We start from the raw sequence: 576716 nt of genomic DNA on the forward strand, positions 1-576716 counted from the left end.
GGCAGGTCCAGATATCACCTACACCACCCCACTTTCAGTAACTCAGTTTTGGGCGAAGCTTGCAGTAAAATTACTCCATTTCAGCCCACCACAGACCCGCATAGCTTCTTTGAGGAGGTGCGCCAACAAATGTTATGTACGGATTAGATGAGAAGGAGGAAGTTAAATTGATAGTAATGAGCCTCAGCCAGTCGGTAAGGTCAGCTTTGCCAGACCCCCAAAACGTAGGAGGAGGAACCCGAGAGGAAATGAAGGCCGCAATATTCGATGCTATCGGATACATCAAAGGGGATCCGGTAGAGGGTCTAAACAAATGTAGGCAAAAGAGAGGGGAACATCCGACCGTCTTTGCTGGTCGCCTCTGGATACATTTCAAGGCAGCATATGGAAACTTAGACCGCACTCACCTCAATGAGGAAGATACCACTAAATGGTCCCGTACATTAGTTTCACATGCCATTGAAGCAGGTAAAATGGCTTGCGCGAATTATGACCCGGCAGATGCCACGCATCATGAGATTTGGGTACTTAGACGCCTATCCAGGGCATCGGAACAGTCACTTCAGGATCAGATGGACCGGAACGCAGTAGAAGCCACAATGTACCCAGTCAGAACTAGCCAGGAACCCGCATGGCTAAATGAGGGCAGAAGATTGGAACATTACCCCCAAGAACAGTACCCCAGAGCACAAGACCCAGCCCACACACCACGAGATTCATGTTACACTTGTGGACAAGTCAGACATTTTGCCCGCGATTGCAGACAAAACCCCTCGCACCACCAATGACCCCACCAGCCCAATCCCCCATCCAGAAACAATAGGCCAGACCACGATCGCCAGCCGCGACAGCTAGTAGGCAACATGCATAGCGTAAACGCCCGTTCAGACAACCTCGCTTATAACTCCTCAGATTGACGGTGTCCAGAGTCTCCAATATGGGTCTGTGACACGCGCTGGGATAACGTAGGAAGACCGGTAGTCACAGGCACAGTCCAGGGACAAGCAGTTGATTTTCTTTGGGACAAAGGAGGACCCCGAACCACACTAAACTCCGCAAACCTATTCCAAAAAACACCCTGGCCCACCACAGATACCATCACACTCAGTGGATTCACAGGCCACATGCAAGAGGGATACATCACAGCCCCTATATCTGTCCAAATAGGAAACGTAACCACTACCCACCCTGTTGTTCTAGTAGACCTATCCCCGACTGCTGAACACATCCTTGGCATAGACTTTATGAACTCACATAACCGCTCCTCCGACCCTGTAAACAAGTGTGTCTGGCGAATGTCCAAGACAGCTAGAGCCCCCGCCACACTCTCAGTGGGATCTTACGAAAACAGGATTTGCTCAGTAGGGGACTACTGGTTTAACCCTTTGGCAATTAGCACAGACAACACCATGAGATGGGTATTAGCCACACACAAAGGTGCGTTTGCCCAACACAAGCATGACTGCGGGCACATTCCAGGTATGATTATGATCTCAGGTCCTGGCCCCAAACTACAGAAACAGTCTGGATTTCCACAGCAGGCTGAGGGAGACATTTTAAAGGTAATTAACAGTCTGTTAAAACAAGGAGTGATTTGACCCGTAGCTTCCACTAATAATGCCCCGATTTGGCCCGTAAAGAAACCAGACGGTTTATGGCGACTCACCATTGACTGCCGTGAACTAAACAAAGTTACCCCTTTAACAGCACCTACCGTTGCCACGAGTCCTGCGACCATGCTTAAGCAGAGAGTGCAAGCAAAGTATTTCATCGTGCTGGATATCAGCAATGGTTTTTGGTCCATTCCCCTAGATCAGGCTTGCCAGTATAAATTCGCAGTCACTTTTCAAGGACAACAGTACACGTGGACGTGTCTCCCCCAAGGCTTCCATAATTCCCCCTCCATTTTCCACAGACAGCTAGCTGCTGGTCTTTCCAAATTCTCCCACCCCGAATGCCTAATTCAGTATGTAGACGACCTGCTCCTGCAAACTGACACCAGGGAAGAGCACGTGGCTCTATTGGCCAAATTACTAACCCTGCTCCAGTCCATCGGGTGTAAGGTAAACCCCAAAAGGGCACAGACACTGAGGGAAAAGGTACTTTATTTAGGCACCACTATTACACATGGCAAATGTGAAATTGAACAAAAATGAATTGACTCCATTGTAAACTTGCCCCTTCCCCATAATGTAAGTGCACTCCGCTCATTTTTAGGTTTAGTGGGTGTTATAACCTGCCTGCTTACCATTGGCTGGGGACTAATGACAATCCCACAATCTTGTGGGAGTATGAGCTTCCCCAATGAGGGGGCCGGAGAAACCATTAGTAAACTCCTAGTATAAATAAAGCTGGCCAGCTTGGAACCAGCAGGAATGAGTGTGCAGCAAGGGAAGTTGCTGCTGCTGTTACATACATATGTTATTGTAAATAAATGTTATAACTTTGTATCCTTAAAACTCGTGCTGGATTCTTCGTGGCCCTCACAAAAGTGGGATACTACAGAAATCATATTGACGGTTTTGCCACCAAGGCCGCCCCGCTCTCAGAGCTTCTGAAAAAGAACACCCCATGGAACTGGCTTCCCCAGCACACAGATGCCATAGACGATTTAAAACTCACCCAAGATACAGCTCCCGCTTTACAAGTTCCCGACCCCATCTTGCCCTGCGCCATCGAAGTAGCAACCACCAACCGAACCCTCTCAGCAGTGCTCCTACAGGAACACCACGACCGATTAGGCCTGGTAGCCGATGCCTCTAGAGTTTTAGACCCTGTAGAACAAGGATTTTCTGCCTGTGAACGACACATGCTTGCAGTCTTTTGGGCAGTCCAGTACTCTGCCTACATTACAGGCCTCAACCCAGTCACGATATTAACCGAGCACACCTCCACCCAACTGTTGTTAGACGGCAAACTAAAGGATGGATCAGTTAGCCAGATCAGAGCAACTCCCTGGACACTGTTATTACAAGGCAGGGACATCTCTGTGAAACGACACCAAGACCCACACGTTCTTAGCAGACAATTTACAATACGCAGGGACCCCACACGAATGCCAGATAATTGCAGCCACACACCCCACAGCACCCTTTGTTCCCAAATCATTACAACCACGTGTAAACGGTGAGACACAAAGTTCCCAAGACACAGGGGACACAGTAAAGATCTATGTAGATGGCTCCTCCACTGTTGAGGATGGAGTAAGAATCACAAGATGCGGGATTTACATGGAGGACTCACAGGGACGCCCATTAGAAGAGGTATCTTTAAAATTACCCGGACACTTGGGTCCGCAGGCAGCCGATCTGGCAGCCATAGCTTATGTAATTGACCACCCAGACTCCTTTCCAACGCCTGCGGACATACACTCCGACAGCTTGTATGTCTGCAACAGTCTAACAGAATTCCTTCCCCTTTGGGAATCTCGAGGTTTTGTATCCGCCGACGGAAAACACCTGCCATCCGCCCCTCTCCTGAAACATATTCTTAAGAAAGCCACCGGTCGCATATAGGGCATCATTAAAGTAAAGAGCCATCACCACACCTCCCCGCCCTCACCCCCCCCCGCCCCCGGGAATCGCAAGGCCAACGCCTTAGCTAAAGCTGGATCACGCACTGGTCACTTCTGGCAACCCCCCCCCCCCCCCGCCCCCCCCTCCCCGAGTGTGAACAGATACATTCAATCCAGGTCTCCCAAACCAATATTGAGGATTTATCTCAGGCACGGAAAGCAGACGACTCCCTTAAACAGGTGCTGAACGGCACAACCCCAGCCCCCTATGATAAATGGAAGGACACACTCACAACACAGTACGGAATAGTGTTAAAGGACGGAATTTATGTGTTCCCCACCCAAGACAGAAACCAGTTAATCTACCAATTCCATGGCGGACACGGGCATCAGGGAATAGACACAACCATTGCCTATTTAAGATCCTTGTGCTGGTGGCCCGAATTAAAAACTATGTCACACATTATGTTGAGAATTGCCTCATTTGCGCCCAGAACAATCCAGAACATTATGCAAAGAAGGGACAATTAAGACACACCCGACCTGTAGAAGGCCCCTGGACAAATCTGCAAATTGGTCCCCTCACCCCACCCTGCAGAAATGGTTTCAAGTACCTGCTAGTCGTCATAGACACATTTACAAAATGGGTCGAAGCATTCCCCACACGTTCAAACACGGCAAAGGCCATCGCTAAAATTTGGACCCAACAGATCTTTACGCGCTGGGGTCTTCCATGCAGCATTGAGTCAGATCAAGGTTCCCACTTCACCGGCAGACTAATGCAAAATGTTATGACCATTTTCAGTATCAAACAAAAATTCCACATAGCTGACCACCCCCAGTCCAGCGGCATAGTAGAGCGCATGAATCGCACTTTAAAAACGACCATCAGGAAGAACAATTCCACTTGGGACACGGTAGAATCATAGAATTTACAGTGCAGAAGGAGGCCATTTGGCCCATCGGGTCTGCACTGGCTCTTGGAAAGAGCACCCTACCCAAGGTCAACACCTCCACCCTATCCCTATAACCCAGTAACCCCACCCAACACTAAGGGCAATTTTGGACACTAAGGGCAATTTATCATGGCCAATCCACCTAACCTGCACATCTTTGGACTGTGGGAGGAAACCGGGGCACCCGGAAGAAACCCACGCACACACGGGGAGGATGTGCAGACTCCGCACAGACAGTGATCCAAGCCGGAATCGAACCTGGGACCCTGGAGCTGTGAAGCAATTGTGCTATCCACAATGCTACCGTGCTGCCCACTAGCTGCGTGTACCTATTGATGGTTTCACTATAGTCTACGACCATCCTCTGCTTCTCCCCAGTCTTTACAACTACCACCTGGGCTCTCCAGGAACTATTGCACTAGGAAAAAGCAGAGTAAAGCCAGCTTTGACAAAAAGGTTCACCCCATAGAGTATTCAGTCGGCCAGCAAGTTATGATCTTGTTGTACAACCCCAGCTCCTTCCTCGCCCCTAAATTCGCAGCCCCCTACTCCATCTCTGCCAAAGTAAGCCCCTCTGTGTACAAGATAGCGTACCCCAACGGTAAGACTGGTTGGTTCCACATCAACCACTCAAACTCTACGGATCACAACGTAGCCTCGCCCACCACTTAGCCTTGGTAATGAGAGAGGATGACGCTCTTCCCGTTGACGATTCAGCCCGATGCCCGCTCCAACCCTCTCCCCCTCAGGACGACACTCTCCCCTCGACTCCGCCCATATTCACAGGTTTCAACCTCGAACTTGACTCTGAAGAGAGCTTCCCGGATTTGACTACCATACCCAGCGACCTCCCCACCATCAGCTACCCTAGCCCCCGGAACAACGCCTTGGATTTTCTCGACCCCTTGTACGACCGTCTCCGCCCAACGACTCTTCCTCCACCCGCTCCCGACAACGTTGCTTCCACTTCCAGTACACCAGTTCCTGGCTACACATCGCCACACGACAATCCCGATACTCCCTTTTGGCACCGTGACAATTCCGACAGGTTGGTAAGACACGACAAATTGGACCACCCACAGGCCAACTGCCCGGAATCTATTATTAAATTGTTGTACCCTCAATAACGACGCTTAGAGAGTAGAACGGTAAAGAAGGCTTTAATAAGCTAAGAACTAGCCTGGTGCCGAGACGGGTGCTTACTGGGTGCCGGCCCCAAGGCGGCCCCTTATATACGGCTCCCAGGTGGGCGGAGCCGGAGGCGGAGTCCCCCAGGGTTCCAAGCCCAGTCTTAAAGGGGACATCACCTTACATGATGATAAGGGTACAGTAATACAGTAACCGTTCATCACATAAGTAAAGGTCATCTTTGTCGTTAGGTGTAGTTTAGTACAGAGCCGCGTGTGTTATTGCATAGAGATACAAATCTTGTGTTATTAATAAACCGTGTTTTTGAGCTAACATGGTGGTTGTGTTTTCATTTGGTCGATATAAGAAACAGTTTGTGGTTCACCCCAAAGTAAAGGCAACAGTACATATATTATAATAAAAAAGTTGTTATTCAACAAATACTCCAAATCTTACTGTCTTTTGTTATTTTAATGGGAGCACCTACTCACACACATAGTTACCCTCACCTGCATTCTCTCCCTCTCACCCACCCTCCCACACATATTCATCCCCTCACCCACACTCTCACATCTTCATCCCTCACCCGCATTCTCTCACCGTCACCCATCGACTGATCTTCCCCTCAAGTCCCCCCCTCCCCTTACCCCGAGCCTTCAGCTCCTCTTGGGCTCCCAGCCCCGCTTGGGCATCTTCCTCCCTCAGGGTTGGACCTACAAGTTAACCCAATTTTGGAACGTCTGTTCTAAGTAATAAGTGGCCTCTCTATTCTTCTTACCAAAATGTGCTCCCTCACATTTGTGTTGAACTTAATTGGCTAATTATTTGCTTATTCTGCAGTTTTATTAACATTCTCACCAATTTGTTGCAGCCCTCCTCAGTATCGACAATGTCCCCCACTGTGCTGTCATGTTCATTTTAGTTTAGGTGATGGCAGGTAATAATAATCATCTTTATTAGTGTCACAATCGGCTTACATTGACACTGCAATGAAGGTACTGTGAAAAAACCCTAGTCGCCACACTCTGGCGCCTGTTCGGGTACATGGAGGGAAAATTCAGAATGACCAATTCACCTCCCAAGCACGTATTTTAATAATATCAGAAAAAGGTGAGACAGAAAAATGTACTGGAATATCGCATATGTGGATGAGACCCCAGAGGGGAACCGAGTATACTCATACAGATTTGTGGGTATTGATGGTCACGTACTTCCGTGATGCTGCATCTAGCTCTAGTTGGAGATATGCATGCCTCACATCGGTGGCCCTCGGCTAGCTGCGTATACAGGTCCTCTATATGCGCCATGGCATATTGGTCCAGGCTGGAGACCCTGTTCACTGTCAATTTATAATTGCCACAGCTGAATCGATTTACCTAGTTTCAACAGCGGGACCACTGATGCACCCCACTCTGCAAATCGGACCGGAGGTATGATGCCCAAACTTTCCAAGCTTCGTAATTTGGTTTCCACCTTAGTGAGCAAGTGGTAGGGGACCGGTCATGCTCTGAAGTATTTGGGCTGGACCTCTGGGTTGACTTAAATTCTTGCCCTGGCCCCTTTTTCCAAGGCCCTCCTGGAAAACCTCCGGATATGTCCCATAGACCTCATACAGGCTGCCGGTGCCCATCTGGAAGACTTGTTCCAGTCCAGGCGAAGTGTTTGCATCCGGTCACAGCCCAATAGGTTGGGTCCCGGCCCCTGAACAACTATTAGTGGAAGCCTAACTGTCTGCTGCCCATGCGTAACTGGGGTCACGTTGGTTCCTATGATGTTCAACAACTCCCCGGTTCAGGGCGAGCGCAAGCATGGCAATGCTGCTGGTGCTCCGTGCTGTCCTCCAGGGAGGTCCATGGTGGTCTGTGGTGGCCCTTGACCATCGAGTCTAGACCCGATGTTGTTTATTTGGTTGCTGCTTTGGTGGCGATCTTGTCATGCGAACACTGCCCTGAGAGGGGGTCATCAAACGTTATGGCCGTCGTAGTCAACGGAACCCTGGAGCTCCTGAACCCTCTTCTCAGCATTCATAGAATTTGATTACCATAGAATTTACAGTGCAGAAGGAGGCCATTCAGCCCATCGAGTCTGCACCAGCTCTTGGAAAGAGCACCCTGCCCAAGGTCAACACCTCCACCCTATCCCCATAACCCAGTAACCCCACCCAACACTAAGGGCAATTTATCATGGCCAATCCACCTAACCTGAACATCTTTGGACTGTGGGAGGAAACCGGAGCACCCGGAGGAAACCCACGCACACATGGGGAGGATGTGCAGACTCCGCACAGACAGTGACCAAGCCGGAATCGAACCTGGGACTCTGGAGCTGTGAAGCAATTGTGCTATCCACAATGCTACCGTGCAATCTCATATGACAGCGCTAGTTCGATGATTCTTTTCAGGTCCAATGTTGGTTCTACCAACAATTTGCTCCGAATTACTACGTTGTTAGTCCTGCCCATCAAACGGTTCCTTAACATCTCGGAGAGAGATGGACCTAACTCACAATGTTCTGCCAGACTTCGGAGTCACGTCAGAAAGTCTGTTACCTAGAGTTCACACAGCCGTGTTAAACTGATACCGTTTCATTATCATGGATGGTTTTGGATTGTAATGATTCACCACTAACTCCACTAGTTAATCAAAGGACTTTGGGTCCAGGCTGGCAGGTAGGGAAGGCTCTTGATTATGCTTAAAGCTGAGACCCGCAGGCAGTCAGGAGGATTACGCTCCATCAGTCCTCCCCATTGCTGAAAATTGCAATTACTGTTTTTACCTCATTGTCGGCATGAGTTTATTGTTGACATAGCAAAGAGTCACCATAGCTGCATACACACAATAGGTCCCCGCCGGGACTACCAGAATGCTGGTACCTGTCCAGGCCGGCTTTGCCATAGTCCAGTAACGAGCCCCAGCTGGGCGGGCCTCTGTCCGTTAGCAGGGAAGATCACATTCCACGAGTCCCACAGGGAGATCAATTAGGTCATCCTCGTGGGTTTCGTCAGGGTTATTACACTGTTAATCAAAACTGAAATAACAGCCACTACCCTACTGCAATAATTCATGATTATCAAATATGCCAAAAAGCAATAATCCAGTTGTGGAAACCCTCAGGTTTTGGACAGAGTGAAATAGCAAGCAATATTTTTTTTTACCACTCTTTGACATTTTAAAAAAGATTTAAAGGGCAGGACTTTTAAATGTCTCAATAGCTCACTCGCTTCTTTTTACAGGTGCTCTTGATTGTTGATTTTGACAAGTCTGTTGACAGTTCCGATCAGCTTGACAGTAATGTGTTGTGCACCTATTATGCACATTTATGCCTACGTTTAACAATTCCAAAGGACCCCTTACCTACCCAAAGATGTTCCAGGACTAGATCCACAGGGCAGCACCGTAGCATAGTGGTTAGCACAGTTGCTTCACAGCTCCACGGTCCCAGGTCCGATTCTCGGCTTGGGTTATTGTCTGTGTGGAGTCTGCACATTCTCCCGTGTCTGCGGGGGTTTCCGCCGGGTGCTCCGGTTTCCTACCACAGTCCAAAGATGTGCAGTTTAGGTGGATTGGCCATGCTAAATTGCTCTTAAGTGCCTAAAAAGGTTGGGTGGGGTTACTGTGTTACGGGGATAGGGTGAAGGTGTGGGCTTGGGTAGGGTGCTCTTTCCAAGGGCCGGTGCAGACCCGATGGGCTGAATGGCCTCCTTCTGCACTGTAAATTCTATAAAGTTATTCAAATAAATCCATAAAGTTCAGACCTGCCTTTACCTTGTTTAATCTGCACATTGCGGGTTTCACACTTATGTCCGGCTAAAACCTCGCTTCAGTGGAGGCAGCTGATCGCAACTATCTCCTTCAAATGCATTTGTGCAAAAATTGTTCTGCCTCATTCCCGGTCCCATGAAATTAGGAGTGTATGTTCAAGGGTGGGGCTTACACTTTTATGCCATGACTGAGAGGAACTCCACCATAGTGACAATAAGGGCCAATAGACCCTCTTTCCCCTGAGCATCCTGTAACCAACTGATCTGAACACTGGCTTCAGTAACCTTAATCACAACGTAATTTTCAAACTAGATCCCCTAGTTGCCCATCTCTCCCATTTTTCCAGACCTTCCACTCCCTTAGCTAGTTACAATTGGTCTTTGCCAGCAGCACAAAACCGGTTCAAAGAGAATCTGCAGCTGGTTTTCTACCTCACCTGATCTTTCCACTGACATTCTCAAAACACTAGTTCAAACTTTTTCTTAACATTTGTTTCCTAGTCTTACTGCTTATTTTACTTGGTTTGAAGTTAATAAAAGCTTCACAGTATTTCCCAAGTCAATGGAAAATAAAAACTGGCAGTAAAAGCAGCTGTTGATTTGCTCCATGTCTGCTTCACACTACTGTCGTAGACCCAACTTATGTTTTTAATGACTTAAGGGAGGAATTTTCCCAGCCCCTTGGAGGTGGGGGTCCACTTGGCTGATGTCTCTAGCTGTTTTTCTAGGGTTGGATAGGACCAATGCCATTGGCAATTTTCCTACAAGACAACTTTTACAGTGTCATATTACTCCCCACGATTACCACATCAGCCTCCTAGCAACTTCAAAGATGGCTGCATCCTCGTGAATTTTTAAAAAACATTTACTGTCAGGAAACTACAAGGCTGTTGTCTGCTCCTGTCAGAGGCTTGCCATTAAGTGACAATTTCTCAAGTCTGATGTCGCTGATTGTGCTGGGACTAATGCAGTGGCTACTCCCGATAACAATGGCATGCCAGGCATTATGTTGCTTCGCCCTCAGCAGTGGGGGCTATTGGCTTCCCTTGCCATGGGCTGCACTGTATGCACCGTCCATCTGTTGAACCTGCTCAGTATCACAGGTGGGTGGCATGGCAGCACAGTGGTTAGCACTGTTGCTTCTCAGCTCCAGGGTCCCAGATTCGATTCTGGCTTGGGTCACTGTATGTGCGGAGGAGTCTGCACGTTCTCCCCTTGTCTGCATGGGTTTCCTCCAAGTCCCGAAAGACATGCTGTTAGGTAATTTGGACATTCTGAATTCTCCTTTTGTGTACCCAAACAGGCGCCAGAATGTGGCAACTAAGGGGTTTTCACAGTAACTTCATTGCAGTGTTAATGTAAGCCTACTTGTGACAATAAAGATTATTATTAGATTGGAGGAAGTTTGCTAATTGGCCACCTCCCCTAAAATGTCACGATGGGCAATTTCATGGAACTGGCTCCCACCAAAATCAACCTTATTATGTGGCAGAGATGATTTTTTTTTACATCATTTACTTATGATCCCCCTCAGTTTGTACATAATGTAATATATTCCTCTTTGTTTTCTGATTATGTTGCTATCTGCCATTAATTTACTGTCTAGAAAAGGCCATACCCAACATTAATTGTACATTTTTAAGTATAAGACTTGTGTCTTTTTTTTTATCTGAGGGGAGATAAATCAGATTAATATCTCAGGAAAGATTATTCCTCAGAATAAAGGATTTCCAGTGACATGAACCAGTCTATTTTCTTTGAGGTGTTGATCATGCTGCTTGTCCATGTAGAGTGTGCACATTCTTCCCATGTCTGCGGGTCTCACTCGCACAAATCCAAAGACATGCAAGGTAGGTGGATTGGCCACACTAAATTGTCCTTTAATTGGAAAAAAAAGAATTGGGTACTTTAAACTTATTTTTAAAAAGCACACTGCTTAAATTGGATGAAATATACTAGAGTGGACAGGGAAATGGGACCAGATAGTTGTGACGCAGGGCTAGCATTGGCACAAGCTTGACAGGCTGAATGATCACCTCATTGATTTTTTTAATTCTAAGAGCACAAACTTGAGTTTTATTTTAAGATCTGCTTTTTCCTTTGTCACTTTGTTTTGATCCCCTGTAATTTAATTTAAAATGTATTTTTCAATCACAAAATACTAATGCAACAAAGTCCCTCAGCTGTCAGTTATGACCAGTGTTTATGATGCAGTGGGGGGGGGGGGAAGAGAGAGCAGCCCAAGTTCTTGCATTTAAGCCGAGTACAATAGGAGGCAGCAAATATTGGAACATTAGTCAGTGCAGAAAATAAAAAGATTGTACACACCAATAAAATAGTCTCTTTATTGATATTTCTTTTATATGGAATAAATGACAAATGTCCTCAGGTATGCTCAATAAAAGCGACTACTTTCTTTGCCAAAGTGGAGCAGACAATAGAAGAAATTTATCCACCAAATGACAACCAAAGCTATAAAACTCATATCTAGCTTGTTCCATTGTCTTCCATATGGTGTAGTCAACCAAAGCCTGATTTGCTCATTGTTCTAACATTACAAATCTTCAATACTCGGGAATTCATCAGGGGTTGAATTCAGCAATTTACCAAAATCAGTAAAGACTTGAGGTTGAGAAGAATAACCATTTTTATTTGGGAGAGGGCAGCCAACATTTAGAAGTTTAAACTTCAGAAACAGTGAACGGTAATGGAATATTTGCTAGGCAATGGCCCAAGGTGTAGTCTCTATTCAAGTAGTATTGCCTTAAATTCAGAAATTGCTCATTGAAAAATATATTCCTTTTTTTTTAAATTAGGGCCTAGATTAACCACACAATGCACTGTGAATGCTGAAGTGCATTTTTTTTTTAAACGTGTACCCTGGAAGACACTTGAACATATTGAATGGTTGCCATTAAAAAGTGATAACTGCAGTTATCCTACCAGCGTACAAACTGTTGCATATACATGGAGACACAAAGACAGTACACAAAGGTGTGACTTTTACACCAGCTTTTTACGGCAATTATCATTTTGCTGAGCAAAGACAGTACCACTCAGTCAGAGAACAGCCCACACAATTCCTGCAGTGAAAGATAGTGCACTTGGCAGCCCGAATAGAAGTTGTTTGAAGATGAAACAGCTACTTTATCAGCCTTCCTCCAGCTTCGATCGATGCCCATTTGGTACAGTTACATTTTAAAATAAATTTTCAGGTTTGGGGACATTCTAAAATGACAACTCAACAAAACCCCCCCCGTCCTTAGAGATTTATAAATCACTTCACAATTCAGCGTAGTCCTCGATTGTTCTTTCCACTGGCCGGGCAAGCTCTCTATTCCACTACTGTAATGTCAATGTGACACACGTGGCACTGAGGCAGAACCCAGCTGGCACTCCCAGAATCCTATGTAAAAGAAAAGCTGAAACAGTTTGCATATCGCATATGAATATGACTCAGTTGCAGTTCACATTAACAGCAGGTATTGTTCAAACAGGCACTACATCAGTAGTATCAACTTCCAGCTAAATTAACATGTAAACATAGGCTTTAAAGGAAGGGATGTTTCACTTCACAACAGTGATCATACAGAGGAAATTCAGTTCAAACGTATCCACACAGTACAATCACAAGGTACTAGTTAAATTACAGAATCATATACACTGATTATACAACAGCATCATATGCAACTTTTATACATGTATTTGGAGTTGAATTTGCAGAATGGTATATCAATACATCTAATTAAATGTTGCATTGCCACATGTCACTACATTGACATACAAATGGCCTTGTGAATCAAGCACAGATACTGCCTTTTCCATTTAATAAATAATTTGTATTGCGCACAGACTGCGCTTTAAGCAGAATGGTCAGTAGCAGAAATTGGAACGTATCTCTGTTCACTGTTGGGGTTGCCACCAGTTTGTTTTCATTGTCATCTGGATAACAACTAAAATAAATTGAAAAATCTGGATTTTAAGATCACATTCCCCATTCTTACTCCCCCCCACCACCCCACCTTTACTTTGCTTTGTGAAGGATGTGCCGGAATTCTATTATTAAGGACCACAACAAATTAGTCTTAGCCAAGCAAACTGCAGAATTCAAACCATTATCTGACTTGTTTTCTGCCCCCGACCTGCCTCAATTCTGAACTTGGCAAATGGTAGCAACCCAATTGTCAGGTGGTAACGGTATGGGGGAAGGTACTCCTGCATAGTACTGACCATTCGTTCTAATATAACCATACTCAGAAATTCTAAACGTTGCGTACATTGTTGATGCGATTTGTAAATGTATCACATTTGTCAAGTTGAGCTGCAATTATACCTTTGCAAGGGTTGGTATCCTTTTTTAAAAATTATATATTCTTCATAGATTTTTTGGTTACAAAATACTCTGCTAAATATACATTTTCCCAACTGCAACTTTGCATTAACTAGGGAAAAGTAGAGAATTAAACATTTTAATAGTGCAGAACTCTCAATCAACTCCCAGCCGTAGCAGTTAAAAACTATTTAAAAACTGAAACCTATTTAACTTGGGTTCATATATCAGAGCCTACCCACAACAGTTGCAGTCACATTCAGGAGAGATTAGGAACAATACAACAACTTTCTTAGGCCAGTTGCAGCCATGTACTGTGGATTTGGTGTCAAGTTGCACAGAGTGAATTTATACAAGATGTTTGAGGTCACCTTCAGGAGGCACTCTTCCCCCCATTTTAGCTTCATGCTTGCTGGGCACAAGTGTAGCCAGAAACAAGTTTAGAAAAGTTCCCAGATGATTCAAATGATATTTTGCCCCCTCCCCCCCACTCATTTTAATGAAGACAGAGCTGACTGTCCAATCACCAACCCTGACATTCATAAATGTAGAATTAGTTTTCCGGCACAGCCGTCCAGGAGTAATTTTCCTGGGTCAAATAGCAACAGGGAGCTGGCAGTATCTATATCACAAGCTTGGCAGATCCATGTGCCCAGAAACAGGAATTAAGCTGCACTGGCACATTTATGGAGTGGAATTTTTAAAACAAAGCTATAAGTTTGTACATCTGTTGTGGAATGATGGCAAAAATATACGCAGCACATTTCACTGTGTTTTACAACATCAGGAAACAGTTAAAAAATTTAGAAGGTTATGGAGTTATCGAATAGATCTTTCTTATAACGTACAGCCTGGTGATACAGTCTACTTACTTCTCAATTCAAAGTTGCTTAGCTAGAATAATCATTCAATTTTTAAAGCAATATATTCCCACACTGCTACATAATCTATGCTGCTTAATAGAAAATGTTGGATAATTCAAGGTTTTCTTTAGCACATTAAATGACTGAACGTTCAACAGTAAAATGCAAATAGCTATTTACTATAACGTGATCACCTGATGCCAAGCACAGTTTGTATAATCCAATTCTGTGTTTTGGGATCCAATTTCCCTTCCCTGCATCAACAGCTCCTAATTTAATAACCCACTCCAGTAACCATGGTATTTCAAAGTGAAATACACGGTAGTGTGCTGATGGCACATTTAGACAGGTAACAAAATAACTATTTAACTGTTAGTTAAACATCATAATTTAACTGCAAGAGCATTGGATGGATAAAATTAGACATGCATAGCATCCCAAGCCAAACATACGGATACATTACACGGAACAAATAGCTGTGAATGCTAGTGAAACGACTACCTGTGTGTTTACATACACAATTTGCACAATCAAGATGTGTGAAGCATAAATATCTAAGTTTCTCAACATTGTAATGCAGTGTTTGTGGAGATTTTGCACCCATTTGTGGTTCTGCAGTGCAGTACCTCACATCTCTGATTCCCCAGATTGAGTGCTTGCTGCATAACTCCTATAAAAAGCACTGTTGGATTTCATATGGAGGTACATTTAAATTTGAATATGTGTGTGAAGTTGGTGAATGAGCTGGAGAATGAGTGCGTAAAATACAGGAGTGAGGAAGCACTTTCTTTAAAAATATACATGCACACACACACACAAAATGGCAAAGCATTTTGGCACCAATGTGCACTTTTAGCTGAAAAAGATGGGAGCAAAGTGACCAGCCGAGGACCAAAAATAAAAACAGAGGGAGAATGAGGGAAGTTGTTACACCAACTTAACAATAAAGGCTAAGCATTGAGGATGAGTGGAATTGCTTTGGGAGCTGAACGGTTAAGCAAAAATGGCTAATCTTACACATCAATTTAAGTCTCCAAACATTTTCCTCCCCTACCAGCCTCCCCGAACAGGCACCGGAACGTGGCGACTAGGGGCTTTTCCACAGTAACTTCATTGAAGTCTACTTGTGACAAAAAGCGATTATTCCTTCTTTTCTTACCTAAACTACAACCATGAAGGCCAACATTAAACAGAGCAAGAACGTCATCACTGCTGTATCCAACTTAGTTTGAGGATACAAATGTTGGACTCCATTAAAATATCAAATACATCAAAATATGTTGGTTTTGGGACTGGTGACAATTGCTGCGTATGGCCACTGACATCTGCGTTTCTGTCTTAATGAGTATCACACAAAGACCTGGAGCTCAGCATCTTCCCATACCCTCTAATATTAGTTTAAATCAAGCGTAAAGAAAATGTTTTTTAAACCCTCCAAGATGCAAGCTAAATTATAGATTAAATTAGAACATCCCTTTCTTTTTATCCATCTTTAATAGAACATCAAGAGTTAGAATTAGAAGCTCAATAATTTCCCATTAGACCCTGCTTCATTAAGTGGCAGCTAACATTCAGAACTGCTGGGCTTCACCTTGACCTTACAATGAAGTGCTGGGCAGTGGGAAACTAACTGCAGCAGCTGTGGAAGTGCAGTATGTTTGAGGAGGTTTGCTCCATATTAGATGCCACCAGTCCATATTAGATGCAACCAGTCCATATGATCTCCCCATCCTTGATTCATGCCTATATAAGGTACCCAGATGTAATAAAAGAAACGTATGCACCCATTCCTGTTACCTCATGAAAATCTTGCAAAAGGATCTGCTGACTCCCAATGACATTCTCCATGGTTCTTTTTCTCCTCCATATCGACTACTTTGACATTACTAGCCCAAAGAAATAACTAGATAACAACCACAAAGACATGCACATTTTACAATCCCTACAAAGTGTGTGTGGCGCGGGGAGGGCGGGGGGGGGGGGGGGGGGGGGGTGGAGGCATGGAGCCGTGAACTTGCACATTAGAAGGGTTGGGTTGAACATTTTACGAAAAAAGGTTACAGGGAAAAATAAAAGAGCGAACAGACTTTGCAAACGGGGATGGATGAGAAAACAGATGGAAATGATTCCCAAGCATTAATTGTGTTAAATATTACATCGCCACACTAGGCTAGGATTCCATTAGTTCTTTGGGTCACATGTTTTTAAAAAAGTTTTAGGATGCAACTAGGAAAAAATCTATGCACTTTCGGAAAGTTTGTGTAAAAGTCATTGGGATATATTGAAATGATGGCTCTTCTTCTATTGTGGTAATGCTTACTTCAAACAAATGCTGGAAATACATAACAGGTCTGGCACCATATGTGACCTTCCATCACAGGCCTGAAACATTAACTCTGCTTCTATCTCCATAGATGTTGCTACACCTGCTGAGTATCTCTAGAATTTTCCGTTTTAATCTCAGATTTCCAGCATCTGCCATATTTTGCTGTTGTATTCATGCTTATATTTACTTAGACATCTGAGTCCTCTGGTGGCAAAAGCCAGCAAGTGCAGCAAAAAAAAAAAACTGCAGACCGCTCTATTTCACTTCAGGTCTTGGACATTGTAGCTACAGACATTCTAACTACAAAAGGCTAAACAATCATGCAACCTCGGACTTCAATTCAACAGGACACCCTGACCTCAGTGTGAATGACAGGTGCCTGGAGTGTGTTGCTCTTCAGCCCCCTGCACTGGTTAGGTTTAACAGGCTAAATAAATATATTTTAGTAAATGATCCCATCATTGCATTGCACAGCAGCAAAAGAAAATACAGTTACTAGCAGAGTATAATCCATTCTCCACATTTTCTAACAAGATACCAGCTAACTCTTCAAGCAGGCATGATTATTTTAATGAGACATTTTTAGATTCATGTCTACCCCACTGCAGCAGACTTAAACGCATTGACAATTAAAGTAGCGGCTGCTGATGATGACACAATCAGTCACATGTACAATCATTAATGGGGCAGTGTCCCTGTGAACTTCCGAATGAAAATCTTTTAAACACATATGTGACCAGTCTCACAGCGGAATCACTAATGATTAGCAGATTTAATAATCAAGATTTCATTCACCTTAACTGGTGTAATAAACGGATGCACATTGAGCCCTTTAATACCAACCAATAGATTCAATATCAAATACCTCAACAATCAATTTTACACTCGCTGATAAAGCCACAAAAAGCTTCAGGAATCTTTGGACACATCACTACCCAATGGGGTAAGCATATTCACCTTTGATTGGATCAATGAGAATTATTGAGGACAGGGAACATGTGGCTTACAGAACAGACAGCCCCATGAACAGTTTTCAACTGGAATTGCAATGGCCAATGGGTTTGGTCAAAAGGAAATACACAACAAGCAACAAATTGAAGGACCAAAGTAATGTGCGTGTGTGTGCATGTATGTGCATGTGCACCTGAGCTTGTGTGCGCGCGCATGTGCACCTGAACCTGTGTGCGCCTATACCTATGTGAATATCGTGGCTATGATTCAATGGCTATGCACAGTCAATTAAGGGAGCTGGCAACAGAAAATCAATAACTGGAATCTAAGTGACGGAAATATGTTGCCTACGAATTGGATAAAGGAGAGAACAGAAACTGAGCTCAGAATGAGGCTTCCAATCCAAAACAATTGGAAGAACAAATGGGGTGCCACTTCAAAAATAGAAGAGAGCTCACTATAGAAGTTAAGTAGGTTTCTTTTTAAATAGATGTTTTACACTGACCATTAACGTACAGTCTTCTGAGCCCACAGATGAGAGCATGATTTGCACAATGATAACAGGGCACTATTCTACTAACAAAAAGTACAAAATGAAATGATTTGTCAAATCACCTCAGAACAAGAACAGCATTATCTAGAACACATATATACAGCAGCAGCAGCAGCTAGCTCAGCAAGTACAATGGGCGATCAGATAACTTCTACATAATTAGCTGGATACAAGCCAAGCTGTCCATTCTCTAGGCGTCCTTTGCACCAGCCCTGCTCATCCTCATCTTCGATCTTTATTAAGAAATCGCCTGCGTTTGAAGGGGACAAAACAAACAGTTAGGCATTTCATTCCCTTCTTCCTTCACTGCACCATTATCAGCTCATTCTTTCAGCAACTTGTCTCACAGAATACTTTAGGGGCTGGTTTAGCACAGTGGGCTAAACAGCTGGCTTGTAATGCAGAACAATGCCAGCAGGGCAGGTTCAATTCTCGTACCGGCCTCCCCGAACAGGCACCGGGATGTGGCGGCTGGGGGCTTTTCACAGTAACTTCATTGAAGCCTACTTGTGACAATAAGTGATTATTATTATTATTGAAAAAAACATACTTGTGCCAGAGCAGGTCTAACTAATGGCAGACATATACATACCATTGCTACCCCAAATTCTGACCCACGATCAAAGTGTGGAGAAGTAGTCCAGGAATCTGGGAAGCTTTACGTGGAAGATCGGCAGATAACCAAACGACCACTTCCCGGTCATGTGACACATACTGCAATAATGATTTTTTTCTACACAATCTCACCTGCTTTGAAGCTCAGTTCATCCTGCTCTTGACCTTCATAATCGTACAGCGCGCGCACTCGCACACCATGGGCAGGAGATGCTTCTTCATCAAATGGATTTGCTCCACCATTGGCATCATTTGTGGCTGGGTTATTTGTTTCATCATCGGACCATTCAGCAGAGTACGCCTGGTTTTTCTCGTAGCTACTCACGCTGCAAGATAAAAGGGGTGGATGGGGGGGTTGAGCAAAAAAACCCTGTAATGTTACCAGATCAGCCGGCTCTCTGCCTACAGAAATCAGGAAAGGAGATGGAGCGACACGGAATATTGGAAATTCGGAATAAAATACAAAAAGAGTGGAAATGCGCAGATAGCCAGCACAGGAAAAATAGGTTGAAGTTCTGGGGGTAAACCCCAATCAGACCTGATATTCTACTGAAGGGCCCATTTAACAATATTAAATCTCTTCCCCCCCCCCTCCCCCCCACCCCCACCCCCACAGCCCCACCCCATGACTCCTTCCCCCCCCCCCCCCTTCACTTCCCCAGGAATTGACTGGCATGCTGTGTATTTCAGGCATTTTCTGCTCGTACTCTTTTCTAACACAAGTCATCTAAACAGAATTTGATGGCCAATAAAATAAAGCTCGCCCAAACTACAGACAAAGAGCGCCAGTTTTAGATTTAGAAGACAGCTTTACTTCAATAGAGTCACGCAATGGTAAAAAGTGTCAGAAAAGACTTGAGAACAAGTTGGGAGGGAAAACATTCAACTGAAAATGGGTTTCCTGACCCACTCTCTAAAACCCATTGATCAGTCTGCTCTCCAACCACTTTGAGACGGATTCTTTATAAAGCAGAACAAAGTGTAAGTTTCTTTTAATGATACATTATTTCTCAGCAGATACAGCAAACATACAACACCAGCCCCAAGTCACTGGCAAAGCCCAGAAACATCGTCTTCCTCGATCTCTACTCTGCAAATGGGTGCTCAAGAAACCTACTTAGGCGAGCTTACGCTGCATCTGCTGACCTCCCGGGATCTACCAGCCTACCCAGCAAGACCACAGCCAGGCACCGTTCAGTTCTGGTCCACACAAAGGTGCCCAGGTGGCACTGCCAAGCTGGCAGGAGCGCTACCAGGGTGCCAGTATAAGGTGCCCAGGTGGCATGCCAAGGGTCAGGGCCCAAGGAGGGCCATGCCCATGAAAGGAGAGTGGAAGGGTGCCCACATGAAGGCTGGGGGTGGTTACAGGGCAGTTAAGTAGGGGCCTCTGGCAGTTTGGGGGCGGGTGGCGAGGGTGACAGGTGGGGGTCCTAGAAAAGGGGGGGGTTCCTGTAAGGGAGTGTGGGGGACCTGAAGGGGAGGGGTGGCACAGGGACCTCATAGTGGGGTGTCCTCACCTGGGGGGGGGGGGGGGGGGGGTAGTGACCATATGTATGGGGGGGGGGGGAGGGGGTGACATTGCCTTTGGGTGGCAGGTGACCCATCGGGGCACCCTTTCAAAATGATGGGCCGATCTCTGAGTTCAGCTCCCCATTGCTGAAAAAAATTCTAAATGTGGGTTAAACTGGAGAGAAACTACCCAGAGCCCAAAAGAGTGATTACGTATTGTCTGATGGACTTCCGGTTGCGGCGATGCACTGCTAAGCCGCACGTTTCGGCAGCTCCCATTCTAACGGACTTTTGGGCTCTTTTTGGGAGCCCCAACGGAAATTTTTTCGGACCAAACCCAGTGTGGGGTGATGAAGTAAGGAGTCTCCCCGGGTGTGTATGGAAAGGATCGGTGGTAGTGGCCAGATTGCAAAGGATCCTTTGGAGCAGCGGCAGAGAAGAGAAGGAAGAAGCAAGATGGCGACGGATACCTTTGCGTCCCTAGTAGCCTGGCGAAGGATCTTGCTAATGTGGAAGGAGGCGAAGCCCCCCAGCCTGGAGTCCTGGATAAATGATATGGCTGGGTTCATAAAGTTGGAGAGGATTAAGTTCGCCTTGAGAGGGTCTGTGCAGGGGTTCTACAGGCGGTGGCAACCGTTCCTAGACTATCTCGCGGAGCGTTAGAGGAAGGTCGGTCTGCAGCAGCAGCAACCTTGGGACGGGGGGGTGGGGGGTGGAGGGGATGTCCTGGGAGGGGGGGGAGGGGGAAAAGGGGGACTGCCTGGGAGGGTGGATGAGCAAGAGATAACATGAAGGGTTGGGGAAACTGGCACGTACGGGTGAGGGCCAGTGTACAAAGCTGTGTAAATATATCATTTTGCCATGTATATACCTTGCTCTGCGCGATTTCTCATTTTTTTTTGTTACGGGGGGGGGTTATTGGTTGTAAGGGAGAAAAATTGTGTTAAAAAACTTTAATAAATATATATATTTTTTAAAAGATGGCGACGGATGGAGCACAGACCAGCAGAAATTCCTTCGACGGTGTGTGGAGGAATTAAAGGAGGTGCTGGCGCCGATTTTATTGGCAATCGAAGGGCTAAAAGAAACGCAAAAGGCCCAGGCGATAGAGCTCCGTGGGGTGAAGGCGAAGGCAGCTGAGAACGAGGATGGAATTCTGGGCCTAGCGGTAAAAATGGAGACGCACGAGGCGCTACATAAGAGGTGTATCGAAAGGCTCGAAGTCCTGGAGAACAGCTCGAGGAGAAAGATCCTCCAGATTCTGGGTCTCCCCGAGGGAGTGGAGGGAGCTGACGTTGGGGCTTATGTGAGCACGATGCTCCATTCGCTAATGGGAGCTGAGGCCCCCTCGGACCGCCTGGAGGTGGAAGGGGCTCACCGGGTCCTTGCTGGGGGGACACTGAGAAATGTGGGCGTCGGTGGAAAAAGGGACTGAGGTGGGGGATGAGGAATGGGGAAGCTGCGCCATAGGGAGCGGGGCCGATCCAGGAAAGCGTGTTTTTTTTTCCCGCACTAGGGAGACGATGGTGGGAAGATAGGCGCAAGGAGGATGAGAGTTCCACACACGGGGGGGGGTCAAGGAGAGAGCGGGGGAAGCCGGGGTCAGTTGGAGTCAGCTGACTTTCGGAAGCATCATGGGGGGAGTAACCATTCTAGATGGGGATCTAGCGGGGGGGGGGGGTCAACTGGGTTGCTGCTGTTGGGAGCGAGAGGGAGCTGGCAAGGGAACAGGTGGTCGGGACGGGAGTGCGCCGCCTGGGGGACGGGTGGGTGCGCGGGACCTGGACGTGGGACTGGCCTAGAATAGGGTATGGGTAGTCGGTAGGGGGGGGGGCCAATCCGGCTGATCACGTGGAATGTGAGAGGCCTAAATGGGCCGATTAAGAGGGCCCGAGTGTTCGCGCACTTAAACGGACTGAAGCAGACGTGGTCATGCTTCAGGAGACGCATCGGAAGGTGGCGGATCAGGTTAGGTTAAGGAAAGGATGGGTGGGACAGGTGTTCCACTCAGGGTTGGACGCGAAAAATAGAGGGGTGGCGATATTGGTGGGGAAACGGGTGTCGTTCGAGGCTAGGAATATAGTGGTGGACAACGGTGGTAGATATGTGATGGTGAGTGGTAGATTGCAGGGAAAGGAGGTCGTGCTGGTAAATGTATATGCCCGAACTGGGACGACGCGGGATTTATGAAGTGGATGCTGGGACGTATCCCGGACCTGGAGGTAGGATCCCTGGTAATGGGGGGGGGGTTTCAATACTGTGCTGGATCCAGGGTTAGATCGATCTAGATCCAGGACCGGAAGAAGGACGGCAGCGGCCAAGGTGCTCAGGGGGTTTATGGAGCAAATGGGGGGAGTGGATCCGTGGAGATTTGCCAGGCCGTTGGCCAAAGAGTTTTCCTTTTTCTCCCATGTTCATAAGGTATACTCCTGGATAGATTTCTTTGTTTTGAGCAGGGCACTGATTTCGAGGGTGGCAGGAACGGAGTATTCGGCCATAGCCGTTTCAGACCATGCCCCGCACTGGGTGGATCTGGAACTAGGAGAGGAGAGGGAACAGCGCCCACTCTGGCGACTGGATGTGGGACTATTGGCGAATGAGGGGGTCTGTGGAAGGGTGCGGGGATGTATTGAGAGGTACCTGGAGGCCAATGATGATGGTGAGGTCCAGGTGGGGGTAGTATGGGAAGCGCTGAAGGCGGTGGTTAGGGGAGAGTTGATCTCCATTAGGGCTTACAAGGAGAAAAAAGAGAGCAAAGAAAGGGAGAGATTAGTGGGGGAGATTTTGAGTGTGGATAAAAGATATGCGGAGGCCCCGGACGAAGGACTATATAGAGAGAGGCGAAGACTTCAGACGGGGTTTGACCTGCTGACCACAGGGAAGGCAGAGGCACAGTGGAGGAAGGCACAGGGGATGAGATACGAATATGGGGAAAAGGTGAGCCGGCTGCTGGCCCACCAGCTTCGTAAGAGGATAGCGGCGAGGGAAATAGGGGGAGTTAGGGATGAAACGGGAACTACGGTGCGGAGTGCAGGGAAGGTAAATGAGGTGTTTAAGACCTTTTATGAGAGGCTATATAGGTCCCAACCCCCGGAGGGAAAAGGGGGGATGCAACAGTTCTTGGACCAACTAAGGTTCCCGAGGGTGGAGGAGCAGGAGGTGGCAGGTCTGGGGGCGCCAATCGGGGTGGACGAGGTGACTAAAGGGCTGGGGAACATGCAGGCAGGGAAGGCCCCGGGACCAGATGGGTTCCCGGTGGAATTTTATAGGAAATATGTGGACTTGTTGGCCCCGCTGCTGGCGAGAACCTTTAACGAGGCCAGAGAAGGGGGGACTCTACCCCCGACAATGTCGGAGGCGACGATATCATTAATCCTGAAGCGAGATAAAGATCCGCTGCAATGCGGGTCATATAGGCCTATCTTACTCCTGAATGTGGATGCCAACTTGCTGGCAAAAGTGCTAGCGACGAGGATAGAGGATTGTGTCCCGGGGGTGGTGCATGAAGACCAGACAGGGTTTGTAAAGGGGAGACAATTGAATGTCAACGTGCGACGGCTGTTGGGGGTGATAATGATGCCCCCAGTGGAGGGGGAGGCAGAGATAGTGGCAGCGATGGATGCAGAGAAGGCATTTGATCGGGTAGAGTGGGAGTATTTATGGGAGGTGTTGAGGAGGTTTGGGTTCGGGGAGGGGTTTGTCAGTTGGGTCAAACTCCTCTATGGGGCCCTAGTGGCAAGTGTAATCACAAATGGGCAGAGATCGGAGTATTTTCGGTTACATAGGGGAACAAGGCAGGGGTGCCCCCTGTCCCCATTACTGTTCGCGCTGGCAATTGAACCATTGGCCATAGCGCTGAGAGACTCTAGGAAATGGAGGGGGGTGGTTAGAGGGGGAGAGGAACACCGAGTGTCACTCTACGCAGATGACCTACTGCTGTATGTGGCGGATCCTGTGGAGGGGATGACAGAGGTTATGCAGATATTGAGGGAGTTTGGAGATTTTTCGGGATATAGGCTTAATATTGGGAAGAGTGAACTTTTCGTAGTGCACCCCGGGGATCAGGGAAGAGGGATAGACGGCCTGCCGTTAAGGAGAGCGGAAAGGAGCTTCCGATATCTGGGGATTCAGGTAGCCAGAAGCTGGGGAGCTTTACACAAACTCAATCTGACACGGCTGGTGGAGCAGATGGAGGAGGATTTCAAGAGGTGGGATATGCTGCCGCTCTCACTGGCGGGCAGAGTGCAGGCGGTCAAGATGATGGTCCTCCCAAGGTTTCTTTTTGTCTTTCAATGTCTCCCCATTTTGATCACTAAGGCCTTTTTTAAGAAAATAGATAGGAGTGTTATGAGTTTCGTGTGGGCAGGGAAGACCCCGAGGGTAAGGATGGGGTTCCTGCAGCGCAGCAGGGACAGAGGGGGACTGGCGTTGCCGAATCTGGAGGATTATTACTGGGCCGCCAATGTGGCGATGGTTCGCAAGTGGATGAGTGAGGGAGAGGGGGCGGCGTGGAAGAGGCTGGAGATGGCGTCCTGTAAAGGAACGAGCCGAAAGGCGCTGGTGACGGCGCCGCTACCGCTCTCCCCGAAAAGGTATACCATGAACCCAGTGGCGGTGGCAACCTTAAGGATCTGGGGGCAATGGAGGCGACATAGGGGTGTGACGGGTGCCTCGGTGTGGTCCCCGATCAGGAACAACCATAGGTTTGGCCCAGGAAGGATGGACGGAGGGTTCCAGAGCTGGCATCAGGCAGGATTTAGTAGATTGAGAGATTTGTTTATGGACGGGACGTTCGCGAGCCTGGGAGCGCTGGAGGAAAAGGATGAGTTGCCCCCGGGGAATGTCTTTAGATACATGCAAGTGAGGGCGTTTACAAGGCAACAGGTGAGGGAATTTCCGCTCCTCCCGACAAAGGGGATCCAGGATAGAGTGATTTCGGGGGTATGGGTCGGGGATGGCAAAGTGAACGAAATATATCAGGAAATGAGAGACGAGGGGGAGACGCTGGTAGAGGAGCTGAAAGGAAAATGGGAAGAAGAGCTGGGGGAGGTAATTGAGGAGGGTCTGTGGACGGGTGCCCTGAGTAGGGTAAATTCCTCTTCCTCGTGTGCCAGGCTTAGCCTGATACAATTCAAGGTTCTACACAGAGCACATATGACGGGAGCAAGTCTGAGCAGGTTCTTCCGAGTGGAGGACAGGTGCGGGAGGTGCTTGGGAAGCCCGGCGAACCACACACATATGTTTTGGTCGTGTCCGGCACTGGATGAGTACTGGAGGGGAGTGGCAAGAGTGATTTCCGGCGGTAGCCCGGCGAAGGATCTTACTCATGTGGAAGGAAGCGAAACCCCCCGGCGTGGAGGCCTGGATAAATGACATGGCAGTATTTTTTGTTACTTTGCCAGTTCACTATTTTATTTAAATAATGTTACTTATTAGTTATTGTGTTATCTTTTATGTTGATTTGTAAGGTGGAAAAATTGTGTTTGAAAACTTTAATAAAATATATATTTTTTAAAAAAGTCTTGTTTGATAGCAGTGAGGAATTCGCCAGCAGAGCCGGCGGGAAACTCGCCGGTGGAAAACTCTTGTCAACACTCACCACAAATGAAATTAGAAATGTTTCCGTTAAATTCCGCCCTATAGATCATCGACATGGATACCACCATTACACGTGAGAACACCACCCACCAGGTACGCGGTGCATACTCGTGCGACTCGGCCAACGTTGTCTACCTCATACGCTGCAGGAAAGGATGTCCCAAAGCGTGGTACATTGGCGAGACGATGCAGACGCTGCGACAAAGGATGAACGGACATCGCACGACAATACCAGGCAGGAATGTTCCCTTCCAGTCGGGGAACACTTCAGCAGTCAAGGGCATTCAGCCTCTGATCTCTGGGTAAGCATTCTCCAAGGCAGCCTTCAGGACGCACAACAACGCAGAATCGCCGAGCAGAAGCTTATACCCAAGTTCCGCACACACGAGTGCGGCCTCAACCGGGACCTGGGATTCATGTCGCATTACATTCATCCCCCACCATCTGGCCTGCGAAATCCTACCAACTGTCCTGGCTTGAGACAATTCACACCTCTTTAACCTGGGGTTACCCCATCTCTGGATCTGTAAAGATTTAATCACCTGCTAATGCTCGCATTCCAAGCATTGTCTGGCATCTTTGAATCTGTTTATATATATGTTTCTGGAACATACCGCTTCATTCACCTGAGGAAGGAGCAGTGCTCCGAAAGCTAGTGATTTGAAACAAACCTGTTGGACTTTAACCTGGTGTTGTAAGACTTCGTACTGTGCTCACCCCAGTCCAACGCCAGCATCTCCACATCATTAAAGATAAGAAGCTGGACTTGAACTAACGGGCACTTAGTTTTTTCAGTGCTGTACAGTGGCGGCGGTCTGTTAACCTAACCTGCTCTGACTAGGAGTGGACTTTTATTAAAAGAAGAAGCTGGACTTGAACTAAAGGACTCTGAGCTTTTGTGTGGCGGCGGTCTGTTAAATTATCCTATACTGTAATGTTTTATCCAAGATTATTTTCAGCCTGGACAGAGAGCGGGGGCTGGAGGGCGCACTGCTTAGGGTGTTTTTGGGAGATTGCAACGAGGGTATCTTTTGGCAGGAGATCGAGGCCTCGGATAGGGGGATGGGCTAGGAGCTGGTTAAGGGACTTGAAACGGCATGGGGAGATACAATCAGGTTAATGGGTCCTTGGTGTGTGGGGGAGGGCCCGAGCACTCGGGCGGGAGACAGTCAGGTGCCAAGGGCAGGGGTCAGCGTAGCTAGCGTAGGTCAGGGGGCACCAGGGAGAGTGGGAGGAGGGGCGGGCTAGGGCCGTTCACCGGGCACACATGATGGTGGCCCGGATGAGCAAGTTTTTTGGGATAGAAGACAGGTGTGCAAGGTGCGCGGGAGGGCCAGCGAACCACATCCACATGTTTTGGGCATGTTCGAAGCTGAGGGGAATCTGGCAGGGGTTTGCAGACGTCATGTCCACGGTGTTAAAACAAGGGTGGCACCGAGTCCAGAGGTGGCGATTTTCGGAGTGTGGAGGACCCGGGAGTCCCGGGGGCGAGAGAGGCCGACGTCTTGGCCTTTGCCTCCTTGGTAGCCCAGAGACAGATACTGTTAGCATGGAGGGACTCGAAGCCCCCGAAATCAGAGACTGGGTCAATTACATGGCTGGCTTTTTCAGTCTTGAGAAAATCAAGTTTTCCCGAAGAGGGTCAACGCTAGGGTTCGTCCGGAGGTGGCAGCCATTTGTCGACTTCTCAAGAGAAAATTAACTGTCAGCAGAAGGGGGGTGGGGGGGTGGGTGGTTTAGTCTAGATTACTGTTCAAGGAAGGTGGGACCTGTGAGGGAGGTAGATGGTCTTTGCACTAGGTTTATAATTGTTTGTATATGGTTTACCCTTATTGTTATAAAATCACAAATGCCTTAAATAAAATATTTTACAAAAAAAGGATGACGCTTTGCCTGAGAATTTTATTTGTTTTCAAGTGTCTCCCTATTTTTATACCAAAGGCCTTTTTTAAGCGGGTGAATTTGGTGATCTCTGGGTTTGTGTGGGCGGGTAAAACCCCGCATGTAAGGGAAGTGCTGTTGGAGAGGAGCCGAGGGGAGGGGGTTGGCCCTACCAAACTTTAGGAATTACTACTAGGCTGCAAATATAGCTATGATCAAGAAGTGGGTAGTGGGGGAGGGGTTGGTATGGGAGTGGGTAAAGGCAGCATCATGCAGGGACGCAAGTTTAGGAGCATTGTAATGGCACCCCTGTCGTTCTCGCCAATCCAGTACTCCACAAACCCGGAGGTGGTGGCAGCTCTGAGAGTTTGGGGACAGTGGTGGAAGCATATGGGAGCGGAGGGAGCATCGGTGTGGGCTCCAATTTGCGGCAATCACCGGTTTGTCCTGGGGAGGTTGGATGGGGGCTTTCGGAGGTGGCAGAGAGCAGGTATTGAGAGGCTGGGAGATCTGTTTATTGATGGGAGCTTTCCTCGTTTGGAGGATCTGGAGGAGGAGTTTGAATTGCTGGGAGGGAATGGGCTTCATTATCTCCAGGTGAAGGATTTTGTGCGATGGGAGGTCTTGACCTTTCTGCTTCTACCACCACAGGGATACAGGATCAGGCAGTTTCTAAAACGGGGCTGGGGGAGGGGAAGGCCTCGGACATTTATGAAGAATTTATGGAGTGGGAGGGAACCCAGATAGGGGAGGTGGAGCACAAGTGGGAAGATGAGCTGGGAAAGGAGTTAGAGGCGGGTCTGTGGGAGGATGCTTTGAGCAGAGTCAACACATCCTCATCATGTGCCAGGCTCAGCTTGATACAATTCAAGGTGGTTCACCGGGCACACACGAAGGTGGCCCGGATGAGCTGATTATTTGGGGTAGAGGACAGGTGTGTAGGAGGGCCCTCAAATCATGTCCACATGTTTTGGGCATGGCCGAAGCTTAGGGGATTCTGGCAGGGATTTGCCAATGTCATGTCCACGGTGCTAAAAACGAGGATGGCGCCGAGTCTGGAGGTGGCGATCTATGGAGTGTCGGAAGACCTGGGAGTCCGGGGGGCGAGAGAGGCCGACGTTTTGGTCGTTGCTCCTTGGTAGCTTGGAGACGGATCTTATTCGCGTGGAGGGACTCGGAGCCCCTGAAATCGGGGGTATGGGTTAGCGACATGGCTGGGTTTCGCAGGCTTGAGAAAATTAAGTTCGCCCTGAGAGGATCAATGTTAGGGTTCGCACGGAGGTGGCAGCCGTTTATTGACTTCTTTGGGGAAAATTAAACTGTTAACAGATACAATAAGGAGAGGGTGGTTAGCATGGTGGTCCCTACTAGAGGCAGCTTCCTACTCCCCATTCCCCCCCACTACCACCCCTCACCCGCAATTCCCCAAGAACAGTTGCCCAATCCATAGCTAAACACAGTAAATGCAACGATCCGCCCAGCATATACACCCACATTCCCTATACTGCCATCTCCAAACGTCAATGTCCTCACATGTCCCCCATTCCAAGGACTCTCATAAATTTGCTCATCTCCTCCAGTAAATCAAAATAGAATTCCTGAGGCATGTGGCGCAGTAGTTAGCACTGGGACAACGGCGCTGAGGGTTTGAATCCTGCCCCTGGGTCACTGTCTGTGTGGAGTTTGCACATTCTCCCAATGTCTGCGTGGGTTTCACCCCCCCCACAACCCAAACATGTGCAGGTTAGGTGGATTGGCCATGCTAAATTGCCCCTTGATTGGAGAAAAAAATAATTGGGTACTCTAAAATTTAAAACAACCCATAGAATTCCTGATTCTGGTGCGTGACCCACAGACGAGTAGGATATAACACCCTGAACGTCACTCCTTTCTTGCAGAGGGTTGATTTGACCCTATTGAACCAGGCCCGCAAACTTGGTCAGCTTTGCACCCAAGTCCTGGTAGATACGCACCACATTTCCTTCCCAGGTACACTCTCTCATCTCCTTTGCCCACCGCAGAATCTTTTCTTTGTCTGGAAAACAATCCAACTTCACCATCATCGCCCTTGGCTGCTCCCCTGCCTTCGGCCTCCTCCTCAACGCCCTGTGCACTTGATTTATTTTGGGAGAACAGTCAAAGACCACCCCTCCCAACCAACGTCTCAAACATATTTGCGATATACTGTGTGGTCAATCCCTTCAGGCAGCTCCACACTCTGGAGATTCTGCCTCCTGGGAGATTCTGCAGGTTCTCCACCTGCTCCCTCAGCTGCTTCTGGCCCTCTGCCACGAGCACCATCTTTGCCTCCAACGAGACCAACTGGTCCTCATGATTCACAATCAATTCCTCCACCTTCTGGAGCACCAAACTCTGCGCCTCCGGCCTTTGCTCCACTCTCTCAATAGCCACCCTAATCAGCTCCACCACCTTAGCCAGGTCCTCTGGGGCCTCTTATCTCTGTTGTTGGAACCTGGCATTCAGAACATCCCCCAATTGCTTGGTAGACCAATGGGCAGGCAACGATGCCCGAGAACCGCCGCCATCTTTCCCTCTGTCACACTTCGAAAGTTCTCCCGGCCAGACTGCTACCCCTTGATCATTACACTCCTCATTCAACAAGCCATAAACAGGCCCTAGCGGAGAAGAATTTCTATCTCTCACTGTTCATGCACTTTGCACCAGTAAACATCCTCTGTATCACGTGAAAAGGACCAAACAATTCCACTTTGAGCAGGAGCCACTAAATGTGCAACCACTCACTCTATGGCCGCCACTGGAAGTCCTAAGTGCTATATCTAACTGCTTCTTGAAAACATACAATGTTTTGGCCTCAACTACTTCCTGGGGTAATGAATTCCACAGGCTCACCACTTTCTGGGTGAAGAAATGTCTCCTCATCTCTGGCCTAAATGGTCTACCCCATATCCTCAAACTGCGAAACCGGAGACAATTTACTTCTTCCCACATTCAGTTGAGGACTATTAAAATGACCTTAACCTGGGGAAGAGCTACAGTGCTAACACATAACACACAAAAACACTACGCAGCAAGTCAGTCAATATCTGTAGAATAAAGTCAACATCTCAGGTGTAACCATTGATGTTGTTTCTTATTAAGAGGCACTGAATAACCTGGGTGTATATTTCAGCACTTTGCTTTTATGCCAGATTTTCAGCTACTGCAGGTGTTTTTCTTTCTAATCGCATCTTCAAATACTTTTGATATTTTGATGTAAAGTAGCACAAAGGAAATTATGAAAAGTTTGATTCAATTTACATTATTGCAACCAGCAGGGTTGAGGTTAAAGATGTTTGTGAAACACCAGTGTTTGATCTGTAAACCTACAGATCTAAAATAAATGAAGTACAGCTGGTTGGTTTTCATTAAAAGGAGAAGGAACAAAGGAATTCTTTCATAAGTACCCTCATTTGTGATAAAGAATATTCAGGACAAAATAAAATAGTAACATCCATTTTGGAGCTGTATGGAGAACCTGGACTTGGGTCCTACATGGCAGCTCCTTGACGTCCTTGGTAAGGACTCTAGAGCCAGTCCATTAGTAAATGCGAAGCCACACTTTGGACCTGTCAAGGTGGTAAACTGGTACCGCTGCAACCTGGGAAACTGGACTATTGGCTGAAAACTCTTAAGCATTGAGAGAGAGCGAGTAGGTCAAGTGTTTGCTAAGGTTCTGTGGTGACAAACCAGTTCTTGGGTTGGTTCAATTCATGCCCCTAAACAGGTTTCCAACAGGATAATTCCAGAATGCATGGTGACATCATTGATCAGTGTAGCAAGAAGGATGTCCACATGGTCAGAAAAAACACAAAGCATCTATTTTGCATTTAGGTGCAAAATGGGAGAGGAGCTTAAACACAAAGTTCTTTTCTTCTCCATTAAGTTGTACTTGATATTAGAAGTCTAGAAAAGCACTACCTTTATTTATGAGGCTACATAATGCAGACAGCATTCCAGAATATGAGCTCATTATGCAGATTCTTTGTTTTATATATATATATATATATATAAAACGAATCTAGAAAGATAGTGAGAAATTCATCCAGATACACGGAACCATTGTGACACAAAGATCAAGGCAAATTAAGTCATAAGTATATACATTACAGAGACAGAGAGAGGAACATAGCCAGGGCAATAATCCTATTGATAAATTGGCCCCACTGAATAGTTAAAACTTAAGTCAATGTTAGTGAATGTTAGTGAAAAACTCCAAGTCGCCCCCAACAAAGACAGACAGTTTTCACCAACTTTTTCTTTTCCTCTTTCCGGATCTCCTTCACCTCGTGGTTGACTTCATCTTCAGCAAAGGGGTTATTACTGTTTCGTCTCTCATTATTCTGGCAGATACTACCTCTGTTCAGGGAGTGAGAAAAGGACATCTGCATTTGTAAAGAATCCCTAGAAACAATTAACTGTTCACCAAGGTCTCAGAATACTAGTCATCTTTAACAAGTCACAGAATTGATCTTTTCCCTCCATCACTGCACATTGTTAGCTGCAGGAGACTTTGGAACAACACTGACTATGGTTTCAGGGCAAAACAAAAGGTCAAGGAAACCTCCAACTAATTGCTACGTACCAGGCAGAAATCATTCTTTGGGGTAGGTTACTTCAATGAGCACCACAAGAGAGCTTTAGTAGTAATACCACTGGCCACACTCTCAAGGACACAGGTTTCATTCTAGGGGTGCAATTTTCCCCATTAAACTCACCTGTTTCTCAGTTGCCTTTTTTACATCTGATTTTTCAGCACTCTGTGCAATTTCAAAGTGTTGGCAAGGATCACACAGCCAGCTGGGGGTGGGTCCTAAACAGACCAACAAAGCCAGAATTCTGATAATGGGGCGCCATTTTTTAAAGGTTGCCCCGATTTCAAAGTTACATTTAAGGCCCCCACCCCCCAACAGAGATCGGGGCAGCTCCCTCAAGCCTCGGGATGCACACTCCACCCCAATGGCAACATCGCCCACCCACCATGGCATCGGGGCTTCCACCCTCTCCCCACATCCCCTCCTCGCAGGCATGCAGGCTCTCTCTCTCCTCCCCCCCCCCTCCACGGCATAAAGCCGATTAATTATATTAAAATGTATTTAAATCAACAAAATCAGGTTCACTTTCTCGTTGTGCGTGAACCTGATTATGTCACCAGGGACGATTTCAAATGGAGATCTCGCGGTGCACATCCTTTTTTTTTTGCTGCTCGTGAGATATAGCGGCTATTATGGGATTTGAGCCCATGCTAACAGGGCCATTAGATCGCGCCCTAGGTCTACGTCAGGTATTGAGGAAATCAACATGAGAAGGCAGTCTACTTCATTTCATCCTTATCAACGTGCCTGCTGTTGATAGTTGTCCCTACAGAATTGACAGAAATGACCAACCCCCAGTCCTTGTGAAGGCAAAGCCGTGTTTCTAGTGTGAGAGTTCATTTTAGAATGAGGTACAAATCTAGTGAAGCCAACTCCATGCTTAGCACCAGGATCAGCAGACTATGGACAGATATAAGTGATTCCACCATCAACAGATCAGAAAAAAGCTCTTTAGCATTCCCACATTCATTAGAGAATAGTCTAATGGAAAATAGAGAACAGCACGGTAGCATTGTGGATAGCACAAATGCTTCACAGCTCCAGGGTCCCAGGTTCGATTCCGGCTTGGGTCACTGTCTGTGCGGAGTCTGCACATCCTCCCCGTGTGTGCGTGGGTTTCCTCCGGGTGCTCCGGTTTCCTCCCACAGTCCAAAGATGTGCGGGTTAGGTGGATTGGCCATGCTAAATTGCCCATAGTGTCCAAAATTGTTGGGTGGGGTTACTGGGTTATGGGGATAGGGTGGAGGTGTGGATCTTGGGTGGGGTGCTCTTTCCAAGAGCTGGTGCAGACTCGATGGGCCGAATGGCCTCCTTCTGCACTGTAAATTCTATGAATTCTATGATTCAGCAGTCTTCTCAATATTTTGTTGGAGGAAATTTCTGCTCATCCAGTACTGGATTTCAGAAACACACGCAGACCCATCCACATCACTGGTAAGGTGATTGGAATTTTCAATAATACCATCATGCAACATTGACTCAATAATAACCAGTTCACCAACGCTCAGCTTGGCATCTGATATAATGACATATGATAGGGTTGATCCAGACACAGACACTAGTGTCAGTGAAGAGGTTAGAAAAGCTGCCCCTAACATCAGGAAAAGATTCAACCAAGTATCACACCAGGGAACTTTGAACCTCACTTACTTCAGTTCCTGCCAAAGAAAAACCATCCAATTGTTTGAGGCATACTTGACATGACAAAGGTGGTGGTAGTTGGTGGAGTGCAGTAAGAAGAAGCCGAGAACACCACTGGAGGAGTTCCGCCTCTGGGTTAAATGACAAACCGTCCATTATGAGGAGGCTGCCATATGTACAATCCATTGGTAAGTTGCTACAGTTTACCCAAAGTTATTTCAACAGCATCTTCTTCTCCAGCAAACTCTAACATTAGGCAGAAGGACAACAATTTTGTGGCAACACTGATAACCAACATGTTTGCCTTGAAGTCTATTACTTGGACATTTATTTTTTGGAGCTGCCATGTAAACTCATAATTTTGATTTTCAAACTACTGGTCAGCGTAACTAGGAGAAGGCATTTCAGGTAATATATCCTCGTTGCTGCAGTCTACACTTTTCTACCTGTTACACAATATTGCTACTTCAACACAATTCATGCAGCCCAGATACGAGGATTAAAACATCATCGGTAAATGTACAAGCAGCTCGAAGAATAACTTTGTTACTATGTGAAAGACAATTGTGAGTGGATCCTTGAGGGGCTGTATCTATCCAGTGTTCAGGTCACAAGGTGGAAGAATCAAACAAGAAAAATCAGACCCTTCGTTTTTTTTCTACCACCATTATTAAAGAAAATGCCACCTTTGAGTGCACCTACCTGCCCCGGTCCGCTGACTGTGTCACCTGCTCTCCACCTGGTGAGGCGTTAGTAACGCCTTCATTGACCTTTTTTACTTTCTCTCTTTTAGCAACTGGATGGGTCACATCTTGAGAATATTCCTGTAAAAGAAAAGTTTTGCTCCTTTTAGGCACAGCAAATCCAAATAATTTAACTGCATGCAAACACATGCAAGCCTTTGTCTTTTAAAAATAGACTTCTATTTATATTGGGCCTTTTATGACCACCAGCAATCTCAAATAATTTCTGGCGTGATTTTTGAAATATAGCTACTGTTGCAATTTAGGAAGCACGACAGCCAATATGCGCACCGAAAGCTCCCACAAACAGCAATGTTGTAATGACCAGATAATCTACTTTTTCTGATATTGATTGAGGGATGAACATTGGCCAGGATACTGGTGATAACTCTCCTGCTCTTCTGTGAGATAGTGCTATGGGTTCTATTACATCCACCTGAGCAGGCAGATACGGCCTCAATTTAACATCTCCTCTGAAAGACAGCATCTGGCTCCACCAGTGCTCTCTCAGTACGGCACTGGAGGGACACCCCTGGATTCAGAGGCTATCAACTGAGCCAAGGCAGATCAAAAGTTTCCATTTAAAATAAAATCAAGAGAGATCCTTAATTTCTATGGAAAGGATCTGGAAAAAAAATTACTTAATGTATACATAAGGTCTGAGGCAATAGGTTAAGATTTAAACAAACTAATGTAAATTTTTCCTCAGGCTATACGTAACAATGATGTGGAGATGCCGGCGTTGGACTGGGGTGAGCACAGTAAGAAGTCTTACAACACCAAGTTAAAGTCCAACAGGTTTGTTTTGAATCACTAGCTTTCGGAGCACTGCTCCTTCCTCAGGTTGATTCACCTGAGGAAGGAGCAGTGCTCCAAAAGCAAGTGATTCGAAACAAAGCTGTTGGACTTTAACTTGGTGTTGTAAGACTTCTTACTATACGTAACAAGGAATTGGTTACCTTATTTCAGTGGTGAATACGCACTTAATACACACTTTACTAAAAGGTTTTTAATATCTTCAGAGCTGTGAAGAGCAAGCCCCACAAAAGAGAGACAGGGACAAGGATGGATGGATGGATGGATTTGTTTATTGTCACGTGTACCGAGGTACAGTGAAAAGTATTTTTCTGCGAGCAGCTCAACAGATCATTAAGTACATGAGAAGAAAAGGGAATAAAAGAAAATACATAATAGGGCAACACAACATATACAATGTAACTACAAAAGCACTGGCATCGGATGAAGCATACAGGGTGTAGTGTTAATGAAATCAGTCCATAAGAGGGTCATTTAGGAGTCTGGTGACAGTGGGGAAGAAGCTGTTTTTGAGTCTGTTTGTGCGTGTTCTCAGACTTCTGTATCTCCTGCCCGATGGAAGAAGTTGGAAGAGTGAGTAAGCTGGGTGGGAGGGATCTTTGATTATACTGCCCGCTTTCCCCAGGCAGCGGGAGGTATAGATGGAGTCAATGGATGGGAGACAGGTTTGTGTGATGGACTGGGCGGTGTTCACGACTCTCTGAAGTTTCTTGCGTCCTGGGCCGAGCAGTTGCCATACCAGGCTGTGATGCAGCCTGATAGGATGCTTTCTATGGTGCATCTGTAAAAGTTGGTAAGAGTCAATGTGGACATGCCGAATTTCCTTAGTTTCCTGAGGAAGTATAGGCGCTGTTGTGCTTTCTTGGTGGTAGCGTCGACGTGGGTGGACCAGGACAGATTTTTGAAGATGTGCACCCCTAGGAATTTGAAACTGCTAACCATCTCCACCTCGGCCCCGTTGATGCTGACAGGGGTGTGTACAGTACTTTGCTTCCTGAAGTCAATTACCAGCTCTTTAGTTTTGCTGGCATTGAGGGAGAGATTGTTGTCGCTACACCACTCCACTAGGTTCTCTATCTCCCTCCTGTATTCGGACTCATCGTTATTCAAGATCCGGCCCACTATGGTCATATCGTCAGCAAACTTGTAGATGGAGTTGGAACCAAGTTTTGCCACGCAGTCGTGTGTGTACAGGGAGTAGAGTAGGGGGCTAAGTACGCAGCCTTGCAGGGCGCCGGTGTTGAGGACTATTGTGGAGGAGGTGTTGTTGTTCATTCTTACTGATTGTGGTCTGTTGGTCAGAAAATCGAGGATCCAGTTGCAGAGTAGGGAGCCAGGTCCTAGGTTTTGGAGCTTTGATATGAGCTTGGCTGGGATTATGGTGTTGAAGGCGGAGCTGTAGTCAATAAATAGGAGTCTAATGTAGGAGTCCTTGTTTTCGAGATGCTCTAGGGATGAGTGTAGGGCCAGGGAAATGGTGTCTGATGTGGACCGGTTGCAGCGGTATGCGAATTGCAGTGGATCAAGGCGTTCTGGGAGTATGGAGGTGAAGCGCTTCATGATCAACCTCTCGAGCACTTCATTACGACTGAAGTCAGGGCCACTGGTCGGTAGTCATTGAGGCACGTTGCCTGGTTCTTCTTTGGTACTGGTATGATGGTGGTCTTCTTGAAGCAGGTGGGGACCTCGGAGTGGAGTAGGGACAGGTTAAAGATGTCCGTGAATACCTCTGCCAGCTGGTCCGCGCAGGCTCTGAGTGCACGACCAGGGATCCCGTCTGGGCCCGTCGCCTTCCGAGGGTTCACTTTCAGGAAGGCCAATCTGACTTCGGAAGCTTCAGGAAGGCAGATCTTTTTAAAAAAGCATATTCTCGAAATGTAGCGGTTGTGGGCATTTATTGCCCATCCCTAATTGTCCTCGCGAAGGTGGTGTCGAGCTGCCTTCTTGAACCATTGCAGTCCATGTGGTTCAGGCATACCCATAGTGTTATTGACTTGTTTTTAGCGGCTTGATGCAACTGAGTGGCTTGCAAGGCCATGTCAGAGGGCAATCTGGAGTCACAAGCAGGCCAGACCAGGTAAAGACAGCAGATTTCCTTCACTAAAGGACATTTGTGAGCCAATTGTTTTTTATGACAATCAACAATGGTTTCATGGTCATCATTAGACTTAACAATGGTTATCATGATTATCATTAGATTTTTAATTCCAGATTTTTATTAATTCAAATTTCACCATCTGTCATGGTGGGATTCAAACCCCGATCCCCACAGCATTACCCTGGGTCTCTGCACTACTAGCCCAGGGACAATACCACTGTGCCATCTTGACCCTTTTGACATAATACCCTAAAACAGTGAGACCCAGGAAAAAGACTGAAAGCATACACCAGGGGAGCTAGAAAGGAGCTTAAATCAAGCACGACAACTCATGAATTTGGGGGAAGTATGCTTATTTTATTGCTTATTTTCATATTATTTTATAAAGATTCATTGCACTGATTGAATTAAATGAATCTGATCACAGTAGTTCCTCTCTGTTCACTGACTATGAAAGTGAGTTGAGCCTTTGCTTGATCTGCATTTAAGGAGATCAAAGATGATCCAACAACACTTCAATTTAAAAAAAAAAATTAAATAAAAAAAAACAAATTGAAGCTTGACACAGACCAGGATAAAGCAACCCACGTGATTGGCACCTCATCCACCCCCTGAAACAGTGACAGCAGTGTGCACCATTTACAAGGTGTACTGCAGTAACTCTTTGGGAGCACCTTCCAAATCTGTGACCTCCACCACCTAGAAAACAAGGCCAGTAGATGCATAGAAACAGCATCAGCTGCAAGCATCCCGCCAAGCCACACACCGTCCAGACTTCTGACTATATAGTTGTTCCTTCACTGTCGCTGGGTCAACATCCTGGAGTTCCCTCCTCAACATTGTGGATGCATCAACACCACATGCACTTTGGCGGTTCAAGGAGAAGGCGCACCATTACCTTTACAAGGGCAAATAGAGATGGACTTGCCAGTGATGCCCACATCCCATGAATGATAAAAATAAAATAAAACTCACTGACAGATTAGGATATAGAACAATGTTACAACGTTTAGTTATCAAACTTCCCTGTTCAAACCACAGCTGGAGACAGTTCAGCTAATTTGCAGCCTTTTGCAAATTGCTGAGGTCTGTAAATTGCTGGCTACAGCACTGAAGCAACTGATATAAAATGTCCGACTTTCTGCTCTTCTAAAATGAGAAAGATTCTAATGAATCTACAACACGATGTGATGTCCAAGCGCAACGCACACTAGAAAGTGAAGGGGTTGCCCCCACAGCTGTTTTTTCTCGGAAGCACTTGAGAACATGAGGCAGACCTTGAAACTTAGCCCACCAGACAATGACTTTAACAGTTCTAGGGGTACAGATTTACTTTATTATGGGAAAACGTTTATTTTTCTTTAAACAGAAAAACTTAATTTTTTACTTATTGAGTAAATGTTTAAATGGTTTAGGGGTACAGATAAGAAGTTTCACATAACAATATTTTATATATTGGGTCACTGTTTAATGGGTTTTATAGGCTGCAGATGGGGAGAACAACCAAAGGAGTCCCATCCAAAGGAAGACCCCTGACCTGAGCCCATCCAGACAGCACCAGCCCCCCTAACACCCACCCTCTTGGCATTCTGGTAGCTATTGTTGGGAGGGTACTTACCAACTTCCCACCCCTCAAACTGCAGCCGCCAGGTCCACGCTCCTCAATATTTGCACCAATTCACGCCAGCGGGACTCTCAGCTGGGGGGTACTGGAGCATCCCGCTGGCTTGTGAATGGTGCATCCCACCAGACAATGACATGTAAAATAGCTCTAATGAACTATCTGCATGGTCCCACCGGGTCGGGAGAAGAAGCCCAGCCGGGACGTCGAGAAACCTGCTATGGCCAGTCGGACGGGCATGGAGAACCGGTTTCCCGTCAGGCATGAATCCTGATTTGGCCTCGATGTGGGTTTCTCCAGCTGATCAGAATCCCATTTCCAGCAGGCAGACCTGGAGAATCCCCCCTTCCCCCCAATAAAGATTAAACAAAATACGTACAAGTGAATTGATCAATTGTAGGTCAAATTTGGCTTGGGTAGTTGCAAAGTATCACCACAGAAGTGGACAATATAAACACACTCCAAATGGTGCTGAAATAACAAAATGCGTTGAAAGAGATCCACAGGTTTTACTGAAATTGACACACTGAATATCCATTCTCTACAAATGTAATGTGGAACTACAGTCCAGCTCCATGCAAGTTATGCTTATGCTCGAGTCAGTACACAAATCATACGTCGCCTGGAACACCATTATTTCTGGTCACCAAGATAAGGAAAGCATTGGTGCCTCAGAAATGGTTCAGAGAGACTGCCCCAATATAAATTGATGATGGGATAAACATTGGCTTTTCAGTTTTGGAAGGATGGAATTAGGAGGCCTTGTCGGGCCTCAATGTCAGGGGAAGTTAGATCCAGAACACTATTACAAACTAAAATGTGACAGTGGGAAAACTGAATAGGAGACAATGGCATACAACAAACAGTAAAGGGAATGACATGATAATCTTCACACAAAGGGTAGATCAGCATGTGGAATGGAAGCAAAACAGAGGCAAAAACCCTGGGATCATTTAAAACTGTAGGGGTACTTGATTAAGGGATGCCTGCCTATGGGTTTACTTTGGATGCCAAATTGCCTCTGTATATTAACCTTGTGAAATCAAAGAAAAGGCCGTCATTTATGTAATATCTTTCATCTGCTCAGGACATCCTAAGCACTTTATAGCCAGTTAGTTCGTTCTGAAATGGGATAGGTGCCATTCAGCAAGGTCTCACTTAAAGCAATGAGATGAATGACAAGTTAATCTATTTTTCTGGCATTTGCTAAGGGATGGATGTTGACCAGAAGTTCTTGCCTTTCTTCGAGTAGCACCATAGTAGTTTTTGTTCAACTGAGCAGGCAGATTTAATATTTAAGCCCAAAGATTGTGGTGTGTTATGTACTCTGGGATAACACAGGCTGCAACTCGATGCAGTTTTGACCAAAAGATACTCCAGACGTTGAAGTAAGTTCAATGTGATTTATTGAACCATTAGCACAGTTCTCTAAGAGTTTGACTCTCCTGCTAATCTTGCTATAGTAACTCAGTCTAACTAACCAGTCTGCTCTAAGCCACGTGGTGGGTGTGATGCTTCTGATCTGCCCCTGTCCTACTCTCTAAGTGTCGCCTGTGGAAAGAGACAGAGCATGTGTGCCCTGTCCTTATATAGGAGTTGTGTAATGCCCCCTTGTGGTAGTGTCACCTCTGGGTGTCTTGACTGCCCATTGGTCGTGTCCTATTCTGTGTGTTCATTAGCTGTATGTCTGCATGTCATGACATCTCTGGCGCTCCCTCTAGTGTTTACTTAGTCATAGTGTATTTACATTAACCCCTTGTGTATTTACAGTGATGCATATCACCACAGATAGAACCTCCAACAATGCAGCGTATTTTCATGACTGCCTTACAGAGTGTATAACCAAGGCTAGCATAATCTCCTGACTTAAAAATGAGTGCTACCACTGAGCCAAGCCAAAGAGTTTCCACAGTAGAAAATACTGTCACTAATCACCATAACTGACAGAACAGTTTTATATAGTTTTGAACATTTATACTTTATCAAAAATATTTTCCTCGTTTAGGTTCACAGTTTATTAAGCAACAAAACAGCACACCGTGATGTACCTCAGAGCCACGTTCAGCAATGAGGTCAGGTACATGTAAGATAGCTCTTCAAGGTCACTGTAATATTTCAGTCAAGCAGGTAGTATTTTTTAATATATAATGTAACATTTTAATTAGATATATGTTATTATGTGGACAAAAGAATCGTTACCTCAAACTGAGGCCAGTTCATTGGCATTCCAGGTCCATGTATACTGTTGAACCATTTTAGATCTTCCTGCGAGTCTGCAATCCGGATTACCTGCTCCAGCTCTCGGTAAATGTTGGCGTAACTATAAGAGGACAGATAGATAAATGGTAAATAACACAACCCATTAATGGCTAAAAGTTATGCTCTAGTTATAGTTCTGCACATTCACTCCACACCATCCAGCTTCAATATTCATAACACTGTTGTCATGAGGCATCATTCTGAACAGTCCCCCTGCTTGACAAAAGGTTGGCAACAAGGGGAGTGGGGGTAGAGACAATTTTAAGATTCACACTGTTGAGACATAATTCTCTAATCAAAATATTAAAAGTGGGGTTGCACCTGGCTTGTAAGATTTGACAGTCAGAAGAAGGTCTCACTTAAAGCAATGATCCTCCAGTTTCATTTAAAGCTCCCATGGACTCTAATCCTACTGGACTATCCTGGTTAATAGAGGTGAGAAATCTAGGTGTAGGAAAATGCTTCTGCTATAGAATGCCAAGAGCAAGAGAGATGTAAAGAAGTAATGCTTGGGGACTGTCCAACTGCAAATGTCTCAAGGTATTTCATCCAGAATTTAAAAACAAGAGGAGGTCATTGGAGGAGGTTTTGCGCAACATTTGAAGATGGAAGAGGTCACAAAAAGGAATAGCTTAATGTCAAAGAATGTAGGGTCAAGATAGGTCAATTTGTGGGCAGCACGGTAGCATTGTGGATAGCACAATTGCTTCACAGCTCCAGGGTCCCAGGTTTGATTCCCGGCTTGGGTCACTGTCTGTGCGGAGTCTGCACGTTCTCCCAGTGTCTACGTGGGTTTCCTCCGGGTGCTCCGGTTTCCTCCCACAGTCCAAAGATGTGCAGGTTAGGTGGATTGGCCATGATAAATTGCCCTTAGCGTCCAAAATTGCCCTTGGTGTTGGGTGGGGTTACTGGGTTATGGGGATAGGGTGGAGGTGTTGACCTTGGGTGGGGTGCTCTTTCCAAGAGCCGGTTCAGACTCGACAGGCCGAATGGCCTCCTTCTGCACTGTAAATTCTACGAATCACTGAAAGTACACCAGAGGAAGGGGCAATGCCAGGAGATCAGATTCAGGTATTGGGTGGTACGCACTCAAATCCAGGACCAAAAATAATTTGAGAAAAGCCATGAAGGAAGATTTAAAGAGATCCTAAGACAGAATGAGTCTGTTTTTGATGTCACAACATAGTGCCAATGCAGGCTCATTAAGATTGTCTACTCTGCAAAATGTTTCTTTCCAAACACCACTGATTAATAACTCATGAATAATACAGTTATGTGGTTTTCTGAATTGGCTTTGATGTTAATCAGTTTACCAGGGATGTTTCTGTGCAACCTGGTTCATCTGTATTCTGTTGTCAGTGCCGTTCCCTTGTTAGTATTCGAGGAACATTGTGATTTCAGCAGTCCTGTTGTTTCTGCACTAATGGCTGTTATTTGCTGTAATCTGTAATATAAGAATTTGCCCCAGTTCTATACAAACATTACTGATCCTTCAGTTTCATTTAAAGGTGGGTCGCTTTACACTACTCACAGCCAGCGAGCCCTCATTATGTTCAAAACTTGCCGTTGTGTGTTTACTAATGATGCAGTACACATGTTTATGGGTCCTTGTTGTGTGTATGGGAGAGAATTCGACTGAGCAGTATCTGAGCATGTCCCTTTATCCAGCTAAATGGAGGCCAGCCAGTCTTCTGACACGTATCTACTGATCTTGGGAGGCCCGGGTGTTATTTTGTGGTCTCACTCGTAGATAGGGCAGTTGTAAGATGCATATGTATATAATTTTATCACAGACACTTGGTTCTGTAACCAGCAGTTTCCAGCTGTTAATGGATGAAGAAATATTCCACTACCAACCCACCTATTGGCTGGAATTCTCCAGCCGTTCGCTGGCGACGGGATTCCCCGGTCCCAGCGGTAGTGCACTCCTGCCCACTGTTTACACGGCGGTGTGGGGTTGTTTCAATGAGAATTCCCATTCATAGCAATGGGAGAAGGGAATGGTGCTGGATGCGAATGGGGCTGGTTTAGCACAGTGGGCTAAACAGCTAGTTTGTAAGCAGAAAAATGCCAGCAGCGCGGGGTTCAATTCCCGTACCGGCCTCCCCGAACAGGTACCGGAATGTGGCGCCTAGGGGCTTTTCACAGTAACTTCATTGAAGCCTACCTGTGACAACAAGCGATTATTATATTATATTATTGAATGACACGCTGCTTCCCACTGCCAAGAAACATGCAACTGGGAGGCTGGAGGATCTCACAAATTGTCACCGATGAAATGACACTAGCGTGCCCATTTCAGATTTTATAATTTAATCTTCCCTTTGTCAAGACAGTACAAAAGGGTTTGTTAATCAGTGTGCCCTTGGAAAATCATCAAGACACTTGACTTTCAATAAACTGGCCCAGATTTCACTGCCAGCCAGTGCAGTGACTGTGACAAGGTGCACAGTGGTTAGCATTGCTAACTCACAGTGCTAGGGATACAGGTTTGAATCTGACCTTGGGTGACTGTCTGTATGGAGTTTGCACAATCTCCCCGTGTAGGATTTCCCCCGACAGTCTAAGGATGTGCAGGTTAGGTGGACTGGGCTGAATGGCCCCCTTCTGCACTGTAGGGATTCTATGATTTGCTGCTGATCTGGAAGAAAACTGCTCTTAAAGATCTCGTGATCTTCTCGGGCATGGATTCACGCTTCCCAGATGTTAGTTTGAATCTGGCACCAAGTAAAAGGAATCTCCAGGCATCCAGCAATGATAGATGAAGCAGATTTGTAAGCCGACTTGTGACACTAATTATTATTATAAATGCAAGATAAGAAGTCAATCAGGTTGTAATTTTTTAAAACGTCCAACATCAAACTGGGAAGTAAACACGCTGACCTTTGCACTTCTAATTACATTTTAAATTGACAAATAAATTGTGACATTCACATTTGCTGAAGAAATATTAATAACAAAATTTAAAAAAAATAGTTTTGAATAATAATCTTTATTGTCACAGTAGGCTTACATTAACACTGCAATGACGTTACTGTGAAATGCCCCTAGTCGCCACATTCTGGCGCCTGTTTGGGTACACAGAGGGAGAATTCAGAATGTCCAAATTACCTAACAGCACATCTTTCAGGACTTGTGGGAGGAAACCGGAGCACCCGGAGGAAACCCACGCAGACATGGGGAGAACGTGCATACTCTACAGAGATAGTGACCCAAGCGGGAATCGAACCTGGGACCCTGGCACTGTGAAGTAACAGAGCTAACCGCTGTATTTTAATCATATGGAGAAATTTGAATTCCACAAATATAAAGTTAATTTTTCAGGGGCAGCGAGGCTGTTCAGCAGTAATTATGCCATTTAATAATAATAATCTTTTATTGTCACAAGTATGAAGTTACTATGAAAAGCCCCTAGTCGCCACATTCTGGCACCTGTTCGGGTAAGCTGGTAAGGGAAATGAACCCGTGCTGCTGGCCTTGTTCGGCATTACAAGTCAGCTCTCTAGCCCCTAGTTTAATTCACTCAACATGCAACTTTTCCCAGGGTTTTTACAGCACAACTGATAGCGTAATTTGGTGGGGTCCTCGTCAGTGATTTAGAACATAGAACATTACAGCGTAGTACAGGCCCTTTGGTCCTCGATGTTGCGCCGACCTGTGAAATCAATCTAAAGACCATCTTCACTATTCCATTATCATCCATATGTTTATCCAATGACCATTTAAATACCCTTAATGATGACGAGTCCACTACTGTTGCAGGCAGGGCATTCCACGCCCTTACTACTCTCTGAGTAAAGAACCTACCTCTGACATCTGTCTTATATCTATCTCCCCTCAATTTAAAGCTATGTCCCCTCGTGCTAGCCATCACCATCCGAGGAAAAAGGCTCTCACTGTCCACCCTATCAAATCCTCTGATCATCTTGTATGCCTCTATTAAGTCTCCTCTTAACCGTCTTCTCTGTGACGAAAACAGCCTCAAGTCCCTCAGCCTTTCCTCATAAGATCTTCCCTCCATACCAGGCAACAACCTGGTAAATCTCCTCTGCACCCTTTCCAATGCTTCCACATCCTTCCTATAATGCAGCGACCAGAACTGCACGCAATACTCCAAATGCGGCCGCACCAGAGTTTTGTACAGCTGCAACATGACCTCATGGCTCCGAAACTCAATCCCTCTACCAATAAAAGCTAACACACCGTACGCCTTCTTAACAACCCTATCAACCTGGGTGGCAACTTTCAGGGATCTATGTACATGGACACCAAGATCTCTCTGCTCATCCACACTACCAAGAATCTTACAGTTAGCCCAGTACTCTGTATTCCTGTTACTCCTTCCAAAATGAATCACCTCACACTTTTCTGCATTAAACTCCATTTGCCACTTCTCAGCCCAGCTCTGCAGCTTATCTATGTCCCTCTGTAACCTGCAACATCCTTCCGCACTGTCCACAACTCCACCGACTTTAGTGCCATCCGCAAATTTACTCACCCATCCTTCTACGCCCTCCTCCAGGTCATTTATAAAAATGACAAACAGCAGTGGCCCCAAAACAGATCCTGTGGTACACCACTAGTAACTGAATTCCAGGCTGAACATTTCCCATCAACCACCACCCTCTGTCTTCTTACAGCTAGCCAATTTCTGATCCAAACTGCTAAATCACCCTCAATCCCATGCCTCTGTATTTTCTGCAATAGTCTGCCGTGGGGAACCTTATCAAATGCTTTACTGAAATCCATATACACCACATCAACTGCTTTACCCTCATCCACCGGTTTGGTCACCTTCTCAAAGAACTCAATAAGGTTTGTGAGGCACGACCTACCCTTCACAAAACCGTGTTGACTATCCCTAATCAAATTATTCCTTTCTAGATGATTATAAATCCTATCATAATCCTTTCCAAGACTTTGCCCACAACAGAAGTAAAGCTCACTGGTCTACAGTAACCGGGGTTGTCTCTATTCCCCTTCTTGAACAAGGGGACAACACTTGCTATCCTCCAGTCTTCTGGCACTATTCCTGTAGACAATGACGACATAAAGATCAAAGCCAAAGGCTCTGCAATCTCCTCCCTAGCGTCCTAGAGAATCCTGGGATAAATCCCATCCGTCCCAGGGGACTTATCTATTTTCACACTTTCCAGAATTGCTAACACCTCCTCCTTATGAACCTCAATCCCGTCTAGTCTAGTACCCTGTATCTCAGTATTCTCCTCGACAACATTGTCTTTTTCCTGTGTGAATACTGATGAAAAATATTCATTTAGTGCCTCTCCTATCTCCTCGGATTCCACGCACAACTTCCCACTACCGTCCTTGACAGGCCCTACTCTTAAGAACATAAGAACTAGGAACAGGAGTAGGCCATCTGGCCACTCGAGCCTGCTTCGCCATTTAATGAGATCATGGCTGATCTTTGTGGACTCAGCTCCACTCTCCGGCTCTTACACCATATCCCCGAATCCCTTTATTCTTTAGAAAGGCATCTATCTTTTTCTTAAAAACGTTTAAAGAAGGAGCCTCAACTGCTTCACTGGACAAGGAATTCCAGAGATTCACAACCCTTTGGGTGAAGAAGTTCCTCCTACACTCCGTCCTAAATCTACCTCCCTTATTTTGAGGCTATGCCCCCTAGTTCTGCTTTCCCCGACCAGTGGAAACAACCTGCCCGCATCTATCCTATCTATTCCCTTCATAATTTTATATGTCTCAATAAGATCCCCCCGCATCCTTCTAAACTCCAATGAGTACAGTCCCAGTCTACTCAACCTCTCGTCATAATCTAATCCCCTCAACTCTGGGATCAACCTAGTGAATCTCCTCTGCACTCCCTCCAGTGCCAATATGTCCTTTCTCAGGTAAGGAGACCAAAACTGAACACAATACTCCAGATGCAGCCTCACCAACACCCTATACAATTACAGCATAACCTCACTAGTCTTGAACTCCATCCCTCTAGCAATGAAAGACAAAACTCGATTAGCCTTCTTAATCACCTGTTGCACCTGCACACCAACTTTTTGCGACTCGTGCATCAGCACACCCAGGTCCCTCTGCACAGCAGCATGTTTTAACATCTTACCGTTTAAATAATAATCCATTCTGCTGTTATTCCTCCCAAAATGGCTAGCCTCACACTTGGCAACATTGAATTCCATCTGCCAGACCCTAGCCCATTCACCTAACCTATCCAAATCCTTCTGCAGACTTCCGGTATCCTCTGCCTTTTTTGCTTTACCACTCATCTTAGTGTCGTCTGCAAACTTTGACACATTGCACTTGGTCCCCAACTCCAAATCTTACCCTAGTCATTCTTTTATTCCTGACATACCTATAGAAAGCTTTAGGGTTTTCCTTGATCCTACCTGCCAAGGACTTCTCATGTCCCCTCCTGGCTCTTCTTAGCTCTCTCTTTAGGTCCTTCCTGGCTAACTTGTAACTCTCAAGCGACCTAACTGAACCTTCACATCTCATCTTTACATAAGCCTCCTTCTTCCTCTTGACAAGTGATTCAACTACTTTAGTAAACCACGGTTCCCTCCTCGACCACTTCCTCCCTGCCTGACAGGTACATACTTATCAAGGACATGCAGTAGCTGCTCCTTGAACAAGCTCCACATTTCAATTGCGCCCATCCCCTGCAGTTTCCTTCCCCATCCTATGTCTTGCCTAATCGCATCATAATTGCCTTTCCCCCAGCTATAACTCTTGACCTGCGGTATATACCTATTTGCTAAAGTAAACGTAACCGAATTGTGGTCACTATCACCAAAGTGCTCTCCTGCCTCCAAATCTAACACCTGGCCTGGTTCATTACCCAGTACCAAATCCAATGTGGCCTCGCCTCTTGTTGGCCTATCTACATACTGTGTCAGGAAACCCTCCTGCACACATTGGACAAAAACTGACCCATCTAAAGTACTCGAACTATATCGTTTCCAATCAATATTTGGAAAGTTAAAGTCCCCCATAACAACTACCCTGTTACTTTCGCTATCCAGAATCATCTTTGCAATCCTTTCCTCTACATCTCTGGAACTTTTCGGAGGCCTATAGAAAACTCCCAACAGGGTGACCTCTCCTTTCCTGTTTCTAACCTCAGCCCATACTACCTCAGTAGACGAGTCCTCATCAAACGTCCTTTCTGCCACCGTTATACTGTAATTTTTCTCAATTGCAGTCTGCATACCTATATAGAAACATACAATCATTGATAGAATCTTCTGAATTTCTGCTTTGAGCTGAATTTGTGCAGACTCCAGAAATTGCTGTCAGTTTCAGAGGAGGAACGGTAGAGAATGCTGATTGTTTCATCCTTATGATTACTGCTGAGTCTGGGTCATTATTTAAAAAAATGTATTTTTTTGCCTGCAGGACATGATTTTATTACCACGATACATATGCGCTCACGGCCCCAAAATATTTGAAGCAGCCACTAAGAGGCATACAAGTAACTTGGAATTAAAGATTCCTCCTGCTGTGATAAATACACTTGGCCTGTTTCCGGCAAAGTGAAGGATCTTGGGAGGGAATCAAAAGGGCGCATTCATGTTCCAACACTTGGTAACATGTGACACAGATAACCAACCTGCTGCACTTAATTTTGCTTTGTCCAGGACGTGTTCTCTGCAACAATTCCCCTCCAGTATGAGGTTCATCGAGAAGATATTAACACTATTACACTCAGTGGGCAGGATTTACTGGTTGTTCACACTGGTGGGATATTACGGTCCCACAACGGCGCACAGGTTTTCCAGCAATGAGGGGTGCAGTCACTGGGAAATCCCGTTGACGACGCGTGACCAGTAAATCCTACTGGTTGGCCTGCTCCACTGCTGAAAAACATGCGTCGGGTTGGTCGGTAAATCCCACCCAATGTCCTATTTATTGTACATAGAAATCTCATATCTCACTCCTGCTGACTTATATCTCTGCAACATTGGTCTGCCTCCATCTCACCACAGCTTCTTTGCTGCTGTTAGTCATCCCCAAATTAGACTCTCCTTGAACTCCAAACTCCAACCTCATTTTAAAATTTGCCCAAAATGCTACTGCACATATCCTATTCCACACTAAGAGCTGCTCACTCATCACTCTCATCCTTACTGATCTACAATTGTTCTTCATTCTCCAAGGCCACAATTTTAAAATCAACTATTGACAAAGTTGTGCATGGCCTCAACCGATTTCATGCTTGTTCTGTGGCCTTCTATTGTTTTAAAAAATGTTTTAGAGTACCCAATTATTATTTTATTTTCCAATCAAGGGGCAATTTAGAATGGCCAATCCACCTAACTTACACATCTTTGGGTTGTGGGGGTGAAACCCATGCAGACATGGGGTGAATGTGCAAACTCCACACGGACAATGACCCAGGGCCGGGATTCAAACCCGAATCCTCAGCACCGCAGTCCCACTGCTAACTACTGCGCCACATGCCGCCCCCCCAATTACTTGTTTCCAATTAAGGGGCAATTTAGCGTGGCCAATCCACCTAACCTGCACATATTTGGGTCGTGGGAGTGAAACCCACGCAGACACGGGGAGAATGTGCAAACTCCACGAGGACAGTTGCCTTCTATTCTTATTGGTGTTCTGCACCTGTGCGATACCTCCCCATCCAATGCTGCCCAGCAACCCCCACTTCCTACATCCCCCTTCAGCCCACCTTTGAACGTCCGTCCTAAAACCTCTACATCATTTTATGCCACATTTGAGAACCTTCTCTAAAAGTATTCAGCAAATTTTAAACAACACCTTCATCAGTATTCATCATCCATGCAATCAAATAATAATAATTGCACTTAAGTGAATTTGTCCTGTTCTCGTATTCCAATCTTTGGAAATATCTGGAGATGTTTCTTATTTTGATCCATTTGTAATACCATTCAAGAAACAATTTGGTCATTTATTATTTTTCTTCATTAATTAGTTCAGGTATTTGGCTGAATTGTAACAAGCAGGAACATGTGGGCTTGGAATTAGGCTGGGGTGGGGGGAAATTGACATCATGACATTGAAGTTGTGAGAAAAATTACTCCCAACTTGCCAAATTCTGAATTTCACTGCTGCACATTAGATTGCAAGCTAGAACATTTACCTTTTTATTCTTTTATGGGATGTGGGTGTTACTGATAATGCCAACACTTGTTGCCCATCCCTAACTGCCCTTGAGCTGAGTGGTTTGCTAGGCCATTTCAGACGGCAATTAAGAGTCGATCACGTCTTCGTAAGAGGCCCAGGCTCTGGGGACATTGGTTTAAATTAATTTAATTAATCTGGAATATAAAGCTAGTCTCAGTAATAGTAACCATGACAACTATCATCAATTGCTGTAAAAACCCATCTGATTCACTAATGTGAAGGAAACCTGCCATCCCTACCTGGTCAGACCTACATGTGACTCCATACCTTGTCCAATCCTGTTAATGCTTTTCAAAGTTCTGCTATCTCAAATCTTTTATAATAGTATCTAGCATCTTCCCCACTACTGATGTCAGGCCACTTGCTCAGTAATTCTCCCTCTTATTCCCTCCCCTTTTAAATAGTGAGGTTACATTTGCGGCCCTCCAGTTGATTTACTCATTTATCATGAGAGATTGGTTATTCTAAGAGTTCTGAGACTCAATATTCTGCAACGATTTCACCAAAGACATTAGGGCATCACAGAAGATCAAACCAAAGCAAGATATTCTGTTTGAAGGCCAGGTATCTCAAAGTCATTGGAAGAGATAATATAAAACTGTAATACTTGTCCTATTCATTGTTAAGAGACAAGAGAACCATTGATGTCACCTTTCCTTCCATCAAGACCATGGGAATATCTTTGGGTCAGCCTCTTAGAAGACAGAGGATAGATTTTCTAGGACATAGCGAACTACCACTACAGATGAATAGAAGTCGAGCAACTGTCGGGTCACACTTCTGAAGCAGTGATTATATTGCTGAAGGAAATATTTGAAAAACATGGAATCCCAGGTACAAAAAACAGAAAATGGCATAAAAGCTTAGCAAGTCGGAGAGAAAAACAGGGTCAATGCTTTGAGCGCATGCTTCTTCAGAGCAAGGAATATCAGGCCTTGTAATTCTGGACAATGGACTGCAATTTTCCAATGAATACTTTAAAAAGTTCATGGCATCGCATGGATTTGTTCACACAACTAGTTCACCAAGCCAATGGTGAAACTTAAGAGTGTGTACAGTGGAAGCATTGCTGAAGAAGAAGACTGACATCCAACTTGCACTTCTGAACTACACCAAAATAGTTTAGCACCACGTGAACTCCTAATGGGAAGACGACAGAGAACTCCCAACTCACACACAAACTCATATCACATGTACAAGTTGCTGACATGGACAAGTTGAGAAAGATGATGAATATTATTTGAGCCAGGTATGGAACTATAACAAACATCATTGTGTTAGTGTAGGCCATTTAAGGGGACAGGCTCCATGGACCAGGTGACCAGCTCAGGACCAATCGCACAGGAGCGCGCGAAACCCGGTTAATAGGGAGTTTAGCTGGGCCCGGAGAGCTGAACCACGGACAGTGTGGACCAGAGAGCCGAAGTGTTAAGACCTGTTGCATAGCCTGTTACTTAACTACTTTTGCCTTTCATCAATACATCCCTTTGTTAACTACTGGATGCAAAGGTTTCCAACTCCTCAACAAGGGCAACGTTACTTTGTTCAGTTCTTGCCACTGGGATCAGATCTTGGACAGGGGCCTCCGGGTGCTCCGGTTTCCTCCCACAGTCCAAAGATGTGCGGGTTAGGTGAATTGGCCAATGATAAATTGCCCTTAATGTCCAAATTGCCCTTGGTGTTGGGTGGAGGTGTTGAGTTTGGGTAGGGTGCTCTTTCCAAGAGCTGGTGCAGACTCAAAGGGCCGAATGGCCTCCTTCTGCACTGTAAATTCAATGATAATCTATGATTAATCTAGGACAAAGGTTCGGCACAACATTGTGGGCCGAAGGGCCTGTTCTGTGCTGTATTTCCTATGTTCTATGTTCTACGAGCACGGGGAAAAGGCTGGCCACCTACTGGCTCACCAGCTGAGAAAGTAGGTAGTCACAAGGGAGATAGCAGAGGTAAAGGATAGCAGAGACAGACTGGTAACTGAGCAAAAAGAGATCAACTAAACGTTAGCGACATTCTACTGAGGACTGTACACCTCCAAACCCACCCCATGAGGGGGATGGGGCGATGAAACGGTTCCTTGATGGACTGGCCATGTCAGTTGTGGGGGACGATCGACAGGGGGAGCTGGTAGCACCAGTAGGACTGGGTGAGATCATGGAGAGTATCAGTTCCATGCAGGTGGGGAAGGCGCTGGGGCCCGACTTCAATAAGAAATTCGCACCAACCCTGGCCCCGCACCTGCGGGACATGTTCGCTGACTCGCTAGCGAGGGGCACCGTGCCTCCTACATTAACTGGACAGCCTTCTTCAAGGCGATGTCCAAGTTTGTGGGGGTGAGGGTGGATTCATGCCCGAGAGCGGCAGTCTTCAGGGTTTCGGAGCGGCCAGTCCTTCATATAGGGAAGAGAGCCACTCTGGCTTTTGCATCCCTAATCGCACGCTGGAGAATCCTGCTCGGCTGGTGATTTGCCGCACCACCCAAGGCTGCAGACTGGCTGGCAGACCTGGCTGAATTTCTCCACCTGGAGAAGATCAAGTACATCATCCGAGGGTCGGAAGTGGGCTTCCACAAAGCATGTGAGCCATTCATCAGCCTGTCCAAGATGTATTTGAGGCAAACAGCGACTAGGAAGAGAGGTGGGGAGAGAGGAAGAGAAAGACAAGGGAAGACATGCACAAGTGACAAAGAGCGGGGGGGGAGGGGGGGGGGGGGGAGAAGGCACCCTGTGTGTAACCGAACAGGCGCCAGAATGTGGCGACTAGGAGCTTTTCACAGTAACTTCATTGCAGTGTTAATGTGAGACTACTTGTGACAATAAAGATTTTTGTTATATTATTATAAAACGAAGCATATGGGGCGAGGGGAGGAGGGGAAGAGCCATGCAGGGCCGCCCTCCCAACAGCAAACACCAAAGAATAACTCCCCCAGTTGGGGGGGGGGCAAGGGGGGGTACGAAACATGCCTCCAGCAGGGGAAGGGGGAGGGGAACGGCTTGTAAAACTGTTGTGCATAAGACACAAATTGGCTTGTAAACATCAGACACACTTGAGCTGCTACTTTGTAAATACCATGTGCCTTACACGCCAAACTGTTTAAGATGAAAACGACAATAAAAATATTTTTTTTTAAAAAAGGAACAGAGAAAATAAGTTGAAAATAGTGTCATCAGATATGGTAGAGCAGTTGAGTAAAAGACCACAGTTGCAGTTCTGTGAAAGATAAATTTAGAACAGATATTAAGACAGATATCCTTGCAAAAGCAAAATACTGTTGGTGCTGGAAGGCTGAAATAAAAACAAAGTACTCAGCAGGTCTGGCAACATCTGTGGAGAGAGAAACAGTTGATGTTTCAGGTCCATTACCTTTCATCAGAACTGATGTGCATTAGGAGGGCAGCACGGTGGCGCAGTGGTTAGCACTGCTGCCTCATGGCACCGAGAACCCAGGTTCGATCCCGGCCCTGGGTCACTGTCTGTGTGGAGTTTGCACATTCTCCCTGTATTTGCGTGGGTTTCGCCCTCACAACCCAAAGATGTGCAAGGTAGGTGGATTGGCCACGCTAATTTGCCCTTTAATTGGAAAAAATGAATTGGGTACTCTAAATTTATTTTAAAAAAGATCTGATGTTCATCAGACATGAAATGTTAATTTTATTTTTCCCTCTACTGCTGCTGCCTGACTTAGGAAGCATTTCCAGTTCTGTTTTTATGCCAGAGAGAATGGACTTCTTTTAGAAATAGTTGGACATTGTTGTGTGTAAACAGCGCTGCTCTTCTGGGAAGGCGACATCAAATAGCTGAAAATCCATTCTCATCCCAACTTATCTTGTAAGCATTTTAAAAAAATGAGACATGAGTTTGAATATTTAGGTGATGGATAGTCATGTTTTAAATATCTCTAATTGATACTCACTTGTTGTTTTCAGTGAGGTTTAGGTGTCGTTTGATGTCCTGAAGCACTTCCCTGAAGAAACCCAGCCGTTTCTCCTCAAACTGCTGGCACTGTTCAAACACTTGCTCCATATTCTCCATGTACTGTGGTGTACATTTACTCAATTCATCCAAGGCCTTTTCATACTTCTCTTTTGTCTATATGGACATTGATCCAACATAAATTACAATTTGCATAAAAATCATTATGAACCATCGTGCAGCATAGCCATGCACACAATGCTAAAAGGAGGCAGTTGGGATTTAACACAAGGTAAATCCAATTAATAAAATCTGCAGTCTAACTCCTTGAGCCACATTATATTACCTGCCAAGAATTGGCAGTTCTTTTCCCACGGATGAGGCAGTTATTTAACATGGCTACAATGTATTTCAAAGATTTTTGGACATCTTTTGGAGTTGTCATATTCAGTTACCATTGGCTCACCTCTAGAGGGCAACAGTATTACAAAGGAAGCACCAAATGGCCACATGATGATGATGCAAGTATCTGCTTCAGTCTGATACCACACACAAAATAATGGACGGAATCACCAAACAATGAAGGATTCAGATAACGTAATCCTCTTGAGCAGCTTCAGTTATTTGAACAGATGTTTTATTTGAAGATGTATATAAATTAGATAACAATACATACAAAATTATTTTGAAAACCCCATTGTGGTTATTAGTGTTCAAGTTCAAACATTCAATCCAATTTATTTTGTAGCTATTCACTCTATTGTAAATAAGGTATTTTGGGAAAGTTAACCTTCTCTGCCTTGCAAAAAAAATGCTGCCCTAAGATTAGACGTTTTGTATTTATAATGCCGCCCATCAGATTTACATTATTCATTTACAATTGTATGCCCAGTAGCATTTATTCACAACAGGCATCAAATAACATCAGGTTATATTACTGCACCCATCAGCCAATAGCTACTAATATGCCATAAAGCATCTACAATGAATCGAGGCAAGCCATTCGTGGAATGTTAAGCAAGAAGCCTTCAACGCCATCACATTATAACCTCACAGTTGTTGGCTGGACGGCTGGTTTGTGATGCGGAGCGTTGCCAACAGCACGAGTTTGATTCCTGTACCAGCTATGGTTATTCATGAAGGCCTTGCCTTCACAACCTTGCCCCTTCGGTTAAATCACCACCAGTCAGCTCTCAAAAGGGAGAGCAGCCTATGTTCCCCTAGGACTTGGCGACATTTACATTTAGTTTTACAGTTGCATAAATGTGGGGATGTATTAACAACAAAAAAAAGCAATATTGAGGAAGATAATGTCCTCAATTTTAACTACCCTGCCACCTTAAGAAAATTGTAAGAAGTCTTACAACACCAGGTTAAAGTCCAACAGGTTTGTTTCAAATCACTAGCTTTAGGAGCACTGCTCCTTCCCCAGGTGAATCCACACCTGAGGAAGGAGCAGTGATCAGAAAGCTAGTGATTCGAAACAAACCTGTTGGACTTTAACCTGGTGCTGCAAGATTTCTTACTGTGCTCACCCCAGTCCAACGCCGGCATCTCCACATTAAGAAAATTGGGCAAGAGGGGCAATTAAATTGAGGGTAGTTATTCTGATCTGTCCTGATCATTTGAGCTGGTAACTGTGTAAGGGTCCTTCCTGTTTATTTCCTTATTTCCTCTTTCTTTTATTTTTGCAGTTACATTTTTGATCCATGGATGATAATTGCACATGTCACTTTAAGTCAAGAAGCCTGTATCTTTAATTCAAGCAGGAAGGATCGGGAAGGTTGTGCTGGTTTAAACTGGATATTGCAGACTGGCTGGCATTAATGACAGAGGGATGGGTTGGGACTCTGTTTGTTTGATTGATTGGCTGGTGATCAATGACTGAGCAGCCCAGAGGGCTGTGCTCTACCCGGTAACATGTGGGGAGTGAATATTATTCCACTCAAAGGCTTTTCAAGAATCCTGAGGTTCCAGTTTGGTTTCAGTTTTGGTTCTGACAACACAGTGAAGGGATCCAGCTAACTCTCTCCAGAAGGCTACTGTGAGGGCTGACTCATTCTGCAGAAAGCCTCTGGATGCTCTCTCCAAATTGGAGCTCACCATACTCAACACTGCCGCCTCCTTTAAAGTGGGACATGTGTAAAGGGCAGATTGTTATTCCAGCAGATGAATGTGTACTGAAGTTATATTAGTGAGTAAACTCTCCATTAATAAGTCAGCAAACATGTGGCTTCAGCTAATCGGATATATTCCCAGCACTGCCAAGTCTTTATTCCTTCTCTCTCACCTCTCAAGATTACAATATATAGAAAAGAAATGAGCGAGTGGTAATACAATGATAACATTCATATCGGGCCACATCAATATTCCTGTTAAAGGAAATTTAGAACTGGTATAGGTTTGTATGAAAGATTTGCACTTATAATGAGTTGTTACAAGGGCTCAGTGTTCACTAAGATTATTGTAATCCTTCACTTGCTGAGGAAATAATACCCATAACTGGTTATCCAGTGTTAGTTCCATCTGAACCGGTTTAGCTCAGTTGGCTGGACAGTTGGTTTGTGATGCAGTGAGGCCAACAGCGCAAGTTCAATTCCCGCTCCGGCTGAGGTTATTCATGAAGGCCCTGTCTTCTCAACCTCGCCCCTCGCCTGAGGTGTGGTGATCCTCAGGTTAAATCATCACCAGTCAGCTCTCCCCCTCAAAAGGTCAAAGCAGCCAATGGTCATCTGGGACTATGGCGACTTTACTTACCATCTCTAAATCATATGGCCTACAATAGTTAAAATACAATATAAAAACATGCATGCAATATTAGCTAGATCGGAATAGAAGCTTCTCTTGGATTCCAATCCAATATTTAGACTGAATTTTATTGCATGGAAATGTAATTTAGCTATTTTTTCATTTACTTACACATGTAATACATAAACTGGAAGAGACCTTAGAACAACAACTTTCTTGTATACAACAACCCAAGGTGATTTACAGCGCACTATGGAACAAACATTGTCACTAAACCACAAAAGGAGACATTAGGCCAGATAAGCTTGGTCAGAGGTAGGCATTAGGCCTTAAAAGGAGGAAAGCAAGATAAGAGATGAAAGGAAATAGGAGGGAATGCCAGACTTAAGCATCGAGAAAGGCACAACCACCAAACATGGCATGATTAAAATCGTGAATGCTCAAAAACCAGAATTGCTTGAGCACCGATCGAGGAAATATTGCGAGATTATTTGCACAAAGATGCATTTATTATATTTCAATATTAGAATTATCTTCTACACTCATCAATCTCACCTTCTGTACTTCTTGTTTACATTTCTCCACCTTGTCTAATAATTTCTTCTGTTGCTCGGGAGTGACGGACTGCTCTGCCTTACTGTTTGCCTCCCTTGTAGCTGCCATCTTTTCCTCTTTGCAGGCTAGGTGATATGCTTTCTTGGCTGCCTCCACCTATGGAAAACAAGAAATTATATGTACTTCAGATTAAACAGAGAAGCAACAGGATTGAAGATAAACACTCAAAAGCCCAACAATGAAAGGGGATTTGGGAGACCCATTTGTATCCAGGAAATGGGCCCGCTCCTTCGTCGGTGAGCCGAATCTGACAGTGGCCTCCACCTGGGGAAGTGCCATCTGGCCTTGTGACGCAGTTGGCTACTGGATGTTTTCAAGGGGCAGCAGCCATCACAGTAGGATGTGGTATATAGGAGTGCACCACCTGCTCACTGGGAGACAGGAGCACATTCTGCAGTTAAATCCCTCACCTTAGCACCGAGATGAGACCAGGTTTAATCCTGCATTCCCTCAGAAAGAACAATGTATTCTGCTTTTTGACTGGTGTTCTTTCCTCTTTTGTGTTATAACAGGCAGGCGTAAATCAGGCAATGGTTTCTTATTATAGAATCTCAGCACCAGAGCTGCGACCTCTTTAGGCTTCCCAATCGAATAAATATTTCATAAGGATCAAAAGTTGGGTCATGTAAAGCCAAATTCCCTAAGCAAAGAGGTTTTGTAAATCACTTAATTTATCCTATTTGAAGTATAACCATAATGCCCAAAAGAAACAGGCTGTGTATATTATGAAACAATGATAATTGGTAAGGGTATATAAACTAATTTAATAGCTGGTATGGCAGGAGAGTGCAGGCAAAAATCTATTCCTTATTCAACATGTTGAGAAGTCATGGATTTTAGTAGTACTCCAGAGAAGATATCGGATTCCCGTGTGGGAACTGTGGAATTTCACAGCCTGAAGGAAAGTACTCGACCCATCATTGTAACTGCACTGCTCTTGAAGAACTATCCACGTTGTCCTATTTCCCATACTGCCCATTTTTTAAAATTTCAGATATGAAACATATGATGAATTCTATTCCTGCCACTATTTTTGGCAGGGACATTCCAAGTCCTAACAGCCCCTCAATTCAAATCAATTGTCCTCGTATCATCAGATTTCATTTGGTTGAGAAAATTATTGCTGCAGACAAGTTGGTACCCGCTGTTAGAATGGGTAAAGTTTTAGGTATTAAGAAAAGTTTTAAAAAACTGAAATCTGAGGTGCTCTGGTTGATTAAAATAAAGTATAGAGAAGAAAAATAAAGTTATTTACATATATAATCAGAAAAACTTGTTATATCCTTTTCATGAATAGGGGAGTATATGCTAAGCTGAAATCTAAATGTCTTAATAGAATACAGAACATACAGTGCAGAAGGAGGCCATTCGGCCCATCAAGTCTGCACCGACCCACTTAAGTCCTTACTTCCACCCTATCCCCGTAACCCAATAACCCCTCCTAACCTTTTTGGTCACTAAGGGCAATTTATCACGGCCAATCCACCTAACCTCCCCGTCTTTGGACTGCGTGAGGAAACCGGAGCACCCGAAGGAAACCCACGCAGACACGGGGAGAACGTGCAGACTCCACACAGAGTGACCCAGCGGGGAATCGAACCTGGGACCCTGGCGCTGTGAAGCCTCAGTGCTATCCACTTGTGCTACCGTGCTGCCCAAAATGAAGGTACATAAGGAAAGTAACCTCAAAAATAAAATATTTCACAAAGTATAAAATAATGGCAAGATTGTGGGCGGAGGGATGATGTGGGTTTTATGAGAGGATTGCTGGCAGCGATCCTAGATTTGGTCACACACCAGTTGATTGTGGGAGAAGATTTTAACTGCGTCATAGAGCCGAGGGTGGATAGGTCGAGCCCCAGGTCGATGGGTAGGTTACGAATGGCGAGGGAGCTGGGGGGGTTTATGGAGAGGATGGGTATGGTGGATCCATGGTGCTTTCAGAACCCAGGAGGAAGGGGGTATTCCTTCTTTTCACACGTCCATAAGGTGTATTCAAGGATTGATTACTTTGTAGTGAGTCGGGAGATTTTGGTTGGGGTGGAGCGGGCAGAGTATGAGGGGATAATTATTTCAGACCATGCACCACACTGGCTGGATATTCAGTTTAGATTGGGACGAGAGCAGAGGCCGGGTGCAGGTTTGACTCGGGGTTGTTGCCGGAAGGTTTCTGTGATAAGATGCGGGCGGTGATTAAAGAGTATGTGGAGTTGAATCAGAATGGGGGGGTGTCAGCGACCATTTTTTGGGAAGCACTGAAGGCAGTGGTCCGGGGGGGGAAATTATTTTGTTTAAGGACTGTGCGGATAGGGAAAGGAGGGAGGAACATAACCGTCTCGTGAGCAAGATAGTGGAGGTGGTGATGCACGATCAATGACCACTAAAGCGAGGTTGTAGTCCCAACTGAAGGCTTTAATAAGCTAGATGTTACCCCCAGCAGATCAGGTACAGAATGGAGGCTGCTGGGGCGGCACAGGCTCTTACACCCCGCCTTGCAGGGCGGAGCTACCATACAGCTTGACCATTAGGAAACATACAATATCTACCAATGGTGTTCCAGCATTACCAGGTACCGTAATACCCCTACAGAGACTACCACATTCACCCCCTGTTAAAAAGAGTCCGGCGGGGGTGGTGGCCTGATATTACAACATGGTAACGTGGTAGAAATTATAGGTATGGAGGTACCGTAATACCTCCGTACAGCGTCTTGTAACTATTTACAATTCTATTTACAATTTATGATTCATAATTAACTAAACACTTTAAAATGAAGCAATCAGTTGATCGGGGGCCCTGGTCGTCCTCTGTGATTGTCGAAGTTTCAGTGGTGACTCCGGTGGAGGCTCGGGAGTCTGTGGCTCTGGGGGCGTGGCCTCGATCTCTGTGGCAGCTTCGACACCCCTAGACGGCACTGGTGGGGAAAACGGTTGACCTGGGAAGGGAGCGTCTGCGGGGTGAGTCGGTGGGTGGGGGGGCCTAGACAGGGCAGGTGGAAGGACCGATCCTCCTGTAAGGTGCACTGGTGGGAGGGAGGGTGGGACTGGTGGCCGGGGTGTACGTGGGGCTCCGGCGGGCGCCAGGTCTCGTATGGAAACCGTATCTTGTCGGCCGTCGGGGTACGCCACGTAGGTGTACTGGGGGTTAGCGTGGAGAAGATGGACCCTCTCGACCAACGGGTCCGACTTGTGCGCCGCACGTGTTTTCGGAGCAGGATGGGTCCGGGAGCTGCCAGCCAGGTCGGGAGCGAGGTCCCAGAGGAGGACTTCCTGGGGAAGACAAGGAGGCGTTCGTGAGGTGTCTGGTTGGTTGTGGTACAAAGGGCATCTGGGAGGACTTCTTGCCAGCGGGAGACTGGGAGATTCCTAGACCGTAGGGCCAATCCGTTCTCCCTCTCTACCTGTCCGTTACCCCGGGGGTTGTAACTGGTCGTCCCTTGCTGAGCAGGAATTGACGCAGTTCGTCGCTCATAAAGGAAACCCCTATCACTATGTATGTAAGCGGGGAACCTGAACAGTGCAAAGATGCTATGCAGGGCCTTGATGATGGTGGTTGTGGTCATGTTGGGGCAGGGGATGGCGAATGGGAACCAGGAGTACTCGTCAATCACGTTCAGGAAGTACGTGTTGCGGTCGGTGGAGGGGAAGGGGCCTTTGAAGTCCATGCTGAGGCGTTCAAAGGGACGGGAAGCCTTTATCAGGTGCGCTTTCTCTGGCCGGTAGAAGTGAGGTTTGCACTCCGTGTAGATTTGGCAGTCCCTGGTGGCTGTCCTGACCACCTCGATGGAGTAGGACAGGTTGCGGATCTGGATAAAATGGAAAAAGTGAGTGACCCCCGGGTGGCAGAGGTCCTCGTGGAGGGCTCGGAGGTGGTCCACTTGTGCGTTGGCACATGTGCCGCGGGACAGGGCATCAGGTGGCTCGTTTAGCTTCCCGGGACGATACAAGAGCTCGTAGTTGTAGGTGGAGAGTTCGATCCTCCACCGCAAGATCTTATCGTTTTTTATCTTGCCCCGCTGTGCATGATCGAACATGAAGGCAACCGACCGTTGGTCAGTGAGGAGAGTGAATCTCCTGCCGGCCAGGTAATGCTTCCAATGTCTCACAGCTTCTACTATGGCCTGGGCCTCCTTTTCGACGGAGGAGTGGCGGATTTCGGAAGCATGGAGGGTACGTGAGATGAAGGCCACGGGTCTGCCCGCTTGGTTGAGGGTGGCCGCCAGAGCTACGTCAGACGCGTCGCTCCCGACCTGGAAGGGGAGGGACTCGTCGATGCCTGCTTTGATGCGGCTGAAGGCCTGGCGGGCCTCTATCGACAGGGAAAAGCTGTGGATTGGATCAGGGAACGGGCCTTGTCCGCATAGTTGGGGACCCACTGGGCATAGTAAGAGAAAAACCCTAGGCAGCGCTTCAGGGCCTTGGAGCAGTGAGGGAGGGGGAACTCCATAAGGGGGCGCATGTGTTCAGGGTCGGGGCCTATAACTCCATTTCGCACTACGTGGCCGAGGATGGCTAGGCGGTCGGTGCTAAACACGCATTTATCCTTGTTGTATGTAAGGTTAAGGAACTTTGCGGTCTGGAGGAATTTTCGGAGGTTGGTGTCGTGGTCCTGCTGGTCATGGCCGCAGATGGTGACATTATCGAGATACGGAAATGTTGCCCGTAAACTGTACCGGCCAACCATTCGGTCCATCTCGCGCTGGAAGACCGAGACCCCTGCGCTGGCCATAGAGCCATTGGCGATGGCTCTCAGGAGGTCGGCAGAGTGGCGGGGGATTATGAGGGGACAGAGGGAGCATCAGGTGTCGCTCTCAGGGGGTCGGCAGAGTGGCGGGGGATTATGAGGGGACAGAGGGAGTATCGGCTGTCGCTCTATGCCGATGACCTCTTGCTGTATGTTTCGGATCCATTGGAGTGTATGGGAAGGATTTTGGGCCTGCTGGGAAAGTTGGAGGGTTCTCAGAGCACAAGCTGAATGTAGGGAAAAGCGAGGTATTCCCGGTGAATGAGCTGCGTAGTGAGGGAATGGAAGGGGCTCCATAAGTGGAACTTAACAAAGCTGTTGGAGGAGGCTAGGGAGGATCTTAAGAGGTGGGATACACTACACTTAACTGTGGCAGGGAGGGTCCAAGTGGTGAAAATGAATATTCTGCCAAGGTTCTTGTTTATCTTTCAGGCTCTCCCAATCTTTATACCAAAGGCCTTTTTTCGGAAAGTGGACACGATCATTTCTGACTTTGTATGGGCGGGGAAGATGCCGAGGGTGGGGAGGACCCTGCTACAGAGGCAGAGGCAGAAGGGGTGGCTTGGTGTTGCCGAACTTGCTTCATTATTATTGGGCGGCGGTGGTGGGAAGGAGAAGGTGGGTTCGGATGGAGGAGGAAACTTGTAAGGGGTCTAGTTTCAGAGCTATGGTGACGGCAGCATTCCCAATGGCTCCGAGTAGGTATTCAAGGAGCCCGGTGGTGCAGTCCACAGTGAAGATATGGAATCAGTTGAGGAGGCATTTTCGGATGGAAGGGATGTCGGTGCTAACGCCGCTGTGCGAGAATCACGGGATTGAGCCGGGGGGGGGGGGCTGGATAGTGTATACAGGAGGTGGAGGGAAGTGGGGCTGGCCAAGGTGAGGGATCTGTATTTGGAGGAAGGGTTCGCCAGTCTGGAGGAGCTAAGGAAGTGATTTCAGGTATCTTCAGGCTAGGGACTTCGCGTGAAAGGTCTTGAGGGGGTTCCCTAGGTTGCCGGGATACACCCAGCTGGAGCGACTGCTGCTCCCAGATGTGGAAGGGGAGGGAAGAATTGGTGATATATACAAGTGAAGGGCAAGGCTGGTAGAAGTAGGGAACCCTGGATGACTCGAGATATTGAGACTCTGGTCAAAAAGAAGAAGGAGGCATATGACGTACATAAGCAACTGGGATCAAGTAGATCCCTTGAAGAGTATAGAGATTGTCGAAATAGAGTTAAGAGGGAAATCAGGAGGGCAAAAAGGGGACATGAAATTGCTTTGGCAAATAATGCAAGGGAGAATCCAAAGAGATTCTACAGATACATAAAGGGGAAAAGAGTAACTAGAGACAGAATAGGGCCTCTTAAGGATCAACAAGGGCATCTATGTGCAGAGCCACAAGAGTTGGGTGAGATCCTGAATGAATATTTCTCATCGGTATTCACGGTGGAGAAAGGCATGGATGTTAGGAAACTAAGGGAAATAAATAGTGATGTCTTGAGAAGTGTGCATATTACAGAGGAGGAGGTGCTGGAAGTCTTAAAGCGCATCAAGGTAGATAAATCCCCGGGACCTGATGAAATGTATCCCAGGATGTTGTGGGAGGCTAGGGAGGAAATTGCGGGTCCCCTAACCGAGATATTTGAATCATCGGCAGCCACAGGTGAGGTGCCTGAAGATTGGAGAGTGGCGAATGTTGTGCCCTTGTTTAAGAAGGGCAGCAGGGAAAAGCCTGGGAACTACAGACCGGTGAGCCTAACGTCTGTAGTAGGTAAGTTGCTAGAAGGTATTCTGAGAGACAGGATCTACAAGCATTTAGAGAGGCAAGGACTGATTCGGGGCAGTCAGCATGGCTTTGTGCGTGGAAAATCATGTCTCACAAATTTGATTGAGTTTTTTGAGGGAGTGACCAAGAAGGTAGATGAGGGCAGTGCAGTAGACGTTGTCTACATGGACTTTAGCAAAGCCTTTGACAAGGTACCGCATGGTAGGTTGTTGCAGAAGGTTAAAGCTCACGGGATCCAGGGTGAGGTTGCCAATTGGATTCAAAATTGGCTGGACGACAGAAGGCAGAGGGTGGTTGTAGAGGGTTGTTTTTCAAACTGGAGGCCTGTGACCAGTGGTGTGCCTCAGGGATCGGTGCTGGGTCCACTGTTATTTGTGATTTATATTAATGATTTGGATGAGAATTTAGGAGGCATGGTTAATAAGTTTGCAGATGACACCAAGATTGGTGGCACAGTGGATAGTGAAGAAGGTTATCTAGGATTGCAACGGGATCTTGATCAATTAGGCCAGTGGGCCGACGAATGGCAGATGGAGTTTAATTTAGATAAATGTGAGGTGATGCATTTTGGCAGATCGAATCAGGCCAGGACCTACTCAGTTAATGGTATGGCGTTGGGGAGAGTTATAGAACAAAGAGATCTAGGAGTACAGGTTCATAGCTCCTTGAAGGTGGAGTCGCAGGTGGACAGGGTGGTGAAGAAGGCATTCGGCATGTTTGGTTTCATTGGTCAGAACATTGAATATAGGAGTTGGGACGTCTTGTTGAAGTTGTACAAGACATTGGTACGGCCACACTTGGAATACTGTGTGCAGTTCTGGTCACCCTATTATAGAAAGGATATTATTAAACTAGAAAGAGTGCAGAAAAGATTTACTAGGATGTTGCCGGGACTTGATGGTTTGAGTTATAAGGAGAGGCTGGATAGACTGGGACTTTTTTCCCTGGAGCGTAGGAGGCTTAGGGGTGATCTTATAGAGGTCTATAAAATAATGAGGGGCATAGATAAGGTAGATAGTCAACATCTTTTCCCAAAGGTAGGGGAGTCTAAAACTAGAGGGCATAGGTTTAAGGTGAGAGGGGAGAGATTCAGAAGGGCCCAGAGGGGCAATTTCTTCACTCAGAGGGTAGTGAGTGTCTGGAATGGGCTGCCAGAGGTAGTAGTAGAGGCGGGTACAATTGTGTCTTTCAAAAAGCATTTAGATGGTCACATGGGTATAGAGGGTTATGGGCCAAGTGCGGGCAACTGGGACTAGCTTAATGGTAAAAACTGGGCGGCATGGACTGGTTGGGCCGAAGGGCCTGTTTCCATGCTGTAAACTTCTATGATTCTATGGTGGCTGGGGGGGGGGGTGAGCGGGTGATGAAGATCAAAGAGAAATGGGAAGCAGAGTTTGGAGGGGAGATCAATTATGGAGTGAGGCACTACGTAGGGTAAACGGGACCTCCTCATGTGCAAGGATGACCCTGATACAGTTTAAGGTGGTGCACAGGGTGCATATGACTCAAGCGAGAATGAGTGGGTTCTTTCAGGGGGTAGCAGATGAGTTTGAGGGGTGTGGGCGGGGGCCAGCGAATCACGTGCACATGTTTTGGGGTTGCGGAAAACTGGGAAGATTCTGGGTGGGAATGTTCGCGGTCTTAGCCAGGAAAGCGGAGGAGGAGGTGGACCCGGACCCTTTGGTAGCGATATTTGGGGTCTCAGAGAAGCCGGAGCTCATGGAGAGGAGGAAGGCCGATATCATGGCCTTCGCCTCCCTGATTGCAGGGCGACAAATTTTGCGGAGCGGCGGTCGGCATCGCCACCGGGGGTAGCGGCTTGGTTGGGTGACCTGAACGACTTCCTGCGATTAGAGAAGATAAAGTACAAGTTAAGGAGCTCTTCAGGGGGGTTTGAGGAAATGTGGGGGATGTTTGTGACCGTGTTTGAGGGGCTGTTCGTCGCGGGTGGGGGGGGGGTGAAAAATAGGAAAAATCTGTACAGACTGTATAGTTGATTGTTGGGAAGCATGTTTCCCGGGGTGTATGTTCGCTGTAACCTGTTCTGATACATGTTTGTAATAAAATACACTTTGGAAAAAAGATTGTGGACGGAATTCTCTGATAATGGGGGAATGTCCCCACGCCCATGAGAAAACGAGCGTGAATCACTCTGGACTGTCCTGGAGAAAGTCCAGAGTGATTCCCCGTTTTGCAGGGGGCTAGCAGGGCCCCGGAGTGCTCCTCGCAGCTCCGGCTGCCGATACGGGGTCCTGCACCTCCGATACGGGGTCCTGCACTTCCGGCTGTGGGGGGCCCACACCGCGGGCTGGCCCCGAAAATATAGATCCCCCAGACCGCGCACGCCTAGTCCGCAGCCGCCACTATGGGCCCCCGCCTCGTGGAACCATGAGTGAACCACGTTGGCGCGAAGTCGCCGTGGAGGCCTCTTTCAATGCCCCCCCCCCCGCCGGCCCCGCTTCGACTGCGCACTCGCGATTGGCAGCGATTTTCTGGTCCCCGGAGAATCGTGGGCGCCGGACTCAATCGCGGGTCTGACGCCCATTCTCTGCCCCCCACGCCGAGCACGATTGCGGCGCGGAGGCTCGGAGAATCCCGGCCTTTATGTTTAGGTATAGGATGCAGTTAAACGTAAACAAACTCACAATTGAATGCCAAAAATGCATTGTAAAAAACTGATCAAGTGGCAGTCCCATGATAAAAATTTAGAAGTTCTGTTAGTGGCCAGGAAAACTATATAGGTCCTGAAAGATTTAGCATGTGATTATGGTTGAGGAGTAGGATATGGCTGAAATGTATAGGCATTTTGTGTCATTTTCACAATTAAAGATGTTAACAGTGCTTGGTATAAATGCTTCAGATATTTATTTAAATGTAAATGCATAACTGGCGTTAGCTTAGCTTGAAGCACTAAAGATTGATCAGGTCATTGGACCTGATACCCAAAATGCCGAAGAAAACTGAAAAGTACTATGCAAGCAATTAATTTAGCCGACCAATAGTTCTTTGAGATCCAGACTAGTATGAATTGACTAGAGAAAGCTTGATGCATGAATGCTTGCACACATGGGCTAGAATACAAGACCAGGGATGTACTTCTGAGGCTGTATACGGCTCTGGTCAGACCCCATTTGGAGTATGATAAGCAGTTTTGGGCCCCGTATCTAAGGAAGGATATGTTTGGCCTTGGAAAGGGTCCAGAGGAGGTTCACAAGAATGAACCCTGGAATGAAGAACTTGTTGTATGAGGAACGGTTGAGGACTCTGGGTCTGTACTTGTTGGAGTTTAGAAGGATGAGGGGGGATCTTATTGAAACTTACAGGCGAGACCTGGATAGAGTGGACGTGGGGAGGATGTTTCCACTTGTAGGAGAAACTAGAACCAGAGGACACCATCTCAGACTAAAGGGACGATCCTTTAAAACAGAGATGAAGAGGAATTTCTTCAGCCAGAGGGTGGTGAATCTGTGGAACTCTTTGCCGCAGAAGGCTGTGGAGGCCAAATCACTGAGCGTCTTTAAAACAGAGATAGATAGGTTCTTGATTAATAAGGCGATCAGGGGTTATGGGGAGAAGGCAGGAGAATGGGGCTGAGAAAATATCAGCCATGATTGAACAAAGAACAAAGGACAAAGAAAAGTACAGCACAGGAACAGGCCTTTCGGCCCTCCAAGCCTGTGCCGACTATGCTGCCCGTCTAAACTAAAATCTTCTACAGTTCCGGGGTCCGTATGCCTTTATTCCCATCTTATTCATGTATTTGTCAAGATGCCCCTTTAACGTCACTATCGTCCCTGCTTCCACCACCTCCTCCGGCAGCGAGTTCCAGGCACCCATGACCCTCTGTGTAAGAAAACCTGCCTCGTACATCTCCTCTAAACCTTGCCCCTCGCACCTTAAACCTGTGCCCTCTAGTAATTGACCCCTCTACCATGGGAAAAAGTCTATGACTATCCACCCTGTCTATGCCCCTCATAATTTTGTGGACCTCTATCAGGTCGCCCCTCAACCTCCTTCGTTCCAGTGAGAACAAACCAAGTTTATTCAACCTCTCCTCATAGCTAATGCCCTCGATATCAGGCAACATCCTGGTAAATCTCCTCTGCACCCTCTCTAAAGCCTCCACATCCTTCTGGTAGTATAGCGACCAATTGAACACTATACTCCACTATTGAATGGCGGAGCAGACTCAATGGGCCGAGTGGTCTAATTCTGCTCCTATGTCTTATGGTCTTATGTTCCAAGCCCCATTCATTGATATCTGGATAGGAGCACAGTAACAAGAGTAGGCCGTTCAGCACCTTGAGCTTGTTCTGCCATTATGGCGCATCTGTACCTTAACTCTATTTACCCAGTTTTGTTCCAGATCTTCTCAGTAAAGCTCTGCAATTCTTGTTTTAATAGGCCTGAATTACATAATGAATTTCAAGCAATGCTCAAGACTATTGATTCATGGTTCGAATAAAATGACAACCGGTATTAATATTTTTCATTTAAAAAGCATCTTTTTACTGATGTTTCGGAACTCAATTAATTAATACAATGTAATAGAAGATTTATAAATGATACGGCCAACACATTTTCTGAGTGTGTGTGTGTCAGGGCTTTGGCCTCCAGGTCCCGGGGTGGGGGTGGGGCCCCGAAAATGAAGCCGAGCACAGGACCCCACTAACTGTAAATCTGCCACTGCTTTCTACAAGGGAAGTGTGATCTCACCAGGCCATTCCTGAAGAGTAACAGATAGTCCTCGTCTTTTTACACAGGACTCTTGGCGAGTCCCAGCAATACTGTTACCTATTCACCAGTTGAGTAGAGTGGACCTGCGCTGTGAACTGGCATTGGAAATTATTAATATTTTAAATCCAGTGCACTGCATTTTTTCAAACAAATTCACATCTTTATTGCAACACTTTCTTCCAAGCTACATCAGTTCTGGACCTCAATTAGCCCATTGTGAATGGAGGTAAAAAAATGATATATAAATATTGTTGGGAGACATGGAAAGAGCAAAGACTAAAAAGACTAGAATTAGGCAATGCCAATAAATGTATTGTAAAACCTATAGGAAGAAAGAACAGGCGCGAGTCCCAGTTATACTAACTGGTTAGAATTGGATCGACCCAGGCCACCAGCCACGTAGATGATTTCAGGCACAGTAACTGTACCACAAAATAAAAAGAATTGGTTAAACAGTTGCTCATTTTTGAAGTTTTCCAATGAATCCTCCATTTAACACATTCTTCATAGTCCTATCAACCTGCAGAAGACATCTCTATTTTACAGCTTTTCTGTTAAAGACAGTAGCAAAACATTAATGAGATATCACTCAATAAACCATTTGAATCTGAAGTTGAACATTACCTCTTTCAGCTTTTTAGCCCAGGGTTTCTGTGCTTTCCGGAATCCATCCTCAGCTTCTTTGGTCTCTTTGAAGCCTCCAATTATCTGTTTGTGGAAGGAATCTTTCTGCCAGTTCTTCACCTTTTCAAAATCGTCACTGGTAAGTGCGTTTCTCACCTCCAGGTGCAGCTCACTTACTTTATCTGCCTCAGTCATCAGTGCCATCCAGGCTCTCTCCAGGGTGCCATATTGTGGTCCTGCAAGGGCCACCAATATCCGTTAGCCGAGTTTATACCTCAATCACTTCAATCATCAACAAAGCTGCTGTTTGACATCTAAACGTCTTCAGTGACATTCCAGCTGATGTGCAAGATAAACTAGACTCCACTGGAGCACTAATGCCAATCTTTTTTCCAGGATGTAGGAGGATGGTCATACTTTCAGCCCAATTAAACTGATCAAAACACATACAAAGCAACTGGACTGAAGCACACATTTCCACTGTGCTAAAAGCCAACGTGAGAATCCACTGGTAGTGTTAAACCAATGCCACCATTCACCTCTTAACCTAGACTCTCCCCAAAACAACACTAACAAAATGAGGGTTTACTTAGCTCATTTTAAAGCAATGCAGCAGTTTCCACAAAATGTTGACTAAATGCAATTTGGAATGTCTATTGAAAACAAGAATATGTGAACTGTAAATAGGTTTATACTCGGGTGAGTTATTGAATTTTTTAAAAGTACGCCTATAAAGCTACAAGAATAATTCTGATGCTTCCAATATCAGGTTTGAAACCTTAATCCGCAGTGTGATGCCATAAATCTGTTCAGCAGCCCCAAACTCTCAGTATAGCTCTATCGGGTCCTTATTTACTGGTTTAGACACCTCTGGACACAAAGAAATACAAACGTACATATTACCAACAGAAACCAAGTGTCAGCTGAGGCACTGCACGGTGATACCAGAAGTATCCTAAATATCTGTGCAATTTCCCTTGCTTCCACCCACCAGGTTGCAAGGCTGATAATAAATTGAGTATTAAATACAGAGGAAATTTCCTCATATAACCACACAGGAACATCAATTGGGTTGGTGGAGGGGCGGGGGGCGCGTTGAAGTGCTTCCTGCTTCTTTATGATGGGGAGAACTTATAGCAGTCCATGTGGCTCTCACCCATGTTCTAGAAGACAATAGACAATAGAACATTACAGAGCAGTACAGGCCCTTCAGCCCTCGATGTTGCGCCGACCTGTGAAACCAATCTAAAACCCATCTACACTCTTCCATTATCATCCATATGTTTAGTTTTAACAGATGACAGTTTTAAAAAACAATTCAAATTGCCTGACTAGTGCATCGTGCTGAGAAAAATATGTTTAAGAATAAGTTTAAAAGTTTAAAACCTCAGTGAACTGCATAAATCCATGAAATGTTAACTTTAATGAGTAATCCCTGGTAATTGGTGCATAAATATAAAAATGCAAGAATTGGTATTACTCCAATGTAGATTGGGACAGCTACTAGGAGCTCCCACTGCTCAACAACGATATCTCTTTCAGATTCCTGGTTCTGTCTTACAGCACTGAATATGATACAACTGGTGATTATGGTATGATCATATTTCTGCCTTCTCTTTACCTGGATGAAGTTACAGCATTTTGAAAAATAAAAGGAACTTACCATGTAAAAGTCTAATTTTCTGCTTTTGCTAAAAAGCATAAAGGGACCTTGCAATCCCAAAACACCAGTAAAAGAAAAGCACAAACTGCAGGAAAAGGGATATTTAACTTGCTTAGCCACTACAAAATGCATCTATAAGTTATTCAAGGTTTAATCAATCTTGCCATTTCGCCCCAAAACAAGTTCCATCGGACAGTATTTCCGCCAATAGACAAGTCAGGTGTGGGCTGGATTCTTAGGGACACATTAATTGATCTTAAATAAATCCAAGGTGAAAACCTTGATAACACTGTTGCCTCTTGAAGCCAAGCCCGAATCCAGAGATTTGCACACAAGTGACAGATGTGGTTGCTGTACAAATGTTATTCTTCTGCCATAATCACTCCAGAGACTTGAATACATAATCTACACAAGACTTTAGTGCAGTACTATTAGAGATACCGGGCTGGATTCTCCAGACTTCCAGCCAACTGTTTCTTGGTGGCATGCCGTTCGCTGGTGACAGGATTCTCGGTTACCGCCGCTGTCAATGGAATTTTGCACTGAAGACACCCCAGGCGGGCGGGAAATCCGTGGCGGGAGTGCGCTGCCAGCAGGAACAGAGGATCCCAATGGCCAGAGAATTCCGGCCACCCTCTTTTTGGATGAGATGTCAAACCGAGACAAAAGATTATGTATAAAACCTCATAACGCCAATACCATTGAAACAGATTATTTATTTAATTAAGATTTCTGGGACCTTGACACATTCAGATTGTCATGTTGCGCTACATTACAAAAATGACTACACTTCTAAAGTAATTTCATTAGCTGCGAAGTATATCGACAGACCCTGAAGTCATGAAAGGTGTTATAAAAGTTGCAATAAAGTTGTTACAGGAGTTCTAAATGACAACTCATAAAATAAGGTTACACCAATAAGAGCAACCCTTTGTCAATCCGCAAAATTCAAAACAACAAGTAAAAGATATATCCATCATTAGAACCAACAGGTTTGTGTTTGAGGGCTGCATCAGCAGTACCTGGGGACAGCGCAAGCACAATTTGGATATCCCTTATATACATGATGCAATTTAAGACACAATATAGAGTGAAGCACTGAACCTACCATCGGAACACAGAAACCACCATAAATAAAGACCGGTTGTTAGATAAGAGTGCCTTGAATAAAAGGTTACACGTGTGATGGGTTTCAAAACTAATGGTTTTTAACTCACTAAAATTACTGAGCCCAATATAGCACAGTACAGTCAGAACCACTCTATAAATAGGAATTTAAAATACTTTCATTAGGGCTGGATTTCTTGCAAGTACTGTTTTGTTTTTAAGCTTGGGTTTGTAAATTGAACATTGATGATTTTACTGGTACTGTATTCATTATGCACAGTAAGACTTTTCATTTTTAACAATAATATAACCACGGACATTACACTTTACACTATAAAAGAAACACAACCAACAGTATAGATCACATCCAAAAAACCCATCTCCTGACCGTAACTAAACCCCATCCCCGCTAACAACTGATGGTAGCTAACTCTTTATAAAAGGAAATGAATGGCTGCCATCTCAGGTCGAACCCCTCAACCGACTCCCTGACACTGTCTTTGAGCTTCTCCAAATGCAAAAATTGCATGAGGTCACCCAATCAGACCGAGCAGAGTAGGAGACCTCCACCCAAGCTGAACTCGCCTCTGGGCTATTAGCAAAGCGAAGGCAAGGACATCCGCCTTCACCCCCGGCGAGTTGTAAACCTCCGAAATGGCCTCCAAAGGACCACCCTCCAATTCGATGTTAAGAATTACTGACATGATGTTAAAGGAGACCTAAAAGCTTAGCAACTAGGGACATGACCAGAACATATGAATGTGGTTAGCCGGCCCCCTAGAACACCACTCACACTTGTCCTTCACTTCCAAAAGGAAACATTTCATCCTAGCCTTGGTCAGGTGAGCCCTATGCACCACCTTAAACTGGATCAGGCTGAGCTGTGCACAGGAGACATGGAGTTTACCTTACAGAGGGCCTCATTCCACACTTCTTCATCCAAGATAGGCCCCAGTTCCCCCTCACACTTTGCCTTCACCTCATCCACCGGGTCATTTCCCCTTGGTGGATCTGGCCAAAGATACCCAACCAAAAACAGAATCCTCCTCAAAAGGGAGGACGGTGGTGATAAGGGGAAAGGGAAAAATCTTTCGCAAAAAGTTACAAATCTGGAAGTATCAGAACAAGTTTTCCCCAGAGAGTTGAAACTGTACTGAAAGTTCCTCAATGCTGGCAATCTGCCCCTCCACGAACAAGTCACCAAACCTCCCAAGACCTTCCCCTCCCATGACCTATACGTCGAGTCGAAACTTAATGGCACAAAAAGATGTTTACCACAGATAGCTCTGGAACTATGTTTCGGGTGGCTCGGTGGTGCTGTGGTTAGCACTGCTGCTTCACTGCGTTGAGGATCCGGGGTCGCTCCCTGCCCTGGTCACTGTCCGCGTGGAGTTTCACATTCTCCCCGTGTCTACCTGGGTCTCAATCCCACAACCAAAGATGTGCAGGGTAGGCGGATTAGCCATGCTAAGTTGCCCCTTAGTTGGAAAAATCAATAAAATGTTGTCTAAATTGCTTCCATTTCCTCAGGATGGATACCAACACCGGTTCAAAGAAAATCTCACAGGGGAGAACGAAAGCGAGGCAGTTACCAAGGCACCCAAACTAGAGCCCCTACAAAAACTCGCCTCCAGCTGTTCCCATATGGAACTTGGATCGCTAACCCACTCCAGCACTTTCTCAATGTTAGCCGCCTAATAATAAAATAAAAAATTGGGTAAAGCTAAACCCCCCAAGTGTCCAAGACTCTCAAGAAAAGTCCTCCAGATCCTCAGGGTCTTGCCCGCCCAAATAAAGGAGGACACCAACTTGTTAACCCTAACAAAGATAGACTTAGGGAGAAAAGTGGGGAGACATTGAAAAAGAAATACAAATATTGGGAGAACATTCATTTTAATCATCTAGATCCTGCCTGCCAGGGACAGGGTTTCCCACTTTTGTAAGTCTAATCTATCTTCACTCATCAGACTAACATAGTTCAATTCATGAAGTGAGGCCCAATCATGGGCTGGATACCCAGATAACGAAAGCTAGATATGGCAAGACGAGAAGGTAACACCCTCAGATTCCCCGGGGGATTGACCGGAAAGTATTCGCTCTCATCCAGATTCAACTCAAACCCTGAAAAGGAGCTAAAACTCCTCAGTAGCTTCATTATCTCATACATAGTGGAGACTTGGTCTGTAATACAAAAGAGCAGGTCTGCATAAAAAGACACCCTGTGTTCCCTCCCTGCCTTGTCGCCTTATCCCGTTCCAATTATCGGAAGATCTCAATGCAATGGCCAATGGCTCAATTGCTAAGGCAAATAAAAGCAGAGATAGTGGACACCTCTGTCTTGCACCCCTGTTTAACAAAAAATACCCCAAGATCACGGCATTAGTGTGGATTCTAGCCGTGGGGGCTTTATACAATAGTCAAACCTACAAAATTAACTTTTGCCCCAAACCTAACCTCCCCAGAAAAGATATCACTACTCCACCATATCAAATGCTTTTTTGGCATCCATGGGTACAATCACCTCTGCCTCGGGCTCAGGTGAGGGGGGAAAAAACAATATTCAACATCCGTCGTATATTGACCGACAATTGCCGACCCTTGACAAAGCCTGCCTAGTCTTCCGTAATCACCTCTGGGGGGCAGGATTCTACTTGCATCGCCAACATCTTGGCTAGCAGTTTGGCATCTGTGTTTAAAAGCGATGTGGGTTGATATGGCCCACATTCCATGGGACCCTTGTCCTTGTTCAGGATAAAAGAAATCGACACCTGTGCAGGCGTATGTAGCAGGCAAGGAACCCCGGGACAAAGTGTCATTGCACATGTCCAATATTAATGGAGTCAACTGACCCGCAAACTTATAGAACTCGATGGGGAACCCATCAGGGCCTGGGGCTTTACCCGTTTGCACTGATCCAGTACCTTTTAATATCTCCTCAGGACTTAACTGGTCCCCCAATTCCTCCCTCCTCTCTCTCCACCAAGGGGAAGGACAACCCATCTAAAAATCTGGCCATGTCCGAACTCTCTTACATAGAACATAGAACATAGAACAATACAGCGCAGTACAGGCCCTTCGGCCCACGATGTTGCACCGAAACAAAAGCCATCTAACCTACACTATACCATTATCATCCATATGTTTATCCAATAAACTTTTAAATGCCCTTAATGTTGGCGAGAAACTTCTGGGGCCACCGATCTGTAAAGAGTTTTGTAAAATCGCGCAAAAGCTGCGTTGACTTTGTCTGGTGCGGAAGACAAACTGCCACTCGAATCCCTAATCCGTACGATCTCCCAGGAAGCCGCCTCAGCTGATGTCCCGGGGTTCCTTGCCTGCTACATACGCCTGCACAGGTGTCGATATTCATAGAATACCCCCTTCAAGCGCCGCAGCTGGCCTACCTCCTTACCTGTTGACAGGAGTTCAAATTGCATCTGCAGCTTCTTCCTGCTTGCCAGCAACTTCGGGATAGGGTCAAGTGAGTACTGATGACCCACCTCAAGGGTAGAAATGACCAGCCTCTATCGCTCCATACTCACAGGCTTTTCGATATATGCGCCTTATAGGAGATTATCTCCCCTCTAATAAATACCTTAAGGGCTTCTCATAACATGGAGGCAAAACAGATTATTTCTCCTTGAACCTGACATATTCTTCAATGGGAGATGACACACGCCTACAAAATCCTTTATCTGCTAATAGCGCTGCATCCAACCTCCACGGTGGGCTCCGCGAGGGGCCCGACTCCAGAACCAAATTGTGGAGCATGGTCTGAGATTACAATAGTCGAGTACTCCGCCTTCCTCACCCAGGGGAGAAGGGACCTACCCACAAGAAAAAAGTAAATCCTAGATGGACATAGGAAAAAAAAGAAAATTCCTTATCTCTTGGATGTACAAAACTGTCATGATATTCAGATAAACATCATGGTGCAAACACACATACACATTGATGGACAGATCAACGGACCAATCAACACACACGCAACATCACAGCCAATCACAAGCAAGAGCACACGCACTATAAAACGGGGAACACCACAGTTCCCGCTCATTCCAGCAGGAGACAGCTCAGACACAGAGCTCACAGCGTGCCACTCAGACATACACCATGTGCTGAGTGCCTCTCTAAGATAGTGTTAGGGCTGGGTCCACAGGTTAAAGGGTAAAGAACGAACCACTGTCATAAGTTTACAGATGTTGTTATTGATAGTAATAAAACAGAGTTGTACCATCTTCAACCGTGTTGGTTTGTCTGTATAGCGGAACACCCAACATGACACAGTACCAGGATTGGAACCCAGCAACTGTGAGACCTATCTACACATCTTCAGGAATCCGCCATCCTGCGCCATGGACACCATCAGCCCGCCGCAGCCGCTCCAAATCGCTGGAAACCTCGGCGTCAACTGGAAGCTGTTTAAACAGCGCTTCCAGTTCTTCCTAGAAGCCAGAGAAAGGGAGAATGCTTCGGACACCATAAAAATCGCCCTCCTCCTCTCCACGGCAGGGCAACACGCCATCCACATCTACAACTCCCTGGTGTTCGTGGACGGTGAGGACAAGACGAAGTACAAGACGGTCCTTCTTAAACTCGAGCAGCACTTCAGCGTCGAGGTGAACGAGAGCTTCGAGAGGTACCTCTTCCAGCAGTGCCTGCAGGGTAAGGATGAGCCTTTTCAATCTTTCCTGACACACCTCCGTATCCTCGCGCAGTCCTGCAGTTATGAGGCCACCTCCGATTCCATGATTCGGGACCAGATAGTTTTTGGGGTCACCTCGGGCACCCTACGCTAGCAGCTCCTCAAAATTAAGAGCCTCACCTTAGCCACCGCCATCGAAGCCTGCGTCCTCCATGAAAACGCGACCAGCCGGTACTCCCAATTCCAGGCGGCCGAATCGGCACGGCAGGGGTCCTACGAGGCAGAGCGGATCCAGTCGATTGAGTTCCTCCCGGCCCGCGGCCCGGACGAGGGCGGCCATCTCGTGCGCTTTCCGCGGCCACCCGCGCTTGTACGCGGCAAAAGAGACGTCGACGCAGAGGGACGCGATGTGCAGGCGCGCTCTACGCAGGACCGAACTGCGCATGCACGATGGCGCAATGAACGGCATGCCGTCACGACGTGCGACAACTGTGGATCTGCACATCAAAGGGTTTTTGGCAGATTCAACTGGATCAGTCCAGCAGGAAGCTGTGCACCTTCAACACTCCCTTTGGCAGGTACTGCTACAACAGAATGCCGTTTGGCATCATCTCGGCATCCAAGGTATTTCATAGAATCATGGAACAGATGATGGAGGGCATCGAAGGGGTGCGCGTCTATGTTGACAAAGTCATCATCTGGTCCACCACACCACAGGAGCACATCAGTCGTCTCCAGCGTGTCTTTGCTCGGATACGAGAACACGGCCTGCGCCTCAACCGAGCCAAGTGTTCTTTTGTCCAAACTGAGCTAAAGTTTCTGGGGGACCACATATCCCGGTCAGGAGTGCGTCCGGATGCAGACAAAGTGAGCGCCATTACAGCCATGCTGCAGCCGGCAGACAAGAAGGCAGTGCTACGCTTTCTCGGGATGGTCAACTTCCTGGGGAAGTTCATTCCCAACCTAGCCTCCCACACAACGGCTCTTCGCCACCTAGTGAAGAAGACCACAGAGTTCCAGTGGCTGCCCGGACACCAGAAGGAATGGGAGGAGCTCAAGATTAAGCTCACCACAGCCCCGGTATTGGCGTTCCTCGACACCTCTCGAGATACAAAGATCTCGACTGATGCCAGCCAGTCCGGCATTGGGGCGGTATTCCTGCAACGGGATGACACTGCATCATGGGCCCCGGTTGCCTATGCCTCGCGGGCCATGACCCCCACAGAACAGCGCTATGCGCAGATCGAGAAGGAGTGCCTGGGTGTGTTAACCGGCATAGATAAGTTCCACGACTATGTGTATGGTCTCCCTCAGTTCACCGTGGAAACCGACCATCCCCCCCTGGTCAGCATCATACAAAAGGACCTGAATGAGATGACCCCTCACCTCCAGCGCATTCTGCTCAAGCTCCGGAGGTACAACTTCCAACTGGTCTACACCCCGGGAAAGGACCTCATCATCACGTATGCCCTGTCCAGAGCAGTGAGCACACCGCCCAATTCGGAGGGGTTCGTATGGCAGGTCGAAGCACATGTGGCTTCACATCAGCCAATCTGCCAGCTGATGATTCAAGTCTGGCCTGTATTCGCCGGGAGACTGCGGCTGACCCCCTTCTACAACGTGTAATGCGCCACATGACGGGAGGATGGCTCAAAGGACAGTGCCCACAATTCTACAATGTCCGGGACGACTTGACCGTCATTGACGATGTCCTCCTAAAGTTGGACCGGATTGTGATTCCACACAGCATGCACAGGCTGGTCCTCGAACAATTACACGAAGGCCATCTCGGGGTTGAGAAGTGCAGGCGGAGGGCCCGAGAAGCTGTATACTGGCCGGGCATCAGCGACGACATCGCCAACATGGTGCTCAACCGCCCCATCTGCCAAAGGTTTCAGCCGGCGCAACCCCCTGAGACGCTTCAGCCCCATGAGTTGGTGACTTCCCCCTGGGCAAAGGTGGGTGTGGACCTTTTTCATGCGCTCGGCAGGGACTACGTCATCATTATAGATTACTTTTCGAATTATCCAGAGGTCATACGCCTGCACGACTTGACATCATCAGCTGTAATCAGAGCATGTAAGGAAACCTTCGCTCGCCATGGCATTCCGCTTACCGTCATGTCGGACAATGGGCCCTGCTTTGCAAGCCAAGAATGGTCTTCTTTTGCTGCTTTGTATGGCTTCACACACATGACATCCAGCCCTCTGCATCCCCAGTCAAATGGCAAGGCGGAAAAGGGCGTCCATATCGTGAAGCGGCTCCTCTGCAAGGCTGCTGATGCCGGATTGGATTTCTGCTTAGCCCTGCTGGCCTATCGCTCGGCCACACTATCCACTGGCCTCTCACCAGCCCAGCTGTTGATGGGTCGCGCCCTCAGGACCACTGTGCCATCCATTCTTGTTCCTACACCCGACCATGCTCTAGTACTGTAAAGGATGCGACAGCAGCGTGCTCAGCAGAAGGTGGCACATGACACTCGGGCAACTGATCTTCCTGCCTTGGCGCCTGGAGACAACGTCCGCATCCACCTACCAGAGGGTGGCTGGTCGGCAACGGCCGAAGTTCTCCGACGCGTGGCTCCCCGCTCATTCCTGGTTCGCATGCCTGATGGCTCCATTCGCCGGCGTAATCGCCGGGCTCTTCGCCTGCTTCCACGCTCGCTACGTGATCATACACCGGTGCCACGCCCTCCTGTTGTTCCTGATGTCGACTTTGTGGAGCTTCCTGCCACCATGCCTATTCCTCTGTCGCCTGTGGCCAGGCCCATTCCTCAGCCGGTGGATCCTGTCCCACCCTTGAGGCGGTCAACCCAAATTCGTCACTGTCAGCAAACTAACCCACCCCTCATCCCCAAGCAATGCCCTTCCCAAATTTTCAATCCAATACCATGAAAGCAAAAAGTACTCCCTCCCACCTACCCCCAACAAAACAAAACACTAAGCTCATTATCCCAAACTATACTGGTATAATAAGCTGCAGCTACTCCCCCCACCATGCTCCCCTTAGCTAGCTTACTTTACTGCCAGCAGGACAGCCCCCACCCAGGGTAAAACCAGAAGAAAAAACTACTATCCGTCCAAGGACACAAAGTAAAACAAAACCCCTTCAAAAGTCTTATTCCTACCACGAGCTATATATTTCCCCTAACAACCATAGATACATAGAAGATAGGAGCAGGAGGAGGCCTTTTGGCCCTTCGAGCCTGCTCCGCCATTCATTACGATCATGGCTGATCATCGAACTCAATAGCCTAATCCTGCTTTCTCCCCAGAGCCTTTGAACCCATTCTCCCCAAGTGCTATATCCAGCCGCCTCTTGAATATATTCAAAGTTTTAGCATCAACTATGTCCTGTGGTAATGAATTCCATAGGCTCACCACTCTTTGGGTGAAGAAATGTCTTCTTATCGCTGTCCGAAATGGTTTACCCTGAATCCTCAGGCTGAGAACCCTGGTTCTGGACACACCCATCATTGGTAACATCTTCCCTGCATCTCCCCTGTCTAGTCCTGTTAAAATTTTATAAGTCTCTAAGAGATCCCCCCTCATTCTCTAAACACCAGCGAGAACAATCCTAACCGAGTCAATCTCTCCTCATATGACAGTGCCGCCATCCCTGGAATCAGTCTGGTAAACGTTCACTGCACTCCCTCCAGAGCAAGAACATCCTTCCTCAGAAAAGGAGACCAAAACTGCACACAATACTCCAAAAGTGTGGCCTCAGCAAGGCACTGTACAATTGCAGCAACACATCCCCGCTTCTACTCTAAACCTCTTGCAACGAAGGCCAACATACCATTCGCCTTCTTTACCGACTGCTGCACCTGCATGCTTACCTTCAGCGAATGGTGCACAAGGACACCCAGGTCCCGCTGCACACTCCCCTCTCCCAATTTACAACCATTCAGGTAGTAATCTGCCTTCCTGTTTTTGCTTCCAAAATGAATAACCTCACACTTATCCAAATTATACTGCATCTGCCATTGGTTTGCCAACTCACCCAACCTGTCCAGATCTTGCTGTAGGATCCCTGCATCCTTGTCACAATTCACCCTCCCACCTAATTTGGTATCATCTGCTAACTTTGAGATGGTACATTTTGTTCCCTCATCCAAATCATTAATATATATTGTGAATAGCTGGGGTCCCAGCACCGATCCCTGTGGTACCCCACTGGTTACTGCCTGCCAATTTGAAAAGGTCTCATGAATCCCTACTCTTTGTTTCCTCTCTGCCAACCAGCTTTCTATGCACCTCAATACATTTCCCCCAATCTCACGCACTGTAATTTTGCACAATAATCTCTTACGCGGGACTTTGTCAAACATCTTCTGAAAGTCCAAATATACCACATCGACTGGCTCCCCCTTGTCAACTGTACTGGTTACCTCTGAATTCCAACAGATTTATCAAGCATGATTTTCCCTTCATAAATCCATGCTGACTCTGACTGATCCTGCCACTGCTTTCTAAATGTTCCGCTATAAAGTCCTTGATAATGGATTCAAACATTTTCTCCACTACCGATGTTACGCTACTGGTCTATAATTCCGTGCTTTTAGATGAAGGTCAGACAGCAGCAGCAGCAACCCAGGGCGGGGGGTGGGGGGACGTGACACGTCGTTCGTGGAGGGGGGGGGGAGCATTTCTTTGGGGGGCATTTGAGCAAGAAAACACATGAATGATCCGGAAACTGACATGTACGGGATGAATCCAATGTATAAAGTTCTGTATCTTATTGACTTGCTATGTTCATGTCTTGCCACGCGAGTTCTCTTTCTTTTCTTTGTTACGGGGGGGGGGGGGGGGGTTTGTAAGGTGGAAAATATTGTTGAAAAATTCTTAATAAAAACATATTTTAAAAAATATAATTCCGTGCTTTCTCTCTACCTCCCTTTTTGAATATCGGAGTGACGTGAGCTACCCTCCAATCTGCAGGGACAGTTCCAGAGTCTATAGAATCCCGGAAGATGACCACCAATGCATCCACTATTTCCGGAGCCACCTCCTTAAGCACTCTGGGATTCAGATTCTCAGACCCTGGGGATTTATCCACATTCAATCCCATCAGTTTTCCCAGCACCATTTCTCTACTAATGTTGATCGCCCTCAGTTCTTCCCTCGCACTAAACCTTTCATTTTCCAACATTTCTGGGATCTGAGTTGTATCCTCATTTGTGAATACAGAACCAAAGTATGTATTCAATTACTCAGCCATTTCTTTGTCCCTGTTTCTGTCTGTAGGGGGCCTACATTTTTCTTTACCAATCTCTTTCTCTTCACATATCTGTAGAAACTCTTAGTGTCAGTCTTTATGTTTCCTGCAAGCTTCTTTCGTACTGTACTTTCCACTTCTTAATCAATCCCTTCGGCCTTCTTTGCTGAATTCTAAACTGCTCCCAATCCTCAGACCTATTATTTTTCTTGGCCAATCTGTATGCTTCTTCCTTGTATCGGATACTATTTCTAATTTCCTTTGTAAGCCATGGATTGGCCCTCTTACCCCCTTTGCTTTTGTGTCAGACAGGAATGAACAGTTGCTATAGTTCCTCCATGCGTTCCCTGAATGTTTGCCATTGTCTATCCACTGTCATCCCTTTCAGTAACTCTCCCCAATCTATTAAGGCCAACTCACGCCTCATATCCTCATCGTTCCCTTTATTAAGATTCAGCACCCTAGTCTCCGAATCAACTACTTCACTCTCCATCTTGATAAAAAATTCTATCATATTATGGTCCCTCATCCCCAAGGGGCCTTGCACAGCCAGATTGGCAATGATTCCCTTCTCATTACACAATACCCAGTCTAAGATGGCCTGCTCTCTAGTTGGCACTTCCACATATTGGTCAAGAAAACCATCCCGTATACACTGCAGGAATTCCTCCTCTATGGCATTGTGGCTAATTTGATTTGCCCAATCTATGTAAAGATTAAAATTACCCATGGTCGCCGATATTCCCTTATTACATGTATCTCTAATTTCTTGTTTAATGCCATTCCCAACCTCACCAGTGCAGTTTGGGGTCTATATATGACAGCCACTAATGTTTTTTGTCCCTTGGTATTTCTCAACTCTACCCATACAGATTCCACATTGTCAGAGCTAATATCCTTTCTCACTATTGTGTTAATTTCCTCTTTAACCAGCAGTGCCACGCCACCACCTTTTCTTTTATGCCTGTCCTTCCTAAATACTGAGAACCCTGGGACATTCAGTTCCCAGCACTGTTCACCCTGCAGCCATGTCTCCGTAATCCCAATTATATCATACCCATTGATATCTATCTGCGTGATGAGTTCATCCACATTATTGCAAATGTTCGTGCATTAAGGCACAGAGCCTTTTAAGTTTGTCTTTTTCACAATGCTTGTCTTGCTCCCAATATTTTTCTCTACTGCCCTGTTTGAATTTTGTCCTTGGTTTCTCCACCTATCACTTTTCTTTTACACTTTTCTACCTTTTGTTTTTGTCCTTGCTCCTTCTTTCTCTAACTCCTTGCGTAGGTTCCCATCCCCCAGGCATATTAGTTTAAACCCTCCCCAACCGCTCTAGCAAATAACCCCCCTAGGACATCAGTTCCAGTCCTGCCCTGGTGTAACCCGTCCAGTTTCTACTGGTCCCACCTCCCCTTGCACCGGTCCCAATGCCCCAGAAATCTGAAACCCTTCCCCTGACACCATCTCTTCAGCCACGTATTCATCCTATATATCCTCTCATTTCTACTCTGACTAGCACGTTGCACCGGTAGTAATCCTGAGATCACTACCTTTGAGGTCCGATTTCTTAACTTCCTTCCTATCACCCTGTATTCTGCTTTTAGGACATCATCCCTTTTTTTACCTATGTCGTTTGTACTGATGTGTACCACGACCACTGGCTGTTCACCCTCCCCCTCCAGAATGTCCTGTACCCGCTCTGACACATCCTTGACCTTGGCACCAGGGAGGCAACATACCATCCTGGAGTCTCGTTTGCGGCCACAGAAACGCCTGTCTATTCCCCTTACAATTGAATCCCCTATAACTATTGCACTGTCACACTTATTACTCCTGCCCTCAGCAGCAGAACTAACCGTGGTGCCACAAGTTTGGCTGGTGCTGTTTTCCCCTGAGAGGCCATTTCCCTCAATAGTATCCAAAATGGTATATCTGTTTTGCCGCGGAATGACCACAGGAGATTCCTGCACTATCTGCCTCGCTCTCTTGCTCTGTCTGGTGGTCTGGTCTGTCTGGTGGTCACCCATTTCCTTCCTGCCTGCCGAGTCTGAGCCTGTGGTGTGACCACCTCTCTATATGCGCTATCCACGATACTCTCTGACTCGCGGGTGCTCCAGTGTCTACAGCCGCCGCTCCAGCTCTGAAACTCGAGCTTCCAGAAGCTGTAACTTGAGACACTGCCTGCACACATGCTGACCCTGGGGACTAGAACTGTCCCCAGCCTTCCACATGGAGCAAGAGGAACAGACCACGCCTTGGAGCTGTCCTGCCATGATTTATTCCTTTCAATTAAACTTTTGAACTTAAACTTTAGAAAAATGTTTTTGTGTGAGATTAATTCCAATCCCCGTACACTATTTAATTAGATAAACTGAGTATTTATCCCTCTTGATCTGACAACAAATTAAAAATAGTTATTTAATTGAAATTAAAATAGTTATTTAAATCAACTTAAAAATAGTAATTTAAATCAACCCAAAATTGTTACTTAAGTCAAATTTATTTTTAAAATAGTAATTAAAATCAACTTAAAAATAGTAATCCAAGTCAAACCAAAACTAGTATTTAAATCTGTAACTCCAGATATTCAAATTTAGCCCAGTCTGCCTTTCAGCCAATCAGGTCACAGTTTCGTGTGACGTCACTTTACCGGGTTTAAAAAATTTTTGAAACAGACAAACAGCCGTCTTACCCAATAGCGGTGTCCCTAACCCTAACCCTGTCTCTCTTTATTGACGTCTCGCCCTCTCTCTCTCCGCACTCTTTATTGAAGTCTCGCCCTCTCTCTCTCCACGCTCTTTATTGAAGTCTCGCCTCTCTTTCTCCGCACCATACAACCATAATACCATAATGCATACATCAACACCCCACATAACATTGGGATGGAGGGGCAGATGGTTCGGGCCCCGGCTGCTCCTTGCATCATGTTGCTCTGCCAACCCTGGTGGTTCCCCATGGTCCGCACCATGGTGTTGACACCATCGGCGATGCTCTTCAGTGACTGTGCGATGCTCTGCAGCGCCTTGGCAATGCCCACCTGCGACTGGGACAAGCTCCGCAGCGCCTCGGCCATGTCCATCTGAGAGTGGGACATGTTCCGCAGAACCTCATCAAGGTCAGCCTGGAATGGATGACATCCACTAGCAAGGCGGACATTTTGCCGAGACCCTCAGCCATGGCCGTCACCGACTGCGCGACGCCTTGGTCACCTTCACTAATGGTGCTGGCGTCATGCACCAGGCTCTCTACTGAGTCCGCCACCCTAGCAATGTTGGCCTTAGTGCCACACATTGCTGGTGACATCTCCAGTGCCCGTAGCCTCTGGAACTCCTCCAAGCGGCTATGGATCTGCTGGAGTGATGCTGACATCTCCCTCTGAATGTCTTGGCCGCATCCGAACATCTCTATCGGCTCTGGGATGACCTCTTCCCCAGGCTCAGCATCAGGCTGGGACCCAGCTGGGTCCAGGGATCCAGCAGACTGCTGTCTTGCCTGGGGGCTCCTGTCTCCACCTGATGTACATCAGCAGCTGGGTTGTGCTCACCAGCTTGTGCCCCAGAAGCCTGACCACTAACATCTCCCAACGAGGTGCGTGTATCTGCACTGGTGGAGGGTGGGGATGACCACCCGGAGGACCTGTCAAACCTGAGTTGTTATTGCCTCACTGACTGACCCATCCCTCTCACTGACCACATGTCCATTCTCCCACAGGTCCTCCCACCGACGGTGCCGGCCCATCCCGAGTGACCCGCTCTCCGGCCTCCCATATGACCACCTCCGAGGATGCCTCCGTAATAGTCACGTCCCAGCTATCATCCCCACCCTCCACCAGTGCAGATACACGCACCTCGTTGAGAGATGTTAGTGGTCAGGATTCAGGTCCGCATTCCCGAATCTTGGGGCCGGTCTCCTGGGCGTCATTGTGGCAAGCTGGCTGGGGATGGCTGAGCAAGTGCTGCTTAAGGGCTGCTCGACCTCGTTAGTGGGAGGCTGGCGAGCGCGATGTCGGCGAATCAGCCGGCGAGTCTTCATTTGCGGCAAGAAGCCTGTGGGGCCTGGTTAAGTGGACCAATTAATGTTGAATAACGTTGCTGGCCTCGGCAGGCCGAGTGCCTGGAAGCTCGCTACCACACTTAGAAATATTTCCGGATAATCATGCCCTCGGCCTCCTCTAACTATTTTCCAAGTTGCCCAGACATAACGTTCCCTGCTTCTCGAATTGGTTATCAATGTCCATCGCCATTACACCAGCCAGCATATCGGCCATGATTGGAGTGGCCGGAGTCACTGAAGCAGCCTCTGCCATTTTCTGCCCCAAGGAGCTTTGTGAAGTCTCCGAGTCTGTTGATGGACTTCTATCCATGGGTTTCGTCCCCCTGGCCTTTCTTGGCATCTCTTTGGCACCTTATGTTATCTTGTAGATGGGATTTTTTGAAAAAAATAACCCCTGAAATCTGGCAATATAGGCCGAAAATCAAGATCTCTGTCGGGAGCTACCTCCTGTGCAACCTCCCTGTACGTGCTGTCACCAGAAGACCAGTTATGCACATACATAACCGCTAATCTGCCTATATTCTAAAAATGGCTTTAAAAAAAATAACTTTTGAATCATTTTGCGACTTAACCTGTTTAAGCTACGAGGAGAGATTAGATAGGTTGGGGTTAATTTCTTTGGAACAAAGAAGAATAAGGGGTGACTGAGGTGTACAAAATTATGAGAGGAAGAGATCGAGTGGACTGGATAAAATTGTTTCCCTTGGTGGAGAATTCTAGAACCAGGGGGGGATATAGATTCGGACATGAGGGAGAACTTTTCTACACAGAAGGTAGTGAGAGTCTGGAATTCGCTGCCCAAGTTGGTGGTGGAGGCAGAGACCCTAAACTCAAGTACCTGGACTTGCACCATGAGTGGTCTAAACTAATGGACTATGAAACAGGTGCAGGAAGGTGAGATTAGAAGGGGTGCCTGGGTGTCCTCAGGCTGGCATGGATAAGATGGGTCGAATGGCCTTCTTCTATGCTGTAACCATTCTATGATTCAATGAAAATACAATGGGAGGAAAATTCAACAACTAAAAATGGGCATAGAGATCATGAAACATGTTGCTGCTGATACAGGCAGTGTGCCAACTTTGTACTACCTGTCCATTTACTCAACCAGTGCTAAATGTGCTGCTGAGTACTGCTTACCTCAATAAGATACCCAGGTTTCTACAAGTGAGTCCCACTTAAAGTCAGCCTGCATTAGGGGGAGGTACATTCATGTCAGAGGAGGGGCTGGAACTGTTTGCAGAAGAGATTTTGAGTCGATTGTAGTACAATAGCAGAGAGGATGTAATCTAAGGTTCTCTGATGATACATTGGGTGCCTTGTTACAGATATGATCCATCTACAGGGGCCAGAAAACCCTTCACACAGATTTTGCTAAGGCAATGGAACAAGACAGCCTTGGTGATTAATATTAAAATCAACCCCTGAGACACGGATGCTGTGCCTGAAATGATCAGGATGTCTTATGAGGAACGGTTAGACAGGTTAGGCGTGTATTCTCTGGCGTTTAGAAGAACAAGAAGCAACCAAATTGAAACCTTCATGATCCTGAAGGGTATTGATGGGGTGGATGTGGAGAGGATGTTTCCTTTTAAGGGAGAATCTAGAACTGGCGGGGGGTCATTGTTTAAAAATAAGGGGTTGCTCATTTAAGACAAGATGAGGAGAATTTTTTTCTTTCAAAAGATCGTGAATCTTTGGATCTTGTTTCCATTGCCTTTTGAGGAAGAGGAGTCTTTGAATGTTTTTAAGTTACAGCTAGATAGAATCTTGACTAACAACGGGGTAAAAGGTTATCAAGGGTAGGCAGGAATGTGGGATTGAGGTACAATCAGATCAGCCATGATCTTATTGAATGGCGGAGCAGGCTCAAGGGGACGAGTGGCCTACTCCTGCTTCTAATTTGTATGTTCATATGTGCTACAAAAAGTTCAATGACCTCACACAAGTGGTCACGGTAACTTGAATATAACTTCAAATGCCAAGGGCACGATCCACCAGCCGCGTTGCGCTCTCACTTGAGCACAGTGCGGCTGGTGAATCTCGGGAGAGCCCTCTTGCGGCCTTCCCGGATGTTTTCACGCCTCGCGGGGCGTCGGAGTCAGAATACCGCCTAAAAGGGCCGGGACCAAATGGCGCATGCCGAAGCCGGTTTTAAACTGACTTCGGCGAACTTACTCAGCATCCACCGGCCTCGCAGGATCCATCGACCTCCCCAGTGAGGCCGCAGCTGGGCGTCGCTCACTACTGGTCCACACAAATGTAGACCAGGCAGAACGGCACCCAGGGGGTCTCCCGGGCCAACGGGAAATCCTTGGGTGGTCGGGGTCAGTGCAGGGTGGCGCCCTGAAATGTGGGCACCTTGGCACTGTCCATCAAGCATATTGGCCCTGGCACTGCCAAGCTGGCAGGAGCACTGCCTGGGTGCCAGGGTGGCAATGCAAGGGTGTACAGGTGCCAGGGTGGCACTGCCCAAGGGTCAGGGGCCAAACTGGCCATGCTCATGAAAGGAAGGTGGAGGGTGACGTTTGAAGGCTGGGGTGTGCAGGGCAAGTAACTAGGGGCCTCCGGGAAGCTGGCGGTCCTGGAAGGGAGAGGGTGCTGGAAAGGGCTTGGAGTGGGGGGGGGGGGGGTCTGAAGAGGGTGCCCCCAGGAACCCCATAGCAGGGTGTCCTCACTTGGGGTGGGGCTGCCCATGTGTGTGGGGATGACATTGCCCATAGGTTTGGGGGGGGGGGGGGGACCCACAAGCTCACTCAGAGATCAGGGCTCCCTTTCAAAATGGCAGCCCAATCTCGGAGTTCAGCTGTAATTCCAAGGGCGTGATTCTCCCAAAACATTTCTAAGTTAATTAGTGGTCGGTTTTTCAGAGAGTTTCCCGCCGGCTCTGCTGAGTTCCTTCGATGGCACTTAGTCAGTTTTTTGGACACTGGTGAAGTTTCACATTGGTTTAGGCCACACTTACAACGTTTTTAGCACTGGGGAGCTGAATTGGCAGGAGAAGGGCCCAGACTGGTGGGGGGGTGCCGGACATCAGAATCCTGAGCTCTTTCAAGGAACGGGCCTTAGAGGTGACTGGTGTGGCCGAGGACAGGGTGGTCACCGACGCGGAGGCTGGCGGACTCCGCAGAGGTAAGGAACCACTGGGCTCCACCCGGAGGACCTGTCAAAACGTGAGTACTGATTGCCTTACTGACTGACCCATCCCTCCAACTGATCACATGTCCATTCTCCTGCAGGTCCTCCAGCTGAAATCCCGGGCGGCCTCCTCTCCCAACTCCAAGGAACACCTTGGAGTGGAGCTCCGAGCATGCAACCGTTATAATCTCGACACAGTTGTCATCTCCACCCTCCAACAGCGCAAACACATGGGAAATACTAGAGGTCAGGCGTCTGGAGCACAATCTGGTGAGCACCACACCGCAGATGATGCACATCTGGTGGAGACAGGAACCCCCAAGGTGAGACAGCAGTCGGAGGGCTGCTGGATTCCAGGACCCAGCTTGGTCCCAGCTCATGCAGAGCCTCTGGAAGTGGGTTACTCAGAGCTGATGGAGACAATAGGGAGCAGCCGGGACATTCAGACAGTGATGTCAGCGTCGTTCCAGCAGATTCATTGCAGCTTGGAGGAATCCCAGAGGCTATGGGCGCAGGAGATGGCGCCAGCAATGAGTGGACCAAGGCCAACGCTGCTAGGGTGGCAACCGCAGTAGAGAGCCTGGTGCACGACATCGGCACCATGAGTGAAGGTGTCCAAGGCTTCACGCAGTCGGTGACGGCCATGGCCGAGGGTATCGGCAGAATGTCTGTCTCGTTAGTGGATGTCACCCAGTACCAGGCTAACCTTGTTGAGGCTCTGTGGGACATGTCTCGCGCTCAGATAGACATGGCCGAGGTGCTGCGGAGCTTGTCCCAGTCGTAGGTGGGCATTGCCGAGGTGTTGCAGGGCATGGCCCAATCACGGATGAGCATCGCCGAGGCGTCAATGCCATGGTGGGGAACCACCAGGGCTGGAAGAGTGAGGTGATGCCGGGGCAACCAGGACTCGAAGCAGCTGTCCTTCCGTCCCAAGGTGTACCCCAGGGCCTCATAGGCACCGAGCGGGAGAAGGGAGCGCTGGGTGCCAATCCGGACCAGTCTCATGGAGTGGCAACGGTGAGCGCCAACTCCCCCAACTTCCAGCCCTTAATGAGGCCACTGCTCACAGCCAGCACACAGGACAGGGCGGCATGGCTGTGCCGGCTCCAGAGCCCCCAGAGGACGCCCGCCAGGGGCAGCGAGGGTAGGCAGCTGGCTGCACCCACCTCAGATAAGCATCCTAGGGAAACACCTAGAAGTAGTGGTAGAGCTAGGAGGGCCAGGCATGTTGAGGATCACTGAGGTCAGCGTGAGAGGGGGTAGGTAGGGGGTTGGGTGATGTGGGTGGCTGACACCACCAGGAGTGGGGTATTGTACTGCACATTAAACTCCTTTTTGCACAGTCATTATGATGCCTCTGTCACTTTCTTCCGCAATGCGGGCTGGCCCCCAGAACCTTTGCCCATCTCTCCAGGCACCACCCCTCCCCTTGGCACTCACCCACCCTCCGGCCATGGACATGTCCCCGGAGCTGTGTCCAATCCCATGGGTGTTTGGATGTTGCGTGTGTGGTGTTGCCTCCAGCCGTGCTCAAACACAGTGTCCAGGCATCAAAGTGTGATCGGGATGCTAGGCAATGACTCCCACATGCTACAGGGCCCACCCACCCACAGGAATCCACTTGGCATGTGTGAAGTGCTCAATTAACTACAATTGCCAATTCCCTATTAGCAATAGTCATCAGCCGCGCAGCCAGAGGCCTCGGCAGTTGGTGGGGGTATGGGCGGTTGGTGGGGATATGGGCGGTCGTTGGGGCTGGCGGGCAGGGACAAGGGTTGCCCCCTGAATGAGTAAACACTATCTTGGGTTGGGATGGTGGTGCCACAAGCGGTTGCCCCCCCCAACCAGTGCTTCCCCCCCACACGAGAGTCCCCCACCTCCCACTGGGGTGGCAAGCCCAGCGCCCTGGGCTCTTTCCTGTGAGCAAAGATGGTTACTCACCTCCTCTGCTCCCCACAGAGGAAACTCTGGTGTGCACCACAGAAAGAGGCTGCTAATTACACACAATGAAATGCTTGGTGCGTGGGAAGGCCTGCCAGAAAACTGTTCAGCAATCTCAAGGAGAATGAAGGAGTTCTTTATATCAACCTGGTCAAAGGCTTTGCACAGATCCAGCAGAGGGCAGTAGAGCGGAGCTTCTGATTGGCTGTTGCGGGGAAAATTTGGTGTCTGTGCATTGCGGTCACTGCATCCAGAAAGTGTACCTGAGCAAGACACTCTAGGTGTTCAAGTCAAGGCAAGCATCCAGCAGAGGGCAGTAGAGCGGAGGTGCTGATTGGCTGTTGCGGGGAAAATTTGCATCCGTGCATTTCGATCACTGCATCCAAAAGGTGGTTTGTGGAGGAGCTGTTGTCAAGTGACAGTTAAACCCGAAATACTTCTTCAGTGTTTCCCTCCCTACCTCCTCCTCTAACCAAAAAAAAAAAGACAATCATTGTAAGGATCCCAGCCAAGTAAAGATCGCATCTTAAATGTTGCTATCGTGCCAGCCTCTACCACCTCCGCTGGCAAGGCGTTCCAGGCACATGCCCCTGTGAAAATGAGGGATAGAAATGGCAAGATTAGGGAACCATGGATGACGGGTGGAATTGTGAGACTAGCTAAGATGAAAAAGGAAGCATACACAAGATCTAGGCGAGTTAAAACTGATGAAGCTTTGGAGGAATATCGGGAAAGTAGGCCAAATCTCAAACGCGCAATAAAGAGGGCTAAAAGGGGTCATGAAATATCTTTGGCTAACAGGGTTAAGGAAAATCCCAAAGCCTTTTATTCGTATATAAGGAGCAAGAGGGTAACTAGAGAAAGGATTGGCCCACTCAAAGACAAAAGAGGGAATATCTGCGTGGAGTCAGAGGAAATAGGTGAGATTCTTAATGAGTACTTTGCATCGGTATTCACCAAGGAGAGGGACATGACGGATGTTGAGGCTAGGGATGGATGTTTAAATACTCCAGGTCAAGTCGGCATAAGGAAGGGGGAAGTTTTGGGTATTCTAAAAGGCATTAAGGTGGACAAGTCCCCAGGTCCGGATGGGATCTATCTCAGGTTACTGAGGGAAGTGAGGGACAAAATAGCTGGGGCCTTAACAGATATCTTTGCAGCATCCTTGAGCACGGGTGAGGTCCCGGAGGACTGGAGAATTGCTAATGTTGTTCCTTTGTTTAAGAAGGGTAGCAGGGAAAATCCAGGGAATTATAGACCTGTGAGCTTGACGTCAGTGGTAGGCAAACTGTTGGAGAAGATACTGAGGGATAGGATCTATTCACATTTGGAAGAAAATAGACTTATCAGTGATAGGCAGCATGGTTTTGTGCAGGGAAGGTAATGTCTTACAAATCTAATAGAATTCTTTGAGGAAGTGACAAAGTTAATTGATGAGGGAAGGGATGTAGATGTCATATACATGGACTTCAGTAAGGCGTTTGATAAAGTTTCCCATGGCAGGTTGATGGAAAAAGTGAAGTCGTATGGGGTTCAGGGTGTACTAGCTAGATGGATAAAGAACTGACTGGGCAACAGGAGACAGAGAGTAATGGTGGAAGGGAGTGTCTCAAAATGGAGAAAGGTGACTAGTGGTGTTCCACTGGGATCTGTGCTCAGACCATTGTTGTTTGTGATACACATAAATGATCTGGACGAAGGTACAGGTGGTCTGATTAGCAAGTTTGCAGATGATACCAAGATTAGTGGAGTTGCAGATAGCGAGAAGGACTGTCAGAGAATACAGCAAAATATAGATAGATTGGAGAGTTGGGCAGAGAAATGGCAGATGGAGTTCAATCCAGGCAAATGTGAGGTGATGCATTTTGGAAGATCTAATTCAAGAGCGGACTATACGGTCAATGGAAGAGTCCTGGGGAAAATTGATGTACAGAGAGATCTGGGAGTTCAGGTCCATTGTACCCTGAAGGTGGCAACGCAGGTCGATAAGAGTGGTCAAGAAGGCATACAGCATGCTTGTCTTCATCGGACGGGGTATTGAGTACAAGAGTCGGCAGGTCACGTTACAGTTGTATAGGACTTTGGTTAGGCCACATTCGGAATACTGCGTGCAGTTCTGGTCGCCACATTACCAGAAGGATGTGGATGCTTTAGAGAGGGTGCAGAGGAGGTTCACCAGGATGTTGCCTGGTATGGAGGGTGCTAGCTATGAAGAAAGGTTGAGTAGATTAGGATTGTTTTCGTTGGAAAGACGGAGGTTGAGGGAGGACCTGATTGAGGTCTACAAAATTATGAGAGGTATGGACAGGGTGGATAGCAACAAGCTTTTTCCAAGAGTGGGGGTGTCAATTACAAGGGGTCACGATTTCAAGGTGAGAGGGGGAGAGTTTAAGGGAGATGTGCGTGGAAGGTTTTTTACGCAGAGGGTGGTGGGTGCCTGGAATGCCTTGCCAGCAGAGGTGAGAGGCGGGCACGATAGCAACATTTAAGATGCAGCTAGACAGATATATGAACGGGCGGGGAACAGAGGGAAGTAGATCCTTGGAAAATAGGTGACAGGTTTAGATAAAGGATCTGGATCGGTGCAGGCTGGGAGGGCCGAAGGTCCTGCTCTTGTGCTGTAATTTTCTTTGTTCTTTGTTCAGATATTGGGGCCTATCCTTTCCAGCATGGAAACCGTGGTCAGCCATACTGACACAATTGTGAACCTAACCAAGGTGCAGTGCATGATCGTCAGCCTACCATTACAGCACAGGTATATACCATCCAACATTTGGGTACTGCTGTGGAAATTTAGACATCTGGTAATGCAAGGTCAGATTGCTGCCATCATGGCTGTAGATTCTTATATGCAAAGGGGTTTGCAGGGTGTCCCAGCAGTTTAGCAATCTGTCCACCAACAGATTACTAGGATTGATGAGATGCTAATTTCTGGTGAAAGGGAATAAAATGTCTTCAGCTCTATTGGAAGGGAGAGCCTCAACTGGGAGACGTTGCTGGAATTAGCCCAGTACATTGGAGATTCGTGGCCACAGTCACCTTCACAGCCATTGGCAATGCCTTGTTCTGCTCGGAAACTGCATTTCTGGATCCCACACGTGGCAGTTTGAGGATATCTGCAATGAGGCAGATGTCTGACACACTGCTCAGAGAGCCCTTTCCCCTCTTCCAGCAGCTTGTCATGTTGTGTTATGTCTGCTTATTCTTCTAGTCATGCTGTAATCCAAGAGGAATTCATACTAGTGAACCCATGTCCAGGAGGTGGGAGGGTGAGGGGGATGTGTGAATCATGGAGGTCAGGACAATGTCCTGAAGCACATGTCAAACCACCTACTTTAGCAACTGAACAGAATTCCAGGAACCAAACATTTCTATAGTCAAATGAACAGTAGAAATCAATCAGCACCTAACAGCAAGTAGTTAATGGTCCCTTTAAACAGTGCTGCGAAGGGAAGGGTCCTCTGTGTTGCTGAAGATATTCTCAGCTTTATGCATTGAAGAGAAATCTTTAGCTGCAGCGTTAAATTCCAAAACACCAGCACTGCTGTCAAATCAGTGTTGCTGGCGGATTGACATCACAATTTGCCTGCGACCTGCATACTTCCAGTAGCTGCTCCTGTGCTTCTGTGCTAATGCCCTCATCAAAATGCAGCCTGATGCTACTTGCACCAGGAGTGTGCTTACATGCCACGGGCATCATTTGGAGCCAAAATCACACATGTAACATTGAGAAAAGGTTCGCGAAGGAGCCAAATTCTGGGATAAAAGAATAGAAATACAAAACGCAGTTTTATCCAATGGTAATGAGGCAAAACTATGCCTATCAGATCAGAAGGCCCCTGATTTTATTGCAGGCCTAACAGGGGATCATTCTATCATTATGGACACCAGAATAAATATAATGGATGCTATAACTGACCCTGCACATAAGGCTGCAGAAAAAAACGAACTGAGCACCAGTATTCCAATCAGGTTATTGAAATAGCATTGCCGAGTGCCAGAAATAGCTGCTGTAACCGTGCAACAACAGACAGTAGTTGACATCTGAAAATACCAGTACACCTCGGGTTTCATATACATCAAAAAAGTTGTCCAGTGTTCGACCTTAGCTTCAAACCCAAACATAATTGCATCAGTGAAATTTTATGTGTCATAGAGAATAAATTAAATGAGAAATAATTTTTATCCTTCAGGGGTATAAACTGGCTTTTTACAATATGTTCACAAATAATCCAAGATTAATATTTTCCTCCTATTCTCTGGCAGTGTTCAAGCACGTCATATCTGTCCTAATTGCATGCTCAAATATTTTTATTTTCAAAAAAATATTTGAAATAAAATCTACAATGGATAATTTGTGCTGGTTTCCATGTAATCAAGTTAGAAAGCTAATAGGTGCTCCCTATACTCATTGTGAAACTGGTTTCTATGGTAACCGTAATTTAATAATAATAATAAAGTAATCTTTATTAGTGTCACAAGTAGGCTTACATTAACACTGCAATGAAGTTACTGTGAAAATCCCCTCGTTGCCACATTCCGGCGCCTGGTCGAGGGAGAATTCAGAATGCCCAAATCACCTAACAACACGTCTTTCGGGACTTGTGGGCAGAAACTGGAGCACCTGGAGGAAACCCACGCAGACACGGGGAGAAGTTGCAGACTCCGCACAGACAGTGACCCAAGCCGGGAATCGAACCTGGGACCCTGGTGCTGTGAAGCAACAATGTTAACCACTGTGCTTCATAACTATTTACCAAGATGTATTCCCTCTTACATTAATCAATTGCACGTCAAATTAACAAGTAAATAGGAAAAGTATATTTATATGATTTCAGATTAGAAAATTAGTGGAATTGATAGCAAAATAACGGGGAGAACACGCAGACTCCGCACAGACAGTGACCCATGCCAGGAATTGAACCCTTTCCCTGGAACTGTGAAGAAACAGTGCTAACCCCTGTGCTACCGTGCCACCCTTAGTGCCCATGTGTGTGAGGGGTGACATTGCCCATCTGGGGAGGCGGGCATGACGTCCCACAAGCCCACTTAGAGATCAGGCACCCTTTCAAAATGGTGGCCCGATCTCGGAGTTCAGCTCCCCAGTGCTGAAAAAGATTCCAAGTGTGGGCTAAACCGGTGAGAAGCTCCCCAGAGCCCCAAAACGTGACTCACTAGCAGGGGGGAACTCACCAGCAGAGCCTGAAACCCGCCACAAATGAACTTAAGAAATGTTTCCATTAAATACCGCCCAATATATCTGAAATTCCTACATTCGTCACAACTGATACTCAAGTACTTTACAACACACAAAATAAGAGAGTGCTGTGGTGAAGGTACCGTGAAATATTCCCTGACATTGGTGTCCTGACCAATACGTCTCAACTCTGCTAGAACAGATTATCCAGTCATTATTACATTGAGTTTGTTATGCACAAATTAGCTGCCATGTTTCCTACATGACAATAGGTGACTACATTTAAAGTACTTAATTGAACTTGTGTGCCTTGGAACATGGAGATTGCGAAAGGTGCTATCCAAATGCAAATCTTTCTTTACACAATGGGCGAGATTGTCCGGCTGTTTATGCCGACAGAATCCTTCGGTCCCGCCGATGGCACACCCCGTCAAGTTTTCCCGGCGGGGTGGGGTGGATTCAATGGGAAATCCCACTGGCAGGGTGGGGCCAGAAGATCCCACCGCTGGCCAACAGTGGGCAGCCTCCTGCTGCTGAGAAACATGTCACGGACAGGCCAGAGAATCGCGCCCATTATATTTGAGGCTGATTGTTGCTTTGCAGACATTGCATGGTGCTTTGAATAGAAGAATTTTTTTAACGCTATAGATGGATCTCTTTCCCTTTTAATTCAGTCTAGTCCTAATAATAATGAATTATTTTCAGAAAGAGAACTTTTCCTTACTTGCTTGCACTGAAATGAGTAAAACTCTTTATTCCTCCATTGAAATATATGTAGGAATCTGTGCAATTATGGCTAGCACATACCATTCACATATGGGGATTGGACCCTGATTAGTGTTGGAGAACCAGTTTGATTCTGCCTAATCATATTATGATTGTCCAAGTGCCTTGGTGACACATCCTTAATTACGGTTTCCAGAAATTCCACGACGAGACGGCTAACCGCCTTGAGTTGCCTGTCTTCTCTCTCTCTCCTTTCTTGAATAACAGTGTTACTGGTGCTACCTTACAATCCACTGGGACCAGAACCTAAGGAATTTTGGCCGATCACACTCATAGTCATATAGAGAAGATTCAGATAGAAATACTTTCCTCAGTTTATTGAAAAAACAGGAAAAAGGCATCCCCGGAGAATATATTCTCTGTTGCACCGTTAAAAAGCAGTCCAATACAAAGAACAAAGAACAAAGAAATGTACAGCACAGGAACAGGCCCTTCGGCCCTCCAAGCCCGTGCCGACCATGCTGCCCGACTAAACTACAATAGAAACCTGCCAAGTTGGCTCGCTGTCTGGAAAAGATCCACCTGGATGACATACCCAATGTCCATACCCAGACAACTGCCATCGAGCTAGATTGTGATTAGCAGCCTTGCCCAGCCTGGATATCGATTCAGACAGCTCAATGCCAGTCAAGGATCAAGTACCAGATGTGAATGGCATGTGCCAGCATAATTTTGGAAAGAAAAAGTGAAAATTAATTTTATTTTCAGTGCTTCTTAGCCATGCAAGTAACTTAAGGGAAATTACCCCATCTGCAGAGGAATTATTTCTTGAAAACTAGACTGTAATAAAAAGGGAAACAAAAATAATCAGGATAAATGACTCTCCTGTTCAAAGTACCATGAAGTGTTTACATCAAAAAATCAAAGATTTACTAAAGAAATTCCCATTATTGCCTCAGTAAACCTGCCTTTTTGGATTTCCTCATCTTTGTGGCTACTCCGTTCTATCCAGTTCAATAATGTTAGAATTATACACTGAGGCATTGTTGGACAAAGAGCACGCATTACTGGCTGGTTATTCACAATTTGAAGGGAACATACTGAATCTATTTTCTTCCCTAATAACATTAGATTCATGTAATAATTATGATGCTTCAAAAAAAAAAAGGTAGCAGCAAAGCAATTCAGCTTTTAAAATACAGACATGTACTGTCCTCCCCCCCCCCCCCCCCCCAAATCCACCTACCCTGCACATCTTTGGATTGTGGAGTGTGACCCACAAAGATACAGGTTAGGTGGATTGGTTGTACTAAATTGCCCTTTACTTAATGTCCAAAAAGGTTAGGTGGGGTTACAGGGATAGGGTGGTATGGGGGTAGAGTGAAGTTGTGGGCTTAGGTGGGGTGCTCTTTCCAAGGGCTGGTGCAGACTCAATGGGCCGAATGGCCTCCTTCTGCACTGTAAATTCTATGATTCTTTAACACGGGGAGAATATGCAAACTCCACATGGCCGTGACCGAGGACGGGGATCGAACCCGAGTCCTTGGCGCCATGAAGCAGCAATGCTAACCACTACGCCACCGTGACGCCCTCAGATTATAATTTAATGACGTACATATGCTGAGCCCAATAGTAGTTCACATACCTTTCTCAATGAGTTGCTTCCACCTTTTGGACCAGTCAGTCAGCTGCTGAGAGTAAGATTTCTCTATCTTAGCCCGTTCATTGACACAGTTCATAAGATCATTGCACAACCTGTGTCCATCATCAATACGCTTCACTGAGCGCTTATAATTTCCAACCTGCAAAGAAAGTGTAGAGAGTCACCAGAACCAACAGAATTATGAAAACTTCTCAGCTAGTTGTCATCCTCTCCCTGGTTTACTTGCATTGAAGCATGGTTACCACCTTAGAAAATTGCCAATGATCTCTAGAGACAATAATGTCAGATTGAACATTTAGCTTGCTGTTTTTGTTAAACTTGCTGGCCTGTATAGAGATCCCACCTTTCTGGAAATAATGTCAGTTTATAACTTTTAAACAAATAAAAGATACATGCAATGGTTTCCCTTGTGATGCGGAACCTGTCTCAAAGATGTAAAAATAGAGAGGTGACAGAAAGGAAAGAGCAAGATTCCATAGCCCTGGGGGCTTCGGTCTGTTATGAAACTTACTTGACTTTTTCATTTTACAGAATCCCTTCATTATTGAAAAAACAACATCAAGCATTCCCAATAAAACATCAGGTATATTTTGAGTAATGTTTACGAATCTCTTGTGTACAGAAAAATAACTTTATAGCAGTTACACAAAATAAACCAGTGACCCGCATTGGAAAGAGCAATAAAGCAGAGATCTGAGCATCAGTTCTACGATTGGAAACTAGTTTGGTTTCCTCCTGCCTCAGGAGAGACTCCAGATGCTCAGTCTTTAAGCTAGCACAATCTGAATCATTGATTGGAAAATGCAAAATAAGGATACCAAATACGGCTGCTTTTTTTAAAAAAAACTAGCAAATCACCTGAGGGGACCCTCAAACCCCATTTCAGCATTGCACACTAACTAATTCTAGGCCTGTGGCTAGAAGCAATATTCAAATTCACACCATGGAGGGGACATGTAGAGTGAAATAGATCGCTACAGACTGAACAACAGCTCAACTATCACTGCAGTTTGACTTTCAGATTTACCATCATGTTCTGATCACCAGATTTTTGAATGCCACCCAAAAATAAATCCATCGTTATGTGGAGAAGTAGTACAATATTGCAATAGAAATTGCAGTCAGTCTGCTCTTTGTAAGGCAGGGTGTCTTTTAGAAGTCTACACGGAGTAATATTGGAATAACAGGGCAGAGGGGATTCTGGGGTGACAGGTGAACCACTGCAGACATTACTTGTGGAGTTGGTCAGGAGGAGAGAAGCCAGAAGGCCCTCAAAGACCACACTCTCAGGAGGGAGTGGGAATGGTTGCCAGGAAGATCAACCTCTGCAGTCTGAACCCAAGGACTCAACAGCAGTGCCACAGCAAGTGTAATGACCTCATGCAGGTGGTCAAAATTGGTGAATGTATCTTCATATGGTATCTCCTACCCATCACAGCAAAACGTCTCATGCTACTTAATACACTGCATCCACATCACTTACTCAGCACACTTAACATCAAAATACTCTACCTCAATTTAACACACCTTCCAATGCTGTTAGCCACACAACCACCTTGCCCTGCCTTTATATACCTCTAGCTATCTAGCTATACCAGGAACATTGCTCAAAAGGTGCTACACAATGAGTGATATTCTGTCCCCTCTCTTGCAGAACGAGGTGGCACACAATTTAGGGGGAGCAGAGCAGAACTGCTAATTTATTAGCTTGTGTGTTCTACACCCTGTACTAGATGAGACATTTCTTCCAGTTAAATATTAGGAAGACTGAAGCCATTGTCTTCAGTACCCACTCCATTCCCTGGCTACCATCCCAATGTCCATCACCCTGCCAACGGTCTGAGGCTCAACCAGACTGTGCACAACTTTGATGTAACGTCTGACCTTGGGATGAGTTTCCAACAGCACATCCACGGCATCAGTAAAGACTGACTATTTCCATCGCCATAGCACTGCCTGACTCAGCTCATTTGCTGATCAAACAGTCATCCATACCTTTATTACCTCAAGACTTCACTATTCCAACACATTCCTGGCCAGTCTCTCACATTATACTCTGCACAAACTGAGGTCACCTAAAACTCTGCTGTCTGCATCCATATTCGTGCACGATCCCATTCACTTATCGCCCACTGACCTACACTGACTCCCAATCAAGCACAGCCATGATTTTATAATTCTCATTCTTGTTTCAAGTCCATCCTGGCCTTATCCCTCCAGATTTCTGTCATCTTTACTCCCAAAATCCTCAAAGGCATGTATGCTTATCTAATCTGGCATCTTTAATGTCCCTGATTTTAATCGCTCTACCAGTGCTCCACTCCACCACCCTTGGCCCTAAAGCTCTGGAATTTCCTCCTGAACCTCTCTTACTTAAGCTAGCCCCAATATTGCATCATATGGCAGAGTGGGTCCAGCCCATTGGGACGATTTTATTAAGTTAAATACAAGTGGTTGTTGTTAATCTGCTCCAGCCTTATCCAACCCTAAGTCTCAGCTCACCCTCATTCTGTTATCTGGTATGATGAGAAAGCTGCAGAATGTGAGATCATGGATCACTTGCTTCCCAACCCACTTTACCAACAAAACATCCAATGCTCCACTAATTTCCCTTAGTGCCTTGTGGTGCCTTTTCCTGGCTTAGTAGTCCTGTGCACTGTAACCCTTGTGGCTGCAGCATGTCTAATAGAAGGATGTTGATATTCAGTAAGGGAGGCTGCAGCTGGTCTTGCCCTTGGATAGGAAGACCCGGCTTTGGGCTGCACACCTGCACTGGCTAGGCCAGCATTCATTGTCCACCCCTAATTGCTATATTATAGGCCATCTTGTCCTGCAAGAAAGGGGGAACTTTTGTCAGTGGATGTAGCACAGTGTATTTGGTTGCTGTGCCCAACATGCAACAGCTGACAGTGGCGAGATGAGAGTGCTTGCCTTGCAGCAATGCAAAGTATTTGAGATACCCTCAATTACGACTCAGGAGAGAAGATTGATAATTCAAAGGCTTTAATTACCAGAGAACCAGACAGCTGCCGAGAAGTGTGCTCACTGCACGCTGCCCACTGAACGTAACATTATATACCGTTCCCTGGGGGAGGAGCCGGAGGCGGAGTCCCCCAGGGTTCCAAACCCGGTCTTAAAGGGGCCTACGCATTAAACGTACATGTGTATACTGTAGCCACCTGGGTTGGCCACTTCCCGACTTAAAATGGAGATCCGCAAAGAATGCAGGGAAATTCAGCCAAGCCAGGAAAAACTAGCAGGTGCAAAGTTTCCTGTGTATTAGAACTTGCAGAAACCCAGACAGCACTGAAACTAGCAACCATCCGCATATTAATGAGCGATCCCCGGGAACAATTGAAACATTTAAGGTGAATAAGGCCAAGCCAGACTCCTCGGTGCCAGCAGGAGCCAAGACAAAGGAAGGCCAACGGACACTCAGGGACCGCCCAGCGATCAGGGAACGGCTCCAGTATTGGAGAAATCGATCCAAGTGATCGGAACCTAGTCCAATCACTTGGAACCAGATACGGGGTCCGCCCTGAACGGAGCGAAGCCCCTGGGGACTATAAAGTAGAGTCCCCAAGTTCAATTCGTCCTTCTTGGCAGGGTCACTCAGCAGCTCGAAACAACCCTTGACAGTGACCTGCCTAGCTGCCGCATCAACCAGGTAAGTCTCCAGTCAACGCATGCAACGAGATAGGCGCTCCCATTTACCAGTCCATACCAGCTTTGAATCCTGCAGACTCAGAATCGAACGAAAGGCCATTTGTTCCCCTGACCTGGTGGGCCAGTTCCAAAGCTAAGTATAGGCCTTTTAGTGTAAGAGATAGTCTAGTGAGTAGAGTTTTATGCATGAGTAGTGATTGACTGTGTATAATAAATGTGTTTTGATTTGAATCTTACTAATTGGTGTATCGAGTTATTGATCAGCACTTGAACTTGAACCTCGTGGCGGTATCATAAAGATACCTGGCGACTCTAGAGCAAAAGTGAATAGAAACAGAGCAAATTAAGTAAAGACACAACGGGCAACAAATTAAGAGCCAACCAAAGTTAGCAACAATACAGATATCATTCATCACAGTATTTGAGGGTGATGTGTGGCTATGAATGTGAAGTATAAATCTTGGTTGATATTCTTGATGGTCGAGTGAAGGTGCATGGAACAGATTGGCTAGTGGAGCAATTAGCAGGATTTGGTATAGAAAGATGCATTAATTGATTTTGACCATTCACACAAGGTCATCAAGTCTCTTGTGGCACTGTGACTGTCTTGCTGGTAGTGACTGCGACAGCTAACTGTTCCCACTTTGTATTTGTATTTGGCTGAGCCCTCTGGGGGAAGAGAATCTCTCTGCTCCTTTAGTCCTATTGCACCAAGACCTCTAGCACAGAATCCAAGAGCATGCTTTCTGGCCTTTTGCCCCATCTTTGCAGATCTTTCTTGGTTTCTCTCTATTCTTTAATCAGTTTTAGTACCTGATTCAGGCATGACTTTTAGCTACCTGTGTCATGAATTCCAAATGAGGCCACAACCTCCAGCTGTTGCCCTGACAGAATGTCTTCCACCAGTTTAGTAATATTCTTTACCCTGGTACCAGGGAGGCAACATACCATTTGGTAATCACATTGGGGATTGCATAAATAATTGCTTTTTCCCTCAACTATTGAATCCCCCATGTGCAGTGAAATCCCTCGTGGTGCTGGGAATTTAACTAATGCATTTCTCAGAGTTGCCATCATTATCCCCAGTATTCATAGCTGAATGCATGTAGTGAGAGTCATTGGCTTGGGGCATTCCTTCTCTATCTGGGTCATCCTTCCACCATCTTTTGTAGTCACACACTCCCTCACCTCCAGCACTTTCTATAGGTGTGGAGTGATTATATTATAGAATCATAAACACACAGCACAGAAAAAGCCCTTCAGCTCATCAAGTCTGTGCCGGTCAAAAACAAACGCCTAACTATTTTAATTCCGTTCTCCAGCACCTGGTCCATAGCCTTAGCATCAGATACTTTTTAAATGTTATGAGGGTGTCAGCCTCCACCACCCTTTCAGGCAGTGAGTTCCAGATTCCCACTAGCCTCTGGGTGGAAAAGGTTTTCCTCACTTCCACTCTAAACCTCTTACCCTTTACCTTAAATCTACACGCTGGCCATTGATCCCTCTACTAAGGGGAAATGTTTCTTTCAGTCTCCTTTATCTTTGCCCCTCATAATTCTATACATCTCAATCATGTTCCCCCCTCAGTCTCCTCTGCTCCAAGGAAAGCAACCCCAGTTCATCCAGTCTTTCTTGTAATTAAAACTCTCCAACCCAAGCACCATCCTGGTAAATCCCCTCTGCACCCTTTCCAGTGCTATCACATCCCTCCTATAATGTGGATTCTAGAACTGCACACAATACTCTAGCTGTGTCCAAACTAACATTTTATACAGTTCCAGCATAACCTCCCTGCTCTTCAACTCTTATGCCTCAGCTAATAAATACCATATGCCTTCTTAATCACCTGCCCTGCTACCTTTTTTTAAATAAATATATTTTATTGAAAAATTGAAAAGAATTTTCGATCACAATTTTTTCCCTTTACAAATCAAACATAACAGTAAAGAAAATTTAACAATAAACAAATGGCTAATCAACATGGTAATCTAATCGTTTAACATAAACTAAAACTTCCCCCCACCCCCCCACCCCCCGGGCTGCTGGTCATCTGTCTTCCCTCTAACGTTCCCCTAGGTAGTCGAGGAATGGTTGCCACCGCCTGGTGAACCCTTGAGCCGATCCTCTCAGCGCAAACTTTATCTGCTCCAGTTTTATGAACCCCGCCATATTGTTTACCCAGGCCTCCAGTCCGAGGGGTTTCGCCTCCTTCCACATGAGTAGAATCCTACGCCGGGCTACGAGGGACGCAAAGGCCACAACGTCGGCCTCTTTCGCCTCCTGCACTCCCGGCTCATCTGCAACTCCAAATAAAGCTAGCCCCCAGCCTGGTTTGACCCGGGCCTTCACCACCTTGGAAATCACTCCCGTCACTCCGTTCCAATACCCCTCCAGTGCCGGGCACGACCAAAACATATGTGCGTGATTTGCCGGGCTTCCGCCGCACCTCCCACACTTGTCCTCCACTCCGAAGAACCTGCTCAGTCTTTCTCCCGTTATGTGTGCTCTATGTAGCACCTTGAATTGAATCAGGCTAAGCCTGGCGCACGAGGAAGAGGAATTTACCCTGCTTAGGGCATCAGCCCACATACCCTCCTCGATCTCCTCCCCTAGCTCTTCTTCCCACTTTCCTTTTAATTCGCCCACCAACTCCTCCCCCTCCTCCCTCATCTCTCGGTATATCTCTGTCACCTTGCCCTCTCCGACCCACACCCCCGAAAGCACTCTGTCCTGAATCCCCTGTGCCGGGAGCAGCGGAAATTCCCTCACCTGTTGTCTTGTGAACGCCCTCACCTGCATATATCTAAGGAAGTTTCCCCTTGGCAACTTATACTTTTCCTCCAATGCTCCCAAGCTCGCAAACGTCCCATCTATAAATAAATCTCCCACCCTCCTAATTCCCAACTGGTGCCAGCTCTGAAATCCTCCATCCATTCTTCCTGGGGCAAACCTATGGTTGTTCCTGATTGGGGACCCCACCAGGGCTCCCCGCACACCTCTCTGTCGCCTCCATTGTCCCCAGATATTCAATGTTGCCGCCACCACCGGGTTCGTGGTAAACTTTTTTGGTGAGAGCGGTAGCGGCGCCGTCACCAGCGCCTCTAAGCTCGTCCCTTTACAGGACTTTCTCTCCAGTCTTTTCCACGCCGCTCCCTCTCCCTCCATCATCCATTTACGAATCATCGCCACATTGGCGGCCCAATAGTAGTCGCCCAAATTCGGTAGCGCCAATCCTCCTCTGTCCCTGCTACGTTGTAGGAACCCCCTCCTTACCCTCGGGACTTTCCCTGTCCACACGAAGCTCGTGATGCTCCTGTCTATTTTTTAAAAAAAGGTCTTAATGATTAGTATAGGGAGACATTGAAATACAAATAAGAACCTCGGGAGGACCATCATCTTAATTGCCTGCACTCTGCCTGCCAACGAAAGAGGCTGCATGTCCCACCTCTTGAAGCCCTCCTCCATTTGTTCTACCAATCGTGTCAGATTAAGTCTGTGTAAGGTTCCCCAGCTCCTAGCGATCTGAATCCCCAGGTATCGGAAGTTTCTTTCCACTTTCCTTAGAGGCAGGCATTCTATCTCTCTACTCTGGTCCCCTGGGTGTATCACGAATAGTTCACTCTTCCCCATGTTAAGCCTATATCCCGAGAAATCTCCGAACTCCCTCAATATCTGCATGACCTCTATCATCCCCCCCGCTGGGTCCGACACATACAACAGTAGGTCATCCGCGTATAGCGAGGCTCGGTGTTCTTCTCCCCCTCTAATCACCCCTCTCCATTTCCTGGAGTCTCTCAACGCCATGGCCAGAGGTTCAATTGCCAACGCGAACAACAGTGGAGATAGCGGGCATCCCTGTCTTGTTCCCCTATATAGTCGGAAATACTCCGATCTTTGCCGACCCGTGACTACACTTGCCGTTGGGGCCCCATAAAGAAGTTTGACCCAGCTAATAAACCCGTTCCCGAACCCAAACCTCCTTAACACCTCCCATAAGTACTCCCACTCCACCCTATCAAATGTCTTCTCTGCATCCATTGCCGCCACTATCTCTGCCTCCCCCTCCACTGGGGGCATCATTATCACCCCTAATAGTCGTTGCACGTTGACATTCAGTTGTCTCCCCTTTACGAACCCTGTCTGGTCTTCGTGCACCACCCCCGGGACACAGTCCTCTATCCTCGATGCCAGTACCTTTGCCAGCAATTTGGCGTCCAAATTCAATAATGAAATAGGTCTACAGGACCCGCACTGCAACGGATCTTTATCCCTCTTCAGAATTAGCGATATCGTCGCCTCCGACATTGTCGGGGGTAAAGTCCCTCCTTCCCTGGCCTCATTGAACGTCCTCACCAACAACGGGGCCAGCAAGTCCACGTATTTTCTATAAAATTCCACCGGGAACCCGTCTGGTCCCGGAGCCTTCCCTGCTTGCATGTTCCCCAGCCCCTTAATAACCTCGTCCACCCCAATCGGTGCCCTCAGGCCTTCCACCTCCTGCTCCTCCACCCTCGGGAACCTCAATTGATCCAGGAACTGCCGCATCCCCTCCTCTCCCTCTGGGGGTTGGGACCTATACAGTCCCTCATAAAAGGTCTTGAACACCTCGTTTATCTTCCCTGCTCTTCGCACCGTGGCTCCCTTTTTGTCTCTAATTCCCCCTATCTCCCTCGCCGCTGTCCTCTTTCGCAACTGATGAGCCAGCAGGCGACTAGCCTTTTCCCCATATTCATACCTCCTCCCCTGTGCCTTCCTCCACAGCACCTCCGCCTTTCTGGTGGTCAAGAGGTCAAACTCCGTCTGGAGTCGCCTCCTCTCCCTGTACAGTCCCTCCTCCGGGGTCTCTGCAAATTCCCTGTCCACCCTTAAAATCTCCCCCAGTAATCTTTCCCTTTCCTTGGCCTCTGTTTTCCCTTTGTGGGCCCCAATGGAGATCAGCTCTCCTCTGACCACCGCTTTTAGTGCTTCCCATACCACTCCCACACGGCCCTCCCCGTCGTCATTGGCCTCCAGGTACCTCTCAATACACCCCCGCACTCTTCCACACACTCCCTCATCCGCCAACAATCCCACATCTAATCGCCAGAGTGCTCTCTGCTCCCTTTCCTCTCCTAGTTCCAGGTCCACCCAGTGTGGGGCATGGTCCGAAACCGCTATGGCTGAATACTCAGCTTCTTCCACCCTTGAGATCAACGACCTTCCCAGAACAAAAAAATCTATCCGGGAGTACACTTTATGGACATGGGAGAAGAAGGAGAACTCCCTGGCCCTCGATCTAAGAAATCGCCATGGATCCACTCCCCCCATTTGGTCCATAAACCCCTTGAGCACCTTGGCCGCTGCTGGCCTTCTTCCGGTCTTTGATATGGATCTATCTAACCCTGGGTCCAGCACGGTATTGAAGTCCCCTCCCAAGATCAAGTTTCCTACCTCCATGTCCGGTATACGACCCAACATCCGTCTCATAAATCCCGCATCGTCCCAATTCGGGGCATATACATTAACCAACACAACCTCCATTCCCTCCAGCCTGCCACTCACCATTACATATCTACCTCCGCGACCTGCTACGATGTTCTTTGCTTCAAATGCTACCCGTTTCCCCACCAATATGGCCACCCCTCTATTCTTTGCATCCAGTCCTGAGTGGAACACCTGTCCCACCCATCCTTTCCTTAACCTAACTTGGTCCGCCACCTTCATGTGCGTCTCTTGGAGCATAGCCACGTCTGCCCTTAGTCCTTTCAAGTGTGCGAGCACTCGGGCCCTTTTAATCGGTCCATTCAGGCCTCTCACGTTCCACGTGATCAGCCTCACTAGGGGGCTACCTGCCCCCCTCCCGTGTCGACTAGCCATCACCTTCTCTAGGCCAGTCCCATATCCCGCCTCCGCGCTCCCACCCGCTCCCCAGGCGTCGCATTCCATCCCCGTCCACCCACTCTTTAACCATTTCCTTTTTGATTTCCGCAGCAGCATCCCAGTTGTCCCCCCCCCCCCCAGATCCCTTTCTAGCGTGATTGCTCCCCCCATATTACTTCCGCAAGTCAGCTGACTTCAACTGACCCCGGCTACTCCTGCTCACTCCTTGACCCCCCCCCCGTGTGGGGAACTCCCATCCGCCTTGCGCCTGTCTTCTGGCGCGGGAACATCCCTTTATCTGACCCGCCTCTTGGGGCGCAGCTCCCTTTCCTCTCCCCCTCCCATTCCTCATTCTCCGCCTATGTCCCTTCTTTCCCCCCTCACCGGCGCCCACATTTCCTAGTGTCTTCCCCCATCCCAATTTACTTCTCTATTTACATCAACCATAACAATATCAATAACATTCCCTACAGTATCAGTCCCTCAGTTCCGATCCAATTTCTCCTCTTTAATAAAGGTCCATGCTTCTTCCGCCGTATCGAAATAATGGTGTCTCTCCTGGTACGTAACCCATAGTCGTGCCGGCTGCAGCATCCCGAACTTCACCTTCTTTTTGTGTAACACCTCCTTGGCTCGGTTAAAACTCGCCCTCCTTCTCGCCACCTCCGCACTCCAATCCTGGTACACCCGTACCACTGCATTCTCCCATCTGCTACTCCGCACCTTTTTAGCCCATCTCAGGACCTCTTCTCTATATTTAAGGCGGTGAAATCGCACGATTGTCGCCCTGGATGGTTCTCCCGCTTTTGGTCTTCTCGCCGGGATCCGATGTGCCCACTCCACCTCCAAGGGGCCCGTAGGGGCCTCAGCTCCCATCAATGAGCTTAGCATCGTACTTACATAAGCTCCAGTCCGCTCCTTCCACTCCCTCAGGGAGACCCAGTATCCGAAGGTTCTTCCTTCGCGCTCTGTTTTCTAGGGCCTCAATCCTTTCAATGCACTTTTTATGGAGTGCCTCGTGCGTCTGTGTTTTGACCGCCAGGCCCAGGATCTCGTCCTCATTATCCGTCATCTTCTGCTCCACCATGCGGAGCTCTGTCTCCTGGGTCCTTTGTGCCTCCTTGAGCCCCTCAATTGCCTGTAGCATCGGGGTCAGCACCTCCCTCTTTAGTAGCTCCACACACCATCTCAGGAATTCGTCTTGCTCGGGCCCCCATGTCGCCTGGGCTTTCTCCGCCGCCATCTTGTGTCTTCTCCCTTTCTGTCCCTTTCGTCGAAGATTCCTCGCGCTGCAGCCGCCGCCGCCGATATTTTCCTCTTTCGTTGGGGGGGGACTCCCTATTCACTCACCCCACACTGGGTTTCGTCGCCCAAAAATTTCCCGTTGGGGCTCTTAAAAGAGCCCGAAGGTCCGTTGGAGCTGGAGCCGCCGAAACGTGCGGCTTAGCTGGTCATCGCCGCAACCGGAAGCCTGCCCTGCTACCTTAACAGACTGGTGTACATGTACACCAAGGTCCCTCTGCTCCTCAGTGCTTCCTCGGGTCCTGCTGTTTATCATGTAATCCTTTGCCTGGTTTGTCCTGCCCAAATGAATCACCTCACACTTACTCGGATTGAATTCCATTTGCCACTGATCAGTCCATCTATATCTTATTGTAATCTAAGGCCACCCTCCTCACTATTGACCACTCACCAATTTCTGTATCATCCGTGAACTCACTGATCGGCCCGCTTACATTCAAGTCTTTTATATAAACCACAAGCAACAAGGGGCCCCATTGGACGCAGGCTTCCAGTCAGAAAAACATCCGGCGAACATCTCCTCAGCTGCCTGCCAATCAGCCAATTCTGGATTTAATTTGGCAAATTCCCTTGGATCCCATGGACTCTTACCTTCGCTAACAGTTTCCCACGTGGAACCTTATCAATAGCCTTGCTGAAGTCAACGTAGACTACATCAAAGATACTGCTGTCATCTACACATCTGGCACCTCTTTGAAAAATTAAATCAAATTGGTCAGACATGACCTCCCCTTAACAAAATCATGCTGATTGTTCTTAATTAACCCCTACCTCTCCAAATGGAGACTAATTCGGTCTCTCAGAATTTCTTCCAATAGTTTCCCCGCCACTGAGGTTAGACTGGTCTGTAGTTTCCTGGTTTATCCTTTCCTTCCTTCTTGAATAATGGAGCCACATTGGCTATCTTCCAGTTATCTGTCACCTCTACTATGGCCAGAGAGGAATTGAAAATTATTGCCAGTGCCCCTGCTATTTCCTCGCTTGCCACATTCAACAGCCTGGGATACATTTCATCTGGCTCTGGAGATTTATCTACTTTTAAGCCTGCATCACTACTCAGAATCTCGTCTCTTGTCTATGTTAATTTCTTCAATTTTATCATTGTCCTTCTTCCCGATTTCTATACCCACACTGTCCCTCTCACTAGTGAACACTGACACAAAGTATTAATTTAGAATCCTACCTATGTTCACCAGCTCCACACACAAATTACCACAGTGGTCCTTAATTCCCTAGTTATCCTTTTACCCTTAATGTACCTGTAAAACAACTTCAGATTTTCCTTTTTTAAGTTCCATCTTGCACATTCTATACTCCTCTGAGGCTTCTGCTGTTTTGAAGCCAGAATGTATGCTTGAGGAAACTCAGATTCCCAATGCGCTAAAATGACTTCAGCCATTCCTCAAGCACTTCATACGCACTTGGTTACCCAGGATTCATGAAGGGTCCTGAATTTCACACATCCAACATGAAATGCATGCAATGGCTCCCTGCTAGCTTGCCATGGTGGTCAATTCACAGGCCTTCAGGTCATTCAGTATTTGACCACCAAAACACTCGAGACTGGATTCTAAAAATGTCACTAGCATCTAAGACAATGACCTATAAAATTCTGAAATTTCTTCAATGACAGTAAAATATTGAGGGTGGAGGCTGTGATCTCATCTCTCAGATGTCTCAGCCTCTACACCTTACAATTATCAGCTCCAAGAATACCTTTAGGCAAGATTATTTGATTTGACGAAGTAAAGAAACCTTTCTGCTAGATTGGTACAGGCTCTTTGACAAATCTATAAATGTCTAACCTCTGGGACTTCACCTGTCTTCTCTTCGCGTATCACTGCTGTTGAAAGATGTCATCTGAAAAAAATCTATCACCTATCTTTACTTTTATTAAATTCAGCGAACATTTTCTGTCTTTACTCCCAAAATCTATGATTCCCCTAACTGCCACCAGTGAAACTAATTTATGAGGGATGCTGTGGGTGGACAAACCATGGCAACTTAACAGTTACAGGATAAGCATACTGCAACTGAAGTCATTCATGATGGAGGTATCTGGGGGGAAAAAAACATTAATCATTTTATGTAAAGCTGGTGATATATAGGAATTCAGTATCGATTTTGATCTGCATTGTAGAATTATTCATAGTTATTGTAATTAGTAATGAATGTCTGCTTGCCCTCATTTAATTGTGGGTTCCAAGGTTAGTGCAGCATTTAATGGACAACATTGCAGGAACAGAATAAATTAGTAGAATAAAGGACAGCAATTGACTGGAACAGTTTTTTTCTTGTTACTTAAAATGCGTAGTATGTAGATTGAATAACATCAACCTTTAAACTGTAGACTTAATATAAATCACAAATATCAGTTCAAAATGAGTTATATTAGGTAAGAAAAAGGAACATAAATTTATACCAAAGATCAAAATTCAAAACAAATCCTAGAAAGGGTTTGCTTGACTTAAAGGGTAGTAAAGGTTTGGAATGGTCTACCACTTAAGAAAGCGATCAAAGATATTAGGGGACTAAAGTTACAGCTGCATGATAAGCTGGAATAGTTGAAATACAACAAAGGGTCAAGTAAAATATGCTGCATGACCTTAGTTTTTTCCTTATTTCATCACTGGGCAAAAATCACAAAAACATCATGAAGGTGTTAAACATAGAATGCAGTCATCAAGGTAGAGTACGTCAACCAATCTATAATTTTAGTGGCATTTAATAATTATTTTGAGGATGACCACAAAGAATTTCCCCAATTACAGTGGCATTTCCTGTACAAAACAAAAATAGAAAAACAATTCTGATCTTTTAGTTATTTCATCCATCTCTGAACCGGAAAACAAATTATTATTGTACGCATCACAAAACATAATTAGTTCAGATTCAGTATTTCAAATTATTCCTTCTTGACAAATTGAAACCTTTCCCCAAGTGATCCATCATACTGATACTCTCAGTAAAATAGAAATGAATCCCACCTTTCCCAGAGATATTGTCACCGTATCCCATATTCAGTAATCATGATAAGCACGGAGTGTAATTACAAAGGATATATATCCATTTGACAAACCACTATTATGCAATGCAATGTCATGAGATGCCACCTGGGATATCTAATTTCTCTCCTCTCTCCAGTTTTCTCTCATCATTTTATGCCACCCAATCAAGTTCATTACAAATGTCAGCCATTTTTCAGAACCTTCCCCAAATAAGCATTCTTCAAATGAAACTTTAAAGCATCAAGAACTAGAGAGCATAGATTCAAAATAGCAGGCAGAGGAGCAAAAGTAATGAGCCAATTTTGTTTTTACCCAGAGGGTGGTTGAAGTCGGAAATACAATTCCTGAGAGTGTGGTGGAGGCAGGTTCGATCGAGGTATTCAAAAGGATTTGGATTGCCATCGAGTGTCAAGATCCTTGAATAAAATGAAGATTTACGGATTGAATACAATAAAGTTTAAAGGTGTTTTGGATAAAATGAAGAACGGGATAAAAAGGGAACAGATAAGAGTGTCGTTGTCTGAAGGGGTTTTGATATGTGAATTAGCTTAGCAGCATGGAATAAGCGTTACTGTGAGGGAACAATAAAGTATAGGATTTTAGCTGTTAAAGGTGAGTTCAAAGGTGGGATACAATTCACTTAAATGCTAAACGCATGCTCCAAGGTGAGTCGTTAGGATAAAAAGAGAAAAACAGGACATCAATAGCCAGGTTAGCTCTGTATGGAAGGAGAGGAAAACAGATGGTGAACATAGTCACACCCAGCTGGAAAGCGGGACTCTTCCAGACCACAAAATTCTAAGTTCAAGTCCTCGTTTGAAGACATCAGAAAACATTTTGCTGGACTGAAGAAAGACTTCCTAAACTGAAAGACAACTTATGGGTGGTAACTATCTGTTGGATCTAGCTCAGAATTGTACTGTGTGGATTGTTGGTCTGGGACAGGAACTTTTTTCAGAGTTCAAGAATGTAGGTCAATAGGAACGGGGTTAATTCCATGAGATAATGTATGTGTGTGGCCATTATTTTAGCTATGTGTACCTTTGTTTTGTATTGTTTTTTCTTGTGTTTCTTTTCAAGTTAATAAACATTATATTATTTGAATGTTAACGGCAAGTCAGTATCTTTCTTCACTGGTTTGCATATCTTTCCTCACATTATACCAATAAAACAATACACAGGAATAATTGGTACCCTTCTGGATTTTGGGATACCCTCATATCTAACATTAGCAAGAAAGAATGTGCAATGTTAAGGGAATAAGACAGGGGACTGGAACTCGGTAGAATTTTCTTCCAGAGAGCCGAGCCAGTACAGAGTCTATGGGCTGAATGGTCTCCTTCTAAGGATTCTGTAAATGGCACTTTTTTTGCTGTAGCTATTCTCAAACTGAAATGAGTTAGTTCCAGCATTGAGCAACAAGTGAAACTGGTTTGTCAAAGTTTGTATGACTCACTATCTCACCGGGGTTGCATTTATTAACCAAGTCACCAGGCCAGCAATATTTATATTGCTGATATGCTATCAGATTACAAATTACTAAGGTTATTTCTACAAGTATTCTCCCAAGCAATCGAGAATCAAATCCAACTCGTGACACATCTTCAATTTGTTGACCTCTGAGAAAATTAATTTCATAGAACCTCCTGATAATACAATAGTGTCTTATTGTAGTCAATCAATAAAGCAAAATCCTTGTCAAATGTAGCTGTACAATTCAATGAACTCTAGGCCAGTCAGATAAACTGAAAATGGACTTTGCTGACCTTGTATGTTCCTTGGAGAACAAATCTACTGCATGCAAACACTGGGCAGAGCATTCGTAGCAAAATATAAGGAAAAGAACGAAATAATTCAGGCTTTAAACCAATGCTTTAAGTTACTGCCTCGCATGTCTCTTGTGTCATGCTTTGAATTTGTTATCTCAAATTGCTCCCACCACTACTATCACCAGCAGGTGACAAACAATAACCATCAATAATTCACTCAGCTGTTTTACAATACAAAATGATTTTCTTCCTCCAAGTAGAACCCTCAAGTGTGGAAGGAAAAAATCTGCAAAAGCACTGCCGAATGTTTTCATATGTCCAACATCAAAATTTCACATCCATCATTTTGCTGTACTGAAATCCACAGTAATTTGCAACAAGTTAATAGCAGCACAGCACCCACTCACACTGTGAAAGCACTAAAAAGGCTCGCGTTTATGTTGTGCCTGCCATGACCTCTGGGCATCCCAAATGGGTGACTGCACAACAAGCACCCATAAATAGAATTTAATATTGACCAGATAATTTGTTTTGTTAGTTAATGGATAACATCGATCAGGGCATTGGGGAGAACTGCCCTACCTCAACCCAAGACTGTAGCCATTTAAGAAGAAAGCCTAACACCATCACGTTTTTCAAGGCAGACGAAGAGGAGCAGAAATAGAACCTTGCCAGAATTTAGCAAAACCAGGTTGAAATAACCAAACAGTTGGAACTTTTAAGTCTGTTTGAAGGCATTGTATAGGTTTACATTTCCAACCATATGTCTGGGTATTTAAAATTAGGTGCCAAGTTCACGTAATAAAGTGTGTTAAGCAGGTCCACACCGGTTGGTGAAGTTAAAACGAAGAAACAGCTGCTTTCTTTGCAGGCGAATTTATTGACTTAGTTCACAGTCAACACTAATCCTATCTGTGTACCCATTTATAGGTGTACAAATGCCTATCACCTGCTTAACTATGTAATTGCCACTAAGTCTTAACAAATAAAACCTTGACGAAGTGTGTGCCTGGAACATGGAGATTTGAACCTTTACTATAATAAAATGCAATATTGAAATTTTAAAAGAACAAAAAGAGTAGGCCATCAAATTCCCAAGTGTACAATAAACCCAAACAGCAGAATTAGCTTTACCTTTCCTTTCCAAGAACTGATCATTATGAAAGAAAGATGCCTGCAATCAAAATTGCTGTTTTTGTGTCTATTTCTGAATTCAAATCTCCTGTCATTATAGTTCCAACGTGGAGAACATCAAATGCATGCTATTCAGATTCCCTGACCTCTTGTGGAATGGTTTATCCAAGGCAACACGGGGAACAGCACGGTAGTGAAAAGCAATTGCTTGAAATTCAAATTATTATGGCAACTAGGCTAGTGTGCAAAAGCACCAAATTACTTACAATGTAGTTCATTGATTGCCCCTGCAATTTTCCCCATGCTGTGTTCTTAATATAAACTGTTTATTGTGGGGTTGGGAGAAGAGGAGTCAGCTGGCATGTAAACCAGCAACATGTTAAACAGGCATATCAGAGAGCAGCATGAATGGATTCTTCCAACAGTTCAGTGCAGAAAGGATCTTTGTAAAACAAAGCCACACAAGTGTCATGTAGATTGAGCCTTTGGTTCAGATCTGGTATGTCTCTCTTGTGGGGACCATGAATTGGATTCAATTTGGATTAGTTTTTTGGAGCAGGCGAGGAGCTGGATTAGGGGTTCGCCCCTGACCCACACTCTGAGCCCTGGCTTGGTAACTCAGAAAAAGTTTTTTAAAAAGACTCAAAACATTCCACGTTCAGTCCCCATCACTTCCTTCATTTCAACCAGGGTAACAGTTGGGGGCATCAGGATGGTCTTCAGAATTTAGGTTGTGATGACAGGGGTGGAAAGTGGAGAGGATGGTTGGGGAAAAAGGAATAATAATAGTCAGTCAGATATTCTGTTCCCAACTGGATCTATCCCAACAGAAATCACCATTGCCAGAGCCCATACAGAAATAGTCACTGTCTTAAGGTCACAAAGATGAAAAATAGTCATTCAGTCCAGTGCCCATCAAGTTTCCAGGGCGCGATTCTCCCAAAGGTAGACACAGTTCCGACGGCGGAGTGAAAACCGGAATGTTCCACTCCGCCATCGGAGCCCACTCCCAGCCCCCTATTCTCACGGCCCCGGGGATTAAGGAGCGGGGTCGCGTATTTTACGCGCGCTGGGTCTTGGCGCCGTGTAAATGATGCAGCCGGCGTCGCGTAAATGAAGTCACCCACGCATGCGCGGTTGCTGTCCTCCCCGAGGCCGCCCCGCAAGCAGATGGCGGATGGATCTTGCGGGGTGGCAGAGGAAAGGAGGTCCTCCTTTAGAGAGGTCAGCCCGCCGATCAGTGGACCCTGATCGCGAGCCAGACCCCATCGGAGGCCCCTCCCGGTGAAGGAACCCCCCACCCCCCCATAGGCCACCCCCTCCCCCAGCGTTCCCGCACAGTTCCCGCCGGCAGCGACGGGAACCTGTCGGGTCGGAGCACCACTCAGCCCATCCGGGCCAGAGAATAGCGGGAGTACCAGAGAATCGCTGTGGTGAGTGTCTCGGGCGATTCTCCGGCTGGCGCGACGCAGAACTCGACGGGGCCGTTCTCGTCGGTTGGGAGAATGGCGGAACGGTGTCGGACCGGCGTTACACGACATAATGGCACCGCCGGCGATTCTCCCAACCGGCGCGGCCTCGGAGAATCGCGCCCCCAGTACTTCCAAGTCTTCCAGCCCAACTTTTAAATACATAGAATATTTGATTCAATTATCTTAACTGACAGATCATTTGAAACATTTATTATTCTTCAGTAAAACATTTTTTATATTTGACATCATTCAGTTCTGGACTTCAATTAGACTTGCTCTTCCCCCTCCAATATACTAATCTCATCTTTAGCTAACTTCTCAACCTTTCTTTTCCCTTTTAAAAGGCATCATCCCACATACTATGTATGTACAAGTCACAGTTCTGTACTTTAACTTGCTCTTTCCATGGCTATCAAAACCAGAATTATTTGCCAGCTCTTGCTCTACCTTTCTCACTATAACCTTCTAGCTTTTCAAACCGAACAACTGACTAATCCTGATTCACCAAGTCTTCTATTTCACTCTTGATCACATAGGCTCCATTTTAGATCTTGACTTTGATTTCTCAAAAAATCCTACATTTGAATGTCAAGAAAGGCTTATTCAATCGAAAGAATTGATCCCATCAACTAAATGACAGTATTTAAAAGCAGCATTCATTGGGTTTATTCATATTCTCTTTAGAAAGATCAAGATGTCACCTCAGATCTATTAGTTGTCAGCTGATCAATGTATGATGCATAATGTATAATTCCCTCCGTCCTTTCAAACTGCAGTGAATGATTCCACAATTGATCTGGAAGCAGGATCATTTTACAAGCTACTGTATTTGAAGCAAATTGCTTCAATAATTGATTGAATGCTCAACTTGCAATGTAACAAAGGAGTTGGTACTGCCCTAAGTAATGAATGAATACCCAAGGGCATTGACAATTCACTAAACTAATTGAGGACTCCCAAGATAAAGTTAAATGAACGAAAATGACATAAATGTTTGATACATTTTTGAAAACTGTAGCCATCTAAGATGGCCACCTGCAAAGGACCATGGGAATTATGGCCAACCCAGGACTCAGACAAATACAGAGCCTATGTGTATCTGAAACACAGGTAACCAGGCCTGATCGAAACCCCCGCTCGTTTGCATTTTAATGGCCCATTTTCCCGGGACAATAGAACTCAATCAAGCAACCGGTACAGCCACAGACTGATCGGCGCCACTCCCTTTACTCAGAGAGCCCAACTGCCAAGGTCAATGACCGCTAAGGACCCGCCCAGCTACCAAGGCACCCGCCCCTTTATTGGCCGAAATTAAAGACAGTGATCAGAGCCCTGTCAAACTATTGGGTCCAAGGTTAAGGACCGCCCCGAAGAGCGCGAAATCCCAGGGGGATAAAAGAGTGCCAACCCAATTGCAGCAGGAACAGCCAGCCAAGTTCAAGACCAATGATCGCTACCTGACAGATGAGCCCAGCAGAGACAGAGCCACTTTCTTTGAACCAGCCAAGTGAAATCCAGATAAAGGCCTTATCCATTTGCACAGTGCCGGTCGCCCTGAAGTTAAGTATAGGTTATTGTAGCTGATAGGTGTAGTTTAACTCGTAGTAGATATTGTGTTTGCATGTCGACATAACTCTTGTGTATGTAAATAAACCATCTTTTGAACTAACTAACTGGTTGTGTGGTCATTTGATCGATATAAGGGAAGGCTTGTGGTTCACCAACATTATTAATAGAGCAACAAAACCTAGTTCAAATGTTTTTTCCCCTGCCCAACTAAAATAAGTAAGTAAAGTCGCCATAGTCCCAAATGACCATTGGTTGCTTGCCCCTTTGAGGGATAGAACTGAATGGTGGTGATTTAACCTGAGGATCACCACATTTCAGGCAAGGGGCAAGGTTGAGAAGACAGGCCTTTATGATTAACCTCAACCGAAACGGGCCATCTCCAATACTCCCTGTAACTGCTCAACCTCTTTTTTTTCCTTCTCCCCGAGACCAACCCTTCCCATTAATCAGCCAATCTCAGAAACACTAACTTTTCTTTTTTTTAAAATAAATTTAGAGTACCCAATTATTTTTTTCCAATTAAGGGGTAATTTGGCATGGCCAATCCACCTAAACCTGCACATCTTTGGGTTGTGGGGGTGAGACCCACGCATACACGGGGAGTATGTGCAAACTCCATACTGTGGCCGGGGTCAAACCTGGGCCCTCAGCACCGTAGGCAGCAATGCTAACCACCGTGCTGCCCTCTAACTTCTTTTCAATACTCTGATCCAACTTGCTATGTAAATATTACTTCAGTTTTTTAAAGTTAATTTTGGAGACCATACATCATCTTTAACTCCACACTACCTCCAAAATGTAACCTGTTGATTCTGTGGAGCATTGACCTGATTAACAATCAGGTCAACAGTCATATTTTCATTAAATGATTTTATTCTGTCTGTTAGTTTGCATAATTGTGATTATGAAAGTAGCAATTAAACCATATCATGATCCACTTCCAGTCCACAGACAAGCTTGTGACAGAAAAGAGACAATGAAGCCGTGACTTTCATGGGCTTTGGATGTTCCAATGGGCTCATCTCATTTTAAAGAATTTATGCAGTCAAACAGAAACCATTCCCAAAAGACTGGAACAGTTAACTACTTGTTTTGTTCCATTCCCTACCCCACGCTTGGGTCTTGCTGTTCTCACCTACTGTCAAGTTCATTGCTAATGCGGATAAAGCATTCGTTAGATACATAAAAGCAGGCCAAGGTAACTTAATCTCCAAATTTAGGATATTTTGAGGGGAAAACACTGAGCAAACACAGACAGCATTCCCTAGATGCCAAGATAACTCAGTTCATGAATAAAAACCAAGAAAGTAAAATGCATGGTTTATCACATGAGCACAATGTTCAGGGTACCAATCTACAGAACACAGACACTCTCATCCAACATACTCTTACCCTATTAAATTGCAGGTATCCCAGTTTGGAAGGGGAAGCAAGTTGCAAATCAATATTCCCCGCGGATGACAACCATTCCTTTACGTCAGAATAGTTTAGGAGCGTCCCCAGAACGTGGGAGCCATTCACCCAATTGTTCCGAGACCTGTTTGTGGCCAACAAACAAGCAGAAGAATAGCCAGGTAGTCAAGAAACAGGGGAGAGTAGCCAAAGCATGAGAAGGAGAGATAGACCGGGAGAGGGGGGAGGGACAGCTAAATCTAAGAGGAAGGAAAGACGAGCCACGGGGGGGGGGGGGGGGGGGGGGGGGGGGGGGGGGGGGGGGGGGGGCAGGAGCGGGGAGGTAGAGGGAAGAGACGGAACAATAGAGGAGAGCCAGGGAGGGGGAGGGGGGAGGCAGGGAAACGTTAACAAATTTAACGGCCACAGGAACAGAGAAAACGGGAGGGCTGCAGAAGCGGAAGTGCGCAGAAGCGGAACGAGAGGACACCGGCAGCGAACTCCGTCTGGGAGAAGCAAGGGACAACATCACCACGAACAGATGCCTACTTATGTGTGTAAATAATTTTGCCAAGTGTACAGAGCTGCTGCTGTTGAGCGGGGGCATAATACCGTCCGATGGCTTCTCAGGGAAAATTAAAACGCCAGCAGCAGCAGCGACCCATAGGGGAGTGGGGGTGGGTGCTCCGTTGGGAGGGTGTGGGAAGACTGAGGCGCGTGGGGTCACGTCTAGTCAATTGCTATTGTATATTCTCTTTTTGCACGATGTTAATGTTCACTCTATTTTGCTGTGTTAGGATTATTACTATTTATTATTGAAAACTTTGCAAAACTTTAATTTAAAAAATATATATATTTTTAAAAAATAGTTTAGGAGCCTCTTTGAAGTTAATTTTATTTCTTATTCTCCATATCCCTCCCCTCGCCAAAATAATTTCTGGCCCCATTTCTCTGTGGTTGTCTGAGTGAAATATGATAGAGTAGCCAGTCATTCTCTCATCAGTATTGTTGTGGGATTAAGATTACAGGAGTAGCTAATACCCACCTATCACTATGGTTGGCCCTTTTGAAATAAAGATGGTGTACTGAATATTGGAAATTATTAAATTTTATAGTAGTAATGTTATTAAGAACCCTGGGTTCAAATACATACCGACAGTATAGTATGTCTGCTAAAGCTCTGATTACGGGGTTGTAAAGGTGAGGAAATCATTTATTTTAACTACTTACTTATTCATACATAGATGGTTAAAGTTTAGGAGTTTCCCTACGGTGCAGATAATTTATGAGTGATTATGTTTGGTTCTAGCCAAGCAGGGCATGGGACATCCTAGTGGGAGGAGACTGGAGAATGCCTTATGTTTGGGATACAGATGATGTAATTAATTCAAGGAGCCAGGTCTGTCTGTAGTTTGCAGTTTGACAGGATTGAGTCTGACAAGACTGGGATTTTCAGGTTGTTCATGAAAGGGTCTCTCTCCAAAGGTCTGCACAGAGAAGTAATCCTGATTGTTAATTTTATTTATAAGTGGCATTTGAACTGTACTGGCTTTTTAAAATTGGAATATATAGTGGCAGGTATAGATAGTGAGTTAATGTATTTTCCCTTTTATTTAAGAATTGGTTTAATTGCAACACTTATTTCTTTGTTATTGATATGGTTAATTCTGTGTTTAAATTAAAGTTTGTTTTACAATAAAATATACATATTGGTGGGTTAGTAGTCTTTACTCACAGTCTTACAAATTGCAAATTGTTAGGATTTCTATGGGATCCTAACAATGGTCACAGTTGGGGAGAAGGACACAAAAAGTGAGGGTGGATAATTTGGTGATCTGCAAAGCCATAATCAAAGAGAGCATTAATTTTTCAGCCGTTTAAGAATGTACTCCTATTATGTCACAAGGTACTCCTATTATGTTAGAAGTAGGGAATCCAAAATTACAAGTGGCTCTAAATGTATATAAACCATACAATTAGATGCATCATAATATTCGGTTCTTCAAGTTGACTACAGCTTCACATCAATTTACTAGTTTCACTGAATAGCTAATCATACAACCATACCAAATCCTTGTTCTTTTTCATCTTAAATTAATTTTTGTACTATTTTATATAACCATTACATTAAGGGGTTTCTCCTTTATTGGTTGCATTTCAGTTCTACCCCATTTATCTTTGATCAACTAGTGGTCCAGCAGATCAAAAGATGATCTGCCTCGACCTGTCTAAAACTGCCATTTAAGTTCAGGTAGAATCCACCAGGAAAGTCACTCTAACTGCTTGCCAACTCATTTGAGCCTGTATGAGTGTCCATGGTTATGTTTAGAACTTTCTGGGGTCAGTAAGTAAATTGATGTTACAATTTGATATCTTTTAGTTATGCTTGGGCCATTTTATTAGTGGAGCCCTCCTCTCGGGGTGGGCATTTAATGTTTTGTTGTGATCACTAGGTGGAATCCAAATGCCATGATATTGAGCCTTCAAAAGAGTCACGGTGGACAAACCTTGGGACCAAACTAATTACTTTGGAATTCTAAAGGATTGACCAGCCAGTTTTGGGCCATCATTTGACTTGTCCGGTTTAGGGTCCAGCTAAGAGAGACTGGCAACAGGTTTCAATTGTGCACATCTCAACCTGCTTGCAACTTTGCACTTCAGTTATTGCTGTTACAAATTAATGTACATCCAAAGATGTTCCAAGTGCCCTTTGCGGCAATGACAATAGTGTAAGCTTAAAACCGCCATCACAGGTTTATATTTTAAAACCAGGGCAACATTAGTTGTGTAGAGACAATGCTGAAGCTTTAAATTCTGTTTCTGCAATCTTATTTACGAAAAAAAATGGTACACTATAAAGCAATGTTACTACACTTCACTGCAGTTACTTTTTTCATTAATGTGGCCAAATTTTAAACATTCCAAAACATTGAAAATGTAGGTATGAGTAGCAGATCTCCCACTACATTGTTCACAGGAAGTCAAGATCAAGACCAGTTTTTTAAGTTCAGTTGGGTGAGACAGTGGGAGATAATTGGACCACAACTAAGGAAGAAGCAAGAGGTTGGAAAGCCGGAATAGATGTTAGAACATGATGACAGGAAAGAAGAGGTTGAAGGGCACAGTAAGAGGGAAGGTAGAGTAGGGTTAGTGATGGGGCAGAATAAGAGCAAATAAGGTAAAGCAGAGATATAGGCTGACCTCTTATTCTATTTTTAACTATGTACACTGTTGAACTTCTGTGACCTGATTTCTGTCTCTCACCCTCTCTTTTTGAGAATGTTTTAAATTAGTCTTTCTTTAATAATTCCCACTCTAGCATCAACATTTGTGTCCTAAAAATGAGGGTAAAGAAATAGATTAATGTGCCAATCTCTCTGCTTCTACGACTGTCTCTCCAGGCATTTGTCTTCCTCCCATTGCTTTGTCTCTCTTCAGCTTTCTCTTGTTTTTTCCTTCCTTTGTGTGGCAAATTGTCTCAAAAGGCTCATTAACTTTATGTCACATTGCGATTATCCAGGTTCCTGTCTATCTCTTTACCACAAAAATTGTAAAGAAAATGTGGGGATGTTTTATCTATGTGCTCAGGACATCTAGAACATACTTCAACAAGGCAAATGATTTTTACAATGAAGTGAGGCGATGCAAGGTTTCAAATACTTGAAATAAGTAAAAGAATATTTTGAATAATAATAAGTATTTTACTCAAGTTTGAAAATGATATAAGCAATGGAAGAGAAATTGTCTGGTGTAACTTGAGGAACAGTGTCTCCAACGGTGGGAAGCCTACAACTACTGGCTGAAGATTCAATGTAGAAGTAGGGGCTGGTTTAGCACAGTAGGCTAAACAGTTGGCTTGTGTTGCAGAACAAGGCCAGCAGCGCGGGTTCAATTCCCGTACTGGCCTCCCCGAACAGGTGCCGGAATGTGGCGACTAGGGGCTTTTCACAGTAACTTCATTGAAGCCTACTTGTGGCAATAAGCGATTATTATTATTAAGTAGTTCAATACGATTACTGTTCAGGACATAATTCATTAGAGTATTAAAGCCTACTTGTGGCAATAAGTGATTATTATTATTAAGTAGTTCAATACGATTACTGTTCAGGACATAATTCATTCGAGCATTAAAGCCTGTGCCCATAAAATGTGTAAATTGGGCAGAAACCAGTTATGTGGCTTTATAGATTGACAAATTCTGTCCGCAAGCGAGTTACCTGCATAATTAGAAAAGCCCAAATCTCCACAATCAATCTTGTATGCCCATTCAGCAAATACTTAGATTGAACAAACCGTCACCTCTGAAACTTGTACACCCCAACTTCAAATGTTAGTATGTTCCAATTGCACTTCTGGGGTTTCTTAACATTGCGATCAGAAATAAAATAATTTTTCAGGTATTTGCAGTTTTTGAGGATTTAGAAATATGCTCACAGAGAGCTGCTTTGTATTTTCCATTGATTTGAATTAATTTTCTATAAGTATATAAATTAGCGTCCCGACTGGAAGTTCCCAAACATGTTGGGCGGGATTCTGCGAAAACCGGCGGGGCGGGGAAGGAGTTTGACGCCATGCCAACCGGCGCCGAAGGGACTCCGCCGGCTGGCGCGAGTTGGCGCATGTGTGGGAGCGGCAGCATGTGCTGGCGTCATCCCAGTGCACGCGCAGGGGGAGTTCATCTCCGCGTCGGCCATCGCGGAGGACCACAGCGGCCGAGGCGGAGGAATAGAGTGCCCCCACGGCAAAGGCCCGTCCACGGATCGGTGGGCCCCGATCGCAGGCCAGGCCACCGTGGGGCACCTCCCGGGGCCAGATCCCTCCGTGCCCCCCCCCCCCGCCCCCACTAGGACCCCGGAGGCCGTCCGCGGAGCCAGGTCCCACCGGCAAATACCTGGTCTAATTTACGGCGGCGGGACTGGCGGGTGGCCACTCGGCCCATCGTGGGCCGGAGAATCGCCGGGGGGGCCGCTGCCAGCAGCCGCCGACCAGCCCGGCGCGATTCCTGCCCGACAAATTCCCAGCGCTGGAGAATTTGGCAGCTGGCGGGGGCGGCATTCACGCCGCCCCCTGGCGATTCTCCGATCCAGCGGGGGGTCGGAGAATCCCGCCCGTTGTATCCGAATGATGGTGAAATGACTAAATGAGTTGAAATTAAAGTTTTTATAGGAATGCTATGGGCTCAGTCCTTTCCTTGGGTTCTGATTGTTTAATTTAATTTCTGCCTATTTAAAATTTAAGTGCACACATCCACAAAACTGATTCAAAGTTAAATTATGTTGCCCATCAGCTACCAGCTACCTGGAGGAGGAATATGTGTGTGTGTGTCTGTGTGATGTATGTGTGTTGGGGGGGGAAGAAAGGGAAACATTTATCATCAAACCATAGTGCTACATCAAAGTCTGCAGCTGCATATAGCTCTGACTGCTATACTATGTGGCAGAAGGAAATAAAGTGGAGTAAATACATTTGCTATAATAAATGTAACTTTAAAAAAAAAAAAAAAATTTTTATTAAAGGTTTTCATAAAATATCAATAACAAAATGAGAAAGAAAAAAGAACCCAACAGGGTTAAGTACAAAACACAATCTAAAAAAGCAAACGCCCCAAACCCCTCCCCCCCTGTACCTAAATAATAAATTAACATTAACACCCCGACTTAACACAACAGGTGTATACACCCCCTCAGACCCTTCCAGTGTAAATAACATAAACAAAAATAAAGTAAACCCCCCCCCCACAACCTGCTGCTGCCATTGACCAATGTCTATCGTTCTGCCAGAAAGTCTAAGAACGGTTGCCACCGCCTAAAGAACCCTTGTACCGACCCTCTCAAGGCGAATTTCACCCTCTCCAATTTAATGAACCCTGCCATATCGCTGATCCAGGATTCCACGCTTGGGGGCCTCGTATCTTTCCACTGAAGGAGAACCCTTCGCCGGGCTACCAGGGACGCAAAGGCCACAATTCCGGCCTCTTTCGCCTCCTGCACTCCCGGCTCCTCTGCCACCCCAAATATTGCGAGCCCCCAGCCCGGTTTGACCCTGGATCCTACCACCCTCGACACCGTCCTCGCTACGCCCTTCCAAAATTCCTCCAGCGCTGGGCATGCCCAGAACATATGGGTGTGATTTTCTGGGCTCCCTCAGCACCTAACACACCTGTCCTCACCCCCAAAGAACCTGCTCATCCTTGTCCCGGTCATGTGTGCCCTGTGCAGAACCTTAAACTGTATGAGGCTGAGCCTCGCGCATGAAGAGGACGAGTTCACCCTCCCTAGGGCATCTGCCCACGTCCCCTCTTCGATCTCCTCTCCCAACTCCTCCTCCCACTTACCTTTCAACTTCACCACCGAGGCCTCCTCCTCCTCCTGCATCACCTGGTAAGTTTCCGAGATCTTCCCCACTCCCACCCCCCCCACCCCCCCCGAGAGCACCCTGTCCTGTACAGTGTGTGGCAGTAGCCGTGGGAATTCAACCACCTGCCGTCTGGCAAACGCCCTTACCTGTAAGTACCTGAAGGTGTTCCCCAGGGGGAGCCCGTACTTCTTCTCCAGCTCACCCAAGCTCGCGAACTTTCCGTCCACAAACAGGTCCCCCAACTTTCGTATGCCTGCCCTGTGCCACCCTGAAAACCCTCCACCTGTTCTTCCTGGGGCGAACCGGTGGTTCCCCCGTAATGGGGTCCACGCCGAGGCCCTAACTTCCCCCCTATGCCGCCTCCACTGCCCCAAAATTTTGAGGGCCGCCACCACCCCCGGGCCCGTGGTATACCTCCTTGGAGGGTGCGGCAGCGGCGCCGTTGCCAGCGCCCCCAGACTCGTACCCACACAGGACGCCATCTCCAGCCTCTTCCATGCAGCCCCCTCCCCCTCCATCACCCACCATTGTCGCAATGGCGGCCCAGTAGTACCCACAGAGGTTAGGCAGCGCCAGCCCCCCCCTATCTCTACTCCGCTCCAGGAACACCCTTCTCACCCTCGGAGTCCCTCGCGCCCACACAAACCCCATTATACTCCTGTTAACCCGCCTGAAAAAAGCCTTCGGGATAAACACGGGGAGGGACTGGAACAGGAACAAAAACCTTGGGAGCACCGTCATTTTGAATGACTGCACCCTACCCGCCAGGGACAGCGGCAACGCGTCCCACCTCTTGAACTCCTCCTCCATTTGCTCCACCAGCCTTGTAAAGGGCCCCCCAGCTCCTGGCCACCTGGACCTCCAAATATCTGAAACTCCTCTCCGCCCTTTTTAGTGGGAGCTCGCCAATCCCCCTCTCCTGGTCCCCTAGTTGAACTACGAACAGCTCGCTCTTCCCCACATTGAGCTTGTATCCCGAAAAGTCCCTGAATTCCCTAAGCATCCTCATTACCTCTGGCATTCCTCCCACCGGGTCCGCCACATACAGCAGCAGGTCGTCCGCATAAAGCAACACCCTATGCTCCTCCCCACCCCGCACCAACCCCCTCCAGTTCCTCGACTCTCTCAGTGCCATAGCCAGGGGTTCAATCGCCAGTGCGAAGAGCAGGGGGGACAGGGGACACCCCTGTCTCGTCCCTCGGTGCAACCGAAAGTACTCGGACCTCCTCCTATTTGTGGCCACACTCGCCATCGGGACCTCATACAACAGCCTAACCCACCTGACAAACCTCTCCCCAAACCCAAACCTCTTCAGCACCTCCCACAGGTACCCCCACTCTACCCTATCGAAGGCTTTCTCAGCGTCCATCGCCACCACTATCTCCGCCTCCCCCTCCCTCGCCGGCATCATGATAACGTTCAAAAGCCTCCGCACATTCGCGTTCAACTGTCTCCCCTTCACAAACCCCGTCTGGTCTTCATGGATGATCTGCGGCACACAATCCTCAATCCTCATGGCTAAGACCTTCGCCAGCACCTTGGCATCTACATTTAGCAAGGAAATTGGTCTGTAAGACCCACATTGCAGGGGATCCTTGTCCCGCTTCAGGATCAAGGAGATCAGTGCCCGGGACATTGTCAGGGGTAAAGCCCCCCCCCCCTTGCCTCATTGAAGGTCCTAACTAACAGCAGGCCCAACAGGTTCATATATGTTTTATAGAACTCGACCGGGAAACCGTCCGGCCACGGTGCCTTCCCCGCCTGCATGCTTCCTATCCCTTTGATCAGCTCCTCCAGCCCAATCGGGGCCCCCAGTCCCGCCACCAGTCCCTCTTCCACCTTTGGAAACCTCAATTGGTCCAGGAAACGGCCCATCCCTCCCTCCTCCTGTGGGGGCTCGGATCGGTACAATTCCTCGTAGAAGTCCCTGAAGACCCCATTGATGCCAACCCCACTCCGCACCAGGCTCCCTCCCCTGTCCTTAACTCCCCCGATCGCCCTAGCTGCGTCCCGCTTCCGAAGCTGATGCGCCAGCATCCGGCTTGCCTTTTCCCCATACTCGTAGACCGCCCCCTGGGCCTTCCTCCACTGCACCTCCGCCTTCCTGGTGGTCACCAGGTCGAATTCGGCCTGGAGGCTGCGCCTCTTCCTCAACAATCCTTTCTCAGGTTCTTCCGCATACCTCCTGTCTACCCTCACCATCTCCCCCACCAGCCTCTCCCTCCCCCCCCCCCCCCCCCCTCCTTGTGGGCCCTGATGGAGATCAGCTCTCCCCTCACCACCGCCTTCAGTGCCTCCCATACCATCCCCACTCGGACCTTCCCGTTGTCGTTGGTCTCCAAGTACCTCTCTATACTTCCTCGGACCCGCTCGCTCACCTCCTCGTCCGCCAACAGCCCCACCTCCAAGCGCCACAGTGGGCGCTGGTCCCTCTCCTCCCCCATCTCCAAGTCCACCCAATGCGGGGCATGGTCCGAAATGGCTATTGCCGAATACTCGGTATCCTCTACTCTCGCTATCAGCGTCCTACTCAGGTTATCAGCCGGATCAGGGGGCTACCTGCCCCCCCTCCCCTGCCGACTAGCCATGACCCCTCCTCGGCCAGCCACGCGCCCGCACCCCACACCCGGCCCGTTCCCCACAGCGGCATACCCCCGTCTCGACCCACCCCACTCGCTCCAGCTCCTTCTTGATCTTAGCAGCAGCAACTCGATTCCCCCCCCCCCGGGCTAGGACCCATCCTAGCTGGTTTACTCCCCCCATTGCACTTCCGCAAGTCAGCTGACTCCTGCTGACCCCAGCCACTCCCGCCTCCCCTTCGACTCCTCCCATTGTGTGGCACACCCTCCTCTCCCGCTCCCCATTCACAGGCTCTCCCCTCCGTTCTAAGCGCGGGAAACAATCCTCGCTTCCCCGCCCCCCCCCCCCCCACCCCCAGTCTTCGGCGCGGGAAAAAATCCCGCGCTCTCCACCTACCAGGCCCCGCCACCAACCAAAACAGTGCCCAACCCGCCCCATCCACCCTCCCCAACCCGATAGAGAAAAACACAGAGAAAAAGAAACCCAAAACAATGCAAAGGCACCACCCCCGAACCAAAAATAGGCATAACATATCCACCGCAGTCCCCAATCGCCCATCCCGACCCTCAGTCTGTGTTCAGCTTCTCGGCCTGAACAAAGGCCCACGCCTCCTCCGGAGACTCAAAATAATGGTGCCGGTCCTTGTAGGTAACCCACAATCGCGCCGGCTGCAACATGCCAAACTTCACCCCCTTCCTGTGCAGCACCGCCTTCGCCCGATTGTACCCGGCCCTCCTCTTCGCCACCTCCGCACTCCAGTCCTGATATATCTGAACCTCCGCGTTCTCCCACCTGCTGCTCCTCTCCTTCTTGGCCCACCTGAGCACACACTCCCGAGCGACGAACCGATGGAACCGCACCAGCACCGCCCGCGGAGGCTCGTTAGCCTTGGGCCTCCTCGCCAACACTCTATGGGCCCCTTCCAGCTCCAGGGGCCCCTGGAAGGACCCCGCTACCATCAGCGAGTTTAACATGGTGACCACATAGGCCCCCACGTCCGGCCCCTCCAGCCCCTCCGGGAGGCCCAGAATCCGCAGATTCTTCCGCCTCGACCGATTCTCCATCTCCTCAAACCGCTCCTGCCATTTCTTGTGGAGCGCCTCGTGCGCCTCCACCTTTACCGCCAGGACTAAGATCTCGTCCTCATTGTCAGAGGTCTTTTGTTGAGCCTCTCGGATCGCCACCCCCTGGGCCGTCTGTGTCTCCAGCAGCTTATCAATAGAAGCCTTCATCGGCTCTAGCAGGTCCGTTTTAATCTCTCTGAGGCAGCGCTGGATACCCTCCTGTTGCTCCTCCGCCCACTGCCTCCACGCTGCCTGGTCTCCGCCCGCCGCCATTTTGTCCTTCTTCCCTCCCTTCTTCTGGTCCACCACCACCTTTTTTGTCACCCCGCTCCTAGTTAAAGCCATATACTGACGGGGAGCTATTATTAACTCCTTCCCACACCGGGAAACGTCGGAAAAGTGCCCTTGGGGGTCCTGAAAAGAGCCCAAAAGTCTCGAGAGGAAATCCTTTTGGCAGTGTTCGCTTCACCAATCTGCCCCAAAACGTCTGTGGAAACTCCTGAAAAAGGTCTAAGAGTCCGTTCCAGACGGGAGCTGCCGAATGCGCGACCTACTCCTCCATGGCCGCCACCAGAAGCCTCGTCCCCGCTTCTTCAGTGGCCTTGGTGAGATCTTTTCACAGTTGTTCCATCTGCTGTTAGAATTCACTTTTGATAAAGGCCCTCAGGTCAGTTTGCAGCTTTAAGCTTGCCCTTCCCCCGCCTGCATGCTGGAAGAGGCCCTGTTTATCCTGTTGCAGCCAAATCTTTTACTGTTTCTGCCGGGTCTGTTAGCCAAAAGGCATAACATTCCTGGGGGACACTGTCAGGGGAATGTTGCAGTCTTCTTGCCACACCGGGAAATGTCAAACAAATGCTGTGGGGGCCCTGTAAAAGAGCCCAAAAGTCCGTTCCAAGCGGGAGCTACCGAATATGCGACCTAGCTCTGCATAGCCGCACCCGGAAGTCCAATAAATGTAACTTTTAATTAACATTGGTCTACACTTCGAAATAAGCAACATTCTGAATACTTTTTAGTGAGACCAAAAGAAGTGTCCTTAATCAAAATGTTCTTATTAAAGATCTAGAGTACCGCACACCTTTAAAGTATCTTCTATCCGGCTAATCATAAGGAAATAGTGCACCAGTTGGTCGCATGCGTGCCTCATTAGGTACAAAGCCATGGCTACACTATGTAAAACAGTCAAAAATTTACAAAATGATACATTGTTCTGCTTTAGTCCTGATGAGTCTTGTATAAATAACTACAGAAATTGCTTAACTGAGAACAGCAAATAAATGAAACCTCAGTTTCAAAAGTAATAAAAACGAATATATGAACTAAAATACCTCTTTACATACACAAATTTTGCTTGCAAGGTTGTCTGCCTTACATTTCCCTCTGTCCTCAGCTCGTTACAGCATCGCTAAGCTGTGAAACCATGCATCTGGTTAACACATTGCACACTGTAACCAACATACATAAAACCAGTCTATTTTTATCTTCAGCATACTGGCATGGTTTTATGGTGAGTTTTGTTCCTGCATTTTAAATGCCCAAACAAGATTGATGCAGGTCAGCTCCACGCAGAATGAATTGTGCATATGCTCACACACAACCAATTTCTTTACTTCGCCTCCTTTCTCCTAAACAAATTTAAATCCAAAGACCTGGCAAAAATAAGTAGTGAAGATGGTGGCTTCAATACATGGTAGCCAGTGGAGGACACAGCAGGTGGAAGAGTAGGAAAATTCGGCCTCTAGTCTGCTGCTTTGAGGTAACGGCACTACTATAATAAAAGCGCAGCACGGTAGCACAGTGGTTAGCACTGTTGCTTCACAGTGCCAGTGTCCTAGGTTCGATTCCCGGCTTGGGTCACTGTCTGTGCGGAGGCTGCACGTTCTCCCTGTGTATGAATGGGTTTCCTCGGAGTGCTCCGGTTTCTTCCCACAGTGCAAATATGTGCGGGTTCGGTCAATTGGTCACATGGATACATAGAAGACAGGAGCAGGTGGAGGCCTTTTGGCCCTTTGAGCCTGCACCACCATTTATCACGATCATGGCTGATCATCCAAGTCAACAGCCTAATCCTGCTTTCTCCCCATAACCTTTGATCCCATTCGTCCCAAGTGCTATATCTAGCCACCTCTTGAATATATTCAATGTTTTAGCATCAACTTACTTCCTGTGGTAATGAATTCCACACTAAATTGCCCCTTAGTGTCCAAAGGTTAGGTGGGGTTGCTGGGTTGCGGGGATGGAGTGGAGGTGTGAGCTTAGGTGGGGTGTTCTTTCAGGGGCTGGTGTAGACTCGATGGGCCGAATGGTCTTCTTCTGCACTGTAAATTCTATGACTATGACACTGTAATATAGGTCTCATGCGTGCAGAGACTCAGACTGCACATAACAACAGGAATTGATTTTGAAGAGGTTGAACTATAAGCAATGATGTTAAGCATTGAAACTAAATATATCCATTTTAAAAATTAAGGTCTGTTAACTGTACTAAGGACTAATATACATTTATATTGTGCTTTGTATGTAGAAAATGTTCAAGTGCTGCATGAATGCGTGACAAAAAAATTCAAATAAATGCTGCGACAAAGGAGATGTTAAGAGGGGTGATTTAAGAGGTGGGTTTTAAAGGGCCTTTTAAAAGGCGAAGAGAAATTTAGGGAGTAAACATTAGAGGCTCAGGTGGTTGAAGTGGAAGAGATCAGAGAGAGAGGAGGTGGGGCGTAGGGGGTGGCATATGGAAACTGCAAATTTGTAGGCTGGTGGAGGTTACAGAGATAGAGAGAGAGAGAGGCAAGGCCATGAAGACATTTAAACATTAGAGAATAACAAACATCTCAGATTGAAGTCCTGAATAATGACATATGCCAGTGCACCTCGCCATGCTCTGTATATCTTGCAAGCTCCAAGTTATTGTGTTCTGTGGTCCCACCGTTACAATGATACACACAGAACATAACGGTGTTTAACTGGAACAATGATTTATTGGCAAATACCTGGAAAAGATAACTAACAGATTACTGTACAGACAAAGTGAGCTACTCTAAGTGCCACTATCCTGTTGTACGTCCTCCTACCAATTGGCGAATCACTCCGTCATGTGATTTATGTCTGGTGTCACCTGCTGGCCGGAGGTCATACCGATAGTTACATGCACAGATATGTAACGTTGTACATTTGTGTGTGCATGCATATCACCAGAGTTATAATTTCACATTTAAGGACTGAACAGTGCGGAAAAAGGAAAAGGCTAAAAGTCGTTGCAGAAATAGACTACAGAGGTGTTTTTGAATTCTAATCGGAAGAGGACAAGAAGGAACACATAGTGCTGGGGAAAGAAAATGTGAACAAGGTTATAATTGAATTAGATACTGTAGGAGAGTCTGTGGGCAAGCCTTGGGAGATAGCCATAAAGGAAGATTGTGATTAGGGAGTTAGGCCTGATTCCCATGCCTCCGTCTGTGTTGGGACAAAGGTGGGCAATATTTGTTGTTTTAACATTTCAATTTTAGTCATTAAACTTAGCTTTATGGCAGAAAAAAATTAGATATACATTCTTAACACCACAGTGCATGAGTGTACCGATTATTCAGAAGGTTCCACTACAATCGAACATCAAGCCCCCATGATGTTAGCTTGCCGCTTCTTACATGTATCCACTCCTGGACAAACCTAAGACTAGTATGCAGGATGAGGCACAGTTTGCATACATATCTGGGCTGCAAAGGCCCAAATTAACATTGCAGAATGGAGGAACACCGACAAAGGCAGTCGTTATTACAAAGAAAATCTGCCAATGAATCTCAAACAGTTGGGATTGCTCTTACATTGGTGGATGTAGCAAAATAATGTTACTTCCACTGAAGGGACAAATAATGTGCATAATACAACATTAATTTGGGAGGCTTTTGATGGTATGAGATAGAGGTGTGGTTAGAGAAATGGCATCCTGAGCCACTACTTTAAAGATTTTAATGTATTCATCTCTGGAGGCTTTGTTTATTCGGCTCTGCAATGAAATCCCATTATGGATGCTTGGAGGAGTTTCAAATCTAATCACCAATTCAGCTAAACCTAAAGTAGGTGAGGTGCTGCAAACCCAGTGCATTTTGCAACTGAATGAAAATTTTAAAAAAATGTATGTTGAAGGAATAAGATGCCAGTGGAGTTCAAAGTTGTGGGTGATAGGTAAGCTGGATAGAGCACTGGAAAAGACAGAGGCAACTGAGCCCCTATAATTTCCTTGTGAACTTGTTCTGTATACCTTCCAGTATTTGGTGGCCTGTTGAAGGCACCCAGTAGTTTGTTGACACCTCTAATGTTTCTTAACTCGAACCTTAATTCTAAACCCGGATCATGAGCTCTTCCAGCTGTCGATGCTTCCCGCACAAGTAGTTGTCCAGGAAATGAGAAGTGTCCTCGAGTTTCCCCTTTATTATGTGAATTTCTGGGGCCTGAAATGACTCACCAAGCCTATCATTATTAGGCTGTCACGGACAGTATTTACGGATTTTCTTATTGCCCACAATCAGTATGTTTAGTATGGGGGGGTGGGGGGTTCCGGCGTAATGGAGTTCCGGCGGGAACCACTCTGGCGTCGGGCCGCTCCAAATTCTCCGCACCTTCAGGGGCCAAGCCCTCACCTTGAGGGCTAGGCCCGTGCCGGAGTGGTTTCCGCTCCGTCGGCTCGCAGGAAAGGCCTTTGGCGCCACGGCAGCCGACGCCGAAAGGTCTTCGCCGGGCGACGCATGCGCGGGTGCATCAGAGGCCACTCACGGCATCCCCGCGCATTCGCAGGGGAGTGGGTTTCTTCCGCCTCCGCCATAGTGAAGACCATGGCGAAGGCGGAAGAAAAAGAGTGCCCCCACGGCACAGGCCCGCCCGCGGATCGGTGGGCCCCGATCGCGGGCCAGGCCACCATGGGGGCATCCCCCAGGGCCAGATTGCCCCACGCCCCCCCCCCCCCCCCAGGACACCGGAGCCTGGATACCGCCTAGTCCCGCCGTTCAAAAGGAGGTTTAATCCACACCGGCGGGTTGACAGCGGCGGGACTTCGGCCCATCGTGGGCCGGAGAATCGCCGGGGGTGGGCCCGCCGACCGGCGCGATTCCCGCCAACCGGCGCGGTGCGATTCCCGCCCCCACCGAATCTCTGGTGGCGGAGAATTCGGGACACGGCGGGGGCAGGATTCACGGCAGCCCCCGGCGATTCTCCGACCCGGTGGGGGGTCGGAGAATCGCACCCGAGATGTGTACTTTCTTACCCTTGGAGTATGTGTCCCAATTAAATAATTCCACATCCTGAGTTTAAAAATAAAGAAGGTTGTTTATTCTTACAGACTTAACCTGAATTAAATGTGATGTCTCACACCCATTGTCGTATGCGTCTCCCACACACAATGGTTAGTTTGAAGTACAGGAATGCACTTATACACATTAGTCTCTGGTTGATGATCACTAGTCTCCCACATGACAGTCATGCGTTCTTGAATGAAGTTGATGTTTTAAAGTTGAAATGCAAGTCTTGTAATGCAAAGGATTCACAGCAGGTTTCTGGTAGATGATTAGCTTAGGAGGTTTGTTGACTTGGGTGAATGTGACTGCCTGATGTCTCACAGCTTACTTACGGCTTACTTCGAGTTTGGTTCACAGACTGGCCGAACTGGTAGAACCACTGAAGCCATTAAAACTAACTGCAAACAACTTCTATCTGTTGCTTTCTGCAGACTAAGAAAATATGGCTGTCTCACCAAATAACTTTTTATATGTTCAAACCCTTCCTAAATAAGGGGTTGGTGTCATTTTGATTAACACCCAAGATTCACCCAGTCGAGTTTGGATGTGGAAAACCATTGGGATATCTTTATGGCGAGGCAGTCGGGTAGTGGCATTGTTACTAGACCAGTAATCCTGTGCCCCGGGTTATGTTCTGGGGACCCTTGATTGAAATGTTAGAATTTGAATTCAATACAAATCTGGGATTAAAAAGTCTAATGATGATCATGAAACCACTGTTGATCGTTGTAAAAACTCATCTAGTTCATTAATGTCCTTTAGGGAAGGAAACCTGCCATCCCTAGCTGGTCTGGTCCATACGTGACTCCAGAGCCACAGAAACACACGCAGCAATTTGCGATAGGCAAATGCTGGGCCAACCATTGATGGCCACATCCCATGAACAAATGAAAAAAAACTATCCCTGTCTGTATTATGATAAAGGGAGAGAAGGGAAAGAGTTTCTGAAAGGTATTCAGAGAACTTTATTGACCAGTATTCTAGCCCAATGTGGCAGGAGGTATTGCTGGAATTGGTTCTCTTGAATGAGGTAGATCATATGCCTCAAGAGTCAGTAGAAGAACATTTAGGGAAAGATCATTGTATTAATTGCAACCATCAAAAATTTGCTTTGCTTTCATAGCAGTATGCAATGCTGAAGCACAAGCTATCAGCATAAGACTTCCATATCTAATTGACTGGGCTGAAAACAAAAGCCACTGTGGTAAACACCACTAGTGGTATATTGTATGTATTACGGCACTGCCCGTATATTACAGGTACGACGGTAAATCCCTGCCTGCTGGCTCCACCCAGCAGGCGGTGAATAAAAGTGTATGCTCTCCTGCGCTGCAGCCATTCTGGTTCCAGCTACAGGAGGCACAACACCTTGTTCAATAAAGCCTCGATTGTTCTACCATTCTCGTCTCGTGGTAATTGACGGTACATCAATTTATTGAACAAGATTTTAAAAGATGGGATTTCCTCATCAAGCCTGATCGCCTGGAGCTGAGCCCTCACGCAGCCAACGCCACGTCCACCTTCGACCACTGGCTAGCCTACTTCGAAGGCTACTTCAGAGCAGCCACTGAAGAACACTTGGACCCACAAAAGCTCCAAGTCCTCTACTCACGGGTGAGCCCTGACATTTTTTCCCTCACCCAGGATGCGCCCACCTACTCCGAAGCGATGACGCTCCTGAAGGGACATTACGTTAAACTGGTGAATCAAATATACGCCAGGCACCTCCTGGCCACGAGACAGCAACTCCCGGGGAGACTCTGGACGATTTCTTACGGGCCCTACAGATCCTCGGTAGGAACTATGACTGCCAGGCAGTTTCGGCAGTCCAACACACCAAACCTTTAATTAGAGACGCTTATGTCACAGGCATGATGTCTACGTACGTCCGCCAGCGACTATTGGAAGGGGGTACGCTCGATCTCGGGGGAACTAGGCAGCTTGCTAATTCATTAGAAGTGGCCTGCAGTCCTACACCCCCGGCTGCGCGGCACCCTCGTGGGCATCGTGAGCCCCACCAGCTGCCGACTCCAGCTCACCGCATGGCAGCCAGCCAACTCTGGGGTGCCCCAAGTGTTATTTTTGTGGACAAAGCAATCACCCCAGGCAGCGCTGCCCGGCGCGGAGCGCGACCTGCAACAACGGGTGCGGGAAGAAAGGGCACTTTGATTCTGTTTGCCAGGCCCGGTCTGTCGCCGCTGTTTCCAGGCCCGGCATTTCTACACCCCCCACGTGCGACCCAGGGGCACCGCCATCTTCCCCTCTGCAAGCCACGTGCAGCCCGTGGGCGCCCCGATTTTTGGCGCCATTTTGGATCCCTGCTCGTCTGGCCGTTCGCTGCCTACTGCTACCTCCGCCACCGCTGATCAGCCCGGGACTTCACAGCATCTTCCGCAGCTCGCCTCCATCACCCTGGACCAGTCTCGGACTCGCAACCTCGTGACCGCTACGATGACGGTAATGATCAACGGGCACGAGTCAACCTGTCTCTTTGACTCTGGGAGCACAGAGAGTTTCATCCACCCCACTACGGTAAGGCGCTGCTCCCTCCTGGTACACCACGTCACCGAGAAATTCTCCCTGGCCTCCGGATCCCATTCCGTTGAAATACTGTATCGCGACCCTCACCGTCCAGGGCGTAGAGTTCAGCAACTTCCGGCTCTACGTCCTCCCCCACCTCTGCGCTGCCCTGTTGCTCGGTCTGGATTGTCAGTGCCATCGCCAAAGCCCGACTTTGAAATTCGGAGGACCCCTGTCCCCCCTTCACCGTCTGCGGCCTCACGGCTCTTAAGGTCAATCCACCTTCCCCGTTTGCGAACCTCACACCGGACTGCAAACCCGTCGCCACTAGGAGCAGGCGTTAGTGTCCAGGACAGGACCTTCATCAGGTCGGAGGTCCAATGTCTTCTGCCGGAGGCGATCATCGAGGCCAGCAACAGCCCCTGGAGAGCTCAAGTAGTGGTAGTGAAAACTGGGGAGAAGCACAGGATGGTCATTGACTACAGTCAGACCATCAATCGGTACACGCAGCTCGACGCGTAACCCCTCCCACGCATATCTGACATGGTCAACCAGATTGCGCAGTATCGAATCTCTTCCACAGTAGACTTGAAGTCCGCCTACCACCAGCTCCCCATCCGCCCGGAAGACTGCCAATACACTGCGTTCGAAGCAGTTGGCCGCCTCTATCACTTCCGTAGGGTTCCCTTTGGCGTCACCAATGGGGTCTCGGTCTTCCAGCGAGAGATGGACCGAATGGTTGATCAGTACGGGCTGGGGGCCACCTTCCCGTACCTAGATAACGTCACCATCTGCGGCCACGATCAGCAGGACCACGGCGCAAATCTCCAAAAATTCCTCCATACCGCCAAACTCCTTAACCTCACCTACAATAAGGAGAAATGCGTGTTCCGCACCAACCGCTTAGCCATCCTTGGCTATGTAGTGGAAAATGGAGTCCTAGGGCCCGACCCTGACCGCATGCACCCCCTCCTGGAACTCCCTCACCCACTGCCCCAAGGCCCTGAAACGTTGCCTGGGGTTTTTCTCATATTGCACCCAGTGGGTCCCTAATTATGCGGACAAGGCCCGCCCACTCATCACGTCCACAGTTTTTTCCCTGACGGCTGAGGCCCGCCAGGTCTTCAACCACATCAAGGCCGAAATCGCCAAGGCCACGTTGCATGCACTCGACGAGTCCCTCCCCTTCCAAGTGGAGAGCGAACCATCGGACGTGGCTCTGGCCGCCACCCTCAATCAGGCGGGCAGGCCCATGGCTTTCTTTTCCCGCACCCTCCATGCCTCCGAAATTCGGAACTCCTCTGTCGAGAAGGATGCCCAAGCCATTGTGGAAGCTGTGCGGCGTTGGAGGCATTACCTGGCCGGCAGGAGATTCACTCTCCTCACTGACCAACGGTCGGTTGCCTTCATGTTTAATAATACACAGCGGGGTAAGATCAAAAATGACAAGATCTTGAGGTGGAGGATCAAGCTCTCAACCTATAACTAAGATCTTGTATCGCCCGGGGAAGCTCAATGAGTTCCCAGATGCCCTATCCCGCGATACACGTGCCAGCGCACAGGTAGTCCGACTCCGGGCTCTCCACTATGACCTCTGCCACCCGAGGGTCACCCGGTTCTTCCATTTTGTCAAGGCCCGCAATCTGCCCTACTCCATTGAGGAGGTCAGGACCGTCACCAGGGACTGCCAAGTCTGCTCAGAGTGCAAGCTGCGCTTCTACCGACCAGATAGAGCACACCTGGTCAAGGCCTCCCGCCCTTTGAATGCCTCAGCATGGACTTCAATAGGGCCCCTCCCCTCCACCGACCGCAATGTGTACTTCCTCAACGTTATTGATGAGTACTCCTGGTTCCCCTTCACCATTCCATGCCCCGACATGACTTCTGCCGCGGTAATTAAAGCCCTGCACAGCATCTTCACTCTGTTTGGTTTCCACACCTACATCCACAGCGTCAGTTCCTGCTCAGCAAGGGCACCGCCTCGAGCAGGACGACCAGCTACAACCCCCGGGGAAATGGGCAGGTGGAGAGGGAGAAAGGGACGGTCTGGAAGGCCATCCTGCTGGCCCTGCAGTCTAAAAGTCTCCCGGTGTCCCGCTGGCAGGAGGTCCTCCCGACACGCTCCACTCCATCCGGTCACTCCTCTGCACCGCCACTAATTAGACCCCTCATGAACGTGTGTTTGCCTTCCCAGGAAGTCCACCTCCGGGGTCTCACTCCCAACATGGCTGACAGTTCCTGGGCCCGTCCTCCTCCGGAAACATGAGCGGAGCCATAAATCGGACTCCTTGGTCGAGAAAGTGCACCTCCTACATGCAAACCCGCCTACGTGGCACACACCGACAGGTGCCAAGACACCGTCTCTCTCCAGGACCTGGCACCCGCTGGGTCCCCACCCACGATCCCCGACCTGACACCGCCCCTTCCCCCCCCCCCCCCTCCCCCCCCCGGTTGCCTCACTAACCCCTGCACCACTCACCCTCCCTCCAGCGAACCTCATCGCAGCACCCACCCCAGCTGGATCCTTCCTCCCACTGGATCCACTCAGGGGTGACTAAGACTAAGACAACACGCTCCTGGAGTCGCAGGTGACCACATCGGCACCCACATCACCACCAGGACTGAGACGATCGCGGCGGAGGGTCAAAGCCCCCAACAGACTTAATTTGTAATGTTTCCGTCACCCCCGCCGGACTCTTTCTTTAACAGGGGGTGAATGTGGTAAACACCACTAGTGGTATATTGTGTGTGTTATGGCACTGCCCGTATATTACAGGTACGACAGTAAATCCCTGCCTGCTGGCTCCGCCTAGCAGGCGGCGGATAAAAGTGTATGCTCTCCTGCGCTGCAGCCATTCTGGTTCCAGCTACAGGAGGCACAACATCTTGTTCAATAAAGCCTCGATTGTTCCACCATTCTCGTCTCGTGGTAATTGACGGTACATCAGCCACACAAGATAAATATTTCTCGGGGATGCACGTCACTCTGTAACTATTCAAGCAGCAATATGAAATCTGCACTGCAGTGCTATATATTTCACACACAATCAAATCAGAAATCAATAACTGAAATGAATTGAGCTTAAATGATATCGCACAGCGCCTTCCTAAGTAAACAAAAGGAATCTCAGTACTGAGCTATTTTCTTCAAAACTGAACCTGCCCATTGAATGCATTAATCATTTGAATAATTGGGTAGAGAGAAGTGTCTGAATGACCACCGTGAAGGATAATATGAGTGGACATTTCCATAAAAGAGCAAGATACAAAGATTGATAAAATGCATTGGATAAAAATATTCACATGTTTGAAATGACAAATGGCCAGGATTTGGCAGTCAGTGGCAAAAAACAATAATAAGCTATTAACTTTGCACAACAACAACTAGAGACAGAAGATAGTGCTGCATCTTCTCAGCCTCTCAGTCAGATTTTAGAATTCTCACTGAGATATGCCAAATTGGTAGACCCCAATAATAGTGCAGGATTAAGTGCGCTCACGTCTTTGTGCTGCCTGCTCACTTGAATGATTGATGAATGCAGCCAGTGCTTAATCATAGAATTTACAGAGCAGAAAGAGGCCATTCGGCCCATTGAGTCTGCACGGCCCTTGGAAAGGCCACCCTAATTAAGCCCTATCCCTATAATCCAGTAATCCCACCTAACCTTTTTTGGACACTAAGGGCAATTTAGTATAACCAATCCACCTAATCTGCACATCTTTGGACTGTGGGCTGGAGGAACCCATGCAGACACGGGGAGAGCATGCAGACTCCACACAGACAGTGACCCAAGCCGGGAATCAAACCTGGGACCCTGGAGCTGTGAAGCAACTGTGCTAACCACTGTGCGACCGTGTCGCATTATTGATTCACTGTACATATCAGCAGTGGTTAGTACCATATGAAACTGCTTATAACTAACCTGTGTTGTGTTAGATACACTGGTCTAACACTGGCTGCAACTGGATGCAGCTTAGATTAGAAAGATACTCCAGACCTTGAAGTTAGTTCAATCAGGTTTATTGAACGAATAGCACATTTAGCACTGTTCTCTGTGAGATTGACTCTCTGCTAACCTAAGTGTGGTTACTCTGCCTGACTGAACCAGACTAGCTCTTAGCCACATGGTGGAGGTGTAAGATTGTAGCAACACCCTTGACTGACTCTCTGGATGTTCACCAGTGGAAAGAGGCGGAGTGTGAATGCCTCGTGTCTTTTATAGTCAGATCCCACCCGAGTGTCCTGCCTGCTTATTGGTCATGTCCTGTTCTCTTTGTCCGTTAGCTGCTTGTCTGTATATCATTATGTGTGTGTCTGCATATCAAGACATCTCTCCTTTTTTTTAATGTTTGGGTGACATACGTGAAGTACTTACAAGAATAGGCCAATATTAACATACATACTTGCAGTGGATGTGAACATATGTACATGTGAAAACAGTTGTCTAATGCGAGAACACAGAACATAGCAAACAGAACAAATGTTCATAAGTCCAGTCTCTGTGGCTTGTGTCTGATCCTGGTCGACCGCCGGAGAGGTGGTGGTGGGGACGACAGCGCCTTCCTTGATGGGCGGGATTGAAGCCTGACTGGTGGCCTCGTGAGTCGAGGTATCAGGAGGTGGCAAAACAACTGAAGGAAACGGCGAAGAATGTGGTTGCGGGCAGGCAACTTTGCGTAGTGCCCGTCTGTTTCGTCAGGGATCTTGACCCGAACAGTGTCTGACGGGGATAACACGGGCAAATCGGTGACATGAGCATCATAGCCCTGTTTTTGCCGGTCTCGGAGTTGCTGCACCTTCTGCAGCACCGGGAGGTGATCCAGGTTGGGCACGTGTATGGCTGGAAGTGTCGTTCGCAGGCCCCTGTTCATTAGGAGTTGAGCTGGCGACATGCCAGTGGACAGTGGGGTCGTCCTGTACGCAAGCAGCGCAAGGCGAATGTCAGGCACAGAATACGCGGCCTTGCAGATGAGCTGCTTCACTATGTGCACCCCCTTTCTCAACTTTTCTGTTTGACTGTGGATAGTGTGGGCTGGAAGTGACGTGTTTGAACTGATACGACTGGGCAAACAGAGACCATTCAAGGCTGCTGAAGCACGGGCCATTGTCACTCGTGACAGTGAGTGGGATACCATGCCTGGAGAACGTCTCTTTACAGGCCTTGATGACAGTCCGAGATGTGAGGTCAGAGAGTTTCACGACTTCAGGGTAATTGGAAAAGTAATCAATGATTAACACGTAATCATGACCATTTGCATGAAAGAGGTCGATGCCAACCTTGGACCACAGAGCGGTTTCGATTTCATGCTGCTGAAGTGTCTCCTTACTCTGCGCTGACTGGAAGTGTTGACAGGTCGCACAGTTAAGGACCATGTTTGTGATGTCCTGGCTGATCCCGGGCCAGTAGACAGCCTGCCTGGCTCTGCGTCTGCACTTTTCCACACCCAGGTGGCCCTCATGGATTTGACGGAGCACCAAGCTCTGGAGACTGTGTGGAATTACAATCGGTCCAGTTTGAGGAGGATACCATCAACCACCGTCAGGTCGTCCTTTACATTGAAAAATTGAGGGCACTGTCCTTTTTGCCAGCCATTGGCTAGGTGTTGCATAACACGCTGCAAGAGGGGGTCTTTGGCTGTCTCCTCACCATACGAATCACCTTCTCATCAGATGACAGGAGGGTGCTAGCACACAGGTGCACCGCACCTGTGACTCAACCTGTGACTCAATTTGCCGGATGACGTTCGGTGGTTCACTAGGCACGGTGATGGAGCGGGACAGTGTATCGGCAATGATGAGCTCCTTGCGAGGCGTGTAGACCAGGTCAAAGTCGTACCTTCTGTGTTTGAGGAGGATGCGCTGCAACCGAGGCGTCATGTCATTAAGGTTCTTGTGCATAATGTGGACCAGGGGCCTGTGATCCGTCTTGACTGTGAATGTCGGCAGGCCGTGACATAGTCGTGAAACTTGAGAATGCCAGTGAGAAGGCCCAGGCATTCCTTCTCGATTTGTGCATACCTTTGTTCGATGGGCGTCATTGTCCTTGATGCGTAGGCAACCGGTGCCCAGGATGAAGTGTCATCGCGTTGCAGCAGGACCGCACCGATGCCATCCTGGCTCGCATCTGTCGAGGTTTTCATTTCCCTGTCTGGGTCGAAAAATGCCAATACGGGTGCAGTGGTGAGCTTGGCTTTCAGCTCCAACCATTCTGCCTGATGGGCCGCCTTCCACTCGAAGGCAGTGGACTTTTTCACCAGGTTTCGTAGGGCCGTGGTGTGTGAGGCCATGTTTGGGATGAACTTGCCCAGGACATTGACCATGCCCAGGAAGCGCAATACCGCCTTCTTGTCTTCCGGGACCTTCCTGGCTGCTATGGCCTTGACCTTGTCTGTTTCGGGGCACACGCCCTGCTGAGAGATCTGGTCTCCTAGGTGTCATGATATTCAAACACACACATCATGATGGACACACCAACAGGCAAATCAGAGCACACAACACCACAACCAATCACACACAAGAACACCAACCACATAAAAAGCACGAGCACGACACCTGGTGGTCAGTAGGTCTGGGGACAAAAACACAGAGAAGAGCTGTTACAAAATCACAAGCAGGGAATCCCCACGTGCAGAGTGTCAAGACAAAACTGTACATAGTAAGTTTAAATAAAATAGCGTTGTACCATATACAACCGTGTTGGCTCATCTGTGTGTCAGAACACCCAACACCACATGGTACAGGAGTGGATCGATACCTGCCAACTAACCTGCCATTCTGGACATGGACCGCACCGACAAACCGCAGCCGTTGCAAGTCACGGGGAACCTAGGTACCAATTGGAAGCTCTTCAGGCAGCGATTTGACCTGTACATCCGAGCCACCGAAAAACAGAGTGCCTCGGATGAAACGAAGATTGCAATGCTCCTCTTCTACGCAGGTCAGCACGCCCTCGACGTCTTCAACTCACTGGTGTTCGAAGAAGGCGAAAACCAATCCAAATATGACACGGTCATCCTCAAACTGGACCAGCACTTTAAAGTTGAAGTAAATGAAAGTTTTGAAAGATACCTCTTTCAGCAACGCCTGCAAGGTAAGGAGGAGCTTTTTCAACCCTTTTGTGCGAGATGACCTTACCAACATCTGGTCTCCTAGGTGTCATGATATTCAAACACACACATCATGATGGACACACCAACAGGCAAATCAGAGCACACAACACCACAACCAATCACACACAAGAACACCAACCACATAAAAAGCACGAGCACGACACCTGGTGGTCAGTAGGTCTGGGGACAAAGACACAGAGAAGAGCTGTTACAAAATCACAAGCAGGGAATCCCCACGTGCAGAGTGTCAAGACAAAACTGTACATAGTAAGTTTAAATAAAATAGCGTTGTACCATATACAACCGTGTTGGCTCATCTGTGTGTCAGAACACCCAACACCACACTAGGAACTTGAGTGTCGTCATGCCAAAGCAACATTTGGCCTTGTTCAGCTTCAGGCCATTGGCATGGGCATGGCGGAATACCTGCTGGAGACGGGAAACATGTTCCTCAGGGGTCATGGACCATATGATGACGCCGTCCACATACACACAAACCCCTTTGATGCCCTCCGATTAAATATCTCCGATGCCGAGACGATGCCGAGTAGCATACGGTTCCAGCAGTACCTGCCAAACGGTGTGTTGAAGGTGCAAAGCTTTCTGCTGGACTCATCCAGCTGGATTTGCTAGAATCCACGTGACGCATCTAAGTTTGTGAAAAACCGTGCATGTGCCATTTCATTGGCGAGTTCCTCCCGCTTCGGGATGGGGTAGTGTTCACGCATTATATTCTGGTTGAGATCCTTGGGGTCAATGCAGATGCGCAGGTCTCCAGAGGGTTTTTTAACCACCACCATCGAGCTGACCCAGTCAGTCGGTTCGGTTACCCGTGAAATGATCCCCTGCTGTTGCAACTCCTTGAGCTGTTCCTTCAAGCGCTCCTTCAGCGGAGCCGGGACCTGGCGTGGTGCATGGACCACTGGCTAGGCATCAGGTCGCAGTAGGATCTTGTACCGAAATGGCAAAGTGCCCATCCCGTCAAACACATCTGGGTACTGAGCGAGGATGTTGTCAATACCAGCTTGAAGATCCACGTTAGAGAATGTCGTTGAATAAACCCGCTGCACCAGATTTACCTTTTTGCAGGCATGCACGCCCAGTAGGGATGCCCTGTCCGGCTTGACAATTTCAAACCTTAGCCGTGCATGGGTACTCCAGTTGGAGACGAGTAGATGGCAGGACCCCAGTGTCGTGATGGCATTACCGTTATAGTCCAGGAGCTGGCAGGCTGCTGGAAGGACCTTGGGGGCTTCTTGATGCATTTGAAGTCTGCCTGTGAGAGGAGGTTGGCAGAAGTACCTGTGTCCAGCTTGAACTGGATGGAGCAGCGGTTGACCTGCATAACCGCACGCCATTCGTCCTCCGAATCCACAGCGAGGATGGACTAAACGCGAGATGAGTTAGGTGCGGCATGTTCACGTGTGGTAATGATGCCCACTCAGTAGACGGACTCCAGGCACTCGTCCTCTGGATCCATTGTACTGCCAGGATCATAATCCTGTAATCGTCGTTGCACATTCTGGACGTGCCGTTGTCGGCATTGGGAGCTCTGGCCTCTAACTGGTGGTGTAGACCTGCACAAGGCTGCATAGTGTCCAGGCTTCCCGCAGTTTAAACATCGCCTGCCTCTTGCAGGGCAATGTCCCTTTAAGTGGGCGTTGCCACAGTTCGGGCACGTCAGGACGTCGGCGTCGTGATGCGGTGTACATCGTCGCACATGCGCAGTGCGGTGGGCAGACGTCTGCACCTGCGCAGTGTGGGTGTCGGCCGCTTCGTTATCACGTTCGCATCGCGCATGCGTGGGGCTCCAGGAAAAGCGTGCAAAATGGCCACTGACGAGAAACAATAAAATATAGTTAGCTCTCATTGAACAGAGCGTCTCAACAACCTCATACACGCAACAGTAGATGGTGTGTGCTATAATGATGTAATGGCACCAATCGCACATAAGTGATTGCGCAAACACATTATGGGTTCAATTCTAGACATGTGAACATATACACGTGAACAGAAAGCTTGAGGACATCATAGCTGTGTGTGTCTGTGTTCTGATCCAGACCGAAGTGAAAGGGAGGCTGGATCACATGACACTCCCTTAAAGGGATGTTGTGTTGCTATCCCTTAAAGACATATTACAACAGCAAACTGCAAAACGGTGCAATTATCTTCAGCCTGGAAGGAACCAGACAGAAAAGTCTGTCGCCATGGTCACCTTCATGGCCACTGGAAATGTGATCCATGCCCAGCTCTTGCAATTGTGGCAGGCAACAGATTTCAGTGATGCCGTCCTTACTGACATTCGGATGTTTCACAATGCTCCATTTGCTTAGATTTTGTTGGGGGAATTGCTCCCTGATATGATCTCCTGCTCAAAGCTCTTCCCCTCCTTTTTCTAACAGCTTGTCCAGCTCTGTCGGACCTCTGTTCATTCCCTAAGTCACTCAGTAGTCCAAGGGAATGTCTATTGAAAGACATTGTGCTTTGACAAAGAGTCATTGGACTCAAAACTGTGGTGATCTCTATGTGTGCATGTACACAAGAGGTTAATGTGTAATCAGTAGCACCACATGATCAGTAGAGGGCCGGACCAATATTAATTGTCTTTGTATAATCGTCAAGATCATCACAACTTGTACATAACATCATTTGTCTACCTATTTCACGCAACAACAAAAAACTTAGACTGAATGTATTAACATTTGACGGACTAACTCGTTGATTTTGTCATGCATTTGCAAACTGCATCCATTATGTTTTGTTCAATTTTCTTTACAACATACAGAAAATATGTAACACGAAAAAAGGGGGATGTGGTGATCTCTACGTGTGCATGTACACAAGGGGTTAATGTGTAATCAGTAGCACCACATGATCAGTAGAGGGCCCGACCAACAGGAGTATAAAAGGCAGCCACATTGTCTCTCTCTCTCTCTTGGGTGCACTGTGATCATAGCAACAGCACACTAGTTTAGATGGTCAGTGGAGTTACGTATAGTTACCATAGTTAGATCTTGTTAACCTTATCATTAGTATCAAAGTTAAAATAAAGAACTCATGTAAATATTGTTGTAGTTACTCAATAAACCTTTTGTTACTACTGGAAGAGTTCGAGTCTTCTTCATCGGGATTCAGAATACCTCATCACTAACCAAGGTTTGAGGAACACATGTTACCGACCAGACAGGTAACAAAACAGAAACGTTACCTCTTTTCTCTCCCTACAAATGCTGCCAGGCCTGCTGAGATTTTCCAGCATTTTCTCTTTCGTTTCAGATTCCAGCATCCGCAGTCATTTGCTTTTGTCTATCGAAAGACTCTTGTCTGGGAGCAACTGGTTTGTGTAAAAGCCTTGAAGTTAGCAAAAGGTCATTCAGCACCTACCACTCGATGTAGGTTTTTTAAAAACTTGAAAAATACGATAGAATGCACCAAACCTCATGAGTGTCATAGCAGCAGCTAGAAGAAAACAAAGTAGATAATGATTCTTTTAATAGCACTGCTGGGGATGGGGCAGGGTTCCTTCATGCTGTTGAATGCATGTGTGAAGCTCAGAGATGGTGTTGGTGGGACCAGAGTTCCAAAATGGCATAAATCAGCCAGCATGCTAGCTGACATAATCTGCCTGTTCAGGAGACTTCTGCAATTCTTCTCAAAAGTGTGCATGCATGCACATACATAGCATTTTGAACCATCCAAAACAATCAGTGTTTTTGAGCCCAATATCTTGCCTGGTGTCTAAATCAAGAAGTGAGAGTTTGAATATTTAATTCAATACCAAATATTTTTCAGAACATGAAAAAGAGGATAGAAAGATGGAATTGAGGAAGATAAACCAGAAAGAAAACGTAATTTTCTTTGAACAAAATCTTCAGCAAAAATTAGAATCTAAAGGATTGAGAGTCCGCAGTTGTAAAAGTACATTTTCAGATCATGGATGATCTTCTACCTCAATTTCCCATCCCATCCCCACATCCTTCCATTCCCTCTAGAGTAACAGCCTTTAATATACTCAACATTGGAGTAGGGGCAGCACGGTGGCTCAGTGGTTAGCACTGCTGCCTCACGGCGCCGAGGTCCCAGGTTCGATCCCGGCTCTGGGTCACTGTCCGTGTGGAGCTTGCACATTCTCCCCGTGTTTGTGTGGGTTTCGCCCCCACAACCCAAAGATGTGCAGGGTAAGTGGATTGGCCACGCTAAATTGCCCCTTAATTGCCAAAAATGAATTGGGTACGCTAGATTTAAAATAAACAATCGAGTAACCACAGTCCTCTAGGGTACAATATTTGAAAAATGCGCACCAGCAAAACCCTCGAGACAGCAGCTGTGATTTGGATTAATCAATTTTCCTTCCTTTCCTTTATGTAAGGAAGGAGAAGAAAGATGACCAGCTTATGCATGAAGCCAGAAGCACAAGAGTGAGCCTGAAGGGAGCAAGAAGCTAATCAGGTGCCTTCAGAATTGTTGCACAACAGATGAATTATTAGGCACGGTCAGAATTTTGAGTGCAAGCATATTCTTTGGGCCAAAGCTCTTTGGACATATTTCTGTCAATGAAGTATGATGATTAGATTTTGGTATACATCAGTTCAAAGGGTACTGGAAACAGATTCAATGGTAAACTTACAAAAATAAAAACTGCAAGGCTCTGGAGAAAAAACAAGGGAGTGGGACTAAATGGGCAGGTCTGTCAAAAACCTACAGGCACAATCTGCTGAATATCCTCCTTCTGTGCTGCAATGTTTGGATGGTTTTGAAACAGGTGTTTCAGACAGCAACTGGATTCCCCATTTCTCTTGTTACAGGCCAATGTAAATTTTGAACTAATGCATTGTTTAAGCCGTCTGGTGCTATTTTCTGTTATGAAGGTGAACACATTGTACAGGACAAATGAGTATCTGAACATCTTTTTAGCTTGCAGAGATACAGCGTTTATGGAACATATTTGTCGGGTAGAAAGTAAAGGGTGAAGAAATAATCAATTTGTGTTGAATGTGAAGAGATTTAGCAGGTCCTACATGCAGTGTTTGGATATTCAACAGGTTAGATTGCAAATGATAGAATTAATTGGCTGACTTAAAAAGTCATTGTTTTCCTTTTGTGGTGGAGCTGGGCTAGTTCTGTTACTTCTCCGTCCCCAAGCACCAAACCAACTCCCAAGTTGTTGTTGACACAAACTTCCAGGAATCCCTGTGTGGTAGTCACCACTGATGTATATATTGTATATATAGGATGTTGATATCGGTGCTTTACGGTAAGGCCCCTGTACTACAGATACGGGGGTAGATCCCTGCCTGCTGGTTCCGCCCTGTAGGCGGAGTATAAATATGTGTGCTCCCAGTACAGCAGCCATTTTGTCAGCTGCTATAGGAGGCCACACATCTCAGGTTAATAAAGCCTCGATTACATCCTACTCTCGCTTTTGTGTAATTGATCGTGCATCAACTTATTACACGGAGTTTTTCAGAAGATGGACCTCCACATCAAGCCGGATCGCCTGCAGCTGCATCCGCAAGCAGACAACGGCAAAAAGGACTTTGAACATTGGCTCTTCTGTTTTGAAGCGTACACCGGGTCTGCGCCAGACGAAATTCCAGAAGCACAGAAACTCCAGATCCTTTACACGCGGCTGAGCTCCAACGTTTTTCCACTTGTCCAGGACACGCCGACCTACGCAGAGGCCATGGCGCTACTGAAGGAAAACTACGCTCAGCGGACTAACACACTCTACGCCAGGCACCTCCTCTCCACGTGGCGTCAACTTCCCGGTGGGTCAGTGGAAGGTTTCTGGCGCGCCCTGCTCCCCCTAGTTAGAGACTGTGACTGTCAGGCCGTTTCGGCCACGGAACACTCAAATTTTCTAATGAGAGACACATTTGTTACGGGCATAGGGTCTGACTACATCCACCAGCGTCTCTTAGAGGGGGCCACACTCGATCTCGCGGCGACCAAAAAAACTAGTGCTTTCACTTACGGTCGCAACACACAACATTCAGGCCGATGCTCCCGACCGTGCGGCCCCCCCCCTGTGCATCGTGGACTCCGCAGACGGCCACCCCCGTCATGGACCCCATCAGCGACTGCCCTCAGCCAATCCCATGCCTGTGCCACGTGGCAGCCAACCAACCCCGGGGGACTCAAATGTTATTTCTGTGGGCAGTTAAAACACCCCCGGCAGCGCTGCATGGCACAGAGCGCACTCTGCAAGGCCTGTGGCAAGAAGGGACATTTTGCTGCAGTGTGCCAGGCCCACTCAATCGCCGCTATTGTCCCGGCACCCCCACGTGCAGCCAGTGGGCGCCGCCAGCTTCCACTCCTCAGACCACGTGCGGCCAGTGGATGCCGCCATCTTGCCTGACTCGCAACACGTGCGGCCCATGGGCGCTGCCATCTTGCTTCCCCCACGACACGTGCGGCCCGTGGGCGCCGCCATCTTACCCGACTCAGGACCCATGTCCATTGGGCACCTCATCCGGCCGTTCATCACCTGCAACCGTCAACGACCAGCCGCATCTCGCCTCGGTCACGATTGACCAGTCTCGACCACACAACCTCGTGACTGCTTCAACTAAAGTGAAAGTCAACGGGCACGAGATCTCCTGCCTGCTGGACTCCAGGAGCACTGACAGCTTCATTCACCCCGATATGGTAAGGTGCTGCTCCCTCATGGTACACCCCGCTAATCAGAGAATCTCCCTGGCCTCCGGGTCCCACTCCGTGGCGATCCGGGGGTACTGCATCACCACTCTCACTGTCCAGGGCGTGGAGTTCAGCGGTTTCCGCATCTATGTCCTCCCCAACCTCTGCGCTGACTTGCTACTCGGCCTGGACTTCCAGTGCAACCTCCAGAGCTTAACCCTGAAATTCGGCAGGCCCCTACCACCCCTTACCGTGTGCGGCCTCGTGACCCTTAAGGTCAACCCACCTTCCCTTTTTGCAAACCTAACCCCGGATTGCAAACCCGCCGCCACCAGGAGCAGACGGTACAGCGCCCAGTAGAGGACCTTCAGCAAGTATGAAGTCCAGCGGCTGCTTAGAGAAGGCATCATCGAGGCCAGCAACAGCCCCTGGAGAGCCCAAGTGGTAGTGGTCAAAACTGGGGAGAAAATCAGGATGGTCGTTGACTACAGTCAGACCATCAACCAGTACACGCAGCTCGGCCCGCAACCTGCCCTACTCCATCGAGGAAGTCAGGGCTATCACCAGAGGCTGCCAGGTCTGCGCGGAGTGTAAACCGCACTTCTACCGGCCAGACCGTGCGCGCCTGGTAACGGCCTCCCGCCCCTTTGAACGCCTCAGCGTGGACTTCAAAGGGCCCCTCCCCTCCACCGACCGCAACACGTACTTTCTCAGTGTGGTCGATGAATATTCCCGATTCCCCTTGGCCGTTCCATGCCCTGACATGACGTCTGCCACCGTCATCAAAGCCCTCAACACCATCTTCGCTCTGTTCGGCTTCTCCGCCTATGTCCACAGCGACCGGGGATCCTCATTCATGAGCAATGAGCTTCGCCAGTACCTGCTCAACAGGGGCATTGCCACGAGCAGGACAACCAGCTACAACCCCGGGGAAACGGGCAGGTGGAGAGGGAGAATGGGACGGTCTGGAGGGCCCTAAGGTCCAGAAATCTCCCGGCCTCCCACTGGCAGGAGGTCCTCCCCAACACACTTCACTCCATTCGGTCGCTCCTGTGCACCGCGACTAATGAAACCCCCTATGAATGTCTCTTTGCCTTCCCTAGGAAGTCCACCTCCGAGGTTTCGCTCCCGACATGGCTGGCAGCTCCAGGACCCGTTCTCCTCCGTAGACACATCCAACTCCACAAGGCAGACCCGTTGGTCGAGAAGGTACAGCTACTTCACGCCAACCCGCAGTACGCTTACGTAGCGTACCCCAACGGCCGCCAAGACACAGTCTCCCTCAGGGACCTGGCACCAGCTGGTTCCACATCCCCCACCCCCCCCCCCTGCTCCGGCGCCACCCTCCCCTCCCCCGGCACACCCCACCGCAGCCCCCGCTCCGGGACAATCCGTCCTCCCCTTGCTCACACCCAAAGATGAAGAGGATTTCGACACGCTCCCGGAGTCACCGAAAACCAAGCCGCCGCCGGAGTCACCACCAGCACTGCGGCGCTCTCAACGACAGATCAAGGCACCGGACCGCCTGAATTTGTAATATTAGCTGTACTTTTAAATCACAACTTTCTGTATATAGTTCTCCACCACCCCCGCCGGACTCATTTTTTTTACAGGGGGTGAATGTGGTAGTCACCACTGATGTATATATTGTATATATAGGATGTTGATATAGGTGCTTTACGGTAAGGCTCCTGTACTACAGGTACGGGGGTAGATCCCTGCCTGCTGGTTCTGCCCAGTTTGTCAGCTGCTGTAGGAGGCCACACATCTCAGTGTAATAAAGCCTCGATTACATCCTACTCTCGTCTTTGTGTAATTGATCGTGCATCAACCTTCTAAGCCAGATTGGGAACTGAAAGGGGCTAACACATACAAGGCCACCTTCAGTGACATACATAACTTATTCCAAATTGCCAGGGTTACTGCCTCTGTGGGATGATAGTCATATTCCTAAATGTTCAGTTTTCTTTATTCTTTCATAGGATGTGCGTAATATTGGCAGACCCATCATTTGTTGCCCATCTCAAATTGTCCTGGTGAGTGTTGTGTTTGGTCTTCTATGCCTTGCTAAGGAATCCACCAAACACATAGACTTGTCCAAACCAAGATCTTTATTGAATCACATGTGGTAAGATAGCGATATGTTATCGAGCAAGTTATCATGGAGTTTGTTTGTACTTCTCTGCAACTGCACCTGGCACGACTGTTCACCTGACTCTTAACTGCTTATTGTGGTGATATGTCTGTGAGCAATATCATAGATGGATGTGTGCGACCTCCAATCAGTAGGTGGCGGTGCAGCACACCATACGGTCTCCAGACCGTGGTTATGTGACCCCTCTATTCATCTTTTGATGATGGCCGGATGTGTCTCCACTTATATGGGAGTCCCTGGTCACATGACCATGGTCTGGAGACCGCATGGTCTTCGTTTCAACTGACCTCGTAGTTTGTTTTTTCATTACCCTCTTAAGAGTTTGCACTGCCCACTCAGTCAGACCACATGGGGTGTTTGAATGTGCTTCACCCCATTCGTCTGCATAGACCCCAGAAATTCCTCACTTGTGAAAGGGGGTACTGTCATCGGTGCCGAGCATCTCTGGAATACAGTGGATGCTGAATGATTGATGTAGCTTCTCTATGGTGATTCACGGAGAGCTGTCCAATACACATGCATCCACGAAGTGGGCATCGATCAGCAGCAGAAATACTGACCCCAAGAAGGGCCCGGCGAAGTCAGCTTGCAAAGACACCCAAGTGTGCCCCAGCCACTCCGATGGTGGAGCGAGGCTGATTGCGGGAACTTTTGACATTCTTGGCATGCCGCACACTGCTGCACCAATCTCGCAATATCCGCATTAAGCCTTGGCCACCACGTCGCTCCTGGCGAGCATTTTCATGTTGGAAACCCCGGATCTTCATGTTGGAAATTCCGGATTTTGTGCGAAAGTCCTGCAAAATGCTTTTTCGGCCTTTCCTCAGGACGGCCATGCGAGCTCCCCACAGAAGGATGCCTTCCTCTACATGGAGTTCTTGTTCTTTACTTGCGAATGCTCGCAGTTCTTCTGGACATTTCCCCTGTAGTCCCCCATGTAGGATGGCATGGCGCAATTTTACCAGCGTAGAGTCCTTTTGAGTCCATGCACAAATTTGTGAGGCTGTGACAGGCAACAACGCAATGAAATTTAGTGTCAACACAACTTAGTCCACTACTCGCGGGGACCGGGGGCGTATAGGCAGTGGGAATGGGCTAAGAACATTATGCGCAATCTGTGCACCTGGGCGATACTCAAAGGTATATTCGTATGCTGTCAACGGCAATGCCCATCGCTGGATCCTGGCTGAAGATATTAACGGTACCATTTTCTCTTCTTTGAAAAGGTTGAGTAAGGGCTTGTGGTCAGTGATTATTGCAAAATGAGGCAGGAGGCAAAATGACATCCATTGGTGAAAAACCTTGCCATTGGTGAACCATTGGTGAAAAACTGCAAAGATCACAGCCAGTCTTTCCTTTTCAATTTGTGTGTAACAGCATTTTGCATCAGCCGAGGTACTTTATGTATAGACCATCGGCCACTCTGTCCCATCGTCCCATCGATGCGACAACACTGCCCCAATACCATATGGGGAGGTGTCGCACGTGAGGATCAGTAGTTTTAATGAGTCATAATGCATTCGTGGCCCAGAGGATAATAGCTGGCGCTTTACTCTGGCAAATGCCTCTTCATGTGGCACGCCTTCCATGCCCATTTTTGGTGCTTCTTTAAGAGCGCATGTAGAGATGCCAGTACGGTTGCCAGATTCAGAAATTTTTTTACATAATAATTAATGAGCCCAAGGAATGATCTTAAATGGTCATCTTCTTGGGTGTTGGAGCCGCTTGATGTCTCGGACTTGCTCATTTACCGAGTGCAACCTGTTTTTGTCAACCCAGTAATCCCAGGTACATATCTTTTTGCCTGGAAGACATACTTGCCTCTTTTCAGGCGGACGCCGACTTCTAAAAATCAATGGAGGACTCCTTCTAGGTTGTATAGCTGTTTATTCTCGGTGGCTGCTATAATAAGCATATCATCCAGGGAGACAGCCACCCTGGGGAGCCCGTGTAAAATACCTTCCACTACCTGTTGGAAAATTGCACATGCAGGCGACACCCCAAATGGGAGCCTGTTGTACTCATACAATCCCCTATGGTGTTTATGGTTACGTATTTTCTGGCTGCCGTGTCTAACTCCAGCTGGAGGTAGGTGCGGCTCATATTCATCTTTGTGAAAGAATGGTCCCCAGCCAACTTAGCGTATAGGTCTTCCACGCATGGCATAGGTTACCTGTTCAAACAGGAGGCCTTATTGACCATCACTTTATAGTCGCCACACAAGTGGAAGGACTTGTCCAGCTTCAGCACCGGATCCACTGGTGCTGCCCACTCTGCGAATTAGACATGCATATAATCCCAAAGTTCCCCAGCCAGCTCAGCTCGCCGTCCACTTTTGACAACAGGGCGTGCCCCAAAATATTTGGGTTGGACATCTGGGTCAATGTAAATTTTAGCCATGGTCCGTCCCCTTTATTTACCCTAAGCCTTCCTTGAAGACTTCCAGGTTATTTCCCACCTGTACCCATTCTAAAGATCTGTTGCCAATCGAAGTGCTCTTTGTAATTAATAACAGTCCAAAAGGTTGGGTCTGGGTCCCTGTACCACCAGCAGTAGCAGTCAAACTGACTGCGTGGGTTTCCTCTGGGTGCTCCGGTTTCCTCCCACAGTCCAAAGACATGCCGGTTAGGTGGATTGGCCATGATAAATTGCCCTTAGTGACCAAAAAGGTTAGGGGGGTTATTGGGTTACGGGGATAGGGTGGAAGTGAGGGCTTAAGTGGGTCGGTGCAGACTCGATGGGTCGAATGGCCTCCTTCTGCACTGTATGTTCTATGTTCTCTGGTATACGCTGGGCATGCCTTAGTGTCCTTTAGTCCCAAGTGCTGGATACCCAAAAGACGCTTCCAGAACTGCTGCTATCTGATGACTGAGACAGCAGCCCCTGTATCTATTTTCATATCGAAATGGTGGCCATTTTTTTTCTCAAATTCATTTTACGGGATGTGGGGTCAATGGTTCTGCCAGCATTTATTGCCTATCCCTGGTTGGCCTTCAGAAGGTGGTGGTGAGCAGCATGTGTTGAATCAGTATCTCTGCATGATTATTAAGATTTGCAACAAGCTCTACGAGTTCACTAAAGGTCTTCGAATCTGGGACCGCTGGGTAGATAAGGCTTTTGATTACACTGAAAGTTGGGGCTCCGCAGGCGGTCAGGAGTATTATCTTTTGTCGGTCGTCTCCTGCAATACCATTCGCCTGGACGAAATACCACGTCCGTTGGCATACTTGGCCTTCCACATCTGCATCAAAGCTGTCTAAGCCTTCTAAACAGCGGCATTTTAAAAATCTCACTGACCTTGCTCTCTCTCTGAGGAATTTACGTGCATTCCGGATCACAGCCGTAGCATAAAAGCTCAGGAGACCCGAAAAAGTAAATGAAAATGGCAGTTTATTTTCAACCAGAAAAAAGCCCGCAACACAGCACATAGGTCACAACTGGGACTACCGTTCATGCTGGTTTCAATCTGGACCAGCTTTTAAGGATTGATTCTATGAGCCCCAACTGATGTCCCTCCACCCATTAGTGGGCGAGCTCATATTCCACGAGCACCACGGGGGAGATCAACTGGGTTGTCCCATGGGTCTTGTGAAGTTTATTATAGAGAACCAGGAGAAAAGATCTTCACTGGTTGGAATCATATCCAGCACAAAGAAAGATAGTTATGATTATTTATGGAGACCAATCATCTCAGCCAAGAGAGTGCTGCAAGAGTTCTTCAGGGTATGGTGTTAGGTGTAATCATCTTTAGTTGCTCCATCAATGACCTTCCCATCGTAAGATCAGAAGAGGGGAGGTTTTGTTGTTGGTTGCATGGTGTTCAATTCCATCTCCTTACCTGAGAAAGGACGTACTGGCACTGGAGGGTGTGCAGAGGAGATTCACTAGGTTAATCCCAGAGCTGAAGGGGTTGGATTACGAGGAGAGGTTGAGTAGACTGGGACTGTACTCGTTGGAATTTAGAAGGATGAGGGGGGATCTTATGGAAACATATAAAATTATGAAGGGAATAGATAGGATAGATGCGGGCAGGTTGTTTCCACTGGCGGATGAAAGCAGAACTAGGGGGCATAGCCTCAAAATAAGGGGAAGTAGATTTAGGACTGAGTTTAGGAGGAACTTCTTCACCCAAAGGGTTGTGAATCTATGGAATTCCTTGCCCAGTGAAGCAGTTGAGGCTCCTTCATTAAATGTTTTTAAGATAACGATAGATAGCTTTTTGACGAATAAAGGGATTAAAGGTTATGGTGTTCGGGCCGGAAAGTGGAGCTGAGTCCACAAAAGATCAGCCATGATCTCATTGAATGGCGGAGCAGGCTCGAGGGGCCAGATGGCCTACTCCTGCTCCTAGTTCTTATGTTCTTATTGAGTCCTCAGTGCGCACCATATGCAGTAAGACCAGGACAGTATCCCTACTTGGTTTTATAAGATGCCAAATTACAGTTCTGCCACAAATTCCAAGGTATTAACATGACTGAATGCCTCGCTATCAACTTATCATTGACCAGAAATTTAACTGAACAAGTTACACAAAAACTGTGGCTACAACAGTGGGTCAGATGCTGGGAATTCTGCCATGAGTAACTCACCTCTGACTCACCAAAGCCTGTCCATCACCTACAAGCACAACTCTCCCCATTTGTCTGGATGAGTGCAGCTCTAACACAAGAGGCTGAACACCATCAATGACAAAGCAGTCTGCTTGATTGGAACGCCATGCACCACATAAAGTCCCTTCACCACTGACGTTCAGTGACTGCGGTGTGTCCAGTCTATTCAACAACTCATCAAGGTTCTGTCGACAGCATCTTCAAAATCTTCTCATGAAGATCAAGGGCAACCCCAAGTTCTTCTTCAAATCACATGCCAGCTTGACTTGTAAAGATATTGCTGTTCCATCTATGTCACTGGGTCAAAATTCTGAAACTCCCAATCAAACAGTACTATGGGTATATAGAACCATATTGATTGCAGCAGTTTGAGACGGCAGCCCGTAACCACCTTCACAAGAACAATTATGAATGGTTAATAAATTATGGTTAAACAATTATGAATGGTTAATAAATTCACGCCTTGCCAGCAACACCAACACCCCATAATTAAATAAAAATGTCAGTTAATTTGTACACAGCAAGATGTCCACACCCCCATCCAAATAGGAAAGCAATAATGATCAAATAATGTGTTTTAAGTAATGCTGGCTAAAACTATAGCTAGATTAATATTCTAGTCAACATGCTGCATTACAAATGAGTGCTATCAAAAATACTGCAACAGTGTCAGAACATATGTAGGGCTGACTTCAATAAAAAAAACATTAAACACCATAAAAAATCTCTTCATGTACAAAATAGATATTTATAGAGATACAAATTTTTTAAGAATCTCACACCAAATACATTTACATCAGTAGCTTGCGCTAGCCAAGGTCCTGATGGTATTCCTTCCATCATCAAACACCACATCTAACATAGTCTTTCTAATCTTCCTTCAAGAAACCTTTCCCATCTTACCAATCCAACTAGTCCTTTTTGCAACCTAAAGATTGTTGCTAACTTTTGTTGGCTCTTAATTCGTAATTTGCTCTGTTTGTTTAACCTTTGCTCTAGAATCGCCAGGTATCTTTATGATACCGCCACGAGGTTCAAGTTCAAGTACTGATCAATAACTCAACACACCAATTAATAAGATTCAAATCAAAACACATTTATTATATACAGTAAGTCACTACTTATGCATATAACTCTACTTTCTAGACTATTTCTATCACTAAAAGGCCAATACTTAGCTTCGGAATTGGCCCACCAGGTCAGGGGAACAAATGGCCTTTCGTTCAGGTCCTGAGTCTGCAGGATTCAAAAGCTGGCATGGACTTGTAGCTAGGAGCGCCTATCTCGTAGCGAGCGTTGACTGGAGACTTACTTGGTTGGTGCGGGAGCTGGGCAGTTCACTCTCAGGGGTTGATTCGCGTTGTTGAGTGACCTGCCAAGAAGGCCGATTTGAACTTGGGGGCTTTTCTTTATAGTCCCCAGGGGCTTCCCGCCCTTCGGGGCGGACCCCGTACCTGGTTCCAAATGATTGGACTGCGTCCCGATCACTTGGATCGATTTCTCCAATACTGGAGTTGTTCCCTGATCGCTGGGCGGTCCCTCAATGTCCGTTGGCCTTCCTTTGTCTTGGCTCCTGCTGGCGCCGAGGAGTCTGGCTTGGCTTTATTCACCTTGAGAGTTGCAATTATGCCTTGGAATCGCTCATTACTATGCAGATGGCTGCTGGTTTCAGTGCTGTCTGGTTTTTGGAAGTTCCAATACACAGGATTTCTGCACTTGCTCGTTTTTGCCTGTGTTGGCTGAATTTCCCTTTAGTCTTTGCGGTTCTCCATTTTACGTCGGGAAGTGGCCAACCCAGGTGGCTACAAGATCCACAAACCACTTTCAGAAAAAATCCACTATATCAGTCAGGAAAGTTTCTGACTCAAATCTTATCTTGAATATTCTGGTTTAATCCTGTATGATTTTGAGAAGGAACATCCACTTGTAAACTTTTTACAATGTTGTACACCTCTTGAATCTCTGCTCTGAAAATGTGAAAAATCATTTTTATTGTCGTCGATGTTTTGAAGCTGACTTTCCCCTGGCTTCGACTGTATTTTCTGTCACATACTCTTCTCTTCTAAAAGTATTCTTCAGTATTCTTCTAAAACATATCTTGTACAATTGAACAAAAAGAAACACAGATCCATTTAATCTGATGCCTTCGGTGCCTCGTATCCAGGTATGAGCCACTGCATCAGTACCCACACTGCATGAACAGGAAGTCCTGGAACAGTTATCTGACTTATTCTAAGAAGCAGTGGTTGGAACATTTGTTAGTCAAGAAACTCTTTTCCCTGTTTTTTCAATATTTGCAACACTAATTTTAAATAAACTGTTTCCCTCTGTTTTAAATAAAACTTTCTCTCTCGCCCCTTTTGAATAATGTTTATAAAAGGGGTTTGTCTAGCTAGTAATGCACATCATGAAGAATCCCCATCAGTGATTCACTCTTTTCTACAAGCCTTACAGCCAAATATTGCAAGTCTTATTCCAATGATAGCACAATCTTTGGTTCGCAGATACCATGACAAAGCAGTGTGTCCCCATTTCACTCTCCTCGTTTGAAACCTGATACTGGAAGTGGATGCACTCATTACCGGGAATGATGCTGGATGAATTGGTTCAAAATAACAATTACATTTTTGCCTTTGTTGGTGCTAGCAGTTTGAATGTTTTTCATGTATCACCCATATTCAGACACAATGAATTTATAGTATCTCTGTTTGTGATGTGTGTTTAATTACCTATCCACTAATCTTTGTCAAGCTGTCTTTTAAATATAAGACCCTTTACCCATTGTAACATGTTGCTTGTTAAATCGTGTTGATTCCATAGCGGCTGGGTTTTAAATGATAATTCCCGTTGTTGAGATATATTAAACATGTATTCTGTCAATGTCTTCTTCTGGATTTAAAGACTTTTAGTCACATTAAGTGATCAAATAGAAAAAAAATGCAGTACTTTCAGGCTTTTGTATTAGGTGACTAATTACACAATTGCAAAAAGAATTGGGGTTATTTATACAAGAGACAAATGGACACAGAATTCAATGTTCCTTATTTTCAAAAGGTCTATCATCGAAGGTTAAAGTCAGTCAGACAAATTCTTACATTCACAATTCAGATATTTATTAGAACATTATCTAAAAATCTTAGCCTAAAAATGTCCCATAAGAGCCTTGGTCCAGATGGTATTCCTTTCACATTAAACATGACATCTATCATATATCATTTTTGTAATGATCCTCCCAGTCAACCTTGGATAAAAGCAAATTACTGCGGATGCTGGAATCTGAAACGAAAGAGAAAATGCTGGAAAATCTCAGCAGGTCTGGCAGCATCTGTAGGGAGAGAAAAGGGCTAACGTTTCGAGTCCAATTACTCTTTGTCAAAGCTTTGACAAAGAGTCATTGAACTCGAAACATTAGCTCTTTTCTCTCCCTACAGATGCTGCCAGACCTGCTGAGATTGTCCCACATTTTATCTTTCGTTCCAGTCAACCTTTCCTTTCTACCTATCCAACAAGTCCTTTTTTTCAACTTTTATGATTCACAAGATCCAAGGAGGCAATGGGGTAGTGGTATTGTCACTGGACTAGTGATCCAGAAACCCATGGGAATTCTCTGGGTATCCAGGTTTGATCCCACCATGGCAGATAGTTAAATAGGAATTCAATAAAAATCTTTCTTTTTTAAATGTTCATCCAGGGGTTATGGGGGTGTCACTGGATGGGCCAGCGTTTATTGCCCATCTCTAATTGCCCTCCAGCAGAGTGATTTGCGAGGACATTTCAGAGGGCATTTAAGAATTAACCACATTGCTGTGGTTCAGGCCAGACCAGGTAAGAGTGGTTCAGGCCAGACCAGGTAAGGATGGTTCAGGCCAGACCAGGTAAGGGTGGTTCAGGCCAGACCAGGTAAGGATGGCAGATTTCCTTCCCTAAAGTACATTAATGAAGCAGGTGAGCTTTCACAATAATTTCAAGGTCATCATTAGATTTTTAATTCCAGATTTCTTTCTATTGAATTCAAATTCCATCATCTGCTGTGGAGGAATTTGAACCCGGGTCCCCAGGGCATTACCCAGCTCACTGGATAACTAGTCCAGTGGCAATACCACTATGCCACTGCCTCCTCAATTAAAAGTCCAATGATGACCATGAAACTATTGTTGATTGTTGTAAAAATCTATCTGATGCACTAATGTCTTTCAGGGAAGGAACTCTGCTCTCCTCTCCTGGTCTGGCCTACATGTGACTCCAGATCCTCAGCAAAGTGGTTGACTCTTAACTAATGGCTAGCGAGCCACTCAGTTCAAGGGCAATTAGGAGTGGCCAACAGAATGCTGGCCCCGCCTGCAATGCCCACATCCCACAAGAAAATTAAAGAAACCACTTCAGAAAGACTGCAGTACTTCAGCCAGCAAAATTGCCAACTCAAATCTTTCATCATCTTCAATATTCTGATTTAATCCAGTATGATTAAACGCAGCTATCTGCTACCTTACACACCTCTGGATTTCTATTTGAAAGACTTTGAAAAATCATTTTTCATTGACATTTCCTTTGACAAGTTGCTAAACAAGATACTATCACATGATCTCCCTTCAAAAAGATCTTCATGCTCCAATGCATGATGTTATGTTTTTAAACACTTCTTGCATTCCTCGACAGCTAAGGCCCTTCCCTTCTTCGGTCACATTTTTATGGTCATTTTATTGATATCATGTACAAAGGAGCTCAAGCCTTTATTGTTCTACTTTCATACTACTTGTTTTGGCTGACTGATGTTGCCAGTTCTGAAACCATGCTGACTGGGAACATGATACATACTGCCTAAACTCATTATGAACTAGTGTGATGAATGTAGGAATTTCAGATATATTGTGTTACGTGAGGGAGATATTAGGAAATTGGGTCCAGAAATGGGATTGGCAATTTAATGGTTAACAGGCTGAGGGAAAAACTGTATAGGGTGTTGGTCAGACCACATCTGGAGTATTGTGTCCAGTTTTGGTCGCCGTATTTGAGGAAGGATGTGGTGGCATTGGAAGCAGTTCAGAGGACGTTCACCAGATTGATTCCGGGGATGAAGAGGTTGATGTACGAGGAGAGATTAAACAGTTTATACTTGCTGGAGTTGTGAAGGGTGAGGGGGGGGGGGTCGGATCGAGGTATATAAAATACTAAAAGGGATTGATAAAGTAAATGTAGACCAAATGTTCCCCCTTATGAGGCAATCTAGAACAAAAGGGCAGCATGATGGCATTGTGGTTAGCACTGATGCCTCACAGCACCAAGGACCCGGGTTCGATTCTGACCCCGGGTGACTGCCTGTGTGGAGTTGTACGTTCTCCCTGTGTCTGCATAGGTTTCCTCCGAGTGCTTTGGTTTCCTCCCACAGTCCAAAGATGTGCAGCTTAGGTGGATTGGCTATGCTAAATCGCCTCTAGGTGGAGTTACAGCGATAGCATGGGGTTTGGGACTAGGTAGGGTGCTCTTTCGGAGGATTGGTGTAGACTCGATAGGTTGAATAGCCTCCTTTTGCACTGTAGAGATTCTATGATTCTATGTTATAGGTTGAGAGGCAGTAGATTTAAAACTGAGATGAGGAGGCGCTATTTCTCATGAGGTTGGCGAATTTGGGGAACTCGCTCGCTGCCCCATAGTGTGGTGGAGTCCGAATCATTAATTGGTTTCAAGAGGGAGATAGATATGTTTCTGATTTTAAAAACGAGTTAATGGGATATGGAGAACAGGCAGGGAGGTGGCTTTGAGACCAGGAAGAGATCAGCCATGATCTAATTGCATGACGGAGCAGGCACAAAGGGCTGAATTGCCGAGTTCACTTTAATACACTAAACTTCTAAAGATGGACTCTTCACTCAAGCCTGATCGCTTGCACCCTCGTGGGCGCAGCCATCAACCGACCCGGACGCGAAGCAAGCCTGCGCCGTGCAGCCGTCCGCCAACGCCGGAGGCCCGAAGTGCTACTTCTGCTGCCAGGGTACTCACCCCGACAATGCTGCCCGGCACGGAACGCTACTTTTAACAGCTGTGGGAAGAAGGGCCACTTCACAAAAGCCTGCCAGGCCCGACCCCCCCCTAAATCGTCTAGGCCCAGCAGCGCTGCCTGCTGCCGGTCGGGGTCACCCGCCATGTGTGACCCGTGGGCCCCGCCATCTTTCATCTCAGCCGACATGTGCGACCCATGGGGAACCCGGGAACCCAGCTCGCCCGACCGTATGCTGGCCGCCGCTACCGCCGACCGGTCTGCCGACCGCCTTCCGACACTCGCCTCCATCACACTGGACCAGTCCCGGCCGCAACACCTCGCGAAGTCTACAATGACCGTCCGGATCAACGGGCTCGAGACGGCCTGCCTTTTCGACTCCGGGAGCACGGACAGCTTCATACGGCCAGATACGGTAAGGCGCTGCTCCCTCCCCATCCTACCCGCATCCCAGAAAATCTCCCTGGCTTCCGGATCCCACGCAATGGAGATCCGGGGGTACTGTGTCACGACCCTAACTGTGCAAGGCGTAGAGTACACAAACTTTAGGCTCTACGTCCTCCCCCATCTCTGCGCTGCCCTATTACTGGGGCTCGACTTCCAGTGCCATCTCCAGAGCCTTATCCTAAAGTTCAACAGACCCCTGCCCCCCCCCTCACCGTCTGTAGCCTCGCGACCCTTAAGGTCGCCCCACCCTCCCTCTTTGCAAACCTCACCCCGGACTGCAAGCCCGTCGCTACCAGAAGCAGACGCTACATTGCCTAGGGCAGGGCCTTCATCAGGTCAGAGGTCCAGCGACTCCTGCGAGAGGGGATCATTGAGGCTAGTAACAGCCCCTGGAGAGCTCAAATGATGGTCGTCAAGACTGGGGAGAAGCACCGGATGGTCATTGATTATAGCCAGACCATCAACCGGTCCACGCAGCTCGATGCATACCCCCTCCCAAGCATATCTGACATGGTCAATCAGATTGCGTAGTATTGAGTCTTCTCTACAGTTGACTTGAAGTCTGCGTACCACCAGCTCCCTATCCGCTCGGAGGACCGCCGATACACTGCCTTCGAGGCAGACGGCCGCCTCTATCACTTCCTCAGGGTTCTCTTCGGCGTCACCAACGGGGTCCCGGTCCTCCAAAGGGAAATGGACCGAATGGGTGACAAGTACGGGCTGTGGGCCACATTCCCGTACCTAGACAACGTCACCATCTGCGGCCGTGACCAGCAGGACCATGACGAGAACCTCTGGCGCTTCCTCCACACCGCAAAACTCCTGAACCTCACTTATAATAGAGAGAAATGCGTCTTTCACACAACCCGCCTGGCCATCCTCGGCTACGTCGTGGAACACGGAGTCTTAGGTCCCGACCCCGACCGCATGCGCCCCCTCCTGGAACTTCCCCGTCCCCACTGCCCCAAGGCCCTGAAGAGATGCCTGGGGTTTCTCTCTTACTATGCCCAGTGGGTCCCCAACTACACGGACAAGGCCCGACTGGCCTTCAATCGCATCAAAGCAGACATCACCAAAGCCGCGATGCACGCTGTGGATGAGTCCATTCCTTTCCAGGTGGAGAGTGATGTGTCGGACTTTGCTCTGGCCGCTACACTCAACCAGGCGGGCAGGCCCGTGGCTTTCTTCTCCCGTACCCTCCATGCCTCCGAAATTCGACACTCCTCTGTCGAAAAAGAGGCCCAAGCCATAGTAGAAGCTGTGAGACATTGGAGGCATTACCTGGCCGGCAGGCGATTCACTCTCCTCACTGACCAACGGTCGGTTGCCTTCATGTTTAACAATACACAGCAGGGCAAAATCAAGAGCGACAAGATCCTGAGGTGGAGGATCGAGCTCTCCACCTACAGCTATGATATCTTGTGTCGGCCCGGGAAGCTCAATGAGCCCCCAGATGCCCTCTCCCACGGTACATGTGCCAGCGCACAAGTAGACCGACTCAGGGCCCTCCACAACGACCTCTGTCACACGGGGGTCATTTTTCTACTTTATCAAGGCTTGCAACCTGCCCTACTCCATAGAGGTCAGGTCCGTGACCAGGGACTGCCAGGTCTGCGCGGAGTGCAAACCGCACTTCTATTGGCCAGACAGAGCACATCTGGTAAAGGCCTCCCGCCCTTTTGAGCCCCTCCACTGACCGTAACGTGCACTTCCTCAACATCGTTGATGAGTACTCCAGATTCCCCTTCGCCATCCCCTGCTCTGACATGACCTCTGCCTCCGTTATCAAGGCTCTGTACAGCCTTTTCACCCTGTTCGGGTTCCCCGCCTACATCCACAGTGATCAGGGTTCCTCCTTTATGAGCGACAAGTTGCGTCAGTTCCTGCTCAGCAGAGGCATCGCCTCCAGCAGGACGATCAGCTATAACCCCCGGGGAAACGGACAGGTGGAGAGGGAGAACGTGACGATCTGGAAGACTGTCCTCCTGGCCCTACGGTCGAAAAGTCTCCCAGTCTCCCGCTGGCAGGAGGTCCTCCCCGATGCCCTCCACTCCATCCGGTCGCTTCTGTGTACAGCCACTAACCAGACTCCTCATGAGCGTATGTTTGCCTTCCCCAGGAAGTCCACCTCCAGGGTCTCGCTTCCATCCTGGCTGACAGTCCCGGGGCCCGTTCTTCTCTGCAAGCATGCAAGGAGCCATAAACCCACCACCTCGTCGAGAAGGTCCTGCTGCTCCATGCGAACCCCCATTATGCCTACGGGACACACCAGGACGGGTGGCAGGACACGGTCTCCCTTCGGGATTTGGCTCCTGCAGGCTCCCCGGCGACAATCACCACCACCCCCACCCATACACCGCCCCCCTCCCTTCGCTGACTCAACATCTGGGTGAAGAAGATGACAACACGCTCCCGGACGCGCAGGTCTCGACGCCGGCGCCAACACCACAGCCGGGACTGAGGCGGTCACAGCGGAAGGTCAAGGCCCCCGACAGACTTGACCTTTCACACCACTTCACCCCCGCCGGACTTTTTTTTAAACAGGGTGTGAATGTGGTAAACCACATTATTGTGTTTATTGTATTATATTCACTGTGCTAGGGCGGCATGTGGCGGAGTGGATAGTACTGGGATTGCGGCGCTGAGGACCCGGGTTCGAATCCCGGCCCTGGGTCACTGTCCGTGTGGAGTTTGCACATTCTCCCCATGTCTGCGTGGATTTCACCCCCACAACCCAAAGATGTGCAAGTTAGGTGGATTGGCCATGCTAAATTGCCCCTTAATTGGAAAAAAAATAATTGGGTACTCTAAATTTTTTTATTTTGAAAACAATATTCACTGTGCTGTGTTGTACATGCCTGGGCTTGTCCCGGCTGGCTCCGCCTGTGGCTCCTCCCCTCGGGGCTTCGGTATAAAAGTGGCAAGTCTCCGCCTCTGGACCCAGTTCGGGTCCAGAGGCAGGAGGCTTGCTGTTTAGTGTATTAAAGCCTCAGTTACCTTTATCACACATCGTCTATTATTGTGGTGTATCACTCCTGATTCGCAATTGCCAAAAATAAATTTCTCTTCCACAATTTAAAATCTTCAGACAATGCAATGACTGAAAATTGATCTCTTCTTCAATCATATAAAAGCAAAGCTAGTTACATTAATGTTTTCCCATGTGTGCAAACATATAATAACAAAGGTAATTACATTAATGTTTTCCCATATATGAAAACGTATAATAACAAAGGTAGTTACATTAATGTTTTCCCATGTGTGCAAACAAATAACAAAGGTAGTTACATTAATGTTTTCCCATTGCTAGAAGATTAAGGTATATATTACTACTAACATTCATAGCTTCACTATTGCTTTGGATCTCATATGGAACAACAATGTGCAATAGTCCCATTAATGTACCAAGGCGTTTCACAGAAATGTAATCAGATAAAAATCGACACCGAGCCAATGAAGATAGTAGGTGGTGGTCTGTTAGTACAGAGTCTGAATTTCTACAGTAAAATACCCTTTTGCATATTGTAGTCTGGAGCTAAGGGTAATGATGGTAAAAGGTCCAACTTTCTTTCCATCAGATGACTGACCAGGAATCTTTCCTGTCCACCTGCATTGGAAAGATTTGATATACAACCTTTTCGGCCATGTTGTGAATGCACCATCACGTCCTGAGTTGGGTCTCTAACCTAGAGCTTCTGGTTCAGACACAAGGACACTACCCAGTTCACCGCAAGACCGCCATAAAATAAGAGGGCACCTAAAAACTTGGTCAAAAAGGTGTGCTTTAAGGAGTGATGTGTTAAGTAAGTTGGTTCAACAGTCTGCTGTGAGTTGGCACGCTATCAATCTAACTGATAACCTCCTACTGGCTTGACCAGACTAACTCTCTACCTCATGGTGATAGTGCTCACTGGCTTGTGCACTCTTACTATCTCAGTAGCTGTGTCCTGTAGAGAGAGGGAGAGTCTTAATGCCCTGTGTGCTTTATAGTAGTGGTGTCCTGTCTGGTGATTGGTTGTTATGTGTAGTGTGTGTTCATTGGTTGTCCTGTGTGTCGATCACTGCCTGTCTGCATATGAGTGGATATTATGACATCTTCCCTTTTTGAAGTAAATTTTGGAACATGGCGATATATATACATGCATGATTATATACAAGTGGTGAGTGAATGAACATATGTACATGGGAAGGTGTCGATCGTGCAGATACAGAGCAAACTGAACAAAATTTACAAGATTTAAGTCTGTAGGTTCAGTCTTTGTGGCGGGCGACGAATTCTTGTCGATCGCCTCAGAGGTGGAAGGGGGGACGCCGGCACTTGGACAGGCTGGATTGCTGGCATGTCGTTGGCCTCATGGAGAGGCGGGATCGCTGCCAGATTGGTGGCCTCATGGTGCGAGGTGTCCGGAGGAGGCATGATGACATGCGGAGAAGTGCGGCCAGGTGGTGGGCAGGGAACTTTTCGTAGCGCCCTCCTGTTGCGCCGTAAAATGGAGCCATCAGCCATTTGGACAATGAAGGACCTGGGGGCAGTCAAGGTCTGGAACATGGATGGCTGGGACAGTCATCCTCAGGTTGCGGTTCATGAGCAGCTGCGCCGGAGACAAACCAGTCGACAGAGGGGTTGCCCTGTATGCCAACAGCGCCAGGTTGAAGTCCGAGGCTGAGTCTGCAGCCTTGCACAGCAACCGCTTGACAATATGGACCCCTTGTTCGGCCTTCCCGTTTGATTGCGGGTAATGGGGACTGGATGTGATGTGACTGAAGTGGTAGGATCGTGCAAAGTCGGACTACTCTTGGCTGTAGAAACATGGGCTGTTGTCACTCATTGCTGTGAGTGGCATGCCTTGCCTGGCAAACATCTCTTTGCAGACTTTAATGACTGACTTGGACATGAGGTCCGACAGTTTCACCACTTCCGGGTAGCTGGAGAAGTAGCCGACCAAGAGCACATAATCACGCCCATTTGCGTGAAAGAGGTCTATCCCCACCTTGGACCACGGAGAAGTCACAATCTCGTGCTGTTGCAGTGTTTCCTTGGGCTGAGCTGGTTGAAACTTCTGGCATGTTGTGCAGTTGAGGACCGTGTTGGCAATGTCCTGGCTGATGCTAGGCCAGTAGACTGCCTACCGACCTCTGCGTCGACATTTTCCGACCTCAAGGTGACCCTCATGGATCTGTCTGAGCACCATGGTTTGCATGCTTTGGGGAATGACGATTCTATCTAGTTTAAGAAGGATCCCCTCAACAACCTTTAACTCGCCACTAATGTTGAAGAACTGGGGGGCACTGCCCCTTTTGCCAGCCATGGGCAAGGTGTGGCATCATGCGCTGCAGTAGAGGCAGTTTCTTCGCGTATCTGGACAATTCGTTCATCAGTAGCTGGGAGGTTGCTGGCACACAACTGCACCTGTACCTCGATGTGGCGAACAAAGTCGCCCGATTCACACGGCATGGTGATGGATCGGGATAGGGCATCCGCGACGATCAGCTTCTTGCCCGGTGTGTAGACGAGTTCGAAGTCATATCGGCGGAGACGAAGAAAAATCCGCTGCAGCCGAGGTGTCATGTCACTGATTAAGCACTTCCTTACCTTGCAGGTCAGCTGTTCGGGAGAGAGAGGGAGCCGGGACCTTGGAAACAGCGCGGGAGTTTGAAAAAGCGCGGGAGCTGCGAGGCACAGGGGACAGAATAAAAGGTCGCTGCCTGGGTGAGGTAAGTACTGATTAAGCACTTCCTTACCTTGCAGGTCAGCTGTTCGGGAGAGAGAGGGAGCCGGGACCTTGGAAACAGCGCGGGAGTTTGAAAAAGCGGGGGAGCTGCGAGGCACAGGGGACAGAATAAAAGATCGCTGCCTGGGTGAGGTAAGTACTGATTAAGCACTTCCTTACCTTGCAGGTCAGCTGTTCGGGAGAGAGAGGGAGCCGGGACCTTGGAAACAGCGCGGGAGTTTGAAAAAGCGCGGGAGCTGCGAGGCACAGGGGACAGAATAAAAGGTCGCTGCATGGGTGAGGTAAGTACTGATTAAGCACTTCCTTACCTTGCAGGTCAGCTGTTAGTTTCGGGAGATCAGTTTCGGGAGCAGGCCTATTGGCTGACTGTAAATCAGGAAGGATACAAAAGGTGTGGCTGAAGTGCCTATAGAAACAGAGTGCTGGAGGCAAACAGAGTGTATCTAAGTTTGGGTAAGGCTGAGTTCGGGGAAGAGGTGAGTGAGGGCTGTGTTTTTTGGAGTTTGGTGTTGAGTTTCCAAAAAAAAAGATCCAATTAAGTAAGTAAATTAATTAACTAGTTAAGGGAATTTGGTGCTCATCTTAAGGAGGTGCAGAGAAGCAGACCTGTGAGGGAGCCTCGGGAGCAATTACATCACAGCCAGCAGGTGAGTGATTGGCTTGTAACTGGTAAGTGATTTCTCTCTCTTGGACTTTCTCTTAGCTGTGTAGTGTAGTTCAAATTTAACTTCAGGTTTAAGTCATGGCAGGAGAGCTCAGACCCGTGTCATGCTCCTCTTGTGAGATGTGGCAAGTCAGGGACCCTTCTGGTGTCCCTGACTCCTTCATCTGCAAGAAGTGTGTCCAACTGCAGCTCCTGTTAGACCGCTTGACGGCTCTGGAGCTGCGGATGGACTCACTTTGTAGCATCTGCGATGCTGAGGAAGTTGTGGATAGCACATTCAGTGAGTTGGTCACACCGCAGATTAAAATTACTGAGGCAGATAGAGAATGGGTGACCAACAGACAGAGGAAGAGTAGGAAGGCAGTGCAGGGATCCCCTGCGGTCATCTCCCTCCAAAACAGATTTACCGTTTTGGAAACTGTTGGGGGAGATGGCTCACCAGCGGAAGCTGGCAGCAGCCAGGTTCATGGCACCGTGGCTGGCTCTGCTGCACAGAAGGGCGGGAAAAAGAGTGGAAGAGCTATAGTGATAGGGGATTCAATTGTAAGGGGAATAGACAGGCGTTTCTGTGGACGCAAACAAGAATCCAGGTTGGTATGTTGCCTCCCTGGTGCAAGGGTCAAGGATGTCTCGGAGAGGCTGCAGGGCATTCTGGAGGGGGAGGGTGAACAGCCAGCTGTCGTGGTGCATATAGGCACCAACGATATAGGTAAAAAATGGGATGAGGTCCTACAAGCTGAATTTAGGGAGTTAGGAGTTAAACTAAAAAGTAGGACCTCAAAGGTAGTAATCTCAGGATTGCTACCAGTGCCACGTGATAGTCAGAGTAGGAATGACAGGATAGCTAGGATGAATACGTGGCTTGAGAGATGGTGCAAGAGGGAGGGTTTCAAATTCCTGGGACATTGGGACCGGTTCTGGGGGAGGTGGGACCTGTACAAATCGGACGGTCTGCATCTGGGTGGGACCGGAACCAATGTTCTCGGGGGTGTGTTTGCTCGTGCAGTTGGGGAGGGTTTAAACTAATGTGGCAGGGGGATGGGAACCGATGTAGGAAGTCAGTGGGGACAGAAACAAAAGGCAGGAAGGGAGAGTGTGTAAAGCATGACCTGAGAAAGCAGGGCAGAGAGCAAGGAAGGTCTGCATTTATTTCAATGCAAGGGGCCTGACGGGCAAAGCGGATGAACTCAGGGCATGGACGGGCACATGGGACTGGGATATTATAGCTATGACTGAAACGTGGCTAAGGGAGGGGCAGGACTGGCAGCTCAATGTTCCGGGGTACAGATGCTATAGAAAGGATAGAACAGGAGGGAAGAGAGGAGGGGGAGTGGCGTTTTTGATTAGGGAGAACATCACGGCATACTTAGAGGGGATATATCCGAGGGTTCGCCCACTGAGTCTATATGGGTGGAACTGAAAAATAAGAAGGGAGAGATCACCTTGGTAGGACTGTACTACAGGCCCCCAAATAGTCAGCGGGAAATTGAGGAGCAAATATGTAAGGAGATTACAGATAGCTGCAAGAATAATAGGGTGGTAGTAGTAGGGGACTTTAACTTTCCCAACATTGACTGGGACAGCCATAGCATTAGGGGCTTGGATGGAGGGAAATTTGTGGAGTGTATTCAGGAGGAATTTCTCATTCAGTATGTGGATGGACCGACTAGAGAGGGGGCAAAACTTGACCTCGTCTTGGGAAATAAGGAAGGGCAAGTGACAGAAGTGCTAGCGAGGGATCACTTTGGGACAAGTGACCATAACTCCATTAGTTTTAAGGTAGCTATGGAGAATGATAGGTCTGGCCCAAGAGTTAAAATTCTTAATTGAGGCAAGGCCAATTTTGATGGTATCAGACAGGAACTTGCAGAGGTAGATTGGGGGAGACTGTTGGCAGGCAAAGGGACGGCTGGTAAATGGGAGGCTTTTAAAAATGTGTTAACCAGGGTGCAGGGTAAGCACATTCCCTTTAGAGTGAAGGGTAAGGCTGGTAGAAGTAGGGAACCCTGGATGACTCGAGATATTGAGACTCTGGTCAAAAAGAAGAAGGAGGCATATGACATACATAAGCAACTGGGATCAAGTGGATCCCTTGAAGAGTATAGAGATTGTCGAAATAGAGTTAAGAGGGAAATCAGGAGGGCAAAAAGGGGACATGAAATTGCTGTGGCAAATAATGCAAGGGAGAATCCAAAGAGATTCTACAAATACATAAAGGGGAAAAGAGTAACTAGGGACAGAGTAGGGCCTCTTAAGGATCAACAAGGGCATCTATGTGCAGAGCCACAAGAGTTGGGTGAGATCCTGAATGAATATTTCTCATCGGTATTCACGGTGGAGAAAGGCATGGATGTGAGGAAACTAAGGGAAATAAATAGTGATGTCTTGAGAAGTGTGCATATTACAGAGGAGGAGGTGCTGGAAGTCTTAAAGCGCATCAAGGTAGATAAATCCCCGGGACCTGATGAAATGTATCCCAGGGTGTTGTGGGAGGCTAGGGAGGAAATTGCGGGTCCCCTAACAGAGATATTTGAATCATCGGCAGCCACAGGTGAGGTGCCTGAAGATTGGAGAGTGGCGAATGTTGTGCCCTTGTTTAAGAAGGGCAGCAGGGAAAAGCCTGGGAACTACAGACCGGTGAGCCTAACGTCTGTAGTAGGTAAGTTGCTAGAAGGTATTCTGAGAGACAGGATCTACAAGCATTTAGAGAGGCAAGGACTGATTCAGGGCAGTCAGCATGGCTTTGTGCGTGGAAAATCATGTCTCACAAATTTGATTGAGTTTTTTGAGGGGGTGACCAAGAAGGTAGATGAGGGCAGTGCAGTAGACGTTGTCTACATGGACTTTAGCAAAGCCTTTGACAAGGTACCGCATGGTAGGTTGTTGCAGAAGGTTAAAGCTCACGGGATCCAGGGTGAGGTTGCCAATTGGATTCAAAATTGGTTGGACGACAGAAGGCAGAGGGTGGTTGTAGAGGGTTGTTTTTCAAACTGGAGGCCTGTGACCAGTGGTGTGCCTCAGGGATCGGTGCTGGGTCCACTGTTATTTGTGATTTATATTAATGATTTGGATGAGAATTTAGGAGGCATGGTTAGTAAGTTTGCAGATGACACCAAGATTGGTGGCACAGTGGATAGGGAAGAAGGTTATCTAGGATTGCAACGGGATCTTGATCAATTAGGCCAGTGGGCCGACGAATGGCAGATGGAGTTTAATTTAGATAAATGTGAGGTGATGCATTTTGGCAGATCGAATCAGGCCAGGACCTACTCAGTTAATGGTATGGCGTTGGGGAGAGTTATAGAACAAAGAGATCTAGGAGTACAGGTTCATAGCTCCTTGAAGGTGGAGTCGCAGGTGGACAGGGTGGTGAAGAAGGCATTCGGCATGCTTGGTTTCATTGGTCAGAACATTGAATACAGGAGTTGGGACGTCTTGTTGAAGTTGTACAAGACATTGGTACGGCCACACTTGGAATACTGTGTGCAGTTCTGGTCACCCTATTATAGGAAGGATATTATTAAACTGGAAAGAGTGCAGAAAAGATTTACTAGGATGTTGCCGGGACTTGATGGTTTGAGTTATAAGGAGAGGCTGGATAGACTGGGACTTTTTTCCTTGGAGCGTAGGAGGCTTGGGGTGATCTTATAGAGGTCTATAAAATAATGAGGGGCATAGATAAGGTAGATAGTCAACATCTTTTCCCAAAGGTAGGGGAGTCTAAAACTAGAGGGCATAGGTTTAAGGTGAGAGGGGAGAGATTCAGAAGGGCCCAGAGGGGCAATTTCTTCACTCAGAGGGTAGTGAGTGTCTGGAATGGGCTGCCAGAGGTAGTAGCAGAGGCGGGTACAATTGTGTCTTTTAAAAAACATTTAGATAGTTACATGGGTAAGATGGGTATAGAGGGTTATGGGTCAAGTGCGGGCAACTGGGACTAGCTTAATGGTAAAAACTGGGCGGCATGGACTGGTTGGGCCGAAGGGCCTGTTTCCATGCTGTAAACTTCTATGATTCTATGATTCTAAATCCTTCTGGATTATGTGGACTAAAGGCCTGAGGTCTGTTTCCACCGTGAACGTGGGCAGACCGTATAAGTAGTCATGAAACTTGACTATTCCTGTCAGGAGACCCAGACACTCCTTTTCGATCTGGGCATACCCTTGTTCGGTCAGAGTCATGGCCCTGGAGGCATATGCCACTGGAGCCCAGGACGAGGAATCGACTCGCTGGAGGAGCACCACCCCAATGCCTTCCTGGCTTGCGTCTGTGGATATCTTGGTATCCTTGGTTGGGTCACAGATCGCCAGTACTGGGGCTGTGGTGAGCTTCGCCTTCAGCTCAAGCCACTCCGCTTGATGTGCGGGAAGCCACTGGAACACTGTCGACCTTTCAATGAGATGCCGGAGGGCCGTGGTGTGGGATGCCATGTTAGGAATGAATTTTCCGAGAAAATTTACCATCCCGAAGAATCGAAGGACTGCCTTTTTCCCCTCTGGTGTCTACAAGGCATTGATCGCCAGCACCTTGTCGGCGTCAGGTTGCACACCTTGCGGTGAAATGTGGTCACCTAAAAACTTGATAGCGGACCGCCCAAACGAGCATTTGGCCCTGTTGAGCTGGAGGCCATTTTCATGAATCCTCTGGAAAACCTGTTTGAGGCGAGCAATGTGATCCTCGGGCGTCGTGGACCAGATGGAGTCCACATAGACTCGCACCCCCTCGATGCCCTCCATCATTTGCTCCATTATGCGATGAAATACTTCGGAAGCTGATATGATACCAAAAGGCATGCGGTTGTAGCAATACCTGCCGAACGGAGTGTTAAAAGTGCACAGCTTCTGACTAGACTCGTCCAGCTGTATCTGCCAGAAGCCACGGGAGGCGTCCAGCTTGGTAACGAATTTGGCGTGAGCCATCTCACAGGTCAATTCTTCACGCTTCGGGATCGGGTAATGCTCTCGCATGATGTTGCGATTCAGGTCTTTGGGATCAATGCAAATGCGGAATTCGCCAGAGGGTTTCTTGACGCAGACCATGGAGCTGACCCAGTCTGTGAGTTCCGTGACCTTTGAGATGGTGCCCTGGTCTTGGAGCTCTCGTTGCTGCATTTTCAGATGATCCTTGAGAGGAGCTGGCACCCGGCGTGGTGCATGGATGACTGGGGTGGCATTCGGCTTGAGCAATATCTTGTAGCGATATGGGAGCATGCCCATCCCATCAAACACACTGTGGTATTGTGTGAGAATGTTGTCTATCTCAGCCTGGAGATTTGCATTGGGCAAGGCCGTCGCCAGTGTCGAGGACATGGCATGAACCCGCTGTACCAGATTTAGGAGTTGGCAAGCGCGAGCACCGAGCAGGGATGCCTTGTCAGGCTCCGAGGACGATCTCGAATCTCAACGTCGCCTTGATTGCCTTGTGAGAGACACCTATCTGACACGACCCACTGGCAGCTATGGCATTCCCATTGTAGTCAAGGAGCTGGCAGGCTGGTGGAAGAATGCTAGGTTGGTGCCGGCTGCTGTCGAGGTCTGACTGTGATATGAGGTTCGCAGACGCGCCAGTGTCCAATTTAAATTGGATGCGAGACTGGTTGACCATGATGACGGCACACCACTCGTCGTCAGGACCACACTGAGGATCGAAAGGCGGTTGGCAGGCACGGTAGAGACCAATTCACGTGTGGTGATGATGCCCACCCTATATGGAGACTCGAGGCAGTCAGCATCGGGGTCCATTGGGCTGTCTGGATCCGAATCCTGCATGCCTTGTTGTACGCAGCGGACACGTCTGTGCTGCAGCTGGGATCGCTGGCTGTTGTTCGGTAGAGCGGACCTGCAGAAGGCCGCATAGTGGCCAGGCTTTCTACACTGTAGACAATCGCCTGCCTTTGGCTGGACATTGCCGCTTTAAATGGGCGGAGTCACAATTCGGACACGTCATGACGCTGACGTCAGCACGTTCTGTGAACCATCGCGCATGCACAGTGTGGTCGGCCGACGTTCGCGCATGCGCACCTGGGTCTTTGGCCTCATCGTCCACCCGGCCATGGCGCGCATGCGTGGGGACCCGAGAAAAGCGTGCAAAACGGCCACTCCACTCGATGCTCAGGTCTTGTATTTTCGCTATGGCCTGCACCCTTTCTGCCTCGTGGGAGGCCAGTTTTGCAGTTTCTGCCGCCCTGATGCGGAAGTAGCGATTTCTGGCATGCTCATGGACAACGCACGTTTCGATGGTGACGGAGAGGGTCAACTGTTTGATTTTGAGGAGCTGCTCCCGCAGGGAGTCGGACTGGACCCCGAAAACGATCTGATCCCGGACCATGGAATCAGTCGTCAAGTCATAATTACATGACTGCGTTAGGATGTGGAGATGGGTCAAGAAGGACTGAAAAGGTTCATCCTTACCCTGAAGCCTCTGTTGGAAGATGTACCGTTCAAAGCTCTCATTCACCTCAATGTCGCAGTGGCTGTCGAATTTCAGCAGAACTGTCTTGAACTTTGTCTTGTCTTCGCCATCGGCAAACGTAAGCGAGTTATAGATGTGGATGGCGTGATCCCCCGCAGTCGACAGGAACAGCGCGATCTTTCTGGCATCCGATGCTGCCTCGCGGTCGGAGACCTCAATGTACAGGAGAAACTTCTGTTTAAAGACTTTCCAGTTGGGGCCGAGGTTGTCGGAGATCCGGAGTTGCGAAGGAGGCTAGATGTTTTCCATACCGCTGGATGGCTGCTTGCTGGTCATTGCAGATGCACTTGAGGTAGGATTAATAGCACTTAGGTACCATGATGTGCTAAGTAAGTTGGTTCAACATTGACTGCAACTGGATGCAGTGAAACTAGAAACAGGCTTCTGAACAGGAGATGGTCCCACTGTTTTATTGAACTTCCTGATTGCTGTACATAGTCTGCTGTGAGTTGACACTATCAATCTAACTGATAACCTTCTACTGGCTTGACTAGACCAACTCTCTACCTCATGGTGATAGTGCTCACTGGCTTGTGCACTCTTACTATCTCAGTAGCAGTGTCCTGTAGAGAGAGGGAGAGTCTTAATGCCCTGTGTGCTTCATAGTGGCGGTGTCCTGTCTGGTGATTGGTTGTTATGTATCGTGTGTTCATTGGTTATCCTGTGTGTCAATCACTGCCTGTCTGCACCTCATTATATACATGAGTGGATATTATGACAAGGAGCACCTTAAAGGAAGGACAGGGAATGGTGATAAAATTCCACATCCTGGGCTCTAACACAGCTGGAGTACAGCTATCAAGTGTCGAAAGAAAGATGCCAGAGTTTGAAAAAAGCAGGGTTATAAGGATGGAGCAAGTTACAGAGAAAGCAGAGGGATATACCATGAAAGGATTTTAAACACTTAGATTAGAATTTTAAATTTGAGGCATTGGTGGTTCTGGAGGGAACACAGTTCAGCAAGAGTAGCTACTTCATTGCTGGAATTACCTCAAAGAACTTCGAGCTAAACAAAGTGCAGGGATCTGTAGCATGGATAGATCTCATCGGTAGGGAGCCTCTTTCCCTCAGCACACCATAACAAGTATGACCACTTTCTCCAACTTGACCCAGTTCACTGATACTATGCTCAGAGAAGCACTAATCTTACCTCACTTTTGCCATTTACAAAGATACTGTTGCACACTCTTCCTTGAAACCCTCTCCCTCCCATGTTGGAAAGGTTAATTACACATCCTTGAGATTGTTCTTTCTTCACTTTTCTTTGTTCATATCTTCAAGCTTTTAAAGGCCAAGCTTGACCTGACCAAATTACAACTTCAACTGAGATCATTTTTTTCTTAACTCCAGTAAAACTGATGGTGCCCTGCATTATGGTCCTTCACATTAGATCAAGGAGAAACATACTTAAAACGAGTGGAACTAGTCAGTAATCAGTTTAATTTTAACCCCTCCCACATTTAAAAACAAAAGGTTAGTCACTAGTCAAACACATAGGATAGAAATTTTACCTTGAAGCATTTGCAGCTGAGTTAGTGGGGTTGGTGCCAGGAGCTGGCAGCAGGTCTGGAACCTGCATGGAGTAGGCTTTGCCCTGGCTCTTTAACCCAGCCATGATAGCATCCCACTTCTGAGGTCCCCAACCAGAGTGTGAGTGTGTCAGCCCTCACATGACAATCTCTAATTAAAGGAACCCTAATAGGGACCAGAATGCCCCAACTGCAGATCAGTCACTGAGGATGGAAAAAGCACAAGAATGGATGCACAAGGCTGCTGGTTCTCTGATTTTTTTTCCTGGAGGTCACATTTCAGATCATGAGGACCCAAAGAGAAATATTAATTCTGCAGTTTCTAGACAAGGGTGGGGCAGGGCAGGAGGGAGAACGTACCCAACATCACCCTCGCCCTGATGGCCACTGTTATAACCTACCTGATTACTAATGGCTGGGGACTATTGGGTATCCCATGAGCTCCCCCAATGAGGAGGGCGGATAAATCATTAGCTGCTTCACCTGCATAAATAGAGCTGGCTGGTGTGGTAGCAGCTAGAGGAGTGAAGCAGTGGTGGACTACTACTACTGCTGCTGTATATATGTCAATGTAAATAAAGTTATTTCTTTTGACTCTACAAACTCGTGCTGGATTCTTTGTGGCCCTCACAAAACTGGTGACGAGGATGGGAATCAACCTACGCGTGGATTAGCATGGTTTTCCCCGACATTGGCGCAAAAGTACGGTGCACTCATGAACGACAGGGGCATGGCCCTTCGCGGCATCGGCCGATGAGGCAGTTTGCGCCCAGTGACCTGGTGTTTGTTCAAAATTTTGCTGGTGGTGCCCAGTGGGTCCCCGGCATTATCTTTCGGCGAACAGGCCCGATCTCTTACCAGGTGCAAGCCCAGGGTCGTCTCCAACGCAAGCATTTAGACCACGTTCAGTCCAGAAGGCCGCCTCTTCCACAGATTCCATGCCCCCGGAGGTCACTTCACCAGCCGCAATGACCACTGGAATCGGACACAGTGGAGGTTCATCCGCGCGATCTTCCTCTGGCGCCGCAATCACAGCCGGAAGGTCGTTGCAGAATCCCGTGGAGATATGGACGCCAAGATGACTGAGGTTTTGGACTCCGACTCCGAGATGGGGACCCAGGATGCCTCCGAGGGGGAGCCCTCGGTCCCACGGATGCACAGCCGCTACGTCATTCATCTCGGAAACGCCATTTGCCTTTTCGTTACACTGCACCCGATCCAGCGCCTCGTGCAAATAGTATCCGGCCTGTGGCAAAATGAGTCCAACACCCTCCTTTGCCAGGATCTTCAGTGGATTCCTCGGACTTGGGGGGGGGGGGGAGGGATGTTATAACCTGCCTGATTACTATTGGCTGGGGACTATTGGGTATCCCATTGCTCTTAAGAAGTATGAGCTCCCAGCCTTCGATAGGGTAGAGTGGGGGTACCTGTGGGAGGTGCTGAAGAGGTTCGGGTTTGGGGAGGGGTTTGTCAGGTGGGTTAGGCTGTTGTACGAGGTCCCAATGGCGAGTGTGGCCACAAATAGGAGGAGGTCCGAGTACTTTCGGTTGCACCGAGGGACGAGACAGGGGTGTCCCCTGTCCCCCCTGCCCTTCGCACTGGCGATTGAACCCCTGGCTATGGCACTGAGAGAGTCGAGGAATTGGAGGGGGTTGGTGCGGGGTGGGGAGGAGCATAGGGTGTCACTTTTAGCGGACGACCTGCTGCTGTATGTGGCGGACCTGGTGGGAGGAATGCCAGAGGTAATGAGGATCCTTTAGGGAATTCGGGGACTTTTCGGGGTACAAGCTCAATATGGGGAACGGCAAGCTGTTCGTAGTTCAGCTGGGGGATCAGGAGAGGGGGATTGGCGAGCTCCCACTAAAAAGGGCTGAGAGGAGCTTCAGATATTTGGGGGTCCAGATGGCCAGGAGCTGGGGGGCCCTGCATAGGCTTAACTTTACAAGGCTGGTGGAGCAAATGGAGGAGGAGTTCAAGAGGTGGGACGCGTTGCCGCTGTCCTTGGCGGGTAGGGTGCAGTCAATCAAAATGACGGTGCTCCCAAGGTTTTTGTTCCTGTTCCAGTGCCTCCCCGTGTTTATCCCGAAGGCTTTTTTCAGGCTGGTTAACAGGAGTATAATGGGGTTTGTGTGGGCGCGAGGGACTCCGAGGGTGAGAAGGGTGTTCCTGGGGCGGAGTAGAGATAGGGGGGGCTGGTGCTGCCCAACCTCTGTGGGTACTACTGGGCCGCCAATGCGATGATGGTGCGCAAGTGGGTGATGGAGGGGGAGGGGGCTGCATGGAAGAGGCTTCCTGTGTGGGTACGAGTCTGGGGGCGCTGACAACGGCACCACTGCCGCTCCCTCCAAGGAGGTATACCACAAGTATACCCGGTATACCCGGTGGTGGCGGCGGCCCTCAAAATTTGGGGGCAGTGGAGGCGGCAGAGGGGGTAAGTTGGGGCCTCGGCGTGGACCCCATTCCGGGGGAACCACCGGTTCGCCCCAGGAAGAACAGGTGGAGGGTTTTCGGGGTGGCACAGGGCAGGGATACAAAAGATGGGGGACCTGTTTGTAGATGGGAAGTTCACGAGCTTGGGTGAGCTGGAGAAGAAGTACGGGCTCCCCCTGGGGAACACCTTGAGGTACTTACAGGTAAGGGCGTTTGCCAGACTGCAGGTGGTGGAATTCCCACTGATACTGCCACACACAGTACAGGACAGGGTGCTCTCGGGGGGGGGAGTGGGAAAGATCTCGGAAACTTACCAGGTGATGCAGGAGGAGGAGGAGGCCTCGGTGGTGGAGTTGAAAGGTAAGTGGGAGGAGGAGTTGGGAGAGGAGATCGAAGAGGGGACGTGGGCAGATGCCCTAGGGAGGGTGAACTCTTCCTCTTCGTGCGTGTGGCTCAGCCTCATACAGTTTAAGGTGCTGCACAGGGCACACATGACCGGGACAAGGATGAGCAGGTTCTTTGGGGGTGAGGACAGGTGTGTTAGGTGCTGAGGGAGCCCAGAAAATCACACCCATATGTTCTGGGCATGCCCAGCGCTGGAGGAATTTTGGAAGGGCGTAGCGAGGATGGTGTCGAGGGTGGTAGGATCCAGGGTCAAACCGGGCTGGGGGCTCGCAATATTTGGGGTGGCAGAGGAGCCGGGAGTGCAGGAGGCGAAAGAGGCCGGAATTGTGGCCTTTGCGTCCCTGGTAGCCCGGCGAAGGGTTCTCCTTCAGTGGAAAGATACGAGGCCCCCAAGCGTGGAATCCTGGATCAGCGATATGGCAGGGTTCATTAAATTGGAGGGGGTGAAATTCGCCTTGAGAGGGTCGGTACAAGGGTTCTTTAGGTGGTGGCAACCGTTCTTAGACTTTCTGGCAGAACGATAGACATTGGCCAACGGCAGCAGCAGCTCGGGGAGGGGGGGCGGTTACTTTATTTTTGTTTATGTTATTTACACTGGAGGGTCTGAGGGGGTGTATACACCTGTTGTGTTAAGTCAGGGTGTTAATGTTAATTTATTATTTATGTACGGGGGGGGGGGGGGTTTGGGGGGTTGCTTTTTTAGATTGTGTTTTGTACTTAACCCTGTAGGGTTCTTTTTTCTTTCTCATTTTGTTATTGATATTTTATGAAAATCTTTAATAAAAATTATTTAAAAAAAAAGAAGTATGAGCTCCCCAAATGAGGAGCACGGAGAAATCATTTGCAGCTTCACCTGCATAAATAGAGCTGGCCTGTGTGGTACCAGCTAGAGGAGTGAAGCAGTGGAGAAGTACCACTACTGCTGTTGTATATATGTAATTGTAAATAACATTATTTATTTTGACTCTACAAACTCGTGCTGGATTCTTTGTGGCCCTCACAAAAGCCATCTTTGTGTGCAGCTGCATCAAACTGTGCATACAGCCTTCCTACACCAATTGACACCTCGTGCTGAGATTCTCGCTATCCCAGTTCTTGTAAAGGATTGGTTTGGCAATATTGCCATGCTGTACCACTGGTCCTTTACAGAAATGTTTTTGAGGAGATCGCTCACCTCCTTCTGGAGTACTGGAAAGAGGATTTTGGTCAAAGTCCATCCCAAGGAGCTCTATGATGCAGGACTCCTTGCTCTATGAGCTGTTCCCAGGGAAGGACACTAGGATAAACATTAATGTGGTTGGCTCTTATGAATAAATTTTTATTTTTTTTTAAATCTTATTTTCACTTTATACAATACAAAATAACAACAGTAAACACAGTTACATACATAATACAACAAAAACATAAAATAAGTACCACATGACGGCAGCCGTTTATTGTTTATTTCAAGGAATTGGTCAACTTTAGTTGTTATGGGGGGGGGAGAAGGGAAAGGGGGGTTAGGTTTTGTGAGGGGTTGACTTTCTTAAGGTATAGAACCTCCATCAGGTCTCCCAGCAACACAGAGGCACTGGGTGGAGATGACTACCTTCACCCTAGCAGTACTCGACTCAAGGCAATCAGTGAGGCGAAGGTCAGGACACCTCAAATATGGCAACTAAAGGACAGGGCACCAGTTAAATCTTCAGATTCGCCCATATGGTGCTAAAGAACATAGGACATACAGTGCAGAAGGAGGCCATTCGGCCCATCAAGTCTGCACCAACCCACTTAAGCCCTCACTTCCACCCTATCCCCGAAACCCAATACCCCCCCCTAACCTTTTTGGACATTAAGGGCAATTTAGCATGTCCAATCCACCTCACCTGCACGTCTTTGGACTGTGGGAGGAAACCGGAGCACCCGGAGGAAACCCATGCAGAGACGGGGAGAATATGCAGACTCCGCACAGACAGTGACCCAGCAGGGATTCGAACCTGGGACCCTGGCGCTGTGAAACCACAGTGCTATCCACTTGTGCTGCCACAGTGCTATTCATTTGAGGTGTACTGACCTTCGCCTCACTGATTGCCTGGAGTCGAGTACTGCTAGGGCGAAGGTAGTCATCTCCACCCAGTGCCTCTGTGTTGCTGGGAGACCTGATGGAGGTTCTTATACCTCAGTGTGGAGACCCAAAAAGCCAGAAGCCAGGGACAAGACCATAACATGTGCATATGGTTAGCCGGACCTCTTGAACAGTGCTGGCACCTGGCCTCCACCCCAGCAAAGAAATGACTCATTCTGGACTTGATCAGGTGCGTCCTAAAAACTACCTTAAGTTGAATCAAACCAAGCCTCGCACACGAGGATGTGGCGTTCACCCTGCGAAGTGCCTCACTCCACACCTCCTCATGTAATATGGGACCAAACTCCTGCTCCCATCCAGCCTCAACACCGTCCACTAACACCAAATCTTCTGCCAAATTCCGTCCATAAATATCAGAAGTGCTCCCCTCCTCCAACTCTGCAAGAACCCTCTCCATTCGAGATGTTGGTGGCACCAGGTGAAGTGTCGGGAAAATCCAAATCACAAAGTTGCAAACATGAAGGTATTTGAATGAATCTGAACCTGAGAGCCCAAACGTTTCCATCAATTCCTATAGACTGCAAACCGCCCCTCCTAGAAAAATTACCAACTCTCTCCAGCCGTTTCTCTTCCCACATTCTCTTCCCGAATGTGGCATCTAATTTCGCAGGCTCGCACAGATGGAGCCAGTTTCGACATTGAGCCCAAACTAAAATGTCGTCAAAATTGTTTCCATATCTTCAAAGTGGGAACAACCACTGGATTTAATGAATACCTTTGTCAGTGAGAACGGGATTGAGGCTGTCACCAATGCCCCCAGACCCCTTACATGACCTTGGTTAAATCTGCACCCAGGTAGCTCCCGATCACTACACCAACCCAACACCTTCTCTGCATTAGCTGCCCAATAATAAAGTATCAGGTTCGGCAATGTCAGCCCCCCCCCCACCGCCCCGCTGAATCCCATGTTTTTCAAACTTTTTTGCCCGGAACCATTTTCACCCACCGCCCATCATTCGCGATCCACACTGACCGACCTTCGCGACCCATGCCGCCCGACCTTCGCGACCCACCATTTTCACTTACCTTTGAGGTGACAGTGACCCTGCTCGGTCCTCACAATCTCACTTGCTTTGTCATTCAATGTTACATTTCTGATAATGACTTCAGCCAATGATTTAACATCTCACTGCATCCATCAAGAAAGTGAAAGTGAAAATCGCTTATTGTCACAAGTAGGCTTCAAATGAAGTTAAGTTTTGTCCTCAAAATCGCATTTATAGTTTTGAAATGCCTTTGAAGTTTTGAGGGTTTTATTTTTTCATTTGCCAGTACTTCCTTACATATAACACCCATGGGCTTTGCATCCTGATTTTGAGTGGCACAATTAATAACCCACACGCAAAGGATTATCATTATATTGGTTTGTTCCTGTTTTCTGTTTCTTCTTCATGGGTTGTTCATCAGAGGCCCTGGAGTTCAGACCAGCATTGCTGGCAGCTGCAAAATGGAAGAATCTCTCTAGCTCCCAGACCATGTGACATCAGTATATGTGACGTAAGACCTGCTCTCTGCCGCCACTCCAGGCAAGAAGATTCGAGCGATTAAAAAAAGAACTTAATTTGTGTTGAAAAAACTCTGCTCCTGGGTTAAGGCGCTGATGTCAGGTGGAGGCATTCTGGGCTCCGGGCCTGAGCACTGCTGAGGGGCACGCATGCACTGGACGGCCGGCGTTCTGAAAGCAGGTCGCAGCCGGCATTTTTAAAACAGGCCCGGCTGTTGGGCAATCAGGAACGCTATGACACATGGCCCCACGACCTTCCCGACACCCGCCCTCAACCCACACGCGGGTCGATGCTCTTGAGTTTGAAAATGACTGGTCTATCCCTTTGAAGGACTGCCCTACAAATCCTCGAGGACAATGTCCACTTCCCGGCCCTCTAAAAAAAATTTAAGAAGTAAACCTGCAGACTCTGGACCAAAAAGACATATCATGGCATTATGTTCATTTAATTTTTCATGAAAATTTAGTGTACCCAATTCTTTTTTTTCCAGTTATGGGGCAATTTAGCGTTGCCAATTCACCTACCCTGCATATCCTTTTGGATTGTGAGGGTGAGACCGACGCAGACATGTGGAGAATGTGCAAACTCCACAAGGACAATGACCCAGGGCTGGGATCGAACCTGGGTTCATGGCTCTGTGAAACAGCAGTGCTAACCACTGTGCCACCATATTGCCCTCAAAATAGTCACCTTGATTGACTGGACCCTGCCCGTTAAGGACAGGGGAAGGTTATCCCATCTTTGCAGGTCAGTCTTGACTTTACCTACCAGACTAGTATAATTAAGTTTACAAAGTCAGACCCAATCCCGAGCCACTTGGATATCCAGATATCTAAAGCTGGAACCAGCCATATAAAATGGTAGTACTCCTAGCTTGGCTCCCCTCCCCGGGGAGGGTTCACCAGAAAACACACTCCTTTTAAAGTTTAGCTTATATCCTGAAAAAGCATCTCAGTAATTCCATTATATCACATATGGTGGGAACCGGGTCAGTCACGTAAAGTAAAAGGTCATCAGCATACACGGACATCCTATGCTTCAAACCTCCCCTACTTATCACTCTCTACTTACCCAAAACCCTCTTCGCCAATGCAAACAAGAGGGGGGTGGGGGAATAGGGAACCCTCAGCTCGTTCACCTATTTAGCTGAAAGTACCCCGAGCTCGTGGTATTGGTGCAAACACTAGCACGGGAGCTTTGTACAACAGGCATATCCAAGACACAAACTTGGGCCCCAGCATGATTTCTCCAAAACCATAAAAAGATACCCCCATTCTACTCTATCAAATGTCTCTATGGTGTCCAACGATACAATTACCTCTGGATCGGGTCCCTATGATAGGGAAAGCACCACATTCAGCAATCCCAGCACATTGGAAGACAATTGCCGGCCTTTGTCAAATCCTGTCTGATCTTCCCCAATCACCTGAGGAAGGCATGGCTCCAACTCAGCGCTAGCACTTTGGCCAATATCGTGGCTTCCACGTTAAGTCATGAAATAAGTGATATGATCCGCATTCCACAGGGTCCTTGTCCTTTTTCAATAGAAGTGAAATCAATGCAGGTGGCACGGTGGCACAATGGTTAGCAGTGCTGCCTCACGGCTCCAGGGTCACAGGTTCAATTATGACCTTGGGTGACTGTCTGTGTGGAGTCTGTACTTTCTCCCCATGTCAGTGTGGGTTTCCTCCGGGTGTTCCGGTTTCCTCCCATAGTCCAAAGATGTGCAGGTTAGGTGGATTGGCTATGCTAAATTGCCCCTTAGTGACCAAAGGTTAGGTGGGGTTGCTGGGTTACGGGGATGGGGTGGAAGCGTGGGCTTAGGTAGGGTGCTCTTTCCAATGGTCGGTGCAGACCCAATGGTCCGAATGGCCTCCTTCAGCACTGTCCATTCTATGATCTATGATTCTATTCCTGCATTAGTGTCGCAGGCAAGGAGCGTGGTTGACTCTTAGATGATCTCTGAAATTGTCAAGCAAGGGCAATTAGGGATGGGTAATACAGCCTGACCCAGTTAGCAATGCCCACATCCCATAAAAAAAGAAAAACCGCATCTGGAGGACCATCAACTTGGTGAAAGAGACTCTTTGGGCTGTGCAAAATGTTCTGTGCAGAGTTGTACTTGACCAGGTGTCGCAGACTGGCACATTCCAAGGTCCAGGCTACATGATGCAGGGACACACTAAAGCTTGGTGCAGCTGACAAAGAGGTACAATGGGGAAGAGCCACAGTCTAAGGTTTTCCAGTCAGACTACACCAAGGGACTGCAAACTGGGCATGTTTGACAGGTAATTAATCTTGTAAACATTAACTGTAATTCAAATGCAGTGAGTAACATACAGCATTGCACAAAAAAATGGGTTGGTTTGCACATTATGTAATGGTCATGTCGTCATTTTGGGAAAAAAACATTATTCCTGTGGAAAGAAGGGAAGGCCAGCATCTGAAATAAAACAGGGGTGGTTGGAAATAGCTTAAGTGAGCAGCAGGAATCTGATGCCTTGAAGCTAGTGCTGCAAATTCAATTATCTCTTTTGGCATGCCATATTAAACTGCTGACTCCCATATTCCGATTTCCCCTGTACAGCACTCCTTATCCCAATCGACCTTGCAGCTCCATCCATTCCTCTTGCTTGAGGCATCTCCTCACATCCCCATTTGAGCATCCAAAACTGACATTCAGTCGAAATGAGACATCTCACACCCATCCCTCTCAGTCACTCTTCATAAATGTTGTAATTCTCTCCTCCTCTCAGATATCTTCATTTTCTCTTCTTGCAAAAAAGTGAGAAATACTCTGGGGAGAGGCAGAAACCTGGGGAATGGCCCTCCTTAAGTCATCATGACCAATGAGGAGGAGATGGCCAAGGGGATCAGGCAGAGTCGCCTGGCTATTGGCGATGGAGAGTTGGGAGAGTCTCCTTCACACCTGGTGACAGATTATATATCATTCTGCCACATGGCGCAGAACAGTCAATGAAGTTTGATGCGCTGTCATTAACTGAATTGGTTCATTTGCACAATGACGACTTTGAACCTTGCCTCCATTTTATTCCTCTCCCATAGGTCCAAGCTTGACATAGGAGCTGGTGCAAGGGGGCGAGGAAGACTCCCTAGAGGAGATTGTTGAGGGAGTACCAATAGACCATTCATGCACGCCCTCCACCATTGCAGATAAGCACACTGGAGAAAGACTGAAGACCGGTTTTAACATCAGTGTCATGGTGTCTCAGGCCTTCAAGCTGATATCCACCTTCACAAAAGGACTGGCCAATCCGCATGAAGACACAGACACGGTGGACAAGTGAGTACAAGCTTTCCCTACTAACAATCTGCAAACTCCAGCTCTCAAATAAAGTCAGCAAGACTAGACTCCTGTGCCCAGAGCATCGGGTTAGAGGATCAACATCACAGACTAGTTTAACGAAAATTATGCTGAAATATCTTACCCCCTGGAACTAAAATGAGCAGCCTTTACTTCTGGCCAAGGTCACAAGGCAAGGAGGCAGCATTCCAACAGCTAAGCCGATACCCAATAGCTCAAAGCTGACACGCAAAGACAAATTCGAGAGATCCAACAATATTGCTGACTGCAATAACAAGCAAAGCTTTTTTGAAGCCACAGACTGTCCATCTACAGACTAAGGTCAAATGGACAAAATTCCCTTCACTCACGCGATAGTGTCTCACTTCTCAAAGATGGCCATTCCATCTGTGAACACTGTAAAGAACATCTTCAACAACCTAACCGTGAATCCACAGCAGCAGCTGATGCTTTAGGCTATCTCCCAATACCCCATGGTGGAATCTATGGATGAACCACCATTGATGGAACAGCTGCAACAAATAACCAAACTGATGAAAACCAACAAAGCTGGAGGTCGTAATGGTATTCCTGCTGAGATCTCCAAAGCTGACGAGCTTCTGTTTACATCAAGACCCCATGTACGTTTTCTGTAGATTTGAGAGGAACAATAACTCCCCTACCTCGACTTTAGGAATGCGACAATTGTAACTATCTTCAAGGTCAAGTCCTGCTGTGGAAACTGAATCGCCCACCTCCTGTGGCTGAGAAAATCCTTCCCGAGACTCTGCGGCATAAGGACTTCCAGAGGAATCCTGGTCTTTGTTCCCAGACCAATCCATGAAAAATGTTGAAAACGACACCAGGAGCTCTTCATTGCACATGGCTCAGTAATTCATGAGGTTCTGTAAATTGTGCTCCAGAGGATGTTCAAAAAATGTCATCACAATTCTGCAATTGCATCATGATAAGGCTGCAACTGTCCTGAATGGGAGATCTGAAACAGTCCCCTTCAAAATCTGGACCGGTGTCGAGCAAGGTTGCTTTGATAGCCCCCAGACTATATACAATCTACCTGGTAGTGGCTATTCACCTCAAACATCACCTGCCCTCTGGTGTGAGTATTAAATACTGCCCAGTTGGAAAAGTCAACCTATAGGTTGTCATTTTTGCTCCAAAACTAAACTGACCACCATGGACATGCATGATCTACACTGTGCGGATGACTGCAGTGTTGCTACCCACTCTGCACCAGATTGGCAAGCCCCGCAATCCGAAGAATGAGTGAATTGGTACAATGCAGAAGGAACCATTCGGCCCACTGTGTCCACACCAGCTCGCGTCATCTAATGCCCTCCTGAATACCTCGATTGAACCTGCCTCCACCACAGTTCCAGGCAGTGAATTCCAGACCTGAACCACTCACTGTGTGAAGAAGTGTTTTCTCACATCATATTTGCTTCTTTCGCAAAAAGTTTTAAATCTGTGCCCTCTCATTCTTGATCCTTTTACAAGCAGGAACGATTTCTCCCTATCTACTCTGTCCAGCCCCCTCATGGACGGCACGGTGGTACAATGGTAAGCCCTGCTGCCTCACATTGCCAGGGACCCAGGTTCAATTCCAGCCTTGGGTAACTGTCTGTGTTTACACATTCTCCCAGTGCCTGTATGGATATCCTCCAGATGTTCCGGTTTCCTCCCACAGTCCAAAAATGGTCAGATTAGGTGGATTGGCCATGCTAAATTGCCCCACAGTGTCCAGGATGTGTAGGTAAGGTTAAGGGGTCATTTGGATAGGGTGGAGTGCACTTTCAGAGGGTCGGTGCAAACCCGATGGGCTGAATGGCCTCCTTCTGCACTGTTGGAATTCTACAAATTTGAACATCTCTTTTGAATCTCCTCTTAGCTCTCTTCTCTCTAAGGAGAACAGCCCCACCCTTTCCAATCTATTCTCATAACTAAAGTTTCTCACCCCTGGGACCATTCTTGTAAATCTCTCCTGCACTCTCTCCAGTGTGTTCACATCCTTCCTCTAATGTGGTGCCCAGAACTGTACACAATACTCCAGCTGAGATCTAACTAGTGTTTTGTATAAGTTCAGTATAACCTCCTTGCTCTTGTACTCTTATGCCCCTATTAATAAAGCCTAGGAGATTATATGCTTTATTACCTGCTCTCTCACCTGCCTTGCCACCTTCAATGATCTATGCATAAATACACCCAATTTCCTCTACTCCGTCACTAAAGAGTTTTACCCCTTAGTTTATATTGTCTCTCATCCTACCTAACTTGTCCTTTTGATGTTCTACATCGTCTTCCTCACAGATTACAGTGCTTTTCAAGTTATATCAGGTTGCCAAGGTTGACATCTTGCCAAGGTCATCCCCACCCCCCCACTACTTGCCTTCAAACAACCATGCAACCTCAAACAAACCATTGTTTGCAGCAAACTACCCAGCCTTCAGAACAGTGACCACGACACCACACAACCCTGCCATGGCAATCTCTGCAAGACGTGCCACATCATCGACATGGATACCACCATTACATGTGAGAACACCACCCACCAGGTACGCGGTACATACTCGTGCGACTCGGCCAACGTTGTCTACCTCATACGTTGCAGGAAAGGATGCCCCGAAGCGTGGTACATTGTCGAGACCATGCAGACGCTGCGACAACGAATGAACGGACATCGCGCGACAATCACCAGGCATGAATGTTCCCTTCCAGTCGGGGAACACTTCAGCAGTCAAGGGCATTCAGCCTCTGATCTCCGGGTAAGCGTTGTCCAAGGCGGCCTTCAGGACACGCGACAATGCAGAATCGCCGAGCAGAAACTTATAGCCAAGTTCCGCACACATGAGTGCGGCCTCAACCGGGACCTGGGATTCATGTCGCATTACATTCATCCCTCACCATCTGGCCTGCGAAATCCTACCAACTGCCCTGGCTTGATACAATTCACACCTCTTTAACCTGGGGTTACCCCATCTCTGGATCTGTAAAGATTTAATCACCTGCTAATGCTCGCATTCCAAGCATTTTCTGGCATCTTTGAATCTGTCTATATATATGTTTCTGGAACATACCTCTTCATTCACCTGAGGAAGGAGCAGTGCTCCAAAAGCTTGTGATATCGAAACAAACCTGTTGGACTTTAACCTGGTGTTGTAAGACTTCTTATTGTGCTCACCCCAGTCCACGCCGGCATCTCCACATCATTTCAAGTTATATATCATCCGCAAACATTTAAAATTGTTCCCTGCACACCAAGGTCTAGATTATTAATATATATCAGGAAAATCAAGCGTCCCAATACCAATCCCAGGGGAACACCTGTGGAAACCTTCCTCCAGCTTGAAAATGTTAAATAATCCATAAATGCAAAAAATAGTAAAGAATTCAAAATTGCTACAATTTGAGCGCTCTCCAAACATACTCAAAACAAGGCACAGGGAGATTCAGACTTCCATTTGCCTGATATATTCCAAGCCTATAACTATGTGAATTGATGGGCAGCATGGTGACGCAGTGGTTAGCACTGCTGCCTCAAGGCGCCGAGGTCCCAGGTTCGATCGCGGCTCTGCGTCACTGTCCGTGTGGAGTTTGCAAATTCTCCCCATGTCTGTGTGAATTTCGTCCCCACAACCCAAAGATGTGCAGGGTCGGTGGATTGGCCATGCTAAATTGCCCATTAATTGGAAAAAAATGAATTGGGTACTCTAAATTTATTTAAAAAAAAGAAAATAACTGTGAATTGAAAAGGGCTAAGGCCTTAGCGGCCTGAATTTTCGGCCCAACATAAAACTGGGCACTTTAAATTAAACCCCAGTCAGTTCCAGGAAGGCCTGATGGAAATTCGAACTTCATCAAGTTCGAATACACTGAACACGGATAGACTGCCAGGACATGTCTAGGCCTGCCCTGTCAACAACACATCAGGAGATAATTTGGTCCTATTTATATGGATCGATTGTTTTGGGTTGCCCAGATAGAGCTAGACATTCTGGCACCCAGTTTTCCTGCCGTTACCATATATGGTGAGAGGTTACGTGCAAACAATAGATCTAGAGATGGACCCCTGGGGGTGGGTTCCTGATGTCCTGCAGAGCTGCCATCGGCAACACCGCTGGGTATTCTGACCCTGCCAGAGATCTCATTTACTGAATGTCAAAGAACTTTCTGGAAAGGCGGAAAGAGGGAGATAAAGATCTACCACCAGGACCCTCCCCAGCAAAGACTCGGCGCAGAGGTTAACAAAGAAGGTTGGACGACCGACCAGAGATGGAAGCAAGCAACGTTCGAGACCCACCTTTGCGGACAAAGACCCTGAGACAACAGAAACTCAGAAAATTGGACCGCAGCTTGACTGAGTTCATTGGCATGGGAAGTATTAAGAATCTTGGGGTTATTCATATTAGGGATAATTTGAGGGGGGAGGGGTGACTGTGTTTAATAATAAATATGATTGAAGAAACGTGTATTTGTCCTTTGTTAATCTCGCAAATAAGGGCACTTGGGTAAAACGTTTAAGTAATAAACTGACCAAAGTGTCTGAGGTTTTACAGACATTACCATGGGATAGAAAATACCCTTTCAGCAAAATAATTTCCAGTGAATGTTTGAGTTTCCCAGCACAATTCAGAGGCAGGATTCTCCGACCCCCCACCGGGTCGGAGAATGGCTGGGGCGGCAGCGTGAATCCGGCCCCCGCCGGCCGCCGACTTCTCCGGCACCGAAGATTTGGCGGGGACGGGAATCGCGCCGCGCCTGTCGGCGGGCCCCCCCCGGCGATTCTCCGGCCCGCGATGGGCCGAAGCCCCGCTGTTGTCATGCCAGTCCCGCCGGTGTGAATCAAGCCACCTACCTTACCGGCGGGACTGGCGGGGCGGGCGGGCTCCGGGGTCTTGGGGGGGGGGGGTGCGCGGGGCGATCTGGCCCCGGGGGGTGCCCCCACAGTGGCCTGGCCCGCGATCGGGGCCCACCGATTCGCGGGCGGGCCAGTGCCGTGGGGGCACTCTTTTCCTTTCGCCTTGGCCATAGCCTCCGCGATGGCCGATGCGGAAGTGACCCCCCCCTGCGGATGCGCAGGGATGACGTCAGCAGCCGCTGACGCTCCCGCGCATGCGCGGACTTCTGCCGACCGGCGGAGTCCCTTCGGCCCCGGCTGGCATGGCGCCAAAGGCCTTTCCTGCTGGAAGGCGGCACACCAACCACTTCGGCGAGGGCCTAGCCCCTCAAGGTGAGGGCTTGGCCCCTAAAGGTGCGGAGAAATCCGCACCTTTGGGGCGGCCCGACGCCGGAGTGGTTCACGCATCTCCATCCCGCTGGGATCCCCCGCCCCGCCGGGTAGGGGAGAATCCCGGCCCTGTTCTCTTCAACAGACTTCAAGCTGTACTTCTAATTCTTTGCAGTGAATACTGAATCAGCTTAATTAGGGCCTTTCCCCAAAATGCATCTTACTTCCTCTAAAGAGGCAGAGGATTTTTTGGAATAAGTGGCAGCTAGTTATACTAGCATAATGATCCCTGCCAATTATGGTGAAGTGCACTGTAAAGTCACCATTTGCTGGAGAAACATTTACTCAGCCTATGACCCACTTGCCATCTGCAATGATACTCCCTTAATGATTGCGAATCACAGATGACCTCTTTTCTTCTTAATGATTGAGAATTACAAATGACCGCTTTTCTTCTTAGCATACCTGCATTATTTTGTATAATGTATAAGCAAAACAAGTTTGACTGGGTAAGGTTTTCTTTACAAGACATATAAAAGAGATTAGAATGTAGGTTGAAGGCTGACATTTTTGAAGGAGTATTACATTGCTGAAGAAAGAGAGATAAGTCAAGGTTTATTTTGCACTCCCATCAGGACACTTCACAGAAATATCAGTATAAAGGGAAAAACAACAATTTATACTGTATGAGAAGAGAGTGCTGAGAGGTTGGCAAGTAGACTCTTTGGTAGAGGCACTGCTGTGGAGAATGCACCAGTTGATAGTGGCCAACAATTAACGGACCAGCATTGCTTGAAATTTAAACAAGGTAGCTTAACCCGTAAGCTTGAAAAGCTTCAACATGTCTTTTTTCAGCAATACTCAAGTTCTGTACAATGAAACAACTATGAGCATTGTTGGGGGCGGTGCAGTCCTTGAATAAAGATTTAACCCGCATCTCAGCTGGTTGCTCAGTGGTTCAGCTGAATGTCAAGATCATTTGACACTGTAGTGGCCAATATTCCTTCCTGAATCATAATGAGAAAAAAATAATTGGCACTTCAGGGCTATTCGCAGGACTATGCTGTGGATAAAATAGCTGTGTCATTTTGCCCACAAGTGAATGGACTACACTTTAAAGTAATTCCTAATTCTATAGATAAATGCAATATTTTATTAAATTTTTTGCCACAAGAATGGGTCTACACTTCAGGGCCGGGCCAGTGAAGATTGTAAGAGTACTACACATGGTGATGATCAGATTTATTGAAGAACCTTATTCAACAAATGCCACTTAAGAAATGAACAATTATAGATATCCATTGCCTGCTGGTGTTGCCCTTTAACAGTATGTGACCAGTGTTTATTCTTACTTGTATTTATAAATGTGGATGGAAACCCTTTGGGGCTTTATAAATGCAAGTTTTACAGAACAAGATGATTAAACTGAAGGAGAGGCTTGACACAACCAGAGTCTTGAGAGGTTGCTTTAGATTTTAGCAGAAAAGATTCAAAAGTAAAAGTTAGAACTTTTGCATCCTAATTATTGAATCCTGGTTTGGCATGTTGCTGGAGACAAATAGCCTTTTAAGAATTTTACATATCATAAGTTGCACTGTTTCTTGAAAATGAAAAAAATGAAAATCGCTTATTGTCACGAGTAGGCTTCAATGAAGTTACTGTGAAAAGCCCCTAGTTGTCACATTCCAGCGCCTGTTCGGGGGGGCTTGTACGGGAATTGAAACGTGCTGCTGGCCTGCCTTGGTCTGCTTTAAAAGCCAGCGATTTAGCCCAGTGAGCTAAACCAGCCCCTCTTCTTCAGCTTAAATATAAAGAAATGTGTACACATTTGGGGCGGGATTCTCCGCAATCGGCGCGATGTCCGCCGACTGCCGCCAAAAACGGCGCGAATCAGTCCGACATCGCGCCGCCCCAAAGGTGCGGAGACTAACCCTCACCTTGAGGGGCTAGGCCCGAGCCGGACTGATTTCCGCCCCGCCGGCTGGCGGGAAAGGCCTTTGATGCCCCGCCAGCTGGCGCGAAACTGACTTTGCCGGGCGGCGCATGCGCGGGAGCGTCAGCGGCCGCTCACGGCATCCCCGCGCATGCGCAGTGGAGGGGGTCTCTTCCGCCTCCGCCATGGTGGAGATCATGGCGAAGGCGGAAGGAAAAGAGTGCCCCACGGCACAGGCCCGCCCGCGGATCGGTGGGCCCCAATCGCGGGCCAGGCCACCGTGGGGGCACCCCCCGGGGCCAGATCACCCCGCGCCCCCCCTCAGGACCCCGGAGCCCGCCCGCGGCGCCATGTCCCGCCGTCCCAAAGGTGGTTCAATCCACGCCGGCGGGCGTGGCTTGACAGCGGCGGGATTTCGGCCCATCGCGGACCGGAGAATCGCCGGGGGATTCCCGCCGACCGGCACGGCGCGATTCCCGCCCCCGCCGAATCTCCGGTGGCGGAGAATTCACGACATGGCGGGGGCGGGATTCACGCCGGCCCCCGGCGATTCTCCGACCCGGTGGGGGGGTCGGAGAATCGCACCCTTGGTATCAATTATATGGCAACAAGCCCTCATGCAAAGTAAATCTATTACACTCAAATTTCTCTTTCATTATTGAAGCTATGACATTCACAGTACGGCACAAAACCAAAGTACAGATTGGAACTGAAGGACCACGGACATATGCAATATTCAGAAAAGCAAAGTCTGTTACGTGATTTGATGCAATATTTTAATGAAGAGCCATCTACACAGGTCATCACTTTGACAAGACAAAATGGTAGTGCAAGATTGTTTTTATTTATGAATTGTCACGCCTAAGGCATAGCATTGTAAGGTTTGGGGAATAGAACTCCTTTGTTCAGCATCAGCATAAAGTATTCCAAAGTTTGGTTCAGCACCACCAGATGTTAAGATAACCATGTGTCTTAGTCACAATCTGGAAGATGCATGCCCTACCGTACTGTGTGAATTGCTTCCTTTTCCCAAATCATTCACCATTACGGCTTTTCTCTTGAAGATTAACAGTTGCGTCAAATTTTGACCAGTTTCCAATAAAGCTGCACTCACTAGGAAGTCGACAGAAACAACCCAATCTCATTCCATGTGTTAACTTTACTGGCAAGTGACAACTTCAACTGCAATCTAAGCTGCAATCCAAAAGTTTCACTGTACTAGACCTTCAAATGCAAAAACCAAGACATCACATGGGAAAGAGTGAAGAAAAGGCCAATTAGCTCATTTCATTTATCCCTTCACCATCACTTCAGCTTAGCTCCCAGCTTGCACTTTGTCCCCTTTGAAACACTGCCTGCCTTCTATCTTCTTGCAATGGAGATTCTGGCCTATGCTTTTATCACTTAGACATTACTCTATTCGTCTCTAATGATTCATCTGGCTTCATATTTGCATCCTTCGTAAATTACACCTCATTCAGAATTATGTTCCTCATGTCCTTACTCATTTCAAGTCCGGCACTTTCATCCTCACCAAGCTCCAGAAACTCCGTGTCACTCCATATCAATTTCAAAGTCCTTTAATCTCACTTTCAATACCTCCATGGTCTCAGCCAACACTCTTTCAGATCCATGTCTTTTGCTTGTTTTTGTCACTGGCCTGTTCATCATTCCCATGTACTTTGTTCAATCATCGGTGGCCACATTGGAGGTACAAGCCATTGAAATGTGTTCCCAAACCCTCCGCAGCTTTGAGCTGTTCAGGAAACTATTCATCTCCCTGACATGTGTGGATTCTGTTCAACCATTCAATCCATTTTCTATTTGTGGAAGTCACAAATTAAGAAAGAAAAAGTCCCCATACCATAAAGTCTTTTTTTGTTGGTTGACCAGAACAAATAAACTGAATTTTCTGACCATTTCCAAGTAACCAATCTGGTTATCACAATTGCCATATTAACGCTACCCAAGCCAGATAAATATGCAATTCATATCAATTGGTGAAGTTATGAATACTACATCCAGTAAAACACAAATACCAACTCGTTTTGTGCTACAAATGCTAAAAGATATTGCAATGTTTTGGATGAATCAAAATGATAGGATTCAATAGTGGAGCTATTTCCTCAGTTGAGGGAATCCAACAACCTTCTGAACAAGGGAATACAAGACAAGTTAATGCAATCTGGCCTTCACTCCTAACACACAATTAACACATACATCACCAACAAAATTCTCAAATAATGGTTCACCTGGAAGACAAAATGTATCTACACTGTCATAACACCTCATGCTATTGACATGTTAATGCATTGTTGATGGAGCACAGGCTTGGTGCTAAATCTACAATGTTGGGAGCAATATTTTACTGTTGCTATTTTCATTAATATTAATATGAACATGGGGAAGTACAAAAGTGAAGTGCAGATTACACTGCTAAATTCACCACCTACATTCACCTCACCTCACTCTCTATCTGCTCAATTCAAACATAACGGAGTATAAATATTAGGCTTCTCTTGTTCCCACAGGAACCTTTGGAGGCTGCCATTAATCCTCTATTTGAGATGAATGATGGGACAACATTTTAATTAGGGAAGATGAACTTGTACATAATATTAGAGGCACAGTATGCAGGTAGTTGAAAGACATGGGACCTTCTTGATCCCTTTCAAAATAATGAAAAGAAAAATCTTCAAGGCAAAAGATAAATTAAAATAAGGAGCTGTGGCTTATGCTTTTTTAAAAATTCATTCACGGGATGTGGACATCACTGGCTAGGTCCAACATTTATTGCCCATATGAGAAATATGCATTTGTAATCTTGCATTAGCCATTTTAAATTGTTCCAATATTTTGTTATTGAGATGTTCAGGTTTGCCTCTCTTCTCTCAAATTGCAGTGTAATGTCAGTGTAGCCTGCAACATAGAGGAACAACAGGAGTCCTTCACTCCAGTAGGACATTCTAAATATAGTCTGTTCTTCACTATGTGTCATGTTAACTAATAATGTACTAAACACTGAGAAACACATCTCGATAACTTTAATTTCACAAGTGAATATATTTTACTGAAGGACCTTGGATTTTATAGAAAACGGACCTGATATCGGACCCAATAGTCACATCGTCAGGGAGGATATTATTCAAAGTCCTCGCAGTCATCTCAAGGTGGTCACTAGCAGAGGGCTGGGAGGAGGCAATGCCATTCTCTCAGCTGGTACAATATATGACACAAAAGTTTTTCATTGAGAGAAAACCATTCAAAAAGATCAAAAACAAGATATGAAGGGGATAACACCTTTGGAATAAAATGTCATTTGGATTTGCTTTTGTGGAGGAGATCAATGAATAATTACACATTTAATTTACTTATTATTTTTCCAGCTGTACATAGGATTCTGGGTTAACTACTGTGTTTCATATAAGGGAAGGGGAGAGATAGCTCACCCAGAAGATGATTACAATCCAAAAAGGCATTGTGTGAAAATGCCACTTGCATGCCACATCCAGTTTTTAAAAAAGACCTTCGCACAGCCCCATTTATAGGATTCCTCAAACACGCTCTATGTCTCAGCCTATGTCCAATACTTAACAGTTCAGGAGCTAAAATTAGCAAAGCAATACACAAGAAAACAAAAAAAGGATCCGCATCATAGGGCAAATGCTATTTACAGTACATAGTGTACAGTGATGCTCACATTGAATTACATCACACTACCACATTAAATGGGTACTTGGATGGAATTTTCCTTTTCTTGTCCTTGTCCTGCCACCTCTCTCCCCACATTGTGGAGACCCCCGATTCCCAGTCAGAACCTGTACATTCACTATACTTCTGAGAAAGGCACTGTACTTTTAACAGTTTGGTACTGAAGGACAGTTATAGAACTGTGTTTTGAAATTACCACAGAATTTTATTTTGCAGCGTTGTCCAAATCATTTATCGTTGCATTGATCCATTTGGGGAGAGCTACAAATCAAAATATCCCATTTATATTGATAATCCAATTTGCTTGTTTTAAGTTAAAGCATCGGAGGAGAAGTTTGAAAACCTGTAGCTGAGCGGAGTAATAGCAAAGGTGAAGTGTACAGCCCACCCTCATGAAGAACGAGATTAGTGGCAGGCAGAGCGCAGGGTGAGTGGCTTCTCGCAGGGCATAAGCAAGATACTTTAAGTATGGAGAGGGTGGGTAACGCCAAGGGACCCGATAAAACAAACATTAAAAGCAATACCAGTGGAGATCTGCAGCAGGGAAAGACTGAGGGAGTATATAGAACGTGTAAAGCTAGGAAGTGTGATAGAATAGAAAATACCATCGTTAATAACCAGGCACAGCCTCCTCTGATGGCCACTTCTCTCCATAGTCAAATCTAAATACTTCTAGATACAGGGGGTCTTTGGTTCAAGAGCTAATAATACTCAGCCAGTATGTTATTTGAGGTTCTAAAATGGACTTCAACATTGTGGAGCTGACTGGAAGGGAGAGAAGAGATTGATTAAAGCACACACAACCCGGGTTCTCACTTCCCCCTGATGGTTGCCCAATGACACTGGATAAATAGAGCAAGGGCAGAGAGAATCTGGCTCAGCTAAGATCGTCTCAGTGCAGATTAAATAGCTTACTGACACTCCGCCTCCAAGCTCATAGAAAGAATAGCCACTTGAGTAAGGGGCTGGAGGGCTACAAACCACAGAGGATATCTCAGTAAAGATCAGCACCTTGAAGGAGAGAAGATAGGCATACCGCTGTGCTTTGTAAGACAACATTACATTCCAAATACTTCACTCATCCTTCCACAGGAATTGTTTTTAAAAAGCAAGTTCTGATAAAATCCACTGCACTCAAGCATTTACCAAAGTACTTATTCTCAATGAGTAATTTTAAAAACACAAACCATTTAACGGACATCCTGAGCCACCATAATAGGTGTACTTTCGGTTTGAAATGTCTTTAGGTGAATACATATTATACTCAGGCCATACACAGCTAAATAGCAGGTTATGTCACAAATAGACACAGTGGTTAGTAGGTTCTAACTCATACTGAACTGAAATAACAGCGCAATATCATACGTAGTTTCATTAATCATTTAAGTAAAGCTGCAGCACATTTTCTGCAATGCACACAACCTGCCCTAACACATCATCGCAATTTCCGATTAATAAATAGTACCCTTAACAGCACTCGACCGTGTATAAAGCATCAGAATCCATCAGCCCTTATCAAACAACAATTTACCAATGCAGCTTGCAATAAGGAAACTACTGCAAAATTTACTTTGAAATAATCAGGCTTGGTTAAGTCATTTATCTGGCAATATTCTCATCTTCCAAAGTATAGCAAGAAAGTTGCAGTACCTCCCAGAAACTGTCAGTCGTTTCCTCTAATCCACTGGATTCATCGTAAGAGCCTGACATCTTCTACACGACAGCAAGACCTTGAATTATCTGCACGTTACTGAGCTTCAAATCTTCATGCACTGCAGAGAAGAAAATGGCCCAAGCATTACAGAAAGCCTCATGCATTCAACCAAACCGTCACTGCGAACCTTCGCAGCTCAATACCCTCAACCCTTTTAGCCACCACACAACTGTAACCTCAAGAACACTGCATCAATAGAGCTGGACTGGGACAGAAAATAAATGTCAAATTGAAAAATGTATTTAAAAAAACAAACAAGCAAACCTCATCTTACAGAAATCCCCTTGATGGTTTTGTTAATAGCTAAACCATAATTCCTACTTGGCCTATTCTGTGAGTTTGTGCGATAGAGGCTGTAAATTAGTGCCGAGGATTAATCTCTGCCTGGGCATTAGTTGAGCTCCATCCCTCAGAGGACATGTGACAGCCTGCACAGTTTGGCTACACAGGTTCACGGGCCCCAGCAGCAGAAGAATTTCAACTATACAGGTTCGGGGCAGCAGCATTCGGGGCAGTTTAGTGTACATAATGCAGCCGCAGGGATTCCAGTGACATAACTGCTACATGAACAGCTGAAGGGATTTATTTTTCCTTCATCACAGGTTGGCATAGCCAGTTTGCGAGCCTAAAGACAGGCAAAACATGCAATATTTTATAGGGTTGCAAGATTTTGACTGCATAAGATTTAGTGAAAACACAATCTAGACTTTTAGTTCAAAATTTAACATTTTAAAAAGGTGATAATGCAATGAAAATATTATAGAATTCAATAAATTAAAATGGAGATAAATGATCTTTAAATTCCCAACATGTCAACCAAATACATAATTTGTTGGACAGTTACCTACAGTTTTGAGTGAATTAATACATCCTTAAGACTATATCCAAATGGCCCATTTGCGATGAAAGGCAGATTTTCAAGCCTTTGTGTGGAGTATTAACACAATTCTGAAACATCTTCATATTCAGGTGAATTGTTAATGGTTGTGGTTTCCAAACACATCAACATTTTATGAAGAGCAAGGTCCCACAAATGACAGCAAGATGAAGGACCAGAACATGTATTTCAGTTGGTATTGGTTGTGAATATCAGAACTCCCTATCCTTTAAATATTGGGATACAGCAGAAACATTTTATTTGCGTAAATATTTTCACCTTTGTTTCTTTCTCCGTCTCTCGCCCCATATCTCTATATGTTTAGATGTCTTCCCCATCATCCGACTTTCTATTTGAAGAGTTGCTGTGGACATAGCTGCAACAATCTTCATAATCCCCTAACAGGAAGCAGATTCCTGAAGGAGGCACTAATCCTGCCAGTTCCTGTACCTCTCACATGAGGGATAAGGGGCCGAATTTCCAAGCAGATGCAGGGGTGGGACTGGAGGCGGATATGCCACCAATTTTCTGCCTATGGTGAGGGATTCTGTCTGCCGTTACAGTCCCACTTGCAGGCTATTTTGAGGGAGGTTACATGGAAATGGCGACAGGGGAGGAGACAGCTACACTCACCTGCTAGCTACAGATAGCCAATTAAATTGCCAATTAAAGGCATTGATCTGTTTCTCCCTGGGGCCAAAGCCCAGCTGATGAATAAACGTATTCAACAATGACAACATTCAATTAACCCCCTCTACCCCACCCCCGACAGAGGCCAAAGCTGTGACCACAAATCATACTGTGGGGGAGTGCCTCCCCAATGATGTGGCAGCTCTAGAGCTCCAACCTACACCAACACCATTAACCTGTGATGGTAGGGTTATTGATCATTCAGTGTTGGACTGCCTCTTATGAAAGGACTCCGGATCCCATTAAGTCTCATGGCATCAGGTCAAACACAGGCAAGTAAACCTCCGGCTGATTACCACGTACTGTTCCTCCTCAACTGATGAAGCTGTACACCTCCATGTTGAATACCACTTGGAAGAAGCAGAGGGTGGTAAGGGCTCAGAATGTATTCTGGAAAGGGGAACTTTAATGTCTGTCACCAAGAGTGGCTTGGTAGCATTGCAACGGACTGAGCCCTAACGGACATTGCTGCTATACAGGGTCTGTGGCAGGTGGTGAGGGAACCACATACCAGACCTCATCCTCACCAACCTGCATGCCGCAGATGCATCTGCGCATGGCAGTATTGGTAGGAGTGACCACTGTACAATCATTGTGGGGACAAAATCCTATCCTCACAATGGGTATACTCTCCATCGCGTTTGTGTGTCACTACCATAATGTTAAATGGCATAGATTTCGAACAGATCTAAAAACTGCAGACCGGGCAACCACAGAAGTGCTGTGGGCCATCAGCAGCCGCAGAATTGTACTCAACCACAATCTGTAACCTCAGGATCCGACTCCTCTCCCACTCTACCATTACCAACAAACCAGGGGATCAACCCTAGCTGAATGAGGAGTGCAGGAGGGCAAGCCAGGAGCCATATCAGACAAACCTAAAAAGGTGTCAACCTGGCGAAGCTACAACACAAGACTACTTGCATGCCAAACAGCCCAAGTACTGACAGAGCTAAGTGATTCCACAACCACTGGATAAGATCTAAGCTCTGCAATCCTGCCACATCCAGCCGTGAATGGTGGTGTAAATTAAACAAGTCACATAAGTGCCAGCCAATGACAATCTCCAACGAGATTGTCCCCTGACATTCAATGGATTAGCATGGATAGGTCCGCCATTATCAGCATTCTGGAGGTTACCACTGAACAGAAACTTAACTGGACTAGCCATATAAATATTGTGGCTACAAGAGATAGGTCAGAGGCTTGGAATCCTGTGAGTAACTCATCTCCAGACTCCCCAAAGCCTGCCCGCAATCTACAATGGCACTTGTCAGGGTGAATGCAGCTCCACCAACAATCAAGAAGCTTGACACCATCGAGGACAAAGCAGCCCGCTTGATTCGTACCCCATCCACAAACATTCACTCCCTCCACCGTCTACGTAAAGTAGCAGCACTGTATAGCAGCTACAGGATGCACTACAAGAACTCTACAAGGCTTCTTAGACAGTACCTTCCAAATCCAGAACCACTGTCGTCTAGAAGGGTGGGGGTTTCCAAACTGGGTTCTGCGGAACCCCTGCAGAGGTTCCGTGGCTGGACCGACTGTGGATCCCAGAGAAAAGTTACGGCTGAGGGGTAAGAGGGGGCCCAAGAAGAATGTCTGTGGGTGACTGTGAAAGTAGGTGAGAGTGGGTGCTCCCATTAAAAATAACAAGATGAAGCTAACACTTGGAAATATCTGTTGAATAACAGAACTTTATTTAAATAATTATATACATACAAGATATAGACACATCTTTTAAGTTAATTTTTGTATATTTGTACCTATTGTCCAATAATTCTTTTTTGGTTTAATTCTGCAATAACGTTTCTCAGGTGTTCCTTCAGTACTCCTGGAGGTCAAAAAGGTTCGTGGGCAGCACTGTAGCACAAGCTATTAGCACTGTGGCTTCACAGCTCCAGGGTCCCAGGTTCGATTCCCTGCTGGGTCACTGTCTGTGCGGAGTCTGCACCTTCTCCCCGTGTCTGCGTAGGTTTCCTCCAGGTGCTCCAGTTTCCTCCCACAGTCCAACGACTTGCAGGTTAGGTGGATTGGCCATGATAAATTGCCCTTAGTAACCCAAAAGAGGTTAGATGGGGTTATTGGGTGACGGGGATAGGGTGGAAGTGAGGGCTTAAGCGTGTCGGTGCAGACTCAATGGACTGAATGGCCTCCTTCTGCACTGTATGTTCTATGTTCTAAAAAGGTTCCATAGCTGGAAAAGTTTGAGAAACACTGTAGAAGGACAAGGGCAGAAGATATGTGAGAAAACTACCACAGAAGTTCCCCTTCAAGCCACACACCATTCTCACACGGAAATATACTGCCATTCCTTTAATGTCACTGGGAACTCTCTCCCTCAGCACCGTGGGTTCATCTACACCACATGGACTGTAGTGGTTCAAGAAGGCAGCTCACCACCACCTTCTCAAGTGCAAGACCTAGCCAGCGAAGCCCACATCCCTTGATTGAATTTCAACAAAGCCCTCCAGCTTCAGATGCCCACTCGCCATCCTTAATCGGACAGGGCTCCTGTTCGCAGCTACTTGATTCATCACATGCTCCAAAATCTTCCTCTGCATTCTGCTGCCAGCATTTGTGTGTTCCCAACCTGCATTTCATCCAAAAGAGGCCCGGCGTATGAGAACCATGGGTGAGAACGGTCCGGTGGAAAGGGAGACACAAGAACTGCAGTTAAAGACTTTAGTTCAGAGTGCTAACTCATCTGTAGGATTATTACATAAAGACCTGGAAAGTACATGAAAACAGAGCCAACTCCTAAGGAAAGAAGGGTAGCCATGGAAAGTTACAGGAGCCAGTTTGAGATTTTGTGGTTGAGTGCACTTCCCTCCTTGGAAAAATATTCAGTTCCTGCAATATTGAATTACTTACATAAATATTGTACTGTACACAATGAAGGAACAGGAAAGTTACAGACTCCAGATACAAGGTACACAACAAAAAAGTGGCAGTTTAGCTCATTTTGCAAATATTAAATGGGCATCATGCTTGAAGATAAACATAACACATTTTACTTTTGATAAAAAAAAATTGAGATTTCTTTACTTTCAAATAAGTTAAAGATTTTAATTTGAACATTCTGAATTTGGAGTGATTTAAGTAAAATGTCACTTAAATTGCATAAACCTTTTATATGAAATTGTGTCAGGAAGCAAAGGTCTTCCCATTTCAATAAAAGTGCTGATAAAAATGTATTCATCCATGTGATGTGAGCATAGCTGGCTGAGCTAGCACTTATTGCCCATCCCTAAATAACCCTTGAACTGAATGGCTGGCTATTTCAGAGGGCAGTTAAGAGTCAACTTTCTACCAATCAGATTTTTTTCCCCCACTGCAGCATACCCGATGTTAAGCCAACTTGAGCCTGGCTTGCAATACTTAATTTTCCACTATCCTTACAAAGTCACTCATACATTATGCAGCCTCAATAATGCCGGTACCATAATTAATAGTGCTTAATGAGACCAAACAATTACAATTCATCATCTTCAAACTATTGGCCCATCAGTGTTTTAAGTATATTCCACACACCAAAAGCTCATGTCGCAACAAGACATATGGAGAGCGAATGTTCTCAGACATAGGCAGCGGAATGCTTTGGAGTTGTGTTTACAATCTCCTATATGGGTGGTAACAATCTAACCTGTGGTCCCATAGATGTCCCAGAGCCGCAGAAGGGGGGAAAAACGGGCAGCAGTGTGGCGCAGTGGGTTAGCCCTGCAGTCTCACGGTGCCGAGGTCCCAGGTTCGATCCCGGCTCTGGGTCACTGTCCGTGTGGAGAATGTACATTCTCCCCGTGTTTGGGGGCGGGGGGGGGGGGGGAACTGCAAGGGGAAAAAGTGAATCTCAACGGCCGGGTAATTACGGCCAAGGTCTTGTATACCTTAAAATAGAACAGCAGAAAAAATGGGAAATAAGACTACTGGTCCGAACTGTTGTTTGCTATTGGGGAGAATTAGACACATTCTTGCCCACCTACCAAACAGAGCACTGTCAAAGCCTAATAGCAAGCAGCAATTGCTCTTTCAACAGAGATAGGTGTACAACATTATGGGAATGGAAAATAATATTAAAAAGTAAGTTCCATCTTAAATGAAATCCCAAGCAACCATGACCAATCCTAAATTGGATATACTTTGCACCCAAAAGCAACAAAAATGAGGAAAACAAAAATTCAACCAATTATGTTCTAGTTAAAATAAATCAGCTTAATTTTCTCGTAGAACTCCTGCAAGAAATGCTCAGCTTACATTAATATCCTCTAAAGTACAAATAGTCAACAAATGTCACTGATAAGACAGTCAGCGACAGAATCAATTCCTGAAAAATCAGATCAAAGAGCTAACAGCTTCTATTGATTGGATGCGAACTGCAGGAGTCGAAACAGGTCAGACTAACAAGTGGAAAGGAAGACAATGCCAGCCAAAGTCTTTCTTAAAAATCTGAAAATACAACCATTATTTATAGACAGAGCAAGAAGAATTAGGTTGATGCCATAGAACCACTACAGTGCAGATGGTGGCCATTTGGCCCATCGAATCTGCAACCCCCTGAAAGAGCACCTTATTTAGGCCACTCCCCCGCTCTATTCCGGTAACCCCATAATTCCACCTAACCTGCAGATCTTTGGACACTAAGGGGCAATTTAGCATGGCCAATCAACCTAACCTGCACATCTTTGGATACTAAGGGGCAATTTAACATGGCCAATCCATCTAACCTGCACATCTTTGGACTGTGGGAGGAAACCCATGCAGACACGGGAAGAGAGAGCAAACTCCACATGGACAGTCACCCAAGGCCAGAATTGAACGGGGTCACTGGCGCTGAGGCAGCACTGCTAATCACCGTGCCGCCCACGTCTATGGATGTGAGCTGCACATCTAAATATGACTAGCATTATGCACATATTCACTGTCAGAGTTACATTGATTAAAGTGTGTCTAGATCAATTGCGCCATGCAGGTTATTTTAGTTTAAAATTTGGGAAATAAATTCTGCAATGACCTAATCAATCTGATCCACATGCAAATTAAACGTTCCCAATTACAGGCTGGATGGAAAGGCTGTGGGATAACTTTGTTAGTACAAGATGGAATAAGTAAAATAGCAAGAAATGATCTTGGATTGGAAGATGTACAATCCGCATGGATGGAGGTAAAAATAACAAGGGCACGATGACACTGGTCAGAGTAGTCTATAGGCCTCCCAAAAAGTAGTTATACTGAAGGATGGAAAATAAATCAGGAAATAATAAAGGCATGTAAAACAGGCAGTACTTTAATCACGGGTGACTTTATTCTTCATGTAGATTGGGAAAACAAATTGACAGATGTAGCCATGAGGAAGAATTCATTGAGTGTATTCAGGACAATTTCCTGAAACAATATGTTGTGAATCCAACTCGGGATCAGGCTACTTTGGATTTGATAATGTGCAATGAGGCAGGTTTCATAAACAATCTCAGAGTAAAAGATCCCCTAGGAAGCAGTGACCATAGCATGGCTGAATTTAGCATTCAATTTGAGAGTGAAAAACTTGGGTCAGAATCAACTGTGCTACCCTTAAATAAGGCGAATTATAAAGGAAAGAGGGTAGAGTTGACTGGAATGGATTGGGAGGGGAGTTTAGCAGGAAAGTCAGTTGGTCAGGAATGCCAGACATTTCTGAAAATAGTTCACGACTCGCAACAAAACTATATTCCAGTCCAGTGAGGAAGAAGGATTCTTGGAAGGGAATAAATCAACCATGGTTAAGCAAGGAAGTAAAGGATAGCATTAAACTGAAAGAAAAAAAACATTCAGTGCGCAATCATCCCAAAAGGGAACAAAGTTCCCTAGCGAGCGCGTTTAGCCACGTGTTTTCCCGTCGGCAAACATGTGGCTATTCAGCGCTACTTGTGTTGAATAAGAAGGTCTTAACAGGAAACTCGCGTTGGGGCCACACATAGCCCCGTTTTTTACAACAGGGAGCTCGGCTCGCCGGAATTCCCCGTTGTAGCGAAAGATTGGGACCCTATTTTTAAATGGCATCCCGATCTCCGAGGCCCTCAAAGAAAAAACCCTGGCCTCCCCCCAGCCCGAACGCAACATGGGAGGGTCCCCCCCACCTCGCCCCCCCCAACACCCACGGTGGGCAACACCGGCCCAATTGCGTGCACGCAAAAATTGCCAGCTTAGCACCGCCAATCTGGCAGGGTACCCAGGTGGCACCAGCAGTGCCAGGGCAGCACCCTGCCCAAAGGGCATTCAGCTGGGAGCCTCCGATCCCCTTAGGAACTTCCACGAGTGCCTTTCCGTCTGGTTCCCGTTTCTGGAGACCAGCACCAAACGACACTCGCCCAAGGTCCTCAAGGCGAAGGGATTGAATCCCAAAGCCTCAGGTATCTTGGAAATCTGCACATTAGAGTAAGACTAGCTGCCTCGCTCTAATATGTAGATTTGCCAAAAGGTGATCGGCTCATGGTGGGAGGGATTCTCCTTGCAAGATTGCCTTGAATTGCGCGAGGCTTTGCGAGCTGGGTTGATACCGGGAGCGGGATCTCTCAGCTTTCACTGGCCACACTGCGCCGCAGCGACATGCTTTTCTGGCGCAGCATGGCCGGAAGATCGCGCCCTTAATGTGGCAAAAACTGGTGGTAAACCAGAGGATTAGAACATAGAACAGTACAACGCAGTATAGGCCCTTCAGCCCACGATGTTGTGCCAACCATTTATCCTAATCTAAGATCAACCTAACCCACACCCCTCTGCCTTCTTCGCTCCAATGAGAAAAGCCCTAGCCCTAACACAGCATACGCCTTCTTATCAACCCTATCAACCTGGGTGGCAATTTTGAGGGATCGATGTACGCCACGTACATAGATCCCTCAAAGTTGCCACCCAGGTTGATAGGGTTGATAAGAAGGCGTATGCTGTGTTGGCTTTCATTAACAGGGGGATTGAGTTCAAGAGCCGGGAGGTTTTGCTGCAGCTTTATAAAACTCTAGTTAGACCACACTTGGAATATTGTGTCCAGTTCTGGTCACCTCATTATAGGAAGGATGTGGATGCTTTGGAGAGGGTACAGAGGAGATTTACCAGGATGCTGTCTGGACTGGAGGGCATGTCTTATGAAGAAAGGTTGAAGATCCCTCTGTTCCTCCACACTTCCAAGAATCTTGCCTTTAATCCTGTATTCAGTGTTTAAATTCGACCTTCCAAAATGAATCACCACATTTATCAAGGTTGAACTCCATCTGCCACTTCTCAGCCCAGTTCTGCATCCTGTCAATGTCCTGTTGTAACATACAACAAACCTCAATACTATCTAAAACTCTCCCAACCTTCATGTCATCGGCAAACTTACTAACCCATCCTTCCACTTTCTCATCCAAGTCATTTATAAAAACCACGAAGTGCAGAGGCCCCAGAACAGATCCTTGCGGGACACCACTGGTCGCCGACCTCCAGGAGGAATACTTTTCATCCACTACCACTCGCTGTCTTCTTTCGGCCAGCTAATTCTGTATCCAGACAGCCAAATTTCCCTGTATCCCATGCCCCCTAACTTTCTGAATGAGCCTACCATGGGGAACCTTATCAAATGCCTTATTGAAAACCATATACACCACATCCACTGCCCGACCTTCATCTTTTTCGAGAAAATATTTTATTGAAGCATTTGTAATTTTCATAATTTAACGTATTGACATTTCTAAAACAATCGCGCGGGTCGACGCACAAAATACCCCCTAAAAAAACAACAAACAATAAACCACGTACCCCATTTCTCCCGCCCTATCCCCAATTACCCATATACTAAATTCCCTCTCTTTATTTAACATTACTATGCCTTCTATTTTCCTCCCCCCCCTCTTTTTCCCTTTCCCTCCTTACTGCTGACATTCAGTTTTTGTTAAAAAAAATCGATGAATGGCTGCCAACTCTGGGCGAATCCCTGTATTGATCCTCTTAGATCGCACTTGATTTTCTCCAGACTGAGAAACTCTACCATATCGCTGACCCACTCTCCTGATTTCGGGGGGTTCGACTCCCTCCATCTCAGCAAGATCTGTCTCCGGGCCACCAGGGAGGAGAAGACCAGAATATTGGCCTCCCTCCCCCCCTTTGCCCCCGGATCTTCCGACACCCCAAATATTGCTAAGTCTGGACTCGGAGTTACCCTACCTTCTAGGACTTCCGACATAACATCTGCAAATCCCTGCCAGAATTCCCTCAGTTTCGGACATGCCCAAAACATATGAACATGGTTGGCCGGGCTACCCCCACACCGCCCACATCCGTCCTCCACCTCCTCGAAGAACCTACTCATCCGAGCTACCGTCATGATGAGCCCTGTGGACTACCTTGAACTGAATCAAGCTACGTCGAGCGCAGGACGAGGATGCATTTACCCTTTTCAAGGCTTTTTCCCACAGTTCAGTTTCCAGCTCCCTCCTAGCTCCTCTTCACCTCTCTGATAGGGGCCCCTTCCCACTCTAACAATTCCCTGTATATGTCAGAAACCTTCCCACCTAAAACCCGTTTTTGACTGCACTTTAGCCTGTAGTCCCCTCAGGAGGGCAAGGGAACCTTGGGACCTGCCTCCGTACAAAGTCCTGCACTTGACGATACCGAAACCCGTTCCCACCCGGCAAATCAAACTCCTCCTCTAATGTCTCCAAGGTCAGCAAGCCCTCGTGAATGAATAGATCCCCAAACCTCTCAATCTCTGCCCGCTGCCATACCTTAAAGTCCCCATCCAGCCCTCCCGGGACAAATCGGTGATTGTCACAGATCAGTGACCATACTGACACCCCCTCCAGTCTCATATGCTGCCTCCATTGCCCCCACACCCTCAGGTCTGCCACCACCAAAGGACCTGTGGTGTACCGAGCCGGCGAGAACATCAGTAAAGCCTCCAGACTCGTACCTTTGAAGAATGCTGCCTCCATCTACTCCCAGAACGACCCTTCCCCCACTACCTGACCATCGATATTTCATAGAATTTACAGTGCAGAAGGAGGCCATTCAGCCTATCGAGTTTGCACCGGCTCTTGGAAAGAGCACCCTACCCAAGCCCATACTTCCACCCTATCCCCATAACCCAGTAACCCCACCCAACACTAAGGGCAATTTTGGACACTAAGGGCAATTTAAAATGGCCAATCCACCTAACTTGCACATCTTTGGACTGTGGGAGGAAACCGGAGGAAACCCACGCACACACGGGGAGAATGTGCAGATTCCGCACAGGCAGTGACTCAAGCCGGGAATCGAACCTGGGACCCTGGAGCTGTGAAACAATTGTGCTAACCACTATGTTACCGTGCTGCCCGATATGTTGGCAGCCCAGTAATAGTTGAACAGGGGAATAACATTCGCCTCCCTCCAATCATCCGATACTACTCCAGTGGAGAGTGAGGACGCAAAGATCATTGCCAACGGCGCAGCAATCTCCTCCCTCGCTTCCCGTAGTAACCTTGGGTATATCCTGTCAGGCCAAGGGGCTTTATCTATCCTGATGCTTTTCAAAATTTCCAGCACATCCACCTTAATATCTTTTTTTAACACAATTTTTCTCCCTTACAAACAATAACCCCGCCCCCGTAACAAAATAAAATCGAGAAATCGCACAGAGCAAGATCTATACATGCCAAAATGATATATTTACACAGCTTTGTACACTGGCCCTCACCCGTACGTGCCAGTTTCCCCAACCCTTCATGTTATCTCTTGCTCATCCACCCTCCCAGGCAGTCCCCCCTTTCACCCCCTCCCCCCCCTCCCAGGACGTCCCCCCCAAGGTTGCTGCTGCTGCTGACCGACCTTCCTCTAACGCTCCGCGAGATAGTCTAGGAACGGTTGCCACCGCCTGTAGAATCCCTGCGCAGACCCTCTCAAGGCAAACTTAATCCTCTCCAACTTTATGAACCCAGCCATATAATTTATCCAGGCCTCCAGGCTGGGAGGCTTCGCCTCCTTCCACATTAGCAAGATCCTTCGCCGGGCTACTAGGGACGCAAAGGCCAGAATGCCGGCCTCTTTCGCCTCCTGCACTCCCGGCTCGTCCACTACTTCACCACCTGAGATATTGCTCCCGCCACTCCTCTCCAGAACCCCTCCAGTGTCGGGCATGACCAAAACATATGGACATGGTTCGCCGTGCTCCCTGAGCACCTTCTACATCTGTCCTCTACCCCAAAGAACCTACTCAACCTCGCCCCCGTCAAGTGTGCTCTGTGAACCACCTTAAATTGTATCAGGCTGAGCCTGGCACACGAGGAGGAGGAATTAACCCTACCTAGGGCATCAGCCCACAGACCTTCCTCGATCTCCTCCCCCAGCTCCTCCTCCCATTTACCCTTCAACTCTTCTACCGGCGCTTACCCCTCTTCTTTCAACTCCTGGTGTATTTCCGACACCTTGCCCTCCCCGACCCATACACCCGAGATCACCCTATCTTGAACTTCTTGTGCCGGGAGCAACGGGAATTCCCTCACCTGTCGCCTCACAAAAGCCCTCACCTGCATATATCTGGAGGCATTTCCCGGGGGTAACTCGAACTTCTCCTCCAGTGCCCCTAGGCTCGCCAACGTCCCGTCAATGAACAGGTCCCCCATTCTTCTAATCCCCGCCCGATGCCAGCTCTGGAACCCCCCCGTCCATCCTCCCCGGGACAAACTGGTGGTTACCCCTGATCGGGGACAACACCGAGGCTCCCATTGCACCCGTATGCCGTCTCCACTGACCCCAGATCCTTAGCGTTGCCGCCACCACCGGACTTGTGGTGTACCTTGTCGGCGAGAGCGGCAGCGGTGCCGTCATCAACGCCCCCAGGCTCGTTCCTTTACAGGACGCCATCTCCATCCTCTTCCATGCGGCCCCCCCTCCCTCCATCACCCACTTGCGGATCATCGCCACATTTGCTGCCCAGTAGTAGCTCCCTAGGTTTGGCAGCGCCAACCCTCCTCGGTGCCTACTTCGTTCCAGCAACACTCTGCTTACCCTCGGGGTCCGATTCGCCCACACAAACCCCATTATACTCCTACCTACTCTCTTGAAAAAGGCCTTGGTGATCACGATGGGAAGGCACTGAAACACAAACAGAAACCTCGGGAGGACCACCATTTTGACCGACTGCACTCTACCCGCCAGCGAGAGCAGTAACATGTCCCATCTTTTGAAGTCCTTCTCCATTTGCTCCACCAACCTCGTCAGATTCAGTTTATGTAGGGCCCCCCAACTCCTGGCTATCTGGATCCCCAGATACCGAAAGCTCCCCTCCGTCCTCCTCAGCAGTAGGTCCCCTATCCCTCTTTCTTGGTCCCCTGCCTATAATACAAAGAGCTCGCTCTTCTCTACATTGAGCTTACAGCCCGAAAACTCCCCAAACTCCTTTAGAGTCTGCATGACCTCCACCAGATTGTAGAAAATGTTAAGAGTCCATTATAAAGGATGTAATAACAGAGCACTTAGAAAGGCATAATATAATCAAGCAGAGTCAGCATGGCTTCATGACGGGGAAATCATACCTGACAAATTTATTAGAACTCTTTGAGGTGGTAACAAACAGGATAGATGAAGGGGAACCAGTAGATGTAATATACTTGGATTTCCAAAGAGTGTTTGATAAGATACTACACAAGATGGTTACTTAATTAGATAAGAGCTCATGATGTTGGGGGCTGTATATTAGCATGGATAGAGGATTGGTCAACTGATAGAAGACAGAGAGTTGGGATAAGAGAGGCATTTTCAGGATGGCAACCTGTAACTAATGGAATGCCACAGGCATCTATTCTGGGGCCATAATTATTTACAATATATATTAATGACTTGGACAAGGGAAGTGAATGCACTATTGCCAAGTTTGCGGATGACACAAAAATAGGTGGGAAGACAAGTGGTGAAGATGACACAAAGAATCTAGAGAGGGATATAGATATATAGGTCAGTGGGCAAAAACGTGGCATATGGAAGATAATGTAGGGAAATGTGAAGTTATGCACTTTGGTCGGAACAATAAAGGAGCTAAATATTATTTAAATGGAGAAAGTCTAATAAGCTGCAGCACAGAGCGATTCGGGGGTCCTTGTGCTTAAATCACAAAAAACTAGCATGCAAATTCAGCAGGCAATTGGGAAGGCAAATGAAATGTTGGCCTTTATTTCAAAGGGAATGGAGTTTAAAAATAGGGAAGTCCTGTTAAAACTATGCAAGGCACTAATTAGACCAGACCTGGAACACCGTGAACAGTTTTGGTCTCCTTATCTATGGAAAGATATACTGGCATTGGAGGCAGTCCAGAGAAGGTTCACTGGCTTGATCCTGGGTACAGAGGGATTTTCTTATGAGGAGAGATTGAGTAGGTTCAGCCTGTACTCAATGTAGTTTAGAACAATGATAGGTGACCTTATTGAGACATATAGGATTCTCGGGGCTCAATAGGGTAGACACTGGGAGGATGTTTTCTCTTGCAGGAGATTCTAGGGCCAGAGGGCATAATCTCAGAGTAAGGGGTCCTCCATTTAAGACAGACATGAGGAGGAATTTCTTCTCTCAGAGCATAGTGAATCTGTGGAAATCTTTACCACAGAGAGCCGTAGAGGCTGGGTCGTTAATTAAAGGCTGAGAAAGACAGATATTTAATTAGTAAGGGAATCAAGGGTTATGGGGATAAGCCAGGAAAGTGGAGTTGAGGATTATATCAGATCAGCCATGATCTAATTGAATGGCGGGCAGACTTGATGGGTTGAGTGGCCTATTTCTGTTCTTACGTCTTCTGGTCTTACACAAGCAGTAGGTTTCTCTGCAACCCAAGATTGAATTCAGAATGGGTGCTTTAATGTGTAATTAATACAAAAGGAAACTTTACCCAGCTAGAATTTCAATCAGAGGTTCTACATTCAAACACTCCCTTGTAGCTGACTAGGCCAACCACGACATAGTGCAGCACCGGCCTCAGTTAGCAAATCTCCTTTGGGCCAGTTTCCCTGGTCTGGGTGTTGGGAGGGAAGGTGTGAAGAAAATACGGCTCCTTCCTCACTGCTGTCCAAGGATCCATGTTGAAAAATGTGCATTATGAGAACAGGCAGACTTGGAATTCAGCAGTGATGCACTCCTTTGCTGAATAGGCAGTCAATCCCTATTGGCTCGACAATGAAAAATAGCCACCATGGGGAGTTACACCCAAGGATTAAACCCCAGCATGAAGGAGCATGTTGAGGATGAGGAGAAACATTTTCTTCTTAAGTTTATTCTGTGATCCTTACTTGGTTTAATAAATTCAATATGATGGTCGAGACTCATCATTCCTCCCATTAGATGCCATTAAATCATAAACTGTTATCATTAATTATCTTCAAAATATTGGTCTACCGGATCCTCAAGACCACAGCACTTTACTCAGACTGATGCTTAGTGATGGCATAGCTTGGGTACAATAATGCTTTCATACCACAATGGGATCACCCACATAGATTATACACTAATGTGTGGGCTATCCATCTTCTTTAGCAGTAATAAGCTACTGAGACCTGGGGCGAAATTCTCCGTTATCGGCGGAAAGTCCGCCGATCGGCGCTAAAAACGGCGCAAATCCGACTTGCGTCACGTCGGAAAAATGGGTCGATAGTCTCCGGCCCGAAATGGGCTAGCAGCGACGTAACGGGATCCGCGCTTGCGCAGTGGTTCACGCCGTGCAGCGTCATACGCGCTGCACGGCGTGACGGCTCATAAGGCCGCGCTGCTCCCCCCCACCCGACCGGAACACCCGACCGCAACACCCGACTGGATGGCTGGCCGTCGCTCAGCCCCGAGGTTCGAGTCACGCGATGTGGAGGCGCTCCTGGACGCGGTGGAGCAGAGGAGGGACGCCCTGTATCCCGGGCACGGCCGCAGAGTTGCCCCATGCCACAGCCGGCGTCTGTGGAGGGAAGTGGCAGAGGCCGTCACCGCTGTGGCCCTGACACCACGGACAGGCACCCAGTGCCACAAGAAGGTGAACGACCTCGTCAGAGCAGGCAGGGTGAGCCTCCCCCATATCCCCCCCTCCCCCATATCCCCCCTCCCCCATATCCCCCCCTCCCCCATATCCCCCCCCCTCCCCCATATCCCCCCCTCCCCCATATCCCCCCCTCCCCCATATCCCCCCCTCCCCCATATCCCCAAGTGAATCCAGCCCTAACCTTAACCTCTGCAATGCACGCGCAACCGATGGCGTGCATTCATATACCTGCCTAACACTGTTGCCTTTTACCCCTGCCCCCCCCCCCACAGGAGAAGCGCGCACAAAACAATAGGGAGCATGTGAGGGCTGGAGGAGGGCCCGCTGATGAGAGGCCACTGACCGTACACGAGGAAAGGGCCCTGGAACTGGCTGGCGGACCTGAGGACCGGGAGGTTGCTGATGCAGAGGTCGGGGGCGTACTAGCGAGTGAGCCACCGACAGCCCTTCCCCATATCCCCCCTCCCCTATATCACCTGATCACTGCCTGATGTCTAACCATGCATGCTTCATTGTGTATCGCAGGACCAAACGTCCAGGCACCCATCCCCGCAGATGCAGACCGCCCGCAGGATGCCCCTCGGAGACCACAGGAGACGGAGAGACCCGCACCCTCCAGCATGCGACGCCCGCAGGATGCCCCTCGGAGACCACAGGAGACGGAGAGACCCGCACCCTCCAGCATGCGACGCCCGCAGGATGCCCCTCGGAGACCACGGGAGACGGAGAGACCCGGACCCTCCAGCATGCGACGCCCGCAGGATGCCCCTCGCACACCACAGGAGACGGAGAGACCTGGAGCAACAGGGAGACGACACCCCCGTCACGTGCGGGAGCGACCACCCAGCGATGAGGGGGGCAGCCACAGGCCCCCGTCACATCCGAGCCAGGACACCACTACCCAGGACACCACTACCCAGGACACCACTACCCAGGACACCCCTACCCGGGACAGCACTACCCAGGACAGCACTACCCAGGACACCCCTACCCGGGACAGCACTACCCAGGAAGACGAAATACCGGACAGTGAGTCAGAGTGGATGGGTGGAGACTAACCCCCACCCCAAAGTGCCATGGACTCAGAGTGGGACGAAGAGCACGACACAACGCCACTGCTGTCACCAACACCCTCCACCATCGCAGAAACACTCACCACGGTTGGGCACTTTAGTGATGAGGCGTCTGGTACACTCACTGGTGCGCACAACACAGCCGTCCCGGTACAGCAGGTGGAGGTAGGAGCAGCAGAGGGACCGGGCGGTCGGAGGGCAGCCCAGCCCAAGCGAACATCTGCCGCCCAGATGGATCCCGGGTTCCTGCAGTTACCACACCCACACATAGATCCGATGCAACCACCGACCCGGAGACGAGCGAAGAGGGTGACGGGCGGCTTGCGGCGGCTGCGGTCGCAGGTGGAGGAGTCCACCCGCGTCCAGGAGCTGGGAGTGGTGCCGGTCATGCGTGCCACCCAGGCTGACACCGCACGGGTGGCGTCCGCGGTGGAGGCAATGGGTATGACGGTGTCAGACATGGGGAACGGTTTGCGAGTCCTGGGGCCTTCCGTGCAGGCGGCGTCTGTGGCCCAGGAAATGGCTGCCCTCTCACAGGAGGCCATGAGCCAGTGCCAGCACCAGATAGCAGAGGCGCTCAACGCCATAGCCCAGTCTCTGCAGGCCATGGCCCAGTCTCAGCAGGCCATGGCCCAGTCTCTGCAGGCCATGGCCCAGTCTCAGCAGGCCATCGCTGAGGGCATCGGCGCCAGTGGCCATGTGCGAGCCGGCGTCGCACTGTCACAGACAGGGTTTGCCAACACCCTGGGCTCCAGGGCTGCAAACCTGCAGACCCCTGTCAATACCAGCACGGGCCTCCAGAACTGGCAGCGCCAGATGTCGGGGGGGCGTCGGATGGCCAGTCCGTTCGCATCCCCCACCCATGTAGAGGCCTGGGGGCCATCGGGCACCCCGAGGGAGGAGGAGGTGGTGTGGTCCGTCCCGGCTCCCTCTGTAGGGGAGGTCCCGGTACACCGCGGCACCTCGGACTCCCCCCCTTCCGTCCCAGGTGCATCGGGTGGGCAACGGGCAGGACAGGCTGGCAGCTCGCCATCCCAGTCGCCCGGGCCGCAGCCTGGCCCATCTAGGCCAGGACGCCCCAGGAAACGGCCGCCAAAGGGATCCAGTGTCAGAGGGCAGGAATCACAGGAGTCCACCTCCAGTTCTGCTGTACCGTCTGGGGAACCACGTAGACGTAGTCAAAGGGCCCGTAAGGCCAAACAATTAGACACTGAGTAAGTTGGCACGGGTGCAGGGCACAGATGAGTTTTAGGGGCTAGGGCACGTGCATGAACTCCTTTGGTTATTAAAGTCAATGTTACACCTACAGGAGCTGCCTTTGTGCTCTGTCCAAAGTGTGCGGGGGTGTCATGTACGTTGAGCGCAAGTGTGTGTGTGCGGGGTGGTCTTACCTCAGCCCCAGGTGAGTCTGCCCCTGGGCCGCCATCAACATCCCCCGGGCAGAGGACGGGGCCGTGCGCTGCAGTGTCACAGCCGCATGCAGGGATGGTCCGGGTGGATGGTGGTACTGTGGCCATGGGTCAGACATAGTCCAACGATGTAGAGCCAGGAGCTCATCGCAGGGCGGGTTGTCATCATCCTCCATGGCCTGCGATAGACACGCGTCCACCCGCAACTGTGTGAGCCCGGCCCGTTGTGCCGCAGGTGGATCGGCAATGGGTGGGGGTGGTGTGCATGCGGGTGGGGTGGGTGGGGTTGGGGAGGGGGGTGAGGGTGCTGGGTGGGTGGATGGGTGGGGGGTGTGGGTGGTTGGCTGTTGCCATGGTGTGCGGTCTGTGGCCATACTACCCGATTCCCACGGCCATCTAGTCAGTGAAGCGGGCGTCTATCAGTCTGTCCCGTGCCCGCTGGGCCAGCCGGTAACGGTGGACAGCCACCCGCCTGTGTCTACCCCGTCTGCCCTGACCATTGCCCCCATCCCCCTCATCTGGGGAGGACTGGGCCTCTTCCTGCTACTCCTCCACTCCGCCCTCCTCTGCCTGCGGCACATCGCCCCTCTGCTGGGCTATGTTGTGCAGGACGCAGCACACCACAATGATGCGGCCGACCCTATCTGACCGATACTGGAGGGCGCCCCCAGAGAGGTCCAGGCACCTGAAACACATCTTCAGCACACCAAAGCACCTCTCGATCACTCCCCTTGTCGCTACATGGGCATCATTGTAGCGGTTCTCCGCCTCATTGCGTGGCCTCCGTATAGGCGTCATCAGCCACGATCGCAATGGGTAGCCCCTGTCGCCCAGCAACCAGCCCCTCAGCCGGGGATGGCGTCCCTCGTACATGCCGGGGATGGATGACCGCGACAACACGAATGAGTCGTGTACACTGCCTGGGTGACGGGCGCAGACGTGCAGGATCATCATGCGGTGGTCGCAGACCACCTGTACGTTCATCGAATAGGTCCCCTTCCTATTAGTGAACACGGCCCTGTTATCTGCAGGTGGCCGCACGGCGACGTGCATCCCATCGATCGCGCCCTGGACCATGGGGAACTTGGCAACGGCAGAGAAGCCCACGGCCCGGGCATCTTGGCTGGCCCGGTCCACGGGGAAGCGGATGTAGCGGTGCGCCATGGCATATAGGGCATCTGTCACTGCCCGGATGCACCGGTGCACCGATGTCTGCGATATGCCGGACAGGTCCCCACTCGGTGCCTGGAATGACCCCGTCGCATAAAAGTTCAGGGCCACCGTAACCTTGACGGACACGGGGAGAGGGTGTCCCCCGCCAGTGCCACGCGGTGACAGGTGTGCCAGCAGGTGGCAGATGTGTGCCACGGTTTCCCGGCTCATCCGGAGTCTCCTCCTGCATTCCCGGTCCGTGAGGTCCTGGTATGACTGCCGGAGCCGGTACACACGGGGCGCCCTCGGGTGCCTCCGTTGCCGTGGGGCCGCGACGTCCTCCTCCCCCTCCTCGTCCTGTCGGTCAGGTGTCCCTCCAGCCTGGGCGGCTGCCACCTGCCCCTCTGCGGCAGCCTGCGCCGCCTCTCTGGCACGCTCCTCCTCCTCCTCATCCAGGGCAACATAGACATGAGCGGCTGCCACCACGGCGGCCAACATCGCTGGATGATCTGAAAACATGACGGCCTGGTGGGGGGGGGGGGGGGAGGGGAATGACGACATGTCATCATTGCCCATATCCCCTCCTCCCCCCAGCCAGGTGGCATGGACCGCATGGGTCCAATTGTTGGAGGCTGGCACCTGGCCAGGTGGACCAACTCACTTGCCCTCCCATCCCCCTCCTCGGCACGGACCCCCCCCAACCTCCACCACAGCACGGACCCCCCCCCCAACCCCCAACACAGCGCGGACCCCCCCCCAACCCCCAACCCCCACCCCGGCACGGACCCCCCCAACCTCCACCCCAGCACGGACCCCCCCCCCCCCAACCTCCACCCCAGCACGGACCCCCCCGCAACCTCCACCCCAGCACGGACCCCCCCCAACCTCCACCCCAGCATGGACCCCCCCCCCAACCTCCACCCCAGCACGGACCCCCCCCCCCCAACCTCCACCCCGGCACGGCACGGACCCCCCCCCCCAACCCCCAACCTCCACCCCGGCACGGACCCCCCCCCCAACCTCCACCCCGGCACGGCACGGCACGGACCCCCCCCCCCCCAACCTCCACCCCCCAACCTCCACCCCAGCACGGAACCCCCCCCCAACCCCCAACCTCCACCCTGGCACGGACCCCCCCAACCTCCACCCCAGCATGGACCCCCCCCCCAACCCAACCTCCACCCCAGCACGGAACCCCCCCCCAACCACTAACCTCCACCCCGGCACGGACCCCCCCAACCTCCACCCCAGCATGGACCCCCCCCCCAACCTCCACCCCAGCATGGACCCCCCCCCCCCCCCCCCAACCTCCACCCCGGCACGGACCCCCCCCCCCCCAACCTCCACCCCGGCACGGACCCCCCCCCAACCTCCACCCCAGCACGGACCCCCCCCCAACCCCAACCTCCACCCCGGCACGGACCCCCCCCCCCAACCTCCACCCCAGCACGGACCCCCCCCAACCCCAACCTCCACCCCAGCAGGGACCCCCCCAACCCCCAACCCCCAACCTCCACCCCAGCACGGACCCCCCCCCACCAACCTCCGCCCCAGCACGGACCCCACCCCCCAACCTCCACCCCGGCACGGACCCCCTCCCGGCACTCCCCCGGAGCCCAGCCTACTCTAACCACCCCCCCGCCGCGCACACACACACACAACCCGAGACACACCTCTCCTCACGCAATCAGACTGCGGCCACGCCATTGCCTGCCCAGAGCCAACCCCCCAGGCCGTCACTCACCTCCACGCTGGTCGGCGTGAGCCTGGAGCACCGGGTCACGCCGATGAAAAGGAGGTTTGATTCACGTCGACGTGAACGGTCATCACGTCGACGGGACTTCGGCCCATCCGGAAGGGAGAATATCGGCAGGCCGAAAATCGGCTGCCTTGCGCAGACCCGTGACATTCTCCGCGGCAGCGGCGCCATTAACGCCCCGCCGACTTTTCTCCCTTCGGAGACTTCGGCAACCGGCGGGGGCGGGATTCACGGCGGCCAACGGCCATTCTCCGACCCTCTGGGGGGTCGGAGAATGACGCCCCTGATTCTATTGTTTGGCTGCCTGAAGTCGGTCCCAAAATGGCGGTTCCTTATTTCACCTTGAAGAGGGCAGTTGTTCTAGGATTTGTTTTTAGTAAGAGAACATGATAGTAAAGGTATAATCTGGCATCACCCAACCCTGAAACAGTTATATTTTTGCAGTAGTTTGGTTGCAATAAAGCATGAACGATCGCTAACTATGTGTTAAGGCAGTAATTCCCAAGCTGCTTTGTTTCAATGATCCCTTTTCATATGGATTAGTAACTGCAGACCCCATCTAAATTGTAATACTGTGTAATACTTGTAATCGGAATGTGTTTTGTGAACAGAACACCATGAAGACAATTTCACAAGTGGGCAGTGCTGAGATGGAACAGATAAAAGCAGAGATAAGTGAGACTCCACTAATATTCTTGTGCATGCCAATGACAGTGTTTTTAATGTGGTTAAAAGTTACCCTTTAATGGTATTCATACCGAATCAGCTTACAGATTGCATTCAGTTCAAATAGCTTTTGATCAAATCAACATGCACCAGTAGCATTGTGGATAGCACAATTGCTTCACAGCTCCAGGGTCCCAGGTTCGATTCCGGCTTGGGTCACTATCTATGCGGAGTCTGCACATCCTACCCGTGTGTGCGTGGGTTTCCTCCGGGTGCTCCGGTTTCCTCCCATAGTCCAAAGATGTGCAGGTTAGGTGGATTGGCCATGATAAATTGCCCTTAGTATCCAAAATTGCCCTTAGTGTTGGGTGGGGTTACTGGTTATGGGGATAGGGTGGAGGTGTTGACCTTGGGTGGGGTGCTCTTTCCAAGAGCCAGTGCAGACTCGATGGGCCGAATGGCCTCCTTCTGCACTGTAAATTCTATGATAATCTATGATAATCTATGATATTTAAAACTTTACTAGGCTTATAAACAGGATTCTTTCTTAACTAAAAAAATCCCTTGAACAGATGAGTTTCCTTCCCTCCAATTCTATTAGAGTCCTCACATAAATGTGACATTCCTGGAAATACTTTACAGACCTGAAACACCGCCCAGCCTCTCAGTGTTCCAGACAATCTTTCGAAGAATTTATTTAATTGCAACATGGTTTAAGTCAGTCAAACTGACAGCTTTTGTGTGATACAAGAATCAAACCAACAAGACATTGGAAAAATCAGAAAATCTAAGAAAAACTCGGACCAGCCCGCATCATAATGGCACTTGCTCAGAGTCAACTGAATGCATCCTGCCATCATAGTAGCAGCTGGCCTCTCCCATCTTACACGTCCATTTTCCTCCTTGTTTTCCTCTCTCTCTCTCTCTATAGATGCAAAGAATTCATATAGTGCAGAAGGCGGCCATTCAACCCATCAAGTCTAGTCCAACCCCCTGAAAGAGCACCCTACCTAGGCCCACTCCATCCCCGTAGCCCCACCAAACCTACACATCTTTCGACATTAAGGCCAATTTACCTAACCTGCATATCTTTGGACTGTGGGAGGAAACCGGAGCACCCAGAAGAAATCCACGCAGATACGGGGAGAACGTACAAACTCCACACAGTCAGTCACCCAAGGCCAGAATCAAACCTGGGTCCCTGGCGCTGTGAGGTACTAGTGCTAATCACTGTGCCATTGTTCACCCGAGATTATTTTGCTGAACCATGGGGAATTTTTACAGACCTCCAGGGTCCACAGAGCCCAGTTTCAGACCGTTCCGTTAAGGATTGGGAGATTAAATAAATTGGCTCATCATCTCTTTCACCTGCGGGACCATAGTTCACATCCAGCCAAGTTGCTAGAATATTTTCTTCATTATTATCTGTGTGAATATAAAATGAATTTGGATAGTCTGAGCACAGTTCCCAGTCCACAGCACAAATGCTGCCATCAGAAACTCAAGGAAGGAATACAATCATTTTGAGTCCATCTTTTGAGGATGAGGTTAAGAAATTATTAGCTAGACATTGCAACTGGAATGTTTGGTCACAATACTGGGAACCTGAAATGGAAGGTCCAATTTTCTTGAACCAAAACCTTAACCTTGATGAATGCAAGAAAAAGTCACAAAGATCCTGGGCGAAATACTCCGGGTTTGGATGCGATGTCCGCCGACCGGCGCCAAAAACGGCGCAAATAAGTCCGGCATCGCGCCGCCCCAAAGGTGCGGAATCCTCCCCCCCTTGACCGGCCGAGTCCTAACCTTGAGGGGCTAGGCCCGCGCCGGACTGATTTCCGCCCCTCCAGCTGGCGGAAGTGCCCTGCCAGCTGGCGCGGAAATGACATTGCCGGGCGGCGCATGCGCGGGAGCGTTAGCGGCCGCTCACGGCATCCCCGCGCATGCGCTGTGGAGGGAGTCTCTTCCGCCTCCGCCATGGTGGAGACGGTGGCGAAGGCAGAAGGAAAAGAGTGCCCCCACGGCACAGGCCCGCCCGCGGATCAGTGGGCCCCGATCGCGGGCCAGGCCACCGTGGGGGCACCCCTCCGGGGCCAGATCCCCCCGCGCCCCCCCCCCCCCCCCCCCCAGGACTCCGGAGCCCACCCGCCTTGTCCCGCCGGTAAGGTAGGTGGTTTAATCCACGCCGGCGGGACAGGCATTCTAGCAGCGGGTCTTGCTTCGAGTCCTCAACGCTCATGGATGCATCTGGGCTGGAAAATCACGGGGGGGGGGGGGGGGGGGGCGCCGCCAACCGGCGCGGCGCGATTCCCGCCTCCGCCGAATCTCCGGTGCCGGAGAATTCGGCAACCGGCGGGGGCGGGATTCACGCCAGCCCTCGGCGATTCTCCGACCCGGTGGGGGGTCGGAGAATCTCGCCCCCTATTTGTATTCAATGAGTATATCACCCCTAAAATGAAACACAATGACATATCCTGAGTTTCATAAAGGTGGAAAATATTTTCCTAATGTCTGTGTACACAATGCATTACATAATAATAAATTAGTAGGCAAGTACCCATCAGTTATGTTGAGCTTTTTAAAATGGTTCAAATTTTAAAAATAAAAACCGGTAACGCTGAAACCTTCATCTCCATGCTTGCGGACATTGATAGTAAGGCACAATTCTTACATAAAATAAGTTTTAGAAGCTAAATAGTTTCACAATCCCTTTCTCACAATAAAATTTACTCTCACAAACCAAGTTACATCAGTAACCGCACCTCACTTAAAAGCTGCTAAAGTAATTATCCTCCCATCTCCCCAACAGCAACACATGGAAGACTTTAAAAACTTAGCTGAAACTCAACATCTTCTAAGCAGTAAAATGTGAAAAAGTGACGATGTTGTACAATTTATAAATCAGTAATGTTAAACATTTGTAATTAAGCTTTGTGCTGTCCTTCCAATAGAGTTGGCACTTCCCATTTTAATAAGGTCTTTCCTCAGTTCTAAAGCCACGTAAACAGGAAAGTAGAAAGTAGGCCCCAGATCTAAAAATAACGAACAAAGAAAAACTCAGCAGCTAATTAAGAATTAGCAGTCAAGAATTAGAAACTATCCAACTTATTTGGCCAGTTGAAACTTGTGATAGACCTAACCCCCTATTGAGGGGGCTACATTACAATAATGAAATATTTGGCGTTGAGGTCCTATGCAGCAATAGAACAAAGGCAAGCAAGTTTTGAGAGCAAGCAGTGTCACTGTGCTTTGGAAACAGCTGAGGCCATGATTTACACGCCTCAGGTTCAGTATTGATGCAAAGCCAAAACACACTGTTTCAGTGTTAAATTTATAATGTGAATGAATTACATTCAATGCATTTTGTATCGTATCGTATTGTAGAAGAAGAAACAAGATTGTCAAAAATGCAGCAGGAAGGGGGATGGGAAAGAGAAAAGGGCAGAAAGGATAAATAATACCAAAAATAAATGTTGAATTACATGCAGTATAATTATACCCATTTCAATTGTTATTTGTGATGTGCCATCAATTATAACAAAGACGAGTTGTGGAACAAAACTGTGGCTTTAATAAGCTAAACGAGAACCTTTTGGCAACTGATCCCGAACTGGGGTAGGGCCAGAGGTCGGCCACCTTTATACAGAGCCTGAGGGGAGGAGCCACAGGAGGAGCCAGCAGAGACAACAAACAATATATACAATACAGTAACAGTGGTTTATCACAATATATATAATACAGTAACAGTGGTTTACCACAATATAAATAATCCAGTAACAGTGGTTTACCACAATATACATAATACAGTAAAAGTGGTTTACCGCATTCACCCTCCGTTAAAAATAGAGTCCGGCGGGGGTGAAGTGGACTTAAATATCGAGTCTGTCGGGGGCTTTGACCTTCTGCTGTGAACGCCTCAGTCCCGGCTCTGGTGTGGACACTGGTGTCGAGAACTGCATGTCCGGGAGCGTGTCATCTTCTTCTTCGTCCAGTAGTTTAGTCGGTGGAGAGGGAGACGGTGTAGGGGCGGGGGTGGTGGTGATGGTCGCTGGGGGGCCTACGGGTGCCAAATTCCGAAGTAGCCGAGTAGCGGTGGAGAGAGATGATGTAGGGTAAGGGGTGGTGGTGATGGTCACTGGGGAACCTGTGGGTGCCAAATGGGGAAGACAAACATTCGTTCGTGAGGGGTCTCATTGGTGGCAGTGCACAGGAGTGACCGGATGGAGTGGAGCGCATCGGGAAGGACCTCCTGCCAGCGGGAGACTGGGAGACTTCGAGACCGTCGGGCAAGAAGGATGGCCTTCCAGACCGTGCGTTCTCCCTCTCCACCTGTCCGTTTCCCCGGGGGTTGTAGCTGGTAGTCCTGCTTGAGGCGATGCCCTTGCTTAGCAGGAACTGACGCAACTCGTCACTCATGAAAGAGGAACCCCGATCACTATGGATGTAGGTGGGGAAACCGAATAAGGTGAAGAGACTGCAGGGCCTTGATGACAGTGGCAGAGGTCATGTCAGGGCATAGGATGGCAAAAAGGGAAATGTGAGTACTCGTCAATAATGTTGAGGAAGTACACGTTACGGTCAGTGGAGGGGAGGGCCCCCTTGAAGTCGATGCTAAGGCGCTCAAAGGGACGGGAAGCCTTTACCAGGTGGGCTCTGTCTGGCCGATAGAAGTGCGGTTTGCACTCCGCGCAGACCTGGCAGTCCCTGGTCATGGTCCTGACCCCCTTGATGGAGTAAGGCAGGTTGCGGGCCTTGACAAAATGAGAAAAACGGGTGAACCCCGGGTGACAGAGGTCATTGTGGAGGGCCAAAGGTCGGTCTACTTGTGCGCTGGCACATGTACCGCGGGATAGGGCATCTGGGGTTCATTGAGCTTCCCAGGTCGGTACAAGATATCGTAATTGTAGGTGGAGAGTTCGATCCTCCACCTCAGGATCTTGTCATTCTTGATCTTGCCCCGCTGTGTGTTATTAAACATGAAGGCAACCGACCGTTGGTCAGTGAGGAGAGTGAATCGCCTGCCAGCCAGGTAATGCCTCCAATGTCGCACAGCTTCGACAATGGCCTAGGCTTCCTTTTCGACGGAGGAGTGTCGCATTTCGGAGGCCTGGAGGGTACGGGAGAAGAAAGCCACGGGCCTGCCCGCCTGGTTGAGGGTAGAGGCCAGGGCAAAGTCAGACGCATCGCTCTCCACCTGGAATGGGATGGACTCGTCTACTGCGTGCATTGCGGCTTTGGCAATATCTGCCTTGATGCGGCTGAAGGCCAGGCGGGCCTCAGCCGTCAGGGGAAAAATGGTCGATTTAATGAGTGGGCGGGCCTTGTCCGCATAATTGGGGACCCACTGGGCATAATAGGAGAAGAATCCCAGGCATCTCTTCAGGGCCTTGGGGCAGTGGGGGAGGGAAAGTTCCAGGAGGGGGCGCATGCGGTCGGGGTCGGACCCTAGGACCCCGTTTTCCACCACGTAGCCAATGAAAGCTAGGCAGGTTGTGCGGAAAACACATTTCTCCTTATTATATGTGGGGTTAAGGAGCTTAGCGTTGTGGAGGAAATGTCGGAGGTTAGTGTCATAGTCCTGCTGGTCATGGCCGCAGATGGTGACATTATCCAGATACGGGAACGTGGCCCGCAGCTCCTACTGGTCAACCATTCGGTCCATCTTCCGTTGGAAAACCGAGACCCCATTGGTGATGCTGAAGGGGACCCTGAGGAAGTGGTAGAGGCGGCCATCTGCCTCGAAGGCAGTGTATTGGCAGTCCTCCGGGCAGATAGGGAGCTGGTACTCGGACTTCAAGTCAACAATGGAGAAGACTCGATACTGCGCAATCTGATTGACCATATCAGATATGCGGGGAAGGGGGTACGCATCGAGCTGCGTGTACCGGTTAATGGTCTGTCTGTAGTCGATGACCATCCGGTGCTTCTCCCCAGTCTTGACGACCACCACTTGGGCTCTCCAGGGGCTGGCACTGGCGCAGGAGTCGCTGGACCTCTGACCTGATAAAGGCCTTGTCCCAGGCACTGTAGCGTCTGCTCCTAGTGGCGACGGGCTTACAGTCCGGGGTGAGGTTAGCGAAGAGTGAGATTGGAGCGACCTTAAGGGTCGCGAGGCTGCAGACAGTGGGGGGGGGGGGGGGGGGGGCAGGGGTCCACCGAACTTCAAGGTAAGGCTTTGGAGGTGGCACTGAAAATCAAGACCCAGTAATAGGGCAGCACAGAGATGAGTGAGGATGTAGAGCTTGAAATTAGCGTACTCTACGCCCTGTACCGAAAGGGTTGCGACACAGTATCGCCGGAGCTCCACGGAATGTGATCCGGAAGCCAGGGAGATTTTCTGGGACGCGGGTAAAATTGGGAGGGAGCAGCGCCTTACTGTATCTGGGTGGATGAAGCTGACAGTGTTCCCGGAGTCGAAGAGGCAGGTAGTCTCGTGCCCGTTGATCCGGGCGGCCATCATGGATTTAGTGAGGTGATGAGGTCGAGACTGGTCGAGGGTGATGGAGGCGAGCTTCAGAAGGTGGGTGGGCTGGTCGACAGTAGCGGAGGCCAGCATACGACTGGGTGAGCAGGGGTTCCGGGAGGCGGCAGGGTGATTCCAAGATGGCGGTCCCCACAGGTCGCACGTGGCGGGTGGCGTCGAAGATGGCGGCCCCCGCGGGTCGCACATGGCCGGTGGCGTCGAAGATGGCAGCCCCCACGGGTCATACGTGGCGGATGACGTGATAGATGGTGACAGTCCCGACAGGCAACACGCAGCGCTGCTGCTGGGTCTGTAAACTTTAGGAACAAATCGGGCCTGGCAGACTTTGGCGAGTGGCCTTTCTTTCCGCACCCGTTGCACTCTGGGCTGGGCAGCGTTGTCTGGGGTGCTTACCCTGGCCACAGAAGTAGCATCTCGGGCCTCCGGAGTTGGCGGATTGATGCGCGGCACAGGCTTGCGACGCACCCGGGTCGGGTGATGCCGGCGCTCATGACGTCCACAATGGTGCCGCGTGGTCGGAGGTGAAGGCATCCACTTTATGGAAGGCCACTTCCAGCGAATTCGAGAGCTGCACTGTCTCTTGGAGGCCGAGTGTACCCCCTTCTAGCAGGCGCTGGCGGATGTAGTTAGATTTTATGCCAGCGACATAGGCGTCCCTGATCAGCAGCTCCGTGTGCTGGACAGCCGATACCGCCTGACAACTACAGTTCCGGCCGAGTACCCGCAAGGCGCGCAGGAACTCGGCCTGCGATTCTCCAGGGCATTGACGCCTCGTGGCAAGGAGATGCTTAGTGACTGTCATTGACTGCCTTTACATACTGCCCCTTCAGCAGCGTTATCGCCTCTGTGTACAAGGTAGCGTCCCTGATAAGGAGGAAAACCTGCGGGCTTACCCGGGCGTTGAGGACTCGAAGCTTGTGGATGTCAGCGACAGCTTCAGATTCGAGGTAAGCTTCGAAGCAGCTTAGCCAGTGCTCGAATGTCGCAGTGGCGTCGGCTGCTTGGAGGTCCAGTTCCAGGCGACCAGGCTTGAATGATGCATCCATCTTAATCGTTTAGCTTAATAAATTGATGTGTCATCAATTATAACAAAGACGAGTTGTGAAACAAAACTGTGGCTTTAATGAGCTAAACGAGAACCTGCTGGCAACTGATCCCAAACTGGGGCAGGGCCAGAGGTCGGCCACAGAGCCTGAGGGGAGGAACCACAGGCGGAGCCAGCAGAGACAACAAACAACATATATAATACAGTAACAGTGGTTTACCACAATATATATAATACAGTAACAGTGGTTTACCACAATATATATAATACAGTCACAATGGTTTACCAGAATCTGTACCTGGAGGTAAAGGAGTACCCTTTATCCGTAAATCCAAACACCAATCAGATACACAAAACACATTTTTCTTAACCTCATCGACATTTAGTGTTGTTTGTCTGCACTGTTTACCTTGAGATTTTTGAGGTGAACATGCCAAGAAGAAAATCGGAGATACATCTTATTTTCCTAGCTATTTTGTTTAGATGATAAGTAACCTAGGTTTAGGCTATTGTAATGTGATATCTGAAAACCAAAATTATCTGAAATCCAAAATGCAATGAACACCAAGGGTTCGGATGAAGGATACTCTCTACCTGTACTAAACACATCTGGCTTAATTAAGCTTTGCATTCCTGTTTACTTTTAAATCAGCACTGCAGAGCGATTAACAGCTGTACAGTAGGTTTTTTGCAATTAACTGTTGCCACCTCACCATGGTACTGTGCTTTTTCATTTTCCACTCCAATTAACAGGATGTAGTAACTGGTTTACATGACTACCTACCACCCCCTCGGCAAGTTCAACACAAAATAACACTGCAGCAATTTTAAACCAATCTCAGCTTGCAGGCAGCTCTTGTATCGTAAAAGGTTAATATTGACCATGAAGACTAATAACCGGCTAGGAAATCGGAGAAGTTGAAAAGAACTTGAGAGAATTACTCAACAAAATTTGAGTGCATTTTTGCAGCCACTGTGTGAAGCCAGCACATGAACCGCAAATGATTAAGTAGTACTGCAAACATTGGAGGTGACCTACGAGATAATAGTAGACCACAACCTTCTGGGGTTACTGTTGACCCACGCAAATACTTCCTGACAGCTATTTCTGTAGAGCTGTAAAAGTGGAGTAGACGATGAAGGGCAGGCCACAGGAAATATGATGTTGTGAATTATATAAATTACTAATTTCACTGTTTGCACTAAATATGCTCTTGGATTTCATATCACTGGTATCATCTGTAAGCAGACCTTATGCTCGTTAATGTGCAGAGTATAACTGCATTGCCATTATTTGTTAAATACCCTGTAATCAAACAGACCCAATATGCACCTCGATTGCATTTCCTGTATCTCCATGGAGCCAGAGCATGTGCACACCATGATGAATTTTAACCTAGAGGAGCATGAGGGTGTGGTATTTGGGAGGGAAAAGTTAAAAAAGTGGGCAAACTGATTTCTTCATTTAATTGCAACTCTTTAAGCTGTGTGCAAACAGCCTACTTGTGAGACGGGCTGTAAATTGTAATTGTGATATAAACCTGCACCTACAGTTAAATTTCAAAAGGCACAAGTTTCCTGGACTTCCTGAAAATCACCAATAAAATCAAGCTGATAACATGGCAACACTGAGGTACTGGAGGCATGAAGGGAAATATGCTAACATGGAATGAAACCTCACAGTTACTTTCTTGCCGGACTGTGAGAAAGACGTGGTTCACAGGGCTTGGGCTGAGACGTTACTTTCACAGTTTTGGAAGAGTGTAAATCTGATGGATTGTCTGATGGGATGTCTAGCTGCAATTATACAGGGCCTTGGTGAGGCCACACCTGGAATATTGTGTACGGTTTTGGTCTCCTTACCGGAGGAAAGATGTTCTTGCTCTAGAGGGAGGAGTGCAGCGAAGGTTTACCAGACTGATTCCTGGGATGGTGGGATTGGCGTATGAGGAGAGATTGAATCATTTAGGATTGTATTTGCTGGCGTTCATAAGAATGAAGAAAATCTCATAGAAACCTATGAAGTTCTAACAGGACTGGACTGGGTAGATGCAGGATGTTCCCGATGATGGGTGCGTCCAGAACCAAGGGTCACAGTCTGAGGATACAGGGTAGACCATTTAGGACAGAGGTTAGGAAAAATCGCCTCACCCAGAGTGTGGTCGGACTGTGGAATCCATCATCACAGGAAGTAGTTGAGGCCAAAAACATTGTATGTTTACAAGAACGAAAGAGAAAATGCTAGAAAATCTCAGCAGGTCTGGCAGCATCTGTAGGGAGAGAAAAGAGCTAACGTTTCGCGTTCAATGACGCTTTTTTCTCTTTTCTCTCCCTACAGATGCTGCCAGACCTGCTGAGATTTTCCAGCGCTTTTTCTTTCGTTTCAGATTCCAGCACCCGTAGTAATTTGCTTTTATCCTATGTTTACAAGAAGTAGTTAGATATAGCACTGAGGGCTAAAGGGATCGGGGGGGGAGGGGGGGGGGGGATTGGGCTATTGAGTTGGATGATCAACCATGATCATAATGAATAGTGGATCAGACTCAAAGGGTCGAATGGCCTCCCTCCTGCTCCTATTTTTGATGTTTCTATGATCTGCATTTTGGAGGTGATCCAATAGATCAGCATTTACTTAAATCTCTGGTGAGGGCCAAGATGACCAGCAGGATCAAATGGACCACTGTGCAGCCGCAGGAGCATCAACAGCCTGCTCGCAGACCTGTAGTCATTAGGAGATATTATCAGTGAGCTGGAACGAGATGATACCTGACACACAGCGCAGAGGGCAGGCTTCCTTGACATGGCAGACCACCAGTGCCTCGGGAGGCTCAGATTCTTCCATCGGGTTGTAGAGTACAATTGCTTCCTTCTGGAACAAGACCTGCTGTCAAGTTGACCCAGTTGCCACACTTGTTACCACTGGTTGCCACCCGTTTGCCTTCGGCTCCTTTCGAGCGTCTCTCAGTTGACAGCACAGAAATGTAATGTCAACTTTGTCAGCAACGATGCCAGTCAGAATCAGCAGGTGTTAGAGTTTGTGATTCTAAGCCGGCTTCCCACAGGTGCCAGCTGTCATTGACTGCCCGGATGGGACAAATAAAGCACACCCCAAATCACCCGAAGGTATGTATCAACAGCAATGGTTTCTACTCCATCAAGGTGCAGCTGGCGTGGAACCATAAAAAGATGTTTATGCAAATATGTGCAAGATACACAGGCAGCTGCCATGATGCTTTAGCCCTGTGACAATCCACCTTCCGTAATAGGCTGGCTGATTGGAGACAAGGGATTCCAACTTAAAACTTGGCTGATGACACCAGTCATCAAGCAACTGATGTCCAGGAGCAGTACAATGCAAGCTATGGAAACTATTAGAAGTGTCATTGAATAGGCCAGATGCTTCAGGTGCTGGAACAAATCTGTGCCGCCCTTCAGTATGCACCAGCTCCAGAATGGCTGTGGTTTGCTGCAGTGAGATTTTGACCTGCAGAATAGGGAAAGAGCATCATGGAGAAGGAGGAATGGGACTAAGAGGAACATGATACAACCAAGGCACCAGTGGTGGCACACAATATGTCCTCATTATTGAGTAGTTCACTTGGGTTCCACCAGGCCACTTATCTGACAGCCACTTACAAAAGCCTCATCAATCTCCTTGCCATTTCTCTGTGACAAGACAGTCCTGGAGGTAACCAAGCATCCCTTTCACTGCTCAGTGTTAATTCTCATCTTGCCATTCATCACAAATGAGAAGGAAGCACCAGAAATGAGCAACACAGAAAAGTAGTGGAAGCATGATAGTTATACAGTTTCCAAAGTTAAACAGACACTTCATTCTAAAATTGTACAGCACACTGATATGCCCTTGTACATTTACAAATCTTTACTCATCCTTTTCCGAGCACTTCTACTTTGTCCAACCCCTGTGGTTTCAACAGAGGCAGGCTGTTCAAATCCCTGCTCTGACTGAGGTGATGCCCTTGGCTGACATTCTCTGGGTTTTGGTGACCGGGATGGCATTGCCAAAGTTTGTTGCACCTGTACCACTTGTAACAGGGCAAACTCAATCATCAGGAAACAAGGCAGCATGTGGAGTACGAAATGGGAATGGTGAGGGTGGAGCACGATCGAGAGAAGTGGAAGTGCCATGAGCTGACTCCCCATGCCCATGTCACGTTTCACCATCATCCCTCTCGTGGCCCATCCACACTTCCCTCTAGTAATGAGCTGGAGAGCACGTGGTTGCAGATCAGTGGAGTGATGAACAGTCAAGGCTAGGATTTTGTGAATCCTATTCAAGGTGAACCAACATATACTCATTTGATGCTCCAAAAGGGTGACCAGTCTTTTCATTGACGAATACCTCATTGCAAATGCCTTTGACATCATGCCACTTCGGCCCCAGACATCTCTCCAATCTTTCTGCAAGGATATACAAAGTGGCATAATGTCTGCGAGGACATCAAATGCTTTTCTGCAGCTCTAGAAGTTCCACAAAGGCTCCCGAGATTCAACATTTGCAGCCAGCTGGACAGACCTTGGGAGAGTTCAATAGCCCCCAACTGGAACTTTCCACTGCTGTCCCTGGCTTCACCATCTGCTCTTACTCAATTATGATGTGTGAATCACCACATGAAAACCCAGCTATCTTCCTTAGCAATCTCATTATACTGTGAGTATCTGAGTTGGAGCATAATTTGCAGTCTGGTGATGTTTACTCCAGTAGGGAATGGTTTCCTCAGAGAAGTTTATATTGTCCTTCTGCACCACCTCTTGCAAAACACCCTGTGGGAGATTGACATGAATTAAAACGGTCAAAGTAAACAGGTTTTAAATGATCATTATGCATATGATCAGATTTTACTCACTGCTGACATCTAGTCAAATTGATTGAGTGTTGTATGTCACGTAGCAGTCTGATGTACAATTCTATCACCAGGTAGCGGGGAGAGATCCCCATCCCCAGCAACCAAAAAACAGAGACATCAGGCACCTCCTGCTCTCTAGCCATTAGTTGAGAGATGGCTGGAGGGAACCGTCTGGTTCTCTGCTTTTTCCATGAGTCTGTGCCCTTTTCTCCTGTGAGGAGGAAAAGAGGCCTACGAGTGAGAGCAGTAGCACGCATTGAAATGAATGAATGAAGAGCATTTAAGGGTTACTATAAAGGAGAGACAGGACAGGAAAGAGGAAGGTGCTCAAAGGGTGGAGGGGGTTTTGAGGAAGTGCATAAACCATGAAAATGGATGCATGGTGTGAGTGATTGGTTGGAGAAGGCAGAATGAGGGGGTTGGGGTGATGTGCACATCACAAATGTATAGGGAGGTACCACTCTACTGACCGTTTCCATTTACTTAGGTCATTAAACTGCTTTCAGCATCAAGTCCAGAGACATGACACCTTGCTCCTGCGGCTGACATCCTCCAGTACTTCCAGACTTCTTGGTTCTGATGAAGTTGTCAGCAGGAAACTGTATCACCGTGGGCTTGTGCAGCAGCCCACACCCCTCCCCCAAAAAGCACATTTTAGGGAGATGTCACGAAAACAAGACACAGCTTTTGAATTTTGAATGTGTGTTAAATTGTGTCACTTCCTGGTGTTCTGTTCCCAACTACATAATATTTTAAGCTGATCATTTCTCTTCAAATACGGAGTTAAAATCAACTCGTGAAGGCTGGCATCATGCCCTGATAGAGAAAACCAAAAATAATATAACAGTAGCGCATTCAAAAGCCACTGACAGATATGTTGCAGTTACTTCCAGGTTTTCCGCATGGTACGGATCCCTCTCATGTTCCCAGCATTTTGGCAACAGTAAATCCAGCCCATTAAGTCAGAAAATGTTGTACCTGCAAGCTAATCTGTTTGGAAGATTGTCATAGCGCAAGATGATATCAGTGCCAGCCTTTATTTAAAAAAACACGTTCCTGCTCAAGCATGAAAAAAACTCCAAAATGGTCCTTATAATGTTACTTTGACAGAGGTGGTGACTTGTCCTGGATTACAGCAGGCATTGGAAATTTTATTCAAGTATCCAATCTAGAATTAGATCCTGGGCAGTCAGTGCTAGCAAGTTGTTTGGCCAATATCTGAGACTAGAGGGAAACAAAGACGCCATAGAGCGATCACAGCCGGGTCTGGTTCTACCCTCACCCCACGTGAACATTTCCGAAACGCAGTCTAGATACTAAGAACGAGTAGGGGAGGGAAGATTTTTTCTTAAATTAATTTGCAAGATGTGATCTGCGCTGGCTTAGCCAGCATTTATTGCCATCCCTCGTTGCCCTTGAGCAGATGGTGTTGAGCTGCCTTCTTGATCCGCTGTAGTTCCGGAGATATAGGTACACCCACTGTGCTTTCAGGGAGGGAATTCCAGGATTTTGACCCAGAGACAGTGAAGGAACAGCGATATATTTCCAGGTCAGGATGTTGAGTGACTTGTAGCACCTCCAGGTGGTGGGCCCATGCATCTGCAAGATAGTAGCGGATGTGGATTTAGGAATGTGCTGCCTAAGGAACATAGGCGAGTTCCTGCAGTGCATCTTACAGATAGAACACACGGCTGCTACAGTTTGTCGGTGGTAGAGGATTGAATGTTTATGAAAGGGGTTACAATCAAGTGAACTGCTTTGTCCTGGATATTGTCGACCATCTTGAGTTGTTGGAGCTGCACTCATCCAGGTAAGTGGGGAGCATTCCATCACACTCCTGACTTGCACCTTGTAGATGGTGGAGAGGCTTTGGCGAGTGAGGAGGTGAATTACTCATCACAGAATTTTGACCTGCTCTTGTAGCCACTGTATCTATATATGGCAGTCCAGTTCAGCTTTTGGTCAATCGTGACCCCCAGGTTGTTGATAGTGGGTGATTCAGTACTGGTAATACCATTGAATGACAAGGGCAATGGTTAGACCCTCTCTCGTTGCAGATGGACCTTGCCTAGCACTTTTGTGGTGCAAATGTTACTTGCCACTTGTCAGGCCAAGCTTGGATATTGTCCCAAGTCTTGCTGCATTTGGACATGGACTGCTTCAGTATCTGAGGAATCATGAAAGATGCTCAACTGTGCAGTTGTCAGCCAACATCCCCACTCTGTCCTGACGATAGAAGGTTTTTGACAAAGCAGCTAAATATAGTTGAATTTAGGGCAGTACCCTGGGAAACAACTTTAAAATCGGAGACCTTGAGTGCATCGAAGGAAAACAAAATGGTGGCGGGGACAGTCACAGTGCCAGGGGCCACTCCCCTAAGCGTGAAGATTTTGGCGGCTGAGGTACAGAAGCTGTGCCAGGAGGTTTCGGAGAATCACGAGAAGGCAACCGAGGCAGCGATTTCCTCGATCTGAGGGGCCATGGCCAAGGTAGACGAGGTGGTGGGGCAGCAGGATGCGGAGCTGCGGAGATAGAGGTTGCTCTGACGAGGCAGAGTGACCAAATTGCTTGCCTGGAAGTGGAAATGGCGAAGATGGCGACCACAAATAAGGGTCTGAAGGCTAGAATGGACGATCTTATAAATCGGTCGAGAAGACAGAATTTGAGGGTGGTTGGATTGCTGGAAGCGTTGGAGGACCCAAACTCGACAAAATTCATGGCGCAAGTGCTCTCAAAGATGGTGGGCGAGGAGGTAATGGCGGCCCCTACTGAGCTGGATCTTGCCAATAGGTGTGACAGACGCCTCGTGTTGGAAGCCACCTTGGGTATTGTGGTCCAGTTTCACAGTTATCAAGATAAAGGTTTGTGATGCAGAACAAGGCCAGCAGCACAGGTTCAATTTCAATACCAGCTGAGAATTCTGAATTCTCCCTCCGTGTAGGGAGGCGCCGAAATGTGGCGACTAGGGGCTTTTCACAGTAACTTCATTGCAATGCTAATGTAAGCCTACTTGTGACGATAAAGATTATTTATTTATTTAATTTTTAAAACATTTTAAGATGGGAAAGAAATCCCACAGGAACAGCAGATAGGAAGGCCATGGGGTGTGAATACATCATGATGTCAGTTTGGAGCTTGCCAGGATGCGCGCAGTTTTTAACAAGGCCAAGGCGACCCTGTATCCCAAAACGTTTGGTTTGGCAGGTTTACCCTGCATGTCTTTGGGTGACCTATAACAATGAATATCATCACTTTGAGACCCCGGATTAAGCTGAGGCATTCATTCAAAGGAATGGACTGAGGTTGAAATGATGGGTGTAGGTGGGTGGGTGGGTGGGTGGGGGGGGGGATTTAAAAGGTAGATATGGTTTTCCGGCAGGAGACACATCTGCGTGTAAAGGACCACGTGAGGTTAAGGAAGGGTTGGGTAGGGCAGGCGTTCCATTCCAAGTCAAGGGAGGGAACGATCATGTTTAAAAAAGTACATTGTTTGTGGTGGCGAACAAGGTGCAGAACTCAGGAGGGAGGTACGTGATGGTGAGCCGGACGTTGGCGGGGACACCGGTTGTACTAGTGAATGTCTATGTGCCCAACTGGGATGGCGTAGAATTTGTTAGGCAAATGCTGGCGTCCATCCTGGACCTGGATTCGCATTGGCTGATAATGGGGGGGGGGGGGGGGGGGGTGATTTCAACGGTGCTAGATTCCAGGATGGAAAGGCCGAGCCCCATGTCATTGGCCAAACTGAGAATGGCAAAGGAGCTGGGGGTATTTATGGATCAGATGGCTGGGAAAGAGGGGGAGGGGGGTTAAAAAAAGGTTTCACACAAAGGCTTAACATTGCAAGTAACTGTTTTTCAGGATTAATGGCTCAAAATTAATACTTCCATGCATAATAATAATAACCTTTATTGTCACAAGTAGGCTTACATTAACACTGCAATGAAGTTATTGTGAAAAGCCCCTAGTCGCCACATTCCGGCGCCTGTTCGGGTACACAGAGAGAGAATTCAGAATTTCCAAATTACCTAACAGACCCTCTTTTCGGGACTTGTGGAAGGAAACCGGAGCACCCGGAGGAAACCCACACAGACACAGGGAGAACGTGCAGTCTTCACACAAACAGTGACCCAAGCCGGGAATCAAACCTAGGACCACAAAGAACAAAGAAAAGTACAGCACAGGAACAGGCCCTTCGGCCCTCCAAGTCTGCGCTGACCATGCTGCCCATCTAAACTAAAATCTTCTACACTTCCGGAGTCCGTATACCTCTATTCCCATCCTATTCATGTATTTGTCAAGATGCCCCTTAAGCGTCACTATCGTCCCTGCTTCCACCACCTCCTCCGGCAGCGAGATCCAGGCACCCACTACCCTCTGTGTAAAAAACTTGCCTCGTACATCTTCTCTAAACCTTGCCTCTCATACCGTAAACCTATGCCAATCTAGTAATTGACCCCTCTACCCTGGGAAAAAGTCTCTGACTATCCACCCTGTCTATGCCTCTCATTATTTTGTAGACCTCTATCAGGTCGCCCCTCAACCTCCATCGTTCCAGTGAGAACAAACCGAGTTTACTCAACCTCTCCTCATAGCTAATGCCCTCTATACCAGGCAACATCCTGGCAAATCTCTTCTGCACCCTCTCTAAAGCCTCCATAACCTTCTGGTAGTGTGGCAACCAGAATTGAACACTATACTCCAAGTGTGGCCTAACTAAGGTTCTATACAGCTGCAACATGACTTGCCAATTTTTATATTCAATGCCCTGGCCAATGAAGACAAGCATGCCGTATGCCTTCTTGACTACTTTCTCCACCTGTGTTGCCCCTTTCAGTGACCTGTGGACCTGTACACCTAGATCTCGCTGACTGTCAATACTCTCGAGGGTTACACCATTCACTGTATATTCCCTACCTATATTTGACCTTCCAAAATGCATTATCTCACATTTGTCCAGATTAAACTCCATCTGCCATCTCTCCGACCAAGTCTCCAAACGATCTAAATCCTGCTGTATTTCTGACAGTGCTCATCACTATCCGCAATTCCACCAACCTTTGTGTCGTCCGCAAACTTACGAATCAGACCAGTTACATTTTCCTCCAAATCATTTATATATACTATGAACAGCGAAGGTCCCAGCACTGATCCCTGCGGAACACCACTAGTCAAAGCCCTCCAATCAGAAAAGCACCCTTCCATTGCTACTCTCTGCCTTCTTAGACCTAGCCAGTTCTGTATCCATCTTGCCAGCTCACCTCTGATCCCGTGTGACTTCACCTTTTGTACCAGTCTGCCATGAGGGACCTTGTCAAAGGCCTTACTGAAGTCCATATAGACAACATCCACTGCCCTACCTGCATCAATCATTTTTGTGACCTCCTCGAAAAACTCGATCAAGTTAATGAGACACGACCTCTCCTTCACAAAACTGTGCTGCCTCTCACTAATACGTCCACTTGCTTCCAAATGGGAGTAGATCCTGTCTCGAAGAATTTTCTCCAGTAATTTCCCTACCACTGACGTAAGGCTCAACGGCCCGTAGTTCCCTGGATTATCCTTGCTACCCTTCTTAAACAAAAGGAACAACATTGGCTATTCTCCAGTCCTCCGAGACATCGCCTGAAGACAGTGAGGATCCACAGATTTCTGTCCAGACCTCAGCAATTTCCTCTCTTGCCTCTAAGTATTCTGGAGTAGATCCCATCAGGCCCTGGGAACTTATGTGCCTTAATATTTTTCAAGATGCCCAACACCTCAGCTTTTTGGATCTCAATATGACCCAGGCTATCTACACACCCTTCTCCAGACTCAACATCCACCAATTCCTTCTCTTTGGTGAATATTGATGCAAAGTATTAATTTAGTACCTCGTCCATTTCCTCTGGCTCCACACATAGATTCCCTCCCCTGTCCTTCAGTGGGCCAACCCTTTCCCTGGCTACCGTCTTGCTTTTTATGTACGTGTAAAAAGCCTTGGGATTTTCCTTAACTCTATTTGCCATTGACTTTTCGTGACCTCTTTCAGCCCTCCTAACTCCTTGCTTAAGTTCTTTCCTACTTTCCTTATATTCCACACAGGCTTCGTGTGTTCCCAGCCTTCTAGCTCTGACAAATGCCTCCTTTTTCTTTTTGACGAGGCCCTGGAGCTGTGAAGCAACAGTGCTACCCACTGTGCTGTCCATATGCATGTATATCAACAATATCACTCTACAACCTTTCATTTTTTCCCTCTATATAATAGTAAGGTGCAGGAAAACTGTACTAAATAAGGTCATGACGGGTAGACTCAGATTTTGTAGATGCAATCTTCACTTTCTCAAAGACTGCATCCGGTAGGTCATTCTGAAATACAAACAACATTTCATTTTAATGAATGCGTATCAGTTTTTCAGTCAGCTTTCATTTGTGTAAGGATCAAAAGACAGGAGGCTGCAAAATTATTCAATAAGAGGAGGAGAATTTGAATGGAATTATGCCATTCACTGAACATGTGTGTATGAATTGAATGGTACAAAATGAGAGAGGTGTTGCATAGAGGAAGCAAGGGCACAATAGGTTAAAAAGGAATTCTTAAAGTTTACAATCAGCGATGAAAGAACCGTGCTGGCCGCTGACCTTGAAGAAAGGACAAATATCTAATGATCTCTGTGGTGGAGACTGTCCCTTTTCTGATGTCAGTTTTAATCTGATGCCAACTCAAGGGCATCGCTATGCATCTAACAATTTCCTACCAGAATACTTTGACATTGTTTCTCAACAGGCACCCCCTCCACACCTTCAACATTCATTTCCTCCACCAAGGACACACAGTAGCAGCCATGTCTACCATCCACAAGGTGTGCTGCAGCAACTCACCAAGGCTCCTCAGGCAGCACTTCCCAAACCTGTGACCTGTATACCACCTATAAGGACAAGGACAGCCGATGCATGGGGAACACCACCACCTCCAAGTTTCCTTCCAAGCCACAGACCATACTGACATGGAAAGATATCACCGTTCCTTCACTGTCACTGGGTCAAAATTCTATAACTTCCCTTAACAGTACTATGGGTGTACCTACATCACATGAAATGCAGTGGTTTAACAAAGTGGCTCATCTGGTTTCCTCCCACAGTCCAAAGACGTGCAGGTTAGGTGGGGTTACCTTTGGAGGGATGGCGGCGATGTCTAGATCGGGTGCTCTTTCAGATGGTCAGTGCAGACTCGATGGGCCAAATGGCCTCCTTCTGCACTGTAGGGATTCTATAGTTCTATTATCACCACCTTCTCAGTTAGGGATGGGAAATAAAAATATTGGCCTAGCCAGCAGCAACTATGTCCCAAGAAACAATACATTGTAAATAATGCATGTATAAGCTTTATAACCATAATTAAAGTATATAGAGCGACACACATTCAACATTGTTCTTTCCAAAATGATCACGATGGAGTTGATATCAAGCGGTTTAATATCTCGACTGTCAGGAAATAAAATTACAATGGTTTTGTGTAAAGTAATTTTTCTTTTCCAATTCCTGAATATATATAATTGCCCATACATATACCTGCAGTTTATAATGTCGTGTTGGGTGTTTTGATGTACAAACGATCCAACATGGCTGGAGATGGTGTAACTCAATTTTATTAACTACTCAACTGTAACAGCACACTGCTAACCTGGGTACGTGCATTACCAGCTAATCTGTGGACCCTGTCCTATCACTATCTGGGTGAGGCACTCAGCACATGGTGAATGTCTGAGTGGCAGGCTCTGAGCTCGGTGCTCTGAGCTGGCTGCTGCTGGAATGAGCGGGAACTGTAGTGTCCCCTGTTTTTGTTATGCATGTGCTCTCACTGGTGATTGGCTGCGATGTTATGTGTGTGTTGGTTGGTCCTACTGCATGTCCATCAGTGTGTGTGTGACTGCACCATGATATGCTGATCTAAATCCCTCCTTTTCGCAAAGAATATGTGCCTACATGATAATAAATAAAGTGTAGTGAGTTCATCGAATCATGTGTGTGCAATATTTACAACAATATGTACATGTGGCTATACTATATACACAGGAAGGTGCCAGGTGCAGAAACTAACTATGTTACACCAAGAACGAAACCAATGTTATTAACAAACAAGAACAAAATCTTAAACAATATGGCAAAAAGTCTGAAACAGTATGTCAGAACAAGTCAGTGAGTCCAATATGAAAAGGTTCATAAATTAAGTCTCTCAGGTGGGCGACGAATTCGGGTTGACCGCCTCAAGGGTGGGTCAGGATCCACCGGCTGAGGAACAGGCCGGGCCACGGTCGAGTGAGGAGGATGCAGTGTGTCCGGAAGTTCAACAAAGTCCATTGCAGGGACAACAGGAGGGCGTGGCACCGGTGCAGGATCACGTGGCGAGCACGGAACCAGATGAAGCGCACGCCGATTGCAGCGGTGAATAGAGCCATCAGGCAGACGAACCAGGAACGAGCGGGGAGCTATCTGTCGGAGAACCTCAGCAGTTGTCGACCAGCTGCCCTCCGGAAGGTGTATGCAGACATTATCTCCAGGCGCAAGGGCAGGAAGATCAGTCACCCGAGCACCATGTGTCGCCTTTTGTTGCTCACGCTGTTGTTGCATCCGCCGAAGTACCGGAGCATGGTCGAGGTCTGGGACGTGAATGGATGGCACAGTGGTCCTGAGGGTGCGACCCATAAGCAGCTGGGCCGGCGATAGGCCCGTGGACAGTGGGGCCGAGCGATAGGCCAGCAAGGCGAGGCAGAAGTCAGATCCTGCATCAGCAGCCTTGCAGAGGAGCCTTTTAACGATTCGGACGCCCTTTTCTGCTTTGCCATTCGACTGAGGATGCAGAGGACTGGACGTCACGTGTGTGAAGTTGTATGAGCTGGCGGAGGAAGACCATTCCTGACTCGCAAAGCAGGGGCCATTGTCTGACATCACAGTGAGCGGAATGCCGTGGCGAGCAAAGGTCTCTTTGCAGGCCCGGATGACAGCCGATGACGTGGTGTCGTGCAGGCATATGACCTCTGGATAACTGGAAAAGTAGTCGATGATGATGATGTAGTCCCTGCCGAGCACATGGTACAGGTCCATGCCCACCTTCGACCAGGGGGACGTGACCAACTCATGGGGCGGAATGGTCTCACGGGGTTGTGCCGGCTGAAACCGCTGACAGGTGGGGCAATTGAGCACAGTGTTAGCAATGTCCTCACTTATTCCCGGCCAGTACACAGCCTCTCGGGCCCTCCGCCGGCACTTCACAACGCCGAGATGGCCTTCGTGCAGTTGTTCTAAGACAAGCCGGTGCATGCTGCGTGGAATCACGATGCGGTCCAGCTTCAGGACAACACCATCAACGACTGCCAAGTCATTGTCCCTTGAGCCACACGTCCGTCATGTGGAGCATCACACGTTGCAGAAGGGGGTCGGCCGCAGTCTCACGTCGAATGTGGGCCAGGCGTGCATCAGTGAACGGCAGATTGGCAGAAGTGAAGGCTACATGTGCTTCGACTTGGCAAACGAACCCCTCAGGGTCGGATGGCGTGTTGACTGCCCTGGACAGAGCGTCTGCTATGATGAGGTTCTTACCCGGGGTGTAGACAAGTTTAAATTCGTAACTCCGGGGTTTGAGGAGAAAGCGCTGGAGGCGAGGGGTCATATCATTGAGGTCCTTTTGAATGATGCCAACCAGCGGGCGATGGTCAGTCTCCACAGTGAACTGGGGAAGGCCATACACATAGTCGTGGAACTTGTCAACGCCAGTCAACAGGCCTAGGCACTCCTTTTCAATCTGCGCATAGCGCTGCTCTGTGGGGGTCATGGCCCGTGACGCATAGGCGACTGGGGCCCATGATGAGGCGTCATCCCGTTGCAGGAGGACCGCCCCAATGCCGGACTGGCTGGCGTCAGTCGAGATTTTCGTCTCCCTTGCAGGATCGAAAAACGCCAGTACTGGGGTGGTGGTGAGCTTGACCTTGTGCTCCTCCCATTCACGCTGGTGGGTCGGAAGCCACTGGAATTCAGTTGTCTTCCTGACAAGGTGCCAGAGAGCTGTAGTGTGGGAAGCAAGGTTAGGGATGAACTTCCCCAGGAAGTTGACCATTCCGAGAAAGCGTAGCACCGCCTTCTTGTCTGTGGGCTTCTGCATGGTCGTGATGGCTGCCACCTTGTCGGCATCCGGCCGCACCCCCAACTGGGAGATGTGGTCCCCCAGGAACTTCAGCTCGGTTTGTCCAAAAGAGAATTTGGCTCGGTTAAGACGCAGGCATTGGTCCCGTATCTGTTTAAAGACGCGCTGGAGGCGACTGATGTGCTCCTGCGGTGTGATGGACCAAATAATTATGTCGTCTACATAGACGCGCATTCCTTCGATGCCCCCCACCATCTTTTCCATGATGTGATGAAACACTTCAGAGGCCGATATGATGCCAAATGGCATCCTATTGTAGGAGTATCTGCCAAATGGAGTGTTGAAAGTGCACAGCTTCCTGCTGGACTGATCCAATTGAATCTGCCAGAAGCCCTTTGAGGCATCAAGCTTGGTGAATATTTTTGCCCGAGCCATCTCGCACATGATCTCGTCACGTTTGGGTATGGGGTAGTGTTCCCTCATTATGTTGCGATTTCAGTCTTTCGGGCCTATACAGATCCGGAGCTCGCCGGAAGGCTTCTTGACGCACACCATGGAACTGACCCATGGAGTCGGCTCCATTACCCCGGAAAGCACTCCTTGGTCCTGAAGGTCCTGCAGCTGCTGCTTGAGGCGGTCTTTGAGGGGTGCTGGGACCCTGCAAGGTGCGTGAACTACCGGGGTGGCATCCTGTTTAAGACGGATTTTGTACGTGTAGGGCAGTGTGCCCATGCCCTCGAAAACATCCTGGTTGTGCGTGAGGATTGAGTTGAGCTGCGCCCTAAAGTCTGCACCTGGGAAATCGGACGTGCCTTCTGGAGAGAGAGAGAGAGTGTACATGCCGAACGAGGTGGAGGATTTTACACGCCGAACGAGGTGGAGGATTTTGCATGCCTGTGCGCCGAGCAGAGTGTCCTTTGAGGAGCCCACGATTTTGAATGGTAGTATGGCTTTACGTGAGTTGTGTGTCACTTCGAGGTGGCACGACCCCGTGGCAGGGATGACGTTGCCATTATAGTCAACGAGTTGACAGTTGGATGGCAGAATAGGTGGTTTAACCTTCAGGGTCTGGAATGCTGACCATGCGAGGAGAGTGGCGGAGGCACCAGTGTCCAGGCAGAATCGGATCTGGGATCGGTTGACCGTCAGGGTGGCACACCACTCGTCGTCCGGATCAATGCTGTGCACTGACAGCGGCTGGTGCTTTCGACTCGGGGACAGCTTGTTCTTGTTGATGACAGCAATGTGGAAGGGCTCCCTGTCCTCAGTGTGACGTCGGGATCGGACTCGGTGAACGTGGGTTGAATTGCCCGAACGTTTCTGCGAGGCTGGTTAAACGGGTACGAGTTGGCAGGGTGAGCTGCTCAACAGCAGGCAGCATAGTGGCCCAACCTGCCACAGCGTAGGCATTGTCGCGCTTTGGCAGGACATTGCCGCTTTAAATGGGTGGAGCCACAGTTGCCGCACGTCGTGACGTCAGTGCGTTCGTTGCGCCACCGAGCATGCGCTGTGCAGTCTTGCATAGTGCGCGCCTGCGCATCGCGTTCCTCTGGGTCAGTGTCCCCTCTTTTGGCGCGTACAAGTGCGGGAGGCCTCGGAAAGCGCACAAAATGGCCGGCATCCTCGCGGCCGCGTCCCGGGAGGTACTCGATCGTCTGGACCCGCTCCGCCTCGTGGGGCCCATGCCGCGCCGTTTTGGCCGCCTCGATGTGTGAGTACCGGCTGGTGGCGTTCTCATGCAGGACGCAGGTCTCGACGGCAGTCGCCAGGGTGAGTTGCTTGACCCGAAGGAGTTGCTGGCGCAGGGTGTCCGACATGACTCCGAAAACTATCTGGTCACGTATCATGGAGTCAGAGGTGGTCCCATAGCCGCAGGACTGCGCGAGGATGCAAGAGTGTGTTAAATAAGACTGGAAAGGTTTGTCCTTACCCTGCAGGCACTGATGGAACAGGTACCTCTCGAAGCTCTTGTTTACTTCAATGCTGAAGTGTTCGTCGAACTTCAGGAACACCGTCTTGTATTTGGATTTGTCCTCGCCGTCCGCAAATGTAAGGGAGTTAAAGATGTGGATGGCGTGTTGCCCCGCCATGGAGAGAAGAAGGGTAATCTTCCTGGTGTCCGATGCATTCTCCCTGTCTGTGGCCTCGAGGAAGAGCTGGAAGCGCTGCTTGAACAGTTTCCAATTGACCCCGAGATTGCCAGCGATTCGGAGCGGCGGCGGCGGGTTGATGTTCTCCATGGTGCAGGACGGCGGATTGCTGATACGTTGCAGGTAGGTCTCACAGGCGCTGGTTTGCGTCCACTTCTGGTATCATGTCGTGTTGGGTGTTCTGATGTACAAACGATCCAACACGGCTGGAGATGGTGTAACTCAATTTTATCAACTACTCAACTGTAACAGCACACTGCTAACTTGGGTACGTGCATTACCAGCTAATCTGTGGACCCTGTCCTATCACTATCTGGGTGAGGCACTCAGCACATGGTGAATGTCTGAGTTGCAGGCTCGGAGCTCGGTGCTCTGAGCTGGCTGCTGCTGGAATGAGCGGGAACTGTAGTGTCCCCTGTTTTTGTTATGCATGTGCTCTCACTGGTGATTGGCTGCGATGTTATGTGTGTGCTGGTTGGTCCTACTGCATGTCCATCAGTGTGTGTGTGATTGCACCATGATATGCTGATCTAAGTATCATGACATATAATACCCAATTTCATTCCACAGAGAAAACTGCACTGGAAATAAAATAGTTGTGCACTTGGGAGTCAAGAACATGATCAACGGTTTTAGTTTTGCATTACAATCAGTTTGGTTCAGCTTTCAAAAATGCTCCCATAAATCCAGGAATTCAATCATGGAGGTTGCCAGAGAAAACGCACCATTCTCAAATGGAAGTGAAACACTCTGCAAAGAGCTGCTCCTCTATTCACATGATTTTACTCTCTCAGTCTATCAGCAGCAAACACCAAGAAAAACATCCTGTGATTGGAGAAGCAGTGGAATGGTGAATGGTGGCAATGAGTGAGGCCCAAGGACTGAAGCAGCTGCTGTGAGTGAGGACCAGTGCAGCCATGGTGAGTGAGGCCCAAGGGTAACAAACCGTCCTGGTTTTCCAGCATTTCACAGAATTTGCCCTGCTGCCCCAACCGGGACTCCATTTGTCCCACATTCCTCTGAGCAGCAACTGAGAAGACTGCTCTTGCTGTTTGATATACCATCAATTATGACACGAGAGAGAGATGAAGTGAATGAAGGCTTTAATACGCAAAGAACTTAGCTACCCAGAGACTTCAGTACAGACTAAGCGCCATCCACTGGACGCAACATTATATACAGCCCTGGGAAGGCGGAGCCAGAGGTGGAGCTGACTGGGGTTCTAACCCAAGCCTTAAAGGCATATCACACCAAACCTTAAAGGCATATCACCAATCTGGTGAATACATTCACTACATTCACCCCCTGTTTAAAAAAAAAACACAAAGTCCGTCAGGAGTGACGTGGGATCAAATGTTCAGCCTATCGGGAGGCCTTATCGTCCTCTTTGACCTCCTCAGCTCAGGCAGTGGTGCGGTGGGCACAGACGTCATCGATGATGGGATATCCGGGAGCACGGCGGTCGGAGCTTCGATCTGGCGTGTCGAAGAAGGTTGGGGAGCAGGCGCCGGGTGGGTGGCTGGAGGCGACAGTGCAGGCGCGGGGGAGGGGAAATGAAGGGGCGGGGGGGGACGCGGTTGGTGGCGACTGGTGACGCGGGGATGCATTGGGAAACATTGGCGGGAGAACCAGCGGGCGCCAGATCCCGTAGGGAAATCGTATCTTGCCGTCCATCAGAACGCGCGACGTAGGCGTACTGGGGGTTAGCATGTAGCAGCTGGTCCCTCTCGACTAGGGGATCCGTCTTATGGCTCCTCACATTGCTCCGGAGAAGAACAGGTCCCGGAGTTGTCAGCCAAGGTGGAAGCGAGACCCCGGAGATGGACCTCCTAGGGAAAACAAACAAACGGTCATGAGGGGTCCCGTTCGTGGCTGTGCAGAGGAGTGATCTAATGGAATGGAGGGCTTCGGGGAGGACCTCCTGCCAGCGGGGAATTGGGAAACTTCTAGACCGTAGGGCCAGAAGGACGGCGTTCCAAACCGTTGTGTTCTCCCTCTCCACCTGCCCGTTTCCCTGCGGGTTGTAGCTGGTCGTTCTGCTCGAGGCGATGTCCTTACCGAGCAGGTACTGACGCAGCTCATCGCTCATGAACGATGTACCCCGGTCGCTGTGGGTGTAAGCGGGGAAACCGAACAGAGTGAAGATGCCGTGCAGTGCCTTTATAACAGTGGCCGAGGTCATGTCGGGGTAGGGGACAGCGAATGGGAAGGGGGAGTACTCGTCAATGACAGTTAAGAAATAGGAATTGCGGTTGGTGGACGGAGGGGCCCTTTGAAGTCGATACTTAGGCGCTCAAAGGGCCTGGAGACCTTCACCAGGCGAGCCTTGCCTGGCCGATAGAAGTGCGGTTTGCACTCCGCGCAGACTTGGCAATCCTTGGTCATGGCCCTGACCTCCTCGGTGGAGTAGGGCAGATTGCGGGCCTTAATAAAGTGGGCAAGCCGGGTGACCCCCGGGTGACAGAGATCATTGTTGAAAGCCCGCAGTCGATCCACTTGCGCGCTGGCGTCTGGCATCTGGGGGCTCGTTGAGCTCCCCCGGACGATACTTAATATCGTAATTGTAGGTGGAGAGTTCGATTCTCCACATCAAGATCTTATCATTCTTGATCTTGCCCCGCTGTGCGTTGTCGAACATAAAGGCGGCCAACCGTTGGTCGGTGACGAGGGTGAACCTCCTACCGGCTAGGTAGTGCCTCCAATGCCGCACAGCTTCCACAATAGCTTGCGCCTCCTTCTCGACAGCAGAGTGTCGGATCTCGGAAGCGTTGAGGGTTCTAGAAAAAAATGCAACTGGCCTGCCCTTCTGGTTGAGGGTAGCAGCCAGGGCGACGTCTGACGTATCGCTCTCGACCTGGAAGGTTATGGTCTCGTCCACTGCGTGCATAGCGGCCTTAGTGATATCAACCTTGATACGGCTGAAGGCTGAGCGGGCCTCAGCCATCAAGGGAAATGCCGTGGTCTTAATAAGTGGGCGGGCTTTGTCCGCATTGTTGGGGACCCACTGGGCATAATAGGAGAAAAGCCCCAAGCACCGTTTGAGGGCCTTGAGGCTGAGGGGAAGAGGGGGTTCTGTGAGGGGGCGCATGCGGTCGGGGTCGGGCCCTAGGACCCTGTTTTCCACGACGTAGCCGGGGATGGCTAGCCGGGTTGTGCAGAAAATGCATTTTTCTTTGTTGTAAGTTAAGTTCAGGGCCCGGGCAGTCTGGAGGAACTTCTCAAGGTTGGTGTTGTGGTCCTGCTGGTCATGGCCGAAGATGGTGACATAGTCCAAGCACGGGTAAGTAGCCCGCAGCCCGTACTGGTCCACCATTCGATCCATCGTTCTCTGGAAGACCGAGACCCCATTAGTAACGCCAAAAGGGACCCTAAGGAAGTGGAAGAGCCAGCCGGCTGCTTCAAAAGCTGTGTAGTGGCGATCTTCTGGGCGGATCGGGAGCTGGTGGTAGGCGGACTTCAGATCGCCCGTGGAGAAAATCCGGTATTGCACGGTCTGATTAACCATCTCCGCTATGCGTCGAAGGGGGTACGCATCAAGCTGCGTCAACCGGATTATGGTCTGGCTGTGATCCACGACCATCCGGTTCTTTCCTCGGGACCGAACTACCACTACCTGCGCCCTCCAGGGGCTGTTGCTGGCCTCGATGACCCCCTCTCTCAAGAGTCGCTGAACCTCTGACTTGATGAAAGTCATATCTTGGGCACTGTACCGCCAGCTCCTGGTGGCGATGGGCTTACAGTTGGGGGTGAGGTTCGCGAAGAGCGAGGGGGGGCGGGGGGGGGACCTTCAGAGTTGCGAGGCTACAGACCGTGAGGGGGGTAAGGGTCCGCTGAACTTCAGGGTCAGGCTTCGGTGACTACATTGAAAATCCAGACCAAGCAGAGGTGAGGGAGGACATAGAGTTTAAACCGTGCGTGTTCAGCGCCCTGGATCGCGAGGTTTGCGATACAGTACCCCCGAATTTGGACCAAATGGGACCCAGAGGCGAGGGAGATTGTTTGGGAGGCAGGGTAGGTGCGCAGGGAGCAGCGCCTTACCGTTTCTGGATGCACAAAACTCTCCATGCTCCCAGAGTCAAAGAGGCAGGGGGTCTCATGCCAGTTGACCTGGACAACCATCATGGAGATCCGCAGGTGCTTCAGCCGCGACTGGTCGAGGGTGACTGCTCCAAGCTACGGGTAGTCTGTGTCATCCGGGGAATCGGAGTCACAAAATGGCCGCCCCATCGGTAGATCGTGTCGGGTTGAGCAGACGATGGCGGCCAAGATGGCCGCCCCCACGAATCGCACGAGGCCGATGACGCGTCGGAAAAGGGCGTGTCCAGCAGTCATGCAGCCACGTTGCGGGGCCTGCGGGCCTGTGAGTCTGTTGGCCGGGCCTGGTGAGTTTTCTGCTTCTGGGCCTTCAGTCTGGCCAGACAGACTCGAGCGAAATGCCCCTTTTTGCCGCAGTCGCTACATGTCGCGGAGCGGGCTGGGCAACGCGGTCTTGGATGTTGGCCCTGACCACAGAAGTAGCACGACGGTCCCCCGGTCTGGGTGGGCAGCTGCGCGGCACAGGCCTGTGGCGTGGTCGGGTGTGGTGAATTCCGCGTGGGGCTCGCAGGGTCCGCGGGGTACGTGCAGAGGTTCTGGTAGGCCACCTCTAACGACGTGACTAATTTTACCGTTTCCTGCAGGTCGTTTGCCCCGTTTTCTTGGAGTCGCTGCCTGACGTAGTTCGAGCGGATTCCAGCCACGTAGGCATCCCGGATCTGCAGGTTCATGTGGTCCTCCGCCGACACAGCTTGGTAATCGCAGTTTCTGGTAAGCATGGTGAGCTTTTCCAAATACTCATCCAGTGATTCCCCGGAGCGCTGCCGGCGGGTAGAGAGTAGATGCCGCTCGAACACGTCGCTGATGGCTTGATAAAGCACTTCTTTAGAATCTCGACCGCAGCGTCATACGAGGCCGCCTTCTCGATTAAAATAGAGATTCTGTGGCTCACCACGGCGTGGAGGAGGTGCAGCTTGCGAGATTCGAGGATAGGTGCTTCTGAGGAGCCGATATATGCCTCGAAGCAGCAAAGCCAGTGCGAGAGGATCTCCTTGGCTTCCGGCACACGGGCATCTAGATCGAGTTTCTCTGGCTTGAGAGCGTGGTCCATAGTGTTGTTGTTTGCGTACTAAATTGATATACCATCAATTATGACACAAGAGAGATATCAAGTGAATGAAGGCGTTAATACGCAAAGAACGTAGCTAGCCAGAGACTTCAGTACAGACTGAGCGCCACCCACTGGACGCAACATTATGTACAGTCCCGGGGAGGCAGAGCCAGAGGCCGAGCCCACCGGGGTTCCAACCCAAGCCTTAAAGGCATATCACACCAAACCTTAAAGGCATATCACCTATATGGTGAATATATTCAACACACTGTTCAAGCATCTTTCGTGTCTACGCATACATAAGGAGCCGCCATGCAATTGGGTGTATGTGTGTTTTTGGGGGGGGGGTGGTTCCAGGTTTCAGGCTGGGGGCTGCAGGTTTCAGGCCTGGGTCAGTGGTGGGCTGGGGGAGTGGGGGGTGGGTGGGGGAAGGGTGAAGAGATCCAGGCTGCAGGTCCGAGATGGCAGCACGTAGTGGGGTGCAGGCTGAAGACCTAAGCCAGCAGCAAGCAGGGTGAAGGGCAGGCTGCAGGCCCGATCCGGCAGTGGGGAGGGGTTAGGAATCCAGACGACAAATCTAAGGCATGCCAGTGCGGGTCCAGACTGCAGGCCTGCCCGGTCAGCAGGCAAGGTAGCTCGGGGCAGGGACTGCAGTCCAAGCTGCAAGCTTGAGTCGGTGGAGGGGTCCATGGTCCTGGTGGCAGGCTCAAATCAGGGGGGGGGGGGGGGGGGGGGGGGGGGGGGGGCTGGAGTTCAGTTGGCAGGTTGGTGGGTTAGTATCAGGCAAATCAGCATGTGAAAAGGGAAAGGGATGCAAGATGAAAGGAGGAGGTGGTTCGGAAAGAGGGACTTCTGAGTGAGCAGGAGGGTGGCCCCCAAGTGTGTCCATTGGGACAAAGTCTGTGTGTGTGCGCACGTGTTAGAGAGCAGTGTGGAGTTTCAAGGGAGTCACTTGAACCCGGTCATTGGAGATTGAGAGGGCAAGGCTAACAACTGCTTTTGATCGCTAACGAATGCTCGAATATAAATGAATGCTTCTGAAACGCAAACGTTCGCTTCCACAAACTTACCAAAGCTGTGATGGCTTTTGAATGCTTTTGAGCGCTTTGATGACTTAATTAATCAGGGGCGACCAAAAAGCATTATGAAGTTGTTTCACTCTGGATTTGATGGAAGGGCTCGAGGGGTAGCGGTAATGGTCAGCAAAAGAGTACGTTTCCAGATGGAGACGATAGTGGCAGATCAGGGGGTAGATATGTGATTGTGACAGGGGCGCTGGAGGGGAGGTTAGTGGCGCTGTAACTGTATATGGTCCCAATTGGGACGATGTGGGATTCGCAAAGGTGTTTGGGGCCATCCCCGACTTGGACACACACAAACCGATAGTGGGGGCCTACTGGAACTTGGTGCAGGAGCCAAGGTTGGACAGGTCACGGCCGCGCTCGCTGGTGCCATCAGGGAGGGGCGAAGGCATTGGCTGGGCTAATGGTGGAAATAGGAGGGGTGGACCCTTGGCTGTTTCTGCACCCGAGGGAACGGGAGTACTCGTTTTTCTCGGCAGTCCATAAGGTATACTCGCGGATCGAAGTATGGTGGGGAAGGCTTTGCTGGCAGGGATTAAGGGGTCGGAATACTCGGCAATTGGAGTATCAGATCATGCTCCGCATTGGGTGGATATGGTACTGGAGGGTGAAGTGTCGAAGGCAGTTGTCTGGGAGGCTCTAAAGGCATTGGTGAGGGGTGAGGTAATCTCGTTTAAGGCCAGGGTGGACAAAGAGGAGAGGTTGGAAGGGCAGAGGGTAATAGACAAGATGTTGGAGGTTGATAGGAGTTATGCAGAAGATGGGACCCAGCGAAGTTGGAAAAGAGGAAGTAACTACAGGCGAGCTTTGACCGACTATCTACCAGGAAGGCGGTGCGCCAACTGAGGCGAGCAAGGGGTGCAGTTTACAAGCATGGAGCTAAGGTATGTTAGCAGGTCAGCTCCGGATGGAGATTAGGTATGTTAGCAGGTCAGCTCCGGATGTTATACGTTTTAGTTCCCGTTGGATGAAGAGTCTAAAGTCCTGTTCCTTTTCACCAAACACCATTTATTTCACTTCCACAGCCTCTGCACAAAACTCTAATAACACACCACCTGGCACAAGGGCCACCTGAAGCTCCTTTACATATCAGTGTCAATCATTGGATACTTAAACTAAATGAGACAACTAATTGCAATGTCTCTTAATGCATTACTTAACTCTTAACCCATTACTTAACAGTCTCCCCTTCCTTGGAGAAAAAAATAATTAGGTGAAAACAAAATGTAAAGAAACTCAAAAACACACACGCAATTTCCCCCCTTCTTTTTTTTTTCAAATTTTTTTTTTTTGGAAAAAAAAATATCACAGAAACAGACTCCCTTCATTAACAATATCCAAAAGCTAAATTTCTGTCAACATCTGAGATATATAAAAGGCCATATCCACCTCCTCTACAAAGCTTAACGTCTCAGCAGCCAAAGTGCTTTCGGCCACTTTCCTTATTTTCTTTGTTTCCCACACAAGAGGACAACATTTACCATTGTTCCCTAAGAGGAAAATTATAAAACCTCCTGTGCTTGATTTGTATAGGACGCATCACTATAAACTATGAATTTCAAGTGCCTAAGGTCACCTAAAACCGGGAACCTCAAAACACACTCCTGCATTTTTAGTTTGGCCAAACGCTTTATTTGCTCTTATTATGTCTTCCACTTTGGGATCATTCATTTTTGTACTCAACTCTTCGACACCAAAACTCACGTCCCGTCTAGTCTGTCTACCTAACCAATTCAGTTGCCCAATTAAACTTTGCAGTTGCTCTTTTTCCATCTTTGAAACCTTGCATCTTTTTGTGAAAACCCGGCCACGACTAATTACTATTGGGCTGATGCTTTCCAAATAAGATTGCTGACGTAAAGTTGCCCCTAACTTAGTCTGTCCGATTTCCAGTCCAATATATTTAAATGCACCGGAAGCCTGACTTCCGACCCTGAATTCTTTCCTCAAACCAGAGATTACAAAAGCTTCAAAATCACTAGTCCCACCCCACAAAAATTATTTGACATGCATCATAAAGATGCCAGAAAGGTTCCCTTTATAGTGCCAGTAAAACATTACCGGATCTACTTTCAACTGGTAACAGCCTAACTTTAACAAAACTGACCTTACCGAAAAATACCAGACTCTAGATGCAACATTTAAACCACATATACATTTGTTCAACTTCCAGAATACCCCTTCTGTGTTAGCTGCTTCTTTAGGAGGACGGAGAAAAATGTCTCTCTGGAGCTGATGCCCCTGCAACGCAGCTTTCATATCTATAGATATGCATTCCCATGCCTTTGTGGCTAAAAGAAGATCTTTAAAATTAACCTTTCCTGCTGTAGGTGAATCTACCCTTAAATCCTGATCTTCTAAGCTTTCTTCAAATCCCCTTGCCACAAGCCTGGCCTACGCCTTATAAGTTCCATACGGAAGAACCTTTTCCGTGCAAATCCATCTGTGGGACAGGGCTCTTTGTCCCCGATCCGGTACTTCCGCGTATACCCCAAATTCACTCCAATTATGCAGTTCTTGCTGTTTCACATCTTTGATAACTTTTCATATAATTTATTGGAAGCCACCAAAATCTCACGTGCATGTTGGCTTCTACACCTATTAGTATTCGGCGTCTTACTCATGTTCCGAGACCTTGATAAACTACATCCCCTCTCCCGCCTGGTAATTTGTTCTATACTGCTACTGCTTGATCTTTCCGATCTGCTGTGGGATGTCCTTTCAAAATTCTCGACCTTTTCCTTTGGACCTGTTCACTAACCGATGGACTAGCTGAACTGGCACTGCGTTCCTGTGACCTCCATTTTTGAACTTTGTGTTCCCAATCCATTGTCTTAACTCCCTCCCCTGAATGCTGTACATTCAACCAATGTTTATACTTTCCAGTAGCCTTCCCTGCACTAATAACAATTGCATCCTTCCATTGACTAGACCCTTCAGGCTAGTATGTCACCTTTGTACCAACTTTTGGTAGTTGTCCTTTTGGAAAAATGGCCTCATCCCAGATCTTAAGGTCCACAGCCACAATGTTATTAAAATCCCTGGCCAAAGGTAGGGTTACTATCGGTCGTGCTGGTGTCCTTCTGTACTTCCTACAAACTTCACAGCAATCACTAACCTGTTCTATCAGTTTAGTATAGTCTTCATCCCTTATCCCTGCATCGTTTAATAAATTTTTCAGCCTCCGAGGAGACGGATGTGCAAATTGCCTATGCAGTTTTAATACAACAAACTTTTTATCAGCGAAAGTCCCATTTTCAACTGCCATTAACACATCCTTAACCACTCTACTTGAAATATTATTTTTCAGTAATGGAATACAATAGTGTCCCGACTGTGTAAATTGTAAGTCCACTGTCTTTCCAAAAACTGTTGCCTTATCCTGTTCCATATCCAGTTTCATGTGTGCTTTCTTCATCGACGGTCTGCTCAGAAGCAAAGGTATCTCACTTGATACAACATCCGTGCTAATGAAATGATTCACTCCGGCAATATTGCAAGGGATCACCATTCTTTTCAGCGACTTCAGAGTATTATCATCCCCAAACCTGAAACTTGTGGAACTTTCAAATTCCTTAACCTTGTTACGACTTTCAGCATTCAAGGAGTCCAGGTAACATTTTAACCAGTCAATTCCACACACAGTAGATGTGCAGCCACTGTCCAATACAGCACAATTGAAGAATTCTGCAACCAACACCCTCATTACCGGCGTAAAACTGCTTGTTAATAGGACAATGTCTTCTCTCTGAACACTATCTTTTTCCTCTTCTGACTCTTCCGTGTCATGTGTCGCTTCAAACACTCTATCATAACGAGTTGGACAGTTGAAAGCATAATGGTATTGAGAGTCACATCGAAAACATCGATTTATCATGCCCCGTGCATTTCTGGGGTTCATCTTCCTATTGTAGTTTCGAACTGGTTTCTGTCTTCATAATTTCCTTGTCTCGATCTCCTTCTATAGTCTTGAGTCCTGTTCATAGCCATACGATTTTGCCCTCCTGTTAGTAGTGTATCTCCCATATTCTGCCTTATTGCAGGCTGACCTATTTGGGTCAGAGCCATCGGAATCGAATGTTTCCCCAGAAACTTTTGTAAAGCTTTTGTCATCTGTTCGAATAAGGTATCCTTATCAGTAAACTGAACTCCTGTCAAAACCGGGAGCCTATCCATGTTGCTCACTCTAGCACAGTCAAGTAATTTGAAGGCCAACACAGACTGTGGAAATTCCAAGTTGTGTTTCTGCAGCCTTTTATATAGTCTGCCATTATAGTCTTCCATGGGGATATCCTCCATTTTCCGGAACTTATCAAAATCCGACCATGCTTCATACGCACTTAACAAGTCATCTTTCTTATAAATCTTATCCATATAATGTAATAAAGTCTCCAGACCTTCTTCTGAATCTAACTCTTCCAATTCCAGCTCAGAAAGCACTTTGTTTCGGATTTTACTGCCATAAGGTAGAGAAATAGCCAATGCCATATCTTGTTTTCTCTTTCCCAAGGCAGTTACCTTAGTCCACATAACTACTGCACTTCTCCATTGGTCGTACGATTCCCTTTCAGAAAATAAGGGGGGGATAGTAATATCCAGCCATCTTTATCCCAGGTTCAGCCATGTATCTTTTTTTTTTTCCTTCTCACTCACTCCTTGGTTTGATCAGGAAAAGTTGTATCTTTCAAACCTTCACATCTGCACAGCAACCATCCTCTGCTACCATTGTTATACGTTTTAGTTCCCGTTGGATGAAGAGTCTAAAGTCCTGTTCCTTTTCACCAAACACCATTTATTTCACTTCTACAGCCTCTGCACAAAACTCTAATAACACACCACCTGAAGCTCCTTTACATATCAGTGTCAATCAGTGGATACTTAAACTAAATGAGACAACTAATTGCAATGTCTCTTAAGGCATTACTTAACTCTTAACCCATTACTTAAAACCGGAGGGAGGCAGCGGTAAGGGAAATTGTTCAGGTGAGGGACAGGGCAGGGAAGTTGGTGGTGGCTCCGGATCTGATTAACAAGGTCTTTGAGGAATTTTGTGAGAGGTTGTACAGGTCAGAGCCATCTGGGGAAGACCAGGGAGATGCAGGAATTTCTAGATGGGTTGGAGTACCCGAGTTTAGGGGAAGGGGGACAGGGATACATTGGAAGGAGCGATAGTGGAGCAGGAGATAAAAGATGCGATTTGGAGGATGTAGTCGGGGAAGGTGGCAGGGCCAGATGGATTTCCAGTGGAATATTATAAAAAATTCAAGGATAAGCTGGCACTCCTGATGGTGGGGATGTTTGAAGAGGCGACAGGGAAAGGGGTGTTGCTACAAACTTTGGGGCAGGCATCGATTTATCTGTTGCTAAAAAAAGATAGGGATCCAACCCATATCACTTTTGAAAAGTATTGGCGAAGGTACTAGCGGGTAGGCTGGAGGAGTGCCTACCGAAGGTGATAGGTGAAGATCAGACGGGGTTCGTGAGAGGGAGGCAGCTCTTTTCAAACGTTAGAAGGGTATTGAACGTGGTTATGGCACCAGCAGAGGGGAAGGAAACAGAGGTGGTTGTGGCACTGGATGCTGAGAAGGCGTTTGACCGAGTAGAATGGGGGTACTTGATGGCAGTTCTGTAGCGGTTTGGGATTGGATCAAGATTTGTGAACTGGGTAAAGCTACTATATAAGGAGCCGAAGGCGAGTGTCCGCACAAACAACATCAGCTCAAGATACTTTTCTCTCCACCGTGGGACTAGTCAGGGATATCCTATGTCCCCCCTGCTGTTTGCACTCACGATTGAGCCGTTGGCCATCTCATGAAGAAGTTTGGGGGTATGGAAAGGAATAGTGCGGGGGGGGGGGGGGGGGGGGGGATAGAGCATAGGGTGTCCTTATATGCCGATGACTTGCTGTTTTACGTGTCTGAACCGAGTGTGTCAATAGGGGAAATATTGGAGCTGCTTCGGGTCTTTGGGTCTTTCTTGGGTACAAACTAAATCTAGACAAGAGTGAGTATTTTGTGGCGTCTCGGCCGGGGGTGAGGGCAGGGGTGGGGGGCTGCCATTCCATAGGGCAGTGACTCACTTTAGGTACCTGGGGGGCAGGTTGCCTGGGAGTGGGGGGGGGGGGGGGCTCCGCAGGTACAACATTTCTAGTTTGGCAGGGAGAGTGAAAGCTGATCTGGCAAGGTGGGATGGTCTCCCTCTGTCACTGGCGGGTCGGGTACAGGCGGTTAAAATGAACGTGTTGCCACGATTTCTGTTTATTTTCCAATGCCTGCCGATTTTCCTGCCAAAGGCTTTTTTCAGAGAGATTGAGGGAATGATTACTTCGTTCATATGGGGAAGGAAGGTGGCCAGAGTTAGAAAGGTGCTGCTACACAGGGGAAGGCAGGCAGGGGGTTTGGGTCTTCCGAACCGGATGTATTACTACTGGGCGGCAAATGTGGAGAAGGTGCGGAGCTGGGTCAGAGGGGTTGATTCCCAGTGGGTCAGAATGGAGGAGAGTTTGTGCAGGGTGTCGGGATTGAAAGCACTAGCAACAGCGCCGTTCACGATGGCCCCGGGGAAATACTCAGGGAGTCTGGTAAATAATAGCTTCATTGAGAATTTGGAGGCAGTTTCGTCAACACTTCGGGTTGGGGGCAGGGGCAAGGGAAATGCCGATTTGGGGGAACCACAGATTTGAGCCAGGGAAGTGGGATGGAAATTTTTGGAAATGGGAGGAGAAGGGGATTAAGACACTAAAAGATTTGTTTCTTAGGGGTCGGTTTGCAGGATTGAAGGAGCCGAAAGCGAAATATGGGCTGGAGCAAGGAGAAATGTTTAGATACATGCAGGTTCGAGATTTTGCCAGAAAGGAGATACAGAGCTTTCCGGCGGAGCCGGCCTCCACATTGCTGGAGGAGGTGCTGACGACAGGGGGACTGGAGAAGGGGGTAGTGTCGGAGGTTTACGGAGCTATTTTGGGAGAGGAGAAGGCACCACTGGAAGGGATCAAAGCAAAGTGGGCGGAGGAGTTGTGAGAGGATATGGAGGAGGGCTTCTGGTGTGAGGTGCTCCAGAGAGTGAATGCCTCCACCTCGTGCGCGAGGTTGGGGCTGATACAGCTGAAGGTTGTATACAAAGCACACCTCATAAGGGCGAGGATGAGCCAATTCTTTGAAGTAGAAGATGTGTGTGAACGTTGCAGGGGGGGCCCCGCAAATCATGTTCATATATTTTGGTCCTGTCCAAAGCTGGAGGATTACTGGAAGGAAGTTTTTAGGGTAATTTCTAAAGTGGTGCATCTGAAACTGGACCCGGGCCCCCGGGAGGTCATATTCGGGGTGTCAGACCAGCCAGGGTTGGAAACGGGTGCGGAGGCAGATGTTGTAGCCTTCGCCTCATTGATCGCTCAAAGGCGGATCCTGATGGGTTGGAGAGCAACCTCTCCACCCTGTGCCCTGGCACGGCGGGGGGAGTTCTTGACTCTTGAGAAGATTAAGTTTGAACTGAGGGGAAGGATGGAGGGGTTCCACAATGCATGGGCATTATTCATTATGCAGTTTCAAGAACTGGATAACATCGAACATTAGTTGGGGGGGGGGGGGGGGTGTTAATGGTAATTATGGGTGATTCCTGATTCCTTTTTGTCATTTGTTTATGTGAACATGCGGGCTAATGTTTGGGGTTTGGTAGGAGGATGGGATCGTTGTTATTGATATGGGGATTGACATATTTGTTACTGATTATTGTTTATTGTTGGTGGGTGTAAATTTGGGAGAAAATGTGAAAAAGGAGGAGAATAAAAATATTTTTTGAAAAAACCCATTATGAAGTTAAAAGATGGCAATTAAGCACTTTTGGTGGCTAACGATCACTAAAAACCCATTCCAAATTGAACCTTTTACTGTCAAACACTGATTCTTTTGAGGGCATTTAAATGCAAAATTGCGTCAGAATGTTATCGTGATCAGACAGGGCAAACTGTCAATCACATTCTCATATACAGCTAAACTGGAAAGTAAAAAGCACTGATTATCTTTCACTCTTAATTCTGTTTTACAAAGAGCAAACTAAAACGACATTTGGGACACACTCATGGGATTAAAGGTAGAAACATCAGACACAAAAGAAAGGTGGAATTTATAAAAATGGATACATTTTACGGCCAAAAGTATGACATTTTATTTTGGCACCAGTGAGGATATTCAATTTATGTGCCATTAATAATCTAGTTCTCATCATTCAACAAGGTTTGGAAGAGTTTTTACAGAACGGCAAGTTTTGCTGGTTCAGTGATTTCCCTAATTGTTTGGGGAACTGGGTGGGGGCAGGGAGAGGCTTCAACAACATATCCTTTTTGCACGGAGTCACCCAATAATGTGATGGGACCTATCTTCCAATGCTTCAAAACTAACTCTTCTCTGCACCCCAACAATACCACAGCCTGTACTGAGAATCATTTGTAATTCCTGTAAAAATCAGCATACTTGGAACACACATCCATACCTCAACAACCTCAACAAATGCTAATAATGAAAGGAAAGAAAGGAAAAATCACAATACTTACTCATCAGAAATGTTGTATATTCTTGTCATAGATTTCACCCAGAGTATTGTTGGGATGCTTTCTATGTTTTACGAATTTCTGGAATTGGATTATAAAACTTCTATTTTGTAAATACATTAAGAATAGCTAGATTGAATGCACTCACCTGACAAATTTCAAAGAGGGGAGTCTATTTTGGAATACGATAAACATTTGACTTAACTTGAATGACAAGCATTCTTCCAAAATACAATATTTGAACAAATGTAATGCTTACACATTTTAATTTAAGAGATTATATTTCCAGAAAAATAATCTCTTAAATTAAAATATATATTTATATCCATCTGCAGTAACAAGTTTCCCACATCTAACTATCCAAATTTCATGCTCAAGTGTCTGATGCACACTTGTGGCATTTTTTTTTTTAATTGGTGTTCTGCAGACTGCTGCCCTCCTTTTTGCCTATAGTACAACAAATGTCTCGTCACACTCCCGCTAGACTATAGACACAGACATGTCTGCTCCCATATCTTCTCCTACTTCCCCCTGTTGTTCAACACCACCCACCCTGCCCCAAAACTGAGCTGCAAAAAACTGACCTTTCTACAATTAAAACCAGTTTTAACCTTCAATCAGAATAACAGTTAATCCACAAACTCACCTAATGTTTGCTTTATTAGAGATTTTGTTGCCTGAAATGATTACCAGTTTAGCAGATCAGTACATTATTCATTACACAGTATATGGTTTCTTTCCCTCGAGCCATCTGCTCATTACAGACAGTTAGATGGACAACACATACACTCTTTGGCTCTCTTGCATATGGTGAATCAAAGAGAATGCCTGTAAATACATAATATTGAATGAAACATTAAAATGATAAATTAATACAAGTGAAATTATGCTCTATATAAAAAATTATGGTTGCATTACGCTTCTCTTCAGACAGGATCTACAGAGGTTATAAAAAGTATTCATTATAATACAGAAATTAAACCTCAGCAAAAATAAGTATTCATTAAAAAGGCACTTAAACTAAGGCCATAGATCCATTCTGATGCTCTAGTGAAGCTCCCCTGAGTCTAGAATTGCCCTCTCAATTAATTCCTGCCAGGGGAGGCAAATTGCAGTGCTGTGTATTGACTGACGCTTTATACTCAGAAAGGGGTGACACAGTGGCGCAGTGATTAGCACTGCTGCCTCACAGCACCAAGGACCTGGGATCAATCCCGGCACTGGGTCCGATCCTGGCCCTGGGTCACTTCCGTTTGGAGTTTGCACATTTTCCTTGTGTCTGCGTGGTTCTTACCCCCACAACCCAAAGATGTGCCGCGTAGGTGGTTTGGCCACACTAAATTGCCCCTTCATTTAAAAAATATAACTTTTTAAAATCTATACTCGGAAAGGCCTGCTACTTTCTCCAGATATTAGATTAGCATTATGGAGGTGATGCACACTCATGGCAAATACGTAACATAAATAATAACGGGTTCAGGGGAGGCTAAATTGGATGAGCGTAATTAGGGTACATGTGAAAATGGGTCTACGGCAGAGGTTCCAAGTACTTGTAGAAAAAAAATCAGAGATTTTTTAAAATTGCCACTAGCTTTCAGCTGTTCTTTTTAATCTTTGTACATCAATTACACGCCAAATTGAAATACACGCTTCACTATGTCGTAATGTAGAGAATCATGGGCTGGAATTGAGTTGGCAGGCTGGGTTGGTGGGGGGGGGGGGGGGGGGGTGTCTTCCCATTCTAGGCTCTTCTTACACAACTTGTTGCTGGGACAACATCCTGTGCCCAAGTCCAATAACCTTCTGAAGAAAGACATTGTCTCCTAACCTTTAACATTTTTGTTCTTTTGGAGCTCAGCTAAATTGATCCCTTCCAGTTGCCAGCTCAATCAGTGGAAATACCTCTTCCCTATTTACCCAATCAAATCCCTCAATTCTGAGCAAACACTTTTCTTCCAACCTTCATTCGAAATAAGGGGCCCCAGCTTCTCTTAAAAAGTAAAGATTTTCATCTCTCTCACATCAATAATCGTTCTTCCCAACGACAATGGAACAAGCTGCCAAAGGAAATAGTCACAGCCCCATCACTTGAAATCTTCAAAGACCCATCTTTGGAATATTTCCAATTAAAAGTTTTCAGGATGTGGTAGCGTGGCCCCTTTAAGGGGCAATCATTCATGGGTTACGTGACTGAACCAGTGCCTATGAGCGCGCAAACATTTTTAAGCGCGGACCTGGCTGTTGGGATTTGGTCAGAGTTAACTTGGGAGTCGAAGATACTAGACCTGTGTAGTAGTTGTACTGTTCTGTACATAAAGCTGTTCTTCGTTAAATAAATCACCGTTGTAATTTAACACTGCCTTTTAGCTTGCCTCACAATATAACAAAGGACTACCATCCCAGAAGACCATGCCTAGTTACGCCAGAACTACCCAAATAAATGTTGGCAAAATATATATTTTTTAATAATCTTTATTGTCACAAGTAGGCTTACATTAACACTGCAATGAAGTTACTGTGAAAAAGCCTCCAGTCGTCACATTCCGGTGCCTGTTCGGGTACATGGAGGGAGTATTCAGAATGTCCAATTCACATAACAGCACGTCTTTCGGGACTTGTGGGAGGAAACCGGAGCACTCGGAGAGGAAATCCAGACCCAGGGAGAACGTGCAGACTCCACATAGATAGTGACCCAAGCGGGAATCTAAGCTGTGAAACAACAGTGCTGCCCACTGTGCTACAGTGCCACCCACAGTATGAATATGGATGTTAGTCCGAGATGCTGACGCAACTAAGGCACCTTTTCAGAGTAAAACGTCAAAAAGTGAACTTAAAAATTTGAACCATGTCTTAACCAGTAAATACTAGCGGTTTATGTATCACCCTTTTGTTTTTGTACTCAATGTCCTGATTTATAAAACCTAGAATTAATTCTATGTATGTTTTTATTTTTATAAAACAATTGGTGACCTGGTCTCCTAGTCTTAAAAGTAGGGCATTTTAAATGCCCTCTGTCTCCCTGCTCCTCAACTCCTTTTGAAGTTTGTTTCAAGCGCAAGTTTTCTTTCAATCTTCCTCATGAAATGCATCAAATCACATTTATCCATATCTATTGGCCAAATCTCCTCCAAGTTGCTTAGAAAAATAATTTAAAACTTGCAGCTCAATTAGTTTCGAACTTTCCAACGCTATCACGGACCATCAAGTACTTTTGAAGTGTAGTAGTAATTGTTATTTGGGTCCTTTTCCCACAGGTAATCACTTACATACAACAATATGGAGGTGTGGTCTACAAAGTTAGGTAATTATAATATAGGTTGCAGACAACTGATCCGGGGGGGGGGGGAGAGAAACCACGGTTTACATTCTTCCTATAGAAACAACATCCATTAATCACTGCTGTTTAGTCCTTTAGCCAACCCTAGCAATGCACATTTTTTTACTGAACTTCTCATTTGAGCAAGATTCCTATGCAGCATCTCAAAGATTCCTTTACTCTACTCCCAGTGTTCCTGTCATAACCTCCAAAGTACATTCCTTTCAGAACTGTATTTTTTTTTAATTTTCCTCACTTTCACCTCCCTTATCCCCACATTAGGGGCTATTTTTCTGCTATGAAGGGTCAGGAGGTTTCTTTAGTAGGAAATGTCCTGTCAAGTACAATTTTCTCTTGGGTTGGGGGCTGTGTTTGGAAGGATAGAGTCTGCCTGCAGTCCCCTAAAATAGATTGGAGGCATCCAAGGGGACAGCAGAGTGCTGAGGTATGCACCGGTTCTCCTGTCCAGGTTGTTTTATTAAATTGTAGGCCCTTTATCCCTCACAAGCCACCACCCCTCCCCCATATACACCCAGGCCATCCCCAATGGCCCCTCATACTCTCCATGCCAACTCATCCCACCAGCCCACATTACTCCTTATAGCCCCCATGTCCACTTAATGCCAACCCATGCTCGCTCACTCACTATCATTGATCCACCATGGGCAGACCCCAGGAGCAATGTTGAGATGAAGTAAAACAAAGGTCTAACTATCTAATACAGTCTTCATCATATTATAAAAACACTCTCATTCATGAAAGCCCATAAGTTTTTTTTTAAATCTCGTATAAACATGCTTCTATTCAAAACCACACAAACATAACAAGTCCTTAATAACCTTGTGTTATAACCTGCCTGCTTACCACTGGCTGGGGACTAATGGAAATCCCACAATCCTTAGGGAGTATGAGATTCCCCAATGAGGGGGGCGGAGAAATCATTAGCAGATTCCCTGCATAAATAGAGCTGGCCAGTATGGAACCAGCTAGAGAGGAGTGAGCAACAAGGAAGTACTGCTGCTGTTGTACATACGTAATTGTAAATAAAGTTACTTCTTTCTATTCTACAAACTCGTGCTGGATTCTTCGTAGCTCTCACAAAACTGGCGACGAAGGTTAAAGTGGATAGCTGTCTACGCTGCTGAAGCCACCTCCCTGGATTTTTGTTGGATACAGGTTGGAAGTTTGTTTCCTGTTGCACCATGCCTCTTTATGGGCGTTTGGATGTCTTTGTTGCTGTGCTGGAAAGTTGGAACCAGTATGCACAACGGATGCATTAAAATTTCTGGGCAAACAACATCACGGAAAACGAGCGCCAGGTGTTTATATTGCTCACCGTCTGTGGCCGCATACATTTGGGGTCATTGGGAGCCTTACGTACCCAGCTGTGCCGGACACCAAGACGTTTGATGAACTTGTGACCTTAGTGGAGCAACATTTTTACCCAACCCCATCCACAATAGTCCAGCGTTACCGGTTTAATACCGCTGAGAGGACGCCAGGAGAATCCCTTGCAGAGTTTCTATCCAGGCCATGCAGGATTGCGGAATACTGTGACTATGTTTAGACTTTGTCAGAAATGTTACGCAACAGTTTGGTTTGCGGTATTAACAACGCGGCCACCAAGAGAAAGTTGTTAGCCGAGCCAACGTTGACTTTTCAACAGGCCATTCAGATGGTATTGACCCACGAGAGTGCAGAACGGGGAGTGCAGGTGCTACAGGGAATGGAGGTGCATGCCTTGGGGCGCAACCCTTTCCACCCAAAAGCGTCTCACCACACGCCCCGCACTTGGGCGGGGCAGCATCCGGATTGATGCCAGTGGCCGCCGGACGTTCTTCCCCGAAGGGAGCCTTCTCCAGAACCGATGGATGAGTAGCCATGTCAGTGTCGGACTTGTGGATGCCGACCCCGTCGCGGATGCCAGTCCTGGGGGCGCCAGAGGCGCCGTCGTTCCGTCAGAAACTGGGGCCAGCCCAGGGGCCGTACCTCCCCATTTGGATGAACCCGTGAGGACTACTCCCAAGGACGTGGAGACGGAGGACGACTGCCTGGCCCCCATTAAGGTGACAGTACGGGTCAATGGTCATCCACTTGGGATGGAGTTGGACACTGGCGCAGCAGTCTCTGATCGTCCAGAGGACATTCAACCACATCAAGCAAGGTATACAGACCCTTACATTAAACGACACACAGGCCAGGTTGGCCACCTACACATGGGAACCATTGGACATTGCTGGAACTACGATGACCCCTGTTTATGGACGCCAGGAAGGGAGTTTCCCGCTTATCGTGGTGCGCGGCCACGGACCCAGCCTGTTGGGTCGGGACTGGTTGCGCCATTTGCAGCTGCAATGGCAGCACATCCTCCAAACAGGTTCTGGAGGGTTGACAGAGGTACTAGGACGATACCCAGATGTATTCCAGCCCGGTTTGGGGAAAATAAAAGGGGCCGTAACCCATATCCAGATCGAACCAGGAGCCATGCCGCGCTATTTCCGGGCGTGCCCGGTGCCTTGCTCGAGAAGGTAGAAGGGGAGTTCACTCGTTTGGAGTCCTTGGGTATCATCAGGCCCGTCCGTTTCGCTGACTGGACAGCGCCAATTGTGCCTATAATGAAGCCAGATGCCACAGTTCGCTTGTGCAGCGACTATAAACTTACAGTGAATACGGCTTCCCGGCTCGACCGACATCTAATGCCTCGCATAGAGGATCTCTACGCAAAGCTTGCAGGCGAACTCTCGTTCACAAAATTAGATATGAGTCATGCCGACCTACAGTTGGAGTTGGACCCTGCCTCCCGGCCATATGTAACTATTAATATACACAGTGGCCTGTATGAACATACACGGTTGACCTTTGGGGTATCCTCTGCCTGCGCTATCTTTCACAGCGTCATGGAGGGCATTTTGAGAGGTTTACTGCGTGTTGCTGTCTATTTAGATGACGTTTTGATTCCAGGGACGTCGGAGCAGAAACATTTGGAGACTGTCCTTAGTCGCTTCTGAGGCTGGAGTCCATTTACGTCGTACAAAGTGCGCCTTTCAGGAGAAGGAAGTGGTCTACCGGGTTATAGGGTGGACCACGAAGATTTGCACCCCGTCGCAGAGAAGGTGCGCATGATTCAACAGGCCCCCATCCCGACTGACACTTCGCATCTTCGTTCTTTTCTTAGCCTCGTAAACTATTACCGGAAGGTCCAACCCAATCTGGCAACTACGTTGGCCTCGTTGCACCTTCTGCTAAAGAAGAATCACACCTGGGTTTGGAGTCAGCCGCAAGAAACCACTTTCCGGCGGGTGAAACAGCAATTGTTGTTGTCTGGGTTACTAACCCACTGTGATTCTGGAAAGCCTTTGCTCATCACGTGTGATGCATCCCCATATGGTATTGGGGCTGTCCTGTACCACAAGATGGAGAACGGTGGCGAGCGGCCAATAGCTTTCGCCTCCCGCACATTGACTGCAGCAGAAAAGAAGTACGCGCAGATCGAGAAGGAGGGCCTGCCGGTGGTCTTTGTGGTGAAACGCTTCCACCAGTACATGTATGGCCGCCATTTCACTATCGTGACTGATCATAAGCCTCTGCTGGAACTTTTCTGAGAGGATAAGCCAATTCTGCCCATTGCCTCTGCACGGGTCCAATGCTGGGCTTTGTTGCTCGCAGCCTACAAGTATTCTCTGGAGCATAAACCAGGGACTCAGGTAGCAAATGCCGACGCACTGAGCCGATTGCCTTTATCGACCGGCCCCATGTCGACCCCGACGACTGGTGAGGTGGTTGCAACCCTAAATTTTATGGACTCCTTGCCTGTCACGGCATCACAGATCTGTGAGTGGACCCAGACAGATCCAGTCCTGTCAAAGGTTCGGCACATAGTCCTGTATGGTGGGCAACATAGACAGCTCCCAGGCGAGTTACGGGCATTTTCCTCCAAGCGGTCAGAATTTAGCGTGGAAAACGGTATCCTCTTGTGGGGGACACGTGTGATTGTCCCGGAAAAAGGACAGGAGCTGGTACTAAGGGACTTGCACAATAGGCATCCGGGTGTGACCAAGATGAAAATGTTGGCCCGGAGTTATGACTGCTGGCCAGGCCTCGACGCTGACATTGAGAAGGTGGCCCAAAACTGCTCCATTTGCCAGGAGAATCAGAAGCTTCCACCGGCTGCGCCCCTACATCACTGGGAATGGCCAGGGCGGCCTTGTGCGTGCTTGCACGCGGATTTCGCTGGCCCTTTTCAAGATCCATGTTCCTTCTATTAATCGATGCCCAGTCTAAATGGCTAGAGGTGCATAAGATAGTAGGCACAATGTCCTGCACAACGATCGAGAATATGTGTTTGTCTTTCAGCACGCATGGCCTCCCCAAGGAGCTCATCACGGACAATGGCACTCCTTTCACAAGTGAGGAGTTTGTGAGGTTCATGAAGATAAATGGCATACGCCATATCCACATTGCTCCATATCATCCGGCTTCCAATGGGTTGGTGGAGCGCGCAGTGCAGACATTCAAAAGGGACCTAAAAAACAGTCTTCCAACGCTATTTGTTTTCGTATAGGACCCTCCACATGCGGTGACTGGGGTAGCTCCCGCGAAACACCTAATGGGCCGGAGACTTCGCACCCACCGTAGCAAAGGTACGCCGCAATCAAGAACGGCACGGGCATGGCCTTTCTCGGCATCGGCCGATTCGGCAGTTTGCGCCCGTTGTCCCAGTGTTCATTCAAAATTTTGTTGGTGATGCCCAGTGGGTCCCTGGCGTTATCTTTCGCCGAATGGGCCCTATTTCTTACCAGGTGCAAGCCCAGGGTCATCTCCAGCACAAGCATGTAGACCACGTGCGGTCTAGAAAGCCGCCTCTTCCAAACATTCCCTGCCCCCGGAACTCACTCCTACAGCCACAGAGACCAGACACAGTGGAGAGTATTCCTCACGATCTTCCTCTGGTGCCGCACTCAAAGCCTGCGCAGGTCGTTGCAGAACCACGTGGAGATAGGGACGCTAAGATGACGGAGGCAGTGGACTCCGACTCCAAGATGGAGGCACAGGACTCTTCAGAGGGGGAGTCCTCGATCCCACAGCCCATGGATGCACAACCATTATGCCGTTCATCACGGAAGCGCCATTCTCTGTCTCGTTACACGCCGCTCTATCCAGCGCCTCATGCAAATGGTGTCCGGCCTCCGGCAAAACAAGTGCGACGCCCTCCTTCGCCAGGGTCTTCGGTGGATTCCTTGGGGTGGGGGCGGTTATAACCTGCCTGCTTACCACTGGCTGGGGACTAATGGCAATCCCACAATCCTGAGGGAGTATGAGCTTCCCCAATGAGGGGGAGGAGAAATCATTAGCAGAGTCCCTGCATAAATAGAGCTGGCCAGTATGGAACCGGCTGGAGAGGAGTGAGCAGCAAGGGTGTACTGCTGCTGTTGTATATATGTAATTGTAAATAAAGTTATTTCTTTCTATTCTACAAACTTGTGCTGGATTCTTTGTGGCCCTCACAAAACCTTGGAACTATCAAAGAGATTGTGAGTATAGGACCCCTCCCTGCGCTGCATTAAGTGGAAAGTTGCCAAGCACTGATAATGAGATAATGATAGCCTTTAGTGAAATGTTAAACAGCTATGATAACTACTAGAACAGAGTTTCACAGACTTATCACAGAATTTACAGTGCAGAAGGAGGCCATTCGGCCCATCGAGTCTGCACCGGCTCTTTGAAAGAGCACCCTACCCAAGCCCACACCTCCACCCTATCCCCATTACCCAGTAACCCCACCCAACACTAAGGGCAATTTTGGACATTTAAGGGTAATTTAGAATGGCCAATCCACCTAACCTGCACATCTTTCGACTGTGGGAGGAAACCGGAGCACCCGGAGGAAACCCACGCACACATGGGGAGAACGTGCAGACTCTGCACAGACAGTGACCCAAGCCGGGAATCGAACGTGGGACCCTGGAGCTGTGAAGCAATTGTGCTAACCACCATGCTCGCATTTCTACAAGCAGCCTGTTTCTCATTTAACATTTTTGAAAGGCTGGGGATCATGCAGTTCGACTGACCTTATTCTCCCCTTCAGCAACATTTACATCGATGGCAAAAATTCATGACTCTCACACTGGAGGTAAGGGCCAAGCTAAATCCAAAATGAGGTTTGTTAAGTGGTCCTGCGAATTCAGGTTCTCCTTCTGTGAGAGTAAAAATTAGATCAGTCAGAAAGTTGGGGGGGGGCGGGGGGGGGAAGGGGTTGAAATCTAGCACCAAATAGTGCCACCTGTGTTGCAATCTCTGTTTGCACAGTTCTATGGGTAACCTGGAAAAGCCACATTTTCTGTGCATCCCAGATGCCCTGCCAAGGTAGAAATGATCGGACTTCTTAAACCATTACACACCTGGTTAGACGCTTAGACAGTGCTGTAATTACAGAATCCTTAGACTGAGACCTAGTGATGCAGAAGAACAGCAGCAATACATGTTCAAGCTACTAGCTGTATCCATGTGCAACCTATCAGTCTAGGTTGGAATTGCATACAGGTGTCAGAGGTAACAGTACTCAAACTCACTGCAATAGGCAGCCTTAAAACAATGTTTTATTGAATTCTAGTCTCAAAAACCCCCCACCAAATAATTAGGTCTAAGCACATTGTGCTAGGTTCTCCATTTTTGTTTGGGGAATGAATACTGCATTCACCTGCACAGCCTAGTTGAGAACTGCCTAAAGTCACCCAATACCTTGTTTACACCAAGTGCAAGCGTCTTGAACCAGGCTTTGTATTAAATCCACTGAGGCAGATTGAGTTGACCCAGTTTTACCAGCTAACTCATCTGGATGTTATTTTTTTTTCCTGTTTGTTCCCATACGTGACCAAGACAAACATTATCCCTTCATCCTCAATTCTTCCCATTTAAGCAAGTGAACAGCATGGACAACAGATTGGAGAATATGAACATGAAACAGTGAAAATAAAAAAGGGGTCACAGATTAAAGGACCACTTCTGCTTCAGCAATCTTGCCCCTAGGAAGGAAGACACAAATCGTTTATGCCAGCAAGTAGAAAATTAGATTTAAGCAGGTACTCAGTCATGCTAACTAAAACCTCCAGTTTCCGATATAAACTGTGCAGCTGTAACCGGCTGTCTGCAACATAACCTCCAGTCATTTTCACTTAAGGAACACAAACCTGAAAGCTATTCTACAATGCAATTCCTGAACCATATTGCAATTAATAGAATAGCAGCATGTGGAATTATATAATACTATCATTTAATTCAGAGAGATTTCTGTATTATACAAAGAAATTACAGATAAATAGTATTTTCTAAAGAAATTGAAAAAACAGAAGGGAAAGCACAGACATGAAAGAAAACAAAATAACTTGTAAAGTCCGAGGAAAAATCAGATGGTTAAATGGCTGGAATGATATTAACACAAGACGATAGAAGGCAAAATGATAGAAATTAAAGTCATTGGATGTGGGAAGAAGTGATGGGCGAAAAGTAAAGCAGGCAAAAAGGAAAACTTGAAAAAGTATACTGAAATGAACCAGGTGCAGATCGATATTGCCCCACTAGCAAGTAGTATGTCCCCATCCTCCCAGCCCATCCAAAAGGAGAAACTGAGAGCTGTCATTAAGGTGTGAAATTAAAGGCAATATGAAGGAACTCTTCCCATTAACCAAACACACAGGTAGGAATGAGTTTGGAAAATTATTCACCAGTTACAGGGAGATGACATTTGCAGTCAAAGTAACCCATTAAGTTTGCAGATTGTCTCTCTAATATAGAAGACAGGTGAAGAGTTGAAATTGTAGGTTAGGTATGTGTTTGGGATACTGACAAGGAGCTGACTGGACATGTATTGTAAATTCTGCGCTTGCAAAGAATGTCCAGGATTTTTAAAAAAGTGTCCTTGACTGAGAAATTAGCCAATTTCGGTGGGATGAAATGGACCGAGCCCAACATTGAAAAAATGGCATCAACAATACGCAGGGGACAAGTAATAAGATGTAAGAAATAGGAACTGGAGTAATCTCTTTGGCCCTTCTTGTCTCCTCTGCCATTCCACAAGATCATTCCTGATCTTCTACATCCATTCTACGTTCCCACACGACCCCATATTCCCTAGGACTAAAACATCTATCAACCTGGGTCTTGAATATACTCAACTACTGAGCATCTACAACACTAGGGTAGAGAATTCCAAATACTCACAACCCTTTTTGTGAAGAAATTTCTCATCTCTGTCCTAAATGATGACTCCCTATTCTGAGACTGTGAACCCATGGTCTAGATTCCCTAGCCAGGGGAAACATCTTCTCAGCATCGGTCATAGATTGCAGGATAGAAATTGACTTTTGAAGCCTCCAGAAAACAGAGGTCAACTAATACATGGAATATGTGAATCACCAGTGTAGGTGGTCACCATTGTGAAATATGATAACAAAACATAACACTAACTAGTATCCAATTCATTCAATAAACCATAGCGCATTAATTTATTGGACAAGCAAAGCATCTTAACCTGGATTATTCATTGCATTGGATAACGCAGAGTTAATCTAATTAATTGAGTGACTTTGGCCATGTCATCATCATATGGATGCCACTCGAGATCAGGGTCGGCACTTTCACTTTCAGATTCATCCCTCCACAACAAATAATCTTCCACTGACTTGGATATTCCACATTTCTGAATGATCTGATGACACTGTAGCATCCCATGATTTGACAATGAAACCACACAATACACGAGGCAGAGCAGCACTCTGTACATGAAGGATTTCTTCTCCATCAGTCATTCACCTATTTCATTTGGAGTGAACATGATCTCTCAATAGCTTGCTGAAGCACACATCCAAATGTCAATATTCAAGCACCTCTCAATCTCATTTAGACAGGATCTGAACATGTCCCAGATGAACAAGCTGCATTCTTTTATAGTGGCCACTGGGACACCTATTCCATGCATTATCAATCCTAACTTCACTCCATCCTCGTCCACTCAACCGTTGTCTTGCACATGTAAAAAAGGTTCCTGCAGGCAACTTGATGTTCAACAGGGTTTTACGATTGAAAATTATAATAAGCATTGATTTCATTCCATCAGCAATGCAGGCTAGTACCAATGAGAATCTTGTCTTTTCTTGTCCTGTCTTTCTTTCCAGAATTGGTTTCGAGCCTTTCCACTCCACGGTTCGGCTGCTGGGCATATCGAAATTCATGGGCACTTCATCCATGTTGCCATGTGATTAATGGATCCTTGTGTGGGTGCCACTTTGTGATTATGATAGCGATGATGTAACCATTCCAATACATGCTTCTCAGGGTCAGGCCAATTGCTGGTCGCAGTGCCCAAGGTGCATTTCGTTTGGGGCATTTTCTTCAGGGTGGATTTGCCTTCTTTTCTCTCACTAGTTTTTCACCTTCACCGAATTCCCTCGCTGCAGCATAGTTTTTTGACAAGTTAGCAAATGTTACGGCTTTTAGCTTGAAGTCAGCTTCGTACTTCATTCTTTTTGTTGATGACCCATTGCTGCTCATCGGTCACCAAGCCTGGCACAGTCTGCTCTGCGCGTGCATGTCTTAAACCCCAGTGTAACTTCTTCACACACAGTCTGTTTTGCCTGCTGGATCCCATGCACGCACTTGCAGTACAAGGTAAGTAAAACATGCATTGCTGGCATGAAAAATTGAGGCCTATTATTAATGAACCCCCTTACAAATGTTATATGTTTCAATTAGATTACTTAATTCTTCTAAACTCCAAGAAATCTAAACCTAGGCTGTTCGATCTCTGCTCATAAGATACAGTAGTCCCCTCATTTCATGAACCATTCTAGTAAACCTGTGTCGAAGTCCCTCTAAGACAAGTATTAACACTTTTAGGCAACATTATCAAAACTCCTCAATCCTCCAGGTGTGTGTGGCTTCACCCATGCAGTAAGACTTTTTTCTTTTCATACTCTGACTTTCATACTCCCTTTGCCTTCTTGACTGTTTACTTGCTGTATATGCATGTTAACTTGGTGATTCATGTATAAGGACACCCTATTCACAGTCACAAGGTGCACAATATGTGGGCTAAATATATTTTTTCTCGGCGTAAAGAATTGTTTCAAGGCTAGGGGGGAAACATATTTTTTTCAAAAGGGTGTATTTCAGAATAACATGAAAATTCTGTATTTTTAGAAAATAAGCAAAAAAGATTAGAAATGCTAAGATGCAGGAAGTCAACATAAGACTGAAGTAGATGGGTGAATGTAAAATGGATAGTTGAAAGAAGGGATGGGACTATTTATGAGAGAAGTGGAGGATATTGTACATAAAATGATGACGAAGACGCTTATTGATTTATTTTTAACAGAGAAGGGTGAATGTGGGTCTGATGGGAACACGGAGGAACATATGGAGAGATAAATACTCATAAAAGAGGTGAAAGTAGAAATGTTGACAGGTCAAGGTAGCATGCATCCTAGAATACTCAAGATTGGGAAAGAGATAACTCATGCATAATTTTCCCAAAACGCCGGAAATGAAAACTCCATCCGACTATTGGCGACAGCCATTGCCACTCAAAAAATGAGAAATAGACAAGCCAGGAAATTACAGACCAGAGGTCTTACTACAGTTATGACAATGATCAGACATGGCATTACAGAAAACAGAAAGTGTAGAAATACGAGTGGGGAGATGGTTTTAGAAGGCAGAATGTAAAATGGAGTATGAATATTTTCTAGATTGGCAGATGTTGGATTACTTACTGATGCGACCATCAATTCACACGAGACGGAGAGTTGAAGTGAACAGTGGTTTTAATCAGCTAGAATTGTGCCTGCCTGCGACTGCTCTGTACTGAGAGCCGCCTGCAGGCAGCAGATCTATATACCTCCCCCCGAGGGGGCGTAGCCAGGGGCAGAGCCCACAAGGGCACCAACATAGTACAGTGTACTATAATGTAATACAGTGGTGAATGGTTGCTGTAATACATTCACCACACTTACATAAGCAACTAGGACAGAGGTACAAGATGAATAATATTGAAATCTACCAGTTAGTGACTTCCGGTTGCGGCGATGCGGAGCTAAGCCGCACATTTTGGCAGCTCCCGCGACAACGGACTTTCGGGCTCTCCAGAGGAGCCCCAACGGAATTTTTAAAAAATTGATCCCATGTGGGAAGGTGCAGTAAGGTCCCCCCTTACGATATATGGCCAAGATCAGCGGTGGAGCGGCGGAAATAGAGGCTCTGGAGCAGCGGCAACATCGAGGGGGAAAAAGCAAGATGGCGGAGGGCGGAGAGCGAGCAGCATGGGGGCCTGACCAGCAGGAGTTCCTTAAGCGCTGTGTGGAGGAGCTGAAAAAGGAGGTGCTGGCGCCAATGCTGTTGGCAATCGAGGGGCTGAAGGAGACCCAGAAGACCCAGGCAGTGGAGCTTCGTGAGGTGGAAGACAAAATGAATGACAACGAGGACGAGATCCTGGGCCTGGCGGTAAAAGTGGAGGCACACGAGGCGGTGCACAGGAGGTGGGTCGAGAGAATTGAGGTCCTGGAAAACAGGTCGAGGAGAAAGAACCTCCGGATTCTGGGTCTTCCCGAAGGAGTGGAGGGAGCTGATGCTGGGGCGTATGTGAGCACGATGCTCCATGCGCAAATGGGAGTGGAGGCCCCTCCGACCCCCCTGGAGCTGGAAGGGGCTCACCGGGTCCTGGCGAGGAGACCCAAGGCTGATGAGCCGCCAAGGGCGATAGTGGCAAGGTTCCATCGCTTCGTGGACAAAGAAAGTGTGCTGAGATGGGCCAAGAATGTGCGGAGCAGTAGATGGGAGAACGCGATGATCCGAGTATACCAGGATTGGAGCGCGGAGGTGGCAAGGAGGAGAGCTGGCTTCAACCGGGCCAAGGCGGTGCTGCATTAAAAAAAAGAGTCAGGTTCGGCATGCTGCAGACTGCACGACTGTGGGTCACTTTATCAGGACCGACACCATTATTTTGAAACGTCAGAAGAGGCTTGGACCTTTATTCAGACGGAAAAACTGGACGCGAACTGAGGGGATGTGGTTGTGGGGGGAGATGTTGGTTGTATATGGGGTTGTAAATACGGGTAAAGAATACTCCTAAAATGTCCCTTTTTTTTCTTCTTTTCTGTAGACGAGATGATGATGAAGGGGAATATGGGCATCGGTGCTGGAGGGAGGTGAGACTCGGGGATGAGGGAACTGGAATTGTGGCCGCAACAGGAGCTACGTCACAGGGGGCGGGGCTGGTTTCAGGAAAGCGCAGATTTTTTTCCCGCGTAAAAAAGGAGGGGGGGATGGAGGAAGGTATGGAGGAGGAGAGACTCCCACACGGGGGAGATCAACGGGAAGGCGGGGGAAGCCGGGGTCAGCAGACGCCAGCTGACTCACGGAAGTAATATTGGGGGAGCAAAAGAGCTGGATGTGGATCTAGCGGGCGGGGGGGGGGGGGGGGGGGGGAATTCTAGGGTTGCTGCTGCACTGTCCGAGGGGGAACCGAAAATGGAAGAGGTGGTCGGGGCAGGGCTTCCCCGCCTGGGGGACTGGACGAGCACGGGACTGGCCTAAGATAGGAGATGGCTAGTCGGCAGGGGGGGGGAGGGGTAACCCCCCAATCCGGCTGACCACGTGGAATGTGAGAGGCCTAAATGGGCCAGTTAAGAGGGCCCGAGTGTTCGCGCACCTAAAGGGACTGAAGGCAGACGTGGTCATGCTTCAAGAGACACGTTTGAATGTGGCAGATCAGGTCAGGTTAAGAAAGGGATGGGTGGGACTGGTGTTCCATTTGGGGCTGGATGCGAAGAATAGAGGTGTGGCAATACTGGTGGGAAATCGGGTTTCGTTTGAGGCCAAGAACATAGTAGCGGACCAGGGAGGCCGATACGTGATGGGAGTGGTAGGTTGCAGGGGACGGAGGTGGTACTGGTGAATGTATATGCCCTGAACTGGGACGATGCTGGATTCATGAAACAGATGTTGGGGCGTATTCCAGACCTGGAGGTAGGGAGCTTGATAATGGGTGGGGATTTTAACAAGGTGCTGGACCCAGCATTAGATCGTTCCAGATCTAGGACGGGGAAGAGGCCGGCGGCGGCTAAGGTGCTTAGGGGGTTTATGGACCAGATGGGGGGAGTGGATCCGTGGAGATTTGCCAGGCCTTTGGCCAGAGAATTTTCCTTTTTCTCCCACGTACATAAGGCCTACTCCCGGATAGATTCTTTTGTTCTGGGCAGGGCGTTGATCCCGAAATTGGAGGGAACGGAGTATTCGGCCATAGCCATTTCAGACCATGCCCCGCATTAGGTGGAGTTAGAGCTGGGGGAGGAGAGGGACCAACGCCCGTTGTGAAGGTTGGATGTGGGACTGCTGGCAGACGAGGAAGTGTGCGGGAGGGTGCGGGGGTGCATTGAAAGGTATCTGGAGGCCAACGACAACGGGGAGGTGCAGGTGGGAGTAGTATGGGAGGCGCTGAAGGCGGTGGTCAGGGGAGAGTTAATCTCCATCAGGGCTCATAGGGTGAAGAGAGAGGGCAGGGAAAGGGAGAGGTTAGTGGGGGAGATTTTAAGGGTGGACAGGAGCTACGCAGAGGCTCCTGATGGGGGACTACTTAGGGAGAGACAAAGTCTCCAGACGGAGTTCGACCTGTTGACCACAGGGAAGGCAGAGGCGCAGTGGAGGAAGGCACAGGGGGCGATATATGAATATGGGGAGAAGGCGAGCCGGATGCTGGCACATCAGCTTCGTAAGAGGATGGCAGCAAGGGAAATAGGCGGAGTCAAAGATGGCAGGGGAACTACGGTGCGGAGTGCAGGGAAAGTGAATGAGGCTTTTAAGGCCTTTTACGAGGAACTGTATAGGTCCCAGCCCCCAGGGGGAAAAGAGGGGATGCGGCGATTCTTGGACCAATTGAGGTTCCCAAGGGTGGAGGAGCAGGAGGTGGCTGGTTTGGGGGCGCCAATTGGGGTGGAGGAGCTGGTTAAAGGGCTGGGGAGCATGCAGGCAGGGAAGGCCCCGGGGCCGGATGGGTTCCCGGTGGAGTTTTATAGGAAGTATGTAGACCTGATAGCCCCGTTGCTGGTAAGGACCTTCACTGAAGCAAGGGAGAGGGGGCCATGGCGTTAAGGGAGTCAGGGAAATGGAAGGGGGTGGTTCGAGGGTAGAGGAACATCGAATGTCGCTGTACGCAGACGACCTGTTGCTGTATGTGACGGATCCAGTGGAGAGGATGGTTGAGGTAATGCAGATCCTACGGGAGTTTAGAGACTTTTCGGGCTATAAGCTCAATGTGGGAAAGAGTGAGCTCTTTGTAATCCATCCGGGGGACCAGGGAAGAGGGATAGACGACCTACCGTTGAGGAGGGCGGAAAGGAGCTTTCGATACTTGGGGATTCAGGAGCTGGGGGGCACTGCACAAACTTAATTTGACGCGGTTGGTGGAACAGATGGAGGAGGATTTTAAAAGGTGGGACATGTTGCCACTCTCGCTGGCGGGTAGGGTATAGTCGGTTAAAATGGTGGTCCTCCCGAGATTTCTTTTTGTATTCCAATGCCTCCCAATTGTGATTACTAAGGCCTTTTTTAAGAGGGTCAGCAGAAGCATTATGGGATTTGTGTGGGCGAGCAAGACCCCGCGGGTAAGGAGGGGGTTCTTGGAGCGTAGCAGAGATAGAGGAGGGTTGGCGTTGCCGGATTTGGGTGGTTACTATTGGGCAGCCAATGTGGAAATGATCCGTAAGTGGGTGATGGAGGGAGAGGGGGCGGCGTGGAAGAGGTTGGAGATGGCGTCCTGCAAAGGAACGAGCCTGGGGGTGCTGGTGACGGCACTGCTGCCGCTCTCGCCGACAAGGTACACCACGAGCCCGGTGGTGGCGGCAACGCTAAAGATCTGGGGGCAGTGGAGACGGCACAGGGGTGCGACGGGAGCCTCGGTGTGGTCCCCGATCAGAGACAACCATCGGTTTGTCCCAGGAAGGATGGACGGGGGGTTTCAGAGCTTGCATCGGGCAGGGATTAGAAGAATGGGGGACCTGTTCATTGACGGGACGATTGCAAGCTTAGGGGTGCTGGAGGAGAAGTTTGGGCTACCCCCGGGAAACAATTTCAGGTACACGCAAGAGAGGGCGTTTGTGAGGCGGCAGGTGAGGGAATTTCCGCTACTCCCGGCACAGGGGATTCAAGATAGGGTGATTTTGGGCGTATGGGTCGGAGAGGGCAAGGTGTCGGCGATATACCAGGAGATGAAAGAAGAGGGGGAGGGTTTGGTAGAGGAGCTGAAGGGTAAATTGGAGGAGGAGTTGGGGGAGGAGATTGAGGAGGGGTTATGGGCTGATGCCCTAAGTAGGGTTAATTCCTCTTCCTCGTGTGCCAGGCTTAGCCTGATACAATTTAAGGTGGTTCATAGAGCGCATATGACGTGGGCGAGGCTGAGTCGGTTCTTTGGGGTGGAGGACAGATGTGGGAGGTGCTCAAGAAGTCTGCCGAACCATGTTCATATGTTTTGGTCATGCCCGGCACTGGAGGGGTTCTGGAGGGGAGTGGCGGGAACAGTATCTAAGGTGGTGAAAGTCCGGGTCAAGCCAAGCTGGGGGCTAGCACTATTTGGAGCAGTGGACGTGCCGGGAGTGCAGGAGGCGAAAGAGGCCGGCATTCTGGCCTTTGCGTCCCTAGTAGCCCGGTGAAGGATCTTGCTAATGTGGAAGGAGGTGAAGCCCCCCAGCGTGGAGGCCTGGATAAATGATATGGCAGGGTTTATCAAGTTGGAAAGGATAAAGTTTGCCTTGAGAGGGTCTGCGCAGGGGTTCTACAGGCGATGGCAACCGTTCCTAGACCATCTCACGGAGCGTTAGATGAAGGTCGGACAGCAGCAACAGCAACGCAGCGGGGAGGAAGGGGGGGGGGTTCTCTGTGGGGCATTTGAGCAAGAAAACACATGAATGATCCGGAAACTGATATGTACGGGAAGAATCCAATGTACAAAGTTCTGTATCTTATTGACTTGCCATGTTCACGTCTTGCCACGCGAGTTCTCTTTCTTTTCTTTGTTATGGGTGGGGTGGGGGGGGGGGTTTGTTTGTAAGGTGGAAAATATTGTTGAAAAATTCTTAATAAAGACATATTTAACAAAAAAAAAGAAATCTACCAGTTAGTTTAGAAAGCAAGGAAACTATGAAAACAATGCAGAAGGGCAGCAGACTAGTGGGGATGATAGATAAAGTGCAGAGAACAATAAAAATAAACACATCTTAGATGATAACAGTACTCGCAAAATGACAAATTTCTCAACAGAATCAAGGTATAAATACATGGATATTTAATGGTATGAATACAGGTAGGAAAGGCCATTTAAAAAGGCAACTAGGATTCTAGACTTTATACTAAAACATACAAAAGAGTAGAGCAGGAAAGGAAAGTTTGCTGTATTGCAAACAATGTTTGCATTAAAGGTGTCCAGGGCCACCAGAACAAGAATGTGTATGTGTGTGTGGGAAACAGAGAGAGCCAGTGCAGACTCGATGGGCTAAAAGGCCTCTTTTGCTGTACCCATTTTATAAATTCAGGCCATCCAAGTGTAGGGAAGATTTGGAGCTATGGTAAGAATACAGCAAAGATTATGATACCAAAACTGTGAGCTTATGGTTATTCATTTAAAACAAAACAAAACATTAAGGCTTTTTCACTGGAAGAGGTTAAAAAGGAAGAAATTGTGCAAGATATTAAAAGTTGAAAAAGTGAAAAATTGTAACGGTTTCCACGGATTAATAAATCAAAAAGGTGCAGACATTTAGGATCGCATCATGAAAAGAAAAGGGAAGAGAATTAGAAGAATTTTAGAAGGATTTCCAGCACTCTCCAGCGATTGGGCAGGGAGGGATGCAGGACAATGGGATTACTTTGGAGTACACCTTGCAAGAGCCAGCTCAGTCACAACGGTTCCTCCTCTCATTCCAGTGTAAAGTGGTTTTAGAGAGAAAGACGGACAAATTGATGGATTGGCAGAACCAGAGAGAGAGAAAGAGTGCGATAGATATAAATAGATAGATAAGTCAAATTGCCATTGACCTAGATTAGAAACATAATGCACCAGAGAGGGGAACATTTCCAAACAAAGTTCATTTACTCAACAGGAATAAATTAGTCTCAGAAATATACAAAGTAAATCAATTCATTAACTTACTGGAGGATAAAAACAAATTACTGCAGATGCTGGAATCTGAAACAAAAACAGAAAATGTTAGAAAATCTCAGCAGGTCTGACAGCATCCATGGAGAGAATAGAGCTAACGTTTCAAGTCTGGACGATTCATCGTCAAAGCATCAAGTCATCCAGACGCAAACAGTTAGCTCTGTTCTCTCTCCACAGATGCTGTTAGATCTGCTGAGATTTTTTCCAGCATTTTCTATTTCATCAACTTACTTCTGTTTTTTGCCTCTCAGAGAGCACCAGCAAATGCAATTTCCCCTCATTTGTTTTGTGACTCTGGTGTTCAGGACATACTATTATCTGGGAGTAGAAGCAGCAAAGCAGTCTTTTGGATTGGATTGGATTTGTTTATTGACACATGTACTAAGGTACAGTGAAAAGTATTTTTCTGCGAGCAGCTCAACAGATCATTAAGTACATGAAAAAAGGAAATTTAAAAAAATACGTAATAGGGCAACACAAGGTACACAATGTAACTAGATTCCACCAGCATCAGGTGAAGCATACACGGGTGTAATATTAATCAGGTCAGTCCATAAGAGGGTCGTTTAGGAGTCTGGTAACAGTGGGGAAGAAGCTGTTTTTAAGTCTGTTCGTGCGTGTTCTCAGACTCCTGCCCAATGGGAGAAGTTGGAAGAGTGAGTAGGCCGGGTGGGAGGGGTCTTTGATTATGCTGCCCGCTTTCCCCAGGCAGCGGGAGGTGGTTCCCACCTCCCTCCCTTCTAAGGCTGGTGACAGAGTCAAGTCAGCCCTTTCTCCAGCCGAGCAGTGGATACACATGATCTCAGATGCATTTTCCAAATGCAGTAAGAACGATAGGGACTTTTGAGGTCATTTCAAAACAAGGACAAAGCAGGACATCATGAAATACACAGGGGCACTAAGCATTTGTAATGAACATCCACAGGTATGAACTGGAAATGGATTTCTCTCCTGGATGCCTCACAGTAGGACCTGCGAGGGTTTGCAAACCTAGCCACAAAACACTCTAATTTTTTGGCATGCCTGCTTTCAGGAAGGTATTTAAGTTAATAAAATGCTTTGCCTGACAGCTGCACACGCCTTTGACTGCTTTTACAAATGTAAATTTTGTATATTTTTAAGTAACGAGTTCAGCTATGTCATCAGTCTACAATTTTCCTGGATGTCATGCCTAATATATATGTATGGACTAAGTTCTCAATTTATGTCAATGCTGGGATAAATTGGGGAACTTATTTCATTTTTTTTAAAACTAGCTACAGTTAAAATTGGAATATCCCTCACCAAGATTCATATTGGAGGCAGAAATCAGTCTGCAAATCAATCAAGATTGGAATAATTTGAAATTAATCAAGATCGCCCCAAGTGCAGAAACAGTGAAAAGTGTTTCTTTCTCTGAACATTAGCAAACAATTGCAGATTCATATTCCAGGCAATAATCCTTTTTATGAAAGCTCCCATAGTCCCAGATGACCATAAGCCGCTCTCCCTTTGAGAGAAAGAGAGCTGACTGGTGGTGTTTTAACGTGAGGGTCATCACACATCAGGCAAGGGACAAGGTTGACAAGGCAGGGCCTTCATCAATAACCTCAGCCAGTATGAGAATTGAACCCGTGCTGTTGGCGTCGCTCTGCATCCTGAATCAGCTGTCCAGGAACTGAGCTAACCGACCACCCAAACCGTTATATATGATGCCTTTGACTACAAGCTATTAACTCTGGAATTCACTTGTTGTTGTGACAAAAACATTTCACACTCTTGTTTGATAAACTGGAACTTGAATAAGCCTGTGTTGTGTCGCCTATTAAGTTCCACAAAGAAAATACACAGGCCGCTCCTGCCCCCAAAACAGCAGCAGGTCCGATACTAAAAGCAGCATAGTTCTGCAAGGGTCGACAGTTTACTACTGACATAACCCAGTTTTGTAAATTATGCAGCTATTGGAATTCAGTGACTTTAAATAATTGGTGCCACACAACTTAAACCCTTGTAAAGTGCTACAATTCCCACAGGGATCCGCAAACCAAAGAACCAAATTTACTAAACAACCCACGAATGAAGCAATTAGGGGGCAAGTTTTCACTTTTGCAACTTTAACACTAATCAGAATCAACACAAATCAAACATGAAATAACAGACAAATCATGCTTGGTACGCACTACAAATTACATGTGGAATAGTACATACAAAGACTATCCTGTGAACAATGTACCATATGGCAAGGTGGTGCCAGAGCGTGACGACTCTCAGCGAGCTCTCTCACACAGATCCTCTTCTAATCTCTTATAACAATACTAACCTTTTAAAACTTAATTCTAACACTAACACTTGTGTTTGGGTTTGATGCCTTCTAAGGAATCCACCAAACACGTAAACCTGTCCAAACCAGGATCTTTATTGAATTACACGTGGTAAGAAAGTGATCTGTTGCAGAGCAAGTTATCATGGAGTCTCTTTGTACTCCTCTGGAATTACACCCAGCACGACTATTCACCTGTATGTCTTACTACCATCTCCTCTATTCATCTTCTAATGATGGCCGGATGTGTCTCCACTTATATGGGAGTCCCTGGTCACATTACCATGGTCTTGAGACCCATGGGGTGTCTGCACCGCCACCTGCTGGTTGGAGATCACACACCATCCAACTATGATATTGCTTACAGGCATATCGCCACAAAACTGTCTCTAACTTTTCTCTTTTATGTTCTCTTGCAGGTTTGAAGATACTCAGACGACCGTGGACTGGACCAGATGACCCAATCTGACTAGGCAGGTCTTCTCTAATGGCCCAACCTGGAAGTGGAAGAGGCCCAACCCGGAAGTCCAACCCCGACCTCGCGCAGGACCCAACCCAGCCCTCGGAGCGCCCGACCTGGCCTGAGCACCACCCCAGCCTCGGACCACCCGATTCAGCTGCCAGCACGCCTGACCCGCCCCCCTACCATGAGGTCCGGCCCGACCCGACCCAGAGAGGCCCACCCAATGCCCGACTTACCGGAGGATGGAAGGAAGAAGAATCCGCATGGAGGCCCGACCAGGCCTATTCCAAGGCCCGACTCCAGGAGTGCCCAAACAGACCACCAACGCTGGAACAGAACATGAGGCCCGGCCCAACCTGACCCAGTAAGCCCCTGCCTGCGACCCAAACCTGGACTAAAGACCCCTAAAATTGTGGAGACCCCATGCGAGAACCGAACGCGGCGCAAGGTAGACCCGTACTCGCTGATCCCCGGGGCCCGACCAGATTGCAAACATGGCCCCCTGGCAACTCCAAAATTGCAATCAGTGCCCAGGACCCTGCCAGATGCGACCCTGAAAACGAAACCAGCGCCACGTCCCTGCCAGACTCAGTCACCTATCTCCCATAAGGTCAGACTTTTCCCACTGGATCCTGGGACCTTCCAGAAGCAGCTGGCGACCAAGGAAGCAAGGGAAACGTAGCGGTCTGCAGATGAGGCTAAAACAACGCGATATTAAGATTCCTCTCCCTAGCATAGTCCTGGCAAATGTCCAAGTGATCGAAAACAGGCTGAACAAACGTAACACTAGACTTACCTCTCAGAGGAAAGTAAGAGACTGCTGTGTGCTATGTTTCACAGAGACCTGGCTCACCCCCCGCCTCACCTGACTGTGCCATACAACCGGAAGGCTTTTCAATACACCAGATGGATGCATGGCGTCATCAGACAAAGCGAAGGGTAGATGGGTTTGCCTCCTCATCAACTCCCCCTGGTGCTCAGACGTGGCGACCCGGACCATCCCCACACCCCCACTACTTGCCTTCAAACAACCGTGCAACCTCAAACAGACCATTGTTTGCAGCACAGTACCCAGCCTTTAGGAAAACAGCGACCATGATACCACACAACACTGCCATGGCAACCTCTGCAAGACGTGCCTTGTTGGACAGTTGTGGGTAGAGGAAACTTGAAGCCAAAAGTCAGAGAAATCCAGCTTTAAAACAGTGTCACAAGACCATTCCGGAAGGCTGTCTTGCTCTCTCCAGGTCAGCCATGTGAGGATATCATCAAGGCTCCTAAAGGGCTTTCGTATCCAGTTGAACTTGGTGTCAAGGAAGGACTTGCATAGCCGTGCTTTCAAACTTTGCTTGTGTTCTCTGATGTCATGCTTCACATTGTTGGGTAGCTGCATTTCTGCCGTGACCACAAAATCGCAAACGAGTCGTAATTTGACTGCTCAAGTCGTTTGGCCCACAACTCTATTTTATTGATCATCACTTCTATTTTGTCCTGCACATGAAAATTTACACAGATTTATCCCTGAAGACTCAAACTGAGTCCATTTAAGTGACCAAAAATATCTGCCACATGTGCTGATTTGGCAAGCCACTGAAAATCATTGAAGCGTTGAGAGTTCAAACTTAATTTCATCATGCAACATGAAAAAATCGTCAGGAGAGCCAGCAGACCTCGGTAAGCAGAAGTCGTTGCTGGTGATCACTGCCCATCTCGTCACATAGAGCTGTAAATATTTCCTAAATCAGTGGCCGGGCCTTGATAACTGTGGTAAATACCATTGGTCACACACTACGTGTATTACGGTACTGCCACTGTTCTACAGTTAACACAGTAAATCCCTGCCTGCTGGCTCCTCCCAGCAGGCGCTGTATAAAAGTGTATGCTCTCCTGTTCTGCTTCCATTCTGGTTCCAGCTGCAGGAGGCTCAACATCTAGAGCAATAAAGCCTCAATAGTTTCACCATTTCATCTTGTGGTCATTGATGGTACATTAATAACATCAACTGTTTTAACTGCTACCTCCAAAAACGCTATGAGATCAGCATGCATTTTCTTTGCAGCTAATGCCTCCCTATGGATGCAGCAGTGAATGGATGTTAATAAGCTTTTAATAATATTTATTTCACAAGTAGGCTTACATTAACACTGCAATGAAGTTACTGTGAAAAGCCTCTCATCGCCACATTCCGGCGCCTGTTCGGGTACACTGAGGGAGATTCAGAATGTCCAAATTACCCAACAGCATGCCTTTCGGGACTTCTCGGAGGAAACCCACGCAGACACAGGGAGAACGTGCAGACTCCGCACAGACCCAAGCCGGGAATCGAACCTGGAACCCTGGCGCTGTGAAGCAACTGTGCTAACCACTGTGCTACCAAGCCACTGCTCTTAACTGGGTAAGAAGCCGAGAGTGTTGGCCTAACATCACACGGGCCCCATCTGTGCTAACTCCTACCCATTTTACCCAATCAATCCCATTTTGAATTATGAAAATGTTCAACATTTGAAAAATGGGCTTTGCAGTTGAACATGTGGGCAAGGATTTACAAAAGAGAAAGTCCTTATGTATCTCTGTACTGACCAGTGATTCATCTAGTTGCAGTGCATAAAATCAACTTGCTTGTATTCTCGCTGTTATCTGATCACTCACCTTGTGGGCCATCTCATTGATTCTGTGTTGGACAGTGTTACCAGACAATGAAATTATGTTAATTTGCCTGCAGGCCTTCTCTCCCAGCTAACATCCTCCAGTTCCTTAGCCGCTGGCAATATCAACTCCTCCCAGAATGTGTGCTGCCTCGGTCTCTGCTACCTGATACGAGGCCTCCACCGTTTCAGCATTATCATTGCCTGTAGATGATCAGGCTTGAAGGGCCGAATGACCACCTATTTTCCATGTGCGGTCCGTAATTTTCTTGCTACTCTGAAATTCTTTTGCGCTTGCTTGGATATGTAAACCTTGGGCAGCACAGTGATGTAGTGGTTAGCACTGCTGCCTCAGGGCACCGAGGTCCCAGGTTCGAACCCGACTCTGGGTCACTGTCAGTGTGGAGTTTGCACATTTTCCCAGTATTTGCGTGGGTTCCACCCCCACAACTCAAAGATGTGCAGGCAAGGTGGATTGGCCACGCTAAATTGCCCCTTAATTGGAAAAAATGAATTGGATACTCTAAATTTATTTTTTTAAACTAAAACATTTTTGAAAAACAAGGAAATGGTTGGCAACCTCCCTTTTGCCTCAGGCTGCCCACCAAACCAAATGCCAGAAATCTGGCTGCTGCTTTGTACCTTTACTCAATGAAAGTTCAGAAACTTAACACCAATTCAGGGGATCAGTGTCTGAACTGTTCAGTCTCCACTACCTCTCAGCACAAATAATTGCAAAAATAGTTCAACAGGGATTACGATGCTACATATTTTTCGGTCTTCATCTCCATGGCTCTTTCTGATAGCATGTGTACCATAAAGGTTGCATTTCTTGTTTCTCTTCTACAAAACTGCATTGAAGAGCTGACATTTCTGGCTTTATCTTTCTCCTGGTCGTAGCCATCAGTAATCAAAGAAGGATCTTAGTAATAGAGTTCATATTCAATTGCTCCGAGTTTTTTAGGGAGGGCAATAAATACTAATTTACTCCAGTCTTCTGGGATTATGAGGCCAGTTTGTTTATTCCAAAGTCTTCTAAACTTTTCATTTGTTTATGACTATTTCATCTGGGCTTTTAATTTTATTGTTTTTCATCTTATTTATTGCTGTTCTTTCTCGTTTTTCATGACCTTTGGAGCATCAATATTTTTCTTAATTGTTAGCTTCTAATCCTGTATGTTGTCCTCAAATAAGCCTTGTATACAGTCCATCGTACAAACGCTTGGTCCCTTTCCATGATAACTTCCCCTTTTTCCCTTTGATGCAGTTACCAGATATACACCCAACCTTTCCTGTTGTTTCCCTCATGTCTTCATGCAGTGCCCTTGGAAGGAGTCTGTGTTCACAATTTTCTATTCTTTCACCTTTTTTGTTCAGCCACTTTTCGTTCTCTTCAACCACATTTTTGATTGACACTTCTATCTCATTCCAGATATTTCCATTGATCTGTTTGTTTTACCTTCCTGCTGCCCTCCATCAGGTCCAATGGGCGCAATCCAATGGCCACGCTGCGTCAGAAAAGCAGCTCGCTGTGGCGCAGTGTGGCCTTTGAAAGCCGGGAGGCGCAGCGTGGCCTTTGAAAGCCGGGAGACCCCGCTCCCGGGGTCTACTCGGTTCGCAAAGCTTTGTGAGATTCAACGCAATCTCGCGAGGTGTTGCAATGTGAATCCCGCCCACAATGGGCAAGATCACGTTTTAGCAAATCTGCATGTTAGAACAAGACAGTAAGCTCACTCTAATGCGCAGATTCCCGAGGAACTGAGGCTTTGGGATTCAACCCCTTTGTCTCAGAGACCTCGGGTGAGTGCGGTTTAGCACTGGTCCCCACAAACGGGGACCAGGCGAAACAGCACTCGTGGGGGTCTCTTGGGGGATCGGAGGGCCCCAGCTGCATGCCCTTTGGGCAGGGTGGTGCCCCGGCACTGCTTGTGCCACCTGAGTATCCTGGCAGTGCAACCTGGGTGCCAGTCTGGCACTGCAGAGGTGCCCAGGTGGCACTGTCAGCTGGCATGGGCACTGCCAGGGTGCCAGGTTAGCACTGCCAAGGTGCCAAGCTGGCATTATTTGCACACACGCGATTGGGCTGGGGATCATTTCAGGAGTTTGGGATATCATTTCAAATTGGCAAGTGGAGCTCCCCATTTTACAAAATGGGGCTCTATGTGCAGCCTCGACCACGGATTCCCCGTTCAGGCCCCTTATTCAATGCGAGTCACGTTGAATAGCAGCCATGTGTTTCTCGCGACTAAACGTGCTCGCTAGGGAGACTTTGTTCCCTTTTGGGAGAATCGTGCCCAATATTTCATCTGTCATCCATTTTGTTTCTTTCTCTTTTCTTTAAACTCGAATGGTATGTTTAGATGATTCTAACATTGCTGTAAACATTTTGAACCTCCACTTTACCTTTTTCTTTCCTGGAACTCCCTATATTGAGTAGTTCATAATCCAGTCTGTTTTGTTTCCCCGTTTCTTAGCTTTATTTTGATGGCGCAAACTCCAGGTACACAGCTGCTTCCACTGTTGGCGCCTGGGTCGGTCTTATTTTGTTGAACTGAGTTTCAGAATCAGTTTGTCAGATAGTGAATTTGATTTCTTGTCATGTCGCCAGGACCTTGATGTATTTCCTTCTTGCATGCTCCTTGAACCAGGTATTTAGAACAACCTGCTCATTTGCTTTACACCAAATTATCCACAATTCCTCTCCTTCATTGGGATCACCCAGGCCATGAGTCCAATTACGTTGCCTTCCGTGATGGAACTTACTTTTGCATTTAGATCAACAATTACAAAAAAGGAAATCACCTCATTTGTTTTATATTGATGTTTGACTTTAACCAGGTCTTCATAGAAGCGATCTGTCATGATATGCAGACATGCACATAATGAGATACAAACAGGCAGCCAATGAATACAGAGAACAGAACATGACCAATCAGCAGGCAGAACACTTGGGGGTGGTTTCCCAATATAAAAGGCACGAGGCACTCACACTCCGCCTCTTTCCACTGGTGATATCTACAGTGTGAGTCAGGGTTTACATATCATATAACTCCTACAGCATATGGCTAAGAGCTAGTCTGTTCAGTCAGACAAATTAATCACACTAGGTTAGCAGAGAGTCAAACTCACAGAGGATTGAGCTAACTGTGTGACAGGTTCAATAAATCATATTGAACTGATTTCATGGTGTGGAGTATCTCTCAGATAAAACTGCATCCAGTTGCAGCCCGTGTTATCTTACTGTGCTTAACACGACATGATCAATATCCTCTTCTTCTGTCAGGTGATGGCAAGATTGAAAGGCTCTGACATTAACTAGGATCACTTTGTCCAAGATAACCCAGTAATCCAGCACACATTTTGAAACAACTTCATCCCAGAAAATTCTTACACCTCTCTTGTTTTTGACCTCCTGTGGAAATGAACCTAATGCAAATATCTTAATTAAAAAGCTCAAATCAAAATCCATTCAATCAAACTTTTTAAAATGGCAGCATACAAGGAAAAGATTACAAGTGCAGTCAACAACAAACCTTCCATTTGTTCACCTGCAGCTTGGTAATACAAGTTGCCTGACTCACCTTATTGTACCAGCAGCGGATAGGCACATCTCCATGAGTATTGAGAAACTGACGCCGATTTGGTGCACCATGGGAGAATGGATCCAGGTGGGAATACAAACCAAGAACAGAAATGCAGGATGGCTAGGACGTAGCTGCTCTCCAAAAATCAGTGCAAACAAAACACTTTTCAAGTCCAAATTGAAGCATATTGAGAAAATAAAATCTGAAAAAGTAAATTTTGCGACCAAACACTGATGAATGAAGCTTTGGAAAAAACTGCTCTTCAGCCTTTTAAGATTGAGCCAAATCTTCCATCCATTCCATTGAAGCAATTGCACAGCTCACAATACGGAAACATTTATCTGTTGCTGCTGTTTAATGAAACGAGATGCAGTCTAATTCTAGAAGCAGAAACAAGTGTTGTGTAATTTTCAAAGATCACACAAATAGTGTCCTCCTTTGTGAGGCTCCAGCTGCATTAACAAATGTGCTGTGGTAAAGAGAAAAGGCAGCTGCTAGCTTAGGAAGTAGATTTCGTATCTATTAATTAGATGCAAAGTAGCATAAAACAAACGCTGAATTCAGTCAGTCTTTCACACAGTGGTACTTTACAAAATAAATTAGGCATCTTTGAAAATTCCAGCATAGAAGCAGCTCTCCAGACTATTTACTGGAATGGAGACAAGTTTTATCACTAACTTTTGATGTTAATGGCTATTTTGGGCGATGGACTTGAAATCAATTCTTTGAGACATTCATTTCATACAGGAGCTCAAAAAGCAGTCAGGTTTGGGGTACAAGAGTGCTGGAAATCTGAAAAGCAAACCAAAAATTTCAGAGATCCTCAGGTTTGATAGGATTGAGTTCACGGCAATGTTCCCTCTAGGTTGTGCAGGTTATTTGGCCTCGCAGCAATCGGGAATGTGCTGCACGGGGAACAAAGATTTGTGCCTACGAGACCTAATTTTGTTTTTATTGAAGTTAAATCTGGTCAATATTTATTCCTCAGCCAACCAACTTCTTGCTGTGTGCGCAAACTGTATTCCCTGCATTACAACAGTGACTAGACACCAGTGGCTGTAAATTGCTTTGGATGTCTTGAGTTCATACAGCACTTTTCACTTTCTTTTAATATTTAGTGGCATGAACCCTGAAGATCAATCGCTTGTAGGGGTCAGGGTATAGTCACATAAGGTCAGTGTAAATATGTTGTATTACATATAATCTTGCAATCAGCTCTCAGTAAAACACTGCAGGTGCCAACCATTGGTGCTTCTCATGGTGCAATCCATTTGTCAATGTCTGCTGTTGACTATCAGTGCAGAATTTAAAATCCGCTTGCCCTGAACTTGGGCAGTTCCTGGATAGAGAATAAGTCAATTGTGGATATTCCAGCTTGGAAACCACATCGTGATTCGGGACAGAATGATTCAGCCACAATCTGCAGTCTGACAAGGGCAACACAAGCAAATACCCCCCCCCCCCCCCCCCCCCCCCCCCCCCGACCAGTGCTCAGCAGGGGGATGCCTCGCTAGCTATTGTAATCGCTGTAGTCGCACTTCTTGTACAGTCACAATCTTTGAATCAAGCATATCTTGGGGTACTATCCCTTCCCTGCAGCAGAGACCGTGTTTGCTGCAGGAGTGCCAGTTTCCAATGGTTGAGTTCAGGAGGTAGAGCATCAGCACTTCCAGGTGCCCATGGCAAGCGAGTATATAGTTTTACCAGGGGTGGTAAAGTGGGCAAGTAATGATCAGTAGGGATCTGGGGTTTCATTCAGAGGGACCAAAGTCTGACAACCCATCAGGAATCCAGGTGTGCTGGCTGCCTGGATGAAAATGACATTTCAGTGTTGTACAATGACTGACTTAACAACCTGCCCACACTGCATATTTCCAGTGCAAGACACATAATACACACCAGCATGCTGGTCATCACATTTGTGTTGAAAGTGGTCAAGAGTATTCCCCCATCATTTATCACCTCCCGAAGCAACAAAACCACCGCTGCCAAGGAACTGAAATTTGCATCCAGGGAACTTAAAAACCACCAGATTAGGTTCCACAGCAAAACATATACAAATGTGAAGCTTCATTCGATGTTCTCAAAGCTACATAAAGCTTGCAGGGAAGACCCAAGCCACAAATTTAAAAAATTGATAAATTTATTCGGTTGCCCTTAAACCGAGTAGCTGGTGAGGCCATTTCAGAGGCAGCTAAGAGTCAACTACATTGCTGTGAATTGGAGTCACATGTAGGCCAGACCAGGTAAGGATGGCAGATTTCCTTCCCGAAGGACGTTAATGAGCTAGATGGGATTTTATGACAATCAACAATGGTTTCATGGTCACCGTTAGACTTTTATTCCAGATCTGTATTGAATTCAAATTGCACCATCTGCTGTGGTGGGATTTGAACCTGCGACCTGAGAGTAGAGATAGAGAGGCGGAGAGCTGCAAGGAGGGTATTCCAGAGCTTGGGACGCAGGCAACTGAAGGCGCAACCCCTCATGGTGGAGCAATGAGAACCGGTGGTGCACTAGAGACCAGACTTGGGAGTGCAGATACCTGGGAGGGTTATGGGTCCGGAGGAGATTACAGAGATATGGAGCGTGAGGCATGGAGGGGTTTGATTTTAAAATTCTCATCTTTGTTTTCAAGACTTTGCTTGAATGGGAACCAATGTCGATCACAGAATCCCTTAAATATATATTCAACAACTGAGCATCTTCAGACCTCTGGATTCCAAGGATCCACAACCCTTTGAATTATATAGTCAGCATCATTATGGCATAGAAGAGCCACTTGGTCCATGCAAGTGCTCGGAGTCCAGCTCAAAGGAGTACTGCTAGACAGAGTATAGAACTTAGGAATTTGAAGTGTGAGGCAATAGGGGCTGTTCTAGTCTTTTACAGACCAAGGAGTGGTCCAAGAAAGAAAGCGAGTGATAGTGAGACCTGAAAGCCCAGAGGTATAAATTAAGTAAGAGGGTAAGTGAGGTTTACATTATTTTCTCTAAACTGGGCAGTCATTTAAAGTTAGTACCAGGGAGATATTATTAATGTATCAAATTCATAACTTAACCAGTTAAACTATTTAATACAACTACAAATTGTTGTTGAGTAGCATTTCTAAACATTCTAGGCTATGTCGCCTACCCAGAATGTTAAGGACATTTCCTCAGAGCTGGAGAGGAACTTTGAGTAGATGGGGAATGGTCCAGCCACTGTGATCCATGAAGGTACCAATGACATGGGAGGACTATATAAAAAAAAAAGGATCTACAGAACGAGTATGCGCAACTAGGACTAAATCAAGAAGCAGAGCCACAAAGGATGGGTGGGGCAAGGTTCACGTGACGGGGAGATTTGGGAAATTAAAGAGAAAGGACCAGACAATTGAGCAGGGCAAGAGCTAGTTAAGGATAGCCAGAATGTGACGAGGCAGAACACACAAACATAGAGGACAGAGTAGGGTAATATGGTAAAAAGACAGAGATAAAATTCTTTATCTGATTGCACTTAGCATTCATAACAGGTTGGATGAATTGATAGCACAAATTAAAAGTAAGTATGATATGGTGGTTATTACAGAGATGTGGTTACAACGTGGCCAATGCTGGGACCCGAATATTCAAGGGTATATGACATATGGAAGGACAGGAAGAAAGAAAAGGAAGTAAGGTAAACATAAGAACATAAGAACTAGGAGTAGGCCATCTTGCCCCTCGAGCCTGCTCCACCATTCAATGAGATCATGGCTGATCTTTTGTGGACTCAGCTCCACTTTCCAGCCCGAACACTATAACCCTTAATCCCTTTATTCGTCAAAAAACTATCTATCTTTATCTTTAAAACATTTAATGAAGGAGCCTTTACTGCTTCACTGGGCAAGGAATTCCATAGATTCACAACCCTTTGGGTGAAGAAGTTCCTCCTAAACAAAGGTAGTTGTTAAACAAGAATGAGAGCAATCCAGCACTGAGAAATTATCTTGGTTTAGAAGGCCAGATGTGGAATCAGTATCGGTGAAGATATATAGCAAAGGAAAGAAGTCTTGGTGGAAGAAGCTTAGAGGCCCCTAACATTGTTGCACTGCAGGACAGTACAAAAATCAAAAGATATTGGGGGAGTATTTAAAATAAAAGGGTACTGCAATGATAGTGAGCAATTTAAATCTTCATATGGATTGGACAAATCAAATTGGCCTGGAGGACGAGTTGAGTGTATTCAGAACAGTTTCCAAGAACAATTGATTCTTCAGCCAACCAGGGAGCAGGCTATTTTAGACCTGTTAATATGTAACAAAACAGGATCCATTAATGACATAATAAAGGATCCTCGAGGTGAGTGACCATAATACGATTGAAGTAAACAGCAATGGAAGAGTCCGAAGAGGGGAGTGAGATCATCAGACAACACCCAACACTACATCCCATATACCCCATAAAAGCTCGCCACAGCGCCAGTATACAAAGAAAAGGGGGAATTTACTGTGCCCACCAAACGTGAAGGGAGCTGTCACCCCAGAATTTATACAGTACCTGGGAAGGTGGTGTTGGACCCAGAGGGGCGAATGGTGTGTTTGAGGTGTGCTATAGGAGATTAAATGGGTCTGAGCCCCCGTCCGATGGCGATGGGGGAGGGAATGCTGCGGTTCTTGGACGGGTTGGAGTTTCCCAAGGTGGATGAGGAGTTAGTGCAGGGATTGTGGGCCTCAGTCAGGCTGAGAGAGGTGATGGGGAGCATGGGGGTGATGCAGGCAGGGAAGACCGCGGGGCCCAGATGGGTTCCCGATGGAGTTCTATAAAATGTTTTGGGGGGGGGGGGGGGGGGGGGCGAGACTTGGGGCCACTGCTGGTGAGGGAATACAATGAGGCTAGGGAGAGGGGGGAATTCCCCCTTACATTATCGCAGGCATCCAGCTCTCTGATATTGAAAAAAGGACAAGGATCGATAGCGCTATTGAATGTAGACGGCAAGTTGCTGGTGGAGATGCTGGCTTCGTGAATTGAGGACTGCGTCCCGGGGGTGATAGAGGAGGATCAAATGGGGTTCGTGAAAGGGAGGCAGCTGTCGGCGAATATGAGGAGGCTAGTCAATGTAATTAGGATGCCCCCGAAGGGGCAGGAGGTGGAGGTGGTAGTGGCGATGGACGTGGAGAAACCATTCGCCCGGGTGGAGTGGGAATCCGTTGCTCTTTGCCTTGGCAATAGAGTGCTGGCAATGGCGCTTAGAGCGTTGAAGGATTGGAGAGGGATTCTGCAGGGGGGTGCGCTGAGCACAGGGTCTCGCTGTATATGGATGACCTGCTGTTATACATTTCGGACCCATTGGGTGGCATTATGGGGATGTTGGCCGGTTTTCCTGGCACAAGTTGAACATGGGAAAGAACGAGGTGTTCCCAATTGATGCCAGAGGGCAGGAGAGGAGATAGGGGAGCTGCCATTTAAGGTAGTAGCGGCGAGCTTTAAATACCTGGGCATTCAGCTGATGTGGGGTTCGGCGCAGTTGCACAAGTTGAATTTGGCCCGGTTGGTAGAACAGATTAAGGGGGACTTTAAGAGGCGAGATGTGCTGCCATTGTCGCTGGAGGGACGTGTCCAGACAGTAAAAATGACGGAGCTGCCAAGGTTTCTGTTCGTATTTCAGAACCTCCCAATCTTTGCCCTGAAGGCGTTCTTTAAAAAGGTCAATGCGTTGATTTCTGGGTTTGTCTGGGCATGGAGGGCTTTTTTGGAGCGGGGATGAGGAGATTGGGGGGGGGGGGGGGGCAGTATTTACACAGGACCCGGTTACACATCTCAGAGACCTCACTCCTTTCTATCAGGTAGGTGACTTGTGCCGAAAATAATGAACTACCACTGGGTGGCGAACATTGTCATGGTTAGGAAGTGGGTAGTGGGGGAGGGGGAGGCGTGGGGGCAGATTGAGGCGGCTTCTTGTAAAGGAACAAGCTTAGGGCCATTTTTAACCGCGCCTCTGCCATTCTCACCGTCCAGACACCCCGTGGGCCTAGTGGTGGTGTCGGCCTCGAGGACATGGGGCAGTGCAAAGCATTTGGGACTGGAGGATGCCTCGGTGTGGGCACCGATTTGTGACAATCATAGGTTTGCACCGGGGAGGGTTGGCTGCGAGGTTTTGGGGGTGGTGGCAGGCGGGTTCAAGCAGCTCGGAGACTTGTTTATAGGGGGCAGCTTCATAAAGTTGGAGGACCTGGAGAAAGAGTATGAGCTGCCCAGGGGGAACGGTATCAGGTACCTGCAGGTTCGGGATTTTTTGAGGAGTGAGGTGCCGTCTTTTGCTGGGTTACCACCTTTGTAGTGTCAAAGGAGGAGATAGGGGAGGGGAAGGTGTCCGAGGTCTATCAGGAGCTGATGGATTGGGAGGGGGCTCCCGTGGGGGATATAAAGCGTAAGTGGGAGGGAGAGGTGAATGCCAGGACATGGGCTGAGGCCCTGCTGATGGTGAATGCATCCTCGTTGTGTGCAAAGCTAAGCCTCATTCAGTTTAAGGTCATTCATAGGTCACATAAGACGGTAGTACTGATGAGTAGATTTTTTGAGGGGGTAGGGAATAGGTGTGGGCGGTGCGCGGGAATCCTGCGAATCACGTCCACGTGTTCTAGACGTGTTCGGAGCTAATGGGGTTCTGGCAGGGGTTTGCATACGTAATATCCGAGGTGCTGGGGGTGAAAGTGGTCCCGAGTCCAGAGGTAACGATATTCGGGGTGTTGGAAAACTTGGGAGTCCAGGGAGAAGAGAGGCTGATGTTTTGGCCTTTGTCCCCCTGATAGCCCGGAGACGGATCCTGCTGGGATGGAGGGACTTGTAGCCGCCGAAAGCGGAGGTGTGGGCGAGTGAACTGGCGGACTTCCTGAGGCTGGAGAAGGTCAAGTTCGTCCTGAGTGGGTCAGTTGATGTGTTCTCTCGGAAGTGGAAGCCGTTCATTGACTTCATTAAGGAGGATTGAGGTGTCAGCAAAGGGGAGGGTAAGGGAGTTAAAATTGTTATGGGTCCGGGTTTACAGAACCCCAAAGCGTTTCATGGAGTTCAACCGACCCACAACTTTTAATAGATTGTGGTGTGGGAAGCACACGGCGTACTCTCCAGATGTGATACAGCAATTATGGACAAATGTTTTTTTAAACAAAACAATGTTTATTCTATGAACTCAATTTAACCTTTAAAAAACAAACATTGAATATCTCAACACCCATTACTTCAAAGATAACCCCAAAAGACTACAACACTAAATAATCCTTCAAACTGTTCCTTTAAACATCCAAAAGACTTCACCTTCAAAAACAGACATGAGGTTACATTCAATATATTTATAGTCTTTGGATTTGCAGACATCCACAGACCAGCTCTGTGTTTTTCTTCCTGCAGCTCTCAGCTAAACACACAGACACTCCCAGCTTTCTCCTCAAACTGAAACCAAAAGCAGAAGTGAGCTCAGCTCCCCCCATCTTCAGTAATATGATCAGCTCCATTTCTTAAAGGTACATTGCTTAAATATCCATTTTCTAAAGGTACTCTCACATGACAAAATGGGGGAGGCAGGATGGGAGAAGCGGCGGATGGTGGGGAGCGGAGAGGCAGGGGGATGGGTGCTGGTTATTTATAATGTACAATTTTTCTTCTGCTTTGGTTTATTTTTATTAAAATGCCTGAATAAAATATGTTTTTTTTAAAGAATTTATACAGTACCGATTCATTGAGGCACATCACACAAAAAAAAAACAGGGTCTGCACTGCCCCACAGTGCCTGTAGGCACAAAACATGCAGCCATGCATCAAACATCAGCACCCATGTACAATGCCACTATAGTCCATATCGCAGTTCAAACCATCTTTGAGCAGTCTTTCAAAATCAACGGCGCACTCACAAACCCAAACGACAGTCCAAATACTCGGCTGCCAACTCCAATAAGGACTCCCCAGTAAACCATTCTGCCACAGCAAGCCCGCATCATGAAAAGACCGCCAATGGAACGGACAAAAACGTTGCTCAAACATCACCAGGAGTCGCCCTGGTGATGTCGCTTCCGATACTGCCAGGTACGTCAGACCCCGGAGCTCTCCCAGCACAGGCTGTTTCAATACAGGTTCCAAAAAAGGGTCTCGCAGCAATGAAAAGTCTGTACCTCAGTCCACACAAGAAATTTCGGGGAAGGCGGTCAACAGCTCCAATTCATCCTCGTCACCAATTATGGAAAAGGCAAAGGGGTGGCTGAAGAGTTCATAAGAAAGACGTTTATTCGGCATAACAGCAGTATTTACACAGGACCCGGTTACACATCTCAGAGACCTCACTCCTTTCTATCAGTTACAACAGCTGACCTGTTATACTAGTGTTGGTTAACTCACAGCCCAATCAGTACTAGGGAACAATCATCCCCAGTTGGATGAGTCCCACACGGGTTATAACAATGATAAAATTTCATAATCAGTGAGAGTGAAAAATGCAGGTCTAAACCTGGTGTCGAGAAGACAAGAGTTGGTCAAAGTGGAATAGGAAAATAGTTTAAAAGGCAAGGCAGTAGAGGAGCAATGGCAGACATTTACTGAGATATTTCAGAACACTTAGATATATTCCATTGAGAAATAAAGACGCAAGGAGAAGTATGCACCATCGGTGGTTAACTAAAAAAATTAAGGGTAGCAAAAATTGAAAGAAAATGTGGACAATGTGACAGAGTTTAATTTTGTCAGCCTGAATATTTGGAAAAGTTTAGAAATCAGCAACGGATGAGTAAAAGATAAAGAGGAAGAAATGGAGTATGAGAAAACACTAGCAAGAAATATAAGACTAAAAACTTCTACAAATGTAAGAATGAAATAGTGGCTAAAGTAAGCAATAAAAATAGAAAATTAAGCCAGACAGAATCTGGGGAGAGAATATTGTTAACATTTCAGGTTGATGTTGGTCCCTTAAGAGGGTAATACTGGGGAATTAATAACGGCAAACAAGGAAATGGTAGAGTTTGAACAAGTATTTTGTATTTGTTTTCACAGCAGAATACACAAAAAAATCCCAAGAATAGTAGAAATCAACAGGCAAAACAGAGGAAGAAACTTTAAACGACCACGAACATTGGAGAAAAAGTAAATTAGTGGGACTGGAGGCTGACAAGTCCTTCGGACCTGATGGCCTATACTCTAGGGTCTTAAAAGAAGTGGCTGCAGAGATAGTGAATGCATTCTGCAGGATCTTGTAAAATTTCTTAGATTCCGGAAAGGTCCCAGCAGATTGGAAAGCCGCAAATATAACACTCTTCAAGAAAGGAGATGATAGAAAGCAGGAAACTATAGGCCAGTTAGCATAACATCTGTCATTGGAAAAATGCTAGAATCCGTTATTAAGGAGGCAATAGCAGGACATTTCGAAAATCAGAATACAGTCACACAGAGCCAACATAGGATTGGAAAGAAATGAGAAAAAGGCAGCAATTAAGAACCAATTTAAATACATGCCAAGACACAATAAATTGCATCAGTGACAGACCTTGATGGAATTGTTTGGCACTTGTCCAGGTCATTATCCTACACTCAAGAATGACTTTGGTTTCAGCAAATACGCCTTTGTGCATCTGAAGAGACATTCATAGCTGCAGACACTATTTTAAAAAGTGCAGTGCGGGTTAAGGCGGGGGGTGGTACAAAGGTGGATGGAAGAGAAAAAGGTGAAGCGTAGGCAAGTTAACAAGGCCGGTTGGGGTTCAAGTTAGAGGGTGCAGGCGCAGATTGCGAAAAATAGGTAAGGGAAGCATGACGGTGGGTGGGAGGGAATGGGATCTAACAACAGGGGTGGGCAGGGGAAAGCAGGAATAAAACAGGGAAGAAACAAACACAGAAAAAACAAGGGTCGGGGTGGAAAGTGGCAGGCAGAGATTGGAGAGTCTCTAAAGGGGAAACCAGGACAGAGATTTTCACCAATAATTGGCAAAAAGCAGCAGCGAAACTGCCAGCAACACTGGCGGCTTTCTTTAACATATAGTGCGGAACCTTTAAGAAAATAACTTCAAGCCACGGGTCCCACAACATATTGCTGGCAAGGCAGTCTCTGATTCGTCCATTAAGGCTGACTCAGAAGGGGGTAGTGTCAGCGGTTTATAGAGTTATTTTGGAAGAGGAGAAGGCACCACTGGAAGGGATCAAAGTAAAGTGAGAGGAAGAGTTGGGAGAGGATATGGAGGAGGGGTTCTGGTGTGAGGTGCTCTGGAGAGTAAATGCCTCCACCTCGTGTGCGAGGTTGGGGCTGATACAGCTGAAGGTGGTATACAGAGCACACCTCACGAGGGCGAGGATGAGCCGATTCTTTGAAGGAGTAGAAGATGTGTGTGAGCGATGCGGGGGGGGGGGTGGAATTCTTGACTCTTGAGAAGGTTAAGTTTGAACTGAGGGGAAGGACGGAGGGGTTCTACAAATAAAGGGCATTATTCATTATGCACTTTCAAGAACTGGATAACATTGAACATTAGTTGGGGGGGATGGGTGGGAGGTTTGGGGAGAGGAGGGCTGTGTGTATTAAGGGTGACTAAGGGTGATTCCTGATTCCTTTTTGTCATTTGTTTATGTAAACATGCGGGCTAATGTTTGGGGTTTGGTGGGAGGATGGGATCGTTGTTATTGATATGGGGATTGACATATTTGTTGCTGATTATTGTTTATTGTTGTTGGGTATAAATTTGGGAGAAAATGTGAAAAGGAGAATAAAAATATATATATTTAAAAATAAAGGCTGACTCAGTGGACTAAAGGCAACTCAGTTCACCCAGGTGCTCCTCCTGCTGGCAGTTCTCCGGCATTTTCTGGACATCATCGAGGCATCAAACGGGCACCGCCCAGGCAATCACCCACACCCAGGGTGTCGGGTTGTGCCAAGGGTGCACCTAAGCGCTACCCGGGCAGCCGCAGCACCTGCGCATGAACCTCTTCCCCCAAGCACTTGTGATCCCCTGGGAGTTCTTCTCAGCAGGTGCAAGTCTTCAGAGACCAGTCATGCCTCACACCGTTCTGCCATCATACCGCCGTGGATGGATTTTTTGATGGGGTTGATGGGTTGATGATTCCAGCAAATGAGCTCGATAATTTTGCTCCTGTCGTCAAACCCGCCCGACACTAATGGGAGCAGAAAATCGCGGCTCAGGAATATTTCACCAGCAACTAATGGGGACTCACCCAAAAAATGTACTAAAGTTCCTGGGATGATGACCTATAAGGAGAGATTGAATCAACTCGGCCTTTACTCCCTGGAGTTTAGAAAAATGAGAGTTGATCTCATTGAAACGTAGAATTCTTCAGCGCATGTCAGGGTTGTGATGCGGAATCGTTCCCCTGTCTGGGGAATCCAGAGCAGAGGATTGACTTATTTTTAAAATAAATTTAGAGTACCCAATTATTTTTTTCCAATTAAAGGACAATTTAGTGTGGCCAATGTACCTAACCTGCACATCCATGGGTTATGGGGGTGAAAGTCACTCAGGCACAGGGAGAATCTGCAAACTCCACACGGACAGTGACCCGGGGCCGGGATCAAACCGGGGCCTCAGCGCAGCAGGCAGCAGTGCTAATCACTGTGCCGCCCACAGAGCATAAATTTACAATCTCAGGGCAAAGGGTCAACCCCTCAAAAGGTGACACAGTGGTTAGCACTGCTGCCTCAAAGCGTCTGGGAGTGAGGTTCAATTCTCGGGTGACTGTGTGGACTTTGCACTTTCTCCCCATGTCTGCGAGGGTTTCCTCCGGGAGCTCCGGTTTCCTTTTGCAGTTCAAAGATGTGCGGGTTAGGTGGATTGGCCATGATCGATGCACTGGCTTATGGGGATAGGGCGGGGCAATGGACATCAGTAGAATGCTCTTTCAGAGGGTGGGTGCAGACTCGATAGGCTGAATGGCCTCCATCTACACTGTACGGATTCTATATTGTGACTATGGAATTCTCTACCTCAGTGCTTTTAAAAAAAATAATTTTACGGGATGTGGACATCGCTGGTTAGGCCAGCATTTATTGCCCATCCCCAGTTCCCTTTAAAGTGGTGGTGAACATTCCCTCCCACCCTTCTTGAACAGCTGCAGTCCTTAAGGTGACGGTACACCCACACTGTGCTACTAGGGACGGAGTTCCAGGACGTTGCCCAGCGACAGTGAAGGAACGGCGATATATTTCCAAGCCAGGGTGGTGAGTGAGTTGGAGGGGAACCTCCAGGTGGTGGGGTTCCCCGGTATCTGCTGCTCTTGTCCTTCTAGATGTGGGTTTGGAAGGTGTTGTCTAAGGAACCTTGGTGAGTTACTGCAGTGCATCTTGATGGTACACACAGCTACCACAGTTCGTCAGTGGAAGAGGGTTTGAATGTTTGGGGAAGGGGGAGCAATCAAGCAGCCTGCTTTGTCCTGGATGGTTTCGAGCTCCCTCAGTGTTGTTGGAGCTGCACAAGTGGAGAGTATTCCGTTACACTCCTGACTTGTGCCTTGGATGGTGGACACTCCTGACTTGTGCCTTGCAGATGGTGGGCAGTCTCTGGGGAGTTAATTGGCATTGGATTCCTATCCTTTGACCTGCCTTGGTAGCCACAGTATTAATGTGGCTAGTCCAGTTTTGATCAATGCTAACCCCCAGAATGTTAATTCATGGATATTCAGTCATTGAGTATATTTAAGACACAAGGTGGATAGGTGCTGGTGGTACCAAGGGAATTGAGGGATATGGGAATAATGTGAAACGGTGAAATTGAATTGGAATATTATCCATGATCTTGCAGAATGACAGTGAAGGCTCAAAGGGCCGACCCCCGCTCTTGTTTCCTGTGTTCTAATGTTCTACCCTCTGATTCCCCCTTACTACCGACAGTAATAGAATCACTCACTATATTTTGTTATGGGCCAGGGTTTAGAGAGCCCCAAAGTGTATCATGGAGTTCACCTGACCCACAACTTTTAATAGATTGTGGTATGGGGAGCACACGGCCCACTCTACAGGTGTGGTACAGCAGAAATGGAAAAGTATTTTTTAAAAGCAAAACAATGTTTATTCTATGAACTCAAGTTAACCTTTTTGAAACATAGTGAACATCTTAGCAACCATTAATTCAAATATAACCCCAAAGAATACAACACGAAGTAATCCTTTAAGCTTTCCTTTTAACATCCATACGACTTAAAAACAAAACCATTATCACAAGCACATCAGGTTCAAGTCACTACTGAAAACATTTGTAATTCTGAATTCACCAAATGATCAAGAGATAGTCTTTTCATGGCAGAGAGATCAACAGTACCTGCTTGGTCTGGGTTCAGCTCCAACAGTGATAGCCTGCTCAAAAAAGAAAGTAAAAAGCTGACAGACAGCCCAGCTCAACACACTCTCTGACATCACTGCAATAGTAAACACCCATTTCTTAAAGATACTCTCACTACAGATATTTATATACACACCCATTTATAAATACCCATTTCTTAAAGGTACTCTCACATGACGCCTCCCAAGAAAAAAATAAATAAACCGTCAACTTCAAGATGGTTTCATTTTTCACCTTTTCACTATTCTTTAAGAAATGCACACAGTAAATATACTTTTTCGTTTCAAAAAACAACACACGGGAAACAGGTATAATAATATAGTCCGTTTTTCCCCCGTTTTTCTTCCTCCAACTAAAATTGCTTCCGTTCATCACATTCGCGACAAAGCATCGGCTATCACATTTCCTCGTCCTGCCACATGTATTATTTTTTAATGAAATGGCTACAACAATAAACTCCAGCGAAACAGCCTTGCATTGTTATTCCGGAATCACTCCAAAAACATCAACGGGTTATGATCAGTATATATAACGGTGTCAGACGGATTGCTGGTCACATAAATGCGAAAATGTTGTAAAGCCAGCACCAAACTCAAAGTCTCCTTCTCAATCGTGGAATACTTTTTCTGGTGAGAATTCAATTTCTTTGAAAAATAACCAATAGGCCGCGCTAGCCCTTCGTCGTCGTCTTGTAGAAGCACCGCACCTACGCCCACATCACTCACATCAACCACCACTTTGAATGGTTTCGTATAATTTGGGATGGCTAACACAGCCTTCAGGCCGTCAAATGCCTGTCGACACTCCGCTGTCCACTGGAATTTGTTATGCTTCTTGAGCATGTTCGTCAGTGGAGCGACCACGTTGCTAAAATTGGGTACAAATTTCCGATAAAATCCACTCACACCAAAAATCGCAATATTTCCCGTTGTGTCAAGGGTATCGGAAACTCCCCAATAACTTGTGTTTTCACAATCTGTGGGACCATTCGACCCTGTCCGATTGTATGGCCAATGAAAGTGACTTGGGCCTTTCCAAATTCCCTTTTGGCTAGGTTTATCACCAAACCCGCCTCCTGAAGTCGATCAAATAACTCCATCAGATGTTTCAAATGTTCTGTCCATGTCTGGCTGATAATTACCAGATCGTTGACGTATACCGCACAATTGGGTAATCCTGAAATTACTTTGTTAGTTAACCGAGATGTGGCTGGGGCATTTTTCATGCCAAATGGCATAACTTTGAATTGGTAAATATCATCTGGAGTCACAAAAGCTGAAATTTCCGTCACCCTTTCGGATAAAGGTACCTGCCAGTAACCTTGAAGTAAACCAGTTTGGAAATAAAAGCTGATTGTCCCACTTTCTCAATGCAATCCTCCAAACGTAGGATAAGAGTCCGTTTTTGAAACTGCATTAACCTTTCTATAGTCCACACACAACCGTTGGGTACCATCTGGTTTAGGTACCATCACTATGGGTGAGCTCCATTGGCTGCAACCCACATCAATTATGCCATTTTTAAGCATACTCTCAATCTCTTTGTTCACATGTGCCAATTTTAAAGGGTTAAGTCTGTATGGATGTTGTTTGATTGGAACAGCATTTCCCACATCTACATCATGTTTCGCCATTTTTAGTACTTCCCAATTTATCTCCACAAACTTACCCATGTGATATCAATAACTCTTTCAAGTCAGTCCGTTTTTCCTCTGGAAGGTAACTCAACAATTTATCCCAATTTTTAAGAACATCCTCGTTTTCCAATTTAATTTGAGGTGTCAAATTCACAGTCATCTGGATTTGGTTCGTCACTTTGAGTTAGAATCATTAAAACCTCCTCCTTTTTCTCTCCTTCCCTTTCAAAGTACCTTTTAAGCACATTCACATGACACTCAGTGAGTCTTCCTTCTATCTGGTGTTTTTAACCACATAATTCACCTCACTTAATTTCCTTTCAATCTGATACGGTCCACAAAACCTAGCTTTCAAAGGTTCACCTACCACTGGTGACAACACTAAAACTTTATCTCCACTGGCAAAACTACGAACTTTGGATTTCTTGTCCGCTACCCGTTTCATCACATTTTGTGCAACTTTTAAATGTTGTCCAGCCAATTCATCTGCTCTATTTAATTGTTCCCTAAAATTTGACACGTAATCAATAATGTAATTTCCGATTTCTCACTCATCAATTTTTCCTTAATCAATTTAAGTGGTCCTCTTACTTCATGACCAAAAATTTGTTCAAAAGGACTAAATTTGGTTGACTCATAAGGTGCATCCCTAATTGCAAACAGTACGAATGGAATTCCTTTATCCCTATCCTCTGGATAATCATGACAATAATCCCTCAACATTGTCTTTAATGTCTGATGCCACCTTTCTAACGCTCCCTGCGATTCTGGATGGTACGCAGTTGATTTACATTGTTTTATTTCTAAGCTATCCATAACTTCTTTGAATAACCTGGAGGTAAAATTTGATCCTTGATCTGATTGTATTTCTGTAGGTAGTCCATATCTAGTAAAGAATTTAAGTAACTCCTCCACAACCTATTTAGTGGTAATATTACGTACTGGAATGGCCTCTGGAAACCTAGTAGACACATCCATTACCATCAAAAGATATTGATTCCCACTTTTTGTTTTAGGAAGTGGTCCTACATAATCAATTAGGACCCTTGTAAAAGGTTCCTCAAATGCTGGAATGGGTATTAAAGGCGCTGGTTTTATCACTGCTTGAGGTTTCCCTATCATTTGACATGTGTGACATGATTGACAAAATTTAATTACATCTTTATGTAGTCCAGGCCAATAAAAATGTTTCTGGATTTTAGCTTGAGTTTTCCTTATTCCCAAATGACCTCCCACTGGTACCTCATGTGCAACTCGCAACACCTCCTTTCTATACCCTACTGGCAATACTACTTGATGAACTTCGGCCCACTTTTCATCCACCTGCATATGTAAAGGTCTCCATTTTCTCATCAAGCCATTACTTTTACGGTAATAACGCTCAGATTCCTCTTCTGTGTATACTTTCTGATACATGCGGTTTATTTCTATATCTTTTTGTTGTAACTCCGCCAATTTTCCTGAACTAAAAATATCCACCTCATCCTCCACCTGTTCTTGTTCTTTTTCCACCGTCTGATCAAAAATTGTTTCTGATAATTGCACTTCAACTTCATCTTCACTCTTTGATTTCTCCTCTTGTCTTAACTTTGCGACCTTGTTATTACACAATCCGGAAAAATCCCTGGATATTCGTCCTTCAACACTTCAGTTGTCGGTCTTCCGGGTGCGGCGATGACCAGCTGAGTCGCACGTTTCGGCAGCTCCCGGTGAAACGGACTTTTGGGCTCTTGATAGGAGCCCCAACGGCAATTTTGACGGCTAAAAACACTGTGCGGTAAACCAGAAGGGAATCCCCCCTGGATACGGATGAAAAAAGGAGGAGAAAGTGGCCGGATTGCAGTGGATCTTTTAGAACAGCGGCAAGGAAGGCAAGCAAAAACCAAGATGGTGTCGGAAGGTGGCAGTTTAACATGGGGCCCTGAACAACAAGAGTTCTTGAAATGCTGTGTGGAAGATCTCAAAAAGGAAATGAAGAAAGAGCTGTTGGCCCCGATACTACAGGCGATCGAAGGGCTAAAGGAGGAACAAAAGACCCAGGAGCGGGAGCTTCGGGTCGTGAAGGCAAAGGCAGCCGAGAATGAGGGCCTGGTGGTGAAGACGGAGACGCATGAGGCACATCAGAAACGATGTGTGGAAAGGTTGGAGGCACTGGAGAACAACGCAAGGAGGAACAACCTGAGGATTCTTGGTCTTCCTGAAGGTGTGGAGGGAGCGGACGTCGGGGCATATGTGAGCACGATGCTGCACTCGTTAATGCGAGCGGAGGCCCCGGCGGGTCCATTGGAGGTGAAGGGAGCATACCGAGTGATGGCGCGAGGACCGAGAGCAGGAGAAATTCCCAGAGCTATAGTGGTGAGATTCCTCCGTTTTAAGGATAGAGAAATGGTCCTGAGATGGGCAAAGAAAACTCGGAGCAGTATATGGGAGAACGCGGTGATCCGCGTTTATCAAGACTGGAGTGCGGAGGTGGCGAGAAGGAGGGCGAGCTTTAATCGGGCCAAGGCGGTGCTTCATAAAAAGAAGATAAAATTTGGAATGCTGCAACCGGCAAGACTGTGGGTCACATATCGAGGGAGGCACCACTACTTTGAGACGGCGGATGAAGCGTGGACTTTTATTGTGGAAGAAAAACTGGAATGAGCGGGTTATTAAAAAGAACATTTGAACAAAGTGGTGGGGCGAATGTGGGGGGCGAAGAGGGGGGTTAAAAAGGGGGGAAAGAGGAGTTTTATGTACTAATCCTGCGATGTGGTAACTTTTCTCTCTTCCACAGGTGGTGATGGGGGGAGGAGGGGAGGTGGAGGAGATGGGGCGTTGGCCATTGGGGGCGGGGCCAAGGGAGAAGCGCGGGCTTGGTTCCCGCGCTATGATAATCATGGCGGGAATAGAGAAGCAGGAAGGAGGGGGCGTCGCACGGTGCGAGCCGAGGCCACGGGGGGAAGCCGAGGTCGGCCAGAGTTTGCTGACTTCTGGGAGCAACATGGGGGGAGTAATTACGCTAGCGGGGGATCTAGCGGGGGGGGGGGGGGGAGGGCGGAATTACTGGGTTGCTGCTGCTGGGGAGGGGGGAGCTGGTATGGGAGGGGATGGGCGGGGGGGCACCGCCTGGGGGAGATACAGCTGCGTGGGAACCGGGTGAGGAGCTGGGAAAAGGGGATGGCTAATCGACAAGGGGGGGGTAGGAAGCCCCCCAACCCGGCTGATCACGTGGAACGTGAGAGGGCTGAACGGGCCGATAAAGAGGGCACGGGTACTCGCACACCTTAAGAAACTTAAGGCAGATGTGGTTATGTTACAGGAAACGCACCTGAAACTGATAGACCAGGTTAGGCTACGCAAAGGATGGGTGGGGCAGGTGTTCCATTCGGGGCTAGATGCGAAAAACAGGGGGGTGGCTATATTAGTGGGGAAGCGGGTAATGTTCGAGGCAAAGACTATAGTGGCGGATAACGGGGGCAGATACGTGATGGTGAGTGGCAAACTACAGGGGGAGACGGTGGTTTTGGTAAACGTATATGCCCCGAACTGGGATGATGCCAATTTTATGAGGCGGATGCTAGGACGCATTCCGGACCTAGAGATGGGAAAGCTGATAATGGGGGGAGATTTTAATACGGTGTTGGAACCAGGGCTGGATAGGTCGAAGTCCAGGACTGGAAGGAGGCCGGCAGCAGCCAAGGTACTTAAAGATTTTATGGAGCAGATGGGAGGTGTAGACCCGTGGAGATTTAGCAGACCTCGGAGTAAGGAGTTCTCGTTTTTCTCCTATGTCCATAAAGTCTACTCGCGAATAGACTTTTTTGTTCTGGGAAGGGCGTTGATCCCGAAGGTGAGGGGAACGGAGTATACAGCTAGAGCCATTTCGGATCACGCTCCACACTGGGTAGACTTGGAGATAGGGGAGGAAACAGGAGGGCGCCCACCCTGGAGAATGGACATGGGACTAATGGCAGATGAGGGGGTGTGTCTAAGGGTGAGGGGGTGCATTGAAAAGTACTTGGAACTCAATGATAATGGGGAGGTCCAGGTGGGAGTGGTCTGGGAGGCGCTGAAGGCGGTGGTTAGAGGGGAGCTGATATCAATAAGGGCACATAAAGGGAAGCAGGAGAGTTAGGAACGGGAGCGGTTGCTGCAAGAACTTTTGAGGGTGGACAGACAATATGCGGAAGCACCGGAGGAGGGACTGGACAGGGAAAGGCAAAGGCTACATGTAGAATTTGACTTGCTGACTACAGGCACTGCAGAGGCACAATGGAGGAAGGCACAGGGTGTACAGTACGAATATGGGGAGAAGGCGAGCAGGTTGCTGGCACACCAATTGAGGAAAAGGGGAGCAGCGAGGGAAATAGGGGGAGTGAGGGATGAGGAAGGAGAGATGGAGCGGGGAGCGGAGAGAGTGAATGGAGTGTTCAAGACATTTTATAAAAAATTATATGAAGCTCAACCCCCGGATGGGAGGGAGAGAATGATGGGCTTCTTGGATCAGCTGGAATTTCCCAAGGTGGAAGAGCAGGAAAGGGTGGGACTGGGAGCACAGATCGAGGTAGAAGAAGTGGTGAAAGGAATTAGGAGCATGCAGGCGGGAAAGGCCCCGGGACCGGATGGATTCCCAGTCGAATTCTATAGAAAATATGTGGACTTGCTCGCCCCGGCATTGACGAGGACCTTTAATGAGGCAAAGGAAAGGGGACAACTGCCCCCGACTATGTCTGAAGCAACGATATCGCTTCTCTTAAAGAAGGAAAAGGACCCGCTACAATGCGGGTCCTATAGACCTATTTCCCTCCTAAATGTAGATGCCAAGATCCTGGCCAAGGTAATGGCAATGAGAATAGAGGAATGTGTCCCGGGGGTGGTCCACGAGGACCAAACTGGGTTTGTGAAGGGGAGACAGCTGAACACGAATATACGGAGGCTGTTAGGGGTAATGATGATGGCCCCACCAGAGGGGGAAACGGAGATAGTAGTGGCGATGGATGCCGAGAAAGCATTTGATAGAGTGGAGTGGGATTATTTGTGGGAGGTGTTGAGGAGATTTGGTTTTGGAGAGGGGTATGTTAGATGGGTGCAGCTGTTGTATAGGGCCCCGATGGCGAGCGTGGTCACGAATGGACGGGGATCTGCATATTTTCGGCTCCATAGAGGGACAAGGCAGGGATGCCCTCTGTCCCCATTATTGTTTGCACTGGCGATTGAGCCCCTGGCGATAGCGTTGAGGGGTTCCAAGAAGTGGAGGGGAGTACTTAGAGGAGGAGAAGAACACCGGGTATCTTTGTATGCGGACGATTTGCTACTATACGTGGCAGACCCGGCGGAGGGGATGCCAGAAATAATGCGGATACTTGGGGAGTTTGGGGATTTTTCAGGGTATAAATTGAACATGGGGAAAAGTGAGTTGTTTGTGGTGCATTCAGGGGAGCAGAGTAGAGAAATAGAGGACCTACCGTTGAGGAAGGTAACAAGGGACTTTCGTTACCTGGGGATCCAGATAGCCAAGAATTGGGGCACATTGCATAAGTTAAATTTAACGCGGTTGGTGGAACAAATGGAGGAGGATTTCAAGAGATGGGATATGGTATCCCTGTCACTGGCAGGGAGGGTGCAGGCGGTTAAGATGGTGGTCCTCCCGAGATTCCTCTTTGTGTTTCAGTGCCTCCCGGTGGTGATCACGAAGGCTTTTTTAAAAAGGATTGAAAAGAGCATCATGGGTTTTGTGTGGGCCGGGAAGACCCCGAGAGTGAGGAAGGGATTCTTACAGCGTAGTAGGGATAGGGGGGGGCTGGCACTACCGAGCCTAAGTGAGTATTATTGGGCCGCTAATATTTCAATGGTGAGTAAGTGGATGGGAGAGGAGGAGGGAGCGGCGTGGACGAGATTAGAGAGGGCGTCCTGTAGGGGGACTAGCCTACAGGCTATGGTGACAGCCCCATTGCCGTTCTCACCGAGGAACTACACCACAAGCCCGGTGGTGGTGGCTACACTGAAGATTTGGGGACAGTGGAGACGGCATAGGGGAAAGACTGGAGCCTTGGGGGGGTCCCCGATAAGAAACAACCATAGGTTTGCCCCGGGGGGAATGGATGGGGGATATGGAATGTGGCAAAGAGCAGGAATAACGCAACTGAAAGATCTGTTTGTGGATGGGAAGTTCGCGAGTCTGGGAGCGCTGACCGAGAAATATGGGTTGCCCCAAGGGAATGCATTCAGGTATATGCAGCTGAGGGCTTTTGCGAGGCAACAGGTGAGGGAATTCCCGCAGCTCCCGACACAAGAGGTGCAGGGCAGAGTGATCTCAAAGACATGGGTGGGGGATGGTAAGGTGTCAGATATATATAGGGAAATGAGGGACGAAGGGGAGACTATGGTAGATGAACTAAAAGGGAAATGGGAAGAAGAGCTGGGGGAGGAGATCGAGGAGGGGCTGTGGGCAGATGCCCTCAGCAGGGTAAACTCGTCGTCCTCGTGTGCCAGGCTAAGCCTGATTCAGTTTAAGGTATTACACAGGGTGCATATGACTGGAGCACGGCTCAGTAAATTTTTTGGGGTGGAGGGTAGGTGTGCGAGGTGCTTGAGAAGCCCAGCGAATCATACCCATATGTTTTGGTCATGCCCGGCACTACAGGGGTTTTGGAAGGGGGTGACAAAGGTGCTTTCAAAAGTAGTAGGGGTCCGGGTCGAACCAAGCTGGGGGTTGGCTATATTTGGGGTTGCACAAGAGCCGGGAGTGCAGGAGGCGAGAGAGGCCGATGTTTTGGCCTTTGCGTCCCTAGTAGCCTGGCGCAGGATATTGTTAATGTGAAAAGAAGCCAAACCCCCGGGGGTGGAGACCTGGATAAATGACATGGCAGGGTTTATAAAGCTAGAGCGGATTAAGTTCGTTCTAAGGGGGTCGGCTCAAGGGGTCACTAGGCGGTGGCAACCGTTCGTCGAATACCTCGCAGAAAGATAGATGGAATGGAAAAAAGAAGGCAGCAGCAGCAGCCCAGGATCGGGGGGGGGGGGGGGGGGGGGGGGGGGAGGAGGAACCAGAAGGACTCTCAGGGTTGTTAATATATACTGTATAATATGTATAGGTCGTTGCGACAGATAATTATATATTGGACTGTTAAATTATATTTTTGAGAGAGTGTTACTTGTGATAAGGCAGTTGCCAATTAGGGTTAGTTTGCATTTTTGTTATTTATTATTTATTCATTTTTTGTTTATAAAATAGGTCATTGTTATTTGTGTTGTTATTATATTGTGTAAAGGATACACAATGTACTGTGTTGGTTGACCAAAAATTTTCAATAAAATATTTATTAATAAAAAAAAAAACAGTTGTCTGATTTTCCATTGGCTTATGAACCACAGTAGGCATCACTCCCACCTGCGATCCAGCTATATCATTACCCAAGATAAACTGTATTCCTGGACAAGATAGCTTCTCTATTACTCCTACTACCACTTCACCACTCTTCACTGGACTTTCCAACCTTACCTTATATAATGGAACGCTACTCCTCTCACCCTGAATTCCACATATTACCACCTTTTCTGGCAATATTCTTCCCAAACTACATAGCTCCTCATCTCTTACCATTAAAGATTGACTAGCTCCCGTATCTCTTAAAATTGTGACTTCTTTACCTGCTCCCCCTGGTACACTTGAGTAAACTTTACCCACACAAGTAAATTCTTTAAAGAGATCTGGCACCTTCTTATCAATCACCTCTTGATCAGGCTGCACAATCTTTTGCACCTCCTTCGCTTCACTTGGGCTTTCCATTACCACTTAAACAAGCCCTACCGTCTTATCCTGTTTTACCACATCAGCCTTCCCAGTGCTCCTCTTCAACCACCAACACTGTGACTTTACATGGCCTAATTTATTACAGTGAAAACATTTGAAAATTTTCATGTCTCTTCCACACTCCTGGATTTCCTTTTTTAATCTGAGGTGCACTCTCCTTATTATCTCCCATCAGATCACCTTTACCTTTACCACTTGAGTATTTCTCATGTCCCCAGTTTCTATCCTTCACCGGCTGAAACTGATGTCGGAAACCAAGCTTTGATTTATGAATTAATTCATAATCATCTGCCATTTCTGCTGCGAACCTCGCAGTTTTAACCCTCTGCTCTTCCACATGAGTTCTCACTGCATCAGGAATTGAATTTTTAAACTCCTCCAAAAGCATAATTTCTCTGAGAGCTTCATACATTTGGTCTATTTTCAAAGTCCTTATCCACCTATCAAAATTACTCTGTTTGATCCTTTCAAACTCCATGTGTGTTTGACCAAATTGTTTCCTTAAATTTCTAAATCTTTGTCTGTAAACTTCAGGCACTAGTTCATATGCACCCTTCGGCTTTGACGCTCTTTCTCACTAACATCATCACTATCCACCAACTGTACGTTTCCCTTTACGTCTGTAATTTTAACTGACTGTCATGTTTCATGGCCATTTTCTGAAGTTCAAACTCTTTCTCTTTTTCCCTCATCTGTACCCCCTTTCTCTTTCTTTCTGTTCAGCTCGGGCTATTCTTTCTGTTTTCCTTTCTTCTCGCTCTTTTTCCTCTCTCTCACTTTCTCTTTCTTTTTCCTCTCTCTCTCTTTCTTTTTCCTGTCTCTCTCTTTCGTATTCAAGCTGCTTTAATTCTTTCTCATGTTCCATTTGTTTAATTTGCAACTGAATTTTTGCTATTTCCAATGAGTCAAACTGTATCTCAGGCAACTTTAAATGCTTAGCCACCGCCATAATGACCTCATCTTTTCGCATTTTGTCAGGTAATGTTAACTGCAATGTTTTTGCCAAATCTAACAGTCTGCTTTTAGTCTTTGTCCGTAAGGTACTGCGTGTGACCGTTTCCACCCCCAAAAACTTCTGAGCCTCTGAAAGAGCCATTGTCCACAACACACTCCCTACTTAAACTAAAATACCACACCTGAAAAGCAACCACAATATGCTCACCCCTCACTGTCTTTAAGTTCACTAAACCAATCGAATAGATAGACTTTTATCCCCCTCGAGCCCCCAATTTGTTATGGGCCAGGGTTTAGAGAACCCCAAAGTGTATCATGGAGTTCACCTGACCCACAACTTTTAATAGATTGTGGTATGGGGAGCACAAAAACAAAACCTTTATCAGAAGCACATCAGGTTAAAGTCACTACTGAAAACATTTATAATTCTGAATTCACCACATGATCAAGAGATAGTCTTTTCATGGCAGAGAGATCAACAGTACACCTGCTTGGTCTGGCTTCAGCTCCTACACTGAAAACGAAACTAAAACACACCCTGCAGCCTGCTCAAAAACGAAAGTAAAAAGCTAACAGATAGCCCAGCTCCACTCTCTCTCTCTGACATCACTACAGCAGTAAACACCCATTTCTTAAAGGTACTCTCACTACAGATATTTATATGCATACCAATTTATAAACACCCATTTCTTAAAGGTACTCTCACATGACATTTAACTGAAAGCAAAAAATGTGCAATGCCTGTAGCTAAGTAGTAATCTTATATCATCTTCACTCTGAAACCAGTGTAGTGGCCAGAATCACCTTCCACTGAAGAGTCAAGCTTCTCGATCCATGTCACTTAAGGCCTGATCTCTCTATATCTTCTTGGACTACAGTTTTGGTTCCATGTGAAGTTGACAACTCTGAACTGGGAATCTCAGCCAGAGTTGATCTAGGAACAGGTGTGGTTGTTTAGATCCTGGAGCCTGTTCCACATTCTGTACTTGGATATTATACATCAAAACCTGATGACACAGACTGACCTAAACCAAACTAAGAGGTTGCATATGGGCAACAAGCAGTGTTTGGGGGCTTTTTCCAGGGATATAGTCCTAAACTCCACTCAACAGTAACATTTCTAAACCATTCCATAGATCAATAAAGACAAGTCTTTCTGGAATTACAGATATTACACAACATGAGACAGCCATTCATCTCCCAATGCTTCAGCTCTCTCATGACCCCACTCTGCTCCAAGATCATTTTTATATTTTTTTCTTTTCAAATATATATCCTATTGTCTTTCAGTATATCTCAATAGTCACATGTGAATCATCCCACTGACTAACAGACCTCAGTTCAAGCCTTTTCCCATCCCATTCCCCCACTTATTTTTTCAGTAAGAATCCTTGTTTTTCATTTTCCACATTAAAGTCTCCGTGTTTCTCTTTCCCTTTTACTAATTGTTCCTCTTTGTCGTTCCCACTTATCACCTGGTCACTGTTGCTCCCACCACATACCATTCCTTCCACCTTGCTTGAGTCCCAATCTTCAAAACAAGTGCTCCATTCACTCTCATGATCCATCCAATCTCTCATTCCCCATTGCACCCAAACCCCCATTCCTCAATCAGGCTCCACACCTCACCCAGGGCACCCGCCCCTCAGTTTTAAAACTTTCCCCTGATCCCCGGTTACCCCTTGATACCTCCCCCTCTAGAGAGTCTCCAAATAGTAACACTTGCAATTCTCCAGCCTCCCAAGCACCACCTCTCCAGTCCCCTGCCAATTGCAGGCCACATTCAGCAGTGAACATCATGTGACATCACCAATCTGAAGCTTTACTAGCAGCTGGGGACATCGGGGTGAGAGGAAGAGGTTGCACTGCAGTGGGAAATTTAAACTGATCTCCCAGGCTGAAAAGTGGCAGAGCTCAGGACAGATACCTACAAGTTTTAAGTCTTAACAATTCTCTTTGAAAAGTACAGGCAAAGTGAAGGGTGGTGGGGCTTGCCTCCTCATCAACTCCTCCTGGTGCTTGGATGTAACGACCCATGGCGACCGACTGCTCCCCGGACCTGGAATACCTGACCATGAAGTGCCACCCATACTATCTTCCACGTGAGTTCACTTCAGCCATTATCACAGCGGTCTACATCCCACCCCAGGCAGAAGTGAGGAAGGCGCTGGACGAACTGTACACAGTTATAAACAACTACGAAACAGAACACCCGGAGGCCTTGTTTATCGTGGCCGGAGACTTCAACAAGGCCAACCTCACGAGTGTACTGCCAAAATGCCATCAGCACATCTCCAGTCCCACCAGGGGCGACAACACTCTTGACCACTGCTACTCAAAAATAAAGGGCGCCTACCGTTCCATCCCCCGACCGCACTTTGGGAAATCAGACCATAAGACAGTGCTCCTTCTCCCGGCATACAAGCAGAAACTCAAGCAGGAGAATCCAGCTAAGAAGGTCGTGCAGTGATGGTCCGAGGAAACAGAAGAGCTCTTACGTGACTGCTTAGAGACAGTAGACTGGTCCATATTTAAGAACTCAGTGACCAACTTAAATGAGTATGCCACCACCGTCACATACTTCATCAGCAAATGTGTGGACGACTGCGATGCCAAAGAAAGCAGTACATACATTCCCCAACCGGAAACCATGGCTCAATCGCGAGATTGACTCCCTACTGAAGGACAGATCGGGGGCGTTCAAGTCAGACGACCCTGACCCATACAAGAAATCCAGGTAAGACCTCCGCAAAGCCATCCGACATGCCAAGAGAGAATATGAAACCAAGCTAGAGTCACAGACAGACTCTGGGCGATTGTGACAAGGACTAAACAACATAACGGGCTACAAAGCAAAGCCAAGCAGTATGTCCGGCAGCAGCACATCCCTCCCCGATGAACTCAATGCATTCTTTGCTCGGTTCGAGCAGGAAACACCTCTGCCTGCTGGTCCGCGCAGGCTCTGAGTGCACGACCAGGGATCCCGTCCGGGCCCGTTGCCTTCCGAGGGTTCACTTTCAGGAAGGCCAATCTGACTTCGGAAGCTGTGATGGTGGGTATGGGTGAGTTATGGGCTGCTGGGGCACTCGACAGCGGATTGTTGGTTGCCTGGGGAAAGTGAGCAGCATAATCAAAGACCCCTCCCACCCAGCTTACTCACTCTTCCAACTTCTTCCATCGGGCAGGAGATACACAAGTCTGAGAACACGCACGAACAGACTCAAAAACAGCTTCTTCCCTGCTGTTACAAGACTCCTAAATGACCCTCTTATGGACTGACCTCATTAACACTACACCATGTATGTTTCATCCGATGCCGGTGCTTATGTAGTTACATTGTGTACCTTGTGTTGCCCTATTATGTATTTTCTTTTATTCCCTTTTCTTCCCATGTACTTAATGATCTGTTGAGCTGCCTGCAGAAAAATACTTTTCACTGTACCTCGGTACACGTGACAATAAACAAATCCAATCCATCCAATCCAATACAGTATGATGGTACAGTATGATTAGAGCCATAGAGGTTTACAGCATGGAAACAGGCCCTTCGGCCCAACTTGTCCATGCCGCCCAGTTTTTAGTGTGAGAAAATTGCACCTCTGGACCCTTTTGTATATCTCCCCTATCTCCTTAAACCTATGCCTCTAGTTTTAGACTCCCTTACCTTTGGGAAACAATGTTGACTATCTACCTTATCTATGCCCCTCATTATTTTATAATCCTCGAGAAGATCACCCCTAAGCCTCTTACGCTCCAGGGGGAAAAGTCCCAGTCTATCCAGCCTCTCCAACTCAAGTCCCGGTCGCATCCTAGTAAATCTTTTCTCCACTCTCTCGTTTAATAATATCCTTTCTATAATAGGGTGACCAGAACTGTATGTAGTATTCCAAGTGTGGCCTTACTAATGACTTGTACAACTTTAACAAGACATCCCAACTCCTGTATTCAATATTCTGACCAATGAAACCAAGCATGCCGAATGCCTTCTTCACCACCCTGTCCACCTGTGACTCCACTTTCAAGGAGCAATGAACCTGTACCCCTAGATCTCTTTTTGCTGTAACTCTCCCCAACTCCCTACCATTAACTGAGTAGGTTCTGCCTCGATTTGATCTACCAAAATGCATCACTTCACATTTATCTGAATTAAACTCCACCTGCCATTCATCGGCCCACTGGCCCAATTCATCAAGATCCCGTTGCAAGCCTAGATAACCTTCTTTACTGTCCACTATGCCATCAATCTTGCTGACATCTGCAAACTTGCTAACCATGCCTCCTAAATTCTCATCCAAATCATTCATATAAATAACAAATAACAGAGAACCCAGCACTGATCCCCGAGGCTCACCACTGGTCACAGGCCTCCAGTTTGTAAAACAACCGTCTACAACCACCCTTTGTCTTCTGTTGTCAAGCCAATTTTGTATCTAATTGGCTACCTCACCCTGGATCTTGTTAGATTTAACCTTATGCAACAACCTACCATGCAGTACCTTGTCAAAAGCCTTGCTAAAGTCCACGTAGGCAACATCGACTACACTGCCTTCATCTACCTTCTTGGTTACCCCTTCAAAAACTCAATCAAATTTGTGAACAAGTCAACATGGCTTTACAAAAGGGAAATCCTTTTTGACAAATTTAGAGCTTTTTGAGGATGTATCTAGTCGAGTTAAACAAAGGGGTCCAGTAGTATAGCTGGATTTCCAAAAGGCTTTTGATAAGGAGCCACATAAAAAGGTTAATCGGATAAGAGCTTGTATAGTTGGGGTAATATATTAGCATGGATAGAGAATTGGATAAAGAACAAGCGTTCTAAATTCAACTTCTTCACAAAATTACATGTGCCTGATCCAATCACTTTGCAAGAACATGCAGAAAAACGTGAATCGCATTGATCATGTTATGAAGAAAATATATATAATCCACTTCCAAATATTCTTCCGGATCACAATTTGTTAATGTTTGGGAAAGGGGTGTATAACAGTAGCTAAAGTCTTGAAAATTCTTAACCCAACACAGGCTGATTTTGGGTTCCCTGTTCAGTACAGGCCACATTTTTACTTAAGAAGACGCAGCCTCATATGACAGTCAATTGTAATTAACCTTTCTAACCAATCGAGTTTAGAGTCTCAATTAGAATTCAACACCTATATTTCCTTCAAATGAAGTTAAGAGTACCCAATTCATTTTTTTTCCCAATTAAGGGGCAATTTAGTGTGGCCAATCCATCTTTGGGTTGTGGGGGTGAGACACATGCAGTCAGGGGAAGAATGTGCAAACTCCACACGGACAGTGACCTGGGGCCGGGATTGAAACCAGATCCTCAGCACCATTCAGATGAGATGCAAATCACGTACCATAACATTTTTCCTGATTCGGATTAAATCTTGTGTGTTCTTTGGAAAGGTTGCAGCAAAAGACTTACAAGTGTGGACACCAAGTTACATTTATATTTGAGGATATCATTGGGATGCTAGCTTAGGCATTTAATATTATTACTGCCAACCTTTATTTGACTGGCTTAATACATTTGTCACTTTTTCTAGAATTGTCACATCACAGCTTCTACATGGACAAAAATCTCCTTCATAGATCTGCACACATTTAAAAGTGATTTAAACTGCAGGAAAGTATCATTTAGCCATTTACAGCCCATTCTGTCCAACTGCAGAATGCTCTATAACATTAAATTGTTAATATTAATATGGTCTGACTTCCGGGTGCGGCGATGACCAGCTGAGTCGCACGTTTCGGCAGCTCCCTGTGAAACGGACTTTTGGGCTCTTGATAGGAGCCCCAACGGCAATTTTGACGGCTAAAAACACTGTGCGGTAAACCAGAAGGGAATCTCCCCTGGATACGGATGGAAAAAGGAGGAGAGAGTGGCCAGATTGCAGTGGATCCTTTAGAACAGCGGCAAGGAAGGCAAGCAAAAACCAAGATGGCGTCGGAAGGTGGCAGTTTAACATGGGGCCCTGAACAACAAGAGTTCTTGAAATGCTGTGTGGAAGATCTCAAAAAGGAAATGAAGAAAGAGCTGTTGGCCCCGATACTACAGGCGATCGAAGGGCTAAAGGAGGAACAAAAGACCCAGGAGCGGGAGCTTCGGGTCGTGAAGGCAAAGGCAGCCGAGAATGAGGACGATATACAGGGCCTGGTGGTGAAGACGGAGACGCAGGAGGCACATCAGAAACGATGGCACTGGAAAACAACGCAAGGAGGAACAACCTGAGGATTCTTGGTCTTCCTGAAGGTGTGGAGGGAGCGGACGTCGGGGCATATGTGAGCACGATGCTGCACTCGTTAATGGGAGCGGAGGCCCCGGCGGGTCCGTTGGAGGTGGAGGGAGCATACCGAGTGATGGCGCGAGGACCGAGAGCAGGAGAAATTCCCAGAGCCATAGTGGTGAGATTCCTCCGTTTTAAGGATAGAGAAATGGTCCTTAGATGGGCGAAGAAAACTCGGAGCAGTAAATGGAAGAACGCGGTGATCCGCGTTTATCAAGACTGGAGTGCGGAGGTGGCGAGAAGGAGGGCGAGCTTTAATCGGGCCAAGGCGGTGCTTCATAAAAAGAAGATAAAATTTCGAATGCTGCAACCGGCAAGACTGCGGGTCACATATCGAGGGAGGCACCACTACTTTGAGACGGCGGATGAAGCGTGGACTTTTATTGTGGAAGAAAAACTGGAATGAGCGGGTTATTAAAAAGAACGTTCGAACAAAGTGGTGGGGCGAATGTGGGGGGCAAAGAGGGGTTTTATGTACTAATCCTGCGATGTGGTAACTTTTCTCTCTCCCACAGGTGGTGATGGGGGGAGGAGGGGAGGTGGAGGAGATGGGGCGTTGGCCATTAGGGGCGGGGCCAAGGGAGAAGCGCGGGCTTGGTTCCCGCGCTATGATAATCATGGCGGGAATAGAGAAGCAGGAAGGAGGGGGCGTCGCATGGTGCGAGCCGAGGTCACGGGGGGAAGCCGAGGTCAGCCAGAGTTTGCTGACTTCTGGGAGCAACATGGGGGGAGTAATTATGCTAGCGGGGGATCTAGCGGGGGGGGGGGGGGTGGGAGGGGGGAATTACTGGGTTGCTGCTGCTGGGGAGAGGGGGGAGCTGGTATGGGAGAGGATGGGCGGGGGGCACCGCCTGGGGGAGATACAGCTGCGTGGGAACCGGGTGAGGAGCTGGAAAAAGGTGATGGCTAATCGACAAGGGGGGGGGGGTAGGAAGCCCCCCAACTCGGCTGATCACGTGGAACGTGAGAGGGCTGAACGGGCCGATAAAGAGGGCACGGGTACTCGCACACCTTAAGAAACTTAAGGCAGATGTGGTTATGTTACAGGAAACGCACCTGAAACTGATAGACCAGGTTAGGCTACGCAAAGGATGGTTGGGGCAGGTGTTCCATTCGGGGCTAGATGCGAAAAACAGGGGGGTGGCTATATTAGTGGGGAAGCGGGTAATGTTCGAGGCAAAGACTATAGTGGCGGATAACGGGGGCAGATACGTGATGGTGAGTGGCAAACTACAGGGGGAGACGGTGGTTTTGGTAAACGTATATGCCCCGAACTGGGATGATGCCAATTTTATGAGGCGGATGCTAGGACGCATTCCGGACCTAGAGATGGGAAAGCTGATAATGGGGGGAGATTTTAATACGGTGTTGGAACCAGGGCTGGATAGGTTGAAGTCCAGGACTGGAAGGAGGCCAGCAGCAGCCAAGGTACTTAAAGATTTTATGGAGCAGATGGGAGGTGTAGACCCGTGGAGATTTAGCAGACCTAGGAGTAAGGAGTTCTCGTTTTTCTCCTATGTCCATAAAGTCTACTCGCGAATAGACTTTTTTGTGCTGGGTAGGGCATTGATCCCGAAGGTGAGGGGAACGGAGTATACGGCTATAGCCATTTCGGATCACGCTCCACACTGGGTGGACTTGGAGATAGGGGAGGAAACAGGAGGGCGCCCACCCTGGAGAATGGACATGGGACTAATGGCAGATGAGGGGGGGTGTCTAAGGGTGAGGGGGTGCATTGAAAAGTACTTGGAACTCAATGATAATGGGGAGGTCCAGGTGGGAGTGGTCTGGGAGGCGTTGAAGGCGGTGGTTAGAGGGGAGCTGATATCAATAAGGGCACATAAAGGGAAGCAGGAGAGTAAGGAACGGGAGCGGTTGCTGCAAGAACTTTTGAGGGTGGACAGACAATATGCAGAAGCACCGGAGGAGGGACTGTACAGGGAAAGGCAAAGGCTACATGTAGAATTTGACTTGCTGACTACAGGCACTGCAGAGGCACAATGGAGGAAGGCACAGGGTGTACAGTGCGAATATGGGGAGAAGGCGAGCAGGTTGCTGGCACACCAATTGAGGAAAAGGGGAGCAGCGAGGGAAATAGGGGGAGTGAGGGATGAGGAAGGAGAGATGGAGCGGGGAGCGGAGAGAGTGAATGGAGTGTTCAAGACATTTTATAAAAAATTATATGAAGCTCAACCCCCGGATGGGAGGGAGAGAATGATGGGCTTCTTGGATCGGCTGGAATTTCCCAAGGTGGAAGAGCAGGAAAGGGTGGGACTGGGAGCACAGATCGAGGTAGAAGAAGTGGTGAAAGGAATTAGGAGCATGCAGGCGGGAAAGGCCCCGGGACCGGATGGATTCCCAGTCGAATTCTATAGAAAATACGTGGACTTGCTCGCCCCGGTACTGACGAGGACCTTTAATGAGGCAAAGGAAAGGGGACAACTGCCCCCGACTATGTCTGAAGCAACGATATCGCTTCTCTTAAAGAAGGAAAAGGACCCGCTACAATGCGGGTCCTATAGACCTATTTCCCTCCTAAATGTAGATGCCAAGGTCCTGGCCAAGGTAATGGCAATGAGAATAGAGGAATGTGTCCCGGGGGTGGTCCACGAGGACCAAACTGGGTTTGTGAAGGGGAGACAGCTGAACACGAATATACGGAGGTTGTTAGGGGTAATGATGATGGCCCCACCAGAGGGAGAAATGGAGATAGTAGTGGCGATGGATGCCGAGAAAGCATTTGATAGAGTGCAGTGGGATTATTTGTGGGAGGTGTTGAGGAGATTTGGTTTTGGAGAGGGGTATGTTAGATGGGTGCAGCTGTTGTATAGGGCCCCAGTGGCGAGCGTGGTCACGAATGGACGGGGATCTGCATATTTTCGGCTCCATAGAGGGACAAGGCAGGGATGCCCTCTGTCCCTATTATTGTTTGCACTGGCGATTGAGCCCCTGGCGATAGCGTTGAGGGGTTCCAAGAAGTGGAGGGGAGTACTTAGGGGAGGAGAAGAGCACCGGGTATCTTTGTATGCGGACGATTTGCTACTATACGTGGCGGACCCGGCGGAGGGGATGCCAGAAATAATGCGGATACTTGGGGAGTTTGGGGATTTTTCAGGGTATAAATTGAACATGGGGAAAAGTGAGTTGTTTGTGGTGCATCCAGGGGAGCAGAGTAGAGAAATAGAGGACCTACCGTTGAGGAAGGTAACAAGGGACTTTCGTTACCTGGGGATCCAGATAGCTAAGAATTGGGGCACATTGCATAGGTTAAATTTAACGCGGTTGGTGGAACAGATGGAGGAGGATTTCAAGAGATGGGATATGGTATCCCTGTCAATGGCAGGGAGGGTGCAGGCGGTTAAGATGGTGGTCCTCCCGAGATTCCTCTTTGTGTTTCAGTGCCTCCCGGTAGTGATCACGAAGGCTTTTTTTTTAAAAGGATTGAAAAGAGCATCATGGGTTTTGTGTGGGCCGGGAAGACCCCGAGAGTGAGGAAGGGATTCTTACAGCGTAGCAGGGATAGGGGGGGGGCTGGCACTACCGAGCCTAAGTGAGTATTATTGGGCCGCTAATATTTCAATGGTGAGTAAGTAGATGGGAGAGGAGGAGGGAGCGGCGTGGAAGAGATTAGAGAGGGCGTCCTGTAGGGGGACTAGCCTACAGGCTATGGTGACAGCCCCATTGCCGTTCTCACCGAGGAACTACACCACAAGCCCGGTGGTGGTGGCTACACTGAAGATTTGGGGACAGTGGAGACGGCATAGGGGAAAGACTGGAGCCTTGGGGGGGTCCCCGATAAGAAACAACCATAGGTTTGCCCCGGGGGGAATGGATGGGGGATATGGAATGTGGCAAAGAGCAGGAATAACGCAACTGAAAGATCTGTTTGTGGATGGGAAGTTCGCGAGTCTGGGAGCGCTGACCGAGAAATATGGGTTGCCCCAAGGGAATGCATTCAGGTATATGCAACTGAGGGCTTTTGCGAGGCAACAGGTGAGGGAATTCCCGCAGCTCCCAACACAAGAGGTGCAGGACAGAGTGATCTCAAAGACATGGGTGGGGGATGGTAAGGTGTCAGATATATATAGGGAAATGAGGGACGAAGGGGAGACTATGGTAGATGAACTAAAAGGGAAATGGGAAGAAGAGCTGGGGGAGGAGATCGAGGAGGGGCTGTGGGCAGATGCCCTAAGCAGGGTAAACTCGTCGTCCTCGTGTGCCAGGCTAAGCCTGATTCAGTTTAAGGTATTACACAGGGCGCATATGACTGGAGCACGGCTCAGTAAATGTTTTGGGGTGGAGGATAGGTGTGCGAGGTGCTTGAGAAGCCCAGCGAATCATACCCATATGTTTTGGTCATGCCCGGCACTACAGGGGTTTTGGAAGGGGGTGACAAAGGTGCTTTCAAAAGTAGTGGGGGTCCGGGTCGAACCAAGCTGGGGGTTGGCTATATTTGGGGTTGCACAAGAGCCGGGAGTGCAGGAGGCGAGAGAGGCCGATGTTTTGGCCTTTGCGTCCCTAGTAGCCCGGCGCAGGATATTGCTAATGTGGAAAGAAGCCAAGCCCCCGGGGGTGGAGACCTGGATCAATGACATGGCAGGGTTTATAAAGCTAGAGCGGATTAAGTTCGTCCTAAGGGGGTCGGCTCAAGGGTTCACCAGGCGGTGGCAACCGTTCGTCGAATACCTCGCAGAAAGATAGACGGAATGGGAAAAAGAAGGCAGCAGCAGCAGCCCAGGATCGGGGGGGTGGGGGGGGGGAGGAGGAACCAGAAGGACTCTCAGGGTTGTTAATATATACTGTATAGTATGTATAGGTCGTTGCTACAGATAATTATATATTGGACTGTTAAATTATATTTTTGGAGAGTGTTACTTGTGACAAGGCAGTTGCCAATTAGGGCTAGTTTTAATTTTTGTTATTTATTATTTAGTCATTTTTTTGTTTATAAAATAGGTCATTGTTATTTGTGTTGTTATAATATTGTGTAAAGGATGCACAATGTACTGTGTTGGTTGACCAAAAATTTTCAATAAAATATTTAATTAAAAAAAAAAATATTAATATGGTCTGTTGTTTAAATCACCAACATCAATCAGGCTGTAAATTCAGCCAGTTGATTTTTCTGGGACCGCGCATTTTTGTAAAGCCAGTGTATGTTGCCAGCCAACGCAAAAGTGATAAAAAGGCACCAGTTTAGTTACGTTTAGGTAAAACTTTCTTACTTTTGCTGTACAGTATCTATCCATATTTTATTTCAATTATCTATACAAAATTAAAATGTAATTTATCTTATCTCCCACCTAGATTTGACAAGACATATAATGGGCATCCTGCACATGTTCCAGTCCAACTTTATTGCAAAGTAGATAATTAACAGCCCTCAGTGAGACCACCTCTATGCAGTAAGTGAAAGGTGCAGGTTCCATATTAAAAGGGACAGTACCTGCTCATGAAAATGGTCATTTTGTACTAGAAGCGGTGTTGGTAATACATGTTCTACACCAATTATCATGGAGAATAACATAATTATAGTCATTAACCTATTCAATTATTTAACCTAGCTTTAAAGATAACACTGTGGATCCAAGACTTTCTTGAAGCTGGGAGCATTAGGTGCAACGTGACTGCAACCCAACCTTCAAATGGCACAGCACTGATGTGAATTGTGCTATAGACACCGTTATCTGCCGAGTGATTTAAATGGTGAGCACAAGTCTTCATCTGCCTGTTGTTGAGGCAATGAGGAAATGGTGCTCAAACTGCTGCTTTTGAAAACCAAACCATTTGAACTAAACAGCAATGGTTTAAAAAGTCACAAATATATATATTGATGAATGGCGAAAAATAATAAATGTATATGGTGGCATCAGTAAACTTGCTTAATTTTGCTGCAGAATTCCAAAAGGAACTTCCATGAAGATCAACAGGATTCAGAAAATTGGTTGACTTGTAGTCCAGTGATCACAAGAAGATACAAGTACCTAATTCTAATTTGCTTCATTAGAAATTGTCTCACACTGATGCAATGCTACCAGAGCCTCTGGCAATTGAAACCCTATATTGCTTTAAAATGGTTTCAAATTTACCAGTTTATCTGTGGTCATCTCTTTGGCAAACAATCAGCAGACCTGGTGAATTTTCTCCCATTTTGTCAATTCTACCAGGTCCAGAAAGCACAAAAGACTACTGGACAGGAATTTATTTTCAAATTATATGTTTAGGTCCTGGAGTGGGCCTTAAATGCACAATTTTCCTACTCTGAACAGGTAGAATGTTTCTACCGTTGTGTCAAATCCAACACAGATGGTCACTGTGGGGACTGGTTATTTCAGTTGCTAAGATGGCTGGAGTGCAATGTAGAACAATGCCAGCAGTGGAGGTTCAATCTCTGTACTAGTTGCGGTCATTCATGGAGGCCTGCCTCCTTGCCTTGCCCCATGTTTGTCGAGTGGTGCCACTCAAGCTACATGAAACCAATTGTATCTTTTCTCTCTAATGGAGAGAGATGTTGTTGTCCCTTTGTGGGATGTGGCTAATTATTTACAGATGATCATTTGGTCCCATCTGATCGCCAAGATGTCTCTGGACAAACCTATACCGCAGGGAGTAGAGAGTGAGACTTCCTGGATTGCTTCAAAACAAGATACTTGTGTAGTGAGAGGCATATAGATTGTGAAGTCTCAAGTGTGATTAATAGCATATGCAAAGTTGACCTTCTCAGATGAGGTAATGAGAAGTACTACCACTTGCCTTCAGGACACTCCAGTGGAAACTGCTCCAAGTACAAGAACATGTATAGAGAAGAAGAATGTGTGGATAATGATAGGCTGATGTTCGTATATTAATTTAGACTCAGTGACCAATTGTGTGAGGTACCAGTGAAAGGGGAACAATGAACTGACAATGTACAACCCTTGGCTCTGGGGTTGTAATTGTTTCACTCAACAAGCTGTGCGACCTTGTATCTGAGCCTACTTAATCCATTCTGAATGTCACCAGAATAAAAGTTTCCCAAGTGCAAAAACGGTAGCATTGTGGATAGCACAATTGCTTCACAGCTCCAGGGTGCCAGGTTCAATTCCCGGCTTGGGCCACTGTCTGTGCGAAGTCTGCACATTCTCCCCGTGTCTGCGTGGGTTTCCTCCGGGTGCTCCGGTTTCCTCCCACAATCCAATGATGTGCAGGTTAGGTGGATTGGCCATGCTAAATTGCCCTTAGTGTCCAAAATTGCCCTTAGTGTTGGGTGGGGTTACTGGGTGATGGGGATAGGGTGGAGGTGTGGACTTTGGGTATGGTGCTCTTTCCAAGAACCGCTGCAGACTCGATGGGCCGAATGGCCTCCTTCTGCACTGTAAATTCTATGATTATCTATAATTATCTTCAAATCGGTGTGTGGGACAGATTCCAGTCCACAGCATTGTAGGGAGGAAAATACACAGCACAATCTATCCAGATAGTTATACTGCACCATATTATAGATTTTGGTTTTGAGAAATGGAAGACTGTCTGCTTTTAAGAATTGTCCTTTGCTACAAATCAGAGCTGACCTTCCACAAGCACAAAATAAATATTCCTAAACGATAGCTAAATTGGTTCCCACATGGTTCTGTTTTTCAGCAAGAAATGCAAATAGAGCATTAGAAAGTATAAACATGTAATTATTCAAAGTTTTGAAATATCCTTTTAGTGCATGCAAGCTAAAGTACTTGTTCCTGATTTCATTAATGCAAATAATAAAATATTTTAATATCTAATGAAAATCTTCCACAGTCAAAGTAAAACATGGAGTACAGGACATGCCTAAGACTATGGCAGTCCAATTCCAATTCTCTTCCTGCACCTAATGGTGCACTAAGGCAGACTTTTGTTCATTTCCATAACTAGCTTTTCCTGGAAAAGGTTGCAAGACTGATACCAGAGGCTAAGGACGGCATGGTAGCACAGTGGTTAGTACTGTTGCTTCATTGCGCCAGGGTCCCAGGTTCGATTCCCGCTTGGGTCACTGTCTGTGCAGAGTCTGCACGCTCTCCCTGTGTCTGCTGGGTTTCCTCCGGGCGCTCGGGTTTCCTACCGCAAGTCTTGAAAGACATGCTTGTTAGGTGAATTGGACATTCTAAATTCTCCCTCCGTGTGCCCGAACAGGTGCCGGAGTGTGGCGACTATGGGATTTTCACAGTAACTTCACTAGTGTTAATGTAAGCCTACTTGTGACAATAAGAAAAAAATATTATAGCTGGAGAACTCGGTGGCACAATTGGTTAGCGGGTTCAGTTATTAACTAAAAGGCTGGTGGTTCAAACCTACCCAGGGATGACACTGTTCATTATTTTTGGGGTCGGTTTCGCTCAGTTGGCTGGACAGCTGGTTTGTAATGTGGAGCGATGAAAACAGCATGCATTCAATTCCCATACCTGAGGATATTCATGAAGGTCCTGCCTTCTCAACCTTGCCCCTCGCCTGAGGTGGGGTGACCTTCAGGTTAAATCATCACCAGTCAGCTCTCTCTCAAATGGGAAAGTAGGCTATGGTCCTCTGGCATCATGGCGACATTTATAGCTTGAGAGGTGCCACTCCATACCAAGCATGGCTGACCAGGAATCTCTCCTGCTCTTAACCCATCCATTGGCAGCATTATGAACGCACCTTCCTTGGCCATCAAGTCTTAGGGTGACTCAAATCCAGAGCCCCGACTCAAAGGCAGTGGTGCTATCCACTGCACCACTAAACCTCCCTGAGTAAGACTATGGCAGTGCCATATCAATGAGTGTCAAAGTCACTAGAATGCTAAACAATCTTTCATTGTCATCAGCACACAGATTCAGGCATCGCTGTCCAAATTCCAATCTGCAGTTTTCAGCTGTGCAGTTCTATAAATGTGAAACCTTGACAGCCTTGTTTAATTCAACACAGCAATTTTACACACTGCAGCAACATCTTCCCCACATCCCATGAAAACATAGCCAAGTCCCAAGACATGAATTGCATAACCAATCTTCCCACCAGTGCTAATCAGAGGACAAATCCATTCCCGAATCATGTGATCTTAAGACCCATCAAAAATGGGAAAATAAACTGCATGTATCCGCTTCAATATTAAAATGAAAGAAAGAAGTAGTAATACCCTGTTACTACATATGAACTGGGAAAAAAAAACACATCTTGGAATTCCAGACTCATGTCGCACTGTCTCATAAAGTGCTGAAATCGAACAAGATTAAACAGATTTGAATTGTCGGACACTCCGTAGGGATCAGTTATAAATATTTACTGTGCTTTTAATAGAAATAATTTATCACAGCTATATTAGAATTTTCTTACTGTTCCTACATTTTGCATATTTAGGAGTGTATCACGAAAATTATACAACTCCCAACTGTTGGTGATTTTCCCATTGATCCTTCAAAGATGAGATTACAGGTGCGATTTGTGCACCATCATCTGAAGTTGAGATAACCATATGGCAACCATTTTGAAATAGTGGAAATCTATGCAGGTGTGTGTTTTCTTTTTTTTATATATAAAGATTTCCTAACCTCATTTCTTAATTCCATAAAATACATGGTCACTCCTGAGAAGTTAAAAAATGCGAAGTGTTGGAATTAGCCATATGTATTATCTCCCTAGCTAATTATTTAGGTAATTGCTGATGAAATTGGTTCAATTGCTCAATCAGCCTTACACCTAAGCAAAGATCCCATGAGGCACACAGGAAAGTTGACTGGCAAAAATATGGATGATTACAGAAGTTGACACAACATCCAGGTATAGTACGAACGTATTTTGTGTAGAATTTAAGAGTACAAGTCACTTATTACACAATGGAAACAAATTAAAATATCAAAATTAACAGTAAAATTAAGGATCACGTTGCTCAATTCACATAGAACATAGAACGATACAGCGCAGTACAGGCCCTTCGGCCCACGATGTTGCACCGAAACAAAAGCCATCTAACCTACACTATGCCATTATCATCCATATGCTTATCCAATAAACTTTTAAATGCCCTCAATGTTGGCGAGTTCACTACTGTTGCAGGTAGGGCATTCCACGGTCTCACCACTCTTTGCGTAAATAACCTACCTCTGACCTCTGTCCTATATCTATTACCCCTCAGTTTAAAGCTATGTCCCCTCATGCCAGCCATTTCCATCCGCGGGAGAAGGCTCTCACTGTCCACCCTATCTAACCCCCTGATCATTTTGTATGCCTCTATTAAGTCTCCTCTTAACCTTCTTCTCTCCAACGAAAACAACCTCAAGTCCATCAGCCTTTCCTCATAAGATTTTCCCTCCATACCAGGCAACATCCTGGTAAATCTCCTCTGCACCCGCTCCAAAGCCTCCACGTCCTTCCTATAATGCGGTGACCAGAACTGAACGCAATACTCCAAATGCGGCCGTACCAGAGTTTTGTACAGCTGCAACATGACCTCATACTCCGGAACTCAATCCCTCTACCAATAAAGGCCAACACTCCATAGGCCTTCTTCACAACCCTATCAACCTGGGTGGCAACTTTCAGGGATCTATGTACATGGACACCTAGATCCCTCTGCTCATCCACACTTCCAAGAACTTTACCATTAGCCAAATATTCCGCATTCCTGTTACTCCTTCCAAAGTGAATCACCTCACACTTCTCTACATTAAACTCCGTTTGCCACCTCTCAGCCCAGCTCTGCAGCTTATCTATGTCCCTCTGTAACCTGCTACATCCTTCCACACTGTCGACAACACCACCAACTTTAGTGTCGTCTGCAAATTTACCCACCCACCCTTCTGCGCCTTCCTCTAGGTCATTGATAAAAATGACAAACAGCAACGGCCCCAGAACAGATCCTTGTGGTACGCCACTTGTAACTGAACTCCATTCTGAACATTTCCCATCAACCACCACCCTCTGTCTTCTTTCAGCTAGCCAATTTCTGATCCACATCTCTAAATCACCCTCAATCCCCAGCCTCCGTATTTTCTCCATTAGCCTACCGTGGGGAACCTTATCAAACGCTTTACTGAAATCCATATACACCACATCAACTGCTCTACCCTCGTCTACCTGTTCAGTCACTTTCTCAAAGAACTCAATAAGGTTTGTGAGGCATGACCTACCCTTCACAAAGCCATGCTGACTATCCCTGATCATATTATTCCTATCTAGATGATTATAAATCTTGTCTCTTATAATCCCCTCCAAGACTTTACCCACTACAGACGTGAGGCTCACTGGTCTATAGATGCCGGGGTTGTCTCTGCTCCCCTTTTTGAACAAAGGGATCACATTTGCTATCCTCCAGTCCTCTGGCACTATTCCTGTAGCCAATGATGACATAAAAATCAAAGCCAAAGGTCCAGCAATCTCTTCCCTGGCCTCCCAGAGAATCCTAGGATAAATCCCATCAGGCCCCGGGGACGTATCTATTTTCAGCCTGTCCAGAATTGCCAACACCTCTTCCCTACGTACCTCAATGCCATCTATTCTAATCGCCTGGGTCTCAGCATTCTCCTCCACAACATTATCTTTTTCCTGAGTGAATACTGATGAAAAATATTCATTTAGTATCTCGCCTATATCATGTTAAACAACCAATAACGTGGAGCACCATATTAGCACTGAATATTGGAGTAGTATTATGGGGTTTTTTTCTGCTCCTATTGTGACCCTTGCTAAGTTCAGCATTTGGTACTCCCGAATTCCATGTCATATATTAAGTGTAGGGTAATGGAACTTTAGACAATTATAAGGCCAATATTTAGAAATCAATCAAAATGAACTCTACAATGAAGCTGGGACATTGGAGGTGTCTGGAGAGCAGACTAGCCTAGCCATACTCTGTTTTTGCCCCTAAAGTTCTTGAACTTGATGCAAAAAAAATCCTTTTTTTTTAGTCTCTAACATCTCCCCCACCCCCACCCCACCCCACCCCACCTCCTCAGCCCACCTGCTAAATTCTCATCCACCCTTTAATCACCACTACATAACCTATTTCAATTCTTTCATCATCCTCTTATTTTCCATAAATTGGTCAACTCCCACTATCCAAAATCCTACTGCCCTATTCTATATTGCGCCAAATCTTTTTTCTTTACAAACACACATTATCCCTGTCCTCACTGGCCAGCATTGGTTTCCCGTCTGTCAACACCTCAAATGTAAAGTTCTTATTGGTGCATTTAAACCTGTCTTCTCATCGCTATAGCCTGCTCGAACTCTACATTAATGCCTCCAAACCAAACTCTGGACTTGGTCACCCATTCTAATAACTCCTCCAGGTGGATGTTTATTTTCATCTGATTATGCTTGTGAACTTGGGACAGTTTTCTACTTGAAATAGGCAAGGCGAGTGCACGTTGTTATTCGTCCAGTTTTCAGGTCCTGGGCAGTTGAGGCCACTAGTTTTTGCATGGGATTGGTGAGTTTACTTCGTTTCCATTTGATTCAGCATCACTGACACTTGGACAAACCCTTCTTCACATTAGAGCACTTTCAGGTTATCTATTTTGGTCGGAAAAATGTAAAGGCAGCTTATTACCTAAATGGAGAGAAACTTCAGAGTACTTCGGTGCAGGGGGATAATATAATAATATTATCTGGGTGCAATTGTGCATGAATCGCAAAAACATGCAGGTAATAAGGAACGCAAATGGAATTTTGACCTTAAGGGAAGAGTATAAAAGTAGGGAAGAGTTGCTGCAACTGTACGAGGTATTTGCGAGACCGCACCTGGAGTAGTGTACAGTTTTGATCCTCATTTTTGAGGAGGGATGTAGTTGCATTACAGGCAGTTCAGAGGAGGTTCACTAGATTGATTCCAGAGATGAGGGGTTTGTCTTATGATGAGAATTTGAACAGTTTAGAAGAACAAGGGGAGATCTAATTGAGGTATATAGGATGATAAAAGGTATGGACAAAGTAGACGCAGAGCGGATGCTTCCTCTTTTGGGACAATCTAGAACAAGAGGTCATCATTTTAGGATAAGGGATAGTAGATTTAAAACAGAGGTGAAATGACTTCTCTCAAGGGTCGTGAATCTGTGGAATTCACTACCCCAGAGTGCAGTGGGTGCCGGGACTTAAGTAAAATTAAGGGGATAGACAGATCATTAATTAATAATGGGTTGAAGGGTTAAGGAGAATGGGCAGAAAAGTGGAGTTGAGGTCAAGATGAGATCAGCCTCAATTGCATTGAATGGGGAAACAGGCTTGAGGGGCTGAATTGCCTACTTCTGCTCCTAGTTCTTAGGTTCCCTTTGCCTAGATAGCTCGGTATCCAGAGTTTGAATACTTTTGTTTAATTTTAATCACATGTCAGAATAACATTAAATTGAGAGATAGCAATGTTAAATTGTAGATTTACAGTAGATTGAGCTCAAATAATTGCACGGAAAAATAATGCAGTTCATATCCTTGTATGTTCTCCCAATCCAATCTTCCCCTGCACTCACTTTACAGAAACTTTTCAGTTAAAGTTTCCCTAAAATGTTAGGACTCCAATTTCAATAAATAGACAAATGCATCCCAATAATGAAGTCCGATCAAATTTAAATAACAAATAATTAAACCCAGAAGAGCTAAATTTAATTTTGAATCAATCCTCTAAGATTTTTTTTTGAACTGAGTGACTTGCTCTCACTTGGATAGGTTACATTTTGTAATTATTGTATCAAAATAAATTGCCCTACTGCTGATAATAACAGTATAGGCCGAGAATCCTTCACTCACAAATCCGAAAACGAATACATCCAAAATCCGCACTTTTTCAACCTCATTCACCTTTGATGTGGGAAGTCTGCAACCAGAGTCAATATGAACCTTGGCAACCGCACCTTGTATTTATCAGTGATACATTTTATTTTTCTATTTACTTAGACTATAACTAGCCTAGGCTGTGTCCATTTGTAATGCAAGTAGACCTTGGCCTATATGTGGTATCTGAAAACCAAAATGATTTGAAATCCAAAATGCAATTGGTATCAAAGATTTCAGATAAAGGATACTCGGGCCTACACTGGCAACAATACTCCCATTAAAAATGTAGTTGTTCACACCATTTTTATAGTGTGTGGTCCCTTCAAATTATTTGTTAATTCATATACTTGCTAATTATCACAAAGCAAAGTCTGAATGGTATCTTGTTGGCTGCAGAGAACCCCGGTAGGAACATTGGCAGCCTTACAATTCTTTTAATATTCTCTCCTTTTTCCTTTCTGCTCACTCTTTCCGGACGGACTCCAAAAGGTAGGCTTCATAGGCAACCTTCTATGAGCCAAAATTTAGTTTTGAAAGAAGTGAATGGGATTGCATGCCACAGGGTTAACAATCTAAACTTCTGCCATTGGGTTATGTGCATGATGGCGACTGGAATCATGCCATATACATTTCAGTCGGGAAAAAAAAAACAATAGCTTCAGACCATTGCGTTCAGGCTAAAACTACAAATTTAACATGGGACCAAAATAAAATTGCCACAAAAACAAAAACCAACCACTTAAACCTGCATCTGATTTTCCTTAATTTAAACATTGCCCATTCATGCGGTGAGATCTTCCGGTCCCACCGACAATGTATCCCACCCTGAGTTTCACGGCTGCGAGGGGTAGAGTCAACAGGAAACCCCTTTGACAACGGCGGGACCAGAAGATAGTCATCACAAAACATGCAGCACGTTTCCCGGTAAATCCCGTCCGAAATGCAAAAGAGTTCTTTTTCTGATTCAAACAAAAAGATATCCAAGAACTTAGATCATATTTGCATGTCACTGCAGTAAACAAGGTTTTAACTGCCCCTGACATCTTTATAAGAGACGGGCAAGGTTTTTGAAGGAATCTTGCTCCCTCCTGTAGCCATCTAAAATGGCCATCTGCAAAGGACCATGGGAATTGTGGTCAACTTGGACAAGGACAAGCACACAGCCTCTGTGTATTGTGCAAAGAAGCCAGACCTGACAGAACTTGCACCCATTAAAAGTCAATCACCATTTCCCCCAGGACAATAGAACTTGAATCAAGGAACGACAACAGTAACAGACTAACCGGCGCCATTTCCCCTTATTTGAAAAGCATACGTGCCTGGGACAATGACAGCTAGGACCCGCCTAGCTATCGAGGTATCCGCCCCTTAATTGGCCAGAATCAATGAGGGTGATCAAAACCCTATCAATCTATTGGATCTGGAGTTAGGACTGCCCAAAAGGGCGCGAAAGAGAAGGATAAGAAGCCCTGCGCACTAGGGATCGGCCTCTTTTGGACCGGATTGTGTGCGACCAACTGAAGCATATCAACCAGCCAAGTTCAAGGACCCGTGATCGCTACCTGAAGGACGAGCCCAGCCAAGACGAACCTGACTACTTCCTACCGATGCACATGGACACAGATAAAGGCCTTATCTCCCGCACAGAGCCGGTCACCCCGAAGTTAAGTAAAGGTCATCTTAGTTATTAGGTCTAGTTTAGTGCTTGGCCGTGTGAATCATTGCATATAGAAATAGGTTTTGTGTTTATTAATAAACTGTCGTTGAACTAATATACTGGTTGTGTGGTCATTCAGTCAATATAAGAAACAGCTTGTGATTCACATAGAAATAAAGAAGTCAACACTCCATTCCTATTTTGTTAACCATTAGTGTCAATCTTGAGACAGCAATCACCTTCCCAGCAAAATGTTTACAGGTTTGGGAGTATTTTCACATAACTGCTCCAGTTCCCCAAAGTGATCAATACACATGTGAATTTCTTTCTAACCTGAGGCAGAGCAACGTACCAGCCAATACCAAAAGCAAACTAGCCCATCTCCACATCTAATTCAAATTTGGGTCTCTCCTATCAAAAAATTAGATTATTTTCTGGTGCACTGGAATGCATTGGAAGCAGTTTCAATGGGAGCCTTCGGAAATAGACTTGAAAAAGGAAAAATCCACAGGGCTATGAGAAAAAGCAAATGAATGGAATTGTTGGATAGCTTTCTCAATGAGCTGGCACAGACATTATGGCCTGCATAGCCTCTTTCTGTGCTGTTTGATTTTATGAACATGGATATCTGTACTGAGCAGTGGTCTAATTAGTTTTGCCAGAAGAAATATATTTTACACCATGTAACACAAAACACTCATACCTTGAAAAAAAAACGCGGAGCAGCATAGACTAGAGCTCATACATGGCACTGTCCCAAATCCAGAAGGGAGGCAATTTTGGTAAGAAGGGGCTTCCATTTACATTTCCTTTTGTGACGACTGTTCTTTCATAGAAGGTTGACAACTGCAAACTTCTTTCAGCAATACCAGAAAGCTAATTTATTAACTTTGACTGTGAACCATTGGACCATTGATACATGCAGACTTCAGCACTAACAATCCTGAGAACTTACTGAACTCCACCAATTACACCCCAGCTTAAATTCATAAAAGCAATGAAATGCAAAGCTCAGTAAAAACCTATTTGTAAAAGAAGATGCGGTCAAGGTCTCCTAGATGAATGTTAGGTGGGTACCCAATGATTTCCACAAACACCGGTTGATGTCGGAAAAAATCTTGAAAAACCTAATCAGTCCAATCACCCTGGTGTCATCCTGCCCCCTCAAACATAATTCAATGTAGACTAGTTTGCAACTGAACAAAGTTATTCTTGTGACATTCAGTGAAATTGTTTTCTGGAAGATGATAATTAGGCAACAGTTGAAGAGTCAGATATGCAGCTAGAATTCTTTGTAAATAGATGATAACATTTTGTTTGAGACACTCCTTTCAGTTACTTTGGACAGCATTTCCCCCATTTTCAGATCAACTTCAGGCCTCGTTGTGCTCTTGCCCAAGCGAAACGAGGCTGGTGAATAGCGGGAAGTGGCGATGTTGGCCACCGGCTCCCCCGAGTTCCATCCCTCTGATGAGCTATGCATGTGCCACACTGACAAGTTTGCTGGGGTCCTCCAGCCTCAGAACCCCCAGAGCATGCCCACCAGGGGCATCAAAGACCATGGGACGAAGTAAGCAGCTAGCTGCCTCCACCTCAGATGTGCAAGCTGGGGGGACACCTAAACGTAGCAGTAGAGCTAGGAGGGCCAAGTACGTTGAGGATCACTGAGGGCACGGGATGGGGTGTGGGCACAGGTACAGACCTCCCTAGCAAGGCTGCAGCCGGGTGTCATTCAATGTTGGTCCACAAGATCGGATTATCAGAAACCCCTGGATGGTCTGGGTCAGTACTTTGTGGCTCACACCCCCTGGAACATGGGCATCTTGGCACTGCTCAACTGGCACCTTGGCACTGCCACTCTGGTAGTGCCAAGCTGACAGCACTGCTCGGATGCCAGGGTGGCAGCAAGTGCAAGGGTGCCCGGGTGGCACTGCCACAGGTCAGGGCCAAAAGGGGGCCATGCCCAAGAAAAGAGGGTGGATTTGAAGGGTCGGGGTGTGCAGGGCAGGTAAATAAGAGCCTCCGGTACGTTTTTCTTTGGGGAGGGGGGGTGGAGAGTCCTGAAGAGTGGTAGATCCCAGGGGCCCCATAGCAGGGTGTCCTCGATTGGGAGGTGTGAGGTAGTGCCCATGGGCACTGGTTTAGCACACTGGGCTAAATCGCTGTTTTTTAAAGCAGACCCAGGCAGGCCAGCAGCACGGTTCAATTCCTGTACCAGCCTCCCCGAACAGGCGCTGGAATGTGGCGACTAGGGGCTTTTCACAGTAACTTCATTTGAAGCCTACTTGTGACAATAAGCAATTTTCATTTTCACGTGTGTGTGTGTGAGATGGAGGTGGGGGGGGGGGGGGGGGGGTGGACGGACCACAGTGCCAAAATAAAACTCCAAGTGTCATTGAATAGCGGTGGGGAACTCCCTGAAAAACCTGCCACAAATTAACTTAGAAATTTTTCTGTTGAATTGCACTCCAAGTGCGAAGCAGGAGACAGGAGCGTGGAGGGTTTCCAGCTGTGGCAGCCAGTGGGAAAACACACCAAATCTTCCAGCCCTGACTTAGTTAATTATGCACCTGGATATGTCACGCCACACTGAGTGGTAGGACATGCCTGGCTAGCATGTAGCTTGCCATAGTATCCAGGTGCCATATTGAAACAGCCGCCCAACATCACTGACCCACTATTGAAGAAGGCAGACCTGAAAATGAAGATCGATCTCCGGAGCACTCAGACTGGAAGATGTGCCTCCAGAGGACAAGGATGGATCTCCAGGAACATTCTGAAGCTGGGAGATGGATTCCCTGGGACACTTACACTGGAAGGTCCACCTGCAGATGTTCCTCTAACCACTGCTGACCAAGATTATCAGCATATGTTCCTTCAAGACAAAGGATTACTTTTATTTGTTCTTAAGGTGATGGCAGACATCGAAGAGCCAAGACAATGTGGACTGTAATTACACACATCCAATGTAAGAGAGGGAAGATTCACTTTTGACATACAGTCAACTCATTGGATTCTTACAACAATCGGGAGATTTTAGTGTTACATTCTGGAGCCAGCTCACAAATCACAACTTGTTACTGGGGCATTTGAACTTCGCACTTCTGAGTTGCTATCTAGTGTGATAACAATAAGCCTGCCAAACCTCAAATGAAGGGTGCAACGTAACCAAATGGGAACGATGTCCCATAGCGAGCATGTTGCACCAGTGTTTCCCAGTGCTCGCAGCGCAGAGAAACACAACGCTATCCAAGGTGACTCCGGTTAGATACGTGGCCTCAGCAGGGAACACGCGGCTGAGGCCACACTTAGTGCCGTTTCCTGCACTGAGGATCCCCGCTCGCTCCTCAGTGCAGAGAGAGATCGGGACCCCATTTTTAAATGACATCCCAATCTCTCAAGCCCCCGATGCGACCCCCTAAGCCCCAACTCACTGTAAGGGGGTCTCCGGGCCACCTCATGGCACCTTGGCAGTGCCAGGCTGCCACATAGGTGGCACTGCCAGGGTGTCTGAGAGGGTGCCCAGGTAGCAGTAGTGCCAGAGTACAAACTAGCCCAGAGGGTATGCACCTGGGGGCCTTCAATCCCCTGGGGGATCCTCACGAGTGCTGTTCAGTTTGGTCTCCGTTTGTGGAGACCAGCACAGAACAGCGCTTGCCCGAGGTCTGCAAGCCAAAGGGGACAGATCTCAATGCCTTGGTTACCTCGGGGAATTGCATTTTAGAGGGAGACTAGCTGTCTTGCTCTAATATGCAGATTTGCTAACATGTTATCCCGCCCACAATGGGTGGGCTTTACATCGCCACGTTTTGCAAGGTCGCGTTAGATCTCACGGGGCGTGGTGAGCCGGGCAGATCCCAGGAGAGGTGGCTCACAGGCAGGATAGACCCAGCAGAGGTGGCGGCACAGTGGTATACAGTCAGGAGGGAGTTGTCTTTGAAGTCCATAACATCTACTCTGGACCCCCTGAAGTCTCATGATTTCAGGTTAAACATGGGCAAAGAAACCTCCTGCTAATTACCACTTACCGGCCACCCTCAGCTGATGAATCAGTATTCCTCCCTGTTGAGCACCACTTGGAGGAAGCACTGAGGGTGGCACAGGCACAGAATATGCTCTGGGTGGGGGACTTGAATGTTCATCACCAAGAGTGGCCCAGTAACACCACCACAGACCGAGTGGCCGGGTCCTAGAGTCATCAATCTGGGGGTTACCATTGATCAGAAACTGTACTGTACTAGCTGTATTAATACTGTGGCTATCAGGACAGGTCAAAGGCTACGAATCCTACGGCAAGTAACTTATTTCCTGTCCTGCCAAAGCCTGTCACTTATCTACAAGGCACAAGGCAGCAGTGTAATGGAATACTCTCCAGTGCCTGGATGAGTGCAGCTCCAACAACACTCAAGAAGCTCAACACCATCCAGGACAAAGCATCCTTGATTGGCACCTCTTCCACAAACACTCCCTCCACCACTGCCGCACAGTAGCAGCAGAGTGTACCATCTACAAGATGCACTGCAGGAATTCACCAACGCTCCTTAGGCAACAGCTTCCAAACCCACGATCACTACCGTTTAGAAGGACAAGAGCAGCAGATACATGGGAACCCCACCACCTAGAGGTTCCCCTCCAAGTCACTCACCACCCTGTCTTGGAAATATATCGACATTCCTTCACTGTCACTGGGGCAACATCCTGGAACTCCCTCCCTACCTGCACAGTGGGTGTACCGACACCTCAACCAGCAGTTCAAGAAAGCAACTCACCACCACCTTCTGAAGGGCAACTAGGGATGAGCAATAAATGCTGACCTAACCAGCGACACCCACATCCCGTAAATTAATTTTAAAAATACAGACTGAATGCTGCAACTGTAGCCACTTAAAATGGCCAACTCCAAATTTAAAATGGCCAACGGCAAAGGCTGATGGGAAAGTTAGCCAACAAGACAAAAACCAGCAGCTGCAGGTTTGCTGTGTATTGACCTCTGCAAAAACCAGACAACATCGATACCAGCGACCATCAGCATAACAAAGTAAACAGCCATCTGCATACTGATGAGCAATCCCCGGGAACAATAAGTAACATTTTGACACACAAAGCAAAGCCAGACTCCTCGGCTCCAGCAGGAGCCAACACAAAGGAGGTGAACGAGCACCTCAAGACCGCCCATCGATCAGGGAACTGCTCCAATATTGGAGAAAATCGAACCAAGCGATTGGGACAAAGTCCAATCACTTGGGACCAGGTACAGGGTCCGCCCCGAAAGGCGGGAAGCCCCTGGGGACTATAAGAGTTGAGCCCCAAGTTCAAATCGTGCTCTTCTTAATCTCTTCACTCTTCTTCACCTCTTCGCTCCCTTCACGCTCTTCTTCCTGGCCGGGTCACCCAGCAACAACGAACCAACATTGACTGTGACCGGTGCAGTGACTCCAGTGATCATCGAACTCGTAAGTCTTAATTCAATGCTCGCTACGAGATAGGCGCTCCTAGCTACCAATCCGTACCAACTTCGAATCCCGCAGACTCAGAACCCGAACGAAAGGCCATTTGTTCCCCTGATCTGGTGGGCCAGTTCAAAGTTAAGTACAGGCCTGTTAGTTGTAGAAGTAGCTTAGACGTAGAATTTGTGCACGAGTAGTGATTACTGTGTATAATAAATGTGCTTTGATTTAAATCTTACTAATCGGTGTATTGGATTATTGATCATTACTCGGACTTGAATCTCGTGGCGGTATCAGAAAGATACCTGGCGACTTGAGAGCAAAGGTAATAAAACAGAGCAATTGAACTAAGGCAAAATTAGCAACACAACCAATGTGAATTCAGCACTCCAGAATCACTAATATTAAACAACTGCAAGCAAAAAAAGCAGCATCTCTCTATGACAAAAGGTGAAGTACTTTGTTGAATAAAATAGCTTTATAATAAATGTATACATAAGAAATAGAAAAGATTCTATGGATCTGTTTTTGTGTAATAGGTACAAACATATAAAAGCAATCAATTTGTTGCAGTTCAATTCTTCAACACAATAAGACTGTTTCTCAAGGGTTCGGTCAATACTCTTGGTAAGTCAAAAGGGTTGTGTAGGTGGAAAGTTTGGGAAACATCATTCTAATTCATTCACAGGGCTGCATGTCTTGATGACCAAAGTGCAAAGAACTGAGCAGTTATTTGAAGCAAACCTGCTTTTCTAATTTTGGAATGAAGATGCGATCTATTTAAATGGCCAAACACTATGACGTACATGACAAAAAAAATCCCTCCCTCTTCTGAATCACGGAGCACATCTGCTCATGGACACGTGTTGAGCTCAAACAATGGAACTTTAAGCCAACTTATTATTAATCCATTTTACCCCAGTTCAATTTCTTTCGGCAAGGGCATCCAGCCGATGGTTCTTGGACCCCATGTTTGGACATAGATTCTACTGCACACAGGTGACAGATGTTTGTTTAGTGCTGAATGCAAATTTAAGCTGCCAATCTGTTTGACAGGTTAAAGGTTGGACTGGTCACAAATCTTTAAAAAGTGATTTATGTAACAATCATATAAGGTAGCTAATTACGACTCATGAATCCATAACAAATTAAAAATCTGCATCAAGACGCAGTCTGTATTCTATATCTGTATTCTGTTCCAGAGGTCCTCCAATGGCCCAATCCTCAATTTCAATCGAAACTTCAGCTCAATGTGCACGTTTCTCAATCGTGCATTCAATTCCAAGGCATTATTCCAATTGACTCCCAAGCAATCTGGTTATCTGCTTCTCACCATTTCAGTAAGTCCCATTAGTCTTCATCCTTCCCTGTACAAATCCGAAAGGCTAGCCGCTTGGATCATATACTGGCAGTTTGGCGTAGTTTGTCGTATATTTCCAGTTTCCAATTCCAACAGCCACTGGAGCATTGCAACAACAGTGAGCATCAACACACACTATTCTATTTGACAAAGCTATTCAGAGTTGAAAATTCTTAGTCCCTCAAAGAGCTTTTCTTGTGGCTAGCCTCAACCTCTTTGAGCTCAACTGTTTTGTTAAAAATTAACAGACACTATTAAATCGAGCAAGAATACATCTTCAGTAACCACAGAGTGCCTATCATGTAGATTTTGCTGTGTTGTTAGGGCCTAGACAAGGGGTTTGGGGATTGTCTACTTTTCCAAAGTATGTTACTTGAGCTAGGGTCTCTCAAAGCAGTGATGTTGGGACCTCTACGAGGTTGGAGCTTCTCCTCCTTCCAGACTCTCTTCTCAGTCATGTGGTCGGACATTATCATCAATATCATGTATTCTTCTGATAACCCTCTACTTTACATCTCTCCCACCATTACCACACCCCCACCAAGTCTTTATCTCCATCCTCCTACAAACCCAGATTTCACAAGGTTAGTTTCAGAGGTGCCTTGATTGATCATCCTGATCTTTTCTGCTCACCATTTGAGGTTGTGAATATTCTTCTCCCGGGTGGTTGAAGGGCTGGTAGTTAAGTCTTTACTCTTCATCAAGATCTGACTACTAAGCCAATCATATCTATTGGCTTTCTCGCCAAGGTTATAAAGGCACTGCGGTTCCTCCTGATTATAGCTTGGTGTGTCTCAATGCTGTACGATCTTGGTTGTGGAGTTTATTTTCAATGAATGTTCCTTCCTCTGTTGGTCTTCGAACCATACTCCTTTCCCCGCTTCAGTAATGGTAACTCAGGCGCTCTATGCCTAGATTAAAGTTTTTAGTCTAGTTACTTCTCTGTTCGCCCTCATGCTGATTTACCCTCTCAGTCATTCATGGTGATGTTGCTTCTGAGTTTTTGTGCTGGAGTTGGAAACCCTTCTCAATCTCCTACCCATCAGGCAGCACGGTGGTGTAGAGGTTAGCACTGCTGCCTCATGGCGCCGAGGTTCAGGTTCGATCCCGGCTCTGGGTCATTGTCCTTGTGGAATTTGCACATTCTCTTTGTGTTTGCATGGGTTTCGCCCCCACAACCCAAAGATGTGCAGAGTAGGTGGATTGGCCATGCTAAATTGTCCCGTAATTGGAAAAAATGAATTGGGTATTCTAAATTTATTTTGGCAGCATGGTAGCACAAGTGGACAGGGCCAGGGTCCCAGGTTCGATTCCCCGCTGGGTCACTGTTTGTGCGGAGTCTGCACGTTCTCCCATGTCTGTGTGGGTTTCCTCCGGGTGCTCCAGTTTCCTCCCACAGTCCAAAGATGTGCAGGTTAGGTGGATTGGTCATGCTAAATTGCCTTTAGTGTCCATGAAGGTTAGATGGGGTTATTGGGTTACGGGGATAGGGTGGAAGTGAGGGCTGAAGTGGGTCGGTGCAGACTCGATGGGCCGAATGGCCTCCTTCTGCACTGTGGAATTTGCACATTCTCCCTGTGTTTGCATGGGTTCTATGATCTATGTTCATTGGTAGCTCTGGATGGTGAGGAAGGGCAGCACGGTGGTGCAGTGGTTAACACTGCTGCCTCACGGCGCCGAGGACGATCCCGGCCCCGCGTCACTGTCCATGTGGAGTTTCCACATTCTCCCCATGTCTATGTGGGTCTCACCCCACAACCCAAAAAGATGAGAGGGTAGGTGAATTTGCCACGCTAAGTTGTCCCTTAATTGGAAGAAATAGAATTGCGTACACTAACTTTATTTATTTATTTAAACTGATGGTGAGGTTCAATAAGAGCTAGTTTTCATTTAGTTACAAAAAATCTTTGACAGTTCCTAGCCTTCACCCAGCTTTTCCGTTCACTCAAGGATAGCAAGGTGTACTGATTACATGAACAAAGCCAAATTGTGGAATAGTTCAATCGCAAATTGCAGCCCATGGTCAGACACTATGATGCCTGGGCCTAGTTGTTGCATAAATTCAAGGGACTGCATGGTATCACAGCAGAAGCAGTCATCAAATCTGTTTTACTTCACTCTACCATGTATGGTAATCAATGACAATAAGGAAAGCTTCCCCCCCCCACCCCCCGAAGTCAAGTCATTCCTGGACACATCCACGGTCTTGGATGGAAAGGTAGGAAGGTAATACTGGTTCTTCTTTTTCAAAGCACAAGACAGTTAGAAATCATTTATTCCACAGAGTGATATCCGGTCACCAGGCTTATTGTCGTTCGCCCACACAATATTTTTCTTTTCATAGATGATCTTGGTGATGATCTCAAAGAATATCACCTTTCGAGAGTCAAAAATTCCAGTAGATCCCCCTGCCAAGTCGAGGCACAGAGCGGAGATGCTGACCTCCACCCCAACAGGACCCGCCTCCGTGCAATCAGCAAGGCGAAGGCTAAAACAGCTGCCCCCCACACCCGCCTGCAGCCCTGGCTGGTCCGACACCCAGAAAATGGCTTCTCGGGGCCCTGGTTCCAGGTTCGCGTGCACTACCCCTGAGATAACACTGAAAATCTCCCTCCAATACTTCTCCAGCTTCAGACAGGACCAAAATATATGTACAGGTTTGGGAGGGGGCATCTCCCACATCGCTCACATGCATCCTCCACTCCCTCAAAGAATTGTCTCATCCTCGCCCTCGTGAGGTGCTCCGGAGAGTGAACGCCTCAACCTTGTGCGCCAGGTTGGGGCCGATACAGCTGAAGGTTGTGTATAGGGTGCACCTCACGAAGGTTGTGTATAGGGTGCATCTCCCACTTGGCTTTGATCCCCTCCATGGAGACACTGTCCTCCCCCAACATCCTCTCGTAGATCACCGACACCACCCCATTCCCCATGCTGCAAATACCTCTTCCAACAATGAGGGGGCTGGCCCTATTGGGAAGCTCTGAACAAGCTTTGCCCTTGTAGCAAAGTCTCGGAGATGCAGGTACCTAAACCATTCCCTTTGCCCTTGTCGTCTCGGATATATACATAGCAATAAATTGTCTGCATACAGAGACACCCTATGATCCACTCCCTCCCCCCCCCCTCCCACCCCACCCCCCTACCTCCCCCCACACCCCCAACTCCACCCCCCCCCCCCCCTCCCCCAGTACTATTCCCTTCCACAGTCCCGAGCTCCTTAAAGCAATGGCCAGAGGCTCTATCTCTAATGCAAATAACATAGGGGACATAGGACACCCCTGCCTGGTCCCCCGGTGCAGAGCAAAGTACCCCGAACACATGGTTTGTGCGGACACTCGCCCTCGGTTTCTTATATAATAGCCGTACCCACTCTGATCCCAAACCTCTCAAGAACCGCAATTTTTTTAAAACATTCTATTCGATCAAATGCCTTTTCCGCATCCAGTGCAACCACCACCTCTGTCTCCTTTCCCTCAGCCGACTTCATGGTTACATTTAATAACCTCTTAATACTTGAGTAGCTGCCTTCCTTTCACGAACCCCGTGTGATCCTCCCCTATCACCTTTGGGAGGCACCCCCTCCAACCTAGCCGCCTCTACCTTCGGCAACATCTTTGCATCAACATTCAGTAGCGATACAGGCCTCTATGACCCACACTCCACACAATCCGTCGGATCCTTATCTTTCTTTAACAACAAGGAGATTGAGGCCTGCCCCAATGTTCGTGGTAGCACCCTCTTCCCTATCGCCTCCTCAAACATTCCAACCATCAGTGGCGCCAATTTATCCTTAAATTTCCTGTAATACTCCACTGGGAGCCCATCTGGCCTGCTACCTTCCCCAATTGCCTCCTGTTCCCCCACCGACCCCCCAGTGTGGCCCTATCTTCCTCCTCCAGCCTTGGATACTCCAATCCTTCCAGGAACTCCCGCAGCCTCTGATCTCTCCCCCCCCCCCCCACCCCCCCGACGGTTCCGACCCATACAAATTTTCATTAAACTCCTTAAACCCCTTATTAACCTGGTCCAGGGCCACCACCAATTTCCCCGTCCTATCCCCCACCTGGACAACTTCCCTCCCCGCCGCCTCCCTCAGATTCTCCCCATACACATAAATTGCTCCCCTTGCTCGCCTCAGTTGACGGGCTGCCTTTCCCATGGACAACCGTTTAAAGCTAGCTTGTAGCTCCATCCCTCTGTCCCAAAGTGCTGGATCTGCATCCCCATTGTACCTCCTGTCCACCTCCAACATCTCATGTATCACCCTCTGACGCTCTTCCCTCTCCTCTTGGTCCGCTTTGGCTTTAAACGATATCACCTCCCCCCTCACTACCACCTTCAGGGCCTCCCATACCACTACCTGCGATACCTCCCCATGCAGTTAAAACTCCTCAATCACCCTCCCGATATTTTCACAAAAGCTTCGGTCCCCCAGCAACCCCACGTCCAGTCTCCATCCCGGTCTCTGTCCCCTTCTCCAGGACCATGTCCACCCAATGTGATGTGAGATCCGAAATTGCTATGTTCCACCTTCTCCGCCCCCCCCCCCCCCCCCCCCCCCACCCTGCGATTGGGCGAGCGAGCGGGCCAGATGGAGAAGGTGGAGGCTGACCAGAGGGGCTTGGAGTTTTGGTTTTTACACCAAGTTCCAATCCCCTCCCACTATTAGCTCATGCAAATCCAAGTCCGGAATGGCCCCAAATACCTTCTTCACAAACCCTGCATCATCCCAGTTAGGGCCATACATACTTGCCAACGCCACCGACCTCCTCTCCAAGCCCCTCTGGTCAGCCTCCACCTTCTCCATCTGGAATCACACTCTCTTATCGGCCAAATCCGCTACTCCCCGCGCGCGCCCTGCTGTCGAACCCAGAGTGAAAGACATGGTTTACCCAGCCCTTCCTAAGCCTCACCTGATCTTTCGCTCTCAAATGAGTCCCCTGCAGCATAATCTATCGACAGAGATCGATAGGTTCTTGATCAGGGGTTACGGGGAGAAGGCAGGAGAATGGGGATGAGAAAATATCAGCCATGATTGAACGGTAGAGCAGACTTGATGGGCCGAGTGGCCTAATTTTGCTCCTATTTCTTATGGTGATACTGTGCCGTCGGTGATTAATGAATAAGTGAAGTTGAACCAGAACCGGGGGGTGTCAACAACCACATTTTGGGAGGCACTGAAGACGGTGGTCTGAGGGTAGATCCGCCTTTAAGGCACACAAGGATAGGAAAAGGAGGGAAGAGTACGAGCGGTTATTGGACAAAATAGTCGAGGTAGACCGGGATTATTCAAGGGCACCCATTACGGATGGATTGGCTAGAAGGAAAAGGTTGCAGGGGCCATTTGATGGGTTGAGGACAGGGAGGGCGGTGGGGCAACTGCGCAGGGCAAAGGGGGTGCAGTATGTGTATGGGGAGAAGGTAAGACGAATGTCCAGGGAAATATTGAGGATATGGATAGATACAAGGGAGGTGATGTCAGAGCCAGGGAAGATAAATGAGACTTTTGGGGAATATTATGAGACAGTCATTTTCAAAGCTGGGGTCGCGACTCACGGGTGGGTCCCAGGCGTGTGTCGGGAGGGTCGCGAGCCATCCATTGCGGCGTTCCCGATCGCGGTAAGTAATGTGCAACGGCCGCAGCATCGGTACGCATGCCCAGACCCCAGCGATAAACACCGCCTCCTCCTGATGTCAGAGCGCTGACCCAGGAGAAGATTTTTTTTTTTTTAATTCAATACAGTCTTGCTGCCTGAAGCAATGGCAGAGATCAGGTCATTCGCCCAAACACTGGGCATGCGTACCGATGAGCGGGCACACATGTGCAGCGTGCCTGCATTCGGAAAGCCGGTCATTTATAAAGCCGGTCTCAGCCGTTTTTTTTTTTTTTAAAAGGTGGCTGCTGCGGCCATTGCACATTACTGCCCTACTGGAGTGGCTGCTGCTCCCGAACGTGGGAGGGGAGGGGAGGATCGGAGACATATATGGATGGCTGGGAACGGTGGAGGGGGGGGTGAGCAGGTGGTGGTGAATAAGGAGAAGTGGGGGGGGGGGGGGGGCAGCTGCAAGGGGAGATAAATTGGGGAGTGTGGAGTGAGGCGCTACGTAGGGTAAACGCGACTTCCTCTTGTGCAAAAGTGAGCCTGATATAATTCAAGGTGGTAATTAGGGTGCATATGACTCGGGCGAGAATGAGTGGGTTCTTCCAGGGAGTGGCAGATGAGTGCTAAAAGTGTGGGCGGGGTCCAGCAAATCACACAAGTATGTCTGGGACTGCGAGAAGCTGGAGAGTGTCATATGAGAGTACCTTTAAGAAATGGGTGTTTATAAATGGGTATGTATATAAATATCTGTAGTGAGCAGGGGGGTGGGCACGGGAGCAATAGGTCAGAAGGTGAGAGCATTGAGGGAGAACTGGGGAATAGGGACAGTGTGGCTCTGAGGCAGAGCAGACAGGGAGAAGTTGCTGAACACAGCAGGTCTGGTGGCCTGAAGTGCACATGTTTTAATGCAAGAAGTATTACGGGTAAGGCAGATGAACTTAGAGCTTGGATTAGTACTTGGAACTTTGATGTTGTTGCCATTACAGAGACCTGGTCGAGGGAAGGGCAGGATTAGCAGCTAAACGTTCCAGGATATGGATGTTTTAGGTGGGATAGAGGGGGATGTAAAAGGGGTGGCGGAGTTGCGCTACTGGTTAGGGAAGATATCACAGCTGTACTACGGGAGGACACCTCAGAGGGCAGTGAGGCTATATGGGTAGAGATTAGGAATAAGAAGGGTGCAGTCACAATGTTGGGGGTTTACTACAGGCCACCCAACAGCCAGCAGGAGTTAGAGGAGCAGATAGGTAGACAGATTTTGGAAAAGAGTAAAAACAACAGGGTTGTTGTGATGGGAGACTTCAACTTCCCCAATATTGACTGGGACTCACTTAGTGCCAGGGGCTTAGACGGGGCAGAGTTTGGAAGGAGCATCCAGGATTGCTTCTTAAAACAATATGTAGACAGTCCAACTAGGGAAGGGGCGGTTCTGGACCTGGTATTGGGGAATGATCCCGGCCAGGTGGGAGAAGTTTCAGGAGGGGAGCATTTCGGGAACAGTGACCACAATTCAGTAAGTTTTAAAGTGCTGGTGGACAAGGATAAGAGTGGTCCTAGGGTGAATGTGCTAAATTGGGGGAAGGCTAATTATAACAATATTAGGCGGGAACTGAAGAACCTAGATTGGGGGCGGATGTTTGAGGGCAAATCAACATCTGACATGTGGGAGGCTTTCAAGTGTCAGTTGAAAGGAATTCAGGACCGGCATGGTCCTGTGAAGAAGAAGGATAAATACGGTAATTTTCGGGAACCTTGGATAATGAGAGATATTGTAGGCCTCGTCAAAAAGAAAAAGGAGGCATTTGTCAGGGCTAAAAGGCTGGGAACAGACGAAGCCTGTGTGGAATATAAGGAAAGTAGGAAGGAACATAAGCAAGGAGTCAGGAGGGCTAGAAGGGGTCACGAAAGGTCATTGGCAAATAGGGTTAAGGAAAATCCCAAGGCTTTTTACACGTACATAAAAAGCAAGAGGGTAGCCAGGGAATGGGTTGGCCCACTGAAGGATAGGCAAGGGAATCTATGTGTGGAGCCAGAGGAAATGGGCGAGGTACTAAATGAATACTTTGCATCAGTATACACCAAAGAGGAGGAATTGGTAAGATGTTGAGTCTGGAGAAGGGTGTGTAGATAGCCTGGGTCACATTGAGATCCAAAAAGACGAGGTGTTGGGCGTCTTAAAAAATATTAAGGTATATAAGTCCCCAGGGCCTGATGGGACCTACCCCAGAATACTGAAGGAGGCTGGAGAGGAAATTGCTGAGGCCTTGACAGAAATCTTTGGATCCTCACTGTCTTTAGGTGATGTCCCGGAGGACTGGAGAATAGCCAATGCTGTTCCTCTGTTTAAGAAGGGTAGCAAGGATAATCCAGGGAACTGCAGGCCGGTGAGCCTTACTTCAGTGGTAGGGAAATTACTGGAGAGAATTCTTCGAGACCGGATCTAATCCCATTTGGAAGCAAATGGACGCATTAGTGAGAGGCAGCATGGTTTTGTGAAGGGGAGGTCGTGTCTCACTAACTTGATAGAGTTTTTCGAGGAGGTCACAAAGATGATTGATGCAGTGGATGTTGTCTATATGGACTTCAGTAAGGCCTTTGGCAAGGTCCCTCATGGTAGACTAGTACAAAAGGTGAAGTCACACGGGATCAGGGGTGAGCTGGCAAGGTGGATACAGAACTGGCTAGGTCATAGAAGGCAGAGAGTAGCAATGGAAGGATGCTTTTCTAATTGGAGGGCTGTGACCAGTGGTGTTCCGCAGGGATCAGTGCTGGGACCTTTGCTGTTTGTAGTATATATAAATGATTTGGAGGAAAATGTAACTGGTCTGATTAGTAAGTTTGCAGACGACACAAAGGTTAGTGGAATTGCGGATAGCGATGACCACTGTCAGAGGATACAGCAGGATTTAGATTGTTTGGAGACTTGGGCGGAGAGATGCCTGGAACTCACTACCGGAGGAGGTGGTGGAAGCAGGGACGATAGTGACATTTAAGGGGCATCTTGACAAATACATGAATAGGATGTGAATAGAGGGATACGGACCCAGGAAGTGTAGAAGATTGTAGTTTAGTCGGGCAGCATGGTCGGCACGGGCTTGGAGGGCCGAAGGGCCTGTTCCTCTGCTGTACATTTCTTTGTTCGTTGTTTGTTCTTGTACCTTTAAGAAATGGCCGTTTACTACTGCAGTGATGTCAGAGAGTTGGTGGAGCTGGGCTGTGTGTCAGCTTTTTACTTTCGTTTTAGGCTGTTTGCGGCAGGGTGTGTTTTAGTTTCGTTTTCAGAGCTGGATAGCTGTAGTCACAACCAGAAGGTGTATGAATCTCTCTCTGTAATCTAAAGACTGTAAATCGATCCTGGTGATTTAAAACTAATAACAGTAGTGACTTTGGAGACTTCCGGTTGCGGCTATGCCTAGGGAGGTCGCACGTTCGACAGTTCCCGCCGGGAACGGACTTTTGGGCTCTCTAGAGGGGCCCCAACGGCAATTCTTCGACAGCTTCCAGTGTGGGAAGGTGACAGCAAGGTCCCCCCGACATTATATGGATTGGACCAGAAGTGGAGCGGTGAAAAAAGTGATCTTGGAGCAGCGAAAAGTGAGAGGGAGAAAAAACAAGATGGCGGCAGGTGGAGACCAAGCAGCATGGGCGCAGTGGTCGCAGGAGCAGCAGGGGTTTCTTAGACGCTGCTTTGAGGAACTGAAAACCGAAATGCTGGCGCCAATGAAGGCGGCGATTGAGAAGCTCGTGGAGACCCAGAAGGCCCAAGGGGCGGCGATCCGGGAGGTGCGGCAAAAAGCCTCGGAGAACGAGGACGAGATCTTGGGCCTGGCGGTGAAGGTGGAGGCGCACGAGGCGCTGTACAAGAGGTGGGCGGAAAGATTTGAGGACCTGGAGAATAGGTCCAGGAGGAAGAATCTTCGGATTCTGGGTCTCCCCGAAGGAGTGGAGGGGCCCGATGCTGGGACATATGAGAGCACGATGCTCAATTCACTGATGGGCGCGGGAGCCTTCCCGAGGCCCCTGGAGCTAGATGGGGCTCACAGGGTCCTAGCAAGGAGACCCAAGGCCAACGAGCCGCCAAGGGCTGTAGTGGTGAGGTTTCACCGCTTTATGGACAGAGTGTGTGTCCTGAGATGGGTCAAGAAAGAGTGGAGCAGCAGGTGGGAGAACACGGAGATCCGAATCTACCAGGACTGGAGTGCAGAGGTGGCTAAGAAGAGAGCGGGTTTTAATCGGGCTAAGGCGGTGCTCCATTGAAAGGGGGTGAAGTTCGGTATGCTGCAGCCAGCGCGATTGTGGGTCACGTTCCAGGATCGGCACCACTATTTCGAAACGCTGCTGCATTGGCCAAAGGGAAGCTGGAAATAGGAGAGGTGGTCGGGGCGGGGGTCCGCCGTCTGGGGGGCTGGGGGGTGCGGGAGACGCGGGCACGCGGCTGGCCTAGGAAAGGAGATGGCTAGTCGGTGGGCGGAGAGGGCGGGGGGGGTGAGCAGCCCCCCAATCTGGCTGATAACTTGGAATGTGAGGGGCCTGAACGGGCCGGTCAAGAGGGCCCCAGGTGTTCGCGCACTTAAAGGGACTGAAGGCAGACGTGGTTATGCTCCAGGAGACACATTTGAAGGTGGCAGATCAGGTTAGGCTGAGAAAGGGATGGGTAGGACAGGTATTCCATTCAGGGTTGGATGCGAAGAACAGAGGGGTTGCATTACTGGTGGGGAAGCGGGTGTCGTTTGAGGCAATGAATATTGTAGTAGATAATGGAGGTCGATATGTGATGGTGAGCGGTAGGTTGCAGGGGGTGCAGGTGGTACTGGTAAACGTATATGCCCCGAACTGGGATGATGCCGGATTTATGAAACGCATGCTGGGTCGGATTCCGGACCTGGAGGTAGGAAGCTTGATAATGGAGGGATTTCAACACGGTGCTGGACCCAGCACTGGATCGCTCTAGGTCCAGGATGGGTAAGTGGCCGGCTGCGGACAAGGTGCTTAGGGGGTTTATGGACCAGATGGGGGGAGTGGATCCATGGAGGTTTGTCAGGCCCCAGGCCAGGGAATTTTCATTCTTTTCCCACGTCCACAGAGCCTACTAATTTTGAGTAGGGCGCTAATCCCGAAAGTGAAGGGAACGGAGTATTCGGCCATAGCCATCTCAGACCACGCCCCGCACTGGGTGGAGCTGGAGTTAGGAGAGGAGAGGGGCCAGCGCCCGCTGTGGCGTCTAGATGTGGGATTATGGCGGATGAGGTGGTGTGCGGGCGGGTGTGGGGGTGCATTGAAAGATATTTGGAGGCCAATGACAATGGGGAGGTGCAGGTGGGGGTAGTCTGGGAGGCGCTGAAGGCGGTGGTCAGGGGAGAGTTAATCTCCATCAGGGCCCACAGGGAGAAGAGAGAGAGCAGGGAGAGAGAGAGGTTGGTGGGGGAGATCTTAAGGGTGGACAGGAGATATGTAGAGGCCCCCGAGGAGGGACTACTCAGGGAGCGGCGAAACCTCCAGACGGAGTTCGACCTGTTGACCACAGGGAAAGCAGAGTCACAGTGGAGGAAAGTGCAGGGGGCGACGTATGAATATGGGGAGAAGGCGAGTCGGATGCTGGCACACCAGCTTCGTAAGAGGGAGGCAGCGAGGGAGATAGGTGGAGTGAAGGATAGCGGGGGGAATACGGTGCGGAGTGCAGTGAGAATAAATTAGGTATTTCGGGACTTCTATGGGGATCTGTACTGATCTGAGCCCCCAGCGGGGGAAGAGGGGATGCGACGACTTTTGGATCAGCTGAGGTTCCCGAGGGTGGAGGAGCAGGAGGTGGCTGGTTTAGGGGCGCCAATTAGGCTGGAGGAGCTGGTTAAAGGATTGGGGAGCATGCAGGCGGGGAAGGCCCCAGGGCCAGATGGGTTCCTGGTCGAGTTTCACAGGAAATACGTGGACCTGCCATGCCCGTTGCTAGTGAGGACTTTCAATAAGGCAAGGGGGGGGGGGGGGACCTTGCCCCCGACAATGTCCGAGGCGCTGATCTCTCTGGTCCTGAAGCGGGACAAGGACCCACTGCAGTGTGGGTCGTATAGACCGATCTCGCTCCTCAATGTGGATGCTAAGTTGCTGGCAAAAGTGCTGGCTACGAGAATTGAGGACTGTGTCCCGGGGGTGATTCATGAGGCCCAGACGGGATTTGTAAAGGGCAGGCAGCTAAACACTAATGTGCGGCGGCTCCTCAATGTGATTATGATGCCCTCGGTGGAGGGAGAAGCAGAGGTAGTGGCAGCTATGGACGCGGAGAAGGCCTTCGACCGGGTGGAGTGGGAGTATCTTTGGGAAATGTTGCGGAGGTTTGGGTTCGGGGAGGGGTTCATCGGCTGGGTCAGATTGCTATATGGAGCCCCGGTGGCGAGTGTGGCTACGAATCAGCGGAGGTCGGAGTACTTTCGGCTGTACCGAGGGACGAGGCAGGGGTGCCCCCTGTCCCCCTTGCTGTTTGCATTGGCAATTGAGCCTCTGGCCATGGCACTAAGGGAGTCCAGGAAATGGAGGGGACTGGTCCGAGGGGGAGAGGAACATCGGGTGTCGCTGTATGCGGACGACCTGTTGCTGAATGTGGCAGATTCAGTGCAGGGGATGTCGGAGGTCATGCGGATCTTAAGGGAGTTTGGGGACTTCTCGGGGTATAAGCTTAATGTAGGGAAAAGTGAGCTCTTTGTGGTGCATCCAGGGGACCAGGGAAGGGGGATAGACGACCTGTCGTTGAAGAGGGCGGAAAGGAGCTTTCGGTACTCAGGGATCCAGGTGGCTGGGAGTTGGGGGGGTCCTGCACAAACTTAATTTGACGCGGTTGGTGGAGCAGATGTAGGAGGATTTCAAAAGATGGGATGTGCTGCCACTCTCGCTAGCGGGCAGGGTGCAGTCGGTTAAAATGATGGTCCTCCTGAGGTTTCGCTTTGTGTTCCAGTGCCTTCCCATTATGATTCCCAAGGCGTTTTTCAAACGGGTAGGTAGGAGTATCATGGGTTTCGTGTGGACAAATAAGACCCCAAGGGTAAAGAGGGTGTTTCTGGAGCATAGTAGGGACAGGGGAGGGCTGGCTCTGCCGAATTTGTGCGACTATTATTGGGCAACCAATGTGGCGATGAAGAGGCCGGTATCCTGGCCTTTGCGTCCCTGGTAGCCTGGCGGAGGATCTTGCTATTATGGAAGGACGCGAAGCCCCCCAGTGTGGAAGCCTGGATAAATGACATGGCAGGGTTCATTAAGCTGGAGAGGATAAAGTTTGCCTTACGAGGGTCTGTGCAGGGGTTCTTCAGGCGGTGGCAATCGTTCCTAGACTATCTCGCGGAGCGTTAGGAGGAGGTCAGCAGCAGCAGCAACCCAAGGGTGGGGGAGGAGGAGGGGGGGTCTCTTTCGGGGGGGGGGGGAATTCAGGGGGGTGGGAGGGGCTTCCCTACGGGTATCTTTGAATGTCATATGGGGGGGTTACTGTATACGGGGAAACCCAATGTAAAAGTTTTGTATAATTTTTGACTGTTGTGTTTGCGTTGCTTTCTTTTTGTTATTGGGGGGGGGTGGGGGTTTGTTAAAAATTTTGTTGGAAAATTAGAATAAACATTTTTTTTAAACAGTAGACTTTAACCTGATGTGCTTCTGGTAAAAGGTATTTTAAGTCTTATGGATGTTAAAAGGAAAGCTTAAAGGATTACTTAGTGTTGTATTCTTTGGGGGTTGTATTTGAATTAATGGTTGCTAAAATGTTCACTGTATGTTTTAAAAAGGTTAACTTGAGTTCATAGAATAAACATTGTTTTGCTTTAAAAAATACTTTTCCATTTCTGCTGTACGACACCTGTAGAGTGGGCCGCGTGCTCACCATACCACCATCTATTAAAAGTTGTGGATCAGGTGAACTCCATGATACACTTTGGGGTTCTCTTAACCCTGGCCCATAACATGAGATAATGGGTGAGAGTGTCTGCGACACTAACAAAGATTGTGGGGGAGGAGATCGGGCCAGGCCCATTGGTGGCAATATTCAGAATTTCAGAGAAGCTGGAGCTGATGGAGGGGAGGAAGGCCGATGTCGTGGCCTTTGCCTCTCTGGTTGCCCGGCGAAGGATATTGTTGGAATGGCGGTCGGTAATGCCGCCGGGGGTGGGTGGTAACCTGTACAAACTGTAAAATCGTGTGATGGGAGCATGTTGCCGGATTGTTTATGTTTTGTAACTGTTTGGATAAGTTTGGAATGAAATACATTTTTTTTTTTATTTAAAAGGCTCTCGTTCTTCCGCATCAAAAAGTGGCACTTAGGAATTGGATATTATATTGGATCTCCACATCGATGTCAGCCTGAGAGGAGGCTCCCTAGGTAGGGGAAATGGTTTCTCCATTGATCCTGATGGAGGAAGAGGCCGGATCTTGCCCTGGGGTGAGCTGCTAAAGGACTGGAGTCTTCTTGAAACCGAATCTTCGGTATGCTCCCGCAAAAGGGGTCAAGCATGGCTTAGAGATTCATGGCAATGTCATTCACATACTGAATCCATGAGCAATGTCAGTGTTGTTTTCTTCTTGGATTTCAACCGGCTAAGGTTGAAAACTTTCCAATCAACCTCTAGACGTGTCCACTCCACTGGGAAGCTTGCTCTTGACAAGGTGAGGAAGAAAGAGAAGCTGGTGGGAACGAAGACACATCCCTGTTTGACTGTCTTAAAACTCAAATGTTCCCTGTCGTATTTCTGGTGAGGAGTGTCGCCGACATCTTGTTGTGGAGAAGTCGAAAGATGTTGATTAATTTCTCTGCACAGCTGGCCTTCGACATGTCTTCCATGGCATTTCTCAATTGACTGAGTTAAAAGCCTTGGTCAGATCAGTGAGGGCCACGTAGGGTGGTTGATGTTGCTTCTGGCATGTCATCTGTTCCACGGTTTGGTCAGAGTCCAAGATCATCTTTGATGGGGAGTTGGGGGATTTTCTCAAACACGTTGTAATCTAATTTTGTATCATGGTTCAGGAGTTCTTTCACGTGTTCTCTCCATTAGACGCTAATGTTCTCTCGGTCTCTCAAGAAGGTTCGTCCTTACATCAGGCCTAGGATGGGGAAGCCAAAGATTACCTGGGTGGCACTGAAGTAGCCCTGGATGTCATACTTGTTGGTAAAGAGTTGCAGCTCCCTGGCTTTCTCAGTCCACTATTGGTTTTTGATTTCCCTTGTTCTTTTTCGTACCTCAGTCTGTGCCTTGCTGGTTATGTTGTTTTGCCAGGCGTGGAGAGATTTCCTTTTCTTGTCGACGAGGTGTTTCCTGGTCTTGTAGCCGATGGTTTCTTCACAATTTGATATGAAGTCGGTCTTCAGCTGTTTCCAGTTTTCCTCTACTCCATTAGAATGAACATTTTGGAGATTTTGGAGACATTGTTGGAAGTTCACAAGCATGCTTGGCTCTTGAAGTCACTCAACATCTTCCGCTGCTTCAGGTGAGCAGGAGAACCCTGTTGGAGTTGCAATTCCCAACTTTTCCTTTGCAATGGTTCCTTTCCAGATTTGGGAGTTCTGTCCAACCCTGGCATTGATTCCCCAACGAGGATGATCATATATCCAGAGTGGAGTAAAAGCCTTCTTTGGACTCATCATTGGCATCAAGGGTTGGGATATTGCTTGCTGGTTTTAGGCAAGTTGTAGTCTGAAGGTCATGAAGCGCTCTTTGATTCCGACTTGGAGCTCCAAGAGTCGGTTGACATGTTTTGTTCTTGATGGCGAATTCAATTCCATGCAATCTGGGCTGATCCTCGGATCTTCCTCTCCAGAAGGTAGTGGAACCACTGCCATCATCCCTCAGCTGCCCTTCAGGTTTCTTGCAGGGCAGTGACATCGAGGTTGAAGTGCCTGAGTTCACGGGCAACAACGGCAGTTTTCCAATCCGGTTTATTGTTTTGTTAATTATCTTTTAAGGGTTCGTACATTCCACGTTCCAAAATGGACCACAGGTAGATCAACCTGGCTGGAAACTGTATCCAGCTGGTTTGAGACGGAACAGATTATTTTTAGGTGACCTTTTTTTGCCCTTTTCCCATGTGGGGTGAGCAGAGTAGATCCTGAAGATGGCTGCTCAATTGTGAAGAAAGCTGACAAAAATGTTCTCCTGTTCCTATTCCAAGAATGAGACAATTCCTTCCAGTCTGAAGCTAGGGTCTTCTGGATCTCACAGTCCTGTCCCAGTCACTTCTTGCTGATTGCTGGAGGTCTGGGTGGGATGGGTGTTGGTTTCTTCTGGATAGAAGCCTAGTGGGTTACCGTTGCACAGCAGAGCCATGGTCCTCGAAAGAGGGTAGGTACAGTTCCAGTGGCAAGGGAACCGTGATGATCAGGGATCTCCTTACTGTAGCCTTCACCCACCATCACAGTCGTTGATACCAGACATGTATTTTCGGCCTGATCCACCATTCTGCCATTGAGGACTTGTTTTGGATTGCGTTTTGTCTGGATCTCCTCTCCCGACATTACCATCATGGGTGACCCTGCCAGGGGTTTAAGACTTCCAACAGCGTTGCTCTCGGGATCAATGGAACATACGGCAAGATGGAAATCCAAGGAAATGCTCAACGCGTATTGTTACGACACCCTGGGCTAGTGCGCAGTCAATTCCAGCCCCACAGACCCCGGATTCCCAACACAAGTCAATTAACCAATAATTTGTTTAAGGTTTCTGAGATCTTTGGCCCTTGACTACTCCGATGCCTTACAGGCACCAGATTTGTCAGTGAAACATAAGAACTATTTATTCATAACACAAATAGAGACAAGACATGCAATAGAATAACAGTCAGCTAATTTACTACTGCCCCCCTTTTACCATTTACCCAATCACATAAAGGCAGGCACACACAGAGGGATGGAGATGTGTAAAAATAATAAGAGCATTAATATGAAATGGAAGACGAGTGACCTTACTTCAGATTTTGAAGTTGTTACAGCAGCAGGCTGTCCTCCCAGAATGTGGAGTGATTTTAATCACCGGTTGGATTGTCAACATGGATCTTCTGGCAGTAGCATTCAGTCAGACTTCCCAGGCTGTCGGGTTTCCTCTGGGGGAGTCACTTTAATTTTTATTACCCTGGACCTTTACTCAGAAGAACAGCCTCCGGCCCGTATATTCCTATTCGTTTCCAACTCCACCAGAATGACCAACAGTTGTTCTGAGATAAGAACAAAGTTCTCCACATGAGATTTTAAAAAAGGGTTTTTAAGCAACTGACTATGCCTTCAGCTGGTGGCTTCTCTGAATTTCCTTAAGATTTTTTTTGCGACCCTCAAACCATTGAGAGCTGTCTCAACCTGGATTTTACTCTTGGTTTGCTGCCTCACAAGAATGTCCTCCGGCTGTGCTGAGGAGAAAACAGAGTCTCCAATTGGGTGTTTGATAAGGCCCTGCGATCAGAAACAGTCATTTGGCCACAGCCAAGTCCATCAAAAGGTGTCATCATTGGTGTCAGACCTCCCGCTGGAGGTTCTTTTTTTAAATTATAGGTGACGTCCATAGATTCCATTAATTGACCAGGTGCAAAAATTGAATTAGCAGAACAGAAATTTAAAGAAGGAAAAAGCAGGGGACAGACATGGATTAAAAGGTTATCCAAAAATATGCTACCTGGTGTCCAATCTCACACCAAGTCCTGTTCACTAATCATCCCTGTGCTCACTGACCTAGATTAGTTTCCAGTTAAGCAACACCTCAATTTTAAAATTCGCATCCTGTTATTCAAATTCCTCCATGTCCTCGCCCTTCTCTCTGTAATCTTGTCCAGCCCTCTACTCTAACTTCGGTCTTCTCGAATACCCCCAATATTATCACTCCAGTACTGACCCTGGGTCTTCAGCTGCGAAGACCCTAAATTCTGAACTGCAGCCCTACAAACTCTCTTCCATAGTTTAGGCTTCTCCTTAAAACCTTCCTTTTGTTACTCTGCCCTCACATCTGCCCATGGGGCTGAGTTTTCAAATTTTTATTATGCTTCTGTGAAGTGCCATTATTATGCTAAATGTAAGTTATTGTTGTGAGCCAATGCTGTTATTGTGAGACTAAGATGCAGTAGCAGAATGGTTATGTCAGTGAACTAATAATCCAGAGGCCTGAACTAATAATTTAGGGACAAGATTTCAAATACCACCACGGTAGCTAGAGAATTGAAATTCAATTACTTCAATAAATCTGGAATGAAAAAGCTAGCAGCAGCAATGTTGGCCGTGAAACTATTGCACTGTTGTTAAAAATTCATCTAGGTTACTAACATCCTTTAGGGAAGGAAATCTGCCACCCTTCTTACTAGGTCTGACCTATACGTGACACCAGAACCACAGCAACATCAGTTGCACTCGAAGGTGGCTTACCAGCAGCGTTGCAAAGGCAATTCGGGGGAAAGGGGGTAATGAATGCTGGCCTCAATGATCTCCACATCACTTGAATAAGTTTCAAAAAATATGCCCATTATTGCTGTCTGTGATTTTCATTAAGTGTTCCAGTAGTCTTGGTTTTTTTGACATCTTTGACACTTCACTTACAATTGGTTTCTAATCTTATGGTCAAGAAATCAATGGAGTGGGCAGCACGGTGGTGCAGTGGTTAGCACTGCTGTCTCACATCGTTGAGGTCCCAGGTTCGATGCCAGCTCTGGGTCACTGTCCGTGTGGAGTTTGCACATTCTCCTCATGTTTGCATGGGTTTCGCCCCCACAACCCAAAGATGTGCAGGGTAGGTGGATTGGCCGAGCTAAATTGCCCCTTAATTGGAAAAAATGAATTGTGTACTCTTGAATTTATTTTAAAAAAGAAATCAATGCAGTCATGTTTGATCCCAAATCTGTCTATACACCGAAGGCTAATCCCATAAATCAGCACATTGGTGGAGGGAAAAGAGAATTCGCAAATTTGAAATTTAACACTTCTCTCCTTGCTCAACAAGAAAATGGTGTGCAGTGGAGGGTTTAAGCTATGGGCAATCCACACAGTGCATGCCACATAAACAGAGCATTTTGGGCAGCGCCAGGTGCACAAGGGCTTCTGAGAATTCAAATTTTGGGAACTAATGACATCATTCAAGCCCCAGGTACATTTTAACCTGCAATATTAATGTTGGTGCCTAATGCCAGCCTCAACAATATCACCTGGCACCAAGGAGCAACAGGCCCAAGAGAGTGCTAACGAAGGTCTGTTGACTTTAGGCTTCCTTTGGAACAGGAACAGTCCTCTATGTAAATAGGGTCCAAGTTGGTATGTGAAGTTGAAAACAAGACAAAGTTTTTCTTTATTGAGAGAGTTTATTGACTTGTTCAATCTCATAGCTCTCATCTCACTCAACCTAGTGTCCCAGCTATCTTCTATTTATACATGCTGAGAGACAACTAATGCCCATCACCAGTTTCTCTTAACTTTACCGACCTGACACAACACTTAACACTTCAGGAGCCAAGAGAATTATTCTCCAAGTTTCTGGTGATTTCCTCAAATGCCTTCCCCACCTTCTCCTGGAATTGGGCCTAACTTACTAGAATCAAACAAAGTCTATTTTTCAATAGTCAATTAAAAGCGTGTACATTTCTAGGAGAATAGGAATCTTTTAAAATTCATAGCAAGAGACAAGACAGACGGCATTTCTCAACACCACATGATTTCTCCATTCCACAATGAAAGCCAGATCAGTGCAAGAAGTTAATATTCGGTGTGGGAGGGAGAGAGTGGAAGCTGGGGGTGAGAAACATTGTTGTTCCATTTCAGGTCTGGTGGGTCGCACATGATAGGCAATATCTACTGTTCGTGTTGTGCCTGAAAAGCAGCGCAGTTATACCTGTGGATCCCACTTTTGGGAACTAACGGATCGTCACACCTGGCAAGATCACTTTCTGATCTAGAGTGACTACAGCTAGTCTCATGCATTCCTAAGATCTAACCAAGGCGTGGGCTTTAACAACCTCGCCTTGGGAAACCTCGGGCGAATGCCGTTCAGTGTTGGTTTCCACAAACAGGGACACTCATGGGGGTTTCTCAGGGGATCGGAGACCCCCAAGTGCTTATCCTCTGGGCAGGGTGGCATCCTGGCACTGCCACTTGGGGGGGCCTTGCGCGGGGGCCTAGCAGACCCCCTTATACATGAGCTAGGGGAGGAGGGGGGTTCAGGGGCTTGAAAGATTGGGGCACCATTTTAAATGCACTAAGGAGTTCCAACGAGTGGAGCGCCTCAGTGCAGGGAATGGGGTGTGGTAGTATGCATTAGGGGTCATGTGGGACTGTGAAGCCGTGATGTCATTGGCTGACAGATCCCGGGTCCTGCTTGGCTGTTGACCTCTAGCTCCGCCCTGAAGGCGGAGTATAAGAACCAGGAGTTCTCCCCCGCAGGCCAGTCTGTTACTGAACTGCGGGGAACAAGTCACGCTTAATAAAGCCTCATCGACTTCACCTCTATTCGTCTCTCGGGAGTCTTTGTGCGCTACAATTTATTAAGCGTGACTTGTTCCCCGCAGTTCACTAACAGTTTTTAAACACTGGCAGACTTGTTTCGAAGCATACCTCCAAACGGCCCCCGGCCGGGTCACAGAAGACCAGAAACTACAGGTCCTGCACTCGAGGGTAAGCCCGTGAAATTTTCCCTCTCATCGAAGACGCAGAGGATTTCCAGACGGCGTTCGCAGCACTAAGAAGCATCTATGTTCGCCCAGTGAACCAGATCTACGCACACTACCAACTCGCAATGAGACGGCAAAGTCCCGGAGAATCGCTGGACGAATTCTACGCCGCGCTGCTAATTTTGGGATGGGCCTGCAGCTGCCCGCCGGTAAACGCGATTGAACACACGGACATGTTGATGCGCGATGCTTTTGTCGCAGGTATGAACTCTCCCCAAATCCGCCAAAGACTTTTGGAAAAAGAGTCGCTGGGACTCTCGGAGGCATGGGCCCTTGCAGCCTCCCTGGATGTAGCCGCGCGAAACGCCCGCGCGGACTGCCCCGACCGCGCGGCAGCCCCTTGGGCTCCGTGGACCCCCGTCGCAACAAACCCCCCCCCCCACCCCACAGGCTTGCGCGGTTCAGACTCCAAGTCGTCCCGGGGGGGCCCGCTGCTATTTCTGCGGCCAGGCGAAACACCCCCGGCAGCGCTGCCCGGCCCGCACAACGATTTGCAAGAGCTGCGGGAAAAAGGGCCATTTCGCGGCTGTGTGCCGGTCCCGGGAGGTCGCCGCTGTCCCAAGAGAAGAAGCCGTCCTGCGCGTTTCTAACGCTCCCCAACCCCCCCACCGCCCTATGTACGACCCGCAGACGCAGCAATTTTGGGTCCCGGCCACCGCTGTCCCCGGAGAACAAGGAGTCCTGCGCGTTTCAAACGCTCCCCAACCCCCCTAGCGCCCCATGTGCGACCCGCAGGCGCCGCCATTTTGGGTCCCGGCCACCACGAGGGGAGGAGGGGTGCCGCCATCTTGGGACCCCCAGCCCTGTGCGACGCATGGGGCGGCCATTTTGTCCACCCCCGCCGCCATCTTGTGACCCTCCAGCCATGTGCGATGCATGGGGGCGGCCATTTTGTTCACCCCCGCCGCCAACTTGGACGGCAACAATGGACCCCAGCATCGACGCCTCAACGGGGTTCGAGGAAGACGCTGAAGCACTACTACCACGTCTGGCCTCAATGACGCTGGACCAAGCACGGCCCCGGACGCTCCAGACGACGACAACAACGGTGCTGATCAACGGGCACAAGACACCATGCCTGGTCGACTCTGGGAGCACAGAAAGCTTCATCCACCCCGACACGGTAAGACGCTGTTTTTTGACCATCCGTCCCAGTGCGCAAAAGATTTCCCTAGCTGCAGGATCCCACTCCGTACAGATCAAAGGCTACTGCATAGTGACCCTAACGGTGTAAGGGAGGGAGTTTAAAAACTACAGGCTCTACGTCCTTCCCCAACTCTGCGCGCCCACATTACTGGGATTAGACTTCCAGTGCAACCTGCAGAGCCTAACTTTCAAATTCGGCGGCCCAATACCCCCACTCACTATCTGCGGCCTCGCAACCCTCAAGGTTGAGCCCCCATCCTTGTTTGCAAACCTCACCCCGGATTGCAAACCCGTCGCCACTAGGAGCAGACGGTACAGCGCCCAGGACCGGACATTCATTCGGTCCGAAGTCCAGCGGCTACTGAAGGAAGGCATAATCCAGGCCAGCAATAGTCCCTGGAGAGCACAGGTGGTAGTAGTAAAGACAGGGGAGAAGCAAAGGATGGTCATAGACTATAGCCAGACCATCAACAGGTACACACAGCTAGATGCGTACCCTCTCCCCCGCATATCCGACATGGTCAATCGGATTGCCCAATATAAGGTCTTCTCCACCGTGGACCTCAAGTCCGCCTACCATCAGCTCCCCATCCGCCCAAGTGACCGCAAGTACACAGCCTTCGAGGCAGACGGGCGATTATACCACTTCCTAAGGGTCCCATTTGGCGTCACAAACGGGGTCTCGGTCTTCCAACGAGAGATGGACCGAATGGTTGATCAACACGGGTTACAGGCCACGTTCCCGTATCTCGACAATGTAACCATCTGCGGCCACGATCAGCAGGACCACGACGTCAACCTCCAAAAATTCCTCCAGACCGCTAAAGCCTTGAACCTCACATACAACGAGGACAAGTGCGTTTTTAGCACAAACCGACTAGCCATTTTGGGATATGTAGTGCGCAATGGGATAATAGGCCCCGACCCTGAACGTATGCGCCCCCTCATGGAATTTCCCCTCCCTCACTGCTCAAAAGCCCTAAAATGCTGCCTGGGGTTCTTTTCATATTACGCCCAGTGGGTCCCCCAGTACGCAGACAAGGCCTGCCCCCTAATACAGACCACGACCTTCCCTCTGTCGACAGAGGCTTGCCAGGCCTTCAGCCGCATCAAAGCGGATATCGCAAAGGCCACGATGTGCGCCATCGACGAGTCCCTCCCCTTCCAGGTCGAGAGCGACGCCTCCGATGTAGCTCCAGCGGCCACCCTTCACCAAGCGGGCAGACCCGTGGCCTTCTTCTCCCGAACCCTCCACGCCTCAGAAATCCGCCACTCATCAGTGGAAAAGGAAGCCCAAGCCATAGTGGAAGCTGTGCGACATTGGAGGCATTACCTGGCCGGCAGGAGATTCACTCTCCTCACTGACCAACGGTCGGTAGCTTTCATGTTCGATAATGCACAGCGGGGCAAAATTAAAAATGACAAGATCTTAAGGTGGAGGATCGAGCTCTCCACCTTCAACTACGAGATCTTGTACCGTCCCGGAAAGCTGAACGAGCCGTCCGATGCCCTATCCCGCGGCACATGTGCCAACACACAAATAGACCGTCTCCAAGCCCTCCACGAGGACCTCTGCCACCCGGGGGTCACTCGGTTCTACCATTTTATAAAGTCCCGCAACCTCCCCTACTCTGTGCAGGAGGTCCGTACAGTCACCAGGAACTGCCACAACTGCGCAGAGTGCAAACCGCACTTTTTCAGGCCAGATAGAGAGCACCTGATCAAGGCTTCCCGTCCCTTTGAACGCCTCAGTCTGGATTTCAAAGGGCCCCTCCCCTCCACCGACCGCAACACATACTTCCTGAACGTGGTGGACGAGTACTCCCGTTTCCCCTTCGCCATCCCCTGCTCTGACATGACAGCGGCCACAGTCATTAAAGCCCTTAACACCATATTCACACTGTTCGGTTGCCCCGCATACGTCCATAGCGACAGGGGGTCCCTCCTTCATGAGTGACGAGCTGCGCCAGTTCCTGCTCAGCAAGGGTATAGCCTCGAGCAGGACGACCAGCTACAACCCCCGGGGGAACGGGCAAGTAGAGAGGGAGAACGGCACGGTCTGGAAGACCGTCCTACTGGCCCTACGGTCCAGGGATCTCCCAGTTTCACGGTGGCAGGAGGTCCTCCCGGACGCCCTCCACTCCATCCGGTCGCTACTGTGTACCGCTACTAACCAAACGCCTCATGAGCGCCTCCTTGTCTTCCCCAGGAAGTCCTCCTCTGGAACGTCGCTGCCGACCTGGCTGGCGGCCCCAGGACCCATCTTGCTCCGGAAACATGTGCGGGCGCACAAGTCGGACCCGTTGGTCGAGAGGGTTCACCTCCTCCACGCGAACCCGCAGTACGCCTACGTGGAGTACTCCGACAGCCGACAGGACACGGTCTCCCTGCGAGATCTGGCGCCCGCCGGCAACATGCACACCCCCCCGACACCTATCACCCCCTCCCTGCCACCGGCGCACCCCGCGACAACCCCCTTCCCGGGAGGATGGGTCTGTGAGGATGGGACCTCCTCCCAGGTCCGACCAGAAGTGAAGCTGAAGCAGAAACCATAAAGCTCCCTGAGGCGACAACACTGGAACAAGCACCACCACCACCAGGGCTGAGGCGATCGACAAGGACGACCAGACCGCCCGACCGACTTGTGGCATCCGTGTAACACTAGAATGTTGTGGACTTTAACGAGAATTTTTTTACCTTTTTCCCTCTTACGAATACTGTAAATAGTTCAAAACAAAAAAAAAATACCCTGTACATACTGTGATGACATGCAAAGGTTTTTCCTCCCAGGACCAGCCTTGTAAACCTCTACCACCATGCGAAGCACCACCCCGCCGGGTTCATTTTTAACAAGGGGTGAATGTGGTAGTATGCATTAGGGGTCATGTGGGACTGTGAAGCCGTGATGTCATTGGCTGACAGATCCCGGGTCCTGCTTGGCTGTTGACCTCTAGCTCCGCCCTGAAGGCGGAGCTAAAGAACCAGGAGTTCTCCCCCACAGGCCAGTCTGTTACTGAACTGCGGGGAACAAGTCACGCTTAATAAAGCCTCATCGACTTCACCTCTATTCGTCTCTCGGGAGTCTTTGTGCGCTACATGGGGCTAAGTACAGCCTCGGCCGCGCATTCCCCACTGTGGTCACCGATCTACCCCGATGGACATTAAATCGCAGGGTGTTTCTCGACGCTCCGAGTGCCAGGAAATACCCAGCAAACCGCACTACAGGACTCTGTCCCCATTCAGGTAGATCGTGCCCGATCATGGGTTCCCCTCTAAATAGCTAATGTGCAAAAACTCCATCCAACTCAGATTTAACTGCTGAAACTGCTACTAAAAATTCCATAGGCCCCATAGTTCTTGCACCCCAACTAAAAAATCTGAGGGAGGCCAATGGGAGAGGAAAAACCTGCCCATAGTTCCGACGGCTGCCCTGCAGAAATTTAACTTTGCGAGCAGCCCTAATCATTTTGCCCCTTTTTCAGTCGGCTGGGATCAAGGGTGGGGAAGTAGTGGTTCTACTGTTGGGAAGTTTCCCCCACTGACCTGACACCAGCCCACATAGCTACGGCCATCAGGATTCCCACGTGGCGTGCCCACCCCCCTCCCGATGGCAGGTAAAATTTTGGCAGTGGTGGGATGAAGCCCTGACTATTAATTGGCCCCTTAAGCATCATGTCAGGCCCAAGGGCAGCCAAGTTGCCCACTGCCTCCCGCCTATAAAATTTCAGACTGGTCAGTGGGGCAGTATTAGGTAGGCTACCTTGTGGATTTTATACCCCCTCCCTCCACCCCTGCCAAATTTATACCCATGGCAAGGGAATCCAGACCTATGTATAATAAAACTAAAATGCAGCAAAGGTGCCACCGTTGAAACCAAGTTCTTTCACAAGAAACAAATCACCACATAGATACTTTGCCTGATTTCTACTGGACTATCAAAACTGATGGTTAAAGGTTTGCATTGCATTTAACAGTTCCTCCACTCTCATTTGAGCTGTTGTACTGCATTTGGGCAGCACGGTAGCACAAGTGATTCGCACTGTGGCTTCACAGTGCCAGGGTCCCAAGTTCGATTCCCTGCTGGGTCACGGTCTGTGTGGAGTCTGCACATTCTCCCCGTGTCTGCGTGGGTTTCCTCCGGGTGCTCCAGATACCTCCCACAGTCCAAAGATGTGCAGGTTAGGTGGATTGGCCATGCTAAATTGCCCTTAGTGACCAAAAAAAAGGTTAGGAGGGGTTATTGAGTTACGGGGATTGGGTGGAAATGAGGGCTTAAGTGGGTCGGTGCAGACTCGATGGGCCGAATGGCCTCCTTCTGCACTGTATGTTCTATGTTTCTATGATGTGATTAAGTTAACAGGTGAAGCAGTGCTGCCGCTGAATGGTAATGGAGAGAAATAATATATTGGCTAGATGGCAGCCACTGTTTCAGCTGCAGTTATTTACCTTCACATTGTGGGGATTTGTCAAATCGGCTGATGAGAAATTGGTTTGAACGGGGCACAGTTAAACAAACTGGTCAAAAAGGTGCCCTCCTACCTCAGCTGCGCAATGTTAATTTCACTGCGCTGTGCAAAAAAAAAAAGCCACCCAGGCCAGGAGGTCCCAAGTCGCATCCCACTCTGTGCAAAATTAGTTGCTTTTAGCATGGACAAGCAAGGGGACAAATGGGGCTCAACATCCCTGAATATTGGAGAGTTTGGCAGTTTTACTTGCCCAGCTCAGTCATGCTTGTTTTTTAAAATATCTTTCAAATCATGATCTATGCTCATACTAGTCAAATTAACAACTGGTGCCTTCACAGTAAGGTTCCCAATGTATCAGAATAACCAGAGTTCATTCAGGATAATGGATTATTCCTCCCGAGCATTGCCTCCAGCAGCCTGAGGGACCAGTGGCTTAAATTCCGCAGCACAGTGCTGTGCTGCCCAGCCCATTCCGGCACATCATTGGCTGCTGTTAGAGAAGCTTTGTTCAGTGACATCACAGGCAAAGTGCGGTCGGAAAAGAGCTAGAAGTGGAGGTGATTTGGCAATTGAGGTTTTCCTCTATTTCACCTCCAGCCCACCCTCAAATCCTCTTAACCTGACAGTGATCGAGTGACCTCCCGAACCGTAAAGTCTCAACAGCTGCTGGCACAAAAGCCCCAAGTAAAATGACTTATTACAGAGGACCCACCTTTACAAGGTAAATACAATATTATTTGCACAAGTCATGAGACTACGTATCATGTGGTCAAACCTCCAGGAATGCCTCCAGCCTAAATTGGTGACCCGAATGCAGAACCATAATCTAAGTATCAGTACCTTCAGAAATGAGGGAGGGGGGGAAAAAGGGACTGAGAACAGACTGTTTACAAGAATGTGCGACCACATTAGATACTCAGCATATGAAGACTTAGCCCCTGGAATAAAAGGCATCATTTTTATTTCATGTAACATAATCATTAAGCTTTTGTAAACAAAATATGGAGCGCAATGTTTTGCTGCAGTTCTTAGTTAATACACGAGGTGAAGAGGGAAGCAAAAAATGGCTCAGGCACTGGAACCATGACAAAACAGGAAAGAGCACTGGGTATTTTTACACAACATTGCTAGTGATATTTTCATTCACAATTCACAGCTGCATTGTGAAGAAGCTACAGTATCCAGTGGAAGTGAAATCTGCTGGTTTACTCTGTGCAAGGCTTCAGCTTCAAAAAAAACTCCAAATAAAACTCGGACTGCAAATATACATTAGTATCTAGGTGAGGCACACAACCGATTTTACACACACAAATACGATCAGCATCTCAGGCTATTTAAAGCACTCTTGTAAAATGTATTTCTCCCCAGGGTACACACATTGCCATCTGTCTCGATTGATCCAATAGCTCATTAACCCAATTTGACTGGCAACTGCAAATATTGCAAAATTACTTCAACGGGTTTCGAAAGATTCGAGAATGACCTAGTATCCTTGACTAAAGGAAAAATGGTTCCAAAGTGGGTGACTATTGAATTACTGCAATAAGATCAGTTAGTCAGAAAAATTAAGCCTTACCAGTATCTGGCTTTTCCTCAGTTCTTTTAAAGGGATTCCTTTGCACCGATATTTTAGCTTTGAGAAGTGAAACAGCAAACCAAGTGACTGACACAGTCAGTGCTCGAATTCAGTTGTGAAGTCAACACACTTTACAATGCGACTGTGAATCCACAGGGCAGCAGCAAAATCTATCTACATCCTCCCATCCAAAACCTCTAAATCATAGTCTCCATGGTTACAGACAATACAGAACACATCACTGAAGCTATGAAGCCTTGCGCAGAGGATGGTCAGCATTAAGAAGAAAATTCTTTACCACTTGGTTAATAAACTTAATCTGCTGACTTAAAAACTCAAGCTAGCAGCTCAAGTCATATTGCCTTCAACTCCCATAATTCCGCAGACACAGCAGAATAGGTTCTGCTACTGCAGCTGCATCAATTCATTTAGGTATGCAGAAGTCTCGCGTTACATTAGGAAAATGAATGATTTTCTCATTCAGAAAACGCTGCACATCAACTATACAATTAAACTTAGCATTTGCTCGTTAAAGATACATTTTCCAAATGTAATGTTCGATGCTATAATCTCCATTTTCAAATCACATCGATGAAAACAAAATGGATGTTTCGAACAGTTCCTATTTTCCCAGACCAATGAAACAGAGTGTTAATTACACAGGCAGAGATCTGTTAGTGGTACTGAGAACTCCATTGAGGGAGGTTCAACAACGTTATAATTCATTCCCAAGTCTTTTATTAAAACACATAGTGGGAAGCTTTTGAATGACAGCTTTATTTCTTTTAAGCCTGGGACAGTGCCAGTGGCAATGATTCACAATATTAATGTTTGATTGATGGATAGCAGACACACTTCAGAAAAACAAAAACCTTCCCTCTTTGAAAAGTAAAGCAATATTCTGTGGCTGGAATGGCAGAGGATATTAGACCATAAGACCATAAGACATAGGAGCGGAAGTAAGGCCATTCGGCCCATCAAGTCCACTCCACCATTCAATCATGGCTGATTTCACCTCCATTTACCCGCTCTCTCTCCATAGCCCTTAATTCCTCGAGAAATCAAGAATTTATCAACTTCTGTCTTAAAGACACTCAACGTCCCGGCCTCCACCGCACTCTGTGGCAATGAATTCCACAGACCCACCACTCTCTGGCTGAAGAAATTTCTCCTCATCTCTGTTCTAAAGTGACTCCCTTTTATTCTAAGGCTGTGCCCCCGGGTCCTAGCCTCCCCTGCTAATGGAAACAACTTCCCTACGTCCACCCTATCTAAGCCATTCATTATCTTGTATGTTTCTATTAGATCTCCCCTCAACCTCCTAAACTCCAATGAATATAATCCCAGGATCCTCAGACGTTCATTGTATGTTAGGCCTACCATTCCTGGGATCATCCGTGTGAATCTCCGCTGGATCCGCTCCAGTGCCAGTATGTCCTTCCTGAGGTGTGGGGCCCAAAAGTACATCCCTGCTTCTATATTCCAAGCCTCTTGAGATAAATGACAACATTGCATTTGCTTTCTTAATTACGGACTCAACCTGCAAGTTTACCTTTAGAGAATCCTGGACTAGGACTCCCAAGTCCCTTTGCACTTCAGCATTATGAATTTTGTCACCGTTTAGAAAATAGTCCATGCCTCTATTCATTTTTCCAAAGTGCAAGACCTCGCACTTGCCCACGTTGAATTTCATCAGCCATTTCTTGGACCACTCTCCTAAACTGTCTAAATCTTTCTGCGCTATTGTACAATTATCTGTCTCTATAAAAGCTGATAATGAAAATAAAAGCAAGATCTGTTACCCGGTAGAGCCGATTTCAAGACCCATTTTGTTACAATGAACTGCAGCTACAAGTTGAAACAAATGACTACATTTTGCAGATGATGTGAACCCTGTAGGGGTAAAACTAAATTCAAAGTGGAGACATGTGATACGACCATCAATTCACACGAAACCAGGAGTAGAAGTAAACTGTGGCTTTAATCAACTAGAACAGTGCCTGCCTGCAGGGCTACTGCTCTTTATACCTCCCTCCAAGGGGTGGAGCCAGGGGCGGAGCCCACAAGGCACCAACATGATACATTATAGGTAATACTTTACAATGGTCCATAGAATCATAGATGTTTACAGCATGGAAACAGGCCCTTCGGCCCAACCAGTCCATGCCGCCCAGTTTTTACCATTAAGCTAGTCCCAGTTGCCCGCACTTGGCCCATAATCCATAGAATCATAGAGGTTTACAGCATGGACTCTGGGTGGAGTCCACATGGGCAACATCGTGATCCAGTTATATACATGGTGAATGGTTACTGCAAAATGTTCACCACATTCACCCCCTGTTAAAAAATGAAGTCCGGCGGGGGTGAAGGGTTCATAAGTTCAGCCCGTGCGCTGTGATCGCCGAAGCTCTGGTATCGCAGCTGGCCCTGGTGTCAAACTCATCCATGCTGGCATGGGTAGTCGCCAGTGCGGGCACAGATGTGGATTCCGGGAGCGTGTCTTCTGGAGCTTCATTCCTGTGGGTCGGTGAAGGGGGAATGGTGGGCGGGAGAGGATGCGGGTGCCATGTAGGGGCGGGGGCGCGGGTGCCATGTAGGGGCGGGGGCGCTGGTCAGCGTAGGTCAGGCGGGGCAAGTTGGGGTGGCAGTGGAACCCACGGGTGCCAGGTCTCGGAGGGAGACCATATCCTGTCGGCCATCGGGGTGTTCAATGTATGTGTACTGGGGGTTGGTGTGTAGGAGCTGGACCCTCTCGACCAGGGGGTCAGAGTTATGGCTCCTGACCTGTTTGCAGAGCAGGACGGGCCCCAGTGTCTTCAGCCAGGACGGAAGCGAGGCCCCGGAGGTGGATTTCCTGGGGAAAACAAATAGGCGGTCATGAGGGGTCCCGTTTGTGGCCGTGCAAAGCAAGGACCTAATAGAGTGGAGTGCGTTGGGGAGGACCTCTTGCCAGTGGGGGACTGGGAGATTTCTAGACCATAGGGCCAGGAGGACGGTCTTCCAGACCGTTGCATTCTCCCTCTCCACCTGCCCGCTTCCCCGGGGGTTATAACTGGTAGTCCTGCTCGAGGCGATGCCCTTGCTGAGCAGGTACTGACGCAGTTCGTCGCTCATGAACAACGAGCCCCGGTCACTGTGAACGTACGTGGGAAAACCAAACAGGGTGAAGGCACTATGTAGGGCTTTAATGAAGGTGGCCGCGGTCATGTCGGGGCAAGGGATTGCAAAGGGGAAGCGGGAGAACACGTCGATGATATTGAGGAAATATGTGTTGCGGTTGGTGGAGGGGAGGGGCCCTTTGAAATTGATACTGAGGCGCTCAAAGCGCCGGGATGCCTTTACCAGGTGGGCTTTATCCGGTCAATAGAAATGCGGCTTACACTCCGCACAGATTTGGCAGTCCCTGGTCATGGCTCTGACCTCCTCAGTGGAGTAGGGCAGGTTGCGGGCCTTGATGTAGTGGAGAAGCCGGTTGACTCCCGGGTGGCGGAGGTCATCGTGGCTAGTCGGTCATCTTGCGCGCTGGCGCATGTGCCACGGGACAGGGCACCTGGGGGCTCATTGAGCTTCCCCAGGACAATATACTATATCGTAGTAGGAGGTGGAGAGTCCGATCCTCCACCTCAAGATCTTATCATTCTTGATCTTGCCCCGCAGCGTATTATCGAACATGAAGGCTACCGATCGTTGGTCGGTGACGAGGGTAAACCTCCAAGGAGTGTCGAATTTCGGAGGTGGTGAGGGTTCGTGAAAAAAATGCTACTGGCCTGCTTGCCCGATTGAGGGTAGCGACGAGGGCAACCTCTGATGCGGCGCTCTCGACCTAGAAGGGGACAGATTCGTCCACCACGCGCATTGCGGCTTTGGCGATGTCCGCCTTTATGCAGCTGAAGGCCTGGTGGGCCTCAGCCGCCAGTGGGAAGATGGTGGCCTTGATTAGTGGGCTGGCTTTGTCCGCATAGTTGGGGACCCACTGGGCGTAATAAGAAAAGAACCCGAGGCACCTTTTCAGGGCCTTGGGGCAGTGGGGAAGGGGGAGTTGCAGGAGGGGGCACATGCGGTCGGGGTCGGGCCCTAGAACCCCGTTTTCCACGACATAGCCGAGGATGGCTCGTCTGGTTGTGCGGAAAACGCATTTCTCCTTGTTGTAAGTGAGGTTAAGGGTTTGGGCGGTTTGGAGAAATCTCTGGAGGTTGGCATCGTGATCCTGTTGATCATGACCGCAGATGGTGACATTGTCCAAGTACGGAAATGTGGCCCGCAGCCCGTACTGGTCCACCATTCAGTCCATCGTTCTTTGGAAGACCGAGACCCCGTTCGTGATGCCAAAGGGGACCCGGAGGAAGTGGAAGAGGCGGCCGTCTGCCTCAAAAGCCGTGTAGTGGCGGTACCCCGGGCAGATTGGGAGCTGGTGGTACGCAGACTTCAGATCCACTGTGGAGAACACCCGGTAGTGCGCGATCTGATTAACCATGTCTGCGATCTGGGGAAGGGGATACGCATCGAGGTGCGTGTACCGGTTTATAGTTTGGCTGTAATCTACAACCATCCGGTTCATTTCCCCGGTCCTGACGACCACCGCCGGAGCTCTCCAGGGGCTATTGCTGGCCTCGATGATTCCCTCCCGCAAGAGTCGCTGGACCTCGGACCTGATAAAAGTCCTATCCTGGATGCTGTACCGTCTGCTTCTGGTGGCGACTGGTTTACAGTCAGCGGTGAGATTTGCGAAGAGCGAGGGAGGGTCGACTTTTAGGGTCGCAAGACTACATACAGTGAGTGGGGGTAGGGGCCCGCCGAACTTCAGAGTTAGGCTCCTGAAGTTACACTGGAAGTCCAGTCCCAACAAGAGAGGAGCGCAGAGGTCGGGGAGTACATATAACTTAAAATTGGCGTACTCGGCACCCTGTATTGCGAGGGTTGCAGTAGTACACCCCCGGATCTGCACCGAGTACGACCCAGAAGCAAGAGAGATGGTTTGATGTGCCGGGAAGATTGGGAGCGAGCAGTGTCTTACCATGTCTGGGTGAATGAAGCTCTCCGTGCTCCCGGAGTCGAACAGGCAGGGCGTTTCGCGTCATCGGCCTCGTGTTGTCAGTGGGGGCAGCCATCTACCACCCCACCCAACGTGGGCGACCCACAGGGGTCGCCATCTTGGCCATCCTCGCCCACGTGGCCCACCACGTGTGATTCATGGGGGCCGCCAACTTGGATGCCATTTTCCTCACCGCACGACACGTGCGACCGATGGGGGCAGCCATCTTAGCCGCCATCTGCAACACCGCCGGACACGTGCGACCGACGGGGGCAGCCATCTTGGGACCACCCCAGCACCTCCGGCCACGCCGGCTACCCGCAACTCAGCACGGTCACCCTTGACCAGTCGCGACCCAAACACCTCCAGAGCTCCATGATAACACGTCCGGGAGGCGCGGAGCCAGCAGACACGCTGCCACACTGCGGGATCTGCGGGCCAGTGAGTCTGAGGGTCGGGCCTGCGATTTAGAGTTTTTGGACCAGGCAAACTTTAGCAAAATGCCCTTGTCTTCCGCAGTCGCTGCAGTTCCGCGTTCCGGGCCGGCTAATGCTGCCGGGGGTGTTGATGCTGGCCGCAGAAATAACAGGGTAGGCCCCCATGGTGGGCGGGCAGCTGCGCGGCACAGGCCTGGGGTACTCTTTGGTCAGGGGTCCACGAGGAGGTTGCTTGATCGGACGGGAACGCGTTAAGGCTTTGGAACGCTACTTCTAGAGAAGAGGCTAATTTTACCGTCACTTCCAGGTCTAGGGCACCTTTTTCGAGTAGGCGCTGTCTCACGTAGTTGGACCTGACTCCAGCCACGTAGGTGTCCCAGACGGCGAGGTCCATATGTTGAGTGGCCGTAATGGCCTGGTAATTGCAACTTCGTGCAAGGACTTTGAGGTCGTGTAGGTACTCTTCCAGCGATTCCCCGGGGCGCTGGCGGCGAGTAGTGAGGAGATGTCGCGCGTATACCTCGTTCACTGGCTTTACGTAGAGGCGCTGTAGCATCGCAAGAGCGTCTGCGCAAGTGGAGGCTTCCTCAAGTTGAACAGAGATTCGATGGCTGGCTCACCCAGGCATGGAGGAGACTCAGCTTCTGTCGGTGACGGAAGGCGAGGAGGAGGCGGCGAGGTAGGCCTTGAAACAGTGGAGCCAGTGCAAAAAAATTCCTTTCGCCTCCACGGCCTGCGGATCGAGTTCCAGTCGGTCAGGTTTGAGGGCCGATTCCATTGTAGTTGATTAAATTGATGCGACCATCAATTCACACGAAACCAGGAGTAGAAGTAAACTGCGGCTTTAATCAACTAGAACAGTGCCTGCCTGTGACTGGTCTGCTAGTAAGAGCCGCCTGCAGGGCTACTGCTTTTTATACCTCCCCTCAAGGGGTGGAGCCAGGGGCGGAGCCCACAAGGCACCAACATGATACATTACATGCAATACCGTACAATGGTCCATAGATGGAGCCACATGGGCAACAGCATGATACAGTTATATACATGGTGAATGGTTACTGCAAAACGTACACCACAAAGTGCAAATTTGTTTTAGGAACAGTAGGTAGGCCTTTCAGCCCCTCGAGCATGTTCTGTCATTCATTTAGATCATGAGTTATGTCACAACACCCTGTCCTAGTGTGCAGTCAATTCCAGCCCCACTTGACCCAGAGTCACAACATAGGTAAAATTAGATTTTATTTTAAAACCCATGGTCCTTGGCTGAGCCCAATAAACTGCAGTCACCAGGTTTGTAACTTTCACACAAGTGACTTATTATGTACAGTATTATAATTAAACTGACAGGACTTTGGAATGGGTGGTGAAGAGCCTGGATGTGCAGGGGGTGACAGTCCAGGAGGTGGAGAAGGTGGTGCCAGACCAGAGAGTAACAGGATTGTGACACTGGAAGCGGAGATGGCGATCTTGGGGTCCATGTGTAAGGTGCTGCAAGCAAAGGTGGAGGACTGGGAAAACAGGTCCAGGTGGCAGAATCTGAGGATCGTGGGCCTACCAGAAGGAGTGGAGGGAACGAGAGCAACGGGCTATGTTGTGAGGATGGTGGCTAGGTTGGTGGACGAAAAGTTGCTGGACAAGGCCCAAGAGGTGGATCAGGCACATAGTCCCTGAGGCAGAGGCCAAGAGCGGGGGGGGGGCACCGCAGGCAGTGGCAGTTTCAGGACAAATAAATTATTCTGAGGTGGGCCAGGGTGCAGCAGGATTGCAATTAGGAAGAAAACCGAATCCGGATTTGGTTTCAGGTGCTGTACCCAACCAGGCCTTGGGTCACTTTTGAGGGTTGGGAATATTACTTTGGTACACCAGCGGAGGCGAATGACTTTATCAAGGAACATAAGCTGGGAGAAGGCTAGGAACATAAGCTGGGAGAAAGTTGAAGGGGGAATGTTGGTGGATGTTCTGTCTCTGTTGAATTTTGTTATCTGTTTGCTACCTGAGAAAGGGGATTACGGGGGTGGTTGCACCCCCTTTGTGTATTTAAATTGATCTTTTTTCGTAGAGAGGCCCTTCGCTTTTGTGGTATGGTGTTTAATTATATTGCACTCTGTTGGTTATGCTCTGTGCAATGCATGTGGTGTTGTAGTGGATGGGGTAGGGCGGCTCGAGAATGCTCTGCATGGAGGCCATTTGGGGTTATGCTTCTTGCGTTGGGTTCGGTGCGCGGAGGAGGTCTGGAGAGAAGCAATGGGGGGGGGGATGCAAGTGGGATGGGTAGAGGGGGTGGGGATGGTGAGTGTCGCCACACTGGCAAGAAATGCAAGTGAATGGAAGTGAAGTGGGGGGGGGGGGGGCTGCTGCGGTGGTAAGCCAGTGTGAAAATGAAATGAAAATCGCTTATTGTCACGAGTAGGCTTCAATGAAGTTACTGTGAAAAGCCCCTAGTCGCCACATTTCGGCGCCTGTTCGGGGAATTACAGGATATTGTTACAGGAATTGAACCGTGCTGCTGGCCTGCCTTGGTCTGCTTTAAAAGCCAGCGATTTAGCCCAGTGTGCTAAACCAGCCAGTGTGGGGGAGGGGGGAGAGAAGTCGGGGAATGTGGGAAGCAACTTGGCAGTATGGAGGGTGAATTTGGTCATGTACAGGGTGGGGCCCGAAGGGGAGGGGGGTTGATGGCGAACTGTAGGGGGGAGGGGAGGCGGAAGCCCGGTCCGGTCAGAATCATGACATGGCATGTCTGTGAGCTAAAATGGGCCAGTTAAGTGGTCCAGGGTGTGGTGATATGCCTGTGCACAGTTTTGTAGTTAGTCAGTAATGTGACCTCTAACCAGCTGGTGGCATCAGACATCCTTCAAGTGACGAGAGAGAGAGCGCGAGAGTGAGAGCGCATTCCTCTCCTTCCAAGGTCTAAACACTTCTGTCCAGATCTCTCACAAAGCATCATGCAGGAACAAATCACTGACCGTTGTCAGGCAGAACATTGTCCCTGGCCAAACCATCAGTTGTCAGTTAACCAATCTCTCCAACTTCCTCCAACCATCAGTTGTCAGTTAACCAATCTCTCCAACTTCCTCCAAACCTGGTTCCTAAGAAGCATTTGGGTGTCGAGGAATCGGACTTCTTCTTTCCAAAAACAAAACCTGGGAACACAGTGTCCTGACAAGCGGGCTACTTCAACTTTGAGAGTCTTCTGCTTAAAGGTACATTATGGGTCCACAGACCAAAATAAGAAAATAACATAAAAGAATCAAACAGAAAGTGCTCTGACACTTACTTATACCTTAACTCCATTACACTCAATCTCCCCCCCCCCCAAAAAAATATAAATATCACATGATATACACGAAGCTACGTCCCATGCTTCTGATGCAGAACTAAGAAACATGACACTATCTATAATAATGCAATCGTTCCATTTTCCGATACATGGGAAGAAAAAGTATTAAAGCTCATTCAATATTAATGTCTGAAAAATCTAACATATTTCCTTATGTACATACATTGGAAGACATAAAAGCGGTCAGTATTCCAGCACTTTTCTTGAGTTTCCAGACATCTGGTCGCAAAATAAATTTTAAAAATGAAAATTTACCTTTTTGGGCCTATTTTCATAATAATCCCCTTTTCTCATTGGACTGTCCTAGCTAAAATTGCAATCGGGATTTCCAGTGAGGGATGTGCTGACCTGACGCATGGAAAGTGGCTCTCAGAGGAAATCAAATTTAGGCAACTTTATTCAAAACAGCCCGCCAGAACAGAGGAAATCACCCTCTTCAAACTATAAGTGAAGATATATGATATTTGCTAAAATGCCGTACAACAGCTGCACAAGAGGCCGCAAGGAAACAAGAGGTCACAGGAGCCTGGAGCCACGCGACGAGGAAGCCTCGGCAGCACCTGAAGGAGAGGGACCAACAAGCTGTGCAAGAAACTCCACCTCGCTGGAGGAAGTACCTCACCAGAGAGCTCAAGGACGACATGAGGTTCGGAATCTAAGCAGCAGTCAAGGTGGTAGTCACAGAAGCACTGGCTGGTATGCAGGTGGCCCTCAACAAAGCGGAGAGGCAACTAGGGGCCCAAGGGAGCACAATCAAAGCCCAGAGCAACCGGATCGTTGCTCCAGAGGCAGAATTAGCAAGGTTGGTGGCGACCCAGGGGATCCAAGGTGGAGGACCAAGAGAACCGGTCAAGGCACCAGAACCTCAGAATTGTGGGACTGCCAAAGGGAATCAAAGGCAGTATTCCCACAGATTACATAGCCCAGAGCTTGGAAACCTAGTGGGAAGGGACATCTTTCCCAGCCCGCCAGAGATAGACAGGACACACAGGTCGCTCCAGCCCACACCCTGTGCCGGGAAACAGTGAGGGCAATAATTGCGAAGATGTACAGGTACCAAGACTAGGAGAGAATCCTGAGATACGCCAGGCAGATGAGAATCTGCAACTGGGAGGGACACCGGAGACGAATATGTCAGGACATTGTAGCAGTCCTGCCAAACGTGGGCGGAGTTCAACAGTGCGAAGGCAGCCCTGTTCAAAAGTGGGGTGAAGTTTGGGATGCTCTACCCAGCCAAGCTATGAGTAACTTTCCAGGGCAAGGAGTACTGTTTTACGGCCCCTGCAGAAGTGGACGTGTTCGTCCAAAAGAATGGGCTGGGAAAGCAGCAGCAGAAACAGAGGTGAAGCCATCACCCTGAGAGACTGAAAGACAATTTGCGCAGGATTGTACAGCCTCGTTCTGAAACCGAACGCTAAGGCATGGAAAGGAAGAAACGAGGACAGCGGGGCACAGGATAAAGGAAGAAAGAGTAAGAGGAGAAAAGGAAGAAAAACAGCGGGTGTAGGTAAAGCTGAGACCAACCATGGGAGGGAGCCAACACACTAGCGGGAAAGCTAGTGCCAGGAGGTATGAGTGAGGGGCGGGCCGCAGTGCATCTCCCGCAGGGGAAGAGAGGGCCTGGCGATGGGCGGGGGAATAATCAGAGGGGAGAGGAAAAGAGAGATCGTGGGAGGGGGGAGACACTGGTAGGAAGAGGATGTTGGGATGGGGAGGGGGGAAAGATGCAGAACCATAGGGGGAACAAAGGGACAGAGGGCATGGGTAAGGGCTCTAGGCTGACTACAACAGGCCACACATGGCAACAGGGAACAAGATGGCGCCACAAGCAGCGATGGCAGCATAGTGGTTAGTACTATGGTTTCACAATGCCAGGGTTCCAGGTTTGATTCCCACTTGGGTCACTGTCTGTGCGGAGTCTGCATGTTCTCCTCGTGTGTGCGTGGGTTTCCTCCGGGTGCTCCGGTTTCCTCCCACAGTCCAAAGATGTGCAGGTTAAGTGGACTGGCCATGCCAAATTGCCCTTAGGTTAGGTGGGGTTGCAGGGTTACAGGGATAGGGCAGAGGTGGGTAAGTAGGGTGCTCTTTCCAAGAGCCGGTGCAGACTAGATGGGTCGAATGGCCTCCTTCTACACTGTAAATTCTATGATTCTATGACTTTGGAGGGTCCGCAAACAAAGGGAAATCTCGGAGTGCAAGGATTCAGCCACATGTCGTATATCTAGTTGGCAGCTATGTTGGGTGGGCCCTGGCCAAAGGGAAACCCTGGAGCGCAGGAGATTGGCCTCATGGCGAGTACGGCGACCGTGGCCATTTTGGATGGTCCTCTAACAAAGCGAAACCCCGCAGTGCAGGGGCACATCCTCACGGTAAGTATGGTTGATCCTGCAGAAGGGGGCAGGGGACAAACAAAAATATCGGAATAGTCACCTGGAATGTCAGGGGACTTAACGGCCCAGTGAAAAGATCCAGAATCTTCACCTACCTGAAAAATACGAAAGCCGACATGGACTTCTTCCGAGAGACACCCGAGGGAGAAGGACGGACTGCGGGCAAGAAAATGTTGGGTGGGACAGCTGTACCATTCTTGTTTCAGGACAAGAGCTAGGGGGATAGACATACTGCTCAGTAAGAGGACGATGTTTCTGGCGACAAGGATGGTTGCGGAACAGGGGGGATGGGGCACCAGTGGACCTGGTTAACACGTATGCGCCCAACTCGGACGACATGGAGCTTATTTAGAAATCCCCAACATAGACACACACCGACTTATCATGGGAGTGGGTGTCAACTGTGTCCAGGACCCACGGACAGACAGGTTGATTCCCAAAACAGGGAAGGTCTCCAACATGGCGAAAGCACCCAAGCACAGTTAGGAGCAGATGGGGGCAGTGGGACTATGGAAGTTCACACACCATGGGGAGAAGGAGTTCTCCTTCTTATCCCAAGTACATGAAGTATATAGATTTAGATTTATTGTCATATGCACCAAGGTACAGTGAAAAGTATTGTTCTGCGTTCAGTCCAGGCAGATCATTCCATATATGAAAAACATTGGACGTACGATAAATACACAATGTAAATACATAGACACAGACATCGGGTGAAGTATATGGAGTGTAGTGCTACTCAGTAGAGAAGATGCATGGAGAGATCAGTTCAGTTCATAAAAGTGTTATGGGCCAGGGTTTAGAGAACCCCAAAATGTATCATAGAGTTCACCTGACCCACAACTTTTAATAGATTGTGGTTATGGGGAGCACACAGGTGTGATGCAAACAGAGCGCTAAAGTACTTTTAAATTAAAACAATGTTTATCTACAAAACCAGTTAACACTTTATAAACCCACAGTAAACATATGCCAATCACACCCTACAAGGAGGGGAGGGGGGCAAATGTTTGTAATTTCAGGCAACCGAATAGCAGCAACTTATCATGATGTAATGTAATATATATGTGTCGTTATACGATCCTACTATGTACGATAATGAAAAACCAATAAAGAAAACATATATTGAATACGAAGGGGAGAGAGGGGGAGGGTTGGGGGAGAAAGGAGAATTGGGGTTTGGAGGTTGACTCCAAATATGGAGCTTTCGTAAATTGTAATTAGTTTGTACAGATGTTTATTTTTGTTGTATATTAATGGAAAAGTTCTAACATTTTTTTTATTGCAATCGGATTCTCCTGATATCATAGGGTCCAAGCATATATCTGTTAAAGTGGACTCTGTTGACTTAGAATTGTATCCTAGCAATTGCTCAGTTGAGCAGGTTACATTTGTATTCAGTAAATTTCTTGATGCTTTAAGGCAGTTAAGTAATTTCAGGATTTTACATTTCCATTTGCTTGCCTCTGCTGGATAGGGTTAAAAATTGGCCAATGGTCTTTACTACTGTCTGGTTGTTTCAACTGATTCATTTTAGACAACTGGATTTAGGCAAGAGTTAGTTCCTGCCATCTTCAAAATAGTATCTTTATTGGCTGAGATAGCCAGATAAGATTGAGATTTTGATAGCATGTCCACAATAAATCCTTCATTGCTACTGAACGAAGTAAAGATTCTCAAGTATTCATTGTGAAGTGACAGTACATCATCACACCAGATTTCACATCAGCAATTCACAAACACATATGCAAATAATTGAATAAACAGTGATCTCTCTCGACTAGTTAATTGAAGAATCTGGGCAAATAGAATACTCCAGAAAAGAAAAAGCATCAAGGTATCAGGATTTGAATTTTAAAAGGATGCCAGTATTTCCATACCCCAAGCAATAAATGTTTAAATTTATTTTACATTATGCTTGGCTCCTGCTCCTGCCTCCATCCAGCCAAAAATACTTGCAATTCCTTTTTAAATTTAGGCTGAGCGCATAGAACAAAGAACAAACAAAGAACAAAGAAAAGTACAGCACAAGAAGAGGCCCTTCGTCCCTCCAAGCCTGTGCCGACCATGCTGCCCATCTAAACTAAAATCTTCTACACTTCCGGGGTCCGTATCCCTCTATTCCCATCCTGTTCATGTATTTGTCAAGATGCCCCTTAAACGTCACTATCGTCCCTGCTTCCACCACCTCCTCCGGCAGCGAGTGCCAGGCACCCACTACCCTTTGTGGAGAAAACTTACCTCGTACATCCACTCTAAACCTTGCCCCTTAAACCTATGCCCCCTAATAATTGACCCCTCTACCCTGGGAAAAAGTCTTCGACTATCCACTCTGTCTATGCCTCTCATAATTTTGTAGGCCTCTATCAGGTCACCCCTCAACCTCCATCATTCCAGTGAGAACATACAAAGTTTATTAAACCCCTCCTCATAGCTAATGCCCTCCATACCAGGCAACATCCTGGTAAATCTCTTCTGCACCCTCTCTAAAACCTCCACAACCTTCTGGTAGTGTGGCGACCAGAATTGAACACTATACTCCAAGTGTGGCCTAACTAAGGTTCTATACAGCTGCAACATGACTTGCCAATTTTTATACTCAATGCCCCGGCCAATGAAGGCAAGCATGCTGTATGCCTTCTTGACTACCTTCTCCACCTGTGTTGCCCCTTTCAGTGACCTGTGGACCTATACACCTAGATTTCTCTGACTGTCAATACTCGAGGGTTCTACCATTCACTATATATTCCCTACCTGTATTAGACCTTCCAAAATGCATTACCTCACATTTGTCTGGATTAACTCCCATCTGCCATCTCTCCGCCTAAGTCTCCAAACAATCTAAATCCTGCTGTTTCCTCTGACAGTTCTCATCGCTCTCCGCAATTCCACCAACCTTTGTGTCATCCGCAAACTTACTAATCAGACCAGTTACATTTTCCTCCAAATCATTTATATATAGTATGAAAAGCAAATGTCCCAGCACTGATCCCTGCGGAATACCACTAGTCACAGCCCTCCAATCAGAAAAGCATCCTTCCATTGCTACTCTCTGCCTTCTATGACCTAGCCAGTTCTGTATCCATCTTGTCAGTTCACCTCCGATCTCATGTGACTTCACCTTTTGTGTAAGTCTGCCATGAGGGACCTTGTCAAAGGCCTTACTGAAGTCCATATAAACAACATACACTGCCCTACCTGCATCAATTATCTTTGTGACCTCCTCGAAAATCTCTATCAAGTTAGTGAGACATGACCCCCCCCCCTTTACAAAACCGTGCTGCCTCTCGCTAATACGACCACTTGCTTCCAAATGGGAGTAGATCCTGTCTCGAAGAATTCTCTCCAGCAATTTTCCTACCACTGACGTAAGGCTCACCGGCCTATCGTTTCCTGGAGTATCCTTGCTACCCTTCTTAAACAAAGGAACAACATTGGCTATTTTTCCAGTCCTCCGGGACATCACCTGAAGACAGTGAGGATCCAAAGATTTCTGTCAAGGCCTCAGCAATTTCCTCTCTTGCCTTCTTCAGTATTCTGGGGTAGATCCCATCAGGCCCTGGGGACTTATCCACCTTAATATTTTTCAAGACGCCCAGCATGACTAAAAATCAACAATTTTAACTCTTTATGTACAGGGACGGAATTAGGTGCTACTGCTACCAATTAAGCAAACAATAGGAAAGATGCTTCCTTTCTTTCACACAAGCACCAAGAACAATCTGGGAGAATTAAGGGAGGTGACTGAAAGAGAAGCAGCAGGATTTGAAGAAGCATTGGAAATTGGAGGTGTTTGAGGTAGAAGCTGATTTAAAGCAGAAAGGTCGAGAAAGATGACTGGGCTAAATTGGTCCCTGGGATGAGGAGGTTGTCATACGATAGTTTCCATTAGTCGGGGAATCTAAAACAGTCTTAGGATAAGGAACTGGTCACTGGCTGAGGTGAAGAGAAATATTTTCATTGGTTGGGGAATCTCAAACAGTGTTAGGCTAAGGACTGATCACTTGGGACTGAGAGGAGGAGACATTTTTCACTTAAAGGGTTGTGAATCTTTGGAATTCTTTACCCCAGAGGGTTGTGGATACTCCATCATTGATTTTTAGTGTCTCAGGGAATTAATGGATACGGGGTGTCATGATATGCAAACATGCATATAATGATATACAGACAGGCAGCTAATGAACACAGAGAACAGGACATGACCAATGAGCAGGCAGGACACTCAGGGGGGGGGTATCTCACTATAAAAGGGATGAGGCATTCACACTCCGTCTCTTTCCACTGATGAACATCTACAGAGTGAGTCAGGGTGTATGTACAGTATCACACCTCCAGCACGTGGCTAAGAGCTAGTCTGGTTCAGTCAAACAGAGTAAGCACACTTAGGTTAGCAGAGAGTTGAATTCAGAGAGAACTATGCTAACTGTGCTACTGGTTCAATAAATCAGATTGAACTAACTTCAAGGTCTGGAGTATCTTTTGGTCAAAACTGCATCCAGTTGCAGCGTACATAACACATCATGATACCAGGAGACTGCTTAATCTAGATGGTTTACCTCAGTCTGTTCCGTGACGACCAGCGAATGTATCCCGGCACCATGGAGAAGATTCAGGCTCCTCACCAGCTCAGGACCTCTGGCAATCTCAGTGCCAACTGGCGGACATTCAAGCAAAAGTTTCTGCTGTACATCGAAGCTTCAGACCTCGTGGATGCGTCTGATGCAAGGAAGATCGCGCTTCTCCTCTCAACAGCGGGTGATCAAGCCATCGAACTCTTCAACTCTTTTCACTTCACCGAAGGCCAGGACAAGACAAAGTTTCAGACCATCCTGGACAAGTTTGACAGTCACTGTGAAGTGGACACCAATGAAATCTTCGAGCGCTACATTTTTAAACAGCGTCTACAAGGTAAAGATGAATCTTTCAACTCCTTCTTAACTAACCTCCGCCTGCTAACGCTGTCCTGCAACTTTGGTGATATTGCTGACTCCATGATCAGAGACCAAATCATTTTTGGAGTTCGCTCTGATCCTCTGAGAGAGCAGCTACTGAAAATCAAGCACATGACCCTGCCAGTCGCGATTGAAACATTCACCATGCATGAGCACGCCAGAAATCGCTATGCCCAGTACAAATCAGCTGAAAATGAGAAAACTGCCTCCCACGAGGCAGGGAGTGTGCAGGCCATCTCCCGGATGCAGCGTTGATGAAAGCGGCCATTTCGCGCGCTTTGCCGGGGCCCCACGCATGCGAACGGGATAACGAAGCTGCTGACACGTGCAGAGTGTCAGGACGCCGACGTCATGACGTGCTCGAACTGCGGCAACGCCCAGTTAAAGAAACAGTGCCCTGCAACAGGCAGGCGATGTTTAAACTGCGGGAAGCCTGGACATTATGCAGCCTTGTGCAGGTCTACACCACCAGTCAGGTGCCAGCGCTCCCAATTCCGTGACGGCGCGGTCAGGGTGTGCAACAACGATTACAGGATTCTGATCCTGGCAGTACAACGGATCCAGAGGAACAATGCCTGGACTCTGTAGCCATCAGTGATGGCCACGTCCTGATTACAAAATGGACACTTGCAAAGAATGCAGGGGAAACTGGACAATACCGAAAAAAGCAAGCAGGTGCAAGGTCTGCTGTCTGTTGATTAGAGCCTTAGCTCTCAGACAGGACCGGTAGTGCTAAGCCATCTACATACTAATGAGCCATCCCAGGGAACAAAAGACAACATTTAAGTAAACAATGCTAAGAGAGACATCCCGGAGTCTCTAAAACAAAGCAGACCAACGAACACCCAGGACACGCCCAGCAACCAGGGAACCCACCTCTCTATTGGGGGAAAGTCGATAAGGACAATTGGGAAACGGCCCAATTAATTGGGGCCAAGATCAAGGCCCGCCCAAAAGCGCGCGAAGCCCTTTTGGGGTATAAAATGGACTCCCCAAGAGAGGATCGCTCTCTTGACCTTGACTCTCAGCAAGGAGACCTGCCTAGCAGCTACACCAGACCAAGTTCCAAGTCAACGCACACTACGAGATAGACGCTCCTAATTGCTATCCTGTAAACAGCTCAACCCAGCAGCCTCAGAACCGAGCAATGGCCATTGTTCCTCTGACTGAGTGGGCACCCGAAGCTAAGTATAGGCTTTTAGTAATAGCGATAGTTTAGGTCGTAGAGTCTTATGCATGAGTAGATTTGATTGTGTGTAAATAAATGAGCATTGCTTTTGAACTTACTAACTGGTGTATCGAGTCTTTGATCAGTATTTGGTTTTGAACCTTGTGGCAAACGTAATTAAACAGAGCCAAATTAAGAGACAACAGCAAGTTAGCAACATTTACTGGTGACTCTGGTGGTATCCGACTTAGAAGTGGCCTAACCACTCCGAGAGAACCCAAATTTGAATTGAGAATCCAATTGGAAACAAAAAAAAAAGCGTAAGAACAGTACTGATCAAGCCTCTGAGATTTGGAAGTGTGTTAATGCATGCGTACTAACAGGGATATAAGGTAAACCTGAGAGATTTTGTTGCATAAAACTGTCGGGAGTTTTGTAGGCCGGAAATTAGCGTAAGCCGTAACCGTGTTTACATCACCACTTTATCACCCCCTGTTCCAAATTCAGTAGAGAACCTAGATAGAGAAAATGGCAATGAAGGCAATGGAACGCCTTATGAACCCCCAGGAATTCGAAGTCACAGCGACCAGTAGAGTAGGACAGTGTCCCATTTGGGAAGATGAGATCAGGAAATATCTCAAAGGGAAAGGAGTGAATTCTGCGCGAATGAGGAAACAGGTCCCGGAAGTATAGGACATACTTGGTGGGAGAACCTGTCAGAGATTCACAAGAAGAGCTTAGGGAAAGCTTGCAAGCTGATGGCAATCGTGTCCTGTTTGGCACAATTGCGAGGCACAGAGGAGCTCTCTGTAGAGAGATAGAGGAGAGAGACAGAAGTAGTGAGGTAGACATGAGCGAAGTAGAGAAGGAGAATAGAGATTTAAAAGAGCAGTTAGCAGCAAGGGACAGAGAGGTGGATGATGCCAAGAGGGCACACCAGTCGTGTCTCGTGCATTTGAGTAGCTATCAAACGCAATACGATAAGGCCTACCAGGACACGCGACGTGCGGTCTTGGTAAGACAAGAGGCCAAGCAACAAGTTGAGAAATTGCAGAAACAGTGCAATGATCTGAAAGCAGTCCTACGAGCACTCCATACTTCCACGACGGAACAAAGGCAGAGCTCAGTAGACCATGCAAAGTGCCGGAAGCAAATTGCAGAATTGCAATCTCTGCTGTCCGTTCAAAATAGGCTTCAAAGCACATTTGGACCACAATTAGATCAGGAAAACGGCCCCGACTGGCAGGAATTGAACGAGACAGCCCATAGATACGTACATGGGACATGTACGCAGGAAAAACCCCAGAAAAGGAAAGCGCCCCAACCGACAACCGAACAGGCAGAACACACCGCCATGAACCCTGTGACCACACACCGCAGGGCCACAGCAGGAGACGCAGATTTCCTTTACACAACCCCGTTAACTGTGACCCAATTACGGGACGCGTGTGGAACAATTACACCGTTCCTTCACACTTCAGACCCCCACCAATTTTTCGCGAAAGTCAAACAGCAGGCTACCATGTACAGCCTGGACGAAAAGGAGCAAGTGAAGTTCACAGTTTTAAGCCTCGACCCTTCAGTCGTGGCAGCCCTTTCCGACCCACAGAATGTAGGAAGAGGCACACTCCAAGAGATGCACACAGCGATCCTTGATGCGATCGGCTCCAACAGAGGAGACCCCGTAGAAGGCCTAAACAAGTATAGGCAAAAGAAGACAGAACACCCCACAGCGTTTGCTGGACGCTTGTGGATACACTTCACAGCAGTTTTCGGAGAGTTAGCCCGCGCCCATTTGTCCCCAGATAATATGGCCAAATGGACTCGAATCCTCGTCTCTCACGCGACAATCGCAGGACAGAAAGCTTGCGCAAATTATGACCCCTCAGATGAGGCCCACAATGAAAAATGGGTTTTGAAGAGATTGTCCCGCGCTTGGGAACAATCAGTCCAAAGCAAAGCCGCATTTATAACACCCGATGAAGAGCAGGCAGATATGAATCCAGTTACAGCGCACCAGAACCCCGCATGGGTAAATGAGGGTAGGAACAACACACCTCAGCCCAAAGCTCAAGAATGTTACAATTGTGGACAGCTAGGACACTTTGCACGAGAGTGCAACGTGCCCCAAAAGCAGCAGAGAAGCCAACAGACAGGCACCCTAAACAGGAATAGGGCAAAGCCGATCCATAGCTTTAGCGTCCGTTCAGAGAATGCAGACGTGAACGGCACCGACTGACGGTGTTCAGGCTCCCCAACTTGGGTCTGCAACACCCTTTGGGACAAGTCCAGTAGACCGGTAGTGGCAGGCAAAGTTCGGGGACACCCCGTAGAATTTCTTTGGGACACAGGAGGGTCCCGCACCACACTCAATTCCTCCATGATGTTTCAACGAGACACGTGGCCCACAACAGACACCATCACACTCAGCGGTTTTACAGGCCATTTACAACAGGGACACATCACAGCCCCTGTAGCAATACAAATAGGGAACGTCACAACTAAGCACTCCGTAGTTTTGGTCGATCTGCCTCAAACAGCAGAACATATCCTTGGGATCGATTTCATGAGCTCCCATAACCTTTCTTTTGACCCAGTTAACAAGTGTGTTTGGAAAATGGCAAAGGCAGCACGAGCCCCCGCCACGCTCACAGTAGGAGAATATGTAAACAGGATTAGCTCAGTAGGAGACTTCTGGTTTGACCCTCGAACCATTAGTGCAGAAAAACAGGTTAGGGCAGTCCTGCAGAAACATAAAGCAGCATTTGCACAGCACAAGCACGACTGTGGCAAATTGGCTGGCTTTGTGAACATTGAAGGTCCCGACCCTAAACCCCAGAAGCAGTACGGATTTCCCCAGAAAGCAGAGGGAGAAATCTCCAAAGTAATGGAGAGTTTGTTGGATCAAGGCGTACTCAAATCAGTAGCCTCCACAAACAACGCACCAATTTGGCCCGTCAGGAAACCGGATGGATCATGGCGACTGACCATTGATTACCGGGAACTGAACAAAGTAACCCCAGCAGCAGCCCCCACCGTAGCCATGAGTCCCGAGACCATGCTCAAACAGGGACTCCAGTCAAAACAAATTTTGGTTTGGGACATGAGTAACAGCTTTTGATCCATTCCATTGGCTAAAGCATGCCAGTACAAATTCGCCTTTACATTCCAGGGACAACAATACACGTGGACGTGCCTTCCACAAGGCTTCCACAACTCGCCCTCCATTTTCCACCGACAGCTGGCAAATAGATTAGCAAAATGTTCCAGCCCCGATTGTCTGGTCCAGTACGTAGACGACTTGTTACTACAGACAGACACAAAAGGAGAGCACATTTCGCTTCTCGCCGAACTCCTAGCACTCCTAAAAGAAATTGGTTGTAAAGTCAACCCCAAGAAGGCCCAGATTTTGAAAGAGAAAGTGATTTACTTGGGAACAGTGATCACTCATGGTAAACGCGAGATTGAGCAAAAGAGAATTGACTCGATCGTCAAATTGCCCCTTCCCCACAATGTCTCAGCCCTCCAGTCATTTTTAGGACTGGTTGGCTACTGCCGAAACCATATTGACGGTTTTGCCTCTAAAGTAGCACCCCTTTCCGAACTTCTCAAGAAGCAGGCACCTTGGGAATGGCTTCCACAGCATACAGATGCCGTGGGTGCTTAAAAAGAGCACTCAGCACAGCCCCCGCACTACAGGTCCCAGATCCACTTTACCCGTACGCAATCGAAGTTGCAAGCACCGACCGAACCTTTTCGGCCGTGCTCCTCCAGGAACGCCATGACCAATTCCGCCCAGTAGCATACGCCTCACGCGTGTTAGACCCCGTAGAGTAAGGATTTTCTGCCTGTGAAAGGCACCTGCTCGCAGTTTTTTGGGCAGTATAATACTTCGCCTACATTACAGGACTCAGCCCCATCACCATCCTCACAGAACACACCCCAACACAGCTATCGTTAGACGGCCGACTTAAAGATGGCACAGTCAGCTAAATCCGCGCAGCCCGTTGGACCCTTCTTTTACAGGGACGGGACATCACAGTCAAACGAACCAAGACCCACACCTTCCTTGCCGATAATTTGCCGTAAGCAGGCACCCCTCATGAGTGTGAGATCATCACCACAAAACAGAACACAGGCCCAATTATTCCCAAAACACCTCCCAGGTAAACAGGTAGTACACCCCAGAGACCCCAGCCCACAGACACGTGCGCACCCATGAAGATTTATGTGGATGGCTCCTCCACAGTGTTAAATGGAAAGAGAATTACCGGTCGCGGTATTTACGTAAAAGACGCGCAGGGACGCGCCCTAGATGAGATTGCATTAAAGTTTCCAGGACACTGAGGCTCGCAGACAGCAGAGCTGACAGCGATCGCTTACATTGAAGACCACCCCGACTCGTTCCCGACCCCAGCAGACATCTATTCGGACAGCTTGTATGTATGTAATAGTTTGACGGAATTCCTACCCCTGTGGGAAACTAGAGGATTTGTTTCCGTAGACGGTAAACCCCTACCCACAGCCCCATTACTCCGCCATATCTTAAGAGACAGCGAAGGATAGGAAATATGGAATAATTAATGTTCGCAGTCATCACCGTTCTTCCCCCCCGGCAACGTTAAAGCAGACGCTCTAGCGAGGGCAGGCTCCAGGCATGGTTATTTTTGGAACCCCCCCCCCCCCCGCCGAAAGCACCCCAGTACACGCAGTTCAGGTCTCACAGACCAATATTCAGGATCTAGCAAAGGCACAGAAAGAGGACGGGGAATTCAGGGAAGTTTTAAAGGGAACCTTCCCAGCCCCGTATGATAAATACAGAAATGCAATAACCGCACATGACGCTGTGATTTTAAAGGATGGCATTTATATAGTTTCCAGCCAGGACAGGAACCAGATCATTTGTCAGTTCCATGACAATCATGGACACGAAGGAATTGAACCCACCCCAGCCCACCTCAGACCGCTCTGCTGGCGGCCTGATTTAAAAACCGATGTTACCCACTACATAGAGAATTGCTTAATCTGTGCCCAGAACAATCCGGACAGATATGCGAAAAAGGCTCAACTTAGTCAGATCCGGCCCGTTAATGGACCGTGGACAAATCTCCAGACAGATTATATAGGACCCCTACCCCCTTGCAGAAATGGTTATAGGTATGTGATGGTGGTCATAGACACCTTCACAAAATGGGTGGAAGCATTTCCATCGAGAACTAATACGGCCAAGACAACAGCTAAAATATTAACACACGACATCTTTACAAGATGGGGCCTCCCCACAGTATAGAGTCCGATCAAGGCTCCCATTTCACAGGCCGTGTAATGAAAAACGTCCTCACGATTTTCGGCATTAGACAAAAGTTTCATATCGCATACCGCCCCCAGTCAAGTGGTATTGTAGAGAGGATGAACAGGACATTAAAAGCCACCCTCAGGAAAATGGTACAGCAGAATAACAGCACCTGGGATTCAGTTCTCCCATTTTGTTTAATGTTTAGAAGAAACACGGTATCCACGTCCACAGGATACACCCCCCACACCCTCATGACCGGACGCCCCATGAAAGGCACTGAGTATGTATTAGGATTGGATTTGGCCAGCCCCGCAGTTACAGCCCTCACGCATGAAAATGCGTTTCAACAATTGTTAGAGAACATAAAGGCAGCCCAACTCGCAGCAGCTGAGAGACTTGGGACCAGGAAGAAACAGAGCAAGGCTTGTTTCGACAAAACAGTACACGCCACTGAGTTTGCAGTAGGGCAGCAAGTGATGCTTTCCCTTTACAACCCCAGTTCATTCTTTTCCCCTAAATTTTCCGGACCGTACTCCATTTTGGATAAAGTCAGTTCCTCGGTATACAAAATTACATATCCCAATGGTAAGTCTGCGTGGTTTCACATAAACCAGCTCAAGGCTTACGGCTCTCAGAATAACCACACACACCACATCCTGCTCGCAACAGCAGACGAGCACGCCCCGCCCACAGATGACGTATTCCTACCCTCCCCCAACCAGTCCAGCCCACCCTCAGACACGACTTCAACTCCAACCCCAGAGGCACGACTCCGCCTCTCCCTTCCTTCAACCAGCAGCGACAGCGACAGAGACAACGATGATGACAGCCACAGCACACCACGTTATGATTACCCCCCTGTGCCAGGCCCCACCCCCAGCGATTCCAAGAAAGATTCCACTGACCCCTTCGAGATTACATACATCAGAGCCCCTGACCCAGACCCACCGCCCGACGATTACGGATTGAAACGTAGTAGCTCCAATCTCAACACATGATTCTGGCACTGAGACAATTCGTTCAGGCTCATCCGGAATGATGAGATGGACCCCAATTCGCCCCAAGCAGCTTTAGCGCGATTACTATAGTCAAGAGTTTGGCAGCCGGGAGAAGATGATGACATAGAGTCTGACTCCCACCACACGAATCCCTTTGCGACCCTGTTCGCTATTGAGCAGTGAGGTGTCCAGATGATGGAGAAAAAAGGAACCGATGGAGAGATACGGTGCCCTTTCTGATGGAACCTGCACCATGTTTGTTGTATGTTTGTTCATTCTTGCTAATGTTAAGTATTGTTCGTAAACTCGAAAGTTTTCACGGCCCTACGTCACCACTCCTTTCATGCCCCCTGGCTGTTAATGGAACAAGTTTGTCGCCAGACAACCGTTCAGAGGAACTAGTTTGTCGACAGACATGACTCATAGCTACACTCCTGATTCGAGAGGAAGTCCCCATGACGACCACATTCTTACCCGTTCTTGCCAGTTGCTCAGGCAGTCGAGAAACTGCACTGGTCCCCACCCTGCCTGAGGACCCCCCTCTGGTCAGCTACGCTCCTGGGGACTCGACCCATTTCTCACCCGCCGCGGCCGAAACGCACCCCATTTTGGCACTTCAAGTTTGAAATTCCTTGGTTTTGTTTTGGCAACCCTTTTGGCCAAATTGGTGGTCTGACCTTCATGGCGTAGAAGGCTGACCATGCTATGAGGTTGGCGGAGGCGCCAGTGTCCAGGCGGAATGTTACGGTGATCAGTTGACCGTTAGGGTGGCACACCATTCATCACCCGGATTGACAGTGTTCACTTGCAACGGCTGGTGGGTCCTGGCTGGAGACATCCGGTTCCCATCAATGGCCGCAACACGGAAGGCGACCCGGTCGTCTGTGTCACTGGTCTGGATATCGTCTGGGCACGACTCATCGTAAGGAGGCTGAATGGTCCGCACGTCCCTGCGAGGTTGTTGGAATTGGGGAGCATTGGCAGGTTGAGCTGCTCGACAGCAGGCAGCGTAGTGGCCCATCTTGCCACAGCAGAGGCATTGTTGGTTTCTTGCGGGACATTGCCGCTTTAAATGTGCGGCTCCGCAGTTGCCGCACGTCGTGACGTCATGGCGTTCGTTGCGCCACCACGCATGCGCAGTTCAGTCTTGCGTCGAGTGCGCCCTGCGCATCACGTCCCTCTGTGTCGATGTTTTTGGCGCGCACAAACGCGGGAGGCGTCGAAAAGCACGCGAAATGGCCGCCATCGTCCGGGCCGCGGGCCGGGAGGAACTCGATCACCTGGACCCGTTCGGGCTCGTAGGACGCCTGCCTCGCCGATCCGGCCGCGTAGGACCCCTGCCGCGCCGATTCGGCCGCCTGAAATTGGGAGTAGCGGCTAGTCGCGTTTTCATGCAGGACACAGGCTTCGATTACGGAGGCTAGGGTGAGGCCTTTAATTTTTAAGAGCTGCTGGCGTAGGGTGCCTGAGGTGACCCCAAAAACGATCTGGTCCCGAATCATGGAATCGGAGGTGGTGTTGTAACCACAGGACTGAGCGAGGATACGGAGATGCGTAAGGAAGGATTGAAAGGGCTCATCCTTATCCTGCAGGCGCTGCTGGAAGAGATGCCTCTCGAAACTCTCGTTGACCTCGACGTTGAAGTGTTGGTCGAGTTTGAGAAGGACATCTTGTCCTTGGTCTTGTCCTCACCTTCCGCGAACACCAGGGAGTTGTAGACATGGATGGCGTGTTGACCTGCCGTGGAGAGGAGGATGGCGATCTTTCTGGTGTCCGAAGCGCTCTCCTTTTCGTTGGCTTCCAGGAAGAGCTGGAAGCGCTGATAAACAGCTTCCACTTAACGCCAAGGTTTCCAGCGACTTGTAGCTGCTGCGGTGTGCTGACGGTGTCCATGGCGCAGGATGGCAGATTCCGGAGGATTCGTAGGTAGGTCCCACAGTTACTCCTGGTACTTTGATGTGTTGGTTACTCTGCTATACAGACAAACCAACACGGTTGCGAATGGTACAACTCAGTTTTATTACTATCATTTATTTACAGTGGTAAACTGGTTACTGAGGTTCGATCATAACCCTAGAATCTGTGGACCTATTCCTAATACTATCTTGTAGTGGCATTCAGCACATGGTGGATGTCGGAGTGGCTTGCTAGGAGCTCTGTGCCCTGAGCTGTCTCCTGCTGGAATGCCCAGGAAGTGTCGTGTTCCCTGTTTTGTACTGTGTATGCTCTTGCCTGTGATTGGCTGTGGTGTTGTGTGTGTGTTGATTGGTCCGTTGATCTGTCCATCAGTATGTATGTATGTTTGTGCTATGATGTTTACCTGAATATCATGACAGATAGGTCAGACTTGGCAAGCATCAGAAGCAGAATGATCATACCAGTTCAGGAGAAAATATCTACTGACTTCTGACTTGACACCGATTATTAGCGGAAGTAGAGCGTTTACGTACAAACAGCTATCCTGAAGTAACTGAAGTGGTGAAGTGTGCCATTTTTCAAAGCAAACCGCCTTCATTTCAAGAATGACAATTATAAGCTGTGGTAACGGTTGTGGGAGGGGGGGGGGGGTTTGGGGGCTTTTTCAGTGTAAAAAGACTCCGTTTTATGAAGAATAGAAATGGCTGTGAAATTTCACATAGAAAGTGCAGAAAGAGGCATTCGGTCCAAAATGGTCCATGATGTTTCTGCTCCACAGGAGCCTCTTCCCACTACCTGCAAAACCTTCTAATCCTTTCCCCTCTGTTGGTGCTTTAATCTAGCTTTCCCTTAAATGCACCTCAAATGATTCTTATGGTTGTAAGTTCCACATTCTAACCAGTCGGAGTGAAGGCACTTTTCCTGAATTCCTTATTGGATTTATTACTTAATATTAAATTAAGTAACAAATTTTTATTAGTGTCACAAGTAGGCTTACATTAACATTGCAATGAAATTAACTGCAATGAACATGCCACCCTCCGGCGCGTGTTCGGGTACACCGAGGGACAATTCAGAATGTCCAATTCACCTAACGAGCACGTCTTTCGGGACTTGTGGAGGAAACCGAGCACCCGACGGAAACCCATGCAGACACAGGGAGAATGTACAGACTCCGCACAGACAATGACCCAAGCCGGGAATCGAACCCGGGTCCCAGGCGCCAATTTACGTTTATTGCCCCTAGATTTGGTCGACCCCACAGGTGAAAACATTTTCTCTACACTAACACAGAGTAAAGACAGTAATTGGGTAGAACTGGAGCCCACCAAAAAGCAAGGTGTGAAATTCTTGGATTTTGTGCAGTGGCTCAAACCTTGGGGCTGGGAATGTTCCTTTCATTCACTCTCCAAATGTTTTCCTCTTGCATCCTGAAGATGTTGACTCTTAGCCGTTTTAATGCGATGTCGAAGCAAGCATTTACAGTCCAATACCTAATTCAAATGACTTCTGTTTATGTGCAAACCTTGACAGTGTGCTGCCAAGTTACCGGACCCTTCAGAATATCACGTTAGGCAAGGATAGATTAGATTTCAGCCAAAGTCCATAAACACACACCATCAGTACATGCCAAAAATAGCAGGTGAAAAATTCCAATTTGCTCACAAGTGCTGTGGCGGCCCTGAAAAATAGCACGTTCCCACCCCAGCCACAATGGCAGGTTTTGGCACCGTTTCATCTGCTGCAGATCTCATCAAATATCTATGGGAAACATGCCGGTATGCTGGTGAGCAGTCGCCGATTCGTCCACCACACCATGACCTCACTGCTGCCTCGCCCCAGGCACACCAGGATGCACAGCAAGGAGGTAGCCCCAAAACCAAAGACTACTGCCCCAAAGTTCAATGAGACATCCTTAGATTGCCTGTTGGATGATGGTTAAGATCCAGCCGCAATGTCCGTTACGCCCACTCTGGGCTTGCGAGATGATAGCAATGGTGGTTAGTGCCATCTTGCCACACAAGCAGTTCACCACCAAGATGATGAATGATCCCATCAATACCGCCAGGGTAAGTTCATTGTGTCATTCCTCTTACTTCAGGGACTCACCAGCCCAATACACATTCACACTGACCTCACACACTGCCAGCTCAAGGGAAATCACCACTCACTCTCACACACACCTTCATATCTTCATATCTCCATCAGTCTCATTCCCTCTTGAGCTTGCGTCCTCATCCCATCCATAACGCCACTCATCACACACACATACCAGACATCCTTAGCTGTCTTGGCATGAGTCTGCTCACATTCGCCACCTGCCTTTATGCAGGACAACCTCGCACAAGGAGACATCGCAGACAAGGGGAGGAGTGCCCACAAGATCATCACTCCCTTTGAGGAGTGCGCCATCATACTGGCTGGCGAGGACATGGAGCGTGCCTGGGACAACAGGGAAGTGGGTGGTACACACACAAGTGAGGATCCTGCACCAGCTCATCTCACAAAATGACAGTGCTTTGTCCTCTTTCCAAGTCTTCCGCCATGCACCAATTTTATGTGCTCTCGTTCACATGTACATCTGGAAAGCATCCCAAAGGACCTGCAAGCCCGTCCATTAATTCCAAGCCAGAGGACACCTCGAATGAGGAACTTCAAATAAGCAGTCTTGAAGACCGTCACCGTGCTCATCCACAACCTCCACCACCACAGGGAAGACCTAATCTAGAGGCTAGTAGTAACAACCTGGTGATCACAGTATACAATCTGGTCCACGGCAGGCAGAGGCAGGGATATCAGAGGTCACTGGCATTCGGTGGCCTGTTGGAGCCCACAATTCTGCCGAGTCCAAGTCAGATGACGAGCCTCAGGACTCAGTTCAAAAACTGGTTACTGGAGCTGCAGCAAGGGAATATCAGGAAGGGATGTCAGATGCACTCTCAGGTCGCAATGAGCGGTGGAGGAGTCCGTCCGCATTCAGTCCAATGTGATAGCACCAGCTTGCTAACGCGCCAAGGTCAACACTGGTAATACGGTGGCTGTTGTGGAGACACCAGTCCTACTCTGTTACAGGAGCAGCACTCCCTCGTTGTAGCCCTTGATGACATCCATCTGTGGCCAGGTTGTGGGGGGGGGGAAGAGGGCGCTGGCAAGCCAGATCCAATTCACTCCAGCTGTCCCTTCTCCAAGGAAACCAGCCATGGGCACCCAAGAGGTCCTCTTAGGGAGGAGGATCAGCAGGTGCACACCCCAGGATCATCCATCCAGGTGACCCCAACAGTATCCATCTGATCTCAATTCTCTCTATTTGTGCCCCCATCAGCTTCAGCTCCACAGGCCAATGAGGTTGCACCTGCCCCATGGTGGGACACCCAAATCAGGCCGGAATTTTCCAGCTCTCGACCCTCCAGAGGACACAGGACAAAGTCATCACAAATAACAGAGCGTGGCAGTCAACAGGCTGCCTCAACCTCTGCTGCAGATGTTGGATAAGCACTAAGAGTTAGGAAATCTAAGAAATATTTGATGCACTACAGTGGCAAGGATGTTAACCACATGCTTATAAATATCCACCAATGTGAATACAATGCAACACATTTCACATACTTTTGTGTATGCCTCTCTTTATTTTGACTTGTGCTGCGGTCAAACTGGTGTCCCACCATGGTCCCTCCCCCTACTTATCACAGATTTAACTATCTGGCATCTCTCATCTTTATGCTCTGTTTTGCTCCCATCGCACAACAGTGTGTGCCGTGTTGCATCATCCTTCAGGTAAGGTTTCCTTATGGGAGAATCTGCTTCACATTGCTAATTCTTGCCAATATAAGACTGAGACGGATGTGCAGTCCCAGCTCATCTGCTTTCAGGAAAGGTCAAGGACTAGGGTGGAAGGAGATGTTGAAACAGAGGGACTTCCAGTATCCATTACCTTTCTCGATGTACTCTCTAATGCAGCAGGAATTCCAAGCTATGAGCCTCCCCTCAGAGGCACCTGTGTGCCAATTGCGTCTTGGTTTCCAAATGCACATGTGGCAGACTGACAAATAATGGAGGATCATATCACCTCAATGTGCCTGGGCCATGCCCCTCTCAACCACCTTATATGGTCATCCCATGGAGATCTGCGATTTTCACAAGGTGTAGGAATCGTGGACACTTCCTTGTGCAAACCTTGTGCAAACCTGCAGGATTTGCTTGTTGGGGTCGCACATCAGCTGCGCAGTGAACAAGTGGAAATTCTCCCTATTGGAGTGCTTGCTGCCAGGAGGTCGTAGAGCCACACTAGTGCAGTCAATGGCATCCCATACCGGTGGGACACCACAAATTGCCGTGGACTCCAGCACCCTGGCTTGCTTGATCTCTTGCAAAGTGCACATAATTGTAGGTCTTAAAAAGAACATCTGTTACATTCTGGATGCACTTATGCGTGCAAGTCTGAGAGATCCCACAAGTGATGCCCAGATGAGCATTGGAAAGAGCCACTGGTGTAGAAGTTCCAGTGTTTCACTGTGAATGAAATTTCACTGGTGGTGACTTTCACAGTCACTGGCAACGGATATCCTCCCAGTCCCCGTGATGCCAAGTCCTGGAGATTATGGCATATCCGAGCCACTAGACCCCTGTACATTTGGAGGCATCAGCAACACTCTCTAGCTCGTCTGCAAGAAAGGCACAAGTGTCCTGGCTCTTGCAAAGTGCCTATGAATGATGTTTTAGAGAGCTTCAACCTCAACACATGATCAGACCCTGATGCCTTCTCTCTGCAGCACATGAGAGAAAGACACGAGTCAGCAACACGCTCCAAAGGTCCCATTTCCTCCTGTGATGTCAAACGGGTCACTGGTGGATAAAGTGTTTGGTAATAGTGCAAGCAGATAATCGCCCCAGAGATCAGGTTGTACTTCAACATTACCCTCCCCCCTGCCTTTTAGATATTTTGTCAAGACATTTTGTCAAGATGAGATTATTTGGGATCAGGAGCTGTCGCTTCTAGGTGTACCTGTGAGCAGAATGTTTGCAACCAGCATGTGGCACAGGTCAAGTCAACCAATTGCTCCCGACTCCCTTCTTGCTCTGTGGAATTTCAAGGCTGTGACCTCGGGGCTAATAGCCACTTATCAGTATGAATCTCGCAGAAGTGCCTTTCATTGGTACCTTTCCTGATTTCCTGCATTCTGAATAAAGGGCCCATACTTTTCTCAGCTGTGCATTCTCTTCATAGAATCATAGAATTAACAGTGTAGAAGGTGGCCATTCAGCCCATCGCGTCTGCATTGGCCCTTGCAAAGAGCACCCTACTTAAGCCCACGCCTCCACCCCATCCCCATAACCAAACCTAACCTTTTGGACACCAAAGGGCAATTTAGCATGGCCAATCCACCTAACCTTCACATCTTTGGACTGTGGGAGGAAACCGGAGCACCTGGAGGAAACCCACGCAGGCACAGAGAGAAAGTGCAAACTCCACATAGACAGTGACCCAAGGTCCAGAATTGAACCGAGGACCCTGGAGTTGTGAGACAGCAGTGCTAACCACTGTGCCACCCTCATCTGAGACTATCTCTTTATCCAAGATTACGGATATCTGTTGGGCAGCCCTTTACTCCGCCAATACGCCAATGGTCCCTGGAGGTCCTCTAGAGAACGCACCAGCTGAGTTTGTCCTCATTTAAAATGGACTGCTTCCCAATCATTTCACATTGCAAGGTGGTGGTGCTTAGGTCTCAGCCCAGACCTGCTTGGCACCTCCCTATACAAGTTTACCAATCCCACCCAAAGTCATAGAATCATAGAATTTACAGTGCAGAAGGAGGCCATTTGGCCCATCCAGCCTGCACCGGCCCTACACGGGGAAAACGTGCAGACTCCGCACAGTTAGTGACCCAGGCGGGAATCGAAACAGGGATCCTGGCTGTAGCCATCTGGGGTGGCCACTTCCAATTAAGTACAGAGCAACTCGCAAAGACTGATGGGTAAAATGGACAAGCCAAGAGTCAGGCAGGCTCAGAGCCTGAAATGCATATTAGTCAGCAAAGTCCAGATGGCAGCAAAACTCTGTTCCATTAGCATGTTAATCAGGCCGATTAGCAGGTGATAGCCCATCTCCCCCAACACAAAGGACTGGTACTCCAACAACTGAGACAGTCCCAGACATTTCAGCGCCACTCCCTGTCCAAGGGAATCACAAACAATGGGGTCAATGACCGCTTGGGACACGCCCAGTCATCCAGATCCCCGCCCACTTATTGGCTAAGGAATCGAATGGAGAGATCAATGATCACCCAATTAGTAAGGCCCAAATCGAAGGACCGCCCAAAAGAGCGATAAAGCTCCCAGTATAAAGGAAGAGCTCGCCATATGCTCGTTCTCCTTGGCCTTGGTACCCCGGTCACGAACATTGCCAACTGCAGCAACACCAGATCTTTGATGGATAGCCGGTTGAAACCTCTGGTGGTATCATTTGATACCTGGCAACTCTACGCATTCGGACATAGACAATATAGAAAGAAGGCAAATCTACTGATTGCCCTAATTGGAACAGAGCCACAGAAAAGACCAAGTAGTAGAGATAAATCCACAACAGTCATTGGCGACATCTGACGTGACTCGACCCAGAAGTGACCGTGTCACTCCGAGAGAACCCATAAAAGCATTTGAATTAGAATCCAAATTGGCAAAGTAAAAGAAACCACAAGCGAAACCAGTATCGGTCAAACCTCCAGAATTCGGAAGTGTGTAATTTGCATGCGTGCTAACAAAGGGATATACGGTAAACTCGATAGATTTTGTTGCGTGAAACTTTCGGGAGTTGCGTAAACCAGAAAATAGCGTAATCCGTACCCGTGTTTGCACCACCGCTTTATTCCCCTTGTTCCAAATTTCCGATAAGAGACAGACGAGTATTTGTAGGGATGGCCATGAAGGCAATGGAATGCCTTATGCTTCCACAAGAGCCCGAGGTCGCAGCGACCAATAGATCAGAACAGTGTCCTGTGTGGGAAGGAGAGATCAGGAAGGACCTAAAGGGGAAAGGATGGCCCCTATGGTCTGAGTTTTGCGCGAATGAAGAGACAGGTCCTGGCAGCATAGGACAGACTTGGTGGGACAGCCTGACTGAGATCCATAAAAAGAGTCTAACTAAGGTTCGTAAGCCAATGGCAATCGTGTCCTGTCTGGCACAATTGCGAGGCACAGAGGAGGTCGTGAAGAAGCTCCGCAAGCAGCTAGAGGAGAAAGAGAAAAGTAGAAAGGGAGATTTAAGTGAGAGTGAGAAATTAAATGTACAGCTCCGGGAGCAGTTAGCAGCGAAGGACATGGAAATGGATGATGTCAAGAGGGCACAACAATACTGTCTCGCCCACCTGAGCAGCTTCCAAATCCAATATGATAAGGCCTACCAGGACACACAGCATGCTGTACTGGTAAGAGAAGAGACAGAGAATCAGGTACAGATCCTAAAGAAACAATGCGATGATTTAAAAGCAGCCCTCCGAGCACTACACAGTTCCACCACGGAACAGAGGCAGAGTTCGGTGGACCATGCCAAATGCAGGCAGCAAATTGCAAGGTCGCAATCCCTGCTATCAGTTCAGAATGGGTTTAGAGACACCTTTGGCCCACAGCTAGACTAGGAAGACGGCCCCGATTGGAAGGAACTCAGTGAAACGGCCCAACGGCAGGTAAGCGAGACCGAGAATCAAAATAGAGCCCCCAGGCCCCGAAAAGAAAAGCACCCGCACCACCGACTACACAGGCAGCACCCAACCCAATGAACCCCACCACCACACAGCGCAGGGTGACCACGGAAGACCAACCCAATTTTGTGTACACCACCCTATTATCGATCACTAGTTACGAGACGCCCGCGAGAAGATAGATACTTTCCCCCCCACATCGGACCCACATCACTTTTTCGAGTTAGTAAAACAACAATCCCTTATGTATGGTTTAGACGAGCTGGAGCAGGTCAAGCTCATAGTTATGTGCTTGGACCCCTCAGTTAGTTCAGCCCTTCCCGACCCACAAAAATGTAGGAGGAGGTAGCCTCCACAAAATGAAAACGGCTATTTTAGACGCCATAGGATATAACAGAGGAGACCCGGTAGATGGACTCAACCGGTGCAGGTAGGAAAAGGGAGCACATCCAACAGCGTTTGCTGGACGCCTTTGGATCCATTTCATGGTGGTATTCGGTGAGTTAGCCCACGCCCATTTAGCAGCAGACAATACGGCCAAATGGACCCGCATGTTAGTGTCCCATGCCACAGAGGCAGAACAGAAGGCTTGCGCAAATTATGACCCCTCAGACCCAGCGCACAATGAAGTGTGGGTTCTGAAACGATCGTCCAGAGCTTGGGAACAGTCGGTACAGAAAAAGACAGAACATGAGAGAGTAGACGCCACCATGAATCCACTAAAGGCACCATGACCTCGCATGGGTAAATGAAGACAGCGCAACATCCCAAGACACAGGAATGCTATAATTGCGACAGAAAGGACATTACGCCCAAGAATGTCAAGCCCCCCCCCCGAAGCAGCAAAGGAATCACCACCCAAATGACCCCCCCAGAAACAATACCAGACCCATTCACAGCGTTCGCGCCCAACCAGATAATTCGGTCACGAGTGGCACTAATTGACGGTGTCCGGGCTCTCCAACTTGGGTCTGAAATACCATTTGGGATAAGTCCGGAAGACCGGTAGTCGCAGGAACCGTCCGGGGACACCCCGTAGAGTTCCTTTGGGACACAGGAGGGTCCCGAACCATGTGAAACTCCTCAATCATATTCCAGAAAGAGATATGGCCCACTACAGATACCATTACCCTTAGTGGCTTTACAGGTCACCTCCAGCAGGGACATATAACAGCCTCTGTTGACGTACAGCTCGGTAACATTACGACAAAACATTTGGTTGTTTCAATAGACTTGCCCCAGGCAGCAGAACACATTCTAGGTATTGATTTCATGAGTACACACAACCTCTCATTCGACCCAGTTAACCGATGCATTTGGAAAATGGTTAGAGCAGCACAAGCCCCCGCTACGCTCACAGTAGGAGATTATGCCCATAGAATCAGCTCAGTAGGAGAGTACTGGTTTGTTCCATAAACCATTACCACAGACAAATCAGTTGGAGAGATCTTGAAAAGACATAAGACAGCATTTGCCCAGCACAAGCACAACTGCTGTAAAATCCCAGGTGTTATGAACTGTGGTAGTCACCACTGTTTGTGTATGAGATTTAATACGGTAAGGCTCCTGTACTACAGGTACGGGGGTAGATCCCTGCCTGCTGGCTCCGCCCAGTAGGCGGAGTATAAATGTGTGTGCTCACCGAGCTGCAGCCATTTCGGCAGCAGCAGGAGGAGGCAACACATCTCTGCTTAATAAAGCCTCGCTTACTCTCTACTCTCGTCTCGTCGTAATAGTGCATCAAATTATTGAGCAGAGATTTTACAGCGATGGACCTACGCATCAAGCCAGATCGCCTGCAGCTGCACCCTCAAGCAGACAACGCTACGTCGGCCTTCGACCACTGACTAGCTTGCTTTGAAGCCTACATCGGATCAGCGACAGAACCCTCTGAAGCACAGAAACTCCAGATCCTGTACACACTGTTGAGCTCCGATATTTTTCTCCTTAACCGGGCCGTGCCCAACTACACTGAGGTCATGGCGCTTCTGAAAGAGAACGACACACGGCCGATCAACAAACTCCACGCCAGGCACCTCCTGTCCACACTGCAACAACTCCCCAGTGAGTCATTGGAAGATTCCTGGCGATCCCTGCACGCCCTGGGAGGAACTGCGATAGCCAGGCAGTTTCGGCCGTTGAACATTCTGAACTCCTAACCAGGGACGCTTTCGTTACGGGCATAGGGTCGGCGTACATCCGCCAGCACCTCTTAGAAGGGGGTACGCTCGACCTCGTGGCGATCAGGAAACTCACGACCTCATTAACGGTAGCCTCCCGTAATGTACAAGCGTACGCCCCCAACCACACGGCGTCCCCCCCATCCTGGACATCGTGGACCCCACCTGCAACTGCCCCCAGCCAACCCCAAGCCTGCACCGCGCGGCAGCCAACCAACCTGGGGGGCCCCCAAGTGCTATTTCTGCGGGCAGACAAAGCACCCCCGGATTGCAAACCCGTCGCCACCAGGAGCAGACGGTACAGTGCCCAGGACAGGACCTTCATCAGGTCGGAGGTCCAGCAGCTACTGCGGGAAGGCTTCATTTAGGCCAGCAACAGCCCCTGGGGAGCCCAAATGGTAGTTGTAAAGACTGGGGAGAAACACAGGATGGTCATTGACTACAGTCAGACCATCAATCGGTACACGCAGCTCGACGCGTACCCCTTCCCACGCATAACTGATATGGTCAATCAGATTGCACAGTACCGGGTCTTCTTTACAGTGGACCTGAAATCTGCCTACCACCAGCTCCCCATCCGCAAGGCGGACCGCCAATACACTGCATTCGAAGCAGACAGCCGCCTTTACCACTTCCTTAGGGTTCCCTTCGGCATCACGAATGGGGTCTCCGTCTTCCAATGGGAGATGGACCGGATGGTTGACTGGTTTGGACTGCGGGCCACCTTCCCGTACCTCGATAACGTCACCATCTGCGGCCACGACCAGCAGAACCATGACGCAAACCTTTTCAAATTTCTCCACACCGCCAAACTCCTGAACCTAACGTATAACAAGGAGAAGTGCGTGTTCAGCACCAGCCGCTTAGCCAACCTTGGCTATGTGGTGCAAAATGGAGTTCTAGGGCCCACCGTCCGCATGCCCCCTCATGGAACTCCCCCTCCCCCACTGTCCCAAGGTCATCAAACGATGCCTGGGGTTCTTCTCATACTATGCCCAGTGGGACCCTAACTATGCGGACAAGGCCCGCCCAATTATTCACTCCACAGTTTTCCCCGACGGCCAAGGCTCACCAGGCCTTCAGCCGTATCAAGGCCGACATCGCCAAGGCCGCGATGCACACGGTCGACGAGACCCTCCCCTTTCAAGTCGAGAGCGATGCATCAGATGTCGCTCTGGCCGCCACCCTCAACCGGGCAGGCAGACCCGTGGCATTCTTTTCCCGCAACTTCCATGCCTCTGAAATTCAGCACTCCTCCATCGAAAAGGAGGCCCAAGCCATCGTTGAAGCTGTGCGGCATTGGAGGCATTACCTGGCCGGCAGGAGATTCACTCTCCTCACTGACCAACGGTCCGTTGCCTTCATGTTCAATAACACACAGCGGGGCAAGATCAAAAATGATAAAATCTTGAGGTAGAGGATCAAGCTCTCCACCTACAATTACGAGATTTTGTATCGCCCCAGTAAGCTCAACGAGCTCCCCGATGCCCTATCCCGCACAACTCCGGGCCCTACACGATGGTCTCGGTCACCCAGGGGTCACCCGGTTCTTTCACTTCATAAAGGCTCGCAACCTACCCTAATCCATTGCGGAAGTCGGGGCGGTCACCGAAGACTGCCAGGTCTGCGCGGAGTGCAAACCGCATTTCTACCGGCCAGACCGAACGCACCTGGTGAAGGTCTCCCATCCATTTGAATGCCTCAGCATGGATTTCAAAGGGCCCCTTCCCTCCTTCGACCGAAACACGTACTTCCTTAACATGGTTGACGAATACTCCAGATTCCCCTTCGCCATTCCATGCCCCGATATGACGCCTGCCACAGTCATCAAAGCCCTCAATAGCATCTTCACTCTGTTCGGTTTCCCCGCTTACGTCCACAGCGACCAGGGATCCTCTTTTATGAGTGATGAGCTGCGTCAACTCCTGCTCAGCAAGGGCATTGCCTCGAGCAGGACGACCAGCTACAACCCCCGGGGAAACGGGCAGGTGGAGAGGGAGAACGGGACGGTCTGGAAGGCCGTCCTGCTGGCCCTACGGTCTAAATATTACCCGGTCTCCCGCTGGCAGGAGATCCTCCCCGACGCCCTCCACTCCATCGGATCGCTACTTTGCACTGCGACTAATGCAACCCCCCATGAACCCCTCCTTGTCTTCCCTAGGAAGTCCACCTCTGGGGTTTCGCTCCCAACGTAGCTGGCAGCTCCAGGACCCGTTCTCCTTGGCAAGCACGTGCGGCTCCACAAGGCGAACCCGTTGATCGAGAGGGTACAGCTACTCCACGCAAACCCGCAGTACGCCTAAGTGGCGTACCCCGACAGCCGCCAAGACACAGTCTCCCTCAGGGACCTGGCACCAGCTGGTTCACCACCCACAACTGCCCCTGCGCCACCCATCCTCCCCCCAGCGCACCTCACCACAGCCCCCGCTCGAGGACGATCCGTCCTCCCATTGGTTCCACCCGGGGATGAAGGTGAGGACTACACGCTCCCGGAGTCACCGCCGACCAAGCCGGCGCCTGCATCGACACCGGGACTGCGGCGCTCACAACGGAGGATCAAGGCCCCGACCGACTAAATTTGTGAACTTTTCCCTGAACTGTACACTTTAAAAATGCTCACATACATGTAAATAGTTTTCCACCACATCCGCTGGACTCCTTTTTAACAGGGGGTGAATGTGGTAGTCACCACTGTTTGTATATATGACATATATGAGAAGTAATACGGTACGGCTCCTGTACTACAGGTACGGGGGTAGATCCCTGCCTGCTGGCTCCGCCCAGTAGGCGGAGTATAAATATGTATGCTCACCGAGCTGCAGCCATTTCGGCAGCAGCTGTAGGAGGCAACACATCTCTGCTTAATAAAGCCTCGATTACTCTCTACTCTGTCTCGTCGTAATTGATAGTGGATCATAAACATTACAGGTCCCGATCCCAAGCCCCAGAAACAATACGCCATGCCCCAGCAAGCCGAGGGAGAGATAGCCAAGGTAGTTCAAAGTTTATTGAATCAAGGCGTGATTCGACCTGTCGCATCGACAAATAATGCCCCGATTTGGCCCATAAGAAAACTTGATGGATCATGGCAACTGACCATCCACTACAGAGAATTGAACAAAGTAACTCCCCGAGCAGCCCCCACCGTTGCCACAAATCCCGAGACCATGTTGAGACAGGGACTCCAGTCGAAAAAAATTTCGGTATTAGACATCAGTAATGGCTTTTGGTCCATTCCACTGGACAAAGCATGCCAGTATAAATTTGCGTTCACCTTTCAGGGACAGCAGTACACGTGGACATGCCTTCCACAAGGCTTCCAGAACCGCCCCTCCATTTTCCGCAGACAACTGGCAAACGGATTATCTAAATTTTCCCACCCTGAATGCCTTGTTCAGTATGTGGATGACTTGCTCCTACAAAGTGACACCAAGGAAGAGCACATCTCGCTTCTTTTGGAATTATTGGAACACCTTACAACGATCGGATGCAAAATTGACCCCAAGAAAGCCCAAATTCTTCAGGACAAAGTCACGTATTTAGGTACAGTCATCACGCATGGGAAGTGTGAAATAGAACTCAAACGGATTGATTCCATCATAAATTTGCCCTTGCCCCAAAACGTTACAGCCCTCCGGTCGTTTTTAGGACTGGTTGGTTATTGTCGGAACCATATCGATCTATTCGCCTCAATATAGCCCACTCTCCGATTTACTAAAGAAACAGGCACCATGGAAATGGATCCCACAGCACACGGATGCCGTGGATGCATTGAAACGCGCCCTGAGCACAGCCCCCGCTTTGCAAGCCCCCGATCCCCGTACGCGATAGAGGTGGCGACCACAGATCACACCCTTTCGGCCATACTCCTGCAGGAAAGGCACAGTCGTCTGGAACCCGTGGCTTATGCCTCACGAGTCTTAGATCCGGTCGAACAAGGATTTTCAGCCTGCGGGAGGCACCTATTTGCAGTTTTCTGGGCGGTACAGTACTTCTCGTACATAACCGCACTCAACCCAGTAACCATTTTGACCGAGCACACCCCGACACAGCTTTTATTGGACGGCAGACTAAAAGATGGCACAGTAAGCCAAATTCGAGCCGCGCGATGGACCCTACTCCTACAGGGACGCAACATCACTGTAAAACGGACCAAAACGCATAGGGTTTTGGCCGATAACTTGCATTATTCAGGGACCCCACATGAGTGCGAGATCATAGCCCCAAAGCACACAACAGGACCCTTTGTTCCAAAGTCGGTACCAAGAAAGACAGGTATCGGACCCCAGCCCACAGACAAAGCCCTAAGAATTTATGGCTCCTCCACAGTCCTTGATGGAAAAAGGATAACAGGCTGGGGCATTTATGTAGAGTACGCGCAGGGACGTGCTTTAGAAGAGATAGCTTTAAAGTTGCCTGGACACTTAGGTTCGCAGGCAGTCGAGTTAGCGCCCATTGCTTACATTGTCCAGCACCCCGATTCATTCCCGACCCCTGCATACATACATTCAGACAGTTTGTACGTCTGCAACAGCCTTACGGAATTCTTACCCCTGTGGGAATCGAGAGGATTTATTTCCGCGGACGGAAAACCTCTACCCTCAGCCCCACTACTAAAATATATCCTCCAGATATATCCTAAAGGCAGAGAATACGGCATCATCAAAGTAATAAGTCACCATCGTTCCTCCCCACCCGGTAATATGAAAGTTGACGCCCTAGCGAAGGCAGGCTCACGACATTGCCACTTTTGGCAACCCCCAGAGAGTGCCCCAGCACACGCAGTTCAGGTCTCGGAGACCAACATCCAAGACCTAGCACAGGCACAAAGAGAAGACGAATCATTAAAGGAGATTTTAAAAGGAAACTTTCCAGCTCCCTATGAAAGGTTTAGAAGTTCTTCGACGGTCCAGGAGGGAATCGTTTTAAAAAGATGGACTTTATATAGTCCCCACCCAGGACAGGAACAAGATAATTTGCAAGTTCCATGACGGACATGGACACTAAGGGATTGAATCCACCCTTGTCCACCTCAGACCCCTCTGCTGGCGGCCCGAGTTGAAAACCGACACGTCCCGCTATTTCGAGAATTGTTTAATTTGTGCTCAAAACAACCCCGCTAGGTATGTGAGAAAAGATCAGCTCCGACACACCCGTCCTGTAAATGGCCCGTAGACAAACCTTCAATTGGATTATATTGCTCCCATCCCCCCTGCAGAAATGGTTACAAGTATGTGTTAGTAGTGATAGACACATTGACGAAATGGGTCGAAGCGTTCCCATTGAGAACAAACACAGCCAAGGCCACCGCAAAGGTCTTAACAGAACAAATTTTTACAAGATGGGGACTCCCCTGTTCCATTGAGTCGAACCACAGTTCCCACTTTACGGGAAGAGTCATGAAAAATGTTATGACAATATTTGGAATCAAACAAAAGTTCCACATTGCCCATCAACTGCAGTCCAGCGGCATTGTGGAGCGCATGAATCGTATGCTAAAAGCCACCCTTGGGAAAATGGTGCAGCAGCACAATACAACATGGGACACAGTGCTCCCATTCGCACTGATGTTTATTAGGAACACAATGTCGAGCTCAACAGGATATACCCCCCATACCCTCATGACCGGACGATCCATGAAGGGTACCGAATACTTACTCGGACTTGATTTGGCCAGCCCGCAGTCACCGCCCTGATCCATGAGAAAGCAGTCCAGCACATGGTAGAGAATATTAAAGCAGCACAGCTCGCTGCAGCTCTTCGACTAGGCGCTAAACGAAAGCAGAGTACGGCCTGCTCTGATAAAACAGTACACCCGACAGAGTATACAGTCGGACAGCAAGTAATGATCACCTTGTACAACCCTAGTTCATTCCTCTCCCCTAAATTTGCAGGACCCTATTCAATTTCAGACAAAGCAAGCCCCTCGGTTTATAAAATTATGTTTCCCAACGGAAAATCAGGATGGTTCCATGTAAATCAGCTTAAGGTTTATGGAACGTAGTGCAGCCACTCGCACCATCGCTCATTGGCGATGGCAGACAATGAGGACGCGCCCACTGACAACCCGAGTTCCCCCTCCCCCAGCAACACGTCCACAGACCAAGACCTTGACCACGCCCCCAGGATCAAATTTCACCTTGACGCTTGATTCGGCTGCTAGCGACAGTGACAGCGACAGCACTACTGAAGCCCATGAGAGACCCGAACAAAGATCCCTCGAACCAGGACCTAGTCACTACAGGCCCAAACACCCCAACAACAATACACTCAGCCCCTTTAAAACAATTTATCTGCCTACAAATCTGACCCGCCACCCGACGATAGCGACCCCCCCCCCTGACAACCTCCCTACGGACCATGAAGCACTGGCACCGCGACAATTCCAGCCGCTTGGCGAGAAATGACGAAATGGACGCCACATCGGCACACGCCGCGTTAGCACGCAAACTCCATGAAAGAGTTTGGAACCCAGGAGATGGTGACAGCTACGAATCTGACTCCCACCATGGTAACCCCTTTGCAAATCTTTTTGAAATGGAATCTTGAGGTGTCCAGATGATGAGAGTCAGGGACCGATGGGGATTTACGGTGTCCTGCACCCTGATGGAGCCTGGCCTTTTTTTTTTCTTTAATTTGTTATTTTTTAAATGTTGAATGTTTGTTTATTTGTGCGACCATTCGTGTTGATTTCACTGAATTTCATGATACAGTTTCTTCTTTCGGTCTCACACCAAAGTTCTTGATGCAGCCATAATTACTCGTCTGACACCACATGGCAGTTAGTGTAACAAGTTTGTCGACAACCCATATTGTTACAAATTCATTCCGCTCTTGGAAGGTCACTCAGGCAGTGGAGTGACGGCACTGATCACCGCCCTACCCGGGGATCCCACCCATTCTTGCAATGCCGCGGATCATACGCACCACCCCATTCGACTACTTGGTTTCGAAACTCTTTTTCTATTTTTTTTCCTGTGGTTTAAAGAATGCTCTTTGCCACTACTTTTGCCCTTCCCGGCAACCCTTCGGTTGCTATTCCCCCACATACTATTTACATTGAACAAACACTTGGTTAGAAAAAAAACAAGTTTGCAGAGGACGGAGAAAATGTCCGCCCACTCAGCTCATCGACCACAGGCAGCGACAGTGCTCGCACTGTGACACAGAATTTTTTGGGATGTCTTGTCTCCACAAATGGTTGTTTTAAAAAAAAAAAAAAAATGAGGGAGTCAGATATGGTGACGATTATAATGGGAAAATTGATGTTACAGAGACACAGACGAAAATACAAGATGTTAAACAACACGATAACAGACACTATGCTTGTTCCCTTAGAGAGATACGAAGACACTCGACGGTGAAGGAAAACCAAACCAAGATGAAGACGACCCTGATAATCGGCATCATGATCGTCGCTGGAACAGTCCAGTTGCGCGCGTTACCCACTTCTACCCCCCTCACCACACAGGCCCCGAACACGACCACCCAACACAACGCCCCCAGCCCAGACACTACACCGCACACACACCCAGCCACCGGTACCCTCACATGGTGTGATAACCTCATCAAGTGGTATTCACTGTCCTACACAGTGGTGGCCTTACTGGTAATAACCATATTGTACAGCGTCATTCAGACAATTAGACTGCGGAAATGGAGAGGGCGAGCCTCCCACCCCCCCAGTATATACATTCAGAGCCCCTTTCCTCGGACTCCAGCAAACCCCACACTCTTTCTGAACCTGTTCTTTAATAAATTCCGCGGTTGCTGTTTTGTGAATAAAGTTTATTTTTCTGTGTATGTAAGTGTCAGTGATTGGAAGAAATGTGATGCTGCAATCGGATTTTTTTTGTATTGTCACATAGGTTTTGGGATTGTAAATAGCAGAATGAGTGCAGTCTAGTGAGAGACAGTTAGAGGTTCCCCTTTTACTGAATGTTAAATGGCCCCCTAGAAATTTCTAGATATGTGTTGTTTAGGGAAATTAGGTAAATGTTTTTGGACCCAAAGGACAGAGTAGAGTAGAACCTGTCCTTGGTTAAGGGTACCCGGCACCCCAAGAGAACAAAGAAGACCCACTATGGTGATCCTTCACGCTTCACTTTATGGATCAAGAGGACGGAGTGTAGCCATCTGGGATGGCCACTTCCATCTAAGTACAGAGCAACTCGCAAAGACTGACAGGTAAAATGGACAAGCCAAGAGTCAGGCAGGCTCAGAGCCTGAAATGCATATGTGTCAGCAAAGTCCAGACGGCATCAAAACTCCGGCCCATTAGCATGTTAATCAGGCTGATTCGCAGGCCCATCTCCCCAACACAAACGACTGGTACTCCAGCAACCGAGACAGTCCCAGGCATTTCGGCGCCACTCCCTGTCCAAGGGAAACACAAACAACGGGGTCAATGACCGCTTGTGACACGCCCAGCCATCCAGATCCCCGCCCACTTATTGGTTAAGGAACCGAAAGGAGTGATCATGGATCACCCAATTAGTAAGGCCCAAATCAAAGGACCACACAAAAGAGCACGAAAACCCACAGTGTAAAGGAAGAGTTCGCCATATGCTCGTTCTCCTTTGGCCTTGGTACCCCAGTCAAGGTCATTGCCAACTGCAGCTACACCAGAAGCAAATTCGAGTTCAACGCCCACTACCAGAAGGACGAGCCCAGCCGAGCAGCAGTTACCACTTCGAACCCAAGAGATCCTGAATTGAACAGCGGCCACTGTTTCCTGACCTAAACCAGGTGCCCGAAGTTAAGTACAGGTTGTCGTAGTAATAGGTGTAGTTAACTAGTAGTGTTTATGTTGCATGATTGATTGTCTGTAAATAAAGTACCCTTGACCTTCAACTAACTAACTGGTGTTTGGCTCTTTGATCGATAGCCGGTTGAAACTTGTGGTGGTATCATTCGATACCTGGCGACTCTAAGCATTCGGACATAGACAATATAGAAAGAAGGCAAATCAACTGTTTGCCCTAATTGGAACAGAGCCACAGAAATGCCCAAGTAGTAGCGATAAATCCACAACATGGCGCTGTGAAACAACAGTGCTAACCACTGTGCTACGGTGCCTCATAGGCCTGGTGGAGCAGGATATTGAGTTTCCCTCACTCTGACCTCTCAATCCTTACCCTCAAATCATCAACCCCACTGTGAGCACAAAATGTGCCTCATCCTGTAGCTTCTTGTGCTGCAGTAGTCCAGACCTCCAATGCCCAATCCTCAGGTCGGGGTTTCATCCTGTGGCTCTTTGTCCTGACACAGCACAAATCCCCAATGAATATTCCCCAAATTAGGACCTCACCCTGCAGCCAAATCTAAGCCTCCCCACCTCCAAAGAGTGAAGTGCTCTTGGCAGATGAGCCTGACAAAGAATCCTCAGTGCCCGAAGCACTGCGAGAGGTAGGTGAACAAACCAAGTCCCGAGGAAGTGCGACTCGTCAGGTTCACAACACTTATATATCATTGGGAAAGACATCAGTGCAGCGAACTGATTTGGCATGGGGGGAGGATTCCAGCGAGATTAATGATATTCAAAATTATGCCACACACATTCCAGACATTGCACAGTGGGAAACACAGCCCGATATGAGAACGTGTTTTGCACCATCGCAAACTTAATTTATGATGTTGTGAAACCAATTTTTATGTTCTGGTGATGCTTTCCGCTTCTGCCCACCTCTGCCTGCCAGGATGCCCGCCACAGGGAGAAGCAGAGAATCCCACTTCGAAAGAGTAGACAGTATCCTGACACAGGGGCACCAGGGCATATTAGGACACATTTAGTATTCAGCCAAGATGGGCTAACTTGGTACTGATGGAGATGTAACTAAACTTTCCTCTTTCATGTGGCACACTAGATATCTCACTGAGCCAACAAGAAAGGCATGGCCATTTGTGAAAAGCATAAAACAGAACACTGAAAAATAATACTCCTTATGTAAGGTATAAGTATTCTAATAGCCACAACTTACTTCTCTTCATTGCATTAATAAAAAAATTGTACCTTACCTCAATGAAGCTTTAGAATGGTGTAATCTGCAGGCAGCTCAGTGAATTAGCTTTGAAGGGATTAACTATACATTCCTCACACCAGCGACAGGAATGTTCTCATCCAGTAATAACTACAGGATCATACAGAGTACCAGCAGGAACATCCTTTAGATACCACTAATCCTGATGTAAAACCAAGGTTTTTGTCCTGACAAAGTCTGCCATCCACAGGTCCAGGATGCGAAAAACCGCCGCACAGGATTCCTCAAACTCATCTACCTTTTGAGCTCTGCCCCTTAGTCAGAAGGTACTCAATAACAAAGAGTCAGGTCTATAGGGTGACTGAATGCCTTTTGTTGACAAGTGAACACCACATAAAACATTTATATTCCCTGATATTATTGCGTGATAAAAATCATGTTGGGGTGGGCCCCTGAGTATTTAACCTTTGCCTGCATTTAGGAGATGGGAGAGGAGAAACCTGAACATGTTCCAGTAGGATCATGTTAGCCCATTCCCATTGGCCGAACAGAATCAAAGGCTTTTGGACACCCAGAACACATTTGAGAACCAGAGATAACCAATGGGAAAATTAGTGGTTAAATTCGCATCATAGCAAAGTACATCAGGAAAAGGCTCAAGTACAGTGTGACTGAAGCCAACAATAGCAACTTAAAAAGGCAGAAATCAGCTAATTCAGCAGAAAATAGGGATCAAAACTGGACATCCTGGTCTATGTTGATTCATAGAATTCAGACAGTGCAGAAGGAGGCCGTTCAGCCCATCAAGTCTGCACCGACCCTCTGAAAGTGCACTTTACCTTGGCTCATAACCCTGCTCCATCCCGTAACCCCACTTAACCTGCACATTCCTGGACACCATGGGGCAATTTAGCATGACCAATCCACCTAACCTGCACATCTTTGGACTGTGGGAGGAAACCCACGCAGACACAGGGAGAAAGAGCAAACTCCACACAGACAGACACCCAAGGTGTGCTTGATGAGGTGGGTGGGTGGGACACTCTGGATTCTCCTCTCTCCTCCCGCTTGGCCTCAGCGTGCTCCACCCTAAGACGCTGGAGGCGATTGGCAGCTTCGTGAATGTTTTTCTCCAGCTTGTGAGTTCTAAGGCAAGTGATTCTCATGTGTCAGTGGGAATGTTGCATTTATTTAGGGAGGCTTTCAGGAGTGTCCTTGTAGCGTTTTCTCTGCCATCAGACCATAAGACATAGGAGCAGAATTAGGCCACTCGGCCCATCGGGTCTGCTCCGCCATTCAATCATGGCCGATACTTTTCATCCCCATTCTCCTGCCTTCTCCCCATAACCCCTGATCCCCTTATTAATCAAGAACCTATCTACTCTGTTTTCAAGACACTCAATGACTTGGCTTCCACAGCCTTCTGCGGCAAAGCGTTCCACAGATTCACTACCCACTGGCTGAAGAAATTCCTCCTCATCTCAGTTTTAAAGGATCGTCCCTTTAGTCTGAGATGGTGTCCTCTAGTTCGAGTTTTTCCAAGTGGAAACATCCTCTCCAAGTCCACTCCATCCAGGCCTCGCAATATTCTGTATTCCCCTTCATCCTTCTAAACTCCAACGAGTACAGATCCAGAGTCCTCAACTGTTCCTCATACGACAAGTTCTTCATACTTGGTTCTGCCCTCTTAGTGATCGCTTGCTATTGCGGAGCTCGGAGTCAAACACCTGTTTTGGGAATCTCGTGGACATGCAGGCAATGTGGCCCGCCTGTCACAGCTGGTCAAGCGTGACCAGTGCCTCGATACTGGGGAGAGGACTCTCATGTTGGTATCCTGCCCATGGATTTGCAGGATTTTGCAGAGGCAGCATTGGTGATATCTCTCTAAGGATTTGAGGTGTCTGCTGTCCATGTTTCTGATGCAGACAGAGGACGTGGACCACGGCGGCTCTGTAGAACATTAACTTGGTACTCGGTTTGAAGTCTCAGTCTTTGAACACTCTGTTCCGCAGGCGTCCGAAGGCAGCACTGGTGCATCAGAGTCGATATTGGATTTTGTCGTCAATGTCAGCTCATACCGAAAGGAGGCTCTGAGGTATGGGAAATGATTCACATTGTCCAAGGGCTTGCCATGGATTTTGATGATTATGGGGCAGGAGCAGACTGGTAGAGAACCTTTGTTTAGTCTGAGGCCCACCCATTCTCTCATGTGCCTAGGCGAATGGGTCGATGATGGTTTGTAGCTCGGCGTCCGAATGTGTACGCACACAGGTATCGTCTGCGGACTGCAGCTCAATGACAGAGGTTGGGGTGGTCTAGATTCTGGCATCGAAAGTTTCCCGCTTGTCCGATAGCGGGGAGCTTCAGTGTGATGGGGTAGAGTGTTGCTACATAGTAAGATGGTGCGATGACTCAACCCTGTTTGGCCCCAGTTTACACACGTATTGGGTCTGTGGTGATTCTGTTGGTGAGGATCATGCCTTGCACGTCATCGTGGAGCAAACGTATGGTGACGAATTTCTGTGGGCAGCCGGATTGGAGGAGGATGCTCCACAATCTTGCACGGCTGACAGAGTCAAAGGCCTTTGTGAGATAGAAGGCCATGCACAGAAGATGCGGCTCCATGCACTTTCCTGGATTTGTCACGTGCTGAAGATCATGTCCATGGAGCCTCTTGATGGGCGTAAGCCGCACTGAGACACAGGGAGTGGCGGTGGCGTAGTGGTATTGTCACAGACTAGTAAACCAGAGACCCGGAGAAATACTCTGGGGATCCAGGCTCAAATCTCATCACTGCAGATGATGACATTTGAATTCAATAAAGATCTGAAATTAAAAGCCTAATGATAACCATGAAACCACGGTCATAAAAACCCGTCTGGTTCACTCATGTCCTATAGGGAAGGAAATCTGCTGTCCTTACCTGGTCTGGCCTACATGTGACTCCAGACCCACAGCAATGTGGTTGACGCTTAACAGCCCCCTCAAGTGCAATTAGGGATGGGCAATAAATGCTCGCACAGCCTGCGACATCCACGTTCCAGGAAAGAATTTTTAAAAATGTTTGAGGAGTTTTCTGATGATGAACTTTCCCGTGGCGGAGAGTAGTGAAATCCCACTGTAATTTCCGCAGTTGGACCGGTCTCCTTTCTTGAAGATAGAGCATCTCTGAGCTCATCCAGCATGCTCTCTTCCTTCCAGACAAGGGTGTTAGTTAAGGTTGGGGATTCTTGTCAAGAATGGCATTTTAGTATTTCTGTGGGGAATCCATCTGCGGCAGAGGCCTTGTTGTTCTTCAGCTGTCAGATGGCCTTTTTTGACCTCACAGCGAGCTTGGGTTGTGCTGAGACGGTGGCGGGTAGCTTGTTGCGAGATGGTGTCGAAGACGCTCATGTCGAAGGCTGTGTCTTGGTTGAGGTGGTCCTCAAAGTGCTCTCTCCAGCATTCATTGACTGCCTCTCTGTCTTTGATGAATGCCTCTCCGCCTTTGGCTCTCAGTGGGGTGGGCCCCTGGATACTCGGACCGTAGATAGTTCTGATTGTGAAGAAGCCGTGCACATCATGGTTGTCGGCGAGTTGCTGAGTCTCCTGCGCTATTTTCACCCACCACCTGTTCTTTAACTGTTAGCCTAAAATCTGTGGTGGGGAAATTCCTGGAATCCATAATCTGGGATGGGGTAACACATTAGGCCTGTTTTGTTAGAATTTAGAAGGTTAAGGGGTGATCTGATCAAATATTCAAGATATTAACAGGGAAAGACAGGGAAGATTAAGGTAAACGATTGCCACTGATTGGAGATTCTAAAACTAGGTGGCATAGTCTAAAGATTAGGGCTAGACTGTTCAGGAGTGATGTTAGGAAGAACATCTTTACGCAAAGGGTGGCAGAAGCTTGGAACTCTCTCCCACAAACAGCAATTGTAGCTCGATCGGTTATTAATCTGAAATCTGAGATAGATTTTTGTTAAGCAAAAATATTAAGGGATATGGGCCAAAGGCGCGTATATGGAGTTAGGCCGCAGATTAGTCATGACCTCATTACATGGTGGAACAGGCTCAAGAGGCTGACTGGTCTATTCTATGTTCCTAAGAACTCTGCCTGGAACCAAGTCCCAGGACTGTCCCGGGGCGGGAGGAAATCACTGCGTTGGGGGGGGGGGGGGGGGGGGGGGTTGCCCTCTCCTTGAGGGGAGAACGCTCCAACTCTAAAGGGGCCTTATCACCATGCTCTGACCCACACCCACCAGCATAAAATTGAGGCTGGGTGGGAAAAGGGCCCGAACCCGCCTGGAATAGAACCATAAAATTCTGCCCCGAATGTTCAAATGTAACATATTCAACATGATCAAAACATGACTTTTAATATTGGGTTCAATGCTTTTTGGCACATAGGAACATGTATAGCCCCGAGTTTGCAGATCATGACTGATCTGCAAACAACTTTCACTGATCCTGCCTACATTATATTTAAAAAGTCTAATTACTTTTCCAGCATACTGCTGACATTCTTCCTGAAGTTCTTTCTGTCAAACTGTTTGCAGTCTGAACATCATCTGACCAGCGCATTCATCTTCTCTTACCTGCATATTGTTATTGTTCCTGCTGACACCTCATTGAAAATTGGCCTCCTTCTGCACTGTAAATTCTATGTTCTATGTACTTGTCAGCCTATCAGCAGCCAATACATTACCTAGTGTATGCTTACATCTGCTTTCAAATTACTAGCCATTCTAAACAATGGAGCCATACTATAATTGGCAGCACAATCATAGTCCTATGGTGAAGGCAGTGTTGTTATTCAGCCAAGAGCTCTCCCTACAATATCCTAATTCATTCACTGCTGCATCAATCGCAGTGTATAAATTCCCAATTGCATGCGAATGATATTTGCCCACATTTGTAATCTGTTTTGACTTGAAAAGATGACCAGTTTTGCTGACATGTCAAGAACCATTATTTTAAACTTTATCCCACTATGTTGATGGAGACTGCTAAAACTCACTTGGTAACCTTTCAGAAACAAAGGCCGGGATTCTCCAATAATGGGGCTATGTCCCCACGCTCGGCAGAAATCGGGCACGAATCACCGGACTTTTTTCTAAAACGTCTGGGGTGATTCTCCATTTTAAGGGGGCTTGAGGGCCCCCGAGTGCTCCTCGCAGCTCCTGCATTTCCGGCCGCGGGTCCGCGCGTCAGCCACCTGTGAAACATGGCGGACCCACACAGTGGGCCAGCGCGGAAGAAGGTAGCCCCCCCCCCAGATCGCATTCGCCTGTCGATCGGTGGCCCCGATCACGGGCCTGGCTGTCGTGGAGGCCCCCCCCCCCCCGGAGACGGATCCCCCCCCACCCCCCAAAACCCCCCAACCCCCACCCTCCCCACCAGGATGGCCATCGCAGCCGCAATGCTGAGCACCCACCAGGTGGAACCATACGAGAACCACACCAGAACCGGTCGCCGGACAATCGCGCGGAGACATCATGGGTCCAACGCCCCATTCTCCGCCCCCGTGCCGCAATCGCCAAAGTGTCTGATCCCGTCACGCAGGCTGGGCTGAAAACGACTGTACCACACCAACACACTGCCACCACCCAGAGATTGATTGCTGGATATGAGTACACCCACTAAAACCAAGGAAAAAGAGAAAGAGAGAGAGAGAGATTGCAGCACCATAAACACTTGCACCCGATTGTATCCTTCCCAAAGGGCACAATTACTACATTTCCAAATGCTGTTATTTCTCACAACACTGCCACAAATGCTCTCAAGATTATTTCCATCGCAACATCTTCACCAGATTTTCATCACCTCTGCTCTACAAAGTGGGAGAGGGAAGTAAAAAAAAACATTAATTTGGATTCTCAAAAAAATATCGCTGGAGATATTTCAATAGTTTCCTTTATTGTGTTTGTGCCAGATATACTCCATCACTGATGGCTTGCATTTTTAAATTAAGTAGTTTCTGGAACAACTACTTACAAATGCAATGTTGCCACTTGTTAAAAAACAGGACTGACAAGTCCACAAGGTCTACAATGAACTTGCAAAGTTGCGAGATACGTCCATGAACTAATACTTCCATCTTCACTTATTATCTACCCATCATTTCATGATTCACAGGGCGCGATTGAACAAAAAAAGTGTTATGTTAGCGGGTGCCAGGTTGGCAATGCCAAGGTGCCCGGGTGGCATCAGCAGTGCTAGGGTGCCACCTGCCCAAAGGTCGACCATTGTTTACTCTAACGTATACATTGAATAGGAGTCATTTTTGTGGCATCCCTTATATTGGCATGCATTAAAATCAATGATTATTAACAATATCTCATCAATGGAAAAGTAAACAAAACAAATAAAGCTGATTATATTTCTTAAAAGAAAATCAGTGAATGCAGGCCAGCTGATGTCTTTCTGACACCATACAGTATTCTAGCCGTATGAGGTGGTCAAGGCATAAGAGACATTCAAGTCCTAGAAATTCATGGCAGAAAAATCACAAGTTGAATCAGACAGGGTTGAAAAAACTTGTATTCATCACTGAAAGGGGACCTCAAATGAGATTTTTAAAAATAGAAACGGTAAATCTCAAACACTAACTATTGTTAGACCAGGATCCTAGATTAAAACAGATTAAATAAATTTATTAATAAAGTTCTTTCTAAATGGCAGTGAGAGCAAATATATGGCAATTATTTATCAAAGTTAGATCTATAACGGGGAAGTGCAAGTTTCCTTTAAAAGTCAAGATAGGCTGAATGACATTTCCGCTCCCCACCAATAGGCATTTATCTTGTAGAAAAGTTTCATTTCACAGTAACTTTTTCTATCTTCCCCTCCAAAGTGGTTTTATAAATAAAACATCAGGAGCCAAGCAACAGTGACATGCAAATTGACTCCCCTTTTACTCTCACCCTACGCTCAGCTCGAGGTTGGAGCTAACATATGCCTTTGTCATGTAGCATTTTAAAAAGCACAGTGATTGAAGTACATACACCAGTAAATTACTGTTTTCACCTCAAATTATATACTCCACTTCCTGTTCTCTGGATCTCTGGATCTTCTAAACAATGTTTGTTGAATTTTCCTGTTGTACCACAGCATTAATGCATTAGACTACGTGAATTATTATAGTGTTTGAAGGTTAAAAAGGATAAAGACGCACAAGGGCAAACTTTCCTCCGGGTGCTCCGGTTTCCTCCCACAGTCCAAAGATGTGCAGGTTAGGTGGATTGGCCATGATAAATTGCCCTTAGTGTCCAAAATTGCCCTTAGTGTTGGGTGGGGTTACTGGGTTATGGGGATAGGGTGGGGGTGTTGACCTTGGGTAGGGTGCTCTTTCCAAGAGCCGGTGCAGACTCAATGGGCCGAATGGCTTCCTTCTGCACTGTAAATTCTATGATTAACATGGGTTAGAGATGGATTGCGAGTGGAGGAATTAAATCAGGGAACATTCAGAGTATGGTGAGAAGTTGGCTCCATTGTGTAGACTTCGAGTTTTGCGGAGGTGGGAAAAGGAGTGGACATCCAACCTGCTCACAGGATTTGAACAGGTTATATATCCAAGAAGGCGATTCAACTGGACTTGCAGGTTTAAATTGTGACTGGCTGAAGTTTCCTGACTAGTTTCCCACAGATCAAAAAACCCAGCAGTTAAAACGGGGAGAGGAGAACTTCATGGAAAAACTAAGTGCCTTCCACAAGGAACACGTGTGCCTCCCCCAGCCCCTACCATCAGACCACATTGCTCTGTACTAATCACCACCCCCCCCCCCCCCCCCCCCCCACCCAAACCAGGATCTGATCCCGGCAAGAGTTGACAATTGTGTGGCTGCTCCAGGGTTCTCCTTGTCTGTCAATCATGCAGTCTTCCAGGCAGGTAACCTTAGAGAGCCAAAACTCCAGCAGGTGAGGAAACCCAAGCTTCCAGGTTTCCAGTCTGAGTCTCTAGCCCCCATCCCCTCAGCTACAAAAGTTCTCCCAGTAAATTTACCAGACAATTTCTCAAGACGGCATATATAATGTTCAGTGAAGCAAAACCCATACGCAGGCAAAACGTAGTTGACAGCGTCAACTTTGTTTCAAATTACAACAGACACAATTTACAGGAGAGTCTAGAACTATATGCACATACCAACGTCATATGCTGTGATATTTTATACAAGTAGAGACTGTCGCCCCAGGAATATTTGATGAAGTAGTGACCCCCACAAGAAGGATCCAAGATTTTATGAATGGTTAAGAGTGGAAAGTGGGGAAATAAATACACACAAGAAAATGCAGTACACCACAGATATTCCAATGTTGGACATTTTTTTTTTTTTTTTTAAACTGAAAGGCATGTGCAACAGTTTAGAATTTATCTTGGATTGACTTGATGTACCTTCTTTGAAAACTGTTTACGCTAAGTGCCCACAGCAGTTGAAATTTAGTTTATTGAAATGAATATTCTAAGAAAAGCTCAGGAGAAAATGAGCCGGACTCTTGTAACTGCGAATTACCAGGTTTTTAAAAAGGACTTTCCCCCATTTTAAACTTCACCATCCAGAGATTAGCCAGAAGGTAATTACAACCATTAGAGCACTTTAAACACTCGCCTTTATGTTTGGATTTGAATCAAAGGTCCCCAGGTTCAATAACTGGTCTGTGACAAATTGGGGAACAGACACTTTTGGCCTTGGCACATCTAGCTCTGGGAAAAAGTAGAAAAACAGAAAAAAAACAAGGACCGTTCCTTCTGAATGCAATCCATAAAATCCCATTGGTAGAGATTGGGGCCCCCCCATCTTCAAAACTATTTACTTGTCATGGCCTCCTCATTCACCATCTTGACCAGCACATGAAGAATAGCCATTTGAGCAAGATGCCAGAGGAACAAATGCAGGGACTCTACTACCCAGGGGTAAGGATAGAAAAGATGTACCAACCCGTCAAACAATTTCCACCACACAAAAATAATAGAAATATAATGGACAAAATCACACCGAGTCACAGCACTACCATTCCCTATGGGGAAACAGTTAACTTAATTTGATTTCACATAAGTAACTGGGAAGAATGCTCCCTGGGGATAATTTTGTTTAAATGCCTTTGACTATTACCTAGAAGAGAAAAAAGGGTGAAGTAGAAAAAAAGACTTGCGATTATATGGTACTTTTGACTTCAGGATGTCTCAGCGTGCTTTAGAGCCAACTGAGTACTTCTCCTGAAGTGTGGCCATTGTTGTCGGAAATGTGGCAATTAATTTGTGCACAGCAAGCTCCCACAAAAGAGCACTTTGATAATGACAAGATGATTGGCATCTTCACGAAATATTGGCCATGAGGCCTGGAATAAAAGCCCTGATCAGCTTCAAAATAATACCATGAGATCTTTTACAATCATCTGAAGCGGCAGACAGGTTTGTGGTTAACATCTCTCTTGGAAGATTGCACTTCCAACAATGCAGCAGTACTGAACTGGAGTGTAGCCTTAATATTCAAGCTCAAGTCCCAGAGTGGGTCTTAAACCAGAACTATCTTGCCCAGAGAGGTGAGATGCTATCAACTGAGCACCTCAGGAAGATCAGAACACATCAATCTTAACAGTGACAAGATAACAATTTCAGTACCTATATGTACTAGGAGACAGTATTTGATAAAATTAAAAGCGAAAAATAAAAATTATGGCAGAAATGAGACAAGTGATGCAACTTGGACAGGTTTCACATGATTACAGATCATTTTGTTCAACTTGGTGCTGCACTCTCCAATGCCAGACAGTTACTATACCGGTACAGCCCGCACCAATGCCAAACAGTTACTATACCGGTACTGCTCGCTCCAATGCCAGACAGTTACTATACCGTTGGTGCTGCTCGCTCCAATGCCAGACAGTTAGTATACCGCTGCTGCTCGCTCCAATGCCACACAGTTGTTTTTTTTTGCCCTCCCGCCCCGCCCACCCCACCCCATACCAGCTCCCCCTTCTCCCCAGCAGCAGCAACCCAGTAAATCCCCCCTCCCACCCCCCCGCTAGATCCCCCACTAGCGTAGTTACACCCCCCATGTTGCTCCCAGAAGTCAGCCAACTCTGGCCGACCTCGGCTTCCCCCCGTGACCTCGGCTCGCACCGTGCGACGCCCCCTCCTTCCTGCTTCCCTATTCCCGCCATAATTATCATAGCGCGGGAACAAAGCCCACGCTTCCCTTTTGGCCCCGCCCCCAATGGCCTACGCCCCCAGCTCCTCCACCTCCCTTCCTCCCTCCCCCACAACCTGTGGAAGAGAGAAAAGTTACCGGGTCGCAGGATTAACAACATAAAAATCATCTCTTCCCCCCTTTTTCCCCCCTCTTCGCCCCCCATATTCGCCCCACCACTTTGTCTCAAACGTTCTTTTTTAATAACCCGCTTATTCCAATTTCTCTTCAACAATAAATGTCCACGCGTCATCCGCCGTTTCAAAGTAGTGGTGCTTCCCTTGATATGTGACCCACAGTCTTGCCGGCTGCAGCATTCCAAATGTAATCTTCTTTTTATGAAGCACCGCCTTGGCCCGATTAAAGCTCGCCCTCCTTCTCGCCACCTCCGCACTCCAGTCTTGATATACGCGGATCACCGCGTTCTCCCACCTACTGCTCCGAGTTTTCTTTGCCCATCTGAGGACCATCTCTCTGTCTTTAAAACGGAGGAATCTCACCACTGTGGCTCTGGGAATTTCTCCTGCTCTCGGTCCTCGCACCATCACTCGGTATGCTCCCTCCACCTCCAACGGACCCGTCGGGGCCTCCGCTCCCATTAACGAGTGCAGCATCGTGCTCACATATGCCCCGACGTCCGCCCGTTCTGCACCTTCAGGAAGACCAAGAATCCTTAAATTCTTCCTCCTCGCATTATTCTCCAGCACCTCCAGCCTTCCACACATCGTTTATGGTGTGCCTCGTGCATCTCCGTCTTCAGCACCAGGCCCTGTATATCGTCCTCGTTCCCGAAGCTCCCGCTCCTGGGTCTTTTGCTCATCTTTTAGCCCTTCAATCGCCTGTAATATCGGGGCCAACAGCTCCTTCTTCATCTCCTTTTTAAGCTCTTCCACGCAGCGTTTCAAAAACTCGTGTTGTTCAGGACCCCATATTAAACTGCCACCTTCCGACGCCATTTTGGTTTTTGCTTGCCTTCCTTGCCGCTGCTCTGGAGGATCCACCGCAGTCCGGCCACTTTCCTCTCCTTTTTCCATCCGTATCCAGGGGGGATTCCCTTCAGGTTTACCACACAGTACTTTTAGCCGTTAAAATTGCCGTTGGGGCTCTTATTAAGAGCCCAAAAGTCCGTTCCACGGGGAGCTGCCGAAACGTGCGACTTAGCTGGTCATCGCCGCATCCGGAAGTCCCCAATGCCAGACAGTTACTATACCGGTACTGCTCGCTCCAATGCCAGACAGTTACTATACGGTTGCTGCTGCTCGCTCCAATGCCAGACAGTTACTATACCAGTGGTGCTGCTCGCTCCAATGCCAGACAGTTACTATACCGGTGGTGCTGCTCGCACCAATGCCAGATAGTTACTATACCAGTGGTGCTGCTCGCTCCAATGCCAGACAGTTACTATACCGGTGCTGCTCGCTCCAATGCCATGCAGTTACTATACCGGTGCTGCTCGCTCCAATGCCAGACAGTTACTATACACCGGTGGTGCTGCTCGCTCCAATGCCAGACAGTTACTATACACCGACGGTGCCTCTCGCTCCAATGCCAGACAGTTATTATACCAGTGCTGCGCGCTCCAACGCCAGACAGTTACTATACCGGTGCAGCTCGCTCCAACGCCAGACAGTTACTATACCGGTGGTGCTGCTCGCTCCAATGCCAGACAGTTACTATACCGGTGCTGCTCACTCCAATGCCAGACAGTTACTATACCGGTGCCTCTCGCTCCAATGCCAGACAGTTACTATACCGATGCTGCTCGCTCCAATGCCAGACAGTTACTATACCGGAGCTGCTCGCTCCAATGCCAGACAGTTACTATACCGGTGCTGCTCGCTCCAATGCCAGACAGTTACTATACCGGTACTGCTCGCTCCAATGCCAAACAGTTACTATACCAATGCTGCTCGCTCCAATGCCAGACAGTTACTATACCCGTGCTGCTCGCTCCAATGCCAGACAGTTACTATACCGATGCTGCTCGCTCCAATGCCAGACAGTTACTATACCGGTGCTGCTCTCTCCAATGCCAGACAGTTACTATACCGGTGCTGCTCGCTCCAATGCCAGACAGTTACTATACCGGTGCTGCTCGTTCCAATGCCAGACAGTTACTATACGGGTGCTGCTCGCTCCAACGCCAGAGAGTTACTATACCGGTGCTGCTCACTCCAATGCCAGACAGTTACTATACCGTTGCTGCTTCTCGCTCCAATGCCAGACAGTTACTATACCGGTGCTGCTCGCTCCAATACCAGACAGTTACTATACCAGTGCTGCTCTCTCCAATGCCAGACAGTTACTATACCGGTGCTGCTCACACCAATGCCAGACAGTTACTATACCGGTGGTGCTGCTCTCTCCAATGCCAGACAGTTACTATACTGGTGCTGCTCGCTCCACTACCAGACAGTTACTATACTGGTGCCTCTCACTCCAATGCCAGACAGTTACTAGACCGGTGCTGCTCACTCCAATGCCAGACAGTTACTGTACCGGTGCTGCGCGCTCCATTGCCAGACAGTTACTATACCGTTGCTGCTGCTCGCTCCAATGCCAGACAGTTACTATACCGGTGGTGCTGCTCACTCCAATGCCAGACAGTTACTATACCGGTGCTGCTCACTCCAATACCAGACAGTTACTATACCGGTGCTGCTCGCTCCATTGCCAGACAGTTACTATACCGGTGCTGCTCACTCCAATGCCAGACAGTTACTATACCGATGCTGCTCGCTCCAATGCCAGACAGTTACTATACCGTTGCTGCTGCAAGCTCCAACGCCAGACAGTTACTATACCGGTGGTGCTGCTCTCTCCAATGCCAGACAGTTACTATGCTGGTGCTGCTCTCTCCAATGCCAGACAGTTACTATACCGGTGCTGCTCGCTCCAATGCCAGACAGTTACTATACCGGTGCTGCTCGCTCCAACGCCAGACAGTTACTATACCGGTGCTGCTCGCTCCAATACCAGACAGTTACTATCCCGGTGCTGCTCGCTCCACTACCAGACAGTTACTATACTGGTGCCTCTCACTCCAATGCCAGACAGTTACTATACCGGTGCTGCTCGCTCCAATGCCAGACGGTTACTATACCGGTGCTGCTCACACCAATGCCAGACAGTTACTATACCGTTGCTGCTGCTCGCTCCAATGCCAGACAGTTACTATACCGGTGGTGCTGCTCACACCAATGCCAGACAGTTACTATACCGGTGCTGCTCACTCCAATGCCAGACAGTTACTATACCGTTGCTGCTCACTCCAATGCCGGACAGTTACTATACCGGTGCTGCTCACTCCAATGCCAGACAGTTACTATACCGGTGCTGCTCACACCAATGCCAGACAGTTACTATACCAGTGGTGCTGCTCACTCCAATGCCAGACAGTTACTATACCGTTGCTGCTCACTCCAATGCCAGACAGTTACTATACCGGTGCTGCTCACACCAATGCCAGACAGTTACTATACCGGTGCTGCTCACACCAATGCCAGACAGTTACTATACCGGTGCTGCTCACACCAATGCCAGACAGTTACTATACCGTTGCTGCTGCTCGCTCCAATGCCAGACAGTTACTATACCGGTGGTGCTGCTCACTCCAATGCCAGACAGTTACTATACCGGTGCTGCTCACTCCAATGCCAGACAGTTACTTTACCGGTGCCTCTCGCTCCAATGCCAGACAGTTACTATACCGGTGCAGCTCACTCCATTGCCAGACAGTTACTATAACGATGCTGCTCTCTCCAATGCCAGACTGTCACTATACTGGTGCTGCTCGCCCCCAACGCCAGACAGTTACTATACCAGTGCTGCTGCTCGCTCAAATGCCAGATAGTTACTATACCGGTGCTGCTTCTCACTCCAATGCCAGACAGTTACTGTACCAGTGCTGCTCGCTCCAATGCCAGACAGTTATTATACCGTTGCTGCTGCTCGCTCCAATGCCAGACAGTTACTATACCGGGACTGCTCGCTCCAATGCCAGGCAGTTATTATACCGCTGCTGCTCGCTCCAATGCCAGACTGTTACTCTACCGATGCTGCTCTCTCCAATGCCAGACTGTTATGAGGCCGGTGCTGCTCGCTCCAATACTAGACAGTTACTATACCGGTGCCTCTCGCTCCAATGCCAGACAGTTACTATACCGCTGCTGCTCGCTCCAATACCAGACAGTTACTATACCGGTGCCTCTCGCTCCAATGCCAGACAGTTACTATACCGCTGCTGCTCGCTCCAATACCAGACAGTTACTATACCGGTACTGCTCGCTCCAATGCCAGACAGCTACTATACCGCTGCTGCTCACTCCAATGCCAGACAGTTACTATACCGGTGCTGCTCGCTCCAATGCCAGACAGCTACTATACCGCTGCTGCTCACTCCAATGCCAGACAGTTACTATACCAGTGCCTCTCGCTCCATTGCCAGACAGTTACTATACCGGTGCTGCTCGCTCCAATGCCAGACAGTTACTATACCGGTGCTGCTCGCTCCAATGCCAGACAGTTACTATACTGGTGTTGCTCTCTCCAATGCCAGACAGTTACTATACTGGTGCTGCTCTCTCCAATGCCAGACAGTTACTACACCGGTGCTGCTCGCCCCAATACCAGACAGTTACTATACTGGTGTTGCTCTCTCCAATGCCAGACAGTTACTATACTGGTGCTGCTCTCTCCAATGCCAGACAGTTACTACACCGGTGCTGCTCGCCCCAATACCAGACAGTTACTACACCGGTGCTGCTCGCTCCAATGCCAGACAGTTACTGTACTGGTGCTGCTCTCTCCAATGCCAGACAGTTACTATACCGGTGCTGCACGCTCCAATGCCAGACAGTTACTATACTGGTGCTGCTCTCTCCAATGCCAGACAGTTACTACACCGGTGCTGCTCGGCCCAATACCAGACAGTTACTATACTGGTGCTGCTCTCTCCAATGCCAGACAGTTACTATACCGGTGCTGCTCGCTCCAATACCAGACAGTTACTCTACCGGTGCTGCTCGCTCCAATACCAGACAGTTACTCTACCGGTGCTGCTCTCTCCAATGCCAGACAGTTACTCTACCGGTGCTGCTCGCTCCAATGCCAGACAGTTACTATACCGGTGCTGCTCTCTCCAATGCCAGACAGTTACTATACCGATGCTGCTCGCTCCAATGCCAGACAGTTACTATACCGGTGCTGCTCGCTCCAATACCAGACAGTTACTATACCGGTGCTGCTCGCTCCAATGCCAGACAGTTAGTATACTGATGCTGCTCGCTCCAATGCCAGACAGTTACTATACCGGTGCTGCTCTCTCCAATGCCAGACAGTTACTATACCGATGCTGCTCGCTCCAATGCCAGACAGTTACTATACCAGTGCTGCTTGCTCCAATGCCAGACAGTTACTATACCGGTGCTGCTCGCTCCAATACCAGACAGTTACTATACCGGTGCTGCAAGCTCCATTGCCAGACAGTTACTATACCGGTGCTGCTCGCTCCAATACCAGACAGTTACTATACCGGTGCTGCTCGCTCCAATGCCAGACAGTTACTATACCAGTGCTGCTTGCTCCATTGCCAGACAGTTACTATACCGGTGCTGCTCGCTCCAATACCAGACAGTTACTATACCGGTGCTGCTCGCTCCAATGCCAGACAGTTACTATACCGGTACTGCTCGCTCCAATGCCAGACAGTTACTATACCGTTGCTGCTGCTCGCTCCAATGCCAGACAATTACTATACCGGTGCTGCCCGCTCCAATGCCAGACAGTTACTATACCAGTGCTGCTCTCTCCAATGCCAAACAGTTACTGTACTATCAATTCCAATTCCAGCACGTCAGTGGCATTGCAATACAATTGGCAGTTGCTGGTAGATGTGAGACCACCTACTAGAGAAGGTATGTCACCAGATGTGGGAGATTCTACTGACAGTCACTTCCAAAATTGTTGCACCTAAGGTCACACCTTTAAGGAACTCTACCCCAACTGAATCAGATTCATCCCTTATAACCAATGAAAAAGAGGAACGGTCTCTTCAGAATAAAAATAAACATTACACTCTACGAATTGCTACATGGAATATTTTTTAAATTTAAAGTTAATTGAAAAATATAAAAACAATATGCTAACTTTATACTTGCCTCCCACTCGACCCTCTCTGCTTGCTGCCAATCGTCCTCACCAGACACCCACTCCCTGACCCTCCAGGTCGCTGCGGACACTGCCTCTTGCTGACCCTCTTAATTCATGGTCGCTGCTGTTCCCTTACCCTCGCTCTTGCCTTCAGTCCTCCAGTTCACAGCCTCTAACACTCCCAGACTGTGGGCCACTTGCTGAACCTCCTACTTCCTTGCTGTGAGTGAGAGCTCTTAAAATGAGTGGCAAATGCGATGGGGTAGCGTGGCCCCTTTTGAGAGGTGAGCCCTCACGGTCCACTTGAGTGGCTCACGGCCCATCACACAGTAGTACGCAAACCTGACCAGTAGGGGTAAAGTGCGGGGCCCTGGGAGCCAGAGAGTGAAGATCTGTTTAGTGACTCTGTGCATGGTTTACCTTTATTTACAACCAATAAACCCTTATTCCGTTATACTGGCAGTCTCCCGAGTATTGCATCGAGCCACGATATTGGTGGCATGTGTAAACCGTGTCGATTGCACGCCTGCAGTAGTGCAGAATTCATAGGAAGGGAGAAGTGACCAAAATGAACAGAATAGTCGAAAATCGTCAACAGCATCATAAGCCTGTGCGTACCTACAATACCACCACTGAGCAGCCAAAGCAGAAAGAGTTAGGGGATGGGTGAAGGAACCAGAAACAAAATGGGTGAGGATGGAGGAGAGCTCCTGCAGAAAGACGTCCCTCCGAGCCCTCACTATAACGGTACTCCCATCCCCACCAGCCAAACACTCAACAAGCCCATTGGTGGTAGCCACACTCTGAACCTGGAACCAAATGAGACAACACTTCGGTCTGACCGAAATGTCCACTATGGCCCCCATCTGCGGCAATCACAGGTTCACACTAGCCACGATGGATGCTACCTTTTAAGAGGTAGAGACAGGACAGAGCGATGCTGACAGTTAGGGGCATCTAAACGGAGGACAGAGTAGCAACGTTAGAGGAACTGACAGAAAGGCTACAACTGCCCAATGGGAATGAATTGCAACACCTACAGGTTAAAAACTTCCTCTGCAACAACATTATACCTATGGATACCAAGACATTCAATGTTAGAGGACCTGCTGGACGCTGACAATCTGGGTGGGTGAGGGTTGGGGGTGGCTGGACGAGACACGGTAAAAATGGGAGTAAGGACTAGGGATTGAAATAAGGTGGGGACGGGCGGCACAGTGGCGCAGTGATTAGCACTGCTCCGTCACGGCGCCGAGGACCCGGGTTCGATCCCGGCCCCGGGTCACTGTCTGTGTGAAGTTTACCCGTGTCTTCTATGGGTCTCACCCCCACAACCCAAAAGATGTGTAGGGTAGGTGGATTGACCTCACTAAATTGCCCCTTAATTGAAAGAAAATAATGGAGTACTCTAAATTTATTTTTTTTAAATACGATGGGGAACTCTGGAGCAAAGTGCTGAGCAGGGCCAACTCCACATCATAATAATCGTTATTATTGTCACAAATAGGTTTACATTAGCACGGCAATGAAATTACTGTGAAAGGTCCCTCGTCGCCACATTCCAGTGCCTGTTCGGGAACACGGAGGGCGAATTCAGAATGTCCAATTCACCGAACAGCACGTCTTTTGCGACTTGTGGGAGGAAACCCACGAGACACGGGGAGAACGTGCAGACTCCGCACAGAGTGTGACCCAAGCCGGGAATCCAAGCTGGGACCCTGGCGCTGTGAAGAAACGGTACTAACCACTGTGCTACCGTGCCTCCATGTGCAAGGTTAAGCCTGATGCAACTGAAAGTGGTGCACAGGGCACACCTAACTAGAACCCGAATGAGCAAGTTCTTCTTGGAGGTGGAGGACAAATGTAAATGGTGCCAGAGAGCCCCGGCCAACCACACCCACATTTTCTGCACATGCCCCGGACTGTTCAGGCCTTCCTTGAAGCAATGTCCAAGGTTGTGGGCCCGAAAGTGGCAGCCTTCGGGGTATCAGACCAGCCAGAACTATTTATGGGGATGGGGCTGACGGTTCCCTACCTAATCGCATGCCAAAGAATCCTGTTTGGCTGGCGATCAGCAGCGCCACCCAAAGATGTAGACAGGCTGGCCGATCTGTCAGAACTTCTCTCCCCGGAGAATATCAAATTCGCCATCCGACGATCGGAAGGGGGCTCCACAAGATGTGAAGGCCATTCACCAACTTGTTGCAGGACCTATTTGAAGCCAACAACCAATAGAGGGGGGGGGGGGGGCACAAGGGCCACTATAACACCAAAGAATAAGAAGAGGATTGAAAGTGTTTGGGGGGGGGGGGGGGTAAATAAGTGAAGCCCTGTAAATACGAAGATAAAACAAGGCGCCGATGAAACACCTAAATAATTATGCGGGAGGAGAGGGAGAGGGGCATATTCGACATAACGGGGCTCTTCCTATGTAAATGTAATAATAAATAAATAAATCAGTGCGTGAAAAATTTCCATGACGGGAAAGTTCTTGACCAGGAGACCCAAGACTGGAGTCAGTATATTGAGCAGCTGGTTCTTCTTTAAAGCAAACAAAATAATGGGGGAGGATAAACAGAACCTATTAATGGGTTGTGGACCCCCAACCTACAACCTCTTAAGAAATTTGACATCCCCGGAGGCTCCCGATAGTCATTTGGCCAGTTGGTGATGCTGGTCAGGGAGCATTTCAGTCCCAGACCCTCAATCATACTACAGCGATGAGTTCAATTCAACTGCTAGGCCCAGGAGAGAGACACAATCTCCACCTTAGTTGCCAGATGTCAAATGGTCAAGCATTGAGAGTTGGCCAGTGTTTGGTGACATGCTGCTCGACCATTTTGTGTGTGGTGCTAACATAAGTGTGCAAAAGTAGCTTTTGGCTGAAATGACGATTACCCTGGACAGGGCGATCAAAATTGCTCAGGCAACCAAGTGTGCTGAGAGGATTACGTCAGAGCTTCAAAGCGTGCAAGAGGGAGGTGAACCAGCTGTGGGGTGATACAGCGGCAAGATATGCAGCCATGCCGACTGGCACAGAATAGGTCCAGCCACGATCCCAGGAACAGGATCGTAAATCAGTGGTCAGGAAAGAAAAGATGATTGCTACTGATGTGGGGAGGTCACCCCAAAGAAGCGTGCCACTGCAAGACAGTTTTTGCTCCAATAGGAAGGGGGCCATATCCCGGCACATTGCCACGCCAGGCAGAACATGCAAAATCAAAAAAAAAAGGCACAACCCTAGTGAACAAAGTGGAGACGAATTCAAATGAAGAACCTGAAACATACCGATTAAACATGGTGAAAGTGAGCCAAACAGCCCCAATAGAGATAGTCCTTACAGCAAATGGAAGACCACGAAAGATGAAGGTTCACACTGTGGTATCAGGCACAGTGTGGGCGAACAAACGTTCAAATATCTCCGAGAAGGAGTTCTGTATTTGAAATGGCCAAGTTGGTAACATATATGGGGGCAGACCCTGAGAATTTGGGGACAACCACAATCCTAGTGTCACATCAGCAACAGGATGGCCAGCTACCCATGATCATTGACATCAGCCAAGTCTCATGGGATGTGATTGGCGCTGAACTGGTTGAAGATCTTCAAAGTTTCGGAGAGTGTTATTCAGGAAGTCTTATGTCAATATAAAGGCGTATTCCAGAACGAGTTGAGTCGAATACAGGGAGTAAAGACCAAGATTTACAGCCATGACAAACCAAAGTTTTTCAGAGAGAGACAGGTCCCTTATGTCTTACACCAAAAAGTGGAAGCCAAACTAAACGCCTGAAAGAACTGGGAATTATCAGACCCAATGCAGCTATCTGAATGGGCGGCGCCCATCGTCCCCATGCTAAAACGAGACCACTCAGATAGAATATGCAGATATTACAAGCTCACGATAAACAGGCAGTCCAAGTAGACAACTGGAACAATCCTATCCAAAGTGAAGCGCATGGGGAAGGATATTGAACGCAGAGTGTGCCAGTGCAACCCCTGCCAAAGCATGTTGCCATTCATAGCCAACCTCTACTCATGGGAATGGCCTGGTCATCCATGAAAGAGAGTGAAATTCACAGATCTATTCTTGGCCAAAATGTTCCCCGTCTTGGTTGACGCCCACTCAAAGTGATAGGCATAACAACCTCGGTGGCCACAATGGAAATCCTGCAGTGGATTTTTGTTACCCTTGGCCTCCTAATGTCTGACAAAGGCACTGCATTCATTGGAGAAGAGTCTCAGCATTTTGTCCGAACAAATGGCATTCGGCATACCAGAACAGCCCTCCTTCATCCCACCTCAAATGGATTAGCAGAGAGAGCTGTGCGGACGTTAAAAACAGCAATGAAGCCTCTTTTAAGGGCACTAGCTTAGGGGCTGTTGACCGCTCCTCTGCTGTTCTCGCTGGCCAGTACTTGCAGGAACGGGATTATGTCCAAATGTTCTGAGCTTGTCTGAAACAGGAGGGATTCTGGCAAGATTATGCTGACGTTATGTTTGAGATACTGAAGGTGAAGGTTGTCCCAAGTCCAGAAGTGGCTATTTTCGGAGTGTCGGAAGACCCAGGAATCCAGGGGATGAGAGGCTGACATCTTGGCCTTTGCCCCTCTGGTAGCCCGAAACAGATTTTTTTTTTTTAAATAAACAATTTTATTGAGGTATTTTTGGCATATAAAACAATGACATTGTATAGTACTGTACAAAAAAGAAAAGCAAATAACGCATAGTACAAACCACAACTCCATTCTTGCAAGGACCTGCCTAAACCACCCCCTACTCTACTCTCCCCTGCCCCCGCCCCCCCCCCCCCCACCTCCACCCCCGCTGACGGTTAATTCACCACAAAGAAGACAATGAATGGCTGCCACCTCCGGGCGAACCCCTATAGTGAACCGCTCAAGGCGAACTTAACTTTCTCTAGACCGAGAAAGTTCGCCATGTCCGATAGCCATACTTCGGTCTTCGGAGGCTTTGAGTCCTTCCATGCCAACAGCATTCGTCGCCGGGCTACCAGGGAAGCAAAGGCCAAGACGTCGGCCTCCTTCTCCTCCTGGACTCCCGGGTCCTCCGACACCCCCAAAGATTGCCACCTCAGGACTCATTACCACCCCAGTTTTCAAAACCCGGGACATGAATCCCTGCCAGCAGCCCCTGAGTCTAGGGCACGACCAGAATATGTGCACGTGATTAGCCGGCCCACCGGCGCATCTGGCACATTTGTCCTCCAGCCCGAAGAATTTACTCATCCGGGCCACCGTCATGTGGGCCCGGTGCACTACCCTGATACTACCCTGATACTACGGTGATACTACGGTGATACTACCCTGTCCTGCCTCCCCTTTGGCAGGAGGGGTGGGAAGGACGGCACCAGCCTGCGCACAAAATCCCGCACCTGCAAGTATCTAAAGTAATTCCCTCCTGCCAGCCCAAACTTCTCCTCCAACGCCCTCATGTTCGGGAAGCTCCCTTCCAAGAACAGATCATCCACCCTCGCAATCCCCGCCCTCCGCCACAGTCGATACCCACCTTCCATGTTCCCCGGGGCAAATCGGAGATTGCCACAGATTGGGGTCCACACTGATGCTCTCACTTCCCCTATATGCCTCCTCCACTGGCCCCAGATCTGAAGAGCCGCTACCACTATAGGGCTGGTGGAGTACCGCGCCGGCGGGAGTGGCAGAGGCACCGTAACCAGGGCTGCCAAACTGGTGCCCCTGCACGAAGCAGCCTCGATCTGCTCCCAAACCGACCCTGTACACACCATCCATTTCCTTATCATCGCTATGTTGGCTGCCCAGTAGTAGTTGAAGTTCGGCAACGCCAGCCCCCCTTCTCCTCTGTTCCTTTCGAGCATCACCTTCCTCACCTTCCCCGTCCAGACAAATCCCAGGATAATTTTATTCAGCCTCTTAAAGAAGGACCTCGGGATGAAAACAGGGAGACACTGAAATATGAACAAGAATCTCGGGAGAATCGTCATCGTAACAGTCTGCACCCTCCCCGCTAGTGACAGCGGGAGCGCATTCCAACTCTGAACCTCCTCCCTCACTCGTTCCACCAATCGGGACAGGTTGATTATGCAACTTGCCCCAGTCCCGTGCCACCTGTATCCCCAAGTATTTGAAGCGTTCTCCTACCAGCCTGAATGGCAACCCCTTCAGCCTACTCTCCTGCCCCCTCGCCTGAATTCCAAACAACTCGCTCTTAGCCACGTTCAGTTTATATCCTGAAAACCGGCCAAATTCCCTCAGCGTTTCCATGATACCGTCAATCCCCGCCATTGGGTCCGATCCGTATAACAGCAGGTCATCCGCGTTTAACGAGACTTTATGTTCTACTCCCACCCGGACCAGCCCTTTCCAGTCCCTTGAAGCTCTCAGAGCAATTGCCAGTGGCTCTATGGCCGGCGCAAACTGCAGTGGGGAGACAGGGCAAACCTGTCTTGTCCCGCGGTGCAGTCTGAAATAATCTGATGTCGTCCTGTTCGTCCTTACACTAGCCTCTGGGGCCTGAAATAACAGCCTAACCCAGTCAATGAACCCCTCCCCGAACCCAAACAGTCCCAGCACCTCCTACAGATAGTCCCACTCAACCCGGTCAAAAGCCTTTCCCGCATCCATTGGTACCACTATCTCTGCCTCCCTGCTCTCCAGGGGCATCATAATCCCATTAAGCAGCCTTCTTAGATTGGCCACCAGTTGCCTAGTCGGGGGTAGAACCCCTCTGTCTCTTGCCTCGTTAAAAACCCTTACCAGCACCGGCCCCACTATCTCGGCAAACTTTTTATAAAACTCCACCAGATACCCATCCAGCCCCGGGGCTTTACCCGACTGCATGACCTTCAGGCGCCCCAATACCTCTTTGATCCTGACCAGGGCCCACAGTCCGTCTACCACCCCCCTACCCACTCTTGGGAAGGTCAGTCCGTCCAGGAATCGCCTCATCCCCTCCGGTCCCCTGGGGGGTTCCGAAGTGTACAGCTTACTATAAAAGTCCCTAAACACCTTGTTCAGCCCTGCCGGGTCCCCCACCAGATTTCCCTCCTCATCCGCTATCCTTCCTATCTCCCTAGCCGCTTCTCTCTTCCTTAGTTGTTGCGCGAGTATTCTGCCAGCCTTCTCTCCATGCTCATATATCGCGCCTTTTGCCTTTCTAAGCTGCTCTACAGCCTTGCCTGTAGTCAGCACCCCGAACTCGGCCTGCAGCCTCTGTCGTTTCCTGAGTAACTCTGGCCTCGGGGACCCCGCGTAGCTCCTGTCCGTCTGTAAAATTTCCTTAACCAGTCGGTCCGTTTCTGCCCTATCTGTCCTGTCCCTATGAGCCCGGATTGAAATCAGCTCCCCTCTCACCACTGCCTTCAGTGCTTTCCAGAGCATCGCTGCTGAGACTTCTCCGCTATCATTTATCTGCAGGTAATTCTGCATGCATCTCCTGAGTCTCTTACACACCGCCTCATCCGCTAGAAATCCAACTTCCAGCCTCCATTGTAGATCTACCCGATATGGCAATTGCCGAATATTCTGCCCCCACCATCCCGGCCAGCAAGTCCCTACTCACAACAAAGTAGCCAATTCAGGAGTACACCTTGTGGACATGGGAGTAGTACGAAAACACTCTCGCCAACGGCCGGCTAAATCTCCACGGATCAGCTCCCCCCATTTGCTCCATGAACCCTCTCAGTTCCTTTGCCATCGCTGGCAACCTGCCCGTTCTTGAACATGACCGGTCCAGGCTCGGGTCCAGGACTGTATTAAAGTCCCCACCCATGATCAGTTTGCGCGAGTCCAAGTCGGGGATCTTCCCTAGCAACCTCCTGATAAGATCCACATTGTCCCAATTAGGGGCATACACACTAACCAAGACTACTCTCACCCCTTCGAGCTTACCCCTAACCATAACAAATCTGCTGCCCCCATCCGCAACTGTACCCTCCGCCTCAAATTGAACCCTTTTATTAATCAGGATCGCATCCCCCTAGTCTAAGTGTCGAGCCCCGAATGAAAGACCTGACTAACGCAGCCCTTCCTTAGCCTAACCTGGTCTGCGACTTTCAGGTGCGTCTCCTGCAGCATGACTACGTCCGCCTTCAGAACCCGCAAATGCGCGAACACACGCCCCCTCTTCACTGGCCCGTTTAGCCCTCTAATGTTCCAGGTGATCAGCCTGGTTGGGGGGGCACTTCGCCCCCCCCTTTGCCGATCAGCCATTCACTTTCCTTGGCCAGCTCCCCAGCCATGTGTCACGCATCCTCTGGCCCGCCTCCTGGACGGTTCCACCCATGACCTTCCCACTGTTGCCATGTCCAATTTCCATCCTCGTCAGCAGATCAACACCCCCCCCCCCCCCCCATGCAACACCATCCTACCACCTAACCCCTGCTCTAACCTAACTATATGAACACCCCCCCCGCCTGGCTTCCGTTGACTAGCCCATCCAGCTAGCCTGGTGGCTCCCAGCTTCAGCGCCAGCGCGTCTCTCACCCATTGCCCGAAACAGATCTTGTTGGAATGGAGGGACTCGGGGCTGCTGAAACTGGGGGTGTGGGTAAGCAACCCCGCGGAATTCCTAAAGCTGGCAAAAATTAAGTTCATCTCAAGAGGGTCTGTGGGAGGGTTCAAGCGGAGATGGAAGCCATTTATTGACTTTTTCAAAGATAGTTAAGACGTCAGCAGTTGGGGGTGGGGTATAGGGGGTAAAAACAGGGGAGGCAGGGTGGATGGAAGGGAATGGCAGGGAAGGTGGGGTGGTGGGGTGTTAATTAATGGTTATATGACTTTCTGTTTGTTCTCTTTATCTTGGTTATAACACACAGGCAGAGTTACTTACGGACCATCAGGACACAATTGATCTTTTCCTGAATTTGACAGGGAATGTGGAGGCACGGCAAGCTTCTGGAGGAAACGGCACATTTCGCGCAAAGGAGACAGGCCATTCCAAGCGGCCGACCTGGTCCTCATCAAGAGCTTTTCCTCAGTCCCACTTTAGCTACGATGCAAAATTTATCAATGCGCAGGGACCCTGGGAGCAAGGTTGCCGGGCAGAGTGGACAGTGGAGCCAGAGTGAAGACCTGTTTAGTGATGCTGTGCCGGTGTATAATTTACCTTTACTTTTTATCAATATAAAGCCTTGTTCCAATATATTGAACATCTCCCTGGTATTGCCTCAAGCCACCACGGGCAGGAAGAGCAAATTCAACATGCAGGAGGTAAGCTGCGAGCTGGAGCGGCCACAAACTAGAGGGTCGGTGATGAGAGGAGAGTCATAGTAATAGAGTCTTACAGCACCGAAAGAGGCCCTTTGGCACATCATGTCTGTGGTCATCAAGCACCTATCTATTCTAATCCCATTTTCTGTACTTAGTCTGTAGCCTTGTATGCTATGGCAGTTCAAGTGTTCATCTAAATGCTTCGAGGGTTCCCACCTCTACCACCCTTTCAGGCAGTGAGTTCCAGATTCCCACCACTCTGGGTGAGAGAGTGTCCGGGAGCTATAGAGGCCACTCCAAAGTGGTGCCAATTGATGCAGGCCTACACCTGTCCTGATGCAAATCAACTTCAAACAAAACTTTATTTTTTTTAGAAAATATTTCATTGAAGCATTTATAATTTTAACATTTTAAACAACAGAGATCCAACACACGCAAAAACATACCCAACTAACTCCAAACAAAACTTGCAACATTAAACACACATATGGGACTCAATGTTAAAGAGGAAGTTCTTAAAAGGGGGCAATGTAAAACAGTGACTGATTGTATTTACCAAAGGAAAATGCCCAATTATGGAATTCGTGGAAACTTTTGGTTTAAAGTTCCAATATTTTTGGACGTTGAGAGCACAGATGATAATGCAAGCTTTCCCCGATAAGAAACAGCCATCCATTCATGCATGGCATCCTCTTACTACTCAATTCAATTAAAACACACAGGTGGTATGGCAATTTAGTTTTGTCAGCTATGCATCAACCAGCGAGACTAGTAAATGTAATTTAAAACAAGAATGGGCATGGAATGTGGTTACATTCAATGTAGAGCACAGCATGCTTGTATTTGGATTTCCCATTCAACATTCAATTTCGCAGGTACATCCTAAATGACAGAATTAAAGAATAAAGCTATGATGTAAATAAAATTATAGTATGGATTAGGGGAGATGGGCAGAAATAACAAAAATGAAGACACAGTTGTTGAGGACCTCAATGAGTGAATTCATGAGACTGCTTGGAGCAAGGCCTTCTAAAAATAAGTCATCACTGGAAGGGTCAGGTGACTGCAGTATAAAGAATGAAATGTTCTGATGAAACAAACATTTTCATTATTAAACATTCCAGATGCAAAAAATATATTTTTCTTCCACAAGCAATTATCAAGCAGTTAAGTTAACGCAAATAATTCCCAGATCCTAACAAATGGCTCGGAATCCCCAGAATTTGAATCTTCCTAGTACCTATGCCGCATTTTACATTAGCCAACCCATGTGTAAAATTAATGCTTAAACACATTGTTGCCTGCAGGGCATCTAATGTCTGCTGTCTGAATCATCTTAACCATCTGTGGCCTGTGCAGATAATGCCTCTGAAACAAGCAGCATCTGAGATGGGACTATGAATGTACATAGCTAAGAAAAATCTACCTTCCTAAATCAAGGCAAATTAAATTTCATCAACTAATGGACGCATGCATGACAAGAACCGATTTCGCACAGGTGAAATAAATCTCAAGAAAACGGACATTGGCTTTTGGGATATCTCCAAGATGTAGCTTTGCATTTTATTTATAAAAGCAGTTGCGCCACGATGAATAATGATGTACCATTACTGGTTACAGCATGCATCTAGCTCTCAAAGTCAAAAGCTCATTAAGATGATTTAACCAGCTCTTGAAAGGGAAAAGCAAAAGGAGTCTCTCTCTCACCCCCCCCCCCCCCCCAATGTTATCACACTTTTCACACCCTGGGTGCCAGCTGTAAGGAGCAGCAAATAATGTTCCATGTTAACAGCCTTATGTATACATTGAGGTGCCTGACAGAAGGGTACTGGAAACACACATAGAGGACAATACAATTAATTTTCTACTGCCTTGGTGAGAAACCCACCAATCATTATGATGCTTAACAAGCTGGGCAGGGATGGCCTGCGGGTTTAGATGGGGGAGGGGGGGGGGGGGGGGGGGGCTGGTGCAGTGGTTGGAGAGAAGGAAACAGAGTAGAAATAGATTGCTGCAACTATTTCAAAGCAGGCAATAGCTTTAGCCAGGAATCGGCTACTATAAATACAAATTCTCTGCCTTTTTTCCTTTAATGCAGGAGCACATATTTATCTGTAAGGTATATGCATGCAGTAAGTGAACAGCGAAGAAAATTTCAATTCTATGTCTATATATGACATACATGAGCAGAGACCTTTTTATTTATTGCAGCACGAGGCTTTTAATTGTGCAGCCTGTTTTACAGGTACAATCTGTTTTAAGTGCACGTTCTGCAAAGATTTCTAATCATACCAGAGGTATTTTCCTGTATAAACAGGCATTGTGCTTCAAAATAATTTCTTGTACATGATGCCCTTTTACAGACATGGCGAGACGTGCTCTCAATCCCCCCACACCCCCCGCAATTAACTCGTGCTGATTTGTAAAATGGCAAATCCAGAGGGCAGGCAAGGAGACAGGGAAATCAAATGTGGGTTCACACCTAAAGTTCCACTACACAGCAGTACTGTTGAACACCTGCAAACAGATCGTCTTTCATCTTGACTGGATTATGATGCGCATCACGAAGAACATAAGCAAAAAAAATTCCACATTAAAAAAAAAATTTCCCACACTTATCTGACAGTCAACGACAGTGCGCGTTTTATCGGCACGTTCCGCGGGACATTCACGCGACGCCAGTGCTAGCCCCTCACCACTACCAGAATCGGTGAGGGGTTTGCGCTGATTTTCTTGTCGTGAACCTCCCCGTTCTCTGTTCACGCCGGTACTTAGCCTGAGAAACGGAGAGTCCAGCCCATGGTTTCTCAGGCCAGCTACCTTAAAAAATACACTACTGATATCTTCAGAGATTGGGACCAAAAATGTACACATCTCTAAAGTCCAACCAGCGCAGCAAGTGACTTTAATCACAAGTTTAGAGGAACCACCGCAAGCAACCAAAATGACACATGGGCAGTACGGTAGCACAGTGGTTCGCACTGTTGTTTCACAGCTCCAGGTTCGATTCCCGGATTGGGTCACTGTCGGTGCGGGGTCTGCACATTCTCCCCTCTCTGCGTGGGTTTCCTCCGGATGCTCCGGTTTCATCCCACAGTCCAAAGATGTGCAGGTTAGGTGGATTGGCCATGCTACATTTCCTGTGTATCTTTTCAACTGTAACACTAAGGAAGCTATGATTTATGGCAGTTATGTGATGTTAATCACCAACTCCACCACAGGGAAGGATGTTATTGGAACAAATATGGATATGGAACCATTCACACTCACTGCTTCAAAGTTCTCGAATACAGCAAAATAATGAAGCTCAACACTGCCAACTTGGGCCCTCACAAAACATGACCTTTGTTTGTATCTGCTGGGTCAAAAACTCCAAACTCCTTCCCTAACTGCACTGTGGGCGTGACGACATCACATAGACTGCACGGATCAAGAGGGTGGCTCACCACCACCTTTTACCGGGCAATTAGGAAAGGGCAATAAATGATAGCCTTTGCTTGAATGAATAACACAAATACGCTCCTGAATCCCCCACATTCACATATCGCTTGAACGAATAAAACAAATATGCTCCTGAATACCCTACGTTTAATTTTCTCTCGAGTTCAAGCTAAATTGTTAGCCTGTTCCAATTAACTATTTTCCACAGTTTTTGCAAAACAACTTTTAATCATTTTCAGGAGTCACAATACGTCACACCATTTCCCTTTTCATATCAATAAGTAGGACTCACAATATATCACACAGAAAACATAGGAGGTGCGATTCTCCGCTCCCGCGCCGGTTGGGAGAATCGCCTGGCGCGCCATTTTTCCCCGCGACGCCGGTCCGACGTCCTCCCACGATGCACCCAAGCGGCAAGAACGGCCCCGTCGAGTTCTGCGCGGCGCAGGCCGGAGAATCGCCCGGGCACCCAAAATGGCGATTCTCCGCTACACCCGCTATTCTCCGGCCCGGATGGGCCGAGCGGCCTGCCCAAAACGACGGCTTCCTGCCAGCACTATCCACACCTGGTCGCTGACGGCGGGAACAGCACGGGAACGCTGGGGGGGGCGGCCTGTGGGGGAGCGAGGGGGGTCTTTCACCGGGGTAGGACTCAAAAGGGGTCTGGCCCGCGATCGGTGCCCACCGATCGGCGGGCCGGCCTCTCTGAAGGAGGACCTCCTTTCCTCCGCACCCCGCAAGATTCATCCGACATCTTCTTGCTGGGCGGCCTCGGGGAGGACGGCAACCACGCATGCGCGGGTGACGCCAGTTACGCGGCACCGGCCGTGTCATTTAAGCGGCACCGCCCGGTGCGCGCTGACGACGCTGCTTTCGCAACACGCCCCACCGGGTTTCTCGCGGCCCCGATCCTAGCCCATTTTCGGGCCCTGGATCGGTCGAGATCGGGGCCGTTTCGCGCCGTCGTGAACCTCGACTGCGTTCACGATGGCGTGGCCACTTAGTCGCGGGAGCAGAGAATCCCCAGGGTATTACAAAGCAACTACACAAATGCAGCCTTTTTCTATTCTTAATGCATCCCCACCCAGAACCCTAAAAACGATTGACATTGAAACCCTGATAAATGCTACTGTCTTGAAGCATGAACGGCAACTAACATTCCAAGTCACTACACAGGAGCTTATCAAGCAATATTTGCCACTGAGCCATGTATGGGTATATTAGGACAAGTGACCAAAAGCTCAGCCAAAGAGTGTCTTAGAGAGAGACAGAGAGAGAACTCTAGCACCTAAGGCCCAGGCAGTTGAAGGTACAGTCACCAATGGCGGAGCAATTAAATTGGGGATGTGGAAGAGGCCTAAATGTGTGCTTGGTAATAAATAAGGCAGTAGAATGGATTCTAGATGCATAAACATTAGCCAAACTCATCCACAACTGTAATGGTGAACTGGGGAACAATACTTCAACAGCAAACAATGTTTAAGAGATGCTGTTGCCCTAGTAACAAGTAGTGATGTAAAACCAAGTACAATATGGTCAGTCATACAGACCCGTGGAAGGAGCCAACCACCATTGAACCTCTCCAACATACTAATTTGAAATCCCAAACAAAACAGATTTAAACAAATTCCCCAAAGTCCCCATTACTGGAGTGCATTCCATAAACAAAGCATTTTTTGCTTCAGGTGATTCAGATAAGTCAACTACGATGGTTTAGAATTTCATCTGAATCCTTGTATGTTACTGTCTTGCAATGTCTCAGTTTTATTCAGCATGGACTGAATTGTACATTATAATGAAAATAGAACCTTACACAAAGGGGCTTCATCACTATTCCAAAAGGAGCCAATTGCATTAAAAATAATCACAGCTATCAGAATAAATCAACTTCAAATTTATATCGGGTGCTGCATTTTGTGCTTAAATGAGGATGATCAAGATTAAATTTGTATAGTACCAGCATCACAGACAAAACACAGAGGAAAAGGTCCCCAAAAATCTGCCCTAATGTTTACAATCATAGAATTTGTAGTGCAGGAGGCCATTTGGCCCAAAGAGTCAACACTGGCCCTTGGAAAGAGCACCCTACTTAAGCCCAGACTCAACTTCCACTGCCTCAATGAGGAAATTTCCAATATCAACTCCATCCAAAATTCTGTAGTAATTAGTCATGAATTGTGCAGTTTCATCAGAAGCCAGGTTACATCTATCTACCATCCTCATTTCATTTATTATTTATCTTAGTTGGGTTCAACAGGGCCACCCAATCCACTGAAAGAATGCAAACACTAAGTGGCACCGTCTGTATTTTACTTAACCAGGGCACCTGGTTTACAAATCCCAATTTTAATACTTTGCAGAAACCAACTGATTTCTATATTCCTTAATTGAGAAAGTTGTAATCAGTTACATAGAATGAGGGATAGAGTTGATCAAATACCATTAAATGAAATTCCAGAATGTTATTGAGACAAAGCCTGCTTCCAAGGAAACCAGGCTTAGAAAGTTGTTTTTCATAAAAGCAAGAAAGTTTTGTTTCTTACCACCCGAACTCTTCCGTTAATCCTGATCCCCTCACCATGGTGTTACTTCAAGAGTACTATGGACAATTACCAGATTGTATTTGTTGAGAGAAACGATATCATCCAATATTTGTTAATATATTGCCACTTCAAAGACCCATGCTATAATTCTGGAAAGAAAGCAAATCACACTCTGCCTCTGCCCAGGAAAGAGGCCAGACAAATACTTCAACCTGGGCTAAATGGCTAATCTCCTAACAAGCAGCTATTTAGCCCAAGTAGAAGTAATCTTTTTAACAACTACTATACCTGGGATGAAGAGCTAATCTCTCCAACAAAAACTCCTCAACATACACCCAGTTAGTTGAGGTTCCCCAAAATTCTTGACCTGGGCGAGGTCCCTCAATTTGTCATTGTAACCGATTGGGATACCTCAAAGTTATTACATAATAAAACAATCCGATGAGGAGGAATGAACTGGCTCCCTGCCTTTATTCAATGCTGTCTGTTGGTCGCATCAAGATTTAATCTAAAACAGATCCCTTTTTTCCAGACCCAGAATAGTTTTCTAGAATAGTTATTTTTACAAGACAGCAATTTAATCAGGCTTTCTTGAGTTAAAGATAGAGTGAGTTTATACTAAAGGCAAGAAAATGGTAAAACACATGCATATACATTCATACAGATTAGAAGGGAGAATCGCGTTCCAAGTAAGTAAATATATTTATCAAACAAAAAGGTATACGGTACAGTCCTCAACTTGTGAGGAGTTATGATTGTGCATTATGGCCCCTGCGATTCAAGATTCTAATAGAATTAACATAAGTAGAATAGTCAATTTTGAGGTTCCAGTAAAGTTGGCTTTAGCAGGCAAATAATCGGTTTTGCAATTTTAATGTTCTGTTATTTGATACAGAAGCTTCCCAGTTCTTTTTTTTTTCCGCTGTGGTCTTGCTGACTTCCATGGTCAGAGAGCGAGGTTTGCAGGGGTACAGTAAGTGTACTTGCTGGTGTCAAACCTCCAGCACTTATTCTCAAAGAGCACGCACATCGAGAGACAACTGGGGCAGCTTTTCAGCTGGCTTTTAGCCCATTCTTTGTACATTGCAATTGGGAAGTTGAATCCACAAAAATCCATCTGGGCATTACAGAGATGGCTATTATGTCTCTACCCGGAGATGGAAGTTAGTTTCTGGATGCATGCTTTTAGAAGTGCCTTGGGATTCCATTGCCTCCTAGAGAATTGCCCTGCAGCATTTCAGCCAATGGCTTGTGTGTCCATTTAAAACTAAATTCAGGTTCATATAAAAGCCAATATTTTGTGCATAATTTGTGGGGGTTTTCCATCACCGTGACAACCCCCAACTGGAAAATTGTCAATCTCACCAACATGTAGCTCCAGTTGGGAAGTAGGTGAAGTCCCTAAGAAATACAATGGACTAGCTAAGTGGTTAATGACATCCATCTCACTAGACAAACAGATTTGTCTGACACTGATCAAATGATATGTGCACAAGCAAATTACAAACCTGGAAAATTAGATCAAATTTGGACACGTCCTGCTGGTACAGCAATCTTTATGGCCAAGAAAAGTTATTTCTACTGTGCACAAGGATATCATGAACACATTCTTCATACACATATTAAAGATTTTGCTACAAATAGAAAATTCTGGAATTCTTCCCCTTAGAAAGTTAAATAATACAGGTTTTGTTCTGGAGGGAAGCTGTGTTTTTATTGGTGTCAATGGGATTTATAGTCAAGGCATGTTCATACATTGAGATCTTGCATGAAAAGTGGTATTTCAATAAACAAAAACGTATTGTTACATGACCAAAAGCAAAACACTGTGGATGTTGGAAATCTCCAACAGAAGCAGAAAAGGGGCTGGTTTAGCACAGCGGGCTTGTAATGCAGAACAAGGCCAGCAGCACGGGCTCAATTCCCATACCAGCCTCCCTGAATAGGCGCCGGAATGTGGCGACTAGGGGCTTTTCACAGTAACTTCATTGAAGCCTACTTGTGACAATAAGCTATTATTATTATTATTAGATGCTGGAAATACTCAGCAGGTCTTGCAGTATCTGCATAAGGGAGAAGCAAAGTTAATCACAATCCAAAATGTTAATCGTGTCCCTCTCCATAGATGCTACCAAACCTGAGTATTTCCAGCATTTATTTGCTTTTACCTTTACTGCATCAGGTCAGTTACGCAATATGATTATTTAGAAAATCTATTATAAAAGACACTATAATGCTCCAGTCATGGATTTTCCTGAACAAAAACACAGAACAAATTTCCCCAGCCTCAAATCACTAATGGTTCTATTGACGGCAGCTACAGGTTGGCCCAAAGGAGCTTCTGCTTCATTATAAAGCATATTGCAATAACATTTCAGAATTTGGAGTGGAATCTTTTACCAGTATCTATTCAAAACTGGGACTGAAATTTTCCAGCCCCCCCACACCCTCCCTCACAATGGGTTTCCCCGCAATGGAGGTGATTCGCCATTGGCCGCCAGTGGGATGTCCAGCCAATGTCAATGGTGATTTGCATAGTTTGCGCGCACACCTGCCCCCTGCTGGGATGGATTGAAGAAGTTGGTAGTTTTCCTTGGAGAAGAGACGGTTGGAGAGGAGATATGGCAGAGATACTCAAAATTGAGAGATGTCTGGACAGGGTAGATAGGGAAAATCTATTTCCACTGGTGGAAGGATTGAGAACAATCGAAGCTAATTGGCAAAAAGAAGCAACGGTACACAAAGAAAAACTTTTCACGAAAAGCATGGTTAGGATTCCAAATACATTGCCTGAGAGTTTGGTGGAGGCAGGTTCAATCGAAGATTCAAGAGAGAATTGGAATATTATCTGATAAGGAAGAATGTGCAGGATTAGGGAGAAGGCAGGGGAGTTGCACTGATCAAATTGCTCCTTCCAGACAGCCAGCACAGACATGGTGGGCCAAATGGCCTTCTTCTGTGCTGTAAATATTCCGTGATTCTGAAGAGAAGCAGAACTGTGAACTAATCATTTTAGAAACTATTTTTTTCCTTGAAACTTAGCTGTTACCATTGGATACTATAGGATATTGATGCTTTAAAGATACAAATCCCATATTACCATCTCAATTTTGTTTTAATTTAGGCAGGACATTCATGATTCCTGCTGTTTTCCTTGTAGAATGGCACTTGATGTTGTTCTAACCTAGTGCTGTGGAACAAAACAGGTCACTTTGTTTTAAAGAAAAACTCATCTGAAGATTGTGCTGCAGCCAATACCATAAATTACCGGTGATGTTATTGGATAACTCGTTATGTTCCTGTAACAAATTTATCTCTCTGTTGTTTGTATGAACACATTAACCCACTAGCATTAATAACATCTGCAACATCATTTCTACCTCGATATCTGTCACAAATAGAATTTGGAATCCAAGAACCAAACATTTACAGCAGAGACTATCATTCAATCCACTGTACCTGTGCCAGCTTTTTGCGATGGTAATCCAAACTAATGTCACTCTATTAATCTCGGTGTTATTTTTAGGGAGGTATTAACCCATATAAAAAAAAATGTTAAACATATTTAAATGGATTAATGCTTATCTGAATTAGTACAACAGAGAATCAGGGTGTTTCAAGCATGTTAAGTATCTGTATGTGAACTTTGCCACTCAGAAAAGTTACGTTACCTTGAGATAAATAGTCAACGTAATTGTTTGTGATAGCTGCATTGAGCGGAATATCTCATAGTAACTTCAAAAGTAAGTTCATTGCAAAGTTGAATTTCTGTTATCCACAATGCTTCCAATTGATTTCAGCCAGAGAAAACCAGAGCAGTGACAGCCAATGCTAAATTAGTGTCAGTTCCCAAGAAGTCTTGCTATGAACCAAATTATGCACAGAAACCCAAAGAAGGTGGTGTTGAAGACAACGACAAATTTAAAAAGGCTTTATTTCAATCATTAAATAATCAGGAGAGTTCCGTTTGAAGAAGTACGTCATTGAAAATAAATTAGAATTTGTTATCTTCACCCGAAGACTTTAAACAAATCTGATTTCCATGTGGCACTCTGTATATAAGGAATGGCATTTTATTAAAGACATTTTGATTAAATCTGGAGAAGAGAGAAAATATACAAGTCTGATATACAAGAATGATAATTATCAAGATTATAGGAAAATCTTTTATCCAGCTTTCTGCATCAATGCACATATGCTAAAAACACATTGCACATGCATGAGAAGGCCAATCTCTAGTCATGTTAAATTTTTAGTACATGAGTTTTCAAATTGATTCATTAGCACAAAATTACAGAAACATTGTTCAGTTTCACAGAAGACACCCACTGAAATGTCAAATTAATTCAACTAAAACCAGAGATATTTCTGTGCTATATACATACATTCCAATTGTGCAGTACAAGATACATGGATCAAAACATTCTACAGTCCTCCTCGTTCCCCTTTCATAACTCCATCAAAACCCCACAAAATGCCAGAAACCGAACATGACCTACTATGAAAATGTTCCATTATTTCTTGTTTCTGCCTCTAAATGACCAACATTTGCTTTAATTACTTTTTTTTAAAAACTTGTAAAACTCTTACACTATGGTTTCATGGTCACTATGGTCACCTTTGACTGGTTTCAAAAACTTACCCAATTGTCAGGCTACTACTGTTCTTTGCATCAGTATAAGCCTCTTCTTTTAAACTAATATATACTTAGCTTCCCTAGTAAGCATGAATGGATCTTTCTTGCTGAGTGTTTAATATTTTATTGAGGCATTTGTAATTTTCACAGTTTAACACATTAACATCTCTTAAACACCCGCGTGTGCCGACACACGCAAAGACAGAAAAAAAACAACCTTCAGAATAACGCCCCCCATTCCTCCCGCTCTATTCCCTAGCTACCCGTAAACTATAGTCTCTGTCCCGTTGTAATATTGCCATGCCTCCTGTTTTCCTCCCTCCCCCTTTACCAGTTCTTCTTGAAGTAGTCGATGAACGGCTGCCATCTCAGGGCAAACCCTCGAATTGATCCTCTCAAAGCAAATTTAATTTTCTCCAGCCTGAGAAACCCTGCCATAATCGTTGACCCACACTCCTGACTTTGGGGGCTCCGAGTCCCTCCATCCCAGCAAAATCCGTCTCCGGGCCACCGGGGAAGAGAAGACCAGAACATTGGCCTCCTTCCCCCCCTTGGCCCCCGGATCCTCCGAAACCCCAAATATCACCAATTCTGGACTCGGAGTTACCCTTCCTTCCAGGACCTCTGACATAACGTCCGCAAATCCCTGCCAGAATCCCCTCAATTTCGGACAAGCCCGAAACATATCCACATGGTTTGCCGGGCTACCCCCACACCGGTCCTCCATCTCGTCAAAGAACCTGCTCCTCTGGGCTACCGTCATGTGGGCCCTGTGTACCACCTTGAACTGGATCAAGTGAAGTCTGGTACACAACGAGGATGAATTGATTCTCTTCAGGGCTTTTTCCCACAGCTCGAATTCTATCTCCCCACCCAGCTCCTCTTCCCACTTCCTCTTCACCTCCCCGATAGGGGCCCCAGGGGGACGTCACCAGTTCATGGGGCAGAAGCGTTTCAGGAGGTTGCGCCGGCTGAAACCTTTGACGGGTTGGGCAGTTGAGCACCATATTGGCAATATCATCACTGATGCCCGGCCAGTATACCGCCTCTCGGGCCCTCCTTCTGCACTTCTCGACTCCCAGGTGGCCTTCTTTTAGTTGGTCGAGAACCAGCTTGTGCATGCTGTGCGGTATCGCAATCCGGTCCAGCTTCAGAAGGACACCATCAATGACGGCCAAGTCGTCTCGGACATTGAAGAATTGCGGGCACTGCCCTTTGAGCCACCATCCTGTCATGTGGCGCATCACACATTGCAGAAGGGGGTCGGCCGCAGTCTCTCGGCGAATACGGGCCAGACTGGAGTCGTCAGCTGGCAGATTTGCCGATGTGAAGGCCACCTGCGCCTCGACCTGACATACGAACTCCTCCGAATCTGGCGGCGTGCTCACTGCTCTAGATAGGGCATCCGCAATGATAAGGTCCTTCCCTGGGGTGTAGCCAGTTGGAAGTCATACCTCCTAAGTCTAAGTAGGATGCGCTGGAGGCGAGGGGTCATCTCGTTCAGGTCCTTATTTATGATGCTGACCAGGGGGCGGTGGTCAGTTTCAACCGTGAACCGGGGAAGACCATATACATAATCATGGAACTTGTCTAAACTGGTTAGCAAGCCCAGGCACTCCTTTTCGATCTGCGCGTAGCACTGTTCTGTGGAGGTCATGGCCCGCGAGGCATAGGAGACCGGGGCCCATGACGCAGTGTCATCCCGCTGCAGGAGCGCTGCCCCAATGCCGGGCTGGCTGGCATCAGTCAAGATTTTAGTGGCATAAGACATGTCAAAAAACGCCAGTACCGGTGCAGTGGTGAGCTTGAGTTTGAGCTCCTCCCATTCTTTCTGGTGTGCGGGCTGCCACTGGAACTCAGTGGACTTCTTTTTTTATTATTAAATATTTTATTGAAAATTTTTGGTCAACCAACACAGTACATTGTGCATCCTTTACACAATATTATAACAACACAAATGACAATGACCTATTTTATAAACAAAAAAATGAATAAATAATAAATAACAAAAATGAAAACTAGCCCTAATTGGCAACTGCCTTGTCACAAGTAACACTCTCCAAAAATATAATTTAACAGTCCAATATATAATTATCTGTAGCAACGACCTATACATACTATACAGTATATATTAACAACCCTGAGAGTCCTTCTGGTTCCTCCTCCCCCCCCCCCCCCGATCCTGGGCTGCTGCTGCTGCCTTCTTTTTCCCATTCCGTCTATCTTTCTGCGAGGTATTCGACGAACGGTTGCCACCGCCTGGTGAACCCTTGAGCCGACCCCCTTAGGACGAACTTAATCCGCTCTAGCTTTATAAACCCCGCCATGTCATTTATCCAGGTCTCCACCCCCGGGGGCTTGGCTTCTTTCCACATTAGCAATATCCTGCGCCGGGCTACTAGGGACGCAAAGGCCAAAACATCGGCCTCTCTCGCCTCCTGCACTCCCGGCTCTTGTGCAACCCCAAATATAGCCAACCCCCAGCTTGGTTCGACCCGGACTCCTACTACTTTTGAAAGCACCTTTGTCACCCCCATCCAAAACCCCTGTAGTGCCGGGCATGACCAAAACATATGGGTATGATTCGCTGGGCTTCTCGAGCAACTCACACACCTATCCGCCACCCCAAAAAATTTACTGAGCCGTGCTCCAGTCATATGTGCCCTGTGTAATACCTTAAACTGAATCAGGCTTAGCCTGGCACACGAGGACGACGAGCTTACCCTGCTTAGGGCATCTGCCCACAGCCCCTCCTCGATCTCCTCCCCCAGCTCTTCTTCCCATTTCCCTTTTAGTTCATCTACCATAGTCTCCCCTTCGTCCCTCATTTCCCTATATATATCTGACACCTTACCATCCCCCACCCATGTCTTTGAGATCACTCTGTCCTGCACCTCGTGTGTCGGGAGCTGCGGGAATTCCCTCACCTGTTGCCTCGCAAAAGCCCTCAGTTGCATATACCTGAATGCATTCCCTTGGGGCAACCCATATTTCTCGGTCAGCGCTCCCAGACTCGCGAACTTCCCATCCACAAACAGATCTTTCAGTTGCGTTATTCCTGCTCTTTGCCACATTCCATATCCCCCATCCATTCCCCCCGGGGCAAACCTATGGTTGTTTCTTATCGGGGACCCCCCCAAGGCTCCAGTCTTTCCCCTATGCCGTCTCCACTGTCCCCAAATCTTCAGTGTAGCCACCACCACCGGGCTTGTGGTGTAGTTCCTCGGTGAGAACGGCAATGGGGCTGTCACCATAGCCTGTAGGCTAGTCCCCCTACAGGACGCCCTCTCTAATCTCTTCCACGCCGCTCCCTCCTCCTCTCCCATCCACTTACTCACCATTGAAATATTAGCGGCCCAATAATACTCACTTAGGCTCGGTAGTGCCAGCCCCCCCCTATCCCTGCTACGCTGTAAGAATCCCTTCCTCACTCTCGGGGTCTTCCCGGCCCACACAAAACCCATGATGCTCTTTTCAATCCTTTGAAAAAAAGCCTTCGTAATCACCACCGGGAGGCACTGAAACACAAAGAGGAATCTCGGGAGGACCACCATCTTAACCGCCTGCACCCTCCCTGCCATTGACAGGGATACCATATCCAATCTCTTGAAATCCTCCTCCATCTGTTCCACCAACCGCGTTAAATTTAACCTATGCAATGTGCCCCAATTCTTAGCTATCTGGATCCCCAGGTAACGAAAGTCCCTTGTTACCTTCCTCAACGGTAGGTCCTCTATTTCTCTACTCTGCTCCCCTGGATGCATCACAAACAACTCACTTTTCCCCATGTTCAATTTATACCCTGAAAAATCCCCAAACTCCCCAAGTATCCGCATTATTTCTGGCATCCCCTCCGCCGGGTCCGCCACGTATAGTAGCAAATCGTCCGCATACAAAGATACCCGGTGCTCTTCTCCTCCCCTAAGTACTCCCCTCCACTTCTTGGAACCCCTCAACGCTATCGCCAGGGGCTCAGTCGCCAGTACAAACAATAATGGGGACAGAGGGCATCCCTTCCTTGTCCCTCTATGGAGCCGAAAATATGCAGATCCCCGTCCATTCGTGACCACGCTCGCCACTGGGGCCCTATACAACAGCTGCACCCATCTAACATACCCCTCTCCAAAACCAAATCTCCTCAACACCTCCCACAAATAATCCCACTCCACTCTATCAAATGCTTTCTCGGCATCCATCGCCACTACTATCTCCGTTTCTCCCTCTGGTGGGGCCATCATCATTACCCCTAACAACCTCCGTATATTCGTGTTCAGCTGTCTCCCCTTCACAAACCCAGTTTGGTCCTCGTGGACCACCCCCGGGACACATTCCTCTATTCTCATTGCCATTACCTTGGCCAGGAACTTGGCATCTACATTTAGGAGGGAAATAGGTCTATAGGACCCGCATTGTAGCGGGTCCTTTTCCTTCTTTAAGAGAAGCGATATCGTTGCTTCAGACATAGTCGGGGGCAGTTGTCCCCTTTCCTTTGCCTCATTAAAGGTCCTCGTCAGTACCGGGGCGAGCAAGTCCACATATTTTCTATAGAATTCGACTGGGAATCCATCCGGTCCCGGGGCCTTTCCCGCCTGCATGCTCCTAATTCCTTTCACCACTTCTTCTACCTCGATCTGTGCTCCCAGTCCCACCCATTCCTGCTCTTCCACCTTGGGAAATTCCAGCCGATCCAAGAAGCCCATCATTCTCTCCCTCCCATCCGGGGGTTGAGCTTCATATAATTTTTTATAAAATGTCTTGAACACTCCATTCACTCTCTCCGCTCCCCGCTCCATCTCTCCTTCCTCATCCCTCACTCCCCCTATTTCCCTCGCTGCTCCCCTTTTCCTCAATTGGTGTGCCAGCAACCTGCTCGCCTTCTCCCCATATTCGTACTGTACACCCTGTGCCTTCCTCCATTGTGCCTCTGCAGTGCCTGTAGTCAGCAAGTCAAATTCTACATGTAGCCTTTGCCTTTCCCTGTACAGTCCCTCCTCCGGTGCTTCCGCATATTGTCTGTCCACCCTCAAAAGTTCTTGCAGCAACCGCTCCCGTTCCTTACTCTCCTGCTTCCCTTTATGTGCCCTTATTGATATCAGCTCCCCTCTAACCACCGCCTTCAACGCCTCCCAGACCACTCCCACCTGGACCTCCCCATTATCATTGAGTTCCAAGTACTTTTCAATGCACCCCCTCACCCTTAGACACCCCCCCTCATCTTCCATTAGTCCCATGTCCATTCTCCAGGGTGGGCGCCCTCCTGTTTCCTCCCCTATCTCCAAGTCCACCCAGTGTGGAGCGTGATCAGAAATGGCTATAGCCGTATACTCCGTTCCCCTCACCTTCGGGATCAATGCCCTACCCAGCACAAAAAAGTCTATTCGCGAGTAGACTTTATGGACATAGGAGAAAAACGAGAACTCCTTACTCCTAGGTCTGCTAAATCTCCATGGGTCTACACCTCCCATCTGCTCCATAAAATCTTTAAGTACCTTGGCTGCTGCCAGCCTCCTTCCAGTCCTGGACTTCGACCTATCCAGCCCTGGTTCCAACACCGTATTAAAATCTCCCCCCATTATCAGCTTTCCCATCTCGAGGTCCGGAATGCGTCCTAGCATCCGCCTCATAAAATTGGCATCATCCCAGTTCGGGGCATATACGTTTACCAAAACCACCGTCTCCCCCTGTAGTTTGCCACTCACCATCACGTATCTGCCCCCGTTATCCGCCACTATAGTCTTTGCCTCGAACATTACCCGCTTCCCCACTAATATAGCCACCCCCCTGTTTTTCGCATCTAGCCCCGAATGGAACACCTGCCCCACCCATCCTTTGCGTAGCCTAACCTGGTCTATCAGTTTCAGGTGCGTTTCCTGTAACATAACCACATCTGCCTTAAGTTTCTTAAGATGTGCGAGTACCCGTGCCCTCTTTATCGGCCCGTTCAGCCCTCTCACGTTCCACGTGATCAGCCGAGTTGGGGGGCTTCCTACCCCCCCCCTTGTCGATTAGCCATCACCTTTTTCCAGCTCCTCACCCGGTTCCCACGCAGCTGTATCTCCCCCAGGCGGTGCCCCCCCGCCCATCCTCTCCCATACCAGCTCCCCCCTCTCCCCAGCAGCAGCAACCCAGTAATTCCCCCCTCCCACACCCCCCCCGCTAGATCCTCCGCTAGCATAATTACTCCCCCCATGTTGCTCCCAGAAGTCAGCAAACTCTGGCTGACCTCGGCTTCCCCCCGTGACCTCCGCTCGCACTGTGCGACGCCCCCTCCTTCCTGCTTCTCTATTCCCGCCATGATTATCATAACGCGGGAACCAAGCCCGCGCTTCTCCCTTGGCCCCGCCCCCAATGGCCAACGCCCCATCTCCTCCACCTCCCCTCCTCCCCCCATCACCACCTGTGGGAGAGAGAAAAGTTACCACATCGCAGGATTAGTACATAAAACCCCTCTTTGCCCCCCACATTCGCCCCACTACTTTGTTCGAACGTTCTTTTTAATAACCCGCTCATTCCAGTTTTTCTTCCACAATAAAAGTCCACGCTTCATCCGCCGTCTCAAAGTAGTGGTGCCTCTCTCGATATGTGACCCACAGTCTTGCCGGTTGCAGCATTCCAAATTTTATCTTCTTTTTATGAAGCACCGCCTTGGCCCGATTAAAGCTCGCCCTCCTTCTCGCCACTTCCGCACTCCAGTCTTGATAAACGCGGATCACCGCGTTCTCCCATTTACTACTCCGAGTTTTCTTCGCCCATCTAAGGACCATTTCTCTATCCTTAAAACGGAGGAATCGCACCACTATGGCTCTGGGAATTTCTCCTGCTCTCGGTCCTCGCGCCATCACTCGGTGTGCTCCCTCCACCTCCAACGGACCTGCCGGGGCCTCCGCTCCCATTAACGAGTGCAGCATCGTGCTCACATATGCCCCGACGTCCGCTCCCTCCACACCTTCAGGAAGACCAAGAATCCTCAGGTTGTTCCTCCTTGCGTTGTTTTCCAGTGCCTCCAACCTTTCCACACATCGTTTCTGATGTGCCTCCTGCGTCTCCGTCTTCACCACCAGGCCCTGTATATCGTCCTCATTCTCGGCTGCCTTTGCCTTCACGACCCGAAGCTCCCGCTCCTGGGTCTTTTGTTCCTCCCTTAGCCCTTCGGTCGCCTGTAGTATCGGGGCCAACAGCTCTTTCTTCATTTCCTTTTTGATCTCTTCCACACAGCATTTCAAGAACTCTTGTTGTTCAGGGCCCCATGTTAAACTGCCACCTTCCGACGCCATCTTGGTTTTTGCTTGCCTTCCTTGCCGCTGTTCTAAAGGATCCACTGCAATCTGGCCACTTCCCTCTCCTTTTTCCATCCGTATCCAGGGGGGATTCCCTTCTGGTTTACCGCACAGTGTTTTTAGCCGTCAAAATTGCCGTTGGGGCTCCTATCAAGAGCCCAAAAGTCCGTTTCACAGGGAGCTGCCGAAACGTGCGACTCAGCTGGTCATCGCCGCACCCGGAAGTCCCTCAGTTGACTTCTTGACGAGGTGGCGCAGAGCTGTTGTGTGGGAGGCAAGGTTGGGAATGAACCTACCCAAGAAGTTGACCATGTCTAGGAAGCGTAGCACTGCTTTCTTGTCTGCCGGCTGCGACATGGCTGTGATGGCGCTGACCTTGTCTGCATCCGGACGGACCCCTGACCGGGAAATGTGGTCCCCCAGGAACTTCAGCTCGGTTTGGCCGAAAGAACACTTGGCTCGGTTGAGGCGCAGGCCATTTTCACGTATGCGTGCAAAGACGCGTTGGAGACGATAGATGTGCTCCTGTGGTGTGGTGGACCAGATGATGACGTCGTCCACGTAGACACGCACCCCTTCGATGCCTTCCATCATCTGCTCCATGATCCTGTGAAAGACCGCGGATGCTGAGATGATGCCAAATGGCATTCGGTTGTAGCAGAACCTGCCGAAAGGGGTGTTGAAAGTGCACAGCTTTCGGCTGGACGGATCCAGTTGGATCTGCTAAAAGCCCTCAGAGGCATCCAATTTTGTAAATATTTTCGCCTGGGCCATTTCACTCGTGATCTCTTCCCGTCTGGGTATGGGGTAATGTTCCCTCATGATATTGTTATTGAGGTCTTTTGGATCAATACAGATCCGGAGCTCCCGGAGGGCTTCTTGACACACACCATGGAGCTGACCCACGGCGTGGGCTCCGTGTCTCTGGATAGGACCCCTTGGTCCTGGAAATCCTGCAGCTGCTGCTTGAGGCGGTCTTTGAGTGGCGCAGGGACCCTGCGAGGTGCGTGAATGACCGGGGTGGCGTCTGGTTTGAGCCGAATTCTATAGGTGTATGGCAGTGTTCCCATGCCCTCGAAGTTGTGGGCGAGGAGCGATTGGAGCTGTGCGTTAAACTCTGCATCCGGGAAGTCAGACGTTCCGTCTGGAGAGAGCGAGTGGACTCGTTGCATGAGGTGGAGAGCCTTGCATGACTGTGCGCCTAGCAGGGAGTCCTTCGATGAGCTGACTATCTCGAATGAGAGTGTGGCCGTGTGTGTGTTGTGTGTCACCTGGAGCTGGCAAGATTATCATAAAATTTACAGTGCAGGAGGCCATTCGGCCCATTGAGTCTGCACCAGCTCTTGGAAAGAGCACCCTACCCAAGGTCAACAATTCCACCCAACACTAAGGGCAATTTTGGACACTAAGGGCAATTTATCATGGCCAATCCACCTAACCTGCACATCTTTGGACTGTGGGAGGAAACCGGAGCACCCGGAGGAAACCCACGCACATACGGGGAGGATGTGCAGACTCCACACAGACAGTAACCCAAGCCGGAATCGAACCTGGGACCCTGGAGCTGTGAAGCAATTGTGCTATCCACAATGCTACCGTGCTGCCCATAGCCGGGATAACGTTCCCGTTGTAGTCGACCATCCTGCACCGGGACGGCCGAATTGGTGGTCTGACCTTCATGGCGTACAAGGCTGACCATGCTATGAGGTTGGCAGAGGCGCCAGTGTCCAGGCGGAAAGTTATTGGCGATCGGTTGACCGTCAGGGTGGCACACCATTCATCACCTGGATTGATCGTGTTAACTCGGTTCCCATCAATGACCGCAACACGGAAGGCGTCTCGGTCATCTGTGTCACCGGTCTGGATGTCGTCTGGGCAAGATTCGTAATGGGGATGCTGAATGGTCCGCACATCCCTGCGAGGTTGTCGGAGATGTGGAAGATTGACAGGTCGAGCTGCTCGACAGTAAGCAGCGTAGTGGCCCACCTTGCCACAGCGTAGGCATTGTCGGGTTCTTGCGGGACATTGCCGCTTTGAACGTGCAGCTCCACAGTTGCCACACGTCGGGACGTCATGACGCTTGTTGCGCCACTGCGCATGCGCAGTTCAGTCTTGCATCGGGCGCGCCTTCGCATCACGTCCCTCAGTGTTGCCATAGGTTTTGGCGCGCACTAGCGCGGGAGGCCTCGAAAAGCGCGTGAAATGGCCGACGTCGTACGGGCCGCGGGCCGGGAGGAACTCGATCGCCTGGACCCGTTCGGCCTCGTGGGGCACCTGGCTCGCTGATCCGGCCGCGTAGGACCCCCGCCGTGCCGATTCGGTCACCTGAAATTGTGCATAGCGGCTAGTCACGTTTTCGTGCAGGACACAGGCTTTGATTGCGGAGGCAAAGGTGAGGCCTTTTATTATTAAAAGCTGCTGGCGTAGGGTGCCCGAGGCAACCCCAAAAACGATCTGGTCCCGAATCATGGAGTCTGTGGTGGTGTCGTAACCGCAGGACTGCGCGAGGATGCGAAGATGGGTAAGGAATGACTGAAAGAGCTCATTCTTACCTTGCAGGCGCTGCTGGAAGACATATCTCTCGAAGCTCTCGTTGACCTCGACGTTGAAGTGTTGGTCGAGCTTGAGAAGGACCGTCTTGTATTTGGATTTGTCCTCGCCTTCCACGAACACCAGGGAGTTGTAGATATGGATGGCGTGCTGCCCTGCGGTGGTGAGGAGGATGGCGATCTTTCTGGTGTCCGAGGCGCTCTCTCTTTCGTTGGCTTCCAGAAAGAGCTGGAAGCGCTGCTTGAATAGCTTCCAATTTACGCCGAGGTTCCCAGCGACTTGCAGCGGCTGCGATGTGTTGACGGTGTCCATGGCGCAGGATGGCAGATTTGTGGGTAGGTGTCGATTTACTCCTGGTGTCATGATGAGTTGGGTACTCTTGATACACAGACGAACCAACACAGTTTTGAATGGTACAATGCTGTTGATCTGTCCATCATTATGTGTGTATGTATGTGCTGTGATGTTCACCTGAATATCTTGACACTTCCCACTCCATCAGCTCCTTGTATATCTCCGAGACCCTCCCCTCTCCAACCTCTGTTTTTGATGTCACCTTATCTTGTAACCCCCTCAGGGAGAGGGGAGGGAAGCCAGGAACCTGCCTCCGGACAAAATCCCGTACCTGTAGGTACCAAAACCTGTTCTCGCCCGGCAACTCAAACTCCTCCTCTAATGCCTCCAAGGTCGGGAAACCCTCCTGAATGAATAGGTCCCCAAATCTCTCAATCCCTGCCCGCCATCATCCCCTTCCAGCCCCCCTGGGGCACACCGGTGATTGTTACAAATCAGTGACCACACTGATGCCCCCTCCAATCTCATGTGTGCCTCCATTGCCCCCACACCCTAAGGGCTTCCACCACCACAAGGCTCGTAGAATACCGAGCCGCCAAAAACGTCAGGGGTTCCGTCAGTAAGGCCTTCAAACTCGTCCGCTTACAGGATGCCACTTCTACTCGCTCCCACACCGACCCCTCCCCCACTACCCACTTCCTGACCATCGATATGTTGGCCGCCCAGTAATAGTTAATAAAGCTCGGGAGGGCCAGCCCCCCTCTCCGCGACCCCGTTCCAGGAGTGCCTTCTTTACTTTTGGAGTTTTACCCGCCCACAATTTCCTGAAAAAAGTCTTTGGGATAAAAATCGGAAGACATTGAAAAAAGAAGAGCAGTCTCGGAAGGACCATCATCTTTACCATCTGAACCCTCCCCGCCAGCGTCAGCGTGTCCCATCTGCGAAAATCCTTTTTCGTTTGATCCACCGCTTTGCCCAGATTTAACTTATGAAGCTGCCCCAATCCTTAGCCACTTGAATCCCCAGATATCTAAAACTCCTCTGAACAGTCTCGTTTCCTGCCCCCGTGCCTGGATTACGAACATCTCGCTCTTTCCCATATTTAACTTGTAACCTGAAAATCGCCCAAATTCTCCTCGTATCTCCATGATTTTGGCCATCCCCCCACCAAGTCGGTGACATAGAGCAACAAATCGTCCGCATATAAAGAGACTCTGTGCACCACCCCACCCGCCCCTATCGCCCGCCAGGCAATTGATGATTTAAGGGCCATTGCCAAGGGCTCTATGGCCAGGGCAAACAGTAATGGGAGAGCGGACATCCCTGTCTTGTCCCCCTGCAGAGACTAAAATACTCTGACCGGACTCGGTTGGTTCTTACATTTGCCAGTGAACCCTGATGTAACAGCCGGACCCAATGCACAAATCCCTGTCCGAACCCAAACCTACTCAAAATGTCCCATAGGTATTTCCACTCCACCCGGTCGAAAGCCTTTTCCGCATCCATGGCTACTACCACCTCAACATCGCGCACCTCCGCTGGCATCATTATAACATTAAGAAGCCGTCTAATATTGGACATCAGGTGCCTGCCCTTCATAAATCCCATCTGATCTGCCCCGATTACCTCTGGGCCACAATCCTCTATTCAAGTGGCCAAGATCTTTGCCAGCAATTTAGCATCAACGTTCTGTAGAGAAATTGGCCTGTATGATCCACATTTCTCCGGGTCCTTATCTCGCTTCAGGAGTGTTGGGGGGGTGGCGGGGTCCGATTGCATCGCCCCCAACCCATCTATCACCTCCCAGAGCCAAATTGGGCCCCCAGGTCTTCCACCAGCTACTCATCTATCTTCAGGAACTCCAGCCTCTCTAGGAATTGATTCATACCCTCCTCCGCCCCCGGGTCTATCACTACCTTCACTCTCATATCCTTTATTTTCCCTATTTCTTTCGCCGCCTCCTTGAATTTGATTGGATTTGATTATTGTCACGTGTACTGAAGTACAGTGAAAAGTATCTTTCTTCGAGCAGCTCAACAGATCATTAAGTACATGAAAAGAAAAGTAAATAAAAGAAAATACTTAAAAGAAAATACAAATAGTGCAACACAAGGTACACAATGTAACTACGTAAGCACCGGCATCGGATGAAGCATACAGGGATGTAGTGTTAACGAAGTCAGTCCATAAGAAGGTCGGTAAGGAGTCTGGCAACAGCGGGGAAGAAGCTGTTTATGAGTCTGTTTGTGCATGTTCTCAGACTTCTGTATCTCCTGCCCGATGGAAGAAGTTGGAAGAGTGAGTAAGACGGGTGGGAGGGATCTTTGATTATGCTGCCCGCTTTCCCCAGGCAGCGGGAGGTGTAGATGGAGTAAATGGATGGGAGGCAGGTTCGTGTGATGGACTGGGCTGTGTTTACGACTCTCTGACGTTTCTTGCGGTCCTGGGCCGAGCAGTTGGCATACCAGGCTGTGATGCAGCCTGATAGGACGCTTTCTATGGTGCATCTGTAAAAGTTGGTAAGAGTTAATGTGGACATGCTGAATTTTCTTAGTTTCCTGAGGAAGTATAGGCGCTGTTGTGCTTTCTTGGTGGTAGCGTCGACGTGGGTGGACCAGGACAGATTTTTGGTGATGTGTACCCCTCGGAATTTGAAACTGCTAACCATCTCCACCTCGGCCCCGTTGATGCTGACAGGGGTGTGTACAGTACTTTGCTTCCTGAAGTCAATGACCAGCTCTTTAGTTTTGCTGGCATTGAGGGAGAGCGTGTTGTCGCTGCACCACTCCACTAGGTTCTCTCTCGCTCCTGGTATTCTGACTCGACGTTATTCGAGATCCGGCCCACTGTGGTCGTATCGTCAGCAAACTTGTAGACGGATTGGAACCAAATGTTGCCACATAGTCGTGTGTGTACAGGGAGTAGAGTAGGGGGCTAAGTACACAGCCTTGCAGGGCCCGGTAGTGATGACTATTGTGGAGGAGGTGTTGTTGTTTATTCTTACTGATTGTGGTCAGTGGGTCAGAAAGCCGAGGATCCAGTTGCAGAGTGAGGAGCCAAGTCCTAGGTTTTGGAGCTTTGATATGAGCTTGGCTGGGATTATGGTGTTGAAGGCGGAGCTGTAGTCAATAAATAGGAGTCTGATGTAGAAGCCCTTGTGTCGAGATGCTCTAGGGATGAGTGTAGGGCCAGCAAATGGCGTCTGCTGTGGACCGGTTGCAGCGGTATGCGAATTGCAGTGGATCAAGGCGTTCTAGGAGTATGGAGTGGGTGGGATTCCTGCTTCCTCAGCTGACGTGCCATCGTCCTGCTAGCTTTCCCCCTATATTCATATATTGCCCCTTTTGCCCTCCTCAGCTGTCCCTCTGCCTTACCTGTGGAAAGGAGCCCAAATTCCATTTGGAGCCACTCAGGAGCTCCTCATTCGGAGACTCCGCATTCCCTTATGTCCACCTGCAAGATTTCTCCTACCAATCTGTCCAGCTCCGCTCGCTCAGTTTTCTCCCTATGGGCTCGAATCGAAATAAATTCCCCTCTGATAACTGCCTTCAATGTCTCCCAAACCACTCCAGCCGCAGTCTCTCCCGTATCATTGTTTTTCATGTACCCCCGGGTGACCTCCCTCACCCGCTCACAGATCTTATCATCCGCTAGCAGCCCGGCATCTAATCTCCACTATGGGCGCTGAGACTTTCCCGTGCTTGCCCGTAGGTCTACCCAATGTGGTGCATGGTCTAACACCGCAATTGCTGAGTGCTCAGTGTCCTCCACCCCTACTCACAGTGTTTTATCCAGTGCAAAGAAATCGATCCTCGAGTATACTTTGTGCACATGGGAGTAAAATGAATATTCCTTGCTCCTTGGCCTCCCAAATCTCCACGGATCAACCCCTCCCACGCGCTCCATAAACCCCCGCAGTTCTTTTGCCATTGCTGATAGTTTCCCTGACCTAGAACTCGACCGGTCCAGTCTCGGATCCAGGATAGTGTTGAAATTACTCCCCATAACCAGCCAGTGCGAGTCAAGGTCAGGGTTCTTTCCCAGCACCTTCCTAACAAATGTGACATCATCCCAATTTGGGGCGTATATATTTACCAGCACCACTGCCATTCCCTCCAGTTTCCCGCTAACCATAATAAATCTACCCCCCGGGTCTGCCTCCATCCTCCCCACCTCAAATGCCACCCTCGTTAATCAGGATGGCCACCCCCCTTGTTTTAAAGTCCTGTCCCGAATGAAACACCTTCTTCAATCTAAATTGGTCTCCCAGCTTCAAGTGTGCCTCCTGCAGCATGGCCACATTCGTTTTTAACAGTCTCAGATGTGCGAACACACAGGCCCTTTTGACCGGCCCATTCAGTCCACGAACATTCCACGTAACCAGTCTGGTCGGGGGTGCTCTCGCCCCCCTCCCCTATCGATCAGCCATGACCTTTCCTAGGCCAGCCCTTAGCCCATGCCCTGCACCTCTCTTGGTCTGCCCCTCGGCAGCCACCGCCCTCTGCTCTCCCTCCCCAATCCCCCGAAAGTCACTTACTCATCAGCAGTCCCCTCCCCCCCACTCCATCTCTCCTCAGCACTACCCCCCCCCCCCCCCACTTTGCTCCCGTTAACTAGCTATCCAGCTAGCCCAGCAGCTCTCCCCCCCCCCCGGCGCCAAGCATTCTACCACTTGCCAGATCAACTCAATGACATCAAACACAGAAATCAAACAAACAATCCCCCCAGGCGCAGAGGCCCACCCCCTCCCTGAACAGAATCTGATCTATCCCATCACATTCAAACAGAACCAAAGTAATAGGAAAAAAAATTCTCATGCAGAAACTCAAACAACTTTTTTCCACGAAGAGAAAAAAAAACATCGCAACTCAAGGCCCTTTTCACGGCAATTCGGCACATACAACGTATCAAAATCAAATCAAACAGAAAAAGCCCTTGTCCTCCTGAAAGTCGCAATTTAAATTACAGAATTGAAAGGTTAACATTTTTCCAGACAGAGAAAGAAAGAACCGCACAAAACGGCTTCCCCCCCACCCACTTTCTTATAAAAAACTCGGTCCACCACAGTTTAGGTTTTAAAGTCCTTATGCATCCACCAAGTTTTTGTCCTTCATAAAGACCTCCACCTCTTCCAGCGAGCCAAAGTATAGCTCCCGGTTCTCGTAGATCACCCAGAGACAGGCCGGGTAGAGCAGTCCATATTTTATGTCTTTCGCATACAGGGCAGCCTCGACTTTATTAAAACTCGCCCTCCTCTTTGCAAGCTCTGCTCCCCAATCCTGATACACCCGGATCTCTGACTCTTCCCAGGTGCACTGTTTTGTCTGCCCAGCCCACTTCATAATACGTTCCTTATCCAGGAACCAATGGCAGCCGTACCACAATTGCCCTCGGGGGTTCACCACCCTGGGGCTTACGCAAAAGAGCCCTATGGGCCTGGTCCACCTCCAATGGCTTGGGGGACGACCCTTCCCCGATCAGTTTCTCCAGCATCTTCCCCACATACCCACCAACATCTGATCCCTCCTTTCCCTCTGGCAGACCGACGATCCGGATATTCTGCCTGTGAGAACGATTCTCTAGGTCTTCCACCTTCTCCAACAGCTGCTTCTGCCGCTCCTGTAGAATGCCAATTTCCATTGCCATCGCTGTGGACTCCTCCTCTCGCTCCGTCACCTGCTCCTACAGCTTTTGGATCTCCTGTCCCTGAGACTTCACTTCCCCCTCCACCCGGTCGACCACCCCCTTAATCGAGGCCACCACCTGGATCAGGTCCTCAGCACTCTCGAGATGCTGGGCGAACTTCCCATCCAAGCATTCAACCAACTGGTCCATCATCCATTGGGCAGACGCGGCCGAACTTTGCCTCGTTGTCACTGAACCCGCTGTTTTCTGAGTTTTGTTTCCATCCATCTTTTGAGTTTATCATGGAATAGAATTTAGAATTTACAGTGCAGGAGGCCGCCATTCGGCCCATCGAGTCTGCACTAGCTCTTGGGAAGAGCACCCTACCCAAGGTCAACACCTACACCCTATTCCCATAACCCAGCAACCCCACCCAACGCTAAGAGTAATTTTGGACACTAAGGGCAATTTATCATGGCCAATCCACCTAACCTGCACATCTTTGGACTGTGGGAGGAAACCGGAGCACCCGGAGGAAACCCACGCACACACGGGGAGGATGTGCAGACTCCGCACAGACAGTGACCCAAGCCGGAATCGAACCTGGGACCCTGGAGCTGTGAAGCAATTGTGCTATCCACAATGCTACCGTGCTGCCCTCAAGGAGAGTTCTTCTTTTCCGACTATTTTTTTGGGCGCGGTGCCATAAATTGGGGGTCGCCTCCTTCTCCTCTCACTTTTATCAACTTATGCTGAGAAATTGCCGCAAAAATCCAGCTTAAAAGCCGTTAAAAGACCACTAGAAGCAAGAGCTGCTAAATGTGTGACCGTTCACTCCATGGCCACCACCGGAAGTCCCTTTTTGTTGAAAATTTTTAATTATTTCTTTAAATGTTACCTGTTTATTTAACACCATCTATTTTAGTCTACTTACCCTATCAATCTCCCTACATGCCTATGTAATTGACTTTGTTCAAGTTTAAGATTCTTGTTTTGTACTCGAGTATGTTACTCCCAACCTTAATATGAAATTCAACATAATGATCATTTTTTCCCCCCAGAGGATCTTTTATTATGAGACTACTAATTAACCCTCTTTCATTACACAATACTAGGTCTAACATGACTGAATCCCTAGTTGGTTCCACAATGTCGAAAAGCAGAATACCGAAAATGCTATTATCAGAATGTGAACACGCAATCAAATCCATTGTTTCAGTAAAGAATTTCCAAAGTTAAGCTGTGGGATTCTACGTCGACGGGATCCTCTGCTGCGTCAGCATCGCAGCCACATCCAAGGGTTTCCCGACGGCGTGGGATGGCCACAATGGGAAACGGGGATCCCGCTGCCGGTAGGGGCGTGCCGCATTGGAAAACAAGACTGGCTGGATGGAGAATCCTGCCCAAGGTCTTTTTGTAATTTGGTACTCTCCCAAAGGTGAGTAACCGTAGAAATAATTAAAATTTATCCTCAACCTCAATCCCTCCCAGGCAAGCAGGTGAAAATGCCAGGTATCTATGCAACATTATAGTCTACATCAATCGATATTACTCACCCTTGAACTGCCACATTCATAAAGGTATTGAAGCCCTTACTAAACTTGGAAGTTTTGGTCTTTGTCTATCCTTTGATCCTGTCCGGAGGGGACATTCACCCAGCTTCATTTAAAAGAGTTAATTAATACAATTATACTGTGATAACTATCAGCGTGCAGTTTGTGCAAATCCCAAGCACAGATGCCAAAAAAGCATTCCTGTTAAATGCTATACCCTATAAACCTAGCTGTGTAGTGCCGATTTATAGGGAACTAATTTGGCTCACTATGTTCCCAATATGGTGGGCAGGAAGTACCTATTCATTGGCTGGAGATGCAATACAATTTATGGAGAGGATGGGTATGGTGGATCCATGGCGCTTTCAGAACCCAGGGGGAAGGGAGTATTCCTTTTTTTCACATGTCTATAAGGTGTATTCGAGGATTGATTACTTTGTAGTGATCCGACAGGTTTTGGTTGGGGTGGAGGGGGCAGAGTAGGCGGGGATAGTTATCTCGGACCATGCGCCCCACTGGCTGGATATTCGGTTCAGTACAGGACGAGAGCAGAGGCTGGGGTGGAGGATTGACTCGGGGTTGTTGGCGGAAGGTTTCTGTGATAAGATGCGGGTGGTGATTAAAGAGTATGTAGAGTTGAATCAGAATGGGGAGGTGTCAGCTGCCATTTTTTGGGAAGCACTGAAGGCAGTGGTCCGGGGAGAAATTATCTCATTTACGGTTTGTGCGACTAAGGAAAGGAGAGCGGAACATGACCGTCTAGTGAGCGAGATAGTGGAGGTGGATAGGGAATATTCGAGGGTGCCCACCGTGGAGGGATTGGCGAGGAAGAAAAGGTTGCTGGGGCAATTTGACAGGCTGACAACTGGGAGGGTGGTAGGGCAACTGCGTAGGGCAAGAGGGGTGCAATACGAGTATGGGGAGAAGGTGAGCCGCATGCTGACGCACCAGCTGTGGAGGCAGGCTGCGTCCGAGGAAATATTGACGATCCGGACTGGGGCTGGGGATGTGGTGTCAGAGCCAGGGAAGATAAATGAGGCATTTAGAGAGTATTATCAGGGACTTTATGAAGCAGACCCAGGAGGAGAGGAGGGGGACATGGGGTGGTTTCTGGACGAGCTGGAATTTCCCCAGGTGGAGGAAGCAAAGAGGCAGGCGTTGGAGGAGCCCCTAGGGCTGAGGGAGGTGCTGGATAGTATCGGGGTACGATGTCGGGGAAGGCCCCTGGGCCGGATGGGAACCCAGCAGAATTTTATAAGGAATTTGCAGCGGACCTGGCACCACATCAGTTGGGGGCATTTAATGAAGCACTGGAGAAGGGGGAGTTGCCGGAGACGATGAAGCAGGCAGTAATCACACTAATACCAAAAAAAGGGAAGGATCCGGTGGAATGTGGGTCGCATAGACCCATATCACTATTGAACATAGATGTGAAAGTATTGGCTAAGTTGTTGGCGGGGAGGATTGCGTCCAGGGGGTGGTTGCAGAAGATCAAACAGGCTTCGTGAAGGTTAGGCAGCTCGCGAGTAATATAAGACGGCTGTTGAATGTGGTGATGAATCCGTCGAGAGCTCTGGTACCGGAGGTGGTGGTGTCCATAGACGCGGAGAAAGCATTTGATCGGGTGCAGTGGCGGTACTTGTTCGAAGTTTTGGGAAGGTTTGGGTTTGGGCCGAGATTTGTGGCATGGGTGTGGTTGCTGTATGTGGCGCCAAGAGCGAGGGTGAGGACGAATGATATGAGCTCACGAAGCTTTGACTGATACAGGGATACGAGGCAGGGGTGCCCGCTGTCGCCGCTGCTGTTTGCACTGGCCATTGAGCCATTGGCAATGGCTCTCAAGAGGTCGGCAGAGTGGCAGGGGATAATGAGGGGAATGAGGGGGCATCGGGTGTCGCTCTATGCCGATGACCTCTTGCTGTATGTTTCGGATCCGTTGGAGAGTGTGGGAAGGATTATGGGCCTGTTGGGGAGGTTTGGAGTGTTCTCAGGATACAAGCTGAATGTAGGGAAAAGCAAGGTATTCCCGGTGAATGAGCTGGCACAGCGGGCTAATTTAAGGGGGATGCCATTTAAGGTAGCGAGGGATAGGTTTAGGTACTTGAGGATTCAGGTAGCGAGGGAATGGACGGGACTCCATCAGTGTTACTTAACAAAGCTGGTGGAGGAGGCCAGGGAGGATCTTAAGAGGTGGGGTACACTGCACTTAACGTTGGCGGGGAGGGCCCAAGTGGTGAAAATGATTATTCTGCCGAGGTTCTTGTTTATCTTTCAGGCTCTCCCGGTCTTTATACCAAAGGCCTTTTTGCGAAAAGTGGACACAATCATCTCTGACTTTGTAAGACGGGAAGGTGCCGAGGGTGGGGAGGACCCTGCTACAGAGGCAGAGGCAGCAGGGGGCGTTGGCGTTGCCAAACTTGCTTCACTATTATTGGGCGGCGAATGTGGAGAAGGTGCGGCGGTGGTGGGAAGGAGAAGGGGTAGAGTGGGTTAGGTTGGAGGAGGAATCTTGTAAGGGGTCTAATTTGAGGCCTATGGTGACGGCAGCATTGCCAATGGCTCCGAGTAGGTATTCAGGGAGCCTAGTGGTGCAGTCCACGGTGAAGTTATGGAATCAGCTGAGGAGGCATTTTAGGGTGGCAGGGATGTCGGTGCTAACGCCGCTGTGCGCGAATCATGGGTTTGAGCCGGGGGGATGGATAGTATATACAGGAGGTGGAGGGAAGTGGGGCTGGTCAAGGTGAGGGATTTGTAGTTGGAGGACGGGTTCGCCAGTCTGGAGGAGCTAAGGGAAAGGGTAGAGCTGCCGATGGGTAGTGAGTTCAGGTATCTACAGGTTAGGGACTTTGCACGAAAGGTCTGGTAGGGGTTCCCTAGATTGCCGGGATATACCCTGCTGGAGCGACTGCTGCTTCCGGATGTGGAAGGGGAGGGAAGAATTGGGGATATGTACAAGTGGCTGGGGGAGCAGGGAGGCGAGCGGGTGGTGAAGATCAAAGAGAAATGGGAAGCGGAGTTGGGAATCGAGATCAATTGGGGAGTATGGAGTGAGACACTGCGAATGGGAAACGGGACCTCCTCTTGTGCAAGAATGAGCCTGATAGAGTTTAAGGTGGTGCATAGGGTGCATATGACTCGGGCGAGAATGAGTGGGTTCTTTCGGGGGGTAGCAGATGAGTATGAGAGGTGTGGGCTGGGGCCAGCAAATCATGCGCACATGTTTTGGGGTTGTGAAAAATTGGGAAGATTCTGGGCGGGTGTGTTCACGGTCTTAGCCAAGATAGTGGAGGAGGGAGTGGGCCCGGAGCCTTTGGTGGCGATATTTGGGGCTTCAGAGAAGCCGGAGCTCATGGAGAGGAGGAAGGCCGATGTCTTGGCCTTCGTCTCTCTGATTGCATGGCAACAAATTTTTGCTGGAGTGGCGGTCGGCATCGCCACCGGGGGTAGCAGCATGACTTCCTGCGGTTAGAGAAGATAAAGTATGAGTTAAGGGGCGCAGCAGGGGAGATTGAGAAAAGGTGGGGGATGTTTGTGACCGTGTTTGAGGAGCTGTTCGTCGCAGGGGGGTGGGGGATGGGATGGGGGGGTGAAAAAGGAGAAAAATCTGTACAAACTGTATAGTTGATTGTTGGGAAGAATGTTTCCCGGGGTGTTTATTTGCTGTAACCCTACTTTGATACAAGTTTGAATAAAATGCGTTTTTAAAAAAAGAGATGCAACACAAGGCATATGCAAATAAGGTCTAGTGCTTGCTAGAGCATACCCTGCCCCCTCCACACATGCACATTAACCAAAGACTTCTTTGTCAGCCTTGCCACCATAGGCTGTACCCTGGAAAGCAGTTCTAGAGATCACCTGCAGCAAAAAGGGAAGTAACTTACTTGTTCCTCCAAACCCCAAGTTAAAAGGTCTCAAAGCTCCCAGGTTTGACCCCAATCTCTCCTAATTCCAACTTTTGATTTCCACTGTTCCCAACTCGCTGATGGCACACCTAAATCCAAGCATTTTGCTTCCAGTTATTTTCCACAAGATAGTAGGGAAGGATGACCTGGCTTCTTACTAGTGTTGTCCTCTGACAGCTGTCTCCAGATTGCACCTATAGAAGTTCAAGACAGGGTGATCTCGGGTGTATGGGTCGGGGAGGGCAAGGTGTCGGAAATACACCAGGAGTTGAAAGAAGAAGGGAAAGCGCTGGTAGAAGGGTTGAAGGGTAAATGGGAGGAGGAGCTGGGGGAGGAGATCGAGGAAGGTCTGTGGGCTGATGCCCGAGGTAGGGTTAATTCCTCCTCCTCGTGTGCCAGGCTCAGCCTGATGCAATTTAAGGTGGTCCACAGAGCGCACTTGACGGGGGCGAGGTTGAGTAGGTTCTTTGGGGTAGAGGACAGATGTGGAAGGTGCTCAGGGAGCCCGGCGAACCATGTCCATATGTTTTGGTCATGCCCGGCACTGGAGGGGTTCTGGAGAGGAGTGGCAGGAGCAATATCTCAGGTGGTGAAAGTCCGGGTCAAGCCAAGCTGGGGGCTAGCAATATTCGGAGTAGTGGACGAACCGGGAGTGCAGGAGGCGAAAGAGGCCGGCATTCTGGCCTTTGCGTCTCTAGTAGCCCGGCGAAGGATCTTGCTAATGTGGAAGGAGGCGACGCCCCCCCAGCCTGGAGGCCTGGATAAATGATATGGCTGGGTTCATAAAGTTGGAGAGGATTAAGGGTCTGCGCATGGGGTTCTACAGGCGGTGGCAACTGTTCCTAGACTATCTCGCGGAGCATTAGAGGAAGGTCGGTCAGCAGCAGCAGCAACCTGGGGGGGGGAGAAACATCCTGGGAGAGGGGGGGGGGGGGAAGGGGGGACTGCCTGGGAGGGTGGATGAGCAAGAGATAACATGAAGGGTTGGGGAAACTGGCACGTATGGGTGAGGGCCAGTGTACAAAGCTGTGTAAATATATCATTTTCCATACATATATATCTTGCTCTGCGCGATTTCTCTTTCTTTTTGTTACGGGGGGGGGGGGGGGGGGCGTTATTGTTCGTAAGGGAGAAAAATTGTGTTAAAAAACTTTAATATATATTTTTTTAAAAACAGATTGCACCTATAGATGGTGATGTCAATGCCAATTGCATAAAAGGTGTATTAATGATTATGTATGTACAGCACCACAAAGGCTCAGCAAAAAATATTGAACAAAACCTTGCACTTTCCATTGCAGAGCCGACACCAGCATTGAAATGATTAAAAACAGACCCACTGCCAGTGAAGCTCCATTAATCCAATACAAACACAATTCTAAATTAAAATGTATTTGCGTCTTACATATTTTAGTTTGGTCACTGGGCGCAAAGCTAGTATCAGGATAATAATAAACTGGCAACAAGTTGGACCTTGAATGCATCAATCAGCCAATTTCCTATAACAATATTCTTACCATTCAGAACTAATTTCTCCATCTAAATATTATTGTTACCCACCAATTGCGTTATTCCTTATTAAACATCAATTGACACTGGGCCAAACAAACAACGCCATCCTGTTAAGTATTTCATCTCATCCCCAGTGAATTGTAGCTTTCTCACTCAATAGTTACAGCAACAGGGTTTGTAAACAGTACTGACAGCAGTGTTACACTCGAGCCAACATTGCCCTAAGGTGGAGATCCAGCTTTACAGAGAACATTTTTACTAAATCCAAAACATGATCATTAGCAAAATACAGTTATTTTAATGATCTAGTGGGACAACTGCAATCAGTTTGAGTGATTTTCTGGGAAAAAAACAGCCACCAAAATCACCCTGATGTTTAATTTCACTTTCGTGCTACAGTTGCAGTTATTGTAATTAGGCTGCTGTGGGAAACATCCATCACCTGTCTACACTTATCCCCATGACCTCCAAACATATTTTTAGACATTTATCAAGTCTATTTTTTTTTGAAGAGTTAGATTAATCGAATATTGTTGGCTGTAAGATGAAAACAGGATGGCTGCCCACCAGCACCCTCTGTTTGGCTGCTGGGCCCAGCCATTCCACTGTCAGAGGCATCCCTCCTCCCCTCTTTCATCTCGGTTTCAGATAGAAGACTCTCTCTCTCACTGAATTTTTCTCTGCAAAAACTGGCGGAATTTTCCTCTGCCCTCGCCAATGGGTTCAATGGCAGTTGGGGATGGGAAGAATTTACTATCTTCCGCTGGTGCCTGCCATAGCGGATCAAGAAACCCTTTGGGGGCCAGCGTGAAACTCATTTGCATCCCACTAATGGGGTGCAGATGTAGGCCTGTCCACCCACAACCAATTCTCTGCATTGCCAGCAGGAAAACATGGCAGTGCGAAACACGTCTGGACAAGGTGGCATGTAGATGCTGGGACTGACCTGAATAATGACTGAGACTGCCTCCAGAGTGCAGACTGGAGGCCGCCGGCAACCCTGGATCCCGGAGCACCACAGTAGTGGGTGGAGGGAAGCATCTGCAGGTGGATCTTCCTGATTCAGTGTCCTGGAGTGGCTCCATCTTCCAGCCTCAGAATGTTCCTGGATATCCATCCACTTCCTCAGGAGGTCCATCTTCTGGCCTCACAGCGTTCCCAGAGATCCATCTTAATTTTCAAGAGGTCCACCTTCTTTCATCAATAGTGGGTCAGTGATGCTGGGTGCCTTTTCAATATGGCGCCCAGGTAGCGCACATCAGGTCTGTCCCACCATGACGTCCGGTGGTGGCCATGGTGTGAGTGGTCGTACACAGGGCAGCTCCTGCTTGAAGGCATAGAAAAGTGCTCTTTTTACCCGAAAACAGGACTAACTTCGACGGAAAAGTGTAGCCGAAGGTCGGAGGAGACATTCCCACCCCCCTGGGTGTGGCATGTCTGCTGGTTAACAAACACGGCAGAAGAAGGTGAAAGACCTGGCCACAGAGTTGGAAGAGACCTGTGGCGCAGCAGCTATTGGAAAGATGGCAGAGGGGGAAGGGTCCATGCAAGCTGAAGGGCCCCAGATGGAACAGTTGATGGCCTTCATTAGGGAAGAGTTCCGTCAGCAGAGGAAAGAGATGCAGGCGACAAATCGAAGGCCATTGAAGGGACTGTGGCATCCCTGAAGGGCTCGATGGAAAGGATTAAAGAGTGTCTGGACACACAGGGGTCACAGATCATAGAGATGGAGAGGGTGATGTTGGATCACAGCAGTAAGAGTGGTGGCATTGGAGGCGGAGGGCTTAGGAGACCTTTGCAAGACATTGAGAGCAAAGGTGGAAGAGCAAGAAAACAGGTCGAGAAGGGAGAATTTGCAAATCAAAGGGCGGCACGGTGACACAGTGGTTAGCACTGCCACCTCACGGCACTGAGGACCCAGGTTCATTCCCAGCCCCGAGTCACTGTCCATGTGGCGTTTGCACATTTTCCCAATGTCTGTGTGGGTCTCACTCCCACACCCAAAAAGCAGGGTTTATTGGCCACGCTAAATTGCCCTTAATTGGAAAATAAATTGAATACGCAAAATTTTTTTTTAAAGAATTTGTGAATCGGCGGCCTGCCTGGAGGAGTGGAGGGTACAAGTGCCACGAGGTACGTCTCGAGGATGCTGGCGGGGGTGCTGGATTAGGCCCCTGAGGTGGACAGAGAACGTAGGCCTCTGAGGCAGAAGCCAAGAGCTGGAGAGCCGCCACGGGTAGTGATCGTAAGACTCCATAAGTTTGTAGAAAAAGAGAAGATCCTGCAGTGGGCCAGAGAAAAGCAGAACTGCGAATGGGATGGAAACAAGGTCCGAATGTACCAGGACATTGGTGCTGAACTCACAAAACAGCGTGCTGGATTCAACAGGGCCAGTGCGGTGCTGTATCAACGACCGATTAGGTTTGGGGTGCTCTACCGGCAAAACTATGGGGGACAACTGAACATTTTTGGGAGATGGAGGTGGTGGCACTCTGCAGTAATGGAAGATACGGTTAGAGAGGGGGTTGGAGGGAGGGGGCTATTTTCTTTTCCTCCTGGGTGGACGGTATTTCTTTTTTCTGTTGGGTCGACAATGGGTAGAAAGGGTGGGTAGAAAGGGTGAAACGTTTGTCAGAGGAAGCCGCTCCTTCCCCCCCCCCCCCCCCCCCCCCCCTTCCCGCAGCCTGTGGCGGTGTTTTTCTTTTTTTGCTTCTCTTTGGGGGAGGCAACCTGTGGTCTGAGATGTGTCTTTGTTTGGATGGGGGAGGGGGAGGTTCATGGGGAGCCTTCTGCATAGAACAAATAGGTGAGGGTTGGGGAATTAGTAGGAGGAGCCTTTGGGCAGGTGTTGCCACATTGGCAGGTAATGCCAGGGTGAAATCAGAGGGGGTAAAACCAAAAGGGGAGGATGGCAGACGGTAGAGGGGAATGGAGGTGCAAGCCCCCGGTAAGGCTTATAACATGGAACGTTCGAGGGCTCAATGGACCAATGAAAATATCTCGGGTCTTTGCGAACCTCAGGAATTTAAAGGCAGGGTGGTCTTTCTGCAGGAGATGCACCTCCGGGTGAAGGACCAGGTTAGGTTGAGAAAGGGATGGATGGGTCAGGTATTTCACTCAAGGTTTGACTCAAAGTCGCATTCTGATGAGTATGAAGACAGGGTTTGTGAGCTCGAAAGAAGTGAGGGATCCGGGTGGGGGATATGGACCGCAACCCCCCCTCCCCCAGCTGAGCACTGGGGTGGCAAGCAGATAATTACCACGCACATATTATTTGTCCACGTTTGGGATAATTGTTTTCGGTTTAAGCAAAGGCATATTCTTCTTGGTTTGAGTTTTGGATTTTAACCAACTGCCCTTTTAGCAATAGCTTGTTTTTGGTGGGGAGACTGTTTTCTGCAGGTGTGGCTGTGATGGTAGCCGTTGCTACTGTGTGCCTCTCTCCAGTTATTGTGCTATGGATATATCGCTCTTTCCCTTGATGTTACATATCCTGTGGACTGACCCGCTTTTAGCATACGAGTGCCAATTCCCTTATCTCTCCACTTTGAAGTCACCTCTTCCGCACCCCATTGTTTTCCCCAAGACACATAGGGACATTGCTTTTCTCACTTGTCTGCTAATTCATATATCAAAACACCCCTTCAGACAGCTGCACTTATCAATGTCCCTTTTTTAAATCCCAATTTGTTTTTTAATCTTAATTTTCCCCAATGCTTAAAGCTCCTCCACACTCAATCCAGTGCAATCACATCCTTCTTATAATGTGTTGACCAGAATTGCACACAATACTCCAGCTGTGGACTAACCAGCGTTTTATACAGTTCCAGCATGACCTTCCTCCTCTTGTAGTTTATGCCTCAGCTCGTAAAGCTCGGCTAGTAAAGCAAGCATCCCATATGCCTTCTTAACCACCTTATCTACCTGCCCTGCAACCTTCAGGGATCTGTGGAATTGCACTCCAAAGTCCCTCTGATCTTCAGTACTTTTCAGGGTCCTAACATGTATAAAATACTGGTTAGGCCCCAGTTGAAGTAATTGAGGTCAAAACTGGACACCACACTCAAATGTCAAATTAATAAGTGCAGAAAAATTGACTAGAATGATGACAGGAATGCAGGACTTCAAATACACCAAGAAGCTAGAGAAGTTAAGATTGTCCTCCTTCAAGGAGAGAAGGTTTAAGGGGATATTTAATGAGATATTCAAAATCATGAGCATTTTATATTAAGTAAATGAGGAGACATTGCTTCCTGTGGCTGGGTAACCAGAGAAGACAGATTTCAACTAATTAGCAAAAGAACCAAAGGTGTTATGAGGAGAGCTAATTTTATTTTACACAGCGAGTTGTTGTGATTTGGAATGCATGGCTTAAAGGGGTGGCAGAAGCAATTGAAAAGATAAATTGATTATTACTTGGAAGGGGAAAACCTGCTGGGTGATGTGGAAAGGGGAAAAGAATCGTACTAATTAGATCATTCTTCCAAACAGCTGGGATAAGCATAATGGGTTGAATCTCTTCCTTCTGCGCTATGCAATTCTATTATTTATACCTTCTGGCATTAATATTGTTATTTCTTGCCAACCAACACCTCCATGTTCAGCAATGACACTAACTCAATGTCTTACCTAACTCCCTAGTGCTCAGCTTGCAAGCAGCAAGCTTGTCCAGCATCTATGCTCTCAATGATTTTTTTTCTATTAACGACATCCCAGGAATCATGCAGGCCTCTAGCAACCTATCCCTATACTTACATTACTTTTGCTGTCATGACACTCCTGTAGTTTCCTAGTTGCAGTTGTAGCTCTCGCTTATCTAATGACCACGGATTTCCAGCCATTGAGATTAATGCTAATCCTTGTGCTGATTTGGGATTTCTCTATAACTTCCAGACGCCCCAATCATCAAATAACCTGCAATGTCTGATCCACATACAGATTGAGAATATTCTCCCAGGCGATCACCGATCACTGTTTCCCTTAAAAACCAGATGTTGCCACATGGGACCTGTTTTCCCAAGCCTGCAAATGACGAGCAGCAAGTGAACTCCCGTTACCACTTGAAATGTGCTAATTGGATATTGGTAAAGGCAGAAAAAATGTAAAAAATAAATCATCATCCAGGATTCACACTTGAAACGGGCATGATGCCCTTCACTCAATTGTCTCTATCCAATCTGTTCAATCCCTACACTTAAAACTGCTGGTCCTCCTACTGTCCCATTTCCAATCTTCGTCTTCTTTTTACAGTTATGAAATACTGTGATGTCTCACAACTGTGCTTCCTGTTGGAAATCCTTGAACACAGTACTGGAACTGCACAGCCAAAGTCACCAACATCCTATTGCAATCCTGGCTTTCTGTTCTCTCCTATTCTCCTTTATAATTCATGCCATCGCTTCATGTCTGGAGAAACGCAGACTCATGGGGCAGAATTGTCGCTGTGGGCTTCTGAACTCCACCACCATGCTCAAATAGGGGTGTCAGAAGCACACATTCTGAGAAACAGTCACTCATGTAATTTTTCCCAGATTTTCTTCAATTAATGATGAGGACGGGCTTCCATCCAATTACGGGCGACAGGCGGAAGGCCAATCAGAAACTTTCTAGCTTGAAAGCAGCAACCCTTTGGCTGATAAGTGAGGGAGGAGGCAGCCCAAAATGAAGGCATTCTCTCTCGAACTTCTTTAAATTCAAATTAAAAGTAGATTCATAAGCCAGGCTTCTGGGAGGAAGCCCTATACAAGGCAATCTGCAGCTTATGCTATACACCCGGCAGGAAGGGTCTTTGTGCCTGTCTGGAGCACTGGTCTCTATATCTGCCACTTGAAGGCTGCTTCCAAGCAACTAAACAGGCTCTGCCGCCTACGGAGATCTGGAAGCCAACAGAAAAATCCAAATTGGCCTCCATTAACAGGCCTGAATAGGCCTTTAAGTAGGTTGCTTCGCTACCCACCACTTGCAGCTTGTAGCAGTTGGGAAACCCAGAAATGCAGGTGGTACAGAGGCCCACTTAATTCAACAGTCGGGGACCAATGTGTTCTGGGAGTGGGTAACAGGGAGAGAGAAACATCATGGGCTGGATTCTCCTGTCCCCCAGCCTCACCTTTCTCAGCTACAGGCCATTTTCTGGCAACGGGATTTTACCTTCCCACCTTTTGTCAATGAAATTTTCCATTGTAACTGTTCCTCACCGCTGGGAAACTGTTCCTCGCCGCGGGTGGGGGTGTGCTGCGCTGCTGACGGGAAAAGTGAATCACATCGACTGGAAAATTCCAGCCCAGGAAGATAATTTGTAGATGTTTAGGAAATCGTAGAGGCCAGGGGTGAAGGGACATCATGGAAGTTTGGTGGGCAGAGGGGTATGGGGATCTTTGAATTAGAGCCTTTTATGTCAGAAAACTGAAACTAGCATTTTCCATGAAGGATATAAGCTATTAAATGGAACACCCTCCATCACAACAAGCAACAAATCACCATAAATTATTACTTTAGTAAATAAGTAAATGCTTAAACCCTGTCCATACTGACATCAATACCTTTGGAAGTCGCACTGCGGTTAAATTGTTTGACATTAATGCTTCCAGCGCCACTGAGACCATCTCATGCAAAGGGTTTTTGAGTGACTTGAGACTAACTGATGCTCGTGGCAAACAAACAGCCAGGCTGCCATTTTGCTCTGGACATTTACAAATTAAGTTCCATACCCAGTTCCCCAACCTCATGTACAGACCAACCTGGTGGTTTTCCTCCAGCACTGGAGAGTGTTTGCAGTCAGAGACTTAAAAGCCACTAATGTTTTCAAGTAACCGTGTGTGAATGTACAATTATTTCAGGGTTGCTCCACTGTAATTGGACCTAATTCAGAACTTTCCGCACAATGTGAAACCACATCCACTGAAAATAATTACACAAAATAAGACTCATTTAAAACTTAACAAACGTTTTCTTCAGAGTTGCCATTTATACTTTCCCCAATTGTTTTCTCGACTCTACAGCTTTTGCAGATCCTGTAGTTCTCGTATAAACAATGAAGCCATTATCCAATTTTCATGGGTTTCAAATATTGCAACACAGTGCCATGTTGCAACATCTCTACTTCCAGCAATATATTTTCGTACAATCACCTGCTGGTTCCAAATTCTGGCAGAAATCTCAGTAATTAAACAGACATACCTTGTGAAAAATTAGCTAAGAGTTAGATTTCCATTCAGACTTCGATGCTTAATCACAGTCAAGTCTAGTGGGACACACACAGCTTCTCAACCTGGAACACAGAATGCTGATGTTAACCACCGCCTCTCAAAACAAGCTTTTTCCAAACAAAGTCACATGGAAAATGCAGCAGATGAGAGTCAAAGATCACCAAGCAGATTACGGAGGAATTTCACAGCCACCAATCAGCACGCCCGAGCAACCAGGGGACTTGTGATGATGCAAAGGTGAAATGTTAATGTGGAATTGCAAAAAAACACACTTGAATAACTGCAAGCATGGCTGATGACGAAAAAAGTTTTAGAGCAAATGACTCTTTCTGATCAATGCAAATTGAATACTAGATATTATTTTGCTCTGATGATCTCTTCAGATCAGGGCAGGATAAATAATCTTTAATGAAATAACCTTGAATTGTCAAGGACACTTAAATGTTGTGGACTAATGTTCGAGGTGAATGATCTAGCACTTAGATCTATTTTCTTATTTAATGGAACACATTTTTTGGATATCCCCATGTCTTCAGAAGGTAGCTCTCCATTCAATATAGACAGAAAGTCATGAAAAAAATAGGGTTGATTACTAAATGTGTGTCACAACCGCGCAGGACTTACTAGGTGGCAATGATTAAAATCCCAGTGAGCCTTGCCGAATACGAGCTCCCCCCTTTATGGCAGAGAACCCTAAACCATGTATAGTTATCTTCTGTATAAAGTCGTCCAGTATAAAAGGTACCGACAAGAGGTACCCAGCTGTGATCTTTTGTGCTGTGGAAATGATAGTTATTGTAAAAAAAAACGTTATTTCCTTTTAACAACTCGTTATGGGTTCCTTCGTGGTCTACAAAACTGGCGATGAGGATTCAACTGGTTTGCTGTCGACACTGCTACTCGGTTAAGCCACCTCCCAAAACCTACTGTATAACGGTTGGAATCTTTTTATTAACCATGCCTCTGTTCAGAAGCCATGATGTGGAGATGCCGGCGTTGGACTGGGGTGAGCACAGTAAGAAGTCTTACAACACTAGGTTAAAATCCAACAGTTTGTTTCAAATCACTAGCTTTCGGAGCACTGCTCCTTCCTCAGGTGAATCACCTGAGGAAGGAGCAGTGCTCCGAAAGCTAGTGATTTGAAACAAACCTGTTGGACTTTAACCTGGTGTTGTAAGACTTCTTACTCTGTTCAGACGATTAGAGGTGTTTGATGCCAATTTGGAAGACTAGATTCAGTAGGCAGAAAGAATGCACTACTTTTTCTGGGCCAATAATCCGGACAGTTAGACAGCTTGACGGCTCTGAAGCTGCGGATGGACTCACTTTGGAGCATCCGCGATGCTGAGGACGTTGTGGATAGCACGTTTAGCGAGTTGGTCACACCGCAGGTGAAAGTTACTGAGGGAGATAGAAAATGGGTGACCAAAAGACAGAGCAAGAGTAGGAAGGCAGTGCAGGTGTCCCCTGCGATCATCTCCCTTCAAAACAGATATACCGCTTTGGATACTATTGAGGGAGATGGCTCACCAGGGGAAGGCAGCAGCAGCAGCCAGGTTCATGGCACCGTGGCTGGCTCTGCTGCGCAGCAGGGCAGGAAGAAGAATGGCAGGGCTATAGTGATAGGGGACTCAATCGTAAGGAGAATAGACAGGTGGTTCTGCGGATGCAATCGAGATTCCAGGATGGTATGTTGCCTCCCTGGTGCAAGGGTCAAGGATGTCTCAGAGCGGCTGCAGGACATTCTTGGGGGGGGGGGGGGGGGGGGGGGGGTGAACAGCCAGCTGTCGTGGTGCACATTGGCACCAACAATATAGGTAAAAAACAGGACGAGGTCCTACAAGCTGAATTCAGGGAGTTAGGAGTTAAACTAAAAAGTAGGAACTCAAAGGTAGTAATCTCAGGATTGCTACCAGTGCCACGAGCTAGTCAGAGTAGGAATGTCAGGATAAATAGGATGAATGCGTGGCCCGAGAGATGGTGCAAGAGGGAGGGATTCAAATTCCTGGGACATTGGAACCGCTACTGTGGGAGGTGGGACCAGTACAAACCGGGCGGTCTGCACCTGGGCAGGACTGGAACTGATGTCCTAGGGTGGGTGTTTGCTAGAGCTGTTGGGGAGGGTTTCAACTGATGTGGCAGGGGGATGGGAACCGATGCAGGAAGTCGTAAGGTAGTAAAACAAGACAGAAACAAAAGGCAGTAAGGGGGAAAGTGTAAGGCCATAGTCAAAAATCAAAAAGGACGGCAGTACAAGGTACAGTGCCTGAGGGGAGCTCAGTAAATAGGCCCAGTTATACTAAAAGGAATAAAACGGGAAGTAAAATCATAAATGGTAAGGTTGTTACATGAAGATATGAGTTCAACGACAAGGAGAATTAGGAGAAAAGTTAAGAGGAAATATAACTTAGGAGAGGTTACTGATCGAGGTGTTAAGATTCAAAACAGAGGTATAAAAGCCAACATAAGTGTACTTTACCTGAATGCTCGTAGTATTCGGAATAAGATAAATGAGTTGATGGCGCAAATCATTGTGAATGACTATGATTTAGTGGCCATTATTGAAACATGGTTAAAGGATGGTCACGACTGGGAGTCAAATATCCAAGGGTATCAAACTATTCGGAAGGACAGAGTGGATGGTAAGGGAGGTGGTGTAGCTCTGTTATTTAAGGATGGCATCCGGGCAATAGTAAGGGATGACATCGGTGCTATGGAGGATAAGGTTGAATCCATTTGGGTGGAAATCAGGAATGGTAAGGCGAAAAAGTCACTAATAGGAGTAGTCTATAGGCCACCAAATAGTAACATTATGGTGGGACAGGCAATAAACAAAGAAATAACTGATGCATGTAGAAATGGTACAGCAGTTATCATGGGGGATTTTAATCTACATGTCAATTGGTTGAACCAGGTCGGTCAAGGCAGCCTTGAGAAGGAGTTTATCGAATGTATCTGAAATAGTTTCCTGTAACAGTATGTAATGGAACCTACGAGGGAACAAGCGGTCCTAGATCTGGTCCTGTGTAATGAGACAGGATTGATTCAGGATCTCATAGTTAGGGATCCTCTCGGAAGGAGCGATCACAATATGGTGGACTTTAAAATACAGATGGAGGGTGAGAAGGTAAAATCAAACACTAGTGTTTTGTGCTTAAACAAAGGAGATTACAATGGGATGAGAGAAGAACTAGCTAAGGTGGACTGGGAGCAAAGACTTTATGGTGAAACAGTTGAGGAACAGTGGAGAACCTTTCAAGCGATTTTCCACAGTGCTCAGCAAAGGTTTATACCAACAGAAAGGAAGGACGGTAGAAAGAGGGGAAATTGACCGTGGGTATCTAAGGAAATAAGGGAGAGTATCAAATTGAAGGAAAAAGCATACAAAGATTAGTGGGAGACTAGAGGACTGGGAAATCTTTAGGGGGCAACAGAAAGCTACTAAAAAAAGCTATAAAGAAGAGAAAGATAGATTATGAGAAGAAACTTGCTCAGAATATAAAAACAGATAGTAAAAGTTTCTACAAATATATTAAACAAAAAAAGAGTGGCTAAGGTAAATATTGGTCCTTTAGAGGACGAGAAGGAGATTTAATAATGGGAGATGAGGAAATGGCTGAGGAACTGAACAGGTTTTTTGGGTCGGTCTTCACAGTGGAAGACACAAATAACATGCCAGTGATTGATAAAAATGAGGCTATGACAGGCGAGGACCTTGAGATGATTGTTATCACTCAGGAGGTAGTGATGGGCAAGCTAATGGGGCTAAAGGTAGACAAGTCTCCTGTCCCTGATGGAATGTATCCCAGAGTGCTAAAAGAGATGGCTAGGGAAATTGCAAATGCACTAGTGATAATTTACCAAAATTCACTAGACTCTGGGGTGGTCCCGGAGGATTGGAAATTCGCAAACGAGACACCACTGTTTAAAAAAGGAGGTAGGCAGAAAGCGGGTAATTATAGGCCAGTGAGCTTAACTTCGGTAGTAGGGAAGATGCTGGAATCTATCATCAAGGAAGAAATAGCGAGGCATCTGGATGGAAATTGTCCCATTGGGCAGACGCAGCATGGGTTCATAAAGGGCAGGTCGTGCCTAACTAATTTAGTGGAATTATTTGAGGACATTACCAGTGCGGTAGATAACGGGGAGCCAATGGATGTGGTACATCTGGATTGTCAAAAAGCCTTTGACAAGGTGCCACATAAAAGGTTGCTGCATAAAATAAAGATGCATGGCATTAAGGGGAAAGTAGGAGCATGGATTGAGGATTGGTTAATTAATAATTAATAGAAAGCAAAGAGTGGGGATTAATGGGTGTTTCTCTGGTTGGCAATCAGTAGCTAGTGGTGTCCCTCAGGGATCAGTGTTGGGCCCACAATTGACATAGATGATTTGGAGTTGGGGACCAAGGGCAATGCATCCAAGTTTGCAGACGACACTAAGATGAGTGGTAAAGCAAAAAGTGCAGAGGATACTGGAAGTCTGCAGAGGGATTTGGGTAGGTTAAGTGAATGAGCTAGGGTTTGGCAGATGGAATACAATGTTGACAAATGTGAGGTTATCCATTTTGGTAGGAATAACAGCAAAAAGGGATTATTATTTAAATGATAAAATATTAAAACATGCTGCTGTGCAGAGAGACCTGGGTGTGCTAGTGCATGAGTCGCAAAAAGTTGGTTTACAGGTGCAACAGGTGATTAAGAAGGCAAATGGAAAGAGCTGGGGTAGTACAATTAAGAGATCTATTTGTAGATGGGACGTTGGCGAGTCTGGGAGCGCTGACGGAGAAATATGGGTTGCCCCAAGGGAATGCATTTCGGTATATGCAATTGAGGGCTTTTGCGAGGCAACAGGTGAGGGAATTCCCGCATCTCCCGACGCAGGAAGTGCAGGATAGAGTGATCTCAGAGACATGGGTGGGGGACGGTAAGGTGGCGGACATATACAGGGAGATGAGGGACGAGGGGGAGATCATGGTAGATGAGCTGAAAGGGAAATGGGAAGAAGAACTGGGGGAGGAGATTGAGGAGGGGCTGTGGGCTGATGCCCTACGTAGGGTAAACTCATCGTCCTCGTGTGCCAGGCTAAGCCTGATACAATTTAAGGTGCTACACAGGGCGCATATGACTGGAGCACGGCTTAGTAAATTTTTGGGGGTAGAGGATAGGTGTGCGAGATGCTCGAGAGGCCCAGCGAATCACACCCACATGTTCTGGTCATGCACGGCACTACAGGGGTTCTGGGTGGGGGTGGCAAAGGTGCTTTCGAAGGTGGTGGGGGTCCGGGTCAAACCAAGCTGGGGGTTGGCTATATTTGGGGTTGCAGAAGAGCCGGGAGTGCAGGAGGCGAGAGAGGCTGACGTGTTGGCCTTTGCGTCCCTTGTAGCCCGGCGCAGGATATTGTTAATGTGGAAGAAAGCCAAACCCCCGGGGGTGGAGACCTGGATAAACGATATGGTAGGGTTCATAAAGTTAGAACGGATTAAGTTCGTGTTAAGGGGTTCGGCTCAGGGGTTCACCAGGCGGTGGCAACCGTTCGTCGACTACCTCACAGAAAGATAGAGGGAATGGAAAAGAAGTAGATAACAGCAGCAACCCAGGGGGGAGGGGGGGAGGAATCGGACGGACTCTCAGGGATGTTATTGCATATGTATAGGTATTTGGTATATGTAATTGTATATTGGATTGTTGGATTGTATTTTTGGAGAGTATTTATTTTGGACAAGGCAGTTGCCATTTAGTTTTGTTTTTTGTTTTTGTTTATATATTACTTATTTATTTGTTTAAAACTGGCCACGGTTGTTTACTAGACAACAGGTGAGGGAATTTCCGTTGCTCCCGACACAGGGGATACAGGACAGGGTGCTTTCAGGGGTGTGGGTCGGAGAGGGCAAAGTGTCAGAGATTTACCGAGAGATGAGGGAAGAGGGGGAGGAGTCGGTGGGCGAACTAAAAGGAAAGTGGGAAGAAGAACTAGGGGAGGAGATAGAGGAGGGTATGTGGGCTGATGCCCTAAGCAGGGTAAATTCCTCTTCCTCATGCGCCAGGCTTAGCCTGATTCAATTTAAGGTGCTACATAGAGCACACATTACGGGAGCAAGATTGAGCAGGTTCTTTGGAGTGGAGGACAAATGTGGGAGGTGTGGCGGGCGCCCGGCAAACCACGCACATATGTTTTGGGCGTGCCCGGCACTGGAAGGGTATTGGAAGGGAGTGACGGGAGTGATTTCGCGGGTGGTGAAGGCCCGGGTCAAACCAGGCTGGGGGTTAGCTCTATTTGGAGTTGCGGAAGAGCCGGGAGTGCAGGAAGCGAAAGAGGCCGACGTTGTGGCCTTTGCGTCCCTAGTAGCCCGGCGCAGGATCCTACTCATGTGGAAGGAGGCGAAACCCCCCGGACTGGAGGCCTGGGTAAATGATATGGCGGGGTTCATCAAACTGGAGCAGATAAAGTTTGCCCTGAGAGGATCGGCTCAAGGGTTCACCAGGCGGTGGCAGCCATTTCTCGACTACCTAGGGGAACGTTAGAGGGAAGACAGATGACCAGCAGCAGCAACCCAGGGGGAAGGGGGGGGGGGGGGAGGGGGGGGGTTAGTTTAGTTTAGGTCAAAGATAAAGGGGTTTTGTTACTTGTGTATTGTTAAAAATTTCTGTATTGTTATTGTTGCGTTTGCTTTGTAAGAGGGGAAAAATTGTTGTTTGGGAAAAAAATTTCAATAAAACATTTTTTTTTTTTAAACTGGCCACGGTTATTTATATTGCTTTATTGTTGTGTAAAAGAAACAGTACGTATTGTTATGTTTGGCCAAAAAACTTGAGTAAAATATATTTTTTTTAAAAAGAAGGCAAATGGAATTTTGTCCTTCATTTCTGGAGGAGTGGAGTTTAAGACTATAGAGGTTATGCTGCAATTGTATAAGGTGTTAGTGAGGCCACACCTGGAGTATTGTGTTCAGTTTTGGTCTCCTTACCTGAGAAAGGACGTACTGGCGCTGGAGGGTGTGCAGAGGAGATCCACTAGGTTAATCCCAGAGCTGAAGGGGTTGGATTATGAGGAGAGGTTGAGTAGACTGGGACTGTACTCGTTGGAATTTAGAAGGATGAGGGGGGATCTAATAGAAACATATAAAATTATGAAGGGAGTAGATAGGATAGATGCGGGCAGGTTGTTTCCACTGGCAGGTGAAAGCAGAACTAGGGGGCATAGCCGCAAAATAAGGGGAAGTAGATTTAGGACCGAGTTTAGGAGGAACTTCTTCACCCAAAGGGTTGTGAATCTATGGAATTCCTTGCCCAGTGAAGCAGTAGAGGCTCCTTCATTAAATGTTTTTAAGATAAAGATATATAGTTTTTTGAAGAATAAAGGGATTAAGGGTTATGGTGTTCGGGCCGGAAAGTGGAGCTGAGTCCACAAAAGATCAGCCATGATCTCATTAAATGGCGGAGAAGGCTCGAGGGGCCAGATGGCCTACTCCTGCTAATTCTTATGTTCTTATGTTAATAATACCATGGAGAATGATCAGCAGACAGTCATTTTGCTAACTGGCTCCATCGCACATACCTACAGTGTGGTCCAGAGCCTCACCTATCCTGCGGCTCCTGGCACTCATACATTTCAGCAGCTAGTAACACTAATGGGGCGACATTTCAACCCAACACCAATCGCAAATGTGCTGAGGTATTGCCTTAATACAGCGGGAACGTTTTTGTCGAAATTACAAAATAAAGCCGAATACTGCGAATATGGTACGTCCCTGTCGGAAATGCTGCACTGCCGTTTCGTATGTGGCATCGATAATGTGGCTACTCAAAAGAAATTGTTGGCCGAACCATTCTTAAACCTACAGCAAGCTGTGCAAATTTGCTATCCTGCTAGGGCTTTGAGCGAGGGGTGCAGAACATCCAGGGAATGGAAGTTAACACCTTAGGACGCACATCCTCCCGGCGATCGATCCTTCGCAAGGAAGTTACCCCACCCTGGCTGAGCACCGTGCAGGCCTGGTCTGTTGGTCAAGGACCAATTTGTCCTGATGGGATACCTCTCCAGAATCTGCAGAGGGAGAACCGGCCCATTGTGAGTACGTGGTCGTAGGTCACAGCATGAGTGCAAGCCACAGGATGGCCAGAGGTCACGGAATCCCAGTTGAGGTAGGCGTCTGCCTAGGGCCTGGATTTTCCATCTCGATGAACCAGAGGAGGAAGACTTCATGCAGCTCAACTGTGTAACAGTGCCTCGGCTTGCCCCATCAAAATCGCAGTGCAGATACATGGGCATCTATTGGATATGGAGCCTGATACTGGTGCTGCGGTTTCTGTTGTAAGACAGTAAAGCTTTGACCATATTAAGAAAGGGGTACAACACTTAGATTTGAGGGACATTGAGGGTGAACAACTGGATATTGTGGGAACCACCATGGTAATTGTAATGAAGGGGCATGGCCCCAGCTTGTTAGGCTGAGATTCGTTGAGCTGAGATTGGTTGAGCCACCGACATCTTGATTGGCAACACATACTCAAATGGAATCCCGAGGCCTGAGAGAAATGCTGGGAAAGTACCGTGAAGTCTTTGAACCCGGATTAGGGAAAATAAAGGGTGTTGTAGCCAAAATCCATGTTGACCAGGATGCGCAGCCGAGATATTTCAGAGCCCGCCCAATTCCTTATGCGTCGTTGGCAAAAATGGAGACCGAGCTCAGTCGGCTTGAAGTATTGGGGATCATCCGGCCCGTCCACTTTGCAGATTGGGTGCGGTGGTGGTTCCGGTGTTGAAGTGGACAGACGGTCTGGTTATGCAAGGATTATAAACCCAGGGATTATAAACCGACAGTGAATATGCCTTCGCGTTTGGACCCCTGCCAGATGCCCCACATTGAAGACCTTTATGCTATATCAGCAGGTGGACTCTCGTTTACCAAATTTGATGCGAGTCATGCATATTTGCAACTCGGATTGGACTCGGCCTCTTGCGTTACATCACAATCAACACGCACCACGGCCTTCATGAGTACACTCGGTTGCCCTTTGGCGTGTCATCGGCCTGTGCCATATTCCAGAGAGTGATGGAGAACATTCTGTTACCACATGTAGCAGTATGTTTAGATGACGTGCTGGTCACCGGAGCGACCGACCAGGAGCATTTGGACAAGTTGGCGGACGTTCGTTGCCATTTTTCAGAGTGTGGCGTCCGCATGCGGAGTGCCAAGTTTGTTTTTCACACAAAGAGTACTTGGGTTATCAGGTGGACCGTGAAGGCCAGGCGACCAATTCTTCGTAAAATTCCTTGTGAGCTAAAGTCTCTTGTCCAGTCGAATCTGATGTTTAAACGTGCCAGAGTAGAACCCCAAAGGGGTCAAAACACTGACATGAGTGGTCGTCGACATAGATTCGGACATGGAGAACCATTGGCGGTCTCCGACGGGACCGCCACAGCAACCTCCGGCAGAGAATCCTCCTCGGCGTTGCAGTCGAAGCGACATTTGCCCTCCCAGTACATACCACCCGATCCTTCGCCACCCGATCTTTCGCCACAAGTACACGACGATACAAAGCGAATCCGCCACCCTCCAGTTGTCAGAGGATTCTTCGGACTTGGGGGGGGGGATAAGCGTGATAACCTGCAAGGAACTTAGGAGGTGTCATTGATTAAACTCCCCGTGAGCCTTGCTGAATACGAGCTCCCATGTTAAAGGGGGCAGGGAACCCTAAACCACGTAGAGTTATCTTCTGTATAAAGTCGACCAGTTGGGTACTGACAGGAGGGACATGGCTGGGATCTTTTGTGCTGTGTAAATAATAGTTATTTGTAATAAACCTTTATTTCCTTTTAATAACTCGGTGTGGGCTCCTTCGTTGTCTACAAAATGTGTTATTTCAACACAGATAGAAACCAGTTTACCCTGTTGTCTGTATGGCTCCAGCATAATGTGAAATTCCTTCTGTTCAACTCTGAAAGAAAAATATTAAAAGACAGAAACAAAATATATTGAAACTGGGAGGAAGGTAGGGGAAATATTGCTAATAGCCCTAACCTCCCGGTAATACAATCATTCTTTTTAAATGAAAATCATAATTTTGAGGGCACAATTTTAAAATTATTTCAGGGCAACATTCAAAACTAGATAAATAGGATTTAGAAACTCGATGGTTCATAGAAAACATAGAAAAATACAGCACAGAACAGGCCCTTCGGCCCACGATGTTGTGCCGAACCTTTGTCCTAGATTAATCATAGATCATTGAATTTACAGTGCAGAAGGAGGCCATTCGGCCCATTGAGTCTGCACCGGCTCTTGGAAAGAGCACTCTACCCATAGTGAACACCTCCACCCAACACTAAGGGCAATTTTGGACACTAAGGGCAATTTATCATGGCCAATCCACCTAACCTGCACATCTTTGGACTGTGGGAGGAAACCGGAGCACCCGGAGGAAACCCACGCAGACACGGGGAGGACGTGCAGACTCCGCACAGACAGTGACCCAAGCCGGAATCGAACCTGGGACCCTGGAGCTGTGAAGCAATTGTGCTATCCACAATGCTAAGGTGCTGCCCTTAAGAACAAATAAATCTACACTATATCATTTTACCGTAATCCACGTACCTATTCAATAGCTGCTTGAAGGTCCCTAATGTTTCCGACTCAACTACTTCCACAGGCAGTGCATTCCATGCCCCCACTACTCTCTGGCTAAAGAACCTACCTCTGACATCCCCCCTATATCTTCCACCATTCACCTTAAATTTATGTCCCCTTGTAATGGTTTGTTCCACCCGGGGAAAAAGTCTCTGACTATCTACTCTATCTATTCCCCTGATCATCTTATAAACCTCTATCAAGTCGCCCCTCATCCTTCTCCGTTCTAATGAGAAAAGGCCTAGCACCCTCAACCTTTCCTCGTAAGACCTACTCTCCATTCCAGGCAACATCCTGGTAAATCTCCTTTGCACCTTTTCCAAAGCTTCCACATCCTTCCTAAAATGAGGTGACCAGAACTGTACACAGTACTCCAAATGTGGCCTTACCAAAGTTTTCTCCAGCTGCATCATCACCTCACAGCTCTTAAATTCAATCCCTCTGTTAATGAACGCTAGCACACCATAGGCCTTCTTTACAGCTCTATCCACTTGAGTGGCAACTTTCAAAGATGTATGAACATAGACCCCAAGATCTCTCTGCTCCTCCACATTGCCAAGAACTCTACCGTTAACCCTGTATTCCGCATTCATATTTGTCCTTCCAAAATAGACAACCTCACACTTTTCAGGGTTAAACTCCATCTGCCACTTCTCAGCCCAGCTCTGCAACCTATCTATGTCTCTTTGCAGCCGACAACAGCCCTCCTCACTATCCACAACTCCACCAATCTTCGTATCATCTGCAAATTTACTGACCCACCCTTCAACTCCCTCATCCAAGTCATTAATGAAAATCACAAACAGCAGAGGACCCAGAACGGATCCCTGCGGTACGCCACTGGTAACTGGGATCCAGGCTGAATATTTGCCATCTACCACCACTCTCTGACTTCTATCGGTTAGCCAGTTCATTATCCAACTGGCCAAATTTCCCACTATCCCAAGCCTCCTTACTTTCTGCAGAAGTCTACCATGGGGAACGTTATCAAATGCCTTACTAAAATCCATGAATACTACATCCACTGCTTTACCTTCATCCACATGCTTCGTCACCTCCTCAAAGAATTCACTAAGACTTGTAAGGCAAGACCTACCCCTCACAAATCCGTGCTGACTATCCCTAATCAAGCAGTGTCTTTCCAGATGCTCAGAAATCCTATCCTTCAGTACCCTTTCCATGACTTTGCCTACCACCGAAGTAAGACTAACTGGCCTGTAATTCCCAGGGTTATCCCTATTCCCTTTTTTGAACAGGGGCACGACATTCGCCACTCTCCAATCCCCTGGTACCACCCCTGTTGACAGTGAGGACCTTGGGGTTCAGTGGAAAAATGAGATGTTTGAGTGTTCAGGAACGTTTCTGATCAATTCTTACTTTGCATTGATCTCAGACATGATGGTGACAATGAGCCTCAGTGCCCAGGCTCGGATGGAATTAGAAAAAAAAAAAACTACCAGATTCTGTATTCTCATCGCTAACCTATTAGTAAATGTTTCGAGTTGGATGAAGGCAGGGGGTGGAATTCTCCCATTTTGAGACGAAGCACCATGGTGGGGATGTGAATGTCGAGTATTTCCCGCTGTGGCAACCGGCATCAAAACACGCCAGATCGTCCAGCCCCGACCTCATTAATTATGCACCTGGGTGTTTTACGCTGTATTCAATCAAGAGGAGGCCTGGATGGTATGTAGTCCACCATTGTGTCTGGGTGCCATATTGAAAAGGTGCCCAACATCACTGGTCCACTAATAAGGAAAGAAGGTGAATCTTCTAAAAATGAAGACAGATATCCAGGGGGGCACTCAAACAGGAAGATGGATCTCCAGGAACATCCTGAGGCTGGAAGGCCCACCTGCAGATGCCCTCCCGACCCACTCCTGAGATGTTCCAGGGTTGCAAGTGGCCTCCATCCTGAACTCCAGAGGCAGCCCCAGAGGTATTGTTCAGGTGAGTCTTGACATCTGTACGCCAAGTTGTTCTGAACATGTTTCACGCTGGTGCATTTTCTGTAGAGAATCTGGTGTGGGGGTTGAGCCTTCATCTGCATCTGATGGAAACAAGGTTAACGCTGACCTCTGACAACTTTTCCAACCCACCAGCAGATTCTGCTGTAAATTCACGCCGGCAGATCTTCAACATCTGCAATATTTTGTTTTTATTTTAATGACATATCGGAGGTGGGAGCAGCAGAACAAAGAGAGCAAAAAAGAAAATTGGGAAAACAAAATCTCCATTACCTTGTCCCTCAAACAGAAAGGGGCAATGCTCAATTTAGTTACGGAATGAAAACAACATTAAAAAAATGGGATTTTTTTGTTACAATATATTGCAGCTGAATTTGCCCATCAGTTGGTTGAGGCAAGCACAATAGTAGTCGTACCATTAGCAAGCATTTATCGGACTGCCACTGGGGGTTGTATACCAGACCGAATGCCAGGATCAAGGAAACCACAGTAATCACAATGGCTGTAAATTCAGGCTCTAATTATCAAAATGTATTTCAAAAGGTCGAGTGCAGATTTCTCCATGACCTTTTATGAGTAATTACTCCAGGATTATCAACAGGACCCATGGTTTGTCTGCCAGATTTTGTTTTTGGTATTTATCCAAGGAATTTCTCGGTGATATCAACTGTAGATTTGGAGCAAGCCCACAAGCTGAATTAAAGAGCTGTTCAGGAAAGAAACGGCACTAGGTCTTCCTCCTCCCCCTGGAGAAGGGTCAAGACAGATTTACACCCACCAATCTGACCTTGTTGTTATTCTAATCTTTTGTAAGGTATTGTGCGTAGTCCAGTAGGTCTCATAAAGAGGCTCCGAGTCATGGATAGTTTAATAGTAAGTGTTTATTAACTACTAGTGTACATAAATACATTATAGGTGCAATTCTCTGGAAAACTTTCTCAGTGCGGTAGCGAGTGGGAATTACCGCGAGCGTACCGGCGATCGGCCGGCAACGCAATTCAACGCTAACTGGTCCACTTAACGATGCCTCACAGGCTTCTCGTCGGAAATGAAGGCTCACCAGGACCACACTCACCAGCCGCCCACTAACAAGGTTGAGCAGCACCTAAGCTGCACTTGCTCAGCCAACCCCAGCCAGCTTGCAATAATGACGCCAAGGAGACCAGCCCCAAGATTCAGGGATGCTGCCCTGGGGAGGCTCTTAGATGCGGTGGAGGCCAGGAGGGTTGTCCTGTGTTCCCGGAGAGTCAGCCAGTGCTGAGGTGGCGGCATCTGTCAGCTTGGGGGGTGTAATCAGGAAGACTGGCCTGCAGTGCCGTTAGGTCAACGACCTACTTCGGTCAGCACGAGCGAGTAGACACCAATACTTCCCTCCCCCCCCCAAAAAGGGAGCATCCACCCTCCCCCCCCCCCCCCCCCCAACTCCCATGCGACCCCCAACCCTTCCTCTACTCCCTCCCCCTTGAACTCCCCAACGCCTCCTTCACACCTCCCCCCCCCCCCACCCCACCCCCCCACCACTGTGGACCCTGCGCGTGGCTAACGATGCCCTCTGTGTCTCCTCAAGAAAAGCTCTCCCATAACCGTCGGGCCCAGATTGGCGGAGGGGTGCCAGATTTAAGAATCATCATCTCCTTCGATGAGCGTGCCCTGGAGGTGACTGGGGTGGCCAAGGACAGATCGGTCACCCAGGCGGAGGCTCCACCCAGAGGGCCTGTCAAACGGGAGTTGTTATTGCCTTACTGGCTGACCCATCCCTCCACTGACCACATGTCCATTCTCCCGCAGGTCCTCCAGCCGCCGGCGCTGGCCCATCCCGGGCGACCCCCTCTCCTGAATCCGAGGAGAACACCTCAGAGGAGAGCACCAAGGATGTTACTGTTATAGTCGCGGCACTGCTGTCATCCCCACCCTCCACCAGCGCAGATACACACACCTCGGTGGGAAATATTAGTGGACAGGCTTTGGGGGCACAATCTGGTGAACACCACATCACTGATGATGCAAAACAGGTGAAGGCAGGAACCCGCAGGCGAGGCAACAGTCAGTGGTCTGCTGGATCCCAGGACCCAGCTGAGTCCCAGCCTGATGCTGAGGCTGTGGTAAAGGTACTCAGAACAGATAGGGAACAGCCGGGGCGTGCTGAGGGAGATGTCAGCGACACTCCTGCAGATCCATAGCTGATTGGAGGAGTCCCAGAGGCTACGGGCACACAGGATGGCGCCAACGACTTCCGGTTGCGGCTATGCGGAGCTAAGCCGCACAAATCGGCAGCTCCCGCGAAGACGGACTTTCGGGCTCGATAGAAGAGCCCCAACGGGACTTTTCACACAGCCAACCCGTGGGGAAGAGAGGAGAGAGGTCCCCCACTAACCTGTATGGACCGGACCCGCAGCGAAACGGCCAAAAAAACGGCACTGGAGCAGCGGGAGAAGGAGGGTAAAATAAACAAAATGGCGGCGGCCGGGGACAAAGAAGAGATGCAAGAATTCATCAAGCGCTGCTTCGAGGAGCTGCGCAAGGAGATGGTGGCGCCAATGCTGGCAATAATTGAAGGACTTGGGGCAACCCAGAAAGCCCACGAGGTGAAGATCCAGGAGATCCAGGATAAAGTGAGTGAGAATGAGGACGAGCTCTTGGGCCTGGCGGTGAAAGTGGAGCGGCACGAGGCGCTACACAAGATGTGGGCGGGAAGACTCGAAGACCTGGAGAACAGGTCGAGGAGAAACAATTTGAGGATCCTGGGTCTCCCAGAAGGAGTGGAGGGGGCCGACGCCGCGGCATATGCGGGCACAATGATCGGGGCGCTGAAGGGCGCGGTGGCCCCCCCGGGGTTGCTGGAGCTGGAAGGGGCGCACCGGGTACTGGCGAGGAAGCCCAAAGCAAACGAGCCGCCAAGGGCGATGGTGGTGAGATTTCAACGGTTCACAGATAGAGAGAGCGTCCTGAAATGGGCCAAGAAGGAGCGGAGCAGCAAGTGGGGCAATGCTGAGATTAGAATATACCCAGACTGGAGCACGAAGGTCGCTAAGCTGAGAGCGGGTTTCAACAGGGCCAAAGCGGTGCTGCATCGGAAAGGAGTGAAATTTGGAATGTTGCAGCCAGCGCGACTGTGGGTCACATATAACGGCCAACACCACTACTTTGAAACGCTCGAAGAGGCGTGGACCTTTATATTAACTGAAAAGTTGGACTCTAATTGAGGGTTTGTGAGGGTGAGGGGTATTTGAGGGTTGAAGTTATGATGGCGGTTGTATATAGGGGGGCAAGCACGCGCAGGGAATGTCATATGGGCTGGGGACGAGAGACAAGGCCGCAACAGAAGCTGCGTCGGGGGGGGCAGGGCAGGCTCTGGAAAGCACGGGGTTTTTCTCCCACGCGCGGGAAGAAAAGGGGGAGGGGGGGAGCGTAGGAATGTCTACTGATGGGGAGATTCCCACACGGGGGGGTCAAAGGGATGGCGGGGGAAGCCGGGGTCAGCAGGTGTCAGCTGACTTACGGGAGTGATGTGGAGGGAGCAAAAAAGCTAGACAGGGTTGCTGCTGCACTGGCCGAAAAGGAATGGGACACAGAAGAGGTGGCCGGGACGGAGGTGAGGGAGACGCGGACACGGGACTGGCCCAGAAAAGGAGATGGCTAGTCGGCAGGGGGGGGGGGGTGAGAACCCCTCCAATCCGGCGGATAACGTGGAACGTGAGGGGACTAAACGGACCGGTGAAGAGGGCTCAAGTGTTTGCGCACTTGAAGGGACTGAAGGTAGATGTGGCTATGCTCTAAGAGACACCCCTGAAGGTGGCGGACCAGGTTAGGTTAAGAAGGGGATGGGTAGGACAGGTATTTCACGCGGGACTGGACGCGAAAAACAGAGGGGTGGCAATTCTGGTGGGAAAACATGTGTCATTTGAGGCCAAGACTATCGTAGCGGACAATGGAGGGAGGTACGTGATGGTGAGTGGTAGGTTGCAAGGGACGTGGGTGGTGTTGGTAAATGTATACGCCCCAAACTGGGATGATGCTGGATTTATGAAGCGCATGTTGGGGCGCATCCCGGACCTGGAGGTAGGAGGACTGATAATGGGAGGGGACTTCAACACAGTGCTGGGCCCAGCACTAGACCGCTCCAGATCAAGGACGGGAAAGAGGCCGGCGGCGGCCAGGGTGCTCAGGGGGTTTATGGACCAGATGGGGGGAGTGGACCCATGGAGGTTTGCAAGACCGCAGGCCAGGGAATTTTCTTTCTTCTCCCACGTGCACAAGGCATACTCCCGGATAGATTTCTTTGTGCTGGGCAGGGCGCTCATCCCGAGGGTGGAGGGGACGGAGTATTCGGCCATACCCGTTTCAGACCACGCCCCGCACTGGGTGGAAGTGGGGCTGGGAGAGGAGAGGGACCAACGCCCGCTGTGGCGGTTGGATGTGGGACTGTTGGCAGATGAGGTGGTGTGTGGTAAGGTAAGGGGGTGTATTGAAAGGTACTTGGAGGCCAACAACAATGGGGAGGTGCGAGTGGGGGTGGTATGGGAGGCGTTGAAGGCGGTGATCAGGGGAGAGCTAATCTACATCAGGGCTCATAGGGAGAAGACAGAGGGCATGGAAAGGGAGAGGTTAGTGGGGGAGATTTTGAGAGTGGACAGGAGATACGCAGAGGCCCCGGAGGAAAGATTACTTGGGGAAAGACGACGGCTCCAGATGGAGTTTGACCTGTTGACCACGGGGAAGGCGGAGGCACAGTGGAGGAAGGCGCAGGGGGCGACCTACGAGTACGGGGAATAGGCCAGTCAGATGCTGGCACACCAGCTCCGTAAGAGGGCAGCAGCGAGGGAAATAGGGGGAGTCAAAGATGGTGGGGGAGCCATGGCCCAGAGTGCAACGGAAATAAACAAGGTATTCAAGGCCTTCTATGAAGAGCTGTACAGATCCCAGCTCCCAAGGGAAGAGGGGATGGGAAGATTCCTGGACCAACTGCGGTTCCCGAGGGTGGAGGGGCAAGAGGTGGCTGGTTTGGGGGCACCAATCGGGTTGGAGGAGCTGAGTAAGGTTTGGGGAGCATGCAGGCGGGGAAGGCCCCGGGGCCGGACGGCTTCCCAGTGGAGTTCTATAGAAAGTATGCGGACCTGTTGCTACTAGTGAGGACCTTTAACCAGGCAAGAGAGGAGAATGTCGGAGGCGACAATTTCCTTGATTCTGAAGCGAGACAAGGACCCACTGCAATGTGGATCGTACAGGCCGATTTCGCTCCTTAATGTGGACGCTAATCTATTGGCAAAAGTGCTGGCCACGAGGATTGAGGACTGTGTCCCGGGGGTGATACATGAGGACCAGACGGGATTTGTAAAGGGCAGGCAATTAAATACGAATGTGCGGCGGCTCTTAAACGTGATAATGATGCCATCGGAGGAGGGAGAGGCGGAGATAGTGGCAGCCATGGACGCAGAAAAGGCCTTTGACCGAGTTGAGTGGGAGTACCTCTGGGAGGTGCTGCGTAGGTTTGGGTTCGGGGGAGGGTTTATTAGCTGGGTTAAGCTCCTTTACAGCACCCTGGTGGCAAGTGTGGTGACGAACCGGCAGAGGTCGGAGTACTGTCGGCTATACCGAGGAACGAGGCAGGGGTGCCCTCTGTCCCCCCTGTTGTTTGCATTGGCGATCGAACCCTTGGCCATATCACTGAGGGAGTCTAATAAATGGAGGGGGATGGTCCGCAGGGGGGGGAAGAGCATCGGGTGTCGCTATACGCGGACGACCTGCTGCTGTACGTGGCGGACCCAATGGAGGGGACGGTGCAGGTTATGCAGAATTTGAGGGAGTTTGGGGAGTTCTCAGGCTATAAGCTCAATGTAGGGAAGAACAAGATTTTTGTACTACAGGCAGGGGACCAAGAAAAAGGGATCGGGGACCTACCGCTGAGGAGGGCGGAGGGGAGTTTTCGGTATCTTGGGATCCAGATAGCCAGGAGCTGGGGGGCCCTACATAAACTGAATTTGACGAGGGTGGTGGACCAAATGGAGGTGGACTTCAAAAGATGGGACATATTGCCGCTCTCGTTGGCGGATAGAGTGCAGTTGGTAAAAATGGTGGTCCTTCCGAGGTTTTTGTTTGTGTTCCAGTGCCTCCCCATCGTGATCACCAAAGGCTTTTTCAAGCGAGTAGGTAGGAGTATTATGGGGTTTGTGTGGGCGAACAAAACCCCGAGGGTAAGGAGAGGGTTCCTGGAGCGCAGTAGGGACCAAGGAGGGCTGGCGCTGCCAAACCTAGGGAGCTACTACTGGGCAGCAAACGTGGCGGTGATCCATAAGTGGGTTGTGGAGGGAGAGGGGGCGGCATGGAAGAGGATGGAGATGGCGTCCTGCGGGGGAGTGAGCTTGGGGGCGCTGGTGACGGCACCGTTGCCGCTCTCGCCATCAAAGTACACCACGAGCCCGGTGGTGGCGGCAACGTTAAGGATCTGGGGCCAGTGGAGATGGCATAGGGGTGCAGTGGGAGCCTCGGTGTGGTCCCCGATCAGGGGTAACCACCGGTTTGTCCCGGGGAAGATGGACGGGGGGGTTCCAGGGCTGGCACCGGGCGGGGATTAGAAGAATGGGGGACCTGTTCATCGACGGGACATTTGCGAGCCTAGGGGCTACCCCCGGGAAATGCATTCAGATATATGCAGGTGAGAGCTTTTGTGAGGTGACAGGTCAGGGAATTCCCGCTGCTCAGGAAATTCAAGACAGGGTGATCTCGGGTGTATGGGTCGGGGAGGGCAAGGTTTCGGCAATACACCAAGAGATGAATGAAGAGGGGGAAGCGCGAGCAGAAGAGTTGAAGGGTAAATGGGAGCAGGCGCTGGGGGAGGAGATCGAGGAAGGTTTGTGGGCTGATGCCCTGGGTAGGGTCAATTCCTCCTCCTCATGTGCCAGGCTCAGCCTGATACAATTTAAGGTGGTTCACAGAGTGCACTTGACGGGGGCGAGGTTGAGTAGGTTCTTTGGGGTAGAGGACAGATGTGGAAGGTGCTCAGGGAGCCCGGCGAACCATGTCCATATGTTTTGGTCATGCCCGGCACTGGAGGGGTTCTGGAGAGGAGTGGCGGGAGCAATATCTCAGGTGGTGAAAGTCCGGGTCAAGCCAAGCTGGGGGCTAGCAATATTTGGAGTAGTGGATGAGCCGGGAGTGCAGGAGGCGAAAGCGGCCGGCATTCTGGCCTTTGCGTCCCTGGTAGCCTGGCGAAGGATCTTGCTAATGTGGAAGGAGGCGAAGCCCCCTAGCGTGGAGGCCTGGACAAACGACATGGCTGGGTTCATAAAGTTGGAAAGGATTAAGTTTGCCTTAAGGGGGTCTGCGCAGGGGTTCTACAGGCGGTGGCAACCGTTCCTAGACTACCTCGCGGAGCATTAGAGGAAGGTCGGTCAGCAGCAGCAGCAGCCCTGAGGGGGAGGGGGGGGGGCGAGACATTGCCTGAGGGGACGGATGAGCGGGGGATAACATGGAGGGTGGTGGAAACTGGCGCGAACTGGCGAGAGCCAGTTTATAAAGCTCTGTCAATATATCATCTTACCATGTATATATCTTGCTTAGGGCGATTTTGTGTTACTTTGTTACGGGGTGGGGGGGGGGTTTATTGTTTGTAAGGGGAAAAAATTGTTTTGTTAAAAAGACTTTAATAAATATATATATTTTTTTAAAAAGAGATGGCGCCGACAATGAGTGTCTCCGAGGCCAACACTGCTCGGGTGGTGACCGCAGTGGGGAGCCTGGTGCTAAATGTCAGCACCATGAATGAAGATGTCCAAGGCGTCGCAGTCGGTGACGGCCATGGCTGAGGGTCTTGGCAGAATGTCCGACTCGCTGGGGGATGTCACACAGTGCCAGGCCAACCTTGATGAGGTGCTGCAGTACAGCTCCTGCTCTCAGATGAGAGCATAACCAAGGCGCTGAGCAGCTTGTCCCAGTCTCAGGTGGACATGGCTGAGGCACTGAAGAGCATCGCACAGTCACTGAGGAGCATCGCTGAGGGTGTCGACACCATGGTGCAGACCATGGGGAACCACCAGGGCTGGCAGAGCCAGATGATGCCGGTGCAGCGGGGCTCGAGCCAGCTGCCCCTCCATCCTAAGGTGAACCCCTGGGCCCTAGTGGCATGAGACCAGGAAGGGGTGCTGAGTGCCAACCCGGACCTGTCCCATGGCGCGACAGTGGCCACCAGCTCCGCCAAGTACCAACCCTCTGATGAGGCTGCATCTCAAGGTCAGCACACAGGACAGGGCATAAAAGTGGTGTATGTGCCGCCATGTGAGCCGGGGCCCTCCGGCCCTAGAGGACGACCGCCAGGGACATCGGAGGCCACAGGACGAGGTAGGCAGCTGACAGCCTCCACCTCTGATGTGCATCCAGGGGAAAGACCTAGATGTAGTCGTAGAGCTAGGAGGGCCAAGCACATTGAGGATCGCTGAGGGAACCGGGGGTCAAGAGCGGCACCATCAGGAGTGGAGTATTGTACAACACATTAAACACCTTTTTGCACAACCATCACGATGCCTTTGGCACTTCCACAATGCTCGCTGACCTCCAGACCCTTTGCCCATCTCTCCAGGCATTCTCCCCCCCTCCCCATGGCGCACACCCACCCTCCGACCGTGGACATGGCCCCGGAACTGTGTCCAATCCCCTGGGTGTTCGAATATTGCGTGAGTGGGTTTCCTCCCGCAGTGTTCAAGCACAGTGTCCAGGCATCGAGTGTGATTGGGATGTTAGGCAATGACTCCCACATGCCAAGTGGATTCCCATGGGTGGCCATGTAGCATGTGTGAAGTGCTCACTTAACCACGATTGCCAATTTCCTATTGGCAATAGCCTTCAGCTACGCAGCCAGAGGCCTCAGCCTCAGCCGTCGGTGGGGGTTACGGGTGGTCGTTGGGATAGACAGGCAGGGACAACAATTGCCTCCAGAATTGATAATTGATCCAGGGGTTGCCCGGGAAAGGACCTCATCATCGCGGATGCCCTGTCCAGAGCAGTGAGCACATCGCCCGATTCGGAGGGGTTCGTATGTCAGGTCGAAGCGCATGTGGCCTTCACATCGGCCAATCTGCCAGCTAATGATTCAAGTCTGGCTCAAAGGACAGTGCCCACAATTCGACAATGTCCGGGACGACTTGGCCGTCATTGACGGTGTCCTCCTAAAGCTGGACCGGATTGTGATTCCACACAGCATACACAGGCTGGTCCTCGAACAATTACATGAAGGCCATCTCGGGGTTGAGAAGTGCAGGCGGAGGGCCCGAGAACCTGTATACTGGCCGTGCATCAGCGACGACATCGCCAACATGGTGCTCAACTGCCCCACCTGCCAAAGGTTTCAGCCGGCCCAACCCCGAGACGTTTCAGCCCCATGAGTTGGTAACGTCCCCCTGGGCGAAGGTGGGTGTGGACCTTTTTCATGCGCTCGGCAGGGACTACGTCATCATTATAGATTACTTTGAATTATCCAGGGGTCATACACCTGCACGATTTGACATCGTCCGCTGTCATCAGGGCATGCAAAGAAACCTTTGCTCCCCATGGCATTCCGCTTACCGTCATGTCGGACAATGGGCCCTGTTTTGCAAGCCAAGAATGGTCCTCTTTTGCTGCTTCGTATGGCTTCACACACGTGACGTCCAGCCCTCTGCATCCCCAGTCAAATGGCAAGGCGGAAAAGGGCATCCATATCGTCAAGCGGCTCCTCTGCAAGGCTGCTGATGCCGTTTCGGATTTCTGCGTAGCCCTGCTGGCCTTTCGCTCGGCCCCACTATCCACTGGCCTCTGTTGATAGGTCGCGTCCTCAGGACCACTGTGCCATCCATTCTTGTTTCTACACCCGGCCATGCTCCAGTACTGCAAAGGATGCAACAGCAGCGTGCTCAGCAGAAGGTGGCACATGACACTCGGGCAACTGATCTTCCTGCCTTGGCGCCTGGAGACAACGTCTGCATCCACCTACCAGAGAGTGGCTGGTCAGCAACTGCCGAAGTTCTCCGACGCGTGGCTCCCTGCCCATTCCTGGTTCGCATGCCTGATGGCTCCATTCGCCGGCATAATCACCGGGTTCTTCGCCTGCTTCCGCACTCGCTACGTGATCATACACCAGTGCCACGCCCTCCTGTTGTTCCTGATGTCGACTTCGTGGAGCTTCCTGCCACCATGCCCATTCCTCTGTCGCCTGTGGCCAGGCCCATTCCTCAACCGGTGGCTCCCTGCTGAGAAATAGTCTCAGAAAACTAAAAAGGGAGTGCAGCTTAGGACAACTTACATATGCATGTTCCATGGCTCCACAAGGCCATAAAAGATGCATGCATCTAATGCAGCCTACAGTTGTATGGGACTGCTGCGTGCAACACCCTCCACCCCAAGTCCCCGATGGTAAGGGTGAAGATTCCCACATAGAGATCCCTCCTCGGGGACCTCAGTCGCTGGATGGCCACAAGGCACCCAGATGGCAGGCGGGAGTGCCTCAGTGAGATAGCCAATTAACCAGACTAAAAAGATAAGCAACTATCAGATTTAATAACAGAAATGAGGAAACATTTCTTCCAATGAATAGATAGTTAAACATACTGAAAAATGGAGGGACATTGTGAACATCAATCACACTGGATTTAAATCTCGGCCACTAATGTAATAACCTCTGATTAGAACTCTTCCAAAAAATTATTTTTAAATCAGCTGGTGATCTTTGGTTCAACGAATTGTCACCTATCAGTTTGTTTTATCATTTTACTCACTTCAATCTTCCTATGCTAAATAAATGACTGAAGCAAACTGCTAATTACTTCTGGCCAATATGCTTTGTACCGACAATAGTACATTGGCCCCTTTTGATTTCTGTGACGTTTGTGATTTTACTTCTCTGCTGCTCTGTGCTAGTGACTCATACCTGACATGTGAGCTACAATTTCAATGCAGAGTCATTCACTTCCTCCTCAGGGATTTTGGAAGGAAAGCAATAATTAACACGATATTTCAGAAAGATTGATCCATCAATTGAAGAAAATGAATATATAAACCCTCTGCAGTTGTTGCTTTTTAATGGTTTGATTATGACAAATTAACAGCAGACAAACATTAATAATACTTGTAAATTAAATCCGCGTGGGTTTCCTCCAGGTGCTCTGGTTTCCTCCCACAGTTCCTCCCATGTTGCGCTCGGGCTGTGAGGGAGAAGGGGATTCTTTTTGGGGCCTTGTAGAATGGGACGCCCTTATTCAAAGCGAGTCCCGTTGAATAGCCATGCATTTCTCGGCGCTGCGAGTGCCAGGAAACACGCGACTAAACACGCTGCCTTTTGGGAAGATCACGCCCACGGTGTTTGGTCAATTCCCCCTGCAGCAGGAGGTGGACAACCCTCTGGATCTCCTTGGAGGAGATGGTCTGGCGCCTGGTGCAATGGACCAACCGGGAAGCCTTGCTGGCGATCCGCTCAAAAATGTCACTAACAGGGCAGCACGGTGGCGCAGTGGGTTAGCCCTGCTGCCTCATGGCACCAAGGTCCCAGGTTCGATCCCGGCTCTGGGTCACCGTCCGTGTGTGAGTTTGCACATCCTCCCCGTGTTTGCGTGGGTTTCGCCCCCACAACCTAAAGATGTGCAGGCTAGGTGGATTGAACACGCTAAATTGCCCCTTAACTGGAAAAAATGAATTGGGTACACTAAATTTATTTTTAATAAAAGTCAAAGAACAAAGAACAAAGAACAAAGAAATGTACAGCACAGGAACAGGCCCTTCGGCCCTCCAAGCCCGTGCCGACCATACTGCCCGACTAAACTACAATCTTCTACACTTCCTGGGTCCGTATCCTTCTATTCCCATCCTATTCATATATTTGTCAAGATGCCCCTTAAATGTCCCTATCGTCCCTGCTTCCACTACCTCCTCCGGTAGTGAGTTCCAGGCACCCACTACCCTCTGCGTAAAAAACTTGCCTCGTACATCTACTCTAAACTTTGCCCCTCTCACCTTAAACCTATGCCCCCTAGTAATTGACCCCTCTACCCTGGGAAAAAGCCTCTGACTATCCACTCTGTCTATGCCCCTCATAATTTTGTATACCTCTATCAGGTCGCCCCTCAACCTCCTTCGTTCCAGTGAGAACAAACCGAGTTTATTCAATCGCTCCTCATAGCTTATGCCCTCCATACCAGGCAACATTCTGGTAAATCTCTTCTGCACCCTCTCTAAAGCCTCCACATCCTTCTGGTAGTGTGGCGACCAGAATTGAGTCACTAACAAATGAGTTGATGATACTCATGGCCTTGGGAGGAGATGCTCGCATCAGGGTGGGCCTGCTTCAGCACCTTGTAGAGGTAGGTGCTGTCGCTCTCCTTCCCACTACACCTAGTCTTCCTGTCGCCCTGCCTGGAGATTTTCATCACTGTCTTCTTCGAACCTTTCTTAGTGAGATAGCCATTGGTGCTCACGAGTTGGTGGAGACAGCGGCGGCCAGCATGGCCAAATCTTCAATTCCCTCAACACCTTGAGCGCGATTCAAAGACCTCGTCATGGCCAATTTGATGTCGGGACGAGGCCGTTGAATCTTGCTGGAGGCTTCTTGCATGATTTGTGAGTCTCGAAACGTCTAATGAAATTCATATGACAAGGCAGGCCCTCAGCGACCCTAAAGCAGGATGTCCTCACTTAGGGGAGGGGGAGCTTGTGGTAATGCCCATGTGTGCGGGGGATGGCATTGTCCATGTGTTGGGGGCCTCAAGCACACTTCGAGATCAGGCACCCTTTTAAAAAGGCACCTCGATTTCTGAGCAGCTGGTCTCACCAGCAAGTTCAGCTCCCCACTGCTGAAAACATTTCAAAGTGTGGACTAGACCGGGGAGAAACTCCCAAAGCCCACAAAAATGTCTTGCGTTTGGATGAATACCGGTGTGCATCTCACCCAAAAAGCCAGAGGGAAATAAATACCCAGCCAAACTCGGCCAAAATGACATGGAACTTTTTGGTTGAATATGTGATGGAACTGCTTGGCTGACGTTTTTCCTCTTCATAGCCAAGGACTACTGGAGCCAACTGTAGCATCCCTACTGCCACACTAACAAAGAGCAATCAATAGCATAACCATCAGTCAAGCCTTGAACCTCCTCTCTCGTGTGATTCAGGACCACATTGATAAGTGACCTATTAACCATGAGTGCCACTGGCAGAAAAGCCATATTAAATGTAAGGAAATTGCATGGGTGTTCCCTTTAGCAATAATCAAATTACATTTGGTGATTTTATTCTTGAAGCTATTTTCTTTTTTTCTCATTTACATTGTATAATGCACCACTCTTCCTCTTTGAAAGAGTGGTCTGCACAACTGCTGATGAATTTCTGCCAGAACGCCTTTCTTCAGAAAATGGCTAAAATAAATGGCATTGGAATTTTTCTCCTGTACAGAAGTGCCTGACATATCTTTGGAAGTTACTTGCACACTCGAAAAACCAAACACCCACCTATGTGCAATAGAGGCGTCACCTCTGAATCCCACTATGTGGTGCAGGAAATTCTATTCCAGAGGATTTTTCCATTGCATCAACATGTATTTTTAAATAAACTACCTCTTAGCGTAAATATGTCAGCATTTCAAGGGTGAACAACAATCTGAATCAATATATAAAACATACAAGCGCCAACTAAGGAACATAAAACATACAAGCTCCAACTAAGGAACATCTCTTCTGTAAAATTCAATCAATTACCATTCAAGAACAACTGTTCCCCTCCTCCCCATTAGCAGAAATTGACTAACGACAATCTGTAGTTAAGATACAGGACTCTGTTGTGTTCAACCTGAAACTAACAAAAATGATCCAAAACAGACATAAGCAAAATGGCAGCCTTGGAATTTGAGAGACACAAAGGGAAACATTATGGTTTATGCTGAGTTACAAATGTAGACATTACTATAATTTACATGGGGTTGCTGAAATTAAAAATTACTCATGGTTTATTGACACGGTGGTGAAACCACTGTGTTGTATTGTGCTGCCATAGTATTACGTGTTGTCCAGTATTGCCACTATGTTACATGTTGTACAGTTTTGGCTCTGCCCGTTGCTCCTCCCCCTAGGGCCTGGGTATATAAGCTGCCGACCTCTCACACTGCCTCATTCTGGGGCACACTGCCACCTCTGCTGTAAATCAATTAAAGCCATAGTTAATTCACTCTGCGTTTTCCATCTTAATTGATGGCATATCAGACACCTTATTTAAGTCCCTGCTGATTGGAATAATGCCCCTGGACCTGATGGAACCTATCGGGACTATGACCAGGACAATCAATTGCTTTTTGAGGGTTAATATTGAGTATTTGTAGTGTTGCAGTTCTAAATACATTCAATTGTGAGTTTTGGTACAGCTTCAGAGTTATAATAACAAAATACGTGTTGTGTTTACATCAGTGGAGAATACCGGGGCATAGTCTTTTTGCTTGGCTGTGCCGGGTTATTTTGCGTAACTCACCCAAGATCACAAAGGTGTTAAACGCAAAGCAAGTCTCCACAATCTGTTGGGCTAATCTTTTGAAAATATGCTGGAATTCGGCCTTGCGTTCACCCCCACCCCGCCCCCGAATTAATAAGAAAACTGCCTCAAATTCCACTTTTAAACACATAAATATTAATTGAAGCAAAATTATATATTTGAATTTTTTAATTGATTGTTCAGGTTCACAATTGTGCAGGTTCATGGTAAATCCCACAATTTGCAAAATGAGTTTGAACAACGATTTGAGGGTAAAACACTTTTCAAAACTCAGGTAATGAGCGCGGGGATGGCAGATTGCGGAAACTCGTTTCCCTGCGCTTCTCCTATTCTGATCATTCTCACCCTTTGGAAATTGCTCCCCCGTGTCTGGCGCTGGGATCTTGCTGTGCTGACTGCAGGACCCGGACTGGGCGAGATTCCCGCTCGTGGGCTGGGTGGTCGGGGACAGCCAATCATGCGGCAGGGTGAGCAGAAAGTCGGCAACCCGGCTGTGACATCACGGGGTCGAAGGTCCCGCCCAGGTATTCATTCCCTGCCAGCCCAAACACCTGTCTGCCTGTGGGAGTGGACACCTTGACATCACAGCTGCTGCTGGAATCTTCTCATCTTTCCCCCCAACTGGTTAGCTTCAAATACTGCTACCATCTGCCCAACCTGTAACCACCTGCCAATGCCCTGCCTGTGGTGATATGCATATCTGTATTTAATTGTACAAATGTATAAAGCTGATCATCAGTACATGTCTTGACAGTTATGACCTCCTGCCAGTAGGTGGAGCCAGATATACATCAGGTGACTGATGAGATGTGGCAGTTGGTAACAGGACGGTCACATCTCACAGTAGCTCACGTAACTTGGATATCATTGTACATAGGTTTGTTGGTGACCTGCCCAAGTGTTTAATAATAAATACTTATGGATTGGGAAGGAGCCCCGATAGGGGAGGTGAAGCGGAAGTGGGAGGAAGAGTTGGGCGGGGAGTTGGAGGCTGGGTTATGGGAGGACGCCCGGAGGCGAGTCAAAGCGTCCTTGTCGTGTGCCAGGCTTAGCCTGATACAATTAAGATGGTCCACAGGGCACATGACTGTGGCCCGGCTGAGCAGGTTCTTTGAAGGGGTGGAGGACAGGTGTGGGTGGTGTGCGGGTGGGCCTGCGAATCATGTCCATATGTTTTGGGCATATCCAAAGCTTAGGGGATTCTGGCAGGGGTTTGCTGACGTCATGTCGGAGGTACTGAAGGTAAGGGTGGTTCTGAGTCCAGAGGTAGTGATTTTTGGTGTGTCAGAATTCCCAGGAGTCCAGGGGGCGCGGAGGCCTATGTCTTGGCCTTTGCCTCCCTGGTAGCCCAGAGATGGATCTTGTTAACATCGAGGGACTCAGAGCCCCCGAAGTCGGGGGTGTGGGTTTGTAACATGGTTGGGTTTCTCCGGCTTGAGAAGATCAAGTTCGTCCTGAGGGGATCGATGCTCGGGTTTGCTCGGAGGTGGCAGCCGTTTGTTGACTTTTTTGGGAAAAATTAAGCTGTCAGCAGTGGGGTGGGTAAAAAGAGGAGGCATAGGGAGTTGGGTAAGGTGGGGAAGGTTGGTGGGGAACTGTTTATGTGACTGGGTTTTGTTGTTTGTTTGGTGTGTGGTTGTTTATTTTGTTCAAATTTATAATATAAATGCCTGAATAAAATATTTTTTTAAATTAAATAAATACTTGTAGTTAAACACACATTGTAGGCATATCTTCATGATCAGGCGAGCCATAGAACACAACCCCTCCCCATCTCTGGATAACTGCAGCTGCATTTTGGAGTGATATTTCAAAGCCGACATTGAGCACCTTTGTGGTTTAGCGATGCCTCATCACAGATTCTCCTCCATAGGCTGGCTGGGAATGGAGAAAAGTCCTGTTTCCCAGTGATGACAGCACAAGACCCTCCTGCCTGATCAAGGTGGTCTGGATGGAGGTTCATAGAATCAGAGAGTTGAACAGAGGTTAGCCACCCGGTACACAAGTGAAACAGGGTCCAGTGCAGTAAAAGGGTCAACAATCTCCTGCGCTCCACAAGAAATAGTGGCACAGTTTGGTCACTGCAAAGTGGGACTCACAAGGGTATTAAGCAATGTAAATGTGTGAGTGGAGAATGATTCCAGGCAGGAGATTGGGTTCTAGCTCTCAGCGTGGGGCAGCACGGTGACACAGTGGTTAGCACTGCTGCCTCACATGCTGGGGGAGCGAGCGGGAGCGCGGAGGCGGGATATGGGACTGGCCTAGAGAAGGTAATGGCTAGTCGACACGGGAGGGGGGCAGGTAGCCCCCCAGTGAGGCTGATCACGTGGAACGTGAGAGGCCTGAATGGACCGATAAAAAGGGCCCAAGCGCTCGCGCATTTGAAAGGACTAAGGGCAGACGTAGTTATGCTCCAAGAGGCGCACCTAAAGGTGGCGGACCAAGTTAGGCTAAGGAAAGGATGGGTGGGACAGGTGTCCCACTCAGGACTGGATGCAAAGAACAGAGGGGTGGCCATTTTGGTGGGGAAACGGGTAGCATTTGAAGCAAAGAACATCGTAGCAGATAGTGGAGGTAGATATGTAATGGTGAGTGGTAGGCTGGAGGGAATGGAGGTCGTGTTGGTTAATGTGTATGCCCCAAATTGGGACGATGCGGGGTTCATAAGACGGATGCTGGGGCGTATTCCGGACCTGGAGGCAGGAAATCTGATTTTAGGAGGGAACTTCAATACGGTGCTGGACCCGGGGCTAGATAGATCCAGCTCAAGGACTGGAAGAAGGCCGGCAGCGGCCAAGGTACTTAAGGGGTTTATGGACCAAATGGGGGGAGTGGATCCATGGCGATTTCTTAGACCCAGGGCTAGGGAGTATTCCTTCTTCTCCCACGTCCATAAAGTGTACTCCCGGATAGATTTTTTTGTTTTAGGAAGGTCGTTGATCTCTAGGGTGGAAGAAGCTGAATACTCAGCCATAGCGGTTTCGGACCATGCCCCACATTGGGTGGACCTGGAAGTAGGAGAGGACAGGGAGCAGAGAACACTCTGGCGTTTAGATGTGGGACTGATGGCGGATGAGGGAGTGTGTGCAAGAGTGAGGGGGTGTATTGAGAGTTACCTGGAGGTCAATAACGACGGCGAGGTCCCTGTGGGAGTGGTCTGGGAAGCACTAAAAGCGGTGGTCAGAGGAGAGCTGATTTCTATTGGGGCCCACAAAAGGAAAACAGAGGCCAAGGAAAGGGATAGATTACTGGGGGAGATTTTAAGGGTAGACAGGGAATTTGCAGAGACCCCGGAGGAGGAGCTGTACAGGGAGAGGAGATGACTCCAGGCCGAGTTTGACCTTCTGACCACCAGAAAGGCGGAGGTACTGTGGAGGAAGGCACAGGGGAGGAGGTATGAATATGGGGAAAAGGCTAGTCGCCTGTTGGCGCACCAACTGTGAAAGAGGGTAGCAACGAGGGAGATAGGAGGAATTAGGGATGAAAGGGGAGACACCGTGCGAAGGGCAGGAAAGATAAATGAGGTGTTTAAGACCTTTTATGAGGAACTGTATAGGTCTCAGCCCCCAGAGGGAGAGGAGGGGATGCGGCAGTTCCTGGACCAATTGAGGTTCCCGAAAGTGGAGGAGCAGGCGGTGGCAGGCCTGGGGGCGCCGATTGAGGTGGACGAGTTATTAAGGGACTGGGAAGCATGCAAGCAGGGAAGGCCTCGGGGCCGGACGGGTTCCCGGTGGAATTCTACAGAAAATATGTGGACTTGTTGGCCCCGTTGTTGGCGAGGACGTTCAATGAGGCCAGGGAAGGGGGGACTCTACCCCCGACGATGTCGGAGGCGACGATATCGCTAATTTTGAAGAGGGACAAAGATCCGATGCAGTGTGGGTCCTATAGACCTATTTCACTATTGAACGTGGACGCCAAATTGCTAGCAAAGGTGCTGGCATCGAGGATAGAGGACTGTGTCCCGGGGGTGGTGCACGAAGACCAGACAGGGTTCGTAAAAGGGAGACAATTGAATGTTAACGTGCGACGACTATTAGGGGTGATAATGATGCCCTCAGTGGAGGGGGAGGCAGAGATAGTGGCGGCAATGGACGCAGAGAAGGCATTTGATAGGGTGGAGTGGGAGTATTTATGGGAAGTGTTAAGGAGGTTTGGGTTTGGGAACGGGTTTATTCGCTGGGTTAGACTACTTTATGGGGCACCAACGGCAAGCGTAGTTACAGGTCGACATAGATCGGAGTATTTCCGATTATATAGGGGAACAAGACAGGGATGCCCGCTGTCTCCATTGTTGTTTGCATTGGCAATTGAACCTCTGGCCATGGCAATTGAGAGACTCCAGGAAATGGAGAGGGGTGACTAGAGGGGGAGAAGAACACCGAGTCTCGTTATACGCGGATGACCTATTGTTATACGTGTCGGACCCAGCGGGGGGGATGATAGAGGTTATGCGAATTTTGAGGAGGTTCAGGGTATAGGTTAAACATGGGGAAGAGTGAATTATATGTGATACATCCAGGGGACCAGAGTAGAGAGATAGAAGGCTTACCGCTAAGGAAAGTGGAAAGAAACTTCCGATACTTGGGGATTCAGATCGCTAGGAGCTGGGGAACCTTGCACAGACTTAATCTGACACGGCTGGTAGAACAAATGGAGGAGGACTTTAAGAGGTGGGACATGCAGCCTTTATCGCTGGCGGGCAGGGTGCAAGCAATTAAGATGATGGTCCTCCCGAGGTTCTTATTTGTATTTCAATGTCTCCCTATTTTAATCACCAGGACCTTTTTTAATAAAATAGATAGGAGCATTACGAGCTTTGTGTGGGCAGGGAAAGTTCCGAGAGTAAGGAGGGGGTTCCTTCAGCGCAGTAGGGACAGAGGAGGATTCGCACTACCGAACTTGGGAGATTATAATTGGGCCGCCAATGTGGCAATGATACGTAGATGGATGATGGAGGGTGAGGGAGCGGTGTGGAAAAGGCTGGAGAGAAGGTCCTGTAAAGGGACGAGTCTAGAGGCGCTGGTGACGGCACCGCTACCGCTCTCACCGAAAAAGTACACCACGAACCCGGTGTTGGCGGCAACACTGAACATATGGGGACAGTGGAGGCGACAGAGAGGGGTGCGGGGAGCCCTGGTGGGGTCCCCTATCAGGAACAACCATAGGTTCGCCCCAGGAAGAATGGATGGAGGATTTCAGAACTGGTCCCAGTTGGGAATTAGGAAGGTGGGAGATTTATTCATAGATGGGATTTTTGCGAGCTTGGGAGCACTGGAGGAAAAGTATAAGTTACCCCGGGGGAATTTCTTGAGATATATGCAGGTGAGGGCGTTTACTAGACAACAGGCGAGGGAATTTCCGCGGCTCCCGACACAGGGGATACAGGACAGGGTGCTTTCAGGGGTGTGGGTCGGAGAGGGCAAGGTGTCAGAGATTTATAGAGAGATAAGGGAAGAGGGGGAGGAGTCGGTGGGCGGGCTAAAAAGAAAGTGGGAAGAAGAATTAGGGGAGGAGATAGAGGAGGGTATGTGGGCTGATGCCCTAAGCAGGGTAAATTCCTCTTCCTCATGCGCCAGGCTTAGCCTGATTCAATTTATGGTGCTACATAGAGCACACATAACGGGGGCAAGATTGAGCAGGTTCTTTGGAGTGGAGGACAAATGTGGGAGGTGTGGCGGGAGCCCGGCAAACCACGCACATATGTTTTGGGCGTGCCCGGCACTGGAAGGGTATTGGAAGGGAGTGACGGGAGTGATTTCGCAGGTGGTGAAGGCCCGGGTCAAACCAGGCTGGGGGTTAGCTCTATTTGGAGTTGCGGAAGAGCCGGGAGTGCAGGAGGCGAAAGAGGCCGATGTCGTGGCCTTTGCATCCCTCGTAGCCCGGCGCAGGATCCTACTCATGTGGAAGGAGGCGAAACCCCCCGGACTGGGGGCCTGGGTAAACGATATGGCGGGGTTTATTAAACTGGAGCAGATAAAGTTTGCCCTGAGAGGATCGGCTCAAGGGTTCACCAGGCGGTGGCAGTCATTTCTCGACTACCTAGGGGAACGTTAGAGGGAAGACAGATGACCAGCAGCAGCAACCCAGGGGGGAGGGGGGGGCAGGGGGGGAGGAGGTTTAGTTGAGTAAAGGTCAATAGAGTATGAGGTTTTGTTACTTGTGTATTATTATTATTATTATTGTTAAAAAGTTAAAAATTTCTGTTTTGTTATTGTTATCGTTTCGTTTGTTTTGTAAGAGGGAAAAATGTTGCTCAGGGAAAAAAAATTTCAATAAAATATATATTTTTTAAAAAAGCACTGCTGCCTCACAGCTCCAGGGACCGCTGTTCAATTCTGGTCTCGGGTGACTATTTGCACTTCCTCCACATGTCTGCTTGGGTTTCTTCCCACAGTCCAAAGATGTACAGGTTAGGTGGATTGACCATGATAAATTGCCCCTTAGATTCTAAAAGGTTAGGTGATGTTACTGGGTTACGGAGATAGGGTGGAGCCGTGGACTTCAGTAGGGTGCTCTTTCTAAGGGCCGGTGCAGACTCGATGGGCTGAATGGCCTCCTTCTGCAATGTAAACTCTATGATCTGTAGTCATATGGAGGCAGTGCATGCTGTGAAAGTTATACTAATTGCAGGATAATGTGTGTGTGAAACACTTACTAGGGAGCTGACAGTAGCTATCATAGGCCTGAGTGTTCTTAAAAGAGTTAGGAGTCGATTGAAATGATACTCAATCCATTTTTCTGCCTGCAGGGGAAAGAGTGCATAACATCAGAGAGCGGCAAAGACAGGAAGGTGTGAGAAATCAGAATACTAGCCTCCACAGAAGAGGCAGGGAGGATAGCGGCTGATCCTGTGCTGATGGAGAGGCTGGAAATTCAGTGTATCAAGGTGAGGATGTCTCGAGGTTGGTGTTCAGAACTGGACATACATGGTACAAACAATTGTGATACCTTGACTGGAAAAGGAATGTGCATAACCATCAGCTAATAATGTGTGTCCACCACGGACACTCAGTGTCATGACAAACAGAGAAAACAGCTTGCACCAAGCCTGATCTCCATCACATCATTCCTCCGTACCCTCCCTCAGAGCAGAGACATTCATCACGATGATTATGTATTTGAGATTAGACTTGGGGTAACAATCTGGTGAGCACATCATGGACACATCGCCACAGCTGATGGAAGATGTGACAGCTGAGGTCCCTGACAGTTGGAGGAGCATTGGAGACCAGGCCTATGCTGAGCCCCACACAGATGATGTGCCTCTGGAAACAGCCTTTAGAAACCCAATGGAAATGCAGAGACAGGTATGGGTATTTCTGACAGAGATGCTAGAGGCCATATGCGCAGCGTTGAGAAAAAGGTGGAGGAGGCCATCTAAGTCCCCGGTCCAGCAGAACACTAAGTGGCTGCCAGATATGCACTTGAACCTGGATTCCATCACTCTGGCCATGGGCTCTATACAGCAGTGGCTGGGCAATAGAGCAATCAGGCACCTCAATCTCCATCTAGGTGTCCCTTCTGGAGTTACTGAGGTGCCCCCGATCACCTATTCGCAGGGGGGTCTCATCTCAGGGTGCTCCAAGGGTTGCACTGCCATTTCTCCTTGCCTCTTCCAGTAATCCCCTCACCTCCCAACAGGTATGGACAAAGAGGGTGCAACTGCACCTGTGCAGGAGACCCTCAGCAGGCTGGACCCCTCTAGGCCATGCACCACAGACGACAGCAGTCAAGGTCATCTCAGGCAATGGGGCATTGCACTCAGCAGGCTACTTCCACCACATCTGCAGATGTTAGGATTACAACAAGATGTAATGTTAGGAAAACAACGTTGGTGTTAAGGGATTTATATTTCCATTGGTAAACATTATTATTTTAAAAAAAATCTTTTTATTGATTTTCATATTTTTATGGTACAATGTCCAGCAATCACTGGAGATAAATGCTTTCATATTTACAGAGTTCCCTCGGAAAGACGAGCAGAGACACACAAAAAAGAAAGAGAAAATACACAGATTCAACCCAGGCTATTTGCATGTCTCCCCCGTGGCTGCAGACCCTATGTGGCTGTTCTGCCCTGGTTGGACCCCTGATGTTGGCCCTGGCATACGTCGCCTAGCATTTTTAATCATCTTTATTGCCACAAGTAGGCTTACATTAAGTCTGGAATGAAGTTACTGTGAAAAGCCCCCAGTCGCCACATTCCGGTGCCTGTTCGAGTACACAGAGGGAGAATTCAGAATGTCCAAATTAGCTAATAGCACATCTTTCAGGACTTGTGGGAGGAAACCGGAACACCCGGAGGAAACCCACGCTGACACAGGAAAAACGTGCAGATTTCGCACAGACAGTGACCCAAGCCGGGAATCGAACCTGAGAACTGCTGCTGTGAAGCCATAGTGCTAACCACTATGCTATCGTGCTACTTGGCAATACCAGCATGCTGGTATTGTTCCTGTTTGTACCTCTTGTCCACAGGCCTGTCCTCCGCGGCTATGCCGATTGTATCCTGTGGTCCCCCTTGTGGGTTTTTTTGCCTCCCCACCATCCCCCTCTTTCTCCCTTTCCGCCACCTCCCTTACCTCCCCTCCCTTTCCTTTTCGTATTGTGGCTCGCCTCTGCCTCCCCCCTCTCCCTCCTGGAGTTACAAATAGGTCTTGGAACAAGTTGGTGAATGGTTTCACACCTTGTGGAAACCCTCTTCCGACCCGCGGATAGTGAATTTTATTTTCTCCAGTTGGAGGAATTCCGACAGGTCGGAGAGCCAGTCTACAGCGTTGGGTGGTGCTGCCGATCGCCAGCCGAGCAGGATTCCTCGGTGGGCATTTAGGGAGGCAAAGGCTAGGATGCCGCCCTCCCTCTACATGAAGAGTTCTGGCTGTTCTGAGACCCCGAAGACCGCCACCTTTGGGCATGGCTCCACCCTCACCCTCACAACCTTGGGCATTGCCTCAAAAAAGGTTGTCCAGAACCCAACATGTCTGGGGCAGGCCCAGAACATGTGGGTGTGGTTGGCCGGGCCTCCCTGGCATCGTTCACATTTGCCCTCCACCTCCGGCAAGAACCTGTTCATTTGGATTCTGGTTAGGTGCACTCTGTGTATCACCTTTAGCTGCATCAGGCTCAGCCCTGTGCAAGTGGAGATGGAGTTTGCCCTATTTAGTGCTTTGATCTAGAGTTCCCCGCTTACTTCTATGTCTATTTCTTCTTCCCATTTTTCTCTCGTCTCATCCAGGGATGAACATGTCTCCTCCAACAGTCGTCTGTACTGATCCCACAGTTCCCTTTTCCAGTCACCCGGTTTAACAGTTCCTCTACCAAAGAGTCTCAGCGTCCGCGGGTACGTCATTGTTTCCCTACGGAGGAAGTTTTTGATTTGTATGTACCTTAATTTGTCCCCTCCGTCAGTTCCTCCAAAGTCGCTAGTCTGTCGTCTGTATACATGTCGCTAACTTTCAGTGTCTCCTAGTCCTGTCTCCACCTTTTGAAGTTGGCATCCATTGTTGCTGGCGTGAACTGTGGTTGTTCGAGATGGGGGCACACTGGACCATTTGGTCAGGCTCAACTGGTACCATGTTCGGAGTGTGGCTACTACCACTGGGCTTTTTGAATGTTTGGTTGGCAGTGATGGGAGTGCTAGGGCCCAGAGGGACGTCTCTATACAATAACTCATCTCCATCTTCACCCATTCTGCTCCCGGTTCCTTCACCCATCCCCTCACTCTTTCTGCTGTGGCTATCCAGTGGTAACATTGTATGTTTGGAAGGGCCAGACCTCCCATACTTCTTTTCCTTTGGAGGACACTTTCTAGGGTTCCTCCCCCATACAGGTTGGAAGTTGTTTTCTATTATACCATGCCTCTGTACGGACGTTTGGATGTTTTTAAAAAATATATATATTTTATTAAAGTTTTTCGATCAAACAAGAATTTTCCATTTTTACAACTTTGTCACAATATGTACATTGATCGTTTTTTAAATAATATATTAACTAATAGTAAGTGCCAAAAACAAACATTGAAAAAATAAATAAAAACAACTATAGCCAACCAATATGTAACAAAACACAAAACGAACCTCAAAAACCCAAATGCACCCTTCCGCCCCCCCCCCCCCTGGGAGCGACCGATAGCTTTCGCCTCCTGCACATTGACTGCAGTGGAGAAAAAGTACACGCAAACCGTGAAGGAGGGCCTGGCAGTGGTTTTTGCGGTGAAACGCTTCCACCAGTACGTGTATGGCCACCATTTCACTATTGTGACTGATCATAAGCCTCTGCTGGGACTTTTCAAAGAGGATAAGCCAATACCGCCCATTGCTTCCGCACGGATCCAGCGCTGGGCTTTGTTGCTTGCTGCATACGAGTATTCTCTGGAGCACAAACGAGGAATGCAGATAGCAAATGCCGACGCACTGAGCCGATTGCCTTTATCGACCGGCCCCATGTCGACCCCCACGACCAGTGAGGTGGTTGCAACCCTAAATTTTATGGACACCTTGCCTGTCACGGCATCACAGATCCGTGAGTGGACCCAGACGGAGCCAGTTCTGTCAAAGGTTCGGCACATAGTCCTGTATGGTGGGCAGCATAGACAGCTCCCAGGCGAGTTGCGGGCATTTTCCTCCAAGCTGTCAGAATTCAGCGTGGAATACGGCATCCTCTTGTGGGGACGCGTGTGATTGTCCCGGAAAAAGGCCAGGAGCTGTTACTAAGAGACTTGCACAATGGGCATCCAGGTGTGACCAAAATGAAAATGTTGGCCCGGAGTTATGTCTGGTGGCCAGGCCTCGACACCGACATTGAGAAGGTGGCCCAAAACTGCTCCATTTGCCAGGAGCATCAGAAGCTTCCGCCGGCCGCGCCCCTACATCACTGGGAATGGCCAGGGCGGCCTTGGGCACGCTTGCATGCAGATTTCGCAGGCCCTTTTCAAGGATCCATGTTCCTTCTATTAATTGACGCCCAGTCTAAATGGCTAGAGGTGCATAAGATGCAGGGGACAACGTCCTGCGCAACAATTGAAAAGACGCATTTGTCTTTTAGTACGCATGTCCTCCCCGAGGTGCTGGTCACGGATAACGGCACTCCATTCACGAGTGAGGAGTTTGCGAGGTTCATGAAGATGAACGGCATACGCCATATCCGCACTGCCCCTTACCACCCGGCTTCAAATGGGTTGGCAGAGCGCGCAGTGCAGACATTCAAAAGAGGCCTAAAGAAGCAGTCTTCCGGATCAATGGACACGAGACTGGCTCGCTTTTTGTTTACGTATAGGACCACCCCCCATGCGGTGACTGGGGTAGCTCCCGCAGAACTCCTAATGGGCCGGAGACTTCGCACCCGCCTTAGTATGGTTTTCCCGGACATTGGCGCAAAAGTACGCCGCACACAAGAACGGCAGGGACAGGGATCTTCTCGGCATCGGCCGATTCGGCAGTTTGCGCCCGGTGACCCAGTGTTCGTTCAGAATTTTGCTGGTGGTGCCCAGTGGGTTCCTGGTGTAATCTTTGGCCAAACGGGCCCTATATCTTACCAGGTGCAAGCCTAGGGTCGTCTCCAGCGAAAACATGTCGACCATGTTCGGTCCAGAAGACTATCCCCTCCAAAGATTCCCCGCCCCCGGAGCTCATTTCTACAGCCACAGAGACCAGAGACAAGGGAAGGTAGTCCTCACAATCTTCCACTGGTGCCTCACTCAAAGCCTGCGCAGGTCGTTACAAACCGAATGGAGATAGAGACGCTGACATGACGGAGGCAGCAGACTCTGACTCCGAGATGGAGACACAGGACGCATCAGAGGGGGAATCCTCGGGTCCACGGGCCGTGGATGTCCAACCGATACACCGTTCATCACGGAAGCACCGGTCTCCGTCTCGTTACACACCGCCTGATCCAGCGCCGCGTGCAAATGGTGTCCGGCCTGCGGCAAAGCGAGTCCGACGCCCTCTTTCGCCAGGGTCTTCGGTGGATTCCTTGGACTTTAATGGGGGAGGGATGTTATAACCTGTCTGCTTACCATTGGCTGGGGACTAATGACAATCCCACAATCCTGTGGGAGTATGAGCTTCCCCAATGAGGGGCGGAGAAATCATTAGTAAACTCCAAGTATAAATAAAGCTGGCCAGTTTGGAACCAGCAGGAAAGAGTGTGCAGCAAGGGAAGTTGCTGCTGCTGTTATAAATATATATGTTATTGTCAATAAATGTTATTACTTTGGATCCTTAAAACTCGTGCTGGATTCTTCGTGGCCCTCACAAAAGTGAGGCACATGGAGGCTTTGAGGAAGGAGATGGCAGTCGTGTTGAGGTCATGGGTGGAGGAGGCAATCGGCCTGATGAGGGTGGAGGTGGCAAAGGCATTGGCCGAGGTGAGAGAGCAGGGCAAGAAGATGAAGGAGGTGGAGGAGGCCGTGACACGACACAGCGACCAGGTCACCTCGATGGGGAACGAGCTGCGGAGGGTGGTGGAGGTTAACAGAGGACTCCGAGCTAAGCTGGAAGACTTGGAAAACCACTCATGGCAGCACAATATGAGAATTGTGGGCTTGCCCAAAGGGACAGAGTGCCCAAGGCCAACGCAATACTTCGCTAAGAAGTTGGCGGAGCTGATGGGGGAGGGTGAGAGCCCCACCCTGTACAAGCTAGACCGAGCTCATCGGTCATTAAGGCCGAAGCCCAAAGTGAACGAGCCGCCAAGGGCAGTAATTATCTGCTTCCATAAGTTTTGCATGAAGGAGAAAGTATTAAGCTGGGCGAAGCAGGAGCGTGAGGTGCTGTGGGATGGTACTGCGGTTCGGATCTACCAGGACTTGACGGTGGAGTTGGCAAAAAGACGAGCGGCGTTTGGGCGAGTGAAGGTGGCTTTGTACAAGAAGGGGGTGCGATTTGGTGTGGTGTACCCGGTGAAGTTGAGAGTAACATATAACGCCAAAGACTTTTATTTTGAGACAGCGGAGGCGGCTGAGGTGTTTGTGAGGGCAGAAGGCTTGGGACAGACGTGAAGAGCGGAACTGGAAGAGAGACTGTGGACTGTGTTTGAGCGGCTGGAAAATGTACAAATGTTACAACTTTCTTTTTACTGATTTGTATTGAAATTTACTTCTCTTTGCATTGTTACAGAGTTCAAGTTAATGGCGTTCTGTGTTGCGACGGTTAAATGTTATGTTAGTGAATTGTAGGGGTAGGATTGTTGGGTTTGTTTTGGTGTTTCTTTCTCTGGGACTGGGTGGAAGGGGGCGGGAGGTCTTGGCGGGGGGAGCCACCCGTGCTCGCTAACTAAAGTCAGTTAGTGATTGGGGGTGAGGTGAGAGGAGGACTGCGGACGTTGGAGCCTGGATAGCAGGCTTCAATGGGCCTACGAGGCGAGCAAGAGGGGGTGGAAGGATGGATGTTGGGGGATGTTTTTGTAGGGGGGGTTCTTGGGAGGGGGGGGAAGGCGTTCGATGTTAACAATAGACAGGGGCGGGTCAGGCTTATGGGGCAGGGCCCGGTGGTATGGTGATGGTGGATAAGAAAGGTGGGGGGGGTGAGAGACCCCCAGTAAGGATAATCACGTGGAACGTGAGATGGCTAGGAGGTCCGGTCAAGAGGTCAAGGGTGCTTGCACATCTTAAAAGTTTGAAAGTCGATGTAGTAATGCTGCAGGAGACTCACTTGAGGATGAAGGACCAGGTGAGACTTAAAAAGGTCTGGGTTAACCAAGTGTTTCACTCCGGATTTGATGGAAGGGCTCGAGGGGTAGCTGTGCTGGTCAGCAAAAGGGTATGCTTCCAGATGGAGAAGGTGGTGGCAGATCAGGGGGGTAGATATGTGATTGTGACAGGGGCACTGGAGGGGAGATTAGTGGCGCTGTTAAGCGTATACGGTCTGTGGTGGTATGTATTAGGGGTAATGTGGTACCTGTGAAGCCGAGAGGCTTGGGTCCTGGTTGGATCTGCCGACTTCTGGCTCCGCCCTGAAGGCGGAGTATAAGAGCCCGAGCTTCTCCCCGCAGCCTCATTCTGTTGCTGAGCTGCTGGGGACAAGTCTCGCTTAATAAAGCCTAGATCGACTTCATCGCTTCTCGTCTCGCGTAAGTCATTGTGCGCTACAATTTATTAAGCGAGCTTAAAAGACTATGGAGCTCCGGATCGCCCCGGAGTGCCTGCGGATCAGCTCCCATGCAGCGAACTCGGCGGCCGTATTCAAACACTGGCAAGCATGCTTTGAAGGCTACCTCCAAATGGCCCCCGGCCGGATCACGGAAGAGCAGAAAATGCAGGTCCTGCATTCGAGGGTAAGCCCGGAGATTTACTCGCTTATAGAAGACGCAGAGGATTTTCCGACGGCGCTCGCATTGCTGAAGGGCATCTACGTTCGGCCCGTAAACCAGGTCTACGCGCTCCACCAACTCGCGATGAGACGGCAAATTCCCAGAGAATCGCTTGAGGAATTCTACGGCGTGCTGCTAATTTTGGGACGAGGCTGCAACTGCCCGCTGGTGAACGCGATCGAACACACGGACCTGCTAATTCGTGATGCATTCGTGGCAGGTATGAACTCTCCCCAAATCCGTCAAAGACTTTTAGAAAGAGAGTCGCTAGGACTCTCAGAGGCACGGGCCCTTGCAGCCTCCCTTGATGTGGCCTCCCAAAACGCCCGCGCCTACGGCCCCGACCGGGCAGCAGCCCCTTGGGCTCCGTGGACCCCCGTCGCGACGAACTCCCCGGCACCCTCCCCCCGCAAGCTTGCACGGTTAAAGCGCCAGACCATCCCGGGGGGGCCCGCTGCTATTTTTGCGGACAAGTGAAACACCCCCGGCAGCGCTGCCCGGCCCGGGTAGCTACTTGTAAAAGCTGCGGCAAAAAGGACCATTTCGCGGCAGTGTGCCGGTCCCGGGGGGTCGCCGCAATCCCCGGAGAAGAACGAGGACAACAGATCCCGAACACCCCCCAACCCCCGCCCCCCCCCCCCCCAGCGCCCCATGTGCGACCCGCGGGCACCGCCATTTTGGGTCCCGGGCACCACGAGGGGAGGATGGGCGCCGCCATCTTGTGACCCCCCAGCCACGTGTGATTCATGGGGGCATCGACGGCTCCACGGGGTCCGAAGAAGACGTCGCGACACTACTACCACGACTGGCTTCGGTGACACTGGATCAATCGCGGCCCCGGACGCTCCAGACGACGACAACAACGGTGCTGGTCAATGGATACGAGACGCCGTGCCTGATCGACTCCGGGAGCACTGAAAGTTTTATTCACCCAGACAAGGTAAGATGCTGTTTTCTGACCATCCATCCAAGCACGCAAAAGATTTCCCTAGCTGCAGGATCCCACTCAGTGGAGATCAAAGGGTTCTGCATCGCAAACCTAACGGTGCAAGGGAGGGAGTTTAAGAACTACAGGCTCTACGTCCTGCCCCAACTCTGCGCGCCCACATTACTGGGATTAGACTTCCAATGTAACCTTCAGAGCCTAACATTCCAATTCGGCGGCCCAATACCCCCACTCACTATCTGCGGCCTCGCAACTCTCAAGGTTGAACCGCCGTCCTTGTTTGCAAACCTCACCCCGGATTGCAAACCCGTCGCCACTAGGAGCAGACGGTACAGCGCCCAGGACCGGACATTTATTCGGTCTGAGGTCCAGTGGTTGCTGAAGGAAGGCATAATCCAGGCCAGCAATAGTCCCTGGAGAGCCCAGGTGGTAGTCGTAAAGACCGGGGAGAAGCAAAGGATGGTCGTAGACCATCAACAGGTACACGCAGCTAGATGCGTACCCTCTCCCCCGCATATCCGACATGGTCAATCGGATTGCTCAGTATAAGGTCTTTTCCACCGTGGACCTCAAGTCCGCCTACCACCAGCTCCCCATCCGCCCAGGTGACCGCAAGTACACCGCCTTCAAGGCAGACGGGTGACTATACCACTTCCTAAGGGTCCCATTTGGCGTCACGAACGGGGTCTCGGTCTTCCAACGGGAGATGGACCGAATGGTTGACCAGCACCGGTTGCAGGCCACGTTCCCGTATCTCGACAACGTAACCATCTGCGGCCACGATCAGCAGGACCACGATGCCAACCTCCAAAGGTTCCTCCAGACTGCTAACGCCCTGAACCTCACATATAACGAGGAAAAATGCGTTTTTAGCACAAACCATTTGGCCATCCTGGGTTACGTAATGCGCAATGGAGTAATAGGCCCCGCCCCCATGCGCCCCCTTATGGAATTTCCCCTCCCCCACTGCTCCAAAGCCCTGAAACGTTGCCTGGGCTTCTTTTCATATTACGCCCAGTGGGTCCCCCAGTATGCAGACAAGGCCCGCCCGCTAATACAGTCCACTACCTTCCCCCTGTCGACAGAGGCTCGCCAGGCCTTCAGCCGCATCAAAGCGGATATCGCAAAGGCCACGATGCGCGCCATCGACGAGTCCCTCCCCTTCCAGGTCGAGAGCGACACATCCGATGTAGCTCTGGCGGCCACCCTTAACCAAGCGGGCAGACATGTGGCTTTTTTCTCCCGGACCCTCCACACCTCAGAAATCCCGCTCTCCTCAGTGGAAAAGGAAGCCGAAGCCATAGTGGAAGCTGTGCGACATTGGAGGCATTACCTGGCCGGCAGGAGATTCACTCTCCTCGCCGACCAACGGTCGGTAGCCTTTATGTTCGATAATGCACAGCAGGGCAAAATTAAGAATGACAAGATCTTAAGGTGGAGGATCGAACTCTCCACCTACAATTATGAGATCTTGTATCGTCCCGGAAAGCTGAACGAGCCGTCCGATGCCCTGTCCCGCGGCACATGTGCCAACACACAAATAGACCGCCTCCAAGCCCTCCACGAGGACCTCTGCCACCCGGGGGTCACTCGATTCTACCATTTCGTAAAGTCCCGCAACCTCCCCTACTCTGTGCAGGAGGTCCGTACAGTCACCAGGAACTGCCACATCTGCGCAGAGTGCAAACCGCACTTTTTCAGGCCGGATAGAGCGCACCTGATCAAGGCTTCTCGCCCCTTTGAACGCCTCAGTTTGGATTTCAAAGGGCCCCTCCCCTCCACTGACCGCAACGCATACTTCCTGAACGTGGTGGACGAGTACTCTCGTTTCCCCTTCGCCATCCCCTGCCCCGACTTGACAGCGGCCACAGTCATTAAAGCCCTTGGCACCATATTCACACTGTTCGGTTTCCCCGCGTATATCCATAGCGACAGGGGGTCCTCCTTCATGAGGGACGAGCTGCGCCAGTTCCTGCTCAGCAAGGGCATAGCCTCGAGCAGGACGACCAGCTACAACCCCCGGGGGAACGGGCAAGTAGAGAGAGAGAACGGCACGGTCTGGAAGACCGTCCTACTGGCCCTACGGTCCAGGGATCTCCCAGTTTCCCGGTGGCAGGAGGTCCTCCCGGACGCTCTCCACTCCATCCGGTCGCTGCTGTGTACCACCACTAACCAAACGCCTCATGAGCGCCTCCTTGTCTTCCCCAGGAAGTCCTCCGGCCGCTGCCAACCTGGCTGGCGGCCCCAGGACCCATCTTGCTCCGGAAACATGTGCGGGCGCACAAATCGGACCCGTTGGTCGAGAGGGTCCACCTTCTCCACGCGAACCCGCAGTACGCCTATGTGGCGTACCCCGACGGCCGACAGGACACGGTCTCCCTGCGGGACCTGGCGCCCGCCGGCAACACACACATCCCCGACACCGATCACCCCCTCCCTGCCACCGGTGCACCCCGCGACCGCCCCCTTCCCGGGGGGATCGGTCCTCCTCCCGTGCCCGCCCAGGAGTAAAACAGGAACAAACAGCGAAACGCTCCCGGAGACGACAACGCCCGAGCAAGCACCTGCACCACCACCGGGGCTGAGGCAATCAACGAGAAACACCAGACCGCCCGCTCGACTCATGGAATCCGCTTGACACCAAGAAAAGCAAGAATGTTGTTGTAACAAAATTTTATTTTGCTCGTATTGTAAATAGTTCTCACAAACTTGTACATAGCCCAGTGCAGGGCTAAAGCTGTATTAACACAGTCCGAAATTTGTTCCAGGGCCAGCCTTGTGAACCCTTACCACCATGCGAACCACCACCCCGCCGGGTTCCTTTTTAACAAGGGGTGAATGTGGTGGTATGTATTAGGGGTAATGTGGTACCTGTGAAGCCGAGAGGCTATTGGCTGACAGGTCCCGAGTCCTGGTTGTATCTGCCGACTTCTGGCTCCGCCCTGAAGGCGGAGTATAAGAGCCCGAGCTTCTCCCCGCAACCTCATTCTGTTGCTGAGCTGCTGGGGACAAGTCTCGCTTAATAAAGCCTAGATCGACTTCATCGCTTCTCGTCTCACGTAAGTCATTGTGCGCTACACGGTCCCAATTGGGACGATGTGGGATTTGCGAGGAAGGTGTTTGGGGCTATTCCCGACTTGGACACGCATGAGCTGATTGTGGGGGGGGGACTGGAACTTGGTGCAGGAGCCAAGGTTGGACAGATCACGGCCGCGCTCGCTGGTCCCATCAGGGGGGGGCGAAGGCGCTGGCTGGGCTAATGGTGGAAATGGGAGGGGTCGACCCTTGGAGATTCCTGCACCCAAGGGAATGGGAGTATTCGTTTTTCTCAGCGGTCCATAAGGTATACTCGCGGATCAACTTTTTTGTGGTGGGGAAGGCTTTGCTGGCTGGAGTCAAGGGGTCGGAATACTCTGCAATTGCAGTGTCAGATCACGCTCCACATTGGGTGGATATGGTGCTGGAGAAGGGGGCAGCGCAGAGACCAGGGTGGAAACTGGATGTGGGGCTTTTGGGGAACCAAGTGTTCTGTGAGAAAATTGAAACGGTAATTAAGGAATATGTAGGTTTCAATTGTACAGGTGAGGTGTCGAAGGCAGTCGTCAGGGAGGCTCTAAAGGCGGTGGTGAGAGGTGAGGTCATTTTGTTTAAGGCCAGGGTGGATAAGAGGAGAGGTTGGAGCGGCAGAGGGTAATAGATGAGATGTTGGAGGTAGATAGGAGGTATGCAGAGGATGGGGACCCGATGAAGCTGGAAAAGAGGAAGGAACTACAGGCGAGCTTCGACCGACTGTCCACCAGGAAGGCAGTGCGCCAACTGAAACGAGCAAGGGGTGCAGTTTATGAACATGGAGATAAGGCAGGTTAGCAGGTATGTTAGCAGGTCAGCTCCGAAGGGAGGCAGCGGCAAGGGAAATTCTTCAGGTGAAGGATAGGGCAGGGAAGTTGGTAGTGGCCCCAGTGCTGATTAACAAGGTTTTTGAGGAGTTTATGAGAGGTTGTACAAGTCACAGCCACTCGGGGGAGACCGTGAGATGCAGGAATTTCTAGATGGGTTGGAGTGCCCGAGGCTAGGGGAGGGGGACAGGGCTACATTAGAAGGAGCAATAGTGGAGCAGGAGATAAAGGATGCGGTTGGGAGGATGCAGTCGGGGAAGGTGGCAGGGCCGGATGGGTTTCCGGTGGAATATTATAAAAAATTTAAGGACAGGTTGGCACCCCTGATGGTGGGGATGTTTGAGGAGGCGATAGGGAAGGGGGTGTTGCCGCAAACCTTGGGGAAGGCATCAATTTCCCTGTTACTAAAAAAAGATAAGGATCCGACGGAGTGTGGGTCGTATCGGCCCATATCACTTCTTAATGTGGACGTAAAAGTGTTGGCGAAGGTACTGGCGGGTAGGCTGGAGGAGTGCCTTCCGAAGGTGATAGGGGAGGATCAGACGGGGTTCGTGAAAGGGAGGCAGCTGTTTTCGAACATTAGGAGGGTTTTGAATGTTGTTATGGCACCGGCGGAAAGAAAGGAAACAGAGGTAGTTGTGGCATTGGACGCCGAGAAGGCGTTTGATCGGGTAGAATGGGGGTACCTGATGGCAGTGGTGGAGCGGTTTGGGATTGGACCAATGTTTGTGAACTGGGTAAAGCTATTATATAAGGAACCGAAAGCGAGTGTCCGACAAATAATATCAGTTCGAGATACTTTTCTCTCCACCGTGGGACGAGACAGGGATGTCCTATGTCCCCCCTGCTGTTTGCACTTGCGATTGAGCCGTTGGCCATCGCATTGAGAAGTTTGGGAGCATGGAAGGGAATAGTGCAGGGGGGGGTGGGGGGATAGAGCATAGGGTGTCCTTATATACCGACGACTTGCTGCTGTGTGTGTCGGAGGCGAGTGCGTCGATAGGAGGAATATTTGGGTCTTTCTCGGGGTACAAGTTGAACCTGGACAAATGAAATGAAAATCGCTTATTGTCACAAGTAGGCTTCAAATGAAGTTACTGTGAAAAGCCCCTAGTCGCCACATTCTGGCGCCTGTTCGGGGAGGCTAGTACGGGAATTGAACCGTGTTACTGGCCTGCCTTGGTCTGCTTTAAAAGCCAGCGATTTAGCCCTGTGTGCTAAACCAGCCTCAAGAGTGAGTACTTTGTGGTGTCTCGGCCGGGGGTGGGGGCAGGGGTGGGGGGGCTGGCATTCCATAGAGCAGGGACTCTTTTTAGGTATCTGGGGGTGCAGGTTGCCCGGGAGTGAGGGAGACTTTGCAGGTACAACATCACTAGTTTTGTGGGGAGAGTGAAAGCCGATCTGGCAAGGTGGGATGGCCTTCCTCTGTCACTGGCGGGTCGGGTACAGGCGGTTAAAATTAATGTGTTGCCGTGATTCCTGTTTATTTTTCAATGCCTACCGATTTTCCTGCCAAAGTCTTTTTTCAGGGAGATTGAGGGAAGGATTACCTCATTCATATGGGAGGGAAGGTGGCCAGAGTGAGAAAGGTGCTGCTACAGAGGGGAAGGCAGGCAGGGGGTTTGGGTCTCCCGAACTTGTTGTACTACTACTGGGCGGCGAACATGGAAAAAGTGCGGAGCTGGGTCAGAGGGGTTGATTCTCAGTGGGTCAGAATGGAGGAGAGTTTGTGCAGGGGGTCGGGGCTGAAGGCACTTGCAACAGCGCCGCTCCCGATAGCTCCGGGGAAATATTCAGGGAGTCCGGTAATAATAGCTTCATTGAAAATCTGGAGGCAGTTTCGCCAACACTTCGGGTTGGGTTTAGGGTCAAGGGAAATGCCGATTCGGGGGAACCACAGATTTGAGCCAGGGAGGTGGGATGGAAGTTTTCGGAAATGGGAAGAGAAGGGGATTAAGACGCTAAAAGATTTGTTTCTTCGGGGTCGGTTTGCAGGATTGAGGGAACTGGAAGCGAAGTATGGGTTAGAGCAGGGAGAAGTGTTTAGGTACATGTAGGTTCGGGATTTTGCCAGTGAGGTACCCTCAATAATGATGCTTAGAGATTAAACTGTAAAGAAGGCTTTATTAGGCTAATAACTATGCTACAGATTTGGACGAGAGCTGACTGCTATACAGACCATGAGGCAGGCCTTTATGTATGGCTCCCAGATGGGCGGAGCCAGAGGCGGAGTCCCCAGGGTTCCAAGCCTGGTCTTAAAGGGGACATCACCTTACATGATGATAAGGATACAGTAATACAGTAACCGTTCATCACATTCACCCCCTGTTTAAAAAGGAGTCCGGCGGGGGTGAAGTGCCATCATAGGTCCATCCGTCTCGGCGGCCGGATCGTCCTCCTCGACCTCCTCAGTTCGGGCGGTGGTGCGGCGGGCACGGACGTCCCGGTTGAGGGCACATCCGGGAGCACAGCGGTCGGAGCTTCGGTCCGGGTAGGGGCAGAGGAACTAGGCAGGGCCGGGGGTAGCGGAGCCGGTGCCGGCGGGGTGTGTAAAGGGGCAAGGGGGGGCGCACGGTAGGAGCTCACCAATGGGTGGTAGGGCCGGAAGGGGGTGTGTTGTAGGGGGCAACGGGTCCTGCAGGGGAGCGGCGCGGGAAGGGGCGTCTGTGGTGGAGGATCCAGCGGGCGCCAGATCCCGGAGGGAAACCGTATCTTGCCTGCCGTCGGAGTACTCCACGTAGGCGTAACTGGGGTTGGCGTGGAGCAGTCGGACCTTTTCAACTAGGGGGTCCGTTTTATGGCTCCTCACGTGCCTCCGGAGAAGAACAGGTCCCAGAGCCGTCAGCCAAGGTGGAAGCGAGACCCCGGAGGTAGATTTCCTGGGGAAGAGAAACAATCGCTCATGAGGGGTCTCATTTGTGGCCGTGCAGCGGAGTGACCTAATGGAGTGTAGGGCATCGGGTAGGACCTGCTGCCAGCGGGTGGTTGGGAGATTTCTCGACCGCAGGGCCAGAAGGACAGCCTCCCACACGGTCACGTTCTCCCTCTCCACCTGCCCGTTTCCCCGTGGGTTATAGCTGGTCGTTCTGCTCGAGGCGATCCCTTTGCTGAGCAGATACTGACGCAGTTCATCGCTCATGAACGATGTACCCCGGTCGCTGTGGATATAAGCAGGGAAACCGAACAGGGTGAAGATGCTGTGCAGTGCCTTAATCACCGTGGCTGAGGTCATGTCGGTGCAGGGAATGGCGAATGGGAAACGGGAGAACTCAACGATCACGGTGAGGAAATAGGCATAACGGTTGGTGGATGGGAGGGGCCCCTTGAAGTCCACGCTCAGTCGCTCAAAGGGGCCCGAGGCCTTCACGAGCCGAACCTTGTCTGGCCGATAGAAGTGCGGTTTGCACTCCGCACAGACCTGGCAGGCCCTGACCATGGCCTTGACCTCCTTGGTTGAGTAAGGTAGGTTGCGGGACTTGATGGAATGGACGAGCCGGGTAACCCCCGGGTGGCAGAGGTCATTGTGGATGGCTTGCAGGCGGTCCTCCTGCACGTTGGCGCATGTGCCGCGGGACAGGGCATCTGGGGGCTCGTTGAGCTCCCCTGGACGATACTTGATATCGTACGAGTAGGTGGAGAGTTCGATCCTCCACCTCAAAATTTTATCGTTTTTTATTTTGCCCCGTTGCGTGTTATCGAACATATAGGCGACCGACCGTTGGTCGGTGACGAGGGTAAACCTCCTACCGGCGAGGTAGTGTCTCCAGCGCCGCACAGCCTCCACAATGGCTTGTGCCTCCTTTTCGACTGCAGAGTGTCGAATCTCGGAGGCAGTGAGGGTTCGGGAGAAGAACGCTACTGGTCTGCCTCCTTGATTGAGGGTAGCAGCCAGGGCGATGTCTGATGCATCGCTAACTACCTGGAAAGGGATGGTTTCGTCCACCGCGTGCATGGCGGCCTTGATGATGTCGGCCTTGATGCGGTTGAAGGCCAATTGAGCCTCAGCCGAGAGGGGAAAAGTGGTGGTCTTTAGGAGTGGGCGGGCTTTGTCTGCATACTTGGGGACCCACTGGGCGTAATAGGAGAAAAGCCCCAAGCACCGTTTGAGGGCCTTGAGGCTGCGGGGGAGAGGGAGTTCCTTAAGGGGGCGCATGCGGTCGGGGTCGGGACCTAGGACCCCGTCTTCCACGACATAGCCGAGGATGGCCAGCCGGGTGGTGTGGAAAACGCATTTGCCCTCGTTATAGGTCAGGTTAAAGGCTCGGGCGGTCTGGAGGAACTTTTTGAGGTTAGCGTCATGGTCCTGCTGATCATGGCCGCAGATGGTGACATTGTCCAAGTACGGGTATGTAGCCCGCAAACCGTACTGGTCCACCATTTGGTCCATCGCCCTTTGAAAGACGGAGACCCCATTTGTGACACCAAAGGGGACCCTGAGGAAGTGGAAGAGCCGGCCGGCTGCTTCGAAGGCAGTATAGGGGCGGTCTTTTGGTCGGATGGGGAGCTGGTGGTAGGCAGATTTGAGGTCGACCGTGGAAAAGACTCGGTATTGGGCGATCCGATTTACCATTTCCGTGATGCGAGGAAGGGGGTACGCATCAAGCTGCATGAATCGGTTTATGGTCTGGCTATAATCCACGACCATCCGTTTCTTCTCCCCGGACCGGACTACCACCACTTGCGCTCTCCAAGGGCTGTTGCTAGCCTCGATGACCCCCTCTCCCAGTAAACGCTGGACCTCTGACTTGATAAAAGCCATATCTTGGGCACTGTAGCGCCGGCTCCTGGTGGCGACGGGCTTACAGTCGGGAGTGAGGTTAGCGAATAGCGAGGGGGGTGCGACTTTCAGTGTCGCAAGGCAGCACACCGTGAGGGGGGGCAAGGGTCCGCCGAACTTCAGTGTCAGGCTTCGGTGGCTGCACTGGAAATCCAGTCCGAGCAGCAGGGGGGCACAGAGGTGAGGGAGGATATAAAATTTGAAACGGGTGTATTTGGCACCCTGGATCGAGAGATCCGCAATACAGTACCCCGTGATTTGTACCGAGTGGGACCCAGATGCGAGGGCTATGGTTTGGGATGTGGGATGGGTGCGTAGGGAGCAGCGCCTTACCGTTTCAGGGTGGATAAAGCTCTCCGTGCTCCCGGAGTCGAAGAGGCATGCAGTGTCGTGCCCGTTGACCTGGACCTGCATCATGGAGTTCTGCAGGTGTTTTGGCCGAGTTTGATCGAGGGTGATCGCACCCAGTCGCGGGTAGTCGGAGTCGTAAAATGGCCGCTGCCGTTGGTCGCACGTGTCGGGTCGAGAAGATGGCCGTCGACCAGATGGCCGCTCCCATGATTCGCACGAGGCTGATGATGCGTCAGAAGAGGACGTGTCGGGTCGGTGCGCAGCAGCATTGCGAGGCCTGCGGGCCTGAGAGCCTGATTTTCGGGCCGGCTGTTCTTTGTTTTTCTGGCCCCTGGGTCTGGCCAGGCAGACCCTCGCAAAGTGCCCTTTCTTCCCGCAGTCGCTGCAGATCGCGGAGCGGGCTGGGCAGCATGGGCGTGGGTGCTGGCCCTGCCTGCAGAAGTAGCAAGGTGTGCCCCCATGGTGAGCGGGTCGCCGCGTGGCGCAGGCCTGTAATACGGGCGAGTCTGAGGAAGTCCGGGGGGGGCTGGCAGAGTCCGCGGGGTACGTACCCAAGTTATGTCGGGCCACCTCCAGCGAGGAGGCGAGCGTTAGCGTCTCTTGGAGGTCTTTTGCCCCGTTTTCGAGCAGTTGCTGCCGGATGTAGGTCGAGCGGATGCCGGACACGAAAGAATCTCTGATGTGCAGGTTCATATGGACTTCCCCTGTCACATCCTGATGGTCACAATCCCTGGCCAGCGCGGTGAGTTTCTCAACAAACTCGTCGAGCGATTCCCCCGAGCGCTGCCGGCAGGTAGAGAGCAGATGCCGGGCGTGCACCTCATTGACGGGTTTGACAAACCGCTTGCGGAGCAACTCAATCGCTTCCTCATAAATCGTCGCCTTTTCGAGCGTGGCGGAGATTCTGTGACTCACCCGGGCGTGGAGTAGACGCAGCTTGCGTGGCCCCAGGATGGGAGTCTCTGCGGAGTCCAGGTAGGCCTCGAAGCACCGCAGACAGTATTTAAAAATTTCCTTTGCCTCCGGCGTTCGTGCTTCCAGATTGAGCTTCTCTGGTTTTAGGCCTGCGTCCATCCTGAATCTAGTTTAGCGTAATAAATTGAGGTACCCTTAATAATGATGCTTAGAGATTAAACTGTAAAGAAGGCTTTATTAGGCTAATAACTATGCTACAGATTTGGACGAGAGCTGACTGCTATACAGACCATGAGGCAGGCCTTTATGTATGGCTCCCAGATGGGCGGAGCCAGAGGCGGAGTCCCCAGGGTTCCAAGCCTGGTCTTAAAGGGGACATCACCTTACATGATGATAAGGCAGTAACCGTTCATCACAGCCAGGAAGGAGATACAGAGCTTCCCAGAGGAACCGGCCTCCACATTGCTGGAGGAGGTGTTGACGACAAGGAGACTGGAGAAGGGGGCAGTGTCAGCGGTGTACGGAGCTATTCTGGAAGAGGATAAGGCACCACTGGAAGGGATCAAAGCAAAGTGGGAGGAAGAGCTGGGAGAGGTTATAGAGGAGGGGGTCTGGTGTGAGGTGCTCCGGAGAGTGAATGCCTCCACCTCATATGCGAGGTTGGGGCTGATACAGCTGAAGGTGGTATATAGAGCGCACCTCGCGAGGATGAGCTGATTTTTTGAAGGAGTAGAGGATGTGTGTGAGCGTTGCGGGGGGGGGGGGGGGTGCCCGCGAATCACGTTCATATGTTTTGGTCCTGTCCAAAGCTAGGGGAGTACTGGAAGGAGGCGTTTAGGGTAATTTCCAAGGTGGTGCGTGTGAAACTGGACCCGGGTCCCCAGGAGGCCATATTCGGGGTGTCGGACCAGCCAGGGTTGGAAACGGGTGCGGAGGCAGATATCATAGCCTTCGCCTCGTTGACCGCCCGAAGCCGGATCCTGCTGGGATGGAGAGCAGCCTCTCCACCCAGTGCCCTGGCATGGCGGGGGGACCTGTTGGAATACTTGACCCTTGAGAAGGTTAAGTTCGAACTGAGGGGAAGCTCGGAGGGGTTCTACAAGTCATGAGCACTATTTATTATGCACTTTCAAGAACTGGATAACATCGAACATTAGTTGGGGAGGGGGGGCGGGGGGGGGGGGGGGGCTGTGTAGATTAAGGGTGACTACGGATAATCCCTGATTCCTTTTTGTCATTTGTTTATGTAAACATGTGGGCTGATGTTTGGGGGTTGGTGGGCGGATGGGATCGTTGTTATTATGGGGATTGACATATCTTGCTGATTATTGTTTAATTGTTGATGGGTGTAAATGCGGGAGAAAATGTGAAAAAGGAGGAGAATAGAAATTTAAAAAAATATATATATATACAATGGTTTATAAATATGAGAAATGACAATAAAAATATTTTTAAAAGAAACTAGATTTATGCTGCTGGCCATCAGGAAGCTTGATCCACTTTAGTCCACTCCAATCCACCGCAACTTAATTCCCTATATCAATGCCGCCATCAGAAAGCTGGCATCTTACCTCCCACACAGTTAAGTGCAACTGCCTACCCGCCCACCTCATTTCCTGCTAACAGTAGCAGCACAAGATTTCAGCCTAGGTTTCTTCGAGCATTCCCAACTGTGAAAGGATGAAAACATGAACCCTACTCGGTCCTCCGTCAATGGTAGAGCTCAGAAGCCCATAAGGGGTGGCACAGTGGTTACAACTTCAGCCTCACAGCGGCAGGGATCCGGGTTCAATTCCGGCCTTGGGTGCCTGTCTGTGTGGAGTTGCACTTTCTCCTGTGTCTGCGTGGGTTTCCTCCGGGTGCTCCAGTTTCCACCCACAGTCCCAAAGATGTGCAGGCTATGTGGACTGGACATGCTAAATTGACCCTTAGTGTCCAAAGATGTGCAGGTTGGGTGGGGTTACAGGGATAGGACAGGGGTGTGGGGCCTGGCCTAGGTAGGGTGCTCATTCAGAGGGTCAGTGCTGACTCGATGGGCTGAATGGCCTCATTCTGCTCTGTAGGGGTTCTATTCTATGGGAAGTCTAATTCATTCTCTTAATTTAAATGGCCTTCTCTCTCTGTACCCTTTACACCCAAATAGCCTCGAGGGGTTGAGAATTTAACATGTGAGGAAACTGTGGAGACACACATTCCACCACTCTGCAGCATGCTGAATTAGTGTACTGGATCACTCTGTAAATTACAGTGTGAAAGGTTTAATAATTCATATCATTTAAATGTATCGTGCATCGTGCATTACTGGTGTATTTATGAAGCTTAGCTGTTAAAATCATTCCATAAGATTCCCGTACCAGCCTCCCCGAACAGGCATCGAAATGTGGCGACTAGGGGCTTTTCACAGTAACTTAATTGAAGCCGACTTGTGACAATAAGCAATTTTCATTCATTTCATTTCATTTCCCTGCATTTCTTTCATTATAAAGTCACAGGATGATACTTGATTCAGTTCATTCAATCAAATCGGCACTGCTATCCCAGTATCATTAAAATGTACAGCACATTCACAGGCACAGTTCAAAGCAAGTGTCATTTAAACCAATTTCATGACAAACAAGAAGCCCGTTCAATCTGGAATGGATTTTCAAAACAAAATGGAGTTTTGATAACTACCTACACATGAAGAGTTTGATGTCCCTCTGATGAAATCATTAAACTGCCATTGTAAGAAGATGGAGGAGTCTATCTCCGCACTCTGCATGTCCCATTCATTTCCACAGTACAAAGCTTTTGCACAATGCTACCAGCCAACATCAGTCAGATCCCATTCAGTCAAAAATACAGAGCTGCATTGTATAACAGTCAATCAGTTTCTCAAACACTTTGCTGTCACACTAAATTGTAAACTATCTGTACGTCAACCAAGTACATTAATCAGTTCCAGTTAGCCACTACCAAAACCTTTCAGGCACAACGTTTATTGCCACTCAGATGGACAGTTCGTCTATAGTTTAAAATCAGAGGCCTGAAATTCTTCATCAAAGGGCTTGTCGGGGAGAATTTGAGTAGCGGCAGCACTTTCACCGTCCCTCCAGTCCACGCACATAATTAACGGAATGTTTTGGGTGTAACTAGGATGCCAGCCCCAAGTGAGAGAAGACATTGGGATTTTGCTGCCATACTTTGCCTGAATGTGAACAAGGTTGCCAGGCTGCACAACTGAGAAAATAACACCTTAAGAACGAAAGAACAGTTAAAAAATGGGGAATAAGAATAATGGGCTGAACTTGTCTTGTATATCTTAAAATGGAACACCAGTAAAAACTGGGAATAAGAATAACAAACTGTTTTTTCCCTATTGGCATGCTGGGTTTTCCAATTTTCTAGGATCTCATCAATCCCTTTAAAATATAACATTCCTCCCCATCATCCATACTTTAGTCATGATTTTCCAACATTCCCTTGACTCTAGAACTGCCCCAGCAGACTGGAAGTTTGTACATTTAACACTGAGATTCAAGGAAGGAGGGAGAGAAAAAAACAGAGCCACAGGCCAATTAGCTTGACACCAGTAATCAGAAAAATGATAGAATCTATTGTGAAGGAGGCCTGAACTGAGAAAAATATGGGCCTTTAACTTCCTCAGAGTGGCAATCTCCGGCGATTTACCCACACTGTAATTGCAAAGCCCATGACTCACTCAACCTTCCTCACGCAGGTAGGTGAGACAGTAGCAGAGAAGTGCGCCCCTGGTTACATCGGCATGGAGTAACTGGGACGCAAAGAGGAAAGACATGCCCCCTTTACAGTCCTGGCTGCCGTAAAGAAAATGATAGGGAGAAGGTAAGTTTCTTTTTTTTTTAAATATGTTCATTCAAATTTTCCAACATTTTTAACAACCCCCCCCCCTAGTTACAAAAAGAAAGAAACACAAACACAACAGTCAAAAATTATACAAAACTTATACATTGGGTTTCCCCATATACAGTAACCCCCCCCCATATGACATTCAAAGGTACCCATAGGGAAGCCCCCCCCACACACCCGAATCCCCCCTCCCGAAAGAGACCCCCACCGCCCCCCCCCACCCTTGGGTTGCTGCTGCTGCTGACCTCCTCCAAACGCTCCGCGAGATAGTCTAGGAACGGTTGCCACCGCCTGAAGAACCCCTGCACAGACCCTCGTAAGGCAAACTTTATCCTCTCCAGCTTAATGAACCCTGCCATGTCATTTATCCAGGCTTCCACACTGGGGGGCTTTGCGTCCTTCCATAATAGCAAGATCCTCCGCCGGGCTACCAGGGACACAAAGGCCAGGATACCGGCCTCTTTCACCTGTACTCCCGGCTCGTCCGTTACCCCAAATAATGCCAACCCCCAACTCGGCTTGACCTGGACTTTCACCACCTTGGACATAGTCCTCGCGAAACCCCTCCAAAACCCATCCAGTGCCAGGCACGACCAGAACATGTGGACGTGATTCGCCGGGCTTCCCGAGCACCTCCCACATCTGTCCTCCACCCCAAAGAACCTACTCAACCTCGCCCCTGTCATATGCGCTCTGTGAGTAACCTTGAATTGTATTAGGCTGAGCCTGGCGCAAGAGGAGGAAGAATTAACCCTACTCAGGGCATCAGCCCACAGACCCTCATCTATCTCTTCCCCAAGCTCCTCCTCCCACTTGCCCTTTAACTCCTCTACCGAGGCCTCCTCCTCTTTCAGCTCCTGGTAGATCGCCAAAACCCTGCCTTCTCCAACCCATACACCCGAAAACACCCTGTCCTGAGTCCCCTGTGCCGGGAGCAGGGGGAATTCCCTCACCTGCCGCCTCACAAACGCCCTCACTTGCATATACCTGAAAGCATTTCCCGGGGGTAACCCAAACTTCTCCTCCAGGGCCCCTAGACTCGCAAACGTCCCTCTATAAACAGGTCTCCCATTCTTCTAATCCCTGCCCGATGCCAGCTCCGAAACCCCCCATCCATCCTTCCCGGGACAAACCGATGGTTCTCCCGAATTGGGGACCAAACCGAGGCTCCCACCTTGCCCCTGTGTCGTCTCCACTGCCCCCAGATCTTCAATGTCGCCGCCACCACCGGACTCGTGGTGTACCTTGTCGGCGAGAGCGGCAGCGGTGCCGTCGCCAGCGCCCTCAGGCTCGTGCCCACACAGGACGCCATCTCCAACCTCTTCCACGCCGCCCCCTCTCCCTCCATTACCCACTTACGGATCATCGCCACATTGGCTGCGCAATAATAGTCACACAAATTTGGCAGAGCCAGCCCTCCCTGTCCCTACTACGCTCCAGAAACACCATCTTTACCCTCGGGGTCTTATTTGCCCACACAAAACCCATGATGCTCCTACCTACCCATTTGAAAAAGGCCTTGGGAATCATAATGGGAAGGCACTGGAACACAAAGAGAAACCTCGGGAGGACCATCATTTTAACCGACTGCACCCTGCCCGCTAGCGAGAGTGGCAGCACATCCCACCTTTTGAAATCCTCCTCCATCTGCTCCACCAGCCGCGTCAAATTAAGTTTGTGCAGTGCCCCCCAGCTCCCAGCCACCTGGATCCCTAAGTACCGAAAGCTCCTTTCCGCCCTCTTCAATGGTAGGTCATCTATCCCCCTTCCCTGGTCCCCTGGATGCACCACAAAGAGCTCACATTTCCCTACATTGAGCTTATACCCCGAGAAGACCCCAAACTCCCTTAGGATCCGCATGACCTCCGCCATCCCCTCCACTGGATCTGCCACATACAGCAACAGGTCGTCCGCATACAGCGACACCCGATGTTCCTCTCCCCCTCGGACCAGTCCCCTCCATTTCCTGGACTCCCTTAGTGCCATGGCCAGAGGCTCAATTGCCAATGCAAACAACAAGGGTGACAGGGGACACCCCTGCCTCGTCCCGTGGTCCAACCTAAAGTACTCCGACCTCCGCCGGTTCGTAGCCACGCTCGCCACCGGGGCTCTATATAGCAACCTGACCCAGCTGATGAACCCCTCCCCGAACCCAAACCTCCCCAGCACTTCCCAGAGGTCCTCCCACTCCACCCGATCAAAGGCCTTCTCCGCATCCATAGCCGCCACTACCTCCACTTCCCCCTCCACCGAGGGCATCATGATCACATTTCAGAGCCTCCGCACATTCGTGTTTAACTGCCTGCCCTTCACAAACCCCGTCTGGTCCTCATGGATCACCCCCGGGACACAGTCTTCAATCCTCGTAGCCAGCACCTCCGCCAGCAACTTAACGTCGACATTGAGGAGCAAAATCGGCCTATACGATCCACATTACAATGGATCCTTATCCCGCTTCAAAATCAACGAGATCAGCGCCCGGGACATTGTCGGGGGCAGGGTCCCCTCCTCCCTCGCCTCATTGAAAGTTCTCACCAGCAACGAGCCCAGCAGGTCCACATAATTTCTGTGAAATTCAACCAGGAACCCGTCCGGTTCCCAGGGCCTTCCCCGCCTGCATGCTCCCCAATCCTTTAACCAGCTCCTCTAGCCCAATCGATGCCCTCAAACCAGCCACCTGCTCCTCTTCCACCCTCGGGAACCTCAGTTGGTCCAAGAATCACCGCATCTCCTCCCCCCCCTCCGGGGGCTCAGACCTATACAGATCCCCATAGAAGTCCCTAAATACCTTGTTTATTCTCATCGCACTCCGCACCGTATTCCCCCCTCTATCTCTAATTCCACCAATCTCCCTCGCTGCCTCCCTCTTACGAAGCTGATGTGCCAGCATCCAGCTCTCCTTCTCCCCATACTCATACACCGTCCCTTGCATTTTCCTCCACTGCGCCTCTGCTTTTCCCGTGGTCAATAGATCAAATTCCATTTGGAGGTTTCGTCGCTCCCTAAGCAGCCCCTCCTCGGGGGCCTCTGCATAGCTCCAGTCCACCCTTAATATCTCCTCCACCAATCTCTCCCTCTCCCTCCTCTCTCTCTTCTCCCTATGGGCCCTAAAGGAAATTAGCTCTCCCCTAACCACCACCTTCAGAGCCTCCCAGACTACCCCCACTTGCACCTCCCCATTGTCGTTGGCCTCCATGTATCTTTGAATACACCCCTGGATCCACCCGCACACCTCCTCATCTGTCAACAGTCCCACATCGAGGTGCCACAACGGGCGCTGGTCCCTCTCCTCCCCAACTCCAGCTCCACCCAATGTGGGGCGTGATCCGAGATGGCTATAGCCGAATATTCGGTTCCCTCCACTTTCGGGTTAGTGCCCTACTCATTATAAAGAAATCTATCCGGGAATAGGCTTTATGGACGTGGGAGAAAAAAGAAAATTCCCTGGCCACCGGCCTGGCAAACCTCCACGGATCTACTCCCCCCATCTGGTCCATAAACCCCCTGAGCACCTTGGCCACAGCCGGCCTCTTACCCGTCCTGGACCTGGAATGGTCCAGTTCTGAGTCCAGCACCGTGTTGAAGTCCCCCCCCCCATTATCAAGCTCCCTGCCTCCAGATCCGGGATCCGACCCAACATACGTTTCATAAATCCAACATCATCCCAATTCGGGGCACATACGTTCACCAGTACCACCCGCGTCCCCTGCAACCTACCACTCACCACCACATATCGACCTCCATTATACGCCACAATATTCATCGCCTCAAATGACACCCGCTTCCCCACCAGTATCGCAACCCCTCTATTCTTCGCATCCAGCCCCGTGTGAAAGACCTGCCCTACCCATCCCTTTCTCAGCCTGACCTGATCTGCCACCTTCAAGTGTGTCTCCTGGAGCATGGCCACATTTGCCTTCAGTCGCTTTAAGTGCACGAACACCCGGGCCCTCTTGACCGGCCCATTCAGGCCCCTCACATTCCATGTTATCAGCCGGATCAGGGGGCTACTCACCACTCCCCCCTGCCGAATAGCCATCCCCTTTTTTAGGCCAGCCACGTGCCTGCGCCTCCCGCACCCTCCAGTCCCCCAGGCAGTGGACCCCCACCCCGACTCCCTCTTCTACCTCCAGCTCCCCTTTGGCCAATACAGCAGCAACCCAGTTCCACCAACCCCCCCCCCCCCCCCACCCAGCCAGACCACCGTCCAGCCATTTTGCTCCCCCATTACACTCCCATAAGTCTGCTGACCCCGGCCACACCCGCCATTCCAATGACCCCCCAGTGTGGGAAACCCCCACCTTCCCCTGTCGATCAATGTGCACTCTCCTCCAGCACCACCCTTCCCCCCAGGCCCCGCCCCTCCCTTCCTTAGCAAGGGAAAAAGCCCGCGCTTTCCATCCGAGCCGGCCCCGCCTCCTATGGCACAGGTCCTTTTCCTGCGACCTTGCCCCGGCTTCCCATCCCCGGGCTTCCAACCCCGCCTTTATCAGCGGGGACCTGCCCCTACAGTACCGGCGCCCACACTCTCACCCCCCCCCCACATCATATCCACTCACCCGTTGCCATTTCCCTTCTTCCCAACCTGAAACCAGAAGAAGAACACCCCCAAAATACAGTAAACACCACCCCACAACAAACCCCCAGTTCGAGTCCAGCTTTTCAGTCTGAATAAAGGTCCACGCCTCATCTGGCATCTCAAAATAGTGGTGACGGTCCTGAAACGTGACCCACAATCGCGCTGGCTGCAGCATTCCAAACTTCACCCCCTACCGATGGAGAACCGCCTTGGCCCGATTAAAACCAGCATCTTGGCCACCTCCGCACTCCAGTCCTGGTAGACACGGATCTCCATATTCTCCCACCTGCTGCTCCATTCTTTCTTCGCCCATCTAAGGACGCACTCTCTGTCCATAAAGCGGTGGAACCTTACCACTACAGCCCTTGGCGGCTCGTTGGCTTTAAGCCTCCTTGCCAGGACTCGATGAGCCCCATCCAGCTCCAGGGGCCTTGGGAAAGCTCCCGCGCCCATCAGCGTGTTGAGCATTGTAGCTACATATGCCCCAGCATCGGACCCCTCCACTCCTTCAGGGAGATCCAGAATCCAAAGATTCTTCCTTCTCAACCTGTTCTCCAGGTCCTCAAACTTCTCCTGCCACTTCTTGTGTAGCGCCTCGTGCGCCTTCACCTTCACCGCCAGGCCCAAACTCTCGTCCTTGTTCTCTGAGGATTTCTGCCGCACCTCTCGAATTGCTGCCCCTTTGGCCTTCTGGGTCTCCACCAGCCTTTCGATCGACGCCTTCATTGGCGCCAGCAGTTCTGCTCTCAGCTCCGCAAAGCAGTTTTTAAGGAACTCTTGCTGCTCCCGCGACCACTGCGCCCACGCTGCTTGATCTCCACCCGCCGCTATCTTGCTTTTCCTCCCCCACTCTCTTCGCTACTCCAAAGCCACTTCTTTGATCGCTCCACTCCTGGTCCACTCCATACAGTGCTGGGGAACCTTACTATCACCTTCCCACACTGGGAACCGTCGTACAAGTGCCACTGGGGCTCCTCAAAAGGGCCTAAAAGTCCGTTCTTGGCGGGAGCTGCCGAACGTGCGACCTACCTAGGCATAGCCGCACCCGGAACTCCTCAGCTGACACCCTTAATGATTGGCTCGAATGTATCTCAGCCAAACACAAAGAATGATCACTTGAGCATGTGATGAATGTAGGATTTTAGATATATTGGATTATAAGTTTTTGGTGAAGTAAGGATTAAAAGCCTGGGTTAGAGTGCGTTTGACTGCTGCAGTCATATTTTTAAACATCAGTCTTGGTTTGAAAGGTTTTAAGAGCCAGAGGCGCAATTAACCATCGTAAAAACCTTGGGCTAATGCAATTTTGTTTTGATTAAGGGGATTCCCTGGTGAGTTAATTAGATTTCAGTTTGGTGAGATGATATCATTATTGAGGGGAGCTAAGGCATCAAGCATTTTGAGAAAGCATTTTTCAGTTGAGTTCTGATTCTGGCTGAAGCTGAGATCAGGTAAGGCAGTTTGTTCTCACTGTAGATTAGTTAAAAGAGATGAACTGTATTTAATGCAGTGCAGACTTGTCTGAGGGGGAGTTGAAACAAGCCAGTTAAAAACAGCTTTTGAAGACATCCTGCCAGGGTTTCTGCAGGGGTTCAGACCGAAGTGAGATCTGATCTGTAAAGCAGTGACAAGAGATCTCTTAAAGAATAACTATGTAAAGCAAGTATTCTTCTGTGCCATTGATATTTAGAGTGGATTGAATGCTGATATGCTCTATTTTCTTGTTGTTTAAGTGAATAAAGATAGCAAGTAAGGATATTGTATTCACTGTGTTGAGTAGTATTGTTTAAGGGGTAATTGTAAGCTATTTTCAGCTGTGATATTAAAGATTTTAATGATGTGTTAGTAGTAAAGTTTTGTTTTAATATACCATATCCCTATTTATTCTTGCAATCACTCCTGAAGCAAAGTATCCTTTCCTCACAGTCTTACAAAATTAAAATAAAATGTTGGGGTCTGGCCTGTGATCGTAATAGACAGGGTATTGACGTGTTTATTGCACCTATGGAACTCCAGAGTCTGTCAGCACCTATAGGAGAAGGAGTCAGAGTAATAAATGCAACAACAGAGAAATGAGAAAAGGAGTCATTTTATTTGTTATTTTTCTAATTTGGCCTTATTTCTATTTCAAAAGCTTGTCCCAAGTACTAACAGGTGTTGATGAATTCACTGCTTTCATAACTGATACAAAATCCATTGGCAACTGCTCTAGAATGTCAGACTTGCACCATTAGCCCTACTTTTGAACAACATTCTTTACTGCTATTTCAACTTGTCTGTCCTCTTAATTTTTATTGTGAACTTGAAAACTTATTCTGATGCTCTTATCCTGCCTCAGAACAGATCCTGGTGAATTAGCACATAGACCAACGTGAAACTGAGACTGGATCACATGACACACTTCCTTTCTAGTGATGGTATGCTCTACCCCTTATAGGCATATTACAACACCCACATTTCTTTTGAAAGACATCCCTCCCTTCCAAATAAGCATAACTATTTACAATACATGTTTATGTTTAGTTACCATTGTATGAGTGGAGAGAACTGATTAATCTATAGGCGGGATTCTCGAGATGCACCTGTCCAGTGATCGGAAATTCCTGCCTGAGGCCAATGGACCTTTACATGGTCCGCATCCCGCCTGTGGTTGACCTTGTGGCAGGCGATGCGGAAAAAATCAGCCCTATGAGTCTCTAAAGCATAGAGGTAATCTGCTGGTATGTCCAAATCTTGTCCTGATAAACCTATCTGGAGCTTTCTTCAATTGCTCATTGATCTGCGGGAATGTCATTCTGGGATGTTGCCCTTGATTAAATAAGACTGAACTGTGGCTGTGGAGCTGGAATTAGTCCATAGCTATGCCTCACAATTGTGTCTGTGTGTGTAATGAGTTCATGGGACTATCACCTGTCATGTACCTGCTGCCAAATCCTGGGTACAAACTTGTCCCAGCTATTCTATACCCTAATTTTTATCGCTCCCCTTGATCATCTTTTCTTGCAGTTTTAAAAGTGGCACTCTAGTTTCTGTGAGAGTAGAATGTGTAAGAGGAGGTAAATTGGTACACACTGGTCTGTTGGACATGAGCTCTCGATTAGTTGCACTTAAGGTGTCACTCTCAGATATAACATTGCAATGTGTACAGATTGCTTGGTCCGTCTACAATTGAGAATTAGGGAGTTCACTGTACAAATCATTTATTCAGTTAGGTAATTCAATCTAGGGCAATGAGGAGAAGGAGTAGTGTGATTGATATTCCACTTCTTACACATATTCTGAAATAGCTTACCAATAAATTTTGAACCATGATCTCTATAGGCACACCAAATAACCTGAAAATAGCACCTGGAGTGTCCGTGACAGTTATGTTTGATGAATTGTGCAATCGTCAAATAATGGGGTACTTGGAAAAATAGTTGATGATGAAGATGATCAGTGCCATGGACATGAAAGAGAGCGGATGTGAGTTTAGACAAAGGATGTGTACAAACATCATACAGAATCAGTCATTCTTTGCGCTGACTTGGCCTATCCTGTTGACATGCTCGAACCTTTTGATGATGACATAATAATAATAATAGCTTATTGTCACAAGTAGGCGTCAATGAAGTTACTGTGAAAAGCCCCTAGTCGCCACATTCCGGCATCTGTTTGGCAAGGCCGGTACGGGAATTGAACCCGCGCTGCTGGCCTTGTTCTGCCTTACAAGCCAGCTGTTTAGCCCATTGTGCTAAACCAATGCCATTGTTCATTCCCAGCTCTCTCTTGCGACTCTTCTTGTCTGATCTGTGCCCCTGTGTGAGTGAGGAAGTTGTTGCAGAATATCAGGTCACAAAGATTCAGGTATGATGATCTGCTTGCCTTTAAAATGACTCCGAAGGAGATGCCCATCTCATCCTAAAGCTAAAATGTTCTCGTGTTTTGTGGGCATGCTGAATTGAATAAGTCCACCCTTCAATGATGGCTTTCCACAATTTCTGTAGTGTGGAGTCTTTCTCTGTTTCTTCATGTAGCTGCTGGCATTTGCATTGCACAAAACGTACCATGTCAACTGACCCAGACAGCAGGCACATTGTTGCAGCTCGCTCCTTTGAACTTTCCAATTTTGTCGAATCATTCTGTGTATTTCGATGTTAGAATGTGAACTGAAGCAATAGGAGTGGTTTCTGAGGTTGATCTGCCACATGAGGTCAAACAGATTCAATGGATTGTCACTATTGCAGGGTCACAACATGCTGGTAGACCTACTTTAGTCTCCACAATGTAGAACACCTGTAACATCCAAGAGGATTGATTGTACTTGCAATCCAGGACTGCAGCTGTCCCTGCACATGGAATTTGTGAACCATTGTATGTTGACAGTTGTGCAGTAGTAGGTGTCACCATGGTGGTCCATGCCTGTGGATACATTTCTTTTAGAATTTGCAGAAGTAGTATGTTGGCACTTGCCCCTGTGTTAATCTTGGCCAATAATGAGTAGTTGCCAACCTTCTTTGGGCAAATAATTTAAATCTTGATAAACACGTCAGACAGTGAGGCGGTGTCAATGTTTTCCACAGGATTGACGGTGTGAAAAATGTGTTCACCGCATTTCATCTCGTCATGCACATCATTGTCATTTTCTGGTTTGTCAATCACCTGCTGTATATGTTTCTTATGGGATACTGATGGCTATTCTTACTGTTTGAAGGCACCGTTGTGTATGCTCTGGATCAGTGCACCACTCTTGTAGCTGCATCAACTTTTGCTCCGCTGCCAGTGCCCTTTCTGCCATATGCCTTGCAAAATTGCTGGAATGCTGGCCAGTTGCTTGGTGTCTGCACAACACTACGCCTTTCATACGTCTTGCTAGGTTTGGGTGTTTGAGAGAGTGTCAAAATTGGGGTTGTAATTAGGACCTATAGGCTTTGTTGACCGGCAAGATTTACTTCATACTTGCATCCATCCTTGAATAGTTTGTTTTGGGCTTATCTAGCAGATCTTGTTGGAATGCTTCCATGGGAGTAGATGCGGTCATCAACAATTTTGTCTTATAACTCTACGTTTGAAAAATCACAGGGTGTCACCTTTTCTCTGCATCTGCTGACAAAGTGATCGATGGATTCTGCAGGCTCTTGTCGAAATGATATGAAAATTAGTCTATGGGCGCGATTCTCCTGCCTTTTTACGTACTCACTGAGGTAAATGAGGCCGGTGAATAGCAGGAGAGGCCAAAAATGAGAATTATGCCAGGCGCCAAACAGTTTGCGATGCAACCAGCCCACTCCCGTAGTGTGGCGCAAAACCAATTATCACCACTTAAGCCCTATTCCCATACAATTAACGAGAGCCACCCCATATCTGCTGGCCTCGTGTCATTCAACGGCCTACCCAGCAAGTGCTCACACTGGTGCCGATTAGTACTCATTTTGAAACACATACACCTGGTAGGGCTTCAGTGGGGAGCCGAGGAGGTGAGTAGCCGTCTTTGCTCACAGCAAAAGAGCCCGGGGATGCTGGGATTGCCACCCCTGTGCTCAGCGGGGGGTGGGGTACCTCGGTTGGTGGTGGGGGACTCTCCGCAGGGTTGGGCCGCCAAAGGAGGATGAGGGAGGCGCTGGAGGGCAACCGTGGGGGCAACCACTCTCGGGACCACTGTGCCAACCCCTGGATCGTGTGTACCCGTTCCTGGGGCAACCCGTGTCCTTGCCTGTCTGCCCCACCGACCATCCATAATCCCCACCGACTGCCAAGGCCACTGGCCGTGGGGCTGAAGACTATTGCTAATAGTGAATTGGCAATTGTGGTTAAGTGAACACTTCACACAACCCAAGTGGTGGGCCATGTAGCATGTGGGAGTCATTGCTTAGCATCGCAATCACATCTTGACACCTGGACACTGTGCTTGAACATTGCGGGAGGCAACACCAAACACTCAGCAGCCAACATCCAAACACCCAGGGGATGGGACACAGCTCCGGGGACATGTCCACGACCGGAGGGTGGGTGGGTGCCACAGGAAGATGCCTGGGCAGATATTCCAAGGGTTCGGATGTCAGCCCGCATTGCGGAAGAAAGTGACAGAGGCATCATACTGGTTGTGCCAAGGGTATTTAATGAGTAATACAAGTCCCCACTCTCCTGCTGGTGCCACCCCCCACCCCCCTCACCCCCGCCCCCTACCTCCCCTGGTGCCCTCAGTGATCATCATTGGGCTTGGCCCTCCTAGCTTCTCCAATCGGCTATGGATCTGCTGGAATGACGCTGACATCTCCCTCTGAATGTCTAGGCTGCTCCTTATCGTCTCCAACAGCTCCGGGTAACTCTGTTCCACTGTCACAGCATCATGCTGGGACCCAGCTGTCCGACTGCTGTCTCACCTGGGGGTTCCTGCCTCCACCTGATGTGCATCAGCAGCAGTGTGGTGCTCACCAGATTGTGCCCCCAAAGACTGACACTAACATGTCCCACCGAGGTGTGTGTATCTGCATTGGTGGAGGGTGGGATGACAAATGTGCCGCGACTATAAAGATGGCATCCTCGGAACTCTCCTCCGAGGTGGTCTCCTGGGAGGCTGTAGAGGGTACCGCTCATGATGGGCTGGCACTGTCCGCTGGAGGACCTGCGGGAGAATAGACTTGTGGTCAGTGGGAGGGATGGGTCAGTCAGTAAGACAATAACTCACGTTTGACAGGTCCCCCGGGTGGAGCATGGTGGTTCCTCACCTCTGTGGCTTCCGCCAGCCTCTGTGTGAGTGACCGATCTGTCCTCGGCCAACCCAGTCACCTCCAGGGCCCGCTTTTCAAATAATCTTTTGAAGATTCTTAGGTCTGGCACCCCTCCGCCAGTCTGGACCCTCTCCCGGTGATAACGGGAGAGTTTTTCCTGAGGAGAGATAGAGGGGGCATCGTTAGCCACATGTGTGGTTCACATTTGTGGGAAGGGGTGTGTGAAGGGAGAGTTGTGGGGGGGGGGAGGGGGAGTGAAAGGGGAAAGGGTGGAGGGAGGGTTGGGTGTCGCATTGAGAGTTAGAGGGTGGATTCTCCCTTGGGAGTGGGTAGGGGGGCATTGGTGTCTACTCACACGTGCTGTCCGGTGTAGTAATTGACCTATTTTGGCACTGGAGGCCAGTCCTCCTGGTCACACTTCCCAAGCTTACAGCTGCGGCCACCTCGTCCCATGCAGCACTGGCAGCCCTATGGCTCACCCTCCGGGACTCTTGGGGGAACAGGACATCCCTCCTGGCAACTACTGTGTCTAGGAACCTCCCCAGGTCAGCATCCCCGAATCTTGGGACTGGTCTTCTTGGCGCCATTGCTGCGAGCTGGCTGGGGTTGGCTGAGCAAGTGCAGCTTAGGTGCTGCTCAACCTTGTTAGTGGGGGCTAGTAAGTGCGGTCCCGGCGAATCGGCTAGTGAGCCTTCATTTGCGACGAGAGGCCATGAGGCCTCGTTGAGTGAACCAATTGGCGTGGCATAGCGCTGCCTGGCCTCGCTGGGTAAAGCGCCGGGAAGCTTGCGACAGCACTAAGAAATATTTTCGGAGAATCGTGCTGATCGAACCTGATCCTTCCAATCTTCCAATGTGGTCCATATCTTTTGGGATCCTTTAACTCCTCTGTTGTTAATCCTGATGTGTTCAGCCTGTGAAGACCTTCATTCCTAATTGCTAGGTGAATTTTTATGGCTTGTTTGTCTGGTTCAAACCCATCTGAATTAAGAAACCATAACTCTGAATATTGTTTAAACATTTTGAATTTGATTGGTAGTTCTGCAATCTCACTACAAGGGATCCATTGGTTACAAGCCCTTTACCTGAGCATCATTCTGGCACTGTTTCTTCAAAGTTTTTCTGTGCAGTTGCCACGCTGCGATTTCAACACTCTCCATGCTGTAAACTTATTAAGGTCTGACCAAAACATCAAGGGTCCTCTCATGCCATATAGCACAATCTAAGGATGTCTTTCATGTTGTACCTGTAATTAATCTTACTGCCAGGCTGCTTTACCACTGCCGTGCATCATGCTATGTTTTTTATAATGATCAATCACTCATAAGTGATTGGGTAAACACATTGTAAATTAATTTATTGAGACTAGGCACCTGAGAACATTTCTACAATGATAGAAAGCTTGAAGACCCCTGCAGTAGAGCTATCTCTGTGTTCTCGGTGCACAGGCCAAAGCGTAACTGAGAATGGATCACATGACAGACTTCCTGTCGTGTTGGGTGTTCCGATATACAAACGAGCCAACATGGTTGTAGATGGTACAACTCTGTTTTATTATTCTGTACAATAATAACTATTAACTTCTGGCTGTGGTTCGTACTTTACCAGCTAGCCTGTGGACCCAGCCCCAGCACTATCTTAGTGAGGCACTCAGCACATGGTGTATGTCTGAGTGGCACGCTGTGAGCTCTGTGCTCTGAGCTATCTCCTGGTAGAATGAGCGGGAACTGTGGTGTTCCCTGTTTTATAGTGCGTGTGCTCTCACTGGTGATTGGCTGTGATGTTGTGTGTGTATTGGTTGGTCCATCTACCTGTCCATCAGTGTGTGTGTGTGATTGCACCATGATATGTTAATGTGGATATCATGACATCCCCCCTTTTCACAAAGATATGTGCCTAGATGGTAATAGATATTGGTGTGTACTGAGTGCAGCTGAGTATGTGTGTGCAATATTTACAACATGTACATGAGGCTAAACTATATACATAGGAAGGTGTCAGGTGCAACAGAGCAATGAGGTTGTACCATGAACAAAACAAATGCAATCATCAAATATTGAAAGAGAACTCCTGGAACAACAAGAAAGAAACACGTTAACAGTATTGCACAACAATGCAGTGAGTCCAATGTGCAAACAGGCTCATAAGTCCAGTCTATTAGGTGGGCGACGAATTTGGGTTGACCGCCTCAAGGGTGGGTCAGGATCCACCGGCTGAGGAATGGGCCTGGCCACGGGCGAGAGAGGAATGGGCAGAGTGGCAGGAAGCTCCACGAAGTTGACATCAGGGACAACAGGAGGGCGTGGCACCGGTGCATGATCACCTAGCGAGTGCAGAAGCAGCCGAAGGGCCCGCCGATTACGCCGGCGAATGGAGCCATCAGGCATGCGAACCAGGAACGAATGTAGAGCCACACGGCGGAGAACCTCGGCGGTTGCCGACCAGCCACCCTCCGGTAGGTGTATGCGGATGTTGTCTCCAGGCGCCAGGGCAGGAAGATCAGTTGCCCGAGCGTCATGTGCCACCTTCTGCTGAGCACGCTGCTGTCGCATCCTTTGCAGTACTGGAGCATGGTCGGGTTTAGGAACATGAATGGACGGCACAGTGGTCCTGAGGGTGCGACCCATCAACAGCTGGGCTGGTGAGAGGCCTGTGGACAGTGGGGCCGAGCGATAGGCCAGCAGGGCTAAATAGAAGTCAGATCCGGCATCAGCAGTCTTGCAGAGGAGCCGCTTCACAATATGGACGCCCTTTTCCGCCTTGCCATTCGACTGGGGATGCAAAGGGCTGGATGTCACGTGTGTGAAGCCGTATGAAGCGGCAAAAGAAGACCATTCTTGGCTCGCAAAACAGGGCACGTTGTCGGACATGACGGTGAGCGGAATTCCATGGCGAGCAAAGGTTTCTTTACATGCTCTGATGACAGCTGATGATGTCAAGTCGTGCAGCCGTATGACCTCCGGATAATTGGAAAAATAGTCAATTATTATGACGTAGTCCCTGCCGAGCGCATGAAAGAGGTCCACACCCACCTTCACCCAGGGGGACGTTACCAACTCATGGGGTTGAAGTGTCTCAGGGGGTTGTGCCGGCTGAAACCTTTGGCAGGTGGGGCAGTTGAGCACCATGTTGGCGATGTCGTCGCTGATGCCCGGCCAGTACACAGCTTCTCGGGCCCTCCGCCTGCACTTTTCAACCCCGAGATGGCCTTCGTGCAATTGTTCGAGGACAAGCCGGTGCCTGCTGTGTGGGATCACTATCCGGTCCAACTTTAGGAGGACACCATCAATGACGGCCAAGTCGCCCAGGACATTATAGAATTGTGGGCACTGCCCCTTGAGCCACCCTTCCGTCATGTGACGCATCATACGTTGTAGAAGGGGGTCAGCCGCAGTCTCACGGGCGAATGTGGGCCAGACGTGCATCAGTAGCCGGCAGATTGGCCGATGTGAAGGCTACTTGTGCGTTGAGCTGACAAACGAACCCCTCCGATTCGGGCGGTGTGCTCAGTGCTCTGGACAGGGCATCCGCGATGATGAGGTCCTTTCCCGGGGTGTAGACAAGTTGGAAGTCATACCTCCGGAGCTTGAGCAGAATGCGCTGGAGGCAAGGGGTCATCTCGTTGAGGTCCTTCTGGATGATGCCAACCAGGGGGCGATGGTCGGTCTCCACAGTAAACTGCGGAAGACCATACACATAGTCGTGGAATTTGTCTATGCCAGTCAACAAACCCAGGCACTTCTTTTCAATCTGCGCATAGCGCTGTTCTGTGGGAGTCATGGCCCGCGAGGCATAGGCGACTGGGGTCCGTGATGCAGTGTCGTCCCGTTGCAGGAGTACCGCCCCAATGCCGGACTGGCTGGCATCAGTCGAGATCTTTGTGTCCCGAGTAGTGTCGAAGAACGCCAATACCGGGGCGGTGGTGAGCTTGATCTTGAGCTCTTCCCATTCGTTCTGGTGTGCGGGCAGCCACTGGAATTCCGTTGTCTTCTTGACCAGGTGGCGAAGAGCCGTTGTGTGCGAGGCAATGTTGGGAATAAACTTCCCCAGGATGTTGACCATCCCGAGAAAGTGTAGCACTGCCTTCTTGTCTGCCGGCTGCGGCATGGCTGCGCTAGTTGCCACTTTGTCGGCATCCGGACGCACCCCTGACCGGGATATGTGGTCCCCCAGAAACTTTAACTCAGTTTGGCCAAAAGAGCACTTGGCTCGGTTGAGGCGCAGGCCGTGATCTCATATACGTGCAAAGACACGCTGGAGACAACTGATGTGCTCCTGTGGTGTGGTGGACCAGATGATGACATCATCAACATATACTCGTACACCTTCGATGCCCTCCATCATCTGTTCCATGATGCGATGAAACACCTTGGATGCCGAGATGATACCAAACGGCATCCTATTGTAGCAGTATCTGCCAAAGGGAGTGTTGAAAGTGCACAGCTTCCTGTTGGACTGATCCAGTTGAATCTGCCAAAAACCCTTTGAGGCATCAAGCTTGGTGAAAATTTTAGCTCGGGCCATTTCGCTCGTGATTTCTTCCCGTTTAGGTATGGCTTAGTGTTCCCTCATGATGTTATTGTTCACGTCTTTCGGGTCGATGCAGATCCGGAGCTCGCCGGAGAGCTTTTGTACGCACACCACGGAGCTGACCCATGGCGTTGGCTCCGTGACCCGGGAAAGCACTCCTTGTAAATTTGCAGATGACACTAAAGTCGGTGGCGTTGTGGACAGTGCGGAAGGATGTTACAAGTTACAGAGGGACATAGATAAGCTGCAGCGCTGGGCTGAGAGGTGGCAAATGGAGTTTAATGCAGAAAAGTGTGAGGTGATTCATTTTGGAAGGAATAACAGGAAAACAGAGTACTGGGCTAATGGTAAGATTCTCGGTAGTGTGGATGAGCAGAGCGATCTCGGTGTCCATGTACACAGATCCCTGAAAGTTGCCACCCAGGTTGAGAGGGTTGTTGAGAAGGTGTACGGTGTGTTAGCTTTTATTGGCAGAGGGATTGAGTTTCGGAGCCATGAGGTCATGTTGCAGCTGTACAAAACTCTGGTGCGGCCGCATTTGGAGTATTGCATGCAATTCTGGTCGCCGCATTATAGGAAGGATGTGGAAGCATTGGAAAGGGTGCAGAGGAGATTTACCAGAATGTTGCCTGGTATGGAGGGAAGATCTTATGAGGAAAGGCTGAGGGACTTGAGGCTGTTTTTGTTAGAGAGAAGAAGGATAAGAGGTGACTTAATTGAGGCATACAAGATGATCAGAGGATTGGATAGGGTGGACAGTGAGAGCCTTTTTCCTCGGATGGTGATGTTTAGCACGAGGGGGCATAGCTTTAAATTGAGGGGAGATAGATGTAGGACAGATGTCAGAGGTAGGTTCTTTACTCAGCGAGTAGTAAGGGTGTGGAATGCCCTGCCTGCAACAGCAGTGGACTTGCCAACACTAAGGGCATTCAAATGGTAATTGAATAGACATATGGACGATAAGGGAATAGTGTAGATGGGCTTTAGAGTGGTTTCACAGGTCGGCGCAACATCGAGGGCCGAAGGGCCTGTACTGCGCTGTAATGTGCTACGTTCTATGTTCTATGTTGGTCCTGCAGGTCCTGCAGCTGCTACTTGAGGCGGTCCTTGAGTGGTGCTGGGACTCTACGAGGTGCGTGAATGACCGGGGTGGCGTCCGGTTTGAGCCGTATTCTGTAAGTGTAGGGCAGTGTGCCCATGCCCTCGAAAACCTCCTGGTTGTGGGCGAGGAGCGAGTTGAGCTGCGCCCTAAAGTCCGCATCTGAGAAATCGGACGTGCCTTCAGGAGACAGAGTATGTACCCGCTGAACGAGGTGGAGGATCTTGCACGCCTGTGCGCCTAACAGAGAGTCCTTCGAGGATCCAACTATCTCAAAGGACAGTGTGGCTGTGTATGAATTGTGTGCAACCTTGAGCTGGCAGGACGCCATGGCCGGGATAACGTTCCCGTTGTAATCAACCAGCTGACAGTGGAATGGCCGGATCGGTGGTTTAACCTTCAAGGTGTGGAAGGCTGACCATGCAATGAGATTGGCAGAGGCACCAGTGTCTAAGCGGAATATGATTGGTGATCGGTTGACCGTTAGGGTGGCACACCATTCATCTCCCGGATTAATGCTGTGCACTGGCATCGGCTGGTGGGTCCTACTTGAGGACATCCGGTTCCTGTCTATTACCGCAACGCGGAAGGGTTCCCAGTCGTCGGTATCACCGGTCTGCACGTCGTCAGGGTATGACTCGGTGTATGGGGGCCGAATGGCCCGCACGTCCCTGCGAGGCTGGCGGAATTACGGAAAGTTGACAGGTTGAGCTGCTCGTCAGCAGGCGGCGTAGTGGCCCATCCTGCCACAGCGGAGGCATTGTCGTGTTTTGGCTGGACATTGCCGCTTTAAGTGTGCAGATCCACAGTTGCCGCACGTCGTGACGTCATGGCGCTCGTTGCACCACCGCACATGCGCGGTGCGGTCTTGTATAGAGCGCGCCTGCGCATCACATCCCTCTGCGTCGATGTCCCCTTTACTGGCGCGTACAAGAGCGAGAGGCCTCGAAAAGCACACAAAATGGTGCCATATTATATTATTATTATATTATTAGCATTGTGCAGGTCAAGGATTGGAGGTGGAGGAGCAGTCTCTGTCAGCGAGAGAACCTGAGAACATCTCAGAAGGTAAGCAAGTGATTTTTACTTTTATACCTTTTTTTCAAATTGTGTGTGTCGGGGGAAACTGAAGTGACATCACAGAAAAGCTGTGACCTGAGTGGCTGGTTGGGATTCTAACCTAAATTTTTTTGAGTATTTGGGAACTAATTAAACATAATAACTTAATTATAATTTAGAGGATATCTAAGCCAGAGATCGGAGAATATTATAGTTAGCTATCGCATTTCTATTAGAAATCTAGTGCTAGGAAACAGATAGTTGACAGTAACTTTGTAATTTAAAAAAAAAAAAAGACAAATTTTAATTTTAATTAATTGACGCAATGTCAGTTAGAGGGGTGCTGTGCTCTGACTGTGAGATGTGGCATGTCCGGGAGGCTTCCAGCGTCCCGGATGGCTTCATCTGCAGAAAGTGCACCCAACTGCAGCTCCTCACAGACCGCATGGTTCGGTTGGAGCAGCAATTGGATGCACTTAGGAGCATGCAGGTGGCGGAAAGCGTCATAGATCGCAGTTATGTAAGTGTGGTCACACCCAAGGTGCAGGCAGAGAAATGGGTGACCACCAGAAAGGGCAGGCAGTCAGTGCAGGAATCCCCTGTGGTTGTCCCCCTCTCGAACAGATATACCCCTTTGGATACTGTCAGGGGGGATAGCCTATCAGGGGAAAACAGCAGCAGCCAGAGCAGTGGCACCACGGCTGGCTCTGATGTTCAGAAGGGAGGGTCAAAGCGCAGAAGAGTAATCGTTATAGGGGACTCTATAGTCAGGGGCACAGATAGGCGCTTCTGTGGACGTGAAAGAGACTCCAGGATGGTATGTTGCCTCCCTGGTGCCAGGGTCCAGGATGTCTCCGAACGGGTAGAGGGAATCCTGAAGGGGGAGGGCAAACAGGCAGAGGTCGTTGTACATATTGGTACTAACGACATAGGCAGGAAGGGGCATGAGGTCCTGCAGCAGGAGTTCAGGGAGCTAGGCAGAAAGTTAAAAGACAGGACCTCGAGGGTTGTAATCTCGGGATTACTCCCTGTGCCACGTGCCAGTGAGGCTAGAAATAGGAAGATAGAGCAGACAAACACGTGGCTAAACAGCTGGTGTAGGAGGGAGGGTTTCTGTTATCTGGACCACTGGGAGCTCTTCCGGGGCAGGTGTGACCTGTATAAGATGGACAGGTTGCATCTAAACCGGAGAGGCATAAATATCCTGGCCGCGAGATTTGCTAGTGTCACACGGGAGGGTTTAAACTAGTATGGCAGGGGGGTGGGCACGGGAGCAATAGGTCAGAAGGTGAGAGCATTGAGGGAGAACTAGGGAATAGGGACAGTGTGGCTCTGAGGCAGAGCAGACGGGGAGGAGTTGCTGAACACAGCGGGTCTGGTGGCCTGAAGTGCATATGTTTTAATGCAAGGAGCATTACGGGTAAGGCAGATGAACTTAGAGCTTGGATTACTACTTGGAACTATGATGTTGTTGCCATTACAGAGACCTGGTTGAGGGAAGGGCAGGATTGGCAGCTAAACGTTCCAGGATTTAGATGTTTCAGGCGGGATAGAGGGGGATGTAAAAGGGGAGGCGGAGTTGCGCTACTTGTTCAGGAGAGTATCACAGCTATACAGCGAGAGGACACCTCAGAGGGCAGTGAGGCTATATGGGTCGAGATCAGGAATAAGAAGGGTGCAGTCACAATGTTGGGGGTATACTACAGGCCTCCCAACAGCCAGCGGGAGATAGAGGAGCAGATAGGTAGACAGATTTTGGAAAAGAGTAAAAACAACAGGGTTGTGGTGATGGGAGACTTCAACTTCCCCAATATTGACTGGGACTCACTTAGTGCCAGGGGCTTAGACGGGGCAGAGTTTGTGAGGAGCATCCAGGAGGGCTTCTTAAAACAATATGTAAACAGTCCAACTAGGTAAGGGGCGGTACTGGACCTGGTATTGGGGAATGAGCCCGGCCAGGTGGTAGATGTTTCAGTAGGGGAGCATTTCGGTAACAGTGACCACAATTCAGTAAGTTTTAAAGTACTGGTGGACAAGGATAAGAGTGGTCCGAGGATGAATGTGCTAAATTGGGGGAAGGCTAATTATAACAATATTAGGCGGGAACTGAAGAACATAGATTGGGGGCGGATGTTTGAGGGCAAATCAACATCTGACATGTGGGAGGCTTTCAAGTGTCAGTTGAAAGGAATACAGGACAGGCATGTTCCTGTGAGGAAGAAAGATAAATACGGCAATTTTCGGGAACCTTGGATGACGAGTGATATTGTAGGCCTCGTCAAAAAGAAAAAGGAGGCATTTGTCAGGGCTAAAAGGCTGGGAACAGACGAAGCCTGTGTGGCATATAAGGAAAGTAGGAAGGAACTTAAGCAAGGAGTCAGGAGGGCTAGAAGGGGTCATGAAAAGTCATTGGCAAATAGGGTTAAGGAAAATCCCAAGGCTTTTTACACTTACATAAAAAGCAAGAGGGTAGCCAGGGAAAGGGTTGGCCCACTGAAGGATAGGCAAGGGAATCTATGTGTGGAGCCAGAGGAAATGGGCGAGGTACTAAATGAATACTTTGCATCAGTATTCACCAAAGAGAAGGAATTGGTAGATGTTGAGTCTGGAGAAGGGGGTGTAGATAGCCTGGGTCACATTGTGATCCAAAAAGACGAGGTGTTGGGTGTCTTAAAAAATATTAAGGTAGATAAGTCCCCAGGGCCGGATGGGATCTACCCCAGAATACTGAAGGAGGCTGGAGAGGAAATTGCTGAGGCCTTGACAGAAATCTTTGGATCCTCGCTGTCTTCAGGGGATGTCCCGGAGGACTGGAGAATAGCCAATGTTGTTCCTCTGTTTAAGAAGGGTGGCAGGGATAATCCCGGGAACTACAGGCCGGTGAGCCTTACTTCAGTGGTAGGGAAATTACTGGAGAGAATTCTTCGAGACAGGATCTACTCCCATTTGGAAGCAAATGGACGTATTAGTGAGAGGCAGCACGGTTTTGTGAAGGGGAGGTCGTGTCTCACTAACTTGATAGAGTTTTTCGAGGAGGTCACTAAGATGATTGATGCAGGTAGGGCAGTAGATGTTGTCTATATGTACTTCAGTAAGGCCTTTGACAAGGTCCCTCATGGTAGACTAATACAAAAGGTGAAGTCACACGGGATCAGGGGTGAACTGGCAAGGTGGATACAGAACTGGCTAGGCCATAGAAGGCAGAGGGAGCCTATCGAGTTATGGCGCGAAGACCGAGGGCTGGAGAAATTCCTCGAGCCATAGTGGTGAGATTTCTCCGATATAAGGACAGAGAGATGGTCCTCAGATGGGCAAAGAAAACTCGGAGCAGTAGGTGGGAGAACGCGGTGATCTGCGTATATCAAGATTGGAGTGCGGAGGTGGCGAGAAGGAGGGCAAGCTTTAATCGGGCCAAGGCGGTGCTGCACAAACGGAAGATTAAGTTTGGAATGCTGCAACCGGCAAGACTGTGGGTCACACATCAAGGGAAACACCACAACTTCGAAACGGCAGACGAGGCGTGGACATTTATTGTCGAGGAGAAACTGGAGTGAGCGGGCCATAAAAAGAACTTTTGGGACAAAGTGGGGGGGTGAATATGTGGGATGAAGGGGGGGAAAAGAGGGAAGAGATGACTTCCCAAGTTGTTAATCCTGCGACCCTGTAACTTTTCTCTCTTTCCCATGTCGTGGGGGAAGGGGGGAGGGAGGATGAGGAACTGAGGGCGCCGGCCATTGGGTGCGGGGCCAAAAGGGAAGCGCGGGCTTTGTTCCCGCGCTATGGTAATCACGGCGGGAACAGGGAAGCAGGAAGGAAGGGGCCTCGCACAGTGTGAGCCGAGGTCACGGGGGGAAGCCGAGGTCGGCCAGAGTTTGCTGACTTCTGGGAGCAACATGGGGGGTGCAATTACGCTAGTTTGGGATCTAGCGGGGGGGGGGTTAACTGGGTTGCTGCTGCTGGGGAGAAGGGGGAGCTGGTATGGGGGGGGGGGGGTCGGGGCGGGGGGGCGCCGCTTGGGGGAGATACGGCTACGTGGGAACCGGGTGAGGAGCTGGATTGAAAAAGGAGATGGCTAGTCGTCAAGGGGGGGGGGGGCGGTAAAGAGCCCCCCAACCCGGTTGATCACGTGGAATGTGAGAGGGCTGAATGGGCCGATTAAGAGGGCGCGGGTACTCGCACACCTGAAGAAACTTAAGGCAGATGTGATTATGCATCAGGAGACGCATCTGAAGCTGATAGACCAGGTCAGACTACGCAAAGGATGGGTGGGGCAGGTGTTTCATTTGGGGCTAGATGAAAAAAACAAGGGGGTGGCCATACTAGTGGGGAAGCGGGTAATGTTTGAGGCAAAGACTATAGTGGCGGATAGTGGCGGCAGATACGTTATGGTGAGTGGCAAATTGCAAGGGGAGGCGGTGGTATTAGTGAACGTGTATGCCCCAAACTGGGATGATGCCAACTTTATGAGGTGTATGTTAGGACGAATCCCGGACCTAGAAGTGGGGAAGTTGGTAATGGGTGGAGATTTTAATACGGTGCTGGACCCAGGGCTGGACAGATCGAGGTCCAGGACCGGAAGGAGGCCGGCTGCAGCTAGGGTGCTTAAGGACTTTATGGAGCAGATGGGAGGAATAGACCCCTGGAGATTTAGTAGACCTAGGAGTAAGGAGTTTTCGTTTTTCTCCTATGTCCACAAAGTTTATTCACGAATAGATTTTTTTGTTTTGGGAAGGGCACTGATCCCAAAGGTGACGGGGATGGAGTACACGGCTATAGCCATTTCGGATCATGCTCTACATTGGGTGGACCTGGAGATAGGGGAAGAAAAACAACAGCGTCCACCCTGGAGAATGGACATGGGATTATTGGCAGATGAGGGGGTGTGCTTAAGGGTGAGGGGGTGTATTGAAAGGTACTTGGAACTCAATGATAATGGGGAGGTACAGGTGGGAGTGGTCTGGGAGGCGCTGAAGGCAGTAGTTAGAGGGGAGCCGATATCTATTAGGGCACATAAAGGAAAGCAGGAGGGTAGGGAAAGGGAGTGGTTGTTGAAAGAACTTCTGAGGGCGGACAGACAATATGCGGAGGCACCGGAGGAGGGACTGTACAGGGAAAGGCAAAGGCTACATGTAGAATTTGACTTGTTGACTACGGGTAATGCAGAGGCACAATGGAGGAAGGCACAGGGTGTACACTACGAATACGGGGAGAAGGCGAGCAGGTTGCTGGCCCACCAACTGAGGAAAAGGGGAGCAGCGAGGGAGATAGGGGGGGTGAGAGATGAGGAGGGAGAGATGGAGCGGGGGGCGGAGAGAGTGAATGGAGTGTTCAAGGCATTTTACGAAAGATTATATGAAGCTCAGCCCCCAGATGGGAAGGAGAGAATGATGTGCTTTCTGGATCAGCTGGAATTTCCTACGGTGGAGGAGCAGGAGAGGGTGGGACTGGGAGCACAGATTGAGACGGAGGAAGTGGTGAAAGGGATTGGGAGCATGCAGACGGGGAAGGCCCCGGGACCAGACGGGTTCCCAGTTGAATTCTATCGGAAATATATGGATTTGCTGGCCCCGCTATTGATGAGAACCTTTAATGAGGCGAGGGAAAGGGGGCAGCTGCCCCCGACTATGTCAGAGGCAACGATATCGCTCCTCCTAAAGAAGGAAAAAGACCAGCTGCAATGCGGGTCCTACAGGCCCATTTCCCTCCTGAATGTGGACGCTAAGATTCTGGCCAAGGTAATGGCAATGAGGATAGAGGATTGTGTCCCGGGGGTGGTTCATGAGGACCAAACTGGGTTTGTGAAGGGGAGACAGCTGAATACAAATATACGGAGGCTGCTAGGGGTAATGATGATGCCCCCACCAGAGGGGGAAGCGGAGATAGTGGTGGCAATGGATGCCGAGAAAGCATTTGATAGAGTGGAGTGGGATTATTTGTGGGAGGTGCTGAGGAGATTTGGTTTTGGGGATGGGTATATCAGGTGGGTACAGTTGCTGTATAGGGCCCCGATGGCGAGCGTGGTCACGAATGGACGGGGGTCTGACTATTTTCGGCTCCATAGAGGAATGAGGCAGGGATGTCCTCTGTCCCCGTTATTGTTTGCACTGGCGATTGAACCCCTGGCCATAGCATTGAGGGGTTCCAGGAAGTGGAGGGGAGTACTCAGGGGGGGAGAAGAACACCGGGTATCTCTGTATGCGGATGATTTGTTGCTATATGTGGCGGACCCGGCGGAGGGGATGCCAGAGATAATGCGGATACTTGGGGAGTTTGGGGATTTTTCAGGGTATAAACTGAACATGGGGAAAAGTGAGTTGTTTGTGGTGCATCCAGGGGAGCAGAGCAGAGAGATAGAGGATTTACCGTTGAGGAAGGTAACAAGGGACTTCCGGTACTTGGGGATCCAGATAGCCAAGAATTGGGGTACATTACACAGGCTTAATTTAACTCGGTTGGTGGAACAGATGGAGGAGGACTTTAAGAGATGGGACATGGTGTCCCTGTCATTGGCAGGTAGGGTGCAGGCGGTTAAAATGGTGGTCCTCCCGAGATTCCTTTTTGTGTTTCAGTGCCTCCCGGTGGTGATCACGAAGGCTTTTTTCAAAAGAATCGAGAAGAGTATTATGAGTTTTGTGTGGGCTGGGAAGACCCCGAGAGTGAGGAGGGGATTCTTGTAGCGTAGTAGGGACAGGGGGGGGCTGGCACTACCGAGCTTAGGTGACTACTGGTACTACTGGGCCGCCAATGTTTCAATGGTGTGTAAGTGGATGGGAGAAGGGGAGGGAGCGGCGTGGAAGAGATTGGAGAGGGCGTCCTGCAGGGGGACTAGCCTACAAGCAATGGTGACGGCACCGTTGCCGTTCTCACCAAAGAAATACACCACAAGCCCGGTGGTGGTGGCTACATTGAAAATTTGGGGGCAGTGGAGACGGCATAGGGGAAGGACGGGAGCTTCGGTGCGGTCCCCGATAAGAAACAATCATAGGTTCGTTCCGGGGAGAATGGATGGGGGATTTGGAGCATGGCAAAGAGCTGGGGTAGTACAAATGAGAGATCTGTTTGTAGATGGGACGTTTGCGAGTCTGGGAGCGCTGACGGAAAAATATGGGTTGCCCCAAGGGAATGCATTTCGGTACATGCAATTGAGGGCTTTTGCGAGGCAACAGGTGAGGGAATTCCCGCAGTTCCCAACACAGGAGGTGCAGGATAGTGATCTCAGAGACATGGGTGGGGGATGGTAGGGTGTCGGACATAAACAGGGAAATGAGGGACGAGGGGGAGATCATGGTAGATAAGCTGAAAGGGAAATGGGAAGACGAACTGGGGGAGGAGATTGAGGAGGGGCTGTGGGCTGATGCCCAACGTAGGGTAAACTCATCGTCCTCGTGTGCCAGGCTAAGCCTGATACAATTTAAGGTGTTACACAGGGCGCATATGACTGGAGCACGGCTTAGTAAATTTTTTTGGGTCGAGGATAGGTGTGCGAGATGCTCGAGAGGCCCAGCGGATCACACCCACATGTTCTGGTCATGCCCGGCACTACAGGGGTTCTGGGTGGGGGTGGTAAAGGTGCTTTCGAAGATGGTGGGGGTCCGGGTCGAACCAAGCTGGGGGTTGGCTATATTTGGGGTTGCAGAAGAGCCGGGAGTGCAGGAGGCGAGAGAGGCTGACGTGTTGGCCTTTGCGTCCCTAGTAGCCCGGCGCAGGATATTGTTAATGTGGAAGGAAGCCAAACCCCCGGGTGTGGAGACCTGGATAAACGACATGGCAGGGTTTATAAAGTTAGAACGGATTAAGTTCGGGTAAAGGGGTTCGGCTCAGGGGTTCACCAGGCGGTGGCAACCGTTCGACGATTACCTCACAGAAAAATAGAGGGAATGGAAAAGAAGTAGACAACAGCAGCAGCCCGGGGGGGGGGGGGGGGGGGGGGGGGGGGGGAGGAATCGAACGGACTCTCAGAGATGTTATTGTATATGTATAATATGTATAGGTATTTGTTATAGGTAATTGTATATTGGATTGTTGGATTGTATTTTTGGAGAGTATTTATTTTGGACAAGGCAGTTGCCATTCAGTTTTGTTTTTGTTTATATGTTATTTATTTATTTGTTTAAAACTGGCCACTGTTATTTATATTGCTTTATTGTTGTGTAAAAGAAACACTACGTACTGTTATGTTTGGCCAAAAATCTTGAATAAAATATATATATTTTTTTAAAAACTTCTGGCTGTGGTTCGTACTTTACCAGCTAGCCTGTGGACCCAGCCCTAGCACTATCTTAGTGAGGCACTCAGCACATGGTGTTTACTCTGAGTGGCACGCTGTGAGCTCTGTGCTCTGAGCTATCTCCTGGTAGAATGAGCGGGAATTGTGGTGTTCCCTGTTTTATAGTGCGTGTGCTCTCACTGGTGATTGGCTGTGATGTTGTGTGTGTATTGGTTGGTCCAACTACCTGTCCATCGGTGTGTGTGTGTGATTGCACCATGATATGTTAATGTGGATATCATGACACTTCCCTTTTAGTGATGGAATGCTACTATCCCTTCAAGGCATATTACAGCATCAGGGTGGGCCAGGTGTAAGGGGGATGCTTTTAAAGTTGATAGGAACCTTTTGCACCAAGTTTGCACCCATTTCTGGCCCTCTGGCAATCTTCCATCATCAGTTTCAAAGTAAAACAATAATGACAGAGTGAGATCAGACATTATTATTCTCGTAGTAATGTTGGATGCTTCGAACACCAGCGTATTAATGCTACAGCTAGGTGGGGCCTTTAATATGCAGTGAGTAGAAGAGCTCTGCAACAACAAAGATTCACTGCGGACCAAATAATATCTTAATTAGATTGCCATGGGGAAATTTAATGTTTGTGAGGAATGTCTGGACCTTCACCAAACAAAACTAAATCCACTTGAGAAATTTTGTGAAGAGTTAAGCAGAGGGTAAAAAGTAGATGCAAGTAGTGACGGCTCACACTGATTCATTAACTGATTAATTTGGGCAGCTTTAGGCAGGCTGGCTGATGAGAGATATATTCCAGCAAAGCCATCAATCTCCAAGCATTTCAATTAGGTGAGAAACTCAGCAACACGTTCAACACGCAAATACTGTAATGCAGAGTCACACAGCTGACCTTTTTATACCTCTCTGATCGGGTGAACTGGATCACAAACCTTTGCATTGAATAACACCAATTAATTAATTAAAACTTTTAATTAATGATATGATATTAACCCAGTCAGCTGCCAAGTGTGATGAGGTGGACTATTTTTAAACGCCTTACTTTGGGAACTGATACAGCTTATAGTAGCTGTACTTCATTTTGTCTTTTACATATGGGAATCATGAACACACCATTAGTGCACCATATTTTCAAATTTCATTTACTAAACCTTGATTCAAAATTCCAATGTCTGAAATTCTGTCTTGCATTTGTTGATATTATACGGCAATTGTTTTATTTTTAAACCTAGCTTTCCGTTTCAGTTTACTTCATCCTGATTTTAAAATAATATGGGGGGGACCCCGATGCAGGTACGGGAATAGCAGCTTTTCCGCAGGTTCTGGTGCCACTTGTTTTATAATCCGTCTTTCCTCCTGTTTGCCTGACTCATGCTTGCCTAATCCGAAAGTTAATTTTCAGTAGCATATCCCTGGAAGACTTTTGGATAAGTATTGGAGGGAGAATGACGAAAAAAAGATGAAGAAATCCAGCGATAAAAGGGCGCAGTCGGATTAGCCGCGTGGGGGGGAGGTGGGGGCGTCTTTTCAATATGGTGACTTGATCCTCGAGTAGTCTCTTGATCTGGCTCTCACTGAGGCACTGAAAATGATGACTGCAAACATCCGAACAGAGACTCAGCTTGCTAACTGAAAATGTGAGTGCTCATGAGGCCAAGCTGCAGAATACTAATAAGAGGTTTTATGAAATGAAGGAAAGAATTCTGAACATCAAAAATGTTGCTTCTTCAGCTGAAGCTCATGTTTTATCCTTGGAAAACCAGCTCTGTGGCATGTGGGAAATCCTTGAAGATTTGGAGAACCAGGGCGACAGAAAGAACATCTGGGTTGTAAGCCTACCAGAAGGGATGGAGGGTAAGACTCCTGTTAAGTTCTTTGAGAACTGACTGCCACGTTTTCTCAAGCTGGATGTGAAGACAAATGATGTCAAATTAGAAAGGGTGCACATAATCCTGTCTTTGAGGACGAGGGACAATCAACGTCCCAGGCTTATAATTAGTTTCCACAATTTTAAAGATTACCAGAGAGTCCTGGAGACGGTGCGGCATGGTGAGACCTCGCTTCCTGAAGGGGTGAGAATTTATTTTTCCAAGGACTTTTCAGCAGCAATGCAGCTGAAGCGTCGAGGCTGCAACAAAGTTCAAAGGCAACACAAGGCAGCTGGAATGAATTATGTTGTGCATTATCCTGCAACCCCGAAAGTGATATGCGACAACTCCGTTGAGTCTCTTGATGATCCGACTAGTGTCTTGGCCTTCGTTAAGTCCATAAAGGGCAGGGAGTTGGACTGATATTCTGCAGCTCGGAAAAGTTGAAATCTGGACTTGTTTTTTTGTCTGATTTCATTGTCATTTATCCAGTTTAATGGGAGGTGTCAACATTTGAGAGCTATAATGAATGTACTTTTTCTTGTCCTTGAGTGTTCCAGGGACTTTTATTATTCATGCTATCTGAGCCATGGGCTAATTATCCATCCTCTTTTCTTATTATATCTTCTCTTTAATCATGTCAGAACTGAGTGGCACCATTGCCAGGAGTTGGGTGGAAGGTGCAGGTCATTACCGGTGGGTTCAAAATGCAGGAGGGGCATTTGGTTCCCATTCCCTTTTGGTTTTTGTCTTCTCTCCTTGTTGAGGAGGTTGTTTCTTGATGGGAATGACAGTATGGCCGTCGGGTTAGCCCTGCGGGTCCTCACCTTTTGATGAGGAATGTCTCCTTAGACTATAGTGGTCGTGATTCTTTAGCTTTTTTGTTATGTTGGGGTTTCTATATTATTGACGATATCCTGCATCGGTGCAGACAGGTCTTTTATCCGAGAGAAGAACATGTTAGATACAATCTGGTGCCTCTGGTTTTGCATGAGATGGAGGAAGGATGTTATGGTGCATGCCTGAATGTGGCGTGAAAATCCTATCCTACTTTTTTTCTGGTGGTCTACACAATGGTGATAACTAATTTTAAACTTTGCTCTTGGAATGTACGGGGGGATTTAACATCCTATCAAAAGGAAAAGGATCCTTTCTTTTCTTAAGGGGAAAGTGGACAAAGCCTTGTTGCAAGGGACTCACTTGGATAACAAGGAGCGCTTGAAGTTTAGGCAGGATCGGTGGGGCATATTTTGTTTGTTTGTTTCTCGACGAACAGCAGGGGTGTGGCAGTTTTGGTCAATGAGAATGTCCCCTTCAAAATGGAGAATTGTGTGAAGGATAAGGGAGGCAGGTATGTGATTGTCAAGGGGTTAATACATGAAGAATCTGACTCAGTAATTAATGTATATGACCTGCCGAATTACTCCCCGGAGTTTATCAATAAGGCTTATTGGACTTTCTGAATTTGGCCTTTGCTAACTCTTTTGTGGGTGGAGACTCATTGTTATCTGGACCCCTTGATGGATAAGCTCCCAGTTACCAAACGTCTCTTCACCTGGTAGGCTAGAGCTCTGGCTTCAGCGTGTGAGGAAATGGGATATCTGAATGTCTGGAGGACCTTGTATCTTCGAGATAAAGATGTTTCTTTTTTCTCGGCCCCTCATCAATGTCGCACTAAATTTGACTTTTTTGTGCCAAGGACGATCCTACATTCAGTGTTTCAATGTCCTCTTGCTCTATGGTAAGCATAGTAATCTCTGACCATTCTCCTGTCTTCCTGAAATTCTTGCTTAATAATAATAATAATAATAATAATAATAATCTTTATTAGTGTCACAAGTAGGCTTCCATTAATACTGCAAAATGTCACTGTGAAAATTCCCTAGTCGCCACACTCCGGCGCCTGCTCGTGTACACAGAGGGAGAATTCAGAATGCCCAAATCACCTAATAAGCCCGTCTTTCGGGACTTGTGGGAAGAAACTGGAGCACCCAAGGAAACCCACGCAGACACGGGGAGAACGTACAGACTTGCACAGACAGTGACCCAAGCTGGGAATCAAACCCGGGTGCCTGGTGCTGTGAAGCAACAGTGCTAACCACTATGCTACCATGCTGCACAAGGCCCCATCGGTCTAGGTCATGGTGGTTTGATGCCTTACTGCTTCGGGATAAATACTTTATTACATCTTCCAGCATCCCAATCACACCTTGATGCATGAACACCGTGGCTGGAGAGATGAGCCAAGGGTTCTGAGATTGGCCCGGCACTGCGGAAGAAAGGGGCAGAGGCATCATACGGGTTGTGCTTAAGGGTGTGTATTGTGTGTAACAATCCCCCACTCTCCCGATGGTGCTGCACCCCCTCCCCCGGTGCCCTCAGTGATTCTTGATGTGCTTTGTCTTCCTAGCTCTACCGCTATGTCTATGTGTGTCCCAGGATACACATCTAGGGTGGGGGCAGCCAGCTGTTTACCACGTCCCGTGGCCTTCAATGCCCCTGGCAACTGTCCTTTGGGGGCTCTAGATCCGGAGGGCCACGGCTCACTTGGCAGCACATGGACAGCCATGCTGCCCTCTCCTGTGTGCTGACTTTGAGACGCAGCCTCATCAGAGAGGTGGAATCGGGGGAGCTGGTAGCTACCTTTGCCACTCCATGTGACGGGGGAGCCACTCCATGTGATGGGTCCGGGTTGGCACCCAGCGCCCCCTAATCTCGTTTATTGCCCATAGGGCCCTGGGGTTCACCTTGGGACGGAGGGCAGCTGGTTCAATCCCCGGCTTCCCCTGCATCATCTGGCTCTGCCAACCCTGGTGGTTCCCCATGGTCTGCACCATGGTAAAATGGCCTCGCTGATGCTTCTCAATGACTGGGACATGCTCTGCAGCGCCTTGGCAATGCCCAACTGACCAGTACAAGTTCTGCTTCGCCTCGGCCATTCACATCTGAGAGCATTACATGTCCCGCAGAACCTCATCAAGGTCAGCCTGGTACTGGGTGACATCCCCATAACTGCCTTGGACACCTTCATTAATGGTGCCGACGTGCACCAGGCTCTCCACTGCAGTCGTCACCCTACCACTGTTGGCCTCGGTGCCGGCGACATGTCCTATGCCCGTAGCCTCTGGAACTCCTCCAATCGGCTATGGACCTGCTGGAAAGTCACTGAGATCTCTCTGTGATTGTCACAGCCGCACCCTAATGTCTCCATCAGTTCCGGGTATACATCTTCCACAGTTTCAAAATCAGGCTGGGACCCAGCTGGGTCCTGGGCTCCAGCAGACCTCCGACTGCCGTCCCACCTCGGGATTCCTGTCTCCACCAGATGTGCATCGTCAGCTGTGTGGTGCTCACCAGATTGTGCCCTGAAGCCTGACCACTAACATTTCCCACCAATGTGCGTGTATCTGTGCTGGTGGAGGATGGGAATGACAGCTGTGATTGGCGCCATCGCTGGAGATGGACATGTGGTCAGTGGGAGGGACGGGTCAGTCAGTAAGGCAATAACAATTCACGTTTGACAGACCCTTTACTGGGGCCCGGTGGTTCCTCACCTCTGCGGCGTCCGCCAGCCTCCGTAATGATGACAGCCCTGTCCTTGGCCACCCCAGTCACCTCCAGGGTGCTCCTTGACAGAGGTGAGGATTTTTATGTCTGGCACGCCTCCACCAGTTTGGGCCCTCTACTGACAATTGTTGGATAGCTTTCTTTGAGGACACACAGCGAGGGCATTGTTAGCCACATGTGGGTTCACAGAGGTGGGAGAAGGGTGGTGTGAAGGAAGGGTTGGGGGGTTGAAGGGAGAGGGGGGTGAAGGGAGGTTTGGGTTTACATGGAGAGTTGCGGGGTGGATGCTCAGGTAGGGGCGGGAAGCTCTCGGTGGCGGGGGTGGGAGGTGGAGCCTACTCACTCGTGCTGCCTGGTGTAGATCTTTGACCTTTTTCCGGCACTGGAGGGCAGAATTCCTGGTCACACTCCCAGTGCTCACAGCCGCCACCACCTCGTGCAGGCAGCCCTGGCTGACCCTCCGTGACCCTCGAAGGAACAGGACATCCCTCCTGGCCTCCACTGTGTCTAGGAGCCTCACCATATCTGCACATCCAAATCTCAGGGCCGGTCTACTGGATGCCATTGTTGCAAGCTGGCTGGGGTTGGCTGAGCAAGAGCTGTTTTAAGTGTTGCTCGACCTTGTTAGCAGAAGCCTGGCAGGCAATATACCGGCAAATCGGCTGGCGAGCCTTCATTTGCGACGAGAAGCTCGTTAAGTGGACCAATTAACGTTGACTAGCATCGTCGGCCTCTCTGGGCCGAGCGCTGGGAAGCTCGTGGCAGTTCCTCCTCGCTACCACACTTAGAAATCTTTCCATAGAAACCCGCCATACGTTGGAAGGAAGGTCATTGCTGAAGCAGCTGAAGCTGGTTGGGCCTAGGACACTACCCTGAGGGACTCCTGCAGTGATATCCTCAAACTGAGATAATTGACCTCCAACAACCACAACTATCTTCCTTTGTGATAGGTGTGACTTCAAGTGGAGAGGTTTCCCCCTGATTCGCATTGACTCCAGTTTTGCTAGGGCTCCTTAAAGCCACACTCAGTCAAATGCTGCTTTGATGTCAAGCGCAGTCACTTTCCCCTCATATCTGGCATTCAGATCTTTTGTCCATGTTTGAACCAAACTTGTAATGAGGACAGGAGTTGAGTGATCCTGGCGGAACCCAAACTGAGTGTCAGTGAGCAGGTTATTGCTAAGCAAGTGTTGCTTTATAGGACTGTTGTTGACCCCTTCCATCACTTTTCTGATGATCAAGAGCAGTCTGATGGTACAGTAATTGGTGAGGTTGGCATTGTCCTGCTTTTGTGTACAGGACATATCTGGGCAATGTTCCACTTTGCTGGGTAGATACCAGTGTTTTAGCTGTACTGGAACAGCTTGACTAGGTGAACGGCAAGTTATGGAGCCTAAGTCTTCAGCACTGTTGCCAGAATATTGTCAGGGCCCATAGCGTTTCCAGTATCCAGTGCTTTCAGTCGTTTTTCGGTTTCACATGGAGTGAATCAAATCAGCTGAAGACTCACACCTCTGATACTGGAGCCCTCCGGTGGAGGAGGCCGAGGTGGATCAACCACTCAGCACTACTGGCTGAAGATTATTGCAAATGCCTCAACCTTATCTTTTGCATTGATGTGCTGGGCTCAGAGAGGTGTGGGGGGTGAGGGAGAGTGCGTGTCAGTGGCCAGGTTATTGCTGAGTAAGTGCCGCTAGATAGCACTGTCAACACACTTTGTATCAGTATGCTGATGATCAAGAGTAGACTAATGGATGGAAACTGATGGGTTGGATTTGTCCTGCTTTTTATGTGCAGGGCATACTTGGACAATTTTCAACATTGGTAGATGCCAGTGTTGCAGCTTTACTGGAACAGTTTGGCTAAGGGTGCGGTTAATTCTGGAGAACAGATCTTAAATACCATTGCTAGAATATTGTCAGGGCCCATAGTCTTTGCTATGATTATTGTGAATGCTTCAGCTTTATCTTTTGCCCTGATGTACTGAGCTACCCCATCATTGAGGTTGGGGATGTTTGTGGAGCCTCCTACTCCAATGTGTTGTTTAATTGACCACCACCATTTATAACTGGATGTGGTAGGACTGCAGTGCTCAGATCTGATGGGTTGATTGTGGAATCATTTTGCTCTGTCCATCGCATGCTGCTTATGCTTTTTGGCACACAAGTAGTCCTGTGTTGTAGCTTCACCAGGTTAACATCTAATTTTTAGGTATGCCTGGTGCTGTTCCTGGCTTGCCCCCTGCATTCTTCATTGAACCAGGGTTGATCCCCTGGCTTGGTGGTAATGGTAGAGTGAGAAATATGAGGGGCCATGAAGTCATGGATTATGGTTTTATACAATTCTGTAGCTATTGATGACCCACAGTGCCTCATGGTTGTGTAGTCTTGAGTTGCTAGATCTAAGAAATCTGTCCCATTTAGCACAGTGATAATGCCACTCAGCACAATGGAGGATATCCTCAATGTGAAGACGCACTTGGTCTTCACAAGGACTGTGCGGTGATCACTTCTACCTATGCTATCGTGGACAGATGTAGATGGTCACTGAATTCCCCCACCAAGAGTACACTCTTCACCCTTACCACCTTCTGTGTTTCCTCTGAGTGTTAGTCAACATGGAAGAGTACTGATTCATGAGGTGAAGTGGGAGAAGCAGAAAGTTTCCTTGCCTATTTGTGACCTGATGCCATGAGATTTTGTGGGGTCTAGAGTCAATTGTTGGGAACTTCCAGGACAACTCCCTCCCAAATGTATACCACTGTGCTGCCACCCCTGCTGGGTCTGTCCTGCCAGTGGGTCAAAACAGTCCCAATATTTGTGGTGTCTGAGATATTGGGTGGAATTTTTCCAATTTGAGACAGTTCCATGACAGGGTGGGAATGTGGAAGGTAGAGAATGAACGGCTGGCGGGAAAACACACCAAATGTTCTGGCCCCGACTTAATTAATTATGCACCCGGGTGTTTCACACCATATTAGGTGATGGGGCAGGCCTGGATGGTGTGTAGTCCGTCCCCGCATCAACATTAAAAAAAGCACCAAACATCACTGACCCACTATTGAAGAAAGAAAGGGGACCTTCTGAAAATGAAGATAGATCTCCAGGAACATTCTGAGACTGGGAGATGGATCTCCTGAGAAAGAAGATGGATCTCCAGGAACATTCTGAGGCTGGAAGACGGACCCCTCCAGGATACTGACTCTGGAAGGTCCACCTACACATTCTCCCCAGACCCACTTGTGGTGTTCCAGAGTCCAGGGTTGCTGGCAGCCTCCATCCTGAATTCCAGTGGCAGCCCCAAGCATTGTTCAAATCAGTCCCGACATCTGCACACCACATTGTATGAAGGTGTTTCATGCAAAATTGTTTCCAGTTGGCATCGTGAAGAATCTGGCACGGGGGTTGGTCGTTCATCCGCATTGCATTAGCAGGATACAAATAAGGTTCACACCACCTCTGGCGGGTCTTTCAAGCGCCATGGAGAGGGAAGAGGCTGCTGTAAATTCACGCTGGCATGAAAGCAATTTCTTGCCCTTCCGCCATATTTCTCCACCATTCCTGCCATCAAACATGCCAATGGAGGATTGGAAGAAATCGGCTTATTATCTGTAAGGTTTGATTCCATGAGTATGACCATGTCAGGCTGTTGCTTTACGAGGCTGTGGGATATCTCTCCCAATTATGGCATAAGCATCCAGATATTAGTAAATAGGACTTTGCAGGCTCAACAGGGCTGAGCCATAGTGTCACTGTAGCGCAGTAGTTAGCACTGCTGCCTCACGGCACTGAGGGCCCGGATTCAATTCCGGCCCCAGATCACTGTCCGTGTGGAGTTTGCACATTCTCCCCTTGTCTGCATGGGTCTCACACCCACAAGCCAACGATGTGCAGGATAAGTGGATTGGCCAAGCTAAATTGCCCCTTTAAAACACACAGGGCTGAGCTTGCTGTTTCCGGTGAATCATAGTGAATAATAGAATTTATAGTGCAGACCCCACCCAATCTTCATAACCCAGTAACCCCACCGACCCTTTTGGACATGAAGGGGAAATTTAGTGTGGCCAATCCACCTAACCTACACATCTGTGGACTGTGGGAGGAAACCAGAGCACCCGGAGGAAACCCACGCAGCCACTTGCTTAAGTCGATGCCTGTGATCTGCCTGGTTTCAATCCTTATAGACTTTCTTCAGATCTGATACAATTGAGTGGCTTGCGAGACCATTTTAGAGGGCATTTAAAAGTCGACCACAGTGTAAGCCAGATCAGGTAAGGATGGCAGATTCCCTTCCCTCAAGAACTGAACCAGATGGGTTTTCATCAATTGACAATGGTTTCCTGGTCATCGTTAGACTTCTAATTCCAGATATTTGTTGATTAAATTCAGTATTGAATTGGCACTGGATTGCTGAATTTCTGTTTGCTGGCCAATGACTTGCCCACAGAGAGCATCTGTGCCTGCTCATTCTTCATTCTACCAAATATCAGACCTAGCAGCAGGGTTTTGTCGGCCTGCTGATAGGGCAAGAACAGCGTATTGCTGAGCTCCTTCCCATTTCATCTGCAGCTTGAGTTGTGACCATGCCTCTTCCCTCCATTCTATCTGATCAATTACAGCGCCCAGCCTCCCTGATCAACAGCTGCACCATTCACCTCCAGACCAATATGATCAACACCCGTTTAGTCAGAGGGCAGGAAGGTGCAACCCATCCAGATGGATGTGCCTTTTAATCAATCCATGAAAATAGCGGGCAGATTGGAAACTTCAATCTAGGAGCAGATGATGAGGGAGGGTAGGACATATTGAGGCCCATCGGACTCTGATTTGGGAACACAACCTTTTGACCTTTGAAATCTGGATAACTTTTTCATAAAATATTTTTTATTCTCCTTTTTCACATTTTCTCCTAAATTTACACCCAACAATAAACAATAATCAGTAATGAATGTAATATCAATCCCCATATCAATAACAATGGTCCCATCCTCCAACCAAAGCCCAGACATTAGCCCGCATGTTAACATAAACAAATGACAAAAAGGAATCAGGAATCACCCATAGTCACCATTAACACATACAGTCCCTCTCCCCCCAACCCTCCCAGCCCCCCCGCAATGTTCCATGTGATCCAATTCTCTAAAGTGCATAA

General features: G+C 48.4%; 1 protein-coding gene across 7 annotated transcripts; it reads right to left on the reverse strand.

Moving 5' to 3' along the window:
- Positions 1-11689: 11689 nt before the first annotated feature.
- pacsin1b (protein kinase C and casein kinase substrate in neurons 1b) lies at positions 11690-483872 on the reverse strand. 7 transcript variants are annotated; one of them, XM_072480514.1, is made up of 11 exons: positions 483731-483872; positions 202063-202184; positions 99411-99567; positions 70079-70314; positions 58144-58299; positions 54842-55017; positions 41716-41836; positions 34941-35062; positions 32257-32361; positions 19129-19322; positions 11690-18631 (listed from the first exon to the last, which is right to left on the reverse strand). In XM_072480514.1, exons 2-11 carry the CDS (start codon positions 202120-202122, stop codon positions 18522-18524), a joined length of 1437 nt encoding a protein of 478 aa, XP_072336615.1. In that variant the 5' UTR covers positions 202123-202184; positions 483731-483872; the 3' UTR covers positions 11690-18521. The 7 variants fall into 7 exon arrangements, with proteins under 7 accessions (XP_072336615.1, XP_072336613.1, XP_072336618.1 ...); XM_072480512.1 differs by lacking the exon at positions 483731-483872 and adding an exon at positions 372309-372762; XM_072480517.1 differs by lacking the exon at positions 483731-483872 and adding an exon at positions 338762-338780.
- Positions 483873-576716: the final 92844 nt, after the last annotated feature.

Source organism: Scyliorhinus torazame, chromosome 17 (genome assembly GCF_047496885.1).
Source record: "Scyliorhinus torazame isolate Kashiwa2021f chromosome 17, sScyTor2.1, whole genome shotgun sequence".
Lineage (NCBI taxonomy): Eukaryota > Metazoa > Chordata > Chondrichthyes > Carcharhiniformes > Scyliorhinidae > Scyliorhinus > Scyliorhinus torazame.

Coding starts and splice junctions, on each gene's coding strand:
- pacsin1b (XM_072480514.1), bottom strand. CDS start 202,122: ATGTCAGGCTCTTACGATGAATCCAGTGGATTAGAGGAAACGACTGAC. Junction 70,315..99,410: donor GAAGCAACTCATTGAGAAAG/GTATGTGAACTA, acceptor TGGCCCTTGCAG/GACCACAATATGGCACCCTG. Junction 18,632..19,128: donor TGAACTGAGCTTCAAAGCAG/GTGAGATTGTGT, acceptor CTTCAAACGCAG/GCGATTTCTTAATAAAGATC.